Source organism: Macaca fascicularis, chromosome 7 (genome assembly GCF_037993035.2).
Source record: "Macaca fascicularis isolate 582-1 chromosome 7, T2T-MFA8v1.1".
Lineage (NCBI taxonomy): Eukaryota > Metazoa > Chordata > Mammalia > Primates > Cercopithecidae > Macaca > Macaca fascicularis.
This window is the reverse complement of record NC_088381.1, coordinates 157,732,171-158,241,942: the sequence shown is the minus strand read 5'-3', so window position 1 is coordinate 158,241,942 and position 509,772 is coordinate 157,732,171. Positions and strand designations below refer to the sequence as shown.

Sequence of the window (509,772 nt, the reverse complement as noted above, 5' to 3'; positions counted from 1 at the left end):
ATGGTATTCTTGGGTATATATGTGTGTGTGTGAATTTTCAAATTAACACTTGGAGAAACCCCGTCTCTACTAAAAATACAAAATTAGCCGGGCGTGGTGGCGCATGCTTGTAATCCCAGCTACTCGCAAGGCTGAGGCAGGAGAATCGCCTGAACCCGGGAGGCAGAGGTTGCAGCGAGCTGAGATCACGCCATTGCACTCCAGCTTGGGCAACAAGAGCGAAACTCCATCTCAAAAAAAAAAAAAAAAAAAAAGAATCAAGCATAAAAATCAGAATAATTACATTAATTTTATAAGATATTATCAGGATTAAACATTTTCATTTCAGGGAAGAGAAAATAAATATATAGGATTGTTAAAATTTAATTTTTCTGGCAAATACATTTCAAAAATAGGAAGTAGAAAACAAAAACATTTTTAAAGATGAAATAAGATGAGAATTTATTCTGACAATCAGAATAAATATTTCATATGACTGGATAAAAATAACTTTTAGCGGCCGGGCGCGGTGGCTCAAGCCTGTAATCCCAGCACTTTGGGAGGCCGAGACGGGCGGATCACGAGGTCAGGAGATCGAGACCATCCTGGCGAACACGGTGAAACCCCGTCTCTACTAATAAAATACAAAAAACTAGCCGGGCGAGGTGGCGGGCGCCTGTAGTCCCAGCTACACAGGAGGCTGAGGCAGGAGAATGGCGTAAACCCGGGAGGCGGAGCTTGCAGTGAGCTGAGATCCGGCCACTGCGCTCCAGCCCCGGCGACAGAGCGAGACTCCGTCTCAAAAAAAAAAAAAAAAAAAAAAAAAAAAAAAAAAAAAAAAATTTTAGCAACCGCATTGAATAATACATGCTAAATCTGAAAGAAATTAAGTTAGGGTTTAATCAATGGGTTTTTGTTTTATCTAAAGCATCCTGAAATATCGAGTAGCCCCAGCAAACCCTGTAGTTACCCTGAAAAGACTATTACAAACCAATATTGCTTCTGCTGTTCTAATTTACATTTTGTCCTAAGGGCAGGTATTTCGCCTGTTTAAATGCATTTTAAAAAGTCATTTTCAGCCTCAACGTCTATTACCAATGCTTGTTTGCTTTACTCTCCGAGGAGGCTCTGTCAAGACTGATGCATTTCATGTCAATGCATTTTATGCAAAAGATAGGTCATCAAGGTTGGGTGCGGTGGCTCACGCCTGTAATCCCAGCACTTTGAGAGGCCAAGAAAGGCAGATCACTTGAGGTCAGGGGTTCAAGACCAGCCTGGCTAACATGGTGAAACTCCGTCTCTCCTAAAAATACAAAAAAAGAAAAAATTAGCTGGGCGTGGTGGCAGTTACCTGTAGTTCCCGTTGCAGGAGTCAGGCCTAGGGTTGGTCTAAAAAAAAGTTCCAAATTTATCTATTTTGCAAGCTATCATCTGGGTCTTTAATTGTGCCTTCTTCCTTTTGCTGTATTTGGCATAACATTTACAAGAGATCTATAATGCTAATACAGTGACAAATACCATAAAGATGGCAAAGATTAGGCATCCAAGAAGGTTATAGGTAGAGTCAGGGGGCAGTACACAACCTAACCAGCCAAAAAACCACTGCATGCATCATCATATTCTTTGGTCAGACTCACAATGTGTTTACCCTCCTTATCAAGGGTCATTTGAACCTTATGATAAATCTTATTTGAGGATTATAGGACCAACACTAAATCAGAGTCCAATAAATTTAATCTCTCTTCCGGCCATTTTATTGCTACAGGTATAGCATCCTGAGGAGGGTATAAATCAAATGCAAGGAACGCCTGGCCCTCAATGTCTAAATTGTTGTAGGACTTGTTAACAGTGGACAAATCGATTTTTCCCACCACTTTTGTATTGCCCCAAATACTGGTATTTGGGTGGGGAGGGGGGCGGGGGCGTGGAAAGAGGTTTTGTCACAAGAGAAGTCATATAATTATACAGTATCGTTTTGTCATCCCTCCCAACAGACATGGCCCTTCCCCATACACTAGATGCTATGTGCCATGGGGGTGGATATTAGAGGCCAAGTCTGGGAAAACTCAGGCTTCCAAGTGGTTTGAGGGCATAGCCATTCTCATTTTCTGTTTTCACAACCTGAAAGGGAGATGGATGCCATGTGTTATTATCAGCTGAAATAGCCCAGGGGGAGTATTTCCCAGCGGGAGTATTCTTGTATTGTTTACAATAGTCCCAATGTCTGCCAGTTGGATGACAGAGTACCTTTGAGCCTCATTTAACTTTGGTGCCTGTGCTCTGAGAATACAATGGTTTTTTTGTTGTTGTTGTTGTTTGTTTGCTTGCTTGCTTTTCTTTTTTTTTTTTTGAGACTGAGTCTGGCTCTGTCGCCCAGGCTGGAGTGCAGTGGCCGGATCTCAGCTCACTGCAAGCTCTGCCTCCCGGGTTTACGCCATTCTCCTGCCTCAGCCTCCCGAGTAGCTGGGACTACAGGCGCTCGCCACCTCGCCCGGCTAGTTTTTTGTATTTTTGAGTAGAGATGGGGTTTCACCGCGTTAGCCAGGATGGTCTCAATCTCCTGACCTCGTTATCCGCCCGTCTCAGCCTCCCAAAGTGCTGGGATTACAGGCTTGAGCCACCGCGCCCGGCCTCTTTCTTTTTTTGAGATGGAGTTTCGCTCAGTTGCCCAGGCTGGAGTGCAATGGTGTGACGTGATCTCAGCTCTCCGTAACCTCCGCCTCCCGGGTTCAAGCGATTCTTCCGCCTCAGTCTCCTGAATAGCAGGGATTACAGGCATAGCCACCACGTCTGGCTTATTTTGTATTTTTAGTAGAGACAGGGCTTCTCCACGTTGATCAGGCTGGTCTCAAACTCCCGATTTCAGGTGATCCGCCCGCCTCAGCCTCCCAAAGTGCTGGGATTACAGGCATGAGCCACTGTGCCCAGCTGAGAATACAATGTTTAAGGTCACGTTTACTGTGCAAAAATCCCCATAAGTTTGGGGGACCAAATATTTTCCATAGGCGACTGGATTGTGCGTCAGTACTGAGGATTGTAGGCCATTGCTTCATAGCCACCCCAGATTCCATATGTAGTAAAATAGATATGAGCCCCTGTTGGGTAAGAATACATGCTCGTTCCCATCTTTGGTTTTGGGAGTATGTTTTCATGGTTTTTCTGGTTTCTTTTATCCATTTGATGAGTGCTGTGTTATCTTTTAAAGCAGCTTCCCATCCTTTTCTTTCTTCCTGCAATAGCATTCCTTCTATGTGGTCTATTTTCAATGGGGAATTTTTTTCTAAAGAATGTCTCTTCATTAGCCATGAACTCAGCTTGCCCCTATATGCCTAGCCCAGCTCCAACTCCTCCACTGAGGTCATGCTTTAGTTTTTTGGGTGGCCAATTTTGGTGTATCCACCAGGAATGCTGTTGCTGTTGTATACTGATGGCATTTGTACAATTTGGATAAATGGAGTCAATCCAGAACCGCTGGGTATCCCATATAATTGTTACATGAGTGGAGGTTACACCTCAGTACACCCTTGCCTGGGTATTCCATAAGGTTTTCCAGAAGCGCCCTGGTCTTAGGGTGGAATTTGTCCCATCGGGGACCTCTGTCCCCTAATTAACTCCCATAAATAGTTCCTCAAAGGCAGTGTCAGCACCTGTGGTCCTGGATAGGGGCATCCAGCCATAAGCACAGGACTGGTGGTTATTTGGACAGGCCATGCTACGGCAGTTAGATTTTTCCCATTATAACCAGGCAATTGCCTCAACTGATTATCCCCAATATCTACTGTTATGCAACGTTCTACCTGGTTAGACCCCCTCAGTGATGTCCTGAGGCATTGTTAGGTGAGTATTCCTGCAGGGCGTCATGTTTGGTTGCAGCCCTATAATGGAGATACCCTAAGAAGGGGGAACCTCGGGGAATGTTTAGAATGGTGCTGTTCCATATAACAGTCTTCATTTTGTCCCGTCTGTATCATACCAAATGATGTGGGCTCTGCCTGCAGGAAGATTGCTGAGGTTTGCAGGGGACCAGGAGAAAATTTCAGGTTTCAAAAGAGAAGAAGTATGGGGTAGGCAGACACAGGAGATTGTGGGAATGAGAATGAACAAGTAAAACATTTTTCTGGCTTTAGCAAGGGAATGTATGGCCACACCCATTTTAGAAAGTTATACCAAGGAAGATTGCATAGATTCTTAGGACTAAGCTCTGATTTTTTTTTATCTTGCCCAAATTCCTATTAAGGGGTCTGAGGAGTCATGCCCTACAAACCATAAATTCTCAGATGGGTTTTATTTGACCCTGTATATTATGACTTACTTTCCAATCTGACTCTGGCATAACAAGGAAGAAAATCAAAATGTTTTACCCCAAAATTATATTTCCTTGCCATACCTTGAAATTGCCCTGCAAAGTCTCTTGTGGGAGAAATCAACAACGTTCTATAGGAATCCCCTTTCACCTTTGTTTTCCTTCCTTTCTAGATCCAGGAGATAATCAACCAAGAACCAGGCACTAACCCCCTCCTTTTTGTTTTTGAGACGGAGTCTTGCTCTGTTGCCTAGGCTGGAGTGCAGTGGCACAGTCTTGGCTCACTGCAACCTCCACCTCCGGGGTTCAAGCAATTCTCTGCCTCAGCCTCCCAAGTAGCTGAGATTACAGATGCCCGTCACCACGCCCAGCTAATTTTTTTGTATTTTTAGTAGAAACGAGGTTCCACCATCTTGGACAGGCTGGTCTTGAATTCTTGACCTTGAGATCCACCCGCCTGGGCCTCCCAAAGTGCCAGGATTACATGCGTGAGCCACCACACCTGGCCTGAGCCAAACACCCTTTTAAGTCTTATAAGAAACATTTCACAACCTGCTGTCTCTGAAGTCTGCTCTCTGAAAGCTTCCTCTGCACAATGAAACTTGATCTCCACAACCTTAACCTGAACATTCCTTTCCATTAATCCCAGGTCTTTAGATAAACTCAACCAATTGTCAACCAGAAAATGTTTAAATTTACCTATAGCCTGGAAGCCCCCCTCGAGTTGTCCTGCCTTTCTGAACCAAACCAAAGTATTTCTTTTTTTTTTTTTTTTTTTTTTTGAGACGGAGTCTCGCGCTGTCACCCAGGCTGGAGTGCAGTGGCCGGATCTCAGCTCACTGCAAGCTCCGCCTCCCGGGTTCACGCCATTCTCCTGCCTCCGCCTCCCGAGTAGCTGGGACTACAGGCGTCCGCCACCTCGGCCGGCTAGTTTTTTGTATTTTTTAGTAGAGACGGGGTTTCACCGTGTTAACCAGGATGGTCTTGATCTCCTGACCTCGTGATCCGCCCGTCTCGGCCTCCCAAAGTGCTGGGATTACAGGCTTGAGCCACCGCGCCCGGCCACCAATGTATTTCTTAAATGAATTTGATTGATGTCTCATGCCTCCCTAAAATATATAAAGCCAGGCTGCACCCCAACCACCTTGGACACATGTTCTCAGGACCTCCTGAGGGCTGTGTCATGGGCCATGCCCATGGGAGTGCAATGATGCAATCTTAGCTCACTGCAACCTCTGCCTTCCCAGGTTCAAGCGATTCTCCTGCCTCAGGGTCCTGAGTAGCTTGGATTACAGGCATACACCACCACGCCCAGCTAATTTTGTATTTTTAGTAGAGACAGGGTTTCTCCATGTTGGTCAGGCTGGTCTCGAACTCCCGACCTCAGGTCGTCCGCCCGTCTCGGCCTCCCACAGTGCTGGGATTACAGGCGTGAGCCACCATGCCTGGCTGCCAGGTTTGTTTCTCTTGAGGGGTAGATGCTTGTTGACATTGTAAAAGAATGTTAGTGCGGGTGTTTGTAGGATGAAAGGTACATTTCCGTACAAGACAGGCCTTCTTTCCAGCATTCTTTGCTGCAGCATTAGCTAGATTGTTTCCTTTTGTTTCTTCAGTGTTATCCTATGAGTGCCCAGGAATTTGTATGATTGCAAGTTTCTTTGGCATCTGAATTGCTTCTAATAACTCTGAGACTTGGTGTCCATTTCATATGGGCTGTCCTGATGAAGTCAGAAATCCTCTCTGTTTCCATAGCATGCCAAAATCATGGGCTACTCCGAAAGCATATCAGCTCTCAGTACGTATATTTGCCACTTTTCCTTTAGTTAATTTACAAGCTCTGGTTAATGCGATTAATTCAGCCATCTGGGCTGAGTTGACTCCTTGGAGCTGGGCACTTTCTATTATGTCTGCTATGGAAGTGATGGCATATCCTGCCCTGTAATGCCCCTAGTTTTCCCTTAAATAAGAACCCGCCATGAACCACATTAATTCAGCATATTATCAATGGGAGTTTCCTGTAAAACTTCTCTAGGGGAGAGTAAGATGTTAGTAGATTGCAGTCATGTTCCTCTTCCTCTTCTTGTTCTCCTGGAAAGAGGAGCAGGGTAGCAGGGTTAAGAGTGTTACAGCACTTCGACTGCATGTGGTGGCTCATGCCTGTAATCCCAGAACTTTGGGAGGCTGAGGCAGGTGGATCACTTGAGGTAGGAGTTCGAGACCAGCCTGACCAATATGGTGAAGCCCCATCTCTACTAAAAATACAAAAATTAGTCAGGCGTGGTGGCAGGTGCCTGTAATCGCAGCTACTCAGGAGGCTGAGGCAGGAGAATTGCTTGAACTCAGGAGGCGGAGGTTGCAGTGACCCCAGATTGTGCCACTGCACTCCAGCCTGGGCAACAGAGCGAGACTCTGTCTAAAAAAAAAAAAAAAAAAAAAAAAGTGTTACAATGCTTCAAAGTGATGTTGGGGGCAGAAAGCAGGAGTACCTCATAAGAGACAAGGTGGCTAACAGAATAGCATTGAGTGTGGTGAGAGCTTGGAAGAGATTTCACCCAGGCACAGTGACTCATGCCTGAAATCCCAGCACTTTTGGGAGGTTGAGGCAAGCGGATAACCTGAGGTCAGGAGTTTGAGACCAGCCTGGCCAACATTGTGAAAACTCGTCTCTACTAAAAATACAAAAATTAGCCTGGTGTGGTGGTGCATGCCTGTAATCCCAGCTACTCCGGAGGCTGAAGCAGGAGAATTGCTTGAACCTGGGAGGCAGAGGTTGCAGTGAACCAAGATCATGCCATTGCACTACAACCCCGGGTGACAGAGTGAAACTCTGTCTCAAAATAAAAGAAGAAGACATTTCACAGAGTGAGGGGCATAGATGGGCAGAGGGTACCCTAGAACAAATTCTTCCCTGTTTTGCATAGGGTGGCTGCAGCTGATACAGTCCTCATACAACGAGGGTGCCCCCTTGCAACTGGATCTAAGTGTTGACTGAAATAACGAATGGGTCTGTAATTGTCACCATGTTTTTGAGTTAATACTCGTAGAGCATTCCCATTTATTTCGTGTACAAAGAGGGAAAAAGGAAGGCTGTAAATGGGGTGGCTTAGAGCAAGTGCTTGGGTGAGAGTCTGTTTTAGATCTTTTCGTGTTGGGTTTCCCCCTCTTCCCAGTGGATTGGTTCCACCTGGGTCTGTTTTAGTTTCTTCTGTAGGGGTTGGGTCATGAAGGAGTAGTTTGGAATCCAACTCCTGCAATAGCCTGTTAACCCTAAGCATCCTCTTAATTGCTTTTCAGTTTGGGGCATGGGAAAGATCATAACAGCAGAGATTCTCTCAGGGTTTATTAATAGCCACCTTGAGGAAATCATGTGTCCCAAATATTTAACTTGGAGAAGGCAAAATTGTAATTTATCTTTTGACACTTTGTGTCCCTTAAAAGCAAGCTGTTGTAATAGGTGGACAGTACCTTCTCTGCATTTTGGTAGTGAGGATGAACACAACGATAAATCATTCATATACTGAATTGGAGTAGATTCATTTGAAAATTCAGTGTCATCTAAATCTGCCTTTAGTATTTGAGAAAAATAAGTAGGACTTTAAGGAGAGCATTAGAAAAAACACCAAATGCATGCAGGGCTTAAAACCTAGATGACGGGTTGATGGATGCAGCAAAACCATGGCACATGTATACCTATGTAACAAACCCGCACGTTCTGCACTTCTATCCCAGAACTTAAAGTAAAAAAATAAAAAATAAAAAATAAAAGAGGCTGGATGTGGTGGCTCACGCCTGTAATTCCAGCACTTTAGGAGGTCAAGGTAGGTGGATCACCTGAGGTCAGGAGTTTGAGACCAGCTTGGCTAACACGGCTAAACCCCGTCTCTACTGAAAATACAAAAATTAGCCAGGCATGGTGGCAGGCACCTGTAATCCAAGCTACTTGGGAAGATGAGGCAGGAGAACCACTTGAACCCAGGAGGCAGAGGTTGCAGTGAGCAGAGATTGCGCCACTGTACTCCAGCCTGGCTGATAGAGCAAGACCAAAAAAAAAAAAAAAAAAAAAAAGGTGGGACTTTGAGAGTAGCCCTGGGGTAAGACTATCCATGTGTACTGGCGATTTTCCAAAGTGAAAGCAATATACTGGCTATTTTGCTCTACAGGTATGCTGAAAAATCCACCACCTTATTACAGAAAAGTGGCTGGGAATGATAGGAATATTGGACAATAAGATGTGGGAGTTGGGAACAACAGGGTGTCTGGGAATTATTATTTTATTTATAACTCTTAGGTCTTGAACAAATCTCCAGCATTTCCCATTTGGCTTTTTTTTTTTTTTTTTTTTTTTTTTTGAGACAGAGTCTTGCTCTGTTGGCCAGGCTGCAGTGCAGTGGCATGATCTCAGCTCATTGCAACCTCTGCCTCCCGGGGTCAAGCGATTCTCCTGCCTCAGCCTCCCAAGTAGCTGGGATTACAGGTGCCTGCCAACATGTCCAGCTAATTTTTGTGTTTTCAGTAGAGACAGGGTTTTGCCATATTGGCTAGGCTGGTCTGGAACTCCTGACCTCAGGTGATCCACCCACCTCAGCCTCCCAAAGTGCTGGGATTACAGGCATGAGCCACCATGCCTGGCCCCCATTTGGCTTGTTAACTGGGAGGATTGGTGTATTGCAAGGGCTGGTGCAGGGTATTATGAGTCCTTTGTATAAATAGTCCTGAATGATTGGTTTGATTCCTAGTAAGGCTTCTGGTCTAAGGAGATATTGCCTTACATTTGGCAGGGGTTTGGATGGATTTATGGTTACCTCTATAGGGACTGCTGAGTTAATTCACCCAGTATCTATGGAAGAGTTTGCCCATAAGGAGTCTGGGACCTTAGATAAGAAAGGTTCTAATTTTTCCTGTCCAGAATCTTGATTAATTTTCCCAAGCGTAATATTACTTGTGGGCTTTTCTAAGTCTTCTATGTCTCCCAAGTTGAGTATCATTTCTCCCTCTGTGAAAACGAGGTGTGAGCATTATGGGTCTCTAGGAAATCCCATCCCAGCAGGTGTATGGGGGCACTATCTACTAGAAGAAAAACGTGATGCCCCATTAGTTTTCCTGATTGAAATTGAAGGGGATTTGATTTAAATGCTCCAATAGGAGAGTTTGAAACCTCTACCATTTGGACTTTTTCTTTACTCCAAGGGAAAGGGTTTTTAATCAAGGTAGGGTTAAAAACTGACAGCGTAGCGCCGGTGTTGACAAGGACTTTGGTATCTTCCCCATTTATGGGTAGTTCTACTTCTCCTAAAGCATTAGTTAGAAGTAGGGGGAAAGTCGTCTCTATTCCCTCGGAGCATCCCTATTCTGATTTTTTAATTGTTCGGGTGCCTTCCTCTGGGGCCCTTTGCCCGCTTTGTGCAAGCGCCCATTTAAGTTTTTTGCATTCTTTTTTAAATTGTCCTTTCTTGGATGGACACGGTGGCTCGTGCCTATAATCCTAGCACTTTGGGAGGCCGAGGAGTGTGGATTGCCTGAGCTCAGGAGTTTGAGATCAGCCTGGGCAACACAGCAAAACCCCGTCTCTATCAAAATACAAAAAATTAGCCAGGTGTGTTGGCGTGCATCTGTAATCCCAGCTACTTGGGAGGCTGAGGCAGGAGAATCGCTTGAACTCAGGAAGCGGAGGTTGCAGTGAACCCAGACCATGCCATTGCACTCCAGCCTGTGCAACAGAGTGAGACTCCGTCTCAACAACAACAAACAAAAGTCCTTTCTTTTTGCAATAGTGGCAAATTGCTTCCTCTTGGGGTGGCTTAGATCTCTGGGGACCATGGGACCCTTGCAAGCTCCCAACTTGGTTACTAAGTTGTTTTAGTTGTAAACTCATAATTTTAGAGACTGTTTCATTTTCTTTCTTAATGATTGTTTGCGACAATTAGTCAGCTAAGGTGACTAGGTGGCTAGTGGTCAAGGAAGCCCAAGCCAGGCCGGGCGCGGTGGCTCAAGCCTGTAATCCCAGCACTTTGGGAGGCCGAGACGGGCGGATCACGAGGTCAGGAGATCGAGACCATCCTGGCTAACACGGTGAAACCCCGTCTCTACTAAAAAATACAAAAAACTAGCCGAGCGAGGTGGCAGGCGCTTGTAGTCCCAGCTACTCGGGAGGCTGAGGCAGGAGAATGGCGTAAACGCGGGAGGCGGAGCTTGCAGTGAGCTGAGGTCCGGCCACTGCACTCCAGCCTGGGTGACAGAGCGAGACTCCGTCTCAAAAAAAAAAAAAAAAAAAAAAAAGGAAGCCCAAGCCACATTGTTCTGCTTTATTAGGGTTGCTAACTCCTTATCCAAACCTTGAATAAACCCAGAATTTAGTAAGATGTCACTTCTACCATGTTTGAAGTTTTAGGAGGTATTCCTGAAACTTTTCAAACCTGATATAAAAGTCAGGCATGGTTTCATTTGAGCATATGTTACATTGTTGCAACTTTGCCCAATCTATAACCTTGGGGAATATCCATGATACAGTTTCACGGAGGTGATTGCAAAGCTTCTCTGCGTCTCTCTCTTCCAGGTGCATCTATTTTATCAAAATCTTCTAAAGGCTGTTTCTAATCTGCTACTCTAAACCATTCTGCAGCTGTGTTTTTGGAGACCAGTAACTCCATCAGCTGATACAGGTCAGAGAACCCTGGATCATAAGTCTAAAGCGTTAATTGGAATTCCTTAGCAAATCCAAAGGTATCTACTTCAGATTGGGGAATCCAGATACCAGGGCCTTTAAGTCTGACTTGGTCCAGGGTTTATATATTATGTTAGCATCCCCTCTGCCAGCGGGTTTTACTCTAAAAGGAACAATTACAGTATTATTTTCTCCAGCTATTTCTGGTCCCCCTGTGGCTTGAGGCAAGAGAGTAGGGGAAGGAGGAGGAAAAATGAAATTGCCCAGACAAGGAAGTTCAGAGAGAAGAGGGTCAGGAGGAGCAGAAGGGGAGACAGTTTCTGGAGTCTTCCTGATTTCAGAAGGGACTTCTACTAATTTCTTTAATTCTGAGACAGTTTCAAAAAACTTTTAATTAACTTCCTGGAGGGAGGAAAGCTTATTATTCTCTCTTTCTGATGATTCTAGGTGCCAGCTAAAGTACAATTCCCATTCATTTTCTTCAATTTTTTAGCCTAATTTTTCTAATCTAGAGTGCAAAAAAATCAATTTAGGGATATCAAAAGTTCCCCATTTTGGAAACTTAGACCTAGGTCATTTTTAGTAAGATCTTCCCATTTACATAAATACTCAGAAGTAAAGAGGCCATAGTTATTAAACCTAAACCTAGCTGGGTGCCCATAGGGGGCCACTCTCCTTGCCTTTCCTCTTTTTTTTGGAGGGTTTTATTTCCCCTTTTTTTTGGAACTTGGCCAGGCCTGGTGGTGCATGCCTTTAATCCCAGCACTTTGGGAGACTGAGACAGGCAGATCACTTGAGGTCAGGAGTTCCAGGCCAGCCTTGTCAACATGGCAAAACCCCATCTCTACCAAAAATATAAAAATTAGCAGGGAATGATGGCATGCACCTGTAATCTCAGGTACTTGGGAGGCTGAGGAGAATCACTTGAACCCAGAAGGCAGAGGTTGCAGTGAGCTAAGGCCATACCACTGCACTCCAGGCTGGGTGACAGAGTGAGATACTGCCTCAAAAATAAATAAATAAATAAATAAATAAATAAGAACTGACCTGTGGCCTAAGGTTTTGTGTGGTGGACTGATATGTGCTGCTTGTGGGCAGGACTCCACAGTGTGTCACCACTGAGTCATTTCCACCCTCTTACATGTCTCAGTTTCTCTCTTCAGAGGTCTGTCACCTCTGAGTGGGCTTAAAAGGCTGAGCGATCAGCCCTTACACATATTTCCTGGACGAGCCTTTTTAAATTAATATTTGTTGGGAGTTTCCTATAGGGCCACTGCAAGTCTTGGGTGGGTCAACCCCCCAGACACTCCCACAAGGCCCCCAGTCACCCTGAGGTGACTTTCAGCTGGGAAGAGCAAAATGTCCTTTTTGGAGCTGAAGAACTCAGTCTCTCATTTACTTATGAAAAATAACAGTTCAGTTCCATGAGCACAGTGCCCACAAGTCAATTGAGATTAATTTTGAGAGAAAAGGCAATGGATAAAGGCCAGCCCTTTTGAATGCACCGCTGAACCTAAAATTAAGGTTTTAATCAACTTCCTAGAAGAAAAGAGAGAGAGAGAGAGAGAGAAACAGCCCAGGATAAATAAAGGACCATCAACCAAAATGGGAGGTCCAAGGCTCAGGAGGACTTACCAGTCCCACCAAAGGAGAAGCTCAAACTTAGTAAGGCTTCAGTGAGCTCCTGCTGGTTCCTTAGCTCCAGTTTCAGGCAACTCCTTCAGGGTCCTGAGTCTTCTCAGAGGCCCCATGTTGGGCGCCAGATTATTGTCGATGAAAAGAGTCAAACTCTGTAAAATATTTGAGGAGGTTTATTCTGAGCCAAATATGAGTGACCATGGCTCATGACACAGTCCTCAGGAGATCCTGAGAACATGTGCCCAAGGCAGTCAGAGTAATGCTTGGTTTTACATATTTTAGGAAGGCATGGGTCATCAATCAAATACATTTAAGAAATACATTGGTTTGGTTCAGAAAGGCGGGACAACTCAAAGCAGGGGCTTCCAGGCTATAGGTAAATTTAAACATTTTCTGGTTGACAATTGGTTGAGTTTATCTGAAGACCTGGGATCAATAGAAAGGAATGTTCAGGTTAACATAAAGGATGTGGAGACCAAATTTGTTGTGCAGAGGAATCTCAGATAGCAGGCTTCAGAGAGAAAGTAGGTTATAAAATGTTTCTTATTAGCCCTAAAAGGGTGCCTGGATCTTAGCTGATTATCTCCTAGATCTGGAAAGAAAGGAAGGTAAACAAAGGGGGAAGGGGATTCTCTATAGAATGTGGATTTTTCTTACAAGAGACTTTGCAGGGCAATTTCAAGGCATGGCAAGGAAATATAATTTTGGGATTAAATATTTTTTTCCTTGTCTCATAATGTTATTCCAAAGTCAGACTGGAAAGTAAGTCATGATATATAGGGCCACATAAAACGGATCTGATAAGAATTTATGGGGTGTAGGACATGACTCCCTAGGCCCCTTAGGTGAGAATTTGTGCAAGATAAAAATCAGAGCTTAGTCCACAGATCAAATTTTAGGAAAGAGAACACAGGGACAACTGAGGAACATGAAATAGATCCCAAGACCCTAGTGGAGTGCATGTCCAGGTAGAAAGACCTCTATGGTGGCATCTGTATATAAATACACATATGGAGATTTGTTTTCACAAACAGATAATAAGTACATGCATACGCAAATGAGACTCGGTGCTCAACTTTAAAAAAGACACTGATGGAGGCCGGGCGCGGTGGCTCAAGCCTGTAATCCCAGCACTTTGGGAGGCCGAGACGGGCGGATCACGAGGTCAGGAGATCGAGACCATCCTGGCTAACACGGTGAAACCCCGTCTCTACTAAAAAATACAAAAAAAAAACTAGCCGGGCACGGTGGCGGGCGCCTGTAGTCCCAACTACTCGGGAGGCTGAGGCAGGAGAATGGCATGAACCCGGGAGGCGGAGCTTGCAGTGAGCTGAGATCCGGCCACTGCACTCCAGCCTGGGTGGCAGAGCGAGACTCCGTCTCAAAAAAAAAAAAAAAAAAAGACACTGATGGGTAAGTTATCCAAGCATCTTGGAGACCACAGGCAGCCTCCAGGAGCAGCGGCTAAGGCAGTCACCCTTGGCCTCCATACTTTTTAATTTTGTCACCTCTCCTCTCCTCTCTTGGCTCCTTGGACTTCCCCTATATCTTCTCCTGCTCCATTCCTGCCTTTGTTCTTTTTTTTTTTCCTTCTGAGATAGAGTCTCACTCTGGCCCAGGCTGGAGTGCAGTGCCTCGATCTCTGCTCACTGCAACCTCCGCCTCCTGGGTTCAAGTGATTCTCCTGCCTCAGTCTCCTAAGTAGCTGGGATTACAGGCACCTGCCACCATGCCCAGCCAATTTTTGTATTTTTAGTAGAGACGGGATACCACCATGTTGCCCAGGCTGGTCTTGAACTCCTGACCTCAAGTGATTGGCCTGCCTCGGCCTCCCAAATTGCTGGGATTACAGGTGTGAGCCACTGCACCCAGCCTGCCTTTGCTCTTTGTTCATGTTGTTCCCCCATTAGGTGGCGTGGTGGGATAATCACCTCTAAATACTCACCAACGCCTGTTTCTCCAACATCTTCTTTTGCTCTTTGCCATCTCCTCCATTCAGCTGGGCTGTCCTGGACTCATTGCTGCAGGAAGGGATGGGGAGGTTGGCACCAAGCAGAGGACAGGGAGTCTCTGCTCTTGACTTTCTTCTTCTTCTTTTTTCTTTCTTTTTTTTTGAGACAGAGTCTTGCTCTGTTGCCCAGGCTGGAGTGCAACCTCTGCCTCCCGAGTTCAAGTGATTCTCCTGCCTCAGCCTCCCAAGTAGCTGGGACTACAGGCACGTGTCACCACACCTGGCTAATTTTTTGCATTTTTAGTAGATATGGGTTTCACCATGTTAGCTAGGATGGTCTCAATCTCCTGACCCCATGATCCACCCACTTCGGCCTCCCAAAGTGCTGGAATTACAGGCGTGAGCTACCATGACCTGCTCTTGACTTTCATAAGCTTCAGGGAGACCTCAGGACATAGAAAGCAGATTCGACAGAAACCACCCATAGTAAGCAGGAAGTTTCTCCCTCCCCAGACTGCTGGGGGTTGGAGGTGGGTGGGGAAAGTAGGAGGAGAATCTGGGGGCCTTACTCAGTGTTCTTACCTTTAAAAAGAATAATGAGGGGAACAGTCTAGAAGTTTCTCAAAAGGTTAAACATAATTACCATATGAGCCAGAAATTCCACTCCTATGTACATACCTGAGAAAATTGAAAACATATGTCCCCCCAAAACTTGTATATGAAATTTTATAGCAGTATTATTCATAATTGCAAAAGAGTGCAAACAACCCAACTGTTCATCAGTTGAGGAATGTGAAACACAATGTGGTATATCCATACATGGGAATATTATTCAGACATGAAAGGAGTGAGGTATGATGCATATATTACATGAATGAGCCCTGAAAATATTGCGTTACATGAAAGAAGTCAGTCACCAAACAGCACATACTATTTGCTCCCATTCATACGAAACGTTCAGATTAAGTGAAGTCATAGAGAACAGAAAGTAGGTTGGTGGGCTAGGCATGGTAGCTCATGCCTGTGATCCAAGCACTTTGCGAGGCCAAGGCAGGCAAATCCCTTGAGCTCAAAATTTTGAGACCAGCCTAGGAAACACGGTGAAATCTTATCTCTACAAAATACGAAACTTAGCTGTGTGTTCTGGCGTGTGCCTTTGGACACATCTACTTGGGAGGCTAAGGCGAGAGCAGCACTTGAGCCTGGGAGGTCAAGACTGCAGTGAGCTGTGATTGCACCACTGCACTCCAGCCTGGGCAACAGAGAGACACTTTGAGGAAGAAAGAAAGAAAAAAGAGAAGAAAGAAAGAAAGAAAGAGAGAGAGAAAGAAGGAAGGGAGGGAGGAAGGAAGGAAGAAAGGAAAGAAAGAAAGAAAGAGGAAGGGAGGGAGGGAAAGAAGGAAGAAAGAAAGAGAAAGAAAAGAGTAAAGAAAGGAAGAAGAAAGAGAAGAAAGAAAGAGGAAAGAAAGGAAAGAAAGAAAGAAAGAAAGAGAAAGAAGGAAAGAAAGAAAGAAGAAAGATTAGTGGTTTTCTGGGGGTAGGAAGGAGGGGACGGGGAGTGAGTGCAAATGGGTAAGGGGCTTTTTTGGGGAGTATTAAAATGCTCTAAAATGTACTCTGGTGATGGCTGCAGACACCTGTGACCACACTAAAAACCGCTGAGTTGTGGGGTTTAAGTGGGTGAATTGTATGGTATGTGAATTGTAACTCAATTAAGCTGTTATATATATATATATATATATATATATATATATATATATATATATATATATAAAAGAGGGGCAGGTACTGGAATGGTGAAGTGCAGGCGCCCTGTGGCCGGGTTTCCTGGGTGCCCCCCGGTTGCCGCTGGCATGGCATGTCAGCATGTGAGCCCCGGCGCCAGTGTCCTCATCTGTAAAATGGGTATACTAATAGACCCTACTCACATAACTTCAGGTGGCATTTGTAATGTAATTAAAACAGTGCCCGGCAGGCAAGTTTGTTAAAAGATTTTTTTCAACTGAAGTGTTTGGGTAAAATGACCTGAGGCTTGGTAATCTGCCACCAAAACTAAACTCAGCTTTAGAGCCCAGGCTGCCTGTGACTGTCTTGAGTGCGTCCTGTGAAGAAGGAACGAATTTTTTCGGGTTCTCACAGGTGCATGCAGTTCAGACATTCACCAGCAGAGGGCGCCACAAACCAAATACCTTGCAGGGGCCGGTTCCTCCCCGGGTAGGAAGCGCACTGTGGAGCACGTGTCTGCCCCTGGAGCCTCCAACCGCCCTGGGCGCTCTCGGACCCGACGCTCCTTGCCCACCCACTCCCGGGGCTGGCCTGCTCTTTCTCACCGTGGCCCTTGAGCTCTTTGGCCGAGAAGCCTGGTATTTGGCCTCTATTCTCCTCACAGCCTGGTCTTCAGGGCTGCTTCTGCAGTCTGCAGGCTCACCCTCCCTCCCTCTATCCAGGTTCCACCTAGCCACCCGTGCTGGAGAGAGATTGGCACTGCCAGACTGGAGCCAGACCACTCCATGTCTTCGGACCCCAGGCCCCCCACCCCCAACCTGCCTTGGGCGCTTGATATCAAGAGATGAGCTAAAGCCAGACTTCAGATTCCACTTAAACTTGCTGAATGCCCGCTGTCTGCTCTCTTAGACCGGCTCATCCGACCTCACAACGGTGCTTTGAGGTTGGTGTGTCACTCCCATTTTGCAGATGAGAAATTGGGGCTCAGAGACATTAAATCACCTGTCTGGGACCACACAGCTGATGGGCAGTCAGGTCTAACTCAGACATTCTGGCTCCAAGCCTAATGTTGAGCCCCAATTTTAATTCTCATCTCCTTTCTGTCTCAAGGAAATCCAGAGTTTTAAGATTAGAATGTATCTTTTTTTTTTTTTTTTTTTTTTTTTTGAGACAGTTTTGCTCTTGTTGCCTAGGCTGGAGTGCAATGGCGCGATCTTGGCTCACTGCAACCTCCACCTCCCAGGTTCAAGTGATTCTCCTGCCTCAGCCTCCCGAGTAGCTGGGATTACAGGCATGCACCGCCATGCCTGGCTAATTTTGTATTTTTAGTACAGACGGGATTTCTCCATGTTGGTCAGGCTGGTCTTGAACTCTTGACCTCGGGTGATCTGCCCACCTCGGCCTCCCAAAGTGCTGGGATTACAGGTGTGAGCCACTGCGCCCAGCCGATTGGGATGTATCTTCAACTCCACTTCCCATCCAGCTACTCAATGCCTCAGCCAGCCCTGGGTGGGGAGGTACAACTTTTGCTTGGAGACATTTCTGCCTGGCTTCCTCCTGCTTAACTTTCAGATCTCAGCTTAAACACAGTGGGGACTACTCAGAACCCCAGAATTGATATGAAGATTATTTTAATTTATTACTAAGATTATATGAAGACATTTGAGAGTCAACAGATGCAGAAAGAAGCCCTTTTGGAACTTCCCTTATCTGACTAAAAGCAGCAACTTCTGGGAAACGAAGCTGCCAGAAATTCCTTTCTCATGGGTGGGCCTACTCCCAGGATAGAGACCAAGAGTAAACCTACCAAAAATCCCCACTCTGGGGGAGTTTCATGGGTGTGAAGAAAATGGAAAGACACTCACTCCTCCATAAACAATCAGACTTTTCTATTTCCCATTTGTTCTCCTATAAACCGTTGTGTCTTTTCTAAAGAAACCCATTCGTTCTTCCCATAGAAGCTTTTTCTCCCCGCTCCCTTTTCCGTACTATGTTAGGTATACAGATGCCCCTTAACTTACGACGGGGTTATGTCCCAGTAAGCCCATCTGTATTAGGGTTCTCTAGAGGGACAGAACTAATAGAATGTGTGTATACACACACACACACAAAGGGGAGTTTATTAAGGAGTATTAAACTCCTTAATAAGGAAAATTTTGCTAGTCGATCACTAGCGGTGATGGTGAGTGGTGCCACTTCCACTTCCACCCCTTGATTCCTGGATGTGTGAATCCTGGCTATGGGAGAAATAATGCCATATATTGGACACTGACTCAGAGCATACATGGCCTTCTGGAGAACTTTGCCCCAGCCCTGCAAAGTATTGTCACCTAGTCGGCATTGTAATTGTGACTTCAAATGGCCATTCCACTGTTCTATCAATCCAGCTGGTTCAGGATGACGGGGAACAGGGTAAGACCAGTGAATTCCATGAGCATGAGCCCACTGCTGCACTTCTTTAGCCATAAAGTGAGTGCTTTGGTCAGAGGCAATTCCGTTGGAATATCGTGATGGTTGTGAAGGCATTCCGTGAGTCCACAGATGGTAGCCTTGGAAGCATTGTGTGCAGGATAGGCAAACCCGTATGTGGCCATATCTGGAGTAAGCATCTATTCCAGTGAGGATAAACCTCTGCCCTTTCCACGATAGAAGAGGTCCGATATAATCAACCTGCCACCAGGTAGCTGACTGATCATCCCACGGAATGGTGCCGTATTGAGGGCTCAGTGTTGCTCTCTGCTGCTGGCAAATTGGGCACTTGGTAGTGGCTGTAGCCAGGTTAGCCTTAGTGAGTGGGAGTCCATGTTGCTGAGCCCATGCATAACCTCCATCCCTGCCACAATAGCCACTTTGTTCACGGGCCCATTGGGTGATGACGGGGTGGCTGGGGAAAGAGGCTGAGTGGTGTCCACAGAACGGGTCATCCCATCCACTTGATTATTAAAATCCACCTCTCCTGAGGTCACCCATTGGTGAGCACTCACATGGGATACAAATAGCTTCACAAGTTTTGACCACTCAGAGAGGTCCATCACATACCTCTTCCCCAAATTTCCTTGTTATGCTTCTTCCAAGTCCCTGACCATCCAGCCAAACCATTGGCTACAGCCCATGAATCAGTATATAATCGCCCATCTGGCCATGTCTCCTTCCATGCAGAGTGCACAACCAGCGCACTGCTCGAAGTTCTGCCCACTGGGAAGATTTCCCTTCATTTCACTGCTGTCCTTCAGGGATGTCCTAAGAAAGGAGCTGTAGTGCTGCAGCTTTCCGGTGGTGCCTGCATATTAGGCAGAACCATCTGTGAACCAGGCCCTAGTCTTCTCTTCCTCTGTCAGTTGATCAGAGGGAACTCCCCATGAGGCCATCGGTGCAGGCTGGGGGAGAGAAGGCAGGTGGCAGGAATGGAGACAATGGGCATTTGAGCCACTTCCTCATGTAACTTAATTGTGCCTTCAGCCAGGGCTTGTGCTCAAGCCCAATTACGTATATACCACTTCCATTTGATGGTGTTATGCTGCTGTACCTGACCCACTTTATGGCTAGATAGGTCAGAAAGCACCCAGTTCATGATAGGCAGTTCAGGTCACATGACTTGATGACCCAGAGTCAAACGTTCAGTTTCCAGCAAAGCCCAGTGACAGGCCAAGAGCTTTCTCTGAAAAGGAGAATAATTATCTGCAGAAGATGACAGGGCTTTGCTTCAAAATCCTAGAGGTCTCCACTGTGATTCACCTAGGGGAGTCTGCCAAAAGTGCCAAACAGCATCTCTATCTGCCATTGACACCTCAAGCACCGTTGCATCTGCTGGGTCCTATGGCCCAAGTGGCAGAGCAGCTTGCACAGCATCCTAGGCCTGTTGCAAAGCCTTCTCCTGTTCTGGACCCCACCCAAAACTGGCAGCCTTTCTAGTCACTTGATAAATGGGCCAGAGTCACACACCCAAATGAGGAATGTGTTGCCTCCAAAATCCAAATAGGCCCACTAGGCATTGTGCCTCTTTCTTGGTTGTAAGAGGGGCCAAATGCAGCAACTTATCCTTCTCCTTAGAAGGAATATCTCGACAGGCCCCACACCACTTGGCCCCTAGAAATTTTATGGAGGTAGAAAGTCCCTGAATTTTCGTCGGATTTATTTCCCATCCTCTGACATACAAATGTCTCACCAGTAAGTCCAGTGTGTTTGCTACTTCTTGCTCATTGCATCCAATAAGTGTAATGTCATCAGTGACCACTGTGATATCTTGTGGAAATGAAAAATGATCAAGTTCTCTCTGAATAAGATTATGACATAAAGCCAGAGAGTTGATATACCCCTGAGATAGGACAGTAGAGGTATATTGCTGGCCTTGCCAGCTGAAGGTAAATTGTTTCTGGTGGGCCTTACGGACAAGAATGGAGAAAAAAGCATTTGCCAAGTCAATGGCTGCAAACAAGGTACCAGGAGATGTGTTAATTTGCTCAAGCAATAAAACCACATCTGGTACAGCAGTACAGCAGCTGCAATTGGAGTCACCACTTGGTTAAGCTTACAATTAATCACTGTCATTCTCCAAGATCCATCTGTCTTCTGCATAGGTCAAATGGGGGGGTTGAAGGGGGATGTGGTAAAAATCACCACACCTGCATCTTTCAAGTCCTTGATGGTGGCACTAATCTCTGCAGTCCCTCCAGGGATGCAATTTTGTTTTTGATTTACTACTTTTTTGTTTTTTTGAGACAGAGTCTCGCACTGTTGCCCAGGCTGGAGTGCAGTGGCACTATCTCCACTCACTGCAACCTCCACCTCCCGTGTTCAAGCAATTCAACTGCCTCAGCCTCCCGAGTAGCTGGGATTAAAGGCTCCCACCACCACACCTGGCTAATTTTTTGTATTTTCAGTAGACACAGGGTTTCACTGTGTTGGCTAGGCTAGTCTTGAACTCCTGACCTCGTGAGCTGCCTGCCTCGGCCTCCCAAAGTGCTGGGATTACAGGCGTGAGCCACTGCGCCCAGCCAATTTACTATTTTTTTTTTAGGTAAAGGCAGCTCTGATGGCTTCCATTTGGCCTTTCCCACCATAATAGCCCTCACCCTCCTAGTCAGGGAGCCAATGTGGGGGTTCTGTCAGCTGCTAAGTGTATCAATGCCAGTTATGTATTCTGGCACTGGGGAACTGACCATCAGATGAGTCCGGGGACCCACTGGACCCACTGGACCCGCTGTAAGTCTGACCTGAGCTAAAACTCTATTAATTACTTGACCTCCATAAGCCCCTACTTTAACTGGAGGACCACAGTGACATTTTGGTTCCCCTGGAATCAATGTCAGTCCGAGCCAGTGTCCAGTAGTCCCCGAAGTGTCTGATCATTCCCCTTTCCCCAGTGCACAGTTACCCTGGTAAAAGGCTGGAGGTCTCCTTGGGGAAGGATGGAGAAAGATTAACAGCATAAATTGTCAATAATGTGGTGGGGTCCTTCCTCAAGGGGACCCAGCCTCCCCATTTGTTCAAGGGGTTCTGGGTCTGTAAAGTGGCTCAAGTCTGGAAATTGATTGAGGGGCCATGATTCTCTGTTTTTATAATTCAAATTAGTCTTTTGTTCATTCGACCTGGAAGTTTTCTGCTTATATAAATTAGGTAGGAATGCAGTAGGCTTCCTATCAAGTTCATTTCTAGGAACACCATAATTAATTAGGCAGTGCCACATGAGTGAGACTATTCTGGATTGCTGCTTTGTCTCTGCTGTCCATTACGGTAGCTACGCCCACTTTACTTTTAACAGTTGAGTGCTGCCACTTGGCCCCAGTCACCTCGGGATGCAATTATTCCTATTGCATTTAAATTTTGTAGTTGAGGGCCTGTGATTCCCACTTAGATCTGACGTACAGAGAAGAGCAATTACAGGGATCTTCAAAGATGCAGGTGCTGCCCTCACAAATCTGTTTTGCAAAGCGTTGGTCAAGGTTATATCTTCTGGACCCTCCCAGTTGAGATGAGTAGGTGTAAAGCGACTAATCCACTCCACCATCCCAATCTCCCTAAGCCTTTTGATCCCTTCCTCTACATCAGACCAAGGGAGACCAGGCATTTCCAGCTCACTCTCAGTGGGCCATCTTTTAATCCATATTTCAGCTAACTAAGCAAACAACCTATTAGAACCTTTTTTTTTTTTTTTTTTTTTTTTTTTTAACTCCCCAAGCTGCAGCATTAAATGCAGACACCCTACTCAGTGGGCCCAAATCAATACATTCAGCCTGATCCAACTCTATGTTCCTTCTACCATTTTCCCACACCCTTAATTTCCATTCCCATGCCTGTCCTCCAGATTTCTGCTTATATAAATCAAAAAACTCGAGCAGTTCTTTTTGAGTGTTGCACACCTCCTCTTGGGCCACACTCTCAACCTCACCTCTAGGGGCCTGACAGGACTTTAGCCTAGTTGTAGGTCTAGAAGCAGACAGGGGTGTTGGGGGTGGCTCCTGAGGAGAATCAATATTATCGTAATCAACCTGGCAACTGCCTCAGGAGAGGCCGTCACTGTTGCCTCAGGCAGCACAGGGTTTATCTCCTCAGACAAAGGTGGAAAGGCTGATGGCAGCATGGATTGTGGAGGGGATATTGCCACTACTGGGGGTGTGGAAGCTGTTTTTTCTGGTAAGAAAGTTTCATCAGAGTTTATAAACTCAGTGTCCCCAGCTTCATCAGGGTCCTCCCACACATCCCCATTCCAAGTTGCCACGTCCCATTCTTTTCCAATCAATGCCCCCACTTTAACAATAGATACCTGGCAAGGCTGTGCATGCACCTTTCATTGAAGGTCAATCACTTGCATGATAAGAGTGTCTGTGTGTCTGTTTTTCCACAGTTTCAGCTCTTTCTCAAAGAAGAAAAAAACCCACAATATTTTATTACGTAGGCTAACGAATATTTTTTGAAAGTCTACTGTGTGCCAAGCACTGTTTTAAGCATTGAGGAAAAAGCCAGACAAAGTCCCTGTCCTCACAAATCTGACCTTCCAGTGGGAAAGAATATATGATAAAGCAATACTTTGGCTGTTGGATATACCATAATTTATACTAAGCTTATATTTTTTGACATTTATACTGCTTTCACATTTGAGAGCAGAGACTCTGTGTCAGAAAGATCAGAGCTAAAATCCAAACTTTCCTACATACAGTGTGTCTTTAATGAGTTACTCAACCCCCTTATGCCTCAGTTTCCTCATTTTAAACATAGGTATAAAATCAGCATTGATCTAACTGAGCTTTTCTGATGATAAAATGAGATAATACCTGCAAAACGCTCAGCACAAATTATCTGTTATTTTATTGCATTCCATGTACAGAAAGCTTTGTGCCCACATTTAGTAATTTCTGTAGGAAAAATTTCTAGAAGTAGACTGAGTGAGTCAAAGTTAGCATTTTTTTTTTCTTTTCTTTGAGACAGAGTCTGGCTCTTGTTGCCCAGGCTGGAGTGCAGTGGTACAATCTTGGCCCACTGCAACCTCTGCCTCCCAGGTTCAAGCGATTCTCCTGCCTCAGCGTCCTGAGTAGCTGGGACTGCAGCCACCCACCACCACTCTTGGCTAATTTTTTGTATTTTTAGTAGAAGCGGGGTTTCGCCACGTTGGTCAGGCTAGTCTTGAACTCCTGACCTCAAGTGATCCACTCGCCTTGGCCCTGCGAAGTGCTGGGATTACAGGCATGAGCCACTGCACCTAGCCTTTTTTTTTTTTTTAAGCATTGATACATTCCAAATTGCCCTTGAGGAAGGCAGGACGAGGCTACCTCCCACCAGGGGAATATGAAGGTGTTGGTGGAAGGCACCTCAGAGATTCTCATAGGACAATATCTGAGATATTGATGTTTGCCCTTATCCTTCTAGATCACTGCGTTGCATTCAACATCACTAACCTGCTTGAAAAGTCTCCCTGTCTATTGCTTCCCTGGCATACACTTTATCTGGACTTTCTTCTCATCCAACTGGCTGCCCCTCCTCATGCCTGGCTCCCTCCTCTCCAATAACAGCCATTTTGGAGAGTCAGTCGTGGACCTCACTGGCTACTTTCTCCATCTCCCTTGGAGAGGCTTGTGACTTGAGCCAGCAACTCAGTGAAGACAGCTCCCACTACTTCTTCCACTTTCTCTCCTAGCTTTACCCACTTCTAAAAATTGGACTTTTAAAATTGAGGTGCTCAATGAAGTACAAAAATAAATAAGTAAAAATAAATTGCACAGCATGACAAATTGTATATGTATACATTCATATGTCTATATCTACATACTACTACTACCATGCAGACCAAGATATAAAACCCTTCCAGTACCCCAGAAGTTTTCTTCATGCTTTTTATTTTTTTATTTTTTTTTATTTTTTGGAGATAGGATCCCACTATGTTGCCCAAGCTGATCTTGAACTCCTGGGCTCAAGTGATCCTCCTGGGCTCAAGCAATCTCCCTGCGTTGGCCCCCGAAAATGCTGGAATTCATGCATCGTTTTAGTCTATACATATACTATCCAGAAACAAACACTGATCTGATTTTTAACACCATCACTTAGTCTTGCTTGTTCTAGAACTTCATATAAATGACCCAAATGGCACATACATTTTGGTATTTGGCTTCTTTCGTTCAATATACTTTTTGAGATTTATCTATGTTGTTGCATGTATGAACAATTCATTCCCTTTTTATTGTTGTCTAGTATTCCTTTGAATAGTTATACCCCAACACGTTCATCTGTTTATCTGTTGATGGACACATGGGCTATTTCTGACCATTGGCTATTACCAGTAAGACCTCTATGCACATTCTATACATATATTTTGGTAGATACATGCACTCATGTCTCTTGGGTGGAAGTGCTGGGTCACAGCTTTAAGAGATACTATTTTCCATAGTTGTCGTACAATTTTACATTCTCATTAGCAGTGTACAAAAGTTCTGGTTTCTCCTCATCTTCTCCATCACTTAGTATTACCTGTCCTTTTGCTTTTAGCCAATCTGGTGGGAATGTATTTATAATTTGTGGTTATAATTTGTATTTTCCTGATGACGAATGATGTTGATCATTTTTTCATGGGTTCACTGGCTATTTATATGGGCTCTTCTATGAAGTGCCATGTCTGTTTAAGTATTTTGTCTTAAAAAAAGCACCTTTTCAGTGCTATAATATATATACCATAAAATTTACCCATATTAAGTATATAGTTGAATGAGTTTTGGTAAAGTATATACTCATGAAACTACCACTACGATCAAGTTCTAGAACACTTTATATAGTCTAAAGTTCCCCCATGCCCTTTGCAGTCAATCTCTGACTCCATTTTCCTTTCTTTTCTCTCTGAGAATCAGCTTATCGATAAATTAAACAACATAGCAAGAACTTGTCTCTGTAAAAAAAATAGCTGGGTGTGATGGCACATGCTTGTAGTCCCAGCTACTTGAGAGGCTGAGGCAGGAGGATTATTTGAGCCCAGGAGTTTATGACTGTGGTGAGCCATGATATGTCACTGCACTGAAGCCTGGGCAACAGAGTGAGACCCTGCCTCAAAAAAAATTTCTTCCTTTTCCTCCTGTCTTGCTGAAACTTTGTACCACTTGACCAACATCTCCCCATTCTCTCCATCCCTAGCCTCTGGTAACAACCATTCTATTCTCTGCTTCTGTAAGTTTGATTGTTTTAGTTTCCTCATATAAGTGAAATCATGTGGAGTTTGTCTTTCTGTGCCTGGCTTATTTCACTTAGGATAATGTCCTCCAAGTTCATCCATGTTGCAAATGAAAGAGTTCCCTTCTTCCAGAAGGCTGAATAGTATTCCATTGTGTATATATGCCACATTTTCTTTATCTAATCATCTGTTGGACAATTAGGTGGGTTCCATCTCCTGGCTATTGTGAAAAATGCTGCAATGAACATGGGAGTGAAGCTATCTCTTTGACATACTGATTTCAAATCCTTTGGATATATAACCAGAAGTGGAATTGCTAGATCATATTGCAGTTCTATTTTTAGTTCTTGAGGAACCACCATACAGTTTTCCATAATGGCTGCACTAACTTACACTCCCACAACAAGTGTACAAGAGTTCCCTTTTCTCTGCATCTTCACCAGCATTTGTTATCTTTCTTCTTTTTGATATTAGCCATTATCGCAGGTGTGAGGTGATATCTCATTGTGATTTTAATTTACATTTCCCTGATGATTAATAATGTTGAGTATTTTTTCATGTATTTGTTGGCCATATGTATGTCTTCTTTCGAGAAATGTATGTTCAGGTCCTTTGTTCATTTTTTTAATCTGAGTATCTTTTTCTTTGCTGTTGAACTGTTTGAGCTCCTTATATATTTTGGATATTAACCCTTTATCAGATACATGGCTTGCAAACATTTTCTCCCAATCTGTAGTTTGTTTCTTCACTCTGTTCATCATTTTCTTTGCTTTGAAGAAGCTTTTTAGTTTGATGCAATCCCACGCTATTTTTGCTTTTGTTGCCCATGCTTTTGGGGTCAAATCCAAAAAGTCACTTCTCAGACCAATGTCACATAGCTTTTCTCCTTTTTATTCTAGCAGTTGTACAGTTTCATGTCTTACATTTAAGTCTTTAACCTTTTTGACTTGATTTTTTTATATGGTGTGAGATAAGAGTCAAATTTTACTCTTCTGCAGTGGATATTCAATTTTCTCAACACTCTTTATTGAAGAAACTATTCATTTCTCATCATGTGTTTTTGGCACCTTTGTTGAAAGTAAATTGACCATAAAGGCATAGATTTATTTCTGTATCCTCTATTCTGTTCCATTGGGCAATGTTTCTCTTCTTATGCCAGTACATGTTGTTTTGATTACTATAGCTTTGTAATATAGTTTGAAATCAGGTAGTGTGATGCTTCCAGATGTGTTGTTTTTGCTCAAGATTGCTGATATGGCTTGGCTCTATGTTATCACCCAAATCCCATGTTGAATTGTAATCCCCACATGTTAGAAGAGGGATCTGGTAGGAGGTGATTGGATCATGGGGGCAGATTTTTCCCTTTGCTATTCTTGTGATAGTGAGTTCTCACAAGATCTGACTGCTTAAAAGTGTGTTGCACTTCCCCCTTTTCTCTCTTTTTACTCCTGCCATGTGAAGATGTGCTTGCTTCCCCTTCTCCCTTCCACTAGGATTGTAAGTTTCCTGAGGCCTCCCCAGCCATTGGAACTGTGAGCCAATTAAACCTCTTTCCTTTATAAATTACACAGTCTTAGGTAGTTCTTTATAGCAATGTGAGAATGGACTAATATAATTGCCTTTTGTGGTCTTTTGTGGTTTCATATGAATTTTAGGATTTTTTTTTCTATTTCTGTAAAAAAATGACATTGAAATTTTGATAGGGATTGCACTGAATCTGCATATCACTTTGGGTAGTATGGACATTTAAAAAATATTAATTTTTTTTTTTTTTTGAGAAAGAGTCTCACTCTGTCACCCAGGCTGGAGTGCAGTGGTGCAATCTTGGCTTACTGCAACCTCCACCTCCTGGGTTCAAGCAATTCTCCTGCCTCAGCCTCCCGAGTTGCTGGGATTACAGGAGCCTGCCACCAGGCTTGGCTAATTTTTTTTTCTTTTTTTTTTTTTTTAGTAGAAACGGGATTTTGCCATGTTGGCCAGGCTGGTCTCGAACACCTGACCTCAGGTGATCTGCCCACCTTGGCCTTCCAAAGTGCTGGGAAAAACAGTTTTTTTTTTTTGGTCTGTGGAGTCATTAGGGTTTTCTGTGTATAAATCATGTCACCAACAAACAGACAATTTTATGTCTCCCTTTCCTATTTGGATGCCTTTTATTTTTTTCTCTTGACTAAGTGCTCTGGCAAGGACTTCTGGTATACATTGAATAAATGTGATGGAAATAAACATCCTTGTCTTGCCCTTGGTCACAGAGGAAAAGCTTTCAACTTTTCACCTTTGAGTATGACGTTAGCTGTAGATTTGTCATTTTTTTTTTTTTTTGAGATGGAGTTTTGCCCTTGTTGCCCAGGCTGGAGTGCAAAGGCAGGGTCTTGGCTCACTGCAACCTCTGCCTCCCGGGTTCAAGTGATCCTCCTGCCTCAGGATGGATCCTTGAGTAGCTGGGAGGACAGGTGCATGTCACCATGCCCAGCTAATTTTTGTATTTTTAGTAGAGACAGGGTTTCTCTCGCTGGTCTCAAACTCCTGACCTCAGGCGATCCACCTGCCTCGGCCTCCCAAAGTGCTGGGATTACAGGAGTGAGCCACCGCACCCGGCCTCCTGTATGGTTTTTGTTGTATCGAGGCTTATTCCTTCTATACCTAAATTGTTGAGAGTTTTTATCATGAAGCGATGTTGAATTTTGCCAAATGCTTTTCCTGCGTCTAATGAGATGATTATATGGCTTTTGCTTCTCATTCTGTTAATGTGATGTATCACATTTATTGATTTGCATATTGTATTAGGGCATTCTTGCATTGCTATAAAGAATACCTGAGACTGGGTAATTTATAAGAAAAGAGAATTAATTGGCTCGTGATTCTGCAGGCTCTACAGGAAGCATAGTGGCATTTGCTTCCGAGGAGGCATTAGGAAACTTCTCATCATGGAGGAAGGCAAAGAGTAAGCAGGCACATCACACGGTGAAAATGAGAGCAACAGAAAGTGGACAAGGGGGGGCGTGTCATATACTTTTAAATGACCAGATCTCGTGTGAAGTCAGAGTGAGAGCTCACTTATCACCAAGGGGAAGCCCAAATCATTCATGAGGGATCTATTCCCACAATCCAGATACCTCCCACCAGGCCCCACCTCCAACATTGAGGATTACATTTCAACGTAAGATTTGGAGAGGGGAAAATATCTAAACTATATCATATTTGCTGAACAGTCTTTGCATCCCAGAGATAAATCCCACTTGATCATGGTGAATGATTCTTTTAATGTGCTGTTGAACTTGGTTTGCTAGTATTTTGTGAAGAATTTTGGCATCTTTGGTGTTTTTTTTTGTTTTTATTTTATTTTTATTTATTTATTTATTTATTTTTTGAGACATAGTCTCACTCTGTCACCCAGGCTGGAGTGCAGTGGTGCAATCATGGGTCACTTCAGTCTCCATTTTCTGGGCCCAAGCAATCCTCCTGCCTCAGCTTCCAAGTAGCTGAGACTACAGGAATGTGCCACCATGCCCAGCTAATTAAAAAAAAAACAAACTGTAGCAGCAGGGTCTCACTATGTTGCCCACACTGGTCTTGAACTCCTGGGCTCAAGCAATTCTCCCAAAGTGCTGGAGTTACAGGCGTGAGCCCGGCTTCTACATCTTGGTTTATTAGATATATCGCCCTAACATTTTCTTTTCTTGTAATGCCTTTGTCTGGCGTTGGCATCAGGGTAATGCTGGCCTTGTGAAATGAGTTTGGAAGTATTTCTTCTTTGATATTTTTGGAAGAGTTTGCAAAATCTTGGTATTGGTTCTTCTTTAAACATTTGAAAGAATTCACTCATGAAGGCACTTGGTCCTGGTCCTGGGTCTTTCTTTAGTGGGAGACTTTTTATTACTGATTCAATCTTTATACTCATTATTGATCTGTTTAGATTTTCTATTTCTTCAGGTCCTTTATTAATTTTCTGTCTGGATTGTTGAAAGTGGGATATTAAAGTCCCTTACTATTATTGTATTGAGATCTATGTCTCCTTTCAGTTTCTTTCTTTTCTTTCTTTTCTTTCTTTCTTTCTCTTTCTTTCTTTTTCTTTCTTTCTTTCTTTCTGTCTGTCTTTCTTTCTTTCTTCTTTATTTCTTTCTTTCTCTCTCTCTTTCTCTTTCTTTCTTTCTTTCTTTCTTTCTTTCTTTCTTTCTCTCTCTCTCTCTCTCTCTCTTTCTTTCTTTCTTTCTTTCTTTCTTTCTTTCTTTTTCTTTCTTTCTTTCTTTCTTTCTCTCTCTCTCTCTCTCTCTCTTTCTCTCTTTCTTTCTTTCTTCTTTTGAGATGGAGTCTTGCTCTGTCACCCAGGCTGGAGTGCAATGGCACAATCTCGACACACTGCAACTTCCACCTTCTGGGTTCAAATAATTCTCCTGTCTCAGCCTCCCGAGTAGCTGAGATTACAGGCATATGCCACCATGCCCAGCTAATTTTTTTGTGGTTTTTTTTTTTTTTTTTTTTGTATTTTTTAGTAGAGACAGGGTTTCACCATGTCGGTCAAGCTGATCTCGAACTCCTGACCTCAAATGATCCACCTGCCTTGGCCTCCCAAAATGATAGGATTACAGGTATGAGCCACTGTGCCCGGGCTCCCTTCAGTTTCTTAAACATTTTCTTTATATATGCATCCCTAAGTCAGGGGCAAATATATTCAAAATTGTTATATCCTTTTGATAACTGACCTTTTGATAAACTGACTGCTTTATCATCATGTAATATCCTTCTTTGCCTCTTTTTTTATAGTTTTGTTGCTTACTTTTTTCTGATATAAATATGGGATATCCCTGCTCTCTTTTGGTTTCCATTTGCATGGAATATCTTTCTTCATCTTTTTACTTTTAATCTGTGTATCCTTAAAAAGTGAGGTGAGTCTCTTGTAGGCAGCATAGAGTTGGTGCTTTTAAAAAAATCAGTTTAGCCACTCTATGTCTTTTGACTAGAGAATTTAATCCATTTAATTTCAAAGTAATTCTTGATAAGTAAGAATTTACTACTGCCATTTTGTAATTTGTTTTCTGGTTGTTTTGTAGATAATTTGTTTCTTCCTATCTTGCCTTCCTTGGTGGTTTGACCATTTTTTGTAGCGGTATGCCTTGAATTCTTTCTATTTATGTTTTGTGCATAAATAGGAAGCTCTTGTCTCTTCTTCATTCAGCATATGCATTAGTTTGCTGGGACTTCTGTAAAAACATGCCACACACTAAGTGTCTTAAAACAACAGGAATGTATTGTCTCACAGTTTCAAAGACTAGAAGTCCAAAATCAAGGATCTGGAAGGGCCATGCTCTCCCTTGAAGGCTCCAGGAGAGAATCCGTTCTATGCCTCTCTGTTAGTTTCTGCTGTTGCTGGCACTGCTTGGTGCTCCATGACTTGCAGCTGCACACCTTCAGTCTCTGCCTCCATCATCACACGGTGATCTCCCTGTGTGTCTCTGTCTTCACACAAATCTCTTCTTTAAAGGGCACCAGTCATATTAGCTGGGCAAGGTAGCTGTTGCCTGTAATTGCAGCACTTTGGGAGGCTGAGCCCAGGAGTTTGAGACCAGCCTGGCCAAAATGGCAAAACCCCGTCTCTACTAAAAATACAAAAATTAGCTGAGCATGCTGGTGCATGCTGATCGCACCACTGCACTCCAGCCTGGGAAACAGAGTGAGACTCTGCCTCAAAAAATAAAAAAATAAAAATGAAAATGAAGGACACCAGTCATATCGGAGTAGGGGCCCAGCCACTTCAATATGACCTCATTTTAAATAATTACATCTATAATGACCTTGTTTCCAAATAAGGCCACATTCTGAGGCACTCGAGGTCAAGATATGTCTTTTGGAGAGGGACACAATTCAACCCCGAACAACAGAATTCCCTGGACATTAACTATTAGCTTTCTTCCTTTCTAATCACATTATAAAGTAATGATTGGTGTGGTGTGGTGGCTCACGCCTGTAAATCCCAGCACATTGGGAGGCTGAAGTGGGCAGATTGCTTGAGGCTAGGAGTTTGAGACAAGCCTGGCCAACATGGTGAAATCCTATCTCTACTAAAAAGTACAAAAAATTAGCCAGGTGTGGTGACATGTGCCTGTATTCCCAACTACTTGGGAGGATAAGGCAGGAGAATAGCTTGAACCCAAGAGGCAGAGGTTGCAGTGAGCCAAGATTGTGCCACTGCACTCCAGCCTGGGTAACAGAGCAAGACTCCTTCTCAAAAAAAAAAAAAGAAAAGAAAAGAAAAGAAAAGTAATGCCCTATTTGTGTATCTCCTTCTCCTAATAGATTATGAGGTGTAAGGTCTTTTTCATTTCTGAGTTCCCAGTGCCACTCCTGGCATACGGTAGGCACTCAATGAATATATGTGGATAAAGAAATGGCTGAAGCCTCCCCAGACCCAGCAGAGTCATGCCACGTCCACCAAGTTTTGGTAACACCACTCACGAGCTGCCATTCCCACCTTCACTGCTTCTGTCATGGCACAGGTGAAGTATGAAAGCTTTGACTCTTTTGTGTCTCTCTAACCTTAATCTTTTCTCTCCGTTCTAATCCTATTAGTCCCTTAAAGCAAGGACTGAAATGAAATAGAAGGTGGAAGTAGAGAAAAAAATATGACTGGGACTCAATTTTGAAAAATAGTAATTATGAAACTAACACATAATAACATTTTAGGTTGTAATGACCTCTCTGCATGAATTCTAAAAGTGAAGAAAGAATAAATCTGATATTGATTATTTGGAGATGGCCTCTTAGGGTAATTACTCTGACAAGTTTATATGAGAGTTTGATACTAAATCTTTCACTCCCTCTTGATTGTCACGACACACACAGAAAGGTCACGTTAGCAAAAAACTTAATACCGGATGGCCTTTCTACATTCTCACAGTACAATCTTTGTCTTTTGGTGTCTCTACTCCCAGACCCCCTGTTGAAGTCCTCATCTTGTTGCATTAACTGATCTGACTCCACCAGATCCTCCCTGGGCCAGACTGTTGCTTGTGATGGGAGCAGTTCCTGACATCACTGTTACGGGCTTCCCAAAGTCCTGCATCACTGGAAAGATTCTCAGTTTTACTCTGCATTTGATTTGCATTTGACAACATTTGACAATCAGACATCAGCAAGAGACTTAGGACAGAGATATTGACCCCATGTGTAGGGAGAGGATGTGTGGGGGAAGAATGGCTTAGTGGGACTCGTTTTATAAGGGAGTAGTTTGTTATTAAACTGGCAGTGTTGCTTCCTGCAGGCTGAGAATGACGGTTGTTGGTATAATAGACATTCAGGTAACTAAGCCTCTGGTTTTTTGGCTAAGCCTCTCCATGGGTGTTTGTGGTCCCAGCTATAGTCAAGCGGGATAGATCTTCCTAGAGCCCGACTTTAATCAGAGCAGGAGTTCAGAATAAGGCTGCCCCCAGACCATCCTGGTTCATAGCCCAACTCTTTACCACCTCATTGGGATGACTTTGGGTAAGTCACTTGACCTCTTTGAGTCTTAGTTTCTTTCTCTGTAAAATTAGATTTTAAATGAGATAATTAATAGGGAGCCCACAGTGCAGAGCTGAGCACATAATAAACAGTACACACATTTTGGAATTCCAACTGACCCATTCACTCTTTTCTCTATACGCAACTTGACTTCTAGGTACAAGAAACTTCTTACAGTTCCCCAAACACATCGTGTATATTCACTCATTTTTAAGAGGAGATGAAAGGAGACATTCACAGCTGTTTCAGAAATTGGGTCAAAACCTGCTTTTCCATGTGCCAAGATAGGTGCCAGATATGCCCTGCACTTGCAGGGCTTAGTCTTATCAACTCCCACCAGCTGCCATAACAACCTCTGTAACAGATGACTAGACATTGTAGAGAGGAGAGTACATATGGAGGTAGGTAGTGCTTGGATTTTCCCTTTTCCTTCCCAAGCTAAGTGAGTGAGGCTCAAGGAGAATCATCTTTGAGGCGGGGGTTCCTGTAAGAAAGGGGGACTGGCATCTGGTTCCCTGGCTACAGGTTTGCTAAGTTTCAGACATGTGTGGGCACCGGGTTGCAGCATGGGGAGGGAGAAGTTTTGGTGGAACTTGACACATATGAGTGGAGTTGGGGGACCCACAGTGATATGGTTTGGCTATGTCCCCACCCAAGTCTCACCTTGAATTGTAATAATCTCCATGTGTCAAGAGTGGGGGCAGGTGGAGATAATTGAATCTTGGAGGCTGTTTCCCTCATACTATTGTTCTTGTGGTAGTTAATAAGTCTCAGGAGATCTGATGGTTTTATAAACGGGAGTCCCCCTGCCCAAATTATCTTGCCTGCCACCATGTAAGATGTGCCTTTGCTCCTCCTTTGCCTTCCGCCGTGATTGTGAGGTCTCTCCAGCCATGTGGAACTATAAGTCCATTAAACCTCTTTCCTTTATAAGCTACTCAGTCTTGGGCATGTCTTTATTAGCAGCATGAGAACAGACTAATAGAGTAAATTGGTACTAGGTAGTGGGAATGCTGCTGTAAAGATACCCAAAAATGTGGAAGTGACTCTGGAACTAGGTAACAGGCTGAGATTGGAACAGTTTGGAGGGCTCAGATGAGGACAGAAAGATGTGAGGAAGTTTGGAACTTCCTAGAGCCTTCTTGAATGACTTTGGCCAAAATGCCAATAAGGTCCAGGCTGAGGTGGTCTCAGATGGAGATTAGGAACTTGTTGGAAACTGGAGTAAAGGTCACTTTTGCTATGCAAAAAGACTAGTGGCATTTTGCCCCTGCCCTAGAGATCTGTTAAGCTTTGATCTTGAGAGAGATGACTTAAGATATCTGGCAGAAAAAATTTCTAAGCACCAAAGCATTCAAGAGGTGACATAGGATAAAAGTTTGAAAAATTTACAGCCTGATGATGTGATAGAAAAGAAAAAGCCACTTTCTGGGGAGAAATTCAAATCAGCCTCATAAATTTGCATAAGTAACAAGGAATCAAATGCTAATTGAGAAGACAATGGGGAAAATGTCTCCAGGGCATGTCAGAGACCTTCATGGCAGCCCCTTCCATCACATGCCTGGAGGTCTCAGAGGGAAAAATGTTTTCCTGGGCTGAATCCAGGGCCTCCCTGCTGTGTGCAACTTTGAGACTTGGTGCCCTGCCTCCCTGCTGCTCCAGCTGTGGCTAAAAGGGGCCAAGGTACAGCTCAGGCTGTGGCTTCAGAGAGCACAAGCCCCAAGTCTTGGCAGTTTCCTTGTGATGTTGGTCTTGCAGGTGCACAGAAGACAAAAATTGAGGTTTGAGAACCTCTGCCTAGATTTCAGAGGATGTATGGAAGTGCCTGGATGTCCAGGCAAAAGTTTGCTACAGGGATGGGGCCCTCATGGAGAACCTCTGCTACTGCAGTGTGGAAGGGAATTATGGGGTCAGAGTCCCCACACAGAGTTCCCATTGGGGCACTGCCTACTGGAGCTGTGAGAAGAGGGCCACCATCCTCCAGATCCCAGAACTGTAGATCCACTGACAGCTTGCACCATGAGCCTGGAAAAACCATAAACACTTGATGCCAGCCCATGAAAGGAGCCAGGAGGGGACTGTACCCTGCAAAGCCACAGGGGTGGAGTTGCCCAAGACCATGGGAATCCACCTCTTGCATCAGTGTGACCTGAATGTGAGACATGGAGTCAACAGAGATCATTTTGGAGCTTTAAAGTTTGACTGCCCCGCTGGATTTCTGATTTGCATGGGGTCTGTAGTCCCTTCGTTTTGGCCACTTTTTCCCATTTGGAGTGAGCGTATTTACCAAATGCCTGTACCCCCATTGTATCTAGGAAGTAACTAACTTGCTTTTGATTTTACAGACTCATAAGTGGAAGGGACTTGCCTTGTCTCAGATGAAACTTTGGAATATGGACTTTTGGGTTAATGCTGAAATGAGTTAAGACTTTGGGGGACCATTGGGAATACATGATTGGTTTTGAAATGTGAGGATATGATATTTGGGAGGGGCCAGGGGTAGAATGATATGGTTTGGCTCTGTGTCCCCAACTAAATCTCACCTTGAATTGTAATAATCCCCATGTATCAAGGGCAGGGGCAGGTGGAGATAATTGAATCATGGGTGTGGTTTCCTCCATACTGTTCTCATGGTAGTGAACAAGTCTCAGGAGATCTGGTGGTTTTATAAATGGGAGTTCCCCTGTACAAGCTCTCTTGCCTGCTGCCATGTAAGACATGCCTTTGCTCCTCCTTCACCTTCTGTCATGATTGTGAGGCCTCCCCAGCCATGTGGAACTGTGAGTCCTTTAGACTTCTTTCCTGTATAAATTACTCAGTCTCAGGTGTGTCTTTATTACAGCATGAGAATGGACAAAACCCACAGGGACAGAGATTGATGTCTGTCCCTCACTGGCAGAGAGATGATGATGAAGTCAGCTTGTTGTGGCTGCTGAAAAGACAGGGCAGCCACAGGGCAGCTGGCACATCTGTGACTCCTCCTGGGACAAGTGAATGCCACAGAAATTAGCTGACTCAAACCTTTGATGGATCCCGACCAAGAGGCTGTCTGCCAGTGTGAGGGAAACCCAGCAGGGAGACGGTCTGTATCCCCAGGCAGGAACTGAGGATCATGAGAAGTCATCTGGATAATGCAAGGCCAAACTCAGGGGGCCGGGCTTGTGAAGGTCCCCACAGGGAGCCTCTATAGAACCCTAATGTGCTTCAAGAAAGAGCTAGCATTTTTACCAGGTGGGGGCAGCCAGGAGAGCTTGGCAAATATCTCTGCTGTGACTCTGTTCTCAGAGTCAGATATCACTCCCTGGGGAGCATTTGTCAGCATGAGGGGGTGTTTGTGTTTTCTGCTGTCCCAGTGATTGGGAGGTTGCTCTTGGTATTTAGTGAGTAGGGGTGCTGGACATCTTGTGATGTATGCAACAGTTCAGGACAATGAAGAATGGCCCTTCCAAAATGTAATGCAGGCTAAGTGTGCTTGCTTATACCTGTAATCCCAGCACTTTGGGAGTCCAAGATGGGCAGATTGCTTGAGCCCAGGAGTTCAAGACCAGCCTGGGCAATGTGGTGAGACTCCATCTCTACAAAATATACAAAAAATTAGCTGGGGGTAGTGGTGCATGCCTGTAATCCCAGCTACTTGGGAGGTTGAGGTGAGAAGATCACCTGAGCCCAGGAGTTCTGCAGTGAGCTGTAATCATGCCACTATGCTTCGGCCTGGGAAACAGAGCAAGACTCTGTCTCGAAAAACAAACAAACAAATGAACAAACAAGCAAAACAAAATGCAGTGCAGCTCGTTGCAGACAGCTGATTCAATGAAAGACTGCAACTTTTCCTCGAATCCCTCCTCCCCATGCCATGACACTGGGAAACCAGAAGCAGCAGAGTAGGAAGAGGAGGGGAATAAGGAAAGGCTTTACCCCTTCCCCACTGTGAGGTCTTGAGCCATGAATTGGGTCTGAGCTGGGGATGGAGGATGCTTTGGACTAGAGTGAACTTCTTAATAGAGTGAGTCTTCCAAAAATGTGACTGTTTTTAATATTAGAAGGGACAGACACGCAGGGATCTGCCTAAGGCATGGAAAGGAGGATTCCTCAAGACATGGGTGAAACCACAAGTTGGAAAAGATTAAAACAATTTGTGGTTTGAACTCTTCCTGAAAGTTAATTAACTTCAGTTGTTGATACATTTATTCATTCATGTATTCAATATTCATTGAGCACCTATTATGGCCAGGGCCTGGACATATTGATGAAGACAAAGCTCTTGTTCTCACGGAACTTACATTCTAGTCAATTTGTGTTTTGTGTCTCTGTGCCTTTGCACAGGCTGTTCCCTCCACCTGTAATTCCTGGCACTGTCCATCTTTCTGCACAGGATGAGATTCCTTCAGATTTCAGTCAGCCTTCACCTTCCATGGAAGACATCCTTGAGCTCCATAGTGGCATTGGGAATCCCTCCTTCCATTCCCTAAGTTATGGCAACACTGTGTTACTCTAATCATTGGCTCTGTGTCAGTTCCCTTCCTAGCCTGGGGTCACCCTATTATCCCCAGCACCTCAATGAACACATGCATTGAATTATTAAAGAAAACTCTGAAAAGACTGTAATGTAAGTTAATTGGAAAAATCTGCCTCCTTTACTCACCTTTTTTTTTTTAGCACTTCACACTACAAGACCCTGAACATGTTGTTGCCCACCTCAAAATCCTGGGCCTCACTTTCCCCATCTGTAGAGTAGGCGTATAGTCTTACCTCCTCAGGTGCTATGAGGATGAAATGAAATGGGATGAATGGAGGGAGTCCCAGGGGCTGGACTGTGGGTGGAAGTGTGTTTTAGCCACAGCCTTGGGGACACCCTTGCTGAGGGCTTACTAATAGCTTCTGGATCACCCATCACATTAAGAAACTGGGACTCTGATGAGCTTGTAGACATTTTCTAGTGCTTGTTGATTTACAGATTGACTTCTCAGAGGGGATTGTTATTATTATTTGTTATCGCCTCTCTAGTTGCTTCTAACTCCCTGTTTTTCAGCCAAATTGGCTGAAATCAATGTTTCTCATATATGCCCTGGGATTCCCACCTCCCTGCTTTTTCTCATGCTTGTAACTCTGCCAGCAGCCATTGAATTCCCATTCAACCTTCTAGACCCACTCAGATGCCACCTGTCAATAAAACATTTTATGATCCTCTCAGCAGATTGCGTTCCTGCCTTCTTTTCTGAAGGTCTTTTCATTCATTGACTTAATTAGGGAGGTTATGTTTGCCTTATCCCCTGTTTGAGCCAAGATTTCAGTGGCCATGTCTGTTTTGTGCCTGTTTCCTGAGACCTTAGTCTGATCCAGTGGCTTGTGTATGGGGGAAATGACAGAGAATAGAACTGAGGCCATGGTGGGAGGGTGGTACAGATGGGTGCTAGGACAAGAGCCAAACAGTCCCATCTGAGCTGACCTCTGAGCTGACCTCTATCTCTACCACAACCTGCTTGGGCCCAGCTCTGCCCAAACTTGCCCACATTATGCCAGCAGACCTCACCCCCGCTTCCAGTGCATACATACATGTTCCCACAAGCTTCCTGAACTCCCAGGAGGAATCAGCTAGTGAAGCCCACATGGAGATAAGATTAGGTGCAATTCGTTAACAGGAGTTTTGGCTTTCTCTGTTTTGGCAAAGCCTTCTTGACAGAACAAACTCCCTGGGAAAATGCATTAAGCAACAAGTCCCTGTGGCATTTTAACAGCCAAAAAGCCAGCTGCTGAAAGAATTCCAGCCAGGCAGCTGCCAGCAACAGGCTGATTAATTAATGGAATCCCATTTGCAAAATTAGTAGCAAACATTATTATCCAGGTGTGTCAGCCCTAACCCCCAGCAGAGAGCAGTGGAATAAAAAGCTGGTTTTAAAGGCAGAGAAGAGCCAGGGAGCAGGGATAGAGGTGGAAAGCTCTCATAGTCAGAGGGCTTGCATTCTAGGCCTCTAGGTTCCAAACCTGAGTGATCACAGGGCTCCATACCCACTGGATTTCAGATTGTTGCTGTAAACCAAAAAGTACGTAAGACAGGTCTCAATCATCTTAGAAGTTTATTTTGCCAGGGTTAAGGATATGCCCATGACACAGCCTCAGAAGGTCCTGATGAAACTGCCATTGCTAAATTGTCACTGAGATAGTGAATGAAATTTGACATAGCCCACTCCATCTTGCTTCCAACCTCCGCGCTGTCCTTGCTTATTCCTGGGCGTAGGCTGAACTAACTTTAGGAGAAACTTATTATGGTTTATAGTTTAAAACAAAGACGATGACATCCCTTTCCCAAAACAAACTTCCTTCTTGCCTGGGGATTAGATTGCCTTTGTAGGACTAGCAAATTAGCCTCAAGATTAGAAATTATGGTTTAAGAGTCATGCAGCTGGAGGCTACAAGATTCTGACATTCCCTAAACTGCTCCTAAGATCAGTGCTTGAGATATTTTGCAGACCCTGCACTTGGTGGATCAGCTGGCACCACCGGATCGATTAACTGGCTCATCTAATCTTGTGGCCCCCACTCATGAGCTGACTCAGTGCAAGAGGACAGCTTCAATTCCCTATGATTTTATCTCCTACCTAACCAATCAGCACTCCTGGCTAGCTGTTACCCAACCCACCAAGTTATCCTTAAAAACTCTGATCCCCGAATGCTTGTGGAGACTGATTTGAGTAACAATAAAACCCCAGTCTCCCACACAGCCAGCTCTGCAAGAATTACTCTTTCTCTGTTGCAATTCTCCTGTCTTGAGAAATTGGCTCTGTCTAGGCAGCAGGCAAGGTGAACCCATTGGGTGGTCAAACTGAGAACCCATTGGGTGGTCAAACTTATGTGCCTAAGGTGGTCAGGCTACAGCTTGATTTCATGTTTTAGGAAGACATAAGTCATCAGTCAATACATGTAAGATTTACATTGATTCTGTCCGGAAAGTGGGGACAACTTCAAGTGGAGAGAGGGGTGGCAAGGGCAATAGGGGGTGCTTCCAGGCCATAGGTGAATTCGAAGATTTCCTGATTGGCAATTGGTTGAAAGAGTTTATCTAAAGACCTGGAATCAATGGAAAAAAGTGTCGGGGCTAAGACAAGGGATTGTGAAGACCAAGGTTTTTGTTAGGCAGATGAAACCTCCAGGCTGCAGGCTTCAGAGAGACTAAATTGTAAATGTTTCTTGGCCAGGCGCGGTGGCTCATGCCTCTAATCCCAGCACTTTGGGAGGCCGAGGTGGGCGGATCACGAGGTCAAGAACCAGGGCGGATTCACTGGCTAACACAGTGAAACCCCATTTCTACTAAAAATACAAAAAAAAATTAGCCGGGCGTGGTGGTGGGCGCCTGTAGTCCCAGCTACTTGGGAGGCTAAGGCAGGAGAATGGCGTGAACCCGGGAGGCGGAGCTTGTAGTGAGCAGAGATCAGGCCACTGCACTCCAGCCTGGGTGACAAAGTGAGACTCCGCCTCAAAAAAAAAAAATGTTTCTTATTAGACTTTAAAAAGTGGCAGACTTTTAGTTAATTCTCTCCTCGATCAGGAAAATTCCTAGAAAGGGAAGGTTTTCCCCACAAGAGACCGCTTTGCAAGGCCATTTCAATATATGTCAAAGAAATATATTTTCGGGCAAAATGCTTTGATTTCTCCTAAGGCCTGCTATCTGTCATGTTGGTATCTCATTGCTGCCGAGAGTCTGCTTTATCGGCCTTAAGGTCTCTGTTTTAATGTCTTTAAAAGCTGGTCAGCTGTGCCTGAATTCCCAAAGGAGGAGGGTGTAATGAGGCATGTCCAACCCCACTTTCCATCAGGATAGTTTAGGGATGCCTTGCCTGAGAGGAGAGGTCCATTCCATTGGTTGAGGGGCTTCAAATATTAATTTTGGTTTACGTTGTCATGGAACATTTATTAAGCATCTACTGTATGCATGCCATACTGGCTCAGGAATTAGAAAACTTGGCTCCATCACACAGAGGAGCACAACCAACTTTCCCTCTCGGGATCTGGTTTCTTCAACTACAAAGTGGAGATGATGTTGACAGTGATTATGACAGTTTCTATATGATGAGCACTTTCAGTGTGACAGACTGAACCAAGAGCTGTCCAGCCATTTCTTACCCAGTCCTCGTATCAATCCTCTAACATAGAACCTATTAACAGCACCATTTCATAGATGGAAAAGGAAAGAAACAAGTCGTTGAGAGTGTACCGAGTTGGCTAGTGTCCTCCCAAAACCCATGAACCTTAAAACGGGACCTTATTTGAAATTGGGTCATTGCAGACATAATTAGTTAAGTTGGGTGGATTAATACCAACACAGAGTGGACCCTTACTCCATTATGACTAGTGTTCTTATAAAGAGAGGACTTCTATATCATAGGTAGTGACTAGCTGGGCCCAGTGGCATGAGTGGTAAAGGAATTTACCAAGACAGTTGTAGGTAAAGAAAAGCAGATTTATTAGAGACAGTATAAAAATACATTACAAGAAAGCAATGGGGCTGGGTGCGGTGGCTCATGCCTGCAATCCCAGCACTTTGGGGGGCTGAGGCAGGTGGATCACTTGAGATCAGGAGTTCAAGACCACCCTGGCCAACATGGTGAAACCCTGTCTCTGATAAAAGTACAAAAATTAGCCAGGTGTGATGGTGGGCGCCCGTAATCCAAGCTACTCAGGAGGCTGAGGAATGAGAATCACTTGAAACAGGGAGGCAGAGGTTGTAGTGAGCTAAGGTCATGCCACTGCACTCCAGCCTGGGTTCAGTCTCAAAAAAAAAAAAGGAAAGAAAGAAGAAAGAAAGAAAAAGAAAGAAAGAGAGAAAGAAAAAGAAGAAAGAAGAAAGAAAGAATAAAGAGAAAGAAGAAAGAAAGAAGGAAGAAAGACACAAAGAAAGAAGAAAGACACAAAGAAAGAAAGAGAGAGAGAGACAGAAAGAAAGAAAGAAAGAAAGAAAAGAAAAGAAAAGAAAAAGAAAAGAAAAGAAAAAAGAAAAGAAAAGAAAGACCAATCAAGCAATGGGCAGCACAGCAGAGAAGGGGCTGTCTGCAAAGAGGCAGGGGCTGGAGGGAAGTTTTATGGGTTGTGCCAGAGGGGCTACCTGCAGAATGAAGTTGTGGTGCCTGCAGTTTATTTGTGATGAGCTGGTCTCTCAGAACAATTTTTCATTGTTCTTCCCCTCTGGGGCCCTCCCCAACCTGGGGCCCCTTCCTCCTTGTTGCTTACTTATCATGAGGTCTCTACATTCTAACCTTCAGAACTGTGGGAGAGAATAAATTTCTGTTGTTTTAAGCCACCAAGTTGGTGGTGATTTGTTGCAGCAGCTTTAGGAAATGAATACAGAAAGGTTAAGTAAGTTGCCCCAGTCCACACAGCTGTGAAGCAGACCCCCTGAGGTTCCTAGGCAGATTCTGATTCCAGAGCCCCAGTGATGAGCAATTAGTCTGTCTTAAATGAGTCCGTTTTGTTCATCAGTGCCTGGAACAAAGCAAGAGCTGATGAACTGCCAGCTGCTATTGTTGCTGTTGTTATTAATTATATATCATCATGGGCTCACTCCCCCCTCTGCATGCTTTGCAGGGTAATATGAGGAACAGTAAGACAATAAATGCCTTGTAGTCTTTCGAGACCCAGACAACTGTAAATTATATTATCATTAATATTATCATGAGATACAATGAAGTAAAGAAAAAGTACAGTGAATATTTTTTCACAACACACTGAAGTGTGACTAGTCAAAGCAACACCAGTTCATCCCAGTGAGGGGGAGGAGAGAAGTCAGCAAATCCGTTGTCCTCTGGACCTTCCCATGTCTCATTTGTATCCCCAAATGCTGCCAGGCCAGGTACCAAGGAAAAGAGAGAGAGAACGACCACAAATCTCCCCTTTTACGTGAATCCACACCTTTTGCCATGTTGTCAGAGGCATTTGAATCGTAGCAACTCCATCTTGAATAGGGGTTGGATAAAATGAGGCTGAGACCTACTGGCTGCCTTCCCAGGACGTTAGGTGTTCTAAGTCACAGGATGAGATAGGACGTCAGCACAAGATACAGGTCATAAAGACCATGCTGATAAAACAGGTTGCAGTAAATAAGCCAGCTGAAACCCACCAAAGCCAAGAAGGCAACAAGAGTGACCTCCAGCCAATCTCACTGCTGATTATATACTAACCATAATGCATTAGCAGGCTAAAAGACACTCCCACCAGCACCATGACAGTTTACAAATGCCACAGCAACATCAGGAAGTTACCCTATATGGTCTAAAAATGGGAGGAACCCTCAGTTCCAGCAATTGCCCACCTTTTTCCCAGAAAACTCATGAATGATCCACCCCTTGTTTAGCATATAATCAAGAAATATCCATAAAAATGGGTAGCCAGCAGCCCTCAGGGCTGCTCTTCCTATGGAGTAGGCATTCTTCTTCCTTTGTTTTCTTAATAAATTTGCTTTTCACTTTATGCACTGGCCCTGTCTTTCTTGTGTAAGATCCTAGAACCCTCTCTTCGGGTCTGGATTGGGACCCCTTTCTGGTAACAATGTGACTTTGCAACCCCCTCATTTCCATGGGTGGTGTATGTTTTCCTGCCCTTGACTTTGGGTTGGCCATGTGACTGGTGTTGGTTATGCAGTCAGATGGAAGTGATGTTTAATCATTTATGCTTGATCTTTTGCATCTCTACCGGCCCTCTTGTGCCTCTGCCATCACCATGATGGCAGCTTGCAGACTCATTAGGAAGATTAGAGACACGTGGCCAAGAGCGGGCCACGTGAGCCGAACCAATGCTCATTGTTGTACACCACTGAGGTTTTGAGACTTTTTTGTTATGCAGGATTACTGTAGCAAAAGCAAACTGATACAAACCCCCAAGGGGTTCCATCCAGGTTTGCAAATGACACTGGTTACTTGAAGCTATGACACGCGGTGAGACTCAAATAGCAGTGAAGGTGTTCCCTTAACCCTCCACAGAAACCTGGGGATTGAGGGGATGGTCACATGAATGACATCTAATGACTGCATGACCTTAGATATAATTAATTAAGTTGGGTGGGTTAATACTAATGTAGGGTGGGCCTACACACTGCATACTAATGCAGTGTGACTGGTGTTCTTATAAAGAGAGAACTCGTAGCCTTCAAAACTATGGGAGAGAATACATTTCTATTGCTTCGGACCACCTAGTTTGTCTCAGTTTTTCATCTGTCTAATGGGAATAAAAAACATTCCCCTTAGGATTGCTTTGAGCATTAAGCGAAATAAAATACACAAAAGGGTTTAGCATAGTACTGTTAGTGGTGGTGAATCCATATGGGTCTGCAGCAACCTCAGTTCTTGCCTCCTCAGAAGAAAGAATTTGAATGAGGGGCATAAGGCGGAAGGAGAGACAATGCTTACACATCACTTCATTTATATAGATTCAATGCACTCAGTGCATAGCAAATGCAAATTTTGCTTTTTGGAACTTTGTAGAATTGTTTTCCTGAATATTTTCTTTTGAGACATGGTCTCATTCTGTCAGCCATGCTGGAGTGCAGTGGTGTGATCACAGCTCGGCTCACTGCAGCCTCAACTTCCCGGGCTTGGGTGATCCTCCCACCTCAGCCTCTCCAGTAGCTGGGACTACATGCATGCACCACCACGCCTGGCTAATTTTTTTTTTTTTTTGCATATTTTTGTACGGACAGAGTTTTACCGTGTTGCCCAGGCTGGTCTTGAGCTCCTGGACTCAAGTTAGTTGCCTGTCTTGGCCTCCCAAAGTGCTGTGAGCCATCACGCCGGACCCTGGATATTTTCAATCAGAGAATGGTTGAATCGGTGGATGCAGAATCCATGGATAGGGAGGGCCGACTGTCCTATGTGTCAGGTGCTCTGCTAGACACTGGGCATAGAGCAGTGAACAAGACAACGAGCCCATCTCACTGGAGGTTATATTCTAATAGGGAGAGACAATGAAGGGATGATAAACCAATCAATATAGCATATCAAGATCGGTGGAGGGTCAGATATGATCTGTTCATTCTCAGCCCCAGTCCCTCACTTCCTCTTCCCAATGATGACAAAAAAGCAATGGGGATGATGAAACAGCAGTAATAGCTGCCATTTGCTGATGGCATTTTACTGCACTGGGCATTTTACTTGCACTAACTCATTGTATCATCACAATAGCTCTCCAAGGCTGTGCCGTCATTACCCCATTTTACAGTTGCAGAGAAGTTAATAACTCACCCAGGGCCACACAGCTGATACGTCAAGGACTGCAAGAGATTCAGACCCAGGTTCTCTGGAATCCCATGCTTCCGGCCCACCCTCTCCCCAGTTTTGTGTGACTCATGCTTGCAACGCACCTTTGTACAAACCCTCAGTTTCCAACACATCTCTTTTTAGTAGCTACTATCTACAAAAAGCCTATCACGTGCCAGGGATTGTATGTATGTTATTGCCTTTAATCCTCTAAGGAATTCCTAATTGTAGGTATCTTATGGATAAGGAAACAATCTCAGAGAGGTGAAATAACTTGTCTCTGGTCACATCGATAGAAAAGAACAAGGCTGGGATTGAAGTGTTGGCCTGCTTGAGTCCAAATGTCATGTTCCTTCATCATCTCACATTGATTCTTCATCTGGCAAATTCCTAGACATCCATCAAGACCCACTGTAAATGCAGCCTCTTTGCGAAATCATCCCTGACTCTTTGAGGCATAACTTTTTCCTCTTCTCCATTCCCGCTGTCCCTTTAGTGTAAAAATAGTTTGTGATTATTCGTTTCCTTCTGCATCTTTCTCTCTAGGCACTGAGCCCCCTGAAGGTGGGGATGCCTGGTCGTACTCCACTGATTACAATCTTGCCTCTTTCTCCAGAGATGAGGGCTCTGTGCATTTAATTTCATTTATGATTTCAAACTAACCTGTTAGCCTATTTGTCCATGTATTTATGCTATTTACCATTAATCCAATTAGCATGGAGTGAGGGCAGTTCCAGTGGAGCTAATAGAAAAAGTGAGCTTAAGGTCAAGTCCAACCCTTAGCAACATCATGGACTGTACCTTCAGCCACTCCTTACCACTGTCAACACTGCCCCCTAGAGGTCGCCCAGGCTGGAGTGCAGTGGAGCCATCTCGGCTCATCACAACCTCCCCCTCCCGGGTTCAAGGGATTCTCCCGCCTCAGCTTCCCGAGTAGCTGGGACAGGCACGTGCCACCACACCCCGCTAATTTTTGTATTTTTAGTAAAGATGGGTTTCATGTTGGCCAGGCTGGTCTCGAACTCCTGATCTTACGTGATCTGCCAGCCTCAGCCTCCCAAAGCGCTGGGATTACAGACCTGAGCCACTGCGCCCTGCCCTCTCTGGCTATTTCTTTCCACTGTTACTAGGAGCACTGGCTGACAAACATTTACCCCGAGGGAGCCTGGAAGCCACAGGTCCTCAGGGACCTGCATTTAATGCAGAAATCACTAAGAGTGAAATTTCAATTACCTGTACTTCAAGCAGAGCCGTGGTATGACTTTTGTGGTCTCTTTTCTCTATAAAACGTATTAAAATTATATTTTATGATTGTATTGGTAGAGAGAGAAATATTATCAAGGGCAGATCATATTCTTGTGTTCTTCTGATTTATTTAATTTTAAATTTTTAAATTTTTGAGACAAGTTCTGGCTCTATCACCCAGGCTGGAATGCAGTGGTACCACCTCGGCTCACTGAAACCTCTGCCTCCCAGGCTCAAACCATTCTCCCACCTTAGCCTTCTGAGTAGCTGGGACTACAGGTATGCACCACCACATCTGGCTAATTTGTGTATCTTTTGTAGAGATGGGGTTTCACCATGTTGCCCAGGCTGGTCTCAAATTCATGAACTCAAGCGATTTGCCCACCTGGGCCTCCCAAAGTGCTGGAATTACAGGCATGGACCACTACATCCAGCCTGCTCTTCTGATTTAAAAAAGGTTAAAGCATTTTTGCAGGCCCCTGCTGATATTGTGGGCCCAGGGCATAGTGCTAGCTGTGCCTGGTAGACAAGGTGCCCTGATTTGCAGAGTCATGTGTCAGCCCTTGCAACCATCAGGACACTTGGGGTGGAGAGTCAGTCCATGCATGAGGGAATCCCAGCAGGCTTCCTGTGGAATGCATCTTTTTTTGTTTTGTTTTGTTTGAGACAAGGTCTCGCTCTGTTGCCAAGGCTGGGAATCACAGCTCACTGGAGCCTTGACCTCCTGGGCTCAGGTGAGCCTCCCACCTCAGCCTCCTGGGCAGCTGGGACTACAGTTGCCACCACCACACTCGACTAATTTTTGTATATTTTGTGGAGATGGGGTTGTGCTGTGTTGCCCAGGCTGGTCTTGAACCCCTGGGCTCAAGTGATTTGCCCACCTTGACCTCCCGAAGCGTTGGGATTCCAGACGTGAGACACCTTGCCTGGCTGGAGTGCATCTTTCTGGTTAGAATGGGTGCATCTTTCTTGGGTCTTTCTTTGCTCATGGGACGTCTCATGAATTTGTGTGTCATCCTTGTGCAGTTCCATTTTCATAGATGGTGAAACTGAAGCTCAGAGAGCAGTGGCCACTTTTCCCAGCCCTCCCAGCAGGAACCAGGAGTCTAATTTGGAGCCTGTCCTACCTGTCCAAAGCCTGTCTGAGCCCTGTTCTCTGCCTGAAGGATTGTTTTTCAGGATGACCTGAGCCTTTTGTCCCATGGTATAGTGTGAATATTTGTCCCCTCCAAATCTCCGGATGAAAGTCGATCCCCAGTGTTGGAGGTGGAGCCTAATGGGAGTGTCTGGGTCATGGGGGTGGGTCCGTCATGAATGTCTTGGTGCGATCCTCATCCTCACAGTAATGAGTGAGATCTCACTCTGTTAGTTCACAGGAGATCTGGTTTTTAAAGAGTCTGGGACCTCCTGCCCTCCCCCACCCCGCCCCTTGCTCCCTCTCTCACCACGTGACATGCCTGCTCCCCTTTCTCTTCCATCATGAATGAAAGCTTCCTGAAGCCTCATCAGAAGCAGATGCTCGTGCCATGCTTCTTGTACAGTCTGCAGAACAGTGAGCCACATCAACCATTTTTTCTTATAAATTACCCAGTCTCGGTATTCCTTTATATCAATGCAAAATGGACAAATACACCCAGTGCCTTGGTTGGGGAGGTTTCAAGGCCAGGGTTCTCAGGTGGCCCAGCTGGGAATCCGGTCCAGCCCATGAAGACCCCAGTGAGGCCCATCACTCCTTTAATCTAGTGATGGGCCTAGATTAAGGCCCCCTAGATTATGTTTGTCCCTTGGGCTTCTGACCAGCTCAGCAGAAACCGTTCCTCTTCCCTGATGCCAGAGGCCTGACCTGGCTTCCACGTCCTTTTTGTTCCCAGCACTGGTTAGGGGCAGAAGTTCCATATTCATTTACATGGTCCCTTGCTGCCCTCTCTCACAACACTTCAGGTTGCTGAGGACAGGATTGCTCCTGGGTCTGTTTCACTCACCACTATCCCAGTGCCTGGCAAACAGAGGCACTAAGAATGACAAATGACTGACCAAGGCTGTCTGTTGGCTCCGGACCCCTCTCCTTGCTCCTGCAAGGAGGGACAGCTACGCTGAAGGTGTTGGAATTTGTAACGCAGCAGACCAGAACAGGAGGCGTGGGCCCCAGACTAGGCAGCCCTTAGAGGTGGGGCAGGTCCTTGGAGACAATGGCATGATCTCTGATACTGGGAGGCTGGCAAAGTGTTTACCCAGAGAGCACAGGGCAGGCCTAGGTGATCGTCCAGGGGCCAGGGGCTTAAGAGAGTGGCAAAGGGTGTTTTGTTAGGTGGACAGATAATAGAAGCAGGGTGCTCCCAGTGGCCCAATAAGTTGGCATCGCCCCACCTGGTATGGCTCCTGTGGTTAGTCCTACTTGCCCTGTGTGTCAGGGCTGCCTGCCATAGGCCAGCAGGAAAACTGGAAGTGGTGGGGACCGAAACTTTCTCTGAGTCTGCCCCTTTCTCCTCTACCCTGAGCCCTAGACTTCGCACTGCCCCCACTCGCCTCCATCCTCTCCTCTTTCTGCAGATTAGCTGTGCCAATCCATTAACATCATGCTTCTGTCAGAGTCCAGTCTGCTTTCTTCAGCTCAGCCCATCCATATATCTTGGCTCTGGCCAGCTCCAGGGACCCTTTCTCATTTAGCATTGACGACATAAGCAGCTTCCAGCCTGAACTCTGAGCAAAATTAGATGATGCTTGGGTCGACAGGGGAGGGGACAATGTTTGAGAATTGGGCACTGGTGGAACAGGCTCCTGCACAGATGCTGAATGGAGGAGAGTTAGGCCAAAGGTGTTGGAATTTGTAACACAGAGGCTATACGAGGATGAGCAGACCCCAAACTAGGCAGCCTGTAGGGATGGGGCAAGTGCGTGGAGACGGTGAGCAGATCTCTCAACACAACTCAGGCAACTCAGTCAGAAGGACCCAGACTGAAACCTTCGCCAGTGGGGAGAACGGGCCAGACTCAAAAGCAGGGCCCAGATCCAGGCTGATGATGCTGAATGAGGCAGGCCAGCAGCTCCCTCTCAGAACACCTCTGAAGTTCTCTAGAAATGCAGAGTTCCAGGCCCACCTATAGCGCTTCTCATTCAGAGGGACTTCGATGGAGCCCCAGGCTCCAAAGACTTTGCATCGAGAAGCCCCCTAAGCACTGACCTCAAATGCCTCCAATCAAGGACATGAGGCACCCCATAGCTGGAGCTGGGCATGTAGGAGATTTGGGAAAGCCAGAGGAGAATCTTCCAGAAGGCCCTCGTGGTGGAGAAGGAAAAGAAGGAAAGGAAATGTGATTCAGATGTTCTGTGACCTTTAACTTAGACTTGGAGGCAGGTGTTACTTTTCTCCAGTAACATGACTTTAAAATAATCATTTTCTTTCCCCAGAAAGAAAGGGAGAGTTAAAATAACTATCTCCATTCTCCTTCTCACCAACCCCCTACCCATGGTATATTTGTGTGCCAGCAAATGGTAAGTGGTGCCCTTCATGTAACCCGTCGTCAGTTGATGGGTTGGGGGTACATTTCTGGGGGAGTGTTTGGTAGACTATCCAATTATGGGTCCTATAGAAATGGGTTCCGAGCTCCAGGATAGAGTGTAATCAGGGAGCTGCTGAGCCTGTCATCATTTCAGTCCAATGTTTTGGCCTTGTAAAAGCTCCCAGAGGAAAACAGAGGGCCTGGAATGCATCCTGCTTCTTGGGTTCTAGAAAATTAACCTGCTGGGATTACACACCCTTTGGGCAGGCTGTAAACCTGAGATGTGGCCAACCACCACAAGATTTCTGCTTCCTCACTCTCTCCAGGTAGTAGATGTTCTCTGTGTCCCCATACTCCTGTGATGGCAGCAAAGGAGCTACTCTTGAAATCCTCCAAGCAATTTCTGCGGACCGCAAGCATGCCAGATAGTCCCAGATGGGCTTGCGTCTCAGGGTGTGACTGCAGTCATTGGGATAGGAATGGCCTTGGACGAAGGACACTTTCTTCTTGGATGAAGAAGAGGGCTTCATGGAAAATAAACCCAGAACTGTGTGGAAAGAGGCCTGACCTCCTCCCAAACCCCAGCTTGGCTCCCCGCTGACAGAATTGTGTTTGGTTAGTGGCAAAAGATGTGTTTTAAGGCAGTGAAAAAGGTGAGTCAGAAGTTTGGATAATTACTGTCATCAGGTGGATTTTCTTTGCAACGTGCAAGTTCTCTGTATTGGGACTGAATCACAGACACTGTGTTAAGGAAATGAGTCCGTGAACTGTTGGATTCCACTTAAAAAATCCAGATGGAATATGCTGATGGTGAAGGCCCGTGGTGTCCCTGCCTCATTTGTCAGGCCTCCTCAGTCTCCTCCAATCCGCAACAGTTCATCAGGCTTTACTTATATTTCCTATTTTGAGATTTTTGAAGAGTATTGATTAGTTACTTCGTAGAACGCCCCTCGATTTGGGGTTTGTCAGGTGTTTTCTCGTGATTAGACTGAAGTTCTTGTGAAGGGGTCCGCAGAGATGCTGTGCCTTCTCAATGCGTCAGTCAGGTGGCACACGATGTTGGTAGGTGCTAATGGTGAGGTTAACTCTGGTCACTTGATTAATTTGATATCTGCCAGAATTCTCCACTGTAAAGTTACTATTTTTCTCTTTGTAATTACCAAATATTTTGGTGGAGATCCTTTGAGACTGCAAATATCCTTTGTGACTTAAACTTCTACACCCTTACTTTTAGCATCCATCGGTGGATCTTGCTTGTGGCAATTATTACTTTGGTTTTACAACACACACACACACACACACACACACACACACACACCCACCCACCACACGCATCTAGACATATTATATTCAAACTGCAGAAAACAAAAGACAAAATCTTGAAGGCAGCCAGAGAAGAAAGGAACATTACATTCACAGGAACAAGAAAGGAGTTACAGCAGACTTCTCATGTGAAACCATACAAGTCAGAAGGCAATGGTGTGACATCATTAAAGTGCTGATTTTTACAAAATACCTGTCAATACAAAATTCTATATCCATCAAAAACACCTTTCAAAAATAGAGAAGAAACAAAGGCTTTCTCAGACCAACAAAGACTGAGGGAACTCACTGCCAGAAAACCTACTCTACGAGAAATGTTAAAGTTAAGTTCTTTAACGTTTTAAAACAATGGGGGAGAAGGAAAATCTCTTCCACAAAGAAGAATTCCAATTCATACATGTAGAAGAAATCAGGGAAATAGAAAATTACCAGTAGAACACCACAGTAAAGGATTTCCGAGCTTACTCTAGAACCACTGTCAATCTGAATCCCAGTCAACTCATACATAAAATAATTATTTATCCCTCTTATTCTGGAAAAGATCAAGGGCAGTTTGAAGATAATTGCCCTGCCTACTTCTAGCCTAGAAATCTACAATGTGGTTATGAAGGTCAAAATATTAGAATTATGAACAGGTAAGGCTTAAAAACCATAAAAATGTTAGCAAGATACAGGGTATTACTACAGCCTTTCTAAAACATTTTACTGTGTCAAATGGTTCAATAGTCTCAGCTGATATTGAAATAAAAAGACTCAGTGGAAGAGAAAAAAATACTTTGGGGTCTGTGGTTTGGTATAACTATCATCAGCAGTGGCACCATTTAATAATCAAGAGCCATCTTGAAACCATGTGGCACGGGTTGGGTACCAGGTGCAAGAACAAAACAAAGTCTTTCACTGAGGGATGCAGCATCCCCCCCTTTATCCCAGCATGTGGCCCATCAGTGCCCACTGTCTGTGCCTTTCCGGGGGTTCACAAAGCCACCCCTGAGGCTCATCTCATGTGACCCTCTCCACAGCTTCGCGAGGTAGCCAGTGTTGTTGCCATTTCCACGTGGTGCACAATGAGGTCGACCCACTTGGCCAACCTCTCCCACACTGGAACGATTGGGACTGGTGTTCAAACCCAAGTCTGTTGACGCCAACAAGTGTTCTTCACTATGTGGTTGGCCAGACCTCAGAAACTGTGCTTTTTGGGGGGTATTTTGTGATTTGAATGTTGTTGCCCCAAATGTGGGATGTGTACCAATGATTTGGGTAGAACATGAGATGATTTTAGGGGCCCTCAGGTGTGGAATTAATTACACAGAGAGAAAGTTATTGCCTTTGCAAAACTCTTCCTGTCCTTTTGGTTACATCACAGGGAAAGTCTCTGCTTGAGGCTAGCGTGTCTTTAACACCTCCTTATACTAAACAACTCGCTTATACTACCTGGGAGGCTGAGGTGGGAGGACTGCTGGAGCCCAGGAGGCGAAGGCTGCAGTGAGCCAAGATTGCTCCACTGCACTCCAGCTGGGGCAATAGAGCGAGTCCCTGTTCCCCTGCCCTCATCCCCCCAAAAAAGTTTATGCCCATTTTGGATCTTATTTAAAGAAAATCATGTGTTTTGATATAACATCGCTCTCAAAAATTGCTTAGTACAACTGACCCTCTAGGAAGATGAGCCTTGGGTATACTGATGTTCCTTGGCCTCCCAGCACATCACCAGGGTCCCCAGGAACCTATGTTGGAGATGCAATCACTTGCTTTACTCCAACCCATGTACTAGAAATATGGAGATCAAGGAATCCCATAGGTGCTCCTCTTCCCATCCCCACAGCAGCTGGTACAGTACAGAGCCTATGAGAAGCTCTGTTTGGGGTTACAGGTTCCTAACAAGCATTTTGCAGTAGCTCCAGGATGCCTTCCCTTGAAGAGTGATATAGAGAATACTTTAAGATCTCTGACTTTGGAGCTGTGCAGCACTAAGTTCGAAGCCCACTGTTGCTTGTCGAACTTCTATCAGGTACTTCTGGTATGTAAAGAAAATATCTGGGTTTGTGAGCTGGAAGGAAAGGCAACTGAGCCTGAAGAGGGACCTGCTGAGGAAGGGGCAAGGTTGTGTGGAGTAGGGTTCAAGAGCCTGGACTGCACCATCAGGAGCCCTAGGTTCCTTCCCCAGCTGTACACTACCCACCCCTGAGGCCTCAGACAAGGGACAACCCCTGTGCCTGTTTCTTGGTGTCAAAAACCAGGAGGCTGGATGAGATGGTTTCTAAGGGGCCCCACCAGCTCTGATGTTCTCTGCTCTACATTTCAGTTTCACGAGGCATAGGTTTTCAGCTTTGTCTTCTTTACGGTGGCTGTCTTTCATTTCTTGAGACAGAGTCTCGCTCTGTTGCCCAGACTGGAGTGCAATGGCATGATCTTGGCTCACTGCAGCCTCCACCTTCCAGATTCAAGTGATTCTCTTGCCTCAGCCTCCCGAGTAGCTGGGATTGCAGGTGTGCACCACCATACCTGGCTAATTTCTGTATTTTTAGTAGAGACGGGGTTTCACCATGTTGGCCAGGCTGGTCTCGAACTCCTGACCTCAGGTGATCCGCCTGCCTTGGCCTCCCAAAGTGCTGGGATTAAAGATGTGAGCCACTGCGCCCGGCCTTTCCTCATCATTTCTGAAAGCGCTGCGTGTGCACCACTCCTACCTTAGAAAAACAACAGCTGTCATTTTTGAACGCTACTGTCATCCCCTCAAATGCATTCTCCTGTGTATATGAAGGTCAACAGCCTTTGTTCCTCGTGTGGATGATGGAGGTTATAAAACTAGACTCGTTACAGTCTCAGAAGGCACAAAGGAAATGCATCAAACCAAAAAAAAGGCCAGATTTCATTATCTGGCCTAGAATGTTTCTTCAGTCAAGACACCAAAATGACGCTCACATCCGTGAAGGTCAATTTCCCATTTCCTTTTTCTGTGAGTCCAATAAATGCCTGTTTAATTAGGTGCTTGTCCTCCACTGACCACAATGAGCACTCATGGAATCTTAGTTAATGAAATGAGGATTTATTACATTTTCCATTTTAATAAATAGTCGTCATCTTTGCATTGGGCCCCCAAGCCCTGGTAAAAATGAAATGGTTGTACGACCATTCAGAGGGAAAATGTTAAGCTATGTTCTTTAGTTACAAAAGTGAGTCTCTCCCCCTCCCACACCCTTACACCACCATCTTGCTGTTTAAAGGCCCAAAGTTGAATTTAATTTTCTTATTACATTGAGGTCTCACAGATGCCACAGACAGACATTAAGGCCTTAAAAATAAAAAGAAAAGGACAACAAAAAACAGAAACAGGTATAAAGAGTACAACAGGCTGGGCACGGTGGCTTGCACCTGTAACCCCAGCACTTTGGGACGCCGAGGCTGGCGGATCCCGAGGTCAGGAGATTGAGACCATCCTGGCTAACACGGTGAAACCCCGTCTCTACTAAAAATACAAAAAATTAGCTGGGCGTGGTGGCGGGCGCCTGTAGTCCCAGCCACTCGGGAGGCTGAGGCAGGAGAATGGCGGGAACCCGGGAGGCGGAGCTTGCAGTGAGCCAAGATCGTGCCACTGCACTCCAGCCTGGGCGACAGAGCGAGACTCCGTCTCAAAAAAAAAAAAAAAAAAAAGTACAACCGACATTTTCCCTATGCAGACACCACTGGCAGGTCTGCTCTGAAGGAAGCCTGGCAAAAAAGAAAGCCCAGACACATCCCCAAGCATTCTCCCCACTTTTAAAAATTCATTCATTCAGAGTTCTAGGGAAAAATGAGTCGTCACAATTTTTGTTCCCAAATAAGGAACAGAGAAAGCCTCAGGAAATCAAGGCTTAAGTAAAATCTATCTCCCCAGGCAGTTAAAGCTCTGAAACAAGATTAAAGAAACAAGGCAATGTCTAATGCTGCTTTTGTGATTTATTTTGAAAAGACTGAATTTAGACTTAAAGAATAAGGATCAGGAGACAAGCATTGAGGCTTCAGGCCCCCCATCCCTGGAAGGTGGCTGTTGGTTAGAACCCAGATCAGATTTCTAAAGATGGGCTTGCGGAAGCTCCCAGGAACAGCTCCCAGAAGGAATAGAGCCAAGGCGTGGGGCTGAGCTTGTCCCCTGGGCGGCAGTCATCCTCCATTCTACTCTGGCCTCTGCCCAGCATCCACTCCTGGCTTCTATCTGTCCCCGCTGGTCTCTGCTAACCTGTTGTTCATGATTGCAAAGGCTCCCACGCCCCCTGAGAATTCATTGTCCCGGGCCAGCGTGCTGGTCTGGTGGGGGCAGCCATTGGCCATCTCAGACAGTTGCTTCTGCAGGATGGCCAGCGAGGCCTTGTTGGCTGCCAGCAAGTCCTTCATGGAGATCATCTCTCCCGAGAGCCGGCGCCCGTCTGTGTCACTCTCTGCCACCCCGTCTGTCTCTATGGAGATGTTGCAGCGGTTCCGGATGCTGCCTGGCATCACCACGTTCCTGCGTGATCGCAAGAGTCCTCTCTGGCATTGCGGGCAGCACCCGCTGTCCATTTTCCTCAGGATCCAGTTCAAGGACTGTTTGATGAGGATAGAGATGACATTGAACAAGGAGTAGATGCAGCAGACACCCATGAGGATGAAGACGAAGTTGGCAAAGCGATAGAGGCTTTGGCTCTCATAGTGGGCGTTCTGGCTGCTGACCAGGTCCCCAAAGCCGATGGTGCTGAAAGCCACAAAACAGAAGTAGAGTGAGTCAAAGTAGCTCCAGCCTTCGATGGGGGTGTACATGGCCGAGGCGCAGCAGGAGATGAGGACGGAGGCCGTGCATAGGATCAGCATGACATAGTACACGGAGGGCTTCCAGCCAGCCAGGCTGTCCACCTCGCACTGCCCCGCATCCTTCAGGCTCTCCTGGGGCAGGGCCCCTCGTCTCCGGAGCTGCCGCTGGTGGCACGACTTCATGATGTAGGCGATGACGGTGATCAGGCGCTCCAGGAAGAGGTTGAAGAACAAGATGGTGCTGGAACACCCAACAAGGCCGTAAAAGATAAGAAAGATTTTTCCACCTACTGTTGCCGGAGTTGTCATCCCAAACCCTGCAGGAGAGAAAAATGAAAGAGTAAGAGAAATCTTTGCTGTGAATGGGGTTTGGGTCTTGGCTTTGATGGCTGGCAAAGGACCTAAAGAGAGAGTTTCATAAAATCACTCAGCCCTAGTCTTTTAAGAATGAGCAAGAGAATTCTCACCTGCTTTTGAACATACTAAGCGTTGTTCAGAGCTAGGCTGCTGAAAGCCCGTGTGGTGCTATTGTGCAAATCAGGAGAATAGCACCTCATCCTCATGGTGGACACAGCTAGCAAAAAATGGCTTGGTGATGAGAATGTGGGCTGGATTTCAGCCTCCCTTCCCTTCTCTGCTAGATGTCCTTGTACAGTCCACAACCTGAACAACCAACCCAACAGACCATGTTTAGAGAGAGAAGCAAAGGCTCATACAAAGAAAAGGCTTATACAGACTCATCAGAATTCATTTATTCTACAAACACTTATTGACCTGGGGATAGAACTGTGGAAAAGACAGTTCTGGTCCCTGCCCTCATGGAGCCCTAGTCCGGTAAGATGATTATGATATTGTGTGGTAAGTGTGGTGCTAGACGGAGTGCAGGGTTCTATGGGAGCTCCTAAGAGGGGAACCCATCTAAGAAGTGGGGTTTAGGAAAGATGAAGCAGGGAGACCGGAAAGCTAAAGAGCAGTTAGGCAGGCAAGAAGGGTGTATGTGTGTGGTGGTGGGATGGGGAAGTGGGGATGCTGCAGGCAGAGAAACAGCAGCCTCCCAAGGCACTGGGATTACGGGCGTTTCTAGCATACATAGAAATGAGAAATTTGCTCAAGATCTACCCATCTTTTAAACAAAATTCTTCAAACATACACTTCATGCTTTCGGAGTGACAACGGAAGTATTGGATGTTATACTTTTATAAACTATAAAATGTCTGTTTTGCCTTTGCCTCTAACTGTTCACAATTTCCACCCTCCTGACCTTTTACCTGTGCACACAGGCATACTGCTAAGAATGCATATTGTAGAACAATGGATGTTACTAAGAAAAACAGAAATAGAAAAGAAAGCGGTGATACACTCAGGATTTCTCATGAAGGGGCAATGAGGGTCAACCCACTCACATCAGAGGGATGAGGGTTCCTTCCAAGCAAACTATTCAGTGAACATGAGAAGGCTGATAGGTTGGGCGGGGGGTTGGCATCAGAGTTACTCTGACTACAAACACCATTAAAAAATAAAAAGAATACTGAGCATGCCTCCCTGAGTCAGTTTCTTATTAAAATCAAACCATCAAACCTCTCTCTCACTCTCTTTTTTTAAAGAGATGGGATCTTGCTCTGTCTCACAGGCTGGAGTGCTGTGGTGTGATCACACCTCAGTGCAGCCTCAAACTACCAGGTTCAGATGATCCTCCCACCTCAGCCTCCCAAGTAGCTGGGACTGCAGCTGTGCACACCATGCCTGGCTAATTTTTAAATTTTTGTAGAGATGAGGGTCTTGTCTTGTTTCCCGGGCTGGCCTTGAACTCCTGGTCTTGAGTGATCCACCCTCCTCAGCCTCCCAAAGCACTGGGATTACGGGCATAAGCCGCCATACCCAGCCAAGTTTTTCCTTATTTTCAAGTTCAAATTTCTAACTTGGGTCCCATCATTTGGATCACAAGAGCTCTCTCATGATCCTCCCTCCTGATAATACCCCACTTGTCACCAAGCTGATACAGTTCCTTGTTGCTTCAGCTCGGTCAATGGCTGCCTCCCAGTGCACCCTGGAAGTGTTCAGACCAGACCTTGAAATGTGTGTGCTTTTGGGGTTATGACCTGCTGGTCTGCTCAAGTCAAGCCAAGAGGTCACTTTCTGTATTATCATTTAGAACTAAATACAATTTTCCTTTCTCAGCACACAAGGAGCTGCATTTGGGTAAGAAATTAACAGCAAGTAACCAGGAAACTAGAGGAAGATTCCGAGTGTAGCTTTTGAGCTAGATGGGATGGAATGGAATTGCCAGGATGATTTGGGAAGGGAGGATCGAGGGACAGGGAATAGTTCCATTGAGAATTACTTAGGGCCCTTCATGGTAGAGAGAGAATCAGACCATCATCTCTTCTCTGGGAACGCTTCAAAATCAAAGTCCCTCAGCAATTCTTGGCAGTGGAGGTTCAATGTAGATCCCAAAGCTGCAAGACCAGAGCATACTGCTGCTGTAGTTATTAAACACCATGATCTGAATGCAGTAAACATGCAGAAAAAGGGGGAAACATTTGTCTGGGGCCGTTTATTCTAGAAACTGGATGAAGTCCATGAATATAGGGAAGGTTCAGAAACACAAAGAGAGGTGTGTGGGCTGGGGGAAGGTCCTTTCAGACAATTAGAAGAGAACATTCTCAGGTAGTCCTCGCCTGTTTTAGAGGTGGTTTAGTCATTCTACTCTCAGAAAGCTGAGCAACACGAGTTGCTATGGATTTACTTCCAGCCACAGTGATAGCAATAATTTACAGAGCATCTGTTAAGTTCAAGGCCCTGCATTACATGTCTGGGCCTCTGCCACGGTTTGAGTGTTTATGTGCCCCCCAAATTCATATGATGAGATCCATCACCTATAAGGTGGTGGTATTAGGAGGTGGAGTCTTTGGGAGAGGTGAGTATGTGGTAAGTGTGGTGCTCTCATGAATGGGATTAGTGCTCTTATAAAGAGGTGATTCATTCATTCCTTCCTCCATGGGAGGACACAAGAAGGTGCTATGTATAAGGAAGCAGGGCTCTCGCAAGATACTCAACCTGCATATGCCTTGATCTTGGACTTCCCAGTTTCCAGAATCATGAAAAATAAACCTCTATTGTTGATAAACCTCCCATTCTTTGGTATTTTGTTACAGCAGCCCATGTGGACTAAGACAGCCAAAGAAGATGACACAGACAGAGTCCTTGACCCCAGCATCCAAGGCTGAGACAAACTAACTACAAAACAAGCCACAGTGGGCTGGGCGCAGTGGCTCACGCCTGTAATCATAGCACTTTGGGAGGCCGAGGTGGGCGGATCATGAGGTCAGGAGATCGAGACCATCCCAGCCAACCTGGTGAAACCCCATCTCTACTAAAAATACAAAAATTAGCTGGGCATGGTGGCACGTGCCTGTAGTCCCAGCTACTCGGGAGGCTGTGGCAGGAGAATCGCTTGAACCTGGGAGGTGGAGGTTGCAGTGAGCTGAGATTGCGCCACTGCACTCCAGCCTGGTGACAGAGTGAGACCCTGTCTGAAAAAATTAAAAAAAAAAAAAAAAAATCAAGCTGCTCTGAGTCAAGGGCCAAGACAGAAGCACCATGGAGTTATCTGGGCTTCAGAGTCCCAAATGCAGCCTCGCTTTGGGATGAGTGACATAGGTAGAGACAGTGAAGTGCTGATGCCAGCAGACACACTTGATGAGCTGATTTTTCCAGTCAATGAGGTTTCTAGTGACATGTTCCAGAGATTTAACATTTCTAGATTCTCTTATTTATTTGGTTTTAACACACTCAATTGTGTTAAAGGAGGGATAATCATGACTTTTGGTTATTTACTGTTTGATGGATGACTGCCATCTCTCCAATCAGCAAAAATAACAGAAAATGGTACAAATGGTGGTATTTATGGAAGCAAAGGGAGACAGCTTCCTCATGTCTGCAGTTGGGGATATGAGAAGTGGTTTTACTACTCTCAGTGCTAAAAAGTGTGGAATTAAGCTAATAACGTAGGCTTTTCCATAGAAAGCCTCCCCTTTTTTGAGCCCCTTAATGCTGAGAGTTGAAGATGGCTCAGATGGTGAATAATAACCCTCAGGGTCCTTTTCTGGTAGAGGAAAAGGGCTCAGGGATTATTATCAAAGGCTTTCCTCTGCCAGGCCGTGTGCTTGTCAGCAACTCCTTACACCCACACTGGCGAGCTGGGCATTATTAGTCTACTAGTTGCATTTGACAAATGAGAAAAAGACTACAGAAGCTGAGTGGTTTGCCTAAAGTCATAAAACCAGAATCAGAACCTAGATCGACTTGTCTCCCAGGCCTGTGCTTTTCTCCAGCTGACTAGGCTGAGTATAGCTCACTGTCATCACTGTCAAGGGTACAAGCCAAGAGCAGAATGGAGGGAAGGAAATTAGCCAAGTGTCCATAGTTCAATGCTTTATACAGACACCCAGACCGCAGTGGCTGCCAAACCTGGTACCAAAATCAGGGGGGGGTTGGCTGGGATCAGAAGCTAAAACCTTAAAATTTTCATGTACTAAAACATATAAAATATATATTTCTGAATGTATATATGTCTCTTCCAACAAATGATATAATTACATCAGTTTAAAAACCTGTTATGCCCCATGCATTTCAGTCTCCCCATATTTTGTAGGCATACAAATGAAACTGACAGTCACAGGTGGTACTTTTCAATACCTAATATATTCCCTGTGCTTCAAGCCTGAAGTCATCTGATTAGTGTTCAGCCCCTGAGTGGGCGCAGATGAGTGGATCGAGAAACAACGGTTCATGAGGTTGGCTTGGAGGCCAATGAAACTCACAGCTGATTTGGTCTAGTTCCCTTACATCATTTCAGACCTCTGTTAATGTGCTTGTAAATTCTAGGGCAGATTCTGGGACCAATCCCAGGCTCTCTGCTGTCCTTGGGGCTAGGAATAAAGCTACCAGGACTGCCAAGGTGCCAGTCAACCCCCGCAGAACACTTCACTGAGCCCATGAAGAGCAGGCCCATAGTCTCCCAGCCTTTTATGTATATGCTGTCAACTACATATTTTTTTTCCAAAATTCAATTAAGGTTAAAAAAAAAAAAAAAGTAAAAGCTTTTTATTATGGTATTTTTCAAACAGGCACAAAGGTAGAGCAAAAAGTATAATAAACTCCTATTTTCCAAATTATCAACATCTGTCAAAACCATGCTTCTCCCATCCCACCCCACCCCATCCCCTTTATTTGCTGGTGTATTGTAAAGTGAATCCCAGATAACATACCATTTCTTTGATGAACAAAGACACATCTTTAACTGCCAAGGGCTTTATTTTTCCAACATAACCACTGTGCCATTACCATACCTAATAATATTAATACTAATTCCTTAATATCAAATAATATCCAGTCCATATTCAGGTTTCTCAAAATTATCTTTTTACAGATGATTTATACGAATCAGCATCCAACAGGTTGCACCCACACTTAGCACAGCTCTTCGGCCTCTTTCATTCATTAACAGTCTCCCCTCTCATTTGGTATGCCCTTGATTTCTTGTGTCCTGTAGACTTTAATCAGATTTTTTTTTTTTCTGGAAATACTTGAGGGTAGAAAAGAGCATTTTGTATTTCAAACGTGTTCTTATATGCAGAGGCAACTCTCAAATGCTACACAAGGACATAAAAATTGGTATAAACTGTCTGGAAAGCAATTTGGGAATATGTGTCAGACACTTTTTTTCTGTTTTTATTTATATATTTTTTATTTTTCATTTTTATGGGTACAGAGTAGGCGTATCATGAGATATTTTGAGACAGGCATATAATGCATAATAATCACATCAGGGTATCCTTTTTATTCTGCTTTTTGTTTTTGTTTTGCTTTTAGGAATATATCTCCCAAATTATTACTAATGAGACCAATTATGCACATGGATGTTCACCATGTCTTTACTTTTAATAATGAAAATCCTCAGCAACCTAAATATCAGACAATGGGGAAATGACTAAATAAACTAGCCATTAAAATTGTATCTCTAACCAGTTCTCAATGACTGGTGAAAATGTTAAGTGGAAAAAAGCAGAGCAACTTTGTGTGTCTGCAGTGTGTCTGCAGCATGAGTCACGCCTGACATATGGGGCATCCTCATTAAATATTTGTTGGATGAAGGAATAAACTTTGTAAAATATATTTATGTAGCTATATACTGCAGCAATTAAAATGCTTTTGGCTGCCAGGAACAGCAAATCATAGATAGAGGTGGCTTAAATATACAGGGGCTAGCTCCTAGAACATGACATTGAGAGAGAGGGCAGCTCCAGGGATGGTTAATACAGTGGCTTTAGAATATGATGCATGAATCAAGACTGACTGCTTCCCAGCTCTGGCCCCACCACCATGTCAGCTGGCTCCCTTCACACCAACAGCTACAGGAACCGCTCCCTCACACACCAGTGTCCAGAGTCAGAAAAATGGTTTCCTACTTTGTGTATCCTTTCCAGAAATCCTCTGGCAAAATTGCCATTATATACCACTGACCAGACCAAGTTACAACCCACTCAGAAAACCAATTATCTATAAGACGAAGGATTCCTCTGGTCAGGATTCATCAGATTCCCTTGGGGGAAGAGATGGACCCCAGAAGTGACAAGGTCTGCCACGGACATACATAGAAAAGGGGGAAAAAAGAGAAAAACACACAAAATTATCAATCAGGTTATTTCAAGGTGATGATAACACAAGTGATTTAATTATTTTCTAATGTTTTATCTTTCATTACTTTTTAAAAAAACGAGCCAAGTGCAGCAGTGAGAATGGGGGAAGGAATAGAACAAAAAGTGCTATCTGTAACTGTGAACAATCAATTGAAATAACTCACTATCTTCAGACCAGCCTCTTTTATTACTGCTTTTTGCTTTTTTTTTTTTTTTTTTTTTTTTTTGAGACAGGATCTCACTCTGCTACTCTGGCTGGAGTGCAGTTGTGTGATCTCAGCTCATGGCAACCTCCGCCTCCCAGGTTCAGGAGATACTCCTGCCTCAGCCTCCCAAGTAGCTGGGGTTACAGGTGTGCATCACCACGCCCAGTTAATTTATATATATATATATTTTTTGAGATGGAGTCTCACTCTGTCACCCAGGCTGGAGTGCAGTGGTATGATCTCGGCTCACTGCAACCTCCGCCTCCTGGGTTCAAGTGATTCTCCTGCCTCATCCTCCCAAGTAGCTGGGACTACAGGTGCACGCCACTATGCCTGGCTAATTTTTGTATCGTTAGTAGAGATGGGGTTTCACCATGTTGGCCAGGATGGTCTTGATCTCTTGACCTCGTGATCCACCTGCCTCGGCCTCCCAAAGTGCTGGGATTACAGGTGTGAGCCACTGAGCCAGGCCTCTTTCATTATTTTTAAACTGAGAAAAATATGTTTCTCAGCAAGTTTTCTCAAGTTGCAGTCAAACACCTGCACAGACACCTGCAGAGTACCTCTTGATTCATTCTTCTCAATACTCTGAGGAACGAAAGCTTGACTTGCATATACTTTCCCACAACCTTTTTGATGCTAACAGTTTAAACCTTCTCATGTGGGATGAAACTACAAAAGAACTGGAAGACCATTTTTTCGGTAAAAAGCCCCTCCAGTTTCAACTGGGATGAAGAAAGGAGGCAAGAACAGACTCCTGTGGATTATTCTTAAGGGTGAGGTGGGGAATGGGAAGTGGTTCAATGATGGAAGATGTAGAGGATCAGCAGGGGGCCCTGAGTTCTCACTGGGCCCATTGTATTTATGGGGATTAAGGAACCACAAGTCTTCATGACCTTCATGACCTTCTAGCCCAAGCTTTTCAAGTTACTAGTGGGGAAACTGAGGCATCAATAAGCCAGACAATCTTCACAAGTTGTGGAGGCTTGGCTGAATTCAGATCTCATGTCTGCAAGGCAGACTTCTCTCCTCTCCTCTTCTTGCTCGTGGTACATAGTTTCCAAAGATTATTTCAAACAAACTGCTCCCATCCTTGTAAGCACTTGCAGTTCTTCCCATTAAGAGAGGAAGCTTATTTTCTCTCTCCTTGAATCTTGGATGGCCCTGAGACTTGCTCTGGCCAGCAGAATACGGTGGGAGTGATGCTGTACTAGTTCCAGGCTTACGCTGTCAGAAGCTTAGGAACTTCAGCTGCCTCTCTCTGGATCCCCTAGACACCACGTAAGAAGGGTGACCGCTCAGCTGCAGAGACAGGCCCAGCCATTCCTAGATGAAGTGCCAGGCACTAAGTAAAGCCCAGCCAAGGCCACAGCTGGATGCAGTCACAAGAGTCAGCAGTTGACACTGAGTTGAGCCAAAGAACTGCCAGCTGAGCCCAGGAAATTCACAGAATTGTGAGATACATCCATGGTTGGTCAAACCACTCATTTGGGGAGGTTTGCCACATAGTGATGGATAATGAAATATCCTCTGTCTGGGACTTTCAGTGTTTTCAACAGGCACCTCTTTCCCTCTATCTTCCTCCTCTTCTTCAGCTCCCTGCTCCATCCTCCATGGAAAATTAGGTGTGAGAGACTTAAAGGAGCTTCAAGAGGAGGCCTGCAAGGGATGTGGAATTTAATGGAGGTTCAACTTGTAAATCAAGCAAGCTGTTGAGCCTGTTTGATTTTAAGGACCAGCCTCCAATTGAGGGCAGGGGTAGGAGGAAGAGAGCATTCTATTGTTGATAAATATTTGGCTGCTTCCCAAATTGGGCTATAAGAATAGTGTTTCCACAAACTTTTTTGTACATGTCTTTTGGAGATGAAGTAGAGACCCCTCTTAGGAGCCTGCTGGTCCACTCCCAAATCCACAAGCATGGAAATAAAAGAAAATCTTGAGTTCCTTTAGGGGACATTCCAGTTACCTAGGTATCCCTGAGAAGGAAATGAGCAACTTGATGACCAAGAAGGTAGTAGTAGCTTAAAACAATAGCTAAGGAAGCTCAAGTCACAAGAGTTTTGGTTCCCTATAGAAACTAAAGATAACATCTTAATATATGTCTCCGAGTTGTTTTTTCAGAAACCTGGATCCCCACCAAATGGATCCACTGGCATGTACATCTCAGATAAGGGGGAACTGAGGACTGAACTCTGAGTGCTATTCTTTGTTCTAAAGTTCTTCCTGAGCATCCTGGAGGAGGTCATGCCCATTAGCCAGAGCTAACATTCTTTTTTGCTGACCCCACATTTTTATTTTATTTTATTATTTATTTATTTTATTTTTTTGAGACAGGGTCTTCCTCTGTCACCCAGGCTGGAGTGCAATGGCATGATCATGGCTCGCTGCAGCCTCAACCTCCTCAATCTCTGAGGCAAGAGGCTGCCTCAGCCTCCTACGTAGCTAGGGTGTACAAGACCAAACAAAACCAATTTTTGGATTTCAGGTCTATGTTGCCCAGACTGGTCTCAAACTTCTGGGCTCAAGCAATCTGCCAGCCTTGGCCTCCCAAACTGTTGGGATTATAGGTGTGAGCCACCATGCCTGGCCTGACCCCCAATTTTTAAACAAAGCTTCTTTTCCTTAACTAATTGTAAATCAGAAATCTTTGAATCTACCTGATATGGTTTGGCTCTGTGTCCCCACCCAAATCTCACCTTGTATTATAATCCCCACATGTCAAAGGAGGGACCTGTGGGGAGGCAGTTTCCTCCATGCTGTTCTTATGATAGTGAGGGAGTTCTCATGAGATCTGATGGTTTCATTTATTTATTTATTTATTTATTTATTTTTGAGATGGAGTCTTGCTCTGTCTCCCAGTCTGGAGTACAGTGGTGCGATCTAAGCTCACTGCAAGCTCTGCCTCCCAGGTTCACACCATTCTCCTGCCTCAGCCTCCTGAGTAGCTGGTACTACAGGTGCCCGCCACCAAGCCCAGCTAACTTTTTTTGTATTTTTTTAGTAGATACAGGGTTTCACTGTGTTAGCCAGGATGATCTCGATCTCCTGACCTCGCGATCCACTCGCCTCGGCCTCCCAAAGTGCTGGGATTGCAGGTGTGAGACACCGCGCCCGGCTGAGAGCTGACGGTTCTATAAGGGGCTCTTCCCTCTTTGTGCTTTCTCTTGCCTGCTGCCATGTAAGACGTACCTGCTTCCCCTTCTGCCATGATGGTAAGTTTCCTGAGGCCTCCTCAGTCATGCAGAACTATGAGTCAATTAAACCTCTTTTCTTTATAAATTACCCAATCTCCGGTGTTTCTTTATAGCAGTGTAAAAACGGACTAATACACTACCTATGATCTGTAAGCCCCTGCTTCAAGATACCCTGCCCTTTTAGGCCAAACCTATGTATAATCTTCATGTATTGACTCACAATTCTGCTTGTAACCTCTACTTTCCTGAAATTTTCCCTTGCTTGCAAATCATTGGGAAGTTTGCATCTTAAGCATGAGCTGCCTGATTCTCCTTGTTTAGTGCCCTGCAAATAAACACCCGCTTTTCTCCCCATTTCAAACCCTGGTGTGGATGTCTGGCCTTACTACACCAGGCAAATGGACCCCAGTTTAGTTCAATAACATTTTGGTGACCATATGTACACAGTTCTCTTGGATACATATACTTATGAATGTAATTGATGACTCACAGGATATGAATATGTTCAGTGAAGTGGATGTACAAATTTACCCTCCCCTCATCCATGTTTGAGCTTCAGTTCATATTCTCCATATTCTGTTTGAATTTTTAGAGGTGGAGTCTCAGTCCATCACCCAGGTTGGAGTGCAGTGGTGCAATCGTAGCTCACTGCAGCCTCAAACTCCTGGACTCAGGTGATCCTACTGCCTCAGCCTCCCAAGTAGCTGGGCGACACGCATTCTGGTGGATACAAGTGGTTTTCATTCGCATTTCCTTCATGTCTAATCAAGTTGAACATCTTTTTATAGGTTTCACAGTCATTTGGATATTCTCTTTAGCACCTGCTCACTTATTTTGGCCATTTCTCTTGTTTATTATTGATTTCTAGGTGACACAGAAACATTGAAGCTCTAGGCCTTGAGTGAGGCTTGGAAGGGGGCAGGTTTGCTGGGTGAATTTACTGCCTCATTCATGCAAGGGCAGTGGGTTTCACACAATCAGCTTGGCCAGCCTTTTATCTTTCACAACACTCATTTCTCTGATTGAAAATTATTTCCAGCTTTTTTTATCCTAGCCAATTCACTCTGTGGTGCACATTCTGATGACAATGTTGATCGTGCTTAATAGTAACCTCTTTAGAATGGATTCCAAAATAGACACTTGCATGCCAACTGCCTCTCAGGTATAAATTGAAGTGAACTTATGCAAAGCCACCACACTATAACACTTTATGCTGAAGTGTTTTACGGTAAGTGACCACTCAGATAATATGACAACATCAAAACAATACAATAACATTAGTGTAACACTTTACACTGCAGTGTTTTATGGTTAAGTTACCACTCAGACAATACGATAACACCAGAACATGCTCATGTTAACACTGTATCAGGATTTAAATTTGACAAGCCAAGGTTTGGATCCTATAATTGAAAGCTATAGTTGTGCACCAAAGGCTTACACGTTCTGTAGGAAATTAACAATTTCCGGTCACCTCATACTCGAGGAACCCCTGTACACCTATAAATCTAAGGCAAGGGTACAAGCTGGTGACTCAAAATCCTTTTCCAAGCCCTTCTATAACTCTTTTTTTTTTTTTTTTTTTGAGATAGAGTCTGGCTCCATCACCCAGGATAGAGTGCAGAGGCACTACCTTGGCTCACTGCAACCTCCACCTCCAAGGGTCAAGCAATTCTCCTGCCTCAACCTCCCACGTAGCTTGGATTACAGGCATCTGCCACCACACCCGGCTAATTTTTGTCTTTTTAGTAGAGACGGGGCTTCACTATATTGACCAGGGTGGTCTGGAACTCCTGACCGCAGGTGATCTGCCCGCCTTGGCCTCCCAAAGCAGTGGGATTACACGTGTGAGCCACCACACCTGGCTCCTTCTATAACTTTGTAAAGTCAAACTTTTCCCATCAAGAACACTGCCCACTGAGTTCTGCAAGACAGGATGATGCCAGTAGGCAGAACTTAGTTTTGTCTCTGTGAAATTTCACATTTCTCCATGTTTGTGTTTATCATGTGAAAGGAAAATAAATCTTGGGGCTCCCAAATCACTAAACTAAAGGGAAAAGTCAAGCTGGGAACTGCTCAGGGCAAACCTCCCTCTCATTCTATTCAAAGTCAGCCCTCTGCTCACTGAAACAGATGCATATCTGATTGCTTCCCTGTGGAAAGGCTAATCAGAAACTCAAAAGAATGTAACCATTTGTCTCTCACCTACCTGTGACCTGGAAGCTCCCTCCCCACTTCCATTCTTCCTGCCTTTGCTTAAGTTGTCCCACTTTTCCAGACATGTATTAATTGATGTCTCATGTCTCCCTAAAATTTATGAAACCAACCACCCTGGGCACATGCCGTCAGGACCTCCTGAGGCTGCGTCACAGGTGCGTGTCCTCAACCTTGGCAAAATAAACTTTCTAAATTAACTCAGACATGTCTCAAATGTTCAGGGTTCACTATCATAATCTGTCTTAAACAAATCAAAAAGAGCAGACTTTATGAACTATGAAAATCAAGGTAAGGATATCTCTCCTTTGGCATCGTTCCTTCTTCACAAACACCACCGGAAAATCACCAAGAAGGAACAATGGGATGTGAAACTGGCCTTCTCTGGCCTCTATGAGTTTTCCTTCATCGTCTACCCATGTGCCTTGGGGCTCCTGTGTGCAGAATAAATCCGTTGCTTAGCACAGTCTCAGCCCTACAGAGAAGAGCCTCCCCAAGGAGGGGCTCAGCAGGTCTGTGTCCTCTCTCCTAGCTGGAAATGCGCTGGAGGGATTGGTGACACCATTAGGCAAGTGAACTGGTGTTGACCAGGAGATCATGTGAAAGGAAATTAAATTTTGGGACCCCCAAACGCATTTAGCCAAGGGGAAAAGTCAAGCTGGGAACTGGGTCGGGCAAACCTGCCTCTGCCTTTTGGTTCCTAAACAAGACAGCTACAAGATGAAAGCTACACGCCTCCCCCATATTTTACCCACAAGGAAATTCCTAGTGAGCTGTTAAAATTTCACCATGGCAATGCAAATTGATAGCTTATCTTTACAGGTGCAGTCAACCCTGCCCACCAGACACAAATGCATATCTGATTGTTCCCCTGCCCTATCCTGTCTCTGTTATCTGACATAAAATGCAGATTCCCTGCATTTTTCCTCTGCCCCATTTGTTTATATCATCTTATGTAAAACATGCAGATTCATTGTGCCAGACAAAGGCATGAATGTCTATTTTTCCCTACCCCACTCTTAAAGGAAAATTGTATACTTCTCACTATTGTGCCCTTCCCCTTAGATTTGGAGCCCTCAAAATAATCTTCAGAGAAAGGCATAGACCTGTCTCCCTGACACGAGTCCTCTACTTTGGCAAATAAATCTCCTAAAATGAGGCTGGATGCGGTGGCTCACGCCTGTAATCCCAGCATTTTGGGAGGCTGAGACGGGTGGATCACCTGAGGTCAGGAGTTGGAGACCAGCCTGGCCAACATGGAGAAACCGTGTCTTTACTAAAAATACAAAAATTAGCTGGGTGTGGTGGTGGGCACCTGTAATCCCAGCTACTTGGGAGGCTGAGGCAGGAGAATCACTTGAACCTGGGAGGTGGAGGTTGCAGTGAGCTGGGATTGTACCACTGCACTCCGGCCTGGGCAACAGAGTCAGACTCTGTCTCAAAATAAATAAAAAATAAATAATAAAATGATCGGGGCTCGTAATTTTTTTTTTTTGATTGACAATCATATGGGTAAAACCTTCTCTTAGTTAAATGCTTGGATGATTTACTTCTCAGGGGTACCTAGGTACCTGGAAATTCCCCTGAAGGAACTCAATTATTTTCTTTTATTTCTACGCTTGTGGATTTGGGAGTGGGCCAGCAGGCTCCTAAGAGGGATCCCTGCTTCATCTCAAAAAGACATGTGCAAAAAAATTTGTGGAAACACTATTCTTATAGCCCAATTTGGGAAGCAGCCAAATATTTATCAACAATAGAATGCTCTCTTTCTCCTACCCCTGCCCTCAGTTGGAGGCTGTTCCTTAAAATCATCTCCGTCCCCGGCAGAAAAAGAAAGTACAGAATGTTAGAAATTTTAAGAAACCTAACTTTTGGGAGAGCCAGAGTGGTGATGAGAGTCCCTTAAAGAAACTTAAGGTAAGGAGAGACTGGGACAAGTAAGTACCTTGAGATACGTGTGCTAGGAGCTGTGTGGAGAGGGAGGAGGCCCGTGGAGAGGTCCAGAGGGCATCTGTACTTCACTGGCTACCGAGAGCCCGTCTGCAGATAAAGTTTATGAGTATCCTAAAGAAAATGCTTACAGATAAAGGTTTACCACATGAGGGTCAGGGGTCCCCCATCAATGCTGACTTCCTCTGGGACGTCCTCGTTTCTCATGTTGAGAGAGGCATGGAAGGAAAGTGCTGCCGTGACAATCAAATAAGGCAGCATTGAGTATTCCGTAGGTTTCAAACACTGTGTTGAGAGCAAGGCGAGGAGGTAGTAGTGAGATGATAGTTTCTGCCCTCCAGGAGTTTCAAACCCGATCCAGGAAATAAAGTACTAGAAATAACATACAAGAAGGCGACCCGCACAAGGCAGTGTACAAAATCAAGGCAACTCCTTTTCTGAGTCACCTGCAGACGACATCAAAGATATCTGCTCAACCTAAAACTTCTTTAAACTTCATAAAAACTTGTGCCAAGCTTCAGAGAGGATGGAAGATCTGATTACATCTTTACTTGCAGTATTTAAAAATTAACTTTTTAGTTTATAAAAGTTAACTTTTATACTGCAAATAAAAGGTGAATGTATCGGTCTGTTCTCATGCTGCTAATAAACACATACCTGAGACTGGGTAATTTATAAAGGAAAGAAATTTAATGGACTCACAGTTCCACATGGCTGGGGAGGCCTCACAATCATGGTGGAAGGTGAATGAGGAGCAAAGTCACGTCTTACATGGAGGCAGGCAAGAGGTTATAAAACCATCATATCTCATGAGACTTATTCACTACTGTGAGGATAGTATGGGGGAAACTGTCCCCCCCATGATATAATTATCTCCACCTGGCCCCACCTTTAACACATGGGGATTATTACAATTCAAGATGAGATTTGGGTGGTGACACAGACAAACCATGTCAGTGAATAAGGTAGAAGGAAACTTAGATCATCTGGGACAAAGGTCCTAAACTTTAGTATGCCAAGAAATCCCCCGAGGAGTTTGTTAAAAACTGGGATTTCTAGGCCTTATCACCAGATACTCTGATTCAGGAGGTTGAGTGGGACCAGAAAACCTGCACTTTAAACCAGTGCCTAACAGTGATCCGATGCAATGACCACAGACCCCACTCAGGGAAACACCAATGAGCTAGAGTCACGGCACTGGGGTAGACAGGGTTGGTTTGTGGAAGGCAACAAAAGTCAAGTCTGCCTGGGGAAGAGTCTAAAGAACAGTGTCCCTATTCCCCAACAAAACCCAGCGAAGGATACAATATCTCTGGGGCCCTGGAAGCAAAAACAACCCTCACTTTTTTTTTTTTTTTTTTTTTGAGACAGGTCTCACTCTGTCGCCCAGGCTGGAGTGCAGTGGTGTGATCTCAGCTTACTGCAGCCTCGACCTCCTGGGCACAAGCAATCCTCCCACCTCAGCCTCCTCAGTAGCTGGGACTATAGGCACACACCACTATGCCTGACTAATTTTTGTATCTTTTATAGAGATGGGGTCTTGCCATGTTGTCCCGGCTGGCCTCGACTTCATGGCTTCAAGCAATCTGCCTGCCTCAGACTCCCAAAGTGCTGGGATTACAAGTGTGAGCCACCACACCCGGCCCCTCACTTCTTTTGTATGTTAGTATGTGATGCAGAAAACATTTCAGATGGTACAGTATGTAAAATGAGCTATCTTCAGAAATTCTGGGTTAACCGTGGAGCCTTGTGGCTGACAGGAAAATAATTGCTCCCTTCTCTTCCTTTGGATGGAACTGACTTGCAAAGTATTCAAGGACCTTCTACTTCCTACACTTTGATAAAGGAAGTGAACAGAGGAAAGTGCTACTTCCCAGCCAATACACCTTCTGCCATGTGAGCCAGGCAGGTGCTAGTCCCAGTTAGTCCCAGTTTATTTTTGTAAAGTGAGGTTTGGGATTATAGGCAGGGGGTGGGGGTAGGAAGAGGAAGAGGGAGATGCAGAAACGTGATAGAGGATTGAGGTGGTCACTTGCCAACCGGCTTTCGGCAGGGGTGTTGGCTAGCTCGGTGGACTGCCTCGGTCAATGAGCAGGCCTGGGTCCTCAGTGTTCTAGGCAGTATTTTCTAGAGTGGCACCTTAACCATTGGTATCCAAACCATCTGAAGAGCTTGTTTAAATGCAGATTCCTGAGCCTTACCTACAAATCAGCATGTCTGGGATTGAGCCCAGTTCCCCGCATTTAGAACCATGATTACCCTATAGCTGGAGAATCACTGTTCTGGAGTTTTCCATTCAAGACAGGGTTGCTCCATGATTTAATAGACTGGCAATTAAGTAATTCAATAAATGTTATGCTTCCAGGATAACTATACTCTTTATATCTGTGTTACCTAGTGGTGAGAAAAGCAATGAAAATAGATCACCTTTGGGAAGTTCTTCCTTTGCTCCGGGCCTATTGGTTCGTGACTGCAGTACGAGGGTTAAACCTCTCTAGGTCCCTGAGCACAAAGCTGTTTGACTGTCAGAATCGTGCCATAATGAAGAGGACAGTCATGATGACAGTCTGTGCACACAGAGTACTTTTCAGAGCCAGGCACTGAGTTTGGTGCTTCCCACAATCCTCATGCCAACCTTGAGAGGTGGGAACCCTTCATCCCCCTTTCACACTTGAGGAATCTGAAGTACACAGAGGTTAAGTAACTTGCTCAAAAGTCATGTAGCTAGCTAGTTAGGGCCTGGGTGCTAGTGCAGACCCAGCTAATGACCTAACTGTGTCATGCCCACAACTTACTCTGGTTGTCCCTTTGGTAAAATGAGGATAGGGTGTCCCAGATAAGCTCTAAGGACCTTCCAATGTCAATATTCTAGTGATTCCAGTGATTTGGGTGTGTGTGTGCAGGGCATGAATCAGAGCTCATTCTGCTCATGCCATCACCCCAGGATTCTGGGGAGGACCTACTCAGCCTCTGCAGCTCTCCTTCCACAGGCCAGGCAGGTAGACCCACAGTCTACCCAGATAAATAAGAAAATTTCTTTTTTTTTTTTTTTTGAGATAGAGTCTTGCTCTGTCACCCAGACTAGAGTACAGTGGTGTGATCTTGGCTCACTGGAACCGCCACCTCCTGGGTTGAGGTGATTCTCCTGCCTCAGCCTCCCAAGTAGCTGGGATTATAGGTGCCTGCCACTACATCTGGCTAATTTTTGTATTTTTAGTACAGACAGGATTTCTCCATGTTGGCCAGGTTGGTCTTGAACTCCTGACCTCAGGTGATCTGCCCGGCTCAGCACCCCAAAGTGCCGGAATTATAGGTATGAGCCACTGCACCCGGCAACCCAAAGAAAATTTGTATCTGTAACTCTTCAGGACAAAAAATATGTTACAGGCTGATGTAAAGCATATTAAAAGTTGCCAGGTAAGCCAAAGTGAACGTATTTCCACTCTTTGCCTGAACTATCATTTTGCAGCAGTTACCACTATCAATACAGAGGTTACCAGTTCTTCCCAAAGTTAAGGATATTCTTGGAATTTGATATTTTTAGGGTTATGACTCCTCTCTCATTTCCATAACAGTAAAACATCTCTGACAAAAGATTAGGAACGTAGCACAGATTAAACTGCTTTCCAGGTAACTTCTGAACTATGGGGTTGTTTCTAGACTATTCAGCAACAAGTAATTTATAAGTGAAAAATAAATTATGGCTATTCTAACTGTACAAGCTAAAAGCTAGGGAATGACAAATAGAGATGCTTTAAATCATCTGCATTACTACAAATCACAGTAGTTCTTGTACACAGAAGTAACAAAAATTGGCTGCATGGGAATCAGAGTGCATCAGCTCGCGAAGAGGAATTGAAAACATTTCATTTCCCTGAGAGAGTCGCTGCATCTCGGGGGCATTTAGTGCTGCGTTTTCTGCTTTCACAAGCTTTCCCTCCTCACAGTCAGCCAGGATGATGGCTGGAATGAATGCCAGAAGCAGTAAATGCTGTCATTATTTCTGATTTTACCCTCATTTAAGGTGAAAAACAACGTGATTTACTTATCTCAAGGAGGTGTCCCAATTCCAGTGCTTCTTAACTTCTAAAATTGTGAAACTACTCCTTAAAAGCAAGCAGATATAATTATGTTCTCTCTTGAACTAAATTGCCCTCCCTCAGACTAAGCAGAAATGGCTCAATTAAGTAGAATGTTACCAACGCAGGGCATGTAACTGATAAAAGGTGCCTTTGTGCCTTTTCTTCAACGTGAGTGAGAAAATCTGGCTCTGAGACATTTTGAGGAACGATGACTCTATCTTTATTTTGGTGGACTTCTGAGCCAAGTATACGTGAATCTGCCTGCCTTTTTGAATTTCCTGCTGCAGAGGACAGGTACACAAGGCCCCTCTGGGGAGCTGGTAGTCGGTGTAAAAAGCAGAAGATGAGCTATACTTCTTGGCCTAGGGTGGATCCCAGCCCCACCCTGATCAGCACTCTCCCCCTCCCCATGGCAGCCTCTTGGGCCCTGATACGGTTTGGCTGTGTCCCCACCCAAATCTCATCTTGAATTCCCATGTGCTTTGGGAGGGACCCAGTGGGAGGCAACTGAATCATGGGAGTGGTTCTTTCCTGTGCTGTTCTTGTGATAGTGAATAAGTCTCACAAGATCTGACGGTTTTAAAAACAGGAGTTTCCCTGCACAAGCTCTCTTGCCTGCCACCATGTAAGACATGTCTTGCTTCCCCTTCGCCTTCCACCATGATTCCGAGGGCTCCCCATCCACGCGGAACAGTAAGTCCATTAAATCCTTTTTCGTGGATAAATTACCCATGGGTAAGGGGTATGCGAAATGAACAGTGTGAAATGAATGAATACAGTGTGAAATGAACGAGCAGTGTAAAAACAAACTAATACAGGCGCCTTTGTGGGACCCTCATGCTTCCAGAAATCCCATTTGAAAGTCAAAGACCTACAAAGAATTAGTGGCTCTCTCACCTTTTATGGTTTTACTTAAGTGTCCAGAATAAAGCATGGCCCAGGGATACAAAATGACAGAATCATAAAGGCTTGAAATAAATGTGTTATTTACAGTATGTGTTCCTTCAGTCTGTAGCTCTTTCCTACAAAATCATGAAATTTCCTATTGTACTACGGAACCACTAGGTATACTGCATTACCTACAATCTCCAAGAAATGTTTGGCAAACACCTCACATTTGCTATGACAGTAGCTCTAGGGAACCAACCCCGGTAGAAAATTATGTTTTTCTTCTCTCTTCTCCATTCTCTCCTTCTTTTCTAGTCTCTCTCTTCCCTTCTTCCTTCCTTCCATTTCTTTAAAAGAGTCTTTAAAGAGTTACAACTCAAACCTCATTCTTTTTAGAGGCACCTTCTGGGCATAGCTAAATGAATCACTGTTCTGTAAGAAACGGTTCTTTGAGGGGTTTCTTCTGGGGCCTTTCCTTAAAAATGTTAATTTTAGTATTATTAGTGTCAGAAAGAAGTTGTAACTTTCCTTTGGCCAAAGCCAGTATGGATCCATTCTTTGAAAGCATTGTGACATTTGTGGGACACATGGGATGGGTATAATAAATGAGCTGGCGGAGGAAAAGTTAAAAAATATTGTAACGCGATGGCATTTTAGTTAGTCATGGGGAAAGGAGGAGCTGATTCATTATGATTTATTTTTCCACAAAGGGAACAGAGACTGAAGACAGACACCTCCCATGAACTCCAGGCTGCTACCCCAAATGCCAGGGTCTTTGGTAAGTGACTTTTAAAAGTAGAAATGTGGGCCAAGCACAGCGGCTGATGCCTGTAATCCCAGCACTTTGGGAGGCTGAGGCAAGAGGATCACTTGAGGTCAGCAGTTTGAGACCAGCCTGGCCAACATGGTGAAACCCCATCTCTACCAAAAAAACACAAAAATTAGCTGGGGGTGGTGGCACACGCCTGTACTCCCAGCTACTTGGGAGGCTGAGGCAGGAGAATCGCTTGAACCCAGGAGGCGGAGGCTGCAGTGAGCCAAGATTGCACCACTGCACTCCAGCCTGGGCAACAGAGTGAGACTCCATCTCTAAATACATAAATAAATAAAGTAGAAACGTGAAGTTAGATGGAACTGCCAACTCAGTTAGCAAGTGTGAAGCACCCAGTGCAAACCACAGTTCAAGTTCATCCTGCACCTGATGTGCTTTGTGTCAGTCACACCGTTATGCTCAGTGTGGTCTGACTTGGTGGCTCAAGCATGTGGCAAGGAAAGGGTAAAGTCATTGTTATCCTTTGGGCAACAGAAAGAGGAATGAGCAGCTGCAGATGCAGAGAGAAGGCACTGAAGAGAATGATTTAAACCTTGAACCATATCTCAGAGGCTCTCCTATCTGAGTGCCTTTTCACCACAGGATTCTGGGAGTTGGGACAAAGGGATTTTCTTCTGATGACATAATTTCTAGTTTTACTGGCAAAAACAGGCTGTACAATGAGTTCACCTAACTTGCATTTCTCTTCCTTAATAATTGTTCTGTGACTCTACTTTTTTCTCCTACCTGCATCTGGAATGTTCCTTTTCCTTGACAAGCCATTCGTGTTCTTCATTTCCACTTACTCATTCAACAAACATTAATAAAGCATCTACTACATGCCAGATATGGAGTTCATTGTTATCAGTAAATAAGACATTACCTCTCAGCTTCCTTAAACTATATTTCTTCCAGAATTTGCACATTGTTTCTCCAGCAGTTTCTGCTTCATTGCCTACATTTTTCATGTGTTTACTGGCCTTTTGTATTTCTTCTTCTGTGACTTGCCTACTAATGTTTTTAGCCCACTTTCCTATTAGGGTATTTATGGTTTTTCTTATTGGTTGGTAAGAGCTCTTTATATATTTTTAAGAAAGTTAACCCTTTGTCTTCTACATATGTTACAAATATTTTCCCCAATTTGTGTTGTCTTTTATTTGTGCACAAATGTTTTGTTGCTATGCTAAAGTTTAATTTTTGTTTAGGTAAATCAATTTCTTTTATTGTGGCTCTTGGCTTTTGGGGTCACAGAGAGTGAAGTCCTTCCTTCCTTACCCTAGGAACACGCCAGTATTCACTTATGGCTGTGCTTTTCAAAAACAATGTAATATTTAATTCCTTGTTAATTGCAGGCATGTAACATTTAAAAAACAGTTTATTTTTCTTATCACTATTTTAAATTGAAATTTCTATTGAGATAGTTACAAACTGACAGCAGTTGTAAGAAATAATGCAGAAAGATTCTGTTTATACTTTACCCAGTTTTCCCCAATGGCAATATTTTACAAAACTACAGCATAATATCACTACCAGGATATTGACATTGATACAATCCAAAGATCTTTTTCCTTTTCCCCTGTTTGACTTGTGCTAGTGTGTCTTTAGTTCTCATAAGCAGGCTCTTCAGCACCATCTTTGAATGGTCCATTCTTTCTCCACCCTCCTGAAATGTCACTTACCAGAGACAAAATTCTTCTGTTTCTGGATTTTATGTTTTGTTTAATTGATCCATTGTCTATGCTGAGGCTGGTACCAAAAACGTAGACAGTTTTTTTTTTTTTTTTTTTTTTTTTTTTTTTTTTTTCTGAGACAGGGTCTCACTCTGCTGCCCAGGGTGGAGTGCAGTGGTCACTGCAGCCTCCCCCTCCCAGGCTCAAGTGATTCTCCCCCTTGGCCTCCCAAGTACCTGGGACCACAGGTGCACACTGCCACGCCTGGCTAAGTTTTTTGATGTTTTGTAGAGATTGGGCCTTCTTACATTATCCAGGAAGGTCTGGAACTCCTGGGCTCACATGATCCTCCTTCCTGGGCCTCCTGAAGTGTTGAGATTTCCAGGTGTGAGCCACCATGTCCAGCACAGTTCTCCTTTTTCTTTTCTTTTTCTTTCTTTCTTTCTTTTTTTTTTTTTTTTTGAGACAGAGTCTGGCTCTGTCGCCCAGGCTGGAGTGCAGTGGCCGGATCTCAGCTCACTGCAAGCTCCGCCTCCCGGGTTTACGCCATTCTCCTGCCTCAGCCTCCTGAGTAGCTGGGACTACAGGCGCCCGCCACCTCGCCCGGGTAGTTTTTTGTATTTTTTAGTAGAGATGGGGTTTCACCGTGTAAGCCAGGATGGTCTCGATCTTCTGACCTCGTGATCCGCCCGTCTCAGCCTCCCAAAGTGCTGGGATTACAGGCTTGAGCCACCCCGCCCGGCCCCAGTTCTCCTTTTCTTAATGCTTGTGAGGGCTCTTCCCTCACCTCTCTTCTCTTCCTCCTCCTTTTCCCTTTTTCTTTTCAAAGATGCCCTTGCTTATTTCATGTTCAATTTTCCCGATGAGCTTTAGAATCATTTGGTTAAATTCCAGAAAAGATATTTGGATTGTGATTGGGGTTGCCTTATATTTAGAGATTCGTTTGTGGAGAAATGACATCCTTACCAAACTGCATTTTTCCACTAAGAACACAGTGTCTCTCCATTTATAGAAACCTTTAAAAAATGAGCCTTAGTAGAATGTTGTAATTACTTCATATGAAGTCTGTACAAATCTTGTCACACTGATTCCCATTTCATAGCTTTTGTAGATATTGCAGATGGAATCTTTTCTCCCACCATACATATTTTTTGGTTGTTTTCTTATTACTGATTTTTTTTTTTTTTTTTTTGAGACAGAATCTCGCTCTGTCGCCCAGGCTGGAGTGCAGTGGCGCGATCTCAGCTCACTGCAAGCTCCACCTCCTGGGTTCACGCCATTCTCCTGCCTCAGCCTCCCAAGTAGCTGGGACTACAGGCGCCCACCACCACGCCCGGCTAATTGTTTTGTATTTTTAGTAGAGATGGGGTTTCACTGTGTTAGCCAGGATGGTCTCGATCTCCTGACCTCGTGATTTGCCTGCCTCGCCCTCCCAAAGTGCTGGGATTACAGGCGTGAGCCACCGCGCCCGGCCTATTACTGATTTTTATTGTGGTAAAATAGACATAAAATTTGCCATTTTCACTATTTTAAAATGTACAGTTCAGTAGCAGTGAGTACATGCATGATGTGTACAATCACCACCAGCCAGCTCCAGAACTTTTTTATTATCCCAAACAGAGTCTCTGTGCCTATAAACAGTAACTCCCTGTTCCCTCGCCCCACCGCGGCAGCCTCTATTCTACTGTCTGTCTATAAATTTGCTTATTCTGTGTAGCTCATATAAGTGATAAGTGGGCTCGTGTAATATTTGTCCTTCTGTGTCTGACTTTTTCCATTTAGCATGATGTTTTCAAGGCTGATCCATGATATAGCATGGATCAGAATTTCATTCCTTTTTATGGCTGAATAACATTTTCTCTATGAATAGACCCTATTTTGTTTATCCATTTATCCATCCATGGACACTTGGGTCGTTTTCTCCTTTTGGCTATTGTGAAGAATGCTGTTAGGAACATGGGTGTGAAAATATCTGTTTGAGTCTCTGCTTTTAATTCTTTTGGGTACATATTAAAAAAGAATATTTAATATTTTTTCACAACTGAGATAGCAGGGGAAAGGCAGATAGCAGGGGAAAGGTATTATATTACCTTTTTTTTTTTTTTTCCTGAACCGGAGTCTTGCTCTTGTTGCCCAGGCTGGAGTGCAATGGCGCGATCTTGGCTCACTGCAACCTCCACCTGCCAGGTTCAAGCGATTCCCCTGTCTCAGCCTCCAGAGTAGCTGGGATTACAGGTGCCCACCACCATGCCTGGCTAATTTTTGTATTTTTAGTAGAGACGGGGTTTCACCAGGTTGACCAGGCTGGTCTTGAACTCCTGACCTCAGGTGATCTGCCCACCTCGGCCTCCCAAAGTACTGGGATTACAGGCATGAGTATTACATTTCTAATTAGAAAAAAAAAAATGAACATTTCCATCTACCCAAACACAAAAATTAAAAATCACTCATATTTTACATATGAGTAAAAATATATGTACTCATCTTTCAAGGCCTTTGCTAAATGCCCTTTCTGTTTCTATAGGCCCTGACCACACAGGGACAGTCATTCATGAACTCTTAGCCGTGAGCTCAGCACACACCAGATACCCTAAACTATTACATGCAATTGTTCATGAAAACTCGGTTCCCTCTTTGTGCTTTTGAGTCTTCTGGATGAGTTTATTCACAAAGGCAAAAGGGAGTTAGGGCAGGTGCAACAGACAGACTCCATTAACTTTGCGGAAGTGGTTTTGAGGCAACAAAAGCAGGTGAATTTCTCTAAAGTGCCAGGTTGTTCTGTCAATATCTAGGTATTTACTGTAGGCCAGTAACACACTTGAATATATCTCTCTTCCACTTTCCTCACAAGAAAAGTAATTTCTCTTCCTGAATTGTGTATATTCTTATTTTGCTGCAGCCTGAAGTCCTGAATTGAGTTCTTAATCAATACATCTTTGTATTTTCTGTTAAGTTTTAAGCTCCTCAAAAGCAGAGGCTTGTCCTGCAACCCCCTCCATATGCATGCATGTGCATACACACACACACACACACACACACACACAACACACGCATACCTACACACACACAATTATTTTTATTTATTTTTTTTTTTTTTGAGACAGAGTCTCGCTTAGTCGCCCAGGCTGGAGTGCAATGGCGCGATCTCGGCTCACTGCAAGCTCCGCCTCCCGGGTTCACGCCATTCTCCTGCCTCAGCCTCCCGAGTAGCTGGGACTACAGGCGCCCGCCGCCTCGCCCGGCTAATTTTTTGCATTTTTTTTTAGTAGAGACGGGGTTTCACCGTGTTAGCCAGGATGGTCTCGATCTCCTGACCTCGTGATCCGCCCGCCTCGGCCTCCCAAAGTGCTGGGATTACAGGCGTGAGCCACCACGCCCGGCCCACACACACAATTATTAAGAATACCAAGTCTGGAGTCAGGTTACCTGGGTTCAGATCTCAGCCCTGTCATTCACCCAAGGACACCCATCTGGAAAGGGATACAGGGGGAATTTAAACCCCAGCAGTTTGGGGTCATTATTCTAACTTTAAGCAAATTATTTAACCTCTTTTATGTCTCAATTTCTTCATCTATAAAACAGGATACTAACAGTACCACCCTCGTAGGACTTTTGTGAGAATTAAATAACCTAATATAGATAAAACACTAGATACGTGCCTTAGAGTTCAAGAGTCAGCCCTTCTAAGGGGAGGCTGTGACTGACATCTACAGTGCCAAGCCCCGTGTTTGCTGAGTAACACTTTCTGTGAATTGGGTCTTCCATTGTCCACCTGGGGAGATTTCTCATCTAATCACACCTTTGCCCTCCTACAGCTGGAATAGCATTTCCACTGGTATTTGACAAGAACCAGTTATCAAGGACAGACCGACCCAGGCCATGTGCCTGATTGGTTGTGTTTATGGCCCCGAGGGCAGCAGTCTCCTGGAAAGAGAGGACAGGCAGGCCCTGAGTCCTGGCTCCATTTCTGATTTCTAATCAGGGTAGAAAGGTCATAGCTATTGTCATGGCTTGCATAGGTCTCTGGAAAAACATGTGTTGGAAACTTAGTCTCCAAAGCAACAGTACTGGGAGGTGGGGCCGAATGGGAAGTGTTTAGGTCATCAGCGCTCCACTCTCAGTGGGTTAATGCCAATTATAAAAGGGCCTGAGGTTGTGAGTTTGATCTCCTTCTCTCTCTCTCACCCTCTCTTTGCTCTTCCAACATGGGATAATGCAACAAGAAGGCCTTTGCCTGATGCCGGCCACTCAACCTTGCACTTTCCAGCTCCAGAACCACAAGCCAATCCATTTCTGTTCATTATAAACTTCCCAGTCTAGGCTATTCTGTTATAGCAACACAAACGGACTAAGGCAGTATGATGGTTGAGGGGTTCTGGAGCTCCCAAGTGTGCACTCTTCCAACGGGGGGCCCACAGACTCCCACAAGCCTGGCTAATCAACACTGCTGTCAACTTCTAATGAGGCCTTCCTCTTATGGCCTGTCCCAGGCTGTGGCTACGTTGCCTGTTAGGTCTTGCTACATTTGCATGTCTCCCCTAGGAGGACATACGCAACATGAGGACAGAGACCTTGACTCGAGGACAATGTTTGTCAAATATTTGGAAAGAAGGAAGGCAGGCAGGCAGGAAGAGAGGAAGGGAACCTTCTCTCTCTCCTCTACCCCACCTACTCACTTCTCAAACACTGCACTCCAGGAAGCCTTCTTTGACATATATGTTTTGTCTAATTTTTGGGAGCCAAGAAAAAGAAACATGAAAACAAGGCTGTAAACTATTCAAAAGTAGGGCTGTGCCCATCCTGGTGTTTTCCCCCTTCCCTTCTGGCCCCCAGTGCCTGGCCAAGAGGTGGCCACAGTTACAGGTCAAGGCCTGGGTCAAGTCATGAATGCTTCCTTTTAGGAACTTCGACTTAGCCTGCATTTTTTTCTCTCTCTTATCAGAGACAGATAATAAGCGAATAATCTTTGTTCTTCCACCTCTTTCCCTGATGGACACCAGCTGGGAGGGCACGGGTGTGGGGACATTTCCCACACCTGGGGCCATGTCTTGTCAGGGCAGATGGAACACCAGGCCAGCCCTGGTATCTTCACCAGCTTCTCACAGGAGGCCCTGGTGCTCTGGGCAACCATGGCTCTGGGTCATTGACAGGTCTGCTCCTGCTGTGGTCACTTCCCTTCTAACCTGCAATCAGCCTGAAGGTTTGTTCAGCTCAGTCCAGGGCATGGAACCAGCAGGAGTTCCCAAGGTCGGGGGCTCATTGCCATTGCCATCTGATCCTTCCAAAAAAAAATGCTAGTCGGGCGCAGTGGCTCACACCTGTAATCCCAGCACTTTGGGAGGCCGAGGCGGATGGATCGCTTGAGATCAGGAGTTCGAGACCAGCCTGGCCAACATGGTGAAACCCCATCTCTACTAAAAATACAAAAATTAGCTGGGTGTGGTGGCACATGCCTGTAGTCCCAGCTACTCTGGAGGCTGAGGCAGGAGAATTGCTTGAACTGGGAGGGAGTGAGCCAAGATCACGCTATTGCACTCTAGCCTGGGCGACAGAGCGAGACTCTGCCCCCCCGCAAAAAAAAAAAGAAAAAAGAAAAGCCAAGCCAGGTATGGTGGCCCACACCTGTAATCCCAGCACTTTGGGAGGCCAAAGTAGGAGGATCACCCGAGTCTAGGAGTTCAAGACCAGCCTGGACAATATAGCAAGACCCTGTCTCTACAAAAAATTTAAAAAATTAGCTGAGTGTAGTGCCACATGCCTGTAGTCTCAGCTACTCGGGAGGCTGAAGTGAGAGGATTCCTTGAGTCCAGGAGATTAAGGCTGCAGTGAGCTATGACTGCACCACCGCACTCCAGCCTTGGTGATGGAGTGAGACTCCATCTCTAAAAGACTAAAAACTAAATAAATGCTGACACTTTTTTTTTGGTTACAATGTGCTTGACTACTAAGACGGGATGACTGATGGGATGAAAAAGGCCTGCACAAGTACAGTGGATTGTTTATCCAGAATGAGTTTTGGTTCAATTAATATTCTGGTTAACTGAGGATTACAATAGATAGTAGATACAAATGTGCAATTATCGAAGTATGTCAGAATGTGCTCATCACACAAATTCTACCAGATTATATTTAAAACTATCTTTGATGGTCCAGATGGCATTTCAGATTCTTGCAGTACATCAACATTATCAAAATAAGCACAAATTATTTTGAAATAGCATTGATGGGAGTGTCTGATTATATCAGATTCCTTGCTGCTTGAATTCCAGTAAGTGCACTTTCTATGTTTACTTGTACATAGAATAAACTCTGGTTTATCCAGAATCCGAACCTATGCATTTATGCAACACGAGAAAGTATAACCACTGGACTGGACCCCAATACAGCCAACTGGAAAGACACCCTGGAGACATACATTGTCAGGGCTGGAAGGCTCCAGCTTGGAGCAGGAGGAGAGCAGGTGGCCTCCTGCATGTGAGGCCAAAGAGCACAATGGGGAAGAGCAGGGACTCACATCTTGCTTTTGCCACTCATGCACACGGGGGACCTTTGATATGGTATTTAACCTCCCCTGTGCCTCACCTGTGAAATGGGATGATCATAATATCCCATAGGAATGGGGGTCAGATTCAGTGAAATGGAGCATATAATACGCCTGCTGCTCCTTCTTGTTTTGGCCCCCATTCCTTGAATATTTCAGTCCCTGGCTCACAGTTGTCCTTCTCTTCAACACTATTCCTGTCACAATTCTGTGCGGCTTCAGTATTCACAGAGAATTAATTGCTCCCTTGCAAAACCCTGGCCTGGCCTCTCAATTCTCAAACCTTCTCCTTTGGCATACTACATTATTTTTTTCATTTGGTTTCCAAGGCACAAGTCTCCTCTGGTGTTCTTCCTAAGTCACTGTCTTCTCATTCTCAGTCTCCTTTGCTAGCTCTTCTTCACATTTCTGTCTTTTAAGTATTGGGGCGCCCCATCCCTCAGTCCTGGGGCCTCTTCTCCACTCTCTCTGTTCATTCCCATGATGATATCATTTGGTGTCATGATTTTAAATGCGATCTCTATGCTGACGTCTTTTAGGTTTTTTTTTTTTTTTTGGACAGACTCTCACTTTGTCGACTAGGCTGGAGTGCAGTGGTACGAACGTGGCTCGCTGCAGCCTCGACCTCCTGGGGTCAAGAGATCCTCCCGCCTCAAGCCCCCCCAAGTAGCTAGGACTACAAGTGTGTGCTACCATACCTGGGTAATTTTCATATTTTTTGTAGAGATGGGGTTTTGCCATGTTGCCCAGGCTCGTCTCGAACTCCTGACTTCAAGTGATCTGCCTGCCCTGGCCTCTCAAAGTGCTGAGACTATAGGTGTGAGCCACCACACCTGGCCTGTCTTCCAGATTTTCTCTCTCGTTTGAACTCATTCTGCTGAACTCCATACTGGTGTATCCAGCTGACTGCTTTACTTTTCCACTTGGCTATGTAATACCGACTCTCAAATTAACAGGTCCAAAATGGAATTCCTTTCTTTCCCCTCCAATCTGATCCACCCACAGTCTTTCTTTTTTCAAAAAAATAGCAACTTTCCCCTTCCAGTTGTTGAGGCCTAAAATAGTCATCTGGTACTCCTCTCTTTCTCTGACACATCCTATCTATCAAGAATCCCGTTTGTTCTACCTACCAAAATATACTCAGAACTCAACCATTTCTCATCACCTTTCCTGCTACCTCTCAGGTCCAAAATATTCTGTCTTCCCCGAATTCTTGTAGGAGCCTCCTGAATGGTCCCCCTGCAGCTATCCTTCCCTAGCCTGCAGCAACAAGAGCCATCCTTCGGAAACAAGTCAGATCACACACCCCATAGCCCCAAACTCTCCATTGGCCCCCATTCACCTGGTGTGAAAACCAAAGTCTTTCCAAGAGCCTACAAAGCTGACCCAATCTTCCCCTCCCCAGTTCTACCTCTAACTTCTTCTCCAGCCCCTCCACTGTTCACTCAGTCTCTTTGGCTCCATGGCCTCATTGCTGCTGCTCCTCCATCCCAGGCCCCCTCTGCAACTCTTGCTTCCTCTGCATTTCCCCCAGATAGCTGCAAGCCTCATCCTTTTACCTCTTCATGTGTTTGCTCAAATGCCACCTTCTCAGTGAAGCCTTCCCCAACCACCCTAAAGAAGACTCAGAACTCCCATCCCTCTTTCCTGCTTTATTGTAATTTTTTGGATGGCACATATCACCAGTATGATATACCATATATTTTATATATTTGTTTATTGTCTCTCCTATTAGAATGTATGTTCCACTAGGACAGAGCTTTTTGTCTGTCTTGTTCAATGCTGTATCCTCAGAGCCTAGGATGATGCCTGAAACATAGTAAAGGCTCAGCAAATATTATTTTCATTTGTACATACAGTACATAGTTGGATTAACTTCATCTCTTCCTGCACAGCTTTTTCAATCATTCCCACCTAAATTTTCCCATGCAATATCTCATATGGGAAGGGCTAGCTAATGAAATTAATAAAATTAATGGGATAAGCAAGTATCCAAGGGAAAATTATAAAATTACCTAGAGAATAAGTGATTTACAAATGTCCTTAACCTAGAAGCAACCATTTAGGTAAACAAATTGATTAGTTTTTTATAAGTCATTCTTATTGATACCTCTTGTAGTTCTGAGTATGTCTGAATGGTCCTGTTTATCCTCTCTTGTTATTGTAACCAATCATGCAATGGCGGCTGGACAGGCTGACCAGGAAATAGACTGCAGGATGGGCTAGGCTAGTAGAGCACATGCTTAGTAGAAAGCATAGCATTGTGGGTAAGAGAGCAGGCACTGTGGGTAGGAGAGCAGGCATTGTGGGTAGAACAGCAGGCATTATGGGTGGAAGACCATGGCACTGTAGGTAGAAAAGCAGGCATTACAGGTAGGAGAGCAGGTATTGTGGGTAGGAGAGCAGACATTATGGGTAGGAGAGCGTGGCATTGTGGGTAGAAGAGCAGGCATTATGCGTAGGAGAGCATAGCATTGTGGGTAGTAGAAGTGGTGTTGTGGTAGGAAAGCCCACATTCAGTGTTGGTAGAGATTATTCAGGACTATTGGCAAGGGCAGAACATTCTCATGGTTTCAGAGCAAACCAAATAGAACACATGCTGCCTAATTAGGGTCAGGCAGAAGCAAAGAATAAAATCCTGACCGAAGTCAGAGCATAGGGTCAATCAGAGATGCAGACCAGATAAGAGGATGAGTCCAGTTGGAACTAACCACGTTGGGGCAAGATCCATGCCAAGACCCACCCACCACCACCTGGTGACCCCAGGACAGAGGCTGGGTGGCCCGCTCTAAGCACATTCTTTGGTGGGTAGACGAGGGCTGCCAGGTATCACTGCTCTTGGGAGAAAGTCTGGGCATACGGGGTATAGAGCTGTGGCTGCCATGCCTGAAGACAGCTCCCTGCCTCTAAGTCAAGACAGATCTAAGCTGATCTTCACAGCTCAGAGGCCTTCAGACTGCAGCCCATGTTTCTTCTCATGATCCCTTTTCAGTACTCCTGATGACATCAGATTGAGGGCTTTCCATAAATGGAAACTTTATCCATACCACAATATTCACTGCATATCCACTGCATGCCAGGTTATGTGCTATGTACTTAGATCATGACAAAAAAGTAAACATAGTTCCTGCCTGCAAGTGCAATAGTGAAAATAGACTCATAAACAAGGATAAGTAAACTATGGTGTTGATAATGATAGCAACAGTTAGTATTTATCCAGCACGTACTAGGCTCCAGGCTCTGTGCTATAAACTTTACATGGATCATTTTATTCAGGAGACTGTGAGGTAGGTAGTACCGGTATTAAGTTTCTATTTTACAGAGACTTATAGAGGTAAAAGAAATTGCTCATGGTCACACAGCTAGGAAGAAGGAGAGCCAGTATGAGAACTACAGTCTTTCTGACTCCAAAGAAAGTGCCTTAATCACTAAGCCCTACTTACTCTTGGGGCTTTAGGGAGTACAGTGGGAGGAATACCTAATTCTGACTAGGGTCTGGGGAGGCCAGGGGAAGGAGTCAGGGAGGTCAGAGAAGGCTTCCCCTGGGAGGTGGGGGATGTCTGAGCTGAGGCCAGAAGAAGCAGTACATGTGGTCTAGGTAGAGTTGCAGGAGAAACAATGCAGGCTCAGGGAACTTGTAGTGCATAGGAAGAGCATGGTGTGCTCAGGCAAGTGCCAGTGGGGTGGCAATGGGGATGGGCAGAGTTGAGTGTTGGAGGGGCAAAGCTGGGGAAATGTCAAGGCCCAGACCAGGCCCTTACTACAATGCAGTCCAGCATAACCCTGTGCTACAGATCTCCCAGGCCTCAGAAACCCATGCAATGAAACCTCCTTGAATGGGGAGGCTCTATGTCAATTAAAATAGGTTACTTATAAAACAATCCTAAAATTCATATGGAACCACTAAAGACTCCAAATAGTCAAAGCAATCTTGAGCAAAAAGAATAAACTGAAGGCATTATACTACTTGATTTCAAAATAGACTATGAGGCTACTGTATTAGACCATTCTCATGCTGCTAATAACATACCTGAGACTGGGTAATTTATAAAGAAAAAGAGGTTTAATGGACTCACAGCTCCACATGGCTGGAGAGGCCTCACAATCGTGGCGGAAGGCAAAGGAGGAGCAAACGCATGTCTTTTTTTTTTTTTTTTTTTTTTGAGATGGAGTTTTGCTCTTATTGCCCAGGCTGCAGTGTAATGGTGCGATTTCGAGTCACCACAACCTCTGCCTCCCAGGTTCAAGCAATTCTCCTGCCTCAGCCTCCGGAGTAGCTGGGATTACAGGCATGCGCCACCATGCCCGGCTAATTTTGTGTTTTTAGTAGAGACCGGGTTTCACCATGTTGGTCAGGCTGGTCTGAAACTCCCGACCTCAGGTGATCCACCTGCCTCAGACTCCCAAAGTGCTGGGATTACAGGCGTGAGCCACGATGCTTGGCTGCAAAGGCATGTCTTACATGGTAGCGGGCAAGAGAATGTGTGCAGGGGAACTGCCCTTTATAAAACCATCAGATCTCGTGAGACTCATTCACTATCATGAGAACAGCATGGGAAAAACCCGCCCCCATGATTCAATTACCTCCCATCTGGTCCCTCCCACAACATGTGAGGATTATGGGAGCTACAATTCAAGATGAAATTTGGGTGGGGACACAGCCAAACTATATCAGCTACTGTAACCGAAATAGCACAGTATTGACATAAAAACAGTATATAGGCCAATGGAATAGAATAGAGAGCCCAGAAATAAATCCACACATTTACAGTCAATTGATCTTTGACAAAAGTGCCAAGAATGCACAATGGGAAAAGGACAGTCTCGTCAATAAATGATGTTAGGAAAACTGGATATCCATATGCAGAAGAATGAAACTGGACCCTTATACCATATACAAAAATCAACTCAAAATGGGTTCAAGACTTAAACATAAGACCGGAAACTATAAAACTACTAGAAGAAAACACAGAAGAGTTTCTTGACATTGGTTTTGGCAATGATTTTTTGGATATGACCCCAAAAGCAGAGGCGACAAAAAGCAAAACTAGACAAATGGGATTGCATCAAACTAAAAGCTTCTGCACAGCAAAGAAAATAATCAGAGTAAAAAGATGACCTGTAGAATGAGAGAAAATATTTCTATCCCACACATCTGATATGGGGCCAATATCCAAAATATATAAGGAACTCAAACAACTCAATAGCAAGAAAACAGATAATTTAATAATGGGCAAAGGACCTGAACAGACATTTCTCAAAAGAATACATAGAAATGGCCAAGAGTTACATGAAAAAGTGCTCAACATCACTAATCATCAGGGAAATGCAAATTAAAACAACAGTGAGATATTACCTCACACCTGTTAGGATGGCTATTCCTGCCAAAAGGTAAGTGTTGTTGATGATGTGGTAAAAAAGAACCCTTGTACACTGTTGGTGGGAATGTAAAAAAAATAAAATAGGTTACTTTTGAGGCTCTGTATATTAGGCTATTCTTGCATTGCTAGAAAGAAATACCTCAGATTGGGTAATTTACAAAGAAAAGAGGTTTAATTGGTTCATTGTTCCCAGCTGTACAGGAAGTATCGAGGCATTTGCTTGGCTTCTGGGGAGGCCTCAGGAAACTTACAATCAGGAAGGTGAAGGGGAAGCAGGCACATCTTAAAGTGTGAACAGGAGGAAGATGGGAGGAGGTGCCACACACTTTTTTTTTTTTTTTTTCTTTTTGAGACAAGGTCTTGCTCTATCACCCAGACTGGAGTATAGTGGCGCGATCTTGGCTCACTGCAACCTCTGCCTCCTGGGCTCAAGTGATCCTCCCGCATCAGCCTCCCCAGTAGCTGGGACTACAGGCATGCACCACCATATCTGGCTCATGCCACACACTTTTAAGCAACCAGATCTCATCCCTATCACAAGAATAGCACCAAAGGGGTAAATCTGCCCCCATGATCCAATCACTTCCCACCAGACCTCACCTCCAACACTGGGAATTATAATTCAACATGAGATTTGGGCAGAGACACAAATTCAAACCGTATCACTCTGCTAACCCCAGGCTTCCTTGAAGAAGTTCCTGTTAGCATGTACACTTGAAACTGGAAACCTGCCTTCCTGTGCATCAAACAGACCTTCTCTGATGTGGCTGGTTCCAAATATGTTTCTGGACTTTGCAGGTTGGAGTGTCTCATTCATGAAGACCTTTGAGAGACAGATTGAGAATCTTACCTTTATTTCATTTGTTATTTTTATTTTTTTGTATAAACAGGGTCTCGCTATGTTGCCCAGGCTTGTGTTGAACTCCTGGTCGCAAACAATCCTTCTGCCTTAGCCTCCCAAAATGCTGGGAGGTGTGAGCCAGTACACCTGGCCTAATAAAGATATTACCTTTAACAGGGGAACATAGTAGTTAAGCACATGGGCTGTATAACCAGACTTCCCAGGTCTGGCCATACTTAACTATCATCCCCAAACAAGTCATATCCTCTCCAGCTTCTGCACCTCAGCCTGGGATGCTCTTTCACTTTTCCACTCCCTTCTTTGGCTGGGGAATTTCTACAGTGTACTTCAAGTCCATGAAATCTCTGAAGACTAGGTTATGGGTCCCTCTTGTGAGCGCTTATATATCTTTATGTGAGCAACATGTACACACCCCTTTGGTAGCCACAGCTCTGTACTGCAATTGCTGGTTCACTTTCCTGTCTCACCTACTAGATGCTAAACAGTTGGAAGGCTGTGGATTACTTGATCGCTGTTATGTCTCCAGTGCCTAGCACAACGCCTGGACATAGTAAGTGCTCTATTTGCATTTGTGGAATCAAGTTAGAAACCTCAATCATCTTTTGCCCTCTCTCATGTCTTTGAATTCAGTGTGTACTCAAGTTGCTTCTTAAAAATGATTCCTGAATTATTCTTTCCATCACCATGACCCTAAGCACTTTGGTTTAAACCTTCTTCACATCTCACCATGCCTGCTGTGATGACCTCATTGCTTGTCCCCAGCCACAGCAACAGGCAAACCCTGTATATGGTTTGGCTGTGTCCCCACCCAAATTTCATCTTGAATTGTAACTCCCACAATCCCCACGTGTCATGGGAGGGACTTGGTGGGAGGTAATTGAATCATGGGGGCAGGTTTTTCCTGTGCTGTTCTTGTGATAGTGAATCTCACGAGATCTGATGCTTTTATAAAGGGCAGTTCCCCTGCACATGTGCCCTCTTGCCTGCTGCCATGTAAGATGTGCCTTTGCACCTCCTTTGCCTTCTACCATGATTGTGAGGCCTCCCAAGCTATGTGGAACTGTGAGTCCATTAAACCTCTTTTTCTTTTCTTTCTTTTTGAGACAGTCTCGCTCTGTTGCCCAGGTTCAAGTGCAGTGGTGTAATCTTGGTTTACCGCAACCTCCGCCTCCCGGGTTCAAGTGATTCTCCTGCCTCAGCCACCTAAGTAGCTAGGACTACAGGCATGCGCCACCACGCCTGGCTAATCTTTGTATTTTGAGTAGAGATGGGTTTCACCATATTGGTCAGGCTGGTCTTGAATTCCTGACCTCGTAATCTGCCCCGCCTTGGCTTCCCAAAGTGCTGGGATTATAGGCGTGAACCACCGTGCCTGGGCAAACTTCTTTTTCTTTATAAATTACCTAGTCTTGGGTATTTCTTAAACCTTTCCTGACCTCATTCATTTTTCAGGGAGGCACAATTGGATTTTACCATCACAATAGCACTTTTACAGTGCATTTGTAATGCAGTGAAAAATATTGACCTCCTGTGTTTGACTGGGAGCTGCTGGATAGCAAGAACGGTGTGTTGTTATTCATTTGTGTCTGTCCAGCATCTTACAAGTTGAGTAATGATTAGCAGAGTGAATATGATTTATTACCTTCTTTCCTAAAGTTCTCTACTAGTACCCTGTTGCTCATAGGATAAAATATGCGTTCCTTAGCAGGGTCCCAAGGTTACTGCCAGAATCGGAACTTTCCCCGCCACCTTCTGATCCTTCCCACTGTGCAGCAGAGCTTCCGCTGTTCCAAAGGCACCTTGTCACTCTGCACCTCTGGAGTGCTGCCACTGTACATCGTTTGCCTACCCTGTCCCTCTTCTGCCCATTCAAGGCCTAATTCAACAGCCACTCTCTGTGAAACCTTGCTCAGCTTCTCCTGGCAGAGTTAATGCTCCTTTCTTGTCTGTGGCAGCATTTGTTATCCATATGAAATGATCTGTTTACAGGTTATTCTCCCCTTCTGGGCCACGATGGGCCGGTAAGGCCTTGAAGGCAGGGAGAGGATCTCATGTATAACATATATAACAGGGGAGGTGCCCTAGAAAGGACTCCGGACTGAATAATTGTGTTTTATAAGATTTATGTTTTATAGGATTAATGGTGTGGTGCTAGGGCAAGAATGGGCAGGCACATTAGAAAAGAGTATAAAAGCTCCACAAAGGACTCCTGTAAACCTAAGACATTATTATTATTATTATTATTTTTTGAGATAGAGTTGCATCTGTCACCCAAGCTGTAGTGCAGTTGTGCGCTGTCAGCTTACTGCAACCTCTGCCTCCCGGGCTCAAGCAATCCTCATGCCTCAGCCTTCCAAATAGCTGAGACTACGGCACGCACCACCAAGCCTGGCTAATTTTTTTTTGTATTTTTAGTAGACAGGGTTTCACCAGGCTGGTCTTGGACTGCTGACCTCAGGTGATCCGCCCACCTCAGCCTCCCAAAGTGCTGGGATTGCAGGCCTGAGCCACCATGCCTGGCCCCCGTAAGCATATGACTTATGGGTGGTAAAAGCAGCATCGCAAACCAGGAGAGAAAGAAAGACCCATTCAGTCAGTGAGTCCAGGAACATTAGATATTTTTAAAAAGAATTAAGTATAATCTAACCTCACAGCATATAATTAATTAAATCACAGGTATAGAAAATCACTAAATGTAAGAACACTGACCTCTAAAAGTACTAGAGATAATTAAACATAAATATCTCATTGACAGAGATGAGAGATATAAGCCCTAACACAATAGAAGAGATCTCAGATGGGAGATCTAAGCCCCAATACAATAGAAGAAATCTCAAAGGAAAATACTGCAATAACTTTGACTATGTATCAATTTCAAAATATACATTAAAAAAGGCAAGTGACAATGTAAGAAATCTAAGAAAAGATGTCTACTATAATTAAAATGTTAATATATTTCAAATATTAAGTGTACACAAACTGATAAAAACATCACAAACCAGGAGAGAAAGAAAGAAAGAGATCCCATTGCTACCAAAAAGAAAAAAAAATTAGCCAGGTGTGGTAGCATGTCTGTAGTCCTAGCTACTCAGGAGGCTGAGCGGGGATTGCTTGAGCCCAGAAGTTTAGGGTTGCAATGAGCTATGATTGTGCCACTGCATTCCAGCCCGTGTGACAGAGTGAGACCCTGTCTCTAGAGAAAAAATTAGAAAAATATGCCTGAAAATCTCTTAGGACTTCCACATCTGACTATGATAGAATATCAGGAACTAGATCTAGCCTCCTTTCTTAAACAACTAAAACAATGTACAAACATATGAAACAAGAATTTGCAGACATGGACAGCAGGCAGACATAGAAATGGAAATACATTATTTTAAGGTACTTGTATTATATGTGAAGTGGCATAATAATACTCGAAGGTAGACTGTGAGAGCCTTTAATGGTTATAACCTTATAAACCTTTAATGGCTACTGAATCACCATTAAATAACATATTGAAGAATTTTAGCTAATAGGCCAACAAAGAAGGTAAAATGGAATTATAAAAATACTCAATTATTTAAAAAGGTAGAAAATGAGGAGAAAGAGAACACATAACAGATAGAAAAAGATAAATAAAAAATGGTATATTTAAACACAATCATACCGATAAACATATTAAATGTAAATCTTTGAACACCAAATTTGAAGGCACTGATTGTCAGATTGGAAAAAAAAATCAAGATTCAACTATATGCTGCCTATGAGACACCCATTTCTAAGTATAAAGACACAAAGGGTTATATATAAAAGAAAGAAAAAAGATATTCCAGGATGGGCACGGTAGCTCATGCCTATAATCCTAGCACTTTGGGAGGCTGAGGTGGGTGGATCGCCTGGGGTCAGGAGTTCGAGATCAGCCTGGTCAACATGGTGAAACCCTGTATCTACTAAAAATACAAAAATTATCCAGGCATGGTGGTGCATACCTGTAATCCCAGCTACTTGGGAGGCTGAGACAGGAAAGTCGCTTGAACTCAGGAGGCAGAGGTTGCAGTGAGCCGAGATTGCGCCACTGCACTCCAGCCCGGGTGACAGAGCGAGACTCCGTCCCCTACCCCCGCTCCCCAAATAAAGATATTCCACATTAACCGAAACTAAAACCGGAGTGGTAGTCATAAAAGAAGAGCATAGGTTAGGGCAAAGAGTATTATCAGGGTAAAGAGGACCAATTCTAAGAGGATCTTCTATAATGAATAAAGAGACAAATTCATCAAGAGAACATAAAAATTCTAAATGCTTATGCACCTAATAACAGAGATTCAAAATCCTTGAAGCAAAAATTGCTAGAACTGTATGTAGAAATAGACAAATTCACAATGATAACTGAAAATTAGGGCTGAAGATTTCAACAACCATCTCTCTCTCTCACTTTCATATTCGTTTTTGTTTTTGTTTTGTTTTGTTTTGAGACAGAGTCTTTCTCTGTTACCCAGGATGAAGTACAGTGGTGTGAACACGGCTCACTGCAGCCTTGGCCTCCTAAGCTCAAGTGATCCTCCCGCCTCGGCAGCTCCCCATCCCCCAGTGTCTGGGACTACTGGTGTGCGCCACCACACCGGCTAATTTTTAAATTTTTTTGTAGAGATGGGGTTTCATCATGTTGTCCAGGTTGGTCTTGGATTTTTGGCTCAAGCAATCCTCCTGCTTTGGCCTCTCAAAGTACTGGGATTACAGGTGTGAGCCACTGCACCTGGCCAACCATCTCTCAATAAATGACATAACAAATAGAAAATCAGTAAGGATCAGTAAGGAATCAATAATACCAATTCTATTCAAACTTAAAGAAAATGGAGGAAGAAGAAATGCTTTCCAGTTCATTCTATGAGTTCAGCATTACTCCAACATAAAGAAAAAAAAAAAAAGCAAAGTGCTTACCAGCGTCTCTCATGAAGACAGATGCAATAATTCTTACATAATTTCAGCATGTTTGAATCCAACAATGTATAAAAATGATAATACATCATGATTAAGGAGAATGTATCCCAGGAATATTCCGAGTTTTGTTTTCTTTTTAAATTTTTTGAGACAGGGTCTTGCTCTGTCGCCTAGGCTGGGGTACAGTGGAGTGATCTCAGCTCACTGTAGCCTCAACTTCCTGGGCTCAGGTGATCCTCCCACCTCAGCCTCCCAAGTAGCTGGGACTACAGGCATGCACCACCACACCTGGCTAATTTTCTGTAATTTTTTGCAGAGACAGGGTTTTGCCATATTGCCCATGCTGGTCTCAAACTCCTGAACTCAAGAGATCTTTCAGCCTCAGCGTCCCAAAGTGCTGGGATTACAGGCGTGAGCCACTGCACCCCACCTGTTCTATTTGTTTAATATCTGAAAATCAGTGTAATTTACCATGTCAATAGACTAAAAAAAAACACACAAACAAACATGTAATCACTCAGTAGATGCAGAACAATCATTAACAAGATTCAACCTCCGTTCATGCTAACTCTCAGCAAACTAGGAATGGATAGGAGCTTCATCAGTGTCATAAAATACAAAAACCCTACTGCTAACATTAACATTGTATTTAAAGATGACAGACAATGCCTTCCCCCTATAGTCAGGAACAAGCGTAGGATATCCAGTCTCACCATTTCTATTCAACATTGTGCTGGAGGTTTTAGTGCAATTAGGCAAGAAAAAGAGTTAAAAAGCAGATTGTAAAAGTAAAACAGAGAGGCCAGGCATGGTGGTTCAAGCCTGTAATCCCGGCACTTTGTGAGGCTGAGGCGGGTGGATCACTTGAAGTCAGGAGTTTGAGACCAGCCAGGCCAACATGGAGAAATCTCATCTCTACTAAAAATACAAAAATTAGCCAGGCGTGGTGGTGTGCTCCTGTAACCCCAGCTACTCGGGAGGCTTGAACCTCGGAGGCAGAGGTTGCAATGAGCTGAGATTGTCCTACACTCCAGCCCAGGTGACAGAGCGAGACTCCATCTCAAAAAAAAAAAAAAAAAGAAAGTAAAACAGCTTTCATTCACAGTAGACACGATTGCCTATGTAAACAATCCAATGGAATGTAGCAGAGAACCAAGACTAATAAATAAGTTTGGCAAAGTTGCAGGACATAAAATATAACAATTCTCTTTCTATATACTAGCAATGGACAATAAAAAATGGAACTAAGATATCATGTACAATGGAATAAAAAATATAGAATACTTAGGGAAATTTGACAAAAGATGTACAAGACCAGTACACTGAAAACTACAACACATAACTGAGAGAAACTTAAAAATAGCTAAATAAGTAGAGATATGCCATGTTTAAGGCTCAGAAGACAATATTTTGTTAGGATGTCAGTTCTCCCCAGATTGATTCAATGCAACTCTAATCAAAATTCCAGCAGCATTTTTGTAGCAACTGACAATTTAAAAATGCACATGGAAATACAAAGAACCTGGAATGCCAAAGCAACTTTGAAAAAGAACAATGTTAGAGACTGTTAAACTAAATTTGGGCTTTAGAAGCCTCCGTCCAAGTCCTACATAGCAAACTGCAACCTAACTTAGTGCATAACAAATTGAAAAGCAGATAGGAATTTGCCTTTGTAACAAATAGCTGAGTCTCAGTCTAGTGTCAGTCAGTTGCAGGTGGCCAACTGTTCGAATTATGTTCAATAAGGCAAACGCCATGGAGCCAACTGGGCTCCTTTTCTCTGCCTCACTTCTGTTTTCTGTACATCTCTTCCCTTTTTCTGTTAGAAATGTTATCCATGCACATAGCAGCCCCAGAGTCTCACTGAATTTGTCCTAGTTCTAGGATCTGCTTGATTCATGAATTGTTCTTTGCTCAATTAAACTCTACGAAATTTAATTTGCCTAAAGTTTTTCTTTTAACAAGATTTACACTACTTGATTTCAAGACTTATTATACAGCTGCAATAATCTAGATAATGTGATTGTGTAAAGACAGACATGTACCTACGTGGAACGCAATAGAGAGCCTAGAAACAAACCCACACATACATGGTCAACTGATTCTTTACAAAGATGCTGAAGGGTAGCAGAATATGCCACCCCCAAATGTGCTGCTTTGGCATAATGATTATTCTGAGCTGAAGGCAACTAAGAAGAAGCAGATATTTGAAAAGCTGCGAATCCCAGCACTGTGGGAAGCTGAGGAGGGAGGATGGCATGAGCCCAGGAGGCGGAGGTTGCAGTCAGCCAAGATCATGCCACCGCATCCTAGTCCTCCTGGAGACAGCAAGACTCTGTCAAAAAAAAAAAAAAAGAAAGAGAGAGAGAGAGAGAGAGAAAGAAGAAAGAGAGAGAGAGAGAGAAAGAAAGAAGGAAGGAAGGAAGGAAGAAAGGAAGGAAGGAAGGAAGGAAGAAAGGAAGGAAGGAAAGGAAGGAAGGAAGAAAGGAAGGAAGGAAGGAAGGAAGGAAGGAAGGAAGGAAGGAGAGAGAAAGAAAGAAGTTTCTGCTCTTCTCCTAAAATAGGGATATAAATTTGTACAGGTGTCCCTACCTTTTTTCTTTACCAGGAAGGACACACGTTACTCACAGGAGACAACTCTAGATCTTTATCAGCCCAGCAACTGGCACCAGAGGAATCTACGTAATAAACTTATTAACTAGCCCTTATCTTCCACTAGTTCCCCCATACATTTACCTTCCCACAATTTGCTTCCCTAGAAACTTATAATCCTTCTCCTATGTCTTATCACTTCTTTAAAAATATATTGATCTTTTGTTAAGGTGCTATGTAAGCCAAATCCTAACCAACCTTGCTGTTACTCACCAGTGGATGCTCCCACACATAAACACGTTAATAGACCGCTGTTCATTTAATCCATCTTTCGTCAGCTTAATTTACAGGGCCAACTTAAGAACCTAGGAGGGTACAGGGAAAATGTATTTTTCCTCCCTTACAGTGCCCAGGCAATTCACTTGGAAATGAACCATGTTTTTAACAAATGATGCTTAAAGAATTGGACAGCCAAAACAAGAAAACACATTACTGATGCATGTAACAATATAAATTAATCTCGAAATGATTATGCTGAGTGAAAGAAGCCAATCAAAAAAGATATATATTGTGCAATTTCAATTCTGTACAATTCTAGAAAATGCAAAGTAATTCATAGTGACAGAGAACAGATCGCTGGTTACCCGGGGACAGGGAAGGGAGGGGTGAGCTACAAGAGGGCATAAGGCTGGGCATGGCGGCTCACGCCTGTAATCCTAGCACTTCAGGAGGCCGAGGCATGTGGATCACGAGGTCAGGAGATCAAGACTATCCTGGCTAACATGGTGAAACCCCATCTTTACTAAAAAAATACAAAAAAAATTAGCCGGGCATGGTGGTGGGCACCTGTAGTCCCAGCTACTTGGGAGGCTTAGGCAGGAGAATCTTGTGAATCCGGGAGGCGAAGCTTGCAGTGAGCCAAGATTGCGCCACTGCACTCCAGCCTGGGCGACAGAGTGAGGCTCCATCCCCCCCGCCCCAAACAACAACAACAACAACAACACCCAAGAGGGCATAAAGCTGGGTGTGGTGGCTCACGCCGGTAATCCCAGCACTTTGGGAGGCCGAGCCTGGCAGATCACTTGAAGTTAGGAGTTCGAGACCAGCCTGACCAACATGGTGAAACCCCATCTCTACTAAAAATGCTAAAATTAGCCAGTCATGGTGGCTCACACCTATGATCCCAGCTACTCGGGGGGCTGAGGCAGGAGAATCGCTTGAACCCTGGAGGCAGAGGTTGCAGTGAGCCAAGATCACACCACTGTACTCCAGCCTGGGCAACGAGAGTGAAACGCCATCTCAGAAACAAAACAAAGCAAAACAAAAAAACCCAAGAGGGCATAAGGATGCTTGGGCATGACGCATCTGTTCCTTACCTAAATCGCTTAGGTGGTTTCAGGAATGCATGTATTTGTATGCATTTGTGTACTCATTAAATTGTCAAATATGTGCAGACTATTGTATGTCAATTATAGTTCAAGAAAGCTGCAAGAAATAAGAGCATGGTTTAAAACAAATAGCTCTGGTTACACTATCAAGCCTCAAAGTGTGACGCCACTTTCTTGTGTGTGTTTCCATTGAAGACAAACCCTCCTGGGAATGCAGTCAACCTTTGAGTCACTTCCTGGGGGACAGGCAAGGAATGGAGGAGGAGGGGCTGCCAGCAGGGTCCAACTCTCTTGGTTTTGACCTGGAGAAGCTAAAGTGTGCAGGAGGACCCCCATTTCCAGGGGATGGGGTGGCAGGTGGCGGAGTGATGCCCTTCCTTCTCATTCGCTATGGGTAGGAGCTTAAATTGGTCAGCTGAGAAATAACTCACCTTCCCCTAATGTGACAGCGAGTGGCTGAGAGCTGCAGGAGGCTCAAGTCCCCTCTGCCAGATGTTGCCTTTAAGCTGCCATTCACTTCCTTCATCTGAACTCTGCCAAAAGTAGCCAGAGGAATGATCATTAAAACATCACTGCCCCAGGGAGACAATGACCTTTGCTGATTTATTTCTCATCAAGGAACTTAAAACTTACAGAAGTCACAGGCACATTTATCCACACTTCCCATCCAAATCCTTAACCCGCAAACTCTACTGGGCATGACTAATCTTCCTCAGATAATTCAGAGGGTACAGCAGGATCTTACAGGGAATCCTGTGGGATTTTCAAGGGCGCGACATTAAAATGAAATGGGTTTCAATTTATTTCTGTGCTTGTCCAGTTTTAGTACCAGATTTCTCTCTTTAGAGAGAGGGGACTCATCTGGAAGGGATGATGACTCACAGTCCCCAGCCCTGCACCAATGTTGAACAGTTAATAGCAATATTCCTTTGTTCTCTCTTCCCCCAGCATCAGATTACTGCTTTGTAGTATGGTACATTAAAATGTTCACGTTCATTGCTTTTCAATGGGCCTTCAAGAACCAGAATGTTCTTGATGGGTGGTAGGACTTCAAGAACTGGAAGAAATGAACAAGTCTCTTAAGTCTTTTACTCTATAGGTGAGAACAGGCACTGGGAGAATCCTCTTCTTGAATTTAAGGAGCCTTGCACGATGGCTCAGAGGCTCTGAGGTGTGGTTTTTCTCCCTGTTCTTATAACCACACTCCGACCTTGAACCCCAAAGTCAATGGGCCTGTTTTAACCCTTACATCTTCAGTCTCTTTCATGATAATTTGCCTGGTTCCCCTGAGACGGTGGGTCCTGCATCCCAACATCTCAAATCTGACTACCTGCCATCTCCACAGTCACCCCACAGTCAAAGACCTCACTGCTGGTCTGGACCACTGTACACATTCCTAGCGGATTTTTCTTTTTTTTTTGAGATGTAGTTTTGCTCTGAAACCCACGCTGGAGGGCAGTGGTGCGATCTTGGGTCACTGCAAACTCCAACTGCCAGGTTCAAACGATTCTCATGGTTCAGCCTCCTGGGTAGGTGGGACTACAGGTGTGTGCCATCATGCCCAGATAATTTTTGTATTTTTAGTGGAGACGGGGTTTCACCATGTTGCAGAGGCTGGTCTTGAACTCCTGGGCTCAAGCGATCCACCTGCCTTGGCCTCCCGAAGTGCTGGGATTATAGGTGTGAGACATTGCACCCAGCCCCTAGTGAATGCTTCTGCTTCTTTTCTTGCCCACGTACAACACTGTTTCCTCCCAGTGTCAGAGTAAATTGTTCATGTTTCATTATGAGAGCGATTGTTTAAAAATATAAATTGGATCTCATCACTCCCTTACTTAGAATCCTTCAACGGCACCACACTGTACAAAAGGAAAGAACTCCAGCTCCTCACTGCCTTACAGGGCCCCGCATGCTCGCAGTCTTACCTCATCCCCAGCCTCGTTTCATCACACTCTTCCCCTCGCTCACTGTGCCTCAGCTACACTGACCCGCCACAGGGCCTCTGCATCTGCTGTTCTCTCTTGCCTCTCTTCCCTGGTTCCTCACTCACACTGCTAGATGCAGGTCTCAGCTTCAATATCCCTTCCCCAGACCCTTGGCCACCTAAAGAGTAGCCTGCCCTGCTCCTCAGCTTCATTCAATCATCACCGTCTGTGTGTGTTTGTTTTCAACAGCACTTGCTCCATCTCAAATTACCTCTCATGTATTTATGTACTTTATGATAAAGTGAAAGCTCTGTGAGAGCACGGACCTCACCTGCCTCTGCTACATCTCCAGTGCCAACTGGACGCCTGAACCACACACATAGGTCCCATGTGATTCTATCCTTCCAGAGCCTTCTGAGCCCCACTGTGCCTGATTAATGGAACCAAACCCTTTGTGCCTTGCTGACCTTGCCGACCTCCCTGGAGCCGCACTGTTGCCTTCTAGACACTGCCTGCCTTGATGTGTTTTTTTCTGGCCTTACTCTTCCCCTGGCCATTTCTTCTGGGCCATATAACAGAAAATTAACCCCAGTGGCAACCTCTTACCAGTAGTCAAAAAGATGTCACTAGCGGTTATAGCACCAATCTGTGCAAATTGGAAAGAGACTCCCATCTGAGAAGAAAAAGCCCCCATGGGTGCAGCTATGGAGAGCAGGCAGGGTGGGCTTACCCCTCAATTGGGGGCCTTTGGGCAGTGCACGAATCACACAGTCGTACACGGCATCTTTGAGATCTCAGAGACCCCATGTCAAGCCCCATAGAATGGATTTTTACTTCTTTTCTGTAAGTCTCTCTTCTCTGACATTTTATATAAATTCTCAATTATCCATGGTAAATAGGGAATGGTGATTTGAAAGCCAAAGACAACCTCCAAATCTCCCTTGAATAAATCTCACTACTTACTGAGTCCTAACTGTGTGACAGGTGCTGGGCTAAACACTTTAAGCACACTGTCACATCTTATCAACCATATGCCATCAGCACATTGGGAGAAATAAAAGTTCCAGAATTCCATAAGTAATATGATCCCATTAGGAAACCAAAATGGTAGCATATGTTTCAGTCATGGACAGAAAGACCTGTATGGATAGAGAGAAAACTCCTAATAGTAGTTATTTTGGGGGAGTAGAATTTGCAATAGGACTTTATACGTGATATATTTTTGAATTGCTTATATACATATATATTTAAAATGAGCACATATTACTTCTATAAACAGAAAATAATAAATAAAGCTATTTACATTTTGAAAAAAAATAGCATGGAATAAAAAGCTGTAAGTAAAAAGTCAAATTAATTGCTTTGACTTTCAGGTTCTTGACCCTACATTTTTTCTCTGTTATGGATAGTGATAAGCAGGGAAATGACCAAAATGACTCAAGTCAGAGGATGCCAACAGCTAAATAATCAGCCCTAGAATATCTCTCCACTTCATCATAGATAACAGCAACTCCTCATCGAGAACTGGTCCTGTCTTTAAGCTAAAAGATGGACCACTTGCCAGGCTAACAGTGGAATCAATTTCTAATTATGAGAAGCTACAGGCTTTTTAAACGCACATTCGTGTGTATAAGCAACTTATCACCATTTTGTCAAACCACTGAGTGGGAAAATAAATTCTGACATTTGCAGTTCTAATGTGATGAACACACAGCTGGGAGTCAATTACATTGTTCACAATTTTACGTCTCATTTATTTCCTCCATTTTTAGAAATAACTTTACAACTAATAGCCTTCTTTCATTTGTTCTCAACTGAGCAAGAGTGGGGCTGAGTACGGTGGCTCACGCCTGTAATTCTAGCACTTTGGGAGGCGAAGGTGGGCGGATCACCTGAGGTCAGGAGTTCGAGACCAGCCTGGCCAACATGGTGAACCCCTTCTCTATGAAAAATACAAAAGTTAGCCTGCCGTGGTGGCAGGAGCCTGTAATCCCAGCTACTCGGGAGGCTGAAGCGGGAGAATCGCTTGAATCCAGGAGGCAGAAGTTGAAGTGAGCCGAGATCACGCCACTGCACTCCAGCCTGGGTGACAGAGGAAGACTCCATCTCAAAAATAAATAAATAAATAAATAAATGAATAAATAAATAAATAATAAAATAAAATAAAACAAGAGTGGAAACATTGGCCAAAGGCAGAAAAAGGCTGCCAAGTTCACTGGGTACCTTGTTACTAGCAGGAAATGCAGTGGGGTGCAGTAGGCAGTGGCCCCTGCCATGGTTAAGAGAAAGGAAACTAAAGGCCACGAAGGCAGAAGGTTTACTACTTTTCTGTGTTGACTTTGGCTGTTTTTAAATGAGCACAAACATGAAAGAAGAAACATGAAGCAGAACGATTTGGTAAACTGCTCCATGACCTGTGGGTAATTCCTTCTAGAAACTACACTCTCACTGCCTGTTTTGCGATTGAGTGACCCTTGCTTTGTTCTTCCTTTCATTTCTTTCATTATCTGTCTTGGCCAGAGAAATACACATGACGATGCTAATGAACATCACCTTGAGACTTTAAAGACCTTCATGGGGGTAACCTTTCGTCATCCAAAGTGCTATTTTCAAATACTGGGTCTGTATTTGACCCTCTCAGTTCTGCCTGGAATGAGGGGCGGTGGGGGGAATGGAGCACCTTCCCTCTCTCGCCAGGCTTCCTCCATTCACTGGGTCCTGGAGCTGCATTCAGTGTCTATTCCAGCCAGACAATAGGACAGAGATGAAGGACTTCTTGCTCTCAAATAGCTCAAAACTCAGTTAGCAAGAAAGCCAGTAAATAACTATTTTACTACACAATGCTGTGTGCTGTCTTTGTGATAATCACTATCATGGGTATGGATTATTTTGCTTTCAATAAAACCTTAGGCAGTTCAGGTTTTCCTAAGATTTTTTTTTTTTTAATTCCCTCCTCCTTAAATCAATTCACTTGTGTCCCTGCTCTGAGGCACAGACTTCTGCTCTGCCTTCCTTGGGGTCCTTATTAAAGGAGTCTCCCTTCTCACTTGGACTCAGGATTTATTTGCCAAGAGTCTCCAGATTCCTCATCCCCAGGCACCGGACCTCTGTCAGCAGCCACCTGCTTCCATCTACCTGTTCCTACTTAGAAGGAACCATGATGGGACATGGGAGACCTGCAAAATAGACCAGGGACCATCTACTCCATCCATTTCATCTGCAGGAAATGCAGAAACAGCAGACCAGAGGCATAACTGTGAGCTCAGTGTGCATGAACTTCCTTGACGTTCAGACTTCTGCTTGTCCCATCTGCTGTCATCCACATTCTGGCCACTTTTCACCACCCCCAGCCCAATCTCCCTCTTGGTGGTACGTCTCTGTTTCTGAACGCCATCCTCTGGTTTTGTCCACCATACTGCTGCCCAGGCCAGGTGTGTGTGTGTCTTGCAGATGTTGTGTTGTGATGCGGGGTGTGCCCTGGTGCTCCCAGAACCTGTGACGTGGGTTTCCTTTATGCCTGAGAAGTGATGACAGCTGAATGTATGTTCTCATCTGTTGAAGGGGAGAAAGCAGCTTATCGGCATCCTGGTGTCACCACGAAGGTGGACTCTTCTGATAGATCAAGCCCTTTGGGAAATTTCTTTAACACTCTACAAACATGTCAGATCCCTACACTCAACCAGAAATGAAAAGTTAAACACAGAGCAAAAAAGATAACTTTTCTTGAAGAGGGCAGCAGCCTGGCTTAAAGCCTGAAAGCAAGCCCTCCAACCTCTCTCCAACAAGGCCAGACACTTGCATGCCCAACCTGATGTGGGAGCCACATCCCACCAATGACATTACAGGCCATCTCTCTAACGCCTGTCCACGGGCCTGTGAAAATCATCTGCCATATGGCGAGGAAGGCAGAAAAGGTCCTCTCGAGACCTGGCACCGGGCAGTGGCCGTCAAATAGAATGGAACCTCAACATCTTTATGTTTTAGAAATCTGAAAAATCATTTATGCAGCATCCTTTATCAGCCTTGAAACAGTTAGAGATGCCGGTGAACCTCAGCACCTCCCTTCCGTTGGTCCTCAGTGAGATAAATGTTGACCTCATGCCATGGCGGGCTGGCTGGACCCTGAGGTGGCCCAAGGAGACGCTTGACGGCAGCACACTTCCCCTCTTTCCTTTGCCAAGAAGTCATCAAGCACATAAAGAGTTTTCTTTCATGAAGCCCACTTCATCCTTATCTTTGTTTTCTTTTCGAATGAGTCCCAATTGCAGGATTCAGTAGAGATGTGTGTTTTTATTAGAAGACCTGGGTCAGCGGTGTGGAGGTGTGAGTTCCCCAAGTGGGCCACTGGGTCCAGTTCCCTGCGATTTAACAACGTGCAATGTAAGGTACCTATTGATGATTCTGAAAGTGAGACGAATTGAGTAAACCTTGGAGGCAGGGTAAAAACTCTCAAATCAGTCATGTCTATGATGAGCAGGCTACTGTGAGCTCCACAATTCCCAATTCAGAGGAGCCTTATCATCTAGGAAAGTGTTTTCTTCTCAGCAGTTCCTGTTTCTTAGGGTTTGTTTTTAAAAACGTTTGATGATAACAACATTTCATGTTTGTTATTCACCATAATATATCTTCATTGTAGGAAATTCAGAAAATGCAAAACACCATTCATAATCCCACCGTTCAGAAAAGGGGTCAAACATGCCTCTCTGCTGTTCAGTTTCCCTGTCAGTAAAGTGGGAGATGAAGAACGGTGTGAGGATTAAATGGGATTATAATGTAATCTATTATACTTTTATCCTATACTAATGTCAAGCACTTAGCACATAGGAGTTGAATAATGTGAGCTGCCGTTATTGTGAACACCCTGATGTGCTTCCATTCAGTCTGTGTGTGTGTGTGTCTACAAACATCAACATTTCATAAATGGTGGATCTTTCTTATGGAGAGTTAATTTTTCCTAAAACTCCTACCTACGTCCAATTTCAGTTCAGTTCTGACTAACCTTCTAAGGCTGTGTTCCATAAACTACAACAGGAAGAAAGACAGTCAAAAAATAAGGAAAGTTGAGAAGTGTTACCTCTATGTACAAGGAAATAGTGTTTATTTCTACCACTTGGACATTAACTTGCAGATGTTTTTCTAGAGGCAAAAATGCATTTCCCCCAAATTCTATACATTCTGACCTAGTCTCACATCTTACCAACTGCACAGGCTACACAAGATAGAGATGGGGTCTCACTCCGTTGCCCAGGCTGGAGTGTAGAGGCACGCACAGCTCACTGTAGCCTCGAACTTGTGGGCTCAAGAGATCCTCCTATTTCAGCCTCCCGAGCAGCTGGGACCACAAGCAGGAGTCTTCTTTGATTCAGGTGCCAAAGGATGCTGGGTAGAAGGGTCTGGCCTATGTCCCATGGTTTCAGCCACATTGTCGGGACTTGATATACCTAATTGGTGCCCGACACGAGGCAGGCCCTGGGAATACAGATGGGAAGAACCCATTTTCTCTTCTCTAGAAGCTCCCATGGAGTTATACTGAGAAAGCAAATGGGTAGACTGCCTCACCGTGCACTGTGAAAAGCTCTCTAGATGAGCTATTTTTTGGACAGCGAGGCCCCAGGAGAGGATTGTGGAGGCTGCCTGGAAAGCAGGGAAGTCTTGCAGAAGAGTAGAGTTGAGCTGTGTCTCAAAGGAGCAGGAAGAGTTTCTCAGGCAAACAAAGGGAAGAGAGAAAGCCAGAAGTGTGGACTCTGAACTCAACTTGCCTGGTTCAAATCCCAGCTCTGTTACTTGCTAGCTCTGTAACATTGGGCAATTTCTTAACTGTTTTTTTTCTTTTTGCCTGTTTTGTGTTTGTTCTAAATAAGATTTGAAAACCCAGCTTTATTGAGCTATAATTCACACACCATACGGTTTATGTATTTAAAGTGCACAATTCAATGTCTTTTTAGATATTCACAGAGTTGTGCAACCATCTCTACAGTCTCCACAGTGAACGTTTGCATCACCCCCAAAAGAAACCTCATACTCACCAGCAGTCACTCCCCGTTTCCCCTTAAACTCCCATCCCATAGGCAACCACCAATCTCCCTTCTGTCTCTAGAGATTTCTCTGTTGTGGACATTTCACATAGATGGGATCACACGGTATATGGTCTTTTGCAACTGGCTTCTTTCACTCAGCATAATGTTTTTGAGGTCCGTGTCTGATTTGTCACGTATAAAATGAGACTAATAATTGAATCAACCTCAGAGGTAGATTTGTTTGGTGAAGTTTAAATGAGATCAAGCTTGTCAAGCGTCTGGCCCATAGTAAGTTCTCATTAATGTGAGCTCTCTTCCTGCTGACATCTCTTTACGGAGGCAAGGAAGAGAACAGGTCAAATGTCTCCTGTCTACAATGATCCTGTCGTCCAAACGTTAGATAAGCTATGAAGCCGTGACTCATGCGCACAGCTGTTCCCACGTGAAAATGGTGTACAGTGGGGAAGACAGAATATCAGTACAAATACCAGCGAGGCAAGGCAGGAAAGGAGAAGCGGCAGGAAATGAGGATCATGGAAATAGTGTCTCTCAGGGTGTTATGAGAATTAGACATGGGACAGGGCTTTGTAAACAGCGAACTGAGGTACAAATGGCAATAGGTACTATTCTTTTTGCTTTTATTGTGGTAAAATATACATAACATGAAACCTACCATCTTATCTACTTTTAGCTGCAGTGGCATTAAGTACGTTCACATTATACAACCACCACCAGCATCTGCAGAGCTCATTTCATCTTGCAAAATGAAAACTATAGGCCCACTAAATAATTCCCTATTCCGTCCTCCTCCCAATCCCGGGTAAACTCCATTCTACTTTCTTTTTTTTATTTTTATTTTTTGAGACGGAGTCTCACTCTGTTGCCCAGGCTGGAGTGCAGTGACAAGATCTTGGCTCACTGTAACCTCCGCCTCCTAGGTTCAAGTGATTCTCCTGCCTCAGCCTCCCGAGTAGCTGGGAGTACAGGCGTATGCCACCACACCTGGCTAATTTTTTTATATTTTTACTAGAGATGGGGTTTCGCTGTGTGGGCCAGGCTGGTCTCAAACTCCTGACATCAGGTGATCCTCCCGCCTTGGCCTCCCAAAGTGCTGGGATTATAGGCTTGAGCCACTGTGCCCAGCCTCCATTCTACTTTCTGTCTCTATGGATTTGACTCTTCTTTTACATCATATCAGTGGAATTACACACTCTTTGTTCTTTCATGACTGGCTTATTTCACTTAGCATAATGTCCTCAAAGTTCATTCAGTATTGTTAGCGTGTACCTGAGCTTCCCGTCTTTTTAAGGCTAAATGATATTCCATTGTATGTAGAGGCCACATTTTGTTTCTCCAATTGCCCATCAGCGGACAGCTGGGTTGCTTCCATCACTTGGCTATTGTGAACAATGCTGCTGTGAACGTGGACGTATAAATATCTCTTCAAGATCCTACTTTCGATTCTTTGAAGTATACCCAGAAGTGGGATTGCTGGATCCTGTGGTAATTCTATTTCATTTTGGGGGCACCCACCATACTGTTTTCCATAGCTGTTGCACCATTTTACATTCCCACAGGCAACGCACAAGGGTTCCAGTTTTTCTATCTCCTCATTGACATTTGCTATTTTCCTTTCCGTGGTGGTGGTTGTTTTCAATAATAGCTATCCTCAGCCTGGGCAATACCCCGCCTCTACAAAATCTACAAAACATTCGCCGGGTGTGATGGCTTTCGCCTATAGTCCTAGCTACTTGGGAGGCTGAGGTGGGAGGATCATCTAAGACCAGGAAGTCAAGGCTGTAGTGAGCCACGATCATGCCACTGCATTTCTGCCTGGATGACAGAGTGACACTCTCTCTCAAAAAATAAATAATATGGCCAGGCGTGGTGGCTCATGCCTGTAATCCCAGCACTTTGGGAGGCCGAGGTAGGTAGATCACGAGGTCAAGAGATCGAGACCATCCTGGCCAACATGGTGAAATCCACATCTCCACTAAAAACACAAAAATTAGCTGAGCATGGTGGCACGTGCCTGTAGTCCCAGCTACTCAGGAGGCTGAGGCAGGAGAATCACTTGAACCGGGGAGGCAGAGGTTGCAGTGAGCCAAGATCGCCTGGGCGACAGAATGAGACTCTGTCTCAAAAAATAATAAATAAATAAATAAATAAATAATAACAATAACAGCCATCCTAACGGGTGTGAAGAGGAATAGTTACTGTTCTTATAATAAAACCTGTTTGAATGGAAAAAGAGGAGACATGACACTTACTGAGTGTCCTACTGTGTGCCAGGTGCTTTCCATAAGTTCTCATGGAAACTCAGTAGCCCTGTGAGGCACACAGGAGTGATCCAAATTCACAGATGAGGAAGCTGAAGCTAAGGAGAGACAAAGCACCTTGTGCTCGTTCTCACACTCGGGCTTTTCTAGAGGAGCTGGAATTGAACCTGGGTCTGGCTGATGAAAGCTGATACGGTTCCCACCATACTCGACTTTGCTACCTCATGAGCCAAGTAATTGTACCATTCACTGCGCAAAGAAATCTGCATTCTTATTTATTTATTTATTGAGATAGAGTTTCGCTCTTGTTGCCCAGGCTGGAGTGCAGCGGTGCGATCTCAGCTCACCGCAGCCTCTGTTTCCTGGGTTCAAGTGATTCTCCTGCCTCAGCTTCCCAAGTAGCTGGGGTTACAGATGCCTGCTACTACACCCAGCTAATTTTTTGTATTTTTAGTAGAGATGGGGTTTTGCCACGTTGGCCAGGCTGGTCTCAAACTCCTGACCTCAGGTGATCCGCCCTGAGCTTCCCAAAGTGCTGAGATTACAGGCATGAGCCACTGTGCACGGCCAACACTCCTATTTATTTAAATGTCCTTCTCTGGCTGGGTGTGGCGGCTCATGCCTGTAATCCCAACACTGTGAGGCCAAGGCAGGCGGATCATTTGAGGTAAGGAGTTTGAGACCAGCCTGGCCAACATGGCGAAACCCCATCTCCACTAAAAATACAAAAATTAGCCGGGTGTGGTGGTGTGTGCCTGTAATCCTAGCTACTCGGGAGGCTAAGGCAGGAGAATCACTTGAGCCTGGGAGGCGGAGGTTGCAGTGAGCCGAGATTGCGCCATTGCATTTCAGTCTGGGCGAGAGAGTGAGACCGTGTCTGAAAAAAATAATAATAAAATAAAAATAAATGTCCTTCTCCATCTTCTTCCAGTTCTGGCATGCGATAAATTAATCCATGATCATCTTATCTGTCACAAGCAATTTCAATCACATCTCCTCTGAGTCTTTTCAAAATGAAGTGCCTTTTTATTAAACAATATTATATGCCAATGAAAGAACAGACAAAAACAGCTTCGTTGATGGTCTCAGCTAACATGTTACGAACCATCTCCACTTTTGTAATGGCTACTAAAAATGGACCTAAATGACTACACCATCGGGCTCTCCCTGACTCTGCTAAAGACAATCTGTTAAAGTTCTATGAATTGTTCACCGTTTACTTTCCTTGGAAAACTTGTTAGAGCCCATTCTTCTGCTTGTTAAGCCCAAGGAAAAACACACCCAAATGACATAAAGTCCCCTATCTTCTTTAAAGAAAATGTCAAACATACTAGTCTCAGTGTCTAAGTTTCAGTCACACTGAATGCAGAGAAGGAGGATGAATAATACTGAGAGTTGGTGAAAATGTGGTCCATTGGAACTTTTCATACTATCACAGGAAAACAAAGTGTCACAGCAACCTAGTAAAACAATTGGGTATTATTTTATAATGTGAAGCAGGCACACACCCTACAGCCCAACCATCCTCCTCCTAGGTATTTATAGATGGTGGTTCCCAAAGTGGAGCCTGGGGCAGCAGCTTCAGCCTCACCTGGAAACTTACAAAAAATGCAACATCTCTGGCCCCTGCCTAGGCCCACTGAATCAGAAGTTCTGGGGGTGGGACGCAGCAATATGTGTTCTCCCCAAGCAATTCTGACGCCACCTCACACTTGAGAACGATTGCACTAAGCAACGCTCGCACATGTGCCTCTAGGAGACACCTGTCAAGAATGTTCACTATGACATTGATCACAATGGCCAAAACCTGGAAAAGAGCCCCAGTGCCCCAAACCAGGAGAATGAATACGTAAACTGTGGAATATTCATATGATAGCATATTATGTGGAAGCAAAAATAAATAGGTTCTAATTTAGACACAATGTAGATGAATCTCGGAAACCTAAAATTGAGACTAAAAAGAAAGTTGCAGTTGACTACATGTGGCATGCTGCTTCTTTTGTAATCTCAACGTCAAAAAGAAGCAACGTATTGCTTAGAGTTACCTACTTATGTGATAAAAGTATAAATTTTGAAATGATAATTACACAGTTCAGGGTAGTGGTCCCTCTTGAGGGGGCGGGAAGGAAGATGCAGAATAGGACAGTACTGATAATGCCTCCGTCCTCAGGTTGGGTGAGGGGGCTCAAGGTGTCCATTTTATTAGCAGGATGCATACCTTACATTTATGTTACACATATTCTTCCATATGTATCAAATATAAAGTTTAAAAAAAGGGGGATGGGGATGAATTCTGCCAAGTATCACACTATCTCTTGCTCAATTCAGAGAATGATGCTCAGGAAAAGTATTCGGTGAGAGATACAACGTTCAAGAAAATTCACCAGAGTGGAGCCAGCTTGGAAGGGTTTGTGGCCTCAGAGGAACAGGTGAGCGATAAAGGAGGCTGAAACGCACAGAAGATTCCTTATCTTACCTCTGTGTCCACCTCCATCTCCAGGATGGTAAGGTGCTGAGGGCTGGCCCTTTATTTTCGCTGCCATGCTTGTTTGGGATGTGCATTCACCCGACACTTGAGAACCCACACGTGCCGCACAGTGAGAAGTCAGTGCAGGGAATGAGCCGAAGGAAAGTGAGGACAGGAATGAAAGAGAGCAGCTAGCCGAGGGGGTCCTCAGGTCTGGATAAAGAGGCCCCTGAAAAGCACCTAAATACATACAAGCATTTTTACTACTTAAAAATGTTTGTTTGTTTGTTTGTTTTAACCACCAACTGAATCCTCCCTGGGACTGGAAGTAAATTGCCGCTTAGAAAATTGTAAATCTTTCCCAGAGTGAAAGAATACATTTCAATTGATGATGGAGCACATAATTGCTACACAAAGTACTTAAATGTTTGCACCATTGATCCAGTGTTAAAGATGAGATACACAATTCCTGTTCTTCCTCCATAGGCTAGAGGGTCCATATTTTTTATTTCCATGTGCAGACAGATTTAAAATTGTCTCCAATCCTATTGTGGAAAGCTATTCTAAATGGTCATATTTAACACGGTGGACAAGGATTGGATTCCCATAGGTCTGGGGTCAAGCCAGGTTTGCCTGCAACCTGGGCAACTACCAAAGCTCCATCTGTTTTCTACAATACATATTCTTCCTTATTTCCCAAAAGTACACTCAGAATGGTCACAGAATGTACTCTGTTAGATGAAACATACTCTTGGAACATTAAGTAGCTTTTTTTTTTTTTTTTTTTTGATAGCATCTTGCTTTATCTACCAGGCTGGAGTGCAGTGGCACAATCATAGCTCGCTGCAGCCTCAAACTCCTGGGCTCAAGGGATCCTCCCGCCTCAGCCTTATGAGTACTTGGGACTACAGGTGCACATTACTGCCCCCCGCTAATTTTTTTTTTTTTTTTTAAGAGACGGGGGTCTTGAGATGTTGCCCAGGCTGGTTTCGAACTCCTGGATTCAAGCAATCCTCCTGCTTCAGCCTCCCAAAGTGTGGGGATTAGAGGCATGAGCCATCACGCCTGGCCATAAATAGCTTTAATATACTATGATGAGTGAGTTGTATGTGAGGCAGAGAAACCAGTATACAAAAAAAATAAAGTATGGTGAGCACTTTTACCTTTAAATTACCCAAAGAACAAATGTCCTGTCCCCAAAACAGGACTGCTCTGGGGGCTGGCTCAGATCTATACATATAGTTTTCATTCCCTGCAGAAAACACAGGAAGGCTGTTTTCATGCTATAAAACATATAGGGTGCCAGGCATGGAGAAAACATTTTAAGATGCATACTTTTTTTTTCTTTTTTTTTTTTGAGACAGAGTCTCGCTCTGTCGCCCAGGCTGGAGTGCAGTGGCGCTATCTCGGCTCACTGCAAGCTCCGCCTCCCGGGTTTACGCCATTCTCCTGCCTCAGCCTCCCGAGTAGCTGGGACTACAGGCGCCCACCACCTCGCCCGGCTAATTTTTTTGTATTTTTAGTAGAGACGGGGTTTCATTGTGTTAGCCAGGATGGTCTCGATCTCCTGACCTCGTGATCCGCCCAAAATAAACTTTTATTTTTAGAATAGTTTCAGATTCATAGAAAAGTTGTGACGATAATACAGAGTTTCCATATCATACCCTGCACTCAGTTTGCCCTGCTATTAACATCTTCCATGAATATGGTACATTCATTGCAACTAATTAACATTGATGTATTATTAATTAAATTCCATACTTTATTCAGACTTCCTTTATTTTTCCCTAATGTCTTTTTTCTGTTCTAGGATCCTACCCAGGATACCACACTACATTTACTAGTCATGTCCCCTTAGGCTCTGCTGATCTGACACTTTATTAGACTTTCCTTGGTTTTGATAACCTTGACAGTCTTGAGGTACTGGTTAGGTATTTTGTAGAATGTTCCTCAACTGGAATTTGCCTGATGTTTTCTCATGATTAGACTGGAGGCTGGGCGCCGTGGCTTACACCTGTAATCCTAGTACTTTGGGAGGCTAAGGTGGGCAGATCACTTGAGGTCAGGAGTTCGAGACCAGCCTGGCAAACATGGTGAAACCCAGTCTCTACTAAAAATATAAAAATTAGCCAGGGATGGTGGCATGTGCCTGTAGTCCTAGCTACTTTGGAGGCTGAGGCAGGAGAATCGCTTGAACCCGGGAGGCGGAGGTTGCAGTGAACTGAGATTGCACCACTGCACTCTACCCTGGGTGACACAGTGAGACTCCATCTCAGAAAATAACAACAACAACAAGAATAGAGTCATGGGTTTGGGGGAAGAATGCCAGAGAGGGGAATTGCTATTCACATCATGTCATGTCACGTCACATCACGTCACGTCACATCACATCAAGGGGATACACTACCAACATAACTTATCACCGATGAGGCTAAAACCTTGAGCTCCCAGGTGAGACAGTTTTTCCACTGCAAAGTTAGACATTCCTCAGCCCATGCTGTTTCCACATTGTGCTTTTTGGAAGGAAGTCACTATGCACAGCCCACAGTTAGGAGTGGAGAGTTCATGGCCCACTTCCTTGAGGGTGAAATAATTTATAAAAATTACATTAAATTCTTCTTCAGAGGAGATTTGTTTCTCTTCCACCATTTATTTATTGAATCATTTTCTTAAATCAGTGTGGACTTAGGGATATTTACTTTATATTTAAGTTATTTTCCAATTCTACTTTTTTTTTTTTTTTTTGAAATAGGGTCTCACTGTTTTGCCCAGGCTGGAGTGCAGTGGCATGATCATGGCTCACTGCAACCTCAACATCCCCAGGCTCAGGTGATCCTCCCATCTCAGCATTCTGAGTAGCTGGGACTATAGGTGCATTCCACCATGCCCAGCTAATTTTTGTATTTTTCTGTAGAGATGAGGTTTCACTATGTTGCCTAGGATGGTTTCGAACTCCTGGGCTCAAGCCATCCACCTGCCTCGGCCTCCCCAAATGCTGGGATTACAGGTGTGAACTCCTGTGCCTGGCCCAACTTTAAAGTACTTATTTTGTTGTTCAAATCATTCCAGCTTTGGCCACTGAGCGTGCTTTCAATTGAGTCCCGTGTCTCTTTGACATACTCCATTGTGTGTGTGTGTGTGTGTGTGTGTGTGTGTGTGTGTGTGTGTGTGTGTGTTTAAGCATGTCCTTATTTGGTACATATGATTTTACCATGAGCCTTCATATTAAAATTAAGTAAATCAGCTGAGCGAGGTGGCGCATGCCTGTAATCCCAGCACTTTGGGAGGCTGAGGCGGGTGAATCACGAGGTCAGAATATCGAGACCATCCTAGATAACACGGTGAAACCCATCTCTACTAAAAATACAAAAAATTAGCAGGGCGTGGTGGCGGGCGCCTGTAGTCCCAGCTACTTGAGAGGCTGAGGCAGGAGAATGGCATGAATCCGGGGGGCAGAAGTTTGCAGTGAGCTGAGATCGTGCCACTGCACTCCAGCCTTGGCAACAGAGAGAGACTCCATCTCAAAAAGAAAAAAAAAATTAAGTAGATCTGGGGGTTGGGGATGGGGAAGGATAAGAAGAACTCCTTTGAAGTCTGAGGAGCTATTATTACTATTATTTTGACAAAAGCCTATCCTTCTTAAATGATCATTTCTTTCTATATTTGTATTACAAAAACATCCCTTTTCCTTCAATCTATAGTAAAAGATTCTTCGTTCTCCTTTTAGCTGGAACTTCCATCAAAAAGCGTGGAGCTTGGGTCTCACATAGCACCTAATACCCAGGGGCCCTCCATTCAATAACTTCTTCAGCCTAATACTTGAGTTCCTACAAACTTCACTTGTTTCTACTTTTACAAATTTTGCAAATTGGGGTTGCTAAGCTCCATAACAACAGAGAGATTGTCTTCTTACTGTATTTTTTCAGAGTTTAGCTGTATTCATTTTCTATTGCTGCTGCAACAAATGACCACAAATTTAGTGGCTTAAAACAACATATATTTATAATCTCACACTCCTGTAGGTCAGAAGTCTGACCTGGGTGTCAGCAAGCTAAAACTTGCTGTTCGCAGGGCTGCCTTCTTCCTGGAAATCTTAGGTGAGTCATTTCCTTGCTCATTCTGTTGCCCACAGAATTCAATTCCTTGTGGTTGCAGGACTGAGGTCCCTGTTTCCTTGTGGGCTACCAGCTGAAGTCTGTCGCCAGCTCCAGTTCCTGGCTTATTGAGGCTGCCCACATTTCCTGGCTGGGGATCCCCTTTCTCCATCTAAAAGGCAGCAATGGTGGGTGTGATCCATTTCATGCTTTGAATCTCTTCTGCTTTTCTTATATTTCTCTGACCTCTGCTAGGAAAGATTCTCTGCTTTTAAGACCTCATGCGATTAAGTTGAGTGTACCTGGAGAATGCAGGATAATCTCCCTATTTGCAGGTTGCAGGGAATGGAACCTGTCGTGGGGCAGGGGCCATTATTGGGCCTATTCCATCAGCACAGTGTCTACGTATCACAGGCATTCAACAAATGACTAATGACTTTAATGAATGAAAGAGCTAAAGAACGCTGCGAGCTGGGTGCACATTAATTGGAGATGCACAATTCTGCTGCTGTGCTGATATTTTGCTGATTAGAAAGTATCCTATCCATGAAAAACTAATTGTTTGCTGGGCAGAAAGCATGACAGTGTAGGATAATGAAAGCAGCTCAGATTTCTCTTTGGCATTTCAGTGAAACAAGGTTCTTGGTCCTGGATACACATTAGAATCAGCAAGGAGCTTTTACAAAGTATCTATGCCAAGGCCCCTCAGAGACCCATTAAGTCCGAATCTCTGGAGGCATTGCTATCTGTTAAGAACTGCCCAGGTGATTTGAAAGTGCAGCTGGGATTGGGTCACTGGCTTAGAATTAGCCCTGTCTCCACCTGGGCAACATAGTGAGACCCCATCTCTACAGAAATTTTTCTTTTAATTAGTCAGGTGTGGTGGTGCATGGCTATAGTCCCAGCTACATGGGAGGCTGGGTCAGGAGGAACACTTGAGCTCAGGAGTTTGAAGCTGCAGTGAGCCATGATCATGGCACTCCAGTCTGAGCAACAGAATGAGACCCTGTCTCAAAAAATAATAACAACAATAGCCATATCTCATAACTGAGGACTGGCAACTTTTCTCATTCTATTGCCTTTTGTTATGGACCGAATTGTGTCCACCCCAAATTCCCATGTCAAAGTCCTAACCTGTCAATACCTCAGAATGTGACTGTATTTGGAGACAGGGTCTTTAAGGAAGTACTTAAATGAAAACAAGATCGTTAGCGTGGGCCCTAATCCAATCTGGCTGGTGTCCTTATAAGAAAAGGAGATCAGGACCCAGACACACACGGAGGGAAGACCACGTGGAGACACAGGCAGAAGGCAGTCATCTGCAAGCCAAGGAGAGAGGTCTCAGATGAGACCAATCCTGCTGATACCTTGATCTCAAACTTCCAGCCTTCAGAATTGTAAGAAAATAAACTTCTGTTGTTTAAGCCACCCAGTGGCTTGGTTATGGCTGCCCTATCTGATACAGATTCCAAGCACCAGGTGCCTTTGAGCTTCCTCAGTGAGTGCAAGTTCCTGGGGATGGGATTTGCCTTCTCACCTTCGTTTCCCTGATGCTTATCAGGTTGTCTGAATATAGCTATAGTTCAATAAATACAATTAAAGCAGCTGTGACCCTGGGTTTATGTCCCAGCTCTGCCACCAATTGGCCATGTGATCTTGACTAAGTTAACAGGCTTTGGAGTCTTCATCTGAAAAATGCCACTCCATGAGAGCGCTGAGATAGTGTGTGACGGAACTGTGCTGGGAAATCTACCGGATTTTCCCACAGCCTGCCTGATTTTGATATGGATATGAAGGCTTATTAGGTACGTATTGAATGAATGAACAGTGTCACAGAGCAAACCATGCAAACCTTTTCTTCTATCAGTTCAGGTATATTTTAAAAATTAGTTTTATAATACCTTTGGTCTCCTCCAAGTTATAGTTTCTTTTTTTTCATGTTCACTGAGTGCCTTGTGCCAGTTTGTGAATATCATGTCGCAAACAAAATCCAACAATTTCACACTCCATCCTTAAACAATAAGTGAGTACAAACCTTTTGCAAAGCAATGTCAAATTATGGGTGAACTGAGGTCAGGAGTTTGAGGCCACCCTGGCCAACATGGTGAAACCCTGTCTCCACCAAAAATACAAAAAAAATTTAGCCAGGTGTGGTGGTGGGCACCGGTATTCCCAGCTACTTGGGAGGCTGAGGCTGAGGCAGGAGAATCACTTGAACCCGGGAGGTGGAGGTTGCAGTGAGCTGAGATTGCGCCACTACACTCCAGCCTGGGTGATAGGGTAAGATTCCGTCTCAAAAAAAAAAAAAAAAAAATTACGGGTGAAAAGTCTTTAAAATATCCATACCCTATTATCCAGAAATTTCACTTCTGTTACTCACTTCTGAGGAAAAGCTGCTAAATACAGAAATAGCTTTATCCATAAGTACATTACTTATAGCATTATATGTAACTGAAAAAATCAGTGAAAATCTAAATGTCCAGTAAGGGGGGACAAATAAAATATAGTACATGCCCATCATAGACTCTGATGAAGCTATTAAAATTGTGGAAAACGTTTACGTGATGGCAGTTCCTTAAGAAAAAGATATAAAATACATAGGTTAAAAATGCATCTGCCGGGCATGGTGGCTCACACCTGTAATCCCAGCACTTTGGGAGGCAGAGGCGGGCAGGGAGGTCAGGGGTTCGAGACCAGCGTAGCCAACATGGTGAAACTCCATCTCTACTAAAAATACAAAAATTAGCTGGGCGTGGTGTTGCATGCCTGCAATCCCAGCTACTCGGGAGGCTGAGGCAGGAAAATCACTTGAACCTGGAAGGCAGAGGTTGCAGTGAGCTGAGATTGCACCACTGCACTCCAGCCTGGGCGACAGAGCAAGACTCTGCCTCAAAATAAAATAAAATAAAAAGCATAAAGGTAAGGCTGAAAGGAAATCCAAAAAGATACTAATAAAGTGGGTGCTTTAACAATGGGCTATGAGTGATTTCCCTCCTGACCTTTGCTGCTCTGGGCTCCTGATTTTTTTCTATAATGAGCATATACTACATTTATCATGGGAGAAAATAGCGTTAATATAAAACAGCCAACAATAAAGAACAGAAACAGGACCCAGGAGACCTATTTTGCTTAAGGATTCAGCTATCCCATTGCAATGCTTGGGAATGATCAAACACCATTTAGCTAATGACACTGCCGCGGTGTAACGACATCCCTCCCCAGAAGGTTTTCCTGATGTGGGTGTAAAACACATCCTAAGGAAGCCACGGTGCTCACAGGGAGGCAAAGGACAGAGGCTGCCAAGTGCTGCTTCAGCAACTTCTCTTCTATCCCTTTTACAAAACATTCTCTTTAATTAATTTAACAGAAACCTGTCGATGAAAGTCAATATTTACACAAACGGCCAATTCTGATAAGGCACATATATTATTCTTACTCTGTGCAGCATGCTCTCCAAAGTGGTTCCTACCTCGGTAGTGAGCCAGAAACCTAGACGTCGGCTGGTTGCCTCCCTCACCCTCATTGTTATGTTCAGTCCTTCAAGTCCTAGTGACAATGGACTCCAAATCACCCTCCAGTGAGTCCATTTCTCCTGTGGCCAATGCCACCACCATCTCTCCCTCAACAACTGCAATCACCTCCCAAGCCACAGACTGCAATGGGTGTATTTATCCAATTCTGTAACCCCATTGTATCTAGGAAGTAACTAACTTGCTTTTGATTTTACAGGCTCATAGGCGGAAGTCTCAGATGAAACTTTAGACTTGGACTTTTGAGCTAATGCTGGAATGAATTGAGACTTTGAGGGCCTGTTTGAAGGGCATGATTGTGTTTTGAAATGTGAGGACGTGAGATTTGGGAGGGGCCAGGGACAGAATGATGTGATTTGGCTTTGTGTCCCCACCCGAATCTCATCGTAAATTTTAATCCCATAATCCCACAGATTGTGAGAAGGACCCAGTGGGAGGTAAATGAATCATGGGGGTCAGTTCCCCCCATGCCGTTCTCATGATAGTGAGTGAGTTCTCACAAGATCTGATGGTTTTATAAATGTCTGACATTTTCCCTGGTGGCACTCACTTCTCTGTCCTGTCGCCATGTGAAGAAGGACGTGTTTGCTTCCCCTTCCGCCATGATTATAAGTTTTCCTGAGGCCTCCCCAGCCATTTAGAACTGTGAGCCAATTAAACCTCTTTCCCTTGTAAGTTACCCAATCTCGGGCAGTTCTTTATAGCAGCGTGAGAATGGACTAATACAGCAGATAAAACTCAAAGTAAACTCTTGTGGGGAGACTCGGTTATCCTCACTGGAATAGTGCACAGACACACACACATCACACATGGAATACTATGCAGTCATAAAAAGAATAAGATCATGTCTTCTGTGGGAACATAGATGGAGCTGGAGGCCATTATCCTTAGCAAACTAACACAGCAACAGAAAACCAAATACTGCATGTTGTCACTTATAAATGGGAGCTAAATGATGAGAACACATGGACACATACAGGAGAACAACAGACACTGGGACCTACCTGAGGGTGGAGAGTGGGAGGAGGGAGAGGAGCAGAAAAAATAACTATTGAGTACCAGTCTTAGTACCTGAGTGATGAAATAATTTGTACAGAAAACTCCTGTGACACACATTTACTTATATAACAAACCTGAACATGTACCCCTGAACCTAAATTTTTTTAAGTTAAAAAATAAACAGAAGGCCAGGTGCAGTGCTCCACACCTATAATTCCAACACTTTGGGATGCCAAGATGGGCGAATCACTTGAGGTCAGGAGTTCGAGACCAGCCTGGCCAACATGGTGAAACCTTGTCTCTACTAAAAATACAAATATTAGCCAGGCATGGTGGTGGGTGTCTGTAATCCTAGCTACTTGGGAGGCTGAGGCAGGAGAATTGTTTGAACCTGTGAGGTGGAGCTTACAGCGAGCCAAGATCATGCCACTGCACTCCAGCCTGGGCAACAGAGTGAGACTTGGTCTCTAAATAAAGAAATAAACCAAAAATGACAGCCATCCTAGTGGGTATGAACTGGTATATCTCTGTGGTTTTAATTTGCATTTTTCTAGTAACTAGTTCTGTTTATGTGATGATTATTTATTGATTTGCATATGTTGAACCAACCTTGCATCCCGGAAATGAAGCCTACTTGATCGTGGTGGATTAGTTTTTGATGTACTGCTTGATTCAGTTTACTGGTATTTTATTGAGGATTTTTGCATCAATGTTAATCAAGGATATTAACCTGAAGTTTTCTTTTTTTGTTGCATCTCTGACAGGTTTGGGTGTCAGAATGACCCTGGCCTCATAGAATGAGTTGGGGAGGAGTCCTTCTTCCTCAATATTTTGGAATAGTTTCAGTAGGAATGCTACCAGCAACTCTTTGTACATCTGGTAGAATTCAGATGTGAATGCATCTGGTCCTGTGCTTTTTTTTGATTGGTAGGCTATTTATTACTGAATCAATTTTGGAGCTTGTTATTGGTCTGTACAGGGAATCAGTTTCTTCCTGGTTCAGTCTTAGGAGGGTGTATGTGTCCAGGAAAGTATCCATCTCCTTTAGGTTTCCTAGTTTGTGTGCATACAGGTGTTCAAAGCAGTCTCTGATGGTTATTTTTATTTCTGTGGGGTCAGTGGTAACATCCTCTTTGCCATTTCTAGTTGTGTTTATTTGGATGTTCTCTCTTTTCTTCTTTATTAGTCTAGCTAGCAGACTGTCTATCTTAGTAATTTTTTCAAAAAACCAACTCCTGGATTTGTTGATCTTTTGAATGGTTTTTCATGTCTCTATTTTCCTTCAGTTTGAGTCTGATTTTGGTTATTTTAAAAAATGAAAATAATAAGTGTTGGCCAGGATGCAGGGAAACTGGAACTCTTGTGCATTCCCGTGGGGATGTAAGATGTTGCCGTTGTTGTGGAAAATGGTATGGCAGTTCCTCAAAAAGTTAAACAGAATTATCCTATAACCCAGCAATTCTACTCTTAAACATCCAAAACTATTGAAAACAAGTACTCAAATACCTGTACATGAATGTCCATAGCAGCACTATTCATAATAGCCCAAAGGTGGAAAACCACACGTGCATACACTATGAAGTACTGAATCATGCTACAATGTGGATAAACCTTGAAAACATTAAGCTAAGTGAAAGTGTAACCCAGAATCCCGGAACTATGGGTATGCCCTGTGAAAAAGTACGTACTTGTAACTGTTACATCTTAAGTTCTTGATGTTTCAAAAAAGTTCCAGGAAGAAACTCAGCCCTAGAAAACAAACATGGGTTGGATCAGAGATGCCTGGGTTGGAGATGAACTTCGCCCAACTCCCCTCATTACCATACTAAACTCTCCTCCCAGGAAGGAGCTTGCTTATTCACCATTTCCTACACACATATTTAGAAGCATGATCGGTGACAGTGCCTTCACTGCATTTACTTTACCTTTACATACGATAACTCAGCTACCAGCCCAATAAAAGCCCTGTTTTCACCATTATTTGGGGAGCCACTGCTTTGGGAACTATCCCAGTGTTCTCCTTACTTGCTGCAAGTAATAAAATCTCTTTGTTAAGCCCTCCTTGGTTGTAGTCATTGAACAGTCACTGGCCAAGCAATCGAACCCACCTGTTGTGTGGGTAAGAAACGGAGCCAGACACAAAAGGTCACATGTTGAAGGATTCCATTTAATGAGAACTGTCTAGGATAGATATATCCATACAGAGAGAACACAAGCTGGTGGTTGCCAGGGGGCTGAAGGGAAGAGCAAATGAGGAGTAACTATTCAAGGGGTATGTGGTTTTCACTGGGGGCAATGAAAATGCTTTGGAACTGGATAGAGGTAATGGGTTCACAACACTGTGAATGTACTAAGCACCACTTCATTGTATACAAGTGGTCCCCTCTTACCTAAGGTTTTGCTTTCTGAGGTTTCAGTTACCTATGGTCAACTATGGTCCAAAAATATTAAATGAAAAATTCCAGAAATAAACAATTCCTTTTTTTTTTTTTTTTCTTGAGACGGAGTCTTGCTCTGTCACTCAGGCTGGAGTGCAGTGGCGCGATCTCGGCTCACTGCAAGCTCCGCCTCCTGGGTTCATGCCATTCTCTTGCCTTGGCCTCCTGAGTAGCTGGGACTACAGGCGCCCGCCACCACGCCTGGCTAATTTTTGTATTTTGAGTAGAGACAGGGTTTCACCATGTTGACCAGGCTGGTCTCAAACTCCTGACCTCAGGTGATCCACCCGCCTCAGCCTCCCAAAGTGCTGGGATTACAGGTGTGAGCCACCGCACCCAGCCCAATTCCTAAGTTTTAAATTGAATGCCGTTCTAAGGAGCATGATGAGCTCTCTCACTGTCCGACTTTGTCTCACTTCAGACATGATCATCCCTTTGTCCAGCTGTATACACTGTTTCCCCTGAGTCAATGAGTAACTGTCTAGGCTATCAGATCCACTGATGGTAGTGCTTGTATCAAGTCACCCTTCTTTTTCTTAACAATGGCTCAGAAGCATGAGAGTAGTGATGCTGGCTATTGTTATAATTGTTATATTTTATTCTTATTGTTGTTAATCTCTTCCTGTGCCTTATAAATTAAACTTTATTATAGATATGTATGTGCAAGAAACACAGTATCATATAGGGTTCAGTAGTATCTGAGACTTAAACCATCCATCTGGGGTCTTGGAATATATTCTCTAAAGATAAGGTGTATTTTGACATGGTTAATTTATGTATGTGCATGGGAGCAGTGGGAGAAAAGATGAGCACATTTGCTTGCAACCCCTTGTAAGATTGGGGATTTCCTGAGCAGTTGTGACACAGACCCGTGGGGTATGCAGCCTTCACCTGGCCTGCTGCGCATGGCCTCCTGGGAATCGGGGGGCAAGGGGAACCTTTGCAAACCCAAAGCTCATTCTGCCTGCTGTGTTGTAATGAGTGGTCTAAATCCACTTGGGCTTGTTTCCTTTCCCAAAGCATCCATGGAGGTTTTGTGAGCTGAGCTAGCTGGGCCTGCTGCTTACAGGTTGCTTGCTGCTTGACAGCCCTCATTGTCCCCTGATGTACATGAGCCAACAGGGCACACGGAACTGCCTTTTCAGGGACGCGGTCTACCATAGCAACTGAAAATTGCTATCACTGTGCGATAGTTTATAACTAAACTGTGCAATAGAAAATCTCAACCACAGCCATGCTTGCTTTTGCCCCCATAATGCTGAGAATATTTATGGGCACATTGCCAAATACTTGGTGACTTAGTGACATCCATTCAGAGAGAAGACAGATTTAAAGGCAGGCTTCAAACATCTTCAGGAGACTATCTTCAGGAGCCTGAGAAGGGAGAAAAGGACTCCTTTGAGCGTTCTTATGTTTCGATCTGTGTAGTTACATGGCTAAGATATATGTGAAGAAGCGTGCAAACAATGAATGTCAAAACTCATCAATCTGTACACTTTAGATTTACACCCTCGACTGTAGATGGGTCATATCTCAATACAATTTTTTTTTTGGCAGGCAGGCGTAGAAAAATATGTTTGGAATCATTCCATTTAATGAAAACAAAGCAAGCAAATAACATACAAAGAAACACAGAACCTTCTGGAGCAGTTTAAACACTGTATCAGAGCAAGATGCTGTTCCTCAGAATGAGGAGTGCAATGACCATGCATTACAGCCGTGGTTCTTAATCCTGGCTGATTGAAAATCACCTGAAGAGCTTTTAATAAATAGCAACGCCTGGGCACTACCCACAGAGATTCTGATTTAATTGCCTGGACATAAAAGAACACTTTATAGCTCTCCAGGTGGTTTTATCAGGGTGGACAAACCATGGCCCACAATCTAGATTGGCCTGTTGCCTGTTTTTTTTTTTTTTTTTTTAAATAACATGTTATTGGAACCCACTTGTACATGTTCATTCACGTAAACTCATGGCTGCTTTCAGGCTCCAGTCGTAAAGTTGAGCAGTTGCAACAGAGACCATATGGTCTGCAAGCCTAAAATATTTGCTGGCTGGCCGTTTACAGAAAGGGCTCCTGGGTCAGACATCTGAATTGACTGTGGAGTTTATAAAACACAAGAAGATGTTCAGCACCACCTGGAACCTTCTGACTCCAGCTCTCCAGGATGAGGCTTGGGCATGACTTCTTTGTAAGTTTCACAGGAGATTTTTCTTGAGGATCCCCTGGTTCTGAATCAGGGCCCTTGGTGCTTTGTAGTGATGCAGTTCTTAGTGGAGCCCAGTGACCAGCAGCAGCGGGCTGGCTCTTCCAGAATCATGTGAGGAACATTTACAACTCAGATCCCCAGTAATTACCCTTCAGAGATTCACACTCAGTCGCTCTGGTGTAGAGTCCGTCTACTGCTGTTATGAACAAACCAACCAACAAAACCCCAAAACAATGAAACGCCAAAACTCCTCTCTGTGTTTGGGAACACTTACATTCAGGAGCTGAAATGAGACCAGGTCCCAGTCCCAAAATTTTGAAGGTGCAATTCTTCCTGGTTGCCAGAATCTGCACTGGGTTGGTAGAATTCAAGTGATTTGGATCTGACTTTGGATTTAAGTGCAAACAAGAGAGCTGGTTTTGCAGAGGCCACACTTGGAGGGCACTCCAAAGTCTCTGCTCTGCAGAGAAAGTGAGGTGATCCTGCACCTGCATGCAGAAAGAGGGGCCACCTAGCAGAAGGAGAAACCCGCACTGAGAGGCTGCTACCTGGTGAGCACTGGCGATGCTCAACTAGCAACGAAATCCCTCAGGACAGCCACTGCCATCTGTTTCCAGGAGAGAGACCAACAACCTAGGTCTCACTCTCAAGGATGATGCACAAGAACACCCAGAGAATCAGGAGCGTGCACCTCCTGGTGGTGGAGACACAAAGATGCATGGAATAAAATCCCTGCCCGGAGGCTGTAATTAACATACATGAAAAAAGATTGGGAGCAATATACACGTGCAGGCATCTACCTTAGAACGAGGTGACCTCCATGGTCCTGAGGATGAGGAAGGTCTGCTGTAATTAAGGCCAGGCTTAACCGGACTCTCCCAGGACCAGAGGAATTTCTAGGTAGGTTGACAACATTTTCTCAAACTTGGCTGCCCCTTAGAATCACCTGGGGAGGTTTTAAAATCCCAACGCCCAGGTCATGCCCCAGACCACTCAAATCAGAATCTCTGTGGGTGGCAACCAGATGTCAGTAGTTGTTAAAGCGCCTCAGGTGATTCCAATGTGCAGCCAAGTCTGAACGCCCTGGTCTACACCCAGGGAAGTCCAAGGGGGTCTGGGTGCAGGGAGAAACAACAGGAAGCTGTCTGGAGCCCAAGTATAGATATGTGGGGAGAGGCTGGTGGCTGGAAGTACACACAAGTCCACAAAGGGTGGTGAAGGGAAGGGTGGTAACAACTATGATACTCTAGATAGAAATTGGAAATAAATTGGCACAGCTAAGGGGATCCACTGGGAAGTGAGCCAAGGTACTCAAGGAAGAGCTGCAGTGAAAATTCGAGTTTGCTTTTTCTTTGGTCTAGGGTATTTTGACCCCACCATATTTTGGGGAATAATTTTAGACTTACAGAAAAGTTGCAAAGATAATACAGAAAGTTCTTGTATATATATCCCTGTAGGTTTCTTTTTCTTTCATTCTTTTCTTTTTTTTTTCTTTGGAGACGGTCTCACTCTGTCCTCTGGGCTGGAATGCAGTGGCGTGATCTTGGCTCACTGCAACCTCCTCCTCCTGGGTTCAAGTGATTCTCCTGCCTCAGCTTCCCAAGTAGCTGGGACTACAAGCACATGCCACCATGCTCGGCTAATTTTTGTATTTTTAGTGGAGATGGGGTTTCACAATGTTGGTCAGGCTGGTCTGGAATGCCTGACCTCAGATGATCCTCCCGGCTCAGCCTCTCAAAGTGCTGGGATTACAGGCGTGAGCCACTATGCCCGGTCCCTTTTGGTTTCTTCTAATGTTAAGCTCTTACATTACCATGGCACATGGATCAAAACTCAAAACACCACCATTAGTACGTTACTACCCAGCAAACTCCAGACTTCATTTGGATTTCACCTATTTTTCGTCAACATCCTTTTTCTGCTCCAGGATCCAACAGAAGATGGTGTGTTGATTTAGTCATCAGGTTTCATTTGTACCCCACCATTTTCAAACACTCTATTTGATTCAATTGGTGCTTTAAACTTAAAAACATTTTTGTTTTGTCTTTATGAATATGAATGTATTTTTTCATCTGAATTTTACCACTGAAGAAATTGTATTGAGACAGTATTTTCCTCAGTGAATTCCATTACAAGCTACTTTAATTCTTCGAACAATTTTTCCATGCAGGTAAACCAGTACCATGTTTTTCCATCAAAAAAAAAAAAACCTTTTCAACCAGGTGCAATGGCTCATGCCTGTAATCCTAGCCCTTTGGGAGGCTGAGGAGGGAAGATTGCTTGAGCTCAGGAGTTAAAGACTAGCCTAGCCTGGGCAATATGGCAAAACCCTGTCTCTACAAAAAATACAAAAAATTAGCAGGGCATGGTGGCACACATCTGTGGTCCCAGCTACTCAGGAGGTTGGGGTGAAATGATTGCTTGAGCCCAGAAGGATGAGGCTGCAAAAAGCTGTGACGGCACCACTGCCCTCCAACCTGGGCGACAGAGCGAGACCCTGTCTTAAAAAAAAATTAAAAAAAAAATCTTTTCAACAGATTTTTTACAATAAACTTTACCAAAAATATTTGGTTCGTCAATTACTTTTTGTCTATATGAATGCTGTCCATCATGGTTTTTGACAATCTGAATTTCCTTGGATGATCACATTTCCACCAAGATCGATTTTCCTGAATCAAATTCCGCATATCCAGGTTTGCCAAGATGTGATCCTTCTATTGACTAAAACAACAATTTTACCATGTGCATTTTTCCTTCTGTTGCTTTTATTTCATTTCAGTTTTCTATCACATTTAATTTTTTGCAGTTCAATTGTACTTTTCAACTGTACCACGTTTACTTTCTGTAGTTTCTCATTTGCAACAAATTTTTATCACTTGCAATTTTAACTATTGTATTTCCTTTTGCGTTTTTTCTACCAATAATATTTGCAGCAACGACTACAAGATTGATGATTTGCATTGTTTGTAGTTGAGCCGTGGAAGAATTGAATGGCTCTTCTCAGATACTCTAGAGACGCTCTACTGGCCGGGATGAATCAACTGCATTGCTCATCCAGTTCTTCTGGATGTTTGTGTTCACGCATGAACCAGCAGAGCAAGAATAGATGATGAGTCAAGTGAGTGAAATGATCTGCTTCATTTTAAAAAACTTTTTAAAAGCTTCACTTGGTGGGTGGGAGTCCCTGCATGTCAGTGGCACTGCCTTACCCATGGAACACAACGTAAATGGCATTGCTAGGGACACACAGGATGGTGCAGGAATGTGAGAAAAAGGTAAGAAGGGCCAAGGAGAACAAGCAGGGCAGGATGTTTGGCTGAATTCCAGGTGAAGACACAGGGACCAGACATGGTGCTGAGGCAGAGCCTTGGTCTAAGAGAAGACGTCCTAGTTCCCAGAATTGGAATATAAGGTCAGGGTGGGGCCAGCCCCAAGGCTGATTTTCTGCTGAACAACTAGCCTAGGATCCTTAGACTCCCCAGGAGGAGTAGATTCTCCCTTAAGAACCTGGAGGTGGCCCAGTGACCCACCTGTAAGGGATGCGTGGAAGGGGTGGGGCCAGAAAATTACTAGAGAAGTTGATTCACCTGAAGAAATCAGTCACCTTATTTATTTAGGTAAAAAAATAGTCACAAGAGAAGGTTTAGCTGTAATACTCCACGGTAAACAACTGCCTGCACAGAGGGAAAGTGGCTTTATTATTGTGGCCAAGCCATCTGGGGCAGTGATGTCACAGGGAGGGACAAGAGGGACATTCTACATCTAGAGACGAAAGGGCTCAGCCCCTTCTCCAGATGTCCCAGATAACCTTCTCCAAAGAAGTGCAGGTCAACATCTCTGCTTGGTCTCAGGACAACAAAAGCGAACATTTCACTGTCTTCCATACTGTCCTCTCCCACTGCCCGACTACAATCAATGAAATTCACTGAATAAGGACACAGCTGGGAAATAACTGGGCTTGAGTAGCAACTAACAATTCCCCTCATTCTTTCCCTGAGCTAATCAACCACATCTCCTAGAGCCAATAAGGAGAGGACCTCTTCTCTGTGTATATGTGAAATGTAACATACATTCGGGAAGAAAAGTGAATAAATGTATAAATGGCTTGAGCATCTTTGTAACCAATACCCAGTCAAGAAACAGAAAATGTCCAGAACCTCAGTGGGTGGCCAACTCTCCAGCCTCTATCTGACACTTCAGGACAGTTTCTTGACTTGCATAGAATCTGAGATTTGGATGGAGAACTAGAGCTTTGTTTTGCAAAGATCCACAAGATCTGGAGATGCCTAGAAATGAAGTTGGGGTTCTCAGCTTAGTGGCTTTAAGGCAACAGGGAATTAAGTGTTAATAGGCTACTGCAGGGAGTTCCTGATCAGAGAGTTCAGAGGAAGACTCAGAGACTCAGGGATGTGTGTGTGTGTGTGTGTGTGTGTGTGTGTGTGTGTGTGTGTGTGTTTGAGACAAAGTCTTGCTCTTGTCATCCAGGCTGGAGTGCAATGGCGCCATCTCAGCTCACTGCAACCTCTGCCTCCCGAATTCAAACGACTCTCCTGCCTCAGCCTCCTGAGTAGCTGGGATTACAGGTGCCTGCCACCACATCCAGCTAATTTTTGTAGTTTTAGTAGAGACAGGGTTTCACCATGTTGGCCAGGCTGGTCTCAAATTCCTGACCTCAGGTGATCTGCCCGCCTTGGCTTCTCAAAGTGCTGGGATTACAGGCATGAGTCACTGCACCTGGCCAGGGATATGCATATTTGTTAAGTATCCCAGGAGATTCAACAGCATGTGGCTCTCAAAGACATGCCGCTTTAGAAAGACATGCCCTGAATCCACAAACACTTAGCTCAGGAGGCACTGTGTGACTCCTTATGTCCTTGCTACTCAACGTGTGGCCCCAGACTAGCAGCAGTGGCATCACCTGGAATGCAAAATCCCAGGTCCCACTCTAGAGCTCCTGAATCAGTTGCTTTTTTTTTTTTCTTTTTTGGAGACAAAGACTCACTCTGTTCCCCAGGCTGGATTGTTGTGGCATGATGTCGACTCACTGCAACTTCTGCCTCCCGAGTAGCTGAGATTACAGGTGCCTGCCACCACACCGGGCTAATTTTTGTATTTTTAGTAGAGACGGGGTTTTACCATGTTGGCAAGGCTGGTCTCGAACCTCTGACCTCAAGTGATCTACCCGCTTTGGCCTCCCAAAGTGCTGGGATTACAGGCGTGAGCCACCACACTGGCTCAGGTGCATTTTTATACAGTCTTGCTGGTAATCTGCATGCTCATTAAAGCTGTAGTAGCACACCTCTGGGTTCCTTAAAGATAGTCCTCAACAGGGGCTGCACTGCCCCTACAGGCCATTCAGGAAATTTGAGTTCGGCAGGTGGTTTGGCTGTCACAATGATTGGCATTTAGTGTGGAGTGGGTAGGGCTGTTACATGTCCAGCACATTAAATAAATATCCTGGCTAGGTGAGGTGGTTCACGCGTATAATCCCAGCACTTTGGGAGGCTGAGACAGATGGATCACTTGAGCCTCGGATTTCGAGACCAGCCTGGGCAACATGGCGAAATCCTGTCTCTACAAAAAATACAAAAATTAGCTCGTTGTGGTAGTGCATGCCTGTGGTCTCAGCTGCTCAGGAGGTTGAGGTGGGAGGATCACCTGAACCTGGGAGGCTGAGGCTACAGTGGGCGGTGACTGGACCACTGCACTCCAGCCTGGGTGACAGAGCAAGTCCTTTCTCATACATACACACACAAAAGCGCTGGGCACGGTGGCTCACGCCTGTAATCCCAGCACTTTAGGAGGCCGAGGCAGGTGGATCATGATGTCAGGAGATCGAGACCATCCTGGCTAACATGATGAAACCCTGTCTCTACTAAAAAATGCAAAAAATTAGCCAGGCGTGGTGGCAGGCGCCTGTAGTCCCAGCTACTGGGGAGGCTGAGGCAGGAGAATGGCGTGAACACGGGAGGCGGAGCTTGCAGTGAGCGGAGATGGTGCCACTGCACTCTAGCCTGGGCGACAGAGCGAGACTCCACCTACAAAAAAAGAAAAAAAAAAAAAAGAAAAGGAAGTCCTGTATCCTGTACAACTTCCAAATGTCTCACTGGATATTTATGTATACATGTCTGCATTTATCTGAGCCTAGAACCTAATTTTTTTTTCATCTATAGGTATTTTTTTTATTAGAAAAGAAATTAAACATTCTTACTAGAGACTGAAGAAGGAAACTAACAATTTTACAATTATAGAACAGGCAAACTTCATGATAGGGGATTCTTAAGTTTTCAAAGCATTGGGGGCTCTTTCCCAGATACACTCTTGGGGTAGGGGGCTGTAAGTTTTCTCAGATGTTTTACATTTTGTGCTTTAATTTTTGCTGGCACTCTAAATCAAATAAATACACAGTGTTCAGGATTATCTGGATGGCCATCTCAAATAACAGAGTGTTCCACATGACTACAGTCTCTGCACTTGTGCCTCTGATTCATGTGACAGCAAGACCAACTACTATGCTTAACTTTTCACATGATTTCTCCAGTTGGGTCCTGAGATCTTTCACAGAATCTTTCACAAAATTGTTGACCATTTCCTGTGAGATCTGTGAGAGGACAAGGTGGACAACACTGGCTCAGAGCAGTGATTCTCAAGGTGGGATGGGATGGGGTGGGGCTGAATCTCCGGAGAGATGCATGGAGTTTGAAAGAACCCATTCAGAATACCCACTGATTTCATAACACCAACTCCATAAAGTCAAGCAGAAAAATGACTTCAGCTAATGGGCAGTAGCAGAAAACCAACTATGGATTCATCATTGTAGAGAAGGAGTCTGTATAAACATAGTTGAAAAACACTGGCTTAGAGGCAGAGGCATGCCGACACGCAGAGAACAGTAAGAAACGCGTGCCAAAGAGAAAGAACAATTGAGGGTCAGTGGGCGAATCCTAGGCCAGAACTCGTCACAGTCTTCTGAAAACCAAACAGCACATCAAGAAGAAAACCAAGATGACCTGTCAACCTTCTTGGCCCCGTGGTTAAGAGCAAGTTGATCCACTCTTAAATACTGAGCCAAAAGAAGAAAAAAGCTGTTTGTGCCCCCCAAATTCATCCACCAGGAAGTGCTGTCATCATGTGCAATGCCATCCAGCTCTTGAGGAGGGAAGTCAGCGTGTGGCCTGCTCTGTGGTTGCTGCAAAACACCAATCTGCTTTAGTCGCATCAGCAGTTCCCCACTCTATTGCATAATGACTAGATCACTGCATCTGCCTAAACAATCTTTACCGATAAAGACTCGAGGCCCCGTTCTTGCTCCCGTGAGCTGTTCCAAATAATTTTGAATCTCATTAGTGTGGCTGGTGGCTGTGATATCGACAAATTCCAGAAGCCCTTGTTTGATGGGCAATTGACTGAGGATCTCCTGGGTCCTCCTGCAGAATGGGCAAGTGGGCTTGATGAACACAAACACCTTCCCAGGCTGGATTTTGCAGTTCACAGACTCTTGAGCCATGCCGACAGGCTGTGGTCTCCCGGGGAAGAATCCTCAGTTGCAGGTATTGCATGGGTATTGAGCCAAACCTAATTCTTGTTTTACAAATAAACATACTCTTTGTTTTTTCACAATTTTAATGTTTACTGAAATTTCCAGGAAGGCAACTGCCCTATAAGCTGAGGGAAGGCTCAACATGTATTTTAATAGTAACCAAATGTGCACCATCTCAGGCAATCTCATCGTGGACAGTAATGCGGTGATATGCAGTACAGAGCACCCGTGTCAGCCTACCTGTAGGTACAAACACCTGAACACTTCATTATAGTCAGACCCTAGCATTTATATATTGAGATATATATATATATATTTTGAGATGGAGTCTCACTCTGTCACCCAGGCTGGAGTGCAGTGGCGCAATCTCAGCTCACTGCAACCTCTGCTTCCTGGATTCAAGCGATTCTCCTGCCTCAGCCTCCCAGAGTAGCTTGGCCTACAGGCATGCACCACCACGCCCCGCTAAGTTTTGTATTTTTAGTAGAGATGGGGTTTTGCCATGTTGGCCAGGCTGGTCTGGAACTCCTGGCCTCAAACAATCCATGTGCCTTGGCCTCCCGAAGTGCTGGGATTACAGGTGTGAGCCACTGCACCCAGCCCACATTATTTTACTATAAATGTTTTCTGTTGTTTATTCTTTTATAATTAGGGTAGTATAATGTCTTTCTAAAATATATGCATAGTTTATAAAATTTCATTTCAGGATAATAAATATTTATAAAATTTCATGATAGTATCATAAATTTTTTTTTTTTTTTTAAAGACATAGTCTCGCTCTGTCACCCAGGGTGGAGTGCAGTGGTGAGATCTTGGCTCACTGCAAGCTCTGCTTCCTAAGTTCAAATGATTCTCATGTCTCAGCCTCCCGAGTAGCTGGAATTACAGGCATAAGCCACCATGCCTGGCTAATTTTTGTATTTTTAGTAGAGATAGGGTTTCACCATGTTGGCCAGGCTGGTCTCGAACTCCTGACCTTAGGTGATCTGCCCGCCTCAGTCTTCCAAAGTGCTGGTATTACAGGTGTGAGCCACTGTGCCCAGTACCTTTCTTATTTTGCATATTAGTATGTGATGTGGAAAACATTTCAAATGGATCTCTTCAGAAGTTCTGTGTTAACTGTGGGGTGTTGTGGCATCCAGCTCATAAATTTTTTTTTTTTTTTTTTTTTTTTACATAAAAAGGGAGTTGGCAGGTATTATAGGAGTTGGGCAAAACTATTCTGATTGAATCACCTCTTTTTCCAAAGGTCTTGAAACCCAGGGAGATGGATTGCCCAAGGTCACAGGGGTTAACTAGTGTCAGAAGAACCAGACACCCAAGAATTCAGACCCCAACCAGGACTTGGCCCCCTGCCACCAGCACTGCCGGCTCAGCCTGCCCAGGTCTCTGGAGGGCTCTTTGTCTCCATAGTAAACCTCCTTCTATGGCCCTGCTTTTGCCAAGGCCTGGACAATGCTCATCATGCAGTCTTACTAGGCAGCATGAAACCTTTGTTGGACTGTTATTATTTTTAACCCAGGACCTTTTATTTCATATGCAGATATTACAGTGATAAAATGAATGTGCCTGGCTCTCTTTGGACACAAATTTCTGCCTGTCCTTGTCTGTTTAGAGCTGGATTCAAGGGTCTTCAAGAAAAATGGCCAGAAGGGAAAACACAAAAAACAAAAAAACTTCCTTGATTTGGGGAGACAATGGATTTTGCAGTTAAAACTCAAAGCTTGGGACTCTAACCCATGAGTACCCTAGTACCCTCAACGACCACAACCCAAGGCCACTGGGTGGGTGGTACTTAGTGTGCATACACAGAACGTCCCCATCAACTGTATAAAAACTTGTGTTGCTCTAACGTTGGCTGTTCTGTCACTTGATTTATCCTGTATATTAAAGTCAAGGGACCCCGTTTTCCTCTAACATCTGTAATTTCAGGTAAGGACTCTAGAGGGAATAAGTGAAGTGAGGACCACTTCACCAAGGGGGTGAGAGAAGATCTCATGTCTTCAGGTGAGGCTGAAGATGGGGACCCAGTTTTATAAAAAGCTGAGAGAAGAAAAGGGCCTGAAGAAGAAACGAGCTTGGACAATCAGGAGACAGGAGACCAGTGTGAATGAGAGACACGGTGCTGCTGAATGCTTTGGATGGATGGGTGGACCCAACCTCACCCTATTTACGTAACCCATTTACCTCACGTAGCAAAACGGAGTTGGAAAGTAGCTGATCCTGGCTGGTGGCTCATGCCTGTAATCCTAGCACTTTGGGAGGTCGAGGCGTGCAGATCACTGGAGGTCAGGAGTTTGAGACCAGCCTGGCCAACATGGTGAAACCCCATCTCTACTGAAAAACAAAAATTAGCCAGGCGTGGTGCTGCACGCCTATAATCCCAGCTACTTGGGATGCTGAGGCAGGAGAATCGCTTGACCTGGGAGGTGGAGTTTGCACTGAGCCAAGATTGTGCCACTGCACTCCAGCGTGGGTGACAGTGCGAGACTCTCAAAAAAAAAAAAAAAAAAAAAGAAAGAAAAGAAAGTAGCTGATCCCCAAGTTCAAGACAGTGACACCTCACAAGAAAAAGAACTCCCTGAGACTCTTCCACCTTCCTTGCCCAACCTGGATAGGATGGCGTCTCCCTTGGGCTTAATCTGACCATCCCAGGAGGACACGTGGCCCAGGAAAGAAACAGAATGCACATCGTCCTTGTGAGACAATTCTGGCAGGATTCCTCAAGTGATCACACAAAGGCTTCAAAGACATAAAAGAGATACTATTGTCAAGCAAATCCCAAGAGTCCCCAAAGATAGGAATGCATGTGTGACAGGGACAAGTTGTCTTTTTGCCATCTGGGTGCTGCTGTGCCAAGAGAGAAAACCGTCTCCAGAGAACGTGTTTTCAGTGAGGTTTCCAGAAACTCATCAAAGAATGGCCTCCAGGATCATAGATTTCAAAGAGTCTCTGTGGAAATAATAAATGTTACTGTTATAAGAGGGAAAGGAGTCTGGAGAGAAAGCCCAGAAACCACTCAGTTCCTGACACCCAACAAGAATGCAGGGAGGGGCCGAAAGGCGTACGCAGGAGGAGGAGGCACTCAGGGCCATGCCAGGCTTTTATTCCAAGGTGTCCTTGAGGAAGAACAAGATTAGGAGGCTCGGCTGAGAAGAGAAAAATTCATGTCAAAGGAAAACTGAGTGGAGGAGCGAGATGAGTGAGTTGTCAGAAAAGGGAAAAGATCAGGAGAGAAAAAGAGACAAGAGAAGCTAACTCCTGCCCAACAGGAATGTGAAGAGGCAAAGACGGGATCTTCAGCAAGCCTAGAGACTGATCTTACACATCTGGGTACGGCCCGGGCCTCATTGAGCTGCTGAGAATGGAAGCTGAAAAGGCAAAGTCTTTAGAGGTAGGAGATGCACTTAGAGATCTCTCTGGTCCAGGAGAGAGAGAAACAACAACAAAAAACCTGTCTGGGCCTGGTGCAGTGACTCACAGCTGTAACTCCAGCACTTTGGGAGGCCAAGGTGGACAGATCACCTGAGGTCAGGGGTTCGAGACCAGCCTGGTCAACATGGTGAAACCCCGTCTCTACTAAAAATACAAAAATTAGCCGGGCGTGGTAGTGGAAGTCTATAATCCCAGCTACTCGGGAGGCTGAGGCAGGAGAATTGCTTGAACTCGGGAGCCGGAGGTTGCAGTGAGCCAAGATCACGCCATTGCATTCCAGCCGACAAGAGTGAAACTCCGTCCCACAAGAAAAGAAGACCCGTCTGTCTCTCTGGGGTGGACAGGATGTTCTAGTTTTCATGTGTGTTTCAATCTCCAAAAACACCTGCATTATTTTTCATGGGAAAAGATCCTGGATAAAATAACTCAGATTGCCCTTGAAATCCCACAGATGCTGCCGAGGCTGCAGAGAAAAGGGAAAACTTACACACTGTTGGTGGGAATGTAAGTTATTTTGGCCACTGTCGAAAGAAGTCTGGAGATTTCTCAAAGAACTTCGAGTTACCATTTGATCCAGAAATCCTATTCGTAGGTATATACCAAAGGAAAATAGATCATTTTTCAAAGGAGATAAATGCACTTGTATGTTCCTCACCTTGCTAGTCACAATAACAAAGACATGGAATCAACCTAGGTGCCCATCAACAGTGGACTGGATTAAGACAATGTGGTATTACATATACATATACACCATGAAATACTATGCAGCCTTAAAAAAGGACAAAATCTTGTCCTTTGCAGCAATGTGGATGGAGCTGGCAGTCATAATCCTAAGTGTATAACACAGGAACAGAAAACCAAATACTGCATGTTCTCACTTATAAGTGGGAGCTAAACATTGAGCATCCACAGATATAAACATGGGAATAACAGAAACTGCAGATTACTAGAGCAGGGCGGGAGGGAGGCATGGGTTGAAAAACTACCTATTGGGTACCATGCTTATTACCTGAGTACAATATACCCATGTAACAAACCTGCACATGTACCTCCTGTATCTAAAATAAAAGTTGGGGGTAAAAAAGTCCCAGAATGTTAACAGAACTAAAATTCCCCCAAATCTAATGTCTAATACCTTAGATGAAAGCTTGGCAACTCAACTGGAAGACAGCAACCCACAGGGAGACAAAAAGTCAGGTTAATGTCTAAGCACAGCCATACTGACTGAGAAGCTCTGTGGAAAAGCACCACTTCCCAAAGGCTATGAGAATCATGGGAGGAATTTCACAGTGGCTCATGGGAGAGACTCTGCTGTCGGTGTCATTGACTCCCAATAACCAGGAAGGAGACAGGAGAGAAGACAACATTCTGAAGGTGGCTGTGTAGGGCAGGGGTTGAGATGCTGGGCACCGGAGTCCAATCATCCAGGATCGAATCCTGCCTTTGCCACCCAGCACTGTGGCACAGGCAAGATTCTTACTTGATTCTTCTAAGCTTCCATTTTACATCAATTAATGAAGATACTATAGTTGATGGGAGAGTTATGAGCTGAATGTGCAGCCAGTGAACTTTCGGTATGCTGGCTGGTGGTGTTACCAGCTCTATATCACAGCTGTACATTCTGCCTTAAAGGGAATTCCTGGAGCCCCTATAGATCTGGAGGAGTCCATTTCAATGGAGGGATTTCTTTTTTAAAATTTTTTATTTCCGGCCAGGTGCGGTGGCTCATGCTTATAATCCCAGCACTTTGGGAGGCCGAGGTGGGTGGATCACCTGAGACCAGCTCGAGACCAGCCTGGCCAACATGGAGAAACCCCGTCTCTACTAAAAATACAAAATTAGCCGGGTGTGGTAGCACATGCCTGTAATCCCAGCTACTTGGGAGGTTGAGGCAGGAGAATCACTTGAACCTGGGAGGCAGAGGTTGCAGTGAGCCGAGATCATGCCATTATACTTCAGCCTGGGCAACAAGAGCAAAACTCCGTTTAAAAAAAAAAAAAAAATTATTTCCACAGGCTTTCAGGGGAAAGGTGGTATTTGGTTACACAAGAAAGTTCTTTAGGGGTGACTTGTGAGGTTTTTTTTTTTTGGAGAAGGAGTCTCACTCTGTCGCCCAGGTTGGAGTACAGTGGCATGATCTTGGCTCACTGCAACCTCCATCTCCTGGGTTCAAGTGATTCTCCTGCCTCAGCCTCCCGAGTAGTTGGGATTACAGGAGCGCGCCACCACGCCCAGTTAATTTTTTTGTATTTTAGGAGAGACGGGGTTTTACCATGTTGCCTGGGGTGGTTTCAAACTCCTGAGCTCAGGCAATCCGTCTGCCTCGGCCTCCCAAAGTGCTAGGATTACAGGCATGAACGACCATGCTTGGCCAATTTGTGAGATTTTGGTGCACCCATCACCACAGCAGTATACACTGAACCCAATTTGTAGTCTGGTATCCCTCTCCTGCAGTCCCACCCAATGGGAGAATTTCTGAATGTGGTGCCCCTGACCCCTCGTCTAGGTATTGGTTTTGCCATACGAGGACAACACACAGGTCCAGGACAAGATATAAGAGTGGAGACGTGCTGGGACTTCAGATCGAGATTTCAGAGAAATCAAATCTCCTGCCCATTTGGTGCCAGAAGTGATTTCAGAGAGAGACTGAACAACAGGGGCAAAAGACGTATTTTGCGCCCACTGTGAAGCAGACATGGTTCCAAACACCCGGCCTATGTCACCTGGTCTACTCCTCAGCACAACTCTCAGGTGTGATTGTTACCACCCCATGTCACAGACAGAGAAACTGAACAGGCGACTGAAGCACCTCAAATGACGTAATTCCACCATACACTGCAACCTCCTTAGTTGGAAAGCACGTGGAAGCATCTGCTTGACTCAAATATCTAGTAACACCTGTAACCCCAGCACTTTGGGAGGCTGAGGTGGGAGGACTGCTTGAGCCCTAGAGTTTGAGACCAGCCTGGGCAACCTAGTGAAACTCTGTCTCTACAAATAAATAAAACAATTGGCCGGGCATGGTGGCACACACCTGTGGTCCCAGCTGCTCGAGAGGCTGAGGTGGGAGGATCACTTGAGCCCAAGAGTTGCAGGCTGCATAAGATGTGATCATGCCCCTGCACTCCAGCCTGGGTGACAAAGCAAGGCCCCGTCCCGGGAAAAACCAACCAACCAACCTACTGCTGAGATGCAAATACAATTTTAAAAGTTGCAGCTCTTCGGACTATTTTTCAGAGTCATTCCACTGTTTCACGTGGACAAATCAAAGTTGTAAAAATAGCCACTACTAATCTGATAAAATTACTGCTTTCCTTTGTTCAATCCACTGCTTCACACTTTGAGGCCTGCCTGACATCCTTGAGACTGATTAGACCTTCCTCTTCTATTAGGTAGGCAATGTTCTCTCCAGCAAACAGAAGAAGGCCTCATGTCCCCGAGGTCACCAGAACCAGCCAGAAAGTGGCTTGTTGAATGTAATTTCACGCAGAAATCAGCTTCCAGTTTAGATGTCATTAGGGCCAGCGTTGCTGAGGTTTGAGACTTGGCCAGTGATAAACAGGTCACCAAAATGCAGCCACAGCACCTATTATAGAGTTTCTTGGGTGGAAACATGGACTCACTTGTTTACATCAAGGTTCCCAAATGAAGATATTTTTAGTTTCATTGAGTTCTTTTTTTCTGTGGCCAAACCCTAATTATCCAGGTGTAGAATATCGATGCTATTAACTCCAAAGTGGGATCGACTCCAAAAAACTTTATTCTGGCCCCTCGGTACTTCCTAACACAGAACGTGCAAATTAATTTTAATACTGGCTTGTGATGGGAGGGGCAGGAGCAAGCTGAGCCTCAGGTAATGTGCAAATAGAACAGCAGCTTCAGAAGAATCCAGAGCTGCACGGTTAGTTGGGTTCTTAGTCTCCATCAGGGAAGGAGATGTGAGTTTTGTGTGTATGTCAAAGCCAAATAAGCACAAATTTGGGACGGTCTGCCCTGCTTTTTGCCTCCCCTGGAAGGAAAAATTATGTTGGTTTGGTATGAGAAAGGATCTGGCTTTGGGACCCTCCCCCTCGAGCAGAGGTCCCAGATCCTTGTGAAGAATGCTGTGAACATCTCACCCACCTATTGTCTATTTATCTGCTGTGCGGTCAGGTTGTCACGGCTGTTGGCGTGCTGCTTCAATTATGCAGGGTTTACTTTGCTGTGCAATCGCAATGACTTTCGTCTAGAGTCCTCAATATTTGCCTAAACAATCAGCACTTTTCTCCCTAGTTGTCCCAAATGGGAAGCTTCATGCTATATATACAGCCAATTGTTGAGCCAGAAACACCTTTCTAATAACTCACTCTAGGGATAAATCAATCCTCAATCTCCTGGAGCCAAATCCATGAGCATTCTATTTTTCCTGGAATTTTTCATATACTCAACTTGTAGGAAAAAGAGGTCATTAACAAGAAACAAGATGCAGCGGTTTATTTAGGACATTTACAAAGCCACCAAGGGGTATCTTGAATAAGGGTGAAGAGTTCCATGTCGGACAGCCTCTACACCTGCAGTTGCTCCTAGCAATGTCAGAGGCAATGCACAGTCCTGAACTTTCCTCACATGAAAGTTCAACAGCACTGAGAAAACTCTACTTACTGAGAAAGCAGAGTGGACTAACATATTTAAAAATATCTCATCTCAACTATGTTACAACCATATACACAGTGTTTGGGAAGAATCGCACAAAAACATAAGTGGTCATTCTGAATAGTAGGTGATTTTTGTTCTTTTTTTTTTTTTTTAATAGAGACAGAGTCTTGCTCTGCCGCCCAGGCTGGAGTGCAGGCGCGATCTCGGCTCACTGCAAACTCCGCCTCCTGGGTTCAAGCAATTCTCTGCCTCAGCCTCCCGAGTAGCTGGAAATACAAGCACCCGGCTAATTTTTGTATGTTTAGTAGAGATGGGGTTTCACCATCTTGGCCAGACTGGTCTTGAACTCCTGGTCTCATGATCCACCTGCCTCGGCCCCCCCAAAGTGCTGGGATTACAGGCATGAGCCACCACGCCCGGCCTTGTTCTTTAATTTCAAAGGTAAATACAAAATTATTTTCTAAGAATTCGCAGTAGAATCCTAGTAGTCCTTGGTAATGAGAGAGAAATCAATTAAGGGAGACAATCCCATCCCCAATGCAATGTAGATGGGGCTTTTTTTTTTTTTTTTTTTTGAGACCGAGTCTCACTCAGTCACCCAGGATGGAGTGCAGTGTCATGATCTCAGCTCACTGCAACCTCCACCTCCCAGGTTCAAGTGATTCTCCTGCCTCAGCCTCCCAAGTAGCAGGGATTACAGGCGCCTGTCACCATGCCTGGCTAATTTTTATATTTTTAGTAAAGACGAAGTTTCACCATGTTGGCCAAGCCAGTCTCGAACTCCTGACCTCAGGTGATCCACCCGCCTCGGCCTCCCAAAGTGCTGGGATTACAGGTGTGAGCCACCGTGCTCAGCTGCAGGTGGGGTTTTCATGGTCTCCAGAAGGGCTTTCTCTGTGATGTGACCACATTGACCTTCAGCCTGGGTGGTCATGTGCTTAATATTGTTATATAAATTATAGCACTTCAAAACTTTCACTTAACTTCACCCTAAGCAATGAGAGCCAAGAAATCAGAGTATTTTTGTGTGCCATTTAAATAAACAAAAATGGAAATAAATAATAAATGCCAATGAAATAGCCATTAATAAAATACACTGTCTTCCATGTGTTACCTGAAATGATGTGTGGCCCCCGTGGTACTTGGGAACATCCAGGTTTTATGAATTCACATTTTAAAGTCTATGAACCCGTAGGTGAGTGTGTGACACGTGGAGCATGGAGACAGACACATGAGGCAGATGCATGAGATGCCGGCCCAGGGACAGACAGAGTCATCCCCTCCCCAGGAGGGAAGTTTCTGCCCTGGAACACTGAGAAAGAGAGAAAGAGCTGGATCCTTGTGATGAATTCTCCTTGTTTGCTTATGTTAGTTTGAGTAGGACTGGATTTAAAGAGTCCCATTTTTTCTGGGCACGGCGGCTCATGCCTGTAATTCCAGCACTTTGGGAGGCTGAGATGGGCAGATCACAAAGTCAGGAGATGGAGACCATCCTGGCTAACACGGTGAAACCCCGTCTCTACTAAAAATACAAAAAATTAGCCGGGTATGGTGGTGGGCACCTGTAGTCCCAGCTACTCGGGAGGCTGAGGCAGGAGAATGGCATGAACCTGGGAGGTGGAGGTTGTAGTGAGCCGAGATCACGCCACTGCACTCCAGCCTGGGCAACAGAGCGAGACTCTGTCTCAAAAAAAAAGAGTCCCATTTCCCCTTTCTCTGCCCCTCATTATACACTCATTACTAATGGCTAATAACTGGATGAGAGATACATAGGGGTTCCTATACCCTATTCCTTTCTCTAAAGAGGAATGGTTTATTGTGATTGTCTTGTTTTTCTTCCAGTATTTGTATACTGGGCGTGTTGTGCAGGTTTAATCTGATTGCTTAGTCTACAAATGGCAGCTGGTGAGCATTCGTATCTGGGGAACGTGAGCCTCTGTGTGCTGCAGCTCAACAGGACTTTGAATATTCTCCCATCAGGGATGGGGAATACAGCTTGTGGCAGTCAAGGAGACGGCTGGTGCTATTGTTTGTCTACGGTTTGAATATGTCCCCACAAAATTCATGCTGAAATTTGATCTTGAATGTGGTGGTGGTGGAAGGTGGGGCCTAGAGGGAGGTGTTGGGGTCATGGGGGCAGATCCCTCGAGAATGGCTTGGTGTCATTCTTGTGGCACTGAGTGAGTTCTCACTTTGGTGACACTGGATTAGTTTCCATGGGAATGGATCAGTTCCCTTGACAGTGGGTTGTTATAAAGCCAGAATGCCCCCGGGTTCATGCCTGTCTGCTTCCCCTTTAACCTTCTCCACCCTGTTAAGGTGCAGCACGGGAAGCCCTTGTCAGAAGCCATGATCCTGCCCTTGAACTTCCAGCCTGCAGAACTATGAACTAAAGAAACCTCTTTACAAATTACCCAGGCTCAGGTATTCTGTTATAGCAACACAAGATGAACTAAGACAGCTGGTTCTATTGGGCAGAGGCATCTCTGGGTGTATAGGAAGGAGGGTTTATGCTAAGAGGTGGGACAAAATACAGAAAACAAGGTTTGGATTTCATCTCCTGCTCCCCTTCACTGAGGCAGCCATGTTTGTGCTGCTGGATCCAAGTCCCCAAGATTCACCTGACTGGACAAGGGATAAACACCTGACCCCCACATTTGGCCAATCAGATTCTCTCAGGAAGGTAACTTGGGATTAAGAAACAGTAGGCAGTCATCGTTAGTTGTTTCAACTGAGGGGACAAAAACTCAGGGCTGAGGGGTGGCCATCAGCAGCCAAGAATGGGAAGAAGCAGAAAGTAGAAGTCAAAAGCAAAAGAAAGAGAGAAGCAAAGATAAGAGCCCGAGAAAATGGCCGCCAATTCTTGCTGATTTTCCACTTTCTGGCCTAGCACTGTTGTAAGTCTCAAATTTGCTTCCTGCCCTGCAGTTCCATGAACTACCCCTGTATGTATCCTTACAATACAATCTACAATTTGTCTTGAGCTGATTCAAGTTAGTTCCTAATATTTGCAAGCAAAAGGGCCTTGACTAAGATAATACAGAAAACATGGTCATACATACTGCTAATAAAATTGTTCCTAGTTTTTACAAGATAATAATTTATTACGTCTTGTTGTATTTTGCAAAGATGACTAAGAATTCAGGCATCTCACCGTCTGTGATATTGTAAAATACATATTTGGTCTTTGTCCCTGGTTCCTGATGTATAACTCCTAAAATCTGTAGATTCTCTAATGTGATGTCTTTTTGTATGTTAATGGGTTGACTGTTGACTGGCAGGCCTTAGGTAGTTTCAGAATGGAGCTGGTCACCAGAAAGACCAAGGCATGATTAGAGAGTTGGGACTTATAGCCCCCCACTGCAATCTCCAGGGAGGGGAGAGGAGCTGAAGGCTGAGTTGATCACCAATGGCCAATGGTTTAATCAATCGTATCTATATAATAAAATCTCTATAAAAACCCAAAGGGACCAGGTTTGGAGAGCTTCCAGAGAGCTGAACACATGGACGTTCCTGGAGGATGGCTCACCCCAGAGAGGGTTTGGAAGCTCCACACCTCTTCCTATAGGTGTTATCCTATGCATCTCTTCATCTGTATCCTTTGTAATATCCTTTACAGTGAACCAGTAAACCGAAGTGTTTCCCTGAGTTCTGTGAGCCACTCTAGTAAAGTAAGCAAAGCTAAGGAGGGAGTTGTGGGACCTGATTTACTGCCAGTCAGTCCGAAGCACAGATCAAACATGGAGCCTGCAATTGACACCTGAAGGTGGGGGGCAGATAGGGACTGAGCCCTCGACCTGTGAGATCTGACTCTATCTCCAGATAGATAGTGTCAGAATTGAACTGAATTAGAAGACATCCAGATGGTGTTTGCTGCAGAGGACACCAGCTTGCTTGATATGTAGGATAATACCCTGCCCCTGAAGTGTGGACTGAGTCTTGTCTCCTTCGAGTCGACTGGAGCTAGGACTTGAGTTGAGGTGAGCTAGGACTTGATCTGTTTTAGCCCCAGGAAGAGGAAGCAAGTTTAGCAAGTACTCCATCTGGTCACAGAAGCCTTCTGTGTTGATCGTTGTTGAGTGAGAGAATAGAAAAAAACCAGCTTAAGTTTTCCCACTCTTAGACCATCTGAACAAGTTTGAGAATAATGCTCTAACTTACTGGGAAAAAAGAAAAAAGAGGCCCTTCTGGGGTCTTCACCCAAACACATCTGGAGAAAAAATAAGATAGCTGATTAGAAGCAGCAGAAGATATGTTAACTGTAACACTGAGTCTCAAGGAAGAGCAAAAATCAGAGTCGCTTTAGGAAGTTTTGGTGTTTGTTTCAAATGGCGCTACCAAGGCTCTACCTTAGAGCTACTGAATCGAAAGCTCAGTCAAGTAATCGAGGCAGTTATACATTTTTTTTTAGTTTCCTAGGAGATCGTGCTGTGCACCCCTGTTAGAAAGAGCCACTTGATCTCAGCACAAAGGGACATCTGAGAAAAGAAAGGACTCTAGATATCACCGATTAATGTAGGGACAAATAAAGCTAGCCGCAGTGGTTCCTTGATGGTGTTGCCTTTTTTGACAGAAACGCTGTGATTCTCTGCCCATAAAGATGAACTTCAAACATCCAAAAGGGCTTAAATTATATTTGGCACACATTTTCTGAAGAGGCGGGGTAACACGTAATCCATTTATTTTAAATGCGTTCACCAAAATGGTTAAGATAAAAACAATTTGGGACAAACACAATTCTAGACAAAACTTTAATTCTTAGAAAAGTCCCTGGTAGGCCGGGCACAGTGGCTCCTGCCTGTAATCCCAGCAGCACTTTGGGAGGCTGAGGCAGGTGGATCATGAGGTCAGGAGATCGAGACCATCCTGGCTGACACAGTGAAACCCTGTCTCTACTAAAAATACAAAAAATTAGCTGGGCGTGGTGGCGGGCGCCTGTAGTCCCAGCTACTCGGGAGGCTTAGGCAGGAGAATGGCATGAACCCGGGAGGTGGAGCTTGCAGTGAGCCGAGATCGCGCCACTGCACTCCAGCCTGGGCAACAGAGCGAGACTCTGTCTCAAAAAAAAAAAAAAAGAAAAGAAAAAAGAAAAAGAAAAGTCCCTGATTATGAAGACCATCATCCTCCAGGTGCCAAATAAACCCAGTGGTGCTGTGCTGCCCCTTAAATGTGGACTGAGTCTTGTCTCCTTTGAGCTGACTGGAGCTAGGACTTGAGTTGACGTGAGCTAGGACTTGATCTGTTTTAGCCACAGGAAGAGGAAGCAAGTTAAGCAAGTACTCCATATTCTGATGTTGACTCATAGATTACAAGAAATAGAATCAGTTTCATTATGAGAATCAAGCCCTTTGTATTTGCCTCACTGGTGAAAATTCAGTTGAACAAACACTAGACAAGTGTTATGGCTAGCTCATGGTACTTCTGGCTGTCAGAAGAAACAATTACTTTGAGAGGTCATGTGAATACCTGGTTCTCATTCAGTGGAGACAATGCAAGTACATTACAGTCAAAGCATATGGGATGTAGTTTCCATTGATTCATCTACTCAGGAAATATTTACTGAGGCCTATGGCATGCCAGCCCTGTGCAAGGTGTAGACACGCACAGGGGAATGAGATAGAGACAGACAAGTAGCTCCTGGTTCCATGCAGACAGCACGACCCCAGAGATGTCTGTCTCACCATTCTCCATGGAGTGAAAGCTCAAGCAGAAGTTAAGAGATCTGATGTCACGAGAGAAAGAGGCCAGATGTGGAAAATGGCACCCCTCCGTAAATCCCATTAAAACAAATCCCATTCAAGGCAATAAGCACATTCAAGGCAATCCAAATATCAAGAAAGACTTAAGACTGTATTCCAGAGTTCCAGGAATGAGGATTTGACATAAATCTCCACCCATGAATAAGGAAACTTTACAATGCTCGGGAAGGATGGCTGGGAGGGATGCCACCCTATAGAACTGAGACAGCCCATAATGTTCTCCGCAAGTGAATGGGAGACAGAGAATCTCCACAGGAAACCTCAAATAACCCCAACCACCATCTGCTCTCCATGGGGGCCCCTTCAGCCCTTTCGCAACATTTCCACTTCATCTAATTTAGGCTGGGCACGCTGGGGAGGACCAGGGGTGCCTCGGAATATAGCATCAAAAGCATCCATCCTGCTTCCTGACTTGCCCTAGATTTGTTTAAAATGTAGAGGTGGCAAAGAGAAATTAGAGCAATAGTAACAGGCTTTTATTCAGAAAACTATCAAGGAAGAATAAAATCAAGTGGAAATGGGACTGACTCCATCTCCAACAGATATTATTGCAAGTTAATTTTCTTCATCAGTGCTGGGAGAACAATAGCAATTCTACATCATGCGTTTGGGAAACGTTCTGCTCAACTAGTTAATTAGTTCACAATACAGTCTGAGGCTTTGAGGGTGACACAGACATCTAGAAGGAGCGTAGGCCCTGGAGCCAGGCGGATCTGCCTCTCTTTCTGCTGGCTGTGCAGTGAGGAGCAAATTTCCTGTCTCAGTTTCCTCATCTCGCATGGAGTGTTGTTGTGAGGATCCAATGAGATGATGCACTCACATTAGCACTTAGTACAGTGCCTGGCTCAACACATTTAATTACTGGAATTGGTACCCCTATTTAGAGTGTCTGCCCCATACCCAGAGGAAGCTTAGCATTTACTGCAAATTAAGGGTCTAATAAATGGTGGGTGTTTAGTCTCCCTTGCCTGTTTCTGAGTATCATGATGCTTTTTTTTTTTTTTTTTTTTTTTTTTAAGACAGGGTCTCACTCTGTCACCCAGGCTAGAGTGCAGTGGTGTGATCATGGCTCACTGCAGCCTTGACCTCCTGGGCTCAAGCAAACCTCCCATTTCAGCCTCCTGAGTAGCTGGGACTACAGGCATGCACCATCACGCCCAGCTAATCATTTAGTTTTTGCAGGGATGGGGTCTCGCTATGTTGTCCAGGCTGGTCTCAAACTCCTCCCACCTTGGCCTCCCAAAGTGTTGGGATTACAGGCATTAGCCACCAAGCCTGGCCTTGTGATGCTTCTTTAAAGGCAGAGAAATAAAAACACTCAATTCTGAAAAGCTGGTCTTCTGTATCTTTTGATCCCACCCACCCTCTTAATCACTAGAGGGCTTTCCTGCTCCTCCAAAATGCTCCCTTTGACCTCTGTCCTCCATGTTTCCTTATCTCTTGCCTGCAAACCTCAGTGTTGTTCCTTCTTTTTAACTGTGCCCTTACTGTATCTGTGTTTCATAACCTACATTTTCCCCATGACAAAGCCTCTCCTCTTTTCATTGAATATCAATTTTTAGAAAGAAAAAGCTGCATGGATGGATGTGTTTTAGCAGTGGGTTTCTCTCTGCCTCCCAATCAACATGGAGTTGTTCACAGAGGAGTCACTAAAAATGTTTTGCAAGGTTAATGTCTGCAAAAAGTGTCTTTAAGAATGGAGCTCCCAGTTGGGCGCAGTGGCTCACGCCTATAATCCCAGCACTTTGGGAGGCTGAGATGGGCAGATCACTAGGTCAGGAGATCGAGACCATCCTGGCTAACATGGTGAAACCCGTCTCTACTAAAAATACAAAAAATTAGCCGGGTGTGGTGGCGGGCACCTGTAGTCCCAGCTACTTGGGAGGCTAAGGCAGGAGAATGGCGTGAACCTGGGAGGTGGAGCTTGCAGTGAGCCAAGATCGTGCCACTGCACTCCGGAGTGCAACAGAGTGAGACTCTGTCTCAAAAAAAAAAAAAAAAAAAAAAAAAGAATAGAGCTCTCTTTCCCAAAATGAAATTGATTTTATTCTGAAATAACAGCATCCTTGCCAATGTTTAGGTAAGTACACAATAATGTAATTCTTAACACAGCTACCACTGCTTTTCTGATGGTCTTCTCTTTCTCCCCTGCCAGCCCTGGTAACTCCAGGACTCTCCCCATAGACTCTGTTTCAAACCTCACTTCCTAAATCACCTTCAGGAGCACTCTACCCCACCGAGAACAGGGTATTGGCATGTCTTTTACCCTCCACGCGTCACTGTCTGCATGGAACTCATAAATAATGAGGCCGCTGGCATGCCCAGTGTTCTGCATTCCAGGTTTAAGAGCAGTCTTCCCCCCAGAAACAGGCTTTTGGTCATTATCCAAAATCAACATGGATGGTATCCAACAAGACCTTAGAGATGCTATTTTTCTTTGACTGTGCTGCGTCAACTGCCTACTGTATAGGACTTGATACATTTTTAATGACTGTACTGAGTTTCCTCTGAACTTGTCACTTTTCACTGTTTCCAGTTAGTGGGTCTTAATTTCCCATAGGAAAACCTTTAGCCAGCCATAGAGTTCATTCTTTATTGGTTCGATTCTCAGTAATTAAATATCCTAAGTGGAAAAGCTCTTGAGTCTACTGATTTGGGACACCCAGAGGGAAATCAACAAGAATGGAATAAAATCTCCATGTACCCCATCAGGAAAACTTTGACTGCTCCATGATCAAACTGGATACAATTTAAAAAAATAATATCATGTGGGGCCCTCTAACTCTTTCTTGGGATTCTGATTAAAAATCTAGGTGATAAGATCACTTGGTTCATATATCTCAGAGATAAGAGGAACCTTGGCACTTGAGCCAAGGGACAGGAAAGAGGTCAAACACAGAGATGAATGGCAGGTGGCAGTCAGCCTAGGCGGGTGGGACCAGAAGCACTGAGCTCCCCATTATTAGTCTGTTTTCATGCTGCTGATAAAGACATACCCAAGACTGGCAAAAATGGACTTTAATGGACTTATAATCCAAAAATAGAGCCTTAATGGACTTATAGTTCCACATGGCTGGGAAGGCCTCACAATTACAGCAGACGGCAAGGAGGAGCAAGTCATGCCTTACATGGATGACGGCAGGCAAAGAGAGCTTATAAAGGGAAACTCCTGTTTTTAAAACCGCCAGATCTCATGAGACTCATTCACTATCATGAGAACATCATGGGAAAACCCACCCCATGATTCAATTACCTCCCACTGGGTTCCTCCCATGACACATGGGAATTGTGGGAGTTACAATTCAAGATGAGATTTGGGTTGGGGCACAGACAAACCATATCATTCCACCCTGGCCCCTCTCAAATCTCATGTTCTCACATTTCAAAACCAATCATGCCTTGCCAACAGTCCCCCAAAATCTTAACTCATTTCAGCAGTAACTCAAAAGTCTACAGTCCAACGTCTCATCTCAGACAAGGCAAGTCCCTTCTGCCTATAAGCCTGTAAAATCAAAAGCAAGTTAATTACTTCCTAAATACAATGGGGGTTCAGGCATCGGGTATTCCCACTTCAAATGGGAGAAAGTGGCCAAAACAAAGGGGCTCCAGGCTCCAGGCAAGTCTGAAATCCAGCAGGGCAGTCCAATCTTAGAGCTCCAAAATGATCTCCTTTGACTCCATGTCTTGCATCCAGGTCATGCTGATGCAAGAGGTGGGTTCCCATGATCTTGGGCAGCTCTGTCCCGTGGCTTTGCGGGACACAGCCTCCCTCCAGGCTGCTTTAATGGCTGGTATTTTCTGTGGCTTCTCCAGGCACATGGTGCAAGCTGTTGGTGGATTCTGGGGTCTGGAGGACAGTGGCTCTCTTCTCACAGCTCTGCTAGGTGGTGCCCCAATAGGGACTCTTTGTAGGGGCTCCAACCCCACATTTCCCTTCCTTGCTAACCTAGCAGAGGTTCTCCATGAGAGCCCCACCTCTTCAAGCAAACTTCTGCCTGGACATCCAGGCATTTCCATATATCCTCTGAAATCTAGGCAGAAGTTCCCAAACCTCAATTCTTGACTTCTGTGCACCTGCAGGCTCAACACCACATGGAAGCTACCAAGGCTTGGGGCTTCCACCCTCTGAAGCCACAGCCTGAGCTGTACCTTGGCCCCTTTTAGTTATGGCTGGATTGGCTAGGACACAGGACATCAAATCCCTAGACTGCACATAGCACGGGGACCCTGGGCCTGGCCCACAAAACCATTATTTTCTTAGGCCTCCAGGCCTGTGATGGGAGGGGCTACTGTGAAGACCTCTGACATGCCCTGGAGATATTTTCCCCATTGTCTTGAGGATTAACATTTGGCTCCTTGTTACTTAGGCCAATTTCCACAGCCAGCTTGAATTTCTCCTCAGAAGATGGGATTTTCTTTTCTATCGTATTGTCAGGCTGCAAATTTTCCAAACTTTATGCTCTATTTCCCTTATAAAACTGAATGCCTTTAGCAGCACCTTTAATAGTACCTCTTGAATGCCTTGTTGCTTAGAGGTTTCTTCTGCCAAATACCCTAAATCATCTCTCTCAAGTTCAAAGTTTCACAAATCTCTAGGGCAGGGGCAAAATGCCTTGAGTCTCTTTCCTAAAACATAACCAGAGTCACCTTTGATCTAGTTCCCAACAAGTTCCTCATCTCTCTCTGAGACCACCTCAGCCTGGACCTTATTGTTCATATCACTATCAGCATTTTCGTCCAAGCCATTCAACAAGTCTCTAGGAAGTTCCAAACTTTCCCACATTTTCCTGTCTTTTTCTGAGCCCTCCAAACTGTTCCAACCTCTGCCTGTTACCCAGTTCCAAGGTCATTTCCACATTTTCAAGTGTCTTTTCAGCAACGCCCCACTCTACTGGTAATAATTTACTCTATTAGTCTGTTTTCACGTTGCTGATAAAGACATATCCAAGACTGAAAAGAGAAGAAAAAGAGGTTTAATGGACTTACATTCCACATGGCTGGGGTAGTGGGGGGGCCCTTACAATCATGGCAGAAGACAAGGAGGAGCAAGTCACATCTTACACGGATGCCAGCAGGCAAAGAGAGCTTGTGTAGGGAAACCCCTGTTTTTGAAACCATCAGATCTCATGAGACTCATTCTCTATCATGAGAACAGCGCAGGAAAGACTCAAACCCATAATTCAATCACCTCCCACCAGGTTCCTTCCATGACATGTGGAAACTGTAGGAGTTACAATTCAAGATGAGATTTGGGTGGGGTCAGAGCCAAACCATATCACTCCCCAAAAGGATCATCTGTAGCTCCTCTTCAGTGAATGGCTGGCACGGAGGAACGTGGGCCTGACATTGCCAGATTTTTCATTTTCCCAAGAGAAATCAGAAATCTATATTTCGACTGGGAAATCTGACATTGAAAAGTTGACAGTGAATTCAGGTTTTCTCAAGCACTCTGAGGTCCACAGCAGTGAGGTGGAGGTGGCTGGGAAAGGCGCCTGAGAACTGACTGTGCCCATCTCTTCTTTATTCTGCCTTCTGCCTTCAGGGACTTCACTTTAGTGGCTTGAAATCAGCCATTGTGGGAATATTTACACCACAGAAATAGGCAAATGCTATGAATCAGAGCTTTTTTTTCTTTTTTTTTTTTTAAGCTCGTTGTTAAACATTTACCAACTCATCAACATCTGTGGACCTAATAAAGTGTGTTGCCTTTGGTCCAAGGCCAGTGGCAATTTCTAATTTAAACTTAAGCAACAAGCCAGCCTGGGCAACATGGTGAAACCCTGTCTCTACTAAAAATACAAAAATTAGCCAGGCATGGTGGCAACACACCTGTAATCCCAGTTACCCGGGAGGCTGAGGTATAAGAACCACTTGAACCCAGGAGGTGGAGGTTGCAGTGAGCTGAGATCACACCACTGCACTCCAGCCTGGGTGATAGAGCGAGACTCTGTCTCAAAAAATAAAAATATAGCCGGGCGCGGTGGCTCAAGCCTGTAATCCCAGCACTTTGGGAGGCCGAGACGGGTGGATCACGAGGTCAGGAGATCGAGACCATCCTGGCTAACACGGTGAAACCCCGTCTCCACTAAAAAATACAAAAAACTAGCCGGGCGAAGTGGCGGGCGCCTGTAGTCCCAGCTACTCGGGAGGCTGAGGCGGGAGAATGGCATGAACCTGGGAGGCGGAGCTTGCAGTGAGCTGAGATCCGGCCACTGTACTCCAGCCTGGGCGACAGAGCGAGACTCCGTCTCAAAAAATAAATAAATAAAATAAAATAAATAAAATAAAATAAAATAAAAATATAAAAATAAAATAAATAAATAAGTAAACTTAAGCAAGAAGTAGCATTGAATCACCATGAAGCAATATTATATATTCCAAAATCAGCATTTACAGCCAAGGACACATGGCATGCTGAAACCACAGGGTAGGTGGTGGGCTAAGCACCAGAAGGACATCATCACTAGCTGGGAAGGCAGAGACAAGGGAGCAGGGCGGGAACTCTGAACAAAGTCTCCTACACTGTACAAAGGGTACTCTATAAGTAGGACATTTCCAAATGCTGGCTTCTTCCCCCACTGCTCTAAGGGACTGTGGTAAATCATGCTGCCAATGATGACCCTCAGCACCTGGCAACATCCTGAAATGGTTTCTGAATCATCACAAACAGCTGAGATTACGCACAGTGATTGAGCAACAAGAGTGTTTCAAGTCCGTTTTCAAACAACTACAAGTGGATGAATGCCCTATCATGAGAAGCAGGGATGGAGGCAGTGGCAGGTTCCCTTTTTCCCTTCATTCAAAACCAGCCTAACCTTGGTCTTGTTCTCAATTCCTGTTTTCTGCTAACCGGAGCCTTCAGCAGTCTGGGGAAGTGTATTGGTCTTAGAATAATTTATTTTTAATGAATGAAATAAAATGTATAAAATTACAAAAGCCGCCGTATTAAAACACAGTTACTAAACAATGAAACAAATGTGGGACACGTTAAATGTGCTCTGTTATTAAATCACGAAATAATAGCTTGGGTGAGGTGGCTCTTGCCTGTAATCCCAGCACTTTGAAAGGCTGAGGCAGGCAGATTACTTGAGCCCAGGAGTTTGAGACCAGCCTGGGCAACATAGTGAGACCCAATCTCAATTAAAAATATATATATATATGTATAAAGTGAAATAACAAAATTAAGGCTAATAACCACCATGATTTTAAGGTAGTGGTGAGGGTGAAGGATAAGGGATCTGCCCTGACTGTCAGGTGGAGGGAATGGATCTGTGATTTCACTGGTGCCAAAGCTACAGGCCCTGCTCATCCTGTGTCAGGGTTGTTACCTACATTCATCATTCATCATTGGAAGACATGCTCAAGGTTAGTCTGTCAGGGGTTAGTTGGATGCCAGTAAATATAAAGACGGAATTATTTTACCATCTACATTTACAGATGCTCTGAATTCTATCCATGGGCCTGGCTTAAGAACTCCTGCAGTCAGGTTGGGCCAATAGTAAGAACTCAATACATTCTGACTGAACCAAACTGAGCTTTGCATTTGATACGGATGAGTGCTGGGTGTGGTTCTAAGGAGAAAAGCAGGGAGGAGAGACACCATTCAAACCCAGCATGGGACACCCAGACGTCTTCCTTAGTATATAACCTGGCAGCCCTGTTTCTTCAAAACAATAGTCTGCAAGATATATTCATCAGTAACATCAAATAAAACACAAAACCATCCACTGATGGCAAAAAGAAATAGTGAACCGGAGCCATAGGTTTTATTTCAGTTTTCACTAGAATTTTGACTATCTTGGCAGCTACCCACTGCTTCTCCCAGTTTAAATCACGGCTGAACAAAGTTTGAAACAAAGTTTTACCACCTACTAGCTGTGTGGCTTTGGGCGAGCTATGTAACCTCCGTGCTTCAGTTTTCTCACCTATAGAATGGGGGAAACTACTAGTCCTACCTCGTAGGATGAAAGTTTATCTATGTAGGGCTCTTTGTATAGTACCACAGGAGAGGAAAAATATACTATATGTTAGCAGTGAGAATAAGATTATTGCAAATTAGCTAACAATATTTAAAGTTAAAAATTCTCCAAAACTTGGCAGTACCTACAAAATATTAACAATTCAGATATTACAATGAAAATATGGTTTGTAAAGCAGTTGTGCCAGCAAATAATTAGGAACAACCTATGTTTTACAATAGGAGGAATGGTTAAATTAATGAACATCCATATCATGGTTAAGTATCCTGGGCAACCTCAGAAGGATACAAGAACTATGAATGAACATGCCCCAACTAATTCTATAGATCTATAGTATTATCCTGAGACCAAAACAAGACAAAGTGCACAAGAAAAGGAAAAAGGTACATATATATATATATAAAAATTTTTTTTTTTTTTTTTGAGACAGAGTCTCTGTCACCCAGGCTGGAGTACAATGGCATGATCTCAGCTCACTGCAACCTCTGTCTCTTGGGTTCAAGTGATTCTCCTGCTTCAGCCTCCTGAGTAGCTGGGAGTATAGGCATGTGCCACCACGCCCGGCTAATTTTTGTATTTTTAGTAGATACAGGGTTTCGCCATGTTGGCCAGGTTGGTCTCAAACTCCTGACCTCAGGTGATCCGCCCGCCTTGGCCTCCTAAAGTGCTAGGATTACAGGAGTGAGCCACTATGCCTGGCCTATTTCTTTTGAATATTGAGGTAAAAATCCTAAACAAAATACTAGTAAACCAAATACAGCAACATATTAAAAAATTATATGCCATAATCAAGTGAGACTTATCCCAGTCTAAGGTTGATTTAATATCCAAAAATCAACACCTGTAATCTTAGCACTTTGGGAGGCCAAGGTGGGTGGATCACTTGAGGCCAGGAGTTCAAGACCAGCCTGGCCAACATGGCAAAACCCCATCTCTACTAAAAATACAAAAAATTAGCTGGGCATCGTGGTACATGCCTGTAATCCCAGGTACTCCAGGAGCTGAGGCACAAGAATTGCTTGAACTTGGGAGGCGGAGGTTGCAGTGAGCCAAAATTGTGCCACTGCACTTCAGCCTGGGGGACAGAATGAAACTTCATCTCAAAATAAATAAATAAATAATAATAAAAAATAAAAATCAATGCAAAACATTATATAAATAGCATAAAAAATAAAACCACATGATCATCTCAATAGATGTGGAAAAAGAATTTGGCAAAAATCTAACAGCTCTTTGTGATAAAAACCAGAAATAGAAGGGATCTTTCTCAACCTGGTAAAGGCCATCTACAAAACCAATTTCATACTCAATAGTGAAACACTGAAAACTTCCCTCAAGATCAGGAATAAGATAAGGAGGTCCACTCTTATCATCTCTATTCAACATTGCAGTCGAGGTTCTAAGTCAAGCATGAAATAAGGGAAATAAAAGAAATCCAGATGGGAAAGAAAGAATTAAAACTATCTCTACACATAGATGACATATTCATATATATAGAAAATCCTAAGGAACCAACTGAAAATTTTTAGAACTAATACATTAATGTAGCAAGGCCACAGGATAAAAGACCAACATGCAAAAACTAATTCCATTTCCACACACTTGCAATAAACAATTCAAAATAAAATCAGGAAAACCATTTCATTTGCAATAGCATTAAAATAATGAATGACTTAAGAAATTTTTTTAAAAGTCCAAAACTTATGCTCCAAAAAACTATAAAACATTGTTTAAAGAAATTAAAGGATCAAAATAAACGGAAAGACATCCCATGTTCATAGATTGGAACACTTAGTATTGTTAAGATGGCAAAATTCCCCAAATTAATTCAATGTAAGTCTTCTTTGCAGTAATTGATAAACTGATGTTAAAATTCAAATGAAGTTCAAGGGACTCAGAATAGTCAAAACAATCTTGGGGGGAAAAAACCAACAACATTGGAGGACTCACACTTCCTGATTTCAAAATTTACTACAAAGCCACAGTAATCGAGGTACTGGAATAAGGACAGACAGACAGGTCAATGGAATAGAATTGAGAGTCCAGATATCAATTTCATGTTTATGGTTAATTGATTTTTGTCAAGCATGCTAAAAATTAAATGGGGGTAAGAATAGTCTTTTCAATAAATGATGCTGGAACAATTGAGTAGCCACATGCAAAAGAATTAAGTTGGATCCTTTCTTAGTTCATTCTGCAGTGTTATAACAAAATACCACAGACTGGGTAACTTACAAAGAACAAAAATTTACTTCTTAGAATTTTGAGGCTTGGAAGTCTAAGATCAAGACACTGACAGCTTGAAAGGGCCTTCTTGCTGTCGTCACATGACGGAATACATGACATAGTGGAAGGGCAAGGAGAGAGAGAAGGAGGCCAAACGTGCCCTTTCATAACACAATTAATCCCATCCATGTGGGCAGAGCCTTCATCACCTAATCACCTCTTAAAGGTCAAACCTCTTTATATTGTTAGAATGGCAATTAAATTTCCATGTGAGCTTTGGAGGAAACAAACACTGAAACCACAGCAGACCCATATTTCACACCATGTACAAAAATTAACTCAAAACGGATGAGCAACCTGAATGTAAGAGCAAAAATATAAAACCCTTAGAAGAAAACATAAGTATAAATCTTCATGACCTTAAATTAGGTAATGGTTTCTTATAATATGACACTAAAAGCATAAGCAACAAAAAGAAAAATAGAACTTTATCCAATAAATTGGACTTTATCAAAATTTAAAGCTTTGGTGCTTCAAAGAACATCAAGAAGATAGTGAAAAGACAACCCACAGAAGGGGAGAAATCTTTGCAAATCATATATCAGTTAATGGACTTGAATCTAGAATATATAAAGCACTTTCATAACTCAGCAATAAAAGGACAAATAACCCAATTAAAAGATAGGCAAAGAATCTGAACAGACCTTTCTTTTAAGATAGTATACAAATGGTCAATAAACACACAAAAAGATGCTCAGTATCATTTGTCATTAGAGAAATGCAAATCAAAACCACAATATGATACTGTTTCACATCCAAAGAGAGACAGTAAAAGTGCTGGAGAGGGTGTGGAGAAATTGGAACCCTTGTACACTGTTGGCGGGAATATACAGTGTTATAGCCATTTTGGAAGTTTGTCCAAAGATAAAGAATAGAGTTACTACATGACCTAGCAATTCCAAACCTATATGCTCAAGAGAAATGAAACATATGTCCACATAGAAAACTTGTGCTCTGTAGACATACGTTTTTATAAACTTATTCGACATTGTATGGTATTATTCATAGTAGCTAAAAAGTGGAAACAATGTAAATGTCCATCAACTGATTAACTGATAAATAAAATGTGGTACATCCATGTAGCAGAGTATTATCTGGCAACAAAAAGGAGAGAAGTACTAATACATGCTACAACATGGCTCACCTGAAAACATGCTAAGTGAAAGAAGTCAGTCACAAAAGACCACATGTTGTATGATTCCATTTATATGAAACGTCCAGAATAGGCAGATCTATAGAAAGTAGATTGTTGGTTGCCTAAGGCTGGAGGGGAGAGTGTCTTAGTTCACTAGGTGTTGCTATAACACAATACCTGAGACCAGATAATTAATAAAGAAAAGAGGAGGCCAGGTACAGTGGCTCATGCCTGTAATCCCAGCACTTTGGGAGGCCGACATAGGCAGATCATCTGAGGTCAGGAGTTCAAGACCAGCCTGGCCACTATGATAAAACCCTGTCTCTACTTAAAAAAAAAAAAAATAGCTGGGTGTAGTGGCACGCACCTACAGTTCCAGCTACTGGGGAGGCTGAAGCAGGAGAATCACTTAAACTCAGGAAGCAGAGGTTGCAGTGAGCTGAGATCATGCCACTGCACTCGAGGTTGGGCAACAAAGTGAGACTCTGTCTTGAAAAAGAAAACAGGTTTATTTAGCTCATGGTTTTGCAGGCTGGGAAGTTCAAGGTTGAGCAACTGAATCTAGTGGCTTCTGGCGAGAGCTTCATGTTGCATCAAAATACGGTGGGGAAATGGAAAGGAAAGCAGGCAAAATATGAGAGGCAACCTCCCTTGGTAACAATCCACTCTCACTGGAACTAATCCATTTCTGAGAGAACGAACCCAGTCTCGAGAGAAAGACATTAAGGATCTTAATGTCCTATTCTTTCCTTCAAGGCACCACCTCCCAACACTGCCACACTGGGGACCAAGCCTCAACATGAGTTATCGTGTGGATAAACCATATTCGAACCATAACAGGGGGCAAACGCTAAAGGGTATGGTGTTTCGTTTTTCAGAACTTGAAATGTCCTAAAGTTGATGGTGGTGATGGTTGCAAAACTCTGTAAATATGCTAAAAACCACGGAATCGTACGCCTTAAATAGATGAATTTTATGGTATATGAATTATACATTGATAAAGCTGTTAAAAAAGAACCATCAGCAGGTATAAAAAATGAATTTGCAAAAAATACACAAAGAACCACATATATGTGTGAAGGAACTCATGTGTGTGTGCTTGGACTTACATGATTGTGGATGAGAAAACAATTCTGGAAAGATCCACATCCAACTCTTGGAGTTGGTTATTTCTTGGAGAGTAGGATGGGGGGGGCAAAGGGAGACTGGTTTTTTACTTTAAATACATTGGAATGATTTGAAAATGCATCCAAATGCATACATATTAAGAATTTTTCATGGAAAAAGTATTTTTTAAAAGAAAACCCACCTTGCAGTTAATAATCGAAGTTAAAGTTTGGAGAGAGAGGACCACACACTCAAAATCTTCTGTTTCCAAATTTTGCCTTTGGCCTAGAACTTCCCAACTAATGGAAATCACTACATATTTTCAATTTCTGAAACCTGGACTTGGCTTAGTCCTCTCTTTGGTCCCAGTGCTCAGCACTGAGCCCTTCGCAGTGCCTGAAAGGCTCGCAGAAAGAAGAGAACCAGAGAGACTCTTCTTCTGGCAGATTCTCATCCTTTGGTTCCCTTTAGGGCAGTCATTCTCCCCCAGGGGGCATTTGGAGAGAGTTTTGGTTGTCACAACTAAGGACACACTATCAAGGGTGGTGCTAAGCACCCTACAATTGACAGGACTGCCCCACAACCGAGGACACTCTGGTCCAAAATGCCAGTTGTGTTGAAGTGGAGAAACCCTGCTCTAGGGTCACAGACATTTTTTACGGAAATGGACATGGGCGGCTTAGCTATTTAGGGCTTTCTCTTAGCCCTGGGGAATCCAAAACAGGTGATGCCAGACAGTCTGGGGTGAGGAATATCCTAACCGGGAACCCTGGGACTGGGGATACAAAGAAGAAAGAGAAAAAACAATACTGAGTTTCATTACTGTTGCTGTTGTTAAAAGGATGATGGCTGCAAACATAAAAGCAAGTCTGAAAACCTGGTATTCCTGATCCCATCCTCCTAAGACACTAACAATAAAAACATTTTTTTTTTTTTTTTGACATCTGGAACCTCCAGTCCTAACCTCTCTCCTGAGCTTCAGAGTTCTTTTTTTCCCCAATTGTTTGTTTATTTATTTATTTGGGATGGAGTCTCACTCTGTCACCCAGGCTGGAGTGCGATGGTGCGATTTCGGCTCACTGCAACCTGTGCCTCCTGGGTTCAAGCGATTCTCCTGCCTCAGCCTCCCAAGTAGCTGGGATTACAGGTGCCCGCCACCATGCCCGGCTAATTTTTTTGTATTTTTAGTAGAAACGGAGTTTCACCATGTTGGCCAGGCTGGTCTCGAACCCCTGACCTCAGGTGATCCGCCTGCCTCAGCCTCCCAAAGTGCTGGGATTACAGGTGTGAGCCACCACACCTGGCCTTCAATTGTTTATTGAATGTCTCCATTCCAAGGTCCCAAAGGCTCCCTAAATTCAATACCTTCGAAACTCAACTCGGGATCCCTCCAGCCGTCCTCACTTTGGTATCCCATTTTGACGACAACAGCATTGTCCACCAAGTTACTGTCACTAGTGTGTGTCCAGGGACAACGCTTCCTCCTCCTCTCCCTCATCTACGAAGAGTCTTCTGCTTTGGGACCTGTTTCCTTCTCCACTTTCAGTTGTGTGCCTCCCAGCATACCTGCTCCCTGCTCACACCGGAGGTGGACGTGTGACCTTGACCTCACTCATTAAGTGTGTGTCATGAAAACACGGCCCAGGCAGGGCCTGCTCAGCTCTTCTCAGGGGCTCCGGGAGCCAGGATCTTTTTCTTTCTGAGTTCCTGGGCACTGCTTTCTGACACATTACTAGCTGGAATAAAGACTTCATTTCTTAGCTATTCCTGCAGCCATGTGACAAAGTTCTGGTCAATGAAATATAAGGAGAAGTAACTGGAATTTCTGGCAAGCCCCTTATAGTAGACACTATTTGTGCCCCATCCAGATTCCTCGAAACCCCTTGAGCCTTGTGAGTGCATCTCCCAGTTGTTGCAGGCTCTGCGGCTAATGGCTCACACTTGTGACTGCACACAGCTGAGACCTGGGTGGTGTAGGCCCCTCTACCCCACCAGCCACAGCCAATGATTGGCTGGTGTGGGAGTAGAAAAACCCAGTTCCTTTGCTTCCAGGTGGGCCAAATTTTAACGTGTAATTTATGCTCCATAAAATAACCTCTTGTTTGACTTTTCCCTTTTCTCGTCCTCAATTCCCTCACACTCCTACTAGTTTTTTTCTGGGAGCACTTCCTTGATAAATCATTTCCTCCCAAATCCTTGGCCCAGAGTCTGTTTCTTAGAGAAACTGACCAAAGACAGTGCCTCAAAAGGGAAGGGACACCCCCTCCCTCTCCCTTTCCTCCATCCTACTACCTAGCACGTCGATGTGATGGCCAGCACACCAGCAGCCATGTTGAACCTGAGAACTAGGGTTATACCACCCAGCTGAAGAGGCTTGACTCCTGGTTGACTTTGTGCAGTCCCCACAGCAACTCTGAATTGCCTACGTGCAGTACCTGTAGGGGAGACCTCTTCTACAGGATAGAGTAACACTTTGTGTGCTTCCGCTACTTTTCAGGGCTTTGTAACATTGAAGGCAAACAAAATTCCTAAGCAATATGCTTCCTTAACGGCTGTGTGGACTTGGGAAAGTTACTCACTCTTTTGAGCCTGACTTTCTCTAACTCATAGGATTGTTGAAAGAATGAGCAGGTCATGATCTCTTCTCAAACAGCCCTTAGGCCCCATGTCCTCCAGGAAAAAAGTTCTTACTTAATTGAAGGAGTGATGATTGCTACTTCATCAGTTCAGGGAGCTCAGTCTTCATCCATCAGCCTGTGAAATCGGCTCACCTGTTGCTGAGTACTCAGCACTACATCCCTGGGTATTCAAAGCATGCCTTGCCCTGCCCGCCCTTCCTCCCTCCCTTCCTTCCTCCTTCTTGCTCTCTCTTTCTTTTCTTTCTTTCCTTCCTTCCTTCTTTCTTTCCTTTTCATTTCTTTCTTTCTCCCTCTCTCTTCCTCCCTTCCTTCTTTCTACACAACTACATCGCTGTGTATTCAAAGCATGCCTTTTATTCTTTCTTTTTCTTTCTTTCCCTTCTTTCTCCTTCCTTCCTTCCTTCCCTCCTTCCTTCCTCTCTCTCTCTCTCTCTTTTTTTTTTTTTTTTTTTGAGACTGTGTCTTGCTCTGTCAGGCAGGCTGGAGTGCAATGGCATGATCTTGGTTTACTGAAACCTCTGCCTCCTGGATGGCATGACCTTGGCTCACTGAAACCTCCACCTCCTGGGTTCAAGCTATTCTCCTGTCTCAGCCTCCCGAGTATTTGGGATTATAGGCGTGCGCCACCACGCCTGGCTGATTTTTATATTTTTAGTGGAGGTCAGGTTTCGCCATGTTGGCCAGGCTGGTCTCGAACTCCTGACTTTAGGTGATCCGCCCACCTCGGCCTCCCAAAGTGCTGGGATTACAAGCTTGAGCCACTGCGCCCGGCCCTTTTATATATTTCTTTATACAGCTGCTGTTATTGGGTCACAGTCTGTTAAAGAAACTAAGTCCTCTCAAAATATGGTAGGTTGAGAAATAGTATAGCATGTCTCTATTCCAAATATTAAATATATAACATCTGGAGCCAAAAGGATCAGGAGCTAGAAGGAACAAGACAGGCCTTACTGAGGAAAATGATAAATGTGGCCTACGTTCAGTTTTTAGATTTTGAGCCCTAAAAAAGGGTTCATGATTCTGTTGGGAATGGGATGGCTTACAGTAAACAAGTAGAGAAATTGAAAGGGGAGGAACCCCACAAGTGAGCAAGATTTAATGAAGAAAATCCATGTTAAGAGAGAAGAGAGAGATAACAATAAGGTACTATCAATAACTATCACGTGATAATGAAAAAGACGGCAGCAGAAGAATAGCAAAGAGGAATGCCAGGCCAGTGCCTGACACACAGTAGGCTGCTGAAATAGTATCTGCTGAAAGCACTGTCAGTGGACGGCCATCAGACAATGGAGAAAAGAATTAGTGAGCTGGAAGACACATGGAGAATCAAACCCGTAATATCAAAGTAAGCAAATAGGTGAAAACAAAGCAAAAGTACCTAGTAGACTTTTAAAAACATGAATACCCAACTTGAGAATAATAAGTAGGACAAGATAAAAATGCAGGGATTCTCTGAACTATCATTAAGGAAACATTTGAAGAAAAATTCCCAGGACTGGCCAGGCATGGTGGCTCACACCTATAATCCCAGCACTTTGTGAGGCCGAGGCAGGCGGATCACCTGAGGCCAGGAGTTCGAGACCAGCCTGGCCAACATGGCGAAACCCTGTCTATGCTAAAAATACAAAAAATTAGCCGGGCGTGGTGGTGGGTGCCTGTAATCCCAGCTACTTAATAGGCTGAGGCAGGAAAATTGCTTGAACCCGGGAGGCGGAGGCTGCAGTGAGCAGAGATTGTGCCATTGCACTCCAGCCTGGGCAACAAGAGAGAAACTTCATCTAAAAAAAAAAAAAAAAAAATTCCCCAGAATAGAAAAACAATTGATCAAGACATTAACTGCTCAGAGAACCTTCCAAAATAATTCCAGAAAGAAAGACGCTCAGACAATATTTTCTTTTTCCAGGAGGTACACTGTTAGTTGTCTACACAATATTGTTGCTACACAATATTGACTTCCCTTCTGCCTCAACAAAGAAACCCTAGCTGCATTTGAGATAGCAATGAGCTCACGTGCAGATGGGGATTGGGGGACAATCTGACATGGTTGGCACCAATGAATTGTCGGAGTTTTCCCAGAAAGTTCTTTTCAGCTGGCACATACCTTTTACCTCTTTCCTTCCCTCTTCCTGTCTTGATAGTGCTTACAATTTCTGTTTTATGAGCAAAAGAGAGACAGAGCCACCATCTAAACCTGGCAGAACAGAGAGACAGAAGGTTCTGGGACTCTGGTGGCCTTGTGGGACTATTATATCAGCCCTGGATCACAGACCTCTGAACTTCTATGCTATATGAGAAAAATAAATTTCTGTCTGTTTAAATCACTGCTATTTCCTACTACATGCAGCCGAATGCAACCTGCAGTCAATATGCCTGTCATTTTGAAGAAGCAGTACTACAGGCAACCAAAAGGAACAATACTACTTTGAGACCTAAGTACCAATAAAAGTGGCTGCAGAGTTAGGAGTAAGAAGAGCACCAGACAGAAAGCACAGAAGAAACAGGTAACAAATATGGTTGTTATTTCCTCTTTCCTCCAACTCCACTAAGTGTTAAACGGGGCATCATTTTCAGACCACACAGGAAAAGTCATTCTCTCAAAGGTTAATTATTTTGCCTTTACTTTCTGTTTGAAGGCACAAGCAAAGCTTGAGGAGAGAAAATGGGGTTTAAGTGAATGATGAACCAAAGCCTTAAGGTCCAGAGGCATGAGAAGAACAAAACTAGAGAGAGAGATGGGGAGAACCAAAAAGGGAAGTCTAGGCCTGGCGTAGAGGCTCATTCCTGTAATCCCAGCACTTTAGGAGGCCAAGGTGGATCCCTGAGATCAAGAGTTCAAGACCAGTCTGGGCAACACGGGGAAAAACCATCTCTACGGGAAAAAAAAAAAAAAAAAAAATTAGCCGGGCCTGGTGGTGCGCACCTGTAATCCCAGCTACTCAGGAGGCTGAGGCAGGAGAATCGCTGGAACCTGGGAGGTGGAGGTTGCAGTGAGCCAAAATTGCGCCACTGCACTCCAGCCTGGGCGACAGAGCCAGACTCCGTTTCAAAAAAAGAAAAGTCCATAAATCACTAGAGGGGTTAAAGAGGTCATAAGCTCTCAGTTAAAAGATGTGATGATACAAGGTAGATTCCAAGATGTAAAAACGTCATTTAAAAAAGCATTTCCAGGGAACAAGATACAACAAGGACCTGGGAGGCAAGGAGGTTGTAGGAAATGGGTTGAACCCCAAGCTGAAAGATTCTGTATCACCAATAAACCGAGGTCTCAATTTTATTTATAAACATAAAAAATAGTGGTAGAAATGGTTTTTATCCTGAGATAGTTTAGATATGATTTCATTCTGATCATATTTAAATGACAAAAAGAACATCTAAGCCATCACAATAAAAATACAGAATTGAAAACAGACTTAAAAGGATAAGACAAGTATAGGATGAAGGAGGATAATACCAGTGAAACCAAATATTAAGTACATCAAATTTTCCTACAAAGATAAAATAAAATTTAAAAATATAAAATTAAAAAAATATAAAAATGTGTTAACAGGTTAATTTAAAACAAAAATTACTAAAGATTACAACTAAAGAGATGGTCTAAAATCTGCAAGTGTCTGCTAATATGATACAGAAATTTAATCATATCTCAGTTTAAAAATAGGTATTAGCATATAAAGCATTTAGAGGTAAAGGTAATACTATTATAATGAAATAGTAATAAAAATTATGCAAGTGATAAAAGCAATAGCACTGAATTTATATGCCCAGAAACATACAATGAAATGTCATTTTGGATGTGTTTTCTGTTTGGGGGTGGTTGTGGATAATGTTTCCTCCAGGTCCAAAATTCAGTAACATAAGAGAAAAACCAACTGAAATATATAGATACAACAGGATATATAGAAACAACAAATAAAAAGGAGAAATCTGCAAAATGCATATTCTCAAATCATTATAGAATAATTTTAGAAATAAGTCAAAGCATCACTATATAGTCAACCTCACAAAACCTTTTTTTTGTTTTTTGAGACAGAGTCTCACTCTGTTGCCCAGGCTGGAGTGCAGTGGCACAATCTTGGCTCACTGCAAGCTCCACCTCCCGGGTTCATGCCATTCTCCTGCCTCAGCCTCCCAAGTAGCTGGGACTACAGGCGCCCACCACCTCCCGAGTACCTGGGACTACAGGCGCCCGCCACGACGCCCAACTAATTTTTTTGTATTTTTAGTAGAGAGGGGGTTTCACTGTGTTAGCCAGGATGGTCTTGATCTCCTGACCTCGTGATCCGCCTGCCTCGGCCTCCCAAAGTGCTGGGATTACAGGTGTGAGCCACCGCGCCCAGCCTCACAAAACCTTTTTAAAAGCAATCATTTAAAATAACATTTGAGATGAGTTAAAGAGCTGAACAGAGAATGGATAAGAATCTTTATCTCAACCATGGAGGGGACCTGCATTTATGAAAAGCTATAGAAAAAAATGCTGCTGCTCAAAATGAGTGTATTTGGCTCTATAAAAATCTTTTCTACATACAAAAAATTTAAGCCAATCAAAAAGTGGCTAAACAGGATAAATATTTTAGACATATAAATATATCAAGTTCTTCTGCTCTGAAACAATCAAATAAATACAAACTTGAGGCAAGGCCTGGTGGCTCATGCCTGTAATCCCCGCACCTTGGGAGGCTGAGGCGGGCGGATCACGAGGTCAGGAGTTCAAGACCAGCCTGGCCAATATGGTGACACCTCGTTTCTACCAAAAATACAAAACTTTGCCCGGTGTCGTGGTGCGCACCTGTAGTTCCAGCTACTCGGGAGGCTGAGGCGGAAGAATCGCTTGAACCTGGGGAGGCGGAGGTTGTAGTGAGCCGAAATCACGCCACTGCACTACAGCCTGGGCTCCGTCCCCCCTCCAAAAAAAACAAACACACACACACACAAAAAAAAAAACAAAAAAAGTGGCTCACACCTGTAATCCCAGCAGTTTGGGTGGCCGAGGTGGGCGGATCACCTGAGGTCAGCAGTTTGAGACCAGCCTGGCCAACATGGTAAAATCCCATCCCTATTTTGTAATAATAGAAAAATTAGCTGGGCGTGGTGGCCGGCGCCAGTAATCCCAGCTACTCCGGAGGCTGAGGCAAGAGAATTGCTTGAACCCAGGAGGCAGAGGTTGCAATGAGCCGCGATCACGCCACTGTACTCCAGCCTGGGTGACAGAGTGAAACTCTCCAGAAAAACAAAACAAAACAAACAAAAAAAACCCACAACAACTTGAGGGGTCCTCTTGGCCCTTGAAGCAGCCCTTAAAATACCATGAACCCCATGGCTCCGTGGACCACAGTTTGAAAACCATAGTCCTGGTTGATCTTCAGGGCTAACGCCTTGTGATCTTCATCAGCTGCTTAAAAGGAGGGAAGACCCAGGCCGGGCGCGGTGGCTCAAGCCTGTAATCCCAGCGCTTTGGGAGGCCGGGACGGGCGGATCACGAGGTCAAGAGATCGAGACCATCCTGGCTAACACGGTGAAACCCCGTCTCTGCTACAAAAATACGAAAAAACTAGCCGGGCGAGGTGGCGGGCGCCTGTAGTCCCAGCTACTCAGGAGGCTGAGGCAGGAGAATGGCGTAAACCCGGGAGGCGGAGCTTGCAGTGAGCTGAGATCCGGCCACTGCACTCCAGCCTGGGCGACAGAGCGAGACTCTGTCTCAAAAAAAAAAAAAAAAAAAAAAAAAAAAAAAAAAAAAAGGAGGGAAGACCCAAGACAAAGAGAACCTTGGTGCCAACATGACAAGAGCTAACAGGCAAAGTCAGGAAGTGATTTCTGGGATCAAATATGTCTGAACTGGTCCTGGGGGCGGGCACCCGTCCTCATGGTGATGGGAGAGAGGTTGCAGCTTTGAGACGACTGCCGACTGCCGGTGGGAGGCAGAAGTCTCTGTTTACATGGACTCCTGGGCGGTAGGCAGCACGCTACCCAAATCTCACACCCGTGGTAGCACACACATCATCAGCCTCCGCTGGGCTTCTGCTAACCAGACCACTTCTGTCTTCTTAGACTATCCCAGGTCACCTAAGGGCCACCACACTATAAAATAAAAGAGACCATACACGGTCACTTTAACTGGCGATTCTTCCCACAACACGGACCCCAAAGGAAGAAAAGGTAAAGAAGTGATGGTTCAGAGTGTAAGGTTTGAAGGGAGATGCCACACTGCTTCCAGCTGGGTGGCTTCAGACGGAGCACAGAAGCTCTCGGAGCCTCGGGATCCTTGTCGGCAACATGAGAATATTAATAGTACCGACCTTATGGGGTTGTTGTTACAACTAAACGTACACAAAGATGTGCATTGTATTTAACATTGTGTGTGTGAAATCCAAAATTTCATACCTTTATTATATGCAATAGTAAAAAAAAAAAAATCACATATAACCCCCAAGTCCAACTATTTGAGGATAGTTAAACCATTCTGCATTCATATAAACACGTGGAATTCTTGAGAAAGTGTATAGGAAATAATGTGAAAAAGCTAATAGTCCACACATACTTATAGATTTCAATAACTGTGTGTAGTCACAGAAATTAGAAGAGTTTAAGTGAGTGTAACCGCCCTTAGTTTCTTTTAGAAATAAGTGCATGCAAGGTTCACTCTCTGTGAAAAAGCGTCCTTTAAGTGAACTATAAAAAGCAAGCTCTGCTACACTCAAGAGCGATGCTATGCGCTCCCTGTCCTTCTCCCTCCCAAAGATAAGGAAGCCCAGAGCTCGTGATCATCAAAGCTTCAACTGAGGGACTCAACCCCTCAGACCTGTCTGGCCAGCACAATGCTGTTTCAAAGTGAGAATCTGAATGCCTGTGTTGGGGCTGCTCTCTCCAGGGTACAAGGCCCTACTGCTCCCTAATGTCCTACCACGTGTTACACTCATTTACATTCACCCTCTGACCCCTGAGTTCACGGATTACAGTGTTTCCCTTTCAAGGAGAGGTGATCAGTTGAGAGACACAGGACAGCTGATTAGAGAATGGGAAAAATAAACCCCTGAGCACCTAATTAAGCTTATAAAGATGGCTCTCTGGCCAAAGGAAGATGCAGTAGGTGTGCTGAAGGTCCTGGTAAAATATCTGGCAATTCACATGAGCTGAACCGAAAGAGGCAGAAGGCCAGAGGATGAAGGGAGGGCCGTGTTATGACAGAGGTGCCTCCTGATGAGGTGATTCTCCCACTGTCCTCAGCAGGACCCCGTGCTTCTGGGTCTGAACGCAGAAATGTCCTCCTCGAATGGCTGAGATGTTCCCCAGGTGTAAAGTCATTAATGTCCTAGTGATCACCATCTTCCCCTACTCTTCCTTTTTTTTTTTTTTTTTTTTTTTTTTTTTTTTTTTTTTTTGAGACAGATTCTCACTCTGTCACCCAGGCTGGAGTGTGGTGGTGCGATCTTGGGTCACTGCAACCTTCCAGGTTCAAGTGATTCTCCTGCCTCAGCCTCCCGAGTCGCTGGGACTACAGGCGTGCACCACCACGCCCAGCTAATTTTTTGTATTTTTAGTAGAGACAGGGTTTTACCATGTTGGCCAGGATGGTCTTGATCTCCTAACCTCGTGAGCTGCCCACCTTGGCCTCCCAATTCTCTCCTTCCTTCTAAGGGGAAAAGACTGTTACTTGCTGGTAAACTGCCAGGACTGTCCTTTACTATGGGGAGTCCAGGAAATATGCTGAGAGAAAGCTAAATGATGTTGCAGACGTGAAGTCAATCCTGATAACAGGGACCAGGGAGAGATGTGGGGAGATGGGACCAGGAGGGACAGAAAGACAGGGCTGATGGTTGGGAGAAACTTGGTGAGGAGTTTAGGCTTAAGAGGTTCCAGAACTCCTTTGAGATAGATATGAGAGCCTGGGAGAGGAGAAAAGGAAGAAGTTTCCTTTACGTTATAAATTGGAGACTCTTTAAGGTTCTTTTAAGATACAAGCAGAAATCAAATTTATTTTTCATTACTTTTGGCTAACACACCGTGCTTCTTTCAAAAGAAGACAGCTTCTTGGACAGGACCCCAAGGAGCCCAAGGATTATTTGGGTTAACACTCAAACCAAACCCATCTCTCCTTCATAGACAAAGGGACAGAGGGAAAGAGAGAACTGGATGGAATTTAGGATAAAAGAAAAGGAAGCCATTCTATTTTATAATATAAACAAGAATTTCTAATGCAACAGGCTAAGATGAGCATATGTGAATACTAAATGCTGGGCAATGGAGAGTGAGGGCTATGTCCTGCAACACAGCTCTAACTTCCAGATACTGAAACGTTCCCAGCAGGAAACAAATAATTGAACAAATCCAGGATTCTCAGAATGGATGATCTGAGCTTCCCCATGAAATTTTAGAAGCTGGAAGAGGTATGGCCCTCTCACCCTACCTCGAGTGGAGGTAAGCTCTCACCAGCTACCCTTCCTGTCTCCTCATTCCCCATGACCACACATTGCTCCTCAGCTGCAATTCCAAAATGCACCTGCCACTGTTCGCATGAAACAATACATTAAAGTGCTCTAAAAGTCACTGCTGTAACTGGAAACGGAGAGTAGTTGCAAAAAAAATACCAAACAAAAGCTTGCATTCTTATGGAATCTGGATGGACAAAGATTGAAGCACGAAGACAATGGGAGAAAGCACAAGGAAAGGACTGAAATACGAAAACTGAATTGAAATGAAAAACATTTCTCTATCTAAGTAATAAATAAGAAATTATAGACATTGAACAGAGAACAAAGAATGAAAAATATGACACATTTAGTCTTTATACAGGGTCGAAATCCTTAAACTATAAAGCACACAGGTACACTTTAATTAACATGGCATCCCCCTTGCTCCCAGCAGAAAAATGAGGGGAGAATTAGTTGATTCAGAGAAGATGAACTATAAGTATTTTTAATAAACATTTTGAATCAACTTTAATAGAAATCAAAGAGATATTAATTATAAGAAGATTCATTTTTGCCTAATTACAACAATCTGCTCATGTTATAATGGTTATATAGAAAGTAACGAGATACAAAATACATTTCAGTGATTTTAAGATACACCTTTCCCCCAAATTTTAATCTCTCTGAAATCAAGATGCATCCCACAACAGGTAGCATGTCGGAATTTAATTGGCAGTGTTTCTTTCTTGATGGTATGTAAAATAATGATGCATCTTAGATTTTTAAAATAGCACTTTAGGTTCAATATAATTTGTATAATATGATTCCCCAGCCTATTTACAGTGTTTGTTGTTGGTAGAATTATGGATGATTTCTACTTGTTTTATACTTTCCCATATATTCCCAGTCTTCCAAAACTAATATATATTCATCACTAGACACTGAACAAAACAAAACTTGGTTCTAATTCTAACTCTGCCACTTTATAGTTGTGTGGTCTTAAGCAAGAGATTTATGCTGTCTGCACCTCAGTTTCCTTACGTGCAAAATGGAATTAGTAATAACTTCCCCGCCTATCCCGTAAGGTTTGTGCACAAATGCTTTGTAATGTGTGAAGTGCTCAATGTATGATTTAAATCTGGACTCATGCATAACATCCATTAATGTATATCATCAATGCATTTGGGGGATATTTTTATTCTTTCTGAACGCTTCATCTTCTCTGATGTCAGTTTATAACTTTGTACTATAAAATAATGATTTCCAATATTTTATTGTTTGGACTTGATATACTTAGATTTCAAAAGCTCTTTCCCCAGCCTTGTTCCCATAAGAAAAGAAAAAAGAAAAAAAAAGATTCCCAAAGCAATATTCAGTTTGGCACCACATGGATTTACACACTGACCAGGGCCAACCACACACCTACCAGTTGAGCCCCAGAATCCCATGGGGGCCTTGTAGAGTACAGCCATGCAGAGCCAATCATGGGTCACACCCCTGGCCAGAAAAGGGCATCTGCATAATTATTTCTGTTTAATAAAAATGAATAGGGCTGGGTGCAGTGGCTCACTCCTATAATCCCAGCACTTTGAGGGGCCGAGGTGGGCAGATCACGAGGTCAGGAGTTTGAGACCAGCCTGACCAACATGGTGAAACCCCATCTCTACTAGAAATACAAAAATTAGCCGGATGTGGTGGCAGGCGCCTGTAATCCCAGCTACTCAGGAGGCTGAGGCAGGAGAATCGCCTGGATCTGGGAGGCAGAGGTTGCAGTGAGCCAAGATCACGCCATTGCACTCCAGCCTGGGTGACACAGCGAAACTCTGTCTCAAAAAAAAAAAAAAAAAAAAAGAATAAAAACTGTTGTTGAGAATCTAGTCACATATGAGGCAGGGCTGAGCCTCTCCGTCTGAGCATCTCAGGTCCTCATGAACCGAGTCATCTTCTCAGCCTGAGCCCGGCGCATCCCTGCATCTGGATGGTGTGTAATGAACCTGCCCTCAGCGCACTTGACTTCCAGCTGGCGAGGAGGTCATAAGACAGCAGGTGAGCTCACCTCCTCACCATACCTGCCTGGCCACTGGTTTGTCTGTGTTCTAAAGCATGGGAGGGCTTGTCCTAGTCAGCAACATCACAGCACGAACGACCCCCTCTAGACTCTAGATTTCTCAAACTTCAATGTGCCCAGGACTCACCTGGATGTCTTATTAAAGCATAGACTTTGATTTTGTTGGTCTGGGGTTGACCTGAGACTCTGCATTTCTTTTCTTTTCTTTTCTTTTTTTCTGTTTGAGACAGGGTCTTGCCCTATTGCCCAGGCTGGAGTGCAGTGGCACAATCATGGCTCATTGCAGCCTCAGCCTCAACCTCAACCTCCTGGGCTCAAGCAATCCTCCCACCTCAGCCTGCCAAGTAGCTGGGACTACAGGCCTGCATCACCACACCTGGCTAATTTTTTCTATTTTTTTGTAGAGATCAGGTTTCGTCATGTTGGCCAGGCTGGTTTCGAACTCCTGGCCCCAAGCAATCCACCCACCTCTCCCTCCCAAAGTGCTGGGATTACAGGCATGAGCCACCGCGCCAGGCCCAATACATCCTTTTTAGACTGGAAGAAACATTTCTTCTGCAGCTTGCCACGAAGGGACTGGGGTAATGTTTCCCTGACCCCTTGAAGTAGGGTGTGGTGGTTCTGTGAACTGATCTGGCCAATGACATGGGAGTGGAGGGGACCTGTGCTACTTCCAGGTGGTGGCAGCCATTTGATCATTGGTAGTCGACTCTTCAGCCCTTTCTTCCCCTTCCAGAGCAATCCTGGAAGCATGTGCTGAGGAAGAGGAGCCAAGAGACGGAAGAGGCCTGAAGCGCTGGGGCAACACAGAGACGACCGCCCTGTGGCATCACCAGCGCCCATAGTGAACTTGGTGTGGGTACGAAGTACACTTTTATTACATTAAGCTACTGAGATTTTGGGAGTCGCTTGTTACTGCAGCAAAACCTAAGCCTCCCCTGACTCTGTCAAATGCAGAGTACCGCAAACCCTTTGGGGACAGAGGCTAGCTATAGACACACCAGCAAATATGGGGACAAATTCCTAACAAAAGCTGGTTTCAGAGAAAAGATATTCACAGAAGATCATTTACCAGACAAATTGTTATTTTACTTCTCTGAGTACTTTAAATGTATTCCCGTTTCATGTATGATCTCTAGCCTTTTTCAGAATCAACATTTCTGAACTGTGTTTTAATACTCTGCCCTGAGGTTTTCTTTACTCCAGTCAAATATACTTAACATATTTGTCATTTTAACCATTTAAAAGTGTACGATTCAATAGCATTAAATATATTTGCAATGTTGTATAACCATCACCACTGTCTATACCCAAAATGTTTTCAGCATCCCAAACTGAAAGCACCCATTAAACAATAACTCCCGCTTCTGGCCTTCCCTCAGCCCCAGTAACCTCTATTTTAATTTATCTCTATGAATTTGCCTATTCTAGATACCTCATATAAGTGGAATCATATGATAGTTGTCCTTCTGTGTCTGGCTTATTTTACTAAGCATAATTATTTTCAAGGTCCACCTATGTTATAGCATATATCAATATTTCATTCCTTTTTTTTTTTTTTTGAGATGGAGTCTTGCTCTGTCACCCAGGCTGGAGTGCAGTGGAGTGATCTCGGCTCACTGCACCCTCCGCCTTCCGGGTTCCAGCGATTCTCCTGCCTCAGCCTCCAGAGTAGCTGGGACTACAGGCGCGAACCACCACACCTGGCTAACTTTTATACTTTGATTAGAGACAAGGTTTCACCATATTGGCCAGGCTGGTCTCGAACTCCTGACCTTGTGATCCATCTGCCTTGGTCTCCCAAAGTGTTGGGATTACAGGCATAAGCCACTGTGCCTGGCCAATTTCATTCCTTTTTTTTGGCTGAATCATATTCCATTGTATGTAGCCCACATTTGGTTTATTCATTCATCTGTCGATGGACACTTGGGTTGTTTGGATATTGTGAATAATGTTGCTATGAACACTGGTACACAAATATCTGTTTGAATCTCTACTGTTGATTTTTTTTGGGGGGAAATATACCTAGAAATTGAATTGCTGGGTCATAAAGTAGTTCTAGGTTTAACCTTTAGGGAAACTGGCAAACTGTTTTCCACTCTAAGCTTTGACTTTCAAGTCAAAGGTCTCAATTAGGTAACAGTGACATGAAATCCTCAATTGCATTTTCCAGGAAAATATTATTTGTGAATATCATCTGTTATCCTATACAATGTCTCCTATATATAATCCCGAGGAGAAAACACTTTTGAGAATTAGGTACTGGGGCCAGGCGTGGTGGCTCACGCCTGTAATCTCAGCACTTTGGGAGGCTGAGTTGGGTGGATCACTTCAGGCCAGAATTTCAAGACCAGCCTGGCCAACATGGTGAAGCCCTATCTCTACTAAAAATATAAAAATTAGCTGGGCATGATGGCTTGTGCCTGTAATCCCAGCTACTTGGGAGGCCAAGGCAGGAGAATACTTTGAACCTGGGAGGCATGGAAGTTGCAGTGAGCCAAGCTCATGCCACTGCACTCCAGCCTGGGCAACAGAGTGAGACTCCCTAAAAAAAAAAGTGGCTCACACCTGTAATCCCAGCATTTGGGAGGCTGAGGCAGGAGGATCACTTGAGGTCAAGAGTTTGAGGCCAGCCTGGCCAACACGTCAAAGCCCATCTCTATTAAAAAAAAAAAGAGGTTAGCCGGGTATGGTGGTGCACACCTGTAATCCCAGCGACTTGGGAGGCTGAGGCAGAGGAATCACTTGAACCGAGAGGGCAGGGGTTACAATGAACCAATTTGTGCCACTACACTCCAGCCTGGGTGACAGCAAGACTCTGTGTCAAAAAAAAAAGGAGAATTAGGTACTGGGAAAGGTTTATGTTTCCTCCTTTCTGATACTAAGAATTCTAACATGGGTCATGACTGTCTGCCATGAAGCCTGAAACCACATCCGAAGCTTGAACAGTCACTGCTGGTTCTCTCCCTTCCATGGGATTCCCCACCATTCCTTGGGATCTTGTTATCATTTCCTGGCATACTGGCCTGATTTCCAACAGCAGAGCCTGTCTTTGCCTGAAGGCTACCCTTGCACTGTCCACAGAAGAAAATAAGGCCGGAAGTACCTGGAACTTACATCCCTGTGCTCCTTCCTCATCCTCCCCAGACAGCTTTATAACCAATTCCTGACAGGTGTAGGTGTGTAAATATCCCAGCTTTCTTGCGTGGGATATCTGGGTCAGGAACTTTGCATTGCTTCCAAGCTTCCACTTGGGATTAGGTACCAGTTGCCCACTATGGCGCCTGACTTACCAGCATACCCTGGATTAACTTACTTTCCTTCCTTGATTCACTTTCTCTTGCACCTACGTGTATCCCTTGCTCCTCCCAATAAACTGCTGGCACTCAAATTCTTGGCTCAAGGTCTGCTTCTGAGGGAACCCAAACTAAGACAAAGTTCCTTTCTAGCAACTTCATAGCTCTGCTTGCATTCCATATTTCTGTTCTTCTTTTCCCTCGTTCTGAAGTTTTATTTATATTTTATAATTATTTTACTGTATACTTTGTCTGCTACCTCAAAGTCTTTGCAGAATAAAGCATGGTGGAATTAATTTTTAGAAGAAAAACACCATCATGTAATGTTACCATAAAAATGCAAGATATAAGTGGTTTATAGAATATAATTCTAATTTTTAAAAATGCATATGTGTATGAGTATATGCAGAGGAAAAAGGAGACTAGAAGAAAATGGACCAAAACATTAACAATGGTTAATTTGGATGATATGACTGCATATAACTTGATTTTTTCTTCTTTATATTTTATTTTACAAAAAACCTGAACCTTCAGTTTTTTCATCTATAACGGAGGATTGCTATGTCTACCTCGTGGAGTTGTGTTGGCTGAAATGAAGTGTGAATGTAACACAGCAATGAGCTGCATTGCACATTCACGTAATAATCATACAGTATGTGCCTAAAATGGGCCTGATAAAGGTTAGCCAGTGCTGTTATTACAACAATTAGTGAAACAATTTAAAAGGAAATGCTACAAATGAGAAATAAAAATCAGCCCACACTTACATAACGTTTTTTACCTTTTAACACGCATGCACTTACATGAACTTATTGTCCCTCACAAGAACCCTGTGCCAGGGGCAGGCTTAGGTGGAGGGAGGGAGCAGGGGCAGGCAGGACTAATATTCACCAAATAGCTGATGTGTCAGATACCAAGGTGGGCACTCTGTAGATGCCTCAGATGAGAAAAGGATGGGGCTCGGAATAGTTAAGAGGCTTGCCCAAGATACAAAGGCACGATGAAAAGCTCCCACTCCAGACTCTTTGTCCAGGTTTCTTTCCACTCCTCCATGCCACATTGTCATATTCGTATCACCAAAGCCCATGTTCCTAGATGGCCACCTACCCATGCCACTCTCAGTTCCTGCTACATGGATGCACCTGTCCACACACATGCTCTGCTCCTTCCTGCCTCTGTGCCCACTGGGAGCACAAAGAGATGGTTTTTGATGGTGGTGGGGAAGAGTCAGCCCTCAAATCTCCCATCAAAACCATCCCAAGTAACCATTCAATCTAAAAAAATCCTGTACTTGCTATGCAAACACAGTAGAGTCAAGGTCACTTCCAAAATGACACCTCCTAATCAGTTTGTTCATCCCAAGTCTTGCCTATGCGGAGATTCTGGAACTGTCTTCTGAGACATGGGAGGTGATGTGAGGAGGGGCTTTTGGGCTTTTGTCTGCTTAGAGTCCAGCAGAGAATGCGGGCTCGGGGGGAGAAGCATGGGGATGTTATTCCTCCTCCACCAATCTTGGGCCCGTTCTGGTCTGCTGCGAGTTTTCCTGCCTGATACCTAGTTATGGTGGTGCCATCATGGCCTGATGGGCAGCACCATCTGGGATGGGATGGGGGCTGGGAACCAGGCACTTCAGATACAACCTGTGTGTCCCTCATCATGCTGGTCCTCTGCCTCGCCTGCTATGCATCAGCTGAAGCCCTGAATTCCCGGACTAGCCCTGGGAAGTCTTTCTTGATGAATCTAACCTGAAGCCAATCTCTTTTGTCTTTTGTGCTGCTTCTCCTGGCAGAATGTCTATGTAGCACAGCCATGTGTGGGAGCCTCAAGGAGGTTCAACTTCTCTCCCCACCTCACTAGCGAGCTCTTCTAGAGCGCACAGGGGCAGTAGCTACAGAGCGCTCAGCACATGCACCCTGGGCTGTTTGCAGCTGCCAGCCTTTTTTGCAGCTTGGAGGCCACTGCCTCTCCATCTAACTTTTCCAAGCTCCCTCCCCTGCTCCAGGTCTCTTTTTGCCTCCCTCAGAATTTATTTCTACAGCATCTTCCCCAACCCCCATTAATCACTTGATTATTCTTCAAGGATGAACAATCTTTATGGGTGTGGTGCAAAGACTCCCCTAAATCATTTTCCTTCTGCTGGGAAATAAACACAACTGATTGTAGCTGTGCTACATCTTTGCTAAAAACTTCTCAATGGCTCCCAGGTGCCTCTAGATAAGTTCCAGCTCCTCAGTCTGTCAGTGAAGGTCCTACCCCCACCTCCATCCCATTAGTCAGCAGACCTTCCTAGTCTTCCTTCCACCGCTCCAACCAGCTCATGGGACCCCTGAGTGTGACTCTCTCCTGCTCCAGGGTGCAACGCGCTTTCAGTTCCCAAACCCAAGTTATGCCTAACACGAACTGATTCAGGCCAAAGGTCACTTCCCTGGTTCTTCCTGGTGGGAAATTTTCCATCCTTTGAACCGTCATTGGCACTTTGGCTTCCTCACTTCCAGTCTGGTGTTCTGATTTTTTCTCCGTGTGAAGTCGAGGGCAGAATGTTTTAAAACCTGCACTTCCCTTCTAACTGACTCAGTAAATGTTCAGTTTCCTGTCCCCATCTGTAAAAGCTTTCCTCCCCATGAACTCAAGCCCTGTCTCCTTCATGAGACTGAAAATCTCCCAGAGCAGAGCGTCTCCAACTTAAGGATCATTCCAATCCTTTGGGGACTTTGTTAACAGGCAGATTCTGACTCAGCAGGTCTGCAGAGGGGACTGAGACCGCATTTCTAACAAGCTGCCAGGTGACGCTGAAGCTGCCGGTGCCTGGACCACATTAGAGCAGCGGGGAGGCAATACCACCTGTTGATCAGGCTACAGCTCATGTCAGTGCAGTCGGGCTGGGTGCCCAGATGGATGAATGAAAGGCTGAGAGGGTCGGTCCTGCCCCCTCCCCCCGAGAGGAAGTGGAGGCCGCCCGGAGGTTGTCAGCGAGTCCGGCCAGCACACTTACCTATGGTGGACACGACGGTGCCCACGAAGTAGAAGGCGCCGGTGAAGTCCCAACGCGGGCGGACGTTGTCCACGCGGATGCCGGCCCGAGTGGCCTCCTCGTAGTGGCGGAGGAAGCCGCGCAGCTCGTCGCGGCTCAGGTTGTGGCCGCGGCTGAAGTTGGCCAGGCGCTCCTCCCAGCGCTGCTTGGCCTGGCGCTCGTGCGCCAGCTCCAGCGCGGAGAAGACGGCGGCGCCGCCCAGCAGGTAGAGCACGATGAGCGCGGCCAGCAGCAGAAAGCGCGCGTTGTCCTCGTTCAGGTGGCCCGGGCCCCAGCTGAAACCTCGACCGGCCATGGCCGGGCCCCCAGGGGCAGCCCCCAGGGGCGCCAGCGGAGTCTCGCCCTCCCCCGGGAAATAAGGGCCCCCGGCGCTCAGCCGGCTCCCAGGCGCCCCACCGCCGACTCGCCCATGACCGCCGGGAGCTCCCGCAGGCCGCGAGGCTCCCCCGGCCGCCGCCTCGGTAGCTCCTGCGGCGCCAGCTCCCCACGTCCTCCTTGACGCCTAGTTTCAAATCCGCTTTGTCGCCGCCGTTCCCCTCCACTCCCCCCGCTCTCTTCGGAGTTCTCCTTAACGCCGAAGGTCCCAGGGAGCGGGCGCAGAGTCCACGTCTGCTTGGCGCTGGGTTGCGGACGCCGTTTCCATCCCTGCTCCCTGTCTGGCTTAGGTAGGGGAGGGGGCGTGGCGCGTCCTCAGGGCAAGCTCGAGCGAAGTCGAGTTTCCGCCGAAGAGAAGGTCGAGGGGGTCCGGAGGTCGGCGGGTAAGCAGAGCCACTGGGTCCTGGTTCCTTTGACTATCGCTTCTCAGGCCACCGACGGCTAAGACGCGGGCGTCAGTCTGCTAGCTTTGTAGGTGCCTCCCCAGGTAGACCGACGGTGGTGCGTCCTAGTTGTGGTCGTGGTGTCGCGCTGAGCCTGTGGCCTCCCGAGTCACCGAATCGGCTGCTGGGGCTTAGGGATGGAGCGGGTCCAGGGTGGGCGCAAGGAGAGAGGGGCTGTACTGAGCGGCGTCCGCGGGCTCCGACCTCCCGCCGGGCCCCAACGCTGCGCATCCGTTGCGCGGACAGGCTGGAGAGAGGAGACCAGAAAGGGAGGTTGGAACAGGGAGCGAAGGAAGTTAGGGGCATCTCCCCCGGGCAGCCGGCCTCGCCTTGCCCATGCCAGAGCACCCTTGGTCTCTGGATCCTGCGCGGGGGCGTCCTCTGCGCCTACTAGTGGGCTCCGCCCGGACCAAGCCCGCACTGCGAGCCAGCCCCGCTTCCAGAGAGGAGGCCAAAGACTGGGGGCTGTAAGGGCCCCGCGGCCAGGAGACCTTGACCTTGGAGAGTTCCATCTCTTCCACCCGGGCTTGGCAGCTTAGTGCGTTCCAGAGTTTTGCCTGGACGCGGGGTCCGCGCAGAAGGCATCCCCCACCTCACGCACACCATCAGCATGCTCTCCAGCAAACCGCCAAGGCCCCCTCCCCGAAACCCCGCCTTGTAGGGGGCGCTGGCGCCGCTGCCGCTCTCAGATCTCACCTTCCGGGGAGCGCCCTCTCCGCGCCGCTCCGTCGGGACTGTTCCCGGGCCTCCTGGCAGCCGCGGCCCTGCCCTGCCGGCCGGCGCGGGGAGCACAGGTCCGCACCGCGCTCTGCCTTCTCAGGCGGGCGCGCTCCGACGCGGCAACAGGTGGAGCCGTGCGGCTGCCAGCTGCGGCGACTCCACCCTGTCGCCCGCCTCCTTGCGCGCGGGCCCGCCTCCTGCGCTGGTCTCCGCCAGTAGACGCCTGGCGTTTGGAAGGCCGACCAGGGGCTGCAGTGCTCCCACCAGGGCGCGCAGATCTGGGGAGTGAATGCAGAACCGGCTGGTGGGACGCTCAGCCGGGCCGCGTGGGCCCTCCGGGACCGGGAGAGGGCGCTCTGCCTCCTCCAGACACATCCCGCCCCCGCCCGCGCAGACAGCCCCGCGCGGCCCTCCGGAATCACCCGCCCGGGCGTGTGGGAGCGAATCTGCACGCGGAGAGGAATGGATACGTGGGCATCTTCCCACCTTCCGAGAGAGCAGTCCCAGACTCAGAGCCCCACACACCACCCTTACGCACCAGGAGCAGAGACAGAAGGGCTAGGAGCCCTGTTGAGTAAAACCGTATGATTTCGAATAATGAAACACAGCTCTGGTGAGTGCATTTTCATCAGAAACCCTGGTGCTGTTAGCAGCCCTCTCAGCTCTGTTACTCACTCCCCAATGCCCCTCTTTCATCTAGCCTTCTGAGGGGCAAGAGCTTTAGGGGCATCGCGAGAATAGGTGCCTGTGTATACACCCAGGGTGAGTACCGCAATTACCTTTTAAATTCATTTTATTATGAAAAATTTCAAACATTCTAAAAGTTGAAAGAACTTTACAGTGAACACCCGTATACCCACCACCTAGATTCTACAATTAACATGTTACTATACTTGATTTATTAGATACCTATCCGTCCCTCTGTCCATCCATCAACCCATCTGGTTTGGATGCATTTCAGAGTAAGCTGCAGAGCTTGGCACACTTCCGCCCTCATCCCCAGTACTTCTGCCTGCATATCACTACGTAGGGTTCAATATTTACTTACAGAATTTTTTTCCTTTTCGGATAAAATTTACATACAGTGAAATGCATAAATCTTAAGTGTATCATTAGGTGCGTTCTGACAAATGCGTACACCTCTGCAAATCACCTATCCAACCCACCAACCAAACATCATCAACAGGTCAGAGTTCCCCGAAGTCCCTTCCCTGTAACTCCCCACCCACATTCCTCCAGAGGAAACCACTGTTCAGAATTTTTCTGCCATCGATTACTTTCGCTTTTATAGAACTCAGTTTTTTTTTTTGTTCTAAATCTCCATATAAATGGAATCATGCCGGTATGTACTCTCTTGTGGAAAACATGTTTTTGAGATTTACCCATGTTATATATCTTAGTAATTCCTTCCTCTTTATTGCTAGTTTTTCATTGTTTGGATATACCATAGTTTTATTCTTTCTCCTTCTATTGATAGAAAGGAGAACTGTTATAAAATTTTGGTCATCATAAATAAAACTGTTAGGAACATTCTTGTACACCTATGTAGACATATGTTTTCATATTTCTTACGTAAAGACCTAGGAGTGGAATTGCTGGGTCAGAGGGTACGTATGTATTTCGTTTTATGAGAAACTGCCCGACATTTTCCCAAAGCAGCTGTACTGACAGTGTACAATAGTTCTGGATGCTCCGTATCTTTGTCAACATTTGGCAGTATCAGTCATTTTAATTTTAAAACTACTGGTGGATGTAGCAATATCTTGCTGTGGTTTTAATTTACATTTCCCTGATGTCTAAAAATACTGGTGGATGTAGCGATATCTCACTGTGGTTTTAATTTGCATTTCCCTAATGTGCTTGCTGGCCACTTGTGTACCTTCTCTTGTGAATTTTCTGTTGAAATATTTTGCCCACTTATAAAATTAGTTTCTCTGTTACTGAGTTATAGAGATCCTTTATATATGCAGGATACCAGTCCTTTCTCAGATACATATCTTGCAAATATTTCTACCTCTGATTTGCCTATTTATTTTCTCATTTATTTTCTTAAATATGTTTTCTGTATGTTTGGTGCCCTTTGAGAAATCATTACCTCCTTCAAGGTTGCATAGGTTTTCTGTCTCCCCACACTTTTATATTTGGGTCTATGATCCATTTGTTTCCCTATGGTATGAGGGAAGAGTCAAAGGTCATTTTGTCCAGGTGGATTTCCAGTTATTCCAATGCTATTTGTTGAAAAGATAAATATGCCTGAGTTTCAGGAATTTAGTTTGTTCATTACTTGCCCACCCTTATGCTAATACCACAGGATTTACATTACTTATAACTCTATGGTAGGTCTTTAGTGGGACTATAATTGAGTCCTCTAACTTTGCTCTCCTTTTTCAAGATTCTTTGAATGTTATAAAACTTTTACACTTCCACTAAAAAATCATAGAATCAGCTTAATTTCATCAAAAAAGCTGTGGGATCTTGATTTCTGGGATTGTGCTGGATTTTGGAAAGAACATCTTGACAATTCATGAAAGAGGTATATTCCTCTATTTATTTAGGGTTTCTTAACCAAGTTTTCATATTGGAGAGTTTGCACATCTCTTGTAAATTCATTCTAAAGTATTTTATGTTCTTTTAATGTTATTGTAAATGGAATTTCAAAATTTTACTTTTCAGTTGTTTGCTGTAGTCCATAAAATACACGATTGTTGCAAAAGTACTTGAATTCTTCAGCCTTGCTACATTTCATCAGTTGTACATGTTTTGTTGATTCCTTTAGGAGTTTTTTTATAAATAATCATGTCATCTACAAGTTTTGCTTTTTTCTTCCTGATCTTTATCATCTTTTCCCCCTCTTGTCTGTAATGGCTAGAGCCTCAGTATATTATTCAATAGAAGTGGAAGCAGATATCCTTGTCTTATGATATTAGGAGAAAACTTTCCTTTTATCATCATTTATATAATGTTAGCTGTGGGGTTTTCATAGGAACTATCGGATTAAGGAAGTTTCCTTTTATTATTGTTTCTAGTTTTCTGAGTTTTTTGTTTTTAATGAAGCATGAATGAGTACTGAATTTTTCAAATGCCTTATCTGCATCTATGGTGATGATCATATAGTTTTCTCCTTTATTCTGTTAATATGTTGTATTTCATTGATTGCCTTTCTAATGTTAGTTAAGCCAATTTTGCATATCTGGGATAAGTTGTACTTGGGGTTTCCACTCTATTCTTTTTATTCTTCCACTTCTGAATTTACTCTTCTTTTTCTAGCTTCTTATGGTGGATGTTTAGATCACCAATTTTAGACCTTTCTTCTTTGCTAATGTTAGTGTTGCAGGACTTTTCCTTAGTTCAGCTAAAGATGGGGTCCTTGTCCGTCCTGCAACCATGAAAATTTAGGTTGGTGGAGGGTTTGAAGGGTAAAGCAGGGCTTTATTGGGTGAAAAGGAAGAAAAGGGAGAAGCAGGCACTCTCTCTAGACCAGAGTCCCTGCTACAGCGCTTCCCGCCGACAGCTTGAATCCCAGGTTCCACACAGGAAGAGGAGGGGTCGGGCTCCTCCCTGCTGCAAGGGTGGTGAACTTCCCCAGGCTCCAGCTCCACCTCAGTGGGCAGGCTGGTTGGAGCTTCTCCAGCGACCCCCTCCCACCTGGCTGTCTCATTAGTATTTTTAAACTTTACCTTTCCCTGTTAGCCTGGTGCTAGCTGCATCCTAAAAATTTTGGTATATTGTATTTTCATATTTTATTCAAATTATTTTCTGATTTTTTTTGGCACATGAATTATTTAAAAGTGTGTTGCTTAATTTCCAAATATCTGGAGTTTAAAAAGGACACATTATTTATTTCTAACTTATTTCCAGTGTGTTCAGAGAACCATATTCAGTATGTTTTCAATCTTCCTAAATTTGTTGAGACTTATTTCATGGTCCAGCCAGATGGTCTATTTTAGTGAATGTACTATGTGCACTTGAAAAGAATGTGTATTCTGCAGTTGTTGGCTATAGTGTTCTATAAATGTCAGTTAAAAGTAATTGATGGTGTTTATACGATCTATCTTTACTGACATTTGCTCTCTGTATTCTATTGATTGGTGAGAGGAATATTTAAAATCACCAGCTCTATGTAATCATCTATTTCTACCTTTATGTCACTTGTTTCATGTACTTTTAAGCTGATATTAAACATATGTATTGATAATTATTTTATCTTCCTGGTGTAGTGACCCTTTTATTAATATGAAATGTCCCTCTTTATCTCTGGTAATACCCTTTGCCTTGAAGTTTACTTTATCTGATATTAATCCAGTCACCACATTCTTCTGCTTGACATTTGCATGGTATCTTTTCCCATCCATTTACTTTTAACTTATCTGCATAGTTTACGTATTTTAAGTGGACTTGCTGTGAACAGCATGCAGTTGGGTCTTTTTGGGGGGATTTGTGTCAGTTCTGATAATCTCCATGATTGACCAGACCAATGCTGGTCAATAGAATTTATGTGATAATGGAAATATTTTATATCTGTGCTGTTCAATATACTAGTGAAATACGGGAGTCACTACTGAGCACTTAAAATGTGGCTAGTGCAATGAAGAGACTGATTTAAATTTTATTTAATGTCAATTAACAAGTATCTCACGTGGCCTGTGGCTGCCATCCTAGTGCAGATAGAGACCATTTACATTTAATGTAGTTGTTTATACGACTGGACTTAAGTCTGCCATTTTACTATTTGTCTAGTTTGTCCCCACTATTTTTGGCTTCTCTGTTCTACCTTTCCTGACATCTTTTGGATTAACTGGGTCTTTTTTAGTTAATAGAGTATTTTTCAGAGCAGTTTTAAGTTCACAGCAAAATTGAGAGGAAGGTACACATTTCCCAAATACTCCTGCTCCCACACACACACATAGCCTCCCCCACTATCAATATCTCCCAACAGAGTGGTCCATTTGTTATAACTGATGAATCTACATTAACACATTATCGAAGTCCATAGTGTGTATTAGGGTGCACTTTTGGTACTGTACATTGTATGGGTTTGGACAAATGTATAATGACATGTGTCCACCATTATAGTATCATACACAGTAGCTTCACTGCCCTAAAAATCCTCTAGCCTCTGCCTATTCATCCTACCACCTCCACTCCTGCAACCTCTGGTCTTTCAACTGTCTCCAAAGTTGTGTCTTTTCCAGAATGTCACATAGGTATAATCATACAGTATGTAGTCTTTTCATATTGGTTCCTATCACCTGGCAATGTGGATCTACGATTCCTCTGTGTCTTTTCATGGCTTGACAGCTCATTTTCTGAAGAGTGCTGGATAATATTCAATTATCTGGATGTACCACAGCTTATTTATCCATTCACCTATTAAAGAACATCTTGGTTGCTGCCAAGTTTTGGCAGTTATGGATAAAACTGCTATAAACATCTGTGTGCAGGTTTTTGTGTGGACATAAGTTTTCAACTCCTTTGGGTAAATATTAAGAAGTGCAATTGCTGGATCATATGGCAACTATATTTAGTTTTATAAGAAGCTGCCAAATTGTCTTCCAAAGTGGCTGTACCATTTTGCATTCCCATGAGCAATAAATGACAGTTGCTGTTGCTCGATATCCTTGCCAGCATTTGGTGATGTCAGTGTTCTGGATTTTGGCCATTCTAATAAATGTGTAGTGGTATCTCATTGTCTTAATTTATACTTCTCTGATGACATATGATGTGTGGAGCATCTTTTCCTATGTGTATTTGCCACTTGTATATTTTGGTGAGGTGTCTCTAGCCTATTTCTTTTTAAGGGACAGTTGCCCAGGCTGGAATTCAGGGGCACGATCATAGCTCACTATAGCCTTGAACTCCTAGGCTCAAGTGATCCTTCTGCCTCAGCCTCTCAGGTAGCTGGGACTACAGGCATGGACCACCATGCCAAGTTTTTTTTTTTCCTTGCTGCCCAGACTGGTCTCAAACTCCTGGTTTGGCCCATCTTTTAATCTCATTGTTTTCTCATTGTTGAATTGTAAAAATTCTTTGTATATTTTGGTTAACAAGGCTTTATCAGATAACTGTTGTGCAAATATTTTCTCCCAGTCTGTGGCTGGTCATTTTATTCTCTTAATAGTGTCTTTCTCAGAGCAGACATTTTTATCTATTGGCTTTCTAGCTCTATCTTTACATTAAGTGGTTGCTCTAGGGATGAACGTTTCACAGCTAAGAGCTAACTAACATTGTATCACTTTGGATAAAATACAGATAGCTTACTGTAAAGGGTCCTTTCCTTTTCCCTTCTCTGCATCTATTATGCCATGATTGTCATTCAAATTATCTACATATGCTAAAATCCCACCAATTTTTATTTACTTACTTTTTTTTGATATGGAGTCTCACTCTGTCGCCAGGCTGGAGTGCAGTAGCGCAATCTCGGCTCACTCACTGCAACCTCCACCTCCTGGGCTCAAGCTATTCTCCTGCCTCAGTCTCCCGAGTAGCTGGGACTACAGGCACATGCCACCATGCCCAGCTAATTTTATTTTTAGTAGAGACGGGGTTTCACCATGTTGCCCAGGATGGTCTCGATCTCTTGTTCTCGTGATACACCTGCCTTGGCCTCCCCAAGCGCTAGGATTACAGGTGTGAGCCACCATGCCTGCCTGTTGTTTAAACAGTAATACAAAGTTTAAAGAGAAAGAAAGAAGACATCCTTTGTATTTACTCGGATGTTTACTATTTTCAGTGGCTTTTATTCCTTCTTAAAGATTTGAGTTTCCCTCTGGTAAAATCTCCTGTTAGCCTGAAGAACTTCCTCTAGCATTTCTTGTAATTTAGATCTGCAAATTCTCTTAGTTTCCTTTTATCTGAAAATATTAGTTTTTTTTTTAAATTCATTCTTGAAATATATTTTTGCTAGATACAGATCTCTGGGGTGACTTTTTGTTTTTTTCCTTTCGGCGTGTTAAAGATGATGTTGCACTGTCTTCTGGCCTCCAATGTTTCTAAAGAGAGGTCAGCAGTCATTTGAATCATTACTCCCTAGTTTCCTGTTGCTGATTTCAATGTTTTCTCTTTAAGTTTGGTCTTCAGTAGACTATGATGCATCTAGATGGGGTTTTCTTTGTATTAATCCTGCTTATTATTCACTGAACTTCTTGAATCTGTAAATTTATGTCTGTCACCAAATTTGGGAGTTTTTTCGGCCATTACTATTTGAACTTTTTTTTTTTTTTATAGTCTTGCAGAGTTTTAATAGTTGCTTTAATAGCTTTGACTAGAACTTCTTGGGGTTGATCTCCTTTGTCTCTTCTCTTGAGAATGAGGCAAAATTTTTTTATTCAGATAGTGAGTAACTTTGGATTGTATCCTAGACATTGTATTTAGTGTATAATTTATGTTGTACTGTAGAAACTCGGGATTCTCTTATATTCCTCTGAAAAGAATTATTATTTTAAAACATGCAGTTAACTTGGTTGAACTCAGCGATAAAACTGTCTCCCCTGCAGTGGGAAGTAGTTCAACTTTTAGTTCAGTTCTTTTAGCCTTAGTCCTGCATGCATAGTTCAGTGGTCAGCTAGAGATTTGGGCAGTTTATATACAGAATTTAGGAATCTCCCCTTTAGCTTGCCTTTCTGTTATTTCCCCCTTTACTCTTGAGAGGCTGTGGTGCTCTGAACTCTACTCTGGTTCCTCAAGCCAGCGAGACTGTAGATTGTACACTGGAGGCTTACCTGTCCTGCAAGGTGCATGGACACCTGGTCTCAGGCTAACGGTGGTAAAAAACAGGAAACTCACACAGTCCGGTGCTCGTCCTCCAGTTACTGACTCCTCTCCAGTATCTGCCTGCTTTTGGTCTATTTCAGTATCTTAAGAAGTTGGTTTTTAAAGAAGGTTTTTTTCCAGAGCTTACAGTTTTTATTTGCTAAAGAGTTGGTCCAATAGGAACTCTTTGGCTCTGCGAAAAACCTGAAGTCACCTGGTTTCCCCCAACATTGTATAATGACATTTTCAAACATATCAAAGAATTTTACAATGGCAGCTTGCAAATTGACCACTGAGATTGGACAATTAAATTTTTCTATACTTGCTTGATCATGTATCTACTTGTCCATTAATATATCTTACATCTTATGCATTTCAGAGTAAACTGCTGACATCCATATACTTGCCCCTAAATACTTCAGCATGTGTATCATTAACTGGAATTCAACAACTGTTTAGTTTTTTCCTTTCTGATGTAGAATTTACATACCACAAATGCACATGTCAGGACTTACATTGAGTGTTTTAAAAATCAGCTTTATTGAACTATAATTTACATCCAATAAAAATTACCAATTTAGTATATAATTCAAGTTTTATTAAATGTTACCAATGCCACAATTACGGTAGAAACATTTCTATAACCTCTAAAAGTTCCCTCATGCAGTCAAGTCCTTCTCCCGACCCTTGCACTTAACTTTCAAGCCACTTAAGTCTACTTTGAGCACAAGTGGGTGCCACTCCCAAGAACAGGAATTGGAGCCCCTTCACTGCCAAATGTGTTCTGGGGGTGGGGGTTGGGGGCAGGGACACAGAAGGAATGGAAAAATGGAACCAGGTCTCAGACTGGGCTCTTCAAAAGCATCTCCAGGTTGTCTCTAGAAAGTAGTTAAGTGGCTCATTAAAGCCATTAAGTCTGCTCCTCTACCTAAAGGCAGATTCGGCCAATCCAAGCACAACTAAAGATGCTCATTTCTTGAGTGTGCTATGGTATTAGAGGAGAACAAGAAGCAGAAGTTTGCTCTCATCTTTAAGAAGACTGAAACCTCAGACAGATTCACATACTTTTGAGCTTCAGTTTCTTCATTTATAAAATGGACTTCGTCCTGTGGGTGAAGTGGGACATGCCAGGCACGTAATAGACATCCAAATATTTACTGCATGGATGCATTCTGGTAAATGGTAAGGTTCTTGGCCAAGTAATTATTTTTAATCCCCAGCATGTTGTTTCTGATATCGAAGGAAGGTGGCTGTGTATCCTTTCTTTGCAAACTTAGGAGTTTCTTGTGTCAAACGTAGACATTCTCATAACATGTAAAAACACTTGTCTGACCCTTCCCACCACACAGGTGACCCTCTCTCCGGCCACTTCTCCCCAAGCCATTCGGTGGCCAGTCACCAGCCCATTTTTCACACCCTCACCAGTGGTGCACACTGCCCAGGCCCTTCTCCCTTGGACCTCCCAGGTAGCACATCACAACTCCTTCCTTCCTTTCAGATAAGCCTTAGAATCTATCTGTCCTAGTAACTTTCCCTGCTTCCTCCTACCCATTCAGATCCTCCCCTCCCATATCGGTGAGTTTACATCAGGCATCTGAACCAAAAGGTCAGCGGTTCCCAGCAGGAGATGAGTGGCTCTGCATGAGGGGTTTTACTGACTGCGAGGCCAGCCCAGCCGGCCAACCTAAAGGCCCTCACCTCTACCTTCTCCCTCTTCACCAGCTATCAACTCACTCTTGGGGTTCACATTAACATGCATTCCCTAATTCCCCCAACCCCACCAATCAGATGCTGCCACTTCTTTCTGGGAGGCAGCAGGTATCAGTAACGGTACTTGTAGGACAGGAAGTGCACTGGTTAGCTCTGCAGAGTTGTTCAGGGTGTGCTGCTGGGAGGCTCAGTCTAGGGGTGAAGACTTCCTTGTGAGCGGAGCCCCTTTCTGTGGGATGCAAAAAGGGGCTCCAAGGCCAAAATTTTTAAATCTATCAATCTTCCAGAAACAACTTCCATTTAGTAGTCTGGAAGCAATATATGTGGAAGAATGCTAGTTTCCAAAAGGCATGGGTTTTATTTTCTACACTTAATTGCCCCAGAGGCTGCCAGTTGGTTCCAAGCACTTTTAGTTACTGCTAACAAATACAAATCATTACAACCCACATTTCTGAAGTTCTTGCCACTGGTCAAGAGCACCACTTCATTTGATCCTTGTAACAACCCCATGAGGCAGGAAGGACAGGTATTAGTCCTGTCCTTCAAATGAGAACAGGAAGACTCAGAGGCGTTACTGCAGTGCCTCGAGGTCTCACAGCTTGGAGGAAGCAGAGCTGGGACTAGACAATTCTAATGAACCCTGAGTGTCTTGTGGCTAAGTCACCTGAGTATCTGGTGGCTGAGTCACCTCTCAGGCTTTGGTTGGATCTCAGGCCATGACCAGGTGAGTATCTGTCTTCATTCAGGGTGGATGAATGAGGGAACCTGGAAAGCAACACATACATAGATATGTACATTGAAGCAAAAATCAGTCTATTGTGTGCTACACACAGATATTTTCATTAAAAAGTGCTGGTCATGGAGTGAGCACAGTGGCTTACTCCAGGAGTTCCAGACCAGCCTGGGCAATATGGCAAAACCTTGTCACCACTTAAAAAAAAAAAAAAAAAAAAAAACCCCAAAATTAGCTGGGTGTGGTGATGTGTGCCTGTAGTCCCAGCTACTCGGGAGGCTGAGGCAGGAGAATTGCTTGAGCTTGGAAGGTCAAGGCTGCAGTGAGTTGTGATTGCACCATTGCACTCCAGCCTGGGGGACAGTGCTGACCCTGTCTCAAGAAAAAAAAAAAAGTGCTGGTCATGACTCTTTAAATTGATTTCGCCCTCTCCAGCCTGGGCGACAGTGCTGACCCTGACTCAAAAAACAGAAAGTGCTGGTCATGACCCTTAAATTGATTTTAGGATTCACTAAAGGGTGGTGACCTATAGTTTAAAAAATCACTGTTGCAGGACACAAGGGTTCACTAATTTATGCGGCTTTTTCAAGAAACTTTAAAAAATAGTTCTCTACTTGGTTTCCTTTTGCTTTTCAATAAATTCTACAAGTTTGCACAAATTATTTAAGAGGCATAAGGTTTCTGTGGTGCAATATTAATAAGTCAGCTAGAAATGCTTCTCACCCTGGAGGATACATCGGGCATTTTCCGCCTCCCTTTGGAGAACTTCCTATCTGCTCCTTCCCTCCCCATCAGGGGCAGCCCCAGGATCTGGAGTAATTGGATCAGGAACGGACTTGTGACTCAAGATGGCCAATCCCATGTGTCCAGGGACTTTTGCTGGGGCTGTGGAGCTGGAAGAAAGATGGGATTCTAGCGCCATGGGGGAATCTTGGCCTCCACGTGTGGAGAGCTTGCTTGAGAATGATGCCCATATTCTGGAAAGCAGAGCTGAAAGTTGGAGACAGTCTGTTACATTAGGGATTCCCTGGCTCCAGCACACTGGCCAGACTTTTGTTCATTGTACAAATCTAATTAACCTGGTTTCTCGTAACCATAAAAGAAACCTAATGTATTCTTTCATAAAAATATTCATAAAATATTGAATAGCAAACATTTGAGGCTTTTAAATGTTAGTAATGTCAATTATATGAGAACAAAATCAGCATTCAGTTGTCATGTTAATTTCTAAAGAACCTATGAGCAAATAGCCATCCAGGGCATATTCAGTAGCATCATCTACGTCCTCAAGTCCAGAAAGGGATAGCATTGGCTTAGCTAGGACAGACTTAGCACCTCAGATGGGGCACAGATCTTGTTCATTAACCAGCTGTGTAACCCTGAACCTTATTTTTCCCTCTATATAATAAAATGAAGATAGTATCACCTGCCCCATTGTGTGAAGATATATATACAATTACCTATGATCATAAATTATGATTTAAGTTACCCATAATAAATGCCCCATGGATGCAATTTCCCCTTTGCCTTTCCTTTCTAAGCTTCTCTTTGTGTGTATTGAAAAAGGAGACTGATCCAGATGCCTTCCAGTTCTTAATAAAAGCAGTGGACGCCATGTGGTGGCTTGCACCTGTAATCCCAGCTATTGGGGAGGCTGAGGCGGGAGGACTGCTTGAGGCCACAGTGAGTGATGATCGTGCCATAGCACTCCAGCCTGGGTGATAGAGCAAGATTCCATCTCTTTAAAAAAAAAAAAAATGCAAGGGGCTCTTTGAAAACTTTGCTACAAAGGGAACAGGAGACACTGAAACGTGCCTTAGATACATGAACCATAAAGTTGGTCAGACTGCGGAGCTTCTTCTAGGCCTACTGTGAATAAAATATAATTTATACACATCAGTTGAATTCTGCTTTAAAACAGACTTGATTGGAACTCTGTGAAATATGGGACAGGAGTTGCACCAAGACTTGCAGGCTCTGCCCTGTGTCTGCACACCACCTACCACCTGCTACTGTGGGCTGCCTCTTGCCCTCCCCATCTCTGGTATCTCCCATGCTGCCTTCTCTTCTGACACTGGTCTCATTCCTCCAGCGCTGTGCTTTAGACCTAGCGAGTCAACAAAAACGGTGGGTTTCAGAAAATTTAATAGATCATACTTAACAGTGCAAAGCGTTCAGCCCTTGATGCTCTTACCTGAAAGGAGCCCACTCTACTTGCAGGTCTGGCTTTAATCATTCAGTGGCTCAGTCCTGCATATTGATGCGACATTTAGTGGGTGACTTTATGTGCTGCTAGTTGGTTCTGTCACGTCAACCATGATTTGCTGTTACAGTGGATGAAGGCGTACCCAGTCTTGTATATATAGTTACATATCACGTATGCCAAGTGTATTAGTCCATTTTCATACTGCTATGAAAAAATACCCGAGACTGGGTAATTTATAAAGAAAAAGAGGTTTAATGGACTCACAGTTCCACGTGGCTGGGGAGGCCTCACAATCATGGCAGATGGTGGAGAAGCAAGGGCACATCTTAACATGGTGGCAGGCAAGAGAGCACGTGCAGGAAAACTCCCATTTATAAAACCATTAGTTCTCATGAGACTTATTCACTATTACAAGAAGAGCATGGGAAAAACCCGCCCCCATGATTCAGTTACCTCCCACCAGGTCCCTCCCATGACATGTGGGTATTATGGGAGGTACAATTCAAGATGAGATTTGGGTGGGGACACAGCCAAACCATATCACCTGCCCCTTGGCTGGACCTTGGGAACATCTGCTGCCTGGATCCTCAGAGCAGTATAGGATGACTCTGGAGCTAAAATGCCTGGGTTCAAATTCCAGCTCCACCACTTGCCAGCTATGTGACTTTTCAAAAATAACTGTAATTTTTCTGTCTGTAAATGGGGATAATGATGGTACATCCTTGATAAGGTTATGAAAATTAAATAAACACAAAACACATAGAAGAGTTCCTGGCACAAAGTGCTCAGTGCTGGCTGGCCAATGTTAATGCTCAAGGACTAGTGGACACAGACCAGGCTCAGAGTTGATCACCAGCCTCCAGGGAGGCTTTGGTCATGTCATTGCTGACATTCCCAGGAGCATGTGGCCACAGACCACCTTTGATCTCTCATTTTTTGGATGTGTGAATCCTATTATATAAGCAATGGCCACCTAACTTACTAGTTGATAAAAACACAATAAGAAATTGTACAGTTTATGGTACTCTTTTGTCCTGGATTTGCTTGAAATAAGTAGGCTACTGAACTTGGAAAATTTGTCAAAGATTTTGTAAGATGATCTGACCTAGGCATAATATGGAGTTAGTACCATATTCACACTGGAAATCACGTAATTTATATTAGGGATAACTCTATAACTTCCACTAAAGAATCCAGGAAAACCAAGCTCAACTTGTGTGTAGTGCGATACAGGAAGGTGTGCACTTTCGAGACAGCAGAGTCTTGGTTCCATTGCTTACTGGGGGCTTTAAGTTATTTAACTCCCTTGAACCTCAGTTTCCTCATCTGTAAAATAGGTCTAATAAGGCTGGGCATGGTGGCTTATGCTTGTAATCCCAGCACTTTGGGAGGCCTAGCCAGGCAGATGGCTTGAGCTCAGGAGTTCAAGACCAGCCTGGGCAACATGGCAAAAGCCCGTCTCTACTAAAAATAGAAAAATTAGCTGGGCGTGGTGGCAGGTGCCTGTAGTCCCAGCTACTTGGGAGAATCATTTGAACCCGGGGGGTGGAGTTTGCAGTGAGCTGAGATTGTGCCACTGCACTCTAGCCTGGGTGACAGAGCAAGACTCTATCCAAAAAAGAAAAGAAAAGAAAAAAGGAAAGAAGGAAAATAGGGCTAATAATGGTATATTCTTCAGGAGGTTGATGGGAGGATTAAGTGTAAAGCACTCAGGCACAGGCACTGAAACATTGGAAGAACTCAGGAAACATAAGCTGTTACTGTTAGGTGGAAAAATACAGCCTTCCAAATCAGGGGCATGCAGCTTCATGCCAATAGAGCAGAGGTGAGGGTCTCCTCAGTTAGGGAGAAGTAACTGTTAAACCTCAATGGGAGAAGGATAGAAGCACAGTTTCCTCAAAAACATTAGGCATGCTGTGGTCAGTCCTCACCCCTCCCACCCCCTCCTAAAAAAAAGAAAAAAAAGAAGAAAGAAAAGACCTCTGAGTAGAACTGCTTGTTTTCTGTGTTCCCACGTGTTTTTGATTTTTCTTGGGGAGTTACTTGACTTCCCATGTGTGCCATCAGCTGTGCCAGAAAGCACAGGGTAGTGACCCTACCCCCAGTGGCCTGGCTCAGCCCTGCCGTTCCCTAGGCCCCTCAGCTTGGCAAGGGGCACAGCACTGGTGTCAGGGGTTGGGCCTGGACACCTACGAAGTGTAAATTCCTTGACCATGACTTTCCCTAATGTGACTTCAATGTTATCTATTCAGCCCATTCTGCAGAACTTCTCTCTCCAGGTGGGCCCCCCCCAGGGCCTAGAGGAATACTATTCCAAGTGTGAGTACTACTGCCAGACTTGGAGTAGTACTCCTCTAGGCCTGGGAGGGCCCATCTGGAAATGGAGACTCAGCAAGGCCGGCTGGTGCGGAGTTCAGAAAGTCAAAGCAAGCATTCAGAAACTTCCATAGCAATTGACAGTGTTGAGACAATCCAAGCACCTGACTTTATATTCTAAAAATGTTATCCACAATAGATTGGGGGAAAAACAGTCCATCTCCTTACATATAGCCTACCACACTGCCCAGGAGCTCTGGTCGTACAGTCCAGCAGTTAGCAGAAGAGGCTTTGGGTGCTGTCTGACCTGAGTTCAGGTGCTGCTAAAGCACATTTTCTAGAAGCATGACCTTGGACAAGCATTTTACCTTTTGAATTTCCTTCTGGAAAATATAGACAATCCTAATGACCTACCTGTAACAGTGACAGCAGCAAGCACTTGTACTATTTTCATGCTGTGCGGGTGTGGCTTAACACTTTATAGGTACTAAGTCACCAGACACATCAACCCTCTACAAAGGGTATTATTACCACCTCTTTCATTTTGTAGGTGGGGGACCATGGCACAGAGAAGTTACATAACTTGGTCTAGTCTGCACAGCCAGTAAGTGGCAGAGCTGAGATTCAAACCCTGGCCACCTGACTCCAGCTCTGAGCTCTGACCCACTTTGCCAATCCGCCTCCTTGTGCTGTTATGTGGATCAGATAAGCAATGTACCCATGTGACCCCACACAGTCATTGTCTAGCTGTCAATCTGCCACCATCGTCTTGATTAGCTGGGTCCTGCTCCAGAGCAGGCCAACTGACTGCAGCTGTGATGAGGATGCCCTGCTGACTGCGAGGCTTGCCCGGCACTACCCAGAAGCCTATGCTGCCCCTGCCCCAACCTGGGTGGGACCAGTGCATGGTGAGAATCGCATATTCTTTGCCACAGTCCTTTGGACGCTCGGATTAAACTGCCGTGCCAGCCCCACCATGATGTCGGCTTTCACTACCAGCCCCGGGCTCTCCCTGTTTCCTTTTATGGCTGTTGGGCTCATCTGATGTTGAGTTGGAATGTTTTCGTACATAGAGGGGAGGGTCACAAAAGGTTTAAGGCTTAGTTTTCTTACCTGCAAAATAAACTGGTTAAATTAATTCAGTAGCTTTTCAAGTTTATTTTTAAAAAGCTGAACACAGACAAACACATGCAAAACCCCAGATAATATCCTTTACAGAATCCCAGTATGTAAAACAGATAAAGCAGAGCTTGTCTGTGGGAAGGTGGGAGGCCCTGCAGCCCTGTCTCCCTGCCTCCTCCTTTATCACCACACCCCCACTGCAGCCTACAAGGTTCCTAAGGTACTTTTGGAAAATCCTAGGCCTCTGATGAACATTTGAAAGACTACTTTAGCAAATCTTTCAAGACTAACATTCAACTCTATCCTTTTAAATTATAAGATAAAGAGGTTGATGACAAACTGGAAATCAGCCTCATGCAGAAGAAAACAAACAAGGTCTAAAGCACTCTAGGGAGAACGCAATGCACACAAAGCACAAAGACACTGAAGCTCTGAGCCCAGCTGGCTGTGTGGCCCTGGGGACACCCTTAACCTTCTACGCCTTAGCTTCCTCACTGGTGAATTTAAGGCACCAAATTAAGTCACCTTTTAGGATTTTTCCCAAAATACTTGTGTGCTTTTGGATGTTTCTATGAGCTGTTCTCTATGGAAATTTCTGGGGATAGAAGAGACACTCATTTACCCTGGGCAGGTGTTTGGGTTTGGTGGGACTAAGCAGTGAGGCAGCCAGCAGGGTGCCAGGGAGAGAGAAGCCTCGTAAAGCTGAAGCTGAAAGCTATGAAAAGCTGCTGTGAGGACAGTCAATACAATTCTTAGCTGCAGGGGACTGAAACGGCACATCAGTCTCCGAGACAGATCCTACCGGCATCCCCTAGGATCACCTCCAGCGACCCCACAAGACGTACTCAGAAAGCTGAGAGAGGGCATGGGTGAAAAAGGAAATGATCACGTTCTTCCTGGGTAAAGTTCTGGTGGAATGAAGGGTGCCTTTCTGGATGGAGGGTGGAAGCACAAAGTCAGTCTTCAGTTCCCAACAGCTGACAGCACCAAGAGATTCTAAGTCACTGTGAGGATAATTTTATATCTATACAGGCTGAGCATCCCTAATCTGAAAATCTGAAATGCTCCAAGATCCAAAACTTTTTGAGTGCTGACATGATGCTCCAAGTGAAAATTTCCATGCCTGACCTCATGTGATGAATCATGGTCAAAAGGCTGTCAAAACTTTGTTTCATGCATAAAATTACTTAAAATATATAAAACCACCTTTAGGTTATTGTCTATAAGGTGTATATGAAACATAAATGAATTCTGTGTTTGGATTTGGGTCCCATCCCCAAGATATCTCATTATGCATTTGCAAATATTCCAAAATTCAAAAAAATCCAAAATCTGAAACACTTCTGGTCCCAAGCATTTCAGACAGGGGATACTCAACCAGTACATATTTTTGGCATAGAGAAGTTCACTAGTTTTCTTTCTAAAACATATAAAAGTGGATTAAGAAAATAATACTTTTTTTTATTGAGAATGTTAATGTCCATTAAAAGTATAACCAACATCCATTCATCAGAGTGACCTTTGCAGATTTTGTGGGGTACAAGTAAGACTTTAAGGGAAGTGAACATCCAGTACAAAGAAGAGAGTCCATGTTTGTGGCTCAATGTCTTACACTTAAATTTCACAGTGCCTCAAGATTCTCAGGAGGGCACCCACATGTTCCCATGCGTATCCGGTGCTTTGACATAAGGAATGTTCCATATCCATGGCCGATCTGGGGGAAAAACACATTATGTAATATTTATTTGAATAGGATCATAGAAAATGCACTCACCTGATGGCATAAAAGCACTTATGTGCTTGACTCTCTAAACTGTGGTAGAACATTTTCTGAACCAAGCCCAGAAGATTTTCCCCCTTCAGACAACAGCTTTTAGCAAAGGTTCCTATCAGGACACTAGGGTGAGTGAACATGGGGAATGAAAAGGTTTGGCTGTGTCCCCATCCAAATCTCATCTTGAATTGCAGCTCTCATAATTCCCACGTGTTGTGGGAGGGACTTGGTGGAGGTAACTGAATCATGGGGGTGGGTCTTTCTCATGCTATTTTCATGATAGTGAATACGTCTCACAAGATCTGACAGTTTTATAAAGGGGAATTCCCCTACACAAGCTCTCTCTTGCCTGCCACCATGTAAGACGTGTCTTGCTTCCCCTTCGCCTTCCACCATGATTGTGAGGACTCCATAGCCATGTGGAACGATGAGTCAATTAAACCTCTTTCCTTTATAAATTACCCAGTCTCCAGTATGTCTTTATTAGCAGTGTGAGGACAGACTAATACAGGGAGGCAGTCAGAGACACAGGGGCGAATCCTGGTGCTGCCACTTACTAGCTGTGTCACATTGACAAATCACTTTAACCTGAACCCCCGGTTCCTTATCTGTACCTATGTTGTGGAGCTGTCACGAGGACTGAGAAAAATCCACATAGACATTGTATCTGGCAGACAGAAAAGGCCTAACAAAGGGCAGCAATTTCTTTCTTCTTTTAGGAAGCAGAAGAAAGCAACAGTAGTGGTTGGTACAGCCACGGGTGCAGCTCTCAGCTGGTCAAATGTAACCAAGAGGCCCAGAGTCACATCTGTAAAATGTTTTTGTTCTATTGTTAAGGGTTAATAATTTAGGAAACATGAAGGTCTCTGTATAAATAACTGTAGACCAAAGCTGAAGAAAGCAACACGCCTGGGTATGGTACAATGGAAAGAACACTGAGGACCATGTCAAGTCTACCTCTGTCCCTCTTAATATCCTAGGGAAGGCCTATGAGTTATGGCATCAAGTTCCTCCTCTATGGAATGGGAATTAATTACGTTAACAACTGCCAGGGATTACTGTGGAGCACAAATGAGAACATCTGTGAAAGCTCCTGTTGTAGGTGCTCAATAAGTGTGAACTTTTCTTCATTTTAACTGATGTTTCAGAAATTGAAAACATTTCAACAAATCACTTTTACCACACATTGCCACTGCTAGAGTCAAACCATTTCAAAAGAACTATAATATGGGTAGATCGTAAATACATCACAAGGATTAAAAATAACTCCCCATATTATTGTCTTGGTAAGTGTTACAGAGAAACTTCAAGGGGCTGGAATGTGTATTGTAAACTGCCTCTTGGCGGGTCTGGCCTGGACCACCAAGTTAAAGTAGTGTCTCCCAACTGCAAACTCGCCTCTGGGGCAACCTTTCCCTTTCTCTTGAACAGAGGCAGATGGTAGGTCACAGGAAGGTCTGGCAAACAATGGTATCTGCTGCTGTCTTCTTGCAGCCTCACTGTTTGTTCAGAGCCATCATACGAACAGCAGCACCCAGCAGGATAGGTGGGAAAAAATACCAAAGATGGCAGCAAATCATCAGAACACTGTCCGTCTCTGGCTTTGGGATGGTTTGAAAGCATGAAATCAGACACTTCTTTGTTAACTAAACAAGCTTGTTAGAGAGCCATACACCTGGGTCTGTGTTGCATGTTTGTTTCCTAAGAAGCTGAGACTCTGGCAGGGCTGACAGCTCTGACTCCCCATTGCACTCATTGGCCTCAATAAGCCCTTGCTCTCTTCCACTGGAAACTCCATCTGTGCTTGGACTTCTGTTATTACCCATCTTTTCCTGTATGCTAGTCTGTTGGGTAACATCAGCTCTGCTTCATTCCCAAGGCCAACGACACCTGATTCTTGCTATATGAGATATGAGTGCTATTAGACATACTGTTCAGCAATGCAGGATTTTTGATGCAAGCATTTACCACTCAGCCAGTAACTTAAAGATCACTGTTGCATTTACTCCTCTCCCTCAAAATTAGGTCATAAATGACCAAGCAAGGACCTGGTAACCACTCTGTTGGCAAATTCCCTGTAGCTCTGCTTTTTGAGTTTTTAGCCTTTCCAATACAAAAACTAAACTCTGCTGTTTAAATGAGTAGCATGTCTACAGCTGGCTGAAAAGCGCATCACTACCTGGAGGCAAAGCTAGAAAAATAATCATAGGAGGAGAAAAGAAGGTGGTTGTGGTTCTTTTAACTCATCACTCCTGGAAATCAGCATTAATACTCACCGGTTGAGAAGAAAACCTGCTTTAAGCAATCCTCCTAAATTGTCCCATGAGAGGACAACTTGCCTTGTAATAATTCATGCACATATTCAAAACATTTGTTGCATGCTGGCTAGGTGCTAGAGATTTGCTAGGTGCTATGGATAGAGGGGAATAAGCCACGCATGAGACCTCACAGGGCTTCTAGTCCAGTGGGGAAAACAGACAAGCAGGCATGCCACAGATGTGGAGTTCTGACCTTTTCCATGTCTGTGTAGCAGTCCCCTAACCTGGCTGACATGAGAAACGCTGGGCACCCTGTTAGAGAACATTTCCAAGGGACACATGCACAGAGATCTTGTTTCAGTAGGTCTGGGTTGTGGCCTGGCAATATGCATTTTTATCAAATTCTAAAGATGATCTTGATGCAGTCAGAGTTTGGGATTCAAGGCTACAGGGGATGGGAAGCTGGCTTTTTTCTGGACTTTAGTGGAAGAATTTAAAAGAGGGGAGGGTCATGACCAGATGTGCATGGTAGCACCGTAGAGGATGGCTTCCAGTGGGAGGAGACCAGAACTGGGAAGGTGAACAAGCAAGCAAGGCTGGGTGAGAAAGAGGAGGCCTACATTAAGGCCATGGTTGGAAGGATGAAAATGACAGCCCATGCGGTTTTGATCTCTTTATATACAGAGTCTCTGTCCCATCTCTCCCTGCGGTCATACTGTGTGCCTCTACTGCCTCTTTGTTAACTCTAGAACTTAGCCCTCCACAGGGAGGCAGTACCATGTAACAGGAAAGGGGGTGTGGGCACTGGAACCAGACTGCCAATGGGGCCTTGACCAAGTTACTCTGAGTGCCCTAGATTCCTCATCTAGAAACTGGGGATTGTACCATCGTACTTGCCTCATGGGGTTGTGAGGATACAATGAATTAACTCATGCCAAGTGCTTGTATGAGTTCCTGGTACACAAAAGTACTTAATGAATGCTAGCTGCTATTGCGATTACTCACCTCCCTCAATTCACAGAGGATAAGGACTGTCACCCTATGTACTATGTAGGTCTTAACAGTTTCTTTTTTTTTGAATAATCAGATAAATCCAAGTGAAGTACAAAATCCTGTTTAGCCAGGTAATAAGGTCTTTTCTCCAACCCCCTAAGAAATGGCCAGACTTACGACTCTGCTCTCACCCGTAGGCCTGAACACTCACACATACATTTTCCACTGTCATCTCTACGCAAAACTTGATGTATGACCTCCAGAAGCCACTGTCACTGTCTTTGCCTGAGCAGTCACTTTTAATTCTTATACCAGGAATAAGTAAAGTAGGGTGTGGAGGCGGGGTGGAATGCCAGAGATGAACCAATTATCCTGAAAGATCCAATGCCATTTTACATTGGCCTACACTGAAATCCAGGAATGTACGAGACATGCCAGCTAGAAATGCCAAAGAAAGCTCTAAAGTGTTTTGCACTGATTTACCAAGTTAGTAGAAATGCAATTATTTGTAATTGTGGTATCAATGTATCAATGTTATCTGAAACCCATTAACACCTTTCTCTGTGAACTGCACATATTAATCTGTGACTATATACAGCAGAACAAAACCATCTAACTGGTGTGAGGATAAATTCAACTTGCTGAAACTCAGTACTTATTTATTTCAAAAGAATCAATTTCAATCCTAGATTTCCTTAAGCTTCCTGATTACAAAGTAATTTTAAAAGCTGAACTCGTAGTTTACTTTTAGCCTTCTGTTTGCGCTATGAAACAAAAATAGATTTTACTAAAGGAGATGGCCAAAATCATTCTAAAAAATGTTTTGGGTTCTTAATTTAAAAAAAAAAAAACTTCATTTCTGAAGACCTTTCAAAAACGGGTCCTTAAAAATGAAACATATCAACAATTTTTTCTTTTTCTTTTTCTTTTTTTTTTTTGAGACAGAGTCTCACTCTATCACCCAGACTGAAGTGCAGTGGCAGGATCTCAGCTCACCGCAACCTCCACCTCCCAGGTTCAAGTGATTCTCCTGTCTCAGCCACCCAAGTAGCTGGGATTACAGGCATGTGCTACCACGCCCAGCTAAATTCTGTATTTTTAGTAGAGACAGGGTTTCACCATGTTGGCCAGGCTGGTCTTGAATTCCCGACCTCAAGTGATCTGCCCACCTCGGCCTCCCAAAGTGCTGGGATTACAGGTGTGAGCACCACACCCGGCCATACCAATAATTTAAAGCAATATACCTTTTGTGCATTTTATTTGGAAAGGATAATCCAATCAACTTTGTTTCCCTTAGAAAAATACTTTATGATTCTGGACTCTAGCAATAATTCTAACAGGTTTAGACTGAAGTTTATTCTGCTACTATCTGAATGTAGGGGACTATTTAAAATTAATAAGGCAGTGGGAGAATGGTTAGACCATTTAGGAACCGATGGTTTTAAAACCTTTTGGAGGATTATGTATATTATGTATGTGCTAAATCTACCTTATGCATACCTCATGTGCCAAACAGCTTTTAAGGACCTCTTCAGCTGGGCGCGGTGGCTCACGCCTGTAATCCCAGCACTTTGGGAGGCCGAGGCGGGCAGATCACGAGGTCAGGAGATGGAGACCATCCTGGCTAACACGGTGAAACCCTGTCTCTCTAAAAAAAAAAATACAAAAAGCCGGGCGTGGTGGTGCATGCCTGTAGTCCCAGCTACTCGGAGGCTGAGGCAGGAGAATGGCGTGAACCCAGGAGGCGGAGCTTGCAGTGAGCCGAGATGGTGCCACTGCACTCCAGCCTGGGCGACAAAGCGAGACTCCGTCTCAAAAAAAAAAAAAAAAAAAAAAAAAAAGGACCTCTTCTATTAAACAACTACATTTACAGTTTATTAATTTAGTTTCAGTCACTTAAATTTTTAAAGTTTTGAAATTATACTTGTTAACAATTATGTACACCCTGGTAAACACCAATTTAACCAATCAATCAAAGTTAACATCACCAGTAATTAGACAGATCAATAGGATGTGTCTCCTGATATGATGCACCAGAAAGAACACATTACTTCTTTGGTATTCTTGGTAAAAGTGCATAACCTAGGTCTAATTATAAAGAAACGGTGAGTGGAAAACCCAAAGTAGAATGTTCCTCAGAGTTTATAAAATAACTGGTCCATGCTATGCAATGTGTTGATGTCATGAAACAAAAAATTGTGGAACTGTTCCAAATTAATGGAGACTAAAGAGACATAACTCAATAACTTTCTCTTTTGCTATAAAGGATATTATTGAGGAAACTGACGAAATGTGAATAGTTTTGAATCAATGTTAACTGCTGATATTGATCACTGTACTATAGTTATGTAAGATAATGCCTTTCTTTTAGGAAATATACAATGAAAGTATTTAGGGATAAAATGACATCCGTTTGCTACTCTCAAATAGATCAGAAAAGTTAATATGAGAGAGGATGTAAATGTGATAAAATATTGACATTTGGGGAACTTGGGTAAAGAGTATATGGGAATTCTTTGTACTCTTCTTGTAACTGTTCTGTAAATTTGGAATTATGCCAAAAATTTGAAAGAAAAAATACTATATAAGAACTCATATGTATATTTTTTAAAAATAATGAAAACGAAACAACCTCCTTAATAGACTATAACTAATACCTCTGAAGCTTTGCATGTTCAATTACTTCTTAAAGGAGTCATACAATTTATTTAGGCTTTATTTCACCCTTAGCTCATTACTTTCTCACCCTTTACTGTCTCAATAGCATATAACAAAGTGAATATAAGCTAAGAAGGGAGTGCAAAGCAGATGCCCTTGGAAGAAAGGTTAAGATTACACACTGATCTATTTTGCTTCCTTTTCAAAATCAAGGTCACACAGCAAGTGGGACATATGGAAATAATTTGTGTTAGATTTTAAAAGGTGGTGATTTTGCTTTATAAAAGCCTTCTTTGGGCCAGGTGTGGTGGCTCTCACTTGTAATCTTAACACTCTGGGAGGCTGAGGCAGGAGGACTACTTGAGCCTAGGAGTTCAACACCAGCCTGGGCAACATAGTGAGACCCCATCTCTACAAAACATTTTTAAAAAATTAGCTGGGCATGATGGTGCGCACTGTAATGCCAGCTACTCAGGAGGCTGAAGTGGGAGTATCACTCGAGCCCAGCAGTGTGAGGGTGTAGTGAGCTGAGACCATGCTACTGCACTCCAGCCTAGGTGACAGAGCGAGATACTATCTTTAAAAAAAAAAAAAAAAAAAAAAAAAAAAAAAAAAAAGAGGCTTCTTTTAAAATGACTATTAGTAAAATGGGTTTGGTTAAGTATGATTTTTCAGGAGAAGAGGAATGTAAGTTTGATGAGAGTAAGGATTTGTGCCTGTCTTGTTTGCCAACATATTCCAAGTACCTAGATGGTGTCTGCACACAGTAGGTTCTCAATAGAGATCTGTGGAGAGAATGAATAAACAGCAACTACTGCACCAAGCAAGGTATACTGGTAGCTGAGTCTTTGTTGTTGCTTTCCTTTGATCATTTTCTTGGTTTCAAGATACCTGGTAGCCTCTTGCATTGAGCTTTACTTCATTCACAGCAGTATATTCCTTTGCTAAGCTTTCTGTACAGTCTTCTGTCTTTAAAAAAAACCACTGACAAGATCTTGGAGGTGTTACAATGGCTTGAAGATCACTTTTTAAAATGAAGTGCTTTTCAAATGTTCTTAACCACTCACTTTTTCAATCTTGGTAAATGTCTTTCTATAGTCCATACGGCTCCCCAGGAATGTTGGCTATATATGAACTGGTGATACTGAATTACTAATATTGTCCTACATGCAACTGAGGCAGTGCAGAAGACAAAACAGTACCAATATTAAATAAAATGCTCCAGTCTCTCTTGTATGTATCTTTACTTTTTTTAAAAAATTATTATTTTAGCTTAAGCATACCCTGAGATTATATGTATCTTTCAAAAGAAATGCTGAAGAAACAAACAAAACTCATTTAAACACTGGAAAGCATTCTGCTTGCTGGCCAAATAAAAGATGTATCATTCCATGGTCTAAGACACTATACCTAGTTGTAAACTTCTAAGTTCCTGGGAATGCTTACTTTACTGGAAGGAAAGGGACCTTGGAACATTTTTTTTTTTTTTGAGACGGAGTCTCGCTCTGTCGCCCAGGCTGGAGTGCAGTGGCCGGATCTCAGCTCACTGCAAGCTCCGCCTCCCGGGTTTACGCCATTCTCCTGCCTCAGCCTCCCGAGTAGCTGGGACTACAGGCGCCTGCCACCTCGCCCGGCTAGTTCGGCTCTTCTAGCGCTTCCATTTTTGCCTTCTTAGTCCTTTGAAGATTAGGACTAAAGAAATGAAGGCGGTGGAATCCAGTCAGGGTGCAGGGTTGGAGGTGGGACGTGGAGGGCCCAAGGCCAGACCCCAGCAGATAAATCCTAATCAGTCAGTCCCCACTTCCAACAGGGAGGAGGAGAACTTGGGTTTAAAAAAAAAAAAAAGAAAAGGAAGAAAAGGAACCTGAAGAACAGATAAGGGGAGAAAAAGACAAAAGTAGCACGAAGCCAAAAGAGGGAAGAAGAGGTAGACAGGTTTAGGGACAGACTTGCACAAGCTTTAGACATTTAAAAATCACCAGCTCACCACAGAAAAGGGGAGGGAATTCGCACTAATTCAACATCTACTGTTGCCAGGAACTGAACTTTGCATTTTAATAACAATTACAATAAAAGCAGCTAATGTTCATTGACTGCTAGCTCTGAGATAAGTACTTTATAGATAATCTCAGTTAATCTTTTTCAATAACCCTATTATAAGGTAGGTACTCATAGTTCCTTATTGTGTAGACAGAGACACTAAAACCTAGAGAAAGTAACTAAATGTCCAAGTCCATTTAGCAAGTTGTGGAGTTGGCACATAAACATGGCCTGACTTTAAAGCAGGCTTTTCCTGGTTTTTTTTTTTTTTTTTTTGGTGGCAGGTAAGGTGCTGACAGACTGCTTTAAATTCTGATAAGAATCCTGATAGTCTTGCTACGGAAAATGAAATATGCATGAATACACAACAAATTAGGAGGACTCAACAGAAAGGCTATAGGGAATTTCCACACTTTAGAAAGAAGAAAAAGAATGCCTCCTGAAACTTAGTCTCAAACTATTGATTAGAGAAATACAAAGTTACCAGCAAGAGGCAGGAGGGCACACTGGACAGCATGAGATAGGATTAACTTTGTTAGATGTGTCAACACAATCTAAGAAAGGGCCCATCTGACAGAGGAGGCTTGGTTCACCATGAAAGATGAGAATGGTTAGTGGGTGGGGAAGTTGTGAGATCCCGTGAAATCCCGTGAAACACTGTCGAGGGAACAGAGGAACCTACTGGGCAAGGCCAAGCTTGGTAAGAACTGGAGATTTTGGGGTATCAATGAGTGATGTCATTAAAATTTGCCAATTGAAAAAAAATCTTTTCTCTGTTCAGATTTAACACTGGCTCAGAAACCTGCAGATTATAATTTGGTTACTCATGTAGGCCTCTCCTTTCCAGTGGAGAATATGCTGATTTGGTGATGTAATTTGCCATTTTAAATTAAGTGTGTCTTGATTATATATCTCATCCTGTCTGAGTTTGCTAAGTGTGGACCCACCTTAAAGACAGATATTCTCAGGGCTGATAAAAGCAGCAGAGCAGCCTGTGAGGCTGGGATACATGCAGGCCGGACATAAGTGGGTACACTGATGCCAGCCCGCCTTCCTCTGAGGACATCTGAACCTTCTGTAGCTATTCCTATTGTGTTTCTACTGTGAAAGATACTTGGTGACTGCCCTTAAGATTCAATGATGCAGTTTTCAAAGTGTGGCCCCTGGGGACCTCCCTTTTGAGGGTTTGTGAGCGTGCTGGTTGGGAGGGTCTGTGAAGTCAACATTATTTTCATTGTAGTATTAAGCCATCATTTGTTGTTTTCACTTTCATTTTTACACAGGTATACAGAGGTTATATGATGTGATATCACAACAGCCTCAAAGAGAGCACAGCAATGAGAACTCAGGTGTCACCTTTTAAGATGCACATAAAGAGGCTTGCAAAAACATAAAATACCACTTTCCTTGCTATTTTCTTCTTTTTGGAAATTGTTATAAGAACTTTTTTTTTTCCTTAGAGTTGAGGTCTTGCGTTGTCACTCAGGCTGGAGTGCAGTGGCTCAATCATAGCTCACTGCAGCCTCAAACTCCTGGGCTCAAGCGATTCTTCAACCTTAGCCATCCAAGTAGCTGGGACTACAGGCATGATCCACCACATCTGGCTATTTAAAACAATTTTTTTTTTTTTTTAAATACTGGGTCTCACTATGTTGGGCAGGGTGGCCTCGAGCTCCTGGCCTCAAGTAATATTCCTGCCTCGGCCTCCAAAGATGCTGGGATTACAGGTGTGGGCCACCAGGCCTGGCATAAATGTATATTACAATAGGTTTATTATTGTTACATTTCTTGGTTTTAATTTCTGATAGTTAGGCTTAATGACCTTTTGACCTTTATGATGGTGTGAAAGTGATATGCATTCAGTAGAAACAGTACTTTGGTACAGTCTTCAATAAATTCCATGAGATAGTCAACAATTTATTATAAAAGAGTCTTTGTATTATTTTGCCCAAATGTAGACTAATTTAAGTGGTCTGAGCATGTTTAAGGTAGGCTAGACTAAGCTATGATGCTCAGTAGGTTTGGTGCATTAAATGCATTTTTGACTTATGAGATTTTCCATTTATGAGGGGTTTATCAGCATGTAGCCCCACTGTAAGTCAGGAAGGATCTGTATAGTAATTACAGGAGTACAAAGGGATTCTAAGACTAACTAGTGGCTACACAGCCCCAGACAGGTTGGCACAGGTCTCTCTGCAAACCTGAGCTTCCAGAGGGTTCCATGAGCCAGGATCCCACTGAGACCAAAGGCTTCTCCTGGGCCCTGTCTGTTTTTCTTACGCATATCCACTCATGGTTTTCCTTTATCTGTGTCTCACCTTTACTTCCATACAGTTCTGGAGGCAAATCATATGGCACAGGAAAGGTGGCCATTGGCTCCTGGCTGCCAGCGAAGAACTTCTGTTTCACTTTGAAATTGTCTAGACCCTGCAGACACACAGAGGAAATCTATGATTGCACCTCATTTTCTGGGCTAAAAGAAAAAACACCCAGAAGGCCCCAAGAAGCAATAATATCTTTATGGTACCTAAATAAAGTTCAGATTATTTCGGAGCTATTTTCCATGTTCATAGGCAAATATATTTACAACCCCCCTGCCTCAAATTTTTTTTTCTAAACATAAGAGCTTTAATTTTCAGGAATTAAGTTATAGCAAAGTTTGCAAAAGTTTAACAAAGGATGCAAAGAAAAAAGAGAGACAATTTTGGATATGATAGCCCATTTCAACCAAACATTATGTACAGTTTGCAGAGAGTTTGTAGAACTCACTGTATAAAAATACCTCAAAATACTTCCAACATTGCTATAGTAACAGGCTGCCTGGAGTAAGAAGAAATAAAAGCTGCTTTCATGTATAATGAAAGTGTTCCAATATAATGTGACAGAAGTATAAAAATGAAAATTCTTTAAGACCTATCAAAATGGAAGGTTTATTCCAAGAACTCTAGAATAGGGTATTAATTTTAGATCTTAATCAGGGTGGAAGTGGAGGTTCTATATCTAGGCTGATGTTCACACTGCCACTTCCTTCCAACACAGGGCCTGCCGCAGTGCAGGTGCTTACCACATGACCGATGTGCCCCCTTGTGCTTCCATACATTGACCATCTCCTGCCCCTTTGTGGATTATCCTGGCATTCTGCTTGTCTGTCTGTCTCTCATTCCTTCTGTCCACCCATCCACACACATATCCACCCTTCAGATCCTCAATACGCACATACCCAACAGTGCTGATGTCTTAGGAACCCATAAAAAGAACAAAGACTGAGGTTCTTAGTCCCTGTAACTGTGCAACTTAGCAAGCGGAGGCTGGTCATGGGCGGTGTCAGAGAACACGGGGAGGTCCGTGTTGACTGGGCTTCAGAAAATCTGGGTTCTAGCCTTTCCTCTGGCATTTACTAAGCTGAATAAATGGCTGATGTCTGCACATTCGTTCATTTGACACTTTATTTCTCGAGTCCCTCTTCTGGGTCAGGCATGGTGCCAGGCACTGAGTGTGTAAGAGTTAACATAAACATCAACATCCTTGTCCTCATGGAGTATACAGTCTGATGGAGGGACATCAAATACATCTATAAAAGTAAAATAAAAATTACTATTTGTGTTAAGTGTTGCTAAGAAAAGCAAAAGAGTGCCATAAGAGACTAGCAGGCCTATTTTAGACTCGGCAGCAGGGGGTGATCAGTGGAAGACTCTCTGAAAAAAGCAACACCTTTATTAAACTCTGAAAGATGAGTAGAGCTTGGTCAGGTTGGAGAGGAAAGAATTATGTTGCAGGTGGAGGGAATAGCATCTGCAAAGGCCCAGAGGTGGCAAAGAGCCTGGCAAGCCCCAGGGACTAAAACAGATGTTCAGTGGGACAGCTGGCCACTTTTATTAGGTTTCTTTTTTTTTTTGGAGACAGAGTCTCACTTTGTCACCCAGGCTGGAGTGCAGTGGTGTGATCTCGGCTCACTGCAGCCTCTGTCGCCCAGGTTCAAGCAGTTCTCATGCCTCAGCCTCCTGAGTAACTGGGATTACAGGTGTGTGCCACCATGCCTGGCGGATTTTTGTAATTTTAGTGGAGATGGGGTTTCACCATGTTGTTCAGGCTGGTCTTGAACTCCTGGCCTCAAGTGATCCACCCACCTCAGGCTCTTAAAGTGCTGGGATTACAGGTGTGAGCCACTGCACCTGGCCTAGGTTTCAATTTCTGTGTTTGTAAAAGTGGGATAGGCTGGATGCAGTGGCTCATGCCTGTAATCCCAGCACTTTGGGAGGTCGAGGCAGGCAGATCACTTGAGGTCAGGAGTTCAAGATCAGCCTGGACAACATGGTGAAACCCCATCTCTGATTAAAAAAAATAATAATAATAACCAGGAGTGGTAGTGTGTGCCTGTAATCTCAGTTATTTGGGAGGCTGAGTCAGGAGAATAGCTTGAACCCAGAAGGCAGAGGCTGCAGTGAGACAAAATTACGCCACTGCACTCCAGGATGGGTGACAAAGTGAAACTCCACCTCAGATTAAAAAAAAAAAAAAAAAAAAAGTAAAAGTGGGATAATCAAGGTTCTGGAGACATTACCATTTCTAACTTTAGCACCTAGCACAAAGTCCTGGTGCATAGTAGGTGTTCAAGAAATAGTGATCTGTAGAAATGGGACTAAAGTTCCTTTCCTGCTTATTTTATAAGCTTCTGCACAAGAGCAAATAGCACAACCTGTATGAAAGCATTTTGTGTATGTCAAGACCTACAGAAAGGTATGGGTTACAGCACTGATGAAGATGGTGACCAGTAATACAGTGAAAGGCAGGAGGTGGCAAACTCTACACAAAATAGGAAGAAATGCCCTTCTTCCAGTCATTTTCCTTATCCAAGAAGGATAAGGAAAGGCTTTGTAGAGGATATTTTAGCTAGGGCTTGAAAAATTGGTATAATTTTAATAAACAGAGAGATGATGGGAAGAATACCAAGCGTGAGAACAGGATAATCAAAGGCAGGGTGGGTGAAGCACAAAGCAGGCACGTCCCAGGAGGGCAAGGGCCCTGACACAGAGGAGGGGGACAGGGAAGACATGGAGGGCGGGCAGGCCAGCTCAGCAGCACCTGCCCCCAGGTGTCCCTGCTCACCTGACACCTTTGACACACTCTGGATCTGAGGAAGCCCTTAATTATCTCTTGCTTTTGCAGACTGCTTACTTGCTGTATGGTTCTAAGCAAGTTACTTAGCCTTTCTGTGCCTTGGTTTCCTAGCACCTAACTCATAGGGCTACTGTGAAGATATATAAGTTATTTAACAATGACTGGCCCATGGTACATATTCCAGGAAACAAATGAGTATAATTGTAAGTATTTTCAGAGCAATTCTCTGTGATGTAATCACTCCTATTTTACAGAGGAGGAAACATATTTGGAGGTTAAATAGTTGCCCAAGACCATACAGCTATTAAAAGTGGCAAGGCTGGGCACAATGGCTCACACCTGTAATCCCAGCACTTTGGGAGGCCGAGGTGGGTGGATCACCTGAGGTCAGGAGTTCGAGACCACCCTGGCCAACATGGTGAAACCCAATTTTGTAAAAATACAAAAATTAGCCAGGCATGGAGGACTATGCCTGTAATCCCAGCTACTTGGGAGGCTGAGACAGGAGAATCGCTGGAACCCAGGAGGCGGAGGTTGCAGTGAGCTGAGATCACGCCACTGTACTCCAGACTGGATGACAGTGACAAAACCAAAACTCTGCCCTCCCCCCACCCAAGAAAAAGAAAAAAAACAAAACAAAACAACCTGGGCACGGTGGCTCATGCCTGTAATCCCAGCACTTTGTGAGGCCGAGGTGGGCAGATCACCTGAGGTCAGGAGTTTGAGACCAGCCTGGCCAACATGGAGAAACTCTGTCTCTACTAAAAATACAAAAAATTAGCCAGGTGTGGTGGTGGACACCTGTAATCCCACCTACTTGGGAGGCGGAAGCAGGAGAATCGCTTGAACCCGGAAGGCGGAGGCTGCAGTGAGCCGGGATGGCACCACTGCACTCCAGCCTGGGTGACAAAGCGAGACTCTGTCCCAAAAAAAAAAAAAAAAAAAAAAAAAAAAGTTGGCGGGGCTGGAAATCATACCATGTCTGATTCTTGGTCTTACATTCCTTCCACCAAGCAAACAAATGGTCTCACATTCACCACCAGGAACTGTGACAAAGGAAGAATTCCTTGAAAATTTAAGGCAGGCAGGGTCAAGATGAGCCGAATTCTAGAAACCCTGGTATTTGGACATTTAAAAAAATAAAGAGGCCAGTGGTTGGGAAGTGATAACAAGTTAATGATTATTAAATACTTTTTTGGAGTTTCAGGTAAAATATGACTTCTCTCTTATTTAGCTCCTATTAGTACTGATATTTTCAAATGTATCATGGCCACAGGTTATGGCTCTTTATGGCCTGGGCGCAGATCTGAGGCTGTGTGCTCAACCCATGATTCCATTTTGTGATATTTGACTTCAGATGTGAGAAGGTTTGAACTATCCCTTTCTGACAGAAACCAATATGCTTTTATTTTGAATGCCATTTATGATCCAAATTCTAGGTTATTACAAAAAAGTACTACTTTTCCCCTTCAATCTGAATGTCAAATAATTTGAGGCTGTCTTCTAATGATCATTATTTCTATATCACAGTGGTATCACTTGGCATTTTGCGAAACAGAGGAAGGCACCCTCCCAGGCATAGATACTTAGAAGACAGTTAAGACAATAAGTTTATAAAACACCAGGTGAGAGGGTGGACATATATCACACATAAGAAATTGCTGGCTTTTCCTTTCTTCAGCTTTGGGAGTGAAAGAGCTGATTATCGCTGTGATGATTTAGGTTTAGCAGCTTAGCTCAATCATGGGGAACAGGAGGCATGCTTCAGTTTCAGTTAGAGATGTAATTTATGTTTTTATCTGCATGTATCTGAGTAGCAACCTCAAGTGGTAAAACCCTACACAAGGCATCAGGCTTTCCTGGATAAAACAGTGACAGCAGTTGAACTTCCCAGAAGGGGCACACTTAGTCAAAGATCAACTAATTGGCAAGGAAATAAATTACAGGAAGGTGGTGGCATCTTTCCTGCAAGGCATGATCACGACTGAAAGTGCTTCCAGCTAGGGGCTTAGGAAAAGCTTTGTGGAGAAGTGTAAACCTAACGGGATTTTGAAGGATGGGTTTTTGATAAGCAAAGGGGCTGTTTGTGTGGGGCTGGGGGAATGCAGTTCAGAAGGAAAGAAAAGAGTGCAACATCACAGAAGTGACATCAAGATTCTGATTTGACTGAAAACCCACAGAGTATCAGCCCCTGCTTTCAATCTTCTCTTGAACTGTGTGGCTTATACGCGATTGCTGCTACCGCTAATATCAACTGCAACCTTTACTGAGCACTTGGTAAGTACCAGGCACTGCTGTAAACACTTAGTAGGTTATAACTCTTGATCTCACATGAGATCCTATGAGTTACATTGTTTCCATTGTACAAGGAGAAAAAGGGGCCTACAGAAGTAGAGTAAGGGGGCCAAGTCTAACACAGCTTGTAAGCAGGATCCCAGCTCCTCTCTGTCTCACTTCAAAGTTCATTCTCTTTCTCTCATTTTGGCTCCTAGAGATCTGAGGTCCCTAAGGGATCTGTTCAATGTGTTCTCCCATATTCTCTTACCAAGTTACTTCAAAGTTTCTGAGGCAAAGAGCAGTAGAGCCCAGGATCACACTACTAGTAAAAAGGGGCCATTGCTGCTACAGCCTACGTGCCTTAATGTGCTAATACTTGTGGGTGGCTGCAGCCTGGGGGACATGCTGTTCCAGCTCACAGTGGACCTTGATGTCACACAAAGGAGTCCGGACATCATCTCGTGGGCCAAAGACTGCTACTGCGGATTTAGGGGCAGAGGAACACAGACATTGACATGTGGGTAGAAACCCAGCAGTAGGCTGAAATGGGGAAAACGGGCAGGGAAGGGTCCATTCATCCAGGGGAGAGAGAAGGTGACGACCAGTAGGAACAGGCAGAGAAGTTCTCGCCAGGGCAGATGGTATAGGATGTGGACAGGTGAGAGGAAGGAGTAGAACGCAAGAGCTGTGGCTTTATTTGCTGGATGAGAGAATATCAGTGGGTACCAAGATACGCCATGTCAAATTGCTGCCCCTCTGTGGCCTCCTGGGAAACCCTGGGGGCCCACAACAGACGGGCTGGGCCCAAGGCAGGTAGGCAGGGCTGGTGTTGGAGGGAAGACAAAGAGAGGGTGAAGGTGGTGGCTCTTGTAAACTGTATTAGTTCTTCCAGCCAGAGTCACATCATAAGAGTGCATGTACTTGTGGTACACACCGTGTTCACAATGAAGAAGTTTAAACAGAACAGAGAAAAGAGAAACTAAAGACTTGACTTTTTGGAACCCACTAGCACAGGACCAAGTGACACTGGGGCTCAGAAGAGGCTGAGATCAGCACAGGGACACCTGGGCCACCTTCATCCGGAAGGAAGCAGTACTGGACCCTGATGCAGGCTTCTCAGATACCTATGTGCAATATTATTCCCAGAGGCAGGAGGAATTCTAGCCACAGTGCACTAGACAGGCTCCAGTCCAGGGCCTACTCAGTGCCTGACAGAGTATGTGTTCAATAAACACCAAAGGAATGAGGTCCAAAGAGAGAAGTACTGGTACCTCCCTGATACATGCTCAGAGGCCTTCGGGTTTGGAATACAGCTACTGATCTTTGAAATAATCACAGCTTTCCTATATTGAGACTTTCTGAACCGCAGTCTAATTTAAAAGTTAAATACACTTAAAGGGACAACCCAGAAAACATTATATAATTGATAAATTGATTTTAGACCTGAAAAGAATAAAGTCTTTGATTTAAATTAACGAAGTTTTGTTAAGCGACTACTATATACCAAGCATCACTAAGTGTTGGACATACAAAGTCAAAGTCAAATGTACCTTGATGTGACTCTCCAAAGCTCTTGAAAGCGTTCTTAGTCAAAGGGGAAGCTACTGACAACACACTGTACAAGTAAGGTTGCTCTTTCCAGATTTATTCACTTAAAAGAACAAGAAAAAAATAGGAACACGTGGTACCAGGGACTTACAGCCTACAGATCAATCCCAGCGTTCAAATGGCATCTTTATCATGAATGGGAAACGCTGGTTCTCCACCTGCTGTATTTTCAGTTCACAGTAGTGTCACATCACATGGCAACTTGGTTCCAGAGTGACAGGCCCTAATCATGGCTGTGGGGAAGTAGAGAACTGCAGGATTCCTTTTCTAGGTGAGGCCTCTGCAGTGTGTGACACTGTGCCATTCTGGGCACTAAGCTTGACTATCGGCAACAATGGCTCCAAATGAGCCTCCCAGAACAGAGCAAGTGACACAGCCTACTGGTGAAGGACAAAAGTGGCAACTCTGGCTGCTGATAACTCAGACACGTGGGTGATGTGGACACAGAGTTCTACCAAGAGATATGAAGGAGGGCTGATCTCAAGGAAGTAAATTCTGGATGACGTCCAGCCTGAAGGATGTCTAAAAAATTCTGTATTAAGTAAGTCTATTTGGCAAACATGAAGCCAAAAACACTAAAAGGCATGTCTTGCTGGTACTGAACAGGGAAACCTAAAAAAAGATATTAATGCCTGGCCTCATTTTATGATAAACTGCATTCTTGTCAGTAAACATTTTAGGATTATGATACAGAAATCTTTTTTTATTTTTATCATTTTTTATTATTATTATACTTTAAGTTCTAAGGTACATGTGCACAAAGTGCAGGTTTGTTACATATGTATACATGTGCCATGTTGGTGTGCTGCACCCATTAACTGGTCGTTTACATTAGGTATATCTCCTAATGCTACCCCTCCCCGTCCTCCCACCCCACAACAGGCCCCATTGTGTGATGTTCCCCACCCTGTATCCAAGTGTTCTCATTGTTCAATTCCGACCTATGAGTGAGAACATGTGGTGTTTGGTTTTCTGTCCTTGCGATAGTTTGCTCAGAAGATACAGAAATCTTTAAGATATTTATTAAGTTAATTTATAGGGATTGGCATTTGTAAGTACTGCAGTGGACTCCTAAGTGTATGTGTATTTTAATTTCAAGACAGCTACAGATGAGCTATTCCATATTGCAAATTGCTTTACAACACAATTTGTGAACAGATTTAAGCACCTACTGCACACAATACCCACTGGACCAAAATCACAGTCTCCATACTGTTTCACACAATTCTCACATTGTTCGGTATGGGTCAACTTAAAGGAAACAACTTCAACTAACAGACACTTAGGAAAAGCCTCCCACATGACCCATTCAGCTCACTCTGGTCCAGAAGACACGAGTCGGTGGTCACAATGCAAAGTGGGATATGTGCTGAGCCCCAGGTTCTAGAAAGTTGTGGATGCAGAGGAGGGGTGCCTGGAGTGAATACAGGTGCAGCAGGCAGAGGTGGGGTGTAAAGGTGTCATTCTCAGTACAGATTATGGCTGGCTAGCAGGTGGATCTGGCTTGTAGTGAGAGCCATGAGTTCTGCACAGCAGAAACAGTAAGTACCAGGAAGGAGACGTTAGGAGTCAGAGCACGAAGGGGAAAAGCAGCCCCACTAAGGAGCCTGGATTCTGCCTTACAGGATCTCCAGCAGGTAACATAACCAGATCTGTGGTCTACAAGGCCCATTCCCACAGCATGGGTGTGGCCCAGGGAGGTGAAGTGGGGGCCATGGCAGTAACAGCTGACTTGCCCAACATGTGATGTTGCGGGGGTAGTTCAGGGGGAACAAATTATCAAGCAGCATTAAGGAGTGAGAAATGACAAGATCTTTTGGGAGGCTGAGAAGGATCACTTGAGCCCAGCAGTTCAAGGCCAGTCTGAGCAACATGGCAAAAAAATTAACAAGTCAGCTGGGCGTAGTAGCACACAGTTGTAGTCCCAGCTACTCAGGAGGCTAAAGTGAGAGGACTGCTTGAGCCTGGGAGGTCGAGACTGCAGTGAGCTATGATGGCACCACTGTACTCCAGCCTGGGCAACTGGGCAAGAGTCTGTCTTAAAGGAAAAAAAACAAAAAGAAAAGACATGCCAAGACAGTGAGGTGAATGGTAACAGTGACTCATTAATAATCAGGTTTGTTCAACAGTGTGGCTTACGTGGCTAAGATGATGATTTTGATAATACATGCAATGTGCTATATCCTTGAGTACATTTTAAATAGTATAAATCATAATCCTAATTTCAGAGTTATATTTTATAAGATTCAAATTCTCTGAAAACTGGCCTGAGACCACTAGCCCTGCTTAAAAAAAATGATGCCTTTCTACTATCCACGTGGAATCAAGGCCAGTGGTGTGTTCTGTTCTCCGGTCTCCTTCAGATTGGAATTCCAGCCTCTCACACCCACGCCCCATCCCCATTCCAGGCACACAGAACTGTTGGCTCTTTCCCACACACAGCCTGCACTATTATCTCTGTCTGGAAGCCTCCTCTTCCCTGACAGCAGGTTAAGCTCATACTCCTTTCTCAAGAGTGAGATCGAATGCCATCTCCTTAACAAAGCCTTTCCTAAGCCCCCCAGGCAGACTACATGGTCCCCCTTCTCAGAGCCCCTGTATTTTGAATGCCCCACACCCTACTTCTTGTCACATATTGTAATCACCGGTGTCTGTTTCCTCAACTTATCCATGCGTTTCCCGAGAACGAAGCCTCCACCTCATCCTTTATTCTCTCTGCAGGGGACTGGAAGACAGCAGACACAGGGTGTGTGTGGGACTGAAGTGAGTGTGAAGGAGGGCAGTCCCAGGCCACTGGAACATTCAGGTAGGAGCCTGGGGTATGTTTTGAGGAGGGAACTGTCGAGCTGTTCCATTGGACAGCCTCTCTTTCACAAGCTAAGCGTCTCATTCCTGTGCACGTATAAACTCAGCGAAATGACAAACTACCTCATGGCACAAATCCCTGGGTCATCCTCAAGGTCAAAACCATCAATGTTAATTTTGTGAAGGCCGAGCAAAGGTCTACTTTTTTTCCAGAAGCTTCACATATCAGTAGACAACATAGATGTTGTGATACAGACACTTAAAGTCTCCTGTATCAAAAAAACCCAACCCTTTTCACAGACTGACGAGACGCACATCAACTCACTTATGGGTGAAACCCCCTGGTAGTATCTACCCCTCAGGGTGACTTCCTCGCCCACATCCATCCTCCCTTCTCTGGAAACAGGCTCATTCTCTGGGGACAGAGCTGGGAGAGTCCTGAGTCATGGAGGGCAGATCTAGGCCTGAGGTGTCACTAGGAGGTGGAATGGCCAGCACCGGGCTGCACAGTCATGCTAGCTGCAGTCACCTAGGGAGAAGGGCCGCTGCTGAGTCCCCTAAGAGGGCCTGGCCCTGTCACTTCCAAGTCTCAGCTGCTCAGCAACTCCTCTGATCCCGTGACATCCACCCCAGCATCTTTTCAGTAAACTCCTTTCATCTGTGGGCTTCTGTGGGCACAAATTGGTTTCTGTAACACACAACGAAGTCCTCTGGCTCTGCTCACTCAGGTAGGCACCTCCCTCAGGTCTCAGCCCCCGGCTCTCCCCCAGGAAGGATGTCTCTGCCTCATTGCTTAGGTGTATCAGGTGGCCATCTGACTCTATGACCACCCTGGCCAACTACCCTATGAGCTCCCTGGGAGGGGAAGGGTAAAGCCATTCTGTGTACCATCCACAATGCCTGATTAGAGCGCTCTGCCCAAGTCATTTGTGATTCACTGAAGGACACAGACAGCCCAACCAAAGGGACAATGGCTGATGAGAAGACAGGTACAGTGAGTGGGGCCTCACCAGGTTCATGATGGAAGCCTGCTGGAAAGCACTGTTCCAGGCTTTGTTTTTTGAGATGTGCTAACAAACTCTTGGAAAATCAGTTACAATCTTAGACTGTTAATTACGATGTCACCCTAATCGGGGCCTAGCTCTTGAATCTGTTGGCATAGTCTAGAAGGGGTGGAATCTGTTTTATATTCTTGTCTGACGGTCTTTATAAATAATGCAACCTCTATTTTACCCAGAATGTGCTATAATGGGGCTCTTTCTTACTCCAAAATATAGAAGAGCCCACCTATACAGTCAGTTTAGGCATTCCAAATGATTATTTCTTTTTCTCCATTAGCCTGCATTAATGGATAGTCAGAGAAAGAACACCTGGGGTAAAAAATGAATAGCTCAGAAGGGTTTAGAGGACCTGGAAGGGCAATACATTTCTTCCTATTAGCATTTTCATGATCAGCATTTTCATGGGCAGAACAGTTACAAAGGACCAGACTTTTGTAAATGCTGACAACAGAAGCCAAACAGGAGTGATGTGGAATTTATTCCAGTACTTATTATTGGGCGAGAACTCCAGCCTCAGTTATTATAAAAGCCACAGTCACTACAATCACACCTCCTACTGTTGTGACTTCATCGTTACCCAGAAGTTGTGTGATAAAGCTGAAATCTTATAACTAAAAGAGGTTATATAGTTTTGTAGTGAAACTGAGATGGAAAGAGAAAGAATGGATAGATTGGTGAGAAGAGGGGAGAGAAAGGGAGAAAAGAGCTCTTCACCTTAGCATGGGGTGAGAAACAGTGAGCAACGCTGGGGTGGGCTGGGAAGGTGGGTGCTCTCCAGCGTGCCTTAAGACTGGATTAGGCGGTGGCTCACACCTGTAATCCCACTTTGGGATGCTGAGGCAGGCAGATCACTTGAGGCCAGGAATTGGAGACCTGGCCAACATGGTGAAACCCCGTGTCTATCAAAAATACAAGAATTAGCTGGGCGTGGTGGCAGGCGCCTGTAGCCCCAGCTACTGGGGAGGCTGATGCAGGAAGATCGCTTGAATCCTGTAGGTGGAGGTTGCAGTGAGTTGAGATTGTGCCACTGCATTCCAGCCTGGGCAACAGAGTGAGACTCTGTCTTAAAAAACAAAAACAAAAACAAAAAAACCGGATTAGTCCAGATTGAAGTCTGAGGACAAGCACACACCAACTCCTCAGCTAAATCTTCTGGTCCAGTCACAGTCGTCCACAATGGCGCTTTGTCATGGGTGTTTGTCATAAATTCAACTATAGCCAGTTGCGGGTGGTGGGGGGGAAGGGAAGGGAAGAACGGAGGGAGGGAGGGAGGGAAGAAGGGAAGGAAGGAAGGAGGAAAGGAAGGAGGGAAGGAGGGAAGGAGGGAGGGAGGGAGGGAGGGAGGGAGGGAAGGAAGGAAGGAAGGAAGGAAGGAAGGAAGGAAGGAAGGAAGGAAGGAAGGAAAAGGCATTAGCCATCTCATTGTGTGGGTGAAGCATCAGCCATCTCATTGTGTGGGTGATTCTAAGTGTGTGCCCACAGTGACAGGAAGGGAAGAAGGGAGGAAGGAAGGGAGGGAGAGAGGGAGGAAGGAAGGAAGAAGCATCAGCCATCTCATCGTGTGGGCAATTCTGTGTGTGTGTGCGCACGGTGAGTATGAGGAAGTGACATGGGAGATCTTAGTCCATGTGCCTCTTATGGTGGGAATGTCTCTCTGGGTCAAGTGTGATTCTAGCATTTAGAGATAACAGATGGCTTATACACCCCAGTCCCTATGTGCAAGCCACTCCTTCTGGTGTTTGGACACAGAAACCTCAAGTGGCTCCAGAGCTGGGAGACAAGCTGGCTGTGCTGGACATCTCGAGAGACCACTTCGACATGGTGCTTTTCTAGGGGGCTTACTGGGCCAGAGGCATATGTCCTTTGCGCCACCCCCTGGCCCCGCCTGGCCAAACTCTAGACGATGATGTGAACCAATTTCTGCTTCCCAGTTTGTGCTACTACTAATTCCTTTCCAACAGTGATGCCATTCCCACCTCTCTCTATACAGCCTATATCCTAAGCATCTTTCAAATACTCTGCCAAGCTCTCCTGCTTCCCAACTTCATCATCCAGTCACCCCTACCTAAAACATCTTGTGATTGATTGGGCCATTCCTTTGGTGACTTGTCATCTACCACCTTGAGATAAATCTTCACATTGTAGTTTGCAATATTTATTTTAAATGTTATTAATTTTGCTGGAAGCACACAGTCAATTCCTAATCAAGTACATGCCTTGAGAGCAGGTATTCCGCTGCGCCCAGACTGGTGAGTGTTCAGTAAGCTCAGAGGTACAGACCAGTGGTTAAGAGCGCAGGCTCTGGGTAAGAATCCTGACTGTTTCCTGCTAACCTTAGGCAAGCTGTTGTGACTAAAGGAAGAGAACACAAAACCCAAATCATTTCACATGTGACCCACTGTGCGTTGCAAGTGTAAACTTACAAATGCTGAAGGGAGGAAAAGGACCCCAAGCTCGTAGGAGCGGATCATCAGCTGGGTGCCATTCTTCTCCAGTGCTCCCCAGGCGGCCTTGGACAGATTCGCGCTGCAGAGGCAAGGACACAGAAAGGGCTGACTCAGGGAGGCATCTCAGTGTGGGTCAAACTTCCACAGCTGCAAGAGCACCGGTCAAAAAAATATATAGCTGCAATCACATTCATTCATTTTCTAGCAGAGCTGCTGCATTTTTGAAAAGAGAATTTAAATCCTGCTGTTCTCTAATCCTCAAGATTTATCTAATTGCTAATTTGGGATAGCTTCACCCTCATCTGCATTTTCCTGAGGGCAGCTATTAAAATAATTATCTTTCCTTAGATTTTATTTTTTTCTTTCTAAAGCCCCTTTTCTTTTCACGATCCTGGAGTAGCCAGGATTTCTGGTTTTGTTGTATATAAAACCAGCATTTAAGAAAAAAGTTAATATTATCTTATGCAGTAGTATCTTAAGCTTCATATTTCCTTTTTCAGTTTTTTTGCCAGGTAGTGCTAATTTCTACTTTCAATGTGAAGAAAACAGCTCTGAGAGCAATAGACTGTTATTTGTATCTAGAAAGAAATGGTACATTCAGAATGATGTTTTATATGTTCAAAGAGTTGTAGCTAAAAAATCACGGTACAAGTCAGGCATAGTGGCTCACTCCTGTAATCCCAGCATTTTGGGAGGCCGAGGTGGGCAGACCACTTAAACCCAGGATCAGCCTGGGAAAGATGGCAAAACCACATTTGTACAAAACATTAGCCAGGCATGGTGACGCGAACCTACAGTCCTAGCTACTTGGAAGGCTGAGGTGGGAGGATCGCTTCAGCCTGGGAGGTGGAGGTTGCAGCGAGTGGAGATCGCACCACCACACTCCAGCCTGGAAGACAGTAAGACCTCATCTCAAGAAAAAGAAAAAAAAATCAAGCAATGTGTCAGAGATTAACATAAACCCACAATAAACATTTTTTTCAGTTAGGTTCACCCAAGTTCTATTTTATTTTTAAAACTTATAAACCTCAGCTATTCAGAAAACTCTTTACAGCCTGACTTTGTGGATGACTGGGACTTTTTCAAGATTCACTCACTGGTGCACCAAGTATGTTTTCTGAGTTATGTGCTGGAACTATTGTCTGCTGGAATTGGAGAGTCAAACAAAAACAATGACCAAGTAAGATAAAAAGAGTAATGTTTGTTAAGGGTTCTATGGGAACAGAGAAAGAAGAAGGTGGAAATCAGAGCTAAGGAAAAATCTTGAAGCGATTAGGCTGACTTAAGAAAACAGAGCATTATTTACAAACTTTCCTGGCTTCCTAAATGAACCATATTGAGGACAGGAAACCTTTGCACAAGGACCACGATCATAAACATCACTGTCTGTGACGTCGTTGAGACATTAAGTGAAGAGGAAGCTGATGTTTATGATAAAGTGGTATTATGATTCTAGGAAAAAACCTTTTTTTAAAAGTCCAAGATGACATCTTGCTTTTAGGTCTTTGACCTGTTAGTAAAAACAGGTCATCTCCTTGGCAAAGAGAAAAGTCTAAAGGCAAAACCAACCAGTGGGTCTAAGGTGTTTTTCTCACTTTTTAGATGATCACTTTCTAGCCAACTCTTGACTATCAGTATCATGACAACACAGAGGTATCTTCTGGAAGGCTGTTCTCATTCTTTCCCGATGAGTTGTGTTTTCTTAGCATTCCAAGATTTGAGGGCTTATTCCAAAGTAAAGTTCAAAAGAGATCACAAGGACAGCCTTTCAGATGGCTTCCTCCAATCCCTCCTTGTATTTGGCTTCTAACAGATTTCTAAGCATCTGGAACCTTAGAAACTCTACCGTGAACACTGAGAACCTGAAAGTCACTTGCAGGTTGTCTAGGTGATAAATCAACATTCCCTGACATATCTTTAATAACTTTTTACATTCTGGGTAATACTTTGAATCACTGGCACCTGGGGCAGCCAGGAACATGGGGTATTTCCAAACTCTTGTGGGGTGGGGGGGCAGGGGGGTGGGGTGTGTGTGTGTGCACACACGTGAGCGTCATGTACAGCAAAAGCACCATGTCTTTCATGAGGCACAGCGACACCATAGGACTCTCTTGCTCCCATAACTCCAAGGGAGTTCTAGCTTCTGTTCTCCACATGGAATCCATCGTCCATTGCCTGTCCTGGCTTCTGTTGAGAACTTGTTTTCACCATTTTGTTCCCCCTGCCCTCGTTCTTCCATTGTTCTTTTGTCTACTGGACTGGGCAGCTTTCTCTCCCAAGTGCTATGGTTTATGTTGTTGTTGGATACTGAGGGATGCTTCATCACTAAAGAGGGGTGGGGCATTTAATTTACTTTAGATCCTTAGGGTAGAACTCTGGAGGTCCCATGGTCTACCATTCCACCAGAAACACTACCCACCAAACGCTTAATAAAGTCATGATGAATAAGACAGTAGCTTCTGGGGGTGTATCAGTCAGGGTTCAATCACAGAAACATAACTAGGAAATTGTGTGTGTGTATATATATATATGTATATATATGTGTGTGTGTGTGTGTGTGTATTTCTTACAGGAATTTATTATCATGTAATTGTAGGAGCTGGTTAAAGTCTTTATAAGGCTGTTATCTTTGTCCTGATGCTGGAGCTAGAAGTCTACAGGGCAGGCAGAAGCCAGAGGAGGATAAGCATAAAGTGGAGAATAACTAGCTGGAGCCACAGGCATGGACTGAAGACTGTGAGGACTGAAAACCATGTGGTTTTTGTGCCTCTGGCACTGCAGGTGTGGATGTCTTGCAAAAGAGAGGACCTTCATCACAGAAAAAATACACACGTGGTGAGGGCCAGGAGTTAGAAAAGCTGAAGGAGGACGTGAGGGGATGTGAGGTCCAGCTTCTGCTGGACACAGTGACAACGCTGAGTTATAAAAATGGCTGCTGTCTCAGCTGGGCGCAGTGGCTCACGCCTGTAATCCCAGCACTTTGGGAGGCCGAGGCAGCAGATCATCTGAGGTTGAGAGTTCGAGACTAGCTTGACCAACATGGAGAAACCCTGTCTCCACTAAAAATACAAAATTAGCCAGGTGTGGTGGTGCATACCCGTAATCCCAGCTACTCAGGAGGCTGAGGCAGGAGAATCGCTTGAACCCTGGAGGAGGAGGTTGCTGTGGGGCAAGATCGCACCACTGCACTCTAGCCTGGGCAATAAAGGCGAAACTCCATCTCAAAAAAATAAAAAATAAGAAATAAAAAGGCTGCTGTATCACATTTGCTCTCCAAATATAAGAATCTCCCTTGGGGCCCACCTGATTGAAAACATACAAGAAAGGGAATTCTGGAAATTGTGGTTGAGGGTAGACAAGTTGACCATTACTAAGTGTTAGGGACTGAATGTTTTGTCCTTCAGAATTCATATGTTGAAATCCTAACCCCCAATGTGATGGTGTCAGGAGCAGAGGCTTTGGGTTAGTTATGTCATGAGGATGGGGTCCTCATGAATGAGACTGGTGCCCTTATAAAGGAGACCCCAGAGAGCTGCCTTGCCCGCTTTCTACCTTGTGAGGACACAGTGAGAGCTCAGCAGGCTGCAGCCCAGAAGAGGGCCCTCACTGGTACCTGGCCATGCTGACACCCTGACATTGAACTTTCATTCTCTAGAACTATGAAATATATTTATAAGCTGCTCTGTATAGCAGTCTGAGCTGAATGAGGCACCAAGCCACCACAGCTAAGTTGACCAATGATCTGTTGCTCAATTAGGCAGTTTATCATCCCCTTGCCTACAAGGAGTGCAAATGGTGGTAGAATGCCCTGCCATGGGGCTTGTGAGGTGTGACTGTTTATTACAGGTTTGACCTCAGTCCCCAATATGAATATTTTGTCCCAAACATTACATTTTTAAGAGTAAACTTGATAAGGTATGACAAAAAAATTCCTACAGGAAATCTCAGGAGAGCACAGGAATGGCATGTGAGGCACATGGAGAAGGCAGGCAGGCACATGCTGAGAAGAGAGCCCTGGACCCTGAATCAGGAGCAGTTTGTGTCTCGGCTTCCCCACTCACTGTGACTCCTTAAGCCACTCCTCTCCTCCCTGGGCTTTAGGTTCCTGTCTCCAGAATGAGGGCTGTCAGCCTGTGAGACCGAAAATCCCTTTCCAGGCTAGAGTTTACAATGATGAGAGACACCCATGCTCACGTGAACTACAGTGTTCCCCTCCAGTGATGCAGTCTCACCCTAAGGTAAAATCTCTGAGTTTCACTGGAGGTTTACCACTGGGGAGTACTTGTTGCATGTTCATGATAACACATGGGGGAAACAACTGCCTAAGAAAGGAAGTGGGGAGCTATGAAGATGACCTCTGGGCCAAACCCTGCTCCACGCATTTTTCAAAACCTGAACTTTGGTAACGGGAACAGTTGCCATCACCAATGCCTGCTTAAACACCAATTAGAGTGGCTGATTAGATTCACTTTTAAGTTTTTTTTTTTAGAAGATGTACAAGTCCCCAAGGATGACTGCTGTTATGGGAACATATGTCCACTGATAAAATATTTCTTTTCATCATTAATTACTTAACAGTCTAGGCAGCAGCAGCAGCACAAAGAGTACAGAGACAATGTACAGACTGAGGCGTTGGCCACCACACTTCTAGAGGACCAGGGATGAGGGGACAAACATGTTCACGGACAGCTGCAATAAAACAGAATGTTAACAGCGGGTGCTGGAGAAGATGGAGGCCAAGCAGCTGTACGGATGTGGACGGGAAACCATGACTCCAGCCAATGCTGCTGTTGTCCCTTTCCTAAAACTCCACAGCAGTGTGTGTGCCACAAACACAGACGTTGTAGGTTTCCTTCCATTTTGCATTCTCTGTAGGTTTTCTTGTATCACTCTTAGGTTCTGTTTTATGGATTGAAAAGACATTTCACCAGTGATGTGTAAAGATATTCTCACTGTAAAAGATTCAAGTTGTATGCAGGTATACACAGGGACATAATCTTTAATTTTGATAGATTCTGTCCAATTTCTGTCTCAAGCATCTATCCTATTTAGATTATTAGCAATAGTGTATAGAAGTATGCTTTTCTCAGACTCTTGAGAACACTAGGTGGATAGTATCTATTAAAAGTTTTACAAGTCTAATAGGTAAAATATGTCTAATTTAAATTTGACATCTCTGATTACTAAACAATATTAAATACTGTATTAGTCTGTTCTCATGTAGCCAATAAAGACATACCCAAGACTGGGTAATTTATAAAGGAAAGAGGTTTAATGGACTCGCAGTTCCAACATGGCTAGAGAGGCCTTGCAATCATGGCAGAAGGCAAGGAGGAACAAGTCACATCTGATAAGGATGGTAGCAGGCAAAGAGAGAAAATGAGAGCCAAGTAAAAGAGGTTTCCTCTTATAAAACCATCAGATCTCATGAGACTTACTCAGTACCATGAGAACAGTATGGGGGAAACTGCCCCCACTGTGTCCCCCTCACAACATGTGAGAATTGTGGGAGCTACAATTCAAAATGAGATTTGGGTGGGGACACAGCCAAACCATATCAAGTATTTTTAACTGTATCTACTTGTATTAGTCTGTTCTCTCACTGCTAATGAAGAAATACCCGAGGCTGGATAATTTACAAAGGAAAGGAGGTTTAATGGACTCACAGTTGCACATGGCTGAGGAGGCCTCACAATCATAGCAGAAGGCAAAGGAGGAGCAAAGGCACATCTTACATGGTGGCAGGCAAGAGAGCGTGTGCAGGGGAACTGCCCTTTATAAAACCATCAGATCTCGTGAGACCTATTCACTATCACGAGAACTGCCTGGGAAAACCCACCCCTGTGATTCAATTACCTCCCACCAGGTCCCTCCCATGACACATGGGAATTATGGAAGCTACAGTTCAAGATGAGATTTGGGTGAGGACACAGAGCCAAACCATATCATGCCACCCTTTACCCCTCCCAAATCTCATGTTCTCACATTTCAAAACCAATCATGCCTTCCCAACAGCCTCCCAAAGTTTAAACTCATTTCAGCATTAATTCAAAAGTCCATAGTCTGAAGACTCATCTGAGACAAAGTACATCCCTTCTGCCTATGACCCTGTAAAACCAACAGCAAGTTAGTTACTTCCTAAATACAATGTGGGTACAGGCATTGGGTAAATACAGCCATTCTAAATGGGAGAAATTCGCCAAAACACAGGGGCTACAGGCCCCATGCAAGTCCAAAATCTGGCAGGGCAGTCAAATCTTAAAGCTCCAAAATGATCTCCTTTGACTCCATGTCTCATATCCAGGTCACGCTGATGCAAGAGGTAGGCTACCACGGCCTTGGACAGGCTCTGCCCCTGTAACTTTGCAGGGCATAGCCCCCCTTCTTGGCTGCTTTCAGGGGCTGGCATTGAGTGTCTGCTGCTTTTCCAGGCCCACCATGCAAGCTGTGGGCTCCTACCCCACATTTCCCTTCTGCACTGCCCTAGCAGAGGTTCTCCATGAGGGTTCCACCACTGCAGCACACCTCTGAAGCAATGGCCTTGCAGGTACACAGAAGTTAAGAATTGAAGTTTGGGAACCTCTACCTACATTTCAGAGGATGTAGGGAAACGCCTGGATGTCCAGGCAGAAGTTTGCTGCAGGGATGGGGCCCTCATGGAGAACCTCTGCTATGGCAGTGTAGAAGGAAATTATGGGGTCAGAGGCCCCACAGAGTCCCCATTGGGGCACTGCCTACTGGAGCTGTGAGAAGAGTCACCATCCTTCAGATCGCAGAACTGTAGATCCACTGACAGCTTGCACCATGTGCCTGGAAAAGCCATAAACACTTAATGCCATGTTTTAATGCCATGGAGTCCCCTATGCTCCAGTTCCCAAAAAGTTTCTCATCTCCCTCTAGGAATATGTTAGCCTAGACTTCATTGTCCATATCACTATCAGCATTTTGGTCAAAGTCATTCAACAAGTCTTTAGGAAGTTCCAAACTTTCCCACATCTTCCTGTCTTCCGAGCCCTCCAAGTCTCTAGGAAGTTGCCACTTTCTCACATTTTCCTGTCTTCTTCTGAGCCCTCCAAACTGTTCCAACCTCTGCCTGTTACCCAGTTCCAAAGTTGCTTCCACATTTTTGGGTATCCTTATAGCAGCACCCCACTCTACTGGTAGCAATTTACTATAACATCTGTTCTCTCACTGCTAATAAAGACATACCCAAGACTGGGTAATTTATAAACGAAAGGAGGTTTAATGGACTCACGGTTCCACATGGCTGGGGATGCTTCACAATCATGGCAGGAGGAGGAGGAGCAAAGGCATGCCTTACATGGTGGCAGGCAAGAGTGTGTGTGCAGAGAAACTGCCCTTTATAAAACCATCAGATCTCATGAGACATATTCACTATCATGAGAACAGCACAGGGAAACCCACCCCCATGACTGAATTACCTCCTACCAGATCCCCTCCATGACACGTGGGGATTATGGGTGCTACAATTCAAGATGAGATTTGGGTGGGGATACAGTCAGCCCATATCACTACTGAATGCTGATGTTTACTTCTGTGGAGTATTAATTTTTAAACTATGATACTGTTTTTTTCTCTTGATATGCAGTGCCCATTAGTTTCCTGCTGCTGCTCTAACAAAATGCCACAAATTTAATGACTTAAAACAAAGATTCATTATCTTACACAAAGTAAAGTAAAATTAAAGTGTTAGGAGTGTTGTGTTTCTTCTGGAGGCCCTCAGGAAGAATTCATTTCCTTGCCTTTTCTAGTTCTAGAGGCTGCCTGCATTCCCCTTGGAATGTCTGTGTTCCTTCATCTTCAAGGCCAATGAGGTCAGCTGAGTCCTTTTCATGCAGTGCTCTCTCTCTCTCTCTCTCTCTCTCTCTCTCTCTCTCTCTCTCTCTCTCGACTTGTCTGTCTTCTAGTAAGTATCTTTGTGATTATACTGGGTCCTCCCCCAATAACCACTCCATTTTAAGCTCAGTTGATTAGCAAACCTAATCCCACCTGCCACCTTAATTCCCCTTTGCCAGGTAATTTAACAGTCACAGCCCCTGAGGATTTACACAAAGACATCTTTGGGGGGCCATTATTCTGCCCACCACACAGTGCTTTTCATATATTACAATTATGTTGTAAATGTTTGCCCAGTTATAACTGTTTATGAAAACTTTTATAGTTCAGAAGGTCTTTTTTGCTTGCTTTCTTCCATTTTGGGGCGAGGAAGGAAGTTATCCAAGGTGCAGTTTTTTACTTTATAACATCTGAGTGTGAGGTCTTATTTAGAAAAACCTTTCCTCCATCCCAAAATGGTGGCTTTTGACAAAGTAAAGTTTTAAAATATTTTGAAGTCCAAACATGTGTAAATCTTTTCTTGCAAGTGCATTTTATGTCTTATGTACTAAATCTTGCCTACTTCAAGGTTATAGGATATTCTTGTTCTAGGCTTTATAGCTTTAGCTTTCTCACTTGGGTATATCATACATCTGAAGTTAATTTTGTCTATGGCCTAAGATAGGCTAAGGTTTTTTATTTCCTGCATTGATATCCAATTGCTTTAGCACTATTTATTGAAAAGAACATCCTTCGTCCACTGAATTACATTGATGCCTTTGTCAAAAATGTTTGATGATATATGTGTTTATTTCTGGACTCTGTTCTATTGATCAATTTATCTATTCTTATGCTGATATCACAGCCTTACCCTGCTTTTATAGTGAATCTTGAAATCATGTTTAAACTCCTTGGGGTTTTTCAAATGCACAATCATATCTTCTGAAAATATAGTTTTACTTCTTCCTTAACAATCTTTATGTCTTTTTTTTTTTTTGCCTTATTGCACTGGCTATAACTTCCAGTACAACACTGCAGAGAATCCCACTTACCTTTCAATCTATTATGTGCTTTCAATAAGACTTTTCCCCAAACCACTATCCTGAAACCACTGAAAGTCACTGAAAACCTCCACACTGCCATATCCAATGGAAACTTCTTTAATCTCATCTTAATCTCTCCGTAGCATGAGAATTCTACCATCAGTGCCTCCTATCCCCTGGCATAATTGAAACATTAATGTAATATTTTTTCCTTGTTTTCTGCTACACTTTGTGGCTTCCTTTCTGCTTTCAACCTCTCTGGTCACTCCTTTTCTTCTACCTGATCTCTCAAATATTGAAATGCTAGGTATCTGCCCCTACCTTACATCAAGATATTAACATAGACATTGTTTCCAGGTTCTTGAAGAGACCGGCAGAAACAAAATCTCTCTGGAGGTACAGAGGTCTGTCCACTCAAGTCACAGATAATTTTTATAGTTAAAGCTTCAGTGAAGACACAAATTGTAAAATAAAAGTGAAAATAATCCAAATCCATCATAAGCAAGACAACAGAAAATATAATTAGACCTTCAGGAACTTCAGATGATTGGCCGATTAGATGACAAGTTAAAAATAAGTATACTTAAAATGATTTGAGCTGGGCATGGTGGCTCATGCCTGTAATCCCAGTGCTTTGGGAAGCCAAGACAGAAGGTTTGAGGCCAGAAGCTCGAGACCAGCCAGGGCAACAAAGCAAGATCCCATATCAAAATAAAATGCAAAAATTAGCCAGGCAGGGTGGTGTGCACCTGCAGTCCCAGTTACTTGCGAGACTGAGATGGGAGAATCACTTGAGCCCAGGAGCTATGATCACGTGCCACTGCACTCCAGTCTGGGTGACACAGCAAGACCCCACCTCAAAAAACAAAAACAAGCAAACAAAAGATTTCAAAGTAAACAACATACAAAAGAAATAATGAAACCAGCATAAAACAAATTTGCTAATAACGGCAGCTAATATGCAGCATCTATTAACTGTGAAACATTGTTTTAATACCTTCATATAATCTAATTATTTTCATTCTTAACTATTAGATACCTATTCTATTACTATCCTTATTTAACAGATAAGGAAATGGAAGTCATTTGCCCAAGATTTCAACAGGTACTAGATGATAGAGTAAGAATTTGAACTCAGGCAGTGTGACTATGGTCTGAACTCTAAACCATGAAATATATGGTATCTAAGAAGGTCCAAAAGTAAAATAAAGTCACTAGAATTAAAAACTCTACTGTTGAATTAAATACCACGAGTCACAGCTGAAAACAAAACTAATGAAACAGAAGAAAGATCTAAAGAAATTAGGTAGACTGCAACTCAGAGGCAAAGAGGTAGAAAGTAAGAAACTGAAGATCGAATGAGAGGGTCCAACAAGCATCTAATAAGAGTTGCAAGAAGGAAGTAAGAGAAGGTGAGAGTCAATATGCTTAATGATAGCCAATAAATTTTACTGAACTGTTGAAAAATCAGCTCTTTAGAGTGAAGAAATACAACAAACTCTGCTGAGACTAAATAAAAACAAATCCATACCTACTTATCCATCAGAGCTAAATTGAAGAATACCAAAGGTAAAGAAAATCTTAAAAGCAGCCAAAGAGAAAAGACAGCTTTTCCACAAGGAGCAATAATTAGATGGCAACTTCTCAATTCTAACAACTGAGCTCAAAAGTCAATGGAAAAAAATATTTAAGGAACTTGGAGGAAGACCAGGCATGGTGGTTCCCGCCTATAATCCCAGTATTTTGGGAGGCTGAGGCAGAACGACTGCTTGAACTAAGGAGTGTGAGACCAGCAACATAGTGAGACTCCATCTCTAAAAAAGAAAAAAATTAGCCAGGTGTGGTGGTGCATGCCTGTAGTCCCAGCTACTTGGGAGGCTGAGGTGGAAGGATGACTTGAGCCCAGGAAGTGGAGGTTATAGTGAGCCAAGCCTAGGTGACAGAGCAAAACTCTGTCTTAAAAGGAAAAAAAAAAAAAATCTTAGTTGGCAGTTACTTTGTCCCAGGTTCCCCCCCCTCCAACAAGAAGACAGGGTCTTGCTCTATTGTCCAGGTTGGAATGCAGTGGAGCGATCTCAGCTCACCGCCACCTCCGCTTCCTGGGTTCAAGCGATTTTTGTGCCTCAGCCACCTAAGTAGCTGGGATTACAGGTGTGAGCCACCATGCCCAGCTAATATATTTTTAGTAGAGACAAAGAGTTTCGCCATGTTGCCCAGACTGGTCTTGAACTCCTGGTCTCAAGTGATCCACTGACCTCAGCCTCCTAAAGTGCTGGGATTACAGGCGTGAGCCACCACGTCTGGCCAGAGAATTTTAAATTCAGTTAAATTATCACTCAAAAATGAGGGTTAAAATAAAGGAAGTTTTAGATAAATCAGAGCTTATTGCCAGTAAGAAGGCATCAATGAAATAACTACAAAAGATACAGTTCAGGAATAAAACTGAATTTATTTGAAAGGACAGGGCTACCAGGAAGAAAAAGGTACAAAGAAATGAGTAAACTTGTGGGTAACTGTAAACAAGTGACTGTAAAATAATAATGACAATGACTAATTTTGAAAGCCAAAAAAGGGTGGAATGAAAATATTGGTGAATAAAGAGGAAGAGGAGCTGGGCATGGTGGCTCACACCTGTAACCTCAGCACTTTGGGAGGCCAAGGCAGACAGAGAATTTTGAGCTCAGAAATTCAAGACCAACCTAAGCAACATTGCAAAACCCCTTCTCTACAAAAAATACAAAAATTAGCCAGGCATAGGCCGGGCACGGTGCCTCATGCCTGTAATCCCAGCACTTTGGGAGGCTGAGGTGGGCGGATCACCTGAGGTCAGGAGTTGGAGACCAGCCTGGCCAACATGGTGAAACCTCATCTCTACTAAAAACATAAAAAAATTAGCCAGGCTTGGTGGCAGGTCCCTGTAATCCCAGCTACTTGGGAGGCTGAGGCAGGAGAATTGCTTGAACCCGGGAGGCAGAGGTTGCAGTGAGCTGAGATCACGCCATTGCACTCCAGCCTGGGTGACAGGGCAAGACTCCATCTCAAAAAAAAAATTAGCCAGGCATGGTGGCATACACCTGTAGTCCCAGCTACTTGGGAGGCTGAGAAGGGAGGAGCACCTGAGCCTAGGAGGTCAAGCCTGCAGTGAGCAGTGATCATGCCATTGCACTGCAGCCCGGGTGACAGAGTGAAATCCTGTCTCAAAATTCTGCAGATGTTGAAGAATCTTGGGAGATTAACTACTAGGAAGATGCAACACATCAGCTGTGTTTCCAGGGTAGATATCAGGTCTTACAGATACAGTGTATTAACAAAGAAACGCCAGCAGGAAAAGAAAAATGAAAATGATTATGATGCATATTTTCAAGCAGATAAGAGCAGAACACTAAAGGAGATTAGATACTTGCCTGTGGGGTTTTTCAAGTGTAAAGTCTGACAAACCACCAAATAGATTCGGACAAATCTACTTGCAACCTCACTTTGTTCCTCAGTCGTGGGCCTATCATGACCCTCCCCCTGCCAAGCAGTGTTTCACAGCCATGTTGGACTCTAAATGGAGGCTTTGGTGCCCGATGGCATAGTCTAGCCTACCTACTGACCTAGTCTTTAAAAGGATCCATCTATCCTTGATCCCACAGATGGAATTAGAAGTCATCACATCAATAATCCAAAATGCCAAAAATTACTGCCAAGAAGGATAAAAAAATTGCTTTTCAAATTTCAGGTCAAAATTGGTATTTAGAATACTATACCAAATAATTTGAGTACATATTTAATAGTAACCCATGTGATAATCAAAAACTGCTTACTGTTTTATTTTCTAATGAAATGTTCCAATGTTTTAGTCTGCCTCCTATAATGGAAAGGCAGTAAATACAAGGACTTGAAAAGAGCAACAGACTTGTAAGATTTGAGTTTGCTTTTGGCTAGCTGTGTTACCTTGTGGTTATGTACTTAGGTCACCAATTTCTTCACTTACAATACGGACTTAACACCATCTGCTCATTGCACTGGGTTATAATGAGGAATGAATGAAATAATCTAGGTGCAAGTGCTTAGTAAATTTTAATGCACGTCACAAAGGTAAGGTTTGGAAATGGTTAATGCTTTTAATAGAACTATGAAATGTTTGTTAGAATGGGCCCTGGGAGATGATCTATTATAATGATTTTTTTAAATTTTCTTTTTAAACCTGGAGAACCCTTTGTTCAAAGGAAACATTTTAAGCAAACAGGGGCAAGTATCTCTGGGTGAATTACCTGCACTTGTCTCTCTCTGCCCACTGTTGTGGTGGTTTCCGAAAGGGGTTTCCAGAGCCCACAGGGCTCCAAGGAACACAGTATAAAATCCACTGATTTAGCCCAACCCCTGGTTTTACAGATGGGGAAATGGGCCTAGAGAGCAGAAGCAAATGTCTTAAGAGTGTGGCTGCAGAGTGGATGGACTGTTCACATGGCCAGTAAGACTGAATAGTCCAATATATGGTCAGCATTTGGTCAAGGTCCTTGGAGACCTTGAAAAGCTCTCTGAAGATGATTCCTCTATAAAGTGTGTGAAGGCTGGTGCCTTACCTTGGTTTTCCTGAGTCCCACAGTGCACAGTGTCCTGGGAATTATTCTTGTCTTTTTGGAGCCTGAAATATTGGTGCTGCATAGCACAAGGAAGGTTCCCACTAAGACCTGAGATAGCTGGAGGAGCAGCCTCCTTGGGGCTGATGATCAGCTCCACAAAGCCTAACAGCATGTTTAACTCTCCCAGAGAGCTGTGCTCACAACCTTATAGGCAACCTGCTTCCTCCCTTCCTTCTCTCGGCCTGTCACCATCCTGCTGACTCTCCTGTAATAATGTTTCTGTGCCAATCCCAAAGCAGAGGCGATAGGTCTACATCAATTAGAAGGCAAGTTCCATGAAAGCAGGGACCATACCTGTCTTGTCCATCATCTATAACTAAAACCTAGGACAGCACCTGGCACATAAACAAGAAATAGTCACACCAGACTACCTGGGTCTAAATCCTAGCTCTTCCTGCTTCCCAACTGGGTCACCCGGGGGCATGCTATTTAAGCTCTCTATGCTTTAGTTTTCATATCTCTAAAATGGGGATAGTAACAGCACCTAGCTCCTAATTTGGAGGATTAAATGAGCTAGTGTAAAAAAGCTCTGGGCCAGCATACAGTAAGCACTATACAAGTATTTGCTATATTACTTGAGAGAGGCTTTCTTTGGAGGCCAGTCCCTGGTGGGAAATTCCAGGTAGCACCTCCTCATCTCAAGCCAGATGTGCACTTAGTGACTAGCAATGCCAGTGTGCAAAGGGTCTAGAGGCACTGAGTCAGGGGTCTCAAGCTTTTTTCCATCGTGATGATGTTCACGAGACTTTAGTAAGGGGTATGCTGTCTTCAGTCTGCTTGTACCAGAATGCAGGCAGGGGAGGATAGTAATATGACCTTGAATCATCTCTATTGTATAAAGGAAGTCACTTGTAGGCGTTAGTACTGATAACCAACATTTGTAACAAAGCACATGAAGCATACCAGCTAATCCCAATATCTTAGAGCCACAGGGCCAGGCAACCAAGTCTACCCAATGACATCTGTAAGTATTTTCTTGTGTAATCCAATTTTATTTTCACCAAAATACTCAGACAAAGGAGAACAAAAAGAGATGATTTGTTTCAGAATCAAAGCAACAGACATTAGAGAACGAGTACTGCATAGTAATATTGAAAAGCAGAGGAGAGAGAATGTCTTTTATGTTTCCTCAAAAAGCCAGTGATTTTTCAGTCAAGCACTTGTCTCGTTTTCTCCTGAAGTGGCAGCACCAACATTTCTGCTCATCCCTGACTAACCGCATTGCCTGTCAGTTGCTAGGCAACTCTAACAGTGATCCAGCATGTGTTAGGTACCCACCTTGCTTCTGACCACCCACAATACACAACTTTCGTAACTGTTCTCATTGGGTTTGCCAATTACACCTAGGCACTAACCAAGGCTTCTCTTAAACCTCATCTTCCTCCTGCTTAGTCCTGTGGTAAAATTTAAATACCACAGTTGTCATCATGTCCCAATAATTTCCCTAACAACTGGCTGCCCATCAAACATGGGATGATTTTATGGTAGGATCAAAACAGATGGGAGGAAAATCTTATTAAAAACCATAAATATCTCTCCATAAAAGCAAGTAACCAATCAAAAGAGGAAATCGCCAGCTAATATAACATCCTAATAAGTTCAAGTGAACTGTTAATTTTGAGTTTCTCTGAATGTATAAATGTGGCTGACTGTACTTGTCCTGATTAAAGAGAGTAATTGTGAGCAATTTAAAAATTAACCACATATGTCTGGGCGCAGTGGCTTACGCCTGTAATCCCAGCACTTTGGGAGGCCAAGGCAGGCGGATCACGAGGTCAGGAGTTCAAGACCAGCCTGGACAATACGGTGAAACCCCGTCTCTTCTAAAAATACAAAAATTAGCTGGGCATGGTGGCATGCACCTGTAGTCCCAGTTACTCGGGAGGCTGAGGCAGAAGAATCCCTTGAACCCGGGAGGCGGAGGTTGCAGTGAGCCGAAATCACGCCACTGCACTCCAGCCTGTGCGACACAGCGAGACTCTGTCTCAAAAAAAAAAAGTAAAAATAAAAATAACCACATATTTGGTTTAGAAAAGGCTATATATCTCTGAAAAGATCTTTTTTGGAGACAGGATCTCGCTCCGTTGCCTAGGCTGGAGTACAGTGGTGCCATCATGACCCACTGCAGCCTCAATCTCCCAGGCTCAAGTTATCTTCCCATCTCAGCCTCCTGAGTACCTGGGACTGCAGGTGCACACCACCATGCCCCCTCCCCTTTTTTTTAAATAAATTTTTTGGTAGAGATGGGGTTTTACCATGTTGCTCAGGCTGATCTCGAATTCCTGAGTTCAGGTGATCCGATCACCTTGGCCTCCCAAAGTGCTGGGATTACATGTGTGAGCCACTGCACCCAGCCTGAATATGTCTTAAGGTCATATATGTTATACGGATGTGTTACACAGGCAAAACAGATAAAGGCTTTATAAGGTGCTTTCTTAAATCCTAAGAGGCCTAATGAATATGAGAGACATGAAAAATCAAGCAGTGAACTAATATTAAACACAGCATACTGTTTAAAAGGAAACAACCACATGTTTTCTATCATCATCCTTGGGATTCCATAAATGAGATAAAAGCCAAGGGTATAAATGCGTTTTCCAAAATTTAAGTGGCAAGGCTAGTAAGTGGCAATCTCAAATTAGGACTTGGATCTTTGGACTCTATCTCAGGTTATTTCCTCCATAATATGCTAGATGACTGGGTAACGTCATCATTTGTGGACCCTGGGTTTAAAAATGTTGATGGGTTACAGCTATTAAACCCAAGCAACTAGTAGTAGTGGTTTCCAGATGAGCAGCAGGCTGGGGAACGGGAATGGGAAGACATACCTTCTTTATATACCATTTATATATTGTGTATGTTACCTATTTGAAAAAAATAAGTTTTTAAAAGGGCACTGATTGAGATATTTTTTGGTCACTACCCATGTGCCATGCAGTGTTAGATGCTAAGCAGAAAAAGATGAGTAAGATCAGGCACCTTGCTCACCCGAAGCTCATGATACAGGGAAGCAAAGGGATCCAGAAAGAAGCAATCAGGTTGATGCCTACAGAAGCAGTGAGAAAAGATATTAAAAAAAAAAAAAAAAAAAAAAAAGGAATCAACTGGGAAGATGTAAAAAGGACCAAGTAAAAAGCGCCATGAAAACACAAAGGAAAAAATAATGTCTGCTGAGCTACAAAAAGTTTCACTTTAAGGGGAGCATTTGAATTAGAACTTGAAAGAAAAGTATGGTTATTCTAGACAGTACAGAAAAAAATAAAACCTGAGAAGCAGTCTGAAAATAAACTGCAGTTAGATTAAGGGGGATACCATTCATTCAGTTTGGAGCCACTACAGGCCAGGTACCGAACTAGGCACTATATTAGCCAATCTGCCAGAAAGCACAAACACTAAAGAATAATTACCAAAGATCACAATGAGTATTCTGGTAGGCAATGAAGCCTGATAATTATAAACTCATTTTCTCTACAGTAAAAGGAAACTTCTAATGCAGATAGTTCAGCAGAAACTTCATTAAAAAAGGTTTTGGTGCAGATTTTATGATTCTTGGTGATGTGGTTACTATGGCAACTATATACTAAAACATGACCCAGGGTCTATGAAAAATGCTTTCAGTCAGAACCTCAGTCACAACACATAATGAAAGAGAGGAAATGAAAACTGTTATTTATATTTAAAATAATAAAAGGGAAGATTAAAAACTATATTAAGGCTAGCATTTGTATAAGATTCCAACTCCTGACCTTCTGTAGCCAGTTTTCACATTTGTGAAATGTCAACTGGATGAAACAAAGTCCAAATGATCAGGAAGTCAACATCCTCTACTTATGATGGGTAGAGACATAACAGGCAATAAGATATTATGTAGACCCAATAGGAACCATACAAAATACATTTTCTAAGGGGATGAGATTTTTTAAGATTAGGAAATCAGATCTTTTGTGATTCTACGAATCTTTTATAGGACTATTGTTTTTAACAACTCTGCATACCCAAGTAAATATGGTTCTCCAAAGCAGTCATGCTGCGGGGTTGGTCCCTTACTCCAGTACAGCTGCCTCTTTTGGCTCCACGAAAGTATAGAACTTCACTTCTCAAAGAGCTTTGGGGCCGGAGGTTCAGTCTTTCGAGTGTGTACAAGGGTACTTTTGCTTAACTATAGAAAACAAACCCCAATTTTGGAAACAGTAAAAAATTAATTCCAGCCAAGATTGGAGAATAAGAGGGTAAATCGAACTAGGAAAGAAATATCAGTGGGTTAGGCACAGTGGTTCATGCCTATAATCCCAGCACTTTGGAAGGCCGAGGTGGGCGGATCATCTGAGGTCGGGAGTTCGAGACGAGCCCGACCAACATGGAGAAACCCCATTTCTACTGAAAATACAAAATTAGCCGTGGTGTGGTGGTGCATGCCTGTAATCCCAGCTACTCAGGAGGCTGAGGCAGGAGAATCGCTTGAACCCAGGAGGCGGATGTTGCAGTGAGCCAAGATCGTGACATTGCACTTCAGCCTGTGCAATAAGAGCGAAACTCCATCTCAGAAAAAAAAAAATTCAGTGAAGTCTGTGGAAAGCAGAATTGAAAGATGGCCCCTGGTGCACATGCCTGTATATCCCCTTTCCTTGAGGATGAGCCAGAATTGTGAATATGATGGAGTTTCACTTGCATAATTCGGTTATCAATTAATTAACTAAGTTACTCAAAAGGGAAATAATCTTGGGTGGGCTTGGGTTGGGTCCTTTCTGAGATAGATCATCCTGCCGGTTTCCAAGAAGCACCCCATGAGGAATGCGGCAGAACACCATGGGAAGCACCTAGGAGCTGAGAATACCTGGCTGACAGCCGACAAGAAAGCAGGAACCTCAGGCTCACAGCCACAAGCAACCGTGAGCTTGAAAGAGGACCCCAAGCTTCAGATGAGATCACAGCTGGGTTGACACCTTGATTTTAGCCTGGCGAGACACTGAGCAGAGGGCTCAGCTGATCCACGCCCAGACTCTTGACCCACGGGAACCATGGAATAGTAAATTTGTATTGTTTTAAGCCCTCTTAGTTTGTGATCATATATTACAAAGGAACAGAAAACTAATGCAAGGCTGAAAACAAAGAGTGTCTGTTAAGAAACAATACTTATTTGCTAACGTGTCATGTCAACTCATTTTGAAAGAACTTGGAAGAGTGGCAAGAAAACTTGAGCAATGGCAATGTTTTTGGCCAAAGCACCTACTTTCAAACACTTATTTGGATATGTAGCTCTAGATTATTTTTCAAAGTCTATCATGTTAAAAGTCAAAATTCATACTGCCTATCATTCACTGTGCTTATTACCCCTATAATTTTTTCTGGGGAATTTAATTTTATTGTACTTAATAAAGAGGAGTTGGTTATTCATTCCAAACCCAAACATTAGTATGGATCAGTAGTAATAATAAAGTAGAAAAATATCAAAAGTTAAATTTATGTAGCTTTTGACGTATTTACCTTTGACTAAAATCCAATTCTTAAAATCTAGTATGTCTGCTACTTTGCTGACACAGCATTAGATTTGCTGGGCATGAGCACTTCATTTGGACTAGAATCCAGTGCTCTCTACAGTCTTGCCTCACTATTCTAAAGCAAGTAAATATATTAAATGAAAGGATATATTATATCCGTTGTTCATAAACTTTTGAATTTATTCTCAAGGATGATGATATTGTCCATCAGAGCATAAAATCTAGGGAATATTTAGAAATGTATAAGGCTTTTTTTTTTTTTCAGCTTTCACCAGGACTTGGCAGTTAGTATGTGAGGGCCAGGTTATTAAATAACTTATAATGCATGGGACAATCTTGTATAACAAAAAATTATCTTGACCAAAATAACAATAGTGTCCTGTTGAGAGACACCCTATTTGAGTATAAGCTAAAGTCAGCTATTTAAAATCACATCTTATTCTACAAAATCTCATGGAACAAGCATTTAGAAAAGCACTCAATTATTCCAATCAATTCAAATTATAACATTCATTGAACTGCTTTCCATAGACCCACAACTAATGAAGCCTCAGGCAACCCAGGAGGCATCAAAGAAACAGTAATATCTGAAAGCAGGTAAAAAGGCAAAGTCTGGCCACCCACTACTGCTCTGAACTCACCTACCCATCCATTCTATTGACTCTAGTAACACTTACTTTGCTGTTAATCAAACACAGCAAGCATATTCCCACTCCCCACCCCACACAGGAATGCTTTCCCTCAGCGACCCATCCACATGGCTCTTCTCTTACTTCTTTCAGGTCTCTGCATGAATGTCACCACATCAGGAGGCCTTCTCTGACCCTCTTCTTTAAGGAGCAGCCTCCCTCCCCAACCCGGGCACTCATACCCTACAGGACAGTGTTTGAGGGTGGGGACTCTGGGTTCTTGGGTACCGTGTTTAACCTCTGTGCTTCAGTTCTTCCATCTGAAAAGGGGATTCATGGATACACTGTAGAATGGCTATGAGGATTACATGAATTAATATATATATATATATATAAAATGTGCTTGGAACTGTGCCTGGAACTACTGGTTAAGAACTACATGTTAGCTCTGAAAATTTAAAAACAACTACCTAAACCAAATTTCAAATAAAGCATTTAACTCATTTCATTTGATAGCAAAACTTGATCTTAACTCAATGGGCAACAAAAGTTGAACTAAGATGACATGAGGCTACCTGTGATCTTTGCTTCCAAAATGTTTTATTATAAAGTGTTGGTCCAGATACTACTAGGCATATTAACAGACAGTATAGGTACCATATTATCTTTCTAAAATCCAAATATTGAACTACATATGGTACCAAGAATTTAGAATTAAAGACTGTGCACCTAAATTATCATTCCATTTTTTCTGTATAGCACTTACCACCATTTGCATATATAAACATACTTCTTTGCTTTTTGTATAATTCCCAGCACCAGAACATAAAGTCAAGATGTTTTATTGTTTATTGCATTCTTAGCACCTAGAAAAGTGTGTGGTCCACAGTAGGTGCTCAGAAGTTATGTGCTGGATAAAAATGGTTAAATCTGATACCCAAAACAGAATATATATATAACATTTTTCTTAGTAGAAGAAAGGTTATTTCATGGAGAATGTGTGACCAGTTGCTCTTCAACCCAGGAGGGATGGCTTGAATCCAATTCATTTGCTTGGCAATGCAACACCTGGTAGGCATGAAAAGCCCACCTGATATGTATTTCTTGTATGTTCTTCAGTGCCCAGGCATTGATCTGCTATATTCTCCTCAGGAAGTCACAAAGGATTATGGTGTCAACAATCAGTACTAACCCAAACTCCAAAACATACTATATGTACACCACAGTTTTAAGTTCATCTCCAACAAACAATTCCACCTGAAGTCCCCACCATGATAAATGAATCTGCAATCAAATTCACCATCATCCCACTGTGGGAGGCCAATTCCATTCCCTGACTTCTATACTGATATCAGTGACAATCCCCATCTCCACATCCCAAACTCAGGAATCATCTTTGAGGGCCCTCCCATGTTCCATTATGCAGTCTAGGCAGTGCTTTCACAGTTACCACTTCCATCCTAGCCTTCGTCAGCCTTCACATGTCAGGCACCTGGCCAGTCACCAGGGTATGCTGAACAAGACAGGCATGGACTTGGCCTCAGAGTCTACAGGGGAAGCCAGATAATTACACAAGCAACCACAGTGAATAGAGAAAGAACACTGACAATGCAGGAATCTAGGGCATTATGGAAGCCACCAGGCTCCAGAAGTGATGTTTTGGCTGAAAGACTGAAAATTAAGGTCTTATTGGGTAAAAACCCACCTATGTAGAAGAGTCAAAAAGCATTACAAGTGCAATTAACTAATATGTATACAATGAATTCTTTGGTAAATCTCTTTCATGCAAATGTAAATTCTATGAGAACCTCATCTTAATTACTCTCTTCTTGCCACAGTGGCCAATACATATTTGCTGAGTAATCGGTAGAACTGCCTCAACTCTGCTGCCTTATTCCTCATTGAGCGGAGGGAGGGGATAATGCCACCTCACAGCTCTTGTGGGGACTGAAAGAGACTACTATGTAGGTAAAGCACCAGAAGTGTCTGCCACATGGTGGCTACTTAATGCAGGTCAATTCTCTCCCCTGCCCCGTTCTTCTTACTCCCACAGGTCACCATGGTTGGCACCTCAAACCTTCATAGTTGCTGTGCAGATGAGAAGTCTGAGGCTCAGAGAGATTAAGAAACTTGTCCACGGCAAGACTTGTTCAATAGTAGACATGACCATCTCATCTAGTACTGTCTGACAATGCTAAAGCTCATGCTTGAGAGACAAAATAGTGAGGTGTAGGAGCTGTGAGCTCCACTGGCGGCACATGGATCTAAGGATCTGGACAGGGAGGGACCAGCAGAGGCTGAAAGAGGCTCCAGGAGGAGATGGGACCTGAACACAACTCTTAAAAGATGAGTAGCAACTGAAGAAACAGAGAAAAGGGATGAAAGGATCAGGAGAGGAAACTACATGGGCTCCTGGCTGGATGACTTCAGGGGCAAAGGAGGCTAGCCTGGCTTCTTCTCAAAGTTCCTGTTGGGTATTAATGGGTAAGAATGGTGAAAATGGTGTGGCTGGGGCATGACTTCCAAACTGAGGAATCTGTACTTTAGCCTACAGGACGTGGGGAATTCTGAACACAGGACAATGAGGAAACTCTACGTTTCAGAAAGGTGAAGGGGCATGGGCAACCAGGATGAGTGGCCTGTGAAGAACACCCACGTGATGGCACAACAGATAGGAAACCCTTTCAGAAGTCCAGGTAATAAGTTTCTGACCTGGTAATTGCAAGGACTGGTATAGGAAACTTTTGAAACATTTCAAAGATGAATAGGCTTTGATAGCTATTTCCAAAGCATCCACGTGCCCACCTCAAGCACAGAATTGGTCTCTTCCTATTGTAATTATTTCTGTGTCTGGCTCCTCACATCAGAGACTGTGAGCATCTAAAAGGCACTATCTAGATCTTCTGTTTTATCCTGAGTGCCAGGCATCCACAGGAGGACCTCAGTAAATGTTTGCCCAACATTTGAAGGAAGAGTGAAAGAGGACATTCAGGCTTTAAACCTGGTAATAAGAGACAGGTGCCACAAGGGCAAACAAGAATGTTGGGAAAACAAATCTCCATCTACATATGATGAGTTCGGTTTGGGAACATTCTTTCTGGCAGATTCAGAAAAAGTGACAGACAGACAAAATGTCCAAACCTAATCAAGGGAGCTGCTTACTGGGAGATGCCACTTATATTGGGAATCTACACTTTCCTTGGTTATGGAAGGGCTGAGAGAGTGGGCTCTATGTATCTAAGTTGTTATTTATGTTTCTTAGAAATCTTGCAATCATATTGGAATGCCCAATGTCCCTTTCCTCTTTTATACAACAATCAAAGTAAAGCCTGACACAATTTCTTCGGAATTAACTAGTCTTTGTAGAAAACAGGCACACCAGCCGGGCGCGGTGGCTCACGCCTGTAATCCCAGCACTTTGGGAGGCCGAGATGGGTGGATCACGAGGTCAGGAGATCGAGACCATCCTGGCTAACACTGTGAAACCCCATCTCTACTAAAAATACAAAAAATTAGCTGGGCGCGGTGGCGGGCGCCTGTAGTCTCAGCTACATGGGAGGCTGAGGCAGGAGAATGGCATGAACTCAGGGGGCAGAGCTTGCAGTGAGTGGAGATCACACCACTGCACTGCAGCCTGGGTGACAGAGCAAGACTCTGTCTCAAAAAAAAAAAGAAAACAGGTACACTAAACCTGTACGTGGATTAAGAGGGGCATCAGACAGTAGAGAAGAGGCGTGCTGCTGTCTGGGTTCCACCACTTATTACTGCATGATACTAGGCAGCTTATTAATCACTCTGTGCCTCCTGGTCATCATAGAGCTGTTGTGAGAATTAAATAAGTAAATACACATGACTGCTCACCCAGAACAATCTGGCGTATTGAAATTGCTGAATGAATGTTGTTGCTATTAATCTTTAAACATTTAGGAAGTAGATATAGCTTTCAGTCCAGTTATTACAGAATAAAACTAGAAGCTACAAATCCATAATGACAAATTTCAAGTTCTTACAATAAACTTCAAATAACTATAATTTGCTTAATTTAGTAACAGCCATTCAACATTAAAGCAGATATTCACAGTACAAAACTGACAAGATACTAAATGAGTAAACTGACAGTGGATGTTTTCTGACTTAATTTTAGAAAATACATGCTAAAGGTATCTGAACCTGTGTTTCCTTTTACATAGCCTCATGGAATCACTCGGCTGTTCCTTGAAAACCCCGTGTATTTTCCCACCTCCATGGCCTTTGTCTTCACTAGTTCCTTCTAATCCATCTGGGTTTTCTCTCAGGCTTACTTCTAGGCCTCCTTACAACAGCACCTCTTTACTTAGTTTAGCTGATCTCTCATTTGATCCTGCCTCTGCCCCAGCAAGGCAATACATTTCTAAGAGTGCTTACAATACAGTGCTTACAAAGGTAGACACCTAGGATACAGGGTCACATGCATGGCAGGGCTCATACTTCCTGGCTCTTTGTGTTCCCACAGTGAAGCACACACTACCATTGAACTGAACTACAAAAACTTTGCCTTTAGAAAAAGATTACTCACAGGGTTACTTTAATCTCCACTTCCCTTAATACCCTTGAAACAGAATCAATAATACGCAATTTCTGTGAAGTACATCACCTTTTTATTACACTTTGAGGGAAAACAACACCCAAACAGACATTAAATTAAACTTTTCCAATAAAGTAGAAAGAAACTCAAGATTGCAACACCAAGTCTTACTAAATCTCCAAGCTGCTGGTTTGCCCTATGGATTTTGGACTTGCCAGCCCCCACAACTGCATGAGCCAGTTCCTTAAAATAAATCTTTCTCTTTCTCCAAGAAGATGTAAGTGGCTCTTTTGTTTAAAAGTTTGTTCATGAGTGCTGTTCCTCTCTTAAAGAAATAATTCTACTCTGTGATACTTTAATTAGTTGCTATTGACATTAATTATGTTACTGAATAATGAAGAGATGCCTAATCGTTCGGTTCAGCCTGGGAGTCAGGAACTAAAGTTCTAGTTTTCAAAGGGCATAGCAATTTATCTTGCTATAAAAATAGACACAAAAATGCCAACAGGTAGGTGGTTTCTTATAGGGGTGATGAAAATATTCTAAATTTAGATTATGGCAATGGTTACATAATTCTGTGACTATACTAAACCATTAAATAGTAGAGACTAAATGGGCAGGTTTTATGGTATGTGAATTACATCTTAAAGATGTTTTAGAAAAGGACACATAAGAGATTTGAATGCCTCGGGTTTTAATTACTTAAGGAGAAACTAAGAAAAAAATATTAATTTTAACATTTCATTATTCTTCTGTACTTACCCCAAATGTCAATTTGCATAACCCCTATTGAGGTATTAAATAATAGAAGTAAATGTTAACTTTATGCAAATCTTATAAACATCCAGACTTATAAGCAAAAGCAGGTGACGATCATATATACTTTACAAAGGGATTAGTCATGGGATGCCTTTAAATAAGGCTCATGTAACATAAACATACTGAAAACTAACGACAACTCGCTAATCACTTTTTAGAAACCCATTCAACATTCAGAGCAAGAATTATGAACACATTAAAAAGATTTCTCCCATCAGGAATGTAAGGACTGTTTACCTTGTGACAAGGAACCAAGCAATTTTACTGAAGTCTGGAGAAGGCCTCATATATGTCTTAATATGTGGCATGGCATTGCTGCGGCCAGAAGTCTCAGCTGACCATTTGCTAGTGACAGAAAAGACACAAGTCACTAATTACAAAATAAAACAAATTGATCTTAATCCTAATATTAGGAAACTGCATGAAAAGAAAAAGCCTATTATCTAAAAATTAACAGTGGCTACACGACTCTGTGACCTGTGATATTTTATACAACTGCGTTCAAATAACGCATGCCCATTTTAGAATTACAAACTTCCCACTTCTCACAAGAACTGTAACCTTTCAGCATATAGCCTTTCCATTTTTGCCATGAACATACATACACGCATACATATTATTTCTGTTTTTTTTTTTTTTTTTTTAGAGACAGAGTCTTGCTCTGTTGCCCAGGCTGGAGTGCAGTGGCGCAATCTTGGCTCACTGCAAGCTCCACCTCCTGGATTCATGCCATTCTCCTGCCGCAGCCTCCCGAGTAGCTGGGACTACAGGTGCCCGCCACCACGCCCAGCTAATTTTTTGTATTTTTAATGGAGACAGGGTTTCACCATGTTGGCCAGGATGGTCTCGATCTCCTGACCTCGTGATCTGCCCGCCTCGGCCTCCCAAAGTGCTGGGATTACAGGTGTGAGCTACGGCACCTGGCCCTTCTGTTGTGCTTTTAACAGCATGTGTGCATATGTCTCCTGCCTGAACTGTGAGCTCCTTAAAGGGAAGAATCATGCTCCCATGGAGTGTTACGATACAGGCTCAGCAAAAGCTTGTTGAATGAAACAAAATACAAAAAAGACAAAATACAAACAGTATATGAAAAAAATGAATGCTGAAAAGCGAGGGCAGAAACACTTTAGTCAAATGCTGACATTCACAAATCTGAGTTTGGTTTCTAAGTTTCCAATACTGTAGACTATGGTTCTATGGGAACCTATATAATGAAGCAACAATCCTTACTTATAGGAGGATGGTCCCCCCAGATTACCAGATCGTCTGTGAAAACAGAATCAGGCTTAGGTAGGTACCATCACTGTCTTCATTCAAGTGAATTTAATAATATAATACTGAAAGGAGTTCAATATAAAAAAATGTCCTCTGTAAGGAAAAACCTCTCAAGAAAGCATTAAAGAAAAGCTTCAGGATAACACACTGAATTACAGCTGAAAGCTATAATTCAAAGTAATTCTACTTTCATTTCTGGCTAACCAGCACAGCAAACACCTGTTGAGACAAGCATGAAACAGACTGGCCTTGCATAAGCAGGCTGTGCAACTGCTGTGGCTGGAGAAGGATGAAGCACATTCCCTTCACTTGTCCACTCAGCATTTACTGAACTCTTGACAACATGCCAGATACTATCCTGTATCCTCAGGAAACAGCAGCATAGAATCTGCCCTCACCAAGCTTGCAGCTGCACATATGATGGTACAGACAGAATAATGATACTTTATATTTTGGAAAAATGAACTAAAATACTGCTTATGTAAATTCTAAACTACCCAGCATGATCTTTTATTTATCTTTCTTGGCATGCCAATATTTAAATAGAAACCTCACAGCAATAAATTTTCCTCTTTGGTATTAAGAACCTATTCCAAAAAAAAATTCAAAACCTTGTTTTAAATTATTTCTATCACTAACATATGTAGATGAAAGAATATAGCTATATTACATAAAGTTCCTTTTTAAAAAAAACAAACCAGTGACATAAATAACATTCTAATTCCTAAAGAAGCAATAGCAGCAGTCTAAACCAATTACTTACTGAAAATAGGAATGCAGCCAATTCTGTTTTTCAGCTGTCTGGATGCTATAGGGAAGAGAGCCCCCAGCTTTTAAAAGAAAAATAAAACAATAAAAATTATGAAATATAATTTGAGGAGCCCTCATTAAGAGGAAAATCTATAATAAACAGCAAGAAGGTAACAGGAAAAAAACTACTTCTATTACTTCATCTTACAGAACAGTTATTTGAAAGAATATCTCTATACTTGCATTAGATATGTTCTCTTAATGAGATTTCCTTCCTTCAGTTTTAACTTTATACAAATCTTATAAACATCCAGACTTATAAGCAAAAGTAAGTGATGATCATATACTTTACAAAGTATAGTCATGGGATGCCTTTAAATAAGGCTCATGTAACACAAACATAGTGAAAACTAATGACAACTTGCTAATCACTTTTTAGAAACCCATTCAACATTCAGAGCAGGAATTATGAACACATTAAAAAGATTTCTCCCATCAGGAATGTAAGGACTATTTACAATTCTTCTCCTGTGTCGAGAATAAAAGTAAATTACCTCATTGAGGACGAGAACTCACCAAGTAAAGCGGAACAGAGCTTTTTCCTGCAAAAGCTTCAACTGCAAATAACTAAAACCATTCAGTTTCAAAACTTCAACTGCAGATAACTAAAACCATTCAGTTTCAAAGCCAGTTATAAAACAGCTTTGTTAAAAATACCACGCTTTTCCCCATTAAAAGTACACTTTGAAAAGGAAAAATTATAATTGAATTACTTGGTGATGGTAATTTAACATCTATAACTGCATAGATCTGAGGTGTTAGAATCCTGGCCCATCCTACTCTCCTTATGCAAATAAGACACAGCTGGACAGCCTCTGTTTTTGCCCAAGACCGTGACACTTGGGGAGGAAATCTAGGACGAGATGTCAGTGCTCCTTCTACTTCACCTTTACACACTATTTCCAAACAGACTTTGTACTGGCTGAACAGATTCTGACAAATAGAAAAGAATGGCTAAAAAACAAAACATTCAGTAAACAGTTCAGTTTGAAAAAAGGAATTCTAAAAGCCTTATTCTTGCAAAGAGAATAAAGAAAGTTCCAAGTGGAAATACAATTAGAAGTCAATGCTTGCTCATTTTTGAAACGAAGAAAACTCCACAGTGGATTTATCAGTGACTTTCCAAACACATGCTGGAACTTCTCCACACTGATCTATACCCAAAGAGATCTATATCCAAACATCTCTGACATATCAAATAGGGCATGTCCTGTCTTCAACTTCAAATAACTAAAAACATTCAGTTTCAAAGCCAGTTATAAAACAGCTTTGTTAAAAATACCATGTTGTTCCCCATTAAACATATACTTTGAATGAATCTAGCCTATTAGAGGCGCAAAAAGAGGATCAAAGAAAAACCACTACTGTATCCCTGAGTCTCAGTGAAGTAATTTTGGTTTTTCCATTAAAAAGCAAAAAAATGGGCAAATACACTCCAAACTCTAGCGAGATTTTTCTGGCAGATTTTTCTTATTGAGCCTGATAAGCAATAAATGGACTAATTCAGCACATTCTGCTCTAGCCATCAGCAAATGCCAATGCCAATTAGACTTTGCTTTTTCCAGAGACAGCCACTATTTGGGTTTTCAGTTAACACCTCCTGATTACACTAACTAGGGGGCTGCTGAATTCCGAATAAAGGTTTAGTGCCTGGTATGAGTATAAGGGAAATGGACAAGGTTGACGGATGCCTACAAAAAATCTTAGGCATTTGCAGGTGAAGCCCTTGACAGAATAGACACATCAACAATGTTACACCAAAGGCAAAATTTTAAAAATTCCAGACCTTAAATATATCTGTATCAGGCATTTAAAAGGACCACATGGTACCTCAAACACAGGAAGGGAGGATGTGGAAAGAGATGAGAGGAAGGTATGCTGGATAAGCTCTGAAAAGGCACTGAAGAGTAAGGGGAAGTTGATTTTATTTGGCTATCTTGTCTGGACAACTAACCTGCTGGTTACCTTACCAGTAAAAATGAAAACCATTGTGCAGAGGGTTTCTGTGAGGATTAATAACACACCCAAACTGAGGGGTATCATCTGCAGAACGTAGAGCTTGATATTGCTTATTTTCATGATCCTTATACAGTTAAGTGAAAACCATCTCCAAATTTCTAACCAATACTGGTAAAATTTTACCAGGACATTCATGAAATATACATAAAACACAACTGACACAGTCTCCCCAAGAATTACCAGGATATCCTTCTAAACTGGTCCGCACATTTTCCACAGAAGGATAGATCTAAAAATAAGAGAAAAACAATAAAACTCAGAAGGTACCATGTTGAAAAAAAAGAATGATAATCAGCTTTTAAGAAAATGAAAATCTGTTAAAAATACTTTTAAATTAGAGAATATACTTTAAATTTTTAAAAGTTCTCATCTTACAAAAAAATGAATTAGTAATGAAACAAGAACCATATTTGATGTAAAATTATACTTCAATTTGAATATTTTTTCCTTTGAAATTCAAGTTAACATTGAATGGAAAATTAACTATTAATTCACAGGTCTCTAAATAATTAAAAATGCCCCTAATTCTGCTGGCTATGCTACATCAAATATTTTCTTCCTTGGTGCAGCAACCTGAAAGAAAGGATAGAAAAATCACAGGCCAGTCTGTGTTTGCAATGGAGCTCCTGAATAAATCAGCAAGCTCTTAGCACTGGATGTTAAGGCAACTTGATTACAAATGACGATGCTAATGTACTGCTCTTTCTGTACCCCGCCCCCTCCCACGCCAAAAAAAAAAAAAAAAAAAAAAAAAAAAATCACAGAATAAAACATCTCTCCATTACAAAGAGGACCAATTTTCAATTCTCCTGTGTAGAGAATAAAAGTAAATGACCTCAATGAGAACGAGAACTCACCAAGTAAAGAGGGACAGAGCTTTTTCCTGGAGTCTTGCTTTCCTTCCCCAGTGTCAGCATGCTCTCTTTAAACTCAGAACATAACCACTTTGATTCATCAGCTCCCAAGGAGCCAATGCTTGAAAACTGACCCACGACAGGCCAGGACTCTGCGTTAGGTATGGATGAGGCATGGTCTTTCAGAAGCTGGGAAAGAATAAAAATGAATGTTAACGTGACTCAAATAATCTTAACAGAAAGGCTGTAATACCTGAAAACAGTTTTCTGCTCTTGGAATGCCTAATTAACAAGAAAAGCTGAAAATACTAATGATCAATTTCATACCCACACATATACATTTTTTCTTCTTTGGGAAATTTTTTTTAAATACTAAAAACATATTTTTAATGGAGTAGATGGACAGAAGGTCTCCTTTCCAAAATTCTTTGATTTGTGCTAAAAGCAAAAACAGATTTAAAAAGTTTAAAAAGGCCCATTTCAGTAGAAATTTCAGATAAACCACCAACTTGTCATATGAAATTAGATTTTTTACTTGAAATCACAATTGTTTAATGCACCTTTGATACTATGAAATATGTATTTGGTCTTCATCCCTGTTTCCTGGCATGCAACTACTAAAATCCTTGGGATTTCCAATGTGATGTCTTTCTGTATATTAATGAGACTGATGGCAGGCAGACCCTAGGTAACTTCAGGATGGGGGCTGGTCACGATAAAGACCAAGGCATGATTAGAAGACTGGGACTTTTGGCACAACCCCCCAACCTCCAGGGATAGGAGGGGCTAAAGGTTGAGCTGATCACCAGTGGCCAGTGATGTAATCAACCATGCCTATATAATGAAGCCTCCATTAAAAACCCAAAAGGACAGGGTTTAGGGAGCTTTCTGACAGCTGAACACCTGCAGGCTGCTGGACAGTGGTGGTGCACCCAGAGAGGGCATGAAAGCTCTGTGCCCCTTCCCTATACCTTGCTCTATGCATCTCTTCATCTGTATCCTTTATAATAAGCCAGTAAACATTACGTGTTTCCCCGAGTTCAGTGAGCTGCTCTAGCAAATTAATCAAACCCAAAGAGAAGATCACAGGAACCTCAACTTGAAGCTGGTCAGCCAGAAGTTCTGGAGACCCAGACTTGCAACTGGTGTCTGAGGGAGAGGGACAGTCTTGTGGGACGGAGCCCTTAATCTATGGGATCTGAGGCTACCCCCATATTTCTTTAAAAAAAAAAAAAAAGTATTTTTTCAATTATTTTTTCCCTACTTTTCTCTTTTCACTGTTCCCCCCAACTCCTTCCCCACTTCCTACTTAGCCCTTTAGAAATGCAATTATAACCTTTTACTTTTCCTTTAGCAGCCACTCCCTACAGGGCAAGTTCATCTAACTTTGTGCTTAGAAGCTCCAGAGCAGAACTTTCTCCCACCAGGGCACTGCCTTGAGGGACAGCAGTAAATTTACAACCCAAAGTATGCCCACTAAGAAACTCTCCCACCTGGAGAGTTTCGGCCATCTTTACAACCTAGTTCTGCCCAGGAAGAGACCAAATGGACTGCCTGGTAGAGAAGGCAGAACATAAGGAAGTATCCACCTGCTTGCTTCCTCCTCTGCGTGCCATTCATGCTAGGCCCCCTTTTAAAACTGTCCACTTTCTGGGCCAAGAGCAAAGCAGTGCCCTTAAGACAGGAAGCCTGTACTTATTCCTCTAAGCCAGCTTTGGAATAAAAAGTCACTTTCTTTATACCATCACTTTCTTTAAAGTGACTTTCTTTATACATCTCCAGGAAGACAGCATAAGAATTGAAGTGAACTAGAGGACACCCAGCTGGTGTCCCCTGCTTTGTGTATGAGGAAAACCCCACACATATTTGGTCACAGTTTTCTGTGTTGACTGTTGTAGTGTGACAGCAGAGGAAACAAAGTGAGTTTTTTGCTACTGACATTTAAACCATACCTAGAAGGATTACATATTTTGACTCCTATCATTTGAAAGAGGTTTAACATTCATAGTTTAACACTTGAGCTCCAGGCAGCTGTGATGGTCTAAACATAAAAGAGAATATTTACATACACATACCAGCTAAAACACTGCAGAAGACTGATCTGCATTTCCTGCTTTGGTAATTATGCAAAGCTGCAGAAACAATTCAGAAAATATTTGGAAACCTTATCCACTTAAATATGTGCTGAATGCCTACCTAGAGGGCTGGAGAGAGCAGAAAAATAAACTGTAGCTCATATTCTGACTGATGTGTTGTTTAATATGTATTATTTTCCTTAACACAGCTTAGGCATTAATACTTACACATACACTTCCCAAAAAGCCCAAAGTTTCCATGTCCACCTTGGGTACATCATGGTGTAGGGAAGAGAGCTGAACCGACAACTTACAACACCCAGTTTCTATTGCAGTGCTCAGCCCCTGAAGGGCCACCCTATCCTGGACAAGTCTCGGGCTTAGATTTACACTTCAGTGGAAACAGGCACCTAATCACCAGCCTGCCCTCCTGGAAGAAAGCTGTGGCGCAACATAAGCAACTGCGTGTAAAAAGTGGTTTGAAAACTCTTTAACATATAGTTGAACTTTCAGTATCAGATGGTGATCATACACAATACGTGCTATTATCTAGCCTATCTAAACCATTAGACATTAGGCCACAAACAACCGTGTATGTGCACTGAAGACTTACCATGTACCCTGTACTGTTTTATATTCATCATTTCATTTAACCCTCACAATCACCAGAGGGAAGTACTATTATTATGTCCACTTCATAGATGACAAGTGATGTATGTTAAGGAACAAGTCAAGGTCACATGGCTTGTAGATAACAAAGTAGGGTTTGAACCCAGCTATGGATACCTGCCTCCAAGGCTGGGCACAGGCCAATGTGCTCAACTTCCTCTCTAGGCCAAGACATAAAAGATGTCTTCACAAGATCCTGCCTGCTTTAAGTTGTGATCTCATTTCACAAAAGGAAATTAAAATAAAAAGTTTCATTAATCAAGGGAAAATTCTTACATTTTAAATAGTTTACAGAATAAGAGGTTAAGGCTTTAAAGAAAGTCACTTTAGGGAACTTATTTATTTTTTTGAGACGGAGTCTTGCTCTATCGCCCAGGCTGGAGTGCAATGGCGCAGTCTCAGCTCACTGCAATCTCCGCCTCCTGGGTTCAAGTGATTCTCCTGCCTCGGCCTCCCGAGTAGCTGGGATTACAGGTGCTCGCCACCATGCCCGGCTAATTTTTGTATTTTTAGTGGAGACGGGGTTTCACCACGTTGGCTAGGCTGGTCTCAAACTCCTGACGGGCTGTGATCTGCCTGTCTCAGCCTCCCAAAATGCTGGGATTACAGACATGAGCCACCACGCCTGGCCAGGGAATTTATTAAGGTCAGTAAACCACCTAAAAAGAGATGAAAAAAACTTTAATCTTCAACTTATTTTATTTTATGACCTTTCTTTGTGTATTTTCATATCAGCAGCAAGTATTATTTTTGTAATTAGTTTTATTAAGGGCACTGGTTTAATAATCAAAATATAGCTCAGTTGTAGTCTTTACTCAACATTTTCTGTTTGTTGAATTTATATCTTAAAACTTGATATGCTGAATAATCAAAAGCTATAATATGTGTATGAATAGGAAGCCTCTATCTTTATTACAAATAAAAACTAGAGTATATTTATGCCATTAATAGCCTATAGCTATAAAAGAGGCAAAACACATTAAAAAGCAGTAATTACTAAGAACTATAATTATCAATTTATCAAGTACCTATTTGCCCAGAATTGTGCAGAAATATTGTGAAGCTGCATCAAAATATAAAATTATTTTAAAAGAAAGAATATACATTAAATTTTTAAAAAATGTTAAAATAGTAAAAGTTCTGTTACCTTCCTAAGTCTAAAATGTCCCCAATTATCTTTTTGACTTCCTTGAAAGCGTCCTGGGGTTGAACCAATAAGATAAACACTAAAAGACATAAAAACACAAGTTATAAAACATAGTGATGTGCTTTGGGCACCAAAAAAAAAAAAAAGACAAAATACACATGAAAACTAATATAATCAAGAAATGATCCAAGAGCCAACCCATTTTCTTGAATTGACTCTCAAATTCATTTTTCAAGCAAATCAACTAATGATGGAACACCTACAAGATGTAAAGTATCAGACAAAGAACTCAATAATTGTGAGAGTACCCCAGTGGGAGGCTAAGGTAAACATGAAGATTCACTGGCTGTCACTTTCATGCCTGAGAACCACGAGATACAGATGTGAGAGAATCTGTTCATCCCCTCATCACGTCCTGAAGCTTGGCTAGATTTCACCCCATCTCTTTCCAGGCCCCTGCATTCCAGACCTCATGAGGCTCGCAAGGTATGAACCTATCATAAGCGCCCCAAATTGGTAAGTTGGTACATACTTCGTTTCGGAGAGATCGTGCTCGTGGATGGTATCTATCCACTCCTTGAGAGAAGGGGCATTATAAGCCATCAAGTAACTGATGAGATCAGCTTTAAAATGTGTTGTGGACTCTCCAGATTCGTGGGTTCCATCAACAATTCGTGGGTATAAGGGGCTCAACCATATTCTGGAATTAAAAAAAATAACCTTTAACAGTCAGGCACACAACTGATGACAGTGATCTCTGTATCGATTATGCCTTCATTCTAAGAAAGAGGTGAATTCTCGGTGTCTCCACATGGTAAGTAATTTTAGGAAACACAAAACATAAATGTGAGCACACTACTCCAATGGCTTCCCATCACATTCAGAATTATTCCTGAATGCCTTGCCATGAATTTAAGATTCAGTAAGACCTGGGCTCTGCCCACTTCTTCCAACCCACATCCCTCCACGCTCCCTCTCACTCGCCAAACCTTCCTTATTCCTCCTATTACCTCTGCACCTATATATTGCTTTCTAAGACTTGATGGTAAGAGTTAAGAATTCTACTCTTAACAGTTAGAGCAAATTCATGCTACTAGTGGTAATCCCAGCAAGAATTTGCCCTTGTCTGCACCAATGCAGCTCTTCAGCCAAATGTGAAATAAGAATTGTGTTATCTATACCAAAAGTGTATGTGAAAAATCTATTTTCAATCAACAAACCCATTTTCATAATGTAGGTGCTATAGCAGCATATTTTTATGTCTTATACTTCCTGGTGCCTGGATTAAGTATCACATTCAGTGACATTACAATAACCTCAAACTTTCAAACACTTAATTCACTGAAGCAGCATAATAGACATCTTTCATTTCATTCTTTTTCCCCAGAGGAAAACAGTGCTCTTTGCCAAAACTTCTACATTATATCCGTAAATAGAAAACAACCATATCTAATCCCAATCCTTCTATAAACTGCTTCACAGTAGATTACTAAAATGGCTTCAAACCTTTTGTGCTTCAGGTTCTTCAAATGCAAAAAAGTGGGGTTAACAGGGCTGCCTCACTGGGCTGTTGCAAAGCAATGACTTCCAGGAGCAGTCAAAAGTATCAGGTGTTACATTTTTCCCCTTTTGTGGCTACTCCCCTTTTCCCCACCCTGGGTTCTATCTATTAAGCTGAAAGAGAAACTGCCTAATTTCTCTTTCGCCTGGCAGCCCCTGAAGGAGACTGGCAAGATGCAGGCCAACAGGGCAGAAGTCATCCAGAACTGCAAAGACTCTTGGCAGCGCATCTTCTGCAAGTTTCTAGCAAGGGGCACTTCATACCCCTGCTTCCCACCCTGGGGAGGCACTTAGCACAGGAGGTAGCATGGTGTGACGAGGGCTGGAGCCCAGGTTCTGGACACAGATTGGCTAGCTGACTATACCATTTGGGGTAAGCCCTGTGACTTCTCTGGGCCTTTGCCTCCATGTGTAAAATGACCAGGTTGGGCTGGATAGACGTGGAGGACCTCCCCCTTGCAATAGCACCTCAAAGTTTCCACGCGAGTGAGGCTCCCCCGGGATCAGAGATTCACTCACAGGTGAGTTCAGGATGAGAAAGAGGACAAATGACTTTCTAAACTAAGATGATGAGATATGAGGCATTTTTAACACGTCACAAAATAAGATGAGAAAATTATTATAATGAGCCAAATAATTTTATTTTATTTTTTTACTGTGAGCTTTGAATGCAACTCTCGTTCTAATTTTGAAAGTGAGAAATCAACAGGTGAACCATCAGGCAGGTGAAGGGGATTAGCAGAACCACGGACCAGTTATGAAGTGAGATTATACACAAAAACTGCCTTCAAAAGTTTTAAAATTACCCTAAACAACATGAAATGCAAAGTATTAGAGAGTAGAATATAGACCAAGCATGAAATAATAGGATCCCACACGAGGATGGCTGCTAGAGGAAGATTTCACAGTCTTGGTACTTTCTGAGTTTTGAACCGTTCCTACCTAGTCAGTAAGTTTTCTAAAATTTTAAATTAAAAAATATTTTTTTAAATAAAAGGAACACCCAAGCCCTTACCTCTGCCTCTTCCCTCCTAGCAACCACCCCAGAGAATCCCAAAAAGGTACCACTGCCTGTAAGCTAAGCTTCCAACTTCAGAACGAGCTGGAGGCCCAGGGTGGGATTCTTGGAACCATGTGAGGCTGAGTGCTAACTTGAGAAATCCCTTTAGTAACATTAATTATTGTTTCATGGGAACAAGCTACATTAATCTCATTTACTTTTGTTAGGGCTACATGAATCTCCACACCCAATCTGGCAGCTCAGGAGAGCTGGCTTAAAAGCTCTTGGGGTATCAAAGGCATAGTTAACCATAAATTTAGTAGATCAAGAAAGTGCTACAGCTGAGACTTAGAGACAGAGCAGCTATCCCCTCAACCCTGGACCAGTCAGAGCCACACTTCATTCTGAAAAGCATATTTTAAGTGGGATACTGAAAAACTGTAACGTGTTTATAGAAAAACTACCAGGAATTACGGCTAGGGGGCTCAAAGCCACATGCTATGGTGGGGCAAGGGAGTGGGGAGGGAACAAGAGATGTGAGGCTCACAGACAAGACTCCCGTTCAAACTCTGAAGGACTGCCTTAAGGGAAAGAGATTACATTTGTCCTGCGCAGCGCACTCAGGTTGAAGCAAGACCTGTTGAAGGAAGCTGGAAAGTTATTTTAGCTCACACTAAGATGTAATTTGGGGCCGGGCACAGTGGTTCACGCCTATAATCTCAGCACTTTGGAAGGCTGAGGCGGGCGGATCACTTGAGCCCGGAAGTTCGAGACCAGCCTGGGCAACTAGGCAAAACCTTGTCTCTACAAAAAATACAGAAAGTTAGCCAGGTGTGGTGGTGCATGCCTGCAGTCCCCGTTACCCAGAAGGCTGAGGTGGGAGGATCACCTGGGCCCAGGAGATTGAGGCTGCAGTGAGCCGTGATCATATCACAGCATTCTAACCCGGGTGACAGAGTGAGACCGTCTCAAACAAACAATGTAACCTGGGCTCAGCAGAGCTTAGCTAAACGTAATACACTCCAATTAGAGTTCTAGCCCAAGCTAGGCAATGATATGGGGCAGGGTGAGGCAGAGGAGGATGACAGAGAAAATGTGAACCCAGATATGATGCTAGACAAAAGTCCGAGTTTCTCCCAACGCAGAAGGCTGTTTGTTAACCAGCTCTTCTCTAGGACAGGAAGAGATGTGCAAAATGGCTTCAATAAAAGAAAATTAAAGTTAGTCATAATCAAGAATAGCTGAACTTGATTTGAGCAAATCCCTAAAAATCCCTTTTAAAAAGCAAACCCCTCTTGAAAAGGGGATCAAAACCTGGATCTAGCATATGTGCACCAAGTACAGAGGGTTAGTAGTTTATAAAGTTCAGAAAAGCTTTCATATTCAATTCTTCTCTTGGAGATTCACAACTTTATTAACACACTAAAGGCTCTAAAAAGACACCAGCTTAAATTTGTTTCAAAGAAAACACACCAACTAGGGGAGTGGGGAAATATTTAGCACACTATTAACATGACCAGGCCCTACCCTAACTTTTCCTTTGATTCCTGTTTGGGAAGCGGCAAGCAAAAATACAGGTGAGTACATGAGCAAGGAGAAATCACAAAAGCTATCTGGTAAATCCTACCGGGAAAACAATGGGTTCAGATCTTTCATTCTGTAACCCCTTTTCTGCCTCAGATCCTCTGCATGTGCTGTTTCCTCTACTTATCTGTAGAGTGTATATGATGCCACTTCTCTAAAAACTAGGAAGACACTACTGTGTGTAAATAGTAATGTATGTTTACATGTACCATAGAGGTAGCTGTGGATGATGATGCTCCTGTTAACACTGGGTACTCCAAGAAGTGAGAATAGGGCAGGTAGTAAAAGAATACAGTAACTTTTTCTGCATACAACTCCTTTTCTAGGCCATGTGTGTTATTTTTACAATTAAAAAAAATAGAAAAAAGAATAAAGCGAATGTTCCGGCTTTTGACCTTTCTCAGCACACACACTGCCAGGAAGTGAGCAGGCCCCTACGAACCCTTGAGTTTTCTGGTGCCAGTCAGCATGGATGAGGTTGGAGGTGTGTATGACAACCCGGAGGCCTTCTTCATAGAGCAGCAGCATCATTTTCCTTTAAAAACAGCAAAGGATCAAAAAGCATTAACAGTACTTTCAAAATATGTAATACTTTCCAATGCAAATGTAATATATAACTAAAGGAATTTTTTTAAACTCTCATATTACCCAAACTTAACATTTAATAATTTCCCCTTCTATACATTACCATGATGAAAGTCTGCCTGAGTGATAGGTTGAAAACCTTTCAAAAAGGTTGAGTATTTGGTGGTAAAAGAACTTTCACCCCATTCTGTCTACCTGGCCAGTCCTGGCACTTCACATCCCTGCAGCCTAGCCCCTTATTATCTATTCAGCATCACCTGTTACTACTAGGCACCATGGGAACCTTATCGTCTGGTGTCTGAGATTCAAAGCATGGTCAACAACCTCTTGCTGCATCATGGCTGGCATTTTTTAAACAACTAAAATAGCATAAATTGGTATACTGTATATATTTAATTACTGGTTCATGAAATTTTGTTTTGGCACAAAGTTATGTTAGTGCATAATACACTGAAATGTAAAGTGTATTTCTTATTATGAGTTGAAATTTTAAGAAGTTTAAAAGATGCTTATTACCATTAGTGGTTTTTTGTATCCATAGATGCCACACTTGTCAAGTGTGTTATCTGGGCTTGGGGTAAGTCTTGCCTATTCTTCATCAACCCAAATCAGACCTAGTTGGGTCCACTCTTTTTCCATGTGACCTCCCCAGACCTTTAATCGAACACATTTCTCTTATTTTAATTGCAGTGAGAGAGAGGGAATAGGATACAGATAAAAGCTTTCCATATGAAGTCTGAAGACCTGACCTCCAGACTTTGTCATTTAGAAGCCCTTTGACCCTAGGTAAGCCATTCAATGTCCCTAAGCCTCAGTTTTCCACTTGTATGTCTAAGGATCAACCCCACTTCACGACTGTTGTGAATGAAATGCAAAAATACATTTTGCTACCAGGCATGGTGGCTCACGGCTGTAATCCCAGCACTTTGGGAGGCTGAGGCTGGCAGATCACCTGAGGTTAGGAGTTTGAGACCAGGCTGGCCAACATGGCGAAACCCCATCTCTACTAAAAATATAAAAATTAGCCAGGTGTGGTGGTGGGCACCTGTAATCACAGCTACTAAGGAGGCTGAGGCAGGAGAATCACTTGAACCTGGGAGGCAGAGGTTGCAGTGAGCCAAGACTGCACCACTGCACTCCAGCCTGGGTGAAAGAATGAAACTCTGTCTCAAAAAAAAAAAAATTTTTTCTTAAATGTGAAACACTCTCACCTGTACATTCCTATTACTCCTTCGGTACACAGCTTTATTTTCTTATCTAATAATGGATGATTTTTATCTCCCTGTTGTTTTCAATAGGATTATTTCAATATTTCAGGAATCTAAGTTCTCTCTCTCCAACTAAAGTGTCACTTCTCACGGCTGTAACTCTGTCCTGACTTATCATTTCTATTGAGGCCAAAATGCTACTTAATACTTACTGATGAAACTCAATTCACACATGGGAAAAAAAACTGAACCACCGGCTCTCTCCAAATAAACAACACGAATACTATCTGGGCAGGATGAAATTATCATAAAAAGATAAGAAAAAGGATATGAGGACAGAAAAGAGAATGAGATATTTAGCTCTTGCCAAAACGAGAAATTAACCCAAGCTGGCAAACAGTAAATTAATGCAAAGCTGGAGAAATGACAGCTGCTGAGCCATCTTCTTTCCATTTGTGAAATGTACTCCCTGAAATCTGGGCAAATTTACATACACAGTTGCCAAATCAGCAGCTGATTGTAATTAAGAATAAGTCAGTTATGGATTCATGATAGAAGGTTTACAAATATTTCCATTAGTCAAGACATCGATTATCAGGCAAATCACACACTAATGTCAATGAATGCTATCAAACAGAATTATGAACTTGAGAGTAGCCATATTCATCTTTTCATAGACAAAATGGTAGTGTTAATAAGGTCACAATTAAAAATGGATAGGAAAGGGCGAGGAATGAGATCTCCCTTGAAGAATGCTGACCTGCCATATTGTCTGCTAAGCTGTAGGGCAGCAAAAGGGACCCAACCCAAATACACAGCTATTTCTGCAAAGGGGGAAGAGAACTAACATATGGCAAGCACCTCTCTGCCAGGTGCCATCCTAGAAGCTCTGTCGTATGTTATCACACCAATCTTCACAGCAATCCAGAGAAGGAGTTATTCTCATTCTACAATTGTGGAATCTATGTCTGGACATTTAACAGGGATTATCCAAGGTCACAAACTGGGCCAGCAGAAGAGCTTGTTGGGATCACATATGCCCGATGCCAGGGCACTCCTTTCACCACACATGGCTTCACAGGGCTGGTGGCTGCAACGGTGAACACTTCATGCTACTGATACAGGGGTAGGCAAGGTGGGGGAAGACATGGCCTTGGTGGGAAAGAGGACTGAATGATGCATGGTGGGGGCCTGGCTATAGATCTTAGTGGAAAGAAGCATGTCTTGCCCATCCTGTGGTCTGCCACTAGCTACTGCCTGGATCTGGATATTTGACATTCAGCTGCTTTGGCTTTCTCTTTCCCCTCTATCGATTCTTGGAGCCATAAGAAATAACTCTGCTCCTCTAGAAAGCTCTAGAGGAAACCTCCAAAGAGCTTTCCCATTCTAAAACACTGAGAGACAGACCACAGGATTGCATGGCATCCAACCGAAACTGGACAGAGCGGGGCTTGTGTGCCAAAGTGTATACAGTCTCAAAGACTGCCTTGTTCACTGTTTCTAGCTCTACCCTGTGAGGTGGGGAATGTAGTTTATACTCCATCACTATGATCTGGAAGGTGACTCTCCTTTTCTAATTCACATGTTTGTTTGCTTCTCTCACCAAAGAAAAAGCCATAAGAATAAAAACTCTATACTCTCTTGAGCTGTGTCAAGAACATAATAAGTATTTAATTCCTAAAACATTTTAAAAATAGGCTAGGTGCGGTGGCTCACGCCTGTAATCCTGGCACCTTGGAAGGCCGAGGTGGATCACCTGAGGTCAAGAGTTTGAGACCAGCCTGGCCAACATGGTGAAACCCCATCTCTACTAAAAATACAAAAATTAGCTGGACGCAGTGGCACGCGTCTGTAGTCCCAGCAACTCGGAGGCTAAGGCAGAAGAATTGCTAGAACCTAGGAGGCGGAGGTTGTAGTGAGCCGAGATTGCGCCATTGTACTCTAGCCTGGGCAACAGAGCGAGACTGTCTCAAAAAAAAAATTTTTTTTTTTTAATTTTAAAATTTATTATTATTATACTTTAAGTTGTAGGGTACATGTGCATAATGTGCAGGTTTGTTACATATGTATACTTGTGCCATGTTGTTGTGCTGCACCCATCAACTTGTCATTTACATCAGGTATAACTCCCAATGCAATCCCTCCCCCCTCCCCCCTCCCTATGATAGGCCCCGGTGTGTGATGTTCCCCTTCCTGAGTCCAAGTGATCTCATTGTTCAGTTCCCACCTATGAGTGAGAACATGCGGTGTTTGGTTTTCTGTTCTTGTGATAGTTTGCTAAGAATGATGGTTTCCAGCTGCATCCATGTCCCTACAAAGGACACAAACTCATCCTTTTTTATGGCTGCATAGTATTCCATGGTGTATATGTGCCACATTTTCTTAATCCAGTCTGTCACTGATGGACATTTGGGTTGATTCCAAGTCTTTGCTATTGTGAATAGTGCTGCAATAAACATACGTGTGCATGTGTCTTTATAGCAGCATAATTTATAATCCTTTGGGTATATACCCAGTAATGGGATGGCTGGCTCATATGGTACATCTAGTTCTAGATCCTTGAGGAATAGCCATACTGTTTTCCATAATGGTTGAACTAGTTTACAATCCCACCAACAGTGTAAAAGTGTTCCTATTTCTCCACATCCTCTCCAGCACCTGTTGTTTCCTGACTTTTTAATGATCGCCATTCTAACTGGTGTGAGATGGTATCTCATTGTGGTTTTGATTTGCATTTCTCTGATGGCCAGTGATGATGAGCATTTTTTCATGTGTCTGTTGGCTGTATGAATGTCTTCTTTTGAGAAATGTCTGTTCATATCCTTTGCCCACTTTTTGATGGGGTTGTTTTTTTCTTGTAAATTTGTTGGAGTTCTTTGTAGGTTCTGGATATTAGCCCTTTGTCAGATGAGTAGATTGCAAAAATTTTCTCCCATTCTGTAGGTTGCCTGTTCACTCTGATGGTAGTTTCTTTTGCTGTGCAGAAGCTCTTTAGTTTAATGAGATCCCATTTGTCAATTTTGGCTTTTGCTGCCGTTGCTTTTGGTGTTTTAGACGTGAAGTCTTTGCCCATGCCTATGTCCTGAATGGTACTACCTAGGTTTTCCTCTAGGATTTTTATGGTATTAGGTCTAACATTTAAGTCTCTAATCCATCTTGAATTAATTTTCGTATAAGGAGTAAGGAAAGGATCCAGTTTCAGCTTTCTACTTATGGCTAGCCAATTTTCCCAGCACCATTTATTAAATAGGGAATCCTTTCCCCATTTCTTGTTTCTCTCAGGTTTGTCAAAGATCAGATGGCTGTAGATGTGTGGTATTATTTCTGAGGACTCTGTTCTGTTCCATTGGTCTATATCTCTGTTTTGGTACCAGTACCATGCTGTTTTGGTTACTGTAGCCTTGTAGTATAGTTTGAAGTCAGGTAGCGTGATGCCTCCAGCTTTGTTCTTTTGACTTAGGATTGTCTTGGAGATGCGGGCTCTTTTTTGGTTCCATATGAACTTTAAAGCAGTTTTTTCCAATTCTGTGAAGAAACTCATTGGTAGCTTGATGGGGATGGCATTGAATCTATAAATTACCTTGGGCAGTATGGCCATTTTCACGATATTGATTCTTCCTATCCATGAGCATGGTATGTTCTTCCATTTGTTTGTGTCCTCTTTTATTTCACTGAGCAGTGGTTTGTAGTTCTCCTCGAAGAGGTCCTTTACATCCCTTGTAAGTTGGATTCCTAGGTATTTTATTCTCTTTGAAGCAATTGTGAATGGAAGTTCATTCCTGATTTGGCTCTCTGTTTGTCTGTTACTGGTGTATAAGAATGCTTGTGATTTTTGCACATTAATTTTGTATCCTGAGACTTTGCTGAAGTTGCTTATCAGCTTAAGGAGATTTTGGGCTGAGATAATAGGGTTTTCTAAATATACAATCATGTCATCTGCAAACAGGGACAATTTGACTTCTTCTTTTCCTAACTGAATACCCTTGATTTCTTTCTCTTGCCTAATTGCCCTAGCCAGAACTTCCAACACTATGTTGAATAGGAGTGGTGAGAGAGGGCATCCCTGTCTTGTGCCAGTTTTCAAAGGGAATTTTTCCAGTTTTTGCCCATTCAGTATGATATTGGCTGTGGGTTTGTCATAAATAGCTCTTATTATTTTGAGGTACGTTCCATCAATACCGAATTTATTGAGCGTTTTTAGCATGAAGGGCTGTTGAATTTTGTCAAAAGCCTTTTCTGCATCAATTGAGATAATCATGTGGTTCTTGTCTTTGGTTCTGTTTATATGCTGGATTATGTTTATTGATTTGCGAATGTTGAACCAGCCTTGCATCCCAGGGATGAAGCCCACTTGATCATGGTGGATAAGCTTTTTGATGTGTTGCTGAATCTGGTTTGCCAGTATTTTATTGAGGATTTTTGCATCGATGTTCATCAGGGATATTGGTCTAAAATTCTCTTTTTTTGTTGCGTCTCTGCCAGGCTTTGGTATCAGGATGATGTTGGCCTCATAAAATGAGTTAGGGAGGATTCCCTCTTTTTCTATTGATTGGAATAGTTTCAGAAGGAATGGTACCAACTCCTCCTTGTACCTCTGGTAGAATTCAGCTGTGAATCCATCTGGTCCTGGACTTTTTTTGGTTGGTAGGCTATTAATTATTGCCTCAATTTCAGAGCCTGCTATTGGTCTATTCAGGGATTCAACTTCTTCCTGGTTTAGTCTTGGAAGAGTGTAAGTGTCCAGGAAATTATCCATTTCTTCTAGATTTTCCAGTTTATTTGCGTAGAGGTGTTTATAGTATTCTCTGATGGTAGTTTGTATTTCTGTGGGGTCGGTGGTGATATCCCCTTTATCATTTTTTATTGCGTCTATTTGATTCTTCTCTCTTTTCTTCTTTATTAGTCTTGCTAGTGGTCTGTCAATTTTGTTGATCTTTTCAAAAAACCAACTCCTGGATTCATTGATTTTTTGGAGAGTTTTTTGTGTCTCTATCTCCTTCAGTTCTGCTCTGATCTTAGTTATTTCTTGCCTTCTGCTAGCTTTCGAATGTGTTTGCTCTTGCTTCTCTAGTTCTTTTAATTGCGATGTTAGAGTGTCAATTTTAGATCTTTCCTGCTTTCTCTTGTGGGCATTTAGTGCTATAAATTTCCCTCTACACACTGCTTTAAATGTGTCCCAGAGATTCTGGTATGTTGTATCTTTGTTCTCATTGATTTCAAAGAACATCTTTATTTCTGCCTTCATTTCGTTATGTACCCAGTAGTCATTCAGGAGCAGGTTGTTCAGTTTCCATGTAGTTGAGCGGTTTTGATTGAGTTTCTTAGTCCTGAGTTCTAGTTTGATTGCACTGTGGTCTGAGAGACAGTTTGTTATAATTTCTGTTCTTGTACATTTGCCGAGGAGTGCTTTACTTCCAATTACGTGGTCAATTTTGGAGTAAGTACGATGTGGTGCTGAGAAGAATGTATATTCTGTTGATTTGGGGTGGAGAGTTCTATAGATGTCTATTAGGTCTGCTTGCTGCAGAGATGAGTTCAATTCCTGGATATCCTTGTTAACTTTCTGTCTCGTTGATCTGTCTAATGTTGACAGTGGAGTGTTGAAGTCTCCCATTATTATTGTATGGGAGTCTAAGTCTCTTTGTAAGTCTCTAAGGACTTGCTTTATGAATCTGGGTGCTCCTGTATTGGGTGCATATATATTTAGGATAGTTAGCTCTTCCTGTTGAATTGATCCCTTTACCATTATGTAATGGCCTTCTTTGTCTCTTTTGATCTTTGATGGTTTAAAGTCTGTTTTATCAGAGACTAGTATTGCAACCCCCGCTTTTTTTTGTTCTCCATTTGCTTGGTAAATCTTCCTCCATCCCTTTATTTTGAGCCTATGTATGTCTCTGCGTGTGAGATGGGTCTCCTGAATACAGCAGACTGATGGGTCTTGACTCTTTATCCAGTTTGCCAGTCTGTGTCTTTTAATTGGAGCATTTAGTCCATTTACATTTAAGGTTAAGATTGTTATGTGTGAACTTGATCCTGCCATTATGATATTAACTGGTTATTTTGCTCGTTAGTTGATGCAGTTTCTTCCTAGCCTCGATGGTCTTTACATTTTGGCATGTTTTTGCAATGGCTGGTACCGGTTGTTCCTTTCCATGTTGAGTGCTTCCTTCAGGGTCTCTTGTAAGGCAGGCCTAGTGGTGACAAAATCTCTAAGCATTTGCTTATCTGTAAAGGATTTTATTTCTCCTTCACTTATGAAACTTAGTTTGGCTGGATATGAAATTCTGGGTTTAAAATTCTTTTCTTTAAGAATGTTGAATATTGGCCCCCACTCTCTTCTGGCTTGTAGAGTTTCTGCTGAGAGATCTGCTGTTAGTCTGATGGGCTTCCCTTTGTGGGTAACCCGACCTTTCTCTCTGGCTGCCCTTAAGATTTTTTCCTTCATTTCAACTTTGGTGAATCTGGCAATTATGTGTCTTGGAGTTGCTCTTCTCGAGGAGTATCTTTGTGGCATTCTCTGTATTTCCTGGATTTGAATGTTGGCCTGCCCTACTAGGTTGGGGAAGTTCTCCTGGATGATATCCTGAAGAGTGTTTTCCAACTTGGTTCCATTTTCCCCCTCACTTTCAGGCACCCCAATCAGATGTAGATTTGGTCTTTTTACATAATCCCATACTTCTTGCAGGCTTTGTTCATTTCTTTTTCTTCTTTTTTCTTTTGGTTTCTCTTCTCGCTTCATTTCATTCATTTGATCCTCAATCGCAGATACTCTTTCTTCCAGTTGATCGAGTCGGTTACTGAAGCTTGTGCATTTGTCACGTATTTCTCGTGTCATGGTTTTCATCTCTTTCATTTCGTTTATGACCTTCTCTGCATTAATTACTCTAGCCATCAATTCTTCCACTTTTTTTTCAAGATTTTTAGTTTCTTTGCGCTGGGTACGTAATTCCTCCTTCAGCTCTGAGAAATTTGATGGACTGAAGCCTTCTTCTCTCATCTCGTCAAAGTCATTCTCCATCCAGCTTTGATCCGTTGCTGGCGATGAGCTGCGCTCCTTTGCCAGGGGAGATGCGCTCTTATTTTTTGAATTTCCAGCTTTTCTGCCCTGCTTTTTCCCCATCTTTGTGGTTTTATCTGCCTCTGGTCTTTGATGATGGTGATGTACTGATGGGGTTTTGGTGTAGGTGTCCTTCCTGTTTGATAGTTTTCCTTCTAACAGTCAGGACCCTCAGCTGTAGGTCTGTTGGAGATTGCTTGAGGTCCACTCCAGACCCTGTTTGCCTGGGTATCAGCAGCAGAGGCTGCAGAAGATAGAATATTTCTGAACAGCGAGTGTACCTGTCTGATTCTTGCTTTGGAAGCTTCCTCTCAGGGGTGTACTCCACCCTGTGAGGTGTGGGGTGTCAGACTGCCCCTAGTGGGGGATGTCTCCCAGTTAGGCTACTCAGGGGTCAGGGACCCACTTGAGCAGGGAGTCTGTCCCTTCTCAGATCTCAACCTCCGTGTTGGGAGATCCACTGCTCTCTTCAAAGCTGTCAGACAGAGTCGTTTGCGTCTGCAGAGGTTTCGGCTGAGTTTGTTATTGTTTACTGTGCCCTGTCCCCAGAGGTGGAGTCTACAGAGACAGGCAGGTTTCCTTGAGCTGCTGTGAGCTCCACCCAGTTCGAGCTTCCCAGCAGCTTTGTTTACCTACTTAAGCCTCAGCAATGGCGGGCGCCCCACCCCCAGCCTCGCTACTGCCTTGCCGGTAGATCACAGACTGCTGTACTAGCAATGAGGGAGGCTCCGTGGGTGTGGGACCCTCCTGGCCAGGTGTGGGATATGATCTCCTGGTGTGCCTGTTTGCTTAAAGCGCAGTATTGGGGTGGGAGTTACCCAATTTTCCAGGTGTTGTGTGTCTCAGTTCCCCTGGCTAGGAAAAGGGATTCCCTTCCCCCTTGCGCTTCCCAGGTGAGGCAATGCCTCGCCCTGCTTCAGCTCTCCCTGGTCGGGCTGCAGCAGCTGACCAGCACCGATCGTCCGGCACTCCCCAGTGAGATGAACCCAGTACCTCAGTTGAAAATGCAGAAATCACCGGTCTTCTGTGTCTCTCGCGCTGGGAGCTGGAGACTGGAGCTGTTCCTATTCGGCCATCTTGCTCCGCCCCCCAAAAAATTTTTTTTTAAATAAGCAACTAGAAGTAATTTCCAGACACGAGCTCAATCTTCTACAAAATACTGTCATTTCAACAAAGTGTAAACTACAGATACTTAATTGGGAAAAGTTCAATTGTAATTACTTTCCAATGGCATTTTTTGTTTGTTTTTGAGACAGGGTCTCACTCTGTCGCCCAGACTGGTGTGCACTGGCATGATCTTGGCTCACCACAACCTCTGCCTTGCAGGCTCAAGTGATCCTCCTGCCTCAGCCTCCTGTGTAGCTGGGATTATAGGCACGTCCCACTATTGCCCAGCTAATTTTTGTATTTTTAGTAGAGATGGGGTTTCACCATGTTGGCCAGATTGGTCTCGAACTCCTGATCTCAAATAATCCACCTGCCTTGGCCTCCCAAAGTGCTGGGATTATAGGCATGAGCCACAGCGCCCAGCCTCCTAGGCATTTTAAACTCTGAATTAAGAGCTCTTGGCCAGGCATGGTAGCTCACGCCTGTAATCCCAACGCTTTGGGAGGCAGAGGACGGTGGATCACCTGAGGTCAGGAGTTTGAGACCAGCCTGGCCAACATGGTGAAACCCAGTCTCTAATAAAAATAGAAAAGTTAGCCAGGTGTGGTGGAAGTGGCCTGTAACCCCAGCTACTTGGGAGGCTGAGGCAGGAGAATCATTTGAACCCAGGAGGTGGAGGTCGCAGTGAGCTGAAATTGTGCCACTGCACTCCAGGCTGGGCAACACAATACTTCTGGTTGCTTATTTAAAAAAAAAAGTTTTTTTTTGAGACAGTCTCGCTCTGTTGCCCCCCCCCCCCCAAAAAAAGCTCTGTTGAGTTTAACCTGAAAAGTATGTGTGTAGGGGCTAGGGGGTGGTAGTGAATGGACCAAAGGAAACAATAAGGTAAATTTTAGCAATGAGCATACAAGAACAAATTTAAAGCTAAAGTTAATGCCAGCACAGGGACTCATGCCTGTAACCCTAGCACTTTGAGAGGCTAAGGCAGGAGGTCTGTTTGAGCCCAGGAGTTCAAGATCAGCCTGGGTCACAAAGTGAGACCCCTGTCTCTACAAAAAAATTAGCTGGGCATGATGGCGTGTGCCTATTGTCCCAGCTACTTGGGAGGCTGAGGTGGGAGGATTGCTTAGGCTCAGGAGTTGGAGGCTGCAGTGAGCTGTGATCATGCCACTGCACTCCAGTCTGGGCAACAGAGTGAAACCACATCTTGAAAATATATATATACACACATACACACACACATATATATATAAATTAAAGTTAGAATAAATAGGTTCTATTCCTGTCTGCACTACTGGCCCAAGGAAGAATCACATACCTAAACCTGGGCCTCAGTTTCCTGATCTAGAAAATTAAAAGGACAGACCAAATAATTTTTATAAGAGCATTAAATAAAAGAATAGCTCTCCCAGGCTCAGCTAAGCATCACTGTGCTAGATCCGAGGTGGGCCTACCATGCTCAGTCTTTCCTAAGAATAACCGTGTAATGGACAAATGACAATGCTTGAGGGGTTCCCCCATTTCATAAAATTGCTTACGTGTGGTGTGTTCCAAATGCAATATCCAACTTTGCCTAGGATGAAAAAGAAGTCATTTATTTAAAAACAACTCACTAATATCCATATCTACTGGAAATTACATTAGAAAGCAATCAGGCCAACCTTTTTTTTTTTAAACTATTTCTACTGACCTCTACTGGACAAGCCGTTGAATAACAAGACAGCTTTTATAATAGCATCTGGGGACGCTCATTAAAACAAACAAACAAACAAACAAGACATAAATTTTGTTACCCAGAATGATTCAATATACACTACATTTTTAATTACAGTAATTAGGACTGAGAAGCTTAATTTCTGTAGTTGACCAAAAACTAGTAAAACAAGTGAGACTCTATGCAAAGTTTTAGATATTTGGCTTATACAGAAATTAATGGTACAGTTTTCAGAGAATATTTAAAAGAAACACTGAAGGCTGGGCACAGTGGCTCATGCCTGTAATCCCAGCACTCTGGGAGGCCAAGGTGGGCGCATCACGAGGTCAGGAGATCGAGACCATCTTGGCTAAAGCGGTGAAACCCCGTCTCTACTAAAAATACAAAAAAATTAGCCGGGCGTGGTGGCGGGCGCCTGTAGTCCCAGCTACTCAGGAGGCTGAGGCAGGAGAATGTTGTGAACCCCGGATGCGTAGCTTGCAGTGAGCTGAGATCGTGCCACTGCACTCCAGCCTGGGTGACAGAGCGAGACTCTGTCTCCAAAAAAAAAAAAAAAACACTGAAAGTGGTGGCAACATAAAGACTTAGGATGTCAAATTAAAATAGAAATGTTCTTGTATTAGCATAGCAAGTGCTGAAAATAAAAACATATGAAATCCATTTTCATGTTATAAAATGACACCTTTACAAACTAATGGAGGGTATGTATAGAGAAAACATTTTATCTGATACCCACTAATGCCAGATCTTCGTTAAGCAGAATATGTCACAAAATGCAGGTTATGAAAGAGTTTAAATAACCGTAACAGTTTCACAATTAGGAATGCAGTACATGGGCTTAAATCCTGCCTTCACAACTTTCTACGATCCTGGAAAATACATCTAACTCTATGCCTCAGCTTTCTCCTCTTTAAAACGGTACCATTCTGAGATCCAGAGTTGTTAGGAATGAGCTCACACATGTAAAATGCTGAGGAACGGGGTCCTGCATGCAGTAGGCACTCTACAATCGTAGCAATCACTACTGCAACCTCTCCCCACTACCTACCCCAGCCTCCTTACCACACGACGTGGGTGAAACTTTGCTGGGGGCAGTAACGGGCAACTGGCATACACAGGTGAGTTACAACACAGTCCCTATTTGGAGTGGAGATGCTCACAGACCAGCATGTATCTGTGCACTCTGGCCACAGAAGAAAGTGCAGGGAACTCTTATTTCATGTCTTCAAAATTACCAAATGAGAAGGAAGACTGCCACTCTATAAAATGATATTTAGCTGAGAAAGAACAATGGTGAAGAGACCTGGCTTTTGTTTAGTCTGCTACAAGTTACATGCTTCTGGGTAAGTCTAAGCACAAAAAACAAGGATAATAGCTTCAACAGATATTGTTTACTGGGTGCTGTTTCTGGGCTAGTGCATCAAGTCCTTTAGTAAACTCTAGGATGAACAGCATCAGCAATCAATTTCAAAGATAAAGAAATTAGGTGACAAGCCAGTGACAAGCCCAGAATAAGTGTTGCAGACTAAACACTTGTGTCCCCCACCAAATTCATATGTTGAAGCCCCAACTTCCAATGTGACTATTTGGAGAGAGGGACTTTATGGAGGTAATTAAGGTTAAATGAGGTCATAAGGGTGGGATCCTGATGATCCTGATCCAACAGGACTGTTATCCTTATAAAAGAGCTGCCAGACAGCCTGTGTATCTGCCTTCTTCCCTCTCTCTCATGAGGACACCGTGAGAATGTGGCCATCTGTAAGCCGGCAAGAGAGCCCTCACCTGGAACTGAATTGACTGGCACCTTGATCCTGGATTCCCACCTTCCAGAGCTGTGAGAAACAAGTGCCTGTTGTTTCAGCAACCCAAGTCCAAGAAAAGTCACCCAGGTAATTTCGTTATAGCATCCAAGCACACTAATACACACACACAGAGCCGGGACTGAGCCCAGGCAGTGTGACTCGGACCACCACAAGGTCTCAATGTCTGCCCTTAGGTCCCATGTTTGCAAAATGGGAGTGTCAGCAGCCACCGACTAATGTGTCTCAGTTTAAATGACCCATGTTGCTAGAAAAATACTTTATCTTACAGACAAGGTACAAAGGTGTTTCAAGACATCAGGAGAAGGACACAATCCTGTACGTCAGCCTAGAGTTGGGAGCTTCTTCACAGCTCTTTCCAAGAGGTTTGGAAGAAGCGGCTCACTATGCCCTCTGGTGGCCAGCCTGGAGCACACTATCAAGCACAGGAACCACTCTCCTAAACGAGTACAGGTAGGTAATAATTTGAAAAAGACTTTATTTCCATTCATTTAGTCACTGGTGTTCAGAATTTCTGTGTCAGTTTACTTTCTGCCCACTATAAGGTTTGATGGGAGCGATCCTACTGCTGTCTAACCTCTTATGTTGCTGGAAATAGAAGCAAAACAATGGAATTTTGGCAACTGCTAGGCAAAGGCACATCTGTGGGCATGAGATGAGCCCATGTTGGACAGAAGGCATTTTAAAATGACAGCTCCATAAAGTGCAGTGGGTTAAATCATAAGGAAAATGTTGTGAGGTATGTTTAAAACTGACAAGATTGAGCTGCTGTACTGTATTAATCTTAAAAAAATAAAAATATATCACATATAGTTGGAAAAAGAGTGATACAGTGTGAGTTGGAATTCTTACATCTTTGTGGATGGGGAAAAAAGACACTAGAAGGAAAATGAGAAAAAAAAAATCCAAAAAGTATGTAATTCACTCTGTCTCTGTACTCACAGAGCAGAAATCTTTTGCCAATTTCACTAAGCTAACGATAAGGAAAGAAAAGGGCTATAAAAAGCATCTTTCGTGTTTTCTCATAACGAACTAATACAGCCAAAAGAAATAGGAAAAGGTGACTATCACACCAGCTACTTCATAACCACCATTTCTATAGAAAGTAGTTATCATAAATGTGAGAAATTCTTCTGTATTCCTTGTTTTCCTTTCTACTTTGCATGTTTCTTGCTCAAAATGCCACATGTAATAGAAGATCTTTGTGGATGATGAGTCTAAATAAATGGGTCCTAATGGAAGTCCAAGACTCACTGGCCACGCTGTATGCTAACTGCAAAGTATTAGAACAAAATTATGGGACTATATAAAGAAACTGGGCAATAACCGTTTTTTGGCCTTTGATATGGTTTGGGTCTGTGTCCCCACCCAAATCCCATCTCAAATTATAATCCCCAATGTTGGAGGAGGGGCCTGGTAGGAGGTGACTGGATCATGGGGGTGGACTTCCTCCTTGCTATTCTCGTGATAGTCAGTGAGTTCTCGTGATATCTGGTTGTTTGATAAAAGCATGTAGTTCTTCCCCCTTCTCTCTTCCCTCTTGCTCCGAACAAGTAAGATGTGCCAGCTTCCTCTTTACCTTCTGTCACAACTGAAAGTTTCCTGAGGCCACCTCAGCCATGCTTCATGTATAGCCTGCAGAACCGTGAGCCATTAAACCCCTCTTCTTTATAAATTACCCAGTCTCAGGTATGTCTTCATAGCGGTGCAAGAACAAACTAATATAGCTTTCTTTTCTGCTTTGCTTTGGTCCTAGCAAACCAAGTGGATACGCCTGTTATAAGACCATTTAATGTCTCCACATTGGACTTAGATCATACACAGCATACGACTCACATAGTTTCCTAACACTTTTTTAAATCTATAGGTCTCTCCTGTTCAGACCTTACATGCAACTGATGTGAAAAAAAAGAATTACGGTTGAAGGACTACCGTTGAAGTGTCAATGGCAGCTAATATAAGTTACATAAGGTGTCACAAAAAACTACAAGTTTTAAGTTGCACTCACAGGATACTCACAAAAAGAAACCCACAGCCACTGAACTGCATCCAGAAGACCTGTTCAGTGTTGGAACGCAGGTTTCGACAGGCATACTGACAAGCTACATGCAACCAGTGGAGCACTAGCAGGTTGCAGGAAGACTCAGAATTCATAGTACACTGAGTAAAACTGAAGAAAGAGAATGTTTGACTCAGAGAGAGAAAACTAAGGGAGACAGGACAGATCACTTTAGATATATGAATCACTGACATGTGTAAGATGAAAGACTTACTTATTTGTGTGGCTCCAGAAGGGGAAAATTAAGACCAATGAGTAGAAATTAGGAGGAAGACTTCAGGCCCACAAAAAGAAAAACCTTTCCAACTCTGAGGAGTACTACGAATGGGATACTCTATCTCAGGAAGTGTTTAAGCTGAGGCTAGACAAGTATCTATTGATGACTGATGCTGGAGAGAGGATTTCTGTACTAGGTGGGAGGGTGGACTAAATGTCTAAGTTTCCTTCTAACTCAGACTACGCATGCTCTTCAATGGCAGTAAGTGGTTTACCTGGCAGAGAGAGATGTTCTCGTAAGGCTTGGCCTGGGCATGGAGGTGAGCCTTAGCCTCTCGCTTATCACCATGCACAAGCAGGATTGGCTTCTTCCTGAAAAGAGAGCATTAGTATTTAATATACATCATTCATGGCTGGGCACGGTGGCTCACACCTGTAATCCCGGCTCTTTGGGAGGCTGAGGCAGGTGGACTACCTGAGGTCAGGAATTCGAGACGAGCCTGGCCAACATGGTGAAACCCCGTCTCTACTAAAAATATGAAAATTAGACAGGCGTGGTTGTACGTGCCTGTAATCCCAGCTACTCCGGGGCTGATGCAAGAGAATCGCTTGAACCTGGGAGATGAGGGCTGTAGTGAGCTGAGACTGAGCCACTGCACTCCAGACTAGGTGTCAGAGCAAGACTCTGCCTCAAAAATAAATAAATAAATAAATAAATAAATAAATAAAAATACACCATTCATGAAGCTGGACTCGCCTCATTAAGGAATGCTAACTTCCTTATCACTCGATATTTGTTTCTGGTCTTTGTAGTGAGTGAAGACAGGGCTAACACAGAGCAGTGATCAGCTAATGTTCATTTACCAGATACCTTTATAATGGGGCTACATGGCCTGATCCTGCAGCTCTGTTGTAATACAGAGGAGTAATGACTCAAGAAAGTCCTTGAATAATTATCTTCTTTGGCCGAAAAGGGCACATAAGTAGCTCTGTGTTAAAATATTTAAGTCCAAATAAATTAAAGATACATAATTATTATTATATAATATAGTGCTTTTTTCTTTTTCTTCTTTTGGACGACACAGTGGATTCATTTCATACCACATCTATATTCACCAAACTCCTCCTGTGTGCTATGTACTGTGCTATATACTGACCCAGGATACAACAGAGAACAGGCCCAGGCCCAGGCCCACAGCATGACGCAGCTTCACTAATGAGTGGTTAGATGCCTATGAAACAGAGCCCAAGCTATGTTGAAAATGCTGTATTTTTGAATTACAAATATAATATAAAAACACTCTTCAAGAATACATTAAAAAGGCTTTTGAAGGATTCTTGATCTTTCTGATTAATTCAAAGCAAGATAATACTTAGAAATAAGCATATTTCTACAAGCTCTCCCAACACAACAAAAATTGGATATAAGCAATCAAGCAAGATAAACAACTGAGCCACTTCCACATTTATCAATCACACTGCAGAATGATGCTCTACCACTCACAAAGGAACAACAATCAACTAGAGAGAAACATCATAGAAAATGCACTTCCAGTACTAATGCCTCACTACCTCATGCTCAATAGCTTTATTCTAACATGACAGTAAAATAAAACTATGAAATATGCACCTGTGATTTTTAGAAATTAGGTAAGAAAAACAGAGAATAATGTAAGAAACACTCGTGCATCTAGTACCTAGAAGTAAAAAATGTTATATCAAGTCATCTTATAAAAAAAGATTAAATATGACTGATAGAAATTGAAGTCCTTATCAATTCTTTCAAATTTATTGATTCTACGACTTATTACAAAAAGACGGCACCTGAAGAACAGCATACTGAGGTATAAATCCTTATGATCTGAATTTTTCTACATACAAATTCTGGATGTTACTTAAACTTACCATTTAGGTCACTCCTCGTTCTTCTAAGGCTCGGAATAGCCTTCCCAAGATGCATTTGGCAATAAGGGGATGCAGGGAGAAGAAGGACACTTTTGCCCCTTTAGTTACTGAGAGTCCAATGGGTACTGTATTAGTGTGCCAGGGCCTCTTCCAAAACAAAGTACCACAAACTGGGAGGCTTAGACAACAGAAATATATTGTCTTACAGGTCTGGAGGCCAGAAGTCCAAGATCAAGGTGCTGGCAGGATTGGTGCCTAAGGTATGAGGCGCATCTGTTCCAAGCCTCTCCCCCAGCTTCTGGGAGCTTGGCTTGTAAATGGCGTTCTGTGTCTTTACATGGTCTTATCTCTGTCTCTCCACTCAAATTTCTCTTTTTATAAGGACGCCAGTCATACTGGATTAGTGTCTCTCCTAATGCCTTCATTTTATCTTGATTACCTTTGTAAAGGCTCTATCTCCAAATAAGATCACATTCTGAGGTACTGGGGCTTAGGATTCCAACAGATCTTTTTTGGGACAGGAGAATTTAACCCATAACAGATACAACAAAGGAACTGTAGTCTACACTTTGCCAACACTCTAAGGGGGTGACAATTTGATTTCAAGGTCTTTAAGTAAAGGGAGGAAGAACAGAAAATGCCAACGTGACACCCAAGGATACTACTGCCAGGAGGAGCCAAGACAGAAATAGCTTGTTGCCTCCAGACAGCCATTCTCTCCTCCTTCCCTAACAAAAGGCTAATTTAGGACAAGGTGAGCTAAGCTAAAAGACATTTCTAGCCTCTTTTAGAGCTAGTTAGCATGCAGCTGAGCTCTGCTCAATGAAACAGATGCAGGTGTTGTGTGGGGTTTCCAGGAAGGCTACTCAGATGGGCATAGCTGGAATGTGGGCCTTTTTGTCCTTTTCCTCCTTTTCCCTTCCTGCTACCTGGAATAGACAAGTAAGCTGGAGCTCTAGCTGCCATACTGGGCCATGAGGTGACTCTGAAGACTGAAGTCGCACACCAGGATGGTGGAACAGAAAGGGTAGGTGGATAAGTTTTTGAGAACCCCAGTGCCCCCATCCAGACCATAAATGTTTACCATTTGAAAGTATCAGGCTGGAAACAATTTCTGTCTTATTTAAGCCACTGTTATTTTGAGTATTCTTTTAGATGCAGCTAAAACTAATTCTGTGTGTTACAGGTCAAAAAAAAAAAAAAAAACAAAAAAACAAAAAAAGCCCCAAGTGCCAAAGCTGCTTGAAAAATTTTAACAGTATTTTATCTACTGTTAATGTCAAAGGTTTCCACAATCTGATGCCCTAAATGTACCAAGAATTTTGAGGACCCTGACAATCATTTTTTCTTGTGTGTTTTCCTCCATTCTACTTGCTGTTATGGGAATCTGTCCTGTAAATGTGTTAGAAACAGGGAAGGGTGGCACCTCACTGTGTGATGCCCTATTTGGTCTGTATTGCCTAATATGAGGCTGATGAAGTGCAGGCAGAAGGCAGAACTAAAAATCCATCACCTCCAGAGCCTAGATAAGGGAAGGCCATATGTATAGCCTCCTTTCTTCATCTCAGAAACACAAAGGGATCCTCAAAACAGAACAGCATTGATGTGCTACAGAAAGCATGGCACGCTGGCCGCATGTTGGCACGTTCACAGATCTACAAGGTATGTGGAGACGGTATTTTCCTTCATATTAAGACTGGACATAAAGTTCTGTTATTTGAGTTAAAGCCTGTCCTTATCTACTTCCTGAAAGAGCACAGAGGAAATGCTAAAATCTGTAAAAACAATGTGTAGGATGAAATAGATCAAAGAATGCTGTTTTCCCAATATAATTTAATGTCTGTATGATTTTAATGGTTTCAAAAGAAAAACTCAAAAAAAGATGGGTGGCTTTCACCTGAGAAATACAAATCTTAGGTGTCAAAGCCCCCTTACAGTTTATGGTGGTGTCTGTCACCCTGTGGAACTCACCTGAATTCTGGTGGATACTGTTTCACGAGCCAATCCACGTCAAAGCAGTAGTTAAACTAGATGGGAGAAAAGAAGAGTAACTAAGCCATGGGTAATTTTGCCAAACAGTTCATAAGGATAATTATTTGGTTATTACATTTAAGGAAACTTTAAAATAGTGATACATTACATGTATTATTTATAAACCTGGAGGGTTATGCTGCAATACTAATAAACCTACAATTTATCTTAAATGCATGGTTAAAAGAACCTAAATGGAGCCAAGTACATGAGATAACAGGTTCCCAGGAAATTATCTCTGCATGTGTTGGCAGCATCTGTACTTGTCTGCAGGGTGTTATTACATTATGTCTAATGGCCCTGAGATTAATTTAAATAAAAGGACTTATAAATTTACCCCTTTTCCCCTAGGTGATTATAAAAAGACAGATACTGGAGAAAAATATCCCAGGACTTTCAGAAAAGAACGTTTCCTTTCAGGCTAACTTATTAGCTAGCTTTGTACACAGCCACCTGGGACCAGACATTCACTAGGCTTCTAACAATTAAATCTTAAATGCAAGTTCTGTACTGGTCTTACCCGTGGAGGCTCCTCCCCACATCTGGGTAATCCTGGACTTAGTAGCTCAATTGAGCTAACAGGGCATTTGCAAATGCTCCCCACCTTCCAAATGGAAACCAGAACTTTTGATGCCAAACCAAATGTAAAGGAAGCTTGGCTTTCTTCAGGGACAGGGCCCTTTTGTTTGGACCATTTACTCGCGGGTCTGGAGCATTACATGATTTATCAAGACCAAGGGACCAGCTCAGTCAGGAAGGAGCCATTGAACATGAAAATGCACATTTTTCTAAATCAAATCAAACTTGACTTGGCCTTCACTACTCTATCCATACCTCCCCACTCTGCACCAGAGTTAACTCAGTCCCATGAGTTAATCAGTGTCCCACTCTAGTCTTTCAAGCTGGAATGTCCAAAGTGACATCTTGGCCAGTGGAGCCTGACTGAGTCAGATGCTCTCCTGATAGTGACATCCCCATTCTGTTGATGGCCATGGATCCCATTACTGTGGCACTTGAGCCAGCCTCCCGATATGTGCCATCTCGGTCTCTGAACGGGACTGAGACCCCCAAACTGCACCTCTCATATTTTCTTATGGAGTTGTTTAATTACCTGTCTACTTTCACCCAAAGAAAAAACAGTTTAAAGGTATACTTACCTGAGCTGAAGAAACAAGCGTCCCAAATAAAGGAGATAAAATATCTGAGAAGACAAAACATAAATTAAATTCACACTTGCAAAAATCCTCTAGTCGTAATAATCACTACCAACTCATTCAACAGTCACTGACAATCAAGATCTGACTCAGAACACAGTAAGCTAAATACAAAGTCTACAAAGTCAGACTGTAATGTTCCATAAAACTAAAAAAAATTTTCCCTACAGTATTTAATGTTTATCATATATTCTTTTATAAAACAATGCAAAATTAAAATCTACAACTTCAGTACTGAATGACTGATCAATTTTAGAAACTCAATATGGACAATAATGATACATATTCTTTTCAGATCTCTGAACTTCTACCTCCTCCAAGTACCCATTCAAGTCCCTCTCTAGGAAACCTCCCAACTCAAGACTAGAAAAACTTTCTAAAAAGATTTTATAAACCTGGACAGTTTAGAAGGACTTTCCAGAAAGACTGGAAAGCAGTTGCGGCCTGTGAACGAAAGGACAGAGGCACCCACAATTCTAAACTCACATTCCTGGTGTTCCTGGTCATCTCTAGGGAAGTCCCACTTTATACCCACCCAAGCTTTACATCAGATAGGTTGGAAAGCTCACTTCTCAAACCACACCACGAGAGAAAGTACACGATCATCATGACCTTCCATTACAACAGCCACACCTGCGGAGACCTGTTAGGTGCCAAGCAGCATTCTTGGCACTTCCCATGTATTACTTACTCCTTATATCCATTTTCTAGATGGGGTCTGTTATTCCCATTTTATAGAGGAGAAGCCTCCTTAGGAGGCTGCCCACACACACACAGCTAGGAAGGGGTAGAGTTGGGGTTTGCACCTAGGCTGTCGGGCTCCAGCACCTTCGCTCAAACCCACTAAACTACCTCTGAGAATTAAGACTGGGCTCATTCATTTGGCAAATATTTACTGAGTGCCTCCTATCTTCTGGACATTGAGCTAGATGCTGGGGTAGAAAGATTTTCAGAGAACAAAAAAATCGTAAGGAAGTTTCTACCTTATTGGGAGAGTTGCAGACATAAACTGCAAATATTCTTCCATTTTGCCCCCACCAGCACGTATTTCTACCCTTCTAAATTTTACCCATCTTCCAAGGGCCTTTTGAAGTCCCCCTTCCTCCATGAGATCTTCTAAACCATCTACAATTATGGCACATGGTAGAGTGCTATAGCAAACAGCATGGATTCTGATGCCAGAATGTCATTACCAGCTCTATGACCTTGGGCACTTTTCTAAACTGCAGATCCATCACTTATCCAAGGAAGACAATTGTAACATCTACTCATAAGACTGTCATAAGGATTAAAGGAGAAAATATATATAAGAGCTCCATGACATGTTACCACAATATCTTGGTGCCAATAGCCAGTTATTTTATTATGTAGAGCAAAACTTGGCAAAATTCTCTAAGTATTTGTCAATCTGTCTCAAACAAACAAAAAACTTGACAAAGTACCAAGATAAGAGATTCTCAAAAAGAAAACAACCTGTAGAACACTCTACAGTATGGAATACTCCAACATGTATACATCACACATAATATACAGTTATATACTGGATATATATTAAAAAAAAAAAACACTAGCGACAGTTAACATTACTATTCTTAAATATGGGACCGGAAAAAAATCTGAAATAAGGGTAATACTGTTTACTGTGTGTATTTGCCATGTGAATATATTACACCGGTCACTTCATGTATTTGCTCCCATTTTTCTGCATTTCCAGTTTAAAGATGAGCAAACTGAAATTCAGAGAACGTTAGGTCCTGTGTTAACAATCCATATGGCAAATGAGTGGCAAGGCTGGAAAGCAGATTCTAGAGCTCCCGGTATTCCCCCTGCAAATGCTCCCTGAGGAAGAAGGAGAGTAAACTAAGGCCATCTTTTGATCCATAACTGAAACATCTATTTGTACTCAGGCACTGTTTTTTTCCTTCTTCTTCTTCACCAGGAACCAAACCCAGGCTTTTAAGCAGTGGTTCTCAAACCTGAATGGGCAGTAGAATCCCCTGATGGGCTCCTGAAAACACAGCTTGCACGGTCTCACCCTCAGTCTGATTTAATGAATCTGGAATGGAGCCTGAGAATTTGCATTTTAACAAGTTTCAGGTGATGCTGAGGCTGCTGGTCCAGGGCCCATGGAGAACCATTACTGTTGTCAAGTATTTGCTACCTTGTTGATAAACTGTTACTCATCAAGCTTAATCTTAAAAAGTTAAATAGGCCGGGCGCGGTGGCTCAAGCCTGTAATCCCAGCACTTTGGGAGGCCGAGACGGGCAGATCACGAGGTCAGGAGATCGAGACCATCCTGGCTAACACGGTGAAACCCCATCTCTACTAAAAAATACAAAAAACTAGCCGGGCGAAGTGGCGGGCGCCTGTGGTCCCCGCTACTCGGGAGGCTGAGGCAGGAGAATGGCGTAAACCCGGGAGGCGGAGCTTGCAGTGAGCTGAGATCCGGCCACTGCACTCCAGCCTGGGCGACAGAGCCAGACTCAGTCTCAAAAAAAAAAAAAAAGTTAAATAATGCTAAACATGGTGCTAAGTGATACAAGGGGTTGAGCTACAAGGTTTTGAGAACACACGCTCTGCCTGAGTTAAGTAAACAGTCTGCTGTCATACTAATGCACTTGCCTATCAAGAATTCTTTTCCTGAAAGTAGTTAAGAACACAAAGAAGAGTTCTCAGAAATCATTCTAGGCTGCCCTCCTTGTTTCATGGAGGAGAGACTCTCAAGGGCAATTCAACAGCTCCTTGACAACCAGCATCCTCTTACCCTTGATGTGGAGGGCTCCGGAGTTATACTTCGGCTTAACTCCGGAGACTCTAGTGAGGTAAAACTGGAAGGGGTTCCCTTTATCCAGCATGTCCCAAATGTCCTGGCCCTCCCCTGATGTCTCATACTCTTCCTCCTCTTTGAGCCTGTGGCAGGTGGGAGGGCCATGATTTTCAGTTCTTTGGGCAGTGCCGTCACTGGGAGCTGAGATGTCTTTCTCCTCTTTGATCACCACTTTCTCAGCCTGCTTCTGCAGCATTTCTGGCTGTAGCTCATCATCACTGCTGGACAGACACCAGCCTAGGTCCTCCTGGGAACCGCTTTTCTGCCTTTTGGGAGGTAAAACTGAATCTGTATCGCTGAATTTCACAGGTGACATTTTCCTCTTGTGTGCGGCTTTCCGGGCCTCGGAACAGGTATACCTGGGCTCATTTGCTGCTCCTTGCAGAGAAGAGGTAGACGGCTTGTCTGGTTTTGGCTTTTCTTCCTCACTTTCATCACTACTGGATATGGTCCACCTCCCATAATCGCCTTCCTGAGACATTATACTCCTGGAAATGGAAAGTGGAAACGTCAGCATTTCCCATTCATCAGGGCATTGGCAAAATAACTTCATTGCTCTCAACTTCCCTATCAGATGAGCTGACACCTTCCAGAGGCTGACCACCTACCATCAGCTGCTTTTTGGGTGTTTATAAGCACATTACCAGAATCCACTATCAGATTCTGCCAAATTACAAGCAAAAGTCCTGGTCACCTTTCTTTCTTCTTCCCTTTGTTTTCCTTCTTTTTTTTGAAACAGGGTCTCACTCTGTCACCCAGGCTGGAGTGGTACAGTGGTTCAATCTCAGCTGACTGCAACCTTTGCCTCCTGGGCTCAAGCAATCCTCCTGCCTCATCCTCTGGAATAGCTGGAACTACAGGCGGACACCACCACGTCTGGCTAATTTTTTTTTCTTTTTTTTGGTAGAGACAGGGTTTCACCATTGTTGCCCAGGCTAACCTTGAACTCCTGGACTCAAGAGATCCACCCACCTCGGCCTTCCAAAGTGCTGGAATTACAAGTATGAGCCACCATGCCCAGCCTTGTCTTTCAATCTAAACTTTGTTCTTAGATATCCTAGGAAAGGGGGTTGAAGAAGGCATCAAGACAAACTCCAAAATAAAACATTCATTCTTGACCCTGAAGCTTCCAACAAGCATTTGGGGTTAATCTATGTTCAATGCTTAAGGTCAAATTGGAATTTACAAACCTGGCCTTCACCCAAGTACAGACACCCACAGGACTTCAGTGATTATGTATGTCTTACTTCCCAAAAGACAACCCATTTACCATAAAGCTTAACAAAGTCTTCAAGAGGAATGTCAAATGACCACTTAGGTATGTACGTTATTTACACTACTTCCATGAGGACCCAACTAACTCAAGATACAATTATCCTATTGGCCACATCATAAATCTACTAAAACCTGCACAGAAATAACTTATACTGAGGAACACACTTTTATTTTTTAAGCCACATAGTTAAATTCTACTTTCTTGTTCTGAGAAGAGGAAAGTACACGAAACAGTCACTTTCGGTGTTACCTACAAAATCTCGTCAATTCAATGGTAAAGGACTATCTAAGTCGACTTTCCAGATAGCTAAAGAACAGTTCCTCAAAGTGATACTTTTAACATTTTAGCACACGACCCGGGGGAAAATTACAAAACTCAATAGTCTGTACTCAGATTAACAGTATCTTTAAGTTTTTGCCATTTTAAAGAGGCTGAAAAAGATGCATTGACTGGGGTAAACCAAGATGGTGACACTCCCTTCACAAAACCTACATTCCCCCCAAAAGAGAATTCTACATTATTCTACATCAAAAATTTTGCAAATGAATACATATGCATGTGTCTCTAGATGAGAACTAAAAATAAAAATCTTGGCCAAGGGGACCCCAGAGAAACCTTAAAAACTGAGTTCCAGGCCATGGTGGGATGGGAGCTCAGACATGCCTGTTATATCCCCTCCCTTCTGCGGTTTAAACACAACTGACCAGAGATCATAAGACTGGCAGAATAGATTCTGTGACAATATGACACCAAATCATAAACAAGACCTAGGGCCATGCCAAGCAAGGGTTAATCCCACATTGCTACCCTTAAAGAATAAACTACGTTCTACCTGCCACAAGGTTCTTTTTTCTTTAGCAGCTAAACAAGCACTGGCCTGGAGATAAGTAATATCTAAACAATTGCAGCTCACCTACTGCCAGATGCTTGGCTAACTGACACCCCTGGTTCCACAGGCCATCACTGCAGCTGTCATTGGACAATGAACCAACTTCAGTAACTTTCTCCTGAAAAGAAACCACAGACTGGTTCTGACCAGTCCTCAGAGGCTGAGCACTGAGTGCCTTCATGTCCCTCCTTCACCTTTTGACAGAGTGCCTAATTGTAAATCATTCAAATGTTAAGTTTCCATCCCAAAGTGAACATATGATGCACGAAGCACGCACGCTTGCTCATTACGCATGCACATGTGCCCCCCTTGGCGAATATTCATAGCTCCTCCCACACCTATTGAATATGTATACTTGGCCATCCCATTCAGCATAAATCCCTGTTCTACCCTCTCCTCCCTGGGATGCCATTAAAGGTCTCTGCCTGAGGCTGTGCTTCCTAGCCTGTCAGGCCACACTGCAGGCTGTATCCCTTTACAAGAACTAAGCTCTCCTTTCTAAATGTATACATCTCATGATTTTTCAGTGGACACAGCAGGGGGTGGAGGGTTGGAAATACTTTAAAGGTATCTATCTCTTTTCACAATGTCTCTCTTAACCTTCTTCAATTAACTACCAGTCAAGTCAAGCAAGCCTTCTGTAAGTTACACATTTTGAGGAGCTTTTATGCAAGAATGCATCAAGACAATTATCTGGCCCATTCTACATGGCTCAGGGTCACTATTACCCATCCGGCATGAATACACTATCTCACAGCCAAAGCCTGACGGACAGCAGACAGGGCTGGGGCCACTTGCTTCTGGAATAGTGACCTGGCTGTCTGGCTCTTTTGAGCCTTCATATCTGCTTTCTACAAGTTTCTGTTCATTTCTACACTCTGTCCAGCCCACTTCAAGGGGTTTATTAAAACTCATAGCATAGATATATTTTCCCTAAATTGTTTCTCATCTGCTAAGGGTTAAGAAACTAGATAACCAGGTTTGTAGAACTGTATTGTCATGGTTAAAGGGGTCTGAGTGCCCAGTTTCCTCTATGAAAGAGATTCAGATTGATTTACTACTCAACACCTACTTAAGCAGCTCAGAGGTGTTTCCTTAAATGTTTTTAATCCTTCCGGTATTTAAAAAAACCCCACAAAACCTTAGGTTCCTCTAGTGTTCTAGAGTCTAGAAGTTGCTGGATAGAGGTATTTAAGCTGCTCCAATTCACTTTGAAGAAACTATTTCACTGGCTACAGTTTTGTGACTTTAAAGTTATTTAGGGACAAAAGAACCACCTTAGGAAAAACCACTCTCTGAATGTCAGCTCTAGCTTCCTTTGAATTCTAAAACAGTTCTAAACCAACGCGGTTAGCAGGTCTCAGTTTTTGATGAGAAAGGATTTAGCTTCCACTCTTAGAAGCAGTTTGCAGAATCTTAAGAGGCTACCATAACAAATATGGTTGCCTGCATTATATAAATAAAATGGAATTCCCAAACCCTGAGAATTCTGTAGGTAAAATTCTTAGCAACTCTGTGAATTATTTGGAGAATTTCAAAGGTTTTTTAGTTTTATCATTATCTACATTTTCTAAAACCATATGGAAGTGGAATTCCCTCCAACAAAGTAGGACAAGTGGGTAAAAAATAGAACAAAGCTTTAAAAAAAGACATTTTCTAGAGAACAAAGTCTTTTTTGAGGTTCTGCTCTATACATAAAGTTTTGGACCTGCTGACATTCAAAAATATGCCTGAGTCGTTTATTAAAGACAACCCAATACAATTTGTTCAGTTACAATTTAGTGCAATACACTAATAAAATTGTCTTACTGTTAAGTGTAGCAGCTTACCAAACTCTTTATGAAATCAAGGCTCGCGCCCAGCTGGAAAAGAACTGCTGGTAAGCACCAATATTAAATTTTTACTTTGGATAACTGGATGGTCACCAGTAACAGAATTTACTTCCCTCGTACAGGCTCTGGTGCCCAGCATTCCAGAGTGCTTTGTAATCAAGTCATACAGTTTTAACAAATGTAGAACCCAAGAGCTTTCCTTCCATTGTTTATCATCTGTCTTCCCTGCCTGGGCAGTGCTTGGTACAGCATAAATCTAAAGTCACACTTTTGGTAAGTGGTACCGGAAGAGTCAGAGAATACAACACAGCTGTGTTGATGCTGAATCCTGGCACTCAGTCAGGACGGCACAGTGTTTCCTAAAGTGGGATTGGGACCTGACATTATGAAAGTACCTCCCCTTCCCGTCCAATCCAACTCCCTGTTAAATCAAGAAGAAAGTTGCAGTGTTGTAGAAATGCTTTTAATCTTGATTTGGAACAAACAGCAGGGTTTGGGCTCTTCTGCAGGCACCAACAATTTTGTTTACCATCAACAGAAGGTATCTGATGGCTATGTTATATTTGAAATAGCAAAATAAAGTTTATGTAAAAGAATGATTGGATTCAAACAAAAATATTAAGTATACGATAGTCCACGTGATAGCAGCAGGAGGCAGACACATCCCTAGGCAGATAGGGGCAGAGCCTCATTAAAACCCCACCTGCAAACCAAAGACAGTTTAAAGCCTGAAAGCCAAGCTACAAGTCTTGGATAAATCCACAGACCGGATTGATAACCTCTCTTCCCACTTGGCACGGCTTCCTCTAATTAATCCCCACCCTTCACCTACTTTACATACACCTACCCTTCCGTAATTCGTTTTTTACATTGTCAAGCCCACCTTTGGGTAGTGCCTTTGTTTTAGCCTTTTTTGCATATTTACAAACCGATCAGCACACACTCCCCCATTCTGAGCCCATGAAAGCCCCAGACTCAGCCACACTGGGGAACTGCCCACCTTTGGGTGGGGACAGGGGACACCCACTTGGGGTCCCCTCTCTGCTGAGAACTGTTTCATCACTCAATAAAACTCATCTCCCCCCTTCTCCCCTTTGGTTGTCACCCTAACCTTATTATTATTGGACGCAGGACAAGAAACTGGGACCTGCTAAACAGCAAGTGCAAATAGAGCTATAGCCCTGTAGCAGCACTCTGTTCCGCTGGTGGAACAATGGGAGAGGGAACCACTGGCTGCCACACACCTCCATTTACTGGGCTGCAGATGGCGGGACTAAAAGAGCTGTTAATACATCCCTATTTGCCTGGCGTCTCCAAGTGTTCGGGCACCACCACATCCCCCTCATCTGGACACCAGAGTCTGATGCCAGAGTCACTTGCCACACGCCCAGGCCATCCACAGTCCTGCATGGAGTCTGTGCCTGGGCCAGCACTTGGAACAGCCATCCAGGCCTCCAGGCTCACTCATTCACCCACTCCTTGCAGGCTGAGCGTGCATAGTGGCCACGGGATCTGGGCCAGGAGGAAAGCCAAACGCACAATGCCAGGCTGAGTGGGCAGGGCACCTCCTGCGGCCAGCCCAGGGCTGGAGGTCTCCAGCTGGCGAAGCGGCCCTGAAAAAAATCCCGTGTCATATGTGTTAAGGGAATAAAACAAACTGGGGAGAAGGCAGGTGAGTGTGATTGAAATTTGGCAAACACTGTACTAACATGAAAAATCTAAAGAAATTTTCCCACCAAACGCTAGCTCAGGACACTGCTAGTGCTTTTATTAAGGACTTTAAAACATGTTGTGGATATGAAAGGTACTCAATTTAGAGCTGCTATTTCCTCACTCCCCACTATACCAGACCCAGCTGGGGCATTTCTCTTTCACCTCCAGTTGCTCCTTCTCATGGAGCTTAAAAACCATCAGGTGGGCCCGGGAGCCAGGCTCCTCAGTTGAGTTCCTGTGTGGCCAAAGGCAGCATGGGCCCTGTCTCAAACCCAGCCATGACTAGGGAGTAAATGTGCACTCGGGCAGGTTAGTTAACTGCTGAGCCTCAGTTTTTTAGTCTGTAAAATGGTTATCAGGCTTACCCCCTGGAGTGCATTCATTCAACAACTTACTGGGCAGTCATTATGTACCGAAAACTGGGAATGAGGCCTTAACAATATAGTTTCTATCCTAGCAGAGCATAATTTCAGGGCAGAAGAGACAGACCCACATATAAAAATTTTAATAGCCAAGATGAGTTAGACATTCATTACAAGTATGAGACAGAGAAATAGGGGTGATCTTGGGAATATGCTGAAGAAGTAACATATAAATGAGACCCAGAGGGCCAAAAGGAACCTGCTGTCTAAATGATGGGGTGCAGAGCATTCCAACTAGAGGGTACCCAGCCTGCAGAGATGGGAAAGAGATCATAAAAAAGGACTTAGGCAAGGCAGGCAACGGTCCACGATGAAGGGGGTGAGGGGAGAAGACCCATTAAAGAAATTGGATTTTATGCTATGAACAATGGGGTCTCACTTAGGGCTTTAAGAAGAAGGGGAATCCGAATTGCATTTATTTTTTTTTGAGACAGAGTCTCGCTCTGCCACTCAGGCTGGAGTGCAATGGCACAATCTCGGCTCACTCCAACCTCCGCCTCCCAGGTTCAAGCAATTCTCCCACCTTAGCCTCCTGAGGAGCTGGAATTACAGGCACCCGCCATCATGCTCGGCTAATTTTTGTACAGACGGGGTTTCACCATGTTGGCCAGGCTGATCTCGAACTCCTAACCTCAAGTGATTCACCCGCCTCGGCCTCCCAAAGTGCTGGGATGACAGGCGTGAGTCAACGCGCCCGGCCTTCGATTTGCCTTTTTAATACAACTGTGTGCGCTCCAACTCTGTGGAGAACGGTTTGGAGACGAAGTGAGAGGGCTCTTGCTGAAGGCGTTCGACGGGAGCCGATTCGGAAGGTGAGGAAGTGATAACAGCAGCTGCCAACCTTACTGTGCGATCATCTGGGGCCGGCCAGGCACGATTCGAAGGGCCTCATCGGGTGTAAACTCGCTTCACCCTCAGGACAACTCTATACTACGTACCGTGACCGTCCTCCTATACTGAGAAACCAAGCACAGAAAGCTTAAGCGTCTGGCACGTGGTGGGCGCTTTCCTACTCACTTTCTGGGACTTCCTACTCACTTTCTGGGACCACGCACCTGTAAGCTTAGGTCTGGGAATAAAAACCCCAGCAGGGGCCCCTAGCGCCGCGCCCAGGCAGGACACAGGTCTCCGCGGCGCCTGTGCGCGCCCCCTGAGACGCTGTGATCGGAGGAAACCGAGGCCCAGGGGCCGAGGCGACCCTGCCCCGTCTTCCCAGCCGCGCCGCTTCCTCGCGGTCCGCCTCCAGCCCTGCAGGACCCCAGCAGCCCGCGAACCGCGACCGGTCAGGAGCAGGTTCCCGGGCCCGATCGCAGCCCTCGAGAGACCGCACCGACTCCGCGCCCGCTGCCGCCCAACACGTACCTGAGGCGCACCGAACTCACGCTCGCCTCGGATCCCGCCCCTTCGGCGGCCGCCGCGCCTGCGCGCAGTTGAAACCCTCGGGGCAGCGTCGCGGGGCTCGAGGTCCGGCCCCTTCCCCTTCCGGGGAGCGCACCGCTGGGTCCTAAAGCCCGCCGGGTGTCTACCCAGGACGGGGCTCGGGAGACCTCGTCTCCCCTAGCTCTTGACTGACCTCCTGGAGACTTCTTAAAACGAATGGCGAACCAGAAAGGCGTCCCCTAACTTCTCTCTAGTTAACTACGAGCAAGACTCACCCTCTTTACGGAATTCTCATGGCTCAAGCTCCCAGGACTCCATGCAGCGGCGTTTGGTTTAAAGTGGAGAGAGGATACGCTTAGGATAAAGGCAGCTGCAAGGAGACCTGTGTCCTGGGAAGGGCTGGGTGCAGACTTTGAAATCTGCTGTAAAATAAAATGTTAAATGAGTTCCCACCGGACTCAGAACTTCGAATGTCTGTTCCTTCTTCGAAACAGTTGCGTTCTTTTAAAATCTTCTGAGAAACGGAACTCGCCCCACAGTCCTTGCCTTCAATAAGGATGTTTGCTGTGGGATTTGGGCTCTGTGCTATTTGTGGTATTTATTCTTGGAATCTCCCTCAAACTAGGCATGTCTTCCAGAGGACTGAGTGAAATACATTTGTGTAAACATAACGGCTCGTTTCGTTCGTTCATTGAAGATCTACTTTGTGCCATGTACAGTGCTAGGTGCTGGGGTTATCTGGAGGACAGAGCAGATGTAGTAGCTACCCTGGGAGCTCGATCTCAATGACTTGCTGATCTGAACGAGAATCCCGGACTTGGCTCTTTTCGTTTGGTTGTCTTTATGTTTGTTCACACTCTTTTTGTCTCCAATGATGTTTAGCATAGTGTCATAGATCTAAATGATTAAAAGTAACTTACTGCAAGATGGAGGGAGAGAATGAAATAAATCATGAACCAGGCATTGAACCAGCACCTAGAAGCGCTTGGATTTCCGGCCACACGCAACTAGTAAAGGGGACAGAGGGGGCGGAGCCAAGTGCTGGGGGCAGGCCTGGGCGCCTCACTGCCAGGGCGGCTCCTAGGAAACTTGATTAAACAAAGGCTCTGGCCAATAGCCCTGCGGGATTAACGCGAGTGGGCTGGCAGGTTGTCCAATGGGAGGAGACGACGGAGTTGCGCGGTGAAGTTCGGCTTCCTGAGCCGCGGCGGGCGTGGCCGCGTTAGGCTGCGAGCCAGGCCGGGGCAGCAGTGGGCAGTGTTTGGGGTGCTGGGGTTCGGTTGTTGCAGTCGCGATGTTCTTCTCCGAGGCCAGAGCCAGGTCGCGGACGTGGGAAGCCAGTCCCTCGGAACACAGGATGTGGGTGGAAGTAGGTGTCCGGAGGGCGACTGAGCCTCGGACTCTTCAGCTTGCCCTGGGCCTCTCGCTTTCTCCCCCGCTCCTGGGTCTCTCTCTGCCGGGTTGTACGGATAAGACCTGGGCTACCTGACCAAAGGGTTGTGGTTAATGACTGATCCTGGAGCTGCAGGGCTCCTGGCTCCCCGTCCAGGACTACGGCTACCTCCAAGTTCCTTCTCCTTTCCCTCTACATAGTCTATTAATGGTAACCACGAATCTGCATCTCTCCTCCCGCCTTTCAAAGCCAGCCCCTTTGCCTCACCTTCCTAACTCCAGGACTGAATTTTGGGTAGAATTTATCTCGGTGGTCTAAGTGAATTAATTTGCGTCATCCTAGCGATTAACTGGTTTTACTTTCTTGAGGGAAATTTCAGCCCATCTTTAAGAAGATTTTAGTCCATCTTTGATTTTTCTTGAGAATTAATATTGGGATAATGAAATTCTATTTTCATACTCTACCGCTGGGCCAAGTTTTAGATTTTCGAGGTCCAAATTATATAAACTAGTAATAAAAATAAGAAGAAACAGTTTCTGTGTAATTAACTAAAGCTATTTAATGTTCTTCAGGTATTTAAGGCATGTGATGAAGATCACAAAGGCTATCTCAGCAGAGAGGACTTTAAAATTGCTGTTGTAATGCTGTTTGGGTACAAGCCCTCCAAGGTAGAGCTTTCTTATATATTTGGGGATGGGGTAGACGATCAGTGGTGAATGGACCTTGAGAAAAGTCCACAGGGCTAGCTTAGGATGTTTATAAATTGCTTTATAAGCAATTTCAGAGATGTGCCCAGTGCTGAATTTTAGCTTCCTCTTAACACCTCAGCCCAGAGATGAAGTAGAAATCTTTTCCACTGGAGCCTACACAAGCCTATCTCACTACCAGGCTGCTAATAACCATTATAAATACGAGACGCTAGAGAGGTGCCAAGAGGGAAGGCTGAAAGGGAAGTGCTGGTAACAGGATAAATTTACATAGGACGTGACATAGTCTCTTTCTCGTTTTACTTTTGTTGCTTTGTTTATAAAATACATCCACAGTCAAAAAATTAAAACAGTGCAGAAAGGTATAAAGTTGAGCATAAAAATCTGCTCCCCGCCTACCAGAGGGTCAAGCTCCTAGGGGATTACCATTAACAGTTTTTTGTGTAATTCTGAAATTTTCTATCCATGACATATATATGCATAGTCTTTTACTGAAACCATAAATGGGTAAATATTGTGCCTACTTTAACTTGCTTTTCTCATTTAACAATATATCAACCTAAAAGCACACACCACTACCACGTTTTAAAATATAGTTGCACATTATTCTTTTTAGCCAGGTTCCTGTGTGGGGTTATATATGTGTTTTTGTTTGTTTGTTTTTGTTTTCTTTCCTACAAGCATTGCTGCAATGATACACACATTTATGTCCTTGTGGCTGTATATCTGTGGAATAAGTTCCTAGAAGTATAATTGCTAGGTTATGAAATATGTACATTTAAAATTTTGTTGGATATTTGCTCTCCAGAAAAGATTGCACCAATTCACCAATAATGAGAGTTGAGCTGAGCTTCCATGAACCTCCTACTTGAGTAGGGCAAGCTTCCTGTTCACCCCGTTTTTATGCTTTTCTGCTTTCCTGTTACATTCATTCTAGAGACAACACCCTTCTTGTTAAGCTGGAATTAGTCATAGTCGAGATACTGTCCAGATTCAAGAAATTGAGCTGCCACCATCAAGCAAAGGGAGCACTCAGGGCTCGGCCTGGAATGCCGTCCCTCACTCTCATTAGACCAGACAGCTTGGCAATTAATTAGGGCCCAGCTGTTCCTGATGAGTGGGCTCTGCCTTTCTGTCAGACTGAAAGCCCAGCAAAGCCGGGGACCCTGTGATGTCATGCTTCTCTGCTCTATTTGTGTCAACAGAACATACTGTGAAGTTGTGATGTACAATAAGTATTAATATATTATCTTGACCCAAGTAGGTTGCATGGACAGCCCAGGTGGGTTCAGAGTGGCTCAGCTATGAGGGGATGCCTAGTTACTGAGAAGCTTATTATGGCGCTCAGAGAAGTAGTCAGGGCCAACTTTTAGAAATTGCAGCTCTCCTGTTTACCTGTAATCATTTCAGTTGGAATTAAAAAGCAGGTCAGCTAAAATGAGTCAGCCTGTGAAGCATTGTATTTAACTTGGATTCACCTGCAAAGGTATCTTGTCTCTTTTTGCCTTTCTCACCCTTGAGTCTACTTGGTTTCAATTTTAGAATGAGAAATTTAATGACAAATACAGTGATGTAACATACTGTACATACACTCCATGAAATTTAACAGATTTTACTTTTCATACTGGGATAAGGTTTTCCATTTTATTTTTTAAGCAAATGAACTATTTACTAACCACAGATCACTAAATGGTAAAGTATTCACTAATAGCGTGTCACCTATAAACTTAGTCATTGTACAATGAACTTTTATTATGCAAGTAACTCAATATATAATTTCTGTGAAATTCAACAGATTTTTTAGACTAGGTTGAGGTTTGGGGTTTCATTTTTGAACATTGCTTTTGAGCAAATGAAATATTTACTGACTACAGGTCATGAAGCAATAAAATACTTATATAATAAATCACTTATACGTTCATGCAGTTGTTTACATAATATATTTATTTTTTGAGATGCAGTCTTGCTCTGTCACCGAGGCTAGAGTGCAGTGGCGTGATTTAGGCTCACGGCAACCTCCGCTTTCCAGGTTCAAGCAATTTTTCTGCCTCAGCCTCCAGAGTAGCTGGGACTACAGGTGCACACCACCATACCTAGTTCTTTTTTTTTCTTTTTTTTGTATTTTTAGTAGAGACGGGGTTTCACCATGTTGGCCAGGCTGGTCTCCAACTCCTGACCTCAAGTGATCTGCCCACCTCAGCCTCCCAAAGTGCTGGGATTACAGGCGTGAGCCACTGCGCCCACCCACACATAGTGAAATTTATTGTTTCTATTTAATAAAAGGAGTACTTGCTAGTTGCTAGTGATATAAAGATGAATGAAACACAGTCTCTACTTTGAAGCAGTTCAGAGTTTAATGTAGAAAGACATAAAACTGTGATAGATACCAAGAAAGAGAAGAGATTGAAAAACAGAAAGTGAAGGGAACAAAGAAGGAAGGCCTAATTCTAGTGGTAACTATAACAGTCTGGGTGGTCATTTAGACTAGAGAAGATAGATTACTCTGGTAAGTATCTGGGAACACTTTGTGGGTGGTGGGACAAGTTAGGCCCTGATGACTGACTGGATGCAGTGGTGGTAAGGGTGACATGACCACCAGGACTGAAGGGATAGCGATGCCACCAATTAAGAGAAAATTTAAGAGTAGGTTCAGAGGAAGTCAGTGAGTTTCGATTGGAACACATTGAGTTTGAGGCAGCTATGAGCATTCCAGGTGCATTCACTCGTTAAATAATGTGCTGTCTATTGAGGTTATGGTGGTGAAAATCTGCTGTTAGATGTTACTGCTTCCCTGAGATGTAGGAATCTGAAATTGGGTGGAGAGGGTAGGACTGGAGATAGGCTTGGGGATCCTTGATTTGCATGTGGTTGCTCAAAACATGAGGCTGGATGGCATTGCCCAGGAAGAGTATGCAGAATAGGAAGAGCTGTGGTCTGAGGATAACATTAGGGAATACCAGCATTTAAGGGTAGGAAGGGACTTGAAGAAGTTGGAGTGGGAACCATTTGGCAGGGACAAGAGGAACCAAGAAAATGCAGGAAATCCAAGACTGGGAAGAGTTCAAGACCAGAAGTGGAGAAATTATGTCAGATGCCACCAAGGCTCTAATACTATAATGTTTATAAAGCCCTTTTAACAGTGTGGTAAAGGGCTTATATTTTAACATTTAGTGAAAGCAGATCCTCATGTTTTCTATACAGTAAAATCTCAAATGTTTAAAGATGCATAGGGGAAAAAAGCTGATTAGTCTAAAATGATAACAGTGATTTTCACTGGATGACTGACTTTTTAATTTTCCTCATAATTTTTTGTGCTTTCTACATCAATCTTGTGGTACTTTTATAACCAGGAAAAAAAAATTGAAAATAGAGCCATAGTGCCCATTATAACAATTGTTTGTATTTGTCTGAAGCAGAAAGGCTGCCTGTTAGATTATATATGGGACAGCCAAATTGATTTTCTGTGCTTAAACTGTTCTGGTCAGTGGAATAAAGTTTTGGGGGCTATTAGAGGCTAGCAGATTAGTGTCTGCTATTTTATAGATGTTGATGGAAAAGTAAAATGACTGTTATAGCTATTGTGTGTCATTGCTTGTCTGCTTGGTTCAACAAACTTGGTTTCTCATAAAATAGATGCTTATTCCCACCTGAAGAATTAAGAACTTGCACTGTGAAAACATTTGATAAAATTACATGTTCTATTATTTTTTCCTCTTTTCTAGATAGAAGTGGATTCTGTGATGTCTTCAGTAAATCCAAATACTTCTGGTAATGTGAAAGTTAATATTTTTAGTACCTTATTTAGACACTGAGATGGCTTGACTGTGTCCCTACATCAATCTCATTTCAAATTCCCATGTGGTGTGGCAGGGACCTGGTGGAAGGTAATTGAATCGTGGGGGCGGGTTTTTCCCATGCTGTTCTCATGATACCAGATAAGTCTCATGAGATCTGATGGCTTTCTAAGGGGGGATTTCCCTGCACAAGCTCTCTCTTTGCCTGCTGCCATCCATGTAAGATGTGACTTGCTCATCTTTGCCTTCTGCCATGATTGTGAGGTTTCCCCAGCCACGTGGAACTGTAAGTCCATTAAACTTCTTTCTTTTGTAAATTGCCCAGCCTTGGGTATGTCTTTATCAGTAGCGTGAAAACGGACTAATAACACTCACAAAGTGAAAATTAAAAACGGAAACTAGGCTGGGTGCGGTGGCTCACGCCTGTAATCCCAGCACTTTGGGAGGCCAAGGCGGGTGGATCACCTGAGGTCAGGAGTTCGAGACCAGCCTGGCAAAGATGATGAAACCCCGTCTTTACTAAAAATACCAAAAATTAACTGGACGTGGTGGTGGGTGCCTATAATCCCAGCTGCTCGGGAGGCTGAAGCAGGAGAATCGCTTGAACCAAGGAGATAGAGATTGCAAAGAGCCAAGATCGCAGCATTTGCACTCCACCTGGGCGCCATTGCACTCCAGCCTGGGTGACAAGAGTGAAACTCTGTCTCTAAATAAATAAATAAATAAAAACTATATAGCATTATATTTAAGCACATCTTTGTTTTGTTTCTCGTTGTCCAAAAGGTTTTGGTTGTTTTTATTTTATTTTTTAATTTTTAATTTTTGTAGGTGTATGTATAGAGAGGTGGTACATGAGAAGTTTTGATGTAGGCATGTTATGTGTAATAATCACATCCTGGGAAATGGGATAACTATCCCCTTGAGCATCAACCCTTTGTGTTACAAACAGTCCAATTATACTCTTAGTTATTTTTAAATGTTTATTATTTTGACTATAGTCACCCTATTGTGCTATCAAATACTAGGTATTACTAGTCACATCATGGAGAATGGGGTATCCTTGCTATCAAGCATTTATCTTTCGTGTTACCAAAAATCCAATTATACTCTTTTGGTTATTTCTTAATGTACAATTAAGTTGTTATTGACTATAGTTACCATGCTGTACTATCAAATACTAGGTCTCATTCCTTTTTTTTTTTTTTTTTTTTTTTTTTTATCCATTAGCCATCCACACCTCTCCCCAACTCCCCCACTACCCTTCCCAGCCTCTGGTAACCATCCTTCCACTTTCTTTGTCCATGAGTTCAATTGTCTTGATTTGTAGATCCCAAAAGTGAGAACATGCAGTGTTTGACTTTCTGTGCCTTATTTGACCTAACATAATGACCTCCCATTTTCATCTGTGTTGTTGCAAATGACAGGATCTCATTCTTTTTTATTGCTGAGTAGTACTCCACTGTGTGTACCACATTTTCTTTATCCATTCATCTGTTGATGGACACTGAGGTTTCTTCCAAATCTTGCCTATTGTGGACAATGCTGCAACAAACAGTATATGAGAGTGCAGATATCTTCCATATGCTGATTTCCTTTCTTTTGGGTATATACCCAGCAGTGGGATTGCTGGATCATATAGTAGCTCTATTTTTAGTTTTTTGAGGAACCTCCAAATGGTTCTCCATAGTGATTGTACTAATTTACATGCCTACCAGCAGTTTAGAAGAGCTCTCTTTTCTCCACATCCTTGCCAGCCTTTGCTATTGCCTGTCTTTTAGATAAAAGCCATTTTAACTGTGGTGAGATATTATTGTAGTTTTGATGGCATTTTTCTGATCAATGATATTAAGCACCTTTTACATATGCCTGTTTGCCATTTGTATCTTCTTTTGAGATTCTTTTAATTTTGATTATTTATAAATATGTTTATTACAGGGAAATTTTAAACTGTTGAAGTGCATAAAGAAAAAATATCACTCATAATTTTAACATTCAAAAAATGATACTAGGTTTTCTGACTTTTGCATCTGGATGAATGGACATGGCACCTACTGAAAAGAGAAGATGGCAGGTGGGTGGGGCCATGGGGTGGGGGCAGGGGGCGGGCAATGCTTGGGGGTAAGGGAGACTAAGAGCTCAATTTTGAATATGTTTGAGAAGTGTTAGTTTTCTATGTCCAAGCAGTCGGACTGGATGAATTTCAGAAGTAAGTTCTGGGCTGAAGAAATGTGGGAGTCATCAACCTGTAGACAGATTTTAAAATAATGAGAATGGATGAGACCACTTAGAGAGAGAGAGTGGACTGAGAATGTTAAGAACTCTAGCCAGTAGAAGTCAGGTGGAAGATGAAGAAATGGCAAAGGAGACTTAGGAGTGATGGAGGGGCAAGAGGAAAATCGAGTGTTTGATCAAAAACCAAGAGAAGTAGATATTTTAATGAGGAAGGTGTGCTCAGCACTATCAAATGCTCCAGAAAGGTGAGGTGGCATAACTGATGAGTATCCTTTGCAGTTGGCCACCTGGAGGTGTTTGGTGACTTTAGCAAGAGGCATTTCAAAGTGTGGTGAGGGCAGACTGGGTTGAAGATAAGTGGAAAGTGATGGTAAAGTGTGACAATGTGAGTAGATGAGGCTTTCGTTAAGTCCAGAGTGGCAGTGGATCAAGAGATGTTTTGTTTGCTTGTGATTGTTAATATTTAAATGGAAGAATGTGTTCCCAAGCTTAGCCGAATGATCTAGTGAAGAGGAGGAAAGAAGATGAGAGAGAGGGAGGGAAGAGACCTGTTGTGTAAGGGGAGAGGATCCAGAGCGTGTTGAATTGGCTTTTTAAATATTACCTTTTTTTGAATAATTTAAAACTTCCAGAAAGTTCAAAATAAATTAGTACAGAGAATAGCTTACTCTCTGTATAAGATACACCTTTTACCCAGATTGACATTGTTAACATTTTACCCCATCTTCCTTCTCCTTTGCACTTTCTACCACTATCCCTTTCTCTTCTGTACTGAACATAACCACAGTATGCTTATCATGTTCATAAATATAGGTTGATACTGTGTTTTATCTGATTTATCTATATTTTGTCGGTTGATCTAATAACATCCTTAATAGTATCTTTCCTTTTTTAGTATTTTAAAAAATCATAAGTGTATCTAGGGAAAAAAAAGACACATTATGTGAATAGGAACAAAGCTAAAAATGACAGCAGTTGGCTGCTGGTGGTGACTCACACCTGTAATCCCAGCACCTTGGGAGGCCAAAGCAGGAGGATTGTTTGATGCCAGGAGTTCAAGACCAGTCTGGTCAACATAGTATGAGACTATCTCAACAAAAAAGCAAAAAAAAAAAAACAAAACAAACCATAGCCAGGCATGATGGCACGTGCCTATAATCTTAGCTACCTAGGAGGCTGAGGTAGGAGGATCTCTTGAGCCCAGGAGTTTGAGGTTGCGCTTAGCCATTATCACACCACAGCACCCCAGCCTGGGCGACAGAGTAAGACCTCATCTCTTAAAAAAGTTAATTAATTAATTCAAAAGAAGAAGAAAATGGGAACAAGAATAGATGGAAATAGACAAATAGAAAACAAACAATATGGTAGATTTAAATCCAGTCATTATGTAAATGATCTCAACAGCCCCATTGAAAGGGAGATACTGTTAAATTAGATAAACGAGTACAAACTAACTCTGTGTTGCCTAGAAGCCCACTTGAAATATAAGGGCAAAAAAGATTAGAAATATATACTGTACTGAACACTAACCAAAAGAATGCCAAAGTGAGCATGTTAATATCAGATGCAGTAGACTTCAGAAGAAGGAATATTACCAGGGATAAGGACAGCCAGTTCATTAAGGGAATTAAATATTTATGCCCCTGGCTGGGTGTCATGACTCAAACCTATAATCCCAGCACTTTGAGAGGCCAACGCAGCCAGATCACTTGAGGCCAGGAGTTTGAGACCAACCCATGATGAAACCCCGTCTTTATGAAAAAATACAAAAAAATTAGCTGAACATAATCCCAGCTACTCGGGAGGCTGAGGCACGAGAATTTTTTGCCCCCGGGAGGTGGAGGTTGCAGTGAGTCCAGATTGCACCATGACCCTCCAGCCTGGGTGACAGAGCAAGACTCTGTCTCAAAAAAAAAAAAAAATCCCCTAATAATGGAAATTCAAAATACGTGAAGCAAAAAACTAATAAAACTGTAAAGAAAAATGGACAAATCCATGATCGTGGTAGGAGGCTGCAACACCCCTATCAATAATTAATGAAGCAAGTAGACATAAAATCAATAAGGATATAGGAGACGTGAACAACACTGTCAACCAGTGTGACCTAATTGTCATCTATAGAATGTTCTACCCAACAACAGCAGAATACACATTCTTTTCAAGTCTACACAGCATATTTAATAAAATTGGTCATACTCTGGGCCATTAAACATGTCAATACATTTAAAGTACAAAGTATGTTCTTTGTGATGGAGTTATATTAGAAACCAATAGCAAAGCTGTCTGGAAAAGTTGCAAATAGTTGTTCCAAATAAAAGTTTAAAAGTTCCAGATAAATAGTACACTTCTAAATAATTCATAGGTCAAAGAAAAAAAATCAAAAGGGAAAAATTAGGAAGTATTGTGAATTGAATGTAAAGACCACATTTCAAATTTTGTAGGATGGATTGAAAGCAATACTTGGAAAGTGGTAGCACTAACTTTCTATGTTTGGGAAAGAATAAATGTCTCAAACTGATGACCTCAGCTTCTACCTTTAATTAATTTCCACCTTTAACTACAAAAAAGAGTAAATAAGGCCCAAAATAAGTGAAGGAAAGGAAATAGTAAAGATTGTAATGGAAATTGATGAAATTGGAAAGAGGACAAACAAAAAAAAATTAAAAGCTGATTTTGTTGAGGTAATCAATAAAAATGAGAAACTACTACCCACACTGAGCAGTGGGGGAAAAAAAAGAGATCAGGGATTACTAATATTTAGATTGAAAATCTGTTACACTTTATATACAAGTTTTAGAATCACATTTGAAGTATGACTTTCAGGATTATTGCTGGGAGAACATGTTCTTGATATAATCCCTAGCTTGATAGAATTGCTCCAGGTTTTAAATTTCTTGTTGAAAATTTTCACTTTCAGAATATTCAGAATAATGTTTGATGTTCCATTAGTTACAACTTCTTGATAAAGCCTTTTCTACACTTTTTTCTTAGGGTTTTTTGTGAATATTCCTATCTACAGAGAGTTTTGTTTTCCGGCAAAAGGATTTCCCATATTCTTTGCATTGATAATATTTATCTTTCTTAAGAGTTCCCTGATATTCAGTGAGTTATTCTTTCTGGATGAAGATCTTCCGCTAGTCATTATATCGTGTTTCTCTATTATGTTACTGATATGGATTGGCTGTGTCCCCACCCAAATCTCATTTTGTAGCTCCCATAATTCCCACGTGTTGTGGGAGGGACCCGGTGGGAGATAATTGAATAATAGGGGTGGGTCTTTCCCATGCTGTTCTTGTGATAGTGAATAAGTCTCACGAGATTTGATGGTTTTAAAAAGAAGAGTTCCCCTGCACAAGCTCTCTCTTGTCTGCTGCCATTCATGTAAGACATGACTTGCTCCTCTTTGCCTTCTGATATGATTGTGGGGGCTCCCCAGCCATGTAGAACTGTAAGTCCATTAAACCTCTTTCTTTTGTAAATCATCCAGTCTTGTCTTTATCAGTAGCATGAAAAAATATTAATACAGTGACTTTTCTGATACATCAAGCGTGACTATTGCTGAAGGCACTTTAACATTCATTATTCTCATAGACTTTCTTTCTTCTGTATGTTCTCTGATTTTGAATTAAGGATTTGACTTTACACTGAATGTTTTCTTTCCTTAACTAGTTCTCTAATGTGCAGAGAGGTATGGATTCTGGAAGAAAGAATACAGTCCCCACCTGTATTCTCCCAGCTGTACTCGTGTGTGTGTGTGTGTGTGTGTGTGTGTGTGTGTGTGTGTGTGTGTGTGTTTATTTGGAGAAACTCAAGACCACAAACATTCAAGAAAAGGAGTAAAATAGCCTAGCAAGAAATCACTGCTGAACTCTGATTGCTGCTAACATGCAATTTTTCTATTAGAACTGTTCCATACTGAACCAATTTCAAACCATCTGCTTTTTCTTCATTCTCTATTATTGATACAAGTCAATTTTACATGGTATTTCTCTTGAAAGAAGAGGGCTCATGTGCAGATTAAATGTTTTTTCCACATGTATTATCTCTCTTCTTAATGTTTGGATCTTGAAGAACTGAAATTGGCCGGGTGTGGTAGCTCATGCCTGTAGTCCCAGCAGTTTGGGAGGCCAAGGTGGGTGGATCACTTGATCCCAGGAGTTTGACACCAACTAGAGCAACATGGCAAAACCCCATCTCTACAAAAATTAGCCAGGCCTGATGGTACATGCCAGTCCCAGCTACTCAGGGGGCTGAGGTAGAGGATTGCTTGAGCCCAGGAGGTTGAGACTGCAGTGAGCCATGATCGCGCCACTGCACGCCAGCCTGGGTGACAGAGCAAGACCCTGTCTCAAAAAAAAAAGTCTGAAATGCTGGCCTTGGCCTCCTGGCAACTATTTATTCAGGTAATCAACTTTCCAAAGTTCTTTATAATACAGCTGTGACTTGGGAATTCTCCTCTACTATCCATTGCTCTTCTTCAGAACAGGGCTCTAACACGCCATCCACAGGATTCTTTGTGCAGGGCCCAGTTGCTGCCCAGCTTGCAGGGTGAGGTCAGATTCAGCTGCTTTCAGGAAGGGGCAGAGCCCCGAAGCTAGACACCCTGCACTTTGGGTTTGGGATTATACCTAAACCTGGATGCCCAGGCCCTGCTTCCCAAGGGCTTCTAATCCTCTTGAAAAGTGGGTCATTTCAATAGAGATTTCCTTGTGAAAATTAAGAAGAGTGAAAAATTAAGTCAAAGCTACTAGAAATAACAGTAGAATGTCTGGAAGAAGTGTACATGCTGGGAGAATTTGAGGGCAGCCAGGGTGAGGAGCAGAAAGGTGCTAATGATGTTTTTAATTGCCTGTAACCTAACAAGCAAGTGAATATAAGCAAAAACTGTTGTGGCTGCTTGAAACAAGGAAATATATGAGTGGGAGAAAAAAACCAAGCCATTTGTTAAAGGAAGCAGCAGATCACAGTTGAGGTCAGTTCTGATTTACAGTCTTGCTACCTCTTTCAGAGGGTTTCATTATAACCCTCATTCTCTGTGATGCACTTCATAACTTCTCCAAGTGTATAGAATGAATAAGCTTGCAACTAGAAGAGACCTGGAAAACAGTCATATGTCCTTATTTTAAAATGAGGAACCTAGGCTTCAGAGAAGAATCACAAAATGATACAGAGGAATAATAAAATAATAAATACTTGGCAAAATCCTTTTACAGTATTTATTATTATTATAATAGATAATTGCAGCAATCATTGCCTGAACAGTTATTGTGCAGATCTGTGATGAGCACATTCATCTGTAATGATTGTTATATTTAATACAACTATGATATTATGATTATCCTCTATATTAGCCCATTTTCACACTGCTCTAAAGAACTACCTGAGACTGAGTAATTTATTAAGAAAAGAGGTTTAATTGACCCACAGTTCCATAGACTTAACAGGAAACACAACTGGGGAGGCCTCAGGAAACTTACAATCAAGGCAGAAGGCAAAGGTGAAGCAAAGACCTTCGCATGGTGGCAGGAGAGAGAGAGAGAGTGAATGGGAAATTGACACACACTTTCAAACAACCAGATCTGGTGAGAACAAGGGGGAAATCAGCTCCCATGATTCAATCACCTCCCACCAGGCCCCTACCCCGACAGATATTACAATTCGAGATGAGATTTGGGTAGGGTAGGGACCCACAGCCAAACCATAGTATCTTCATTATGTTTTATTATTTTAAATTATTATTTTTGAGTCAGGGTCTCTAACTCCCGGACTCAAGTGATCCTCCCACCTCAGCCTCCCAAAGTGCTGGAATTACAAGCATGAGCCACTGTGCCTGGCTGATTATCCCCATTTTATAAGTTAAAAAATTCTGGCCATTCATGGTGGTATGCACCTGTATTCCCAGCTGTGGTGGGAAGATCACTTGAGCCCAGGAGTTTGAGATCAGCCTTGGCACATTGCAAGACCATATCTCTTAAAAAAAAAAAAAGTACTAAAAAGTTTAATAATTAAAAAAAAATAAATCCAGAAGCCTAGTGAGGTTAAGTAATTTGCCCAGAGTGGCACCACTAGCTAGTAAGTAGCCGACCAATGTGATCTGACCTCTAGCTCACCCTCTTAACCAATTGATAAGCCCTTCCTTTGATTTCTAATAGTGCCATGGGTCATATTCCTAATTGTGACAAAATTGAGGCCAGTATTCATTCCCCTAAGGAACTTTATGAATCAATGAGTTAAAGTCAGGAGTAGAATCAATACACAAAACACAAATCACCATGTTCTCTATAGTTGTTAGATGTTAATTTCAAATTTGGTTCTGGACTACCTAGCATCCAGAGCAAATAGGAAAACATGAGCAAGCACAGCTGCAGTCAAGGTCCATGCAACAAAACGCTTTTTCTAGAGAGGCGTTAAGTCCTCCTGCCCTGGGATAGTTCTTCTGTGATGTCTCATGGAGGAGAGACTGGTGAGTGGATGTCACTGTCGACAAGCTGTTCAATAAATGCAGTAGTGAATTTTGTAACGCTGTTGCTTCATCTTTTCTCAATGTAGACCAGTGTTTAATGTCAGGGCAATTCTATGAAGAGCAAAGGCTGTGTGTTCCAAGTATACAGATCTCAGATGGGTCTTTATTCCAGAAAAATTGTAGACCATTCTATATAAATAACAACAGCCAAGATTTACAGGGCTTTTCTTTATGCTAAAAGCTATAAATAAGAACTGAATGAGCATTGTCCCACTGAATCCTCATACATTTGTCTCTGTGTTATTATCTCAGATCTATGTAAAATATGCCTAAGGTTAAAAACCAGAAAAAAAGACTTCAGAATTTTGTTTTCACTAAGCGATTAGATTGAGCGTCTTTTCTGTTTCCTTATACTATTGCCATTTTAAATTAATGAACATATTCTACTTTGATACTTGAAAAAGCTTTCCAGGAACTTACTTTTAACCCTCAACTTTGAATGATGGAAAAATCAAAGAGATTGATTCATCATAACAGTAATTATGGACTGTGTGACTGCTATCCCGTGTAAGGTCCAATTGAAAAATAATTTGTGGATGATTAGGTTAATGGTCAGTTGGCTTGCATGCTTTTATTTATTAATATCTTATCTGGCTTGTTCTACACCAGACATTGACTATTAAAGGTATTATTTTTCTAAATTTAAATATCCTTTTTCTGGTCTTAGTTTCTGTCATAAAACACCTGCTATTATGTATGGTTTTTTATTTTGGCTTCTATGGAGCAAAGACCAAGGTATAGCAGGGATGAAGGTTTTGGTTGATTTCAGATTTCAATTGGCCTCCTAGTTCTTTTCTATAATCAGGAAATTGCATACACATTAAGGTGACCTTATCTTGATATTATAATCATAGGGGCATTTTGTGGGATCTCCTACAGATATTCACCCATCTGTGTGTTTATTTAATTACCCATTTAGAAAATGGTAAATATGTTTCACTATAGAGATGGGGAAGAATTAGGAGACACAGACACTGACCTAAAGACATTTTTTAAAAAATTATGTGGTCTGGGTGCGGTGACTCAAGCCTGTAATCCCAGCACTTTGGGAGGCCGAGGAAAGTGGATCACGAGGTCAGGAGTTCAAGACCAGCCTGGCCAACATGGTGAAACACCGTCTCTACTAAAAATACAAAAATTAGCTGGGCGTGGTGGCGGGTGCCTGTAATCCCAGCTACTCGGGAGGCTGAGGCAGGAGAATTGCTTGACCCTGGGAAGCGGAGGTTGCAGTGAGCCAAGATCCTGCCACTGGACTCCAGCCTGGGTGACAGAGCAAGACTCCATCTCAAAAAATATGTATATATCTTATGTGATAGGGAAGATGAAAGAAATATTGCCACTTCTTTTACCGCCAGATGTTTATTACAGGCAAGAAAACCTCTAAGAGTTCAGGAGGGCAGCACTGCCCCCTAGAGGAGGTGTGGGCCTGGAGCTGGACACGCTGAAGGATGGGTGGGATTTGAAACAGCGATGGAGCAAAGGAGAAAGGTGGTAAATGAATGCAGCGCAGGTGCCAGTTGTGTGCCCCGCCTCCTGCTCCTGTTGCTGGTGCTGTGCTCTCTGTGTAGAGTTCTTCAGAGACGCTCTTCTGTGGTGTCCACCTCAGTGCCTGAAATCTCTTCTTCCTAGGTCCCTGTTCTCTTACAAATCCCTCTCCCATCTCAGATTTGCATACCTAAATATATCAGCTGTCATGCTGTTAATGCAGTCCTCCCATTAACAGAATCCACTCTCCTTGGATTTTTACCTTTTTTTTTAACCTCTGCAACAGCAAGGAGTATAGTACATAACTATAAATGAATTGTGTCCAGCCGAGTCAGCTGACATGATGAGAGTTGGGAAGGATTAAGAACTGGTGTGCATGGAAGGAGGGATGAAGCTTTAAAGTCCAGAATAAGGTATTAAAACTTTGTGCTGTTTAACACCGAGGAACCTTTTAAGCTTTATGAGCAGGAGATTTATATAATAAAAAAGTAACAATTCCTGCCTGGGTTTGACAGAAGTAAGATTTAATTGGTTCAGATTTGTCTATTCTACTGTAACTGGTTTTTGTTTTTTTGTTTTTGTTGTTGTTGTTGTTTTGTTTTTTGAAATGGAGTTTCGCTCTTGTTGCCCAGGCTGGAGTGCAGTGGCGCGGTCTTGGCTCACTGCAACCTCTGTCTCCCAGGTTCAAATCTGGAGGTGAACATGTGATTCTCCTGCCTCAGCCTTCGGAGTAGCTGGGATTACATGGGATTACAGGTGCGGCACCACCACACCTGGCTAATTTTTGTATTTTTAGTAGAGACGAGGTTTCACCATGTTGGCCAGGCTGGTCTTTAACTCCTGACCTCGGGTAGTCTGCCTGCCTCGGACTCCCAAACTGCTGGGATTACAGACATGAGCCATCACACCTGGCCTCTAACTGTTTTTACTCATTTTCCCTCCAATTATATAGTAAAACTTGATTTCTTCCATTAAGGTAGATTATTTTCTCTTTATTTCCTTACGCTTCTGTAGTAAACTGGAAGAAAATATTGTCCTCTGAATTCATTTATCATAGGTGACGACTCACTATTTTTGAAGTCACTTTCACCTACCATCCTTCCAGTCTTTCTGTGTGAACACATTATATCCTTCCCCCACCTCTTCACCGCCATGGCCCCTAAAAGTCATAATCTGAATTTTGTGTCTCAAACTAGAGAAGGTTTGTATTATCCCTTTTGAAAGACTGCTTCATCCTTTTAAACCCTAATTTTTAAGCATTTTTTAACTCCTAGAAAAATCAATATGTGGCACAATGAACATGAACCCTTCCTTTCTACTAAATCTAGGACCAGGCTTACAGCCCAAATAACTTGCCATTTTTATTGTTTTCTCCTTCACTCTCCCCAGGTTTATTGCAGTTTCTAATTTGAGCTCACTATGATAGCCAGATGCTAGACTCCTTCATTTTCAAGAGGATTTCTCTGTGTGCACTGACCCTGAAGCTTAGAACTGTGAACCACAAAAAGCTATACGTAATGACACTTTCAAGTAAAAAATTTATGTGGTTTTGTTAAGACTTTTTGAATATATCTTCCCCTGTGGTGAAAGATGATTACCCTCCTAAGAAACTGCTTAAAAACAAACAAGTAGAAAAAAATAACCTTTCTAGTCTCTCTCTGACATATATATGTCATATATGTGACGTATGTCATATGACATATATGTGTGACATATATGTCAGAGACTAGAAAGGTTATTTTTTTCTACTTGTTTGTTTTTAAGCAGTTTCTTAGGAGGGTAATCATCTTTCACCACAGGGGAAGATATATTCAAAAAGTCTAACAAAACTATATGAATTTTTTACTTGAAAGTTCCATTACGTATAGCTTTTTGTATATATATGTGTGTGTGTGTGTGTGTGTGTATATATATCACATTTATTAAGTAGTTTGGAAACTAAAAAATATGTACATGTCGGCAGGGCACAGTGGTTCATTCCTGTAATCCCAGCACTTTATGAGGCTGAGGTGGACAGATCATGAAGTCAGGAGTTCGAGACCAGCCTGGCCAATATGGTGAAACCCCATCTCTACTAAAAATACAAAAATTAGCCAGGTGTGGTGGCATGCACTTGTAATCCCATCTACTTGGGAGGCTGAGGCAGTAGAATCACTTGAACCCAGGAGGCGGAGGTTGCAGGGAGTTGAGACTGCACCATTGCACTCCAGCCTGGCAACAGAGTGAGACTCCGTCTCAAATATATATATATATATGTATATATGTGTGTATATGTGTGTATATATGTGTGTAGATATATGTGTGTGTATATATATGTTATAGAACATGAAGAGAGTCCATTTTGCCAAGGATTGTTTATAAAATGGAAGGAGATGTTTTCCAGTTGCACAAAAAAATGCATGGACTTGCAGAGTCAGGAAGGATTTGTAAAGATCATTGGTCCCTCACGCCTGTAATCCCAGCATTTTGGGAGGCTGAGGTGGGCGGATCACAGGGTCATGAGATCGAGATCATCCTGGCTAACACGGTAAAACCCCATCTCTACTAAAAATACAAAAAATTAAGTGGGCTTGGTGGCAGGCGCCTGTAGTCCCAGCTACTCAGGAGGCTGAGGCAGGAGAATGGCGTGAACCTGGGAGGCAGAGCTTGCAGCGAGCTGAGATTGGGCCACTGCACTCCAGCCTGGGTGACAGAGGGAAACTCCGTCTCAAAAAAAAAAAAAAAAAAAAAAAATCATTGGTCCAGTGGTCTTTAAACCATGATCCTCAATCCTAGATTCTTTGGGGACACATTCAAAAGACACTGCTGGATAGGGAAGAATGGGAAGGCCACCCACTTCAAACCAAGTAGTTCTGCCTTCATCTCCTCTACAGATGAGGCTTTCCATTTTCATATAAAGAAAAACCTTTCCTACAGCTTAAAAAAAAATAAAGTTTGCCAACTATTGATAGAGTCCAATGACCCAGGCAATTTCTGAATACCTTCTGCAGACATATTAACAATAAACATAGATAAACACAGAGACCTGTGTGGTTCCTAACGTTGTGATGGTAATTTGTAACCACAGTAAAGTATGTTTAAGTAACTGTTAGTAGTGAAATGGTGTATACAAAAGACTTAACATTGTATATGAAATTAGAATTTTCTGAACATATTCTTCCTCTGGAGGCGGGGTGGGAGGGGACACAGGTAATACATTTCTTATTGGGTATGAAATCTGATGTCAGTAGAATTACTGAAAGCCTTTGTGAAGTGGTAATTTTAGGTGTGAATGTTGTGACAGCAGGTGGAGCTAGTAGTAGGAACTCTATTTCTAGGCTATTTAGAGAGCTAGGTGTATACAGCTTACATTAGTGTGTTTTCATTGTGGAGCTTCAGGAATAGCATGTTATTATGTATTGGCTTTGGAAAGTGATCATATTACTACAACATGAGAGCTGAGCTGAACAAAAAAATTCCTCTGTGGTTTTTAGAAAAGGGGCTTGTATTTGGATAAATGTTGCCTTGGAAGACTAAGACAATTAAGGGCATAGAAGGGAGGGGAAATGTTCACACGATATATGCTTGATGAGTTTAACCCCTAGAATATGGACTTTAAGAAATAAAGTATATGATTTTGTGGGAAAATAGTGTGAAAGAAATTGATTACACATATGGAGTAATTGGTGTTATTGGATGGCTTTTCCTTTTAAGTGGTAATAAGCATACAGTTTAAATCCACATACATTTTCTCCTAGTAAAAGCTAAAGAACATTTGTTTTTATCCTGCAAAATTGTGAAATAAAGACCTGAATACTTCATAGCTCCAAATACTTGTGAGTTATCTGAATAAGTAATATAAAAGATATCACCACTCAGGTCCTTTTTTTTCCTTATGAATTACACAGTGAACTATGGAATTGTGCTTTTTTCCCTTTATCACTTCTCTAAGTCAAATGCAATGATAAGAGCAAATATTATGAATGTAGTTGTCTCTGGATTTTGTTTGGTTTTTACTATATCATATGTTTTAAGAAATGGGAGTTTCCGAAGTGACAGTTTATTTTGTTGGCTATGTGAATAGAAAGAGACCTACTTTTTGGCATTCATTTACAAAGTTATAAGATGATTTAAAACATGAGTCTTTTTGTTTTTTGTTTTTTTTCCTGTTTTGAGACAGTCTTGCTCTGTCATCCAGGCTGGAGTGCAGTGGCATGATTGCGGCTCGCCGCAACCACCAACTCCTGGGTTCAGGCTATTCTTATGCCTCAGCCCCACTCCGAGTAGCTGGGATTACAGGTGCATGCCGCCACACCTGGCTAATTTTTGTATTTTTAGTAGAGGCAGGTTTTGCCATGTTGGCCAGGCTGGTCTCAAACTCCTGACCTCAGGTGATTTGCCTGCCTCAGCCTCCCAAATTACTGGGATTACAGGTGTGAGCCACCGCACCTGGCTAATTTTTGTATTTTTAGTAGAGACAGATTTGCCATGTTGGCCATGCTGGTCTGGAACTCCTGACCTCAACCTCTCTGCCCACCTTTGCCTCCCAAAGTGTTGGGATTATAGGCATGAGCCACCACACCTGGTCTAAAACACACATTTTAAGCCTGGCATGGTGGCATATGCCTTTAGTTCCAGCTACTGGGGAGACTGAAGTGGAGGATAACTTGAGGCTAGGATTTTGAGGCTGCAGTGCGCTGTGGCCATGCCTGTGACTAGCCTCTGCACTCCAGCCTGGGCAACGGAGCGAGACCATGTCTCTAGGAAAAAAAAAAAAACCCACACACATTTTAATGCTTTTTGCTAAAACTCTAAACAACATCTTCTTGTTTATTATTCATTGAACGTTACTTACTCAGCAAACATGTAATGAATGCCTGCTGTCTGCTAGGCATTATGTTAAACGTGGGATAAAATTTTGAACACTATACACTGCTTTCCCTCAGCAGGTCTCAGGCAGACATGTGGCCAAATAATTACCATAGATCCTAATCACTTTTATGATTGCATGATGAACAGAGCGCTGTCGGGTCACAGAAAGAGGACTCAGCTGAGAGAAATCAGAGACACATTCAAATAGGAGATGAGGCCTGGGTTGCATCTGGAAGGAGATGTAAACATTCCCTAGGAGAAACAAGGAGAAAGTGCATTATTCCAGGCAGTGTGTTTTATACATGCAAAGGTGTGGAGTGTGAAAGGGCCTCTTGGCTTGGGGAAGCACCAGGAAGTTGACTAGGAAGTCTTGAGAGGTAGACTGGGGTACGTTTCTGAAGGGTCTCCAAGGACATGCCATTATCAGTAAATACATTATTCAAGAATTTCAGCTACTCTAGATGCTACTTAATTGACTAGATTTTGGTGTTTTTGAAGCTAAAGTTATGGATATGACCTGATGGGCACATGGCATGGCTAGACTTCAATTTTAACCTCAGCTAGCAATTTGGCATATGGTCTCTGTCACAGGGGTGATTAGATAAGAATGGAGCTGCATCAATATGTATCCCCACAACTACAGAAAAAAAATGCTACATATGCTAATTTGCTATAGTACATACGATTGAGCACCTGCCAGGCACTCTGGTATGTGAGGGAGATATGCCCTGTTGCCTAGAAGACAGCCGGCCACCTCCTGAACTTCTCCTCTTGGTTGTCTCCAGAGCGCTAAACACTTCACACAGCTGAATGGCAACTCCTCATCTTGCCCCAATTTTGCTCTTCTCCCAGACATTCTCCTCTCTTTAAGTAGCTCTTCAAGCCACAATCTATGGGATATTCTTGACGTCTCCTTCTTTATCACCCGCCACATCTAGTTCTTCATCAAGCTATGTTATTTAGATTCTAAAATATATCTGGAAACCTTCCACTCCTCTCATCCCCACTGCCAGCAACCCTGGCAACCACATCTCTTGCCAGTAGGCTCCTAACTGGTCTCTCTTTCTACATTTTTGCTCCCCCACCTCAGTCCCTTTATCAAGATAATGGCCAGAAAGATATTTCAAAACACATCATATAACTTCCCAATTCAAACCTTCTGTTGACTTCCTATTGCAGCTTAAATAAAACCCAAATTATTTACTGTGGTCCACAAGAGTCTGTGAGTTCTGGCCCCTGCTGCTCTCCCCAACCTCATCTTGTATCACTTCTCTCTGGCTCACTTTGTTCTAACCACAGCAGCCTGTTTTCATTTTCCCACCTTGCCACCCGACGGCCTCGGCACAGGCTGTTCCTACTGCCAGCAATGCTCTTCCTCCCAATACTAGGTCATTGGTATTGTCTCATGGTTTAGGTCTTGGCTTAAATATCTCCTCCCTGAAGGGATCTCTCCTTCACCAGAGTCTACTCTACATGAGGATTCCTGGGAATCTTTTTCACAACCTCCTGTCTTTCCCCTCATTGCCCATGCCACAGTTTGCATTGAGGTGTGTGTTTGAAAAATTGACTGCCTTCCCCACCAGATCAGTAGCTCCCTTGGGACTAGAATCACGTATATTCTCTTTTTCCCTCTATTTCCAAAGCTTAATACAGTGCCTGGACCACAGTAGGTCCTAAAATGTTATAAAGGAATCATTGAAGAACAGAAAGACATTTTTTTTCCGTTTTAAATCTTTAAATATAAATAAAGATGTAGGAAATTAAGAAAATCATTTCTACATTTTTTAAAATGATTGGAACTATTTTACAAAAGGTATACAGCTTAGTATTACCTCACTAAAAGAAAAAAATGTGCATGTGGTTATTGTATGATTAGAGGCTATTTTTAAAACAGAGTGATAATGTTATTTTATGGAAATTTTGAGTTATAAAAATGAACCACTCTTTTTATATATGTAGAGCTCAGTTCACTAAAATGTTTAAATTCTTGGCTTTGCTCTTTAAACCTACTACAAAGATCACATTAGAATTCATTTTAATAGACATTGTAAGCACAGTATCCAATCTCATTTTATCATGCTGGGCTCTTTTATTATGAGAGTGGCAGGAAGCTGAGCCTGAGGCTGCTCCACACGTTGTGGGGTGTATCCAGGGCTGGGGATGGTGCCAGCTCTATTGTTTATGTAATATTCTCTCCACCTTTATCTGTGGTGTGCAATTGGTATTGACTTTTAAGAAACTACTTCTCTGACCCGATCTCCCAGTTGGAAAAAAACCTGCCATAGTGACATCTGGCTAGGAAAAAAGGGATCAAAGAAGCATAAGGAAAGAAAAATTATGAGACCTTGTTTAATAAGTAGTTTCCTGCTTATTAGATCTGTTGCAGGGAAGAGTGTTACACTTTTTTCAAGGTCACCATTTCTTTACCCCTGGAAAAAGCTCAGTGAACCCTAAAAGTGTCTTGCATTTTCACTATTGATTTCTAGTGTTGGGTCTGTTAAATGTTAGCATTTAGCAAAATGCCTTTTTTGGTCTTCAGGAAACTTTACAGATCTTGAGTAAATACCACAATTAAGATAAAATTAGATAATTTGTGATATTTATTACTGTTCATTTCTGTTTAATTTTTTCTTAAAGAGAAAGACAGTAACCTTTGACAAATTGTTCTTTCCCCAACTTTCAGGTATATTACTCGAGGGGTTTTTAAATATTGTCAGGAAAAAGAAGGAAGCTCAACGGTATTGGAATGAAGTAAGACACATCTTCACAGCCTTTGACACATACTGTAAGTGTCTCTAACGTGTTGTGATGTAAAAAAAAAATTGCTATTAAGGGATTGAGCATAGGATTATATACCCAGTAAATCAAATATATAATATACTTGGAAGATTATATTACTGTATTCGTTAGATGTTACCTTAGGTATTGGTGCACATTTTTTTCTCCATCGTGATTTTAAATTCTTGACATTTACCGAGGATGAAGTGGTATTTACAGTTATATGGTTGTGTTAATATATTGTACCTTGATTGTCATGGGGACCGCAAAAGGACTGGCCATGGGGGATATAGGCCATGAGCCACCTATGGAGGTGTGGGAGACTGTGTGACTTCTTCATCAACTCTTGGTCTGACCTACATATGATTGATGGAATTGTTTTCCCACATAGGGTGTGGCTGAGAGGGGTGGGTGGCTGTAGACCCCCTAGGCCCCACAGATCATACACAGAGTGAAAAGACTCATGGCGTCCAGGTTCAATGTCTTGACTGCTGTTATGGTTTCCTTCTAAATATTAATATTTCATGATTCTAATACCAAGCAAAGGAAAAGACATGAATTTTGAAGACTGCCTTGTTTTGGTAACTCACAAAGACTCAAAGTCTAATACCACTGTTACAGTGCATGTCTCCGTATAGTTCTATCCCGGGGACTGAGAGAATCGGCAAAATGATAGGGCCAGAAGTGACCTTCAAGATCAGCTGGGACTGCACTGAAGGAAAGTATTATTAGAATCTCAAATTATTCCAATGAGACTATCTCAGATTACCTTATATGTGAAACCAACCATAAACTATTGCTTTTCTCCTAGTAATATGTTAAAGTAAGTTTTTCACAAATGTTATGGCTGAAGTAACAGTTGATAGGTCTTATCAAAGTAAGTGAATATTTTTTATTGTTTTCAAATAGATCGTGGATTTTTAACTTTGGAAGATTTCAAAAAAGCATTTAGGCAGGTGGCTCCCAAGTTACCAGAAAGGACTGTTCTTGAAGTATTCAGGTGAGGCATCAAAATCCTTCTGTACACCATCCTCTTTTGATTTACCATTTGCTTTTACATGTTTTTGATTTTATGGAAAGCACTTATTTATTCTGATTTTTCAGTCAGGAACATTTGTCTCTTGCAGCATAGTGTCATGATCCAGGAGGGAAATCTATAGTTAACTATGGGTCCTTCCACACCCGTGACAGTGGACTGTAAAGTCGGGGGAGCGCTTGCACACCAGGCAGGTGCATACAAGCATTTATGAGTAGCGGCAGGAGAGGAATAGGAAGAAAGAATAACTTCTTCAGATACTTACGTGTGACCCAAGGGAAAATGAAGCTTTAGTAATATTTAGCATGGACGCTGGTGTCCTCACATGGTCTGCATTTCAGATGAACACAGGTTACATGTGATTCTTGAGTTGTCTGGAGAGAACGGTTGGAGTTGCCTGATGGTAGCCCCCTCATTCCCTTGCTTTCAAAGCCACTGACACATGTTGCTGTTCACACATACCTGATAAAGTGGATTTAAAGATTATATTATGTGGTTCTTATGAACGAATCCTGACAAAATGGACAAGTGGCTTAAAAGCAGTTTCTGTTAGGAAACTGCAGATTGAAGGTAGTATTAATAGTGCAAACACATGCTGATGTGAGAACACAGCAGAGCTGTCTCTTCTCTGACTCCCAGCATGAGCTCTTCATCAACCCTGTTAACAGGTGTATTCATTAGCGTTCAGCACACTAATGAGAGCCAGAAAACCCAAAAGAACGGAAACTCAGAAAATACAGAAATTCGTTTCTCTGTCATATAAACATCGGCAAACCAGGGATGAATGTTGACCATACAGTCGGGAAGGATCCAGATTGCCCGTTTTCTTGTTGCTCTGGCTGTATCAACACCTGGCTTCTCCCTCTTGCTCCAAGATGGTTGCTTAAGTTTCAGCAGTCAAATCTGAATTCCAGCTGGTTAGGAGAAAAAGAAAGCAGAAGGTATGCACTCCTTTTCAGGACATATATTTTTTCCACTTACAACCCAGTGACCAAAACTTAGTTCCAAGGTCATGCACAGCTGCAAGGGGGAAGAGTTTTGGAAAAGGTAGTCTTTGCTCTGGGCAATGATGTGCCCACGAATAGAGGTTTTGATACCAAGGAAGAGGGAGAGAGAATGGATATTGGGGGACATCTCGCAGATGTTCCCATTTGGGATAAAAGTAACTTAATGAAATACGACCAGAGCCAGCCCTTCTCAATAGAAATTATTAAATAAGTTATTTGAATGAAGATTTGCAGTCATTATCATTAACAGTGACATATATGAAATTCATTTGCTGTATCGTTGACAAGCAAGCTACTAAGCAAGCTATTGAAGAAGAGCAAAGAAGTTAAAGCCAGATGCATACAAAATGCTTATAGGAAAATATTACTTAGTTGATTTTGTAAAAGCAAATCCTTTAAAATGTAGCATCTTTGTATTTTGTGATGAGATAGGTAATGAATATCAGTATACTTCTACCATACAAAAGTTGTTTTTAACAAAGGAACTAAAAATTGATACTCATTTTCTTTTTACAAAAAGACAAGTTGTCCAAATTTGATGAACTTTTTGTGTTAAATGGTTTTAGTAGATACTACCTTATATAGATTTTTGAAAAATATATTTAAATGTAGCCATTCAGGCAATGTTTTAATGATGAATGAGAAAATAACACCTTCTTAGAAGAAAAGCTGTGCTATAGGGAGAACATTTTTGAAATAGATGTTTCAAAATGTTACTTTATTTTAAAACATAATGTATGTCACCTATTAAAATTCATATCTTCACGTTTGGTATGTTTAAAATGGAATGTCCTGGCCAGGCATGGTGGCTCATACCTGTAATCCCCGCACTTTGGGAGGCCAAGGTGGGTGGATCACTTGAGGTCAGGAATTCGAGACCAGCCTGGCCAACATGGCGAAACCCCATCTGTACTAAAAAGACAAAAATTAGCTGGGTATGGTAGCACGTGCTGTAGTCCCAGCTACTCGGGAAGCTGAGGCAGGAGAATCACTTGAACCTGGGATGTGGAGGTTGCAGTGAGCTGAGATCACACCACTGCATTCCAGCCTGGGTGACAGAGTGAGACTCCGTCTCAAAAAAAAAAAAAAATCTACAAAGTTGGTGATTTTAGCACACAATTATTAAAAACAGAAATTTGGCCTGGTGTGGTGGTTCAATCCTAGCACTTTAGGAGGCCAAAGCAGGAGGATTGCTTGAGGCCAAGAGTTCAAGACCAGCCTGGGCAACATAGACCCAATCTCTACACAAAATACAAAAATTAGCCAGGTGTGTTGGCATATACCTGTAGTCCTAGCTACTAGCTACTTGGGAGGCTGAGATGGGAAGATCTCTTGAGCCCAGAAGTTTGAGGCTGCAGTGAGCCATGGTTGCACCACTACACCCCAGCCTGGGCAACAGAGCAAGACCCTATCTCTTAAAAAAAAATGTGTATATACATATATATATATGTATTTGTCTATCTTTCCATGGGTTACAGTATATCTTGAAAATGTATTAAAGCTATTGAATTATATATAAAATTATATATATTGAATTATATATGTAATATATAATTATGATTGGAATTATATATATTAATGTATATAATTGTATATATGTAATATATAATTGATTATAGATATTTAAGTATATATAATATGTAATATATAATTATTTAATTATATATAATCTATAACTATTTAATTGCATTTAATATATATGCAATATATAATTATATAATTGATATAATTGTATATAATTTGTTATATATAATTATACATAAATATATAACTAATATATTAATAATTGTATATATGATTATATATGATTAACATATATAAACATATATAATTATATATATATAATTCAATAGCAAGATATCAGGAAAGATGGACATTTACCAGCTGAATTTTAGTTGGCGTTAACAACAAAATAATAATTTTAGAAAATACAACAAATTTTCAAATTCCTAAACCTTTACATTATCAGAGGATGGAGTCAGTGGCATGATGACCTTTTCCCATTTTGATCTATGTATTTTCATGAGTTACCTGTACTATCCATTAAAACCAAGTATCAAAACAAATTGAATTTTAAATTGATCACTTACAAAATATTAAGCCAAGATTTTCAGAAATAATAAAGTATATTAATGTACATTGTTTTAGTTAAGTATTATTAATAATTTCTAGTGACATCAGAAAGTTATTTTCCATTAATGAATAAAATATTTTTATCTTTAATTCTTTAGAAATTTCTATACTTTAACCATGTACATAGTATATTAATATAATAACACATGTGCTCCTCTATAAATAAGTATATTCATGTTGTGGAATATATGCCCACAAATCTTGTACTTCCTAGGGTTGTGAGACCAAAACAGTTTGGAAACTGCAACATACAGCCAAAGAAGATACTTTGTTGATTGAATATGGGCTTTTTAAACTCTCAATTGTATTTTTATAATATCACAATCCCAAAATTAGACTAAATAATGAATAACACGATCAGGCACGGTGGCTCGTGCCTGTAATCCCAGCACTTTGGGAGGCCGAGGCGGGCAGATCACCTGAGGTCAGGAGTTCGAGACCAGCCTGGCCAACATGGCGAAACTCCATCTGTACTAAAAAGTACAAGAATTAGCCGGGTGTGGTGGTGGGCATCTGTAATTCCAGCTACTCAGGAGGCTGAGGCAGTAGAATCGCTTGAACCCAGGAGGTGGAGGTTGCAGTGAGCCGAGATCACGTCACTGCACTTCAGCCTGGGCAACAAGAGCGAGACTCCGTCTCAAAAAAAAAAAAAAGAATAACACGTATTAAAGGAAGTTGTGAACTCGAAACATATTTCCTGTTTGTGTAAATTGAAGTAGGCCAAAGAAACAGAGATGTCTAACATATCACACATATCCTTATTTCAGTCATGCAAACAATTTTCAATAATAAAAAAAAAGCAACTGCTGAGGCTGTTAGCGATGCAAAATTATTTAATGTTTCCAAGGTTAGACGTTCACTTTTTGAGATGCTTGAGTAGCTTTTCACTTAATTAACCAGCATGTATGGGTTTCGTTACCCAGGTCCACAATTCACTACACAGGTCCAGAAAAAAAGCTGATCTCTGAAAAGCACTAGAAGAAGGCAGCTAGAGAGGGAGAATTCTAATTAGGCCGGGGTCCTCTGTGGCTTGAATGACTGAAGAAGTTTTTATAGTCTTCAATTCAGTGACTGCCAGATTCTTCCCAAAGAAATTTCTAGAGATCAAGAGTAGGCTCTTTCGAAAGTACTTGCCCGCATTACACTTTAATTTTACAAACCAAAGAACAGCAGTTCAACCCACCAAACAACAAAAACAATCCAAAGAAAGAGATTTGGACATAGGCATCAAGGAATCATTTCACTTTATAATTTAATAGAAACACTGGTGCATCATTCATTAATTTGGAAAGTGAGAACTAAATGTAACATAATTTTGTAAGGTTTGTGAATTGTTGCCTAGGTATTCTGGTGATGTTTACTTTAGTGATTTAATCATTAATGAAAGCAATGTGGTTTTTTAGAAAACATATTATTAGGGTTCATAACATTCACATTTTGTTGTGCAATCATAATCTCCTGTTTTGATTTAGTTGTAGCTCTACAGTTGAATGAATTCAAAGCTCACCTCCAGGCCTTTTGCTATGGTTTCTGCTTAACTGAAGTTTATCCTCAAGTAGGGGTCATAGGAATTATATTCCCCACTGTCTTTCATGTTCAAAAATGCTTATCTGGGTCACTGTATTTGAATAAAAATATGTAATGGATTGAATGCTAACATTTTTGAGTCACATTCTTTTTCTTTGAGAACATTGGTTATGCTTATATTGGAAGTCCTTTTAAGTTTTTTGCTAATTTTTATTTTATTGCTTGCTTTGCTCTTAATATATTACCATGTCACTTAGTGTATTTTCAGCAATATCTATTCTCCTTCATACTGCATCCAATTTGGCATTTTTCTTTTTCTGTTTTGGTTTTACTTTTCTCTTACATTTCTTTCTTGAGCTGTATCTGCTGATGTCTCATATCCTTTTGTTGTTTTGCTGTATCTTGTTATTTTGTAGTATCTCCCGTATCAACGTTCAGCTCTTGTTTTATAGAGGCATTTGTTTTATTAGGGGAAACAGTGATTTTTCAGATTTTATTTTTAAATGAGTGATTGCTTGGGGGAAGATAATTATAACTTTTTCCACATAAATTATTGAAAGCAAGTTTTCTACCAAGAGAAAAGTTGTGAGGAACAAATTACTTTCATAAACCAAGGGATATCTCATATAAAAAATTCAAAATTGGTACTCATTTGTTATGTCTAAAGATATCATAAAATCTTTAATACTTGGATTTCAAAATTTGAGACTTTTTTCAGTGTTTGAAACTTAAAACTTTCGGGTGGGTGTGGTGGCTCATGCCTGTAATCCAACACTTTGGGAGGCCGAGATGGGCAGATCGCTTGAGACCAGCCTGGCCAACGTTGTGAAACCCTGTCTCTACTAAAAAAAAAAAAAATTAGCCTGGCATGGTGTTGCACACCTGTAATCCCAGCTACTCAGGAGGCTGAGGCACAAGAATTGCTTGAACTTTGGAGGCAGAGGTTGCAGTGAGTCAAGATCATGCCACTGTACTCCAGCCTGGGCGATGGAGCAAGACTCTGTCTCAAAAAAAAACTCGTCTCTACTGAAAATACAAAAGTTAGCTGGGTATGGTCGCACGTGCCTGTAGTCCCAGCTACCTGGGAGGCTGAGGCAGGAGTATCACTTGAACCTGGGAGTCGGAGGTTGCAGTGAGCCTAGACTGCGGCATTGCACTCCAGCCTGGGTGACAGAGCAAGACTTCGTCTCAAAAAAAAAAAAAAAATACCATAACTTTGCTTTCCTCTTAGAACTAGTAGTCACAATTTGTGTATTCGTGTACTATATCAAAGATGATGTTTCATTATTAGTCAGAATTTCTACCCACTAAAAATGGCAGAAGATCAAGAGATATAAGAGCTGTTTGTACTATAGTACTGTTTGTACTATAGAGTTAATGTTAGATAATAGGCTGTTTTGAGCAATTAAAAGTTAAGTAAGAAATGTCTTTCCTCTTTAACGCTAATAAAACTTGTGGGAAATTTTGTAGCACTATCTCTTGTTTTCAATGTTCAGAAATCTTCAGTGACTGTAAGGGGTAAAGTTAAACTCTTTAACCTGGCTTTCCAACATCTGGTCCCCTTTCCAAACTCATCTTTCATCAGTCCCAAATTCCTGTGTTTCCCTTGGCATGGTACTTGTTCCTTTGATTATGTGATGTGCATTTATACTTCATTCTGTTTCGCTTGCCTAGCAGTGCCTTTCCCTACTCTTACCTGTCCAGATTTAAACCATCTTTAAAGGTCCTCCTCAATAAAGCCTTTCTTTCTCTACATTGTATGGTCTTCTTTCCCTAAACGTTGATAGTATTTACTGTTATGTATTTTTTCATTCACCTACTTGATAAATGAAAACACCGTGTATATGATTATCCCCATATGTTAGTACAAGTTCTTTGAGTTTATGGACTTATATCTGTAATCGCCACTGCCCTTGGCATGTTGCTTTATGCATTGCAGTTAATAAATAATCATTGGTCCATTGCCACTTATTCCAAATGCCCAGTGACAGTAAAATTCTATTTTCTTTGTGGTTTAATTTATTTCTCATAAACTAGGAAAGAGTACTTTAAAATGCAGTCAGGAGCTTCATAGCCACATGTGGCTTTGCTTTCTATTTTTCTCTGTCTACGTGTGATTTTCATGAATTAATCTCTGGTGGTCTCTTTTTGCTTTATTTTGGAGGCATTTTTGGTTCATGATTTAGCTTCGGCTGTCATCAGGAAGCTGGCTTAATATTCTTTCTTGACTTTGCCCACCATCAACACCCTGTGGTATTTCTGGCTGGCATTTTTCTCTGCATGGATATGTTTACTTCTCCATGCCTAGGAACCTTCTCCATCTCATTGTAAGCACTGCTATTTGTATATTCCCACCACCTGTCAGTTGGCAAAAAGCTCTGGGAAGCTGCTTTTGCTTCCCAGTCGTGGGATGAAATGTGAATGTGCATAAGGTCCATGCCCTGACCCAGCGTCCGAGATCCTGAGTGCACAGGCGTATTGCCACATACTGATGTAAAGTGGAAATATCGAGGCACCAAATGCTCCCGTCATGACTGGAGACATTTAAAGTTATATCCTGATATTTTTGGTGTAAGAATCCCTTTCTTCACATTATGCAAGGGAAGGTCAAAGGATATAGGACATCTAACTCTCCTTTTTTGAATATTAGAAATTGGGTGCAAATAAGAATGCCATTGCTCGTTGAATAAGATATTTTCAAAATCAGAGTATTTGTAGGGGCTAGGGCTTAGGAATGCAATTGTAAAAGGGAGTGATGGATATTCTCTTGGCAGAAAAATTATATAGATGTTATATCACAGCCATTATAGAGGTAAGGACTGTCACCACCTTGGGTAAAACAAACTAATAGGCTCTTCTGTTACGCTGATTGGAAGAGTCTTAGAGAGCTGAGGGCCTAAAGGAAAGTGATTTTGGAGAGCATTTATTTTTTCAAGTCATTTGCATCTCTTTTGAAATGTTTGAAATGTTATTTCTCACTATAGTTTTTAGCTTCCTATAATTCCTTTCTGCCAGCAGCCGACTTGTTGAGTATCATTTTCCTGGTCCATCTCTAACGAGAGAAGATTTCCCAGTCATTATTTTGTGCCTCAGAATGATTCTGTATATAATCATGCAACTTCAATAAGATCACAATTAAAATGAGCACCTAATTTAGTGACTGTGACTATTGGTCTTTGAGTATCTGCCTGCTTCCGGGTATAGAAAAATCCAAAAAACACCTAGGAATCATATTTCACTCTTTGTAGCCATACATAGATAACAGTCATCCGCTATACCTTCTGTGTGAGTGGCATGACCAAAGAAGTAGACTTCTTGAGGTCCCAATTTTTATTTCATGAAATTTTGTGTCTTCTCTGCAATGGAAATGCTTTAGTTTTTATTTCAGTGGTTTTGTTTCAAAATTATATTGTCAGAGATTCCCTTTTCTTATTGTCCTCTTGCACATGCTTACAGGATGGGGAGTATGAATGTGTGTTAGCTTTTCAAGCTGACCTCAGAATTTCCTCTCTGAGGGACTTCTAGGCACTTTCACATGTGATATATTAAATAAAACTGTACTTTAAAAATTCAGCTATAGAAATAATTATATTCTAGTCATTTTAAGAAAATACCAATTTTTCGGAGGGTTCTTAATTGGTTTTGATTGTCTTTTTTACCAGTATGAACTTTAGAAATGGAGGAATTGAAACTCAAAAACTGGACCAGGAAGCAAGTAGAGAAGATGACTTTGTTATATAGATTTTCAAATATGTAACAATATGTTTCAAATATGTTATTTTCATTTCTTCAGTTAAGCTAACTTATGAAGAATATATTATTAGATTGGAAGGGATATTTAGTCTCTTCACATTTAGGAAGCTCAGATTTTGAAGTCCTCTCTTATGTTAAACCCATCCGGATACAAATTCTATTCATCCTTCAAGGCCCAGCTATTAAGATATTTCTTATCTCGAAAGCTGGCCCTACCCTGCCACCTTTTGGAAAGACACCTTTCCAAAAAGGAAATTGTCTTCACCTTCTGCTTTAAACTCCTAATCTTTCGTAAATATCTTTCTTCTTCATGCTTTTTCATAGTTATTTGTACCCATGTGTTATTTCCAGTGTCAGAATGGGAGCTAAACGTGAGAAGGCATAGTAGGGTATTCATGATCACACTCCCCACGCTCCTAGCACAGTTTTGTAGGTCTTCAATAGATGACTTCATCTTATGTAAATGATTGGCTTATTTCATTGGAAAAAAAAACAAAACAGGCTTTTTATTACTATTATTTGTTTTACTCTTTAAATACCACACTGGCACCATGTTAAGGTCAGGAGTCCAGTCAAACCCCAGGATGAGTTCCAGGCCCAGCTCTGCCTCTGACCCATTTTTCCACAAATCAGTGAACCTTTCTGGACTGCACTCTCATCTGAAAAAAAAGGGTGTTGTGTTATAGGATCTGGCAGGCTTCTCCAACTCTGAAATTCACTGGTGGCGTCATCTATCATGGAGAATAGCATGGCCGTCTCCTTTATTTTCTCTGCGTATCACAGATATTATTCAGAATCTACCACAGCATGAATATAGATGTGGTCTGTCAGTGTGACAAAGACTGTTCTCAAGAGGAAATTACTGGGTTTGACAGCTACCCAACCCTGGGTTTAGTTTTTGGGATGTCACTATAGAAAGTGTTGTGGCCGATGTATCCAATTCCTCATCTACATATATGGCTGAATATGCCGTTCTTGCTGTAATAGCATGAGGGCTATTTTTCTTTTAATTCAGCTGTCACATAGGAAACTGCTGCCATGGTTTCTTTCTATGACCAAATGTTGCTAACCCTTTCAGTCATCCTTGAAGTTATTAATAGCCACACATCATGAATGTATTCATGCCATTTCCTTTATAGAAAAAGGAATCAATTTCTCGTGTTTTTCTTTTGTAGTAGATAGCTAACTTCTAGGTGGAATTTTTGAAAATATTGAATTTCATATTTATAAAATAAGAGAAATCTGTATTTAATAAAATACATATTTTATGAGATGCTTAACATTGTTTTAAAATGCCATGACAAAGTAGGCCAGGAATTAAGAATTACATCAAAGTTTTGATTGTCCACCTTATATATAGACTAAAATCAAGACCGAAGATTTCCAGTACTACATTTTTATCGATGACAGCAACCTATGAGTTTGCTGCCTTATGTCTGGCCATCTTGTCCACCTACCTCCTACCCCATCATTCTCCTCCATCAGGCTACCTTGAATAGATGCATCCTTGACATTCAAAGAGTTCTCCAAAGACCAGTGGCATCAGCATCAGGGAGCTTATTAGCGATGCCTAATCTTAGGACCCACTCCAAAGGTACTGAGTCAGACATATTTACTTTAATATTCCTAGGTAATTCATATGCACATTAAAGTTTGAAAATCATTGGCCTACCCTACTTAAATTTTGGATAATTTGAGTAAATTATCATTTCTATTTATGTTACTTCCTAACTTCAATAGTTTTTTATTCCCTACCAGATAATGTCTAGATTCCTTAGCCTGACATGCAAGGCCCCTATAGACAGAAACATACAAGGCCCTATAGACAGAAACAGCTGTGCCTTTTTTGCATGTCCCCCAGTATTTCATCCTACTCCATCACTCTGGTCTTCTTGCCATATACTGTCTCATTTCTCTCCTAGCATTTTTGTTCATGGCAGGTTCACTGCTCTCTTTCCTCTTCTCTCATTTCCCCATCCACATATCTGAATGGTATCCATTCCTTAGCTGAACATTCTTCTATGTAGTCTTTCTTCCTTTCTTTTTTTTTTTAGACAGAGTCTCACTTTGTCACCTAGACTGGAGTTCAGTGGCACGATCTCGGCTCATTGCAACCTCTGCCTCCCAGGTTCAAGTGATTCTCCTGCCTCAGCCTCCCAAGTAGCTGGGATTACAGGCGCCCGCCACTATGCCCAGCTAATTTTTGTATTTATAGTAGAGATGGGGTTTCACCATGTTGACCAGTCTGGTCTCAACTCCTGGCCTCAAGTGATCCGCCCGCCTCAGACTCCCAGAGTGCTGGGATCCCAGGCATGAGCCACTGCACCCGGCCCTATGTAGCCTTTCTTTATCACTCCAGCCCACAAAGTATCTTTCCTCTTCTGTAGAACTCCTATAACACTTGCCATATTGACATATCTAATAGTAGTAACCACAACACCACTGGCAACTAATATTTACTGAGTGTTTTCCATGTGCCAGGCACTGTGCTGAGCAAATCCTCACATGAACCACTTGGGTTGGGCTCTGTCTGCCCCCATTTTACACATGAAGAAAAAGCTCAGAGTGTTCTAAGAACTTGCTCAAGGCCACCAGCTGGTGGCTGATGGAACCAAGGTTCAAACCCAAGGAGACTGCCTTTCCAGCTTGTGCTCTTAATCACTGTTATATTCCTTTCTCACGTCTTTCAACAGTGTAAAGACCCTGAAGGTAGGAAGCATGCTTTTGTATCCCTCCATTGCCTAGCATAAACACCAGGAAGCAAGGCCTATTCACCCTACCCTAAGAGCATTCTTGATGCACTGGCTGCATGGTTATATGGCTTTTCCCTGTTCCTACGAAGTGGTTTGGTTTGGATTGTTATACTTGAGATTTCATTTGAAAAAATATGCGAAAGGAAACTGATGCAATATTTTATCCATCAAGCTGTAGAAGGCATTCCAGTTCAGATTGCTCTGATAGGAACCCATGTGTTATGCATCTTGCCTATGGAATTATATCACAAGACCAAAGTATTTGCCAAATAAATTATAAAACCCAAGTATATTGAAAATTGCTGAATGGAGTTTTATCATAATTTTAACTGGAGTGGGAGTGCTAAACGAAATTCATGGCTTTCTCTTCATAAGGCAGGATTATACTTTGATTCACTTGGAAGACTCTTTAATCAGTTACTGTGAGTTTAGCATTGTGTTTTATAAATTCCAGCTGGGCCACATTATCTGCTCTTCTCTCCTTGGTCGCAACCTGCTGCTGGAGAAAATCAGCGCAAAGCAGTGATTAAATCCACTACAGACTTAGTGTGAAGCCTCATAGTTCCTGCACTCACTCTTGCCTCTGCCTGTCCCAGCCCTTGAAGCTACTGATGATGGCTCCTTTGGTAGACTCTGGCTCACCCATTTCCTAAGCCAGCCCCAGGAAAAGCAGAACAAGTACTAATACTAATACCCTTTACTTTCTCCCCTACTCTCCCTGTTCATCACTCACTTCTACCTGCCTCCCACTCACGGAGTTTTTAGAATCTTAAAATCCCAGGACTGGTTACTGGTGGCTAGACATGGATCCTGGACTCTTGTCATTATTCCCCATCCCCCTCCTTTCTCCCAGTGCCATGTCCTCCACATGCCACACCTCTAGTCTCCTTAGCTGCCATTAAGCCCAAGAATCAATGTTGACACCACTTTTTCCTCCTTATCTTTACTTAGGCCTCTGTCCAAGGCCCCCACCCTTTGTTCTGACCCATACTGCAGGGCCTGCACTGTTAAGTGGGCTCAGGTGCTTGGACCTGCTCCTGGCCGATCTGAGATCTGAAGCTTACTTACCATTTGCCTTCTTTCTTTAATGTGTCTGCCTCCCCATCATACATTCCAGAGTGAATTAGTTTCTCTCTCTCTCTCTCTCTCTCTCTCTCATCAAGTGTGATGACTGAGAAATCTCTCAACTCTGCCATCCACCTTCCTGGATCCTCTTGCTTAGATCCCCTGGTGCCGGCCTTGATCCCAGAATGGGACCATGTCACAATTCAGGCAGAAACTGATCTCTACTTGACCAAAGTGTTTGGGCTACCAGAATCTGTGTTCTGTACTCAGTTCCCCCACCCTGGTCCTGTGTCATTCCAGAATGCCTTCCATTTCATGCAGAGATCTGGTATGCGTGTCACTCAGGTCATGCAATACCCCTGTTGCGATCCAGGAGAAGTGTAACTCAGCTGGCTTCGGTTCCCTGTTATAGGGATGGCAAGTAGTTGACATGCCTGCCACTGACCCCTCCTGTACCTGTGGCTGCCCTCTTCTGCAGAACTCAGAGTTCTTTTCAGTACAATACCCCAAGCCAGCTCATTAGAGTTGTCATCTGAGATCAAATCTCTTGCTCTCTGTAAGGATGTGTTCTCTATCGTGGTTGTACCAAACCTTTCCCACTATGGTGCTTTGCAGGTGATCTTGCCTTTTTCTTCATGGAGAGGATCATAGCCTCTTCCTGGGTTTTCTACCTTCTCTTCACCTCTTAAGTTTTTTGAATTCCTTTAAGTTGTTTTTTTTTTTTTTTTTTTTTTTTTTTTTGAGATGGAGTCTCGCTCTGTTACCCAGGCTGGAATGCAATGGTGCGATCTCGGCTCACTGCAGCCTCCACTTCCCAGGTTCAAGCGATTCTCCTGCCTCAGCCTCCCAAGTAGCTGGGATTACAGGCTACCATGGCCGGCTAATTTTTGTATTTTTCGTAGAGACGGGATTTCACCATGTTGGTCAGGCTGGTCTGGAACTCCTGACCTCAGGTGATCCACCCGCCTCGGCCTCCCAAAGTGCTGGGATTACAAGCATGAGCCACGACATCCGACCTTCCTTTAATTTTATTTCTAAGGAAAAGGGGTTTCTTCTTTTTTTCCCCTAATTCCTCTCTTTTGTTCTGGTCTTATCTGTTCCCCTTTTTTTGATCTAAGGCATTTCTCCGTCAGCCATTCCCACTTCTGTTTATAATGCCTATCCCTGCTTGAAGATATACTCATATCCATCCTAGAAAGCTGCTGTCTCCAAATAAGGGCCTCCAGTTGCCCCCTGTCCTTTTGCTCAGGGTTCATTGTTGCCAGCTTCTCGCAGCATTCACACCCCGCCTGGGGGAGAGTCAGTCCTTGATTCTCGCTCTTCCCCAGCTTTCATTGCACTGTATCGTCCGCTGCAGTGACAGTGCTTCCTATTCATTGATCACCGACTACATGTTACCTTCCTTAGTCCTTACAGTGACTCACCACATCAACGGCATTTCTATCCATTTTACGGATAAAGCTGAGAGTCCTTTATTGCTAAATTCAAACCAAACTGAACTAATTCACAATTATTATTATTTTTTTGGTCAAAGAAGTCACAGAACCAAGCCCCTAGGGCAATCAGAATTTTTTATTTGATTATAATCATATTGCTGGTATTTGTTAATGGTCAAGTGTTTTTGTAACCTCAAAATGTTATTTTCTGGTTTAGGAATGCCACTGCCTAGTAATGATAATGATGGAGTAGACTGAATTTACAGGTAGAATAAAATGTCTGCACTCCCATATTAACTGCAGCATTAGTCACAATAGCCGAGATATGGAAACAACCTAACTGCCCTCCACTGGATGAATGGATAAAGAAATTGTGGTATGTGTGTACAGCAGAATATTAGTCAGCCATAAAAAAGAAGGAAATCCTGCCATTTGTGACAGCGTGGAGTCATCTGGGACATTGTGCTAAGTGAAAGAAGCCAGACACAGGAAGACAAATATTGCGTGATATTCTTTTTTTTTTTTTTTTTTTCTTTTTTTTTTTTGAGACGGAGTCTCGCTCTGTCTCCCAGGCTGGAGTGCAGTGGCCAGATCTCAGCTCACTGCAAGCTCCGCCTCCCAGATTCACGCCATTCTCCTGCCTCAGCCTTCCGAGTAGCTGGGACTACAGGTGCCCGCCACCTCGCTTGGCTAGTTTTTTGTATTTTTTAGTAGAGACGGGGTTTCACCGTGTTAGCCAGGGTGGTCTCGATCTCCTGACCTTGTGATCCACCCGTCTCGGCCTCCCAAAGTGCTGGGATTACAGGCTTGAGCCACCGCGCCTGGCCTATTGCGTGATATTCTTATATGTGAAATCTAAAATAGTCAAACTTAGAGAAAAAGAGTGAAATGGTAGTTGCCAGGGGCTGGGGAGCGGGGAAGATGGGGAGATGTCGGTCAGAGGATACAAACTTTTCGTTATAAGGTGAATAAATTCTAGTGATCTAATGTACAGCATGGTAACTATAGTTAATGTGTTGTGTACTTCAGATTTGCCAAGGGAGCAGATCTTGAGTGTTTTCAACACACATACATATATATACATACACACACACACACAAAAAGCATGTCAGGTGATGGATATGCTAATTGGCTTGACTGTGAGTCATTACACAAAGTATACTTTTATCAAAACGTCATCTTGTATACCTTAAATATACACAATTTTTTGTTAGTCATACCTCAAAAAATGTCTACACAGACTTAGTGAGACTCATGACATGAGTCATATTAAAGGATATATTTAGAAACAAAAATAAATGAAAGTTTTAAAATGCTTTTCTTAACCCAAGTCTTATTGTTAGGATTCCTGATAATCCAGTCATGACTTCAGTTAGGAATCCTTGCCATGGTATATCGAGACTCGCGTCCAAGGAGAGGAAGGAGCAGGAGGGTCTCACTCTTGTTCTCTCCTTGTAAAAATTTAACTGTGTTTGCAGGAGAGAGTATTTGACAAATACATGAACAAATGAATGAATGAAGTGGGCAAAGAAATAGAATTAATCTGATCAAAGTTTACAAGTTCAAATTATGTGTTAAATTGGGTAGAGCAGCTGCTGGCCCTTACTTTTTTCTAGGCCTATTTCAAATGGTCTTCTTTAATAGACTTTCAATTGCAGATTTAGACTTGGAGGCTTTAACAAATATGAATTGAGTACACATTTGTATAGCAATTTAAACTGCTATTATCACAGAATTGTCATGGTAGTTTTAAACTCTGGCAGATGGCTTTTAACCAAACCCTGCCATCAGAGTCAAATTTGATTCTTTGGATGGTTCTTTCTTTTTTCTCTCTCTCTTTTACATAGTCTAGTAAAGAAGTTTCTTCAATGACCAGTTTTGTCATAAAGTTGGTGCCATTTGTTCTGTGGGTTACAAATTTATTATCACAAATGGCTAGATATACTTCTCATAGACAACTTGTATCCACAAATTTTTTTTTCTTTTTTTCTTTTTTTTTTCCTGAGCCATTCTCCCTAGAAAACACATTGTTTTGGGGGGAAAAATTAGACTATCCTTCAGGGATATTTATTTTCATGATTCATTGTGCAGAGATCAGAGTTGTGCCCTAAGGGCTTGGCTCTGCTCTCTTTATACTGGTATCCATTGCTAGGTGTGGCTCAATTAAACAGGAAGGATGGCTAGATAGCATATATATTCACAGGTCAGATGGCAGCATCCATCTTTGAGACATGAATCTTGGTGGGAAAAGTTCAGTTTTTTAACAAACGTGAAATTACCTCCTCAATCATTTTTATATCAAACATTAAATTGTCTGATATAAACACTGGAGGCTAGCATAGTATTTGATACCATTTAGTTTGCTCTCTCTCTTAGTTTCTGATTTTCATTGTAGTTCTCAGTGTTTGCTTTTTCAGTGTGAGTTTATGGCAGAATAAATCAAATTAACTTTGGTGGGTAGATTGAGTTTTCTCTGGTGACCTTTACTAACCAAAACATACTTTCTTCTCAGGTGAAAAAACCAGAGTGGATTACTATTTATTTGACTGACAAAGAAATGCATTTCTAATTTTATTTAGTGACTGAAATAAGTTGCTTCACCGTAAATTAAATGTGAAATAAATGTATGATCATCTCTTAATGAACCGAACAGATTGAGAGCTAAGCACCTTTGTAGTAGACCTCTTTCGCCAGTTGGTGGTGCCAAAAACTCTGCTAAGAAACGGATTGAAAGAACAGGTTAACCAGGAGACTTTCTTAATAAGCGTTATTTTTGTAGTTTTTGAAAAATTTGTACTGAAAACATATACCCAAATTATCACATTTTCTAAGGTTAGGAAGCAAGGCTAACCCCTCTGGTGACCAGCAGAATACATTTCTATAATGATGTATAGCTTCTGTAATGATGTCGTTGGCCTATGTTAATATTCACATATTGGAAATTGTAAAGTTGTATAACATCTGACTCCATCCTGGAAATAGCCTTTAGTGTGCTTGCCTGGAGAGTGGAGGAGCAAACAATAATGTGTACAGAGAAGGAGAGTGAATGTCCTTGGCTATATTTATTGTTGAATTTAGGTCTTTAAAAATATTGACTTGCGTTATTATTGCTATGATTTTTTTTTTTTTTTTTTTTTTTTTTACCATTAATGTATTCCTGGAACAGCAGGAACATTGCTTTTTTTTTGGGTTAGGGGCTAGGTTTGTTTGTTTAACCCTTTACTGTTTAGCCCTGAAAAAGTCCAAATGGAGCAATAGCCTGTTGCTTGAATGTGTCCTGAGATACAGTCAGAAGAACAAAGGCTTTGGAGTCAGAGAGATCAGATTTTGAATTTCCCTACATATTTCATAACTCTTTTTTTTTTTTTTTCAGACCAAGGTCTCACTCTGTTGCCCAGGCTGGAGTGCAGTGGCACAATCTCGGCTCACTACAACCTCTACCTCCCGGGTTCAAGTGATTCTCATACCTAAGCTTCCCAAGTAGCTGGGACTACAGGTGTGCACCACCACACCTGGCTAATTTTTTAGTAGAGATGGGGTTTCACCGTGTTGGCCAGGTTGGTCTCCAACTCCTGGCCTCAAGTGATCCACCTGCTTCAGCCTCCCAAAGTGCTGGGATTACAGGCGTGAGCCACATTTCCCAGCCTTTCATAACTGTCTCTTAATTACTTATGCAGATTCTCTACTGCTCAGTTTTTCCAGTTTGTAAAATGGAGATAATAGCGTCTTCCCGTGAGAGTTGACGTAAACATCACCTGAGATAACGGATGTGCTGATTAAGTGCTCCTCACCCTGTCCTTTTCTAGTTTAAGCACAGACTCGGTTCTTTCTGAGCCTCCACCACATCCCATGCTCTTAGCCAGGGCCTTAGGACTGGAGTCTCTCCTTGTGTCTAATGATGCCTCATGCTGCATTGATGAGATGTTTCCAGGTCGTAAAGTTCCACAAAGATTTTGTAAAGACTCACAAAAGAGATACTCATACTGTTAACTATATGTGGTGTTCAGATATTTGCCCGTCTACCCTGGGATGTTTCCATGTTGATCTGAATCTGCCTAAATGTTTAAGATTGGAGAAGGGAGCACAGGGTTGCTGACAGGTGTAGCAGCAGTGTCCCCAACCATTCATTTATCCATTTATTCCACAAACTTTTACTCAACATTCTTCTTGCTGGGTCTCCGACATACAAAGATGAATTCCCAGAGAGCCTGAAGATGCTTCTGAGAGCTGCAGACTCAAGAAGCAGGATGCTTTCTGCTTGGCAGGAATTGATAAGCAGCCCTTATCTATGGAAGAGCGAGAAAGATAAATTTAAATGTTTTTTAAAGTATTATTTTTAAAACTTATAAGATTGTAAAAAATTTTTTTTAACTTTGAAAAACTGATAGTTGTATTAAGCTTTTGATAGCATCATGTTTGGAAGAATGAACAAATCAGAAGAAGGCTTCAGCGTGGTTGGTAAACTCATAAAACACTGTTAATTAGGAGCTTTAGCCCAGTATAGAATTTTAAAATACAACTGTGTAAGGTACATATGTTTTTAGGAATGGCACAACTAATATCTTTGATTAGATGCGATTGAAAGATTCAGACCCTTAAGATTTAGAGATTATGGAATCATAGAATTGGATGGTGGCAGGGACTTTAGGAATCACATATGCCATCTCTCTTATTTTCTAGCTAAGAAAATGGAAGTCAAACGTATATGGCTCACCCAAGGTTACATAGACCTGGATCAAAACTCAGGTCTCCATGCCAAGGCGTTATTTTTCCATCCTAACTCCTATACAATGAGCCATTTTCAGTAGATAAATAGATACTTGTTCCATCTCAATAAACTTTCATGCTAAATATGGAGTATCATGTCCGCCCCATTATCAAAATGAAAACTTTGGCCGTACCTTCGACAGTTAATTAAGGTGCTCCTACTTCTATCTCAGAGCTGAGCTGAGGGGAGGCAGGGCACACCAGGCCTGTCATTCGCAGTTCTCAGCCAGAGCCAACGAGTTCCCCACAGAAGCAGGCGGCATTTTCATTCACGCCTGCCTTGCCTGCTTCTAGTTTCTTGCTAGATGAATGGCATCATATGCCGCAGGTGTATTAGTAATTTCTGAGTTTGTTCCCCACTAAAAATGACCTCATTGTTTTGTGCTTCTTTTCCATAATTATACAGTAACAGGAAAATAAACCAGCTCTGGGTACAGCCCACAGCAGAAATCTTGTGCTCTTTATGCAAGTTTGATTTATAGACGTGTACTGCAGAGCAGAGTGACTATGAAACATTCATCTTCCCATTGCTAGTTGCCATGGAAATCAAGTACACAGAGCAGTGTCATTCCAGTCCTGGTGATGCCTGCAGTAGTTTATTCCTTTGTTGTTCCCGTTTCTTAAGCAACTGCCTAGCATTCTTTCATCATTACAATTAATCATGCACACAAGTTTTTATCTTTCGTCGCGCATAGAAAGTACTAAAAACGTATGACAAAAACAGGTAGAATTTAAATATTCCTATGGCTTTAAATATGCATTTGTAATTTTCACCCTCAGTCCCACTGGAAAAATAGGTCATGTAAAAAAGAAGAGCATATATTAATGTACAGATATTTCAATAAAGAGAGCAGTATAGAAATTTGAGGGAAAAACAATGCTAAGCCCAGGAAGCCCAGGAAGCCTTAAGGAACTTCAGATCCTGAGGTCCCCCAGTGTTTAGATCTAAATCAGCCTGGGTAATGCCAACCAAAAAAAAAAAAAAAAAAAACAAGAAACAAAAAGCCCCTGAGCTGTGTATCATCAACTCCTGTTTTGTTAGTCTCCTTAATGGTTTGAACAACCTAGATATTTGCTGGATAGACATGCTAGACGTTAGAATAGAGATCCTTTTTCTCTTCAAAGGCCAATAAAGTTCCGGATATATTTTTTTTTAAGTGGAAGTAAAAGGAATTCTAGTTCTTTTTCTTTTTTCAGTGAAACCATTTTATCTCAGTTTTAACTCACATAGTTCATAGTCTATACCATACCAACAATGAATAAATGCTTGTTGATTAGCCACTGCCTTCTTTTGTGGACTTCTGGCCATTCTGTTGGCTAAGAAAGCGTGTTCTAGAATAATTGTCTGGATCTAAATCCCTGCTACATGGCTTATTAGCTGTGAGGCCTTTGAAAAGTATCTCAGCTTGCCTTAGTTTCCCCATCTGTAGAGAGAACAGCTATAAAATTAAGATAATGACGGGTTGTTAGGAGGCTTAACGGAGATAATTCATGCAAATGGCTCAGCCCTGTGCCTGGCACAGGACACGTGCTCTGTCAGTGGGGACTGCTGCCGTGGCAGTGGTGGTTTCTATTGCCATGACTACTACAGGCCACAACTGAATGGAGAACTGTGCTCTGACCTAGAGAGTAATACTCAGTTGATCTACAGCAATTCCAGCCCCAAAGCCACAGTACTCTGTTCCCAGCATCCAGGCTCACACAATGATTGCTGGTGCTTTGTTTTGCTTATGCTACATTGACTTGTTAACATCTCAAGACTGTGGATACTAGGATGGTGGCTAAGAAGTATTTACAAGGGTCTTTTTATCTGCAAATTGAGAAGAGAAGGCTGCTACAGGCAGTCCTTGAAGATGCAAATTTCTCATCTTTGACCTGGATTTGTTTCTTACAAGGAGCTGTGTGTGGAGCACGTTGGGAGGGAGTGGGCTGCCTTTACATGTCTTGAGGAAGGTTCTCGTGTTTGTCTACATAGTCTGAAATAACATCTGACCTGCTGCCTCTCCACCCCCAAACCCCCCTTGTCACTCGGCAGTGCCTGAAGCATTCCTTCAGCCTTTCTGGAATTGAAGTTTTCCTAACTGGTGGCAGAAGCATTCTTTGTTGAAATTTACTCTCCTTGGCAGTTCTCCAGGGCACACGGCAATGCCTATTTATTTGATTTAGCCTTTGTTTGGTTAGCCTTGTATTTTGTCTGTTTTGCTTTGCGAAGTTCTTTTTCCCCCAAATTTTCATGTTTAAATCCCTTGGACTTCACTTCTATTTATTTTACTAGCTTGCTTCAAAATACTGCTAAAAGTTGTTTGCTTTAAGCTCTCACAAAATGAGTAGTCTTGGATTCATTTGTCTTTTTCCCCCAAGCCTGATCCATAGTGTGTGTACTAGGTGCACCTTTGTTAATTATTAAAACAAAATAGGCTTTATAGTTTGTACTTTGTACATCCTAATGTTATACTACATTGTCTCCACTTCTCTTTATTTAGCTCTGTTTTTTTTTTTTACCGTGTCCTCCAATCATTAGGCTCATGTTAATTCTAAAGAAATAGAAGTAGCTTAACTTTTCTGAATCTTTTTGTTCTCCCTCCTCTGCCATTCTTCCTGCTTCTCCCCACAAGATAAAAACCCGTCCGACTCACCTGTCTTCCAAGTGAAGCTGGCAACACTCCAAGTGACATGAGTACCCCAAGACACCCATTTTTTTGTAACTAAACATTCAGTGATGAAACTTAGACCTTCTCTAGACATTTTTTGTATGTATGTATGTGAGACAGATTCTCACTCTGTTGCCCAGGCTGGAGTGCAGTGACACAATCTCAGCTCACTGCAGTCTCCGCCTCCCAGTTCAAGCTATTCTGCTACAACCTCCCGAGTAGCTGGGATTACAGGCGCCCACCACCACGCCCAGCAAATTTTTGTATTTTTAGTAGAAACAGGGTTTCATCATGTTGGCCAGGCTGGTCTCGAACTCCTGGCCTCAAGTGATCTGCCCACCTCGGCCTCCCAAAGTGCTGGGATTACAGGCATGAGCCACTGCACCTGGTCACTAGACATTTTAGATCCTCTCAACCCCTGATTGTATGTGTGGCCTTCACCTCACACTTAATGTGGCCAACATGTACTCCTGCCTTCTCTTTGTCCCCGAATCACTGTAAGAGAGATCTTTCCCCGTGCTTTTTTATTCTCAGGCTTATATCTTTCTTTGTTTTGGAAACACATATTTGTTAGAATCTTCTGCATTGCAGATACTGGGATTATATGAAAATGAACAAGATAGACATTGCTTTGCCCTTTAGGAGCTTGGAGTCTAGTTGAGAATATAGGTGGTTAGAATCCAAGATGGTTAATCCTGAAAGATGACTACAGAGTACTATGGACAAGAAGAAGGCTTAGTGCAGACTGGGGAGGGGGCACCAAGGCTGACATCAGAGAAGTGATAGCCAGCGTGAGACCTGGAGGATGGTCTCCATTTGCCTGACTTTGCCTTAGCCAGGCAAGGAGGGAAGGCATATTCTAGACAGAATGCATCTGCAGAGGTCAGTGGGAGAGTATGAATAACTGAGAGTTGTTACGCATAGTTAGCCTACTATCAAATACACCTATTTTTTTTTCAGTGGGTGGGTGCAATCAGAAGGATGAATGCAGAGTGATGAGACTAGAGCGATAGGCAGTGCCAGATGAGGAGAGTCTTGTAAGATTTGTCAAGTTCAGACTTTATCCTGAGGATACCAGGAAGCCATCAAAATGTTTTACGTAGGAAAGTGAGGTGATCAGACTTTTTTTTTTTTTTTTTAAAGACGGAGCCTTGCCCTGTCACCCAGGCTGGAGTGCAATGGCGCCATCTCGGCTCACTGCAACTTCCGCCCCCCAGCTTCAAGTGATTCTCCTGCCTCAGCCTCCCAAGTAGCTGGGATTACAGGCGCGTGCCACCATGCCCAGCTAATTTTTTGTATTTTCAGTAGAGACGGAGTTTTGCCATGTTGGCCAGGCTGGTCTCAAACTCCTCACCACAGGTGATCCGCCCACCTCGGCCTCCCAAAGTGCTGGGATTACAGGTGTGAGTCATGCCCAACCGACGCAATCAGACTTATAGTTGACATGATCTCTCCTAGTGTAGTGTGGAGAATGGATTAAAATGTGGCAAGAATAGCCTCTAATTGGGCTGAGTCTAGGGACCACTTTCCCAACTCAGCCTTCTCTTTTTTGGGGGGGGGGGACGGAGTCTCGCTCTGTCCCCCAGGCTGGAGTGCAGTGACGGGATCTCAGCTCACTGCAAGCTCCCCCTCCCGGGTTTAGGCCATTCTCCTGCCTCAGCCTCCCGAGTAGCTGTGACTACAGATGCCCGCCACCTCACCCAGCTAGTTTTTTGTATTTTTTAGTAGAGACAGGGTTTCACCATGTTAGCCAGGATAGTCTCGATCTCCTGACCTCGTGATCCGCCCCTCTCGGCCTCCCAAAGTGCTGGGATTACAGGCTTGAGCCACCGCGCCTGGCCTCAGCCTTCTCTTTAACCCCACAATGTTTGTCCAGCCCAGCATGCATTTTTCTGATTAGCATGAGGGCTCATCTCAAACATCAGCTCCCTTTCTCTAGCTGCCTGTCTTAAAGGCCGGGACTGTGTCTTCTCCCTAGCTCTGGGCTGGCTCTTGCTCTACACTAAATGTGTCATCTGGAGCACCGACTGGATCCAGGTTTTACCATTGCCCAGAAGAGTCTGTTGTTTTGCCTATTGTCTTGGCTCCCCTGGGATTTTGGTGCCAGCTTAGATCTAGCCTGAGTTCAGTGATCTCCTTTGACCCCTGGAATTCATTGCCATTCACACGTTGGCCCTTCCTGCCCAGCCAGTCTAGAATAAACCTGCTGCTGAGGGAATCCTCCTAGCCCTCTCTTTCCCACTAGTAGTTGAGTATCCTAGATACTTCACAATTGATCTCCATTGTATACCTATACAGAACAATACATTTGATAAGATGGATTGAGGTAAGGTGAGGGGAACTAGCTAAAGGTTGAGTATCCCTTATCCAAAGTGCTTGGGAGCAGAAATGTTTCAGATTTTTTATTTTTTCAGATTTTGGAATATTTGCAAATGCATAATGAGATAAGAATGGGACCCAAGTCTAAACACAAAATTCATTTATGTTTCATATATACCTTATACACAAAGCCTGAAGGTAATTCTATATAGTATTTTTCATAATTTTGTGCATAAAAAGTTTGTCTTAAATACTTATGTGTGGAATTTTCCACTTGTGGTGTAATATTTGTGCTCAGAAAGTTTCAGATTTTGGAGCATTTTGGAGTTTGGATTTCCAGGGCAAGTTGCTTAATTTCTCTGTGCCTTAGTTGCTTCATGTATAAACTGCAGGTATTAAGAGAACCTACACCAGGCCGGGCGCGGTGGCTCAAGCCTGTAATCCCAGCACTTTGGGAGGCCGAGACGGGCGGATCACGAGGTCAGGAGATCGAGACCATCCTGGCTAACCCGGTGAAACCCCGTCTCTAGTAAAAAATACAAAAAAATAGCCGGGCGAGGTGGCGGGTGCCTGTAGTCCCAGCTACTCGGGAGGCTGAGGCAGGAGAATGGCGTAAACCCGGGAGGCGGAGCTTGCAGTGAGCCGAGATCCGGCCACTGCACTCCAGTCTCGGCGACAGAGCAAGACTCCGTCTCAAAAAAAAAAAAAAAAAAAAAGAGAACCTACACCAGAATTGTTTGGAGGATTAAGTGAGCGAATGCCCATAAAAACACTGTGCCTGGCCCGTAACTAGCTCTCACTACTTATTCATGTTGTTACTATGGTGTCTAGACTTAACCCTAGGGAAAGTGGGAGAACATAAAAGGTTTTTGACTTCAGGAATATTTGACAACAGCCAAATAGGTATTAACCTTGAAAGTTCCACCCCTCCTCTTCACTATGAATAATTGAGAGATGACAGTGGTATCACATCCTGCCCAGCTGGGGGGCTATTCCAGTGAGTAAGTAGATGTAAGGGAGTGATAAAAATAGCTAACTGATACCTAGCGCTCACTGTGTGCCAAGCCCTGTTCTAAATGCCTTAGTTGCATTAACTCATTTGATCCTCACAACGACCCCATGAGATGGCTACTGTGATTATTCCCATTTTACTGATGAGACAACAGGTACAAAGCAGCTGAGTGACTTTGCTAAGATCCCATTAACTGCTGGAATTCGGCTTGGACCAGCCAGTCTGACTCCATGTTGGAAACACAAATAGATACAGCCACCATGTAAAGGAGGATCTTTGCCTTGCCTTTTTCTCTCTGCCCACAGGGGTACCCTTAAAAAGGGATTTTGAATCTCTTTATCAATCAGATCTACTACAGTCTGTAGATTTTGAAGGAACCATTTTATTTAAGGGCCTTTCCGGTACAATTTCAATAGAATAAAGATCTAGACAGCACATAAATTTTCATAGTAAAAAATAGAGCTATATAATCTATGGCCATAACCCTTTTCATAGCCCTAAGGTTGGGGATATATGAAAACACTTTAGCTGAATTGTACATTCTTTTTATAAAATGCCTGATTTCTGGCAATTTGGTCAGACAATCTTTTGATAAAAATATCAAAAACCTCATACTGCAATACTGTAAAATGTGATGGTGTTAATGGCCAAAAACATCTGTATTTTAGACTGTCATGAACTGTTTAAACATCATCATAATAGGAAACATTTATGGCTTAAATAATTGAAGTCCACATTTCTCAGAAGCCATCTGCTCATCTCAACCTTTTGTTAGACCTTCAAACAAATCACAGAACTGACCGGCTTGAGTTTCTCTGTAACTCTTTCTGCTCCGTCATGGGATGGTGGGATGTGCAGGGGCTGTTGGTCAGTTCTTCCGAGTTTGAATATCATAGTCGTGGGAAACTGATGTAGGTGTCTGTCATGGGAAACTGATGTCTGTTAACCTCCCTGGACTTCAGTTTCTACTTCTGAAGGACTTCTAGCTTTAAAGTACCTTGATTCTCTCTTTCTAAACCTTTTGTTTACTCACTGTTTAAAGAATATTATAATTGGCCGGGCGCGGTGGCTCAAGCCTGTAATCCCAGCACTTTGGGAGGCCGAGACGGGCGGATCACGAGGTCAGGAGATCGAGACCATCCTGGCTAACACGGTGAAACCCCGTCTCTACTAAAAACTACAAAAAAAACTAGCCGGGCGAAGTGGCGGGCGCCTGTAGTCCCAGCTACTTGGGAGGCTGAGGCAGGAGAATGGCGTGAACCCGGGAGGCGGAGCTTGCAGTGAGCTGAGATCCGGCCACTGCACTCCAGCCTGGGCGACAGAGCATGACTCCGTCTCAAAAAAAAAAAAAAAAAAAAAAAAAAAGAATATTATAATTAATATACAGTGATCTAATGGTAAGAAATAGAGAAGAAAAGACAAAATAATTTGGTTTCATTAATTTCATTTAACATTATTTCACAAAAGTTCATTAAGCACCTACTATGTACATGATAAATATGTGTTTCACTGTCCAGTATACTAATAATGTTAAATTCTCAAACTGACTTGGAATTTTCCTTCTCTCAATTTTCCCAGTGCTAATGTTCCCCTCCTGGCTACAACATTACCATAAAATGTTATACTCTTTAATCTTATTTTCATATTCCCCAAACAAAGCAAAACAAAATCTTTCATCTCAAAGGCATTTTTAGCATGTTGCAAATTATCATGAAATCACACACAATTTTCTGTTTTCAATTTTTCAATGTAAAACCTACTAGGTTATGTTTCTTAGGAAAAACTGTAGACATCAGATGTTCACTTCTAATTTAGATGGGTCAGCTGACATACTAGTTTCAATGAGTTGCAGTAATGAATTTGTCATAGAATTGAAGCCATTTTCTGGCTATAAATCACCCAAACCCAAATGCTGTAGGAAATTTACAAGGACTGCCATTAGAATGGGATGTTTTAAATTATCTCAGTTGTATTGAAACAAAACCAAGCCTGATTAACAGATATATCAGGTAGTCATGAATTGATGTGACAGAAAAGAGTTATTGGGCTATTTGTCAAATGATAAACTGGATGATGATGATGGAGAAAGTTACCTTTTTTTTTTAAATTTTTTTTAGTGCTCTAATGAGTGCCAGGCATTGTCAGTATTTCATGTAATCCTCATGATAACCTTATGAGATGTACAGTATTATTACTATTTCTATTTTACAGATAAGAAAACTGAGCTTGGAGAGGTTAGATAATGTTCCCAAAGTCCCACACTTTAAATAGCTGAAAATGTTTCACATTGCTTGTTGTCACCTTGAGTTCACCGTATTTAAAGTGAAAGTCATCATCCTGATCCCTTGTTGTTCTTTCTGTTTCTGTCAGTGATATCATGATTTTCTGTTTCATTCTTGCAGTCATTGATTTTTTCCTTTTCCATCTTTGCTCTAAATCCATTCAATTACCAAGTCCCTTCCCTCATTCAGTGTCTTTCTGCTGTCAGCCCTCTTCTCATCCTTAGTGTCTAGGCCTCCCACCTAAATGGACAGGCTAAAGGCCAATCTCCATAACTCAGTCTTCAAGGCTGGCTACTCTCTGACTCCTCCTCTTCTAGGCTCTTTTTCCTGTTACTTCTCTCCAGATGAACTAGTTACCTAAATACATTGCGCCCATTTTCTATATCCCCTTTTGTACATGATAACTCTTCTGAGATGGCCTCTCCCCTTTTCCCTGCTCCGTGAGCCCTGTCCCTTCCTTAGCATGAGACTGGGTCTTCTCCTGAAAGATGTGTTTTGATCAGCTCATTCCTCAGTGAATATCCCTTCTTTTCAATGCTTGTGACAATAGGCTCTATACCTGTCATTTTGCACTAAGCACGTGCCATCTGACTGGCATTGCTATACAACTCTTCGTCTGTGTGATCTGTTTCTCTCTTAGTGGTGGTTAGGGCTGGGTCTAGATCTCTCCCGAACATCTGGAACATTGCTGTATACCTAGAAAGTACAAGTCTTCATGCTTCATGTGCTTGGGTAAAGAGAGGAATTTTTATGGTAACTATAGTAAATATCTCATATATTGACTTCATTGACTTAAGAGATCTCCTGTGAATCCTCCAAGCCTTATTATTCAGAGACCCATTTCACTAGAAAGGGACCACATGTATTCATAGGATACAGTAGTAGATTGTTTGCAGAGATGGTCATAGCTCCTTCCATCCCTGTTCATGCACCTGTGTAAAGTGGCTGGGCTCCCTTCCCATCAGGAGGAAGAATTTATTTCTCCACCCCCCGAATCAGAGCTGACTTGTGACTTTGACCAAAGGGCATAGAAAAAAGTAACAAATCTCAAAACTTGAGGGGTGGTCTAGGGGACCACCCCCAACAAAGGATCCCATCTGGGAGAAAATTTTTGCAATCTACCCATCTGACAAAGGGCTGATATCCAGAATCTACAAAGAACTTAAACAAATTTACAAGAAAAGACCCCATCAAAAAGTGGGCAAAGGATATGAACAGACAATTCTCAAAAGAAGACATTTATGCAGCCAATAGACATATGCAAAAATGCTCATCATCACTGGTCATCAGAAAAATGCAAATCAAAACCACCATGAGATACCATCTCACACCAGTTAGAATGGCCACCATTAAAAAGTCAGGAAACAACAGATGCTGGAGAGGATGTGGAGAAATAGGAATGCTTTTACACTGTTGGTGGGAGTGTAAATTAGTTCAACCATTGTGGAAGACAGTATGGCGATTCCTTAAGAATCTAGAACTAGAAATACCATTTGACCCAGCAATCCCATTACTGGGCATATACCCAAAGGATTATAAATCATTCTATGATAAAGACACATGCACACATATGTTTATTGCAGCACTATTCACAATAGCAAAGACTGAGAACCAACCCAAATGTCCATCAGTGATAGACTGGATTAAGAAAATGTGGCACATATACACCATGGAATACTATGCAACCGTAAAAAAGGATGAGTTCATGTCCTTTGCAGGGACATGGATGAAGCTGGAAACCACCATTCTCAGCAAACTATCACAAGGACAGAAAACCAAACATTGCATGTCCTCACTCACATGTGGGAGTTGAACAATGAGAACACATGGACACAGGGTGGGGAACATCACACACCAGGGCTGGTCAGGCGGTGGGGTACTGACAGAGGGATAGCATTAGGAGAAATACCTAATGTAAGTGACAAGTTGATGGATGCAGCAAACCAACATGGTACGTGTATACCTGTGTAACAAACCTGCAGGTTGTGCACATATACCTAGAACTTAAAGTATAATAGTAATAATAATAATAATAACAGATATGTTTGTGTTAGAGTTCTCTAGAGGAAGAGAAGTAATAAAATATGTGTATAAATATTGAAAAAAAAGGGAATCCATCTGATGCCTTGCCTTTTGCCACATTAGTCCCTGAGTTTTTGTTCCATTGTATACATATGATAGATGTGGCTCGAGATGCTTCTTGAACCAAAGTTTTAATGCATTTCAAAGTTCTGCACTTCTAAGAAGTGATCTTAAAGGTAGATAATAAATTGTGGTTATTCACATGCCCTGATACCATAGTTCTGTTTTATCTCTTGTAGTTTCTTGAACGTAGTCCAAAATTAACATTGATTTAAAGTGCTCATATTTTCTCAAATGTGTTTTTAAAACTTTGCATTCTTGTGTTCTTCGTTTGCAACTACCCAGAATTGCCCCTCCCCTTCTCTTTTACCCATTATAAGGAAACAAGTTCTCTATTCGCCAAATAGCAAAACAGCCTTTGCTTAACAGTGTATATTTCACTTTCGTGCTAAAGCTGTATCCCAGTAACATTTTCTTTCATGGAAAATGACCATTTCTTCCAGGAGTATGTAATTTTTTTTCAAATGCATGAAGTTTTCAAAATGAAACAGTGTCAGACAGAATGATCTTTGGCCTTATGAAAGTGGAATTTTTTTTGTAGTTCTGTGGTTGTCCATTATTTTAAAACCTATTAGTTACAACAGGTTAGCTTGAAAAATGAGGAGGTTTAAATCTGAGACAAAATATCTCACTATAGTTAGATTCTGAAACTCTGCCAGCAAAATTGTGTTTGAACGCTTCTTGAATTTGTTTTGTAAGGGGTAGCTTTCTGCTTTAAATGTGTATTCAGTAAAACACAGTTATTCAAATTCTGGTAGACATGTAGGGGAGCCAGATTCATGTGTAACGCAGATGCAGCATTGTTCTTGGGGCTTTTTACTCCTAATGACTGACCTAATGTGTTGCGTCTCCTTTTTCTGGCTGAGAGAAGGAATCACATTTTATTCAGTAATATGTTCACATTGTGTTTCACCTCTTGCTATCTCTTATACTACAAGAATACCTGTGACGTATTGAGATAGCTAATATCATTGCTAGAAAAGTACAAGGTAATTTGGATAGAAAATAATGTGATAGCTTTAGTAACAGAATATAATTAAATTTGCGCCTAGAGTAAAAATAGCGAAATGATTTATTTTTAGTCTTGAATGGCTCAGATCGGTATGATTAAAATACGTAAATTAAATAACAGCCTTTAGTTCAGTGGTGTTCTGAGTGGTATCAACTCTAATATCTAATCTTAAGTATTAATGATCTAATTCTAAGTATTCTATTTTCCTCTGCCCTCCCCCACTATTTTAAGTAAACCCAATATGAATTAGATAAAATAGGAAACACATTTGTTATATTCTTGGAGGCCTTGGAGATTAAGGATTTTAAATTGGGCTGGCATATTTTTATTAATCTACTAGAAAGTGGTTATTGGAGCACCTTCTATATACCAGGGGCCATTCTAGATGCTGAGAATGGAGCCACCAACACAGCAAACAAAGTCCCTGCTGTCAGGGAGTTTACAGATAATAACTGAGTAAACAAGCAAGTTAATTTCAGATAGAGGTAAAACACTATAAGAAAAATAAAACAAAATAAATACAGAAAACGAGTGAATGGGGAAGGGGTTGCTTAAAATTGGCAAGCTAGGGAAGACATTTTTGAGGGCTGACATTTGAACTGAGACCTAAATGACGAAGAGCCATGCAGAAGGAGGAAGAGCAGTTGCAAAGGGTCTGAGATGGGTGTAAGCCTAGAGGGACTGAGAAACTAAGAGAAAACCACAGTGGCTGGATTGCAGCGAACAAGAGGCAGCAAGGTCTGAGCGAAATTTGAGAGGTAGGCAGGGCAAGATGCTGCATTAGTCCTGGGTGCTACCTTCTTTCTTTTATATTACAGGGTGAGTAGCCCTTCCCTGAAATGCATGGGACCAGAAGTGTTTTGGATTTGGGATTTTTTTTTAGATTTTGTAATATTTGCATTATACTTACTGGTTGAGCATGCCCAATCTGAAAATTTGAAATCTATGCATTCCAGTGAGCATTGTATTTGAATACCATGTATAATATCAAAAAGTTTCAGATTTTGGAGCTTTCAGATTTCAGATTCTGGATTAGGGATAACTCAACCCATATTATATTCCGTATTGTGTCACATTCCATCATGTCATATCATATCTCACACCATGTTGTGTATTTATATTGTATTATATATTTATGTCGCTGTACCTTACAGGGAAATGAAGAGTCAAAGAAAGACCTTAGACTTCTCAAGATGTGTAGATTTTCTGGCATTCCCAGTGTACAAAGTCATGCTAGTGGGTTGCTGTATCCTGGCTTGGAGCCCTCACCTGCTTTTCATGTTTCTTTCCCATTATCAGTTAAATTCAGTTCAACAGATACTTTCTTGGTACGTGCCGGGCCCAAGAAACTGATGAATCCACTTGGGCCATTTTACATATGAATGCAGAAGAAATTGTGATAGGCTTTCATTTTAGAGCAACTTCCCTAGATTATGTCTATTATTTCAATTAGTGAGCACCTATCTTTTGTACCATCTTATTTATACTTAGGTTACAAGCAGTAAAATGATCATAAGGGCCAAATATCTAATCTAAATGGCAGTGATATGTAATGTTAACATAGTCATCATTTGTTTCTCTCCACTGGCGATACAAGACATAAAAAAATGATTTTGAGGCCTACTTAAGCATCAGACCAAGAAGTGTTTATCATTTGAATACCTCTCTTCTGGGAAGAATAAGGAAAGTTTTTAAAAAAAATTAACAGTTTAATAAAATATCTGAAAGTTTACAAACGTATTCTTTTAAATGAGGCAACACAGATCTTCTGTTACAATGGTTATGATCAGAGTGTCTGATTTACACTAGAGGATCAGGAAATAATGTAGACTATTTCCTTTCCGCGTGTCTTCATACCATATGTAGCCGTAATATACTGACTTAAAATTTCCACCGAATTAAACTTTCCAGTGATTTATAAGATGTTGAAATGCATTACCAAGAGCAGTTATTGAATCTTCCTTCAGAGATAATTAACAAAAAGACTTTGTTATTAAAAAAGAAAAAAAAGCAATAATTTAGGTTTCATGATGGCAAAGGTAAGCTCTAGAAGTCTTTCTGTGATTTGCTGATAGTAATTCCACTCCCTGGATGTTTGTTTTGCTTTGTTCTTTCTAACTCTCCCTGATTCGGTGGTTTGATAGATTTTCCTCCTATTTAAAATAAAACTGTAGAAGTCAGTACCACATTTAGTATCTATCTCCAGGTATGGCCAATCCTTCTTCCCACTGGCTGTGTTCTGGAAGGTTCTGGAAAACAGCTGACAAAGCCTGAATGTGACAGGGCAAGACATTCTAGGTAGCCCTCGTGGCTTTTTCAGCTGTGCTGCTTATTTTCTCACAGATGTATGTGTGGTATGTAAGTGTATATGATGCATATATGAAATGAATATTCAAGTCAGAAAATTTGTCCATTTATGTTCCTCCCCGGTTACGAAACAAAATATTCCATTCTAGCCATGGTTAAAGCCCCCTGGGTAGCCCTGCCTGATTGCCCTAGAGATCATCACTGTCCTGATTTTTTTTTTAAAATCATTCGTGTATGTCTTTATATTTTATGACATAGATTTATATATCTTAAATAATACAGAGTATTGTTTTGCTTATTTTTATACCTTATATAAATGCATATTGCTTTTTCTCTTATTTTATTCTTAGGAATTATCCACATTGATCCATGTATCTTTCATTTATTCTCCCTGCTGTATAGTATTCTGTTGGGGCACCAGGGGGCACAATAACCAGCACCTTCTTTTCCCCTCCAATATCAATTAAAATATCGACTCCAAGTGTAAGAGAGTAATAGAAATTTCAGCTTTCTTAGTGACGTAGTTCTGTTGGAGGGATTGGTTTGCTAAAATGCAGCCCACATTAAGCAGGTTTACCCTGTAGAGTGGAGTGGCAGGGTCTTTAGCGTATTCATATCAGCAGTTGACTTGTTTCCCAAGTGGTTGGGCCAGTTCACAGTATCACCAGAATTCCTTTCTATCTATATACCCATCAGCACTTGTTACTGAACTCTAGTTTTTGCCAATTTGATGGGTGTGAAATGGCATCTTACTGTGATTTTTAATTTTTCTCATTACTTACAAAGTTCATCATGTCTCCTAGCCCTTTGGGTTTCCTGTTCAATGTCCATTTCCTATTTATGTGATTGGCCCACATAAAAAATATTGGGTAGTCTGTTTTTAAATGATTTATAGGGGCTCTTTATATATTCTGGGTACTAATTCTTTCTTATGTGTGAGTCACAGAAATTTTCACCCACTTGTGGCCTGTCCTCATTTTTTGTGGGGGAGGGATTATCTTTTGATGTATAACTGGATATTTTCCCAGAGGTTTTAGAGAGAACGTGAAAAAAAGAAAAAAGTGTGGGACTCTTTGGCATGTCCAAAGTCTAGAATTTTGGAGAGCATGTGTGTAGTGTTACTTGAGCATACAAATGGGGTCTCCCTTGTGATTTTCTGCCTATTGCAATACTCACATTATCTTTGAACACTTGCTCATCTTTCTTTTTCTAAATTAGCCAGTTTGAACATTTCTCTGAGATTTACATTATTTTCAAGTTCTTTTACATTATAGAATTCAATGTTTACTGCTTAAATTATGATTTTTTAGCCTCAGTATAGTTGCATGAAAAGGCTATAAAAAGGCCATAAAACAAGTCTGACCTACCAAAAAGCAAATTTGTCTACCACTTGGCAACTCTCTCTGTGTAACACAACTTTTTCATTTTACCTATTCTGATGGCAGTGCTGTATTAATATTTCATTCTCTCCCTAGAGCTTGTGGACATTATCATCATCCAAAGGCATTTGAGTACTAAATTGCATATGATGATATTTATATAAGAAAATTGCAGGCCAAGCGTGGTGGCTCACTCCTGGAATCCCAGCTCTTTGGGAGGCCGAGGTGGGAGGATCGCTTGAGGCCAGGAGTTCAAGACCATCCTGGGCAACATAGCAGGACCCCGTCACTACAGAAAATGAAAAAAAAATTTGCTGGGCATTGTGGCACACCCCTGAAGTCCCAGCTACTCAGAAGACTGAAGCAGGAGGATCCTCTGAGCCCAGAAGTTGGAGGTTTCAATGAGCTATGATTGTACCACTGCACCTCAGCCTGGATGACAGAGTGATACTTTGCCCTCCTAAAAAAGAAAGAAAGAGAGGCAATGCGAGGCCAGGCGAGGCGGGGCAGGGCAGGGCGGAAAAGAGGCCAGGCACGGTGGCTCACACCTGTAATCCCAGCGCTTTGGGAGGCGAGGTGGGTGGATGACTTGATGTCAGCAGTTCAAGACTAGCCTGGTCAACATGGCGAGACCCTGTCTCTACCAAAAATACAAAAATTAGCCACACATGGTGGCGCGGGCCTGTAGTCCCAGCTACTTAGGAGGGTGAGGCAGGAGAATCGCTTGAACCTGGCAGATGGAGGTTGCAGTGAGCTGAGATTGTGCCACTGCATTCCAGCCTGTTCAACAGAGCGAGACCCTGTCTCAAAAAGAAAAAAAAAAACAGCAACACAAAAACGAGAAAAAGAAAATCACATCATGATTTTGCTAATTCTTCGTAAGACTGGTTTCTTATAGGGTCATACATAGATTTTCACCATAAAAAGAGCCTCAAAGAGCATATGGTACAGTCCCTTATTTTACACATGCGAAGTTAAATGACCAATGCAAGGTCTCACACCTTGGTGGGGGTGAATGTGGGCATGGAATAGGATTAGGACCCAGAATTCTTGGCCCTGGCACAAGGTGTTTTCCACTATGATGGATTATAGAATAATAATGTTATTCTTTATTTTTATAAAGTTGGTGTGCATTTCTAGATTTCCTTAGGTTTCACAGAAACATAGGTTTCAGTGCTTTTAGCTTTTTGGTGATGACATCGTTTTAGTTTCTTAGTACTGAAGGAACTGTTTATCATACTTGCTTAAATTAGCTTTATGGAAATAATGTATACTGTTTTCCTTCCTTATTTTCAACCGTATTTACATGCTAGTCTTTCCAACAGGTTGTATAAATAAGTTAAATGTTATGGTAAATTATTCCAAAATGGCATATTAAGTTTGCATAAATTAAAACTATGGTGCAATACTATGAATCAAATTGTAACTAGATGTAAATTTGTAAATGTGTGTAGTTAATTTTTTAAATATAATTTTTCCATGCACGACTGCTTTATTTAAGTTAGTGTGTTTAACAATAAAATTAGTGCGTTCAACTCAAGAACTACAATATTACCATTAACTCACATATACCGGTGCACTCCTCCATCCTATCTTCCTGCATTTTTCCATAGGAACCAGTATCCTGAAGTGTTGATTATTCCCATGCTTTAAAAATACACACACGTGGTTGGGCGTGGTGGCTCATGCCTATAATCTCAGTACTTTGGGAGGCCGAGGTGGGCGGATCACAAGGTCAGGAGATCGAGACCATCTGGCTAACACAGTGAAACCCCGTCTCTACTAAAAATAGAAAAATTTAGCTGGGTGTGGTGATGTGCGCCTGTCGTCCCAGCTACTCAGGAGGCTGAGACAGGAGAACTGCTTGAACCCTGGAGGTGGAGGTTGCAGTGAGCCAAGATCATGCCACGGCACTCCAGCCTAGGTGACAGAACAAGACTCCGTCTCAAAAAAAAAAAAAAAAAAAAAAAGCACATATACATATTTTTCCTATATGTTTCTCTAATGTTTAATCTTCCTTGTTTTTAAACTTCGTAAAAAACAATGTCAAATGTATATAGTCTTTGTGACTTGCTTTTTTTCACTCAATAGTGTTTCTAATATTTATCCTTGTTTTATGTATAATTCACTCATTTAAAATCTGTTTAGCGGCTGGGCACAGTGGTTCACGCCTATAATACTAGCACCTTGAGAGGCCAAGGTGGGAGGACCTGTCGAGGCCAGGAGTTCAAGACTCTCCGAGCAGTAAGCAAGACCCCGTCTCTATAAAAAATACAAAATAAAAATTATCCAGGTGTGGTGGCACATACCTATAGCCCTAGCTAATGGGGAGGCTGAGGTGGGAGGATCACTTGGGCCCAGGAATTCAAGGCTGCAGGAGTTCGAGGCTGCAGGAGTTTGAGGCTGCAGTGAGCTATGCTTGTGCCACTCACTGCTCTCTAGCCTGGGTGACAGAGTAAAATCCTGTCTCTAAAAAAATAAAATAGTATAGCATTCCACTGTATGGATTTACCACAGTTTGTCTATTCTTTGGTTGATGGGCATTTAGTTTTCTTTTCCCCAATTTTGTTTACTTTTTCTCTTCTTATTAATACTGTATGAACACGTTTGTATCATAACTCTTAGTGCCCATGTACAAATGCTTCTCTGGATATGTACTTAGGAATGGAATTGCTAGGTTGTAAGGTACACAAATGTTTACTTACATAGTGCTGGAATGTCATAATGCCAAATGATATTTTCAATAATTCATATCAATTTACATTCCCACCAACAGTATATTCTGTTGATGGGCATCCTCTCCAACTCTTGCCAGACTTATTTTTTTTTTCTTTCTTTCTTTCTTTGAGACGGAGTCTCGCTCTGTCGCCCAGGCTGGAGTGCAGTGGCTCGATGTCGGTTCACTGCAAGCTCCGCCTCCTGGGTTCACGCCATTCTCTTGCCTCAGCCTCCCGGGTAGCTGGGACTACAGGCGCCCGCCACCACGCCTGGCTAATTTTTTGTATTTTTAGTAGAGACGAGGTTTCACTGTGTTAGCCAGGATGGTCTCGATCTCCTGACCTCGTGTTCCGCCCACCTCAGCCTCCCAAAGTGCTGGGATTACAGGCTTGAGCCACCGCGCCCGGCCGAGTTCTCTCTCTTATCTCTTCACGTTTACTAGTCTTCTCTGTGACATACCTGTTCACGGTTTTGACCCATTTTTCGATTGCATTTTCTGTTTATGTGAATGTGTTCTTTATATATGTTCTCAGTACAAATATTCGGTCTAGTTAACAAATATCTTCTCCCAGCTTGTGGCTTGTCTTTTCACTTTCTTCAAGTGTCTTTTGAGACATAAGTAAAATTTAGTTTGGTTAAATTTATGAATCTTTGTCATAGTTAGAGGGCTTGTGTCCTGTTTAAGAAACCCTTCATTACCCCCAAAGTCAGAGACCTATTACCTATATTTTCTTCATAAAATTTAAGGTTTGGCTCTTGAATATTAAATCTGTAATTCTTCTAGAATTGATTCATGAGTATGGCGTGTGTGAGAACCCAGTGTCACCTTTTCCATATGGACAATCAGTATTTTCCCCTCTGTTGACTGAATGTGCCCTCTTTTCTCTGCTGTTCTGCTTTGCTGCCTCTGCTCCTGTGTTTTCTATCCTGTTTCATTGGTCATTTAATCTGTCTCTGCGCCAGTTTCTCACTGTCCTCATAAAATCTTAACACTGGTAGGGCAAGTCTCCCTCCTTACTTTTCATCTTTAGCAGTGTATTGATTATTTCCAGCTCTTTGTTTTCTCATAATAATTCCAGAAACTAACTTGTTAAGAACCAAAAACTTCGTTCACATTTTGATTAACATTTACTTTACAGATGAATTTCTGGAGAGTTGACATCTCAATAATATTGTCTTCCTATCCATAAATATGATATATTTTTCATTGGGTATTCTTGAAAGCCTTTCAGAAAATTCTTATAATTTCATCACACTACTATCACTATCATTATCACAATGGTTTTCACTTATACTGTATTTCTTATATGCCAAGCCCCATTCTATTTGTATCCAGTCTTTACAGCAGTCTTTTGAGGTAGATCCTATTATTATGAGATATTGCACATAGGAAACTGAGGCACAGAGAGGTTAACAACTTACTGTAGATCACACAGCTAGTTAATAGCAGAGGCAAGATTCTAACCCAAGGTGCCTAGATATAAAGTTCATACTTTTAATTACTACTCTATATTGCACACAGCTTTTTTTCTTCTTTTATTGGATTTCTTCCTACATATTTTATAGTTTTTGTTGCTATTATAAATGGTAGCTTTTGAAAATTATGTTTTTTAAATTACCTGTAGAAACAATAGAAACGAAATTGCTTTTTGTATGTTAATCTTCTAGCTAATAACCTTGCTAACTTTGTAGATTTTAAGGATCCACAAAGATAATGATATCAGTGGAAAATAGTAATTCTTTCTTCCTTTCCAATCCTTGTATCATTTATTTCTTTTTGCTGACATATGCACTGGCTAGGACTTACAGGGGTGATAGTGTCTTGTTCTGAAACTCAAAGGGAAAGATTTCAATATTTTATCAGTTAATTTGATCATAGCTGTAGGGGTTAGATCCTTTCTCAGATTAAAGAATTTCTCATCTGGTCTAGTTTATCATGAGTTTTTTAAAAATCAAGAATTGATGAGAACACATGGACTCTGGGAGGGGAACACCACACACTGGGGCCTGTCAGGGGGTGGGGGACAAGGGGAGGGAGAGCATTAGGACAAATACCTAATGCATGTGGGGCTTAAAACCTAGATGACAGATTGATAGGTGCAGCAAACCACCATGGCACTTGTATACCTATGTAACAAACCTGCACATTCCACACATGTATCCCAGAACTTAAATTTTAAAAAAAATCAAGGCTGGGCATGGTGGCTCACACCAGTAATCCCAGCACTTTGGGAGGCCAAGGCAGGCAGATCACGAGGTCAGGAGATCAAGACCATCCTGGCTAACATGGTGAAACCCCGTCTCTACTAAAAATACAAAAATTAAGCCGGGTGTGGTGGTGGGCACAGGAGAATGGCGTGAACCTGGGAGGCGGAGCTTGCAGTGAGCCGAGATCACGCCACTGCACTCCAGCCTGGGCGACGGAGTGAGAATCCGTCTCAAAAAAAAAAATAAATAAATAAAAAATTGGCATTAAATTTCACTATATGCCTTTTCTATATCGAGATGTTATTTTTTGAAATTCATTAATGTAATGAATAACATGTCTGTATATATATGTATAGTTTTAATATCAGTTCATCTTTTACATTTTTGATATAAACCCAATTGTACTATCCTATTAGCTTTTTAATGCACAGTTGGATTCAGTTTGCTAATATTTTACTTAGGGTGGTGTGTGTGTGCGGGCGTGCTTGTGTGTGTATCTAAAATGAGTGTCTAAAATGGAGGTGTAATTTTACTTTTCTTGCTTTGTTTCATTTCAAGGTTATATTGGCCTCATACAGCGAATTAGGGAGAATTTCCTGTTCTTATATTTGGTACAGATTTTGCTATTTTAATGTAAATAGAATATTGCCTTGGAAAGTTTATAACCTTAATTATAAACATATATAATCAGAAACCTCTTGCTTTTGACAATACATTGTTTTCTGCTACTTTGAAAAACTCTAATTTCTACCATGGTACCTCAAGCTCTTAAGTATTTTTAATGAATTAAAAGTACAAAGGTATTAAAAGGTTATAACCAAACATTTATTAAAATCCCCTATGTTACATTTTATAGTTTTGTATTCCCTGAAGTCACTTCAAGTTATTTATTTTTAAACATAGAACATCTAGTCAAAGTCTATTTATGTCTGCTTCTGCTGGTTCTTGCTCATTGTGACTAGTTTCCTCGTAAACTTGTTTGTATTCAACTTTCTGGAGCTCACCGACCTTGAAAAATAATTTATGGAGAATTCACGAGCCCAGTTTGAAATCAGAGTGGTTTATGTGTTTTTGCCAGGCTCCTTGGAGCACCATCAGTACAGGACTATATTAAAACAGATCCACAGATAGAAGTTTCTATACTCACTCAAGGTATGTTTAGACCCAGGATCCCAGGGAATCTCCTAGTGAGGGTCAATCAACACTCATAACTTCTCAGGGGTGAATTATCGTTTTTTTATTTCATTTTTCTCTTACTCCTTTGCTCAGCAACAGGGAAACTTTCATGTAGTCCTTTGGATTTCACCTTAATGTGGGAAAGTTATCCTGTGAGATGATCCAAATTGGGAAAGTCCTGTATCTTCACTTCTGACCTCGTCCCCACATGTGGGTTACCAGACCGCAACCCCAGTGCATGATGTGAGTGAATGCCTTTGGGGCAAAGGTGGCTTTGGGATGCCAACTTTCTTTCCACTAACCTATTTGGGTTCAAGCTAGCCTCAAGAATTTGGCCTGCCAGCTCTTTTTAATTCTTTAGTCCTTTTAAGGTGGTTTTGTTTTAGTGTCTTATCCAGCATCTTTAGTTTTTTTCATTGGGGGGTTGATCTGAGTATCCAAAAACAGAAACTCATGTGAATTCTTAAATACTTTGTTTCCCAAACTTTTCCTTCTAAATTCTGCTTTCCAAATATTGATTTATTAGGTAGACCATAAGATTTGATAAGTGTTAGAAAAGAGTATCCGCTTATTTGTAAGAGATATAGAAAATATATAAAATTAGTAATGCATTTCTAAAGCTTAGTAGTTCTGGCATTTTAGCTTTACTTTATCTTCTATTGCTGTTTAAAGAATATGACCGAGTATTTCTGACCTTTTATTGCTCTTATATTGAATATCATTTAGAGGTTGTAAGCTAAGTATTTATTTTCATATAACCTAAAACCATAGTATTAGGAAATACTGATATAATTTAGTGATCATGTCATTGAAGCTTAACATTTTTATTGCATTCATTATTTATGAGAAGAAATCATGCAGTGTTTCTGTTTTTATCAAGGTATTGTATCTAAAAATCGCTTTTCTTGAACTTGAATTCAATATTTATTAAAGTGCATTTTATAGCACTTACACCTACGACAAAATAATTGATTAACTGTGTCCAAGTGTGTTGATGGGTCCTCAAGGGCCAACGCTAGATTCGATGATTCACTAGAAGGACTTCCAAGACTCCACCTACAGTCATATTCAGGGCTATGATTTATTACAGTGAAAGGATTCTATGCAAAATCAGCACAGGGAAGGGTACATGGGGTGAAGTCCAGGGGAAATCAGCTGCCAGTTTCCCACTGTTCCCTTCCAGTGGAGTCACAGAGAACACAATTCCCCAGCAGTAAGCTGTGACCACACATGTAAAATATGCCAACCAGGGAAGCTCAGTAGAGACTCAGTGCCCAGGGTCTAATTGTGGGCTGATCACATTGGCGTCTCTGCCTGGCATGTGCCAAAATTTCAGACTCGCAGAAGGAAAGCAGGTTTTCAATGGGAGCCATATATTTGCACAAACAGTTTTAAGCACAGTGATCAACTCTTCCCAGTTAATGGTGGTAGGAACCTTCCTGAAATCCAAGTTCCCAGAGGCCAGTCAAGGGCCAGGCTTGTAAGCAGAATTGCAGTCAGGTCTGCTGTGTTAACTTTTTTCTACACGTGGAGCTATGGCTAAAGTTTTTTTAAGCACTTATCATTTGGCAAGCACTGTTCTAAGCCCTTTACTCATTTCATCCTCACAATCACCGTTTCAAAAGATGGGGAACTGAGGGATAGAGAAGTTAAAAAATTTGTCTCATATTTCACAGCTAGAAAGTAGTAAAACAGGATTCAAAGTAAGTCTTTGAATCCATGATTTTATCCAATACTTTATTTGGGTTTTTTTGAAAATTACTTTCATTTTGTCTCACCTCACGAATAAGATGTTCCATACATTTCCTTAAAATGGTGATTAAAATAAATTGTCAGAAAAGGAAGAAGTTGTCTTCATACAACCTCTTTTAATCTTCAGTGTTGTTTCATGGCTCTTAATTTTCAGATTTGAAAAATCATTCTAATTATTATTCAGATCCTTCCTGATCTCATAGGCTTTTTTCTGCCTCTGTGTTTCTTCTGGGTTGGAGAATTTGAATTGTTTTTTTCCATTTGTCTGGTCCTTGACCACTAATTTACTGCCATGGTTCTTTCTATGTTTCCCTTTGGTATTTTCTGAAATTTAGCTATTAGAACTGCAAACAGAGAAAGTATCACAGCGCCATGGTTTTATAAACAAAGACAGGACAACTGTCTTAGTCCATTTGGGCTGCTATAATAAAAATACCATAAACTGGGTGGCTTATAAACAACAGAAATTTTTTTCTGGCACTTTTGTAGGCCAGGAAGTCCAAGAGCAAGGAGCTGGCAAATCTGGAGTCTGGGGAGGGCCCACTTTCTGGTTCACAGATGGTACCTTTTTTTTTTTTTTTTTTTTTGAGACGGAGTCTGGCTCTCTCGCCCAGGCTGGAGTGCAGTGGCCGGATCGCAGCTCACTGCAAGCTCCGCCTCCCAGGTTCACGCCATTCTCCTGCCTCAGCCTCCCGAGTAGCTGGGACTACAGGCGCCCACCACCTCGCCCGGCTAGTTTTTTGTATTTTTTTAGTAGAGACGGGGTTTCACCGTGTTAGCCAGGATGGTCTCGATCTCCTGACCTCGTGATCCACCCGTCTCGGCCTCCCAAAGTGCTGGGATTACAGGCTTGAGCCACCACGCCCGGCCAGATGGTACCTTTTAAATGTGTCCTTGATATAGTTTGGACATTTGTTCCCACCCAAATCTCCTGTTGAATTGTAATCCCCAATGCTGGAGGTGGGGCCTGGTGGGAGGTGTCTGCATCATGGGGGCAGATCCCTGGTGCTGTCTTCATGATGGTGAGTCTTGTGAGATTTGGTCATTTAAAAGTGTATAGCACCTCCCCCACTCAAACTCTTGTTCCTGCTCTGGCCATGTGACATGCCTGCTCCCACTTTACCTTCTGCCATGATTGTAAGCTTCCTGAGCTTCCCCAGAAGCCAAGCAGATGCCAACGCTATGCTTCCTGTAAAGCCTGCACAACCGTGAGCCAACTAAACCTCTTGTCTTTATAAATGACCTAAGCTCAGGTATTTCTTTATAGCAATGCAAGAACAGCCTACTACAGTCCTCATATGGTGAAAGGAGAGAACTCTAGTCTCTTCAGCCCCTTATAAGGCCACCAATCCCATTCATGGGGGTTCTAATTACCTCCCAAAGGCCCCACCTCCAGCCATCATGTTGGTGATTAGGTTTTAACATATGCATTTGGGGCAGGCACAAATATTCAGACCATAGCAACAGCATTTTCTGTTTTATTTCCTTCTTTGTAATTCTCATCATTGTATTGGCCATATTATCTACCTCAGTATGTTGGACAGTGACTTAAGGGGGTGGCCTTTAAATGCTCCTAGAGGGCCATCTGGGATATAGCTGATAACTAAGAGCTTGCCTCTCTGCAAGTATACTTTAGATTATTTTTTTAGAATTGAAATGAGAAGATTCACTATTTGCTATATCCATTCCCAAGAAAATATAGCTTCAAGAAAAATGCGAGTGTTAACACATGTGCTGAAATATGATACAGATGTTTAATGTCTTACTGTAATATTATTTTACCGTTTGTAGTCACCTGCTTTTTTGATCCCTGCCTAAGTTTGCTTTCTTTATTCCATAGCACCTGTTCCCAGGAATATATTTACAGTGTGTTGTCTTTTCTAAATGGTTGGTACATATGTAAGAAAAAGGTTGACTTTTACTGGTTTCTTCCAGTAAATACCTTAAGGATTCCTTGTTATTTATTTTCAGTGTTACTTTATTTCAATTTAATACCCGAATACTGTTTTTACTTAAATACCACATAAGGAGTCATGCTATATGACCTAGGCATGACACTTACTTAAATGTTTATGGATAGGAAACAAGTTATTTCTAGTTTTACTTTTTAAAAAGAATTCCAAAACTTCAAACTACACATGATAAATGGCCCTGTATTTCCATAGGCTTAGAAAGCTTATGTCTAATTTATTACGCCCATGTGATCATGTGTATCTAGTTATTTGCTACCTTCTATTTCAGATCTTTGCATTTGTAGTTCCCTATTTAAACATCACATCATCACAGAGGCCTTTCCTATCCAAAGTGACTTCACTCCATCTCCCATCCCCAGTAAATCTCTGCTGCCTGGTTTTATGTCATTCATAGCACTTAGCAAATCTCAGAGAAGATTTTTTGGTTTTGTTTGCTTATTGTCTGTCTGTCATGCTTGACTATAAAGCTTCATGAGAGTAGTGATGTTGTCTGTTCTTTCTTGAATACCTCTGGATGTTCAGGTTAGTCCATAGCACATGTTGAATGAATCAATGAATTTATTAAAGACTATAGAAAACAATCTGTTTATATTAGATATGATATTTGATCTTTGTTAATTCAAACCTATGAGATTTTCTGTGGGTTGTTTAGGACGTGGGGAAGGTATCCAGACTAACCTTAGGTTTAGGTTATAATAATTAGCTAACTAAAAAGTTAACAATGGATATATTTAATCTCTTAGCCTCATTAAATTTTCTGATTCTTTGGGCTGTCTCTGAGAATTGTGTGTCTGCTGTAAATTATCAGAACTACAATAAACCAGGAGTCTTTCCAAATTTAAAGATACTAAATATATACCTTGATCTCTTTGTGTCCATTGGAAATATTTTAAACATAGAAAAGTATAGAGAATAATACGGTGGAACACTTGCATTTCAGCCACTTCTCTTTATCTCGTCTTAATATTTGTCATATTTGCCTCAGTGTTTGGTCAAAAACCAGTCTTGATATTTTTAAGATATCATTAATACTTAAATCAGTAGATTTTGAGTAAAGCAGATCACTTTCTATAATGTGAGAGGGTCTCATCTAATTAGTTGAATGCCTTAAGAGAAAACATGTAGGTCCCCTGGGGAGGAAGCAGTTCTGCCCACAGGCTGCCTTCAGATTTGAGGCTGCAACATTAACACTTCCCTTGACTCTCTGTGATGTTGCATTGGTCTGTTTGTCTATCTTTGTGCCAATATCACACTCTCTTTATTATATAACTTTGTAATCTTGATGTCTGGCAGTATAAGTCCTAGAGCTTTGTGTTTTCTTCAGAATTAGCTTGGCTATTTTTAGCCCATTGTGTTTTAAAATAAATTTTAGAGTCAGCTTTTCAATTTCCACCAAAAAAAAAGAAAGAAAGAAAGAAAAAAACAAGAAGCCAACTTCATACCCAAAAGTTGCTGTTTTCTTTCTTTCCTTTCTTCCTTCCTTTCTTCCTTCCTTCCTTCCTTCCTTTCTTTCTTTCTTTCTTTCTCTTTCTTTCTTTCCCTTTCTTTCTTTCTTTCTTTCTTTCTTTCTTTCTTTCTTTCTTTCTTTCTTTCTTTCTTTCTTTCTTTCTTTCTTTCTTTCTTTCCCTCCCTCCTTCCTTCCTTCCTTCCTTCCTTCCTTCCTTTCCTTCCTTCTTTCCTTTCCTTCCTTCCTTCTGTCTTTTTCTGTCTTTCTTTCTGTCTTTCTTTCTGTCTTTCTGTCTTTCTTGTCTTTCTTGTCTTTCTTTTCTTTCTTTGTCAGAGTCTTACTCTGTCACCCAGGCTGGAGTGCAGTGGTGCGATCTCGGCTCACTGCAACCTCCACCTCCCAGGTTCAAGCGATTCTCCTCCCTCAGCCTCCCGAGTAGCTGGGACTACAGGCGCCTGCCACCATGCCTGGCTAATTTTTTATATTTTTAGTAGAGATGGGGTTTCACCGTGTTAGCCAGGATTGTCTTGATCTCCTGATCTCATGATCCACCTGCCTTAGCCTCTCAAAGTGCTGGGATTACAGGCATGGTGAGCCATCATGCCCGCTGGCTGGATTTTTAATTGAATTTATATTGAATCTTTAGATTAGATCAATTTGGGGAGAATTGACAATGCCAAAATGTTTAAGTCTTCCAATGCCCATAAAAACAAAAGTATATCCTTTTGTTTTTAAAGGTCTTCTTTAACTTTTCTTACTGTTTTGTAGTTTTAATGTAAAAGTTTTATGCATGTTTTGTCAGATGATTCTGAGATATTTGGTTTTTATGTAGTTATATAGATTTTTAAATTTTATTTTCTACTTATTTAGATATACAATTGATTTTTATATGCTGGTCTTACACCAGCAGCATGACTGAATGTCTTAGTCTAGTCCGTCTGTTATAACAGAATACCATAGACTGGACGGCTTAAACAACAGAAATTTATTTTCTCACAGTTCTTAAGACTGAGAAGTCTGCGGTCAGGTGCCAGCATGGTCTGGTTCTGGTGAGGAGGCTCCTCCTGGCTTGCAGATGGCTGCCTTCCTGGCTGTGTGCTTCTGGGTCCTTTCCTGGACAGCTGCACGGACTAGAGGATCTCTTGCTCTTCTTATAAGGGCACTAATCCCTTATGATGGTCCCATTCTCATGACCTAATTACTTCCCAAAGACACCACCTCCAAATACTGTCACATTGTGGTTGAGGGATTCGACGCAGAATTGAGAGCAGGAGTGGGCACACACATTCAGTACATAATACTAAGTTAACTTATTAATTCTAATACTTTGTCTTAGTAATTGTAATAGTATATGTTTTATATTTTATTAGCATGCAATCATGTCATCTTCAAATAATAGTTTTATTTCTTCTTTTCCAATTCTTATGTCATCGATTTCTTTTTCTTCTCTTACTACATCAGCTAGGGTCTCCCACATAGTCATAAATAAAAGTTATACGCGCAGGTATCCTGTTTCTTCCCCATCTTTGTGGGGGGAGGGGAAAACTTTAGTATTTCACGTTAACTATGGAATATGCAATAGGTTTTTGTGTTTTGTTATGTTTTTAGGGGATAAATAACCTTTATTAGATTAAGGGAGCTCCTGCTTTGCTAAGATATTTTATCATGAATAGATACTGACTTTTATTAAATGCTTTTTCTTCTCATGTTGCCATGATCATATTTTTCTCCTTTACCCTGTTAATGTGATGATGATATGCAGTAGACTAATAGTAGAAATAGAACTATTGTACCATTAGTAAATGTGAGGCTTAGAGGACATACAATTGTATAATTTTTTTTGTTAGGGGCATTTAAAAATTATTGTTTTCTTATTTTTCAGAAACAGAGTCTCCCTCTGTTGCCCAGGTTGGAGTGCAGTGGTGAAATCATGGCTCACTATAGCCTCAAACTCCTAGGCTCAAGCAATCTTCCCACTTCAGCCTCTGGAGTAGCTGGGACTATGGGCGTGTGCTACTATGCCCAGTTAATTTTTTGAAACTTTTTAAGAGATGAGGTCCCAGGCTGGTCTTGAACTCCTGGCCTCAAACAGTCTCCCATCTCCGTCTCCTGAGTAGCTGGATTGCAGATGCAAGCCACTGTACCTGACTATATGGACATTATTTGTAGTAGATTCCACAATGCTGTTCAATTTGTCTATGTCTAACAGGTACTTGGGAAGAATAATTAAATGAACAGAGGAGAGTGGTTTAGAAGTGACGGGTGACTTGGCATTTGTGTCCAAATAAAAAGTAAATGTACATTTGGCCCTCCATATCAGCAAGTTCCATATCTGTGGATTCAACCTACTGAGGACAGAAAATATTTTTTTTAAGTTGCATTTACACTGAACATATACAGACTTTTTTCTTTGTCATTATTTCATAAACAATATGGCATAACAACTGTTTACATGCCATTTACAATGTATTAGGCGTTATGAATAGTCTAGAGATGATTCAGTATACAAGAGGATGTGCTTAGGTTATATACAAATACTACAGTATTATATAGTAAAGACTTAAGCATCTATGCATTTCAGTATTCATGGGAGGTCCTGGAACCAGTCCTTCATGGATACCAAGGGATGACTATATTTATGTATTCAGTCACCTTTTGACAAAGTTTAATGGCAGTGTTTCTTTTGTGAGTCTGAACAAATATTCAAGAAACTACAAAACATTCCTCTAATATCAGTTTCTTTTCTTCTTCTTTTTTTTTTTTTTTGAGACGGAGTCTCGCTCTGTCGCCCGGGCTGGAGTACAGTGGCCGGATCTCAGCTCACTGCAAGCTCCGCCTCCCGGGTTCACGCCATTCTCCTGCCTCAGCCTCCCGAGTAGCTGGGACTACAGGCGCCCGCCACCTCGCCCGGCTAGTTTTTTGTATTTTTTTTAGTAGAGACGGGGTTTCACTGTGTTAGCCAGGATGGTCTCGATTTCCTGACCTCGTGATCCGCCTGTCTCGGCCTCCCAAAGTGCTGGGATTACAGGCTTGAGCCACCGCGCCTGGCCTAGTTTCTTTTCTTCTAAGATGTACTAGAATATTATGTTAAGCTGACTATCTTAGTCAATTTGTGTTGCTTTAAAGGAATACCTGAAGCTGGATAATTTATCATGTAAAAGGTTATTTGCCTAAAAATTTTGATGGCTGGAAAGTTCAAGATTGGGTGTTTTGCATCTGGTAAGGCCTCAGACTTCTTCCACTCGTGGTGGAAGGCACGGGGAGCCGGCATGTGCAGAGATCACATGCCAAGAGAGGAAGCAAAAGAAGGAGTCGGGAGGCGCCAGACTCTTCTTAACGACCAGCTCTGGTGGGAACTAATAGAGAAACAACTCAGTCACCCCCAAGAGAGAACATTCATCTGTTCATGAGGGTTCCACCCCCAGGACCCAAACACCTCCCGCTAGGCCTCACCTTTAACACTGGGATCAAATTTCAGCCTGAGGTTTGAGAGGACAAGCATCCAAACCACAGCGGTAGCTGTAGGACTTTTTACCTCTGCCTTCTTTAAATTGTGTATTATACGTATCTGAGCCACAGACTGAGAGGTGGGTCGAACATTCACTCAGGCTTTTCTTGTTCCTAAGAACGGTGAAAATTCAAAGAAGGTACACTCTGTCGGAAATTGGTATTTCCCACCATTGCTTACATAAATCTTAAACAACCTTACTTTCAGGTGAGTAGATGAGTGAATGGATAGAGAGAGAAAAAGAGAGAGAGTGAGAGAAGTCATGGAAACTTGCTGTAGGTTTTTCACCCGGATGAAATGAAACATCACAGATGGTTTCTCACAGATGATCTCTTTGGCTTCCTTTCATGGGGCTTTCTCCCAGGGCAGTGCATTCTTTGTCAGTGGTGGGGAAAGAGTCAAAGTCACTATATCAAAATGATCAGTATTCTATAACATATTTGAATTTAGACCATCTCAACATATGCCCCACATACATTTCCCATTGTGCTTCACCCTTAACAGAAACAAATAATAAGACAAGGTAGTATTTGAACCTCTCAATGAAGAGTTTATAATGCATCGAATAAAGGCTTCATAGATACCAGTATTTTATTTGTCCCTCTTGGCACCCAGGAAGTTTTTCAGCACTCAGGCAATGCATGTTAGATCAGAAATGTGCCTTTCTTTTGTAAAGTAGAAAAAAGGTGCTTGAAAGGGAAAGTGGGATTAGAAAACCAGATCGCTCCACACAGGTGCTCTTGAGCAAGCTAGTTTTTGTAAGGATTATAAATAGAAGTCGAAGTTCTGGTAATTGATTATAGTAATACTCCCATGCTTGTGTAACCCTAGGCGTCCATGCTCCTGTGTGTAATGCTACTGATCTTGGTTGTAGACCGAGGTTTGAAATTATCTTTGTTCAAGTGCATGCACATATTCAACTTCATACCTTTAATGAGGGAAAATTTAAGACAAGTAAAATTTAGAACAGATTTTGTACAGTTGGTAGTAGAATTAAAAAATACTTTAGTTCCAGGCCAGGCGCAGTGGCTCATGCCTGTAATCCCAGCACTTTGGGAGGCCGAGGTGGGGAGATCACCTGAGGTCAGGAGTTTGAGACCAACCTGGCCAGCATGGTGAAACCCCGCCTCTACTAAAAATACAAAAATTAACCGGGCATCTTGGTGCATATCTGTAATCCCACCTACTCGGGAGGCTGAGGCAGGAGAATTGCTTGAACCTGGGAGTCAGAGTTTGCAGTGAGCCAAGATCGTGCCACTGCACTCCAGCCTGGGTGACAAAGAAAAAACAGATATATATATATATGTTCCAAGTCATAAAGTAGACCAAAAATATAAGTAGCTCTGAAAATAGTTTAGATAAAACTTTTTATTGATGCGTAGAGAGTGGATTGTGAAGAAACTGAGATTTTTGTATATCTCTAAATACTGGGGTTGATGAAGAGCTCAGTTATTCAGCCTTTCACTTCTTCTTTTAACAAGGATTTATTGAGGCACCTGTTACTTGCTTACACTGAGCTAGGCAGTGGGGATATGGTGTGAAGTAGACAGTTTTGTTCTGTAACATTAAATGGCAAAACAGTAACAAGTAAACTAAACCAGTGATAACCATATAATCACCAATTGTTCTAAATGCAGAATAAATAAATAGGGTAATAAGAATGGAGAGTAGTTGGGACAGTCACCTTAGGGCACCTGTGGAGACCACAGGAGACAGTGACATGTATGTTTGTGATTTCTGTGGTACCACCCATCAGTGGACCTGATGGACCATGGATCTGACTTCTGTCCTTTCCCCATTTTATAGATGGGGAAGATGAGATGCAGAAGCACAGTAACTTTCCATGTGCGTGTAGGCATCTGTGTAAGTGGTTAAGAATTCAAACCCAGCTGGTCTGACTCCAGAGCTTGTATTTTTAACCACTATGCTATACTGTCCCACAAGTAATATTCGTTTCATATTAGTGAAATAAGATAGATAAGTACCAAGCAGACTAACCCCAAAGCCTTCTCTTAACAGCTACACTAACTACCTCTCAAGAAGTCATAGAGTTTATAGACTGACACAGCTGGTGTGTTTTTATCTTTTTTTTTCTGTGAAGTAATTAGTAATTATTTTTTCCATTTTATTTAGATTTCATTATTTTTCAACTAATTGTAAACCACCTTCAAAAGAAAAGAAAAACGGAAGTGAAGGATCTCAGTTTAGTGAAGTGAAGGATCAATTTGAAATATTCTTAAGACTCTTTTAATGTAATAACTTGAGCATCTTCATCTGCCTATGCAGTCCAGTATTCGGGAGAATGCAGTTCGTCTTAGTCTGTTTGAGCTGCTATAATAAAACTTCATAGACTGGGTAGCTTATAAACAACAGAGTTTTATTTCTCACACTTCTGGAGGCTGGGAAGTCCAAGATCAGGGCACTGGCAAATTCAATGTCTGGTTAGGGCCTGTTCCCTGGTTCGTAGAATGGTGTCTTACATGGTGGAAAGGAGCAAGGGAGTGCTCTGGGGCCTCTTGGTCACCAGTCCCATTCACGAAGGCTCTTCCCCATGACTTACTCTTATGAAGGCCCCACCTCCTAATACCATCACATTGGTGATTAGGTTTCAACATATGAATTTTAGGGAGACACAAATGTTCAGAACATAGCAGAGTCATACAGTAAATACTAAGAAAGTTATACTCACAACATTTAGAATAAATGGAAACTGAAAAACTATTAATAGGCCAAATCTTAAAAGAGCATATACTAATGCTAACATGTGTACCCATACATATATTTGGCTTTTCTGATAGAGCAGGTTTGTTCTGGAGAGTTTATACACAATGAATTTTGCTAAAAGTTTTCTGTAACATCCCTGTGATGTAATAGGGGAAGAAGCATCACTTCTCTTTTTATAATTAGAAAATGCAGGTTTATAAGGTGATACTCAGAGTGAGTCAAGCTGAATATTGGGTAATCTTGAATCATAAACCCTTCTATACCCTCCTTAAAAAATTATTGTCTCCATGAAAAGTAACAGGAAGAAGAGTCTATATGAGCCCAGCAGTGCAAATTAGCCTACAAATTAACTTGGTTTGGCAAAAGTAAAGTGTGCTCTTAGTCTTCTTCAAAAATACTTATTCAGACATATGTAAAAGAAAATTATGGTATATGTTTGTAGGTAATTTAAATATTTGAGGGGTTTTTTTGTTCTTTTTTTTTTGGGGGGGCGGGGTGGCATGTTTATGTTTTTTTGTGTAGGTTACCATAGCCAGATGAATTAAATGCATTGTAACTCATTGAAAAATAGAACAAATTTAAATTGAATAAGAAATGTGGTTTTATAGGATTATAGCATAGTTACTATTATCACTAACATAAAGAAGTGTCAGGAAGAGAACAATAACACCTGCTATGATACTGAAAGGAATGAACATCTGGAATAGCAAAAGTGATAAAAGGAAAATAATACGAAATGACCTAAATTTCATAAAAGGTATCTTTCTCATGTCTTTAAATACAAAAGAAGGAAGTAGGATCGAGTACACTAAAAAGAAAAATAGTCATATGATGTAAGAGTTTGTCCACCAGAGCTTAACAAAAACAGTGGAGAACAGAAAAAATTGGGCTAAATATTGAATACAATAGCTGTTTAGTAATGATCAGAGGACAGGGAGTTGGGGGATCATGTCTTGGCAAAAGAAAGGTCAAAAGGGCAGAAAGTACATTTTGGGTTAATTCAAACAAGGTAAAGTAATAGAAGAAAAGAATACCAAGTAGACAATGTTTTAAGATAATGAAATGTATAGCCTAATGTTATGCACATTGCTTAGCAACAAGCAATTTTAAAAAAGAATGAAAAAGGAACTATGGAAAAGAAGAAAGAGACATGTGTCTTGTAAAGCAATCAGATACAAGATGAAAATGAGAAGAGCCAAGAAAGAAAGTGAATTTAGACCTCAAAGAAGTTTGAGATAAATGACCCACATTTGTTATTGTCTCTTAAGTCAGTTTTTTTAAAAAGTTAGATACTGAATTATAATAATCATTAAAATAACTGCCCAAAGTAGAGATATTGATTGCTATGTAAAATGTACTCCATATTCTTTATATATAAAGCTGTGAAGATATATTTAGACATTCATATAATTTAATATTTTGAGAAAATATATTTTAATACAGTATGATAAAACAAATCTATAAAAATGATTTAAATGTGATTTAGAAGGGCATTTGGAGATGATTTTCATCTTTTATTTTCTTGTTTTGGATAGGGATTGTTGCTTTATACAACTCTAATACTTCGTTGTAAATATTTAAATAGTGGGTAGCATCTGACCTGTTTGTAAAGTTCAGAAGTACCTTTATATAAATAATAGCTTCTAAAGGCCAGTAGACGCATTTAAAAATAAGCAAGTAAATTAATTCATCCCATACCTGGCAGTTAAAATAGAATGCATTTCCATTATTTGGCTTTAGATTTGACCTTGTAAAAACAGAAAGCAATACAAACCCCACATACCACAACTACCACAGGGGTCATCTAATGAAAGGATTGTTGTCACAAAACATTGCTCAGATCATCTTTTAGTATGTCCCATCTGCAAGCTAGAATTTTTCTCCTAGTCATCTGTCTTTTGAAATCATGGAACCTCAAGCCTTGTTTTTTCCCCATCCATTTGAGAAAATGACCAGCGTTCTGTAGCGTTGGAAAGAAGGTACAGATTTAATAACAAACATGAAAACAATTGAGCAGAAGTGGAAATAATCAAGCTTTTATTATTGAGTTTTGGTACTTACATATCATTACTCATGATAAAGCTTCACAGTGCTTCTGCCAATCAGAGTTCTTACTGCTCAGTGTTTTGAGGTTGAGAATGGTAAATTGAAGTATGCAGTGCCTCTCAGAATAGTTATCCAATGTCTTAATATATAAAGGGGTGCCTTTTGAGATACTCCGATTTGTATTTAGGATTTACCCATTGCTAAAGCTGAATGCTTTTAATTAAAACAGTAGATCCAAACAACTGCCAAACCCTTTCATGGAGTAAAATACCATATTTTAGTAAATCTGAGACACCATTGATTCTAGGGGCACCATCATATTATGTACCACTAATGACAGAAAAAAAGTGGTAAAGGCAGAAAAAGTTCTGCCTGTTAAACTGTGACACACTGCTAAGATACCAACAATTGCAAGATGCTTTGCAATTTTATAAATTTTAAATTGTGGAAAATGGTGTTAGAGAAGCAATGAAATAAGATCATGTGCACCTTCGCTACTTTGTTCTGAATTCTCTTTAGATTTCTTAAACCCAATACTAACCCTATCCAGTGTATTCTGTCTTTTTAGAATCTCTTCTTGGCCCCATTACCCGATTTCACTGCATGTAACCTTGACTTCACTCAAAAATACTTTTGGTTGGCCGGGTGCGGTGGTTCATGCCTGTAATCCCAGCACTTTGGGAGGCCAAGGCAGGTGGATCACAAAGTCAGGAGTTCAAGACCAGCCTGACCAACATGGTGAAACCCCGTCTCTACTAAAAATACAAAATTTAGCCAGGTGTGGTGGCACGTGCCTATAATCCCAGCTACTCAGGAGGCTGAGGTAGGAGAATCACTTGAACCTGGGAGGCAGAGGTTGCAGTGAGCCGAGATTGCGCCACTGCATTCCAGCCTGGGCGACAGATCGAGACTCTGTCTCAAAAAATAATAATAATGATAATAATAATAATATTTTTGGTCATCTACTCTTAGAGTAGATAGTACTCTGACTGTCTCAGTCAAACATCCCTCTCTGACCTATCCTAGCCTTACGAGAGGATGTAGACATCAACTGTGGATAGTCCGTGGGCTAATTCTTGCCTTGTAAGCAGGATGTAGGCATCAGTTCATGAAGACCTGGTTCTACAGCCATTGTAGAGCTTCCCCATTCAGTGTTGGCTGGACTTCTACCCGGTGCCTGGCATGGCGCAGGTGCTCTAGGTTACAGCACTGAACAAGACATGTCCTGCAGGCAAGGAACTTGCAGTCTGGTGGGAAAGTAGATGCATAAACGGGGATTGGAATTCACTTAACTTTAGCTGTGACAGGCAGGGCTGCCAAGAGGTAAAGTTTCTCTTCACCTCTTCCTTGATTTACTATCCCCCCTCTTTTTTTCCCGTGACCCCCAACTTAACCTTTCATAATGTCAAACGAATGTAATCTGCCTTGCATTGCACAGAAGCCTATCAAGAATTCTCTACAAATGGACTATCTGAACCCATGCGCATGTTGTTTTGTTTTTTTACTTTTTATAAAACACATCTCACATACATAATCATGTGCATATTTTGAATAGAAATTGCCCCAGTCCTAATCAGCTACCCAAATGGGAGTAGGAATAACTCATTGTAATGATGATGTTTGACCCTGTCTTAGAGATAGCATGTCCAAGAGGCCCAGCACCTTCTGACCTTAGGATATGACCTAAATACAGCCTCATCTGTTTAATGGAACCATCTTCTCCTCCTCCTCTTTTTCTCCCTCCTCCTCAACCACCACCACCACAGATGCTAGTAATAGAACCCATTCTGGGCCCTGCCTTCTCTCTAGCTCTATCTCAGCCAAGCTTCTGGGAAAAGTAGTCTACTTGTTGTTTTCATTTCCCCATAGTCTCTACTTCTGAACTCAGTACAGTGTGCCTGTCACTTCTACCAGCTCCACTGAAATAATTTTGCTGTGCTCACCAACAATCTCCCTGTTGCCAGATGTAACCTTCACCCTTCAGTCTTTGAACCCTTTTCAACATTCAAACTAATGACCTCCTTGAGATGTCCTTTTCCATTGGCATCTGACACTGCTGTCTCCTGGGTTGGGTCCGAACTTTAACAGCCAATCCTTCCACTTTCCCTTGGTAAATGGCACTCTGCCTGCATGCCCTTTCCAATTTTCTCTTCCTTACCAGTATACTTTCTCTGGGAGATTTCACTCACAGGCTCCACTCTCACATGGAGGGCTCCCAGTTCCATTCCCTTAGCTCAGCCTGGTTTTCTCAGTGTCTCATCCCCATCTTCAACTCCTACTGAACCTCTTTCTCTGGGTATCCCCACTGACCCCTCAAACTCCACATATTCTAAACAGATTATATTACCTTTAACCTGCTGATCCTTCTTTTTTGTGTAACTTTTCTTGGTTCATGATGTCACCATTTACCCAGTTACCCATATCAGGAACCTCTAAGTCAACCTCTTTTCTTGACCACTTGTAACCAACTGGTCACCAAATTCTGTCTCATCTACAACCCAGACCTGCCTCCGTTTTTTTCCACCTCAACATTCTTGACTAATGCTATCTTAGTTGGCTGAAACAAAGTACCTCAGCTGTGTGGCTATATGGTTTAGCTGTGTCCCCACCCAAATCTCATCTTGAATTGTAGGTCCATAATCCACATGTGTCATGGGAGGGACCCGGTGAGAGGTAACTGAATCATGGGGGCAGATTTTTCAAGTGCTATTCTTGTGATAGTGAATAAGTCTCATGAAATCCAATGGTCTTTATAAAAGGGCAGTTCCCCTGCATGGCAGTTCTTTGTTGGTGGAGTAATTTGTCTGTTTAATTCTGATAATGAATGAGACTCTGGCATGCTAACTAGTTACATGACCCCCAAGCAGTCAACATCCCCCAACTTCTTAGAGGGACAAGTGGCATTCAGCCACCTGAGATTCAGCAATAACAGGTCTGTGATGCCCTTAGATGTCCAGGGCTACACATGTGCTACACTGACTGGTGGCATTTTGCCCCTGTCCCAGAGATCTGTGGAACTTTTAACTTGAGAAAGATGATTTAGGGTATCTGGCGGAAGAAATTTCTAAGCAGCAAAGCATTCAGGAGGTGACTTGAGTACTTTTAAAAGCATTCCATTTTATTCATTCACAAAGGTATGGTTTGGAATTGGAACTTATATTTAAAAGGGAAGCAGAGCTTAAAAATTTGGAAATTTGCAGCCTGACAATGCAATAGAAAAGAAAAACCCATTTTCTGGGAAGAAATGCATGCTGATTGCAGAAATTTGCATAAATAACGAGGAGCCAAATGTTAATCACCAAGACAATGGGGAAAATGTTTTCCGGCATGTCAGAGACCTTTATGCCAGCCCCTCCCATACAGGCCCAGAGGCCCAGGAGGAAAAAATGGTTTTGTGGGCTGGGCCCAGGACCTTGCTTCTTTGTGCAGTCTCAGGATTTGGTGCCCTGCATCCCAGCCATGGCTAAAACGGGCCAATATACTTCTCAAACCATTGCTTCAGAGGGTGTAAGCCCCAGGCATTGGAGGCTTACATGTAGTGTTGGGCCTGTGGGTACACAGAAGTCAAGAATCAAGGTTTGGGAACCTCTGCCTAGATTTCAGAGGATGTATGGAAATGCCTGGATGTCCAGGCACAGGTGTGCTGCAGGGATGGAGCCCTCATGGAGAACCTCTGCTAGGGCCACGCAGAAGGGAAATGTGGGGTTGGAGCCTCCACGCAGAGTCTCCACTGGGACTAGTGGAGCTGTGAGAAAAGGGCCACCATCCTCCAGACCCCAGAATGGTAGACCCATTAACAGCTTGGATTATGTACCTGGAAAAGCCACAAACACTCAATGCCAGCCTGTGAAAGCCACCAGGAGGGGAACTATAGCCTCCAAAACCACAGGGCCAAGCTTCCCAAGGCTGTAGGAACCCACCTCTTGCATCAGCGTGTCCTGGATGTGAGACATGGAGTCAAAGGAGATCATTTTGGAGTTTTAAGATTTGATTGCCCCACTGATTTAGGAGTTGCATGGGGCCTGTAGCCCCTTTGTTTTGGCCAATTTCTCCCATTTGGAATGAGTGTATTTATCCAATGCCTGTACCCCCATTATATGTAGGAAGTAACTAACTTGCTTTTGATTTTACAGCCTCCTAGGCTGAAGGGACTTGCCTTGTCTCAGATGAGACTTTGAACTGTGGACTTTTGAGTTAATGATGAAATTGGTTAAGACTTTGGGGGACTGTTGGGAAGGCATGTTTGGTTTTGAAATGTAAGAACATGAGATTTGGGAGGGGCCAGGGGCAGAATGATATGGTTTGGCTGTGTCCCTACCCAAATCTCATCTTGAATTGAACTCCTGTAATCCTCTCATATCATGGGAGTGACCCAGTGGGAGGTAATTGAATTATGGGAGTGGGTTTTTCCCATGCTGCTCTCATGATAGTGAATGAGTCTCACGAGATCTGATGATTTTATAAACGGGAGTTCCCCTGCACAAGTTCTCTTGCCTGCTGCCATGTAAGATGTGCCTTGCTCCTCCTTCACCTTCTGCCATGATTATGAGACCTCCCCAGCCATGTGGAACTGTGAGTCAATTAAACCTCTTTTATAAAATACCCAGTCTCAGGTACATCTTTATGTGTGACATACTAATCCTAGTGTGAGAACAGACTAATACAGTGGCTTAAACAACAGAAATTTATTTTCTTACAGTTCTGGAGGATAGAAATCTGAGAAAGCAACAGGGTTGGTCCCTTCTGAGCTCTTTCTCTTTGGCTTGCAGATGGCTACCTTTTCTCTGTGTCTTCACATATTCTTTCCTGTGTGTGTGTGTGTGTGTGTGTGTGTGTGTGTGTGTTTATGTGTGTGTGTCTATCTGTCTCCCAGTCTCTTCTTATAAGGATACAGTCAGATTAGGTCCCACCTGCGTGACTTCACTTAAATGTAATCACCTCTTTAACAACCCTATCTCTAATTACAGTCTCCTTCTGAGGTGCTGGGCGGTTAGGACTTCAGCATATGAGTTTTCAGGGGACACAATTCAGCCCATACTACCTGCCTTCATTTTCTTATGAGCATATTGCTTACTCTCCCACTTTGTTTCCATTCCTCCAGCATCATCTGCATTCTGACATATCTTCCATATTACCATCAGAGAGGTTATTCTGAATTCAAAGAGGAGCACGGTACTCTCCCTGCTTAAAGCCTCGGGTCAGTGGAGGCCTACCCAGACCCCTGCACAAGGCACTCTTTCCTACTTGCACTGTACCCTAGCCATGAGGAAGTATTTCAGCTTCCTCTAAAGGTTTAGACCCTTAGCTCTGTGCCTTTGCATGTGTGGCTTTCTGGGTCTGGAATGTTCTTAACCCTGCCTCCCTTTATCTTATCAACTTTGAATTGTTTAAGACCCAGTGTAGGCTGCCAGAAGGAAACATGGAAAATAGCAATAGAACAAATGGAGAGAAACTGTTGAATTAATATATGAGAAGGCATCTTTTTCATAAGAACACAAAGGAAAAGAATATGGTAATGTAAATTAGGCTGTTACAGACTTTTTGTCATGCTCTGGAGCCCCTGAAGCTTTCTTAAAGGGATGGATGATAAAATTTACATCTTCCTTTTTATCAATTACTTAGCCATCAGTTCAGGGTCCATCTCACCATATGTAATCACTGCCTAGCCTTCCCAAATCGGAGCCCCGTTCTAGGGCTGCAGTGGGATCCGGAGAACCCACTCTCAGCAGTCTCTGTCCTTTAACCCTAGACACAGGAACAATGCAACTCTTCCCCACCTTTTCTGAAAAATGAGTACAAATTGCAAGAAATGCAGCACAGATTGTACGATGTCAGTACATTAGCAGTGACATGGGAAATCTGATGGAGTCAGGGGGAAAAGGTGTAAATTGCAGGATAATATCAAGGGGAGGTCAGTATGTTAGTAATGCAGGGAATATGATGGACTTAAAGAAAAGGTATAAATTACTGGGTAATAGAAAGGAGAGGTCAGTACATTAGTAACATGGGAAAACTGGCAGATTTGGGAGGAAAAGGTGCAAATTGTAGGATAATGTGAAGTGGGGCATCACTGTAACGATGAGCTTACCTCATGCCAGGAGACTGGCTGGCCATATAGACTCTGGCTACAACTTTCAGTATTTTTCTAGTTCTGTCTCACTGCAGATCTTTAAGTCTTTTACAATCATTAATTAAATTTCTTTAAGACCTCTTTAAGCGTCCTTAAGTCATTAAATTTCAAGTTCATATTACAGAGAAAAAGTATTGTCCCTGCTCAAAAGAAAAAAAAAAGCCAGAAAGATTCCCTCAAAACTTCTGAATGGCTGAACCTATCAACCTCATATGTGCCAACTAATAAACACCCACCTTTTAAAGACTCCTTTGCTGCACACAGCCACACACTCCTCCAAGAGGCTCTGTAAATATGACTGATGTTTCTGTGTTCAAGACAAAATTAAAGCAGTCATATAATAAAATATTTTTAAATAAATATTTTATTGACGTATAACATACGATGGGAACCTATTCTGCACAGGCCTCTCTCACATGGTTTATGAGTGAGGCACTCGCTGCCCTTTTTTTCCAGAATATCTTTTGAAGGATGTTTTTATAGAGAACAGCCTTCAGAGACAGAGATAGTGTCTCCTTCCGGAGCAACGGAAGGGCTTGCTTAATGACCATTTAAAAAGATCCTGGGCTGGGCGCTGTGGTTTACACCTGAAATCCCAGCACTTTGGGAGGCCCCGGTGGGCGGATCACCTGAGGTCAGGAGTTCAAGACCAGCCTGGCCAACACGACGAAACCCTGTCTCTAGTAAAAATGCAAAAAAAAAATTCCAGCTACTCAGGAGGCTGAGGCAGGAGAATCGCTTGAATCCGGGAGGCGAAGTTTGCAGTGAGCCAAGATGGTGCCATTGCACTCCAGCCTGGGCAACAGAGGGAGACTCTGTCTCAAAAAAATTTTTTTTAATTCCTGGTTGCTTAAACTCAAGGTTCTTCTTCTGTGATGCGGCCACTTGCACATGCAGGCATCCCTCTGGGCCCAGCTGCATCAGCCCAGAAAATTTGGGGCAGGGACTGACTCAAACGTGCCGATGCTCTTGCTGTTTGCTGTGCTATGAGTAGTAAAGTCCTTCATTTCTGACCCAGTAGTCCTGGGTCTTCTGCCAGGATCTGTGAGCCTGTGGCTTGTGGCAGCTTGCAAGGAGGCTACATCTTCAGATCCTTCACAGTTTTTAATAGTTTATTCAACAAGAATGGGATGCTGCCAGAGGCATGGCTTTCTGGAAGAAGAGTAAGGAAATCATGATCCTTAACAGGACTTGAAGGAAGTTTATGGGGATTAGTAGCACATGTATTGATCGGATCGTATGGTCAGCCAGGCAGTCAGGTTCTGCTTCTTTTCTTGTTTAGAAAGAGGAGCTGGGGAAGGACTTGCAGTGGATTCACGCTAACTGCCTAGAATGCGTCCAGGTTGTTGCTGCCTCTCCTCCAGGCAGGAAGACTTCCTCACCAATGAGATGGTCAGCCCCAGGTCCTCCCGTTGAAACAACCGTGCAGAGATTCATCCTGGGTTGGCAGAAGGCTCTACCCTCTTTTAGACAACAATTATACAGACAGATGCCTATATTGAGTGAGAATGTAGGGAAATTTATGATTTCCATAGGCAGAAACCAGAGAATCATTAGAAGTTTGTCTTGGGAGATGGGTGGTGGAGCACGTAATACTTGTTAGGGAAGCATGGTGACAGCTGAGCCATCTCAGCCTAGTCCCTCCTGCACTCTGTCTGCCAACTTCGGACCCACGTGGAGATAAAGGTCTCAAAGACTTCCGCAGGGTTTAACCAAACTGAAAAATAGACATTTCAAGATCCATATTTGGAAGAAAAATATATTGAAAAGCAAGAGAATGAGAAATGAAAAGTTCAGGAAAGTACTTAAGAGCATGTGGCACAGGGCTCAGATCAAGAAGGAACACAGTGGTAGCTATGATCTTTTTTTTTTGAGATGGAGTCTCCCTCTATTGCCCATACTGCAGTGCAGTGGTGCGATCTCAGCTCACTGCAGCCTGCACCTCCTGGGTTCAAGCAATTCTCCTGCCTCAGCCTCCCCAGTAGCTGGACTACAGGCGCCTGCCACCATGCCTGACTAATTTTTGTTGTTGTTGTTGTTGTATTTTTAGTAGAGACGGGGTTTTACCATATTGGCCAGGCTGGTCTTAAACTCCTGACCTTGTGATCTGCCTACTTCGGCCTCCCAAAGTGCTGGGATTACAGGCATGAGCCTCCGCTCCCAGCCAGCTATGATAATCTTGTTAGTTTTCTAGTTCTGACATTGGGGGTGAGTTCACAAGTTTTGCTTTTATTAAGCTTCATAATATACCTATTAGTTACATATGTTCTTTTGTATGTATTAATTATTACATAATACATTTTTGTGATCAGTTTAGGGACATTTATAATTGGAATTATTGAATTGCTATGAGTCATATAACATCTGTTGGATTCTTATATGGCTTTAGTAGAGTGGAGGATAGTGTCTTCCCATAAAAGCCCTGTAATATCAAACAAGAATTCTGACAGGAAAATGGTGTATCTACCTACCTTCCTGGGAGAAATACTGGAGATGTTCAAGGTTTTACCTTTCTTAGATAGTAGATAGATCATGAAATTATTGCAGACTAAGTGCTCTGGTATTTTCCTAATCTAAGATTAACTTAAAATTATTTTAACTTAATGTCTAATTCAAGATACAGTTAATTTTCATCGATTCTGAAAACAGATGCTAAACACCTATGTTTATAATGCTGAGGGGGCATTACCTGGGAATTTGAGACATTTGGGAATATCTTCTGTGTACTCCAGCAACCTCACTGTTCATGAGGAATGAGCAAGCCACCGTATTTCCTTTGGTAATTCTGTCTTCCATCTGGTCAGGAGAAAGAAGGATTCTTCAAGCCTTTCTCAGGTGGTAAAACTCTAAGGAGAATCCTGTGCTTTTTGTGTCCCCTGAGAATGACTGCAGCTCCTTGCTGACGACTTATCCCAAAACAAGGCCTCTGGGAACTCACCAGACCTTATCACACTTGGGAAGAGAGCTTGATATGTGGTCTAGTTGTTGTTGGGAGTTAGGACACTAGATTATTTGTGAGGTCTCTTAGGATGCTGTCATCATAAATAATACTCTCTAAAGGTTTTTACCACCTACTGTAAACCAAAGGCTTTCTGTGCTTTTTTACTCTTCACTGCAACCCAAGGTAGTCGTCGTCACCATCCCCATCTTGTGCTGGGGAAGCAGGGCCTAGAAAGAGGCGAAGTCACTTTTCGTGGCCTCTCAGCCAGAACGCACACTCGGTCCTGTGGATTCTATAACTCATGCTTTTAACAGTGGCAGATCTTTGTCATTGAATCCTTTAATTCTGGTAACATTACATGAGTGTGTAGAATTTTTTTTTAACCTCATGGAAGTGAGAATGTCTTACAGTTGTGATCAGACATTATGTAATAAGGACAAGTGGGTCAAGCTCTGTGACCTCTAGGCAGGAGCCCCCAATACATTAGATTTTGCTGAGATCTGATTACTCCTTTTTAAAATGAATTCCATGCCACTACTTTTCAGCAAAACTGTATCATTGATAGTGAGCTGGTTAATATTTTCTAATAAGCTAGATTTAACATTTTTAAAGTATGAAGGGGAGGGACCAAGTACATTAGAGATATTTTTATTTTTGTTTTTGTGTTTTGAGACAGGGTCTCACTCTCACCCAGGCTGGACTGCACTGGTGTGAACACGCATCACTGCAGCCTCAAACTTCTCGGCTCAAGTGATCTTCCTGCTTCAGCCTCCCAAGTAGCTGGGAACACAGTCGTGTACCCAGGCTGGTCTCAAACTCCTAGGCTCAAGTGATCCTCCTCAGCCTTCCAAAGCGTTGGAATTACAGATGAGCTGTATTTCTTTAACATGCTAGAATGAGACCTAGTGTGTGCCTATTTGTTTCTGTAAGAAAGCAAGTTTGCACAGTATCTTGGTGTCATGCTCACGAAGGGTATGTCATTTTCCTTCTGATTTATAATTTGTCCCTATGAGGGAAGTCACAGCACTTTATGTCAAATGGGCTTCAAAAGTAGAATATGAAGTGTCTTTATCCTTAGTTTGCTGATTTGTCTTTATTCAGCTACAGAAAATGTAAATACGTTAATCTGGCATACAGAGCACTTAAAACAAGCAACTGCAGTGTAAAGGTGGCCAGAGCTGGCCTCCTCTAGGTGCAGAAGGCTGGCCACATCCCTGAAGACAGGTGTTCACTCTGTGCTCCAGAGACCTGGGACCCCCAGTTGCATTCTTCTCAGGAGAAGCATTTTACAGTTTCTGTGCTTAACTCTACGGAGTATTTTATCTTGGTGTATTCTTGTAAATGCTGTTATTTGATGGAATTTCATACAAAATTGACATATCTTTCCTTTTAATAGGAATGTTTTGTATCTTTATAAACTCTTTCTGAGGACCATATAGTCCTGTATGTAATAGTGGTTTAAATATACATAATTTGAAGTGCAAACCACTCCAACTTACAAACCATATCATAGCAAGAGAAACCTTTATTTTACATTAGTCCTGCTGGTCTTGCCAGTCTCTCTTCAGGAACCATATTCACTTGACTTAATGATGAGATTGCACACTGTTAATCTATCAGTTAAACAGGTGTTTATTGCACGCCTATTATGGGCTGAGTTCAGGGTTTTCCCCTGTGGAAGAGACAAAGGAAGTACAGCCCCCAATTAAGAATGGATTGGTTTCCAAATGATTGGGAAGCTGAATCTGGAACCTGGAATGTAGCGTCCAACAATGTAATGAATGGCACTTAATTTTCCAGGTTTGCCCATGAGGCATCATTAATCCCTAGTGTGGTTCATCCATACCCTGATGTCCAAGGCTCCTGTTAGGGTTGAGATACAAAAGAAAAGCAGGGGGAACTTTCTTCTGCCTTTCTGGGTGCTAAGGTCACTCCAGTGCCTTCCTGACACGAGGGTTCCCAGTGTCCTCCACAGTCACCAGCTGCCTCCTCCCTGTTTCCCCAGCCCAGCAAAACTCTCATTTCCTCGGCGTAGCAGATCTCAGTTAGATGTTAGTACAGAAGTATTTTGATTTAACTAATTCATACTAACATATACATAACTGATAACTTCCTTAATCTTTGCAGAGGCATTTGCATTATTAAAACAAAATACTTCTTAAATGCATATTAAGTCAAGCAAGGGTAGATTATTTAGCACATAGGATAAAGTGAAATAAAAGATTAAGGCCATGCAAAGTTGTGTTGGGGCTGCAGGGTCACCCTGGAGACAGAACAGCCCTAACTGGAGCTTGTTCCCTGGGGCTAGCTCTCCAAAGCCCACCCTACTTCTCATCACTTCTTTCCTTATACTGTTTCTAAATTTCTGGATTCTGGAAAAGGCCACGCATTAACATGGTGATGGCACCAGCAGAAGCTCCATTGGTTGAGGTGAGGTTTAGGGAGGACCAGGGATTGGCTGAGGTCATCCATGACTGATTTTAGGTTTGGGTTACCTATACACCAGATGGTAATAAACGTAGGGAATGCATATATAAGGCAGGGTCGCTGACTAAAGAGCAAGACAAAGGTATAGCACCAGTAGTGACCAGAAATCATGGAATCATTCAGCAATTCAGGTCCTATTTGCTGGTGGTGAAGCAGGACACCTGGTTTCTGGCTTCATACTCACTTTATAATCTACTCAGGAAAATAGACCTTGTGTAAATAATTACACTAAAAACAAGATCAGGCCAGGCTCGGTGGCTCACGCCTGTAATCCCAACACTTTGGGAGGCCAAGACAGATCACTTGAGGTCAAGAGTTCGAGACCAGCCTGGCCAATATGGTGAAACCCTGTCTCCACTAAAAATACAAAGATTAGCTGGGTTTGGCGGCAGGCACCTGTAATCTCAGCTACTCAGGAGACTGAGGTTGGAATGGGCCAAGATTGTGCCACCGCACTCCAGCCTGGGCAACAGAGTGAGACTCTATCTCAAAAAAATAAAAATAAAAAAGTAGATAAACAAAACATTTTTTAAAATGAGATAATGACACATTTCTCTACCTGCTGTTGTAGAAAACCAAAGAACATCATGAATGATTATAGCCCGGGGCCTGATTGAGCTGGAGCGGGGGTGGCTTCTCTGAGGGAGACACGTTTCAGCCTGGACAAGGAGATTAAGGCTGGGTCAGCCAAGCGACAAGGGTGTAGGCCCAGAGCTTAGGGGCGCATTTTAGGCAAGATGCATGGTGTGCAAGACCCTGGGGAGGAAACACTCTCGATGCCTCTGAGAAGTTGCTGGTGAATCTTAAGAGGGAGAACCTGCAGGTGCTGGAGGGGAGCCTTGGAGAGGGCAGGAGGCAGCTTTGTCCCACAGGCCTCACAGGCCACGTTGTGGGGGTAGACCCTGAAAGGCATGGGGTCTGACTTTAGGAATTTAAAGCAGGGGAGCAACAGGTTCTACTGTATGGCCCTGACCATGCGTGTAATTGGGGCTTGGAGAAGGGAATCTATTATTGGTGAGGGCAATTTGGATCTGAAGGGAGCAGAAGGGGCTGTTGCCACACAGTGTCATTTAGGGGTGCCCAGAAGGGCCCCTGCCCAAAAATGTCTTTCCAACCATCCCTGACGGTGTCTAAAATCCTATCATTGAACTTCATCTCCTTTAAAACACAAGTCCTCTGACAGCCAAGCAGGATCAGACAAAATTGCAGCCTAATATTTAAAAATTTTGTCAGGTCAGGCATGGTGACTCATGCCTGTAATCCCAGCACTTTGGAAGGCTGAGGCGGGCGGATTGCTTGAGCTCAGGAGTTTTAGACCAACCTGGGCAATATAGCAAAACCCTATCTCAGACCAGGCATTGTGGCTCACACCTGTAATCCCAACACTTTGGGAGACTGAGACAGGCAGATCACTTGAGGTCAAGAGTTCGAGACCAGCCTGGCCAATGTGGTGAAACCCCATCTCTATTTTTAAAAAATACAAAAATTAGCCAGGCGTGGTGGTGGGCGCCTGTAATCCCATCTACTTGGGAGTCTGAAGCAAGAGAATCATGTGAACCTGGAAGGTGGAGGCCGCACTGTGCCGAGATCGCGCCACCGTACTCCAGGCTGGGTAACAGAGTAAGACTCCATCTCAAAAAAAATAAAATAAGCCAGACATGGTGGCATGTCCCAGCTGGTCCCTGTAGTCCCAGCTACTCTGGAGACCGAGGTGGGAGGATCACTTGAGCCCGGGAGGTTGAGGCTATAGTGAGCCGTGATTGTTCCACTGCACTCCAGCCTGGGCATTGGACCCTATCTCAAAAATAAAAATAAATGTTTTTTAGACCTCCAGCCATCCTTTTCAAATAAAGTATGTGTGTCTCTCTCTCCCCATAGCATCTCTTCCCTCTTCAGACGCCCAGGACTCGTATGTCAGTCTCTAAATCAACACCTGATTTCAAGAGAGGCTCTGTCAGATACGACTTATATGAACTTTATGATGCAATTTTGAATCAGTCTGTTGCCTTTTCCCAGGATATAACGTGTGGCTGATTGTAACTCCAGCTGCTTTAGGTGATAAAAGGAATTTGTTGACTCTCACAACAGAACCACGCAGAAGTGGGATTGCCTTTGGTGCAATTTGATCCGGCCCCTGGCCGCAGGTCTCTGGTGTTCTTTCAGCCTTGCCCTTGCCCCGTGTCGGTGATGATCTTGACTGACTCCTCCCAAGGATGCAGCACTGACTGCAGCGGCTCCCGGTCTCACACCTGTAACCTCACCAACCTGAGCTGAAAGTGCTGCTGTACTCAGGACGGTCACAAGCCCTTGGCTTCTCTCTAAGGTTGTAGGACACCCCTGAGCCAATTATTAGGTCCAGGAGCATCTAATAATCTGAGAACTAGTCACTGAAGGCATCCTGCTGATTGGCGGAGTATAACCTCTGGAGCTGTGAGTGGGATCCTTCCCTCCCAAATCACAGGGACCCTGGAGACCAAGAATGGGCACAAGCTCTAGGGAAGCACCAAACAACACTGGCAACATAGGGATATTTGTATTTTAAGTCTTATGTCTGTTAGTTTAATATTAAAGAAATGTAGCTGGACACTGTGATTCATCCCTGTAATCCCAGCACTTTGGGAGTCCAAGGTAGGTAGATCACTTGAGGCCAGGAGTTCGAGACTAGTCTGGGCAGCATGAAAAAACCCTGTCTCTACAAACAAACAAACAAAAAATTATCTGGGCATGTTGACGTGTACCTGTAGTCCCAGCTACTATTTGGGAGGCTGAGGTGGAAGGATCAGTTGAGCCCAGGAGGTCAAGGCTGCAGTGAACCATAATTGCACCACTGTACTCCACTGTACTCTGTGTAACAGAGTGAGACCCCATCTGAAAAAAAAGGAAGGAAACAAAAGGAAAGGAAAAAGGAAAGAAAAGGGAAAAGAGAAAGAAACATGGACATCAGCAAACAGATGGGAGAGGAACTGTTTTTAGGGTAGACCACTGGGCCATTCAACAGTTCCTGAAACTTGTGCTTCCTGTACTAGCCTTGCCTATGACACTCATTCATATAATCACTAATTTGTTAGTATGGCTCGGTTATGCAGTTATTTTTGCCTCTGACATACTCCTGTGTTAAAGGGAGTATATCTGAGCTTGGGTCTGGGACATTTAAAATAGGCTAAGTGTGTGGGTATTGGGGATGGAATTCCATAAAGATGTAGATCCTGTTTGTTTAGGACAATTATGCACTATTTAGAGCTAGTTATTTAAAAATTAAATAGTGTTCCTCATTGGTTATATTAGAATAATTTTATAAATAAGCTTGAGAAAAGTGGAAGATGATGCAAATAAGGGTTGTTAAAGAAAAGTTCGATGATCTTTTGTTTGCTATCTTAGTTTAAAGAGTTTTTAAAATTCAGAATAAATGAATTTTCAGTTTTAAAAATATTGGAGCCGGGCGCAGTGGCTCAAGCCTGTAATCCCAGCACTTTGGGAGGCCGAGACGGGCGGATCACGAGGTCAGGAGATCGAGACCATCCTGGCTAACATGGTGAAACCCCGTCTCTACTAAAAAATACAAAAAACTAGCCGGGCGACGTGACGGGCGCCTGTAGTCCCAGCTACTCGGGAGGCTGAGGCAGGAGAATGGCGTAAACCCGGGAGGCGGAGCTTGCAGTGAGCTGAGATCCGGCCACTGCACTCCAGCCTGGGCAGCAGAGTGAGACTCCGTCTCAAAAAAAAATAAAAATAAAAAATAAAAATAAATAAATAAAAAATTAAAAATATTGGAATGGTTTTTTTAGTTTTTACTTGATTAAGTAGTACTGGCTGTATTGAATTCTTCAGAAATACTTCAAAATCAGGCAAAATGTGTAGCATTGCCAATTTTTCATCCTAGGTCCTTTTTTTCTCAACCAGCTGTATTCATTAATATTCACAGATATATGAACATAAAATGAGCATATGCTCAACAAATATTTATCATGTTCAGGGTGCATCCCCATTGCTGGGGATATGGAGAAGTTCATTCACTGCCTAGTGCCAGCAGCAAACCAACAATGAGTTTAGAAAAGGGGAACAGTTGCTGGGGTGAGAGGAGAAAGCCTGCAGAGGATGGGAGAGGCTCAAATGTTGGCAAGGAAGGGGAGAACATCCCAGGTGGTCAAACAAGTTTGCTTTTGCAATTGAATTTCATTCTATTTTTCTTAAAATTATAGAGCCTGTTGCTTAATTCCAAGATTTTCTTTCTTGTGTAATATTTCCTGTAGAATTGTTAGGAGTTGGTCATATAGATCACTTCAGACCACTTGTGTATTATCCAAAGTTTCTGTAATGATTTCCTGTTATTCTTTCAGAATTGTTTTATCGTGATACGATGTAATTCTAAATGTCTTTTATAATGTTGAAAGTATTGCCAAAAACAATTAAAATATTAGATTATAATTAAAATATTAGGAAAGTATCAATAATTATACTCTTAAGAAATGTTGGGACAATTTCTTATTTAGCTAAACAGCTAAAAGTTGTTTCATCACTATCAAGCTTGTCCACCCGCGGCTCTGGTGACCAGGACAGGCTCGAGTGCAGCCCAACACAAATTTGTAAGGTTTCTTAAAACATTATGAGTTTTTTTGGCGATTTTTTCAAGCACCGTTAGTGTTAGTGTATTGTTAGTGTTAGTGTATTTTCTGTGTAGTCCAAGACAATTCTTCTTCTAGTGTGACCCAGGGAAACCAAAAGATTGTACACCGCCGATCTATAGTCATTATTTTGCGGCATCTTAATATGTTCAGAACTATTACTCTCTATTGTCTTTTAGCTTGACCCATTCAGACATGAGAATTTCAGAAAACTGAATCTGTCGTCAAGTTGGCAGAGTTCTTAGCTGACTTTCTTTAACACTGAGTTGTTGGATTATTCTTAGTTTAATAAATTTAGGATTAAGCCTAAAATTTTCCATTTCATATTATTTCCTCCCTTTTAGTTATTTCCTGTCCTTTACTCTTTTTTTTTTTTTTTTTCTACTAAGTCTGTGAACTCCCCTAGTTGGCTGTGAATTCCTTTTGGGCAGAGATCATCAGCTATCTGGAGCTTTGGATAGTGCTTGGCATATAGAAGATGCACATTAAATGCTTACTAAATGTATGGAAACGTTTCACATATACGTAGAAAGAAACAATGCAGAGGAAATTAGATGTAAGTGCATACATGTAATTTTAATTTTACTTATGATTTTGAACACTCTATCTTCTTATAGCAGCTTCCTGCTAGTTTTACCTAACCCAGAGCTCACTTTTTCTTACCTTCTCCAGGAGGTAAGGTTTAGAAACCTGCTAAAGTGCTCTCTGACATCAGTTATTTTGTAAGACAGACTTGTTATCTGTGACATTAACATGTTTGATGATGTGAATGCTCAAATTTTATGAGATCTTTTGTTCGTCTTCTGCATAATTAAGTTCTTTTCAGAACAACTTATGTATTGTAGTTGCAGTGTGTATTTCAGACTAGTCAACACAACTAAAATTTGATCATGATTACTAGCTTTTCAAAGTCATCCTTCATTTCCCACCAGGGAGCTTTCTGTCAGAATTCATTTCCCATTTGGAAGATATCTCTCTGACCCACAGTTTTCTGGACACAATTCATCCTTCACGTGTGTGAGACTGCCCATTGCCATCAATCCTCAGCTCCTCAGATGCCAAAAATCCCCTCTATATTCAGAGTGATAAAATATATCACAAGTGTTAGAGGAAAGAAAACTAACAAAAATGTTTAAAAGATTTTGTTCCAGTGATTTTTCTAATAAAAAAAAATGCTTTTAGTATCTGTTTCCATTGTTACTGTTTAAGAAATTAAAATAATAACTGTTACAGTTGAAACAGGATGTGCTTTCTATTTTCTTTCCATCTTTATATAATTAAAAGTGAATTTTGGCAACGCTGCAATATAATTCAATTCAATTTAGCAAACATTTATGGAGACCCTTCTGCTGATCCTGCAATACCATGGTTTCTATAAGAACTGGCTTTTAGCTGCAGTGAGTGTGAGAGAGTGTGATCCAGATGTGACTGCTGAGGAAACTAAAATTCACTGTGGAAGGAGATTAGGTAAGGAAAGATTCATCCAAGAAGGAATTTCATGTTGAATTTTGGACAGAGAATTAAATTTGGTCTGTGTCTGTGTCTATTTTTTGTTGCTATAACTGAATACCTGAGACTTGGCAATGTATAAAGAAAAGAAATTTATTTCTCACAGTTCTAGAGGCTGGGAAGTCCGAGAACATGGTACCAGCATCTGGGGAGGACCATCTCGCTGCATCGTAACATGGCAGAAGGCATCACATGGAGAGATGGCAAGAGCATGTATGTCAGCTCAGGTCTCTCTTCCTCTTTTTATAAAGCCAACAGTCCTCTCATGAGGGCCCCACCCTGGTTATCTTATGTAATCCCAGTTACCTCCCAAAGACCACATTTCTCATCAGTTTAGGAATATGGGGATCAAGTTTCCAACACATGAAATATGGGGTACACAGTTAAACCATAGCAACTTGCAAAGGGGAATGACATTGCAGGTAAGGGCCACTGGGATTGGATTCAGCAGGGCACGTACTGATTCTTGGGCAAGGAAGGGACATGGTAAGAAAGGTCTTCATCAGTTTGCAGGCTGCAGCAGATACCAGAGGACTAAGTAACTGACCGAGGCTTAAGTGATGAGGTCTTGTTTCTAGGGTAAAGGAGGTAGACATATGAAGGCTAAGTCCAATCTTAGAAAGGGAAGGTCAAATCTTAACACAGAATCAGGTAGCCTCAGTAGCTTACTGGATATTGGGAAGCAATGTGAAAAGAATTGTCAAGGTTAGTTCCAAGGACGGAGAGCCGAGGTGAGTAGGGAATCAAGGTGTCATATTAGTATAAATGGATGGTTAGAAAGAGAAGTGTAATAGGCGGTGGCTTTAGAGGATGTCAGTGGGTAGGAGGAAAGCCAGAAAAGGAATGTCAGAGGAGAACCGGGAACTTACAGTTTCATGGAAGCAAAGAGAAGACAGTGTTTCAAGATGACAGGAAGAACAGAAAAGTTAAGAAATAAGAGGTCTGAGTTTGGTTTTGTTTAGGACAAGGACAAAATGTTGACCTTTGAGTGACTTCAGAAAAGTGGTGGAAGTGGGTACCAGATGGCAAAGGCCCTGAAAATGGAGAAGAGTTTTTGTTACTGGGGAGACTGTAAAATAAAATCCTTCAGTCACTTCAAGTAATAAACCCCTTCGAAGGAAATTTACTCCTTAACTGGCTAGCATTATGTTACAAAATGCTAGTATATTATTAATACCTGGAGATTTAAAATGTTTTCACATTGTAACCCAGAAACATTATTTTTACAAACCATTTGGAAATAATACTTTGATATTCTTTGATTCCACTCTTTCAGAATTTCACTTATCCCTCTCCAAGATTTATTTCTGGGTCATTGATTCAGATTCCAAAACTAGTGTTTTCTATAAGCTTATTTTATGCCTAGTAGAGTTGAAATTCAAACATTTTCTAACAGTAGCAACTGAAATAGCTTCAAAGACATTTTTCACATCTACCTTACTTTTTCTTGGTTGATTATATCTTTTCAAAAACACACCAGATTGACAGCATGTGAGGTAGTATGCCTATAGTAACAACACAAGCTTTTTAGAATGGTTGAGAAATGCACTTTGGCCTTGTTCTGGTTCCTGAAGACTGTTTGTTTGTTTGCTTGTTTGTTTGTTTTGGGATGGAGTTTTCACTCTTGTCACCTAGGCTGGAGTGCAATGGTGCCATCTCAGCTCACTGCAACCTCTGCCTCCTGGGTTCAAGTGATTCTTCTGCTTCAGCCTCCCAAGTAGCTGGGATTACAGGTGCCCACCACCACACCCAGTTAATTTTTGTATTTTTAGTAGAGATGGAGTTTCACCATGTTGGCCAGGCTGGTCTCAAACTCCTGACCTCAGGTGATCCGCCTGCCTTGGCCTCCCAAAGTGCTGGGATTACAGGTGTGAGCCACTGCACCCGGCCCTGAAGACATCTTTTAGTCCTCAAAGGAGCCAATAAAGGAAAAAGTACATTAGAACCAGAGTCATAGGACCTCAGTTCTATTCCCTCCTTTGGGGCTTGACTGTGAGGAGGTCAACATCTAGAGTTTTCAGCAATGAAGTGAGAAGACTGTAACAGAGGGCCAATTTGGTCTCATTCAAATAAAAAAGCTCAGAATGCATGGCTATACTATGTATTCTGTCTTTCACTAATCAAGCCTACTGCATGGTATGACTCCACATTGGCAGACGTGATCAGAGTGTTCCTCATGCGCCCTCCTCTCCCTGTTTCTTCTGCCTATGATGGAACAGCCTCACCTCTCCCTTCACGTGTCTGACTCTCCTCCTAACCTCAGGTTACCTGGTTTTTGGCATACAGTGGCACCCCTGGCACCTAGCGCCTCCGGTGCAGCTCAGGTGCTCCGTAAATATTTGATGACAGAGTAAATGGACTGTGTTGTAGTATTGCCCACCCTGGTGGCTCTCCACACTGACTGAGCATCAGAAACAGAGATCTCCAGGTCCTATTCCCTCGCCATTGGCATTTGAGTTTCTAGTTTCTAGAAATGGGCCTATACATTCCTATTGTAAAATTCCCCCACAGGTCATGCTCATGTGAGAAACGCGAGTCTCCTCTGCGAGTTCCTTGAGGAGGCAACTATAGTTTCTGCCATTTCATTCCCATTCTAATTCTGGCAGAAATTAGATATACAAGAAATATTTGTGAATAAGAGAATTTAACTCTAGAGAAAAGTAATAAATAATAAATGAGAGGAAAATGCCCTTTCTTCTGTTTGCAGATCTAACACCTTGGACCTTTGAAGACTAATTCACATCACCCATAGCAAGTTATAGTTTTAAATAAATGAAATTATGTAAGTGCTCAAACCACCACACGTGATGAAATTCAGAGCTCATTGTTATCTAATAATTTTGGCTAGGGATTACTCTGCTTTATTTGCCCGATTTTTACAATTTTGTGATAAGATATTTGCTTTCATTATTAGCTGCTTTGCCATAGGCCTTATTTTAAATTGTTTCTTTTTTTTTTTTTTTTTTTTTTTTTTTTTTGAGACGGAGTCTCGCTCTGTCGCCCAGGCTGGAGTGCAGTGACCGCATCTCGGCTCACTGCAAGCTCCACCTCCCGGGTTTACGCCATTCTCCTGCCTCAGCCTCCCGAGTAGCTGGGACTACAGGCGCCCGCCACCTCGCCCAGCTAGTTTTTTGTATTTTTTTAGTAGAGACGGGGTTTCACCGTGTTAGCCAGGATGATCTCGATCTCCTGACCTCGTGATCCGCCCGTCTCGGCCTCCCAAAGTGCTGGGATTACAGGCTTGAGCCACCGCGCCTGGCCTTTAAATTGTTTCTTAATAAGTCACAATCCACCAGTCTTTTTCGAGTCATATAATTCTAGTATTTTAAGCTAGAGTTTCTTTCTTTGGGGTGAAGGACGTGAAGTGCTGAGTAAAGAACTAGTGTGAACTTTTGGTGTCTTGTCACCACCCACACTTATGTATATCGTATTTCTGTGCTCCAGAGAAAGCAATTAAGAGAATTATTTTTTATCTAAGAAAACTATGCTATCCTGAATACAAAAACCTCATCATTGGCCAGGCGCAGTGGCTCAAGTGGGAGGCCAAGGCAGGCAGACCGCTTGAGCTTAGAAGTTGGAGACCAGCCTGGGCAACACAGGGAGACCCTGCCTCTCCAAAAAACAACAACAAAAAAATTAGCTGGGTGTGGTGGCGCACACCTGTGGTCCCAGCTACCTGGGAGGCTGGGGTGGGAGGATTACCTGAGCCCAGGAAGTTGAGACTACAATGAGCCATGATCACGCCACTGCACTCACTCTGGGCAACAGAGTGAGACCTTGTGTAAAAACAAAACAAAAAAACCCTTCGTCAGTCATAGCCTATTGGCCTGTTGACCTGCATTTTAGTTATCTGTGGCCAAGTAACAAATTTCCCTGACACTCAGCTGATTAAAACAACAAACATTTAGTGTCTCTCCAGGATCTGTGGGTCAGGAATCTGGGAGTGGCTTTGCTGGGTCATCCTGGTTCATGTCCTCTCATGAAGTTACAGTCAAGGTATTGGTCATCTGAAGGCTTCTGAGGTGGCTCACTCAGATGCCTGGCAAGTTAGTGCCTGTCTGCAGGAGGCCTCAGTTTCTTACCACATGGCCCTGTCCTCAGGGCTGCTTGAGTGTCTTCACTACGTGGCAAGAGAGCCAGGAGAGGCAGAGCCTAGATGTAGCCCCCACCCAGTGCCCACATTTAGGGGGAAGGCTCTCGGGCTCCACTCTTGAAGGGAGGAACATCAAAGCGTTTGTGGACATCATTTAAAACTGCCACAGCCTGTACCATTAGATTCTGTTTGCTAACTTAGATGTTTTCTGAAAGCATCTGTGATCCAAGTTATTTATTTAGTTTCTTCTCCACAAGTAGAAGCTGGATATCAGAATTTCTGGTTTCTACTTTATTATTTCTAGGGCCTCCTTTCTTTTTATTCTCTTGTATAAGATAATGAGATGCAGTAGTAAAAAAATCATCAAGTATTAGAATAAAAGCATATCATTTTCTCTCTGCACACCAGACTGCAAACTTTTCCTGTCTAGGCTGTAATTCAGAACTTATAGTTTCTGAGAAACCTTCTTATTGAAGGTGGGAAGAAATTTAAGAAACCTGCCCCGTTTCTAGATGAACTGGTGAACTGGTGAGCGCTGATTCCACAGCATTCACGTAGGATTAGAGGAGCAAGCGTCAGGGATGACAGAGCTTCAGAGAAGGCATCTTACAGTTAGTTACTCAGGAGCTTCTCCAAAAATGGAACCAATGACCATCCAGCATTTTATTGGTGATTTTTTTTTTTTTTTTTTTTTGAGACTGAGTCTTACTCTGTCGCCCAGGCTGGAGTGCAGTGGCGCGATCTTGGCTCACTGCAAGCTCCACCTCGCGGGTTCACGCCATTCTCCTGCCTCAGCCTCCCGAGTAGCTGGGACTACAGGCGCCCGCCACCGCGCCCGGCTAATTTTTTTTTTGTATTTTTAGTAGAGAAGGGGTTTCACCGTGTTAGCCAGGATGGTCTCGATCTCCTGACCTCGTGATCCGCCCGTCTCAGCCTCCCAAAGTGCTGGATTTACAGGCGTGAGCCACTGCGCCTGGCCTATTGGTGATTTTTTTATAGGAACTTTCAGGAAAAAAAAAAAAAAAAAGACCAGGTCAGTAACAGCTATAAGCCCACATAGGGTGTTGAAAAAAAATAAACCCAAAGGCATTTATTAAGTGAGCCAGGCATCAGGAACCATGTTTTTACATAATTACCTCATTTCAAGTAAGTGCCCTTTCAATTCTTCACCCTCCAACCAGTCTTTCCTTTTTCGTGTGTCATGATTATAGCACTTTTTGGCCCGTATCTGTTTGCCACTTGACTAGGAGTGCCCAAAGGGCAGAGCTGTGAAATGCATCTTTGAATCCAGATGAGCAAGGCAACGCCTGGCCCTTAGTTGATTTTTATTGTTTGCTGTTGAAATAAACAAGTCTATAAGTAAATACCATTATCTTTTTCTCTGTAAGAACGAACACTCAGAGGATTGGAAAACTTGAGTGCAGCCCATAGTTAGTAAGAGGCAGAGTTTGAGATTGAAAGCTAGGTCTGTCTTTTCTGCTTCAGTTCAGACACTCTCAGGAGAACTCTAGGAGGGAACTGTGCTGGGAGCCCCAAGTAGTATCCTTGTAGTTCTCAACTAGGAGAAATTACTTAGGAGGCATTTCTGTCTTTGCCCAGAATGAATCACGGTAGTTTAAGAGACTGCCAAAAGGAAACAGTCTGTTGATTGGATAAAAGGGTCTTGAAAATAAGCTGACTTTTGCAAACCAGATATCCGATAAAGGTTAATATCTAAAATTGATAAAGAACTCATACAACTCAATAGTAGAAAAACAAATAGCCCAATTTAAAAATGGGCAAAGGTCCTAAATAGACATTTCTCTGAAGAAGACATAAAAATGACCAACAGGTATATGAAAAGGTGCCTAGTATCATTAATCATCCGGGAAATGCAAATCAAAATCACTGTGAGATGCTACCTCACACCTGTCAGGATGGCTGTTATCGAAAAGTGAAAAGATAACAAATATTGGCAAAGGTGTGGAGGAGGGAACTCTTGTAGACTGTTGGGAATGTACGTTGATACAGCCATTATGGAAATCAGTATGGAGATTTCCAAAGAAATTCAAAATAGGGCATGGTGGCTCCTGCCTGTAATCCCAGCACTATGGGAAGCCAAGGTGGGCAGATTGCTTGAGCTCAGGAGTTCGAGACCAGCCTGAGCAACATGGTGAAACTCTGTCTCTACAAAAAAAATACAAAAATTAGGCAGATGTGGTGGTGCACGCCTGTAGTCCCAGTTATTTGGGGGAGTAAGCCAGGATAATTGCCCAAACCTGGGAGGCAGAGGATGCAATGAGCCAAGATTGCACCACTGCACTCCAGCCTTGATGACAAAGCAAGACCTTGTCTCAAAAAAAAAAAAGAGAGAGAGAAATTAAAAATAGAACTACCATATGACTCAGGAATTCCTCTTCTGGGAATATACCCAAAGGAAATAAAATTCACTGCCTTGTAAAGATATCTGCTGATAATTGCAGCATTATTCACAATAGCCAAGATACAGAAACAACCTAAGAGTTCATTGCTGGGCAAATGGATAAAGAAACTGTGGTGTATATACACAATGGAGTATTACTCAGCCTTAAAAGTGATCCTGCCAGTTGTCACTACATGGATGAACCTGGAGGGCTTTATGCTAGGTGACATAAACCAGACACAGAAAGCCGAATATTGCATGATCTCACTTACATGTGGAATCTAAAAAACAAACAAAAACCCAGTCAAATCTACAGAGAGAATAAAACAGTGGTTACCAGGGCCGTGGGGGCATGCCAAGAAATGGGGAGATAGAGGTCAGAGGATATAAAGTAGCAGATGTGTAGGATGAACAAGCCTAGAGGCCTGATGTACAGCATGAGCACTACAGGTAATAAAATTGTGCTGTGTTTAGGATTCACGCGAAATGAGTAGATTTTAGCTACTTTTGCCACAAAAACAAAAAATTGGTAACTATGTGCAGTAGTTAGTTGGGATATGTTAATTTGCTTTGCTATAGTAACCATTTTTATCGATATGTATCCCATAACATCATGTTGTATACATTAAATATACACAATACAATGTATTCATTTATTGTTTGAGACAGAGTCTCACTCTGTTGCCTAGGCTGGAGAACAGAGGCACAATCACTGCAGCCTCAACTTCCCAGACTCAAGCAATCCTCCCACCTCAGCCTCCCTAGTAGGTGGGACTACAGGTGCACACCACCCTGCCCAGCTAATTTTTGTATTTTTTGTAGAGATGGGGTTTCCCCATGTTGCCCAGGCTGGTCTTGAAGTTCTGGGCTCAAGTGATTCCCCTGCCTCTTCCTCCCAAAGTGCTGGGATTACAGGCATGAGCCACCACACCTGGCCTAACATTTATTTAAACAGAAAAGAAAAGCTGTCCTATTCAGGCTACAAAAGAATTTTTGGTATTACCTGATGTTCTTCATTCTGTAAGTGGGACACTAAAAATTCCTCATGCCTAAAGTGCTAAGGGAACGTCCCCTTTTTTCTTTCCCGTTTTTCCAGGGATTCTGACCTGGGTGATGCAGGAATTGAACATGGTATTTAGATAGGAAGTTGGAGCTCACTAAATGAGGAGGTTGTGTATCAAACCCCCGACCAAGCTACTGAGACTTCCTGATCACTCTTAAGAGGCCCCATTGCAAGAGTCTAGGCCCTAAGCTAAGGTAGTGGTGGAAGAGCAGGTGCATTCAAATGATATTTCATGTCTAAATATACAGGATCGTGGTGACAGGATGCATGGTGGATAGACATAGAGAAGTTGAGGAGGCCTGGGAGCCTGAGTGAATGGTGGCTCCAGTCAGTATGGTAGAGGATGGGGAGGAGGAGCAGGTGTGGGGTTCACTATGGGGGTAATTTGGGCTGTGGATTCAAGTATTTAAGGCATCTTTTGGACAATCAGGGAAAATATTTTATCAAGAATTGTACATGGAGATTAGACGGCTCCATGAAACAGCAATTGTCTCGGGACATCTGGGAGACAACTGGATTGTAGGGATGTATCTGATGATGTCCAGTTCATGGATTGCCGGTACTAAAAAGAGCCAACTGCTGCAGAGGACTTTCTTGGCTGTGTGCGGCTTTGTTGGGAATCTCTGGTGCTGTCTTTATAGCTCAGTATCCTGAATGAGGAGGGGAGCAATGGGCAGCTTCTTGCTAGTGGATGTGGAGAGGAGCTACCACATTGCCCTGTAGGATGCGGGCCCCTCTCTCTGCCCAGCTCTCCTGTGGGCCATTACATGGAGCTTTCTTCTACTCATTATGATTTGGCAATCTTAAATGCCTCTTTAAAAAAAAAAAAAAAGTGTCTATATCTGCTTTGAGATTTCTTTCTTTTTTTTTTTTTTTTTTTTTTTTTTGAGAGACAACCACAAATTCATGCTTTATCTTCTTGGGGGAAATACCTCTACTAAAACTATAGTTTGGTTTTTTCCATATGGGTGTTGATACAGATGGCTGTAATGAGACCTCTCTAATTAAGCACTTGCTATCTGACTCTGAATCATTTTAGATGTGCTGGCACTCTTGCTCTCTCTCTCTCTCTTTGATTCAAAGAGTTGTCCTAAGATGTAACACATTTAGCTGTTATTATAGTGTATAAACTTTCCATTTTTTTGTTTGTAGCTTACTCTCTTTTTTGTGCTAATCTGAGAGCATAATTAAGATGTCTGACTTCAGTTCTTTCCTTACAAATATTGCCTAACTCTTCTGTCTTTAATTATCTGAAATCATTCCTATGTAAACAAATAACAATTGCAGATTGTACTACCTACATTCTTTTGTTGTGAGGATGTAAGTACACCCTTGTTTGTCAAATTACAGTCTTTTAAAGAAATCGGATGTGACACATTTTGACATTTTATATGATGCCATAGAAAACAAAGGATCACTTCTGTATTTTTATTCTTGATATCCCTTTTATTTAATATTCATTTTAAGAGCCAGTGTGGCAGGTGAAGTGAGGACAGGCTTTGGAGTCACGCTGCCTTGAAAATCTCAGCCTCGCCACTTCCTAGTGGTGTGACTTTGGGTAAATTGCTTAGGTGCCTCTCTGTGCCTAGGTTTCTTGGTGCATGAAATGAGAATGATGGTAATATTCACCTCACATGATTATGGGCGTGAAGTGACATAATGCAAGTTACATGCTTAGCTCAATGCCTGACATGTAGTAGGTACCATGTGCTAACAATATATATTTTTATGTAGTAGAAGAAGCTTTCTTAACCAATTTACCAGATTAAAGGAAGCTTCCAGACCCTATGCCGAGCAGTTCAGTGGATGCCCACAACGTGGTGAACTGTAACTGGCTTCTCTCTAGTACGCTCAGGCACTTCTACTCCAATTAGTTGAGTTTATTTGCTGCTAAACCTGTTTATGCTATTTGTTGCTCGTGTTTGTTCCCAAGCCTGTTTGTGCCAGTTGAACTTGTTATTGTAATTATGTAATTTAATTAAATATCAGGCAAACAGATGGAATGTAAAAGTACAAAAAGACAGCAGCTTTTTCCTGAAAATGAACTTTGTAGGCTATGGAAAGACTTAAAATATTATCAGTAAGGTGCCTGTAGTAGTCAGATTTGTAGAGACCGAAAGGAGAAGGGTGGTTGCCAGCGGCTAGAGAGAAGGTAGGAATGGCGAGTTGGGGTTTAATGGGCACAGAGTTTCCATTTTCCAAGATGAGGAGAGTTCTGGATGGGGACAGGGGACAGGAGATGGGTGGGTTACCCGATGGTTGTACAACAATGTGAGTGGACTTAAAAATGACTAATTTTATATTATGTATATTTTAATACAGTTAAAGCTTTTAAAAATATGTCATGTTAGCTATGGATAAAATAGCTGTTAAAAGATTGAGGTGGTGTGGGAGGAATAAAAAATCTAGAGAGAGTCCATATCGAGATTGTTTCCCAGTGGTCGTTAAGTTTTCGTACTTTCAGGAAACCAAGATAGGAAACTTATTTTAAGTTTAACATGAAATGTTTAAGTTATGTATGTGTCTTAGGCCGGGCTCCTGGCAAACAGACTCACAGATGGAGTTTGAGGCCACTGGAACTCGTCCTCCTGTGTTGATTAGACCTTGGATGTGGGCTACTCCCCAGGGGAGGGGCATTATCTCGAACAAGGCGAACTTCTTTGGCTGAGCGTGAGTCTCGGGAGGTTCTTAGCTGAGAACAATCAGCAGGTAACACTCCAGCAGCTGGAGGATCTGAGTGGTACACGACAGCATCTACAACAGTGTGTCTCCATTTTGTGTGTGGTTTTTCCCTTTATAACAGACTTTTAAAGATTAACTGATTGACTTTTGGTCCAGGTTGCTTCAAGTAAGAATATCTTCACTGCTTGTGCAAAATTTTCTGAAGGTCTCGTTGTATTTGATCTTCTTTGAATATGACAGTTGTCCCATCTATGATACAACAAGACTGTGTTCTCATGAATCCTGTAAACTTAATCACAACAAATAAACATGTGTGATGTGTTGGAAGCACAACTGATGTTAGGGCTTCTGTGCACTCCTAAGTATTTTCTAGTATTTATTTTGAGATCATGGAACCAACTTCAGGTTTTTAAATTTCCAAAGACTCTTTTGGCATTCAATGGTATCCTTTGGCAAACTCTCCGTTTTTGTACTAGAGGTCATTTTCCTTTCATGCCCTATGACCTGTAGGTCTCTCTCTGCGTGTTCTTTGGTGACTATTCCATCTGCTGCAAATAACTGCTATCCCTCTTCCTTTTACTTTAGCCTTTTGCCTTAGACCCGCGTCTCTTTATGATGATCCCAAGGCTCCTGACTTGAATGATGGCCGATCTCCAGGATGTCTAAATTTCATTTTGGGATATAGTCTTCCAAGCCCTGTTTATGTGGTTGTTTTCTTTATTGTTAGATCCAAATTTGCTTTTGGTTTCTCTCAGCTTGCTTTGCCCTGAATTGTCAATGCTAAAGGGGAAGTCTGAATCCCTTTGCCAACGTGACCATAAATATAGCACAAAGATCCTATGATTACCCTATAGTGTCTGTTTTCCCTGAGCATTTTAGCATGTCCTGACCTTTTAGCAGGAATACTATTCAGCCTCATTTATGCTTAGCCCTTCATTTAGCCAAGTTTTGTTGTTTCCTTGGTTTCAAATTTTATCTCTTTATGTGAACTGGGAGCTGAAGCCTTTCATTTGACTTGTGATCTTATACATTCTGGAAGCTCATACATGTAATCGTGGAACAAATAAAGCAGCTGGAGGAAATCTTTTCTGAACAAAACCCAAGTGGGGCATTTGGGTGCAAGCCAAGATTTCAGCAGCTACAGAGGGAGATGTACAAAGGCTGCCTATATTACAAAGCCAACAAATCACTTCTGGCCAAATAGGAATGTCCTATAGGTAATGGCTGGATAGAGGGTAAGGGACCTTTGCACATTTAATTACCTGACCACAAAATAAAGTGTTTACTGTAACCTTCCAAGGGCTCTCTAGTAAGTTAATTCCTGTAATATAACTAAAGGTAGAGAAACACTGTGGCTCAATGGATGAACAATAAATTGGAATTCTGAGTCTGTTCAGCCTGGGCCTAGGCCTCCCACTAAATTGCTGTGTGGTCCTAGGCAAGATACTGAGTGTTTAACTTTCTAGGGTTCAGTGTCTCCATCCAAAATTAGGAATTATAATACAGATTTAGCTTACGGAATACCAAGAAGGCACTAACCAACTACCTAATAGTAAATGAGGCCCTGTAGCATGAAATCCTCTATTAACTCCCTCTTTTCCCTTTTTAAAGGAGAAAGTTAAGTGTCCTACAGTGATCAAATAATTAAGTAAAATTTCACTGGACATTTTGACAAGATTGGTTATTGATTCATTAATTCACACACACACACATACATACATATCTGGACTTAACACATACAAAAGCAAGGGCTTAGAATGGAGGTAGGTTCAAAACAAATGTAAAGGAGTTTCCCAAGGTTTTAATCATCTATTAGTTCATCCAGGCAATGTTAAGAATTATGCAGAGCAGTGCCTCTCAAACTTTATGTACATAAGAATCACCTGGAAGACCTTTAAAATATCCTTCCTGGCCTCCGTTCTCAGAGTTTCTGATTTGGTAGATATTGTGGTAGAGGCTAAAATTAGCATCTAACAAGCTCCCATGTGATATTACTGGTGTGCAGACCACACTTTGGGTTGCACAGTCTAGAAACATTCAGAATGCCAAGGTAAGGAAGACACATGGTGTCTATAAGGCAGGTAGGATTAATATTAATACTCCATGGTGTGCTAATACTAATTATACTGTATCACGGTATGTGTGTGTGCACAGGACCATGTGTTCTAAGATCATTTCAGAGAACATAGCATGTGCAGAGGCTTAGAGAACTGAAACCACATGACACATTCAGGAACGTGAAGTTTGCATCACTGCAGCAGAGAGCACGTGGCTGGCCAGGAGGCAGGGGGTAGTCTAGTAGGGGTGGGGAGGAGAGGAACATGTGGCAGAAGAGATGCCAAGATCTAGGTAGAGCTCTGATGGTAATTAGGGGGCTTGTGTACCCTAAGAGATTGGATTGCTTTCCTAACCTGATAACAAGAGGAACGGAACAGAGAAAATAAAAGATTCACTAGAGTTCTCAAGGTGGTAGAGTTAATGATAGCATAAAATTTAGCCAAATATAATCTAGCTAACCCATTAATCCTGCTGAACTTACACTTCAGTTGAAATTTAATCTCTTGAGTATCTGTTTTCTTCATTTCTGTGCACCATATGATGACTTATGTGTTCTTAAATATGACCTGCTTTCCATTATTTTCTAGGTTCTTTTTCTATCCAATGAATAGTCAGCCCGTAATCCTTGTCCAAAATTGATTACAATAATGAACAGGTGGAATACCAAGATCTTAGCAATAAAAGTATCTTACCCAAAACAAACAAACAAACAAACAAACAAAAGCAGATTACCTTATTACAGAAACAATGCATACTTATTACAGAAGCTACAGACAAGCAAAGAAACCTCCCACAATCCCACTCACATTTAGAAAACCACTGCAAAAGCCCCTAGACACTAACTTCTTAGATTCTTTTCCATGTATACGTGCATTCTTCCCCACCAAAATAGATTGCACCAGCTACGTTTTGAAAACCAGCATAGTTCATTTACACAGTCTGCCAATTGTTGGACATTTGCAGTCTTCCAGTCTCATTCCCATTGTTTCACGTTTAGTCTGTTCCAAGTAATTTCCCATGGCTGATGCCTAAACTGAGAGTGAAGGAACGGGAGTCAGCCAGGCAAAGATGGTGGAGTGGAGGGATAGACATTCTAGGCTGAAGTACTGCCTAGGCACAGGCCTAGAGGTGAAGCAACCGTCACATTTGTGAGAATAGAAGGATGTACAGTAAGGGTGGATCATGGAGGGTGAAGGGTAATGGGAGTGGAGGTTCACAAGATTAAAACCTTGCAACTAATAGCCTACAGTTAGATATCCAGTGGACTAATTAGCCAAAATTTACTTAGGGAAAAAGTAGAGGGAAAAAAAGACAAAAAGAGAAAAAAATCTGCAGCCTGTCCCTGAACGTTATTCCTTTTCAACCGAATGTTTTATTTTCATTTTTATTTATTTTTTCTTGAGACGGAGTCTCGCTCTGTCGCCCAGGCTGGAGTGCAGTGGTGCCATCTCGACTCATAGCAACCCCTGCCTCCCGGGTTCAAGCAATCCTCCTGCCTCAGCCTCCTGAGTATTTGGGAATACAGGTGTTTGCCACCACACCCGGGTAATTTTTGTATTTTTAGTAGAAACTGGGTTTCACCATGTTGGCCAGGCTGGTCTTGAACTCTTGACCTCAAGTGACCCGCCCACCTTGGCCTCCCAAGGTGCTGGGATTACAGGCATGAGCCACTGCGCCCAGCCTCAACCAAACTGTTTTAACACAGTGTTGCTTTCACCAACTTGATTTGGACTAAGTTGGTTTTGGCAAATGGCTTTCAACCAAATTATCTCTATGCAAATTAAGAGGATGTGGGGGCTTACTGGATCCTGGGCTGTGCTGCAGCTGACCTATGCAGGTTCTCAAGGCATTTCTGCCCATCTTTTCAGTCATACCTTCATAGCTTGAAATCAGCAAATGCTACAAATCAGGGATTTTTTTTCATTAGGGCCAGTTCTACAGCACACCACTAGATGTAGCTGAGTGAGAGGGAAGAAGTCCAAAATAAATGTCCTGGGTTTTTGGCTTGGGAATTGAGCATTGAAGTCATGTATCAGTACCAGGCATCATAAACTTTGGAGTCAGAGGACCAAGATTTGAATCCTACCTGCCATTTTTCTGCCACTTCAAGCAGAGTAAAAAACCTCTCTAAGCCTCAGTTTCCTCATGTGTGAAATGGGGTCACTAATATTTAACTTATGGGATAGTGATAGAAATTAATCCTTGAGAGAGCTATTATTATTACTGCAATAAAAGGAAAAGCATGAGGGCATTAAGTTGATATTTTAATATGTGAAGTTTGAGTTTCTTTGTGGAGCTTAGGGAGAGAATCCTGTAATAACAACAAGAGCTAACATTATTGATTATTAACTACGTGCTTTACATACATTATTTTGTTTAATCTTCCAAAGAACTATATAGGTAGGTATTAGTGATATGATTGTTCTCATTCTGAAGCTGAGAAGACTGAGTTTTAAATTAAGTATCTTTCTCAAGGCCAGACAGCTGGTAAACGCAGAGACAGTTTGGAAGGCAAGTCTGTCTGAATTCAGAATTTGCATTCTTCTTTTTTTTTTTTTTTGAGACAAAGTTTTGCTTTTGTTTCCCAGGCTGGAGTGTAATAGTGCAATCTCCGCTCACCGCAACCTCCACCTCCCAGGTTCAAGCAATTCTCCTGTCTCAGCCTCCCAAGTAGCTGGGTATACAGGCATGCGCCACCATGCCTGGCTAATTTTGTATTTTTAGTAGAGACGGGGTTTCTCCATGTTGGTCAGGCTGCTCTCGAACTCCCGACCTCAGCTGATCCGCCCGCCTCTGTCTCCCAAAGTGCTAGGATTCCAGGCATGACCCACCGCACCCAGCCTAGAGTCTGCATTCTTAACCAGTGTGCATATGGGCCTCCACTCAGCAGAGACATCTGAGCTCCATGGTGTCAGTTTGTGAATGTTCTCAGTGGGTCAAGTCTTAGGTTTGAATGAGTTAACACTGGAGGAATCTATAGAATCAGAAAAGCAGGAGGCAAGGATGCAACTCTGGGCAACACTGAATTTGAAGGTGAGATAAGAGTTTAGAGAAAGAAGGGATGATTAGCAGTTTTGGATGCCACCAGGAGATCAAAAAGGGTAAGAATTAAAAAAGGTTATTTGGATTTGGCAATATGAAAAGGATTGATAATTTTAACAAAAGCAGCTTGGGCAAGATAAGGAAGGCAAAGGCCAGATTGCTTTGGGTTGAGAAATAAATTGGTAATGAGGAAGTAGAGAAAACTGGTATAAATTCCTTTTGAAGAATGAGATGCTAAATAAGCTGCTTGGAATCCAGGGAGATATTTAAGACATAGATGTGTTGGGCAGAAATAGTAGAAGTGAAGGAATGTGATTGAAGAAAGCAAGACCCTTCCTTAGGAGATAGGAGAGATGGGATCCAAAGCCTGGTAGAAGAATTATGACTGGATTGACATCAGGATTGGGCTTTTTAGGTTGGGTGTGATAAAAGATCAAGGAGGCACAGAACTAAAGACAGTCATCAGTTGACCAAAGTCATAGCATCATAGGCTGCAAGCTAGGAAGCGAATAAGTAAGACCAGGAGGCCATTCATAGAGAATGTGGAGGGGCCAAGGTCCTGGGGGTCTCAAAGATGCGGAAGAGAAGTTGGGAGTAAATGAAGAATTGAGTTGTGAGTACAGGGAGTTGTGCACGGTATGCTTGATATTGATATTGATCAATTCATGTTCAGAGAAGCCTGGGTAGCTGATAAAGTCCCTGGCCCTGCCATTAGAGATCAATTTTTGAAGCGGAGTGAAGGTGAATTCATCAGAATTGAAGAGCTGAAGGGACTAAGCATGGAGTCGTGGCTGAGAGCTGGCGCTGGTGTCCTTTTGAGTTCCCAGCTAGGAAGACTGCATCTTTTTTGTAGTACTTTGTTAATAATCCAAATGTTATGTCTAAAGAGATCCTTCCCCATTATGATGGAAACATTCCTCACGGTTAGTGACATTCTTTCATTGGTGCCCAAGAAATCTGATAGAATCTTCAACTTTTTTTCAGTATGTTCATCCTGAGATTGGTAGGGGAAGTGTCCTGGATTCATTTCTTCCCCTTCCAGAGGATGTACAGCTTACACTTTCAGAAGTATAATGCTAATAAGACTAATAGCTGTCATTTGTTAAGCACTTACTACATGCTAGCCACTGTGCTAAGCACTTTATATGGATTATCTCTTTATACACTTAAAACTGCAAGATAGGTGCACTTTCTATGTCTATTTTATGGATGAGGACTCTGAAGATTAAAGAGGTTAACTCCCTTGCCCAAGGTCACTCAGCTTGTAAATGATGGAGCCAATATTCAAATCCGGGCAATCTGCGTCTAGAACTTGAGACACTAACTCTGTAAAACTGCCTGTCAATGCTGGGGAGACCTAAGTCAGCCTCATTTTGGAGGTTAGTGTATTCCTGTTTGTGAAGGAAGAGGAAAGCAGCCATCCTTGGGACCCTGTCCAGAGACGCACCACTGGACCCCGGACTCCTGACTGCGCCTCCGTCTCCCTGTTGTCCGTCTTCAGCCTGCTTCTCCCTAAAGCACAGAATCACAGTGCCCTTTGGGCATTCCGTCACCTCCTACAGTACTGCTCAGCTAAGACAGTGCCCTTCACTGCCAGGGGCAGCACGAGATGTCTTCCCAAAGCCCCGTAGAAGTTAATCTTCTGGGCACTCCTTACAAGAGAGCTGAAGAACAGCATGAGAGCCGTTTCATTCCACTCTTGAGTCTTAGAAATACCAGCGGGTTGTTTCACATACACACGTCACTGTGATGGCGCTTGGCTGTTCAAAGTGCAAGGAGGTTGTTGTGCTGACGTCGAAATCTTAGTTCGAAACCATATTTCAAGTAATATAAGTAATATAAGAAGTATGCAAGGAGAAGAAAGCATTTCTTTTATAATGATAAAGTGAGTAACTCAATAGGAAAGACCTCCTTGGAAATCATATTAATTTGTTTCTAAATTAATTTGCTATTTGCTGAAAGCTACTTTCAGAAAATGATACCTTGTCCTGTGGTATGCCTAACTCTAACTTTTCTATTTAAATGATCCATTTACTTGGATCAACTCATGATGCATATTCAGAGAGTACTGATGGAAGAGAAATGGATGAGCACACATTTTAAAAACTGCAATACGTTAGGTATTTCTTTAGCTTTGTTTATTTATTTATTTATTTTGAGACGGAGTCTCACTCTATTGCCCAGGCTGGAGTACAGTGGCGCAATCTCGGCTCACTGCAAGCTCCGCCTGCCGGGTTCACACCATTCTCCTGCCTCAGCCTCCCATGTAGCTGGGACTACAGGCGCCCGCCACCGCACCCGGCTAATTTTTTGTATTTTTAGTAGAGACAGGGTTTCACCGTGTTAGCCAGGATGGTCTCAATCTCCTGACCTCGTGATCCGCCCGTCTCGGCCTCCCACAGTACTGGGATTACAGGCGTGAGCCACTGTGCCTGGCCTTTAGCTTTGTTTATTAACCAAATGAAGACTTTTTAACCCCTATGTGCAAGAGCAAAAGAATATTTTACTTCATCATGTAAAATGTAAAACAACAAAACAGATTTTTTTACTTTTAATGTTAGATATATTCCTAAACAATATCAATTTATACCAAATACCTAATCCTTATAACCCCCCCTCCCCTCACTGCCTCCTCCAACAAGGTGCTAGATACAGAGCTGGAAGTCACCCTGGCAGTCTACCTCATAGTGTTCCAGAAACAACACCAAGGAGGGTTTACCTTACTCCTGATCATAGGGCCTGAGGCCAGAGGGCTGATACCCAAAGCCAAGTCCCAGAAGGAATTACAATGAGACCAGGAAATTGAGTTCCAACCAGGACTTTGTTAAGGCCTAGGTGTTAACACCCAGGGGTTGAGCCAAAACCAGGGATGGAGTGTGGGGGCGTGGCTGGGAGGAAGTGACTGGGAAGGCAGAGAGTGAGGAAGGTTGGGGGAAGTGTTAGCAGAAGGTGCGTAGCATGGATTTCAGATACAGGGCCAGTGCCCCAGGCAGCATTGTCACAGGCGGCTAAGCTGGGTGGTGATGGCCTTCCTTATATTCATTCATCCACCCAGCAGTTCTCTGTATGTGATCCAGGGCCGCGAGGGGTCTGTGAGGTCAAAAGTATTTTCACAATATTAAGGTATCATTGACATTTGCATCAATGGTGCAAAAACAATGGTAGGTAAAATTGTATGAATTATTTCATTCGATTTTAGCCTGAAGACAGTAGTGAAAACCATAGTTGTAGTCATTGTATTCGTCAGCACCTTGCCCTCACAGTTTAAAACAATTGTCAGTCTCACTTAAGAATATTTTGAATGAAATATTAAAAAGTATTAATTTTATTTTCTCAATCCCCAAATGCACACCTTTTTAATATTCTGGGAAATATCCATACAGCATTTCTGTTATATGCCGAAGCACAAAGATTGTCTCCAAGAAAAGGATTTCATGATTGTTTAAGTTGAAATCAGAACTGGCCACTGTTTTACTGGAACACCATTTTTATTTGAAAGAGTGACTGACAGACAAACTACTGTTATTCAGCCTTTAGTATTTGGTCGACATTTTCTCAAAACTGAACGGAGTGAGCCTGTCATTTCAAGGAAAACAACTGACAGTATTTGTTGCCAATGATGAAATTCAAGCTTTCAAGTGAAATTTAGAATTTGAGAAACTTGTATTCACCACTGTGAGCTTGACAGTTTCTCAATACATAAAGGCTTTTCTGATGAGTTCAGTGGTGATATTAAATATGGTTTTTATAGTATATGATGAAATGTGCTAACATTTAGAAGATCTGTTTAAGTCACTGAATAAATATTTTTTGATGACCAGTGTAAGATGTTACAAAATCATGAATTTTGCTTGGATAAAAGATCCATTGCAAGTATAAGATACCCCAATATATGTTAACATAATAAAGTATGAAAAGTTAATTGACATGTTTTCAAATTCTACACTGCAGCTAGTCTTTAAGAAGAGACCAGTTACTGAGTTACAGTGTAGCACAAGAGCATCTACAGTCATCTGAAAAGACTATGAAAACACTCCTCCCCTTTTTAACTACGTATCTATGCAAGGCCATATTTTTCTTTATATGCTACAGCCATATCTCTACAAAGGAAATTCGGAAGCGGAAGAGAATCTAGCTATAATTTATTAGGCAACACACGTAAAAGACTTACAAAAGTGTAAAATCATGATATTCTTGTTACTTTTGTTTTGCGAAATGAATTATCATAAAAACATGTTTATGTTAAAATACAAATAACTTATTTTAAAATGAATTAATATTTAAAATTTTTCTCCATTTTAATATTCATTTCTAGTATATAAATATCGATTGATATAACCTACATGAACAGAAGTTTTCAGAGTTCTCAGTTTTTAAAGTATAAAGGAATCCTGAAGCCAAAAAGTTTAAGAACCACCGTTCTGGTACATAGAGAATATATAGTCGGCTTGGGCTGGTGCAGAGATAGCATTGTGTACTAGACAGGAGTGGACCTTGCCCATGGAGCTAAGTCATCTACAGCTGAAGAGATAAATCCCATAAAGTGTGGTCAGTACTGTGATAGGAAAAGCACAGGGTGATATGGGAGCACCTGACCCTGTTTAGAAACTTCCAGGATGAATTAATGTCTCTCTGCTTGTTCTTAAAGGATGAATAAGAGTTATCCAGGCAAAAACAGGGTCCTCTGGGTATATGGAAAATCATGTGCAGAGAGCCCTGTGGAAGAGATCATGGTTCCACTGCAGAAATAAGAGGAGTGTAAACTGAGTACAGGGTAAAGAGTGATGGTGTGACAGAAGCTGAACTAGAGGACAGCAGCCACATCACGAAGGGCTGTGTGAATTCAGGAGGCAGGACCTCCTCCAAGGGGAACTGGAAGATTCTGGAGGGTTTTAAGACAGGAGAGGGACATCAGATTTATATTATATTATATTAATTTATTTTTTGAGACAGTGTGTCACTCTGTTGCCCAGGCTAGAGTGCAGTGGCATGATCTCAGCTCACTGCAGCCTCCACCTCCCGGGTTCAAGTGATTCTCTCACCTCAGCCTCTTAAGTAGCTGGGATTCCACGCTTGGCTAATTTTTGCATTTTTAGTAGAGAAGAGGTTTCACCATGTCGGCTAGACTGGTCTCAAACTCCTGAACTCAGATGATCCACTTGCCTCAGCCTCCCAAAGTGCTGGGATTACAGGCATGAGCCACCACGCCCGGCCCAGATTACATTTTAGACAGATCCCTCTGGCCATAGGGAATGAATGTCTAGAGGCAAGGGATACTCAGTAGGGGTCATTGTGGCAATCAGAGAGCTGATGGAACCTGAACTAGGATGTGGCTGAATTGTTGGAGAGACATGCATACACTTCAGAGAGAGGTGTGTGGAGAAGTTTACAGAACTAGGTAAATGGTTGGGTGTGGCTAGAGAGGGAAGGATAGGCATCAAGGCTGAATCTAGTTTCAGGTTCAGCACCTGGGAGTCATGATGTTCACCAACAGAGAGAACATAGGCAGTGCTGGTTTAGAGAGGACGAGGAGGAATCCGACTTGAGTTCCTGTAGGGTATCCAGGAGGAGCTGCCTGGTCATCTCTCAGATGCATTGTTCTGAAGCTCAGGAAAAGCATCTGGACTAGAGGCACAGAGGAGAGAGCTGTCAACACACAAACTGTAACTGAAGCCATGGGCTGAGTGAGAACCTTCAGAGGGTTGGAATAAGAAGAGAAGACTGCCTAAGGAGACAACCTTGGGGGTACCAACATCTAAGGGATAATCAAAGAAAGGAGAGTGTGCAACTGTCACTGGAAAACAGTAAACAGTGCCCAGAGAAGTAACAGAATCCAGACTATGTGGGCATTGAGGCAAGGGGAATAGAGTCAAGAAGAAAGGAGGGGGCGGGGTCAGCAATGATGAGTACTGCCAAGAAGTCAGTACAAGGAGGATTAAGAGGGTCTTTTTGACTCAGTAACAAGGTGGTAGTTGTTGAGTCATTGATTGCTTCCAGAACAATATCAGTAGAATGGCACGTTCCAGTAGGTTAAAGAGTGCGGGAGAGAGGATAGCAGATGGGGCGGGGGGTGGGGGGAAGAAGAGAGTACTTGAGGGGGAAGGGAGATGAAGGCGGTAGCGGGAAAAGAAAGGATGGGAAGAGAGGGAGGTTGAGATTACTTTCACTCAATGGGAAGGAGGCAGTAGAGAGAGAAAGCTGAAGATATAAGACAGAAGGGGAAATCATTAGAATGGGGTTTCCAGAAGAGTCAGGCAGTAAAAGGACTGGGGAAAATGTGGAGAGATGCCAAGTCTCCAACAAAGAACCAAGTTCCAATCAAGGCATGAGATGAAATGAGCATTAGCGAGGAAGCTGAGGATGTATGATAGTTTAGGAAATGGAAATTCCATGGTGCTCAGTGGAAAGGTTTAAGAGGAAGAAAGTAGTGAGAATTTAGATTAAAGGAGAAAAAGCACAAGGCAGTGTGAGGAAGAAGACACGGGAGACTGGAAGGCCAGAGGGGCTCCCCAGAGTGCCCAAGCATGGCAGTTTTGTGAGGAGACAGGTGTATACAGGGAGCTGTAGCTTACTTTAGATATTGGTAACTTAATTACAGCAGTCTCATCTTTTTACGCAATGATGCATTTATATCACAACCTAAAATTTATTCTCAACAATAATATTCTTTTTAACCAAAACATCATTTTCTGACCAATTCAAATTATTCTTATGTGTTTCTGTTGTTTACTTTTATGTTCACCGGGTTCAATCTTCAGTTACACCACTGCCATTAAGAGATCCCTATGTAGAAAAATCTATTCATTATGAACATATTTATTGCTTCATTGAGTTGCCTATTTAAAATGCAGAGAACCACAAATTAAATGTAGTGCTTTTCCATTTTGAAAAAAGCGGATGAATGGGTACTATTTTCTTGAATACATCATGTTTGTCTTACATAATTAACATTCCAGATTCATAGGCCAACAGATGCCAATCCTTGCTTGTTTTGATATTTGTTCCTCAATGGTCATTACTGAAAGAGATGCCTCCTAAGACTTGAACGTGCTGTGTTCTGCATCAGAGGAAATGATAAGGCAAATGTAATGGAGATTATTGCTTTTGGGGGATAGTTAAGTGATGTCCAAAATCTATTTCTCTAAGGTTAATTATGCAAAGTACAAAACAATTTCTTCATTGCAATTGTAAAATAAAATATCTCAAGTATCTTCAGTATAAGCCTAGTCTATAAAATACTTCTAGATTCCAAGTGTATAGCCCTTTACTAAATATTTATTGTATTTAAGACAGGAGTGTTTGTTCTAGAAACATGCTTTAATGTCATATTTTCTAGATTTCTAATATTGAGAAATTTGAATATACTTGTGGTGAACATGTGCAAGCATAGACTACCGTATAGTACAAGAGCTCTTTTAAGTGGAAAATCTGTGGGGAATGCCTAGCAGATCTCATCTGGAGGTCAGACTTGACTTTGTTGCCTTTTGACTCAACCAGGCCATTTGAGCTGTGATAGAGTTTGGGTCTGCCCAAATCTCATATCCCACCCAAATCTCATATCCAGTTGTAATCCCCAATGTTGGAGGTGGGGCCTGGTAGGAGGTGATGGATCATGGGGGCAGTTTCTAATGGTTTAGCACCATCCCCCCTTGGTACTGTACAGTGAGTGAGTTCTCATGAGATCTGGTTGTTAAAGAATATGAAGCACCTCCCCACTTCCTCTCTCTTCCCCCTGCTCTGGCCATGTAAAGTTCTGGCTCCCCCGTTGCCTTCCACCATGATTGTAAGTTTCCTGAGGCCTCCCCATAAGCAGAAGCCGCCATGTTTCTTGTATAGGCTGTGGAACCGTAAGCCAATTAAACCTGTTTTCTTTATAGATCACCCATTCTCAGGTATTTCTTTATACCTGTGTGAGAAGTGACTAATACAAGCTGCCAGCCAAACCCCCTCACTTGTTTCCCTCTTGTTTTTATTCTTCCCATCGTGACCCCAAAGAGGCCTCATGTTCCATTTCTTAACACATATAATGGATCCTCCTGTAAGTATGTAGGCTGTGGCAGACTAACAGAGAGACCTCCATCCTCAACACCAGCTAATGCCCCAGGCTCACAGTCTGACCACTCTGTTAGAAAAAGAAGCCCCTCCATTCTCTCTGGTTGTTCCATCCCCATTCTACTTTGCTCTTTATTTGTTCTGACTCAGCCTCCACCCTTCTCCTCTCTCAAACTTTCGAAAAACGTCCCTGGAATCCTTTTTTCATAGTAAACACACCCACCTCCTTAACTGGATGGTAGAACATTGTACCTGCCTTCTTGCCTTAACTGAAATTTGCCTCTTCCCTGAGAGCTTTTCCCAGTTGAGAGAATCCTGCTCCAGAAGCACAATGCTGTTTGGAGTCCATCGTTTCCCACCCTGTTGTAGACCCTACTCTTTTGATCATCTTGCTATCTGACTGATTTGTCCTCTGTCCATAACACTGTCATCCACTAACCTCATAGTCACCTGTGTCACATATAGCCTCCCCTAAAACTCAAAGCCCTGCCATCATCGAAACTACTCAGTCCTTTAGATTTTCAGTTCTTTCATATCATCAGTTCTAGTGAATTTATCTGTGTTACCTTTGCTGCCTGCTTCGTTAGCTATACCCTGGATCCTTACCAGGAAAACACATCGTCGCTAAAGTACCACATTGAAATAACTATTTTTTATGAGTCAGGATCTCTGATATAATGTTGGGTAGTAGACATGATAGTGGACATCCTTATGTGCTTTTAAGCCTTTTTAAAGAAATGCTTCTAAAGTCTCACCATTTACTATGATGTTGCTGTAGGATTTTGGTGGAAGCAAAATGCTTTTGTATTCCCAATCTGCTCACTATAAATAGCTGTTAGGTTAATTTGAATATTTTTCTACATATGTGAAATCCTGTTATTTTTCTCCCTTAATCTATATTTGTAGCATTAAATATTTTCTCTCCTTCTGAAATTTCTTTTAGTTTAATGTTAGCACTTTCTTTTGTGTCTTCTGTGTCTTTTTGACTGTCCTTTCAAGGTTTTTTTTTTTTTTTTTTTTTTTTTTTCCTTTTTATCTCTCTGTACTGCAGATTTCCACAGTTCTACCTTCCAGTTCGTTAAATCTCTTTTCAGCTCTGTCAATCCTGCTAATTATACATTTTTTCATTCTAAGACTTTCATCTGGTTCCTTTTCATTTCTACCTCTTTTAATTTTACAACTTTCAGATTTTACGATCTTGCTAGTAATCTCTAGTATGACTGAGGATGTTTAAAGTCTTTATTCAGAGTGTTCTGTAGTACATATTTCCTCGGATATGAATTGCCCCATTCATTGGACTGCTTTTAATCATGGTGCATATCCTTTTATATTTTGTAATTTTCTTTAATTAAGAGCTTAACTTCCCTACAGATTTGCCCGATAAAGGTTCTCTTCGGGAATTGTCTGAACCCCAGGCCTATGAATTCCTCAACTCTGAAACAATTCATAAGTTAGGCATAGCTTGGGAATCCTACTGCAGGAAAGTGATTTCTATGCCCATGTGAAATGCAGACTCAGAGGCTAGTTATATATAGGTGTCTTATCTTCATCTCTAGTCATAGGTAATTTTGGGCCTTGATCCTCACTGAAAAAAAATGAAACTGTTATCACCCCATAGCCCCCCCCCCCGATTTATGTGGGGTCATGCTCAGCATTCATATTATTTTTCCTCTGCAGATGTGGAAACCTCAGACCCCATGTCTTTTCAGCACCTGCCCCTACCTCCAATCTCACAATGGCCATAGTCTCACACATCACAACCAGCATGGGTTTATGATCCTTTTTTATTCACAGAGACTTTTCTTTTTTTGTTGTTGTTTGTTTTTGTTTTGTTTTGTTTTGTTTTTTGAGACGGAGTCTCGCTCTATTGCCCAGGCTGGAGTGGGGCGCGATCTTGGCTCACTGCAAGCTCCGCCTCCCGGGTTCATGCCATTCTCCTGCCTCAGCCTCCCAAGTAGCTGGGACTACAGGTGCCCGCCACCTCGTCCAGCTAATTTTTTGTGTTTTTGGTAGAGACGGGGTTTCACCATGTTAGCCAGGATGGTCTCGATCTCCTGACCTTGTGATCCGCCCACCTCAGCCTCCCAAAGTGCTGGGATTACAGGCATGAGCCACTATGCCCGGCCTTCTTTCTTGTTTTTAAAAATGATTCTATCAGTTAGGGGCCCAGCAGAAAACAATATTATTCAGATACCTGAATTCAAGAGATTTGAATGAAGGGACTATTTACAGATATAAGGGCAGGAATAAAGCATACAACAAGGTCATTTGAGGTGCTCAGAGACTAAGAACTGCAGGTTCTAAAAGGGCAAGGGAGGAAATGTTATTACAGAGCCCAGGAGAGCTGGAGCTATTGAGAAGGGGCTGCCTGGTAGAAGCTGTGTCTGGAGGAAAGTAGCCATTACCAGAAGGAAGCAGGCTGCTTTGGATGGGCATATCTCCTGGTCCAATAGTGTCCTTGTGCCATGGAAGGACTCTAGAGCAAAAGAGGAGACTGAGCCTAGCCCTCTAAAATGCAGGACCTAGGGCAGGGTCCCCTCTGTCCTGAGTCTTACGCTGAGCCCATTACACTTGATCTTCATCAAGACCTGTAGTCCCTTGACCATCTGTGTTTTCCTCAGACTGTAAACCTCTTGTGGTACTCCCTTCTTTCCCTGTCTAGCCTGGAGCCTATGGCCCCTCATACTCCTAGCAGTGCCCTCAACTTCCTAGCACCCTTGTTTTTCCATCACTCCTGCCTAGCAAAATCTTAGCCCTGGGCCAACCTGACTCTCCATCTTCTTGCTTTACGCTTAGGTTGCTGAGTGTCTGCAATTAAAATATACAGGTTAGGCCAGGCACAGTGCCTCACGCCTGTAATCCCAACACTTTGGGAGGCCAAGGTGGGCAGATCGCCTGAGGTCAGGAGTTTGAGACCAGCCTGACCAACATGGTGAAACCCTGTCTCTACTGAAAATACAAAAATTAGCTGGGCATGGTGGTGGGCACCTGTAATCCCAGCTGCTCGGGAGGCTGAGGTGAGAGAATTGCTTGAACCCGGGAAGTGGAGGTTGCAGTGAGCCGAGATCACGCCACTGCACTCCAGCCTAGGCAACAGGGTGAGACAACGTCTCAAAAAAAAAATGTGTATATATATATATATATATATACACACACACACACACACACACACACACACACTTACGTTGAGCATCCCTAATCTGAAATCCAAAATGCTCCAAAATCTGAAACTTTATAAGAGCTGATGTGATGCCACAAATGGAAAATTCCACATCTGACCTCATGTGACTGATTGCAGTCAAAACTTTGTTTCATAAACAAAATTATTGAAAATATTATATAAAAGTACCTTTAGGCTATACGTATGTTTATAAAATAGCAATGAATGTTATCTTTATATTTGAGTGCCATCCCAAGATATCTCATTACATATATGCAAATATTCCAAAATCTGAAAAAAATCAGAAATCTGAAACTCTTCTGGTCCCAGGCATTTCATATAAAGGACCTCAGCCTGTATCAGCAGTGTAAACATGCTGGGCCTCTGCCTCCAGGCATCCTGCTGTGTTCTCTCAGGCAGCTTTTTCTGGTTTCCACAGAAGCACTTTCAAACCTTTACCACTTTTCTCAGGCTCCTGCCCCATTTCCCCTGTCACTCTCAGCAAATGGCCTTGCCTCCTATTTCTCCAAGAAAATAGAAGTCATCAAAGCATAATGTCTTTTACTTTCTGCTTCCCTCTGCAGTTACTATACACTGTTGGTAAGGATGAGGGTGATGGAGGATGATGGCGAACTTTCTTCAGCACTAACCACTGAGCGCTTCATTCTGGTCACAATGGCAGGGGTACTATTTCCCCTATCCCCCAGCCCCAGACAAATCCTTCCACCATAGCTTTGGATTCTGCCCTTTTCTACTTCCTCTGGACCTGACTGCATCAATTATCTTCTCTGTCTGAAGCTCTGCATTAAGCTGCAGTCACTTCTCTACTTCTCATATCCAAATCTCTTTCAGTCCACTGTGATTTTATTTCTGCCCCGGTAAGTCTGCTGAAACTGCCCTGACCAGGTTCAACAGGAACCTCTTTGTTGCTACCTGTCAGTACTTCAGTCCTTGCAGTATTGGGCACTGTTGAACCCACCTAAACACGCTCTTTGCCCTAACATCCATACACCTTCCTACTTTGCCGGACAACTCTCCAAGCCTCCTTCCCGCAAACGTCGTCTTCCGCAGAGTTCTGCCGGAGGCGGCTTCCCTTCTAATTCCTTGCACTCCTAGTGCGCTGCCTGGAGAAGGCGCTCAGTCAGTATCAAATTACATATGCAGATCCAATTGCCGGTTGCAAATTCAAGCAGTAGACTCACAAGTCTTTAAAAGTTTAAGCAAAAAAGAGCTTTCTTTTTCTTTTTCTTTTCTTTTCTTTTCTTTTTTTTTATTATTTTTTTTTTATTGAGACGGAGTCTCGCTCTGTCGCCCAGGCTGGAGTGCAGTGACGCGATCTCCGCTCACTGCAAGCTCCGCTTCCCGGGTTCACGCCATTCTCCTGCCTCAGCCTCCTGAGTAGTTGGGACTACAGGCGCCTGCCACCACGCCCGGCTAATTTTTTGTAATTTTATAGAGATGGGATTTCGCCGTGTTAGCCAGGTTGGTCTCTTATCTCCTGACCTTGTGATCTGCCCGCCTCGGTCTCCCAAAGGGCTGGGATTACAGGCGTGAGCCACCACACCCGGACACAAACTTTTTTTTTTTTTTTTTTTTGAGACAGAGTCTCGCTCTGTCGCCCAGGCTGGAGTGCAGTGGCGCAATCTCGGCTCACTGCAAGCTCCGCCTCCCGTGTTCACGCCATTCTCCTGCCTCAGCCTCCTGAGTAGCTGGGACTACGGGCGCCCGCCACCTCGCCCGGCTAATTTTTTGTATTTTTAGTAGAAACGGGGTTTCACCGTGGTCTCGATCTCCTGACCTTGTGATCCGCCCGCCTCGGCCTCCCAAAGTGCTGGGATTACAGGCGTGAGCCACCGCGCCCGGCACAAACTTTTTTTTTTTAAGGGATACACATTTCCAATTATAAATGATGTATTACTTATTGCAACTGGAATCCACCGAGGGGAAAAAAACCATAATAGCTTATTTCAGAACTAATACGGCTATATGTTAGCAACAGAAATGGTGTAGCTATCTTATTAGAAATACAATAAAGAGATTACTTAGCAACTGTCTCCCCACACCATCATTTCATTTTGCTCTGTAGTTCTTGGCAGAGAGTCTAGAAAGAAAGAAAATAAATTTAAGCCACACAGTGTTCTCCTAGACTAAATGATTTCTGCAGTTCTGAGAAAGAAACCTTAAAAGACAATGGATGTTCCATGATTATTGAAAATAACATTTTCAAAATTTTTTCTCTAGATACATTTGATTAAACATTATAGCCTTTTTCCTTTCATATCTTGTAGTAAAGCTTCTCTTAGTTTCATGTTCCATACTGAGAACTTGAGTGCCACACACCAGCCTAGGGGCCGTATTGGATCCTGACACTGAAAGAATTCAGCCAGAACTATTTAAGGCTCTCTTTTCATTGAAATAAAGAAATGTCACATATAGAACATTCCTTTGTTTATTTATTCATCATTCATCCAACAAATAATTATGTGAACAGTCACTTCAAGAAATCTTAGAGTGAATATTATTCCATATATGAAAAGATGCCTGCCAAAAGATATGCTGAATTTGTGACTTTATTTTGGCTTTACCTGCTAGCATTTCTTTTCCTAACCTTCATACTGTGTTAGTCAGAAGTACCTACTTTTTGCACAGTCACAGATTCCAAAGATCCTATCATTTCATTCCATCTGTTCCTGCCACAGTTACTTTAATAACAATATTCATCACATGACCTTTATGTGCTACTCTGTACTTAAATAGGGAAAACAGTTGTCCCTCCCGGAGAAGAAAGAATTGCCAAAATTAAATAAAAAGTCAAGATTCCATTACCTGATGATTTGCATGTTTCACATTGTTTGCAACATAAGTAGGAACTTTAAAAATGATACGGTAACCTTTAATTTTTATTGTTGTGTAAGAAAATGGATATGACTCAAAGGGAGATAGATGAGACATGAAAATGTGGGGAAAATTCTGTTAATGCTCTCAATCTTCTGGCATTACCTATGCGACCAAGACAGTGTAAGGCAGAATTTCATACAAATGGTCCCTGACTTTTAGGACGGTTCAGCGTCACAGTGGTGTTGAAGAGATAGGCATTGAGTAGAAACCGTACTTTGAGTACCCATACAACCTTTCTGTTTCTCATTTTCAGTACAGTATTCAATAAAGTACATGAGATTCAACACTTTATTATAAAATAGACTTTGTGTTAAATGATTTTGCCCAACTGTAGGCTAATGTAAGTGTTCTAAGCACATTTAAGTAGGCTAGGCTAAACTATGATGTTCAGTAGTTTCAGTGGATTAAATGCATTTTCAACTTACGGTATTTACAACTTACAATGCTAAGTCAGGGAACATCTGTATAGTGCTGAGCCCAGAGTAAGAATTCAGTGTCTGCGGGGCCGGAAGAGTCATTGCCTACAGAAACATACATGTGTGACCTAGGCTTCATGTGAAATCATGAGGAGTGGTAGGGCTTATGGCAAACTGGAGAGCTCCCAAGTTGCCTAAAGACATCCACATTTAAAATTTAAAAACACTGTGCTAGCCAAGCAAAACCATGGCTAGAGATCCTGTACTGCCCCTAGCTTGAGTTTGGTTTTTTGTTTGTTTGTTTTTTGAAATGGGGTCTTGCTCTGTTGCCCGTGCTGGAGTGCTGGAGTGCAGTGGTGCGATCTCGGCTCATTGCAACCTCTGCCTCCTGGATTGAAGTGATTCTCTTGCCTCAGCCTCCCAAGTAGCTGGGATTACAGGTGCCAGTCACCATGCCTGGCTAATTTTTATATTTTTAGTAGAGATGGGGTTTCACCATGTTGGCCAGGCTGGTTTCGAACTCCTGACCTCTAATGATCCTCCCACCTCAGCCTCCTAAAGTGCTGGGATTACAGGTGTGAGCTACCACGCTTAGCCCCTAGCTTGGATTTTAGATCTCTAAGTTATGCCTGTCCCTTGCCTTGTTTCTGCCATTCCCCTTTCTGCATGCCTTCTTTCTCTCCTACTCTTCACCGCCACCCACTCCATATCTTAGACCACTTGCTGCCTCAGACGAAAGCTGCAATCAAAAACTACTGCTTCATTTCAAAGAACAACTTTAACAAAATGTGCTTGTGTTTGAGAAAGTTTGCTTACATATGAAGCAAGCATCATTTCAAACACTTTTTAAACGGTTTCAATCCTTTCAATCTTTGTTAGTTTTTACTACCTTGTATACATGCTCTTTCTTTAAAACTTCTAACAATAATTTAGAAAGAAAGTACAATTTTTTCCTTCCATTCTTCCCTTCGCCATTCTCATTCTCCAGATAAATACTGCTAAATTATTCAGTGTCTATAGATCCAAATTTTTCTGAGTATGTAAACTAACATATGCATGCACATACATAGATTATATAGAGATATCTAATTAAAATGCTGTTATACCATTCAGCAACTTGCTTTTTCATGTAGACAAAATTTCATATTATTGTAGTGATATCACATTCTTTGTAACTCCTGTTCTTTCAGCAGTCATATCAATGTGCCATAATTTCACCAGTCCCTATTAGTGACATTGAAAATGTTTTTATCTTTTCTGTGAGTATTCTACTCTAAACTCCATGCATGGATGTGAGATAGACATCACGATGTTCAAAATCAGAATCCTAATCTTTTCCCCAAAACCTGCTTTTCCCATGGTTTTCTGCCGTCTTAATTAATGGTAACTCCATCCTTTGTATTGCTTATGCCAGAAACCTGGAAGTCATCCCAGGTTCCTTTCTTTTTCTTACCCTCCACATCCAAGCTGTCAACAAATTTCAACTCTGACCACCTCGCAGCACTTCCACTCTGTCACCCAGTGCAAACCTCCACCACCATCTCGGCCTCTTACCCAGCTCCAGGATTCTGCCTTTGCCCCCAACAATCTACTTCAGCTCTCTTCTCCACCCAGTAAATAAATCCAGCAATGATCCTTGTAAAATGTACATCAGGAGGGGCCTTCTCATCTCACCTATGATAGGTATGGAGTTTTTTCTTTTTTCCATTTCACCTGTGATGTATGTTTATGACCTCCAGTATGTAACCACTCACTGTGTTGCTTTTTAAATGATTTTTAAAAGTTTGTTTACAACCATAGCCACTATTTGCAATTATGAGTGTATAACACTAAGCATGAGAACTAGATCTGTTAAATTTTTTTGCCAATTTCATTAGGTGACCTCTGTAAGCATCAGAACCTGGCATTGATTGAGGTTGTTTCAGGCTCAACTAGTATTGTACAAAATAAGTAACTGAAAGCATGTCTGGTGGTAGGAGGTACTTTATAAGCTAACTAATGCTTTTCAAAGGGATATGTATTGAAGGAAAGGCTCGCTTTATATTACATCCTATAAGGCAGTGTTTCTTAAACTCTCTGTGGAAAAGGACGACTTTTTATAACTTTCCAGTCTGTTGCAAACCGATACTTTGTAAAACTTAATAAAAGTGAATTACTAGAAAAATGAAATTTTTTAAAAGAGACATATAAAATAAAAGTTGCAATTTTTAGCAAACAGGAAATTATATTGCAATAAATATTACTAGGGTATAGGAAAAAAGATACAAAAATTGTTCATGTTTGTTCGTTGAAGGTATGTGTGTAGGCAGTTAATAGGCTATTGCACTTGAAAGTTTTCTTCATTTTAAGGGAAAATGGAATTCCCATATTAAATGTGTTTGTACACTTTGAATACAATGTGGATCAATATTTAAAGTTTTTAACGTGACAAATTGGGTTGCTTCCTACTTGATACTTTACCTAATCTAGGTAAAACTGCCAATAAGGCTACTTGTAGGGAATAAGGTATATCTAAATAGTTTCTATGCTTTATTTTAATAATAATACAAAAGAAACCAGTCTCACAGAATGGAATGGAGGGAGAGATTTTAGAGCAATTTTCGGTGAGCTCAGTTTATTCATTTAAACATTTTATCTAAGATGGAGCCAGTGCCACTATGCTTTCAATCCCTCAACAGACATGAGTGCCAGCAATATATCCTGTAAATTATAATTCAATATAATTATCTTTTGGCGAAATAAATGGATCCTAGATCCATGAATTTTTTAGGCATAGATCTTTTGATGGAAAATAAAATTCAAAATGCTTTATCAAATTTAAGGTGTTTGGTGTTTGCACTTCATTGATGTGCAATATCAGAGTCATCACTATGTCATTTAAAATTGTTACATTTTGGAACATGTGTCATAGCAACCTGTAGAAACTGTTCTTCCAAGCTTTGAACTTTCATTTTTGCCATTTGATTCTGTCATTGAAAAACATGTTGCATTAATTCTTTGAATGGAAATATTAAGATGCTGAGGATATCAGATGCATAAACAGTCCTCTTTGTCCAATTCATATCTTCAACAAGTTGGGGCCAAATTGTCTTCTTCTTTTGCAGAAACATTAAGAGTTGTTCTGTAGTTCAAACTTTCTCAAACACAGCCTATTGGTCATCATATCCCAGCAGGCAGCAACAGCTGGTTATAATCTGCTTCCATAGTATCATACAACACAAGAGAATAATCTAAGATTTGACACACTAGCCTTTACCTAATTCACAATTTTTCGTACAACATTAAGCCCACTGTTTAGTTCCACCAACATTTCTTTTCATAGCAGGACTTTCTCATGAGAGAAACAAAACATAGATTTACATTCTGGTACAAGCTCTTTAATCAGGATAACTCCTCCAGAATATTTCCTGCACTGTCAGAACATACCCTACACACAATTTAAACTCCAAACCACATTTGTTGACAATATAATCTTTCATAATTTTATACAGTTCAGACTTAGTTATGTATGTCAGCAACAAAATTGAAGAAAAGAACTCTTCCTTCATATCACCATCATGTTCCAATTGCACATAAACAGGAATGTGAGTGCAATTATCATGCTGCAATGAAAAATATGTTGCCAGCTTTAACTGCTCCATGGGTTAGCCTTCCATATCGTTAGCCGGTGCCTGGATATGCTGAGCTGTGGTGGCACTGAAAAGTAGTGCTTGAGCCACCTTCTTTGCTGCACATTCACCCAATATTTCCAAGTAAATGCCTTGGATACAGTCTTTTCACTAATATCTCCCCAACTGTATATGGATCTTAATTTTGGCAAGCTGAACTGCTTCTTATTAAGCCCATAAAGCCCTGATGTTTATATGTAAAATATTGAACATCTGCTTCATAAGCTATTTAATCCAATATTCTTTCTTTCAAAAAATTCTTGTGGTTTTTAACTGAATTTTTGTAAGTAAACACCCCATAAGTTCTGATGGTTTCATTGCTTCATAGCCAGTACATACAAAAAACCAAACGCTATGTTTTTAGCATGTCAACATCAATTACAGCTTTAAACTCAACTCAGCATGTTACGGATCATAGTTCTGGGGAAGAGCAATATGAACTCTTTGGGTCTTGGTTTCTTCAGAATCACTTCCATGTCACCATTTGGTTTCTACCCGTCATACTCAGAAAATTATTTTCTCATGAAAAAAGTCCAGTGAAGCTTGTTTCACCTTCATAAATTGAGGGTGAAAATAACAAATATTATTTCTCCAATCAGCTAATAATGTTAAACCACAAAGTTAAAAATTCTGATGGAAAATTAAAACTTATAAAGTCAGTCATAAAAATAAATGCTTACATTTTCACAGGTTTTTATACACTTTTAGGGTACAGTTAACAGACCAGTCATATCAATACAATAAGTGGTTATATATCAATTAGAGATCACAAACGTGCATCTCAGGTTGAATGAAAAAACACACCTATTATAATGTTATGCAAATGGCTACTAAATGGCTTTAGGTAAAAATTTCTGCCTTCAGTACTAAGCATGGAATCGAAGTCCTGTATTCCAGATACCTTTTCCAGATGTGCCCTGGAAAAGAGTTTGTGTCTCAAAAAGTGGCTCCGGTGATCATGAAAATGTTTATATGAAGATGCATGTCAAGAGTGAATAAAAGGCTAGGCGCAGTGGCTCACACCTGTAATCCCAGCACTTTGGGAGGTCGAGGCAGGCGGATAACCTGAGGTCGGGAGTTCGAGACCAGCCTGACCAACATGGAGAAACCCTGTCTCTACTAAAAATACAAAATTAGTGGGGTGTGGTGGTGCATGCCTGTAATCCCAGCTACTTGGGAGACTGAGGCAGGAGAATTACTTGAACCCAGGAGGTGGAGGTGCAGTGAGCCAAGATTGCACCATTGCACTCCAGCCTGGGCAACAAGAGCAAAACTCCATCTCAAAAAAAAAAAGAGTGAATAAAATTGCTTCATGAAACATGGTCATGGAAACAGCAGTGCATGTTGGTTCTTCAACTGTCTCTGGGCTCCAAACTCACCCTTCTATACTCTGCATGGTGGGGCCATACCTGACTGACAACCACATCTCTCGTTTCCCAGTTGCTTCCCTTTAGGTCCTGTCCTCCTGAGATACAGAAGCTACTGGGTGGCCGGAGAAGGGAGAGGCGAGTGTACCTTCCTGTCCTCTTGGAGTTCCCATGAGGCTCACTCCTGTAATAATTCCTCACTCCAGTTATCTGTAGTTGTAGTTTCGTGCATTTTCCTACAGTGTCCTCCCTCAGAGACACCAGCTTCAGCCTCCAGCACCCTCTCCAGGGCTCTGGGTTCCAGCTCCACAGGACCTTCCTGCAACCTCCTAGGTTCTAATAACCTCAGTCTCATCCCTTTGTTTCTTCAGCCCTAAGGATGGTAGAGGCTTCATGTGTTTTAATGGTTACTACCTTTTAATTGCAGAATTCCTCTTTTGCCTTTTTTCTTCTTCTATACCTGTCTAACCAATTTTTTTATATTAAATTCTCTCTTTTAAAATCACTGTGGTTTCTGATTTCCTGACCGAATCCCAACTGATATAATAAAATGGTACCAGGAGTGGTCCCAGGTGGTCTGGAAGTGGTTTGATTGTGTCTTTGGCTCCAAATGCAGTGCTGAGCAGCTTGTCAATGTGAAATGGAATGTTAGTAATCGGGTCATGCCGGGGCATCATGATTAATCAAACTATCCCCTGTGGTTGATTGTGAAGAAGTGCCAGAAGCTAGTAACTTAAGGCACCGAATGGCGGCTGCACTTAGCCATTATAGTAGTAATGATGATGTCAGAAGTGTGGAATTCTGCCTTTAGTGGAATTCTTATGAAAAAAAAAAAATGACAAGCTCAAGTCTTTAAACACTCAGCTCAAGTCATATCTAGCAAAATCTCAAATTATTTTACTTCTTTTTATCTCCACCTCTACCATCCTACTATAAGCCATATTTTCTCACCGGAAGTTTTGCAACAGCTTCCTCGTCTCCCTTCTTACAATCCATTTCTTAGGCAGTGACCAAAGTACCATAAAGCCAACTCCTCTGCCTAAAACCTACAATGATATCCTACTGTATTTAAAAAAAAAAAATCTAACCTCTTCAACTTCATCTCAAACCATTTTCCTCCTCTCTGTGTTCCAGTCTTTCTAGCTCTCTCTGGCCTGGGAGTTCCCACGTTTATAGTTCCTTCTTCTTAGAATTCAATTCCCTTGGCATATATGACTGTTACCCATCCTTCGTATTTCATATTCCCTAGGTCCCCAACCCTCCCTATTTAAAGCAAACCTTCAACCCTTTCCTCTAGTAAATATGTTACCATGCATTCATTTCTTACATAGCACTTGCATATACATATATATATGATATATTTCATATTTATAACAGGGTCAATTAATCAAGAAGACATAATAATTCTAAGTGTATACATACATAATAACAGAGCATACATATATATGTATATGAGAGAGAAAGAGATCTTGTTCTGTCTCCCCCACCACCCTGCTCTCTGTTTGGGCAAAAACCTGTCAGTCTTATTGGCTGCTATATTCCCAGGACCCTGCTCCAATACCTATCACATAGTAGATGATCAATAATTATTTGTTGATTGAATGATCCTGGGAAGTAATTTTCTTTCAACTAACTTGCTATTTTAGTTATAAAACATTGCAAGCATACAGAAAATATTATAGCAAACATCCAGGTACCTGCCAGCAAAATTTAACAGATTTTGACATATTGCCATACTTGCTTCACATCTCACACTTGCACTCGCTCTTTCTCTCTCTCTCTCTCTTTTTTTTCAAGAGATAAAATGTAAAAGAATATTTTCCATTTCATCTAAGTTCAAAATTATTAGCACATATTATGTATACTATTTCCTTATGATATTTTTAATGACTCTAGGCTCTAACTTTCAGTTGTAATATAGGTGATTTGCGGGTTTTCTTCTCCCCTCCCCCATCAGTCTAGCTCAGGGCTATCAACTTTATTAATTTTTTTAAAGAGGCATCTTTTGGTTTCATTTGTTTTCTCTATGATTTTTTCATTTTCCAGTTAATTGACTTTTGCCGTTGTTATTTGTTATTTCTTGTAGTTATTTTAGTTGACTTGCTCTTTTTCTGTCTTCTTAAGGTAGATGTTTTGATCGTTGATTTTAGTCTTTTCAAATGTCAGCATTTAAAACTACATTATTTCCATCTAAGGACTGCTTTCACTGCATGCCACAATTTTCATATGTTGGATTTTCACTGTCATTTAATTCCAAATACTTTCTAATTTTTCTTGAATTTTCTTCTTTGACCCATGGGTTATTATGAAATGTACTGTTTAATTTCCAAATATTTGAAACTTTTCCTAGTTTTTTTTTGGTTATTGATCTCTAATTTCATTCCGTTATTCAATTTCAATCTTTTTAAATGTGTTGTACTTTTATTTTATTTTATTTTATTTTATTTTATTTTATTTTTTATTTCTTGGTCCCAGCATCTATCTTGGTAAATGTTCCATGAGCCCTTGAATGGAATGAATATACTCTGGGTGTCAGGAGTGGGGCTCATTTTAAATGTCAGTTAGGTCAAGTTGGTGATGGTGTTGGTGATATTATTTTTACTGATTTCCTGTCTCTGTGTTCTCTCATTTACTGAGAGAGAAATGTTAAAAATAACTAGCTATGATTTGTCTGTTTCTCCTTTTAGTTCTCTCGATGTTTTGCTTCATGTATTTTTAAGCTCTGTTATTAGGTACATATGCATTTAGAATTATTATGTCTTCTTGATTAATTGACCCTGCTATAGTTATGAAATATCTCTTATTATCTCCACCAGTATTTTTTGTTCGGCAGTGATACTGATGTGGCTATTCTGTCTTTGCTGTGATTATCATTTTTTATTCTTTTACTATTAACCTATCTGTGTCTTTATATTTAAAGTGAATTTCCTGAGGACAGCATATAGTTGAGTCTGCTTTTTCATCTTTTCTGGCAATCCTGATTTTTAATTAATGTTTAGCATATTTTCATTTAATGTAATTATTTGCATGGTTGGGTCTAAGTCTACATCTTCACATTTCCTATTTCTCTCATTTGTCATGTGTTTCCCGCTATCCCCCTTTTCTACCTTTATTTCCAGTACTTTTCTTTCCTTTTTGTAGATCCAGTTTTCCATTTCATATTATTTTCCATAAGCCTAAGGAACTTCCTTAAATTTCATGTCTGCTGGCCACAAATTTTTCTCAGTTTCTGTTTATCTGAAAATGTTTCTATTTTCTTTTGTTTTTGAAATATATATATTTCCACACGTTAACATTGTACTTCTAACTGGCTCCCATGGTGTCTGATGAGAAGTCAGTGGTAGTTTTTATATATTTTTTTTTCTCTGAACAAAGATGTCTTTTTCTCTGCTTTTAAGATACAGTCTTTATTGCTAGTTTTCAGCAATTTGATTACCATGTTGTTTTTTGTAGCATGCTTCATTATCTTACTTAGAGTTCATTGAGCTTCTTGGATCTGTAGAATTTTAGTTTTCATCAGATTTGCACAATGTTTGGCCATCATTCTTTTGAATGTTTTTTTTCTTCTTCCTCAACCTTCTGGTACTCCAATTATGCATATGTTAGACCACTTGATATTGCCCCACAAGTCACTGATGCTCTTTCCATTCCTCTGTTCATTTCTTTTTCTCTCAGATTTAGTTTGGAGAATTTCTATTCCTGTGTCTTTACATTCACAGAAGTTTTCTTCTGAAATATTTAATGTGACATTGATCCCAGTCCATGATTATTAACTTCAGACATTATGTTTTTCATCTCTAGAAGTTCCACTGGGTTTTTAAAAATACTTTCCATTCCTGTCTTTACTATGTCTATGCCTTCCTTTAAATACTAGAGCATACTTAAAAGTTCTTGTCAACTAATTCTATTGTCTATGTTATATCTAGTTCTGTTTCCATAGTCTAATTTTTCTCCTGCTTATTGGTCACATTTTCCTGCTTCTTAGCATGTATAGTAATGTTTTGATTGGATTCTGAGTATTATTATATTAGATTTCTATTGCTGCATGACAAACTGCTACAATCTTAACAACTGAAAACAACACCCATTTTCATTTCACTTATGAAGGTCAGCAGCATGGTGGACTCATTGTTTTTGTTAGGGTCTCAGGAGGTCCAAATCAAGGTGTTGGTTGGGATGGGCTCTTACCTGGAAGTTCATGGGAAGAATCTACTTCCAAGCTCACTCGGGTTGTTAATAGAATCCAGTTCCTTGTGGCTGTAGGTTTGAGGTACTCATTTTCTTACAAGCTGTTGGCCAGGATCTACTCTCTGGCCCTGGTGGATGCCCATATTCCTTTTCATGTGATCCTCTGCATCTTCAAGCAACAATGGTATGTCAGATTCTTCTTTGGCTTTGAGCCTCTTCAACCTCCTCTTTTACTACACATTCGAGAAAGTTCTGTGCTCACGTGGGTAGATTAGGCCCACCTGGATAATATAACAATCACAGGAGTTATAGCTCATCACTTTCATATATTCAGGGTATGTAATCTTGGGGGTTATTCCTAGAAATTCTGCCCATCACAATTACGACCATTATGATGGCCAAGTAGCAGGGTTTAATGTCTTCTTTTAAAGAGTATTGAGATTTCTTCTGGCAGGTTCTAAATTTACTTGCAAATCAGCTTGATATTTTCAGGCTGGTTTATAAGCTTTGTTAGGATAGTTCTAGAATAGCTTTTACTCCGTGACTGATTTAGCCCTTTTTCTGAGGTATGGCCTTTCAGGTGTCTATTTAATAACGTAGGTATTCAGTGAGGTCTCCACTCTCAGTAGTCAGAATCCAAACCCGTGGGAAAAGAACTTACAGGTAGAGATGTCCTGTGGCCATCTGTTTGTCAACACACTCTGTTTGTCCGTAGGATATTTGGCCAGACTCAAGTGCCAGGCAGATTTCTGGAGCTTTTTTCTGCATAGCTCCTTCTCTTGTACTCTGCCGTACAAATTCTAGACTCTCAGCCTCTCCCAGCCAGTGGAGTGCCAAGGGTAGGGTAGGAGGACCAATCCAACTTAGGTGCTGAAAATTTAGGAGTATTTGTCCAAAGATAATTTTAAAACAGTGACCCAAAGTCTATCTTCTTTTATCACCATGTTTCTAAATACCTACTCCTGCCAGGGGAAGAAAACAAGCATGCTTATACGCCTACATGCTGAGTAATTGCTGAGGTTACTCTGAGTTTTAATAATACGTATATAAACTTTGTACACTTTTATTTCTTAGTTTTAGTAAACAGCCCCACTTGCTCATTTTGAGAATACATTTGTAACAGTTCAGAATCATTTGAACTGGCTTCAGGTGCAGTTAGTGTTTTCGTCTCTGGTCGCGCCAGAAACTCCAGGGTGTTAACAATAGATTCGGTGTAAACAATGATAACACAGTGGTTGTAAACATAAAAAAACTCGAGTTATTAAATGTTATCTAAATGACTACTTCAGAGTTTTAATGTGTGTTTAAAATGGAAAATAGTGAAAAAGTGGGAAATGTGAGGTGTAATGTTTATGTTTGTTATGTATAAATTATAGTTTACACCTGGATGATTTTACTGAATTTGAATGATATTTTGTAAAGTGATATTTATTCTCCTTTTTGGATTGTTCATGTTTGTTTTAAAACCAGAGACTAAATCAAGAAAGTCATGACTGTTGCTGATTATTCCATGAGTGTTGCTGAAAATCGTTTTGTCACGTAGAGGAGGAGATGTTTAAAAAGGGTGTGCTTGGCCGGGCGCGGTGGCTCAAGCCTGTAATCCCAGCACTTTGGGAGGCCGAGGCGGGCGGATCACAAGGTCAGGAGATCGAGACCACAGTGAAACCCCGTCTCTACTAAAAATACAAAAAATTAGCCGGGCGCGGTGGCGGGCGCCTGTAGTCCCAGCTACTCAGGAGGCTGAGGCAGGAGAATGGCGGGAACCCGGGAGGCGGAGCTTGCAGTGAGCCGAGATCGCGCCACTGCACTCCAGCCTGGGCAACAGCGTGAGACTCCGTCTCAAAAAAAAAAAAAAAAAAAAAAAAAAAAAAAAAAAAAGGGTGTGCTCCTGGTGTGAAATAGGTTAGAGTCTCTGTGCTCAGGTTTCCCTCCCCCGCAGCTCCATCCAAACGGTGCCTCTAGGCAGAAAGCTAGGACCATCCCAGGGCTCACTTCGTTTGTTTTTCTTTTCAGGGAACACAGGCCTTACTCTCTGTTGTCCAATCTCTGAAAGTGATTTTTTAAATATATTTTTCATTCTTTATGGCAGAAGGGCTAGTGTGGTACCCTCCACGTTGGGTTTTATTATTTGTTTATATTGCTATTTCCTAGATTTGCCTAAGTTTTATAAGCATACGAGCCATATGGTATTACAGGTCTCCAGAAAAACAGACACAATAGGATTTATATACCTAAGGGGAGAAAGACTGGTTTTAAGGAACTGGCTTGCAGGATTGTGGGGCTGGCAAGTCCAAAGATCATAGGGAAGGCTGCCGGCCGGAGACTCAAGGAAGAGTTGTTATTGCAGTCTTGAGGCAGAATTGCCTCTTCTTTGGGAGATCTCAGTCTTTGCCCTTAAGACCTTCAACTAATTGGATGAGTCCACTTATGTTATGGAGAGCAATATGCTTTACTCAGAGTCTACTGATTTAAATGTTAATCACCGCCCAGCACAGTGGCTAACAGGTGTAATCCCAGCACTTTGGGAGGCCAAGGCAGGAGGATTGCTCAAGCCCAGGAGTTGGAGACCATCCTGGGCAAGATAGTGAGACCCCCATCTCTACAAAAAATAAAAAATTAGCCAGGCACTTGATCCCAGGAGTTCAAGGTGGCAGTGAGCTGAGATCAGGTCACTGCATTCCAGCCTGTATGACAAAGAGAAACCATATATATATATATATATATATATATATATATATATATATGTAAAACATGTATATAATATGTATATATAATATATATTATATATAATATCTAAAAATCTAAAAATTAACTTCACAGCAATGTCTAGACTGGTATTTGATCAAACAACTGGACATCATAGCCTAGCCAAGGTAACACATAAAATTAACCATCGTACATCTATTACTCATTTTTATACCCCTAGAACTTTGAGTAGTGCATAGGAATTAAGGAATAGCAAATAAGAGGCTGGAGTTTGGGAATAAGGAAATAATGTTTAAATAAGGCTGCGAGTAGAGGCTACTGCAGCTCCTGAGAGACCATGTGAAGGAGTTAACTGTATTATGTGGGCCGAGTGGGAGTCTTCGAACGTTTTGATGAGGGATATATGTGATGTCACCTGTCTAGATGGCAGTGTAGGGACTGAAATCTAGTGTGCAGCATTGTGATGGTAGCTAAGGGAGGAATGAGAAGGACCTGAGTGAGGCAGTGTCCAGGGGAAGGCCAGCAGTGAGAGTGGTGGGGGCTGTGGAATGGAGAAGAGTGGAAGGAGAGAGGGAAAAGGCAAATGATGAATATTTTGCTGGGGAATTCAGCATTTAATTTTCCTTAAGTTTCTTTGTCTCTTTGGTGGCAGGACTTCCCAACTCCTTTGGAGAGAGCTTTAGATGTCTCTATTGTGTCTGTTTCTCTGGAGAGCTTTAGAAAGATGTTACTAAACTTCTAAAACACAAGCATGCTCTTCTTTGTGAATAAAGGAAAAAAAATCGACAGCTCTGCACTTAAACACCTGTAATCCCTTCCTTTACTATGACAACTGTTAGGTTTTTCTATAGCCTCTTCCAGTCTTTAACCTTATATAATCCTAGGCTTTTGTATAGCTGTTATAATATATGTGGTTTTGTGTCCTACTATGAGGAAGTTTATGTCTGCGTGGTCTTTACATGTATTATGTTTAATAACAGAAAAGCTTTATGGTAAATTGATGAGCCATAGTTTACTGAGTCATATTCCTATTGTTGGATTGGGATTTCCCAACAGATTTTTACAATTGTAAAAGATGATGGTATAAATGACTTTTTATCTAAATTTTTTTTTACATTTTTATTGTGATATAACCTATGTGTAATAAACTACATATATTTAATAATTTAACATGCTTGAATAATTTTTGGTATGTATACACATGAAATATAACTACAGTCAAATATTGAAGATAGCCATCAGCGTTAAAAGTTTCTTTGGGGCTGGGCACAGTGGCTCATGCCTGTAATTTCAGCACTTTGGGAGACCAAGGCAGGAGGACTGCTTGAGGCCAGGACTTCAAGACCAGCCTGGGCAACAAAGCAAGACCCCGTCTCTAAAAAAAAATGGGGTTTTTTTTTGTAATTAGCTGGACATGGTGGCATTCCCCTGTAGTCCCAGCTACGCTGGAGGCTGACCAGGGAGGATCGCTTGAACCCAGGAGTTTTAGGCTGTAGTGAGCTATGATCATGCAACGGCAGTCCAGCCTGGGTGACAAAGTGAGACCCTGTCTCCAGGAAGAAAAAAAAAATAGAAAGTTTCTTTGTATCCCTTTGCAGTTCCTCCCACCCTCCTACCCCTTCCCACCTCCCTGTTCCCCCTTCCCCCTTCTCAGATAACCACTGAACTACTTTCTGACACTGCAAATTAGTTTTCATTTTCTACAATATTATATAAATGGAATCATATAATTATGCACTTGTTTTGGTCTGGCTTCTTTGACCCTGTGTAATTACTTTGAGATTTATCCGTGGGATACCATGTATCAAGAGTTCATTCCTTTTCCATTGCTGAGTACATTGTAATAATGTACCATGTTGATGGAGGTTGGGTTTGTTTCCAGTTTGGGGCCATTAAACAAATAAAGCTGCTGTGAACATTGGTTTGCAAGTCTGAATACATATGTGCTTTCTTTTCCCTTGGATATGTAGCTAGGGGTAGAATGGCTGGACCGTATGGTAGATGTATTATATGTCTAGTTTTTTTACAAAACTGCCAATTTTTTCCTAAGTGGCTGTACCTGTTTTCATTTCTACCAGCAGTGAATGAGAATTCCAGGTGCTCTGCGTCCTCACTAACACTCTGTCTTTGTAAATTTAGCCATTCTTACAGGCATGTAGTGGTGTCTCTCACTGTGGTTTTAGTCAGTATTTTTGTAATGACCAATGACGTTGAATATCTTTTCATGTGCGTATTTTCCATCGTATCTTCTTTAGTGAAGTGTCTGTTCAAATCTCTCACCTGTTTTTTACTGTGGTGTTTGCTTTATCATTGAGTTTTGAGAGTTCTTTACATATTGCTTTATCAGGCATGTACTTTGCAAAGATTTTTCTTCTAGGCTGTAGCTTGTCTGTTCATTGCCTTACCTGTGTTTGTTGAAGAGCAGAAAATTTTAAAGTATATTTTCTTTGGATACATTTTCAGAAATAAGATGAATGGGTCAAAAACATAATCTTTTCTTCTTTCCTTCTTCCCTCCCTTCCTCCCTCCTTCCTTCCCTTCTTCTCCGTACCTCCTCTTTCCCTCTTGTTTCTTTCTTTTGTAGTTCTACTTGTTGTCTGTCTTCCAAAGAATTTGAAACACTATCACTGAATCATAGTGTGTTGTTCCCTGGAGGCTCGCCAACTCTGGTCTTTCTCACTTGTCTTTACTGGCTATTTTGGTGAGTGTAAAGTGTGACATTGCAGCTTTATTTCATTTCACTTACCTGGCAAGTTGAACATTTACTTACATTTGGTATTTAAAATATTTTTCCTTCTGTAACTTTTAACCGTTTGTCATTGGTAATTTTGAATTATTCCTATAGAGTTATAAGAGCTTTTCATATATTTTAGATGTCAACATTTACATATAATATTTATCACAATTTCATATCCATATTTACCTTTTATCTTGGTTTACTCTCTACCCCAACTGCAATTTTTTTTTTTCTTTTTTGAGACAGAGTCTCACTCTTGTCACCCAGGCTGGAGTACAGTGGCGTGATCTCAGCTCACTGAAACCTCTGCCTCCCGGGTTCAAGCAATTCTTCTGCCACAGCCTCCTGAGTAGCTGGGACTACAGGCACCTTCCACAACACCCGGCTAATTTTTGTATTTTTAGTAGAGTCGGGGTTTCGCCATGTTGGCCAGGCTGGTCTCGGAATTCCTGACCTCAAGTGACCCACCCGCCTCAGCCTCCCAAAGTGCTGGGATTACAAGCATGAGCCACCACGCCTACGCCTGGCCTGGCAACTGCAATTTACTTGTAATTTTCTCGTGTGTTTTAAATAGTGAATCTAAATACCTACCTGGGATAAATATATTATTATTTTCATCTACCTTTGGGATATTGTATGTTACATTTTTATTTACAATGTCTTTATTCTGTTTTATAGTATAAAGTAAGGATCTAAGTTTATATTTATAATTTTTTTTTTTTTAAGAAGGAGTCTCAGCTGTATCACCCAGGCTAAAATGCAGTGGTACGATCATAGCTCACTGTTATCCAGAACTCCTGGGCTCAAGTGATCCTCCTATCTGAGCCTTCTGAGTAGCTAGGACTACAGGTACATACCCAGCTAATTTTTTTATTTTTTATTTTTTGTAGAGACAGGGTCTCACTATGTTGCCCAGTTTTGGGCTGGTCTCAAACTCCTGACCTCAAGCAATCCTCCCACCTTGGCCTCCCAAAGCACTGGGATTACAGGTGTTAGTCGCTGCTCCTATTTCTTTTAATGTGGGTTGCTTTTTGATACATTCTGATCTCTCTTAAGCTGCCCCTTATTGTCCCAGTTAATCTCTGATATGAACTTCAGAATTCTTACATACTAAAATATCCTATTATTATTTTATTTAGAAATGTATTAAATCTACAAATTACCTTGAAGTATTGCCTATTTTTCTTTTTTCTTTTATAAAATGTTTATAGTTTTTTTATTGGACTGATACATTCTACCTTACTTTAATTACCAAGTGGGTACTCAACGAATGTGTATTAAATACAGATATATTTTTTCCTTGTTATAAGAGAAATCTAATTTTGAAACAAAAAGTTTGATAGTTGTTGTTGAAAAGGAATGTTATTTTTAGAGCATGTTTTATATAATAATTATCCTTGCATTATTTTACTTCTAAAATTCTTAGTAGATTCCTTTGAGTTTTCTGGGTTATATAATCGCAGCTGTAGCAATTAATAATGTTTCTTTCCTATTAATTTTTCTTATTTGTTTTTCTTGCCTTTTCACCATGGCAAGACCCTCTGCTAGTTTATTAAATAAAATGTAAGATAAAGAGTATCTCTGTTTTGAGTTTGCTTTAGGAAACATGCCACTAATATCTGTATCTCCACTAAGGGTTTTGCTTTGTTTAGTTTTCAGAAGTTAAAGATTAGGAATATATACTTTATTTTATAAAATTCCCTTTTAAGCCTTTTAACATGTAAGTAATTGTGAGGGCCAGCAAAGTGTGCTAGGAGTGAATTAACTGTATTATGAGAAGAACATATTTCTTTTATGGTTACTTTTCTTGTTAGTTCACAAATTTTTTATCTTTTGCTCTAATGTTTCAAAGATTTTCTTTTTAAGGAGTTGTTGGTACTTCGTCATGTTCCTAAAGGAAGAAGTCAAATTATCCTTGTTTGCTAGCAACATATTTAGAAAAATCTAAAGACTCCACCAAAAAACTATTAGAACTGATAAATGAATTAAGTGAAGTTATATGATACAAAATCAACTTATAGAAATCAGTACCATTTATATATGCCAACAGTGAACAAACTGAAAGGAAATCAAAAAAGCAATTCCATTTGCAATAGCTACAAAAAAAGTATAAAATACCTAGGAAGAAATGTAACCAAAGAAATAAAAAATCTCTACAAGGAAAACTATAAAACACTGATAAGAGAAATTGAAGAGGACACAGACAAAATAGATATACCATGCTCATGGATTGGAAGGATTAATATTGTGAAAATGTCAGTACTACCCAAAGCTATCTAAAGATTCAGCATAATGTCTACCACAATACCAATGACATTATTCACTAAAATAGGAAAAAATGCTAAAATTCTTTTCTTCTTGATTTTTATTTTTCCAGTTGAACCCGACAAATGAGTCAAAACTCTAATCTTTAGGATGTTCCAGGAGGACTCACTTTCCTCCATCAGCTTATTTCCTCACCATTGCCCAAAATTCAAATTTACAGCAATTTATATAGTACTAATTCGAAAGGATTTCGGCGGGGCACGATGACTCACACCTCCCAGCACTTTGGGAGGCTGAGGTGGGTGGATTATGAGGTCAGGAGTTCAAGACCATCCTGGCCAACGTGGTGAAATCCCTTCTCTACTAAAAATACAAAAATTAGCTGGCATAGTGGCGCACACCTGTAATCTCAGCTACTCAGGAGGCTGAAGCAGGAAAATTGCTTGAACCCAGGAGGCGGAGGTTGCAGTGAGCCGAGATTGTGCCACTGCACTCCAGCCTGGGTGACAGAACAAGACTCCATCTTGGGGAAAAAAAAAGGATTTCATAATGAAATTCCTCCAATTATGATACCAATGCTCCTATTAAACTCAGGTTTTGTGAAAGACTTTTTTCTTAAGCCCAACCCAGCATCCGTGGGGGGAAAACCTAACTAAGAACTTAAACAAATTTTTTACATGCACACTTATGACACCATTTTTGAAACACTAATATTTTGAAATTTTTTTGTGACTTCTTTTCCCACCCCCAAATTGTTGGGATGTTCTCTTGGGCTATTCTGTGGGGCTCTGGGGAGGATGTTCATTGTGATGTCATAATTACCGCATATTCCAAGGATAGATCTTCATGTCTTATTCAGCCCCTAATTCTGCATGGCTGTGAAAAGCTTTAGGCTAACTGCACACCAAAGTCATCCTAATCCTAGAGTTTATCCCATATTCCCACATAAGCTGGAAATGATCAAGCAGTTGAAATGGGGAGTCCCAGTGTCTTGTTCCTGGCACTGCTTGCAGTGTTACACAGCTTTGAGATGGCAGTGTATTACAAATTGGTGTTTCTTTCTGTGTCCAATGGGACCAACCTGGGTTTTTGGCAAAGACCCTCAAAATCTCCAAAAGCCCAGAGTTATTAGCTGGGCATAGGACTGTGCCATAAATCCAGAGACCTGCTCTGCTATGCTAGGTAAGAAAGCAGCTTCGTGCATCTGAGCTTCTGTTTCCCCATCTGTAAAATGAAAGAGTGGGGCTGGGTGATTTTTTTTTTTTTGAAACAGTTTCACTCTTATTGTCCAGGCTGGAGTGCAATGGCCTGATCTCTGCTCACCACAACCTCCACGTCCCGGGTTCAAGCCATTCTCCTGCCTCAGCCTCCCAAGTAGCTGGGATTACAGGCATGTGCCACCACACCGAGCTAATTTTCTATTTTTAGTAGAGAGGGCGTTTCTCCATGTTGGTCAGGCTGCTCTTGAACTCCCAACCTCAGGCTGCCCGCCTCATCCTCCCAAAGTGCTGGGATTATAGGCATGAGCCACCGTGCCCAGCCTGCTGGGTGACTTTTAAAGTCCCTTGAAGGAAAAAAGACTACGTGGTGTTGTTCTGGGGAGAGGCTTGGACTCTGGAAGCATCGAGGGCAGGTCAGTAGAGCGCTTTCTCCCAGTGGACCAGACCCTGTGTTGCTGGCAGGCGGCAGGTCTGAAGCCCTCACCACAGCTCACTTCAGCGAGGGACAGAAAAGCAAAGAGGGGAAGAAAAGAAGACATGAAAAGTTCTCACTTCAGGGCATTTGTTCTGTACAGTGCTCTAGAGGTTGTAGCACTGAACACCAAGTTCAGAGTTATTTTATACCTGTGGTTCAATTCAAAGTGGAAAAAAAAAAAAAAAGGTTAGTTTTTTTTTTCTCCCCCCAGGGAGCTATTTTCAGTAAAACTTCCATATGGGGATATATTTATTACTAAAGAGTGTCAAACCAGTCAAATAGTCAGACCATGTAGTCACTGAAAGAGAGCGGCAGCCGAGGAATGCACGCAGACACCGGGCACCCTGGAACTGCATTCCTTCTCCGCAGAGTCAAGCACGGTTGTTTCTCTGAAAGTTCTGCCCGTAACATCTTTTCTTTCATTCCTTTCTTATAAACTCACGTTATGTAAACTCCCTAAGTGTGAAATGGTTTTCCTTGGTTGGCCATCACTCGCAAGATGATTTTATCAAGCATGAATTTTCCCTAAGCTATCAGCTGCACGCAATGGGAAACTCACAAAATAGAGAAGTGGTTGTGTGCTGAGCACGTAGGCATTTTGTGGGGGGTGGAGGGTAGAAGGTGGGGCAGGGCATGGGAGGTGGACGGTTGGGAGGAGATCTGGCTGAAGTAACAAATGCTCCTCATAGAATATGCTGGAAATAGAGAAAGGTCTGAAGAAAGGAAACAAAACAAACAAAAAAAAACCAAACAACCATATTCATACCAAACCAAAGATAATCATCATTAATATTTTGGTATTGATTCTTCCCTATTTCTCTGTTTTTGTTAAGATGAGTGTGAGTTTTATATCCATGCTTTTCATTTTGCCATTTTCCTTTATAAATAATCCTACAATAAACAAATTTGTCTTCACTTTTATCTTCTTAGGAGATGTTCCTAGATATCAAGGTATCGTATCAGAGAGTCTGAAGTTATTTTATCATTTTTACAGCTCCTGTAACAAACAAATTCTGCTCCCCTCACTGCATATGTCCTTTCTTTCCCTGTTCTTACCAATGGCCGAGTGCTATTTTTCAAATCTTTACGAATCTAATAGGTGGAAAGAGTATCTCATTTTTTTGTTTTATTTCTCCAATTGCTAATAACCTTGAACATTTTTACATGTTTATTAGCCTTTTCTGTTCTATTTTCTGTGAATTATCTATTCATACCATTTGCCCATTTTCTCTTCTACAGTGAAAACATTTACTTTTTTCTATTTTTATTACAATTGTTTTTCCAGCTTATTGTTTTCCTTTTTTATTAAAATTTTTGATGTGCAGAGATTTTAAGTTTTCATCTATTCAAATCTGTGATCTTTTCCTTCACAATTTCTTCAATTGCTTTGGTACTAAGAAAATTTTCCTTGTCTAGAGACCAGATTAATATCTGCTTCCATATTCTTGGTTGGTTGGAATTTTAGGACTATCTAGCATGTTAATGAGTTTGGAACTTATTTTGGTATATAGCATGGGGTGATGATCTAAGCATTTTTGTTTCCAAATAGCCAGTTTTTCCATGATCCTTTGTTAAATAATCCCCATTTATATATAATGCCTTTGTCACCTTGTGCTGTGCTGATTCCTTTTTCATATGAGGGGACCTTTCCAGAACATCTGTCCTATTCCCTTGGACACCTTATTCTTACTCCAGAGACACACCTTCCCCCCTCCTCCCCCCAGTTCTTACAATATGTTCTAAAACCTGGTGTTTCTTGTTGTCACATTTGTTCTCAGCTCTTCTTGCCTGTTTATTTTCCAGATGAATGGTAAAATCATTTTTGTGAAGTTCCAAGAACTCCCTTTGGGGTTTTGATGAAAATTGCATTCAACCTATAAATTAATTGGGAAGGATTTGGCATCTTTACAATGTTCAGTCTTCCCATCCAGGAATACACACGTGGCTTGTCCCTGCACATTTTCAAATATCCTTTTATATGTCTCAAAGGAATTCTGTAGTTTTCTTTATATAAATTCAACACATTTCTTATTAAGGTATTTCTAGTTATTTCATATTTTGGGTACTTTTTAAAAATGGAATCTTTTCCCCCTTTAGTTGAGATCACTATTTTTAATATCACTTTTTCCCCACTGATTGCCAAATTCTGACAGGAATCTAAGTGAAAAGCATATTTGTTCCTTTCCAGGCTTATAAGCTCAGAGATTTAGAACTGGAACCAACCTTAAATCTATTTTCTTTTTATATATGATAACACTGAAGTCATGAAAGGTAAAATAATTAAATAAAGATCATATTACTTATTAGGAGAGTGGCTATAGATGAATAATACTTCCAAATGTCCATGTTCTTTGTGTCAAAGACTTGTAAAACTTAAATACCCAAAACTAAATTCATGATCATCTCCTTTGTATTAGATTCCTATTGCCGCTATAACAAGTTGCCACCAGCTTGGTGGCTTTAAACAACACAAATTTATCATCTTACATTTCTGGAGTCCAAAATCCAAAATGGCCATCACTGGGCTAAAATCCAGGTGTCCGCAGGGCCGCATTGCTGCTAGAGGCTCAAGTGAAGAAGCCATGTCTACTGTTTCCAGCGTCCGGAGGCCCCCTGCCTTCCGCTCATGGCTTTTTCCTCCATCAACAAAGCTGGTAGTTTAGCATCTTCACATCTCTCTGGCTCCTGTGATTCTTGTACACCCTCTCCTGCTTTCAAAGTCTCCGAAGATTACATTGGCCCCACCTAGATAACCCAGGATAATCTCCCCATTTTAGAGTCAGCAACCTTAATTCTGTCTGCAACCCTAATTTCCCTTCCCCACATAATACAACATATTCACAGGTGCTGGAGATAGGACATGGATCCCTTTGGGGCAGGGTGTTAATAAGCAAAGATAAATTTCCAAAATTTGTATCAAGCACATCAGCCCCCTACTTGAAGCACTTTGATGACTTCCCATCGCTCTTTGGATCATGACCAAAGTCCTTACATAGACTTCCAGGACCTGAATAGTTCCAGCCCATGCACCCCACAGCCTCATTTGGCCCCATGCTCATCCTCACTCTGTGCCTGGTCACATTTGCCTTCTTTCAGTTCCTTGAATGTACCTTGCTCTGTCCTGCCACAAGGATCTTGCACATGCTGTTCCCTCTGCTTGGAGAGCTCTTCCCCTCTTGCACCTCCCTTATTAGCTCCCTGCTTCTCAGATTTCAGCCAGGTCTTGATCCCCCAACCTGCTGCCCAGTTCTCGCCCCTATGTCCCACCCTCTCCTAGAACATTCTGTCACTCCTTCAGGGCGCTTAGTACACTGGTAATATTATTTTGCTTGTATTAATAGAATTATTTAATTTTGCTTGTAGAATTCTCTCCCAGGATTGGGTAAAAGCTCAAAGGGACTCTTGTCTTTTCTGCTCACCCATGTATCTTCAGAACCTACTGTGCCTGGACCATAGTGGGCTCTTAGTGTTTGCCTGGTGAATGAGTAACTGAACTCAAGAATCCATTTCTTTTTTCTTTTTTCTTTTTTTTTGGAGACAGAGTCTCACTCTGTCGCCCAGGCTAGAGTGCAGTGGTGCGATCTCAGCTCACTGCAACCTTTGCCTCTCAAGTTCAAGCAATTCTTCTGCCTCAGCCTCCCGAGTAGCTGGGATTGCAGGTACCTGCCACCACGCCCGGCTAATTTTTGTATTTTTAGTAGAGACAGGGTTTCACCATGTTGGCCAGGCTGGTCTCAAACTCCTGACCTCAGGTGATCTACCCGCCTCTGCATAGTTACTCAACATGTTCAGTAATACATTTATAAAAGCGAAAAGACTGGATTGACTCAAAAGTCCAACAAAAAAAATTTATTATAAATCCATTTGATAAAATTGCATATGGCCGTTAAAAATGAAAATTATAAAGACTATAACAATGGGAGAAACATCTGTCTTACATTTAAGTAGCAGGATCCTAATGTTCTTATGCTGATGGAAGGACAAGTCCAACATTTTCACAGCAATTGATGTAAGATCGTGGAGTGGTGAGTTCTTTCTCCCTTCTCCAAACTCTCCCGTTCACATGCTCGTATATTTAGCAGACACTTATTGAACACCACTGTGTGCCAGACATTGTGCCGAATACTGGGAACAGCACAGTGAACACGATATAGGTGACCTCTGCCCACTGCAGGTTCATAGGCAGGCGAGGAGGATCACTAATCTCAGTCACATTGATGGTCCAGCATTCATGGGCTGTCACTGTGTTCAAGAAAACGTGGGTTCCTTCACCAGAGTGTGTACCACAGGCTACAGAAAATACTTCTAAAATCCGGGTCATCGTGATTCGGGTCCTAAAATTTTAAATTGTGGGGGAAAATTGTAGGGTTAATATACCTGTTTCCTTTAGTCTTTAGGCCTTGAAGGAGATTTTCTAAATTGTCTCTGCAGTTTTTAATCACTGTTTATTCCCTTTTAAGGAGGTGGTCATTGGGATGCCATTGACAGGCGGAGGGACGCAGAACACTTTCCCTGCCCAATTCAGTCTCTTTCTCAAGCATTTGGAGGTTCCTCAGCCCCCACTTCTAAGAACTAAAAATGCCGCGTTCTCTCCAACATAAATTCTCTTGGTTTTGTCTTCTTACACTTCTGCACTCGCTGACTGTGCCTCTGTGCTTGAGCATAATGTAAATACTTAATTTGTTTAATAAATATCCTGAAATAGCCTCTTTGAGTTGTTACTAGAAGGGCACGAACCTTTTAAGTCACTTAGCCAGCACAGATCAACACTTAATGTCTTTAATGATGAGCGTGATCTTTTTTAGTGGCTGAAATGCTCCATAATCAATGATGTGGCCCTGCCTGGAGGCAGGAGAAACTAGATAATGGGCAGAAAATGTCTTGCTGGACTGGGCCAGTAATTTGAATCCCTGAAATTGGTATTAGTGTGGCAATTTATGGGAGAGCAGTTTCTTCCCAAGGGTAGGAACAGCTCCCCAACATCCTAATGTCCCTTAGTGATTTACGCTATATTGAAACCCCTCATGAGCCAGTGTCTGTTCCTGGCAGGAAGCCTCTGAGGACTCTTCGCCTCCGCCACCCACAAGGCAAATGCCACACCAGAGTCAGCACAACGGTCACCCATCTCAGGAGTAATGCTTAGTGCTGGGCAGAGGGAGCGAGGCAGACGGGGTCGGGGAATGAGGATGTCATACGCAATTTGTAAGACGTCCCTCACGGTATGTTCCTTTTTCTTCTCCCATCTCCATACCAACTCTGAGAATTATTGCAGGGATAGAAAACAAATTCTAACTGTTAGATGAAGAAGCACTTCCAGGTTTGAGTCCTCAAATGTCCCCTCTGAACTTTCACTTGGAGTCCCTTAGTTTTAATCCTAGGATTTGATTGATTTGCCCATATTCACGCCCCTCATGCATTTCATAATTTTCTAAATGCTTGTATATGGCCCTCTGAACCTTTATCTCTTTAGACTGAAATTCTCTTGTTAAAAGCCCTCTTGGTCATTCCATTTGGTGTGACTTTTTTATTGTGAGTGGACTCCATTAATAGAGTGCTTTTGATAATTTGAGGGAATTGTTTCATTAAGAAATGTTATTCATTTTTTATGTCATGTATTATCGTCCACAGACCCAGAGGTTTTAAATGCTAGGAGCATGTTGTAAATGAAAACATAAATAATTTATTATAGTCATGCTGAACTAAGGCCAAATTTCCTAGTGGCTCAGTGATGCACATCGCATCAGTGAGAAATGGGCTGAGATGTAAAATCTTATTTTCTCAAATGGATTATTGAAAACTAAAGTACAAGCTGTTAAAAACAAATCTTAATTTTTATATAAGTTCCTGCACTCTCATTTAATGGAAAAAAATTCTATCTTCACAGAATTTTAAAATAATTTTTCTACAACCAAGATATACAGAGTAAATTACTCACTTACTGGTGAGTATTTGCTAACACTGTTATGAGAATATCCTTCAGGATTTGGCCATGTCACAGCCCCTAGGGTGATTATAAGGTCCTGTACAGGCCTTTGAAATATTACGCTTTTAATTAGATGGAGCAACGGCTAGTCTTTGTTCCTATATCATTATATTATTAACATTCATTGCCGGGACTCCTGGTTGCATCTCATTGCGAGGGAGGCTGGGAAATGTAGTCTAGCTATTTTCCCCAGAAGAGAGGGAAGTAAATTTTGTTGAACACAAAGCAGGCTCTGCCATGGAGTCAAACTCCACCCATCCCCAAATGGATAGCCAATTATCCCAGCTTCTTTTCCTGCCAACCTGTTCCATCCCCACTCGTTTGAATTGCCTTGTTTGAATTTTGCAGAATTCCTATATATACATATTTCTGGACATTGTTCTTATCCATTGATTCCTGAGTAATAATCACGCTGTTTTAATTACTGAATTGAGGATTTATTTTTGTTTTGATAACATTATTATTTTTAAAAATATTTTTAATTTTATGGCATATTTATTTTCCCAGATAAACTTTTGATTTATCAAATTTCCCAAAGAAAGTAAACAAAAAACTCTACAGTCCTTCTATCACATATTATTAAAAATATATCCCACTCAGAATATTATACTATTAAAGAAAATAAGCATTATTTGACAATTGGTATTTTCTGACTCTGAGGAAGTATACTTTTTAAAAGGCAAGCTTCCGTCTAAACAATGGCTAACAATGTAATTAGGAGGGCATTTACAAATGGCTTGATATTTATAGTTCACATTTCAACTTCCACTCTATTTGTTGCATTAGCAAAATGAAACTCATTAAGCCTTATTCTTTTAGTCCATCTCTCCAAGCTTCTGAACCCACTAATACTCAGCTTTCTTGTATGGAAGTATGTAATCTTTCCTACATTACACTTGAAAGTTCAGCTCATTCCTAAACCTCCAGTCAAGGAGATGAACTTGTTGCTTTCAGAGAGGCCACATCTGTGCACTGAGCCATTATGCCATCTGTTAAAGTGGTCAGAGTTCATTTTATTGCCTCCTTTGTGGAAGGACTTGTACTGTAAAAAGCCTGTGTTATTGAAAACATAATTTTCTTCATCATTATGCTTTCTTTCTAGCCAGATCATAACCTGCTAGAAATCTATTGAGCATAGAGTGAAAAGCTCTTCAGAATAGCTGTTCTTAAGAGATTAAATGATTGCCATCTCTGTCCCATTTCTTTTATCTCATAATCAAGTTCAAGATGATACTGGGTATCTCAGCTGAAGTGATTATATATTTGAAATAGAAATGGCTTTATCTCTACTAATATTTCACATTGTTGATGGTAGGATCTTTTTTCTTTACATTTATATACGCTTATGGTTGCTTATAAATGTCCACAGGGTCAAAGGTTCAAACTACTTTTTTTTTTAAAGGCTAAACATGGCTAACAGGAGTTGGGTTGCATTTTCCAATTTTCTGCATACAAAGATACTAGTTGTATAACTAAGATCCAGCTTAGATTCATCAAAATTGAGAACTGGACCAAATCTTAGCAATCATCTAGCCTAGCCATTCAGCTTGACACGTGAGCAGCTTCAAAGTCATAGCAGTTGAGAAACTTGCCCAGGACTTGGCAGCAACCTAGCTGAGCAGAGAGCTCCCTCCTGGGAGGTTTCTCCTGGACCACACTGTCTCCCTGCCATATTCAGAGTGCGCCTGTGGTGGTTGCACATTTACGGCATGGGGGGAAGAATGGAAGATCTTAGTGACTCAGAAGTGCAGGAAACAGATTTGTTATTATTAGTTCGAAGATGCACTTTTGCACTTTGTCCTGAAAGCTGTCTGATCTGTGCTGTTTTCTTACATTGCCATTTCTCTTCCAGAGAATCAGCGTTAGCGACACGATCATATCCCCGGTTATTAGCAGCTCTGTTAAAACACTTGATAGAGAAGGAATATCAAATTATTTCCTGGAAGTATAGTCCAAGGCCTTGGGCTATATGTTGATTGCATTTATCCACATGTCTACAAGTAGTCAATCATCTGAAATGACATACTGAAATTATATTTTCTCCCTTTTAAAATATTTCAAGCTGTCAATGAGATTCCTCGTTCTTAAAATTTGGTAAATAGGAAAAAGTGAGTCATTATTTATGGTTAATCACTTTGGCAAGCTGTGGCTGTATTTTACATCCATTTTTCCTTTTTTCTTGGACTGGAGAATTTATTCCATCACTTGTTAGGGAAAATATATATTAGTCCCCTCAATAGCCTCTTCAGTGCCTTAAGAATCACAATTAAGGCACCATAAACAGAACTTTCTGTTGGATACAGCAAGCAAGTTACTTCTTTAGAATGCAGAGCTGAGGAGAATAATCCAGAATCTTGAACTAGCATCCAAGGAGAAATCTAAATTATTTATGGTTTCTTTAAAATGGAATAATCGTTTCAAAACTACTATGTTCATTGAGTATCTGCTGTCTGACCATCAAGTTCCAAATACTGCAAGGTTTGGAAAATATTTCAGACAGGATCCTTTGTATGTCAGGATGCTTTCATTTCCAAGTAGCAGAAAATCCATTTCATCCTGCCTTAAACAACACAGGGAATTTATTGGGTCAGTGACTAAGAGTCTTGACATAGGGGAGGCTTCAGGCATGGTTTGTTTAGGCTCCAGCTCACTGTGCTGTTCTCTGACTCTTTCCTTCATTATATATAGCTCCAGTCTCAAGCTGGTAATTAACACTTAAAAGCCTGTGCACAAATTATTGAATCAATGTACCATTGGAGCATAGAACTGTTGTGGAAATTGCACGCTTATGGTAGGAAAAGGCTGTTGCAATAGCAAGCCTCGCCTCTGCATCTCAGGTGTCCGCATTGAAAGAGCTTCTCAACTTGCAAACAAAATTCCTAGACTTCATTATGTTTGTACCAATTCTTTACCAATCAGTAGTGGCCAGGGGAGGAATGACATGTGTTAACTGGCTTAAGCCAATCAATCCTCGAGCCAGTCACTGTGGTAAGGAGAGTGGGATTGCAGTCATTGTTTAAGGCCAGTGAGATCCCACTTCTAGAGCTGGGGTGGAGATCTGTCCCCCACAGTCACACAGCTGCTGCATGGCACAGAGCAGGTAGGATGGATGTTGGGGAAGAAACCAACAATGTCCATGGAACTGTTAGGCTAGTAGGCTGAGCTGAGTGCTAATGAGGCCACCGTTTTGCCTGGCTTATGTCATTCTTTATTCCTGGCCTGAACTGGACATTCTCTTATGCTTCACAGTTCATCCTAAACAGCCAGGTCCAGCACTTGCTTATGATCAGATCATAACTATACCTCTGCATCCAAAAGAACCCTATCAGAATCTTATATTCAGGAATACCTTGTCCTCACTCTGAAGGAGCACTTAAAGTCCAATAATACTATTTATTATTAACGAACTAAATATTATTAATAAGACATGTATATTAGACAGTAAAAAGACTGCTGCAGTGTTTTTTTTTCTGGTTAACTCTGGCGTTTTAATTGCTTGGAACTTGAAACTTCAGAGCTCTTCTTAAAGACAATATTTAATTTCCTCCAAAAAAAAAAAAAGCATTTTGCAAATAGAGGAATAGTCTGATCTCTTTCGAGTAGTGAGATCTCTCTTACTTGAATGAGAATCTGATAGGACGTGCTATTGCTGATGGCAATTTAAATGCTCTGTGTGAAGTTTCATCTCTCAAAATAAACTTTCCATTGTGTCTTAACCTGGGTTCTTCTTGAAAGCAGAGCCTGATGAGGGCTTGTGTACAAGTCGTTGTGAAACAGAGAATGAGGGAGTGCAAGTGTCTGTCACCAAGCTCATTACTAACATGAGCGATTGGAGCTTGATCCTACCAGAACCTCCGAAGAGCCAAGAGAATGACCGCAGAGCTGTCTACGTGCAGCACCGAAGCGGAGAACCATTAATCCCCCGGTCCTCATGCTTCATTGGTCAAGGGGTGCCACCTGCTCAGTTCTACCCACATGTGGACGTCTGGGATGCAGAGGTGAGGCTTGGTATTGCAACAGCCTTTTCCTACCATAAGCGTGACATCTCCACAACAGTCCTGTGCTCCTTTGGTACATTGATTCAATAATTCATGCACAGGCTTTTAAGGGTTAATTACCGGCCTGAGACTGGAGCCGTGCACAATGAAGGAAAGAGAAAACAGCAGAGTGAGCTGGAGTGTAAATTGGTCAAGAAGTTCTACCTGCTCTGTGCCTGAAGAGGGCCTTAACACCTTCTTTTTCATGCTTCCATGCTTAGGGGGCAGGGGGTGCCACCCCAGGTATCAGAGCAGTCCCAAATAGCAAAAGATACTGTTACTGGCTCAGGCGAGGCTTTCCCAGCAGCGGCTGGTGTCAAAGAAGGTTGCATAGTGTGGGATGGGCACAGAGGGACCCCAGTACACGCCGAAGAGAATGCAGTGCATCTGCCAGAGTCATGTCGGAGCCTAGAAGAGACCAGAAATCATCTGCATATCTCTTTAGTCTTTCCTGCATATCCGAATGGCTTCTCTTAACACATGTCTTTAAAAAGGTAAAATTAATAAACACATTACCAGCTGAATTGCTGTAGAGCCCTGCAGGACTCTCATCAACAAAGAGGCAAGCACGCCAGTGGGAAGCAGCAGCGGGCTCCTCAGAAGAGAAGGCTGCTTGCGGGAGAGGGAGTCATCATTACATCTTCAATTGGCGGGTCCTCTCATCCCCAGCAGGGGCGCCTTGCTTGGAGGGTAATTTTTACTTTCACTGTTCAGTCAGTATGACAGCTTTGTCCCTAATGTAATGGCAGTTTTGACTTTGGTTTAAATTATTCCATAAAGAATCAGAAAGAAAAAGCTGCTCTCTCCCTTTTCCCCCACCCCAAAAATCCCACTAAGAAAACTTTTCTCACTTAAATCTTGGCCTCCACATTAAATTTCTCATTCATGTTTCAGGTGAATCAAATATGGCGTCAACTTTCAAAATCTCATGTGATTATCAGAGTGACACAAAATAATTACTATCTGTCAGTGCTTTTGTTGGGAACACAGATATGTCTGGCACAGTCCCTGTTACCACCAGCAAGAGTTTGCCTCTCCAGTGGGGTCTTCTCTGGGCTCATTTCAAAACCTCAGAGTGTTGGGACAATCTTCTGTATGATCTGAGACACATGTGCCTCAGCTGACCCTGAAATCATTTTTTTTTTTTTTTAAGAAAAAGTCTTTAAAGCAATTATATCAGTAAGTGTAGATTTAGCTGGACTGTTCGAAAGGATTGCCTTAAACTGTGATTCCTCTAGCTCAATGGTTCTCAACTGGAGCGATTGTGTCCCCCAAGGGACACTTGGCAATTTCTGGAGACATTTTTGGCTGTCACAATTGGGCATGAGGGGTGGGAGAGGGTCCTACCAACATCTGGCAGGTACAGAGGCCAGAGATGCTGCTAAACGTCCTGCAATGCCCAGGACAGCCCCCTCTCTGCTATATCAGAGCATTGTCTGGTCCAAAATATCAGTTGCGCTGACGTTGAGAAGCCCAGCTCTAGCTATTGTGGATTTATACAATTTGAAATAAGGCCAATTGTTTGGAAAATTCAGATTAAAAAGAAAGAAAATATTCTTTCAGGTGAAAAATATGTAAGTAATATTAAGGAATATCTTAAGACAGAATTGCCCAAAACCCTACCATCTTCATAAGACAAGTTTCTATGTAGCATATAACCTTCAGCTTCTGCCTAAAAGAATATAAACGTTTATAAAATTGCAATTATGGGGCTGACCACAGTAGCTCACGCCTATAATCCCAGCACTATGGGAGGCCAAGACAGGTGGATCATTTGAGGTCAGGAGTTTGAGACCGTGCCTGTAATTCCAGCTACTCGGGAGGCTGAGGCAGGAGAATCGCTTGAACCTGGGAGGCAGAGGTTGCAGTGAGCCAAGATCGTGCCATTGCACTCCAGCCTGGGTAACAGAGCAAGACTCTGTCTCTAAAGTAATTAATTAATTAATTAAAATTTAAATTTAAAAATGAAAACATTGCAATGATGATGCATATACCATTCTGTATTCTTGTTCCCACTTTAAAAATATCACTTTCATAGTCTTTATATCATTTTAATAGAAAAGATTCCATTGTATTAATGTAATAAAATTTAAACCATTTCCTTTTCTTTCTTTCTTTCATTATTTTTAAGTAACTTGGGTAAAAGCAAGTACTCTAGTCTGAAGCCTGGCTTTGGAGACTTGGACATGGGGTACCCCTGAATAATTTTAAAGAAAATGATTTTCCAAGAAATACCCACTTTCAGAACATTCTAAGAAATTGTTATGATGTCAGCATTTTCATACAAGAAACATTTACTGCTTGTGAGAAACACTGACTATTTACTTTTGTTTTGGTTTGGTTTGTTTTGTTTTTTGAGACAGAGTCTCGCACTGTCACCTGAGCTGGAGTCCAGTGGTGTGATCTTGGCTCACTGCAACCTCCGCCTCCTGAGTTCAAGTGATTCTTCTGCCTCAGCCTCCCAAGTAGCTGGGATTACAGGCACCCGCCACCACGCCCAGCTAATGTTTTGTACTTTTAGTAGAGATGGGGTTTCACTATGTTGGTCAGGCTGGTCTCCAACTCCTGACCTCATGATCTGCCCACCTTGGCCTCCCAAAGTGCTGGGATTACAGGCTTGAGCCACTGCACCCAGCCAACTATTGACATTTTTTTTAATTTAAAAAACCCTAGGTTTTCCTTCAGAATGTATTAGAGCAATATGTTCCCACCCTTTTATTACTAATCTTAATAAAAGTCTCCCAGTGTAAAACCCTGGCTCCTTCAGGGTTGAGACCTCTTAGCTCTGGGTCAGGGAAGCAGCCAGCCTGGGCTGTTGAAGCCCACACAGCACCACCAAAAAGAGCAATTAGAATCTTGTGTAACAAATCTGGGTGTGAGAGAGAAAAATGCTAACATTCATGCTGATGAAAGTAATTATAACCACTTTTTTGTTTTTGTTTTTGTTTTTTTTTGAGACGGAGTCTTGCTCTGTCTCCCAGGCTGGAGTGCAGTGGCACGATCTCAGCTCACTGCAACCTCCACTTCCTGGGTTCCACTGATTCTCCTGCCTCAGCCTCCCCAGTAGCTGGGATTATAGGCGTGTGTCACCATGCCCGGCTAATTTTTGTATTTTTAGTAGAGACGGGGTTTCACCATTTTGCCCAGGCTGGTCTTGAACTCCTGGTGAAGATAGGGGAGAGGTTAGAACAGGTAATACAAACAATTTGGAAGTACGTCGGAGACGTAACAGTTAATCGAAGGACTTTTGGTCACCACATCATTGGGGAAATTCATGACTGTTCTCATATGGCATCTCCCTGTGCCTGTACCCTCTCCTGTCTTGGCTTGTCATCTCCTTCCTCCTGGTTGGTCCTAAATTGTTCATACCAAGTAATACAGAGCAGTTCTCTCTCTCTCTTTTTTTTTTTTTTTTTTTCTTTTTTGAGATGGGATCTGTCACCCAGGCTGGAGTGTGAACTCAGCTCACTGCAGTCTCCATCTCCCAGGCTCAAGCGATTCTCCTGCCTCAGCCTCCCAAGTACCTGGGATTACAGGCATGTGCCACCACGCCTATCTAATTTTTGTCTTTTTAATAGAGATGGGGTTTCACCATGTTGGCCAGGCTGCTCTCGAACTCCTGACCTCAAGTGATCCACCTACCTCAGCCTCCCAAAGTGCTGGGATTACAGGTGTGAGCCACCGCGCCCAGCCCAGTTCTGCTCTCTTGAGTCTCTACTCCCAAAATCAATTCCAGGTCTCCCTTTTGCATCTCAAAAACAAACACACCAAAAAAGCCTTTAATTTCACTGGACCTACATTTCTAGAGGCAGTTATTGTTAATAACAATTAATTCTCCTCTTTTACACTGCGTAAACTTTAATTCCTTTGACAAGCCATTTCTGAGATAAAAGTCTGTATATGTGTCTATACCTATATCCCTGTGTCTGGTAAAAGGGCAGCTGCTTCACTGGATTGAAGTGCGTGGTCTTTGACTGTGGGGTGGGTTCGAACACGTGCACCCAGCGTTCTGCACTGGTTCACAGTTTCCAGCTGCTTAACTCTAAGTGGTTCAGCCTGACATTCAAGGGGTTCCCCCGCTCCACTGCCCCATGTTTTGAGCCTCATTTTCCAAAGCTTGTCTCTCATGTGGTCTCGTCTGTACCTAGTCTATGCTTTGCAAAATGTGGTTGAGCCTGGAAACCGTAATTGAGTTACTTACGGATCCCTGAATGATGGGTCTGAGGTGTTTCTCAGGCGTTTCTTTATTTATTTATGAGATTGAGTTTTGCTCTTTTCGCCCAGGCTGGAGTGCAATGGCACGATCTTGGCTCACTGCAACTTCCACCTCCCGGGTTCAAGCAATTCTCCTGCCTCAGCCTTCCTGGTAGCTGGGATTCCAGGCATGCACCATCATGCCTGCCTAGTTATTGTATTTTCAGTACAGATGCGGTTTCACCACATTGGCCAGGCTGGTCTCGAACTCCTGACCTCAGGTGATCCACCCGCCTGGGCCTCCCAGAGTGCTGGGATTACAGGCATGAGCCATCACGTCAGGCCACAAGCGTTTTTAGACTCAGTGAAGACAATGAGGTGATAGTTTCTTTCTTTAATCCCCTAGTACCTCCTGCAAGGTAATAGATTTTCTATAATATTATCAGCTGTTTCCTCAGATTCATTTATTCCACAAATTCATTCATTCAACATTCGTCCTCTGCTGTGGGGCAAGAAGTGGGGCCACAGCAGCAAACAAGACAAAGGTCTTGCCGTCCTCAAGTTTCTTTCGCGTCAGGGTTGCGGGGTGAGGAGGCTGAATTGTTTAGTGCTGAGGGTTTGTTGATGACACCCAAACAACGTATTCTAGTTTCAAAACTAGAGCAAACTCACGTTAGGGTTGAATGCTGTAACAGAAACGAGGGGGCTTTTTACCTGATGACATTTCCTTCCTCTCCGCAGCCAGTCACTAATTCTACCCACCACACATCTTTTCTGTCACAGTGATTGGAGTGTGGGTGCTATGAGACCTTCCTTCTTCAGAATGATTCTGTCTGCAATGAAAAACAGTATTTGTTCGCTTTTAAAATGATAGCCCTGAACTTGAATTTCCTCTGCACTCTCTGTGAGATGACCAGACCTGCTTGTATATATGTGATGAGGACGAAAAGTCCAAAGACATAAAGTATTTCAGCGTGTCTCATATGAAATATAAATTTAAAATGATGATGCCCTTCCATTCATTATGTGAATAAAATGCCACCCCACACGTTTTGAATACACTTTCCAGTTTTAACAGTTCTTGGTTATACTATGCTCATTTGATGATGGAAAGCTCTGGCAAAGGCAGCAAGAAAAGTCAGAACTTAATACAAGAACAGGCGGGGCACAGTGGCTCATGCCTATAATCCCAGCACTTTGGGAGGCCGAGGCAGAGGGATGGCTTGAGCTCAGGAGTTTGAGACCAGCCTGGCAACATAGAGAAACCCCATCTTTACCAAAAAAATACAAAAAGTAGCCAGGCGTGGTGCTGTGTGCCTGTATTCTTAGCTACTCAGGAGGCTGAGGTGGGAAGATTGCTTGAGCCGGACAGGTGTGGAGGTCGCAGTGAGCCGAGATCGCGCCACTGCACTCCAACCTGGGTGACACAGTGAGACTCCATCTCAAAAAAAAAAGTTAATGCAATAACAATGAGGTCGTTTACTCAGAAAGTCAGGCAAAGGGACTCACTTCTCTACAAGCATTCAGCATCTCAATAAGTGAATAAGCACACTCGCACACACAAAAAATATTATCAGAAGCAGTTTATTCTAAACATTATTTTTCTAGGTTATTCACTTAACTCACCGTCTGAGATTTATAGTTCAACCATACCAGTTCAGAGTGGAAAGAAAAAAGGCTGTTTATCTAATCCAATTCCTTGGGAAAAAATACTTAGGCAATATTAAGAATCTTCAATTATCTAATTTAATAAAAGGGATGATTCATATTCTGTAGTTAGTAACGTGATACTGATTATTTCTAATCCCTTAAAAGAGATCTGACACTATACTTTTGGTCCTGTGTAGCATGAAATCATCATGTATATTTTACCAAAAGAAGTAATAAGAATAATGGCCTCCGCAGTCTGCAATCATTTTATACGAACACACTGCAACATGGTTTTGCCCTGGGGCAGAGAAGTAGGGATTTTTCTCTACTTCAAAAGAATGAAAAATTATCATCACTCTATCCAGAACCATTATAGACTTCAGAGACTTTGGCATGAAATATTCAGAAAGTTTATTTTAGAATTCAGTATTTTAAAAGCCTGCTTTAAAACTATTACAGTGATTAGTGGCTCTCTTGCTTGGGCCAGTCCTTGCTTTAAAAAGTCCTATGTCATGGTTGATACGAATTTGATGTTTGAACAAAATGTGATTGGCATCAACCGCAGGAGCTACTTGTAAGGCATAGTTTTAGAATGCCCCCCAAAGAGGACTTGGGACCACTACTCCTCAGTTATGCTTTCAAACACACTTTTTTTTTTTTCTTAATTGAGATGGAGTCTTGCTCTGTCACCCAGGCTGGAGTGCAGTGGCATGATCTCTGCTCACTGCAACCTCTGCCTCCCTCCCGGGTTCAAGCGATTCTCCTGCCTCAGCCTCCCGAGTAGCTGGGATTACAGGTGCCTGCCACCATGCCTGGCTAATTTTGTATTTTTAGTAGACACGGGATTTCACCATGTTGGCCAGGCTGCTCTGGAACTCCTGACCTCAGGTGATCCACCAGCCTTGGCCTCCCAAAGTGCTGGGATTACAGGTGTGAGCCACTGCATCTGGCCTGCATATGTTTTTGACATATCACAGAAAGACATGTGTAAGATAATTAGAAAGAGCCATTTCTTTTTTTCTTATATAATCTGTGTGTTTGGCTTCATCTCTTTAAGTATGTGGAATATATTATTTCTGTGAGTTTTAATAAATACCCTTTCTTTCTTGCAAACATTTATTATCAGTGAAAAAAAAAGGCATCAATCTCAGCCTTCAAGTAGATAAAATAGGTTCCTCTGTCACACAGACATGCAAATAAATAAAGATTCTAATGTGCTCTCGGTGCATAGGTGTTAACGAGAATAATGTGTAAATGACTTTTTGTTTCATTTTCCAGGGAAGTAGATCAAGACTCAGATGGTCACGTCAGCTTTAGAGACTTTGAATATGCCCTGAACTATGGACAGAAGGAAGCCTAACTATTGTGAAATACTTTTGGTAACTCTGGGGAGATCAATAGATTGTAATGTCAGCAGACTCTACTAATGCTGTTATACTACAGACTTGTGATTAAACATTTAAAAAATTTTTAATTTTTGTGGGTACATAGTAGGTGTATATGTGTATTTATACACACACACATATATATGGGTTACGGGAGATATTTTGGCACAGGCATGCAATAAGTAATTGACTAAACTTTTAATCATAATTTTTGGATGCTGATGATGGACTTGCATCTCGGAATCCTAGAGGTGGTTGCTGCCGGGGGTCACCTTCTGTGTGGCCAGCAGACCTAAGTCAGGCTGCCATTGATAGAGCTGGGGCTGGGGATGGCACTGGTGGTCCCCTTCCTCCTCACTCTTCTCGCCCCCCACCCTCTCCACACTGCAGACTAGGGTGCTCCACTCACTCACCTCATTGTCCTCACCATCCCACCTTGGGTCCCTGAATCTCATCAGCTCCTAATATCTGCAGAGGGGCAGCCTTTTCCTGCCAATGGTGCCAGTTTCCTTCATTTACTCGACATTGGTTGAACAAATAATAGCACCTACACATACAGAGTACTTACTGTGTTCCAAGCAATGAGCCAGGCCTGGGGAAGCACAGGCTTAAGACTTCTCTAAGATAGGCTCATGCCTACAATCCTAGCACTTTGGGAGGCCAAAGCAAGAGGATCACTTGAGCCTAGCAATTGGAAACCAGCCTAGGTAACATACCGAGACCCCATCCCTTCCAAAAAAGTAATAATAAAAAATTATCTGGATTTAGTGGCATTATCTGGATTTAGTAGTCCCAGCCACTTGGGAGGCTGAGGTGGGAGGATCATTTGAGCCCAGGAGTTTGAAGCTTCAGTGAGCCATGATTGCACTGTTGCACTCCAGCCTGGATGACAGAGCAAGACCCTGTCTCTAAAAAAAAATTTCAATTAAAAAAAAAAAAAAAGACTTCTCTAAGATAATGTCCCTGAGTCCAAATCATCACTGTAAAGTGGTCCCAGAGCACTGTCTGTGCAAGACAAGGAAACTGGATTGGGCTAACACAAGCAAGCCCTCTTGGGCTGTATACAGAGGAACAGAGTGGTAAGGGTGCTGGGGCAAGAGACATGTTTGCAGAACCCTTTAGGATGGTCTAGGCTTGGGAGTCTCACTGCACAGAAGCAAGCCTTGAGCTGCTCAGCTGCCCTCTGCTGCACACCCCCTGGTTCCTAGCAGTTGTGTCCTGCACCCAGAGCCTCAGCCGTGTGTGTTCATGTTCCCCATGTCTTGCCCATCCTGCTCGGCTCCAGTCACTGCTATACTGGTGCAAGGACAGCAATGCTGGACACTCAGCATTTATTGATGGTAATTCCAAAATACTGGTATCAATACTCTGATTTATAAGTGTTCGGAATGCATAACATGAACATTAGTCAAACAACTTTATAATTCGCTTTTTAAGTGTTAAAATTTAAAAGTCAAGTAAAATTGTAAATTTGTAATATAGAAACATTAAGCATCATTATCTTACAAAGTATTAGCAGAAAACCTTAATAAAAATAAATGTTTGGGTTTTTTTTTTTGAAACAGAGTCTCACTTTGTCACCTAAGTTGGAGTATAGTGGCACGATCTTGGCTCACTGCAACCTCCGCCTCCTGGAATCAAGTGATTCTTATGCCTTAGCCTCCTGAGTAGCTGGGATTACAGGTGTGCACCACCACACCGAGCTAATTTTTGCATTTTTAGTAGAGAAGGGGTTTCACCATGTTGGCCAGGCTGGTCTTGAACTCCTGACCTCAAGTGATCCGTCCATCTCGGCCTCCCAAAGTGCTGGGATTACAGACGTGAGCCACCATGCCTGGCCAATAAAAATAAAGTTTTAAACTGTCAAATAAGAGGAGTGTAAGAAGATGTGACAGCTAAATGTCATTTGGTATCCTGGATGAGATCATGGAATAAAAAATAGACATTGGCCGGGTGCAGTGGCTCACGCCTGTAATCCCAGCACTTTGGGAGGCCGAAGTGGGCGGATCATGAGGTCAGGAGATTGAGACCATCCTGGCTAACACGGTGAAATCCTGTCTCTACTAAAAATACAAAAAAAAATTAGCCGGGCATGGTGGTGGGCGCCTGGAGGCTGAGGCAGGAGAATGGCATGAACCCGGGAGGTGGAGCTTGCAGTGAGCCGAGATGGTGCCACCACTGCACTCCAGCCTGGGTGACAGAGCAAGACTCCATCTCAAAAAAATAAAAATAAAGGCATTAAGTAGAAACAAATCAAGTATGGACCTTAGCTAATAATAATAATGTATCACTATTGGTTCATTAATTGTGACAAATGTATCCTACTCATATATAATGTTAATAGTAGGGGAAACTGGGTGAGGTATATGGGAACCCTCTACTATTTTCATAATTTTTCTATAAATCTAAAACTATTCTAAAATTAAAAGTTCATTTTAAAAATAAAGTCTTATTCAAAACCTAATAAACTAAACTTTATCTAAAATGAAGAAAACATTGAAAATCAAATAGAAGTAAAATCTTATTTCAAAAACAAAGTGGATCAATTGTATTATTGAGTAGCTGTTGTGTTTATGTACGAATTGTTCCAGTTGATGAAAAATTGATGAATTGTTCCTTTCTGATTTTGGGTAGAGTTTTGTTCAGCAAGTATTTTCATCGTAAGTTGAATAATTGAGTCGTTGATCCTGATCTCAGAACATAAATGATGCATACTTCAGATTTTTTAAAATATCAAAATTAGAGTAATACATGAACAAAGTGGCATTATTCAGAAAGCCATAGCCTCCTATTGCAGTGACTATTCGGACCTCATTTCTCCCGGGAAACATGACAAGGGAAAGGGAGGGGCCACTTCCCACAGTTGATGCCGCAGGCGAGAGGCCAAGTTGGGGATAGCTGTTGGGCAACTCCCTTGACCCTGGACTAGTCAAGGCTCTTTTTTGCCTCAATGACAGAAAGCCACCCAAACTAGCTTAGACTGCAAGAGAATGTACTGGAAAACACTGGGCTATCTGATAGAACTACCATAGAGACAGCAGTGGTGCCGTGGGTTTCCAGGATAACCAGAACCAACCATACCAGCACCTTCAGATTCTGCCTATCTCCCATAGTCACAGACAGCCTCACAGCATCCTGAAAAGGAATTGGCTCATGATCCATTCAGTTCCAAGTCTAGAGACCCCACATAGAGGCTCTGATTGGCCACCTGGAGCACTCAAATCTGGTTCACTCAGGGGGTATGGATGTGGCCACTGGGGACTCGCCCAGGTGTACCCAGGGCTGGTCGCAGAGAGGGGAAGTTTGTAAGATCTGAGCAGACATCCCATTTTCTTTCTTAGAAGAAAACCGTATGTCTGTCTAGGTGTAAACTATAGTCTAGCAGGGAGAGTGCTCCTCGGATTTGCTACTTAGGAGGATCCAAGCTCTCAGGGCGAATACAGAAAGAGAGAATGAGAAGCCACTCATGTCACCTTCCCCTTCTTTTCACTTGCTCTGGGCCCAATCCAAATCCTCATCCCATAAGCTTTTTCCTCAGCTTCTCACTTCCAAGTCCTAGTCCCTGTCTTTGTCCCCAGTCCACATGCTACTGTCTGTGCGGAGTGACTTTGTTGATCTGATTTCAGTTGAGTGGCCCAAGGGTGGACCTCTATTGAGCAACTCAGTCTCTTCCCTTGGGAAACACCAAGAGTGGGCATGAGTGAGAGAGAGCAGTGCCCCTCTGAGGGGCTGAGTAAGTGGGTCTGACTCGGGAGTGAGTCGCACACATGTTTTCTACCATATGGCCTGGAAACCCAAGGCAGCTAGTTGGCATTGAGAGCAGAGAAAAAAGAAAAAGACCCCGAGAGGGGAACAAGAAAGGAGACAAGAAGCCCTATGGTGCTTGGCTTCTGGTTAAAGCTTGTATCCAAGGCCCAGTCATAACCCTCTGGGTCCTGTGAGGTAACCCTGTATCCTCCCAATAAATCTTTCCGCTCAAGCCAGCTGGAGTTGCTTTCTGTTATTTGAAACCAAGAGAACCCTAACTATTGTAAGCATCGAGCCAAGGACAGAGTCTTGGGCAACGTTAACATTTACTAGGACAGCAGAGAAAAGTCTTCTAATGAGACTAAGAAGAAGCAGTCGAAGGTGGAAGCAGAAGCTGTTGCCCCCTTCTCTCTGTGATTCCCCCGCCCCCAATTGCCATCTCCCTGTGACCCATCTTCCCCATGGCAGCAGCTCTCAAAGGGGTCACCAGTGAGCTGCTAATGAATGGCCAAACCCACCAGCCCTTCTCTGACCTCATCATACTTGTTTCTCCTGGGTCTGCCCTGACAGCTGCACCTTTGAAATCCTTCCCTTTTAGTTTCCATGACATGGGTCTCTCCTGGTATTTCTGTGCCCATTTTTTCCCCTCTGTCTTTTCCTGCTTCCTCTCCTACAACCATCCCGTAAGTATGAGCATTTTCCAAGGCCCTGTGTTTGGCCAATCTTCTTGATCCACACATTCTCCAAGGATGATTTCATCACCACCAAGATTTCAGCTATCATCTTTATGGGTATGACTCTACAAACAAATCTTTGACTTGACCTCAGCTCAACTCCAGACCTGTGTTTTCATTTGCCTATCAGACTGCCATGCAAACTCGTTGAATTAAAATCAGACTCGTTGTTCCTGTCATTTTCAAAACCATTTTCCCGTTCTGTGTTTCTTTTTCCTAGCCACTGCCCCACCCCCCACCCAGAGCTGTCATCCAAGCCAGCTGCCGCAGCGTTCTTCTCAAGTCTCCCCCATCTTCCTTAGCTCCGTCATCCAGACACTTGCTGAATCCTTTTGAGCCTGGCTCTGTAAACCCTTCATGGCATTGTCTTCCATCCCGTCCTAATCATTCTCCCCTTGTCCTTATTCCCCCTTCCATCCTTCCACCTAGTCGTTTGTTCTTCTACTCGTTGACATAAAGATGAGTAAAAGATGTGCAAGTAAGAAGCAAACCCTGCTGTCAACAAATTTTAATCTAGCATGTCCGTAATCTTCCCAAAGCACAGACAAAATTACTTTGTCTCTACTCAAAAGCTTTCGGTGGCCATCTTTTCTATTGGATAATGTCTAAACCTGTAATAGGCCATTCAAAGCCCTCCATAACCGAGTATTAATTTATATTTTCAGTCCCATTGTTCACAACTACCTCTGCCATACCACCCCACAACCAGGTAAACTCACACACAGTCCCTTCTCCTAAATACACCAAAAACAAGACATCTTTGCCCAAAATAGAGGAGTAACAATTGGAGATTGTTAATTGAAATTAATTGGAATTAATATCTGACAAGATAATAGGAAAATGCAACCATAAAATAATAAAACTCATTTTGAAAAACATCCGGGACCATCTTCATCATAATGAGAAATTTTCCCTTCACTTTGTCACCTTGGGATGGGGGACTAATTATGCCAGGTATTTTGTATATTTGTTTTATTTTTAAAATTATTGAGATAGATATTAGTCATCTTCTCTTATAAATGAGGAAACAGTCCCGGAAAATCTAAGTAACTTGATTGGAGGCTAAGTGATGGTGATGGGAGAAGAGTGTCAGGGTGGTGATTCAAACCTGTCAGCCTGACGGAAAACATATGCCTTTCCTACGATGCTACATTATTACCTCCAGTGGGAAAATCATCTATGGCATTGATTCATATTCTATGGTGACCCTTCATTTTCAACCTAAAATGAATTTACCCAGATTCACTGGATAATCCAAGACAAGCCCCTAGCACATAGTAGGTATTAAAAATTAATTTCCAAGCTGGGCGCAGTGGCTCACACCTGTAATCCCAGCACTTTGGGAGGCCAAGGCGGGTGTATCACCTGAGGTCAGGAGTTCGAGACCAGCCTGGCCAATATGGTGAAACCTCATCTCTACTAAACGTGCAAAAATTACCCAGGCATGGTGACAAGCGCCTCTAGTCCCAGCTACTCGGCAGACTGAAGCAAGAGGATCTCTTGAACCTGGGAGATGGGGGTTGCAATGAGCCGAGATGGCACCATTGCACTCCAGCCTGGCTGACAGAGTGAGACTCTATCTCAAAAAAACAAAAACAAACAAACAAAAATTATTTTCCATCTTCTGCATCACCAAACTTAACCAAAATTACTTTGGGTTATTAAACCTACTTTCAAAAGACAAAGATTAAAATGTGCTGCAAGCTCTAAAGGCAGTATTCAAAGAGGAGTTTCAGAAATGCTGCGAACAATTGAAGCATCTTTGAAATAGGTGTGTATTCTCACTGGGCAACGCTCATTTATGTATATAAATTCTAAACAGTGTATTTCACCAATCAGCCTACTTGGTATTCACACTTCACTTACAGAATTGTAATTTAGGATTAATAAAAATGAACTATTGGCTACTTTCCTTTTTGTAGCTTATAACTTTTGAGAAATTTGTTTGGAACTGCAGAACTAGGCAGTTAAAAAATTCATATACACACACAAATTGAAATTCAATAGCATTCGGAATAGCAGCTCATAAAGTAACCTTTCTTACAAAACAGACTTAAATCGGATTGGCCACAGGTATTGAAAAATAGCTTAAAACAATTTAGCATAGTAAAATATAGAGCGTCCAATCAAAATGTTTCTTAGATTATTAAGTTGATGAAATACTCAGAAATGTGAATAAAAAAGAAATTATTCTAACTTCAGAGAAAATGCAGATTAATTTATGTGAAAACGTCAACTGAAATCCAAATATACTCCCTATTTTATGCTTTACTGATCCTTGAAAAAAATTTCAACAGAGAGCAAAACAGTTAAGTTGGCTTAAGTATGTGACTTCAGAAAGAGCAATTCCAACAATACTGAATTTATAGAAAAAACTTTTGACCAAGGGGCTGGAAATATATTGTGTGTATTGTCATAGCAACAGTCATTTTAAGGTAGAAGTCAGGTTTGAACATCTTTTTAATTTTAAATAAGGAAGCCAAGTTTAATTTTAAGTAACTTTTCTAAGGTCAAATGTGTCAGGGATAGTGCTTGAGTCCATTTCCTTACCAAGCTTTCACTCTTGCCACTTGTCTTGGATGGCCCATGGGATAGGATTTGTTCATTTCTTTCTTTTTTTCCTTCCTTGTTCCCTTTCTTCTTTCCTTCCTTAATTCCTAGAATTGCATACATTGGACCGTCTAAGGTTCATTCAATCTGACCCGCTCCTTGGCTGACATCCAAACTTCTATGAGCAGATTTTTCCCCCTTACTACAAATTGAAACCAAAATTCCGGAACACTTTGTGTCTTTCATCAAACATAGAAATCTCTTGGCCATGATTTCTTCAAATACTCCATTTACCACATTCTTGAAGAGAATGGCCTTCTCAGACTCCAGGTGTACATATTTTATATCAATTATATTATCTGACACATCTCTTATTCTCTGTTCTTCTCCACCGTGTCTTCATGCTCTTCCTCCTCTTCCTCCTTTCTCTCCCTGTTTCAGTTGGATAATTTCTACTCTCGTTTGTTTCTAGGGGCAATGTAAAATGGTACAGCCACTTTGGAAGACAGTTTGGCAATTTCTTACGAAGCTAAGCATAGTCTTACCACATGATCCAGCAATCAAGTTTCTAGGTATTTACCCAAATGATTTGAAAATTTCATCCACACAAAAATTGCATATGAATGTTTATAGAAGCTTTCTTCATCATCACCAAAAACTAGAAGCAACCAAGATATGTTCTTCAGAGGTCAATGGATCTTCTACAAAATACCTGACCAATCCTCCTCAAAACTGTCCAGCCCATCAAAAACAAAGAAAGCCTAAGAAACAACAAGAGGAACCTCTGCAGCCATGGTGACTAAATGTAATGCAATAGCCTAGATGGGAATCCTAGACCAGGAAGAGTACATTAAGGGAAACCCAGGAAATCTGGATAAAGTATGAACTTTAGTTAATAATGTACCAGTATTAGCTCATTAATTGTAGCAAATGTATCATACACATACAATGTTCATAATAGGGAAAAGGGAGTGCGTGATATATAGTAATTTCTATACTATCTTAATTTTTCTGTAAACCTAAAACTGTTCTAAAGTGAAATGTTTATTTTTTAAAGAATTCAGATCTGGCCAGTCGCAGTGGTTCACGTGTGTAGTCCTAGCACTTCGGAGGCTAAGGCGGGTGGATCACCTGAGGTCGGGAGTTCAAGACCAGCCTGACCAACATGGAGAAACCCCCGTCTCTACTAAAAATACAAAAAATTAGCCAGGTGTGGTGGTGCATGCCTATAATCCCAGCTACTCAGGAGGCTGAGGTAGGAGAATCACTTGAACCCGGGAGGTGGAGGTTGCAGTGAGCCGAGATCATGCCACTGCATTCCAGCCTGGGCAACAAGAGTGGAACTCCATCTCAAAAAAAAAAAAAAAAAAAAATCAGATCTTACTTCGTGGTGGAACGTATATACCTTTCCACTATTTAAATTTATAATAAAAGTTTAAGGTATCGAAAATATGGAAAAAGGAGTACATAACTTTTCAGAATAACGTTATGGAATGCTTAGCAAAAAACCTGTGTAGACCACCACTTATGGCACTTTTTTTTTTTTGTCTGTGAGACGGAGTTTCCCTTCTGCCCAGGCTAGACTGCTCACCGCAACCTCCACCTCCCAGGTTCAAGCAATTCTCCTACCTCGGCCTCCTAAGTAGCTGGGATTACAGGCACACTCCACCATGCCCAGCTAATTCTGTATTTTTAGCAGAGATGGGGTTTCATCATGTTGCCCAGCCTGGTCCCAAACTCCTGAGCTCAGACGATCCACCCTCCTCGGCCTCCCAAAGTTCTGGGACTACAGGCGTGAGCCACCGTGCCCGGCCACTTATGGCACCTTTATAGGACCCTCTGTCTGCACCCTCAACAATGGCCTCCCTAATGGGGTCAGGCCTTTGCCATAGGAAAGTGTGTTCACAGCCTCTTCTATGACTTGGGTTGGTTTCTGACAAAGAAGAGACCTCATATAGTTTAAAGTATTTTTGAATTTAATTTTGAAAACATTCAAAAAAGGAAAGTCTCCAGCTTTCTATTATACTGCTTTCAATATACGTTTCAAGGAAAGAAATCCCTTAGCTTTGGACCTATTGAAAAGAAAGCCCTTTCTACTTCTTTTGAACTTGGTAATTTCTCACAGTGCTGAGAAAACTGTAAGGTACCATCCACCCATAAAGTGTAGTTCCTAGATTCGCCCTGCAGCAGGTCTCGAAAGGGCTGCTAATGAGTGGCGCACACCCGCGTACCGGGAGGAGCCCTCCCCTGCTCTCTCTGCAGTCCTGGTGACTTGGCCTCAGCTTGGCACCGAGTCATAACCTTGGAAAACCAGCATGGTCGTTGTGAGATTACTCAGGGACTAATTTGATTTTACAAAGTTCATGTTTTCTACATTAAAGTTGTAATGGTTGACAAGCCTAATTCTTCCTTAAGCTTTTACTGTATAGACAGATCCTATTCTTCTATCTATAAATCTGGAAAATTATATTAATCACTCTAAGGTGGCTTTCATAATTCTGTTACATTTCCATACATTTTACCTGCATGTATAAAATATATATTCAGTTGTCTTTCTGTATTAGTCAGGGTTCTGTAGAGGGACAGGACTAACAGGATGTATGTATATACCAAAGGGAGTTTATTAAGGAGAATTGATTCACATGATCACAAGGTGAAGTCCCACAATAGGCCGTCTGCAAGCTGAGGAGCAAGGAAGCTGGTAGTGGCTCAGTCCGAGTCCTGAAACTTCAAAAGTAGGGAAGCCAACAGTGCAGGCTTCAGTTTGTGGCCAAAGGCCCGAGAGCTACTGGTGAAAACGCTGAAGAGCTTGGGAGTCTGATGTTCCAAGGAGGGCAGGAAGCATCCAGCACAGGAGAAAGATGAAGGCCAAGAAGACTCAGCAAGTCGGCTTCCCCCACCTTCTTCTGCCTGCTTTATTCCAGCCGCACTGGAAGTTGATTGGATGGTGCCCACCAGGCTGAGGGTGGGTCTGCCTCTCCCAGTCCACTGACTCAGATGTTAATCGACATCCTCACAGACGCACCCAGGAACAATACTTTGCATCCTTCAATCCAGTCAAGTTGACACTTAATATTAACTATAACACTTTATTTGATTGATCTTATTAGGAATTTACCAATTTTATTAATCTTTTCAAAATGCCAACTTTTGGTCTTGTTGCTTTTCTTTTCTGTTTGTTTTCTGTTTCATTATTTCTGCTCTTAATTATTATTATTTCCCTTCTTTTTTGCTTTTTGTTTTTTAGCTACTTGAGAAATTAAGATCATTGACTTTCAGTGTTTGTTTTCTAATTATATATTTAAGGTTATAAATATCCTGTGAGCACTGCTTTAGCTGCATCTCATGAGTTTTTGTACATTTTATCTTCATTGTAATTCTCATAAAAATATTTTCTAATTTCTGTTGTGATTGCTTCTGAACACATGCACTGTTCAGAAATGAAATGTTAAATTTTCAAAAATTGTGAGTTTTCTAGTTTTCTTTGGTGATTTCTAGCTAATTTCACTGTGACCAGAGGACTTATTCTGAATCTTTCAAATCTTTCAATCAATTCTCTTTTAAGACCTTTGGTTCTCCAATGAATGAAGACATCTTCCCATGTATTTCAGCAAGTTTTTAAGAGTAGTAAATTAAACTCTGTAATATCTTGAATGTTCCAACACTATTTGTAAGCTTGGATTTCAACTTAAAATCGTAAATCTAAGCCAACTTGTATTTTAAATTAGAATCACCAAGTGAATCTGTTAATCAGTCTGAGGCTGTGCTGTCCAATGCGGTAGCCAACAGTGCATGTCTTTATTTAATTTTAATTTTTAACACAATTAAATAAAACTTAAAATTTAATTCACCACTGAACAGCCATATCCCGAGTCATACTTCAAGTGTCCAATAGCTGCATGTGGTTAGTGACTGCCATACTGAAGAGCACAGAATAGAACATTCTCATCACTGCAGCAAGTTCTATTGGCCTAGACAGCACTCCCTAGGTGTTCCTGCACAGTGCTAGTCAGATTTTAGATTGACTGCTCTGGGGTCAGCAGCCCATCCTGGTTTAGTCAGCTGACAGAGTCCTGTGGCACTAGTATGGTGATGTGTGCAAACAGTACCTCATATAAGAGAGCTATTATGGGAACTCCTTAGAAAGGGATTGAGGGGAAGACCAACACTTTGCAGCAAACTGCCTGGAAAATGCCTGGTCATCCTTTATCTTAGTTCATTTGTGCTGCTGTAACAAAATACCTGAGACTGGGTAATTTATAAAGAACAGAAATTTATTTCTTACAGTTCTGGAGGCTGAGAAGTCCAAGATCAAGATCAAGGGGCGGTATCTTGTGAGGGCCTTCTTGCTATGTCATTTCATGGCAGAGAGCAAGAGGATGAGAGAGCAAGAAAAGGGGGTTAAATGTATCTTTCTGATGGTAAACCCACTCCCTAAATATCAGCATTAATCTATTCATGAGGGTAGAGCCCTCATGGCTTAATCACCTCTTAAAGGTCCTACATCTTCACAATGTTACAACGGCAATTAAATTTCAACATGAGTTTTGGAGGAGACAAACATTCAAGCTATAGCATCCTTCAAGGCTCCATGCCTACATCACCCCCATATGACAACTCTCGTAGCTCCTTTAGAGGGTTGTCATACTTTCTTCTGGACTCTCACAGAAGCCTCTTCAGAGTCCTCCCCATGTTGTAGTGTGATTGGCATATTTCCATATCTGTCTCTGACTCTTGATCATGAACTTCCCAAAGGCTAAGGCTAAGTGTCTTTTTTGTATTTTTACCATCTTTGACCAAGTATTTCCCCAGCTTCCCTGGGGACCAGTGTCCGTAATGCTTGACACAGTGCCTCATCAACGACAGATCTTGGCACATTGATGAATTAAAGGGAAATTTCTCTGAAAGATGGTGCAGTATAGAGCCAAGAATCAGAAAACCAGAATTCTGTGCTCCACTCAATTCCTATCTCTTGTACTCTTTGGCAAGTCAACCACTTCTTAGGCTTCAATATCCTCTTCTTCATAACTTTCAGTGAAGAGGTTGATTTGGATAAGATTGCTCACTGCCCATTTGTCTTAGTCCATTTGGGTTGCTATAGCAAAAATACCATTGACTGGCTGTCTTACACAATAAACATTTATTTCTTACAATTCTGGAGGCTGGGGAGTCCAAAGTTAAGACACTAGCAGATTGGGTGTCTGGGGAGGGCATTCTTCCTGGTTAATAGACAGCCTTCTTCTCACTGTGTCCTCACACGGTAGAAGGGGTGAGAGATCTCTCTGGGGTCTCTTTCATGAGGGCCCTGCTCTCATTCATGAGGTCTCCACCTTCATGACTTAATTACCTCCTAAGGCCTTACTTCCTAATACCGTCACACTGGGGGTTAGAATTTCAACATACCAATTTTGAGGAGATACAAACATTTGGTCCATTGCACCATTATACATGAATTAGCATTGTATGAGCAGAGAGTGTCATGGCCAGGGGAGCTGGGGAAATACTTGGTCACAGATGATAAATGGGTATTTTTTAATATAGGGGTTCACAGAACTTTTGAAATGCTGAAGTCCATTATGGCACTCCAATAAATGAGTAGAATGTGCAGAGTTTCAGACTTATTTGATGAACCATGGAACCAGGTTGGATGTGGGTGCCTGTGTATGTGTGTGTATGTAGATAGCACCATCATAAAGAACGGATGCTCCATGGATCATATCTTGGGAAATGGTTAACCATTTCTGCTGACCCCTGCAGAATCTTCCAGTTCTGTATTTTTATGATGATGCCTTCCAGAGTCTTACAGTCCCTGTGGCTGACTTGGACAGTGCTGTAACTGAGGACTCACAGGGCCATACACTTCACCTTCTGCTCCATCAGCCCCTGCTTCCTCATCAACCTTCCACTCCCTGCCCCACCCAAAAGAAGACATTGGAGCAGCTCTACTTCACATGTCTGTCGGGAGAGACAGGGCTGGGGTGCATGCACACTTACCTTTGACCTCTGATAGGGAGGTAAAGTTGCTGCTAATCTGAAAGAGCAGCTGCTTTGAAAATCAAAGCGTAAGACAAGGAGAATGATTTTATGTTAATTTAAAATGGATTTTTTCAGTTCTACCACATTTCTTTCATGGTTTCATGGGTGTCAGTTTAATATATCTAGTTTGAGCAATAACTTAATATACAAGGCTTTCACACATATGAATTTCTTAAAGCAGCAACAGATTAATAATGTTATGTTATTAAGAAAGCAACAATGAAATATTCTACAGAGTTCATATTCCATATATTATTAATGAAGACCTTTTGTGTTTTGGTGGGTCAGATACTTTATAACATGGGTGCCAAATAGATTGGAAATGTTTTTGCCTTCTTAGCAAAACGTCCCAAATTAGGCTACATGAATAGAGAATATTTGCAACAGGTAACCAAAATGGCCATGAGGCATTGTGGGACAGGAGGTGCTGAATTTATTTCAATCAGAGATTCCAGGAATAGCAACATTCTTATGCTAAAGAACAAAATGAATAATCACGTCAGCTGCTTTGGGATAAGAAGCAGGAAAAACAGGGTTTCCTCGTGCTGTGCTAAATTGCCACATGCATTGAACTTATTAACTTAATAACTGAACTTATTAACTTATTAAAAACTAATGTTTAGGCTGGGCATGGTGGCTCACACCTGTAATCCCAGTACTTCGGGTGGCTGAGGTGGCTGGATCACCTGACGTCAAGAGCTCCAGACCAGCCTGATCAACATGGTGAAAGCCCATCTCTACTAAAAATACAAAAAATAGCCAGGCGTGGTGGTAGTTGCCTGTAATCCCAGCTACTCGGGAGGCTGAGGCAGGAGAATCGCTTGAACCTGGGAGGCAGAGGTTGCAGTGAGCCGAGATTGCACCACTGCACTCCAGCCTGGGCGACAGAGTGAGACTGTGTCTTAAAAACAACAAAAAAAGAAACCAGTGTTTACTGTAGGGGTCCCCAACCCCTGGGGCTGGTACCGGTCCATGGCCTGTTAGGAACCAGGCCACACAGCAGGAGGTGAGCAGTGAATGAGCAGACATCACCACCTGAGCTCCTGCTCCTCTTGCATCAGCAGCAGCATTAGATTCTCATAGGAGCATGAACCCTACTGTGAACTGCGTGTGCAGAGGGATCTAGGTCGTGTACTCCTTAAGAGAATCTATTGCCTGATGATCTGAGGTGAAACAGTTTCAGCCCAAAACCATGCCCCCATCTCATCTGTGGAAAAATTTTCTTTCATGAAACTGATCCCTGGTGCCAAAAAGGTTAGGGACTGCTGGTTTATTGTCTGCCTGCCATTGGTCGACACTGTTCTCAGCACGTTGCATGCATTATAGAATGTAATTCCTTTTTTTTTTTTTTTTTTGTGAGAGAGATTGAGTCTCACTCTGTAACCCAGGCTGGAGTACAATGGCACGATCTCAGCTGACCACAACCTCTTCTTCCCAGGTTCAAGCGATCCTTGTTCCTCGGCCTCCCAAGTAGCTGGGACCACAGACGCATGCCACCACGCCCAGCTAACTTTTGTATTTTTAGATTGAGTTTCGCTATGTTGCCCAGCCTGGTCTTGAACTCCTGACCTTAAGTCATCAGCCCACCTCAGCCTTCCGAAGTGCTGGGATTACAGGCCTGAGCCACTGCACCCGACCATAGAATTTAATTCTTGTGGCAACTATAAGAGACACAGTCTTGATTCTCAGGAAGAAGGATGAGGACTGCTAATGGTACGTGGGAGACCTGGTGCTTTGAATTTGGACAGTCTGGCCTAAAGTCCATCCTCAGACCCTCAACACTGAGGCTGGAGACCCCGGGCTTTTCAGGTCTGAGCTCTAGGTTTGGGGAAGCACCACAGATGTAGATGAGCTTCAAGTGTTTCCAGTAGCAGAACCAGTGGCCTGTGTCTCAGAGGTTCCTATGTGTCTGATCAGTGGCCCCCCCAGGCAGACATGTTGGTGTGGATGGAACATTCTAGACACATCTCCCAGGTACAGCGTGACTATTAGGGACAGCCGCCATCACTCGCTCATCTAAGAGACCACTTTGTTCTTCACAAAGCCAATGTCACCAGAGGACTGGAGACTTGTAAACAATTACACCCACACACACCCCTCCCCTCCTTCCTACACACTTACATGCATTCTCCATCCCAGTCATCAGCCCTGCACTGCCCTCTATTTTTGGGGTCCTCTCTGCACCTCCCACCATTTCTCACAGGAGACCTCCTTGACTGGCGGCATTTGGCTTATACGTCATTAGACTTTGTCCAAAGAGCTTATGTTGCAGGCTTACCTCCTCAGGATACCCGGTCATGCACTCAGGTGAGCAGGATGCACCCATTTCATCCCATCTCAGATCAATAAGAGGAGGGGTTGTGTAACCCGAGAATCCCAGGACCCCATCAGTGATATAGCGCTACCTGGCTTCTTCCCCACCATCACTGGGCTTTGCCAGACACATTGAAAGTTTGAAAAGCAAAACAGCATTTTTTTCTAATCATCTGATTTAGAAAATGGAAGAAATGATATAAAATTGATTTTGCCAATGCCCTTTCTGTGCAGATACTAAGTTCAATGTAGCTGTGATGTAAATATTAATGATATTTCAGTTTTCGTGTTAAGGTTTGTTTGTTTGTTTCTTTGCAGCAGCAGTCAGGAGAGTGACTAAACGCTTATTCATTTGCAGGGTTTTTCTTTTGGAAATGAACATGCTGGCACAATTTTAATTGGGTTTTAGTTGTTGTTGTTTTAATTCTCACAGTGATGGCTTGGCTATGTCTTTTGGGACTGCAGAGGGAAACTGGCATCTGGTGTTTGAGGATTCTGGGGATTTGCACCATATTTATGTGTAATAACTATACAGTAAATAAACAGAATGAATAATTAAGTGAATAATGAGTTTCTCAGAAAAGAAGGTTCCTCTGAAGACTTCGAGAGAAATTCTCGTGTATGTGTTGCACCCTCCCTCCCTCCCGCCCCACCCTCCCTCCCTCCCGCCCCACCCTCCCTCCCTCCCGCCCCACCCTCCCTCCCTCCCTCCCGCCTAGCGATTCCGCAGTGTTCTCACTGTGTCATTGCCCCCGTGGAAACCAGCAAGGACATTTTCCAAGCCAAAGTCAAGCGTGCCGTAAATCGACCCAGCTAGATACAAATGAGGACGTTTCTCTCACTTTTGTATTTTCTTCCCGTTGCAAGGATGTTGGACTTACACTTGTTAGAATGAACTTTTTTAACCCTAGAGAGAGAGATTTGCCTCTTTAAAAATGAAATCCATGAGATTAAATTTCATTAAATAGTATTTCTCTCAGGGGCTAAAAACTTGAAATTCCAGGAATTGGCTGTATCTGGTGAAATTACATAAATGCATACTAATACCCATATTAGTCAATACAAGGTGCCCTTGCTTCTAGATGCAAGCCAGGCCTAAAGTGAATCTTCCCAGAGGTAAAACCCACTAATATCGGTAATGATCGCTTCTCTCATGTGTGTGTTCATCAATTCACTCATGATTTTACTTGTCCATTCATTCATTCAGTGACCATTCACTCATATGGCTTTGGTTTTTGTTTTGTTTTGTTTCCTGAGACAGAGTCTTGCTCTGTCACCCAGGCTGGAGTACAGTGGCGCAATCTCGGCTCTTGGCAACCTCCACCTCCCCAGTTCAAGTGATTCTCGTGCCTCAACCTTCCGAGTAGCTGGGACTACAGACATGTGCCACCATGCCCAGCTAATTTTTGTATTTTTTATAGAGATGGAGTTTCACCATGTTGGCCAGGCTGATCTCAAATTCCTGGCCTCAAGTGATCCACCCACCTCAGCCTCCAAAAAGTGCTGAGATTACAGGCGTGAGCCACTGCACCCGGCCCACTCACATATTTTTATTTGTCCATTCATTCATTCATTCATTCAGTGAGGAAGCAATTATTTACTGAGCACCCACTACATGCCAGGCCCCGTGCCAGGCTCTGGGGACAGCTTGCCGAGTAAAACCAGACCCAGTTTCTGTCCTCACAGAGCTTGCATTCTTGTCAAGATGACAATATGATCATAAAACAGATTACAACTGTGACTGGTTCTGTGAAAGAGAGTATGTCAGTCCCCTCCGGCAGCCGTAACAAAATACCACAGGCTGGGTGGCTTAGACACAGAGACTTATTTTCCCACAGTTCTGGAGCCTAGAAGACTAAGATCATGGCACAGGCAGGGCTGGTGTCTCCTGAGGCCTCTCTCCTTGGCTGGCAGATGGCTGCCTTCTTATGATGCCCTCATGTGGCCTTTCCTCTCTGTGCACCTATCCATAGGGTCTCTTTTTGACTCTACATTTCCTCTTATAAAGACACTACTCATTGGATTAGCGCTCACCCGAGCTGACTCATTTCACATTAATTGTCTCTTTAAAGGCCCTGTCTCCAAATATAGTCACATTCGGAGGTTCTGGGAATTAGGACTTCAACATAGGAATTTTGAGGAAAGCTAATTTCACCCATAACGGAGAGGTAGCTGGACAGAGATTGTAATGGGGACAGGTCAGATAACCGAGCAGGGACATAGGTAGGCTTCCCTATTCAGCCGGGATCTACAGGATGAGTAAGAGCAAATTAAACAAAGAGGAGAAAAAGGACCTTCCAGGAAGAGGGGAGAGCAGGCGCCACAGCCCTGCAGCAGGAGGGGCCGGTCACTCCAGAGAGACCAAAGCAAGAAGGCCCCGGTGGCTGAGATTCTGTAAGGCAGAGCATGGGGTCCAGGACAGAGCTGATTTTCTAGGTGGGGCACAGGCCATGCTCAGCCTCAGAGACCGTGGTCAGCAGTTTTGTCTTTTTCCAAGAGCGCTGGAAGATCACTGAAGGTTTCTGAGTGACGGCAGAGGTGGAAATATCAGTCTGGCTGAAGGGCGGAGGGCCGGCATGTGGGGATCTGGGGGATGTTCTGCAGAGCATCAGATACAGGGAAATCCTGCAGACATCCAAGCAGGAAATGAAAGTGGCTTGGATTCGGAGGTGGGACAGGATCGGAAAGAAACGAGTGGATTTGATAGATCTACGGGGGGCAGCTGATTTGATATGGGGGGCACCAGGGGACAAGAGTTGGTGGCAGGTGAGGTATGGTGGGCACTGGTGACGGGGGAAATGACCAGTTATCTCCTGGACTTCTGACTTCCATAACTGGATACGGAATGTCAGTTGGGTCAAGAGCTCCAGAATAGGCCCTCGTTTGAGCTGAGTTTTAGTCATATTGACATCAGTAGACACTGAAGGCCACTTGGCCACTTTTTGTTCCTCAACACAGATACCTCTTTCTCCAGCATGTGCCGTTCTACTAGGAACACTCTTTCCTGCTTATACTTCACTGCCCATCTGCCAGCCACATCTCAGCCCATCTCAGCCCAAGGGTCAACCTTCTCAGCAGGGAGGTCTTCCTAATTTCCTCAGACTAGTCTTGGTGTTTCTTTTTTTTTTTTTGAGACAGGATTTTGCTCCGTCGTCCAGGCTGAAGTACAGTGATGCGATCTTGGTTCACTGCAACCTCTACCTCCCAGGTTCAAGCAATTCTTATGCTTCAGCCTCCAGAGTAGCTAGGATTACAGGTGCATGACACCATGCCCGGCTCATTTTTGTGGTTTTAGTAGAGACGAGGTTTCACCATGTTGCCCAGGCTGGTCTCGAACTCCTGGGCTCAAGCGATACACCCACCTCGGCCTCCCAAATTGCTGGGATTAGAGGTATGAGCCACTGCGCCCAACCATCTTTCATAGACTCTTATAACACACTGTACTTTTCCTTCAAAGCAATTGCTATTATTAAAATTACATAATTAGTTGTTTAAATTCTTTTTCTCCTGCTAGAATGCAAAGTCTATGTTCTGTGACCATATCTGTCTAATTAATACAGCAGACAGGTGGTTCTGGAGCCAGAGTCTCTGGGTTCAAATCTTGACTGCCCTGCTTCCTAGTGGTGTAAATATGGGCAAGGTATTTCACCTTGCTGTGCCTCAGTTGCCTTGTATGTAAAATGTGGATTATAATTTTACTTCCTTCATAGAACTTTTGGGACTATTAAATGAGTTAATTAGCATAGAGTGTTTATTGCAGTCCTCGGGATGTAATAAGCACTCAGTAAAAGTCAGCTATTATTATTCATTACTGTATCTCTAACTACTTGATGGACGGATAATCAGATAGATGGATGGACTAATGAATGGATAGGTGGGAGGATGGAAAGATAGGTAAAGATGGCAGGAAATAAAACACGGTCTTTACTAAGTTATATCGATTGAACATAGTGGAAATGCAAGGAAGCCCAAATGGTATTGTGAAAAGAGGGGATGGCCCATACTTTACAACATAATTACATTTCAAGATATTGAGCTCCCTTAAGATAAACTTCGCCTGTATGGTTACTTTCAGGCAGAGCCTTAAGTAATCTCCATCAAGACTTCTTCAAAGATAAGCGAAGTTATTTGTCACTTGACTTCAGTAGAGGGGAAAAATATCACCACAACCCAACCATCCCCTTCTTAATTAAAAACTGTGCATTTCCCAATTTAACTGATTTTTTTAAAGATATAATCTAAAAGCTGAGTTTAATCTGATTTAAACAATCAATTGATTCATTGGCTTATTCAGTCTCGTGTTTCTCCCCCAAATGATAATGTGTCAGACACTGTGATAGGTACTGGGTAGATACAAAGTCACATAAGATATTGTCAGGCCAGGCACCGTGGCTCATACCTGTAATCCCAACACTTTGGGAGGCTGAGGTGAGAGAATCACTTGAGCCCAGGAGTTCAAGACCAGCTTGGGCAACAAAACGAGACCCTTCCTCTACAAAAAATTAAAAGAATAAAAAATTAGCCAGGCATGGTGGCACACGCCTGTAGTCCTAGCTACCCCAGAGGCTAAGGCGAGAGGATCACTACAGCCCAGGAGTTTGAGGTTGCACTAAGCTGTGATCATGCCACTGCACTCCAGCCTGGATGACAGAGTGAGACCCTGCCTCTCTAAAAAAAAAAAAAAAAACTAAAAAAAACCAACAAAAACAAACAACAAACAAAAAACATATTGTCATGTCCTCAAGGAGCTTAAGATCTAAATAAACTTTATAAAAAAGTAAGTAAAAACTTACGATAGCTCTACCTGATCAAAATAAACAAATGCAGAAGCAAAAGCTGTTTTCTGAACAGGAGAAGCAGCCTGTTACAGCTCAACCCCACTCTAATCCCAGCTCTGCCCTGGCTTCGATGGTGGGGCCTCTGGGGAGAATGGCCAAAGATGCTCAGTCCCAGACGGAAGGTATTTTCATTACTGTCACTATATTTATGAAAGTAACTCATGTCTGGTATCTCCTTTTCACCCAGAGAATTCTCTTTGTGTAATTTATTACAAAATTCAAGGCCATTTCATTGGGGGAAACGCGCCGTGTCATTATTATAACAACTCCCCCTGTTTTTGTTCAGTTTTGAAACTGACAATCTAAAGACTATTTTTAGCTCAGTCAAGTGAGATTATTTGTTTCCTTATTATGAGAAGTTTTTCCTTCAGACTCTAGTTAACATGAATTTTATGCTCACTTATTATGTCACATGCTCCAATTCAATTTATTTTAAAGCGATTCTTTGGGGAAAACTGTAAAGCTAATTTGAATTGATTCTTTAGAGATTTCATTTTAAATGAAGTGCTATAAAAATTGGCAGACAAAGTGAAAAAATGGAATTGAATTTTCTTCTTCGGCTACTCATTGGATTCAGAAATCTTGCTTTTCGACACTGCCAAGGGTTTTGATATAATGTTTTATGCAATTTTCATAACATTTATCTTAAACTCCACTGCCTTTGGTTTGGTTGTTCAACTGCAAAATGGTTTCCTGGTATTTCCATATAAGAAAAAGCAGAGTTTTTGCTAAAGGAAAAAATTGGTGTTTTGATACAAACTTTCTACCATCTAATGGTACCCATCTATAAAACATCTGGTGTTAGGCAGGTGTTCTAATTCTGGAGTGAATATCGAGCACTTGTGGACAAACTTGTTAAGGGGAGTGTGGAATAAAACCGCATCTCCAACTTCCTCCCACTTTGTCCAGTTTATTTGTCTTTCTTTCAAAGTTGATGGATTTCCAACTTGAGGAAAGTGTGGAAATAATAGGCAAGAGGCCTGATGACTTAATTTCCTGTCCCTCACAGACCCCAAGAAGCACTCCTTGTTCCTGAGAATAGTAGGCTCCAAGCTAATCAGAAACAGCCATCGCTGGTGGGGACCGGGGCCCCGGGATTGGTCCGTCTGACTGCAGTTGATGATTTACATCCTATTATTAAGAATCTAATGGGAAATACATCGAAAACACATGTCTGCCATTTCATTTTGAGACATGCTTGTTTTCTTTGATGTGTTTTTTAAAGGGAGTTTTATTTCACACTCATCTTTTCCCTTGAATTCCCTATACAGCCACTATCTTTCCTATTGACCCAGCTGGTAAGCTCATCGCCAGCTGACCAAGGGTCTTCACTCGCTTTGGCTCTGCTGCCATTGAGTATAGCACCGAGTACTCGGAGTGATTTCCCCAAACTCAGGTTGGCCTTGAAAGCAACAAATCATCGTTGCATGAGTTTTTGTTCTGATTACAGAGACGATAATCATGTGAAGTGAATGCAGGTGTCATTAGGGTTGCGGCAAAAGGAGCAGACCCAAGACCGACTTCTCCATCAGACACATGATGTCTGCAGCCCCGGATACTTGCAGGGCCCAATTTTAATTATAATTTCTTTTACGACTGGAGGAAAATGAGTATAATAGTGAATACATAATAATGAATCCAGCCTAGATAGTATTTTTTATACCAACATAGTTATAAAATATAATTTTGGGGGGGGCGGGGAGGAGTCTCGCTCTGTCGCTCAGGCTGAAGTGCAGTGGCCTCCCGGGTTCAAGCAATTATCCTGCTTCAGCCTCCCTAGTAGCTGGGATTACAGGCACCTGACACCATGCCTGGCTAATTTTTGTATTTTTAGTAGAGACAGGGTTTCACCATGTTGGACAGGCTAGTCGTGAACTCCTGACCTCAGGAGATCCACCCACCTCGGCCTCCCAAATTGCTGGGATTACAGGTGTGAGGCACCACACCTGGCCTAAACTATAATATATATATTTTTAATGTTTTAACAGTAGAAGAAGGTCCATGAAGGCAAAGTGGCTCAGCGCATGGAAGTCGTAATTCATCTCTGAGCAGAACTGCTGTGAGTAACATGGAATAAGGGACTGAGTTTGAGGATTGGCTTTTCTGTGACTGTGGAAGCTGATGGAGCGGTCTCAGCAGAGCCACTAGACCTCTGCATCTGGAGATGGGCTTGAGGTTACCCTAGGTCACAAAGCCAGCAGTCGAGAAAAAAAGCCGGATGTGAAGGCAGTGGCTCTCAACCTGGGATGATTTTTGTCCCCCAGAAGACATTTGGAGATGATGTCTGGAGACAGTTTGGGTGGCCACAACTTAGGTGAGAGTGACTACTATCTAGTGAGAAGAGGCCAGGGACGCTGCTAAACACTGCAATGCACGAGACAGCCTCTGACCACGAACAGTTATCTGGATTGAAAGAGCAACAGTGCTGAGGCTGAGAAACCCTTATGTGAAGAAAGGCCACAACCTGTAAGCCACGTCTGCCTCTTGCAGCCCCCTCAGTGATGGGATAACCCGAAGCAGGGGTTGCCATCCCTTATCATTGAGCAACACTTGCACCTGGGAGGATTTGGCGCTGCTGAAGAGGGATATGGGGCAGCTGCTGAGGAACTGCAGGGCTGGCTGCCCCAAGCCACCGGGTGAGTCAGCAGATCAGTAGCAACGCACTGGAGCTACAGTAACAATGCACAGTGCCCTGCACCCACCTGCAGAACATGAGAGCTGCTGCTTCACTTCCACCTTCCATGTCTCATGCCAATTTCTCTCCTGGTCAGCCCTAACTTGAAACCCTACAGGGAAGGAACTCTAGAAAATGTAGTTCCAGATTCACTAAGTTGCCATAGTCCAAGCCCCCCACAGTAGACCCTGAGGGGCTCTGCTCACCAGCACTTTATACCTGTGAAGTAGTGTTTTCTTCACCTCACTCCAGACTTTGCATGCATTGAAATTGGATGTGCTATTGCAATTGTTTTAATCCACAAACACCTGGTGTGCTTTAGACTGCTGGTTGTGCATCCACATCTTTCAGAAATAGAGTTGTGGCTGGACACACAGCTACCCAGACAGAGTCACGTCCCAGCTTCCCATGCAGTTAGGGGTGGCCGTGTCACTGCTACTTATCACATGCACGTTTGGGCAAGTGGGGGTGCCAGCTCCAGAGCTGCACCTGCAGACTCCAGCTGCACACTCCTCCATGTGCTTTTCCCCTTCCCATCAGCAGGAACCCAAATCCGAGGCAACCCAGCTTCAACCACACAACAACAAGAGCAGAACAGCAGGATGGAGAGATCTTGGAGGTTTTATACCCTAAAGCACCCGCATTGTACTCTTCTTTTTTCCTAAGGAGTTCTGAGTGAGCTTCTTAGTCACTTAGGTCGTGAATAATAAAAACAAACTGAGGTGGCCAGATGCAGGGTCTCACACCTGTAATCCCAGCACTTTGGGAGGCCAAGGCAGGAGGATGGCTTGAGGTCAGGAGTTTGAGACCAGCCTGACCAACCTATCAAGACCTTGTTTCTAAAAAAAGAAGGAAGGAAGGAAGGAAGGAAGGTAGGGAGGGAGGGAGGAAAAAGAGAGAGGAAGGAAGGGAGGAAGGAAGGAAAGAAAGGAGGAAGGAAGGAAGGAAGGAAGGAAGGAAGGAAGGAAGGAAGGAAGGAAGGAAATAAATAAATCAAAACCAACTGAAATTGGCTGGACACAGTGGTTCATGTCTATAATCCCAGCACTGTGGGAGGCTGAGGCGGGAGGATAGCTTAAGCCCAAGAGTTTGAGACCAGCCTAAGCAACACAGTAAAACCCTGTCTCTACAAAAAATACAAAAATTAGCCAGCCATGGTGATATTCGGCTATGATTCCAGTTACTCAAGAGGCTGAGGCAGGAGGATTGCTTGAGCCTAGGAGTTTGAGGATGCAGTGAGCTATGATGGTGCCATTGCACACTCCAGCCTGTCTCCTTTTAGAGACAGCAAGACCCTGAAAAAAAGAGAAAGAAGAAAGAAAGGAAGGAAGGAAGGAAGGAAGGAAGGAAAGGAGGGAGGGAGGGAAAGAAAGACTGAAATTCACTTAAGCAGAAAAGGGAATGAATTGCTTCCCGTAATTGCAAAGTTCAGGCTAAGAGTTTCAGGCATAACTGGGTCTGAGGGTTCAAAGTATGTCATTAGGATTTTCTGTCTCCCAACATTGGCTTCCTGCAGGAGTCCAGGAAAGATGGCTTTGAGAAGTTCCAGGCTCACAATTTCCTTCTAGCTCATGACCCAGGAGAAAGCAGGAGCTTCTCTCTCTCAAGGCACACTTAACTATGAAGAGGAAATGTGGAAGGGTCCCTCTGGGGGTTACAGGCTCACCCTGAACCAATCACTGCAAACTTCAGAAGAAGGGAGATTAGAATGAACCTGTAAAATCAGTAGCTGTTATGGCCCACTTGGGAAGTTAACCAACATTAGGAGGCAGTGAAGACAGTGCTGGTGGGGGGTAAAATCAGGAAGCTGCAGCTGAGGTTCAGGAGAAGGAAAACTATTCTCAGCTGAGGTGGTAAAATCAGGAAGCTGCAGCTGAGGTTCAGGAGAAGGAAAACTATTCTCAGCTGAGGTGGTAAAATCAGGAAGCTGCAGCTGAGGTTCAGGAGAAGGAAAACCATTCTCAGCTGAGGTGGTAAAATCAGGAAGCTGCAGCTGAGGTTCAGGAGAAGGAAAACCATTCTCAGCTGAGGTCGTTAGGAGTGCCTTTGTAGGAGAGGTAGGATTTGAGTTGGGCGTTGGGAGGCCTAAAGTTTAAAAACGGATAAAGAAGAAAATACCGTACTTTCGTTCCTGATCATTTTCTAAGGCTCAAGGAAGCTAGCAGCCCAGGGGGATGTAAAGGATCGTGTTGGCTTTCTTCCCTTTGCCACTGGTTCGGGACGAGAAGCGTTTTTCTTTGATCTTCGAGTTCTTCCAGAGACTGACAGAAAGGGGGAGAATTTGGATAAAAGTCTCCAGCACAGGCACTCACATGTAAAGCAGGAGGAAAACGCCGTGCTTCTCCCCAACCTGAGGAACAGCTGGTAAGTGTAACTGGCAGTTTCCTTAATCAGTCCAGAAAGGCTTGTTATATAAATAAATGATTCAAATAGGAAGTGACTTACCTCAGGAAACATGCCTCGCTCTTTTTGGTTTTTCATGTTCCTAGAATGGTTTCTTTCAGGTTTGGGGTAGAATAGCTTGTAATTTTAATACACATTTATTAATTCTAAAACTGTCTAGTGTTAGGATTTTAGGAATACATTTTTATGAGGATTCAAGTTGCATAATAATTTTCCAACCAGCCAGGCTAGCAGAGCCAAGGGCTCAATTCTGTAGGACAGGGATTGGTCCTTTTGTCTATAAACGTCCTGTGCCAACCAGGGTGCTGTTGGCTGGGTTCAGGGGTATGGTAACTGGTTTGACCTTAAAAGGTGCTGGAGGTGATGGTGGTGACTATGCTACTGCTGCTGCTGATAGCAACTATTGATCTCACAGGTGAGGCAGTTACAATAGAAACCCCATCCTCTTTATTCTAAGGGAACCATTACACTCTCTTTGTATGGTGGATGATTGATGATGGTTAGATCAGATCAGAGATTTATTGTTTCCTACTTGTTGGTGATGTAATGATGACTTTAGGCACAAAGCTCTTTTCATTGATAGACAAGTCTGCCCCTTCATGCAGGGAGTGGGAGATATCCTCATGTTTGGTTTACGCTGAGTCTCTTCAGACCAGTTTGTCTTTAGAGCCCATTGGAAGCACTACAGCAGCTCAGTATCTGTCATCTGTTCCCGCAGTGGGCAGCGGGGATGCGGCATGTCTTTTCTATGAGAACTGTAATGAATCATATGGGGGAATCCTGACTTGAGGTGAGTAGAGGCACCCAATTAGTTAATTGCATCGAAATTAACTAATTAACTAAATTAACTATCGGTGGATTGCTCCCTATCTCGGTTCCCACACATTGCCATGTAGCTTTCAGTGTCTCTTATGGCGGGAATATACTTCTCTGCTCCATTGATATTGGACTTGGCACCATGACTTGCTCTGGTCAATGAGATGCAAGCAGAAGAGAGTCTGTGCGGGTAGGAGTTGAAGCTTTGGAGACTTCACCCTTGCTTTCTCATTTATTCCTTTCGCTCTACCATGGGAATGGCATGTCCCGATGGGCGCCGCTCTTTCAGCCTGGCAATGTGAGTGAGAAATACATACTTGTTTTTGTGAGCCATTGAGATATTAGGGCCACTTGTTACAACACATAACCTAGTGAAAGCTGACTGACATAAATGGTCACTTATTGTCCTGGTCATTCTTGTGAAAAATGGTCCAGCTCTTAAACGTGTGGCTACAGACTGAGCTTGTAACAACTCTAGAAAACATCCTAAATCGAAGAAAACGAATGGACTACAGTCAGATTAAACCAACAATAACAAGAAGCCAATTTTGTATATAAAATTTGCAAAGGCTATAAAAATAATAGCATTAGAAGAGTATACCAGAAACAAGCATTCTTAGACATTGTTAGTGGAGGTACAATTAGAACCACAATGCTGGAAATAAACTCAGGAGCAATACTGATAGCAATAAGAGATGGTATTTATAGAGTGCTTTTATGTGCCAGGCACTACTATTTTAAGTTTTACTGACCTTACTTGAATTAATAAAATTGATTTACATGTACTAACTTAATTCTTTTTTTTTTTTTTTTTTGAGATGGAGTCTTGCTCAGTCGCCCAGGCTGGTGGGCGGTGGCGCGATCTCGGCTCACTGCAAGCTCTGCCTCCCAGGTTCACGCCATTCTCCTGCCTCAGCCTCCCGAGTAGCTGGGACTACAGGCGCCCGCCACCTCGCCTGGCTAATTTCTTAATTCTTATAATCATCTTGTAGGGAAGGTATTATTATTAAAAATATATATATTTCAAAACCCATAAAAATGTTTCTTTGCTCTTTGATGCACATCTGGGAGTTTATCCTGAGGAAATAATGAAAGATGAAGTGAACAAGTTTTATCTGAGAATGTTAGTGTCAGAATCGTTCATAACTGTGAAACTCGGAAGCAATATAAACATCCAGAAAATGGGAATCTTTTAAAAAAATTCAACACTTTAAAAGTGATATAAAAATGTATGGTGGACATGAGAAGACTTTTATTTCCATTAAATAAAAAAAGCAGCTTAGTGGCAGGGGACAGTGGCTCACACCTATAATCTCAGCACTTTGGGAGGCAGAAGCAGGGGGATCACTTGAGGTCAGGAGTTTGAGACCAGCCTGGCCAACATGGTGAGATCCTGTCTGTACTAAAAATAAAAAAAAATTAGCCAGGCATGCTGGCACACGCCTGTAGTCACAGCTACTAGGGAGGCTGAGGCAGGCGAATCACTTAACCCGGGAGGCAGAGATTGTGGTGAACTGAGATCGCACCACTACACTCCAGCCTGGGCGACAAGAGTGAAACTTTGTCTCAAAAAATATATATATAAAATAAAATTTAAAATAAAAGTAAATTTTTTTTTTAAAAAGCAGTTTAGTGAAAAATGCAGCATAGACCCGCATTGTCTAATACAATAGCCACCAGCCACATGAGCACTTAAAATGTGGCTAGTCTGGGCTGGGCACGGTGGCTCACGCCTGTAATCCCAGCACTTTGGGAGGCCGAGGCAGTCAGATCACCTGAGGTCGAGAGTTTGAGACCAGCCTGACGAACATGGAGAAACACAGTCGCTACCAAAAATACAAAATTAGCCAGGCGTGGTGGCGCATGCCTGTAATCCCAGCTACTCAAGTGGCTGAGGCAGGAGAATTGCTTGAACCTGGGAAGAGGAAGTTGTGGTGAGCCGAGATTGTGCCATTGCACTCCAGCCTGGGCAGTGAGAGCAAAACTCCGTCTCAAAAAAAAAAAAAAAAAAAAATATATATATATATATAGAACTAGTCTGAACTGAGAAGTGCTGTAAGTGAAGACAGTATGTAAATAAAAGAATATGAAAATATTTCATTAATAATTTCTATATTGATTGCAAGGTTGAAATGTTAATATTTGGGCCATGTTACTAACATTAATTTCCCCTGCTTTTTTTGTACTTTTAAAAAATGTGGCTACTAGAAAAAGTTTCATATGTGGCTCATATTTATTTTAGGCCTTGTGACCACATAGTTTCTGTTACAACTGCTCACCTGCCTTGTAAGTCACAGCAACCACAGATGACATAGAAATGAATGGACATCACCGAGTTCTAATAAAACTTTATTTATAAAAGCAGACAGCCAACCAAGAGGGCTATAGTTTGCTTAACCATAGTCTAGACCAGAGTTTCCTAACCTTGGCCCTTTTGACATTTGGGGTTAGGTAATTTGTTGTTGCTGAGGGCTGGTCTGTGCATTTTAGGATGTTTAGCAGTATCTCTGGCCTCAACCACTAGATGCCAGTATCACCACCTGCCCTGGTTTTGACAACCTAAAATGTCTGCAGACATTGCTGAATGTCTTCTGTGGGGGAAAAATCACCCTGATTGAGAACCACTGGTCTAGCTCATATGATCTGATTTCCGAGAAAACAAAAATTGTGTGCGTGTGTAGTGTTCTGGATGGGTACCCACCAAGGTGCAGGGGTTACATGTTTGCCTTTTTCCCCTGTCTTTTCATTTTTCTGCATTTTCTAAATTAAGCATAGGTTATTTATTTAATATGTAAAAAAGAACAATTGTGGGGCCGGGTGTGGTAACTCAGGCCTGTAGTCCCAGCTACTTGGGAGGCTGAGATGGGAGGCTTGCTTGAGCCCAGGTGTTCCAAATGAGCCTGGGCAACATGGAGAAATCCCACTGCAAAAAAGGTAGGGGAATGGGGGCAAATAAATAAATAAAACAATTGTGTAGAAAAAGAAAGCCAAAAAGACAAAGATAAAATGAGACTACAGAAATAAATCCACGTGTAGAAAAGAAAGTGAGAGTTGGGGGAGAATGCTACTTCATCCCCAAAAGACAAGTTTTCTACTTGGCCAGGCCCTCAACTGCCACCGCAAGATGTAATATCAAGGGCAGCAGATATGGTTGGGCCAGTAAACCGATCTCTGAGTTGATGGGTTTGGAAAAATACATCTGTCACACTGGAGTAGGCAGGCCCTTGCTTGGTGTGGTGTAACTATTTACCAAAAGGAAGCAGGCTTGATTTTGATGCACACACCACACCTCCTCAGGTGTTAGGCACGCTGGGACCTCCCCTGCTTGAGTCCACCAGGGAAAGGAGGAAGTAAGGAGTTAGACAAGGTTTCAGAATGAAAAATTAAAACGCTGACTGCACTGAACTACTTCTCACAAAAGCCCGGCAGTAACATTTTAGCAGCTAAAAAATCAGTGCCAATTTACTGATATTTAAAATTCACGTTATTATAAATCAATTAGTATTATAAGTAACATTTACTTTGTGCTTACCATGCGCCGGGCAGTGTACCTCATTTAATCTTCCATAATCTTCCTTACAGTGCTGAAAGGTAGGTGCTGTTCTTAGGATAGCTTTCCAGTTGTGGAACCCGAAGCGCGGAGATGGTAAGTTATAAGTCCCACAGCTAGCAATAGATGGAACCAAGGCTGTAGGCCACTCTCTGAGCTGACAAGTCATGCCCTTGTGATCTAAACTACAAGGGTGTACATTTTCTCTTGGGATTCAAGTTCTTATTTGAATGAAAAATATATAACTCCTAAGAATTATGGTTTTTGGAATTAGTCCTTTCCAGGAAAAAAAAATTGCTCACTGTCATCATGGGTGAGAAGCTAATAAGCATGTCAAGTTCAAGTGTAGCTGAACAACTTAATGAAGAGGTGCAAAGAGGTGAGGCAAAGGTCTAGGCAGGAAGTGACCCTGAAAGCTGGCTGGCCTGATACTGGAATCTGGGTGGTGGGTCCATGTCAGTGGTCCCAGCCAGTGTCTGGAGAGATTGAGGGCACAGCAGAGAGACTCCACAGAGAGGGCGTTGGCAAGAGCTGGACAGGCCGCCATCATGGAAGAGGGGCGCTGGGAGGGAAACTGATTCAGAAGCGCAGTTCTCTGGTGTGCAGGCACAGAAGTGCCAAGCAGCAGCCCTACAGCACGACCGTGGACATTAACTCACTGACTGCACTGTGTGGGAGTCGGTCAGCCCCAGAGCAGGGCTGAGTTGGCAGATGATGGGTAGAGATGATGCCAGGTGTCTGGAGTAGGGAAGGCAGGTGTGGCAGAAGCTGTGGATGGCTCCCAATGCCTGTTCTTCCCTTCTGCCTTGGTACTAGAGCTCCCAAATCTTATTAATAACTGGGCACATGGCCACCAGCCTCCCTTGCAGCCCAGTGTGACCATGCCCTTCTTCTCCTGCTATCCTTCCTCTGGTAGGGATGCAATGGCCAGAACTCCAGCAGCCATTTGAGACCATGAGGTGGGTATGGCATGATGGCTCATGCCTGTAATCCCAGTGTTTCTGGACACTAAAGTGGGAGGATCGCTTGAGGCCAGGAGTTGAGACTAGCCTGGGCAACCAAAGTATAAATGCATCTACAGAAACTGTTGGTCCACACAATGTAATAAGAATTTTGAAGGCCAGGTGTGGTAGCTCATGCTTGTAAGCCCAGCAATTTGGGAGGCTGAGATGGGAGGATCACTTGAACCCAGGAGTTTGAGAACAACCTAGGTAACATAGCAAGAGCCCGACGCTACAAAAAAATAAATAAATAAACTTGGTATGGGGGTGTGTGCCTGTAGTCCTAGCTACGGTGGAGGCTAAGGTGGGAGGATTGCTTGAGCCAGGAGGTTGAGGCTGCACTGCCGTGAGCTATAATTGAGCCACTTCACTGCAGCCTGGGTGACAGAGTGACATCCTGTATCAAAAAAAAAAAAAAAAAAAAAAAAAAGACCATGAGGTGGGTACTCTTGTTGCAATTGGTGGAGTGAGAACATGGAGACTGGCTTCCTAGTGTTTGCAAAACTGCCAGGTACCAGGACAGTCTCCCCTCTGCTCACTTCCAGACTTGGTTTCTATTAGACAACTACATGTGTATCTTGTTAAATTTATTATTATTTATGGTTTTCTATCATTTTGAATGAAGCTGAAGTTAATTTTAACTAACTTGGCAAGGACTGACATTTTCTTTGTTTTTATTTATTTATTTTTATTTTTATATTTTTGAGATGGAGTTTCACTGTTTGTTGCTCAGGCTGGAGTACAGTGGTGCGATCTTGGCTCACTGCAACCTCTGCCTCCTGGGTTCTAGAGATTCTCCTGTCTCAGCCTCTCGAGTAGCTGGGATTATAGGCGCCTGCCACCACACCCAGCTAATTTTTGTGTTTTCAGTAGAGACAGGATTTCACATGTTGGCCAGACTGGTCTCAAACTCTTGACCTCAGGTGATCCGCCTGCCTCAGCCTCCCAAAGTGCTGGGATTACAGGCACAAGTCGCCACACCTGGCCTGTTTTTATTTTTGATTCAGGGGGTATATGCACAGGTTTGTTACAAGGGTATATTGCGTGACGCTGAGGTTTGGGCTTCTATTGATCCCATCACCCAAATATTGAACATGGTACCCAATAAGAAGTCTTCCCAGCCATTTTCCCCTCCCTCCCACCCCTCTTTTGGAGTCTCAGTGTCTATTGTTCCCATCTTTATGTCTGTGTGTCCCCATGTTTAACTCTTACTTATAAGTGAGACCATGCAGTATTTGGATTTCCGTTTCTGCGTTAATAGGACAGACGTTTTCTAATGCTGGCCTTAGAAAGCTGGCTCCCCCTCCCAACTCCCTTCCTATAGCATAGATTCTATATAAACTCATTCTAGTTTGAATTAATAGGAATTTAAAGTTACTTTAAGTGAATGAGCGCAAACACGTTCACAGACCTGAATATTCCAGGACATGCTGTAATTGCTGCAGTTGTTCCAGTTCAGGTCCTCATCCACTCCCGTCCCATCCACCCTCCCACCCAGCCACCAGGGTCTCAAGGTACACGTACAATAGAAGGAAAAACTTAATTTACAAATAGAGTGCTCTTCTCCCCAAGAAAATTCAGAGCCACAGCCATCATTACCACTTCCTCAGCTTCGTACTCCATTCCAATACCCACAGTGATGATCCGCAGCTCACACTCTGTCTTCCATTCCTACCTCTGACAAAGCTTAGTTCCTGCTCGCCTCCCTAGGTGCCCTGAATCCCAGCCTCTCCTGCCTCCCCTAGGACTGAAACCCAATCCTCATCTCATTTCTTGCCTGTAAAACAACCGCTTCCCACAATCATTCATTATCCCCATCAGCAATTAACCTTTTATCGTGTGTTTGTTGATACCACAATTCTGGGGTATATGATAAAGGTGTGGTTGTAGGAATGGATCCTCAGGAAATAGACTTTGAGATAGATGTTTCTGGGGGAGAGTTTTGGGGGAAACCTGCACAAGAATGAAGGAAGAAGGATTGGACAGTTCAAGAAGTTGAACTTTTTGGCAATTGTGAGAGAGGGCTCAGCTCACCCCACGGGGACCTCCAAAGATGGCTGGTCCTTCAGAGATGTCTGGGATTGAGGCAAGGGACTGAGTGCCTTAGTCCTTTGAGTCCTTTGTATCTCCAGGCAGCACACTCCAGTTCCCACTACAGATGCATTGAAGGATTTTGGCTGGTTATGGTGAGACTTCTCAGGGTGCTTGGGTGGCTACCTACAGGGTCTAATACTTCATCTCTGAGGCCCAGAACATGAATTTTCCTTATAGGTCCATAGCTGATCAGTCTTTCTATGACAAATCATACTAATTAAATTTAGACAAGACAAATGAATACATGACAAATGGATTTGTTGACAATGAGATTGTCTCTTCGCGGCGATCAAAATGCTTGTGTTCCCACATGTTCTCACTTACAAGTGGGAGCTGAATGATGAGAACACACGGACACATGGTGGGGAACAACACACACTGGGGCCTGTGTGGGGAGGGTGCGGGGAGGGAGAGCATCAGGAAGAATAACGAATGGATGCTGGGCTTAATACCTAGGTGATGGGTTGATCTGTGCAGCAAACCACCATGGCACACATTTACCTGTGTAACAAACCTGCACGTCCTGTACATGTAGCCTGGAACTTAAAATAAAAGTTGATGGAAAAGAAAGTTCGTGTTCTTTATCTCTAATATCCATGTCCCAGTATCGACACAGGGGAAAGACGGTAGCAGTGTCGAGGTCTAAAAGTCATTAAGTCCAAGTTAAAGCAGGAAGTCAGCATGGTCCAAGACATCTGTCTGTCAGAAGAGAAATTGAAGGTATTCGATGCTTCAGATGGAAGGAGTAAGAAGCTAGAAAATATCCGTGATGTGGCAAGGACAAAATATGTTTCTTCTCTCTACCGAAAAAAAAAAAAAAGTCTAGGAAAAACTCAGAAAGGTACAAGAAAATCATGGTCCAAATAGAGGCAAAATACAATGAATCGTAATTTTGAGTAACTGCAGGGATGTAATAAAAGAAAATCAATTTGGCTGTGCCCCTGGGAACATACTCCTTTGAGTCACCCAAAAGGTGGTGACATTGAACCCAAGAGGAAGAAGTGTGGTCCTAACGCAGTCCTTGGCTCTCCAAGGAACAATATTTACCTGCTCACAATCATGTTAATGCAGTTCATTGGCTTTGAACTAGTAGAATTAACCCGTAAACCAAGCACAGAGGACTCATCACGGTTGCAGAACAGAATGAACTGTTACCAGTCAGAACAATGGAAAGACAAAGATCAAGCTGAAAGAAGTTGAAAGGGGAAAGTGGGGGAGCTGATATCTCCACCTCATACTGTGTGGCATTAAGAAATATTGTTGAAAGCTCATGGAATGAGGCCAAACATGGTGGATTATGCCTGAAATCCCAGCACCTTGGGAAGCTGGGGCAGGAAGACCACTTGAGACCAAGAGTTTGAGACCAGCCTGGGGAATACAGCAAGATCCTATCTCTCCAAAAAGAAAAAATTAAAAATTAGCTAGGTATGTTGACACGTGCCTGTGATCCCAGCTACTTGGGAAGCTGAGACAGGAGAATTGCTTGTTCCCAGGCGTTCAAGGCTGCCGTGATCCATGTTCACGCCACTGCACCCCAGCCTGGGTGACAGCACGAGGTCCTGTCTCAAAATAAATAAATAAATAAGTAAGTTCATGGAGTGAGAACTGGAATTTTAAGTACATTACTTAAAATTATGTTAGTAACCAATGGAAGGATTAAAAATAATACTAAAACCACCAAACTTTGGAAGGGAGAAGGGGAAGTGGAGGCAGAGTTAGTAGGTGTTTACTTTTCAAAATAGGTCGACCATGTATACTATTGGTAAATTATGAAGCAGAAGAGTAAGCATACGATTTAAGGCTATGGAGGTAACCATCAGAAAGAACAAAGACAGAAGCAGTCAAGCAGTTGGCTTTGGAAAGCAGCTGCAGGTGGAGGCGATATGGGAGGTAGAAGGTTCCTTCTGTAGCATTTTATTTTTTCATCCTATGCATGTATTTCTTGCAAATTATGGAAAACAGGTATGATTTTAAAAATCACCGGGCAGAGTTTAATTACTAATCAAAAGGAGGTTTGGCAAGTATAGACTCAGAATGATTTGGGGGATAGGTCTCTTATGTTCTAGAAAAGCCCGATGAAATCCTACTCTCCAGCAATGGAGAACACATTTTTGGTGCTCCCCCTCATTTCGGGGCCTGTCTCTACTGAAAAGAAGTGGGTCCACACAGACACATTTAAATGTGCGGGACTCTTTCACGAACCTCTGCTTTGTGTCCGGACAAGATAGATCAATGTCAGAGGACCACCTCTGACTTCTCCCCGAGCTAGCTCATTCACTCCTTTGTTGCTCAAAATAGGGAATAACTGGAGCCGTGGTCCTAATGGTGGCAGCACATTAGACTTTCTTGTGGAGCTTTAAAAATATACCCTTGCCCAGGCCCCACCCCAGACCAATTAAATCTGCGGCCCCGGCTTTGGTACTTTTTTAGTTTAAAAAATTCCCCAGGTGCTTCTATTGTGCAGTTGGAATTAGAAGCGCAGCTGGAATTGAGAGACGTGGTCCGGTCATTCTGTGCTGCTCATCAGACGACTGAAGCAGGCTCACCTGGAGGTAGCCCACACGTCCTTCATCATCGCCGTTTTTGGAGAGTGGTCATACCCGACTTTTCCCCAGTTTCTCACTGCCCATTCACTGCCCAAGCCCTGCCATACGGCTCCCCTGCTGCCCGCGTCTCTGGGAACTGCCTTTCCTCATTCTCTCCAGTGAGCTGCTATGTCCAATGAGTTCTCCAGTCCCTAAACGTCTTCTCTGTGCAGGGTTTGACCCTGCTGATAAATCCTCCTATGCTCAAATCCCCTCCTTGGTTTCTTTGATCCCCACTCTCCCTGATTCTCTTCCTTCCTCCCTGCTCAGCCATCTCAGTCGGCTTCACCCGAACCATCCGCTGTTTGCCTGGGCCTCTCCTCTTCATCCCAGATCTGCCCACATGGGCCTCTCCTCTCTCATCGCTCACATTCTCCTGGGAGTTTCAAGTACTTTCTTGACTGCTATTATCAACTCACTGAGGATGGCCTCAGGCCTTCACCTCCATCCCACATCAGCTATCTGATTGGCTACTGGACATTTCCACCAGATGTCTTACAGGTACTTCAATCAAAACCTTCTCCCAAATGAAGCTCATCATCTAGTGCCCAAACCCCTTCTCCCGTCTTCCTTGCTTTGTTGAATGGCCCCAGTTATCCAACCCCACTCAATTATACAACCCGAACTCCAGAAATTTCCTAGACACATCCCTTTTCTGCCTCCCACCAACATCCAGTTAATTCTGTCTTAGTCACCTCCTCTGCTCTATCTCTGCCAGACCTTCAAGTCTGTCCATCATCATCTCCTCCCTGGGTGGCTGCGACGGCCTCCCTACCTGTCTCACTGACTTAATCATGTCTCCTTAGGACATAGGCAATACTCACTTAGGTCAGAGCAATCATTCCAAAGCACAAATATGACTGTGTCAATCTCCTGTCTAAGACCCTTCAATCGCTTCCTCATGGCCTGCCAAGTCCAAACTTAGAAAGATCCACCAGGCAATAATAACTTACTGCTCCCTCCCTCTCCAGTTTCAGCACCTGCTAGGACCAACAGATGCCCTGTGCAGCTAAGCACACTGAGTGTGCCCACCCCCTTCTTCCCGATCTGCCAGCCTGCTTCCTCCCGGCTTTCCAGCTTTCCCCTGCAGTCTACTGGGCCTGGAATGCCCTCCTGGTTGTTTTCTATTCACACTTCAACCTTTTGCTCAGACCTTACCATGTTTAAGTCACCTCCTCCTCCTGTCTATTCTAGGGTCTGGCAAACGGTAGGTGCTCAAGCAATGTTTACCCAATGAGCAAGTACACAATACTGTAAATTTTAAAGTGGAGTGTAGTATTACTACATGAAGAAGGTGCAAAAGATAATTATATATCTAATTCTCAAACACGCTGACTTTAAAGGAAGGTTCTCAATGTACTCAGAAGAGCCCTGGGGACCCCCACAGAGCTGCCTCAAAGGCTGCTGGTGGGGATCCCCACTTTTAAACAGGAACCCTTTCATTTCATCTATTTTATATGTTGGTCTTTGAGAAAGATCTAGCTTGAACAAAGTGTCTAAAGTGTCTTGTGACCAAGGAATATATTAAAAACAATTCTTTAAATTATTCAAACAAGGTGAAACATAATTTCCAGGTTAATTACCCCTGCAAAAAAAGTTCTCATATGTCTGTTTTTTGTTTTGTTTTGTTTTTTTGTTGACTGCCACAGGAATGTATTTTTTCTTGATTTTCCTTAGTGTCTTAGTGACATACTTGGCAGGGTTTTTTTTGTTTTGTTTTGTTTTGGCTTTTAAAAAAATTATTACTTTGAATCAATTGTATATGCATACAGTCAAAAGAAGTTAAGAGAGATAGAAAAGGAATTCAGTGAAAAATTACCCTCTCACAAACACCCTGTTTCCATCCTCCGGAGACAATGCTGTGGCTGGCTTCAGCACGTCATTCCAGAGATTTCTGTGCAGGGGCCACTGATCTGCTGGGCAGGAAGCACATTCACTTGGTGGGGACAATGGAAGGACAAGTCTTCTCCTACATGTCGTGGACATGGTTTAATCATTACAAACTCAGAGTGGCCTCAAAAGACACCTGGCCCCACTATCCAATGACTGTCAGGAAGAAGGGCTTAACATCAACTCTTCTAATATCAAAACCATTTTTTGGCAGACAACCTCTAGCATTTGCTTGGCTCATAGCCAAATACCCATTTAGATCTGCTTATTTACTTACCTAGGGGTACATTCTTCTCCTAATACATTATGGAGGATTTATCAGGAAATTACACTACTCAAAATGAGATGGTCTGTGGGTGCTTTGCTGAATATATATTTTTAATGACTGGAGTAAGCATTTGATATTTCAGTAAGTGGTGTTGGGACAATTCACTCTCAAATGAAAGACAAAGGAAAAAAATCATAAAGAAAATAAAATTCCTACCTATTGCCACCACTGAAATACATTAAGGAGGTACTAAAGACTGGAACATGGGGAAAATACACTGAAACTGTCAGAAGAAATTATAAGAGAACACCTTTTTGAATTTTGGAGAGAAAACGCTTATTCTTTTTCTTTTATTTTGAGATAGAGTCTCCCTCTGTTGCCCAGACTGGAGTGCAGTGGTACAATCTCACCTCACTACAATCTCCAAATCCTGGGTTCAAGTGATTCTCATGCCTCAGCCTCCCAAGTAGCTGGGATTACAGGCATGTGCCACCATGCCCGGCTATTTTTTTCTATTTTTAGAGGAGACGGATTTTCACCATGTTAGGCAGGCTGGTCTTGAACTCCTGGCCTCAAGTGATCCACCTGATTCAGCCTCCAGGGATTACAGGTGTGAGTAATCACACCCAGCCAGAAAGTATTTTTTTAAGACAATACAAAAAAATACAAACTATAAACGGAGGTCCATCTGATTATACCTGATTTAAAACCTTTTGTCAAAAGCACACCATGAACTAGATTAAAAGACAAGTGGGGGCCTGGGAGAAGGTATTTGCAGAAGATCCAGCAGACAGAGAATTGTGAGCTAGAATGTATGTGATCCCTACAAATCAGGTGGAAAAAGCCATACAACCCCAAAGGAAAAACAGACCAAAAATATGAACTGAGAATGTATAGAAGAAGAAATAAGAACAGGCAATGTGTGTATTAAAAAATACTCAACTTCATGCAAACTCAGGAAAGCGCAGTTAAAACAATGTGGGTTTTTTTGGCCAATCACATTGGCAGAAACCTTGAGCCTGAGAATATCAAATGTTGGCTAAGCTGTGAGAGAAATGGTGCCCTCATTCACTGTTGTTGGGAGTGTAAATCAACGGAGATATTTGAGAGAACAATTTAGCAGCATTTTGTAAATTTGAAAATATGTGTCGCCTGTAACAGCAATTTCATTTCTACATATTTACTCCCACAGGTGCTCACTCTGTCCGAGGATGTGTATTTGTGTTTAGTTTCAATCTAAAAGTCCACCATGAGACTGGCTAAAATACTGTGGTGTTTGTGGTCTGTAGAATACTTTGCTGCCTGTGTTAATTTGTTTGGGCTGCTGTGACAAAGTACCACAGACTGAGTGACTCAAACAACAGAAGTTTATTTTCTCCCCGTTCTGGAGTCTAGCAGTCTGTGGTCAAGGTGTCAGCAGGGCTGGTTTCCTCAGAGGCCCCTTTCCTTGGGGTAGAGATGGCTGTCTTCTCCCTGTGTCTTCACATGGCCTTTAAAAAAAACCAAACAAACAAAAAAACTTTTATTTTAGACACAGAGGTACACATGCAGCTTTGTTACTAGAGAATATCGTGTGATGCTAAGACTTGGGGTAAGTACCTGATAGGTCGTTTTTCAATTTCTGGCCCCTCTCTCCCTGCCCCCTCTACTAGTCCACAGGGTCTGCTCTTCCTGTATTTACATCCATGGGTGCTCAATGTTTAGCATCCACTTATAAGTGAGAACATGCAGTATTTAGTTTTCTGCTCCTGTGTTAATTCCCTTAGGATTATGGTCTTCAACTGCATCCATGTGGCTGCAAAGGACATGATTTCATTCTTTTTATGGCTGCGTAGTATTCCATGGTGTATACGTACACCACATTTTCTTTATCTGGTCTACCACTGATGGGCACTGGGTTGATTCCATGTCTTTGCTATTGTGAATAGAACAGTGATGAACATACAAGTACGTATGTCTTTTTGGTAGAATGATTTATTTTCCTTTGGGTATATACCCAGTATATAATGGGATTGCTGGGTTAAATGGCAGCTCTGTTTTAAGTTATTTGAGAAATCTCCAGACTGTTTTGCATAGTGGCTGGACTAATTTGCATTCTCACTAACAGCATATAAGCGTTTCTTTTTCTCTGCAGCCTTGCCAGCATCTGTGGTTTTTGGACTTTCTAATAATAGCCATCCTGACTGGTGTGAGATGGTATCTCATTTTGGTTTTGATTTCATTTCTCTGATGATTAGTGGTGTTGAGCATCTTTTCATATGGTTGTTGGCCAACTGTATGTCTTCTTTCGAGAAGTGTCTGTTCATGTCCTTTGCCCATTTTAAAATTTTAATTTGCATAAGTAAATTGGTAACACAGAGAGTGGGGCACTGCTGTAAAGATACCCGAAAATGTGGAAGCTACTTTGGAACTGGGTAACAGGTAGAGTTTGGAACAGTTTGAAGGGCTCAGAAGAAGACAGGAAAATGTGGGAAACTTTGGAACTTCCTGGAGACTTGTTGAATGGCTTTGACTAAAATGCTGATAGTGATATGGACAATAAAGTCCATGCTGAGGTGGTCTCAGATGAAGATGAGGAACTTGTTGGGAACTGAAGTAAAGGTTACTCTTTCTATGCAAAGAGACTGGCGGGATTTTGCCCCTGCCCTAGAGTTCTGTGGAACTTTGAACTTGAGAGAGATGATTTAGGGTTTCTTGAGGGAGAATTTGCTAAGCTGCAAAGCATTCAAGAGGAAGCAGAGCATAAAAGTTTGGAAAATTTGCAATCCAATGATGTGATAGAAAAGAAAAACCCATTTTCTGGGTAGAAATTCAAGCCTGCTGCAGAAATTTGCATAACAAGAAGCCAAATGTTAATCACCAAAACAATAGGGAAAATGTCTCCAGGACATGTCAGAGACCTTTGGCAGCCTCCCAATCAATGTCCTGGAGGCCTACGAGGGAAGAATGGTTTCCTGGACCTGGGCCCAGGGCCCTCCTGCTCTGTGCAGCCTTGACACATGGTGCTCTGCATCCCAGCTGCTTCAGTTCCAGCCATGGCTAAAAGGGGCCAAGCTACAGCTCAGGCCATTGCTTCAAAGAGTGCAAGCCTCAAGCCTTGGCAGCTTCCAAATGGTGTAATGGTCCTGTCAGTACATGGAGGACAAGAATCAAGGTGTGGGAACATCTGCCTAGATTTCAGAGGATGTATGGAAAAGCCTGGATGTCCAGGCAAAAGTTTACTGCAGGGATGGAGCCTCATGGAGAACCTCTGCGAGGGCATTGCAGAAGGGAAGTGTGGGGTGGGAGCCCCCACAGAGTCCCCACTGGAGCACGGCCTAGTGGAGCTATGAGAAGAAGGCCACCATCCTCCAGACCCCGGAATGGTAGATCCACCCACAGCTTGCACTGTGTGCCTGGAAAAGCCTCAGACACTCAATGCCAGCCCATGAAAGCAGCTGGGAGGGAGGCTGTACCCTGCAAAGCCACAGGGGCAGAGCTGCCCAAGGCCATGGGGAGCTTACCTCTTGCATCCGTGTGACCTGGATGTGAGACACGGAGTCAAAGGAGATTATTTCAGAGCTTTAAGATTTGTCTTCTCTGCTGGATTTTGGACTTGCATGGAGCCTGTAGCACCTTTGTTTTGGCCAATTTCTCCCATTTGGAATGGGTATATTGACCCAATGCCTGTACTTCCACTGTATCTAGGAAGTAACTAACTTGCTTTTGATTTTACAGGCTCCTAGGCTGAGGGACTTGCTTTGTCTCAGATGAGACTATGGACTTGGACTTTTGGGTTAATGCTGGAATGAGTTAAGACTTTGGGGGACTATTAGAAGAGCATGATTGTGTTTTGAAATGTGAGAACATGAGATTTGTTGGTGGGGGGAGGGCAGCGGTAGAATGATATGGTTTGGCTTTGTATCCCCACCCAAATGTCACCTTGACTTGTAGTTCCCATAATCCCTATGTGTTGTAGGAGGGACATGGTGGGAGGTAATTGAATCATGAGGGCAGATACTCACATGCTGTTCTTGTGATAGTGAGTTCTCATGAGATCTGATGGTTTTATAAGGGCCTTCCCCCTTTTGCTCAGCACTTCTTGATGCCGCCATGTGAAGAAGGACGTGTTTGTTTCCCCTTCCTCCATGATTGTAAGTTTCCTGAGGCCTCCCCAACTGTGAGTCAACTAAACCTCATTCCTTTATAAACTACTCAGTCTTGGGTACTTCTTCATAGCAGCGTGAAAATGGACTAATACGTGGGGTTATTTATTTTCTGCTTGTTGATTTGTTTGAGTTCCCTATAGATTCTGGATATTAGGCCTTTGTTGGATGCATAATTTGCAAATATCTCCCCCCATTCTGTAGCTTGTCTGTTTACTCTGTTCATAGTTTATTTTGCTGTGCAGAAGTGCTTTAATTTAATTGGGTCCCACTTGTCTATTTTTGTTTTTGTTGCAATTGCTTTTGGGGAATTAGCCAAACGTTCTTTGCCAAGGCCAATATCAAGAAGAGTATTTCCTAGGTTCTCTTCTAGGATTTTTACGGTTTGAGGTCTTACATTTAAGACTTTGATCCATTTTGAGTTAATTTTTGTATATAGTGAAAGGTAAGGGTCCAACTTAATCTTCTGCATGTGGCTAGCCAGTTATCCCAGCACCATTTATGGAATAGGGAGTCCTTTCCTGTTGCTTGTTTTTGTTAGCCTTCACATGGCTTTTCTTTGTGTCTGTGTCCTAATCTCCCCTTCTTATAAGGACAGCAGTCATATTGGATTACAGCCAACCCTAGTGATCTCATTTTAACCTAATTTTCTATTTAAAGATATTGTCTCCAAATGTAGTCACATTCTGAGGTACTAGGAGATTATGACTTCAACATGCAAACTTTGAGGGGAACACAATTTAGCGCATAACCCTGCCCCTACAAGGAATGAGTAAGATCCATGCATAACAAAGTGTCTCCATCTCAGAAAGCAATGTTGAGTTGAATGTGCATGAGGCATAATGGTGCATACCATGTGATACCACCTACCACTTAGAGGCATGGAACATACCCACAAACCTTCAGAAATCCCTTCTATATGTTGGTAGACATTTAAATGCTCTGGAATTGGCTGAGCACAGCGGCCGGGGCTAACACCTGTAATCCCAGCACTTTGGGAGGCTAAAGTGGGTGGATCCCTTGAGCCCGGGAGTTCAAGACCAGCCTGGGCAACATGGTGAAACCACATCTCTACAAAAAATACAAAAATTATCTGGGTATGGTGGCATGTGCCTGTAATCCCAGATACTTGGGAGACTGAGATGGGAGATCACCTGAGCCTGGGGAGGTTGAGGCCACAGTGAGCCATGATTGTGACACTGTACTCCAGTCTGGGTAACAAAGTAAGACCCTGTTTCTAAAAAAAAAAAAAAAAAACAAGAAAGAAATAGAGCCAGCTTATGTATTTTCCATGGAATCTCCTTATCTTAAGTGTCTCCTCTCATTCTAGAAATAGACCTATCTAATATATTCATCTATTATGTCACCTTGAACAAATATATATTATATACAACACATATTTTTAATATATATATTGCATATTTTTGTACATTTATATATTCCTCTGAGCTTTAGTTTCCTCATTTCTAAATTGGGATGAAAAATACTTGGTTCATTGGAAGTAGGTTCTTAACAAATTAACACAAGCTTTTCTCCTTCCCCTCTTCCATTCTTTGTATGATCATAAAATACTGTGGTTTCCTGGTTTGGTCATTTACAATGTGACTTTGGACAAGTTACCTACACTTTCTCATAATCTGCTTCATAAGATTGTGAAAATTAAAATTCGGCAGACAATTGTCTAAAGCCTCTAGCAGAAGGTTGGTGCACGGTAGGAGTTCAGTAAAAGTTGCTTTCATCCTTCTGGAGCCATGAGCCTGTTATCCACCAGCAGAGAGATGTTTATTGCATTTGATATAATAATCATGTATTTATTTATGCTCCTCCTTATTCTAAAAGGATTTTCGTCTGCTTATAAAAACTATCTTCAGAATAATGAGGCCTAGTAAGGGAAAAATTGTATGAAGTAGTAGACAAGATCATTGACCACTTTTCTCTAATAAATGCAAGGAGGGGCTCATAGGACCGATCCCTAAAGTGCCCCCACAGTTGCATAAACTCAAATGCAGCAAGAAGGAGCAAGGCCTTTCCAGGGAGTTTAAGGTGAAATGAAGTCCCACGGTGTAGCTCCTTCATTCATGGTTTGACTTCACTCAAAAGCAAATTTAAACAAAGTATCTGCAGGAATGGATGAATTGACCATTCTCTTTGCTTTTAGAAACTGCTTTACAAATTTAAGATATATATAAAAAAATAATACACAGATTATTATACAGGTGTGAGCCTCTATGCTCGGCCTGACTCTATTTCTTTTCTTTTTCTTTTTCTTTTTTTTTTTTTTTTTCGTTTTTTGAGACAGAGTCTCGTTCTGTTGCTCAGGCTGGAGTGCAGTGGCACCATCTTGGCTAACTTCAACCTCCACCTCCCAGGTTCAAGCGATTCTCCTGCCTCAGGCTCCCAAGTAGCTGGGATTACAAGTGCACGCCACCACGCCAGGCTTTTTGTATTTTCATTAGAGATGGGATCTCACCATGTTGGCTAGGCTGGTCTTGAACTCCTGACCTCAGGTGATTCACCCACCTCAGCCTCCCAAAGAGCTGGGATTACAGGCGTGAGCTACTATGCCCAGCCCTGGCTCTATTTCTTTTGCCCCATCATATTAGTTTTCTGGGGCAGCCATAACAAAGTACTGTAGATTGGGTGGCTTCAACAACAGAAATGTACTTCCTCACAATTCTGTAGGATGGAAGTCTGAGCTCAAGATGTTGGCAGGATTGGCTTCTTCTGAGACCTCCCTCTTTGGCTTGAGATGGTCGTCATATCCCTGTGTCTGTACATGGTCCTTCCTCTGTACATGTCTGTTCTAATTTCCTCTTTTTATATAGACACCAGGCATATTGCATTAGGGTCCATCCTTGTGACCCCATTTTAACTTAATTGCCTCTCTAATGACACTATCTCCAAATATGGTCACCTTCTGAGGCACTGGGGGTTAGAACTTCAACACATGATTTTGGGAGGGATACAATTTAAACCCGGAACACCCATCATTTATGGTTAGGCTCACTCCCTGCTCAGCTCCAGCTACTGAGGAACTTGGTATTTTTAGAAAGCGTCCATGATTTGGAAAGGTAGCTGATAGTCAAAAATAAAAAGAGCCCTAAGTCATAGGTCTCTAGAGGAATGATTAGGACAAGAGCTGCCCTTTTTATAATGAATAAGTCCTTGTGGGCAAGTCTCCATTTCATTTGATTCAAGCTGCATCTAACTTCAGTTATCCCATTGTTAAAGTGTTCAAGCACTGCTGAGAATAAAGAACCTATTTCTTCACTGCATGAATGAAATTATCGAGCACCCAGATAAAAGCAACTTGTGTTTCCTGCCCAAATTTAACACCAGACTTGAAAAGGACAATCAAGTATCAGCTTGAATTGGTGGTTCTCTTAGACATTATTTACTGAAGTGATCTATTTTCCGGGGTTGGGGAGGTCTTCCCCAAACTAAATGGAATGACTTCTTACTTCCTTGCAGTATAGATCACACGGAAAAGCCCCTCTCCTTAGCTCAATGTTCAAGTAATTCAGTGACTTTCTGCAGAGGAAGTGAGTCTTCCTTGCAAGTGATTGTATCTGTTTTGAGATCATGCAGCAGGAAAGAAAAGCTCGCCCCCACCACCTTAAAAAAAAATCTCCATTTTAGAAGTAACACGTGGTTTGGGACCCTGTTGTTCTTCAGTTTTATTGACCTTCTCTCTTGGCATGTGTTGAGCTGCACAGCTTTAATTATCACTTATATACAGATGATACTCAAATTTACACTTTATTTCCATCCCTTTCAGATGATTCACCCTCACCCCAAATTTTGGCTCATGTCTTGTCTTGGATGAACCACAACTTTCTCTAATTGAATATGGATGAATTGAGACTTTAGCAGTTTAGTTGTAAATAAACTCTAAATGCACTGGTGTTCACTTACCTCGTTGATATCCTGCCCCTCCAGTTAAAAGCAAGGGTGTTCAGTGATTCTGAATTATTCTCCTTCATTCATCAGAGACTGCACAGCCAAGGGATTAATCTCCACAAAAGATCCAAAGACATTTGACAGTTTCCATCACTCCCAATTTTGGCTGGAATTCTGGTTATCTCACGGCTGAAATTTGGCCACGTTCTTTGGAAAGGCCTGCAATAAACCTCCTGTTTACGGTCTACTTGGAATACGGCTGCCCTTTGGCCTTGCACTGTGTATGCAATCCCAGGACATATTTTCCTTCAGGCAGCTGTGCTAATTTCTTGTGCACTGAGTAAAATGTAATTTGTTAAGATCTTGGCCAGAGTCTCTGCCTTAACATGAACTAGCTTTTGAAATGACTTAAAATTATGGTCTCTCCCTTTCAAGAGTCGCTTGCTGTTTTATTTCATCATGTGGTTGGAGATGTACTCTACACAGCACCCTGGTACTCATAGAACACGCTATCTTATACAAAAATGTATATTTGGAAACACTAGGATGATTTCATCATAGGCATTAGCCCATGAGCGCCTGGCACATAGCAACCAATAAGCACTCAATAAATTGTTTTGGAATAAAGACTGAGAAAATGAATTTGTAATCCTTTGACCCATTTGTGGTTTTTGCTGCTGTAGTTATTTATATTTTTATCTACCCCTTAGATTATTATGTAACTGTGTTTGTGTAATGATTATTTCAGCTAGAACATATTGGAAACCTCCATTAACACAACTGAAGGGTATAAAATAGAATGTTTGGAGTTGTCAATTAGCCGATTTGTCTTATGTTGCTTTTCTTCATTATTTCAGTGCTGCTAACAGTTCATTCAGCACATTTTAATTAAAAACAAACATATGTGGGTCTGCTCAGAACTCTAGTGTCTACTCATGTAGTTAGACAGGGATGGCAAATATTTCTAGCAGTGACCATATGATATCTTCCATTCATCTCAGCAATAATCCTCCAAATCTAATTATTGGGAGGATGGCAGCTGCACTCGGTTAGGCTTTTCTTTATTTTTGCAGAGATGTATTTTTTCAGCCTGTTGCATTGTAGAAAGTCAGCTGTGGCCAGGGGCCTTTCCAAGGCTGAAGCCCCAGCATCTACAGGACTTTCTCCCCCTTGTTTTCCATTTTTCCGCTACCCATTTGTTCCTGCCCATGGGCTTCTGGCCTGATGATGTTCTCAAGAAATGCATAGTCTTCTGACAAGATTGCTTTTTCTGTTTGTACAAATATGTTAGGTATATTCTTGTGACTAGTGGGGACGACCATGGAACAGGTGCCAGGAGGGAAGCTTCGTTGATGGATATGGCATTACCTGCATGAAGTCGCCATGCGTCAGAGTCTGGTCTTCAGCTCTGTAGTACCAGAAGCATGATTCTGCCAGTGCGGCGGGAGTAGTGTAGTCTCTTACTAACTGAGGACACAGAGGAGAATGTATTCATTTAAAATTAAAATGAGAACTATTGAAAAATTGTCACTCACACTGAGTGGCCCTATAGGGTACTATTCCAGAATGGGGACTCTGGAGTGAGACTGCGTGGGGTCAGATCTTGTTTGTGCTGCTCACTAGCTACGTGACCTGGGGCAACATTGCTGAATTTTACTAAGTGTGGCAGATAGACTTTAAAGTGGCCGCCACGATCCCTGCCTCTTCGTATTCACAGCTCGTGTCATGCTCTTCCCCGCAAGTGTGGGTGGGACCTGTGACGTGCTTCCAATCAGCGGCAGGCAGCAAAGGTGATGGGAAGCACGTGATTATGTTAGAGCACAGCATGTCTGTCTCCTGGGACACATGCCTTTGGAGCCCTGAGTCACCAGCCCCCGTGTAAGTGTCCAGCTACCCTGAAGCCACCGTAGTGGAACAACCAAATGGAGAGACCAAATAGAAATAGACAGAGATGCCCAAGGAGTCACCTGTCTTCATGCTCTAGCCTGTAACTATTTGGGTCTTCCTAATCCAGGCCCCAAACATGTGTATGAAGAGGGCTTTAATATGATTCTAGTGGCCGGGCGCGGTGGCTCACGCCTGTAACCCCAACACTTTGGGAGGCTGAGGCGGGTGGATCACGAGGTCAGGAGTTTGAGACTATCCTGGCCAACATGGAGAAACCCTGTCTCTACTAAAAATACAAAAAATTAGCCAGGCATGCTGGCACAAGCCTGTAATCCCAGTTCCTCAGGAGGCTGAGGCAGAAGAATCCCTTGAACCCAGGAGGTGGAGGTTGCAGTGAGCCGAGATCATGACACTGCACTCCAGTCTGGGCAACAAGAGTGAAACTCCATCTCTAAATAAATAAATAAAAAATAAATAATTCTAGCTCTGCCCACATGTTGACTGCAACCATGGCCAGTCCCAGAGCAAGAACCCCCTAGCTGAGCTCAGTCAACTCCTAGAACTGTGTGACACAAGAAGAAATGTTTGTTGTTGTAAGCCACTGTTTTAAGATAACATCTTAGGTAACCATAGAGAACGTGAAAATATATACATCGCCAAACTCACATTTGTATGCATACGTATTCATACAGACATGTATTCTGTTTCAGGCTTGGCAACTAGGAGGGTCAACACTATTGTCACATTTACCTATTATATCATAAACGCTTGCCTTCCCCATGGTCACCACGTATGGTGTTGTTTATAAATCCCAGATCCACAATATACGGTCATTTGTAATTTTGCTGAACCATGAATTTGAGTCACAGACTTGAGGGCGGGAGTGAATTTCTCAGCTAGTGAGTGATCCTAGCTGACTGTCAGATAAACAGAGTTTTCTTCTCTGTGTGTAGTTCCTTATGCAGTCTGATGTGATTTTTTTTTTAAAAGAGAAGTGATATTGCTATGTTGCCCAGGCTGGATTTGAACTCCTGGCTCAAGTGATCCTCCCACCTCAGTCTCCCAAGTAGCTGGGACTACAGGTGCATGCCATCGCACCTCACTTAATGTGATTTTTTTTTTCTTAATGCTTTGTTCCTTTGTCAACAAACCAGTTCTGCTAGTCCTAGTGTTCGAAATAAAGAGAAAATATAGAGGCCTGAGAAAGACATTCCTAGCGCAATAATAGAAATTTCAAGGAACAGAACGTCAAATGTGATGATGACTTGCTTTATGATATGAAAACAGTTGGAGGATGTGATTTCAAAACAAGGAAGCATAATTCATTAAGCCATTTTGCCAAGAACTCTGATCAGAATGTGGTAGCTTATGAAGGCATTAGAAGCTTCAAGATATTATTCACATTTTTCAGTTAAAATATGCCAGATTTGGGGAGGAAATGATATGCTATAGTTATATTCAACAATCTGTAGGGCGTTTGAAGGTGTAGGGACATACACCTCTTGAATGTCAACAGAATGTAGTCCTTAAACATTACATGTGAGACCCTCTCCTAGGCTTGTGCAGCACTGAGAAAAATATAAGTCATTGTTCTTGCTGTTGAGATGCATACAGTTTATCCAGGTGATGGGTGTGGTGTAAGAAAGGAAATAAACAAAGGACAAGTTAAATATTACCACGTTACATGGTGGTGAATGTAGCCTGTGATTCGTTGGTGTAGAGAAAAAGGACAGTTAGTTGAGGAGAAAGAGAGAGAAAGCACCTGAGATCTCTCAGAGGATAAGGTCCAAGCCCTTTGGCCTAGCATTTCAAGGCCTTCCACAATCTGGCTTCAACTTTATCTCCAGTCTTCTCTCCTAATGTCTTCTATGTAAAACAGCTCTTCCAGTCAATTTGGTGGATTCCTGAAGAAATACACCTGCCTCTCTGTTTATACCCTGTTAATTTAAGGAGTTTGAAATAAAATGAGAGATTGGAAACTTTACACACATACCTACACAAACACACAAAATAATTTCAGAATAAAATAATTTAAACTGCCTTCCTTTTAAACTAAACAAACAGATTCCTTAGCAGCAGTAAGTATAAACACTTTCCATGCCTGATCTACCATTCTCCTTTCCCCTTCTGTCTGGCTAGAGTGGAATCAAAGCCCAGGGTGATCTTAGAAGCTACATGTTGAAGGAGGCAGAGCCTATAGCAGCCTGAGTCCCTGAATGACTGTGTGGAGGAAGTAGCCAGCAACCAGGATCACCTCTATCAAACTGATGCATATGTAAGAAGTGAGCTTCTATTGTGATTAGCCTTTGACATTTGGGTTTTTAAAATTCTAATAGCTAGCTTCTTAGCCACTTGGAATCTCCTTAATCAATATGAAGTTAATATGAAGACATAGGAGAAAGCTATCACTATTGGCCTCAAATGGACATTACCTATTACACTGATAAAGGCTAATAGAATGGTATACATCAAGAGTGTGGATTCTGGCACCAAACTGCAGGATTTGAAGCTAGTTCTACCATTTACCATCTATATAATCTTAGACAAGTATATTAGGCAGGGTTCTCCAGAGACATGGAACCAAAAGGATTCACACACACACACAAGAGAGCAATTGGTTCATATCACAGTGGAGGCTTGGCCCATCTAAAATGTCCATAATCTGATGGATGAGGCCCAGGAAAGAGCCACAGTTCAAGTCCTAAGGCTGTCCGTTGGTGAACCAGGAAGAGCGGTGCTGCAGAGGAAATTCAAAGGCTGTCTGCAGGCGGAGTTTCTCTTGCTCAGGGGAGGTCATCTTTGTGTTCTATTCAGGCCTTCCACTAACTGCAGGAGCCTCATATGGAGGGCAATGTGCTTCACTCAAAGTCCACTGATTTAATAGTAAAGCTCATCCAAAAACACCCTCACAGGAACATCCAGAATAATGTTTGAACAAATATCTGGACACCGTGGACCACCAAATTGACCCATAAAGTTAACCATCCCAACTCTACTCCTGTCGACTGGGCACTCACACACATCTCCCTAAACTGACTTAATCTTCAAGTAAAGACAATCATAAGGTTATAGCTCTGCCTAACGTGATAGAACTATCCTGTGTACAGCCAAAAACCCACTAATCTTTTCCCTAGAAGAGGGGCAAAGTCCATGAATGATCTTTCTCCTTCATGTTGAGATCCTGTAGCTTAAGTATATGATGTAAAGCTAACAATACTTAAATACTGTGATACAAAGTCAATACAGCTTATGTTACATGATAAGCGGATAAGAGAGGAAAACACACACATTCATAACAAAATCAGGAAAAAATACTCAGGGCAATTAGAGTCCCTGTCTCTATAACTGGTCACTTGACTGTATGGTTATTTATGGCTACCTATATTCCCTTTTCCCTCAACAAGTACCTCAGCTTGTTGTGGTTCTTTACCTGGTAGGATGAGCCAAATCTTCATTCCCGAAGGGACTAGGCCATTAGTGGCCCTGTTTGGAGTGGGCTGTTGTAGTTTTCCATTGACTTTAATCACAGGGCATGAGTAAGAGATGCCTTAAGGGATCTCCTGTATTCCAGACATACTGTTCCTTACATCCATTGTGGAATGGCAGTCCAAAATTGCCTTGGCAGCCAGCATCAATCACCCCAGCCAGCACAGTCCCTCCCTTCTTGCCTGATGTTTAGAGACTTCAGGAGCCCAAAGTAGCTGAGTGGCGGTCTTAACTCCCAGGTCAATGGAATCATTATTATGTTTCCTGGTGGAAGCTTTCCTGCCTTTGGAACTAAGACCTCTAGGCCAGCAGAGTATAAGGTTGTGGGGACACGAAACAAAAATGTTGCTGGTGGGTTATTAGGGGTAATAGTGAGCGGCACCACTCTTTTTCAACCCCTTGGTTTCTGGACACATGAATCCTGGTTATAGGGAGAAACAGTGCTGTATTTTGGAGGCTGATTCAGACCATACACAGCCTTCTGAAGAACTTTGCCCCAGCCCTGCAAGGTACCGCCACCTATCTGGTGCTATAAGTCTTCAAAAGGCCATCTCACCCTCTATCAAGCCAGCTGCTTCAGGAATGTGGGGAACATGGCAAGACCATCCAATTCCATGGGCATGGGCCCACTGCCACACTTCATTTTCTGTGAAGCAAGTTCCTTGATCAGAAGCAATGCTATCTCATGGTACTCATGGAGTACCATGACGGTGCAGAAAGCATTCTGTGAGTCTGTGGAATGTAGCTTTTACAGAAGCCCTGCATGAAGGGAAGGCAAATCTGCATTCAGAGTGTCTGTTCTAGCAACAACAAAATGCTGCTCCTTTCAGGGTAGAAGAGGTTTAATGTAATCAGCCTGACACCAGGTAGCTTGCTGATCACCTGGAAAATTGGTGCCATAGTAGGGACTCAGTGTTGGTTCCTGCTGCTGGCAGATTGGCCACTCAGCCATGGTGATAGCCAGGTTGGACTTGGGGAGTGGGGGGTCCATGTTACCGAGCCCATGCATAACCTCCATCCCTGCCACCATGGCCACTTTGTTCATGAGCCCATTGGGCAATGACAGGTGTTGCTGGGGAAAGAGGCTGCCTGGTATCCCCAGAACCGGTCAACCTATCTGCCTGATTACTAAAGTTCTCCTCTGCTGAAACCACCCTTTAGTGAGCACCCACATGGGACACAAATACCGTCATAGTTTTTGTCCCTTTAGAGGTCTAGCCACATAACTCTTTCCTAGACTTCTTTGCCATCAATTTCTTAATCATTTTCCTTCCAATCAAACCATTGACCACCCTCTACACTCAGTACCAAAATCTGTATTAATCAGGGTTCTCCAGAGAAACAAAACCAATAGGGTGTGTGTGTGTCTGTGTCTCTGTGTGTGTGTGTGTGTATGTGTGTGTGTAGGAAGAAATTTATTTCAAGTAATTGGCTCACATCACGGTGGATGTATGGCATGTCTAGAATCTCCACAGTCTGATGGGGGAAGCTGCCAGGCTAGAGGTCCAGGAAAGAGACATAGTTCAAGTCCAAAGGCTGTCCGCTGGTGAACCAGGAAGAGCGGGTGCAGCAGAGGAAGTTCAAAGGCTGTCTGTGGGCGGAATTTCTCCTGCTCAAGGAAGGTCATCTTTGCGTTCTATTCAGGCCTTCCACTGACTGCATGAGTCTCCCCCACGTTATGGAGAGTAATTTCCCTTACTTAAAGCATACCCATTTAAATGTAAATCTCATCTAAAAACACCCTCACAGAAACATCCAGAATATCTGGACATCTGGCCTAGCCAACCTGACACATACAAGTAACCATCACAGGAAGTTACTCAGTCTTTTAGCGCCTTAGTTCCCTCGCCAATAAAATGGAGATAATAACAGAAACTTCCTATTGGGTGAACATGAAGATGAAACAAGTTGATGCATGTGTTAACAGCAGTGCCTGCACTCAGCACTCAGGGCTTGATCTTTCTTGTTATCATCTCAGACTTTGGCCCCAGGCTTCACCCAGGTGACAATACTAAGAACAAGTTTCAGCAGGACCACCAAGAATAACAGGGGCCTTTGGTTGGGAACACCACGAATATGATGAGAGACTTGGTATGTTAGAATTCTGCTGCGGTAGCAAATGGAGACTTGCACACGACCGTCTGCAGGCTACCCTGGCCAGTACGCCATCAGTCAGTGGTGGTTTTTTACTTGTTTTATTCCATGAATAAATTTTAATGTATTCAGTTTCCCCCCATCAACTGCTTATTTACTGCTCATATTAATGCAATATGGCAAAACCATTTACATGGCTGGAGTCTTTTGCAACCTATTAGAGCATTTCTCCTGCTTTGCTGTCCCTTTGTGTCTAGTGAGAAAATTCATTTTTGCTCTACATGTTTTTGAATTAACTGGCACGACTCAGGAATGTAAGATCGGCATCAATCCAGAGGCTGATGTAGAGCAGAGAGATTAAGAAACTGGCTGGGTTTGGCCAAAATTGGGTGTGAACCTTTCCGGGACTTGACTTCTCAGCATAGGGTTATTGCAAGGATTGAACGGGGAGCCCCAAAACATTGCCTGCTCCTCAGGAAGTGCTCAGGGAATGCGAAATAGGATGACTCCTTTCATAGCAATGCCTTATAACAGGGGTCCCCAACCCCCAGGCCATGACCAGTACCAGTTCATGGCCTGTTAGGAACCGGGCCACACAGCAGGAAGTGAGCTGTGGGCATGCAAGCGAAGCTTCATCTGTATTTACAGCCACTCTCCATCACTCACATGACCACCTGAGCTCCACCTCCTGTTGATCAGCGGCAGCATTTTCATAGGAAAGCAAACCCTGTTGTGAACTGTGTATGCAAGGGATCCAGGTTGCATGCTCCTTATGAAAATCTAATGCCTGATGATCTGCTACTATCTTTCATCACCCCCAGATGGGACTCTCTAGTTGCAGGAAAACAAGTTCAAGGCTCCTACTGATTCTACATTATGGTGAGTTGTATAATTATTTCATTATATATTGCAATGTAATCATAATAGAAATAAAGTGTACAATAAATGTAATGTGCTTGAATCATCCCAAAACCATCCCCTGACCCCAGTCCATGGAAAAATTGTCTTCCACAAAACCGGTTCCTGGTGCCAAAAAGGTTGGGAACTGCTGCCCTGTAGTGTTGTTAAAGTGCTCCCCTTGCTCTGGGGAGATCTAACTGCCTGGGTTCCTGAATGACTGTGTGGAGGAAGCCATCTACTAACCAGGGTTGCCTGTCAAACTGTTACATATGCAGGAAGTAAACCTCTGTGGTTAGCCTTTGACATTTGGCGTTTGTTCTAGCAGCTAGCTTCAGAGATACTTTGCATTACCCTAAACAGTATGGTCAGTTAATATTGCAAGAAGGTCATTCACATTCTCAATGTCCTCTCTATATCTACAGGCTTTGACCTACTGTAGAAAGTGTCTCCTACACAACTTACTTACTCTCAGCATCTAAAAGCCAAGTCAGTGCATCTCTTTTTTATGGAAATGTCCTATCTCCCCAGTTAGACAATACTGTGGGTATGGATTTCAGGGTGCAAGAAATGCATTTCTTTACTGAATTTCTTTCTTAAGTTTCTATACCACAAGGATAGCAAAAAAAAAATTCTAGTTAGTTTGGGGGTTTTCTAATGTTTTTTATTTGAGCCCAAGTTCTGGTTTGTGGAGGCATAGCTGGTCTTTAATGTCATCATCTGTTGGAGACGTCCTCACTTCTTTGATATTTCATTGTCAATTAACAGTGAGATTTTTACTCATTCTTTACTATAAGTCCCTTCCATTGGTTCAGGACTCAGCTGCCCCAATTCCCTTTATAGGTATGTAAATATAAAGAGGCTTGTGTAAGAGTCCAGGGTATATGAGAATCTGTCTGTGGGTCAATGGGTAGAAGAAAGTACTAAGGACAACAACAACACAAAAACAGCCAAGATTTTCATATATAAAAAATATAGGCCAGGCACGGTGGCTCAAGCCTGTAATCCCAGCACTTTGGGAGGCCGAGACGGGTGGATCACGAGGTCAGGAGTTCAAGACCATCCTGGCTAACACGGTGAAACCCCGTCTCTACTAAAAAATATGAAAAACTAGCCGGGCGAGGTGGCAGGCGCCTGTAGTCCTGGCTACTCGGGAGGCTGAGGCAGGAGAATGGCGTCAAAACCCGGGAGGCGGAGCTTGCAGTGAGCTGAGATCCGGCCACTGCACTCCAGCCTGGGCGACACAGCGAGACTCCGTCTCAAAAAAAAAAAAAAAAAAAAAAAAAAAATAATGCCAGCACAAAAAGCAAGCCCTTTGAGGGCAAGAACTGTATCCTGACCATATCCTGGTACCCTGTCCAGCAAATCAAGTTTTTCTTTTCTTTTCTTTTCTTTGAAGCAGAGTCTCATTTTGTCACTCAGGTGGGAGTGCAGTGGTGCAATCTTGGCTCACTACAACCTCCGCCTCCTGGGTTCAAGTGATTCTCCTGCCTCAGCCTCCTGAGTAGCTGGATCACAGGTGCACACCACCATGCCCAGCTAATTTTTGTATTTTTTGGTAGAGATGGGGTTTTACCATGTTGACCAGGCTGGTCTTGAACTCCTGACCTCAAGTGATCCCTGCATCACCCTCCCAAAGTGCTGGGATTACAGGCATGAGCCGCTGCGCCAGGCCAAATCAAGTTTTTCTTATTCAATATTTGCTGCTGCTCTTAAATGAGGAAGAACAGTCAATGGACCACAGAAACGGAAGAAAAGATTCCCAGTTTTCTTAAAACAGTAACATTGGCTGGGTGCGGTGGCTCATGCCTGTAATCCCAGCACTTTAGGAAGCCGAGGCAGGCGGATCACGAGATCAGGAGATCGAGACCATCCTGGCTAACACGGTGAAACCCCGTCCCTACTAAAAATACAAAAAATTAGCTGGGCGTGGTAGTGGGTGCCTGTAGTCCCAGCTACTTGGGAGGCTGAGGCAGGAGAGTGGCGTGGACCCGGGAGGCGGAGCTTGCAGTGAGCTGAGATCACGCCACTGCACTCCAGCCTGGGTGACAGAGCAAGACTCTGTCTCAAAAACAAAAAAACAAAACAACAAACAAACAAAAAAACAGTAACTTTAAGCATGGAAGGGCACTGTTATGGGCTGAATTATGTCCCTCCAAAATTCATGCATTCAAAGCCCCAAATACCTCAAAATGTGACTATATTTGGAGATAGAATTTTTAAAGAGGTAATTAAGCTTAAATGAGGTCACCAGGGGTGTGCCCTAAACCAGTATAACTGGCCTCCTTAAAAGACGAGATTAATACTCAGACACACTCAGAGGGAAGGCTGCTGTGAAGACACAGGGAATTACTTTTATCTTCAGTGGTGGCTGCTAAGACCAAAAGAAGGCAGTGCTATAATTGGGGAGGGTGGAACTGAGTTGAGTCTTCAGCTCTGTGTTGAAGTTTTTTAAAAGTCATACTATATAAATTTGTTTCTCAATATGCAAAACTGAACATATTATTTCTGCCTCTAGTGATGTTGGAATAACCAGTTCTACTTGTTTCCTTCCTATCTGTAAACAGCTAGACAACTGGAAAATTATATGATACAATTGTTTTCAGATATTGGACAGCAAAAGTATAATTCCTGAGAGAAAGGAAACAAAACAGAGTGAAAGAACCACCAGGGAGCTGTAAACTGGAACATTCTCAGCATTCATGATGATCTGGAAGACAACCCAGTCAGTGTAGAGAAATCTCACTGATCATTATATTAGTTTTCTGTGGCTACTGTAATACATTACCATAAATATGGTGGTTTAAAACAACACAAACTTATTATCTTACAGTTCTGTGGATGAGAAGTCTGACACAGATATCACACTGGGCCAAGATCACGGCATGATGCTGTCCTTTTTGAAGGATGCAGGGAAGAATCCATTTCTTTGCCTTTTTCACCTTCCAGAGGCCACCTACTTTCCTTAACTCATGGCTTCCTTCCTCATCTTCAAAGCCAACAGCATTGAGCCAGGTCCTTCTCATGCTGCTATCTCTTTGGTTCTTTCTTCAGCACCCCTAGTCTGCTTTTAAGGACCCTTGAGCCCACCTGAATACCCAGAATAAGTTCCCTATTTTAAGGCATGCTGATTAGTAACATTAATTCCAGCTTCTACCTTAATTCCCCTCTGTCATGTAGCCTAACATATTCCCAGGTTCTGGGGATTCGGATGTGAACATCTTTGGTGGAATAATTTTGCTTACTATAACCACTGAGGCATTTCCCAGAACAGTCATGCCATAGTATTATGATAAACTAGTCCTAAAGTGATGGCTACTCTAGACTCAACCTAACAAAGCCTAAAGACAAGCTTGAAAGGATTAAGCTGATCCACAAGTAAATTAATGCTTGTCAAAATAAACTTCAATTCTCTTTAAAGAAAGGCAACAAAATCCAGACACAAATGTCACAAAACAATGTGACATTAATAATCACAATCAAAAGTTACTGGACATTCAAAGAAGCAGAAAAATATGATTCATAACCAGAAGAAAAATTAATCAATAGAAATCATCCCATAATGACTGATAATGGAATGATCAAATGGGGACTTTAAAATAGTTCTTATGAATGTGCTCAAGAGTTTTAATAAAAATATGACCATATGAGGAGAGAAATACGAACCATCAACACAAAGTCAATGGAATTTCAATGGAACCAAATGAAATGAAAAAT

At 42.5% G+C, this 509,772-nt stretch overlaps 3 protein-coding genes and 1 pseudogene across 18 annotated transcripts; 1 reads left to right on the top strand and 3 right to left on the bottom strand.

Moving 5' to 3' along the window:
* Positions 1 to 55,622: 55,622 nt before the first annotated feature.
* Positions 55,623 to 180,799, bottom strand: KCNK13 (potassium two pore domain channel subfamily K member 13). The gene is made up of 3 exons (XM_015454121.4): positions 180,658 to 180,799; positions 179,105 to 180,208; positions 55,623 to 56,785 (listed from the first exon to the last, which is right to left on the bottom strand). Exons 2-3 carry the CDS (start codon positions 179,436 to 179,438, stop codon positions 55,893 to 55,895), a joined length of 1,227 nt encoding a protein of 408 aa, XP_015309607.1. The 5' UTR covers positions 179,439 to 180,208; positions 180,658 to 180,799; the 3' UTR covers positions 55,623 to 55,892.
* Positions 131,926 to 133,481, bottom strand: LOC102122703 (glutaredoxin-1 pseudogene; annotated as a pseudogene).
* Positions 180,800 to 197,957: 17,158 nt separating the features above from the next.
* TDP1 (tyrosyl-DNA phosphodiesterase 1) lies at positions 197,958 to 290,848 on the bottom strand. Of its 7 annotated transcripts, none has more exons than XM_015454107.4 (16): positions 290,498 to 290,848; positions 283,248 to 283,798; positions 280,426 to 280,469; positions 279,209 to 279,264; positions 275,608 to 275,704; positions 271,062 to 271,096; positions 260,009 to 260,101; positions 255,955 to 256,122; positions 255,423 to 255,501; positions 251,535 to 251,720; positions 250,858 to 250,906; positions 248,612 to 248,678; positions 246,811 to 246,918; positions 221,533 to 221,635; positions 208,559 to 208,667; positions 197,958 to 198,231 (listed from the first exon to the last, which is right to left on the bottom strand). In XM_015454107.4, the coding sequence occupies exons 2-16, from the start codon at positions 283,789 to 283,791 to the stop codon at positions 198,158 to 198,160; spliced, it is 1,812 nt and encodes a 603-aa protein (XP_015309593.3). In that variant the 5' UTR covers positions 283,792 to 283,798; positions 290,498 to 290,848; the 3' UTR covers positions 197,958 to 198,157. The 7 variants fall into 7 exon arrangements, with proteins under 7 accessions (XP_015309593.3, XP_005562061.3, XP_015309595.3 ...); XM_005562004.5 differs by having other exon boundaries at positions 290,805 to 290,848; XM_015454109.4 differs by lacking the exon at positions 290,498 to 290,848 and adding an exon at positions 285,500 to 285,598.
* A 1,158-nt stretch (positions 290,849 to 292,006) lies between these two features.
* On the top strand, positions 292,007 to 459,937 carry EFCAB11 (EF-hand calcium binding domain 11). 10 transcript variants are annotated; one of them, XM_065549212.2, is made up of 7 exons: positions 292,007 to 292,191; positions 292,788 to 292,883; positions 296,645 to 296,690; positions 314,491 to 314,592; positions 315,495 to 315,585; positions 452,041 to 452,141; positions 459,651 to 459,836. In XM_065549212.2, the coding sequence occupies exons 1-6, from the start codon at positions 292,117 to 292,119 to the stop codon at positions 452,120 to 452,122; spliced, it is 492 nt and encodes a 163-aa protein (XP_065405284.1). In that variant the 5' UTR covers positions 292,007 to 292,116; the 3' UTR covers positions 452,123 to 452,141; positions 459,651 to 459,836. The 10 variants fall into 10 exon arrangements, with proteins under 10 accessions (XP_065405284.1, XP_065405281.1, XP_065405285.1 ...); XM_065549209.2 differs by lacking the exon at positions 459,651 to 459,836 and adding an exon at positions 386,514 to 386,620 and having other exon boundaries at positions 452,041 to 454,892; XM_065549213.2 differs by lacking the exon at positions 452,041 to 452,141 and having other exon boundaries at positions 459,651 to 459,937.
* Positions 459,938 to 509,772: the final 49,835 nt, after the last annotated feature.

Bases quoted from the DNA above. Each gene is read 5' to 3' on its own strand.
- KCNK13 (XM_015454121.4), bottom strand. From the start codon at position 179,438: ATGGCCGGTCGAGGTTTCAGCTGGGGCCCGGGCCACCTGAACGAGGAC. The intron at 56,786-179,104 runs GTAAGTGTGCTG...TCTCTCCTGCAG, and splicing joins CACCGTCGTGTCCACCATAG to GGTTTGGGATGACAACTCCG.
- TDP1 (XM_015454107.4), bottom strand. From the start codon at position 283,791: ATGTCTCAGGAAGGCGATTATGGGAGGTGGACCATATCCAGTAGTGAT. The intron at 280,470-283,247 runs GTAAGAGGATGC...TTGTCTTCTCAG, and splicing joins CGGAGCCCTCCACATCAAGG to ATATTTTATCTCCTTTATTT. The intron at 250,907-251,534 runs GTGAGTTCTCGT...TCTTATTTTTAG, and splicing joins GCTCTGTCCCTCTTTACTTG to ATCTATCCTTCTGTGGAAAA.
- EFCAB11 (XM_065549209.2), top strand. From the start codon at position 292,117: ATGTTCTTCTCCGAGGCCAGAGCCAGGTCGCGGACGTGGGAAGCCAGT. The intron at 292,884-296,644 runs GTAGAGCTTTCT...CCTCTTTTCTAG, and splicing joins TTGGGTACAAGCCCTCCAAG to ATAGAAGTGGATTCTGTGAT. The intron at 315,586-386,513 runs GTGAGGCATCAA...TATTTCTCACAG, and splicing joins ACTGTTCTTGAAGTATTCAG to TTCTAGAGGCTGGGAAGTCC.